The sequence below is a fragment of the Homo sapiens genome, chromosome 14 (assembly GCF_000001405.40).
Source record: "Homo sapiens chromosome 14, GRCh38.p14 Primary Assembly".
Taxonomy (NCBI): Eukaryota; Metazoa; Chordata; class Mammalia; order Primates; family Hominidae; genus Homo; species Homo sapiens.
The window spans coordinates 41465842-42042557 of NC_000014.9; the positions used below are offsets into that span (position 1 = coordinate 41465842).

Sequence of the window (576716 nt, forward strand, 5' to 3'; positions counted from 1 at the left end):
TTGGGCCGCAGGGTCTGTGCTAATTTACATAAGGGTATGAAGAAAAAACACTTCATAAAAATGTCATGTAGAAATTGAAAGACTTCTATGAAATGCACTAGTTAAATTTGGTGATAGATTCCTTTTACAGGCCATCTGGTTTAATTCTGCAAAATGTAATATGGTCTTCATGGAAATAAAAAAAAGAAATATAAATGCCAAAGGGGATTGTTTTTTAATTGGAAAACATAAAAAGTTGACAGATTTTGAAGAGTTCCCTATAAAAAGATCCCTTAATGTTTTTTATTAACTGTTTTGTTTACATTGAAGTATATAAATGATTGCACATATGACTAAGTAGAAAACTACTTATAGATGTTATAGCTAATCTGACTTTAATATCTTTTTTTTTTTTTTTTGAGATGGAGTCTGGCTCTGTTGCCCAGGCTGGAGTGCAGTGGCACAATCTCGGCTCACTGCAAGCTTCACCTCCTGGGTTCACGCCATTCTCCTGCCTCAGCCTCCCAAGTAGCTGGGACTACAGGTGCCTGCCACCATGCCCGGCTAATTTTTTTGTATTTTTAGTAGAGACGGGGTTTCACTGTGTTAGCCAGGATGGTCTCGATCTCCTGACTTCCTGATACGCCTGCCTTGGCCTCCCAAAGTGCTGGGATTGCAGGTGCTATTTTCTTAATCAGAATTATGAAGGGTAATTTAGTTCCTACTATCTTCCCATTTCAAAGCAATTAATGAATGTCATACTAAAAATGTTTAAGAACAAAGTTGTCTACCTTAGAAAGCTTCAAAAATGTATAACTTATTTCTGTGCTTTTCGCATCTGACAGTCAAGTAAATAGGTTATTAAATCTATTGTAATCTATTAAGTCTAACAGAAACAGAACAATAGTAAGAACTAGTAAGTTCCACTGCTTACTAGTTCTTTCTTCTGAGACCTTCTAGTACTTTTCTTCTGAGACCTTGTTTCTCAGGATTCTAAGCAGTAGGATATACATTCAATACAACATTATTTAAACCACTTATTTGCATATTCCTATCACCAAATAATATATGGGAAAGAAACAGCATCCTAAGATAACCAGAAAAGTCCATTTTATTTGACTGAATTTTTGCACTTATTTCCTTTGTGACTTACTCTCTTAAAGTATTTCTATTTCATTGTTTATAATAGTAAACAACAGGCAAGCAAGGAAAAAAACAGTTACAGCTTTGGCTAAATATTTCCCTGAACAGGTTCATGTAAAAATGGCTTATTTATGTAGCTTGTATGAGAGGGGAAATTTCTTATAAGGGACAATGTGGTTCTTAATGATTTTTGACATAGCTCCATTTAATCTAGTAAATAATAAAAGACAATGCATTGGATGTTATTTTATTTTATTGTTTCTTTGAAAACATGAACTCTTATCATCATAATGCTATAGTTTTTGATACAAGATAAATTTTCATATTGTTCAGTCATAAAATATTAGACAGCACAAAATTGCCTGACTTCCATTAGCAGATATGTTTTTAACCAGAATCAGCTCATTTCAGCTAATTTATTTCACCATCATCCCTGACAAAGACTATCTTTTTCTTCAAACTAAATTAGGTTCCTCTAAGCACTCTTCTCAATTAGGCCTGTTTTCAGTAAATATCGCTACATCAGTTTAGCAAGAACACCTACCCTTGATTTCTGATCACTTGGGCCTGCCTTCAATAAGAATCCCCTTATCCTTGATGTTTCCTCTTAATAATTTGCCATCCTCTAATTTCCTCACTCTACTCCTTGGCTATGAATCTCCAGCTGTCTTTGCTGTATTTGGAGCTGGACTCACTCTCTCTTCCCTATTACAGTAGAATTGACTTCTATTGCAATATTCCTGATTGGAGTCTTCTTTACTGTTTTAATGTGTCAGAATAATTTTTTTCTTTAATACCATAGATGTCTGTTTTTCTCTTCTAATGAATAGTTGGATTATTGATATCACTTAAAGTTCATCTGAGAAAAGGAGGCATTGGTTCTCACAGTTGTTAAGTAGTAAACCCTCCTCTCCTGATATTTTAGCTTAGGATAAGAATTTGAGACTATTTTACCAAAAATTTAGAGATATCAAATATATGACTCAATTAATCTAGCATAGGATTATTAGGCAGGCTTGAATGCCTAGATAATAAATGGATAGTAAATGCCAGTGGAGAGTGTTGATAGTCAAAATATAAACCAATCACATACAAAGAAATCAGCAGTCACCTGATACAGATACTATGAACCAGAGAACTAAAGAGACTGAAATGCACCTTTCTTAAAAAATGGAGGGTAGGGAAGTAAATTAAAAGTGTCATTTCTTGTACCACAGACATTTCCCTCTTTATTTCTTCCCACCTATCTTTTACACATACTCATAAGTATCCCCCACCACCACAACCCCTCAAATGAATCTCTCAGTCCTCTAGTTTCAGTCATTTCTCTTCCCATTCACATACAAGACTCATGAAAGAAACATTCCCAGTTTTTACTTTTTCACCACTTTTTTACTCTTTATCTCAAACCACTGGACTCTGTGTCCTGCCACCATTAATTCACTGAAATTGTTCTTACCAAATTCAATAGTTCTTCCTTCTAAATTCACTGAATATTTTTGAGTTTTTTTTTTAATTTTATTATTATTATACTTTAAGTTTTTGTTTTTATCTACTTTCTATCTCATTTTACAACACTGACAACTCTTTTATTTTAGAAATGTTCTTTTGGCATATATCGACATTGGTTCTTTTTATTGTATTCTAGTCATGGCTTTTTAATCTCCTTTGCAACTACTTCCTTCTGGGCTTACCCCTTAAATAGCCCAAGTGTCAGCTACCAGCCTCCTTCTTTAGCTACCAGCCTCCTTCTTTTCTCATTGTGTGCACTTTCTGTGAGTATCCTCCATCGTCCTGCATGACTTCTAACTACCATCATTAAGCTGACAACACTCATATCTTTTTTCAACAGGTCTTATATCACACCTGAAAATCAAAACCATGTATCTAACTCTCTGTTGATGTAGTTACCTTTCAAATTCACCTACCAAAGACAGCCATGTTTCAAATTCAACATATCCCAGTGTAGTTGATTATCCATAGGGAATAGTTACCTTAGTTACCCAGGGAGAGTCCTACAACTATAGCACCTCTGGCTTTCAATAACGAAAAGCAGCCACTGCCTATCTGAAGAAAGAGAAAAAGATGGAGAAATAAACATGAATTCAGGAAAATAAATGTCTAAACTTTACTTTCGCCCGCTGATTTTTTACTAGTGCTTGCCATTGGCTAAATCTAACTGGGATCCAGAGGGCAAGATAGCTTGCTGATGCAATCTCTAAAGTTAAAGCCTCCCCAGGCACAAAGCAGAATGAAGCAGAGTGCAGGTGGGTCTGAAGAATCAATCAGGAAGTATCTAGCAGAGTGCAGTACTTTTACCTGTTGTTATCTATTCTTGTCATTTGTCTGAATAAACACTTCTACCTCTGCAAAAAGAAAGCATGGCCTGGGCAGCTGCTGCCCTGTCAACCTCGTGCTCCATAAAGTAAAATGGGCACGGCCAGGCGTGGTGGCTCACGGCTGTAATCCCAGCACTTTGGGAGGCCAAGGCAGGCAGATCATGAGGTCAGGAGATCAAGACCACCCTGGCTAACACGGTGAAACACCGTCTCTACTAAAACAAACAAACAAACAAAAAAACCAAAAAATTAGCCGGGCGTGATGGTGGGCGCCTGTAGTCCCAGCTACTTGGGAGGCTGAGGCAGAGAATGGCGTGAACCCAGGAGGCGGAGCTTGCAGTGAGCCGAGATCGCGCCACCGCACTCTAGCCTGGGCAACAGAGCAAGACTCCATCTCAAAAAAAAAAAACCAAAAAACAACAACAACAAAAAAAACCAAAAAAGGTAAAATGGGGACACACAAAGTCTGTTATCACCAGTCCTCCCTTGACAGCACTTTGAAAAGTACACCATGATGTCATTTTGAATTTTGGGGGATTAGCAGGAGATCAGAACCAGTATCTGTTTTCCTCCTGAAAGTCTCCTCATTTCCCTTTCTGCAGTGCACAGTCACCCTAGTGAATGAAACACACACACACACACACACACACACACACACACACAGACACACACACTCCTTGGTTTTGTTGCATGGTCCTTACTCAAAGTACTCTGTTCTTCCAGTTGTTCAAAGGGCTTCAAGTCTGTGAACAGACACACAAAAACTCAGCAAAAATCCTTGAATTTCCACTATGGAGACTCAAGTTAGGCGTCTGTCTACCAAATAAATGTACCAATACTTCCATCAAGATGGAGCGTAATTCTCCTCCTGTTGGTTATAGGATGTATTTAGTGACTCCATTTGTAATGAAAAAAAATGTAGCAGAACTGATAAAGTATAACTTCTGAGACTAGGTCATAAAAGGCATTTCGGTTTCCTCCTTGCCGACTTTCTCAGATCATTCCTTCTAGGGAAGTCAGCTGCCATGTCATGACAGAAACTCAGGCAACCTATAGAGAGTTCCATGTGTCAAGAAACTGAGGCCTTCTGTCAATAGTCATGTAGGCAAGCTATGTGGGAAGTGGATTCTCCAGCCTCATTCAGGCCTTCAGATGAATGCATTCCTGGCTGACATGTTCACAGCAACTTCATGAGAGACCTGGAAACCAGAGACATGCAGACAAGTTGCTCCTACATTTCTGACCCTCAAAAATTATGAATTAATAAACGTGTTATTTTAAGCTGCTAAATATTAGGGTAATTTGTAATGTATGTAGCAAAATATAATCAATATATCTATATAAGTCAACTATCATTGCTCCTTTCTGGGGATCTCAGGATCAATTTGTCAGTGCCAAAAAATCCCAACAAATCAAAATAGTCTACTATTCTGTTCCTATGGCTTATTTTGATAACTGTATTGTCTCCATCTATTTTTATCCCTATAGGTCTCATTATTTCCATTAAGATCAGGGCATCCCCCACAGTCAACTCTAGCTTACCAGGACAGCCACCATGGTACTCATCAAGGACCCTTCATGACTGCTTTTTATAATAGCCTAGCAAAGAGAGTATCCTCTGGTCCTTACTGAAGAGAATACTGAAGGAGTAGTTAAACAATTTGCTCATAATCCATTCAAAAATTATCATCTTCCTAATCTTTCAGATTATTTTTCCAGCATGACAGTGGAACATCTAGCATTTTACCCTCATTAACTATGAGACCATCAATCAGTCCAGGCATCAATTAATCAATTCAGTGGATTATTAATACAACTTCCAACAGCTCAAGCTACTGTGTTAAGTCCTGAATCCCAGGTGAGTGTACCCATGAATTTGACTCCATCTAATCTAATATATCAGTCTTCCTTCATCTACTTCCCATAGAATTCATCACTATATACATTGCTTATATTAGTTTTGTAAGGTTGCTGTAACAAAGTATCAAAAACTGAGTGGCTTAAAATAACAGAAATTCATTTTCGCACAGCTATAAAATCTAAAAGTCCAAAATCAAGGTATAGGCAGAGCACATTCTCTCTGATGGCTCTACGGGAAAGTGCTTTCTTGCATATCAGTTTCTGGGATTTGCTTGCAATTCTTAGTGTTCCTTGGCCTTTAGATGCATCATGCCAGTTTTGTGGCCACCTTCTCTCTCTGTGTCTTCACTTTATCTTCCCTCTGTGCATGGTTGGCTTTTTTGGTTCAAATTTCCTCTTTTTATAAGGATATCCAGTTATATTATATTAGGGCTCACTCTAACAACTTCATTTTATCTTGACTACTTCTATGAAGACCCAATTTCCAAATATGATAACATTTTGAGATACTGAGGGTTAGAACTTCAACATATCTTTTTTGGGGTTGGGTCACAATAAATCCATAACAGTCTCCAGCCTCCTTCCAATACAAAATTATAAAGTCCCATGTCTTTTTTCACTGTATCTGAAATCTTCCCAGGCAATGCCTTCCCCTACAATTCTGGCGCTCTGCTTTTTTCTATCCTGGGGTTTAATTCTCTTGGACCTGGAGGAGGTGAAGATTGCGTTCTGAGAAAAAGTGGCATCCTCCTGTGAGACAAATTCCATAGCTAAGACTTCAAGGAAAGAGAGGAGTAGATTGCTCTATCTATTAGCAAGAAAAATTCAAGGAGATTTTGAATTCCAAACTTCTCAGCCAATTCTGTGATGGCCCACACATTCCTTTCCCAGGTAGCGTGCACAGTTTAAACTTCCGTCAGCAGTGCCTGAGTTTCTGTTACTTTACTCCCTAAAACTACGCATTGCCCTTGTTTAATCTGAATCATTTTGGTAAACTTGCAGTGGTTTCCCATTGTGACTTTAATTTGTATTTTCTTGATGTCTAATGAAATTTGATGAGTTTTCTTATCTTTTTGACCACATGAATATTCTCTTTTATTCCTTTTATTTTAAATAAAAGAATAAAAGAATATTCTTTTATTTAAAGTTCTTGCCAGTATTTTTATTTAGTAATTTCTGACTTTCTCACACTAATTTTAGAAGTTCTTAATATGCATTTGAAATGTAATTTCTTACATGGTGGCGTAAATTTTCACTTTCTAAATGGTATCTTTGGATATACAGAGTCTCTCTTTTAATCTCAGTCTAATTTGTAAATTTTTTTAGTGTTTATTACTTTTTATAAAGTGTTAAATAAGTTTTTACCTGTATCAAGGTCATTAAGCATATTCTATATTGTATTCTGATAAATTTATTATTTTTTGCCCTGAAGACTATTTGTTTAGGGGAGGGTGTGAAATGAAGTTATTTTTTAATAAATTAATGTACTGCTTTATATGAAATTACTTAGACTTATCCTTAGTTGTTTGCTATTTTCTGTGGTTATTATAAAAAGTATTTTAAATTTTTTTTCTAAAAAAAAAAAATCCAACAGTCTCATGAAAATGATGAGAAAACACAGGTAGAGTTTACTTCAAGGAAGTTATTGAAGGCCATACAACCACTTAATATAGTGTATCCAAGAATCACTCCCAAGTATTCTAATTCTTCCTTTGCATAGTTTTTTTTTTTCATTACTATGTCATATCTGAAATATTATTTTAAATTTTTCCATATCAGATTTATACTGGTATATATGAACCATAACTCAATGATTCTTAATCCTGACTCTGACCAGTGCCCTATCCTGCTGTGGCTGAGCTGGTATCCAAGATGCAAGGCAGAGCCCTCTCCACTGTTCCCTCTCCTCTCCTTAAGTGGAAGGAAGGAGTCTCTTCTAGAGCCACCAGCCGTGCAGCCTGGGGTTAGGGGAGGGGTGATGCCAGCACTTCCTTAGCCACCCAGATGGTGTTTCAGTAGGCAGCATGCCTTGCCAGCCCAGTCTTTGGGGCTGGTTCAGCACTAGGACTTGCCTAAGAGTTGTAGCCCTTATGGCTTAAACTGCCTTTCAAGTTTACTTAGAGACAAAGAGAATTGTAGCCTTCGGTGACAAGGTTTGAGGGTACTCAAGTCAGGATCACTGGGAACAAGCAATTCTCCTCTGGCTAGGGCTGTTTTAAATGCTCCCTCCATGAAAGGTCATCAGCTGAGTTTGGGGTGATTTTCCTTGCTGCTCTAACAAGATAACACTGAGTTAAATGCCTTCCCCAGTGAACAAAGAGACTCTCCACACCATACTGCTGCTGTCAGGGATGAGAGTGGAGGGAGTTGTCGCCAGGGGATTGGGGGCACTGGGTGGCTTGGGGTCGAGGTCAGTGGAGCCTCCTATCCCTCCATCTTGCTCCACCTCCCCTCTCTCTTTTTTTACTTACTTTCTTTCTTTTCCATTGATTACTTCTTATTAATTTTTTCCATTGTGAGCTTGGTATGTACTGTTTAAAACTTATTTTAATGATTTTCTTTGCAATTTTAGCCTGCATCCTCGAATAATCAAAATCTAATATGAACTGATAATTTACTTTCTTTCTGAATAATTTAAGGAATACTAAAACACTTTAACCCAGTTCACCTCCTTTTGAATTATTTGACATTATTTCCATGCTTTATTCTATGTATGTCTAAAATTCAACAAGATATTTTGCCATTTATTTACTCAATATTTCTTTAGATTTACTCATTTCATTTTATTCCTTCTTGTATTTCTAAAATTTCATCTTTTTCATTTTTTTCTTTTTAATTTTTGTGAGTACGTAGCTAAGTGTATATATTTATAAGGTACATGGATGTTTTTCAAATCAATAAAAATAAAGCCACTGTATGATCCAGCAATCCTACTGCTGGGTATATACCCAAAAGAAAGGAAATCAGTATATCAAAGAGATATCTGCACTTCCATGTTTTTTGAACTTTTATCTTGATTATGTTTCTTCTGCCTGAAGAACCTTTCTTTGTATTTTTTGCTTAATATGTCTAATGGTGATAAAGTTTCTCATTTTCTCTTATCTGAAATTAATATTAATTCAATTAATTCCTGAGATATTTGTGATGTTTTTGAAGATAATATGATTTACTTTTCCCTCTGCGGTTGCTTTTAATCATTTCTGTTTATCTTTTTTTCTCAGCAATTTTAATGTGTGTGGTAGGCAGCATCCTAAGAAGACCCTATTGTTCCTAGTCCTTGATGTACAAACACATTCTCTCTTTTAGTCAATTAAACACTCAGCCAGGACTCCTGTGAGGGATTTTACAATTGTAATTTAGATATCCTATTAGTTGATTTCTTATTTGTTGATTATATTAGTTATAAATTAGTTGACTGGTTCGTAGGGAGTTTATCCAGGTAGCTCTGACCTAATCATGTGCACACCTTAAAAGCAGAGTGTTCTCCAGCTGGTAGCAACAGGAAGTCAGAGATTTTAAAACACCAGAAAGGTTTGATGCACTATTGCTTCCTTAAAAATGGAGGAGGCCATGTGACAAGAAATATGGGTGGCCTTCGGAGAGCACCTCCCAGCTGGCAGCCAGCAAGAAAACAAAGACCTCATTCAGTCCTGCTATCACAAGAAAACCAACAAAAAGAATGAGCTAAAGAACTTATTTCCCTAGAGCCCTCAGACAAACACCCAGCACAGTAGACACCTTGATTCCCATCGCCTTGTGATGCTCAGATTAGAGAACCCAACTACACAGAACTGTGAGCTAGGAAATAGTTATGATTTTAAGCTGGCAAATTTGTGATGCCACAATAGAAAGGCAATACAGTATAATGTTCCTACCTTAGGTTTCCTCTTCTTTTTTTCTTTTTTTTTTTCTTTTAGATGGAGTCTCCCTCTGTTGCCCAGGCTAGAGTGCAGTGACACAATCTCTGTTAACTGCAACTTCCGCTTCCCGGGTTCAAACGATTCTCTTGCCTCAGCCTCCTGAGTAGCTGGGATTACAGGCGCGCATGACCACGCCAGGCTAATTTTTGTATTTTTAATAGAGACAGGGTTTCACCATGTTGGTCAGATTGGTCTTGAACTCCTGAACTCATAATCCGCCTGCCTCAGGCTCCCAAAGTGCTGGGATTACAGGTGTGAGCCACCATGCCCGGCTCATTAGGTTTCCTTATAATTTTTCTGCTTAGAATTTATTGAGGTTGCTGTATCTGAAGTACAATATCTTTCGATGGTTTTAAGAAGACTATCAGACATTATTTTTTCACATGTTATTTATTCTGCCTACTTTTTTTATTTTTCTCATTTTCAGGATAATATATAATAGATCTTTACCTTGTATCTTCTGTGTCTTTTTTCCCCCTTCTAATTTTAAAACCTTTTTTCCCGCTACTTTATTCTCAATAGTTTCTTTTGACTTATTTCATTTCCATATATACAATCTTCTGTTTAATCAACACATTTGATTCTTTGAGTAATGAATTTGTCAACTTTAGAATTTCTACCTTTATATATTTCCAGTTTTATGCTTATATTCTTATTCTTATCTTTTATTCTAATAAGCACAGTAAATTAAGTTACCTGAAGTTTATGTGAGGTGTCCAATGTCTCTTCCCCTGTGTATTTGGCTCAATTGTTAGTGGTTTTTATTATCTAATGTTTACTGTTTTATGTGATTTTTGTTTTGATTTGGTTTGGTTTTGCCCTCTTGTCTCTTTGTGGGTCTAGTAATTTTTGTATGTGTCCAACATTTGTTTTTAAATATTTGTAGAAATAATTTTGAGAACTAGAATCATATTATCTTTTTCCATAGCATATTTTTGTGTGTTTTCTTGAGGAACCTATTAACGCCTATAATTTAGTATTATCTTTGTCTGAAATCATAGATTTATATGTTCAAACATGAGCTCTAGGTTACAGAAAACCTATTCTGGTTGACCCTTACTCTCAGATTACAGTGTTTTAAGTTCTCATCCTAAAGCAAGGCAGATCCACCAGCCATTCCTTCACCTTTAATAACACCTGGACATCAATTTCTGTCACTTTAGTTTTTCAAAATCCTCAAAACAGCCTCTCAGGCTCTTGCCTGCTGAATTACTCACTCCAGCAACTGTAACAAAACCCTCAAATCTGGGTTAAACTTCCTGGTTCTTTCCCTTTCACCCAATTTGGATCCAGTATTTTTTGCTATTTATTAGTTTACCAATGCTATCAGATGACCTTAGTAATTGTATTTGTCAGGATTCTCTAGAGAAACAAAATAAGTAGGATGTAGAGAGATAGAAATTTATTACAAGGAATTGGTTCATGTCATTACAGAGGATGAGAAATCCCACGATCTGTAGGGTGAATAGGCAAGTCAGAGACCCAGGAGAGCAGAAAGTATAGTTCCAGTATGAGTCCAAAGGCCTGAGAACCAGGAGATCCAATATTGCAGTTCCAGTTCATTCCACTTTGACAGCTGGCACAGCAGAAACTCAGGAGGAGCCAAAATTTTAGTTCAACTCTGAATGCAGGGAAAAGCTAATGACTCAGTCCAAAGGTAATCAAGCAGGAAAAATGTTCTCTTACTCAGGGAAGAGTCAGCCTTTTAGTTGCATGAGATCCACTCACATTAGGGAGAGCAATCTGATTTACTCACTTTAACAGTTTAAGTGTTAATCTCATCCAAAAACAGCCTCATAGGAACATCTAGAATAATATTTGACCAAATATGACCAAATACCTGAGCACCCCATAGGTCAGTCAAGTACCCATAAATTAAATGTCACAATAATTTTCCTAGGTTTTCTTTCTATACTTGAATCTGAAAGTAAACATGATTTAAATTTAAGCTAATATTTCTGTGCTTATGCAATATAATCCAAATTTTTTAGTATGTGAAGTTTGGAACAAATTTGATCCTGGTGAATTTCTATGACTTTTATTAATAATCCTACTTACACCATGGCCACCCCTTAATGCTTGGATTTTCTGCATATTCAATGCAATTTTACAATTTCTTGCCATTATTAAATATTCTTCCTTCTTGTCAGAAGAAAGAATATTCCACCTTCTTACCCGACAAAAGCCTACTTCCTCTATAGGGTCTCTTTCTCAATTTTTGCTTCCTTTATGGAAATGTTCCTCAACCCTCTCAAGCCCAGAGAATAAATACCATTTTCCTTTCTTTTCATGTTGTACATCTAGTGTGAGTGTGTGTAACAGGGCATGACACATGCACACATATATATATTATGAAACATAAAATAGTAAATGATCATCTGGTAATTTCCTACCTACTTTAAACTAGACCACTATCAGTCCACTGAAACTACCTATTGCTCTTATCTTATTTCATATCACTCTTGCCCTAGAGATAATCACCCTGACTTCCTTGTTCATCTTTTTCTTGATTTATTGTTGTTTTTCCTAAGTTTCTAGCCTTATATCATGCATTTATTTTAAACTATCTTATTCAATATTATGTTTATAACATAGTTTTATAATGGTGCATGTAGCTGAAGTTGATTTATTTTCTCTACTGTATACTTTTTCATGGTGATGAAAGAGTACAATTAATTTGTCTAACTTCCTGTTAATGAAGATTTTATTCACACTCTCTTGGTTTTGATAATAAACACATGGGTGCAGGATATTTTGGTATAGATCCAGCATATCTTGGGTTAGAATATTCCAGAAACAAGAGATTCTTACGTGAAGGACTTTCTCTAGCGTTTATGGCAAGAATTGAAATTGTTAAATCTTAGTGTGTACCTATGTTCAATTTTAGGTAGTAGCCGATTGTTTTAGATTATTATTGTCCTAGTTCACACTCACACATAAACCAAATAAGTTCTCATTATTTTATATCATCGTCAACATTGGTATTTTAAGACTCTTAAACTTTAACCAATCTGGATCATGAGAATAGGAACACCTTGTATTAATTTCCCTTGATCTGATTACTAATAAAGTTAAACATCTTTTCATATGTTCACTCAGAAGTTGTTTCCTCTTTCTAAAAATGCTTTTTTAAGTCTTTGGCAATTTATCTGAAGGTTTGTTTAAATTATTTTTCTGTTGATTTATGAGTTCCTTTTATATTTTTGTGCCAAACATTTATCAATTTTATGCATTGCCAATATTTGCTGCTGCTTTGTATCTTACGTTTTCAGAGTTTTTGTGGTACTCTGTGTAGAATGGAATTTTAGTTTTCTAATGTGTTCTAATTTAACCATCTTTTTATATTTAGCACATTTGTTATGAGTTAATTCTTTCTTATCCTGAGGTCATGAAGTTATTTTTAAAAATATTTCATTGTATTTGTTTTAATTTCATCATGTTTTTCCCTATTTATTTACTAAATCTCAAAAAAGTTTTATTCATTTTCATTAAGAAATGAATTAATTTTTTTCTATGGTTTGGTTAATTTATCAACACACTTATATGAATGGAACTTCCTTTCCTCAGTCATCTACCATATCTGTCATATATTAGGTTTCTATATATGCATGGCTTTTTCTAGTCTTTCTATTTTGTTTCGCTTATGCTAAAACTTCATGGCCTTTACTTTAGGTTTTAATAGGCATAAATACAGGGAGATATCTGGTAAACATTGCAAACCTTCCACCTTATTCTTCTTTAGGAGAATCTTGGTTCTTCTTAGGCCTTTGCTTTTAAATATCAATATTTAAAATCAACTAAATACATTTCTTAGAAACTTTGTGGGATAGTGATTTAAAATCATGGCAGGCACAGTACATCAACCAAATAATCCATATACTCTCTATTACAGTCTGAATGTTTGTGTCCCCCCAAAATTCATATATTGAAACCAATCTGCAAGATGATGTTATTAAAGGACAGGGCCTTTGGAAGGTAATTAGGCCTTGAGGGGAGAGTCCTCATGAATGGGATTAGTGCCCTTTATAAAAGGAGCCCTTGAGAGCTCTGTGCCCCTTCTACAATGTGAATACACAGCAGGAAGGCACCATCTATAAACTGGAAAAAAGGCCCTCACCAGACACTCAATCTACCTTGGTCTTGAACTTCCCAGCTTCCAGAATCATGAGAAGTAAATTTCTGTTGTATATAAGCTACCCAGTTTATAGAATATTGTTATAGCAGCCCAAATGGACTAAGACACTCTCATTTTAGGGAGCAGGGCAGAGTCCATAAGAGAAAGTATTGCTTGATACTTCTGGATGAAGTATTTGTGAGTGGGTGTGATTTCTCCACATTCTCTCTTCCCCAGGCTTAGTGACAAGGTTTTGTGTTGGAAATGGAAGAGTGTTACAAGAAGGAGAGTGTTTGAATACTTAAGGATAAGATTAGGAGGATGATTTTACTCTATTGGGAGACAATTCTTCTCCATTGGTCTCTTGCGTTTTTGCATGTTTGAAGAGCAGAGGCATTGATTGCCTTTGTCTGGACTATGTTTCCAAGGACTATGTATGGCAAGCAACATTGGAGGACAGAGATACTCTCATGCTGTTTCACAGGCCAGGCATGCTTATTCTCCAGTATTAGGTTCAGGTTGTCTAACTCAGGGTTCCTCCCTTTTATGCAGTCCCATTAGTATGAGATGCTACCTGGCCCTCTTTGAGTTGTCCTGGGGAGTTGAGGCAATAGGAACTAAACAAACATGATGTGCATGCTGCTTGCTGCCATGAGGAATAAAGTTCATTTTTTCTCATACATTGGCCTAATTTACAGCTTGCAAGTCGGGTAAAATATCATACTCTTGATGCTCTTGACCTACTGAATTCAATATTATGTGATGAAGAAGTAAATATTTATTGTGTTAAGACACTGGAATTTGGGGGATTTTTATGTTACTTTTGAAAGCTTAGTCCAACCTCATATAAAATAGCATGAAATCCTATTTTGTTTTTCCCATGTGGAATTTATTTTTCTTGTCTTCCTATACCTTTTAGAGTCTCTAGTATGGTGCTAAATAAAAGTGGGACAAGCGGTACACTTTTTCCTAATTCTAAGAGGATTGCTTATAAAATTCCTCCATTAAAATAATATATGCTACAGGTCTTAATAGATATTTCTTAGCAAGTGAATGGAATTTTCTTCTAAATTTAATTAAGAGATTTTTTATCATGAAAGGTTATTTTAGTTTCTCAGAATCTTTTAAAGCTCCCATTGAGATGATTATACATGCTTTATCTGTTAATATGTTACATATTTTCCAATGTTAATTGACCTTTGCATCCTAGGACAAAACCAACTAGGTCTTGATACACTATCACTTATGTACATCAATGGACTTGTTTTGATTATAATTTGTTTGGATCGTTTCATAAATATTTATGAATAAAATTTGCTTGCACAAAATTGTTTGTCTATCTTTTGCAGAATAATGATGGCTTCTTAAGCTAGGACCACATCTTATTCATTTTTATATCTTCAATACTTAGTAAAATGTCCGGCACACATATTGTACTAATAAATAGTTTTTCAAAATGCACAATTGAGCAAATATATCCTAATGCAGAAATGTGTTCACAGATAGGTTTTCAGTATTTTCAGCTTTAAATGAGATAGCAAATATTTATCAAATTTCTATAGTGATTTTTCCAACTCTCTGTTTGCTCAAACCACAGATATGAAAGAATTTTAACACTTGACCATATTAGACTCTTTAAATTCTACCCCCAAAATCTTATTCTGATACCTGCATTTTGTCTATTTCCATTCTCCCACTAACACAGAATAACTCACTATCACCTCCTACTTGAGCTTTTGTAAATGTATTCAAATTGGCTTCTCTAATTTTTAAATTTTTTCACCCCCCCCCACTCCATTACCTCATGTGGTTATCATACATAAAATGTCAAAATGATCTTAATAAAAGACTAGTAAAATTTTTATCCCTTCATATCCCACTTAAAACCTGTCAACTGTTTCCCCTACACTTGGGAATAACTTCTTAAATATTACACTGACCTGTAAGCCACTACATACCCGCATAACCTCTTGACTACCTCTACCACCTCCTCTCACACCTCTCTTGTCTAGTTCACTACCTGACAGACACACTGCCCCATTTTCAATTAAAATACAGCCTTTCTACTGTAGCATTTCCCCCTTGGCTCTTTGCTTAGCAGACAGACTGATGCTTTAAACCTTAGATTACTCTTTAGATTTCTAGGTCCAACTTAGCATCCTCTCTCTTTTTTTTCCTAATTTTATTATTATGATTATTTGTATTTGCACATATCTAATTTTCTAGTAATTTTTCTGAATTTACATGATTGGTCATAAATATAGAAAGCATGTCTATTTTGCCTACCATTGTGTATTCAGCTTATAGTTGAATGCCTTGAAGTTTTATTCCATCAATATATTTTGTGAATGAAAGGAGGATAATGTACAACATGTGTTTTAAAACTTTTCATTAGTTTTGCTCTAATTATTTCTTTTTGAAGATAGACCAACAAGCAAACAACTGAAAAAAAGTTTTGCTACAAATAAAGATACAATTTGTAAATAATACCCAAAAGCTAAATAGAGAAATGACTAACTGAAATGCATTAAAATTGTGGATGTATAAACTAAACTACATTAATAAATGCAGAGTATTTACACAACATAAATGTAGCAGATGTTTCTCCTATGGTCTAAGCTTTATTTGCAGCTCAATCTGGACATATCTGGAGATAATTGGCACCTGCCCAACTGAAATCTCTTTGCATAAATTACTTAGGATTTTGGGGGAGATAACTCAACCTGTTTTAATAATAATAAAAAAAAACTCAGATGAGCTTGACTTAATGTCAAAGTTTTAGTCTTAAGCAGGGCCAAGTGACTTTGAAGAAAACATGGTGCCTGACATTTAGATTTGTCTCTTGGTCCTGAAACCTTACATTGAAAGACTAGCCTCATACTATTATATTTGAAAATTTAAACAGTTTTCTATTAAAATTTTTATATTTCTATGTTAAACCTGATTTGGCTATTCTCCTGTAGCATGCATTATCAAATGCAGCCCAGAAGACAGAGAAGGCAAATCAACTAGGGAGAAAGGACCATAGCATGAGCACAGAGCTTCTGGAAGAAACATCTGCTCTCCCACCTCCTATGGTCCCAGGCTTCCTCATAGATCAGGTATGCAGAGACTGGACAGCTGCATGCTCTTGGCAGAGTTAAATGGTGTCACTTTTAGGCTCAGCCTGGAGCTGCATACTACTATTTTTTTTTCTTTTTTTTTTTTTTTTTTTTTTTTTTTTTTTTGAGACGAGGTCTCACTCTGTCACCCAGGCTGGAGTGCAGTGGTGCCATCATGGCTCACTGCAGCCTCAACATCACAGGCTCAAGTGATCCTCCCAGCTAAGCCTCCCAAGTAGCTGGTTCCAGAGACACATGACACCATGCTCGGCCAATTTTTGTATTTTTTGTAGAGACAGGGTTTCACCACGTTGCCCAACTGGTCTTGAACTCCTAGGCTTCAGAGATCCACCCACCTCTACCTCCCAAAGTTCTGAGATTACAGATGTGAGCCATTGTGGTCAGCCTAGAAAATTGTGTGAAACAAACTCCCAAAGTTCTGAGATTACAGATGTGAGCCATTGTGGTCAGCCTAGAAAATTGTGTGAAACAAACAAAAAAATTAATCATAACATGTCTCCATCTCCTTGGCCACCTTCACTCATCCCCTATTCCTCTGTCTTGACCAGTCATTATATTCCTAAACTCCCTCTAATCAGCAACCATTTACACCTCACTTGTTCATAGATGATGATCTTTTCTTCTTATATGACCAAATCTCAGATTGCTAGTGACTATAAAGTTCTCTCAACTTGGAGGCCACTTTGTCTCTGAAGGCTGCAATGAATGAAGACAGGAAACCACAGAGCTTGCCTGATAATTTGGTGGTTTGTGCAAAATACAGTGAATCCAGATAATGCATCAGTGAGCAGGCAGGAGCCATAGCAAAAAGCAATAGGGTTGGTGGTGCCTAAGGGCCATGATCTGTCTATGTCCAATGGGGCTGGGGAAAAGTATTGAAATAAAACCAAAGTTGCCACATCATTACTGTGAATAGTCTATGAGCATATGTGAAACAGCCATCAGAGAATCTAGAAATATTAAAGGTAAAATGAAGAAAAAAAGCAAAATGTGAATTATATATAATTATATATGTATAACTACATCAACCACAGTTATAAGAGTAATAACATTAGCTATAGTTTTATATAGAGTAGTTATTCATGGTTTCATATATGTATATATTTTAAAACTTAATCTTTTATATTTGTGTTTTAATTTAATTGAATAAGATTTATTTTATCATTAAAAGGGATATACACGTATTAATATTTAATAAAAATATATATTTTTAAATCTCCAATATACAACCTTGAATATTTCCCCACTTTGGAGATAAAAGGAAAAGCTTGTCACTGCTGTTGGAAAAATGAGTCAATCATGGAGAAAACAGCTAAGCAGCTGAGGCTATGGATCTAAGGAGGGCCTTTTTCTAAGGTGAATGCAATGTTATCAAAAACGAGTAATACTCTGGTGTCAGGCAGTCTGAAATAATATTAGGAGACTGACAGTTGGTACTAGAAATATCTATGAACTGGCTAAGCTGGATTCAATCAGAAAGTATATATCTCTAAATTGGTTACTTAAATGGAACCTTTATCTAAAGTAAGGGGTTTGTAGGTTTGCTATAGAGAAAATGGAAAAAAGGACAGTTGAACATGTGCTGTGAACAGAGTGACTGAATAGAGTTCGAAAAAAGTGTTATGATACTCTGCCAATTCTTTACCAAACAAGTCAGATTTTGTGGACAAATATTTAATTTAATAAAGGGTTTATTTGTTGTCTTTGTCCATTTGTGCTGCTATAACAAAATACCGTGGAATCTCTAGCTTATAAAGAACAGAAATTTATTTCTTACAGTTCTGGAGGCTGAGAAGTCAGAGATGGAGGCAGATTTGGTGCCTGGTGAGGGCCTACTTTCTGGTTCGTAGTTGGTAGTGGCTCCTTCTTCTTGTGTCTTTACATGGTAAATAGGAAGCTCTGGTCTCTTCAGCTCTTTGTAAGGGCAGTAATTCCATTAATGAGGGCTCCACACTTATGACCTAATCATCTCTCAAGAGTCCCTCTTCCTAATACCATCACATGGGGAATTAGGTTTCAACATATGAATTTTACGGGTATACAAACATACAATCCATAACACTTGTTAACATTTGATAATGCCCTTCCAACAAATTCAGCAAATTAGGTGCTAGTTTATACATTATTCTTATTAAAAATAGATGAAATACAGTTTCATTGCCTCCTCCACAATCTTATTTACTTAACCAGACCACTTTATTAAAGTGGTTTATACTTGTTCCTAATTGGTATCATCGTATAGAGGTGAAAACAGGAAACAGTCTCAGAAAATATTGAAAACAATAATAAATCTATGGGACAGTATCATCAATTCCCAATGTGTTTTATGTAAATAATTATTATTAATAATGTTTCTTTAGTAACTGAGATAAATGAGTACTTAACTCAATAATTTTATCCTATGAAATAATAGTGGATAATACAAGGACTGAGTTATAGTATCTCCCTTCCACAAATTTCCTATAAGTAAAGCCTTTGTCCATAACATGTCAAGCCAGCCCTTCCTCCCTTTTGACACCTGTCTGAACATATATAATCTCAAAGTGTAAATAGAAAAGAATTCAATTCTTACACATTTTTGAAAAGCAAAAATGATTATTTAAAATCTCATAGTAATACATGGTAAGCTAAGGCAGAAGATAGAAATGCAGACAAAAAATAAAGTTTTGATAAGGCTATGTAGAATGTTCAAGTGGAAATAGAATAATTGTACTTTCTATTCGAATTGCAAGATGGAAACATTTCTATGCCAAATGTGGGAATCATCTGGGAGAGTAATATGCATACTAAACTTAAATTTAAAAATCCCAAACCAGATTCTAGTTAATTAAAAAGCAGATCTCCACATTCTAACCAGATACAAAGAGAAACAACGATCCAAAGATAAAATGCATATGTTAAGTGTCTTCTTTTTCATTCACACCAGGAGTACAGGGAGTCCTAATAGGAATCAAGGCAACCTCTTTCCAGATGTTGAAGCAGTATTCTTCATTTTAGGGATTCATTCACATATGATCCCAAATGAGAGGGATATCTGGAACACTCATCCTAAGTCTAATTGGGGTGATAGCCACTAGCCTCACAACCTCAATAACATAAACCAGGGCTATGTATCAGTACATTCTGGAAACTTGAATCACTGCTAGAATGTTCATAGCCCATTTTGTGAGAAAATAGATGTGTAGTTTCAACAGATAAGTTGTAACTGAAGGAATATTCCAAGTATTCTGAGGAATCTGCACAAGAAACATCTACTGAAAAATGGTAAGACAGATATTTAATACTTTGACCACAGCCTGCTAAATTTTCTTCCATAATTTAAAATCATTTCTTTATGAAATGTCCAGATGCAATCCATTGATTTCACAAATGATGTTTTGCTATTTTTTTCAGCTACTTTGCAGGTCAGCATTTGTAAGAAGAAAACAGACAGACAGACTAACCACATTAAGAAGGGCGAACACAAGATAGGCAAATTTTGAATTATTTGACATGTTATAGTAAATATTTCACGCTCATAACATCAGTTTGGTTTTCTGAAAAGCACCTCCACCACACAAACTTTTCAGTATATACATTCTTCCTCTTAAACTGTGAAAATCCAATTGATGTTTTTGTGTATGTGTGTATGTTGATAGTCAAGGAACCCATAAAATAACAATACTAAGAATTTTGAGTGTTAAGAATAGAAATAATTATATTTTCATAATTAAGATTTAACTTAGAAAAATAACTTCAAAATTAGAGAAATATTCTAAGGATAGTAAACAAAAATCAAAGAGAAAAATACTTAAAGGGGAAATCCAGACAATTTTGATGAATTAGACCTCTATCTTCTCCAAAATGCAAATGCTTTAAGAGTAAGGTAGGTAATACTCAGGTAAAACAGACAAGGAGAAGATCACAGAAAATGGGCAGTGTGTGAAGAGGCAGACTAGTATGGTGAATTCAAAAGAACTTATCTCATTCAAAAGAGGAAACTTGTCTCTAGTGAATTTTAGCCGTGCAGAAATGAAAAATCACGTTATAGCCCTTCTAATTTTTCAGTATAATTTATGACATAAATTTTCATATAAAACGTCCAGATTCAAAATATTGGCTTTAAAAAGTGAGCACTCTGCAGCCCAATTCAAACAATTTTCTGAGCCAAATTTTGCCCTTGGGCCATAGTTTGTTACCTCTGCATGAAAATGGAGACTTGGCGTCAGGATAAATAGCTAATGCGTGCGGGGCTTAATACCTAGGTGATGGGTTGATGGGTGCAGCGAACCACCATGGCACAAGTTTACCTATATAACAAACCTGCAAGTTCTGCATATGTATCCTGGAACTTAAAATAAAATAACATTTGTAAAATAAATCCTGATAGACTTGCTCAACGTAGGGTTGCCACAAACCTTCAACTTGTAAAAAACACAGTATCTGCAAAGTACAATAAAGTGCAATGAAACAAACAAAAAAAAGGAAACAGAAAATGTAGACAAGCAAACCCATTCAGAGAAAGAATTGAAGTAAGATGAGTAAAAAATCTTAACACTAATCAAAGAGAACTGGATATAAATAATCATGAATCCACAATTAACTTCTAATAGAATAACATAAAATATAAACTCTAGCCATCAGTAGTGAACATACATTCTTAATAATTTATTTTCTTTTGTTGTATCTACAAATATTTTAATACACAATATACAATAATATAAATATTTATTTAATATTAAAAAGTTAAACAGTTTCTTACACACGTAACCATTTTATTTACATTAGCAAGGCACAAGGATAGATCAGAGAATGTGCTTATACTTTCTGAAAATTATTTTTAGTCAGGAACAACTATGTTATTATCTCAAGAATCTGATAAGAGCATATTTGTAAAGAAGGTTTTAAATAGTATTTCTCTCATGATGTACATATGCTTAAAATATTGTCTCAATAATTACTATTAACATCTAGAATGGAATATGTAACTCCATAAACCACCAAATACTTGGATTAATATCTTAAAATTACAACTATTAGAGAAATCCTTTTAAATATTAATAGCTTAGTTATAAATGCAATTTCATAGTAATTTTGAATTTATTTTACCTACACTATTTTGTTTAACCCTCAAAACTACTGCATTTTGATGATGTGATTATACATAAATTGAGTTATGAATTAATAAATGAGTTCTCTAAATTCACAAACTAGAGCTCAAATTAAAGTTTCTGACTGCCACTCTTTTTGTAATATTTCACAATGCTATGAAGCCCAGTTGAAGACTTTGAAGTTACATATAGGATTATGTGGTAATGCAAGAGAAAAAGAATGAGTATTCATATGTCATTTGCATTTATTGTCTGGCATAATGTTTAAACAGCAACACTGAATCATCTTCAGATATAAAGAAAGTATAAATAATAAATATATTAATAAATAATGTTCTATAACAGGAATTAGAGGGTTTTAGTAAGGCAAATTGCATGCAAAAAATTTAATGAGGCCAAAGCAAAACATGATGTCTATCACAGATAAAGGCATTTTGATGAGGAAACCCATTGTTGGAATGTAATCGTTATCTTGGCTTTGTAACCCCCTGTACCTCATCACTTCAATACCACAGAGAAAGATCATGTGGAAATAAGAAACAATAGAGCACTGTAGGGAATTTTAGTGAGCCACTAATTAATACCAATCTGCCCGGGCTTTGAACCAATCCAGAAATCACAGGAGAAGTAAGGCAGAAGAGGACCTAATATCATCTCAATTACTGATAAAGAATGTGACTCTACTTTAAGATAATTTGGTCCCCCCACCCCCTGTCCTCCCAAAAAATAAAATTAGAGTAACTTACTCTCTAAACCCGTTTGTACTAGACCAGGCTAGGGCCAGTCTCTCTTTTTAGGGACTTTATTCCTGACATTCTTTTAAACATGGAGAAAAGAATAAAACTTGCTTCCCACAGGTAGCTTACTCCAAGGAAAAGGAGAGAGATTAAGTCATTTTTCACCAAGGAGGAGTGAGTGAGTGAGTGAGTGAGTGAGTGAGTGAGTGAATGAGTGAGTGAGTTAGTGAGTGAGTGGATTGAAGAGTAGTAGACTACAGTCTCCTACCATAGGAAGTAGAAATTAAATTTGGGAATAAATCCCTTCTGAGAGACCCAAGTGGGGCATGAGGTACAAATTACGGTGAAGACAAGAAAAATGGGAAAGAGCAGAACAAAAGCTTAGGGTGTATCCACAGCATATGGAGGGAACACTGGGTTGTTCCCTCTCAGTTTTGATAAAATTGTCCTGTAAGCATTAAACTATAAATTCAAAAGGCAACTGTTCAGTTGAAGGTATTCAATTGTCCTCAGTGGGAAAGAAAATCTTCCAAGCTAGGTCATAAAAAGTATGATAAAGTACACCTTGGTCTTTTGCATCACTCCTTCTAGGGGTAAGCCAGCTACCATACTGTGAAAACACTCAAGCAGCATCACTGAAGGACCTGCATGGAGAGAAATTGAGGTCTCCACTCAACTAGCAAGTACCATATTCCCAGCCATGCATATGAGTTACATTGGAAGTGAATCAGCAGCTCCCTTCCAGCCTTCAGATGACTATAGCAGCAGTTGACATTAAACAACAATCTCACAAGACACACCCAGGTTAGAATCTCTCTGCTGACCCATGCTCAAGTTCCACAGGAATCATGATAAATATAAATGATTATTATGATTTAAGTCATTAAATTGTAGAGTAATTTTTAATGCAGCATTAGATAACTAATATGGGTTGATATGTTGTTTTCTAATACATATTTCCTCTCAGTTATAGCTAGCTATTATTGAATAACTTAAAAAATAGTACCAATTCTATGTAGAAAATATCTAAGTTATATATGCATATAAATGTGAATATAAATATAGATACATAAACTCATTTAATCATTAATTCAAACCTACTATTACCTCCATCTTATAAATGTAGAATCTGGGACACAGAGAGAAACTTGGCCAAGATCACACAGGTAGAAATGATCAGAACTGGGATGCATTTTCTTAACCACTAAGCTATATTACCTCTTTGTCCACAAAAAGGAATAAATAAATCAATGTCTCTGAGCCTAGGACAGAGTGGAGAACTCACCATGCTAAATGTTCCCTTTCTTCTGTCTTTGCATCTAACTACCTGAACTTGCCTAGCAATATCTGAATTATTCTCAAAATGCACATACTTGTGGTGTACCAGGACTGACAGAGGAGGGACACAGTGGAGGAAGATTACTAATTATTCCTAATTATACCAGATGGGAGCAGAGAGGAGGACAAGAAGAACCTGAAAGATGAAGACAAACTTTTCCTTCACAATGTCAAAATGTTTTCTTGACACAAGAAAGAGAAGGCTATTGTATTGACTTTTATTATATTCAATTTCCAACCTCATGACTCCTCTACACTTGGTCACTCAGTGATTCAGCAAGATATTGGCTTCTTGAAATGGGTGGTTAATCCTTTCAAGCTTCATATTTTTGCATTTCTATTTAAAGACCTAGCCTACAGCATTTTGAGACTCACAACCCAGAAAACAGAGAACTTTGATTTAATTATTTGGTAATGTTCTCAGGCATAGTTGGCTTTTTTGATGAAAACAAAAGCTTGATTAAATTAGCAAACTGTGAAAAGGGCTGTCATATTAACCACTTACTGTTTTCTAAACATCTTATTTAATGTCATATAAAATGTGCACATGCAATTTCTGTCAAAATGAAAAAAATAAAGCAAATAATTCATTTTTTAAAAAACAAATTAGTATTTATAATTAAGCATGAGCATGTCCTCTATCATAATGAATTGCAATCCCATCTCTGTCCATTTCATCATAAGAAGAATGGGTCAAGAATAATGCATATATTTTACAATCTTATTTTATTCTATAAAATAAGCTACCTTTAAAAGGCAATATGATTGTAAAGTCTACAGACCTGGATTAAAAGTTCAATTCCATCATTTATTACTTTGAGTTAAACACCATGTGTAGCTGTTATTGTTCATAATTATTTACTCCCTTCCTATAAGAGGATTACATTCCCAATGATTCCCAACAGTTGTATTGCCTACTGTAGAAAAAGTATAAATGCCCACCTCACTGACACTGAGCTTGACCATGTGACTTGCTTTGGCCAATGGAATGAGCAGATATGACATTTACTAAGTTTGAGCAGAAGTTTCAAAAGTCATTTTTTACAAGCTGACTTCCTCTTTTCCCTTTGAAATGAGAATTGCATTTTCCAAACAGAGGCTGATTGTTTATACTGGCTCCTTGAATAAGTATTGGCTCACACAAATGAACATATAATGTAAATAAGAAAATCGTTCTCATTGGAAGTCACTGAGTTTGTATTTTAAACACATGAACGCACATGGTAAGAAATACACATTATATTAATTATATTATTCTCTGTTTATCAAAGGTTAATAGTAACTTGAGTCTTAGCATCACTCTTACCCTTAAATACATGCTCAGGAAATGGTAGATTATCTACCTGAAAACCTGCATGTGGCCTTCATAAAAAATTGCAGTAACTCAAGCAAAGAATTGTTATTTTATTTGGCACGAGATTGTTATGATTTTGAAAGGTATCTTGAGTTCATATAAATGAATTCCAATTATGGCCCTGCCACTAACCTCTATCATTGACTCTCTTTTTCCATCAGCTGTCACATATATGAGATGGAGGCAATAATACCAATCCTACCTCCTATCAGGGTGAGTGAATGGCTTAAGTGAGAGGGCAGATGATAAACTTCTGGGAGCAGCTCTGATACAGAAGAGAAAGCATGGATCTAAGTAATGGTACTCTTCCTAAATTTGAGGTCTGATTCCACTTTTTACAAGAGGTATGAAAATAAGTATATTACAGCATCTACGAGTCGATAAATTTATTAATCTAAACACAGGTTGTTGACTCACAAGTTGAGTCAAATAAGATGATGTGATTTATTATGTAAATATAAATTATTGGCCTTATCATCAACACAACACTTTATTCTAATATCTTAAAGAAAACATGTTGATCTATTTTTCTACCACTACCATCCTGTTTCTGTTACTATAGCCTTGCAGTATAATTTCAGGTCAGGTAATATGATGGCTCTATGTTTTTTTATTTTTCCTTGGGATTACTTAGGCTATTTGAGCATTTTTCATTTCCATATGGATTTTAGATTTTTTTTAATACTGTGAAAAATGACATTATTATTTTGATAGGAATTGTTTTTAATCTGTATATTCCTTTGGGCAGTATGGTTATGTTAACAATACTAATCCTTTCAATCCATAAGTATGGGACTTTTTTTATTTGTGTCATCTACAATTTCTTTTATCAGCGTTTTGTAGTGTCTTTCATAGAAATCTTTCACCTTCTTGGTTAAATATATTCCAGTAATAAAGCCACACACAGTCAACTGCTCTTTGACAAAGTTGACAAGAACATACATTGCAGAAAGGACAGCCTTTTCAATAAATGGTGCTGAGAACATTGGATAGCCACATGCAGAAGAATGAAACTTCAATCCTATCTTTTTCGCCATATGCAAAAATCAACTCAAGATGGATTAAAGTCTTAAATGTAAGACTTGAAACTATAAATATCCTAGAATAAAACCTAGGGAAAGCTCTTCTTGACATTAACATCAGCAAAGAATTCATGAAGCAAAAGCAGAGGCAACAAAACCAAAAATAGACAAATGGGATTTATTAAACTAAAAAGCTTCTGCATAGCAAAAGAAATAACTAACAGAGTAAACAGACAACATGAAGAATAAGAAAAATATTTGCAAACTACACATCCAACAAGAGATTAATATCCAGCATAGACAAGGAACTGAAACAACTCAACAACAAACAAATAATCCCATTAAAAAGTGGGCAAAGCTCACACCAGTTAGAATGGCAATCATTAAAAAGTCAGGAAACAACAGGTGCTGGAGAGGATGTGGAGAAATAGGAACACTTTTACACTGTTGGTGGGACTGTAAACTAGTTCAACCATTGTGGAAGTCAGTGTGGCAATTCCTCAGGGATCTAGAACTAGAAATACCATTTGACCCAGCCATCCCATTACTGGGTATATACCCAAAGGACTATAAATCATGCTGCTATAAAGACACATGCACAGGTATGTTTATTGCGGCACTATTCACAATAGCAAAGACTTGGAACCAACCCAAATGTCCAACAATGATAGACTGGATTAAGAAAATGTGGCACATATACACCATGGAATACTATGCAGCCATAAAAAATGATGAGTTCACGTCCTTTGTAGGGACATGGATGAAACTGGAAATCATCATTCTCAGTAAACTATCGCAAGAACAAAAAACCAAACACCGCATATTCTCACTCATAGGTGGGAATTGAACAATGAGAACACATGGACACAGGAAGGGGAACATCACACTCTGGGGACTGTTGTGGGGTGGGGGGAGGGGGAAGGGATAGCTTTAGGAGATATACCTAATGCTAAATGACGAGTTAATGGGTGCAGCACACCAGCATGGCACATGTATACATATGTAACTAACCTGCATATTGTGCACATGTACCCTAAAACTTAAAGTATAATAATAATAAAATAAAATTTTAAAAAAAGTGGGCAAAGAAGATGAATAGATATTCTTCAAAAGAATACATACAAATGGTCAACAAGCCTAAGAAAAAATGCACATTGCTGCTAATCATCAGAGCAATGCAAATTAAAAACACAATGGCATATTAAATGTACACCAATCAGAATGTTATTATTAAAATGACTAATAATAACACATGTTGGTGATGATGCAGAGAAAAGAAAAGTCGTACCCTTTTGTTGGGAATGTAAATTAGTACAGCCTCTACGGGAAACAGTAGGGAGATATCCCAAAGAATTAAAAATTGCACTATTGTTTGATTGGCAACCCCACTACTGTGTATTTCCCCAAAGGAAAAGAAATCATTATATCAAAAGGATAACTGTACTCATGTGTTTATTGCAGCACTATTCACAATAGCAAATATGTGGAATCAACCAAAGTACCTATCAACAGCTTGGATTAAAACTGTGGTATATATGCACAATGGAATACTAATCAGCCATTAAAAATTTTGAAACCACATATTTTGCAGCACCATGGTCTCTGACAAAGCAGACTTTAAACCAACAAAGATCAAAAAAGACAAAGAAGGGTATTGCATAATAGTAACGGGATCAATTCAACAAGAAGAGCTAACTAACCTAAATATATATGCACCCAATACAGGAGCACCCAAATTCATAAAACAAGTTCTTAGAGACCTACAAAGAGACTTAGACTCCTACACAATAATAGTGGGAGACTGTAACACCCCACTGTCAATATTAGACAGGTCAATAAGTCAGAAAATTAACAAGGATATTCAGGACTGGAACTCAGCTCTGGATCAAATGGACCTAATAGACATCTACAGAACTCTCCATGCCAATCAACAGAATAGACATTATTCTCAGTGCCACATGGCAATTATTCTAAAATCAACCACATAATTGCAAGTAAAACATTCCTCAGCAAATGCAAAAGAACTGAAATCATAACAGTCTCTCAGACCACAGTGCAATCAAATTAGAACTCAGGATTAAGAAACTCACTCAAAACCACACAACTACATGGAAATTGACCAACCTGCTCCTGAATGACTCCTGGGTAAATAATGAAATTAAGGCATAAATAAAGAAGTTATTTGAAACCAATGAGAACAAAAAGACAATGTGCTAGAATCTCTGGGACACAGTTAAAGCAGTGTTAAGAGGAAAGTGTATAGCACTAAAGGCCCACATCAGAAAGCTAGAAAGATCTCAAATTGACACCCTAACATCACAATTAAAAGAGCTAAAGAAGCAAGAGCAAACAATTCCGAAAGCTAGAAGAAGACAAGAAATAATTAAGATCAGAGCAGAACTGAAGAATATGGAGACACGAAAAGCCCTTCAAAAAAATCAATAAATTCAGGAGCTGGCTTTTTGAAAAAATTAACAAAATAGATAGATCACTAGACAGACTAATAAAAAAGAGAGAAGAATCAAAGTGACACAATAAAAATTATAAACAGGATATCACCACTGACCCCAAAGAAGTAAGAAATATCATCAGAAAATACTATAAACACCTATATGCGAATAAACTAGAAAATCTAGAAGAAATGGATAAATTCCTGGACACACACACCCTCCAAGACTAAACCAGGAAGAAGTTGAATCCCTGAATAGATCAATAACAAGTTCTGAAATGAAGGCAGTAATTAATAGCCTACCAACCATAAAAAGCCAAGGATTAGATGAATTCACAGCCAAATTCTACCAGAGGTACAAAGAGAGGCTTATACCATTCCTTCTGAAACTATTCCAAACACTTGAAAAAGAGGGACTCCTCCCTAACTCATTTTATGAGGCCAGCATTATCCTGATACCAAAATCTGGCAGAGACACACACAAAAAAAATTAAAACTTTGTGCCAATATCCCTAATAAATATCGATGCGAAAATCCTCAATAAAAACTGGCAAACTGAATCCAGCAGCACTTCAAAAAGCTTGCCCACCAAGATCATGTTGGCTTCATCCCTGGGATGCAAGCCTGCTTCAACATATGCAACTCAATAAACTTAATCCATCACATAAACAGAACCATAACAAAAATCACATGATTATCTCGATACAGAAAAAGCTTTTGATAAAATTCAACATCCCTTTATGTTAAAAACCCTCAATAAACTAGCTATCAATGGAACATATCTCAAAATAATAAGAGCTACTTATGACAAACCCGGAGCCAATATCATACTGAATGGGCAAAAGCTGGAAGCATTCCCTTTGAAAACCAGCACAAAACAAGGATGCCCTCTCTCTCCACTCCTATTCAACATAGTATTGGAAGTTCTGGCCAGGGCAATCAGGCAAGAAAAAGAAATAAAGTGTATTCAAATAGGAATAGAGAAAGTCGAATTGTATCTGTTTGCACACAACATGATTCTATGTTTAGAAAGTCACATCATCTCAGCCCCAAAACTCCTCAAGCTGATAAGCAACTTCAGCAAAGTCTTAGGATACAAAATCAATTTGCAAAAATCACAAGCATTCCTATAAACCAACAATAGACAAGCAGAGAGCCAAATCATGAATTAACTTTCATTCACAATTGCTAAAAAGAGAATAAAATACCTAGGAATACAGCTAACAAGGGATGTAAAGGACCTCTTCAAGAACTACACATCCCTGCTCAAGGAAATAAGAGAGGACACAAACAAACAAACAAACAAAATTCCATCCTCATGGATAGGAAGAATCAATATCATGAAAATGGCCATACTGCCCAAAGTAATTTATAGATCCAATGCTATTCCCATCAAAATACCATTGACATTCTTCACAGAAATAGAAAAAAAAACTACTTTAAAAATCATATGGAACCATATGGAACCAAAAAAGAGCTCATATAGCCAAGACAATCCTAAGCAAAAAGAACAAAGCTGGAGGCATCGTGCTACCTGACTTCAAACTATACTACAAGGCTACAGTAAGCAAAACAGCATCGTACTTGTAGCAAAGCAAACATATAGACCAATGCAACAGAATATAGACCTCAGACATAAGACCACACATCTACAACCATCTGATCTTCGACAAATCTGACAAAAACAAGAAATGGGGAAGGGATTCCCTATTTAATACATGGTGCTGGGAAAACTGGCTAGCCATATGCAGATAACTGAAACTAGACCCATTCCTTACACCTTATACAGAAATTAACTCAAGATGGATTAAAGACTTAAGTGTAAAACCCAAAACCATAAAAACCCTAGAAGAAAACCTAGGCAGTATCATTCAGGACATAGACATGGGCAAAGACTTCATGACAAAAATGCCAAAAGCAATTGCAACAAAAACCGAAATTGACAAATGGGATCTCACTAAAGAGCTTCTGCATAGCAAAACAAACTATCACCAGAGTGAACAGGCAACCTACAGAATAGGAGAAAATTTTTGTAATCTATCCATCTGACAAAGGTATAATATCCAGAATCTACAAGGAACTTAGAGAAATTTACGATAAAAAAAAACCTCATTAAAAAGTGGGCAAAGAATATGAGCAGACACTTCTCAAAAGAAGACATGTATGTGGCCAAAAACATATGATAAGAAGCTCAAAATCACTGATAATTACAGAAATGCAAATGAAAACCACAAGAAGATACCATCTCATACCAGTCAGAATGGCATTTATTAAAATATCAAGAAACAATAGATGTGGGTGAGGCTGTGGAGAAATAAAGAATGCTTTTACACTGTTGGTGAGAATGTAAATTAGTTCATTTATTGTGGAAGGCAGTGTGATGATTCCTCAAGGATCTGGAACCAGAAATACCATTTGACCCAGCAATCCCATTATTGGGTATACACCCAAAGGAATATAAATCATTCTACTATAAAGATACATGCACACGTATGTTTATTGCAGCACTGTTTACAATAGCAAAGACATGGAACCAACCCAAATGCCTATGAATGCTAGACTGGATAAAGAAAACGTGGTATATATACACTATGGAATACTATGCAGTCACAACAAGGAATGAGATCATGTCTTTTGCAGGGACATGGATGAAGCTGGAAGCCATCATTCTCAGCAAACTAACACAGGAACAGAAAGCCAAACACTACATGTTCTCACTCATAAGTGGGAGCTGAACAATGAGAACACATGGACACAGGGAGGGGAACAACACACTCCAGGGCCAGGTGGTGGGTAGGGGGCAAGGAGAGGGAGAGCATTATGACAAATACCTAATGCATGCAAGGCTGACAACCTAGTTGACACGTTGATAGGTGCAGCAAACCACCATGGTACACATATACCTATGTAACAAACCTACATGTTCTGCACTTGTATCCTGGAACTTAAAGTAAAATTTAAAAAAAAGAAATAAAGTTATACATCTATTCAATATAACGAGTGCCAATGCACACACTTAATTGGTATTTTGAACATTTTCATTGTCTTTATCCACTCATCCATTCCCAACTATTCTTATCAAACTTGAAATCAAACTAGATATGAATCCTGATGCTTTGCATTATGGGTGATACCACCCATCCTCCCCAGCCCCACACATCTATTACAAAGTTCTAATTTGTTTGTGGATTTCAATAAGAGTTTTCCTGGCACATAAATTAAGCACATGCTGATCTGAACAATTCCATTAGTACTCAGCCAAACAAAAATATTTAATAGGTTCGAGATTATGGTCCTCATATGAGAACATAACCAATAATTTTATCATCTTCTAACTAATTTGTGATTGGCAACTTAATCCATTATTTAGCTATAAGGAGAGAAAATCAGCATTCATAATAATCTCCAAATTGTATTTGAAGTATTACAAAGTTTTACGTGTGATTTCTATTTACAATTAGTTGGAATTGTGTAAAGATGCAATAAAATTAGTTTACTATTTTGGACCATGCACACATCTTGAATACAACTTATTATAAAATGAAAATTTGGGTAATCAAAAGCTGTTTATATCAACAACAATCATAAAGAAAAAATAAATTCAAGACTAATTTTTCTTTAATCTGACCTGTATAGACCCCTTTTTTTTGCCAGACTACCATGCATTTCTCTGTAAGGACCACAACAAGTATGTGATGGTAACAGTTTAAAAACGCAGTGTCCTGGTTTCTTTTACACCTCCCTTCACTACACACACACACACACACACACACTCACACTATACACTCTAGAGACAAGGTGGGCCTCTAAAAATTAAGTGATAATCATCCCTATTTTCAAAGAAATATATTTTCATTTGACCCAAGACATTGTGTTATTTTGAGCTTTCTATTATCTTTATCCACCTATCCACCCCCAACTATTTTCATAAACCCGAAAGCCAAACTAGATCTGGATCCACGTGCTTGGTATTATGGGTTTTATGGGTGACATTTCTCTTTTTTTTTTTCCTGACTATTACAAAGCTCTAATTCATTGTGAATTTCAACGAGAGTTTTCTTGGCACAGAAAAGAAGCACCTGCTGATTTTCTGCTTTATCAAGAAACACCTGCTGCTTTATCAAGAGTGAGTAGAGGTAAGCAACAGTATGTGTCTGATTATCAATGCACCCCTAGTAGATAATTAAGAAGTTTCCCTTCACTTAGACACACATTCATTTTTACAGTCAATAAATATCTACTGAGTATCCAAAAGGAAAAGGTGTTAGGTACTGAGTCAATGAAACATACATGTCATTCACAAACATCAGGCAATCTGATTAATATTATAATAATTTTTTAAAAAAATCTGGGGGAGTGGAGACATCAAGTTGAATAGCATGGTTCTTTCTGTTAAATGGTTTGCAATCTAGTGCAAATGGAATTTTGTGGAAGTAAATGTCAGGACAAGGAGTAAGACAAATTATTAATAAATATGATAAAAAAGGAAATGTGGTGTCATACTAAAGAAAGGGTTAAATTCAAGCTCAGAAAGAGGTGAGAGTAATTTTTTTGAATAGATGATCACTATTATTATTTCAAAAGATAATGGAGGCAGCACTATATAAGTTAAATTACAGATGAGAAGGATTGCTCAGTAGAGGAGAAATAATACAGTGAAGATGTAGAAAGGATATAACATGTTTTCGGACATAAGAAGGGAGGGAATTCTATATGCATGCTGTGAGTTTGTGTGTACACACAGAGGTTCATATCCCTGTCTCCTCAAGAGCATGTTTTGGCAAAGTGATTACCAGCTCTAACAGTTGGGTTCAAATTCCAGCTCCTTTACTCACTGGCTGTATCACTTTGGCAAATGGTTTATCATCATTCTGGTTCTTATTCCTCTTGCGCAATCTCAAGTTTAGAGGCATGTTATAAGATTAAATTTCATAATGCATGAAAGCACTAGGTTCAATCCTATAATGAGGTCAATATTCAAAAAGTCTTTTTAAAAATCATCTGCTCCAAAATAAAAAAAAAAATACAACTTTAGAGGAGTAATTATTGATATGATTGTTGTATTGCTTTAGTATTGTTTTACTAAGAACACTGAATAGATGAAGTGGAAAAATTTTTTATCTCTTCCTATTTTGAAACAATAAAAAGACTAGTAAATTAAGGCTTTTAAGGAATCTAAGTAGACATAACTTCCATTTTCTGTTGAAAGCTATTGTCTACCATAAATTTAGGTTGCCTGGGAGTTATGTGGGCAAAATCTCCAAGGACAACCTAATGACTAAATCGCCGTTCTCAGTCATCCCACTTGCTGGAACTCGGCAGCATTTGACACCATCAGGCTTTCTGTTTGGAATCCCCATTTATGTTTAATTCTTAGGGAACTTCATTTCAATTCATTTTCTACTTTCTTGACTACTCTTTCTCTGCCCTCCTTGATGAGTCCTCTTCCTCCTCTCCTGCCTTCAGGGAGAAATTCCTTCAGATTTTTCTAACATTTTTTTTGTAAGGTAATTATAAGATAATTGCCCTTACCATCTATCTCTTTCTCTCTCCATAAATAGATAGATTAGATAGATAGATAGATAGATAGATAGATAGATAGATAGACAGACAGATAGACATAGATATTGCTATATGCTATATGCTCTCTCTTCCCTCCTCCCCTCCCCCACACAAACAGATATATCTGTTTATAATAATCTCCAAATTGTATTTCAAGTATTATAAAGTTTTAGATGTATCTGTTTATATGGCAGAAGGGAGAGAGAGGATATAATCTGTTTATATGGGGAAGGGGAGAGAGAATATATATTTAAAAACTCAATTATATATATACACACATATATATTAAAGATAAAATTATATAATCTTAGAAAACTCATTCCCTCTCATAAATTAAATTATTATGCCTATGAGAATGATTTCCACATCTTATCTCCAGTTGTTACTTTTAACTGAGTACCCTCATTTTTCAATTGCCTATTAGACTTGACCATTTGAATGTCCTTAATCTTGCCACTTTAATGTGTCTAAAAGGCAACTTATTGTCTTTCTCGGAAACAAAGTTTTCATTGGATTCGCTTTTGATTTATAGTTCCACCCTTCTTCCATGCTAAAAATGCCAAAATTATCTTTACCACTTATTTTTAATATTCTTAAATTATATTACATAGACACTTTTCATTCCCATTGCTACCACCATAATTCAAAACCTTGTTACCTTGTACATGTATATTGCCTTAGCATAATGAGTTTTCTGTTTGTTTCTAGATTTTCCATAAAATTATATTTCGTCAGGAATTCTTTTTCACATCTACCTCAATGTCATAATGGTCTTGGTACACATCTTGGACATCTATAAAATGCAAAATTGGGAACACATTAAACACAATATTCTGCCTTGGTTTTTTTATTAAATGACAAACAGAAGTGGTTCTCCAGGGGTAGCACTGGCCATGAAAGCCAGCAGCTTTGCTGATGGAGAAGGAGCACATAAACTGACGGAGAAGAAGAAAAATCTAGCAGTGTTTTCTGTAAGAGAGTGATCTTAGTGAGAAGCAAATGGCTGTCTCATATAAAGGATTTTCCTCTTAGTTTTCTGACTTTCTCCATGTGCTTCTCACCAAGATCACTCTCTGACAGAAAGCATTGCTAATATCTCCATAATATCCCTGGCTAACCAGGAGTCTACATATGTGTGCAGAAGAAACACAAGAAGGCCTAGCAGAAAATAAAGCCAGGATAGATTGGAAAATGACTGAGCTTTGAAATGTGCTCCCAACCCACACTAAGCTCCATTCGTAAGGGGTAGAAGCCTTCCTGTTTGAGGTGTTTGAAGACAACATATAATCATTTACTGTATGACTGCTAAGCTATGCAAAAACTGCCACAACCTCTTAGGAAGCCAACCAAAAGAGATTAAAAGTATTCAAAAATATTAAGCAGATGCATTAGTTGCTGCACACCATGGAGAGAGGCAGATCCCGCAAATTTAGCCCAAGCAAGTTATTAAAACAAATCAATCAACAACAACAACTAAATAAGAATGAAAAATCTCAGGAAAAAATCCAGAGTTGCTACAATATATTTTCAAAAATATGCAGGTAAAAAATGTTATGAGATATGCAGTTGATCCTGAAGCCCTTCTCCAGCCTCTTTATAGTATCTTCTCAGATGTTCTCATCAGTTCCTAAAGTTTGTAACCAATATGCTGATGATAGATCATTAAGAATGAGTATCCTGAACAGATATTCACAACCAACTGATTGTCATTTCTGTCTCCTAACCAGTCTCATTTTAAGGCTTCTAAGCCAGCAAACATCTGAAGTTTTTCATATTCTAAATTACATTCTAATATCTAAGATGAACTTCTAATTTATCTAGTGCCAAATATTTTGCCTCATAATGAATGCAGAAAACCTAATACTCAAGTTTTTACAACCACTTTGGCCTAATGGTGCTTGTAAATAATGCATTTGCATAATGAGCAATATTTATAAAAGCCAATTACTGCTAATATGTATGACCTTTTGGCATCAGGTACGCTAATAACCTTTGAAATGTTGACTAGATTATATAATGCCAAAACAAAACTTAGGTATAATAGGAGCCAGGCTCCTTGTATATATAAGAATGAAGGTTAGTTTCTATTTTGGCTGCACTTATAAACAGGTGTTAATTAGATATGTGATTTGAATTAAAAATTCTGGTACATTTTCAAATAGAGAGCATTAAAAAGGAATTATGTGAAAATGACTATAACTAGACGCAAGAGCCCTACTTTTACAAAATAATTTCTAATGAAATAGAACTAACTTGTAACATAAATACTGAGATTCAGATATTTTCAAAGTATTAATCCTCTAAAGTTGCTATACAGTTTATATTTATAGACAAGATTTTGTAGGCTTTTGTTAATTCGTGTGTACTTAATATAAATAAATATTAAAAATAATAATCAGGTTAAATTTTAACTTATTTTTTTAAAGGCCATAATAAGTATCCTCAAACATTTAATTCACTTTTTTTTTGTTATGTTGTAAAACGAATGTATTTCACCTAAGTGCGGGTAGATTTACAGGTCATTCTATTAAAGCACTTTAGTTTCTGTATATTACATTTTAAATTGCTTATTTACAACTATATATGCTTTAATACGGCAGCTTAGCCATAATGAGTTCATGTAATAGAACCACAGAGCTGATTGTGTTTTGTAGCAATAAAAATACTAATGCAAAATATAGTGTAATCTGATTTTTGCATTACTGCCGTGCTCTGTCCTACTTGAATTATTTAGGGATCCAAATTCAATTCTCCAAAACACAAATAAGTTTCAACTACTTATCAAATAATTTTCAACTTTGATAATATTACCACAGGTCTGTTCTCATCTATCAGGTCTAACCCTAGACAAAATAGCCTAAGTAGAGTGAGTTATTTTGAGTAATTAATTCAGTTAGATTTTCAGCTCTATGTTCATCTTTTAGTGACCTCGTACTAAACACTAAATTCGTAACCTGAGCATTAACAATTACTCAGTGATTATTTAGGTCTACGCCCTGGCCCTCAGTCATGGGAATCCATGCAGTTATTTCATCTTCTTTTATCAATCTTCTTTGTAATTTTCTTTTATTTTCTTCCTAAATTATTACTTATATTCCATTTTCTCAACACTTTGTCACTCATGTGACAAAATAATTGCAATAATTTAATTTTTAAAAATACAGAATGTGCAAGCCCAGTAGGAGTCTAAAAAGTAAAAAGTGATTTTACTTTCTCAAGGCTCATGAAGTCTAGTGGTGAGCTGCAAGTATACAGGGTAACGTATAATAAGCACTAGAAGTATCAAAGTTGATGATACTACTGACTTTTTAAACAGTTTTAAAATAGCCTCAAATTGCCATCTTTCCTGTAATACATTTATGTAGAATGTCAAACTCCTTCCTTTTGTAATTATTCTCCATATCCTGACTTTTTAGCAAGGCTTTTTTTTCGACAATAGTCAAAAAATCTTTGTAGAATGTGCTGAAAATTATAAACTATCTCAATTGAATACAGTATGTGATAATGGTAGTAATTTTATTTTTGCCCCAAATATTTTTTTTGCTCATTTTTCAGTTTCATAACTCTTTAGATTACTTCTCTGACTTTTTATGCTTGAGGTTAGTAGGCTGAAATGCTGCAGAGATTCCTAACTTATAACTCAAAGCCTGAAGCCTATATTATACTCTCTCAAATGGATCAAACATCTTTAAAAATACAGCTAAAGGAAAGGGGAGAAAATGGGTCAAACATTTTGTGTTTGTACTATTTTCGGTGGAAACATTCTTATTACTTAAAACCTCTGAACAGAAGTTAGCTATCAATTCTGCAAGAGTCACTCATGACTAACAGGAAAACACAAAATCATCCCACAGCACATGATGCTTTCTACCTTGGTGTTAGTGAGCACTCACAATTAGTAGGACATGAGGCTGTGAAGGTCAGCTTATGGATTGCAAACTCCTCCCTAATCTCCTCAAGCTCTATCCTCATTTCCTAAAGTTTTCTCCACACACGTATGAACACAAAAAAATGTTTTCTCTATTCTTTCTTCATTTTTGAACCTTTTTTATTGAAATATAAACTAATATAGAAAACAAATGTCTAAGCATAACTTATGAGTAAACTGTTCAGCTAGTTTTCACAAACTGAACACATCCTTGTAATCAGCATCTGGATAAAACATAGAATATTCCAATATCCAGAAAAGAAACATGTTGAAACAGAACATTTTTAGAAATGAAAAATAGGTATGTTAATTAAAATAAAGGTGAGAAAGGTAATCCCTTTTCCGTGTATATGCACGTGCTGACTATATAATATGCCATTTCCAAAAAATGGGTTCACAGAAGACTTTCCAAGCATATTTGTGTTATTGTTCAAAAGCTTTTGTGATAATAATGATTTGGAGATGTTGAATTAAAGCTAGTCAAACAAGTTTACCACATAGGATCTTCACAAATTCAGACTCCAGTGTCTACTCCCTGATGGTTCTCAAGTCAGGAGAGAAATGAGAAAAAATACTTCTTGTCTATTCTTATAATTATTTTTTTCTACCTGGAGAGAACTCAGTTAGTGTAAATTGTGGCCTCTCCATCTTTTACACTTTTTTCCCCAGGAGAATGAGTAATCAATTGATAAATTTGGGACAAATGAATTAGACATGCTAACAGTAGTTCTTCCCACGGAGTAAACTTTGTCTTGAAAGTGAGCTACCTCAAGGGAGCAAGCAGAATTGGCTTCACAAATGTATCACCTGTGTGGCCACATAGAACTTACCACTGAGACGAGCCCTCCTTGGTTTAACGTTCTACCGTTGCCATCTTGAAATTCTTAATAATTTTATCTTTAAACTGTATTATGGAAATGAAGTCCAGCAGGAAAATGAAGCACACTTAGGAGTAGAGTAGATAAATGCAATATATACATCTACCATTGTTGCTGCTCCGTTAGCATAGGATATTCATAATGCCCCATGAACACAGAATTTCTGTGGACCCACCTTCCATGAGAGTTTAAAGAGATTTAAAAAGAGTTCAAGGTAAGCCTGCTACATCTCAGACTGAAAAAGTGGGAGTGCTGACAACCTAGAGAGTCCAAGTTTTCCATTCAAACCAGAACTTGCTTTGAATGCAGAAGTAAGACAATGGTGTTCTAAGAAGCATGGACAACCAAGAGAGCCTTTCATATACTTTATTACTCATGTTACTTCTCTGTGTTAGCCAGCCACTACATTGAAATAAGGGCGTAGAAGGAAGAGAGAGAAATAGAGACACCCTTGGTTTCTTTTCATTTCAACCATTCCTTACTCATCAGTAGGCCAAAGGCAAAGTGTTGGTGGAATGGGTATATATCAAGAAGTGAAATAAAAACAGTTGAGTTAGTTTTGTGCATCATTTACACAGTTATGTTAAAAGCGAAATACATAGGTTATATATAAGCTACAAAATACAGATTAATTGTGATAATTTGCTAATGAGTTAAATTCTCTTATAGTTTCATTTAAAACTGCCATTGCACAATATAACATTGAACGGTAAAATTCATGCTAATAATTTAAATTTTCAATTTTCATTTAGTTAGAATGACACTAAGTAGCAAATAAAAATGTCCTAATTGGGAAAGAGAGAGAGAGACGGTGAAACAAAGAAAAGAAACTTTTAATGTTTTAATACATTTTTCCAACTTACTAAAGAAGTGGCCCCACATTTTCACTTTGTGTCAGGCACCACATAGTATGCAGCTGACTCTGGAGGCAAGCATTCTCCTCTGCCCTCAGGGACTGGATGTAACCCTCCAGGAGGCGAAGCCTGCTGTTATGATCAGGGAGATTAAGTCTACCTAGTTCTTGGGTTTCATCAGTAAGCCATTAGGCTCTCACACTGAGTTGCATTTCCCAACCTCACTTCTGTGAGTAATAAACGTCATATTTGGGATTTTTCTGCTACTTTTTGTTTTATTTTTCAACAACTGAATGTAGGAAGATACACAGATGTAACTGATATCCAGTCTAATTTTGGACTACATTACATCCATAACTCAGGAAATCTGAGTAAAATCTGTGGATTGTACCAACGTCAACATCCTAATGCTAAAGTTGTACTGTTTGGAAATTGAGTGAAGTATACGTGGGGACTTCCCTGTACATTCTTTTGAAACTTCTTATGAGTCTATAATTATCTCTTAATAAAAAGAAAAAATTATAATAATTTTAAATTTATTAATTTTATTTTAATTAAACTACTTTATGTTGGCTATTTGCCTGAAAATAATGATAATGTTAATAATATTTAAATTAATAATAACAGTTAATATGGACTATATTTACTACATACCAAATATTATATTAAGATAGAACATGGTATAGGTAATGTTTAAGTAGTAGGTTTTCTACAAAAATTTGAATAAATACATGAATTAAAGATAAGTAAATTATAATATTTGAGGCTGTCAAGGAGGTAAGAAATTACTATAATATTATAGCCAGTGAAAAGAACAATATTACAAAATGAGTTTTGTTTTTAATGGCTGGAGGGAATTAGTAACATTAGACTTCAGTATAAAATTTGAACTATTAATTTAGTGCTAAGTTATAGTATATTTTTTCCAAAACTCTAATACAACTTTGATTAAATTGCAACCATCTTCCAGGAGTATGAAATTCCAATTATAAAGTCAGTATTAGCAATTTCTTTTGGTTTATAAAGAACATCACAATTACTCATGAAACCTAGTATTTAGATAACTGTTTCTTTTTTAAAGCAGGATAGCCAATCTCTGCATCTAGAAAAGGCAACTCTTCAGTGAGGGAAACTTTGGAAAACTAATATTAAAGTTAATCACCTGGTAATTATGTTAAAAGATTATTCCATGAAGTGTGAATTTATATGCTGACAGGTAAATAAAATTCAATTGTTGCTTCATGGTACACGTTTGTACATTTGGGAAAACCAAGGTGTTTAAAAATAGTCAAATTTTCAGTCAATATTTAGAGAAAGATCTTCGTTACTAGGCAGAATTCAAATTATGCAGTGATATAATATTATTTTAATTATAATTGAGATTTGCTTTAATTATTACAATCCAGTTATATTCTTTCTACCAACTCAAGATCCTCTATTATGTGTCATCCCCACCTATCTACAAATGAGTTTTTAAATACTGCAACCCTGCCTATCTATTTCCTTCAAATATGGCACCTCAGTACTTTTCCATGTGAGTTTCATTACGGCGATTTTGTTTGGAGCATTCACTCCACCCTGCATACCTTTCTCTCTTCATCATACCTGGTAAAATCTCCCTGTGCTTTAAAATCCAGCTCACCAAAAACCATTTATAGGTATGATTACTTATGTGCCAGGCATTGTGCCAATATCCAAATTACCACTTATGGTGTGGCGGGTACAATTATTATTCTTACTTTCCAAATGAGGAGATCTGGGGTTTGGAAACGTAAAGTAAGCCCAAAACCTCAGCAGCAGGATGCTGTGGATTTGGATTACATAAGAATTCCGACTACCCAGCCACAGAGACTATATGAAGAGGCCCTGGGACTACAGAGAAAGGCAGAGAGGTCCAGTCATCATACTCATCAAGGCTTTAGGCATGTGAGGGAAACCGACTTTTTTACTTTATCAAGACCAGAGTAGCTGCTCACGAAGCCAGTCAATGTTTCATGGAGATGCTTAATTTTTTAGTTGGGCCTTTTCCAAATTCCTGACCCAGAACACTATAAGATATAAGAAAACATAAATTCCAAGAGAATTCAACATCCAGCCAGTCCTCTAAACTAATATGCCAGACTATAGTCACACTCAAGACTCATCTTCTTAATTATTTAATTTACTCATTTCACTGGGAAGGAGGAATTAGATAATTAACAATAAACCTTAGTAACAAATGATGGACTCATATTGCAGCAAAATATTTCGGCATATTAATTTCTGTCTCTTGCCTGGAATCCTATATTAGTTGTAGTCTAGAATGCACAATTCTATGTTTAAGTTTAATTCTATGTTTAAGTTTTAATCCATCATTTTTCAATGGTTTCATACCTAAGAAAGTAGAAAAGTCTTCTGCAGTAGCCTTGAAAAGCACTCTGAATAAAATTTGCATTATTTCATACTTTTGAGCCCTAACACCACTTTGACTTTCCTAGTAGATTCTGTCATAAATGGTGCTATCCAGAAAAATAAAGGCATTTATTTTGAAAACCCGTAAGTCTAAAATTCATAGACAAAGTCAAATTTAGAAGTCAATTTAGAAGTTGGATTTAAAAAGCAACAAGATCCCAAACTAGTTCCTACTTTATTTTACCTTTCTCATTTTCTGCTTCTAGTTATTTTCACCTTGCTTTTTCTCTGAAGAATTTCTTTTTTTTTTTTTGAAACGGAGTCTCACTCTGTCGCCCAGGCTGGAGTGCAGTGGCACGATCTCGGCGCACTGCAAGCTCCACCTCCCAGGTTCACGCCATTCTCCTGCCTCAGCCTCCCGAGTAGCTGGGACTACAGGCACACGCCACCACACCCTGCTAATTTTTTTTTCTATTTTTAGTAGAGACAGGGTTTCACCGTGTTAGCCAGGATGGTCTGGATCTTTTGACCTCGTGATCCGCCGGCCTCGGCCTCCCAAAGTGCTGGGATTACAGGTGTAAGCCACCGCGCCCGGCCGAAAATATTTTTATTACCCAGTTATGGCAGCTTCTCTAATTAGTGTATACAATGGCCTAAATAGGAAATTAGAAACAAATTGCTTAGCATGAGAAGAACATTAATATGCTAAAGCACACAGTACTATCTACATAAAACCCAGATGACGTTAGCAATACATAGAGTACTTGATACCTACACAGGTGCCAATAATATCTATTCCTGTCTATCACAGAGCCTGATATAACAGTTTATGGGGTTGATCTTTCAATTTCTTAATGCCATTCAAGCACCAAGAATTTCCAATAAAATTTAAAGATTCATTTTTGTTCTGGTGATTTTTTTTTTAATAATTTTTTCGAACCTTTGTGATGATATGAAGTGGAAGGTTTATGTGTCCAGTGATCGTACTTAGTGGAATTCAGAAATAGGTGCACAGAGTTATCTGTGTGTGGTGAAAGTCCCTTAACCACCAGGAATATTGATCCACAGTTTGAGATTAGGTAAGTGAGAGAATAACCACACACATATTAAAATCTACCTGACATCCAAAACTAAAATATTAAAGAAGATTTTCACAACCATTATTATCAAGTCCAGCTAGATGCTAAGAGCATAGACTTTAAATCAGACTGACTTACATTGGAATCCCAGCTTTGTTACTCATTGTCTGTAATTCTACGCCTCAGTTTTCTCACGTGTAAAATAGTCACAGTGATACTTAGACTTACCATTCATTTATTACAAAAGAAATTTATTTATTGAGTATGTATTAAGTGGAGAACATTATATACTTGAGACAGCAGTAAACACAGTGGACAAAATACATGGCACTTACATTCTTTCAGAGGAAACAGATGATATAAAGAAGGCAAGAAGTGCTATGAAAAAAAAATAAGCAGAGAAAAACATTAGAAGCTGCTGAGAAAATCGATTATTAAATTTTTAAAAAGGCATGTAATCCCCAAACTTTGAGAGGCTGAGGCAGGCGGATCACTTGAGGTCAGGAGTTCGAGACCTGTCTGGGTAACATGGTTAAAACCCATCTCTACTGAAAATATAAAAATTAGCCAGGTGTGGTGGCACATGCCTGTAGTCCCAGCTACTCAGGAGGCTGAGGCAGGAGAATCGCTTAAATCCGGGAGGCGAAGGTTGCAGTGAGCCGAGACTGTGCCACTGCACTCCAGCCTGGGCAAAAGAACAAGACTGTCTCAAAATAATAATAATAATAATAATAATAATAATAACAATAATAAATAAGCTGGTATTAAAGCCCATATTGAGAATGTGACATTTGAACCACCTGGAAGGAGGTGAGAGAGAGCACCACTGGACTTCTATATTAAGAAGCAAAACAAAAACTACATTCTAGCTGGAAAGAACAGTAAGTGTAAAGATTCAGAGGTGGGAGGTTTGAGCATTCTATTGCTGAATACTATCAGGCAGGTGTACAGTGAATAGAAGAAAAGGAGATCCACACACCCTTTTCCTGTCAAGTAGAGTCCCTATAAATTTTATTGTTCAAAAATAAATGTCAAAAAACAAAATGTTAACGAATTGAATTTAATGATCAAATTGGCTTTTTTAAATGATCCATGAATCAGGTAGCATGTCATCTATAAAACAGAATGGCGCTCCTGTGAGCTGAATAGAGAGGATGAGCCTTTACAAACAGAAAAGGTTGAAGAAAGCCAAAACCGGGAACAGAAAGGAGACTGGCCCTTTCAAAGTGCATTTCCTTAAAGGACTAAGGCAGAGGGAACCTTCTTATCATGCAGATTCATGTTGACTGGGCCCCTTTTTATTGGTTGCTATAAATGTCCTATTTTTGGAAAACTGGCCAATTTCTAAGTTACATTTTATTACATGGCACCAAGCACAAGTGACTCTCATGATTTGGTCTGGTCTCTTTCGGCCATGTGCAGCATCTCAGTTTAAAACAATGGCTTCCCATAAATTTTATTTAACATAACTAAAGCAATCACAAATAATAGGAAAAAAACAGTTTAAAAAAACTCAAGAATAACATATTGAAGCTTCAGAAAAATAATATATTGTTTCATTTATCCTAATACACATAATTTTAATATATTTTAACATGTCTGAAATTAGGACTCAGCTAACAATCAATGCGTTAAGAAACTTTACAACTTAATTTGCAATATTTTTTCTCTCTTAGCTATACAAAAAATAATGATGCATCATAGAGTTAACTATTGTAGATTCAGTAAAATATGACAGCTATGAAAATTACTTGAAAAAAGAGCAGAGATAAAAATTCAGAAAAATTTTACATCTTTTAGTGGGAGGTGAGAGTCTCAATTTCTAGGAACACACACACACACACACATAAAAAAAAAAAAAAACAGGCAAAAGGACAGAAGAGGCTGAGCTAAAAAAAAATGATATGACGACACAAACCAAAAAGAAAAGAGTTGGAATGGAACAAAATGATCAAAAGGAAATACATATTGTATTATGAAAATTAAATGCCTCCCTGGAGATGGTAAGGATTGGAATGACTATGGCACAGTTATGAGGAGGATAAATTTGAGAAGCTATCCTTTTCCTAGAATAGCAGAAAAGACCAAAGAGATAAAACCAGTCAACAAGAAGGTGATAGATATGATGAAACAACATGGAAGCCTAATAGTAGGTGTTCCTCAGGAAAAAAAAAAATGCAGAACAGAAACAAAAGCAGTCATCAGAAATAAAACTGGAAATAAATATTTTTCATTTGAAAATGATACTGATAGGCTAGGCCCAGTGGCTCACGCCTGTAATCCCAGCACTTTGGGAGGCTGAGGCTGGTGGATCACTTGAGGTCAGGAGTAGGAGACCATCCTGGCCAATATGGCTACATCCCGTCTTTTCTAAAAATACAAAAATTAGCCGGGTGTGGTGGTGGTCACCTGTAATCCCACCTACTAGGGAAGCTGAAACAGGAGAATCGCTTGAACCCAGGAGGTGGAGGCTGAAGTGAGCTGAGATCACGCCACTGCACTCCAACATGGGGGACAGAGTGAGACTCCATCTCAAAAAATAAAACAAAACAAAAAGGAAATTATACTAATATTTAAAACAAAATAACTTAACCATTTATCTAGAACACATGACAAGTTTTTAGGAGAAAAAGAACTATAAGTACTCAGTGAAGAGAAGACATGAAGGAAGTAAAACCAGATTATTAATTAACACATGCCAGGAAAAACTCTGCATTTCTTTAACATTGGTAAATGCTTGAAATTAAAGCAACAATGAATACAAAAACTTAAGGAAAAATATGTTCTTCTAAGATTTTCACTCTCAGACAAACTGTATTTCCAATGTGAAGGCTGAAACACTCCTTCCAATCAGACGATATCTGTTCTGGGTGCTTTTATTATTTTCATAATGAAGGCCAACCCTACCCTCGGTAGAATAACTACATTTGTGGACTTTGTCAGAATATAATCTTGAACCTGTTTCCACTCAAGAAATTTCAAAAACTTGACTGTGACAAGCAATATTTATGGAGAACTCTGTAGGATATACCTTCCAATTTCATTGGCAAGTATTCCTCAAATTGTGTTCATGTGAAGATTAATATTCCCAGAATTATTAGTAGAGAAACATAAAGGAAAATTTCTGTGATAAAACGTTAGGAACACACTAAGCTCACCTAAGGTAAAAATAATTCTCTTCCACAAGACTCCTCAGAGCCTGATAATAAACTAAGGTGATTTGTACATCTACAAGAGCAATATAAAGTGTGCAGCATTCAAATGTATTCACCTCTGCACCCTGAAAAAACCCACAAATCACTTGTCATGATTTCACATGATGTCATAATTTGCAATAATTATAAAAGTATAATTATATAAACCATATAATTTATATAATTAAATTTTCCTTTGAAAATGATACTGATAGGCCAGGCGCAATCACTCACATCTGTAATCCCAGCGCTTTGGGAGGCTGAGGCAGGTGGATCACTTGAGGTCAGGAGTAGGAGACCAGCCTGGCCAATATGGCCAAATCCCGTCTTTTCTAAAAATACAAAAATTTTTAGAAAATTTATATAATTTATATAATTAGAATTTTATATAACTAAAAATGTTTATTTATATAATTAATTAAAATTACATAAATCATAATTTGCGATAAAATTCATTCCTGCAAAAGCCATGTTTGTTTCCATCAGTACAGTCTGTTTTGGGAGACATAAAAATTTTAACTATGAAACTCTTGGTCATATCAAATTCGTTGCACAGAAGTGTCACCTTTTATAAAACAACAGGAGAAATGTTTCACTTGTCTTGATATGAAGAGTGGTTGTGTTTCTCCTAAGAAACAAATCATTTGTTTATGTTGATTGCTGTGAACCTCATAATGTATTGAGTTTTCTTTCTGATGTTGGCTGCTAAAAAGGTTACAGAAACCAAACAAACAAGAAACGACAACAAAAACACTGTGGTCAACTTCTCTGGGAGTGTGGCAAACAAGAAAGGGAACAGTAGGCCCAGTGCAGTGGCTCACATCTGTAATCCCAGCACATTGGGAGGCTGAGACGGGAGGATCTCTTGAACCTAGGAGTTCAAGACCAAACAGGGCAACCTGGTGAAACCCTGTCTCTACTAAAAATACAAAAAATTAGCTGGGCATGGTGGCGCATGTCTGTAGTCCCAGCTACATGGAAGGCTGAGATGGGAGGATCACTTGAAATCAGGAAGTTGAGGCTGCAGTGAGCCAAGATCATGCCACTGCACTCCAGCCTGAGCAATGGGAGTGAAACCCCATCTCAAAAGAAAGGGAACAGTAGCACAATGATAGGGCATGACAATGTCTGTTCTGTTACCCAGATCTAGCCTTCCCACTGGACTTTGCCCTGTAAGTCCTTCTGGAGTGGTACAGAAAAGCTTCAGAAGCTTTTTCCAAGAGGAATCTTGTGCGACTCTGGCTATAAACAATGCTCCTCTGGACCCAGGTACCAATGGGAAACACACAGTAGGAGACATAATTTATCTTCCCATTTGTGCTCCAACACCCTGAGGAAGGACTGCACCTACAGTTTTGCAGTTATAGCAGCCTGAGCATTGTGCTAGAGAAAGACATGTTCTTCCCAGAGCGACAGTGGTAGCTGGCCCAGCAGAGCACCAGTGGAGACAGCAAAGACACGGTGCAGCCTGGTAAAAGAACATTGGCTTGAAGCATGTCCATCCTCAACACTGAGACATATTGAACCCGTAAGAATGCTTAAGGAGAAATTCTCAGGGACACCAGTTCCTACACTTATGATGGTGAGAGGTAAAGAAAAATGTGAAATTTGGGTGCAAATGCTAATATTAGTGTATCTGTGCCTTAGAGTGGTGGTCTTTGGGATTCTTCAGGCTCTTTATTTAGTAGCTTTAATGCTAGCTTGAATTTCCTACTCTTACTTTTTTGACCTCATTTTTTTTACATTAAAACATTTAATATTGTGACATTATTATACACTTTTTTCTTAAGCGAAATTAAATATTTTCTTAGAATAAGATAGTACTAAATAAATGATTAAGTGATTGATATTTTACAGTAGAAGCTCAAATGAGCAATAAACATGTAATGCAAAAGAAGTTTGTGGTAGACCAAGTGATAACCACCCAAAGATGTCCACTTCCTGCTTGCCTGTATCTATGAATATGTTATCTTACATGGCAAAAGGGACCCTACAGATGTGATTAAGTTAAGGATCATAAAATGGAAGATTATCCTGGATTTATTGGGTAGGACCAATATAATCACAATGGTGCTTATAAGACAGAAGGTGGAAACAAATGAGTCATGGAAGGAGATATGACGATGGAAGCAGAAATCAGAGAAATGCAGCCACTAGCCAAGAGATGCAGGCAGGCCCTAGACATTGGAAGAGGCATTGAACAGATTCTCTCCTAATAGCCTCTAAAAAGAATGCAACTCTGCAGAACCTCTGATGATTTTCGTGCTGTAAGAGCTATTCTGAACTTCTGATTTCCAGAACTGTTAAAACCTTAAATGTACATTATTATATAATAGTACATTTGTGGAAATTTGTTACAGCATCAGCAGGAGTATAGTACAAGACTTTAATGAGATACACTTTACTCCTATCAAATTGCTTTTTTTTCCCCCTAGGTAACACTAAATGTTTAGTAAAGTTTAGTAAAAATAGAACTAATATCCACCACTGATAAAGTATAAGCTGAAATATTTTCAGAAAGTAAGCAGCATAGACAAAGGTCTAAATCCTTAAAGTAATTTTAATACTTTGACCAGGTAACTAAATTTCAGGAATTTAAGATGAGAAAATAATTAGATATGTGTATAAATACCTTTACACAGTGCTGTGCATTCAAACATTACATATGCTGAAACTAGATTCACTTAAATGGTTTGGATAAACTTTACTGTATCCATGCAAAGAAATATATTACACAGTTGTCAACTGCATTAAATGCCAAAGTAAAGAGTCAGACACCTAAGTTATTGTATATTATAGCTCTAATGTTATAAAATATAACTATAAATCAATATTTGTGAAAGAAAAATATTAATATGAAATATACTAATATAACTCATTTTTGAATGAGATGTGTGATGTGTCTTTTTGCCTTTACATCGTCCTGATATTTTTTCATTTTTTCATGAAGGGTTAGTACATTACTTCCATAATCATAAAAAGTAAATATGAAATGTATATTTAACATGTTATTATGAGGAAACTCAATAAATAAAGCATATCATCACTGTTATGCTGGAAACGAATGCTGTAAGCCCAGAATCCTCACAGTAAGATAGCATCATTCTGTTAACTGATAGTTGGAAAGCTATTGGCTGGTATGTCTGTCAATTCAATTGTTAATCTGTATTCTGTATATTTTTTAATATTAAAAATCATTTTAAAATGTAAACTCCATTATTGTTATAATTTTAAAAATTAACTAAGGTGCCAGGAGTTGTGAATCATCACCACAGGGTTAACAATAAGAAGTTATATGACTTTCAACTCTTTCCTTTAACCTTCTGGAATACAATTTTCTCACCTAAAAAACAAAGATGTTTCATTAGATGATTAGTCGATTAATTTATGGTTTTCCAATTGTGACTCTTGTAAGGATCTAAAATATTTATGCCGCACACCTCTTCTGAGAAGAAACTGTCGTTGCTCCAATATTCCTGCCTACATCTAACAATATTCCCCGTAAATTACTCTGTAATCCTTTTTCACTCCTTACATGCCTTCATGTCTCTTCTAGTAGATTAGATAACGATGTATGTTCCACTCTGAGCAGGTATATTCAGACCTACCTATAAAGGTCAAGGGAGCTGAGAGGCCAAAGAAAGGGACTGACAAATCCAGTTTCTCAGAAAGAAACTGTCAGGCCTCTGAGCCCAAGCCAACCATCCCAGCCCCTGTGACTTGCACATATATGACCAGATGGCCTGAAGTAACTGAAGAATCACAAAAGAAGTGAATATGCCCTGCCCCACCTTAACTGATGACATTCCACCACAAAAGAAGTGTAAATGGCCGGTCCTTGCCTTAACTGATGACATTACCTTGTGAAAGTCCTTTTCCTGGCTCATCCTGGCTCAAAAAGCACCCCCACTGAGCACCTTGCGACCCCCACTCCTGCCTGCCAGAGAACAAACCCCCTTTGACTGTAATTTTCCTTTACCTACCCAAATCCTATAAAACGGCCCCACCCTTATCTCCCATCGCTGATTCTCTTTTTGGACTCAGCCCGCCTGCACCCAGGTGAAATAAACAGCCATGTTGCTCACGCAAAGCCTGTTTGGTGGTCTCCTCACACGGACGCGCATGAAATTTGGTGCTGTGACTCAGAATGGGGGACCTCCCTTGGGAGATCAATCTCCCGTCCTCCTGTTCTTTGCTCCATGAGAAAGATCCACCTACGACCTCAGGTCGTCAGACAGACCAGCCCAAGAAACATCTCAAATCCGGTAAGCGGCCTCTTTTTACTCTCTTCTCCAACCTCCCTCACTATCCCTCAACCTCTTTCTCCTTTCAATCTTGGTGCCACACTTCAATCTCTCCCTTCTCTTAATTTCAATTCCTTTCATTTTCTGGTAGAGACAAAGGAGACACGTTTTATCCGTGGACCCAAAACTCCGGCGCTGGTCACGGACTGGGAAGGCAGCCTTCCCTTGGTGTTTAATCATTGCAGGGACACCTCTCTGATTATTCACCCACGTTTCAAAGGTGTCAGACCACGCAGGGACGCCTGCCTTGGTCCTTCACCCTTAGTGTCAAGTCCCACTTTTCTGGGGAAGGAGCAAGTACCCCAACCCCTTCTCTCCTTGTCTCTACCCCTTCTCTGCTTTTCTGGGGGACGGACAAGTACCCCTCAACCCCTTCTCCTTCACCCTTAGTGGCAAGTCCTGCTTTTCTACGGGGCAAGAACCCCCAATCCCTTATTTCTGCGCCCCAACCTCTTATCTCTGTGCCCCAATACCTTATTTCCATGCCCCAACCTCTTATATCTCTGCCCCCCAATCCCTTATTTCCGCGCCCCAACCTCTTATATCTCTGCGCCCCAATCCCTTATTTCCACGCCCCAACCTCTTATTTCTGCACCCCATCCCTTATTTCTGTGCCACAACCCCTTTTCCCACTTTTCTGGAAGGTAAGAACCCCCGAACCCCTTCCCTCCATTTCTCTACTCTCTTTTCTCTAGGCTTACTTCCTTCACCATGGGCAACCTTCCACCCTCCATTCCTCCTTCTACTCCCTTGGCCTGTGTTCTCAAAAACTTAAAACCTCTTCAACTCACACCTGACCTAAAACCTAAATGCCTTATTTTCTTCTGCAATGCTGCTTGACCCCAATATAAACTCGACAGTAGTTCCAAATAGCCAGAAAATGGCACTTTGAATTTTTCCATCCTGCAAAATCTAAGTAATTCTTGTCGTAAAATAGGCAAATGGTCTGAGGTGCCTGATGTCCAGGCATTCTTTTACACATCAGTCCCTTCCTGGTCTCTGTGACCAGTGCAACTGGTCCCAAATCTTCCTTCTTTCCCTCCCGCCTGTCTCCTCAGTACCAATCCCAAGCGTCGCTGAGTCTTTCTAATCTTCCTTTTCTACAGACCCATCTGACCTCTCCCTTCCTCCCCAGGCTGCTCCTCACCAGGCCGAGCTAGGTCCCAATTCTTCCTCAGCCTCTGCTCCTCCACCCTATAATCTTTTTATCACCTCCCCTCCTCACACCTGGTCCGACTAGCCCTCCCCCTCCTGCCCAGCAATTTACTCTTAAAAAGGTGGCTGGAGCTAAAGGCATAGTCAAGGTTAATGCTCCTTTCCTTTTTGTTTATCCCAAATCAGATAGTGTTTAGGCTCTTTTTCATCAAATATAAAAATCCAGCCCAGTTCATGGCTCGTTTGGCAGCAACCCTGAGACACTTTACAGCCCTAGACCCTAAAAGGTCAAAAGGCCGTCTTATTCTCAAAATACATTTTATTACCCAATCTGCTCCCGACATTAAATAAAACTCCAAAAATTGGAATCTGGCCCTCAAACCCCACAACAGGACTTAATTAACCTCACCTTCAAGGTGTACAATAACAGAAAAAAAGTTGCAATTCCTTGCCTCCACTGTGAGACAAACCCCAGCCGCATCTCCAGCACACAAGAACTTCCAAATGCCTGAACCGCAGCAGCTAGGCATTCCTCCAGAACCTCCTCCCCCAGGAGCTTGCTACACGTGCTGGAAATCTGGCCACCGGGCCAAGGAATGCCCGTAGCCCGGGATTCCTCCTAAGCCGCGTCCCATCTGTGTGGGACCCCACTGAAAATCGGACTATTCAACTCACCTGGCAGCCACTCCCAGAGCCCCTGGAACTCTGGCCCAAGGCTCTCTGACTGACTCCTTCCCAGATCTTCTCGGCTTAGCGGCTGAAGACTGACACTGCCCGATCGCCTCGGAAGCCCCCTAGACCATCACAGACACCGAGCTTCGGGTAACTCTCACAGTGGAAGGTAAGCCTGTCCCCTTCTTAATCAATACGGAGGCTCCCCACTCCACATTACCTTCTTTTCAAGGGCCTGTTTCCCTTGCCTCCATAACTGTTGTGGGTATTGACGGCCAGGCTTCTGAACCTCTTAAAACTCCCCAACTCTGGTGCCAACTTAGACAATACTCTTTTAAGCACTCCTTTTTAGTTATCCCCACCTGCCCAGTTCCCTTATTAGGCTGAGACACTTTAACTAAATTATCTGCTTCCCTGACTATTCCTGGACTACAGCTATATCTCATTGCCGCCCTTCTTCCCAATCCAAAGCCTCCTTTGCGTCCTCCTCTTGTATCCTTCCACCTTAACCCACAAGTATAAGATACCTCTACTCCCTCCTTGGCGACCGATCATGCACCCCTTACCATCTCATTAAAACCTAATCACCCTTACCACACTCAATGCCAATATCCCATCCCGCAGCACACTTTAAAAAGATTAAAGCCTGTTATCACTCGCCTGCTACTGCATGGCCTTTTAAAGCCTATAAACTCTCCTTACAATTCCCCCATTTTACCTGTCCTAAAACCAGACAAGCCTTACAAGTTAGTTCAGGATCTGCGCCTTATCAACCAAATTGTTTTGCCTATCCACCTCGTGGTGCCAAACCCATATACTCTCCTATCCTCAATACCTGCCTCTACAACCCATTATTCTGTTCTAGATCTCAAACATGCTTTCTTTACTACTCCTTTGCACCCTTAATCCCAGCCTCTCTTTGCTTTCACTTGGACTGACCCTGACACCCATCAAGCTCAGCAAATTACCTAGGCTGTACTGCTGCAAAGCTTCACAGACAGCCCCCATTACTTCAATCAAGCCCAAATTTCTTCCTCATCTGTTACTTATCTCAGCATAATTCTCATAAAAACACACGTACTCTCCCTGCCAATTGTGTCCGACTGATCTCTCAAACCCTAACCACTTCTACAAAACAACAACTCCTTTCCTTCCTGGGCATGGTTGGATACTTTCGCCTTTGGATACCTGGTTTTGCCATCCTAACAAAACCATTATATAAACTCACAAAAGGAAACCTAGCTGACCCCATAGATCCTAAATCCTTTCCCCACTCCTCTTTCCATTCCTTGAAGACAGCTTTAGAAACTGCCCCCACCCTAGCTCTCCCTGACTCATCCCGACCCTTTTCATTACACACAGCCGAAGTGCAGGGCTGTGCAGTCGGAATTCTTAGATAAGGACAACGATCGCGTCCTGTAGCCTTTTTGTCCAAACAACTTGACCTTATTGTTTTAGGCTGGCCATCATGTCTCTGTGCAGCCGCTGCTGCTGCCCTAATACTTTTAGAGGCCCTCATAATCACAAACTATGCTCAACTCACTCTCTACAGTTCTCATAACTTCCAAAATCTATTTTCTTCCTCATACCTGATGCATATACTTTCTGCTTCCCGGCTCCTTCAGCTATACTCACTCTTTGTTGAGTCTCCCACAATTACTGTTGTTCCTGGCCCAGACTTCAATCCGGCCTCGCACATTATTCCTGATACCACACCTGACCCCCATGACTGTATCTCTCTGATCCACCTGACATTCACCCCATTTCCCCAAATTTCCTTCTTCCCTGTTCCTCACCCTGATCACGCTTGATTTATTGATGGCTGTTCCACCAGGCCTAATCGCCACACACCAGAAAGGCAGGTTATGCTATAGTACAAGCCACTAGCCCACCTCTTAAAACCTCTCATTTCCTTTCCATCGTGGAAATCTATCCTCCAGGAAATAACTTCTCAGTGTTCCATCTGCTATTCTACTACTCCTCAGGGATTATTCAGGCCCCATCCCTTCCCTACACATCAAGCTCGAGGACTGGCAAATTAGCTTTACTCAACATGCCCAAGTCAGGAAACTAAAATACCTCTTAGTCTAAATAGACACTTTCACTGAATAAGTAAAGGCCTTTCCTACAGGGTCTGAGAAGGCCACCGCAGTCATTTCTTCCCTTCTGTCAGACATAATTCCTCAGTTTAGCCTTCCCACCTCAATACAGTCTGATAACAGATGAGCCTTTATTAGTCAAATCAGGCAAGCAGTTTTTCAGGCTCTTAGTATTCAGTGAAACCTTTATATCCCTTACGGTCCTCCATCTTCAAGAAAAGTAGAATGGACTAAAGGTCTTTTAAATACACACCTCACCAAGTTCACCAACTTAAAAAGGACTGGACAATACTTTTACTACATTTCCTTCTCAGAATTCAGGCCTGTCCTCGGAATGCTACAGGGTACAGCCCATTTAAGCTCCTGTATAGACGCTCCTTTTTATTAGGCCCCAGTCTCATTCCAGACACCAGACCAACTTAGACTGTGTCCCAAAAAAACTTGTCATCCCTATCTTCTGTCTAGTCATACTCCTATTCACCGTTCTCAACTACTCATACATGCCCTGCTCTTGTTTAGCCGGTTTACACTGTTTTTCCAAGCCATCACAGCTGATATCTCCTGGTGCTATCCCCAAACTGCCACTCTTAACTCTTGAAGTAAATAAATAATCTTTGCTGGCAGGACTATGCCGAATCTCCTTAAGCACTCTCTAATCAGATAATCCTGAGTCGTCCCAATTCTTAGAACTTTTATACCTGTTTTTCTCCTTCTGTTATTCCATTTAGTTTTTCAATTCATACAAAACCGTATCCAGGCCATCACCAATCATTCTATATGACAAATGTTCCTTCTAACATCCCCACAATATCACCCCTTACCACAAGATCTCCCTTCAGCTTAATCTCTCCCACTCTAGGTTCCCACGCCGCCCCTAATCCCGCTTGAAGCAGCCCTGAGAAACATCGCCCATTCTCTCTCCATACCACCCCCCAAAAATTTTCGCCACTCCGACACTTCAACACTATTTTGTTTTATTTTTCTTATTAATATAAGAAGGCAGGAATGTCAGGCCTCTGAGCCCAAGCCAAGCCATCCCATCCCCTGTGACTTGCACATATATGACCAAATGGCCTGAAGTAACTGAAGAATCACAAAAGAAGTGAATATGCTCTGCCCCACATTAACTGATGACATTCCACCACAAAAGAAGTGTAAATGGCCGGTCCTTGCCTTAACTGATGACATTACCTTGTGAAAGTCCTTTTCCTGGCTCATCCTGGCTCAAAAAGCACCCCCACTGAGCACCTTGTGACCCCCACTCCTGCCCGCCAGAGAACAAACCCCCTTTGACTGTAATTTTCCTTTACCTACCCAAATCCTATAAAACGGCCCCACCCTTATCTCCCATCACTGATTCTCTTTTTGGACTCAGCCCGCCTGCACCCAGGTGAAATAAACAGCCATGTTGCTCACACAAAGCCTGTTTGGTGGTCTCTTCACACAGACGCGCATGAAAGAAACATTTAATAGGGGCTTATGAACAGAAGCAAGGTCTTGGCCGTGGGATGGTAGATCCCACACCAACCTCCAGAAAGTATTCTTTATATAGCAAGCTTTTTTGGTAAAATATGTGCAGCTGGTCATGTCTCAGACCATTTTATGAAACTCTTGTTTGCTGAGGAAGTTAGATAGCATCTTTATGAGGGATTATCTATGCTACAGGCATTGTTTCTTGGCCTTGCAGAACACCTTGCTAGCAGGAGTCAAATATCAGTCATTATACCTGCTTAGTTTCAAGATGACATCACTCCTGCCATGCAACAGGCTGTTTCCCTATAGTTCCTTGATTGCTATACATTATTTTATTTATTCACAATCATTTAGCAAGAGTCAGGTATATGCCCAGTGATATATGGGAAGTTATTTGTATGTTATAATATACTACTTGAAAAAACTATTCAATGTATGCAGAACAAGTCAATCTTCAATTGGAAACTGTGGTAGGCCAGTGAAATAAAATAAAACCATCTCCCTGTTATTAAATATATAATTTCACGTAAGTATGAAATTAAGTATTATAAAATTCCTGTTCAGATCCATATTTGCTACCAAAATAGATGAGTCCATTTCTAAATACTTTTCAGAAAAATATAGTGTAATTATATAATAATGGGAAATTTGAAAATATTTTCCTGGAAAATTATTTAAAACTAACTGAACATAATAGAAAACTGGACAGATTTTCTTAAAAACATTTTCAAAATCCAGTTAGAAAACTATTATTCAAGAAAGAAAACTTGCTGTGCTAGTAGGTATCTGTTTTTAGTATATTGAACAAATAGATATTTCAGACTATAATGAAAGCAGAGCCTTTTTTTCCTCTATTAATTTGATGGAATGATCTTCACACCTAGTCAAAATAGTTCAGTAGAAGGTCACACAGAGAATATCCAGAAAAGAAGTATAAAGAAAATAATAAAAATCTGTGCTGAAATGATAGATACTTTATTGTAATCCATGAAAGATTATTGAATTAGATATTGTAATTCTTTTTTTTTTTGCCATCTTATTAATCTTTGCAGACAATTGGGCATATAATCAATAAAATATTCCTAGTAGCAAGTTCATCTAAAATTGGCTGCAGTGTTTTATGCTATTGAGATCATAACTCTAGGCTATTACCTTTTCTAACAAAAAGTCAGCTTTCAATGAAATCCAGCAGAGAAAATATGTATGCCTGGGGGACAGAATACTTTTCACCCTTATAGGCACTCAAATAGAATCTTTTTTACTCACCATCTATTGTTCATTCTGCCATCATAAATTTTAAAGATTTCACGAATTGTTTTCAGATAAAACAATGACCATTTTTCTACTGAAATTCCTCAATATGTCCCAACAGAAAACACCATATTCCACATTTTCTGCAATCATTCTACGTATATGATTTTCTTGAGATGGGAAACAAAGAAACTTAACAGTAGAGAAAATAAACTCTGCTCTACTTTTAGAGTTTGGCTTTTCAGGAGAATGTAATAAAAGAGGTACAGGTTCAGCCTACGAATGTACAAGACAAGATAAATATTTGTGCAGTACTTTCCAACGCAAAGGAAAGGCAACAAAAATTTGGAGAGTAGGACATTTTCCCAAACATAAATAAGGGATTTATTCACAAAAAGGGAAAGCATTAAACTGGGTTTTATAGGAAATGAATAAGCCTGAGAGGATTTTTATCTCTAATGAAAGTATCACGGATCTTGTATGGGGAAGTGTGCAAATGGATTTAAGGAACACATTGGGATGGAAGACAGAAGACTGGAGTCACAGCAAGGAGGAACAAAGGCCATCAGTTCCTGAAAGATGAGTATAGTTGGTATAAAGCACAGGAAGTTAATAAATTCATTATGAGAAAACTTCTTTAAATTTAAAACATAGTCTCCTTAAGCACACCAGTTTAGTTGTTGGATAAGTTTTAATATTTACTAATATTCCTGAAAAATAGAGATTTAAAGGGAGAAAATAAAACTGGTATTGTGATATATTTTAATTTTCATATTGAACTGTAAAAGATTATGGCTATCTCACCAATATTAATTGAAAAGTAAAGGTTCTTTTTTAAATGAATCCTATTTTTATGTTAAAATTTCAATATGTTGATTAATAACTGAATAAATAAGTGGATAAATACATAAGTAAAGGACAAATCCTAGTATATACTTAAAATTATCTTATCTCTTATTATTCTTTAAAAGAGGAAAGCATAATCATAAAATTAGAGTCTCAGACTCACAATCCCTTAAATAATTTCCCCTGTTCTAATTGAGGTGAAAAATGTATTTTATTTATCCCTTTCCGTATACTTTCAAGTGTGTTGGCTGGAATACTATATTTAAGCATGCACAATTACCGATTTGCTTACTAGTTACCATTGAAAATAACCAATTCTAAGTTTTTGGCTTCTTTAGTATCTTAGCTTAAACCAAATCTGTGTGGTAGACCAGTATCCCATCACACTGTCTATTTTTCTTCTATTGCAATAATTTGCTTCAATCATTTTAATTTAGATTTTTCCCTTTCATTCCTGTGGCTGCCACCTCTCAGGAGCCCTTTACTGGCTTATCTCTCTGCTTTCAGGATGTGCTCACCATTGAATCTTTCTTCCCTCTCTGCCCACCAACACCATCAACAGTGTCTCTAAAATCTTGCAAATAATCATCTCCCAAAAAATATTTTTTTCCAGATTAAAGACTGTTCAATAAGAGCTAGTTATCTATTCACAAATCCAAAACTATTATATTTGTAAAGCCTTTTATTAACCGCAATTACTTTTACACCAATCTAATACATTTGTTTATTACCTGTTTCTCCCAAATTTATGTTTTTCACACTTTCTCAGCATAGTTATCCCATTTTAGCCAGGCTTACCTCTTCATTGTTTCTCAAACCTCCATAGACACTCCATTGCCATTTGTGCCTTTACGTTTTTTTATTTGTTTGTTTTAAATTTTTTACTCTTTCCCAAATGTGTCTCCGAACTCTTTGGAATGTCTTCCTTTATCCTTCCCACATAACCAAGTAGTATTTATTATTTAACTACCAAATCAAATTTCATTACTAAAGATTATAATCAGTCTTCTAGACATATAAATACAAATTGCACGTTGAATTCTATAGTTTCATACTTCACTATTTTCTGATTTGGTAAGTATACAACACCAGAAGACATTCTGCTTTATTTCAAGTACAAGCACAGAAAGAATCATCCAAAACATGTACGCATTGTTCTTAATGAATGGTTTACCCATACAAACCTATTAGATGTATTTACAGAGATAGGCTCTAGTAACCATGAATGAAGTCAAGGTCTCTCCTCTACCTGTTATTCTCTTATCACCCCACCTTCTTCCTTAACTCATGCATCTCTGACATCTTCATGACACAGAACTTTCCTGAGTGGTCTCTTTGTTCTAACACCTGGTATGTTTCCCTGGTGAGTCACTTCCTCTGTACTTATGACCAAACATATTCTTCCTTTCTCCATTCTTCATAATCTTCATTCTTCTTTTATTTTCTTCTTCACCTTCTGTCTCTCTCTCTCTCTCTCTATATATATATATATATAAATATATTATATATATATTATATAAATATAATGGTCTCATCTATTCACATGACTTTACCTGTATCTTGTAGGTGATAAAATTGTGTATCATTGTATCTCCTTTTTGGTATCTCTCCTAAGTTCCACACTCAAATTTCCAAGAGTTTACAGAATGTATTCATCTGGATCCTTCTTTGCATATTACTTATGATAGTTAGACTTCTTGATTACTTTCCTTTTCCAAATCCATGATTTTTCCTTTTACTATGTAATTAGTATCTTCTCAGGTATTCTTAACAAGTATCTCAGTTATGTTTTCTTCTGCCTTCCCCGGTCTCTGATGTCTTTCTGAGCAGTATTATTCACTTCTTGATATAGAACATGTAAAGGAAAAAAGTTTGTTTTTTTTCTTGTGGTTTTTTTTTCCTATGTTTGGAACAAAACTACTAGAAACTTCTTTATTTCACTTAGGTAATGTTCCAAAACTGATGGTAGACATTTCATTAAAATAAAATACATTTTCTTTCGAAGGCAAAACAAATGTTTTTTAATTGTTTAAAAACTACATTAATAATCACCAGTCTGGGCCAGGTGTGGTGGCTCACGCCTGTAATCCCAGCACTTTGGGAGGTTGAGGCGGGTGGATCACGAGGTCAAGAGATTGAGACCCTCCTGGCTAACATGGTGAAACCCCGTCTCTACTAAAACTACAAAAAATTAGTTGGGCATGGTGGCGGGGACCTGTAGACCTAGTTGCTCCGGAGGCTGCGCAGGAGAATGGCATGCTCCACCCAGGAGGTGGAGCTTGCAGTGAGCTGAGATCACACCACTGCACTCCAGCCTGGGTAACAGAGCAAGACTCCATCTCAAAAAAAAAAAAAAAAAAAAAAAAAAATCACCATTCTGACTGGTCTAGGATGGTATGTCACTGCGGTTTTGATTTGCATTTCTCTAATGATCAGTGATGATGAGCTTTATTTTTTGTGTTTGTTGGCTGCATAAACGTCTTCTTTTGAGAAGTCTCTGTTCATATCCTTTGCTCATTTTTTGATGGGGATGTTTGGTTTTTCTTTAAAATTTGTTTAAGTTTCTTGTAGGTTCTGGGTATTAGACCTTTGTCAGATGAATAGACTGCAAAGTTTTTCTCCCATTCTGTAGGCTGCCTGTTCACTCTGATGCTAGTTTCCTTGGCTGTGCAGAAGCTCTTTAGTTTAATTAGATCCCATTTGTCAATTTTGGCTTTTGTTGCAGTTGCTTTAATAGATGCTGGTGAGGGTGTGGCAAAATGGGAATGCTTTTACACTGTTGGTGGGAATGTAAATTAGTTTAATGATTGTAGAAGACTGTGTAGCCATTCCTCAAGGATCTAGAACCAGGAATACCGTTTGATCCAAAATTCCATTACTGGGTATATACCCAAAGGATTATAAATCATTCTACTATAAAGATATATGTACACGTATGTTTATTGCAGCACTATTTATGATAGCAAAGACATAGAGCCAACCCAAATGCCGACCAGTGATAGAATAGATAAAGAAAATGTTGCACATATATCCCATGGAACACTATTCAACCATAAAAATCAATGAGATCATGTTCTTTGCAGGAAAATGGATGAAGCTAGAAGCCATCATTCTCAGCAAACTAACACAGAAACAGAAAATCAAACACTGCATGTTCTCACTCATAATTGGGAGTTGAACAATGAGAACACATGGACACAGGGAGGTGGGCAACACACACCAGGGCCTGTCAGGGAGTGGGGGGCAAAGGGAGGGAGAGCATTAGGGCAAATACCTAATGCATGTAGGGCTTAAAACCTAGATGACAGGTTGATAGGTGCAGCAAACCACCATGGCACATGTATACCTATGTAACAAACCTGCATATTCCATGCATGTATCCTGGAACTTAAAGTAAAATTAAAAAAAAAAAGTATATTGTCCGTATTCTTTAGATTCCACAGTTTGAAGTTGTATGATAAAATTATTGCAGGTGTCATTGTTAGGAAACTACATTTATTAGAACATACTTGCATTTCTTGAAATTGCCCCTCCCTTCGTAATAGGATTAGCCAAAGATTAGCTTGCACAAATGTGACTAATGATTTCTTTACACAGGTAACAGATTGTAGAAGTCCGCAAAACTGAAAAGAGTATGGAAAAAAATATGAAAAGATAAAAAAAATGTAAAAACACATCTTGAACATTCTAGACCACCAAGGAGAGTTTTAAGAAGAAGTAGATCTTTCACATTTCCAAATGATCCAAGAAATAGAAAATTAAATTTTTTGCAAGTGAGATAAATGTCTAGGTAGAATCAGACGGGTAAACCAACAACTGGAAAATGAAGTGTCTTTGTCAATCTTTCCCAGGACTTTTGTCTGTTTTTCTCTTCGCCTCTGTTTCTGCTCTGATATTGATGATTTTCTACTCTTTGCTTATCCTTCCATTTTTGAACAACTGCTCTAAGATAGAAATCAATAGGGCAACAGGGATTATACAGGATGCTTTAAACTTTCAGGTGGACAGCTTCCCTGTCTGGGAGTTACCACAAATGGCTTTCCCTGAGAAACCACCTCTGATTTCATAAAACCACTGTTTTATAAAAGGTCCTCTTTCTGCTATTCTATGCACCCAAGGTTTGAAATTCATTATTTTTTTAGCTGTACCTTGGTGCCTATTGTAAAGCCTTTCATTGATTGACAGACGCCAGCTAGGAAAGTTTCCATGCGGTAAAACATAAGACATACTGTACTTAGAAAGCAGGAACAAGAATATTCCTGCTAACAAAATTTTGCCTCTTTTAAAACTGATAAAGTTGTTTAGCTGATAATTCTTTCCTTGATATAAAAAATATAAAATTATCTGTCAAACTATTGCATAGAATTTTATTGTTAAAAATAGCATTATTTGTTTTTTGACAAAGCATTTTACTTTTTACAAATTAAGAGAAAGCCTAAACCAAAATATTTGGTATTTTGATGTAATGCCATCACAGTTGACTAATATTTAGCCACTTACTAAGGGTAAAATGTTGATGAATGATGTGTCAGATTTGTCATACAACTAAATATAAACTAAATTGAACAATGGAAGATGAAAGAGAGGTTTATTTCTCCAGTTTCCAGGAAGCAAGTTTAATAAAGGAGAAAAAAAATCCTCTATCAATGGTATTTTTCAGCAATTAAAATGTATAAAACTATGAATATATTGATATTCATAATGTATAGACATAATTTTATATATTATATATATGTGATATGTTGTTACCTACCTTAATATATACACATTTTATATAATACATTAAACATTCATTATTTTTATTATGTACATACTATGCAATATATATTTCTAATATTTTATTGTAGCAAAATACATATAACAAAAAATTGTACTGTCTTGACTACTTCTAGGTATACAATTTGTAAGTATTAATACATTCATATTGTTTTGCAACCATTCCTCCCAGCCATTTCCAGAACTCATTTATTCTTGAAAAAATTGAAATTCTATAGCAATTAACCAATAACCACCTCTTTCCCCCTCCCCTCAGACCCTGAAAACAAGCTTTCTACTTTCTGTCTCTATAATTTCAACTACTCTAAGTACTTCATGTAAGTGGAATGATATAATGTTTTATGTTTTGTGATTGATATTTTACTTATAATTTCCTCAAGATTCAACTATGTTATGACATATATTATAATTTCCTTCCTTTGTAAAGCTGAATAATTTTCAATGAATACATATATCACATTTTGCTTATCCATTTATTCATTCACGGGCACTAGAGTAGCTTCCATGTTTTGCTTTGTAAATAAGGCTGCTATGAATATGGATGTTCTAATATCTCTTTATGACCCTCTTTTCAATTCTTTCAAGCAAATATCTAGAAGTGAAATTGCTGTATCATATGCTATTTTTATTGTTTTCAGGAAACACCATACTATTTTCCACAAACATCTGTATCACTTTACATTCTCACCAACAATGTCCAAGTGTTCTAATTTCCCCACATGCTTGCCAATATATTTTCCATTTTTTATAGTAACCATTCTAATGAGTGTGATGTGGTATCTAATTGTAGTTTTGATATGTAGTTCCCTAATTTTTAGTGACTTTGAACATTGCACAATTTGTTGAACAATATTAATTGGGTTGCTTTTTGTTGTTGTTTAGTTTCAAGAGTTCTCTGTATATTCTGTATAATAATACGCTGTCAGATATATAATTTCCAAGCATTTTCTCCCATTCTGTGGGTTGCCTTTTCACTGTGTTGGCAGTGTGTTTTGATGCATATTTTAAAAAAAAATTCCTTAGGTCAATTTATCTACTTTTTATTTTGTTTTCTGTGCCTTTGGTGTCATATTCAAAAAATAATTGCAAGACTAAATGTTTTGAATTTTCTGTCCTATATTTTATTCTAAGAGATTTTTAGTTACAGGTTTTACATTTAGATCATAGATCATTGAGTTCATTTTTATATATGGTGTTACGTAAGGTCCAACTTTATTCTTTTTTATGCGAACATACTATATGTTTTCCCAGCAGCATTTTTTGTAAAGATTGACTCTTCCTCTTCAAATGGTCTTGGCACCCTTGTGGAAAATCATTTAGACATATATTTTAAGGTTTATTTCTAGACTCTATTTCATAGGTCTGTATGTCTCTTTTTATGCTAGTACCACACTGTTTTCATTACTATTGCTTTATAGTGAGTTTTGAAATCAGCTTGGTAGTGTGAATCCTCTAGCTTTGTTATTCCTTTTCAGGATTGTTTTAGCTATTTGGGATCCCTTGAGATTCCATATATATTTTAGTATGGGCTTGTCTAATTCTAAAAAACATGTCATTGTGATTTTTGATTGGGACTGCATTAAATCTGTAGATAGCTTTTGATAATACTGACATCTTAACAATACTGAGGCTTCCAATCCATGAACATGGATATCTTTTAATTTGTTTATGCCTTCTTTAATATTTTCAGCAATATTTTGAAGTTTTAATTATACAGTATTTTACTTCCTTGGTCAAATTAATTTCTAAGTATTTTATTCTTCTTGATGCAATTGTAAATGGAATCATTTTCTAAATTTTCTTTTCAGATTATTTATTGTTAGTATATGGAAACATAACAGATGTTTCTGTGTCAACTCTATCCTGCTACTTTGTTAAAATCCTTTATTAGTTCTGATTTGAGGGGAATCTAGATTTTTTTCTACATATGTAACTTGTTATCTATGAAAATAAATAATTTTGTTTTGCCTTACAATTTGGATTTTTTCTGCCTTATTTTATCTGACTCCAATTTCTAGTACTAAGTTGAATAGAAATGGAGAAAGTAAGCATCCTAGCCTTGTTCTTTAGTCTAAAAGAAAAGCTTTCAATCTTTCACCATTAAGGATGAGGTTCACTGTTTTTTTAATATATATATATTTCACTATGTAAAGGTAATTACTTTCTATTCCTAGATTGTTGAGTTTTTTTTTTTTTTGAAAGTGGGTTGAATTCCGAGAAATTGTTTTTCTGCATCTATCAAGATGATCATATGTTCTTTTTTCCTTCATTCTGTTAAGTCATATATTATATTGATGACTTTTATGTGTTGAACTATACTTGAATTCCAGGAACAAATTCCACTTGGTCATGGTTTATAATTCTTTTAATATGTTGCTGAATTTGGTTTTTGAGTATTTTGATGAAGATCCTTACATCAGTATTTATAACATAAATTGTTCTATAGCTTTCTTCTCTTTAACTGTGTGTGTCTGTCTTTGGTGTCAGGGTAATGCTAGACTAATAGAATGAGTTGGAGTACGTTATTTCCTTACAAAATTATTAGGAAAGTTTGAGGAGCATTGGTATTCATTCTTTATTTTGTAGAACTCACTGGTGAAACAAACAGGTCCAGGGCTTTTCATTGCCAATAAATTTTTGATTGCTGATTTAATCATCATACCAATTATATGTCTATTAAGACATCAATTTTGTTGGTTTTCACAAAGCACCAACTTTCAGTGTCATTGGTTTTCTCTATTATTTTATATTCTATATTTTTTTAAAAATCTCTGTTCTGATACCTACTATTATTTTCCTTCTGATAGCTTTGGGTTTAGTTTCATTTATTTTCTAGTGTCTTACATTTAAAGTTAGATTGTTCATTTGAGATCATTTTTGCTTTTTAATGTAAGCACTTAAAGTTATAAATATTGATTTAACACTATTTTTGCTGTGTCCCACAATTTTTGTATGTTATGCTTTGGCATGTTATGTTTTCATTTTCTTTTGTTTCTAAGTATTTCATAGTTACCTCATGATTTCTTCTTTGATTCACTTGTTTAAGAGTATATTATTTAATGTTTTAAAAATTATGAATCTTTCAGTTTTTTCCTACTGTTGATTTCTAAACCCATCCCAGTTTGTTTGGAGAAGATACTATGCAAGATATGTATTATTTTAAATATACTGAGATGTGATTTGTGGAATAACATATGATCTATCCTGGGAAATGTCAGCTGTACACTTGGGAAAAATGTATATTCTATTTTTATTGGATAGAGTGTTCTTATAGATCTGTTAAATCTGTTGTGTTGTACAAGTACTCTATTTTCTTACTTATCTTCTGTCTGGCTGTTCTATTATTGAGAGTGGAGTATTGAAGTCTCCAACTATTATTGTAGAACTTTTATTTCTATCTTCAATTTCATCAATGTTTACTTTATATTTCTATGATCTATTACTATAAATGTAATTGTCTGTAATTGTTATGTCTTCTTGCTGCATTAAAACTTTTATTAATATAGATGTCTTTAGTTGTCTTTTGTGTAAAATTTATTTATTTAAAGTTTATTTTGTCTAATATTAATATAGGTGCTCCTCCTCTCATTTGCTTACTATTTTTTCTATGGAATATCCTTTTCCATCCTTATACTTTCAACCTACATGTGTCTTTGAATCTAAAGTGACTCTCTTATAGACAGCATATAGTTGGGCCACGTGTTTTTACACCCTCTATTAATCTCAGGCTTTTGATTGAAATGTTTAAGCCATTTACATTTTAAGTAATTGTTAATAACTTACTTATGTCCTTTTGGTATTTGTTTTCCATATGCTGTTATTTTCCTCATTTCCTGCATTATCGTTTTATTTATTTGTGTGCTTATCTGATTTTTTTTTGTAGTTAAGCATTTAAATTCCTTTCTTATTTCATTTTGTACCTATTTTTAAGATATTTTCTTTGTGGTTTTCATGGGTATTTAACAGCTGAAAGGTATAATGCTCTAATTTGAATAATTACAAGCCTAACTTTGATAACATACCAAAACTCTATTCCTTTGATAACTCTGTTTCAGCCCATGTCAATTGTTGATGTCACAAAATTATACCTTTATAAATTGTGTCCAAAAACATAAGCTAATAATTTTAAAATGTATTAAACTTCTAAGTTATGTAAAATACAAATGTAAAGCTACCACCTAAAGTTACAATAATACTATCTTTGAAACTAATAAGTGTCTGGGTTTTGAAAAATGTATTAATTGCTTAAATCATGCAGAAAACAAAAACTGGAGTTACACACCCTTGTTACAATAATACTAGCTTTTATAATTATTCATATATTTATTTGGCTAAGATCTTTACTTCTCCTGATTGCTTCTAGTTATGCTAAAGTGTTCTTTCATCTCAACCTGCATGACTATCATTAGCATTTTTTGCAGAATATGTGTAATAATAAGGAGATATCTCAGCTTTTGTTTATCTGGTCATGTCTTAATTTTTTTCTCACTTTTGAAGAACAATATTGCCAGATATTGGATTCTTAGTTGACATTTTTTTCTTTTAATATCCAAAATAAATCATCCCACTGCCTTGTGGTCTCCAAAATTTCTGAAGAGAATTTTGCAGATAATTTTAGTGAGGTTCTGGTATATGTAATGATTCACTTATCTCTTGCTCCTTTCAAAATTAACTCTGTGGGGTTTGACAGTTTGAGTGTAATTTCTCTAGTGTGGATCTTTTTCTAATTATTCTTCTTGAAGTTCATTGTCATATTTGGATGTTTATATTCATGTCTTTCATTGAGTTTGGGGAGTTGGGGTCATTATTTATTCAAATACTTTCTCTGCCCTTTTCTCTTTCTCTTCCCCTCTTGGAACTCCCATAATGCAAATGTTGGTCTGCAAGATGTTGTCCCACAAACACCTTTTGCTATGTTCACTTTTCCTCAATGTTTTTATGTTTGTTTTTGTTCCTTAGACTGGCAATTTTTATTGTTCTATCTTCAAGTTTACTGATTCTTCTTTTGCCTGTTTACATATGCCTTTGAATTACTCAAGTAAAATTTTTATTTCATTTATTGTACTTTTCAGTTTAGAATTTCTTTCTGTTTTCTTTATATATTTTATCTTTATTGATGTTAACATTTTGTTAATGTATAATTTTCTTGAGTTTCTCATCTTTTAGTTTTTTGAGCATCTTTAATACAGTACAGATAGTAAAAATAGTTTACTATTATAGTAAAAATAGAACTCAGAGATGAGATATAACAAGGTTCTGATATTATATTACCACATGTATTTACTCTAGCAATATATAACTGATATAAGAAAAAGTAGAAGTAGAAATAAAAATGAAGATAATTCATTTTATTTTGTAGAACGTGTGTACAAGATTAAAATAAAAGTTTAGTTTAGAAATTTTGTCTATTGCAATAAATATACTAGGTATTATTTCTCTATGGTAAAAGTGACTCATAACTGTGAACCAAAATAAGATTCAATTTTATTAAACTATTAATTTTAAAATAATAATTTTCTGAAAACAAAGATCTAGACAATTATTATTGTTACTATTATTAGAATATAATGTTTTTGCTATCTCATATAGTAGTATTGCAGATATTTTCTAGTAGAAAGGAGTGTATTATACATAATATATGTAATTTTTTGGAATTTTTTTACTGTCTTGTGAAAATTAAAACACTTGATTTTTGTACATTACCTATGTATGTAATTAAAACTAGATCAATTAATCAGATAAAATAATAACTAGTCCTAGGAATTTGTGACACCTGGATCCTGGTAACATTTTGTTTAGCTGTAGTATATCTTTTTCTATCCCTTTACTTTTAACCTGAGTCTTTATATTTTAACTGGATTTCTTACATAGAGCATACAGTTGATTATTGTTTTATTATATAATCTGACAACCTCAGTTGTTTAATAGTTACATTTAAATTAGTCACATTTTAAGTGATAGTCACATTCATATCTACCATATTTATAACATTTTAATAGTCATTACATTTCTTGTTTTTGTTCTTTTTTTGTCTTTTCTGGTTTTAATTGAATGTTTTATATGTTTCCATTTATCTCATATTTTATTGTATCAATTATATTTTAAAAGAACGTTTTAGTTGTTGCACTAAAGTTTCCAATATGTCTTTTTAGATAACTTAAGGCTACCTTCAAATAATACTATAGAACTTCAGGTGTAGTGCCGTTAACTTGTAACAGAATATTCCTAATTGTTTTCCCCAGTTTTTATTAATACTGATTTGATTTATTTCCTTTATCAATACACTGTCATCACACAATAGATTATTACTATTACTATTTTGAATCCAGAGGTCCATAAGATAAATTAAGAATGAGAAAAATAAAAGATTTTACTCATTTTATATATTCCTTATCAGACATTCTTTCTTCCTTTATGTAAAACCATGTTTCTGAATGTTATCATTTCTTTCTCCCTAAAAACATTTTCTCTAATTTTTTTTTGGTGACATATCCTGCAGGGTTTTTTGTTTTGTTTTGTTTTGTTTTTTGTCTTAGAAAACCTTTGTTTCTCCATTTATAAAGGACAATATTACTGGATATATGATTCTAGGTTGTTGAGTTTTGTCCTTTAAACACTTTAAATATTTCATTCCATGCTCTTCTTGATTGCATGATTTCTGTTGACAAGTCCACTGTAATTTCTCTTAGGTAATTTGTAATGTTTTTAACTTTTATTTTAGATTAAGAGGGAACATGTGCAGGTTTGTTATTTGTCTATATTGCATGGTACTGGCATTTGGATACAAATGATCTCATTACTCAGGAACTCAGCATCATACACGCTAGTTACTTTTCAACTCTTACTCCACTCCCTTCCTCTCTACTCTAGCAGCCCCCAGTTTTTATTGTTGCCATCTTTATGTTCACAAGTACACAATGCTTAACTCCCACTTACATGTGATAACATGTGGTACTTGGTTTTCTCTTCCTGCTTTATTTTATTTAGGATAATGGATTCCAGCTGCACCCATGTTGCTGCAAAGACTATTTTTTTTATGGCTGTGCAGTATTCCATGATATATATATATACACCACATTTTTGTTATCCAATCCACCATTGATGGGCACCAAGATTGATTCCATGTCTTTGCTATCGTGAATAGTGCTGCAATGAACATGCAAGTGCCTACATCTTTTTGATAGGATGAAGTATTTTCTTTAGGATATACATCTGGTATTGGGCTTACTGTGTTGAATTGTAGTTCTAAGTTATTTGAGAAAACTCCAAACTGCTTTCTACAGTGGCTGGACTTATTTGCATTCCCACCAATAGTGTATAAATGTTCTCTCTCCTCTGCAGCCCCACCAGCATCTGTTGTTTTTTGACATTTTTTATAATACCCTTCTGACTGGTGTGAGATGGTATCTTTTTTGTTTTTGATTTGCATGTATCTGATGCTGAGTGATGTGGAGCATTGCTTCAGCTGTTTGTAGGCCATCTGTATGTCTTATTTTGAGAAGTGTCTGTTCATGTATTTTGTCCATTTTATAACAGGGTTACTTGTTTTTTGCTTTTTCAATTATTTAAGTTTCTCATAGCGTCTGGATACCAGACTTCTGTTGAATGCTTTGTGCATAAATATTTTCTCCCATTTTGTAGATAATTTACACTGTTGGTAGTTTCTTTTGCTGTGGAGAAGTTGTTTAGTTTAATTAGGTTCCACTTGTGAATTTTTGTTTTTGTTATATTGCTATTCATAACATAGTCATAAATAATTTGCCATGTCCAGAATGATGTTTCCTAGGTCTACTCTAGGATTATTATAGTTTGAGGTCTTACATTTAAATCCTTAATTCATCTTGAGTTAATTTTTATATATGGCAAAAGGAAGGGGTCCAGTTTCATTCTTCTGCTTCATGGTGACCTATCTCAGCAGCCTTTATTAATAAGGAGTTTTTTCTCTATTTTTTGTGGCCACTTTGTCAAAGATCAGATGGCTATAGGTGTGCAGCTTAGTTCATGAACAATAGTTCATGAATTTTACATTGTTCTATAGGTCTGTTTTTGTATCCGTATAATGCTGTTTGAGTTACTGTATCCTTATCATATAGTTTTTATTGTTTCCATATGAATTTTATAATAATTTCTAGTTCTATGAAAAATGACAGTGGTAGTTTGATACAAATAGCACTGAATCTGGGAATTGCTTTGGGCAGTATGGCAGTTTTCGCAGTATCGATTCTTCCAATCCATGAGCATAGATTTTTTTTTCATTTTTTGTATTATCTCTGATTTATTTCAGCAGTGTTGTGTAATTATACTTAACAGAGATATTTTACCTCCTTGGTTACATATGTGCTTAGATTTTTTTTTTTTTTTTTTGGCTATTGTAAAAGTAATTGTATTCTTGATTTGACTCTCAGCGTGAACATTATAAATGTATAGATATATTACTAATTTTTAAAATTGATTTTGTATCCTGAAACTTCATTGAAACATTTTATCTGTTCCAGAAGCCTTTTCGTGGATTCTTTAGGGCTTTCTAGGTATCAAATAGCATTACCAGCAACAATAAATAGTTTGACTTCTTTTCCTATTAGGATGTCTTTTATTTCTCTCTCTTTCCTGACTGCTCTGTCTAGAATTTTCAGTACTATATTGAAAAGGACTGGTGAGAGTTAGTATCCTTGTCCTGTTACATTTCTCAAAGGGAATGCATTCAGCTTTTTCCCATTCAGTATGTTGCTGGCTCTTGGTTTGGCATAGATGGCTCTTATTCTTTTGAGGTCTGTTCTTTTGATACCTAGTTTCTTGAGGGTTTTATAAAATTAAGCAATCTTGGATTTAATCAAAAGCATTTTCCAGATCTAATGAGATGATTATATGGTTTTTATTTTTTATTTTGTTTATGTGTGAATCACATTTGTTGATTTGCATATGTTGAACCAATCTTATAATCTAGGAATAAAGCCTACTTGCTCATGGTGAATTAACTTTTTGATGTGCTACTAGATTCATTTTGCTAGTATTTTGTTGACAATTTTTGCATCTATGTTCATCAGGGATTTTGGTCAGTAGCTTTCTTTTTGTGTCTCTGACAGATTTTGGTATTAGGAGGATTTTGGTTTCCTTAAATGAACTAGCAAGGACACCCTCTTCCATGACTTTTTGGGATAGTTCCAGCAGGGCTGATACCACCTTTTTGTACATGTGGTAAAATTTGGCACTGAATCTATCTGGTCCAGGGCTTTTGTTGTCGTTGTTGTCATTGTTTGATATGTTTTTTAAATTACTGATTCGATTTTGGAACTCATTATTGATCTATTTAATGTTTTAATTTCTTCCTGGTTTAGTCTTGGAAGGTTGTGTTTTTCCAGGAATTTAATTTATCCACCATCTCTGGATTTTCCAGTTGCTTTGCATAGAAGTGTTCACAACAGTCTTTGGGGATTTGAAATACAAATACTATTGTATTTCTGTGCGTTCAATTGTAATGCCAACTTTTTCATTTTAGATGGTGTTTATTTGGATCTTCTCTTGTTTTTCTTTGTTAATCCAGCTAGTGACCTAAGAATCTTGCATATTCCTTCAAAAAACCAACTTTTTGTTTTGATTTTTCGTATGGATTTTGGTTCTCAATTTTGTTCAGTTCTGCTCTGATTTAATTAGTTATTTTTTTCTGATAGCTTTGAGATAAGTTTGTTATTGTTTTTCTAGTTCCTCTAAGTGTAATGTTAGAGCATTAATTTAAGAGCTTTCTAACTTTTCGACATAGGCACTTAGCACAATAAACTTTACTCTTAACACTGCTTTTGCTGAATAACAGATTTTGGTATGCTTTATTTCTGTTTTCATTAATTTCACATAATTTTGTAAGCATGACTTCATTTTATGTTTACCCAAAAGTCATTAAGGAGTAAGTTGTTTCATTTCCATGTTATTGTGTGTTTTGGGGAGGTCTTGCTGGCACTGAATTCTAATTTTATTGCAATATGTTCTAAGAGTATGGTTGGTCTGATTTTTATTTTTTAAATTGTATTGAGAATTGCTTTATGGTTGAGAATGTGATTGGTCTTACAGTATGTTCTGTGTGCAAATAAGAATATATATTTGTATATTCTGTGGTTTCTGTGGTTTTGGATGTTTGGTGGAGTATTCAGTATATGTATACTAGGTCAAATTGGTCAAGCATGGGTTGAAGTCCAGAATTTCTTTGCTGGTTTTTTGCCTTGATGATCTAACACTGTCAGTGTGATGTTGATGGCCCCCACTATTATTGTATGGCTAAGTCCTTTCATAGGTTTAGAAGTACTTTTTTATTAATCTGGCTGTATGGGTGTATAAAGATTTAGAATAGGTATGCCTTCTTGTCGAATTGAACAGCGTATCATTATGTAATGCCCTTCCTTTCCAGTTTTACTGTTATTGGCTTAAAGTCTGCTTCATTTGGTACAAGAATAAGTGACAGTTGTCACTTATTTGTTGTTTTCTGTTTGCATAATAGATCTCTCTTCATTCTTTAACTTTGAGCCTGTGGGTATTTTTATGTGTAAGATGGATCTCTTAAAGACAGAAGCCAGAAGTTTATATATATATATATATATATACACACACATATATATATATGTATATATATATGTATATATACACACACAAACTTTATATATATATTTATATATATTTATATATGTACATATATATTTATATATGTACATATATATTTATATATATTTATATATGTACATATATATTTATATATTTATATATGTACATATATTTATATTTTTTAATATATGTATATATATTTATGTAATTATATGTATTTTTATATATTTATATATTTATATGTATTTATATATTTTTATATATTTATATATACATTTATATATATTTATATATATATTTATATATACATTTATATATTTATATATTTTTATATATTTATATATTTTATATATTTATATATAAAGCTTTTTTATATATATAAAGTTTATATATAAAATTATATATATTTATATATAAACTTCGTATATATATTTATATATATACTTTGTATATATATTTGTATATATATGAAGTTTATATATGTATTTATATATAAAGTTTATATATATATAAAGTTTATGTTTATATATATATATATATAAACTTTATATATTTATACACAACTTGCCCCTCTTTGCCCTTTAAGTGGGGGTATTTACCTGGGCGTGGTGGCTCACACCTGTAATCCTAGCACTTTGGGAGGCCGAGGGGGGCAGATCACGAGGTCAGGAGATCGAGACCATCCTGGCTAACATGGTGAAACCCCGTCTCTATTAAAAATACAAAAAAAACTAGCCGGGCATGGTGGCAGGCGCCTGTAGTCCCACCTACTCAGGAGGCTGAGGCAGGAGAATGGCATGAACTCAGGAGGCGGGGCTTGCAGCAAGCCAAGATTGTGCCACTGCACTCCAGCCTGGGTAACAGAGTGAGACTCAAAACAAAAAAAGTGGGGGCATTTAGACCGTTTAACTTCCAGATTATATGAGGTTTGGATCCTGTCATCACGTAGTTAGCTGGTAGTTTGTAGCCTTGATTTTGTAGTTGCTTTATAGGGTCTGTGGGCTGTGTGGTTAGGTAGGTGTGTTTTGTGGCAGCAGGTATTGGGGGACCTGCCCCGATAATCACGTAGGTTCTTTTCTATTTTCCTAAGCGTCGGCTGGCTTGAGAAATAAAGGGACAGAGTACAAAAGAAAGAAATTTTAAAGCTGGGCGTCCGGGGGAGACATCACACATTGGTAGGATCCGTGATGCTCCACAAGCCACAAAAACCAGCAAGTTTTATTAGGGAGTTTCAAAAGGGGAGGGAGTATACGAATAGGTGTGGGTGACAGACATCAAGTACTTAACAGGGTAATAGAATATCACAAGGCAAGTGGAGACAGGGCGAGATCACAGGACCACAGGACCGAAGTGAAATTAAAATTGCTAATGAAGTTTTGGCACCATTGTCATTGATAACATCTTATCAGGAGACAGGGTTTTGAGATCAACCGGTCTGACCAAAGTTTATTAGGCGGGAATTTCCTCTTCCTAATAAGCCTGGGAGCGCTATGGGAGACTGGAGTTTATTTCACCTCTGCAATCTCGACCATAAGAGACAGGTACGCCCCGGGGGGGGCCAGTTCAGAGACCTACCCCTAGGTGCGCATTCTCTTTCTCAGGGACGTTCCATGCTGAGAAAAAGAATTCAGCAATATTTCTCCCATTTGCTTTTGAAAGAAGAAAAATATGGCTCTGTTCTGCCCGGCTCACCTGCGGTCAGAGTTTAAGGTTCTCTCTCTTATTCCCTGAACAATTGCTGTTATCCTGTCCTTTTTTCAGGGTGCCCACATTTCATATTGCTCAAACACACATGCTGTACAATTTGTGTACTTAACGCAATTATTACAGGGTCCTGAGATGATATACATCCTCCTCAACTGACAGGATTAAGAGATTAAAGTAAAGACAGGCATAGGAAATCACAAGGGTATTGATTGGGGAAGTGATAAGTGTCCATGAAATCTTTACAATTTATGTTTAGAGATTGCAGTAAAGACAGGCATGAGAAATTACAAAAGTATTAATTTGGGGAACTAATAAATGTCCATAAAATCCTCATAATCCACATTCTTCTGTCATGGCTTCAGCCGGTCCCTCCCTTTGGGGTCCCTGACTTCCCGCAACAAGCAGGTATTGTTTTTGTGTTTCCATTTTTAAAACTGCCTTGAAGACTGCTTGTAAGGCTTGTCAAGTGGTAACAAATTCCATTAGCATTTACTTGTCTGGGAAGTATTTTATTTTTTCTTTGCTTATGAAGCTTAGTTTGGCAGGATACGAAATTCTTGGTTTGAATTTCTTTCTTTTAGGATTTTGAAAATAGGTGCCCAGTGTTTTTTGGTTTGTAAGATTTCTGCTGATAAGTCCTGTGTTAGCCTGATGAAGCTCCTTTTGTAAGTGACCTGACCCTTTTATCTAGTTGATCATAAGATTATTTCTTTCATGTTTACCTTGGAGAATCTTTTGCCTGTATCTCTTAGGGATGGTTATCTTGTATAGTATCTTTCAGGAGTTGTTTGAATTTGTATGTCGACCTTTCTAGTGAGACTGGAGAAATTTTTATGGACTATATTCCTTAGTTTCTCACCCTCTCTCCTTTCCCAGGAATTCCAATGTGTCATATGTTTGGTCTATTTACCTAACCCCATATTTCCTGGAGGTTATGCTCGTTCTTTTAAATTCTTCTCTCTTTATTTTTGTCTGACTGTGTTGATTTGAAGGACTGGTCTTTGAGTTCTGACATTCTTTCTTGAGCTTGGTATATTCTGCTCTTACTCCTTCCCCCTGTATCATGAAATTCCTGTTTTGAGTTTTTTTCAATTCCAGCAATTAAGTTTGGTTCTTTGTAAAAATAGCCTTTCAAATTTTTGATTACTTTATTGGCTTCCTTGGATTGGGTTTCAGCTTTTTCCTGAATCTCATTGAGTGTCTTTGCCATCCAGGTATTGAATTCTATGTCTGTCATTTCAGTCATTTCATTCCAGTTAGGAACCATTGCTGGGAAGCTAATGCATTCACTTAGATATGAGGAGATGCTCTGACTTTTATAATTTTCAGAGTTCTTGTACTAATTATTCCATATCTGAGAGGGCTAGTGTTTCTTTATCTTTTTGAAGTTGCTGCCATTTAAGTGAAGCTTTTTGTTTTTATAGTCTTTATTTCTTTTGAGGATTTGACTGTGATGTGCGTTGAGTGTAGTCAATTAACTTCATTTCGGTGTGCTTTCAGAGGACCAAGGCTCTGTGCAGAATCTTTGTGTGGAGCTATCTTCCTGCACTGGGTTTCACCCAGCCATATGTGCTGAAATAATTTTTGTTTGCTGGTTTAATTCAGGCTGAAATCCAGTAGATGGTGGTTAAAAGTAAAGGCCTGCAGATAGGTTCAGCTACATGCCTCTTTTGTATTTCAGCACTTTCACAGCAGTGTTCTGGGGTGGGGAAGACAGGAGGTGGGCAAGAGATGACCCACTTACTACGTCCATTCCTTGGCCTTTGAGGAACCCTCTCCAGTCACTGGGGCCATGCCCACATTTCCTTAGTATTTATGGGGTCCCTAGTGGGCTGCCCTCCTTCCTCCCTTAAGGGTAGCTGGAACCCAAGTTTAGATTGCCAGATGACCTGTAATTTTCTAGGGCCCTGCTGATCTTCTGTGTTTGGCAGAGTTGGAGGGGTTTGTGAGATAAGTCTGGAGGTACTCTGTTGAAGTAGTGGGCCAAAGGCAAAGGGTTCCCAGGCAGGAGAGTGTTGCTGTGGGTGGTGTGCAGCTTTGTGGTGCCCATAGCCCAGAGATTTTTGCCCAGTAGAGGGCTGCGGGTACCATCTACCTCATAGTGCCCCAATTGGGTCTCCTTCCCATGTCTGTCCCAGTAGCTGGCCTGACCAGCTAGTTTTGTCTCAAGCCTTCTGCACCTAGATCACATCACTGGGCTGTTTGGAGTTCCAGGCCACAAGGCTCCCTTAGGCAAATGCTGTGGATGGCAAACAGGCTACATCCTTCCTGGACCAGTCTTACTGAGGGAAGAATACCCAGCTCCTGAGCTGGCCCACGAACCCATGCCTCACCCTTCCCAGTGCTCAGAGAGTGGGGGCTCCCCACTACCTGAGCTCCAGGCACAGATCTCAGCTCCATATTCCAGAGCTGAGGGATTGGTACCAGTCCTTACACCCTGGGGGATGGGGACCGGTCCCACGATTTTGTCCTCTGGCTCCTCAGGGTCAAACACCAGCTGTGCCGGGGAGCTGAAGTGCTCCCAGGCCACTGGCAAAACAGAAAGTTTTGGGAAACTTTGTTGGAAAAGTAGTTTTCCTAGTTGGGAAAGTAGAGGATGTGCTGTGCGTATGCCCTTGGGGGAGCAGCCAGACAGGGGCATTTGGAGGGACCGGTTGACAAAGGGCACATAGGTTGGATGCACCCTGGTTCCACAGGAAAAACAGCCCTGCTGTCAAGAGGACTGGCAGTCAAGAGGGACTGGAACCACTCAAAGCCTTCGGGAATGGGTGCCTATGGGAACGTTTTGCTGCAGTTGCCCCTCACACATAACCACACAGGCTCCAGCTTTGTCTCTGCCTACTTTCTGAGGGGTTCCCCCTGCCAATTCAAATGTCTATGAGGGTTGTGGAATCTCCTGGAGTAGATTCCCAGAGGTCCACAGCAGGAGTCTGCTGCCCTGCAGGTTCTTCACTTATCCCTTTTTTAGGAATTCTTCAGGCTGGAAGCTGGTCCTGGTACTTGGCAACTCTGCATGCTTCCTAGCTTCCTGAAACATCCACCTCTTGTCTGCATTACCTCTCCATTGACTTTCAGTGTTTTTTCTCAAAAGACCTCTTGAAAGTGTGATGGTTCACTTGGTGTTTTGGTTTCTCAGGTTTAGAGAAGTGCTTTCTGGCTGTCTAATTGCCCATCTTTTGCCCCCACTTCTGAACCTTGTTTTCATCGCCTATTCAAAAATAAGCCAGGGTGAAGCAGCGTTTCATTACAATTGCTGCTCCTGGTTTGCTGACCCAGGGCACTAGGATCTTGAAATGAGGATATAGATATTGCTATTAGGTGTAATTAAAATTTTACCACCTTGAGTTCTAGTTCATTGTGAAAAATAAAATAAAAAATGAAAACTTCAATGTCTACCCTGGGTTTCAGTCTTTCGAACTGCCATTTTTTCCTCTGACTCACAATGGGATAGATTTTTTCAGCTGGCATCATCTTTTGCTTAGTGCATGACTGTTATGACTCTTCCTGATCGATGAGCCCTCTTAGAAGTCTCACAGTACTCTCAGAGAATTCAAATGCTACTGCTGCTGTAAGAGTACTGCTTCTCTATGTGAAGTATTCCCAGGTTTTGTGAGGAGATGTGGGTTGAGAGTTCCCAGAAGAAGATATGATTATGTTGCATTAAACATCAGGTGGCTTTACAACATTTCCACTGTGCTCATTTTTGGCATCTATTTAGATAATCTTAGCTCTTTACCACTGAACCTGAAATAAGCAGCACCTGTTCTGGGTGCTTAAGAACAGTTCAGTGGAAGGGATCGGTCCTTCACATGAGCCCTGTTTCTTTTCTACACCCAGGAGCAGATGAGTCTTTCTTGGAGTTAACCTCTTCTACCTAAATCATCGGGACATCATCAGGACAGTTCATATCCTACTATACTATTCTACAGTGTTTCCTCAGCTTAAGTCTCAACATTATTTGCTGTTAGGATGAGAAATCAAATACCTTTGCTGTGTCTGATGTCAAGCCACTTCAAGGTTACTGCATACCATGTTGAGAATAACATCTGCATTTACAACTATTCAACCACTGCTTCCCACTGAAGGGTGTCTCCAGCTATTCAATATATGTTGTTTATTCCATGAAAGTGATTATTATAATTTTGTAGGATAAAAGTAAAGGATAAGATGACACAAGAGTTGTGTTACAGTTCTTAGGTTTTATGATTAACACTCATGCCTTCACAAAAGATGTAGCTATGGAAAATCAGCTCATAAGCTCTCGTTTTACATTTATATTAACTCTTATATTTTACATAAATTTTCCAAGTAGTTAGTGTCAGATAGAATATTACCTTTTTTTGGTCAATTTATTTTGCAGAGATACTGGGATACAAGAGACTGAAATTTTTGCCATACTTCTTTCAAATAGAAAGTTAGTTGCAAAACATGTATACCTATGTAACAAACCTGCACGTTCAGCACATGTATCCCAGAACTTAAAGTAAAATAAATAAATAGATAGATAGATAGATAAATAGATAGCTAAATAAATAAAAAAGAATTGTCTCAGAAACAGAACTTCTCTTAACTGAATATTGTCACATTCATTGTTTTCACACATTACTGCATGGTATAGCAACATTTTATATAAAAACATTGTGCATATTAGTAAAAACACCTCTTTTTATACCCTCTGTAATAGTCAGTGCATAAAGAAACAAATTATTCACCCTCAAAAAGGTAAACAAATAAAAGATAAATACCAAATGGTCATTTCCATAGATGCAGAAAAAAGATTTGATAACTTCAATATCCATTCAGGATTTTAAAAAATAAAAACTCTCAGCAAAATAGGTACAGAAGGAAATTTCCTCAACAAAGGCCATTTATTAAAAGCTCACAGCTAATATTATTAAAAAAAAAGAAAGTTACATAACAAACGGCAATATTGTCACATGGGAAATATAGTGACACAATGGCATTTTTAAAACACATTAATCTATTTATTTATTTATTTATTTATCTTGAGTCTGGGTTATGAGACTTGGTAATTTTTCTATTTTTGCTAGAGACAGGGTTTCACTGTGTTATCAAGGCTGATCTCGAACTCCTGGGCTCAAACCATGCACCCTTTTCGGCCTCCCAAAGTGTTGGGAGTACAGGTGTGAGCCACCATGCCCAGCCCTTTTTTCTTTTTTTTTTTCCAGTTATTAAATATTTACCTCTCACATAGGCCTAAAAGAGCAGAATAACTCCTTGGACATTTCCTCCATGGACTTCACTGTTCAGTACTTCAAAAGCCTGCAACTGATGCTCAGTATGACTTGTATTATTCATTCATTATTTTGTTCCTCTTAACCATTTGTTCAACCAGTAATTATTTAAGCACTGAAAGGAAGACAGGATACCTCTCCTCATGGAGGGAATCAGAAAGTAATTCAGTGTATTCAGTGCTCTGTTAGGAGAAAGCACTGAGGGCTAAGAGACTACTTAGAAGGACATTTAATCCTCATTTAAGAGGTGTGGGCAACCAGGGAAGGTTTCTTTGACTTAATAGTTAGGCATACTCCTAAAGTCTAAATAAGAGTTGAAGAAATAATCAAAGGAAATAGAAAGATATTTCAGTAAAACGAAGTGGGATGACCAAGACCCAGAAGAGAAATTAAGAGATCGGGGGAAGCAAAGTCTATGTTCAGAAGACTTGGAACAAAGAATACAAAATAAGTAAGGTGATGTGATAGTTGTGAGCAGGGGGCTTGGGGGAACAAGAGAGTAATGGGAGCAATAATCAGAGACCTCTCTTTCCCTCTGTCTCCTACTCAGCTTTCCAGGTCAGAAATCCAAGGTCAATTTCCCACAATGTTTTTCCTCCAGTCTTGTTCTGTGGTTTGTTTCTTTTGAGTAGTTCTGTTAAAGAATTTTATACTTTTATTTTAAAACTTTTTAATTTTTAAAAATAAATTTTATTGTATCTATTTAAAGTATACAACATGATGTTCTAAGATACATATATATATATATATGGTAAAAGTGTTATTATAGTGAAACAAATTAACATATCCATCATCTTACGTAGTTACTCATCCCCCTCCCCCAACATGACAAGAGTAGGTATAATTTAGTCATTTAGCAAAATTCTTGAATACAGTACATTACTTTTAACTCTAGCCCACATGTGCACAAGATCTTTTGACTGATTAATCTTACATATTTCTACTTTGCATTCTTCTTATGTTATACTCAAAAATATTATAACCTGACAGTCTGGGGAATCTTCAGGGAAATAAAATGGCTGAACTTACTGCCATGAAAGGAACAAGTGAGGCTGTAAGTTGTCTCCTATCATGGGAATGACAAGGTGAGGCATGCAGCTTGGCAGGTTGTAGAGAAGACCATCACAATTTTTTTTTGTAGGTCAGTGTACTGCACAACTACGTTCTCTTAATTTTCACCCTCTCTTTTCTACTGTTAAGCTTGTAGGAGAGTGGTAAAGCAAGAGAAAAAGCTGGGAACTAACTTAGAGTCCTAAGTCCTAATAAGTTCTATTAAAATGAAGCTGATGATCATTTAAAATGTATAACAGAAAAAAAACTAAAAGAAATTTTGGCAAAACTGTTCAGATATCCTAAATTTGATAAACGTATTTCATAAGTAGGAATATGGTAGATACCACAGGTGGGCATATGCTGGGCTTATTAACCTTGGCGCTATTAACATTTGGACCAGACAATGTTGTGACAGACATCTGGTGTGCTGTAGAATGTCTAGAAACATCTCTGACCTCTACTTACTAAGTGCCAGTGTCACTTCAGCCCCTCCCCCAAGTCATAACAAGAAAAATGTCCCCAGACATTCTCAGAAGTCTCCTGGGGGGCAAAATCGCCCCCTATTTGAGAATCACTGTGCTAGACTTTAGTAGGTATTGAAATGCCTACAAAGAAGTCACTCTTTTCCTCAAGGTACCTATCGTCTGGTAAGGAAGAAATATTTACTAAAAATGTATTTTAGTTCACCTAATTCATATCAGTTTGTGATTAGTGTAAGCAGAGACATTTCAGCAAAATTTTATGAAAACACAGTAAAATAATTCAGAGGAAAAGCAAGTAAGAAGAAAAATCAGTAAATATTCTTTAAAGGAAGTGAAATGTGACTGCAGACTTCAAAGATGAGCAGACAAAAAAATGTATAAGGGGACTGAAAAAATAGTAGCACACACAAAGGCTGAGTAACATGAAAGCAAAGTAAGTATTTGAGAAATGGTGAAAATCCCTGATAGTTTTAGGGTAAATTATGGGTTAGAAGACTGCAAGATAAATTGAGGGCATATTTTGGAAGATCCTCAACGCTAAGATAAGAAATTGGACTTTTTTTCTGCATCAAGTACTAAAGTGCTAATATGTTAAAACTTACTGGAACAATATTTGTTTTATGAATATAATTTTTAAATTTAAAAAATATATTTTAAGATAATATTATGATAAAATCATATTTCAAAACCATATCGAAGGTTGTTGATTGTTTTGCCAAATGGCAGGTCACACAACTTCAATGAATTGAGAGCTTCATGAACATTAGCCTCATAAGCAATCCAATTTCCAATCATGATTTCTACTTCTCTGCTTTCCTAATGAAAAGATGACTACTTCAGATAACAAAGGCTGAAAATTATATACAAGATTTTTATGACATGTAACAAATAAATAAAATATAAATATAAATTTAAATATAGACTCCGATTGCAATAGACTCTGTAGAAATACTTTGGGGTGATGAATCCAGCCAGCAACTAGATTAGGGTTGGCTCTTATCCATGAATAGCATAGAGAGCTACTTGGATTCTCCCAGCAATGACTCCAATTCTCAATGAGCATAAACAACGTTTTGGCTGTATGCACTGTGCTTGGATTTGGATAATATTTTGATAATAAAGTAATCAGAAAGATTTTATTTAGCACTATTCTGCTATGAGTCCTTAAAAAGCCAAGTAAACCATTTGTGTTAATGAAGTATTGTTCACAAGTGAATCTAAATAAGCCAAATAGGAGTCTGTTGACTTGATTTTGGGGAAAGTGGTATATGTACAAAACAGTGAAATGAAAAATGTTGTAATAAATGTAGCTTTAAATTTTTCATCTGCATTATTTATATCCCTGCTTTTAAAAATAACTTAAAAATCTATTCTTCCTTTTCTTTTTCTATCCCATTTTGTTGCCAGAAAAAAAAATGTAATATATTCTAATGGGTGGAGATATAAAATAACCAAATAAAAAAAGCTAAATATAGAGCGTGTTGGTTGGTGATGAGTGATATGAAGAAAAACAAAGGAGAGCTAAAGTGTAGGGCATACTGCTAGGGGATGAGAAAGAAGTGAGATCAGTGAAGCTTTTACTGCAGCAAAGATGTGAGGAGGGAAGGGAGCCATCCATATGACTATATGATGATGTAATACTTTCCTCACCTATCATAACAATAACAGCCAACACTCCTGTAACAAAAGACAGGTTAACAAGAAAAGCATGACAAATTTATATAATCAAAGTTTTATGTGATATGGGAGTCTTCAGAAATGAAGACCCAAAGACCTAGGGAAAACTGTCTACTTTTATTCATAGCTTCGATAAAGAATGAAAAGCCATATAGAAATGTGATTGAGAAAAGGATACATCTAATGGTAGCAGGTTGAGGAGGAAAACCTGGTAAGGCCTGTCCATTCGGATGCTTTATGGCCTCTTTGTGTGGCATTTCTTCCTCCTAGGTAGGGCACAGGACTCCTCTGGAATTAGGATCTTAAGACTTACTATCAGACAAGGTAAGTTAGAGAATTTCTCTATGGGCAACTTCTACACAGAAAGGCAGGAGAAAGAGCATATTTCTAGGTTGAATGGTTTGCTTTGGGAAAGAGAGGTTCTAGTTTCTATGACTCACCTTAGGAAATAATAATTCTGGTTTTTATGACTCACTTTTGTGGGGGTTGGTAAGAGGGGCAGAAAATAAGAATGCAGAGAAAGGTCAGAGACAGACTTTGCTTATGAAGCTATTTCTGAGGCCTTCCAATCTTCTTCAGTTCAAAGTAGTCAGCATGCCAATCATCACACTTTGGTGTATCATCTTCTGAGCCCCAACAATAATAGAGTTTACAGGCGGAACTAGCAAATGCAAAGATCCAGGGTAGCAGGTATGTTATATTTGAGGAAAAACAAGGAGGAGTAGTAAAAAGATATGTTTTTTACTACTTTGTACTATCTTAAAAGTGCTGACCTCATACTAGGGGCTCAATAAATATTTGTTGAATCACTCCAGTGTGCAAGAGTGCAGGGTTTGAAGAAAAGATTGTAAGAGATAGAGCAGAGAAGTTCCAGAAGGGCCTTGTCAGCTATTCTAAAATCTATGGCTCTCAGTCTGAGATAAATAAGAAGCCATTACAGGATTTGAGGAAGGGAAGTGACAGGATCTGGCTTGTTTTAATAGGACCTTCTAGTTTGAGCTTACGGAGACTTAAGAAGAAAAAAGCAGAAGCAAGGAGAGAAATGATTTTGGACAAAAATAGTAAAAGTGGATGTCGTAGAGATGGCCAAATTCTGTATATGCTTTGAGGCTGTAAATCGTAGCACTTGTGACAGATTTATGGGTATGATTTTTTAAAAAGGAAGAGTAAAGGAGGATCCCAGGGATTTTCCCTGAGCATCTGTAAGAAAGGAATTAAAGTTACAAAGATGGATAAGATTATGGAAAAATAGGTGGAGAGAAGTTGTGAAATAAAAAATACGTCTGAGAACGTGATGTTTGAAATGCATATTAGAAACTGCATAGAATTAAACAAACAATTGGAAATGCAATGCTGTTGTTAAACTAGAAGTCTGGAATCACGTGTTCTTAAAATAAATGATGGCCAGGCGCAGTGACTCCTGCCTGCAATCCCAGCACTTTGGGAAGACACTTTGGTGGATGGATCACTTGGAGCCAAGAGTTCAAGACCAGCCTGTCTAAAATGGCAAAATCTTGTCTCTACCACAAATGCAAAGTTTAGTCTGGCATGGTGGTGCATGTCTGTAATCTCAGCTACTCCAGAGGCTGAGGCACAAGAATCGCTTGAACCTGGGAGGTGGAAGTTGCAGTGATCCGAGATCATGCCACTGCACTCCAGCCTGGGTAACAGAGTAACCCTGTCTCAAAAAACAAACAACCAACCAACCCTCCCCCAAGACACAGATGATGTTTAAAGCCGTATGATGAGATCATTAAGAGAGCGAGGATAAAAGGGAACTGTCAGGAACTGAGACCTGGGCACACCAATATTCATTCATAGGAAGATGAGGAGGAATTCATAAATAAGACTAGAGAAAAATGGCCAATGAAGTATGAGGAGAACAAGAAGAGAATCCTGTCTAGATCCTGTATGAAGAAGGAGAAAGTGATAAAGTCAATAGATTAAGAAGATGAGAACTGTAGATTGAGAACCAGGAATTAACATAACAGCCAGTGGTGATTTTGACAAAATCTGCTTCATTGCAGTTGTGAGAAAAAAGCCTAATTAGAGAAGTTTCAACACTGAATGGGAGGAATTATAAATAGAAAATCTAACAAATCTTTTAATAAATTTTGCTTTAAAATTAGCAGGGAGATGGGGTGGTATCTGGAGATATATGTGTGTTCAAGGTTTTTGTTAATTAACATGGATAGTATTACATCATGTTTGAATGATCATGAGAATAACTCAATTGGAGTGGAAAATTTGATGTTACGGAATACAGAAGGGGTCTATTGCTTAAGTGTAATACTTGAGTGGATGAGAGCTAGTGTGACTGAATGAAGGGTTGTTCTTAAATATAAATGCTCTTAAATAAAACTAACAGAAAGGAGGGCAGAGAGGAAATATGACTAGATTGAGTAATGAGGTATGGGAATGTGTATAAATAATTTCCTTTCTTCTATTTTGTCAGTGAAACAGAAAGCAAAATAACTACAGGGAGTGATCATGAGGAAGGAGGAAGCACGAGGAAGGACTTAGGAGAGAGGAGGCAAAATAGTAGTCTGAGATTGGGAGCATAAAAAAAACAAAACAAAACAAAACAAAAAACTAAGAAACGTATTAGACTTCCTAGGCAGTGCTAAAGGCCAAATAGGTAGGTCACTGTGCATTAATTTAAAGTGAAACCAATGGGCACAATTTTGCCTTTTTCTCTGACCATGTTTGCTGCCTGATATGAACAAGGAGAAGGAGGAGAGCTGAGTACAACCAGGATTGTGAGTGAGGAGTTGTCATGAGTAAACAATATATGCTATGTGATATACATTCACATAGAAATAACTTCAAACTAAAAAAATACCCACTCATACATATATGTTTAAAAGGAAAATAGAATCTACTAACCTTAAGATTAAAAACAACAAATTAACCACTCTTTCTTTGGCCACATGATCCAAAATAATCAGATTTAAAATAATATATGCTTTATATATACATACAGGCACTGACATTTAGATGATTGTCTTTTTAGCACAAGTCAATTCCCACCCCCCTGCTTGTCTCTTTCTACTCACACCTCTTCTCTGCTACCCACCCACAGCACCTTATTTATTTATCTATGATGGGAAAATAAATGGTGCCTAGGTCCTGATCAGGCATCAAGAGTAATCCTTATATTTTCATATTTGAGAACTACAACTGCTTCTAGTGGAAGTGAGTTGTTTTCTTCATTTAAAGAGAGACATACAACAAAGTACCATTCTTTTTAACTGGAGACATAGTCACTGTTCTTACAGCATTTAAAATAATATTTTCCATAAGAACCATCTTTGCCAAACCCACAACCACATTATACTGAATGGGCAAAAGCTTGAAGCATTCCCCTTGAAAACCTGAACAAGACAAGAATCATCAGCCTATTCAACATAGTACTGAAGTCCTGGCCAGAGCGATCAGGCAAGGTAAATAAATAAAAGGCACCCAAATAGTACGACAGGAAGTCAAATATCTCTGTTTGAGGACAATATAATCTATATCGTGACCTAATTAAACTAAAGAGTGTCTGCACTGCAGACAAATAGAGAAAACAGACAATGTACACAATGAGAGAAAATATTTGCAAACTATGCCTTTGGCAAAGGTCTAATATCTAGAATCTATAAGGAACTTAAGTTAACAAGCAAAAACAAATCAATTAAAAAGTGGGCAAAAGACACGAACAGACAATTTTCCAAAGAAGGCATTTATGCAGCCAACAAGCATATGAAAATATCCTCAACATGATTAATCATTAGAGAAATACAAATCAAACCCAAAATGAATTACCATCTCCCACCAGTCAGAATGGCTATTTTTAAAAAGTCAAAAAATAACAAATGCTGGTGAGGTTTTAGAGAGAAAGGAATGCTTATACACTGCTGGTGGAAATGTAAATTAGCTCATTAGTTGGAAGCAGTCTAAAGATTTCTCAAATAATTTAAAACAGAATTATTATTTTACCCAGTAATCCCATTATTGGGTACATACCCAGAGAAATACAAATTTTTTACCATAAAGTCACGTGCATACATATATTCATCACAGCACTATTCACAGTAGCAAAGACATGGAATCAATCTAAACACCCATCAACGGTAGACTAGTAAGGAAAATGTGGTACATATACACCATGGAATACTATGTAGACATTGAAAAGAATAAGACCATATCCTTTGCAGCAACACGGATGGAGCTGGAGACCATTATCCTAGGCAAAGCAGCACAGGGACAGCAAACAAAATATCGCATAGTCTCACTTATAAGTGGGGGCTGAATGCTGGGTACACCTGGACACAAAGAAGGGAACAGCAGACACCAGGACCTACTTGAGTGTGGAGGGTGGGATGAGGGTGAGGATCGTAAAAATAACTATCAAGTACTATGCTTGTTATCTGGGGGATGAAGTAATCTGTACACCAAATCCCTGTGACACACAATTTACCTTATAACAAATTTGCACATGTACCCCTTAACCTAAAATAAAAGTTAAAAAGAAAAGTAAGAATAATGTTGACTGAAGTCAGTGAGCGGTGGCTAATCAGCTGCAGAGAAATGTGAGTGGTAACCGTAAACTGGGACTCTGGGCCATGGTTGGAAATCTTGCAATAACAGATGGCTTCAAATGAAGGAATAAAGACAGTAACAGAATAACAGAATAAGGGAGAGTGAGAAAGATGAAGGGAGAAAAGACATTAGAGCTAACATTGGGGAACTAACTCATAAGACTGTTCCCAATCACTAAAAGTCATGTTTCACCTGAATCAACTGTTCATTAGTTGTCCTCCTCTAGCTTTCATGTATTTATTCAATAAATAAATCAAGTTCCTCCTATAATCCAGAAAATAATATAATATTTTCCTATCTCCGATAGCTATATTGACAAAATAGACTGAAGGTTACATTCTAAAAAAAGATTAATCCTGATAAGCAAAACAAAACAAAATAAAAATGACCTTTTCAGAGTTGGTTTTCACTGACTGGTAAAAAAGCAATTTCATGAAGATTTTGACTGGTTTCTTTATAGTACCGTGAGCATGCCGAGAACATGGCAGAAACTCTTCTCATTTGGAACAAACAATGTCTTAGAAAGAAAAGCAGGATTTCCTCTTAGAAATATATATATATATATATATATATATATATATGTATATTTTTTTTTTTTTTTTTTTTTTTTTTGAGACGGAGTCTCGCTCTGTGGCCCAGGCTGGAGTGCAGTGGCGGGATCTCGGCTCACTGCAAGCTCCGCCTCCCGGGTTCACGCCATTCTCCTGCCTCAGCCTCCCGAGTAGCTGGGACTACAGGCGCCCGCCACTACGCCCGGCTAATTTTTTGTATTTTTAGTAGAGACGGGGTTTCACCGTTTTAGCCGGGATGGTCTCGATCTCCTGACCTCGTGATCCGCCCGCCTCGGCCTCCCAAAGTGCTGGGATTACAGGCGTGAGCCACCGCGCCCGGCCCAGAAATATATTTTTTAAAGACTTTTTCATTAATTCAAGGTTTGTCAAATATATTAGAGGCAATTTAGATATTTTGGAGCAGAATGTTTCATTATTATTGTCATCACAAACATTGGTATATAAAAGGGAAGCATGCAGCCACGAGCTGAGCAAAATTTAAAGCGATTTAAATAATCCAAGTCCATGCTTTTTAGTACCAAAACAATTTGAGGGTCTGGCTATATTCACAAACTGGACCAATTTCAGAGAATAAACTATTTTAAGAAAAATGAGTTGAATAATTTGCATACTGCAACTGGCATTCAAGTTTTGCGACACAGTAAGAAGACTTGAGTTATTATTTGAGCTTACCATAAATTGGCAGTGCAAAACAGAGAAACAAGATAATGTGTCCCTGTTTCTTTCTACCTCTGTACTTCATGTGTAAAATAAATAAGGCAATTAAGGAAGCATCTTTGGAATGATAAAGGACCACTTAATTATGCAAAATCAAAATTAATCTTTAGTTCCTTTTGATTAGATATTCTGTTTTGAGCTTGTTAGGTATGTAAAAAAGAACAATAATTTAGCATGTATAATGTTAATTATAAACATTTGAACAATATTTTAATGTTCGAGCTACAATGCACCTAATTTTGACTTTAAGGTAGCATCACATGGCATACTTCTAAGTCCATTCTCGAGATATTCTTTTGTGCCTATCTCTGTCTTATTGTTCCCTGCAAATGAATAAGAGAACGTTAGAAATAGTTAAAGCAGAAGATGACTTTAATCTTAGAATATTAAGACAAATGCTATCATTACTATTAATATTTGGTTGATAAATTGTTTTTCTAAGTGCAACCTCATGTGATTTGAAGGGATAGTCTATAGGAAAGTGAATTTTCAAAAGGAACACACAGCCTTAATATGGGCTGTTATCAGGTTCCATAATTGTGGCTTGCCAATGAAACATATCATCCCCAGCTGGACCTGCAGAACGTTGAGTTGGAAGGTCATGGGCCAAATCACTAAGTTTGTGTTAATCCATTTTTTGTGGCATAGTCAGTACTTTTCATCTGGCTCCTCACTATCTCAGTATGTGTTTAAAGGTCTGGCTAAAACTCAATTATTCAAGCAGCACGGAAGGATTGTCTACTCTCACACCTGCTCTGACATACACTGTCACCTTACTAAACAGATTGGGGATGGAACTAGGAGGGCAGGGGACAGAGGTAGGTCATGGGATGGGAGGCTAGACAGGTAAAATTTTAGTGAAAATATTTGTGGAAAATGTTTTATATTTGATAAGAAAATGATTTATTGAAAATAGTACTAATGCCTTATTCTCCTGCTATTTCTGTTAATAAGAAATTATAAAATAAGTCTTTAAGAGAAAAGTCATATGGTAGATTTGTTTCCAATGGGAAATAACTTCTAGGGCAGAATTGTTAAGAATAGACAAGAACAACTTTAGAAAACATGTCAATAGAATTAGCTTTGCCTAAACATCTTTTTTGCTTCTGTATTTTTAAGTTTTTTTCTTTTCCTCATTTTTTCTTTTCATAAAAGACCATGTGGATAAGAACAGTGTTGCCAATTTCCCTGTGCTTTTGCTAGATGGCATTATCTTTGTCAGTCTTTATTGTTCACCAGTCCTCTCCCTTATATCATTTTTACATAATTTCCCTTAATCTTCCTGCTTTGTATTGTTACTATATTGTTCTTATTAGATGGTAATATGAATAAATACATAATTTTTTCCTATATTAAACATATCAAGATAAAGTAGACATGTTGATCATGATCAGGAAACCAGGGGAATAAAATGAACAAAATGAAGGACATCATTTGGTTTGTTTGCTAGAGTGTCAAGAGAAAGGAAAGAAAGTGAGAGATTAGTTCTTATGTCAATAAATAGCCCTGTAGGTTCCTGAAGACTAGACAAAGAGCCAGAGGACTCAGAGGGCCAAATCTATGGTCTGACCCCAATGATAATGGTAATGATTATATTTATTTTATTATGTTATGTGATACTATAATGGTAAATTACATACAGGAGACAAGGAGGACAAGGAGGATGTTCATATTTATTGGTCCTGTAAAAAAATAAAAAGGACCAATATTTAGGAAGACTTTCAGAGTGTTAAAAGGACTAATTTTCTTGTCTTGTACCATAGACTGCTCTCTCTCTTTTTTAAAAAAGTTTGTAGAACACAAATAAATCTACCGCATGTATCACTTGGAATTCAATAAGGGTAACATCATTCTGTTTTCAAAATCTGTACTTATAACATGTTAAAAGCCAACTAATATCTATTGAGCACGTAACAATGTGATAGAAAATATTCTGAACATTTATAATCCATACAACAATCCAATTAGATAGTTATTACTGGTTTTCTTTTCCATTTTATGTATGAGGAAACTCCAGCACAAAGAGCTTAAGTAACTTATCCAAGGTTACCTAGATAGGATGTTTTGAGTAGCTCTCCCACCTGCACCATCTGATTCTAGAACCCACACACTTAAAGAAAATAATAGTGAGTATGAGGAGCATCACATCCTACCATGTAAGGAAGTTGAAGAGATATAAGAAATCAAAGGTTCTCCCAGAACCTTACTCTCTAGTAGAAAAGCCATAAAAAAAAAAAAAAAAAAAAAAAAAAAAAAAAAGGCATGTCAGAATTTTAACTCTTCATACTTCAAACTAGGACTTGGTTTTTATAAACTAGTATAGTTGTGGGATTTTGTTTGTAAGATCTAATGAAGGAAGTGAACCTTTTGAAAGAGATTAAGATTTATATGGGTGAAAGGGAAAGGAGAGAATATTTCTAGTGACAAGATTAAATTTACCTGCCTGAGTCCTTTGCTCCTGGAAAAGAGCAACTGTTAAGAAAATCCCCATCCTTCTGTTTTCTGGGAAACAACTTGCTTCAAATAATCATCCTCCCCCATGTGATTTAGATAATAATCATGGATGTCCTCCTTCTTTACTTAAGGCACAGCCAGACACAGACCCTCCACATTTTCATTCTTTGATTCATAAATAATTATCTGAGATGTTTTTTCCCTATTGACCAATCAGGACAAAATGCTCCCTGACTTGACCAAACTTAAGTTTCTCCCCTTCTTCCAGGCTCACAAACTGTGACCTATCCTTAGCCTGAGCTCTGTAAGGGCCCATCCCAAGAATCAGCTGATTGCAAGTAAGGATATTCCCCAACCAATTATCCTATCACAACACCCAGTTGTCCCGCTTCCTCTCACCAGGATTCTTATAGCTTTGTTTACCTTTCCCTATAAAAGAAAACCCCTTTTCTCCATGACCTTTGAGATAACTTGCAGGTCTTCTCATCACAGTATTCTCTCTATTGCAGTGGTTCCTCTCACCCTATTGTAATCATCCCTTTCCCAGTCTTGCAACAGTCTTCAAATAAACCCTCCTTATCTAAGTCCAGACTTGTTTTTATTTGGTGCTAGGAAAATAACAATATTAGAAAACACATACATATGTACATACATACATATATACAGAGGAATAAAGGGTTTCATTATTTATAGGATAGTGAAGAAATAGCCTAAGCAGAACAAAACAGTATATTTTGCAGAATACAGTGAGATACTGTGTGAGCAGCCTGGAATAGCTTGACTTTGATTCATTGTTAAGCTGAATAATCATAACCAACAGCTGTAGTGAAGACACTGTCATCTCTAATGTATTGAGTGTTTACACTGTGCCAAGTGAATTATGTGCTTATGAAGAGTGGCAGAATATGCCACCCCAAAATATGCCACTTTGACATAAAGATTAATTCAAGCTAATAGCACTTGAAAAACAGCAGATGCAAGAAGGACATGCTAATTTCCCCATTTCTTCCTGAAAACAGGGAAAAAAACACTCCTGTGTGAATGATGTCCTCCTTGTACCAGGAGAAAATAAACACTCTTCAACGGGGAGTCATAGTCAAGATTATTATGTACAAACCTTGTTAAAATAATTCTTATTATTTAGCCTCCTCACACAATTTAGTTACTTTTCCACCATAGCCTCTCTTTTCTCAACCTAATACAGAAGTGCATAGGTTTTGCAATTTCTTTGGGTCTTCATTTCCTTATGAGTGTTCCCATGTCAAGTAAAACTTACATAAAATGTGTATACTTTTCTTCTATTAATTTGTCTTATGTCAATTTGATTCTTGGGCCCAGCTGGGACACTAGAGGGTAGAGGTGAAGTTTTGCCTCTCCTACACTTACCTTTTTTAAACCTAACATGAGCCCTGTGAATTAGAGACCGTTTACTATAGACTGAGTTGTTTCTCCACTAAATCCAAATTTCAAAGCCCTAACTCCTAACGTGACTGTATTTGAAGATAGAGGCAATAAAGAGATGATAAAGATTAAGAGAGATCACAAGGGAAGGGCCTGTAGGACTGGTGTCCTTACAGGAAGAGGAAGAGACAACAGAGACCTGTTTCTCCTTCTGCATGCATACAGTGGAAAGTAAATGAGAGGACACAATGAGAAGTTGGCTGTGTGCAAGCCAGGCAAAGAGCTTTCACCAGAAACCACTCTGATGGCATCTTCATCTGGTACTTTTGGCCTCTAGAACTGTGAGAAAATAAATTTCTGTTGTTTAAGCTACCCCATCAGTGGCATTTTGTTGTGGCAGCCTGAGCTGACTAACACACTGGCATTATCCTCATTTTTAAAATGCAGAAATTGGAGCATAAAGAGTAAGTCCTTTAGTTGGTAAATACAGATCTGGTATTCAAACTGTCTGATGGCAAACAAAGACTGGTCTTTAAACCACTCTGCTGATCTCCTATCAATGAGTGGGAGCTGCTAACGGTGCTAGTGAGATTTCAATGGAAGAGGTCAAGCAAAAACTGACCAACAACTTAACAAGACATGTCAAGTCTCAGAAGGGTATATAGATAAGGTTAACCTAGAGTTCTTTAACTCCAGATTATTTGCTCCTATAACCCAGATCAGGGTGACTAGATATAGGACAGGGTGATGATGATGGAAATACAGACACAGGGAGAAAAAAATGTTGTGTGTCAAAAACACTTTTAATTTTAAAGCAATGCAAGGAACTCACTGGAAGACATTCAATAATATTTTGGTGGAAAGTTAACATACTTATCCATGTCGTATCAGGCCTCAGAGTCAGTCATGCCTTTATTTTAATACAATTCCATAGCATTTTCAATACATACCTATTCCTTAATTGTTTCTACTAAGCTGGGTTCCATTTGCTTTCTTCACATGGCACTGTATTGCAGACTTTATTCTAGGGTATTGTGTTCAAATCTACCAGGTGTATTGTTAGCTGTTTTCTCACATTGTATTTGTCATATTATGTGCTATAATTTACCTAATCTGAGCTCTTTAACTGAACTTTAGACTATTTTAAATTTTTCTTTTTTATAATTGATAAAGCCAAATTCTAGCCTTTAAGAAACAAAGTGCCCTTGAAAAATGTATGCATAACTCCATGCATATGTTTGTGCAATCTTATAAGAATTTCTTCAAGATTTTGAGGTATAAACTTTCTAGGTTCAAGTGTCATGCATATTTTAAATTGACGTAGAAATTGCCAAATTACTGTTTAAAAATGGATAAGCTTTATTGCTCACTAACAAGAAATGGAGTGCCCATAATCCTTGGCAACAGTAAATTTAATCAATTCTTTACATTTTATTTTTTCTCTGTCTGTAATAAGAAAAATATCATTTGTAAGAACATGTAATTGAAATAATGAATCTGCTTTGTATTAGAACTACTTAATTGACCTTGTTTATTAAAAGGTGTAGGGGCATGAAGTGAAAACTAAAAGTATCCTGAGCCTAGTCTCAGAATTAATCCCTGCTAATGGTTTTGACACTCCTTGTGTAATGATTAGAGTTCTGCTTTTTTATTTACAATATCCTGGATATCCCTTAGTATTATTAGCACACTATTTTAAAAAGTTAAGGAGTATTTAACTGAATATATTTATAATATTGCATTCAACCAGCTTCATACTGGTAAATATTAAAGTTGTTTGCTATTTTTATAAAACCACAATAAACATTCTTGTATATAACATCTTTTTTGAGTATACCTACAAGAATGAGAGATTTTAAATGAGTGAAAGAAAAAACTGACTCAGTGATTATAAACATAGTTTTGCACAAAAAGGTGCAACAATTAGACCACATAAATCTGATGTTACAGAATAATTAAAAGGAAAGAGATGGAAAACTTTGGTGCACGGTACATTCAAACCAACATTTAGTTTGGTAAATGGTAATGTGCTACAAAATGTATAATCATAATTTTTCATGAAACCAAAATTTTAATGTAACAAAAATTATTCCTCCGTTTTAAGAACCAATGTTAATCAAACTCATGAAGGAAAAAATGCGTTTATGCAGAAATTCATATTGGAAGATATGACAGCCACTCAGACCAAAAACCATTTGCCTATAGAGCATGCAAGAGATTGAGAGACTGAGGGGTTTGCCCTGGATCACATGCATGCTTGGTGGTAAAGCAGATTAATTTTTTTGGCAAAAAAATTATGTGGTACAGCCTAATTTTGTTGTATGTATAGATTGCTGAGCAGTCAAATCAAGGCTTTAAGGTATCCATCACCTGAATAACACACATTGTACCCATTAAGTAATTTTTTATCATCCATCCTCTTTCACTTTAGTCTCCATTCCCCTTGCTAGTCTCCATTTTTTACTATTATCATTCCACTCTCTAAATTTGAATTCAGGCTGATCAATCCCAGAATCTTCTCTCTTTGGTACCGCACTATACTATGCTATACTATATCGAAGAGGAAAGATTGCCAAAATCAAGGTAGACAGTATTCTTAGAAAGCGTAATGTTCTGTCTGAAAATGTTACCAATACAAGAATACAAGCAATGGGGATAAGGCAGATGCCCAGGTGTGAGAAGCTAAAGGATCTTTTATAGCCAGTCTTGTAGTAATGTGCTTCGAAGTGGAATTCCTGAGAACTGCACCTGCATATGGAGGTAAAGGTACCTGTGAAAATTTAAATGTTACATTTATTGAATATAAGCAAGGCCTTGAAAGTGCAATTCTGATCTGTAGAAACATTAGCATTATAAAATTTCAATAAATATAAGAATAAAATATTGTAAGTAAAATTTCACAAGCAACATTGGTCATATTTCAGACACTAAATAGATATTTATTGAAATGTTGTTTTATTATTTTACAAGGATGTACACATTTCATAACACACTATGCTAGAAGTAGAATTTTAAAACATTTTATTAATTCACTGGAAAATACAAAATTTCCAAGATTTTCACATTAAATAATAGTAAATAGAAACATGAAATTTATTTCTCTCGTAACTGCTGCTAGACCATAAATGAATTAGAATCTTTAAATGTTGCCTTTGTTGAGAAGACTAAACCAGACTAAACAAAAATCACTGAATAATAAATTTATTTATCTTAATATGTGTATAGTCCTAAGCAATTATAGAATTAAAAAAAAAAGTATCCAACCACCAAGTTCTAAATTAATGTGCTTCCAGCTCTTCACTATATGTTAGACATGTATTTTATTTAATAGAGATTATAGCAGAACTGACTTCAAGTTTGGCTGAATTTCATTAATGGAGGAGAGAAAAGATACCATAACCCATTATTGTGTGTCTATTACAATGGAAGAATGTACTTTACACCAATGAACAAATAGAAACATGACTTTGTGTTTATATATGTTTTGTAGTCAATTAATGAAATAATTATCTCATTTTAATGAAATGTAATTTTGACTATCCAGTCCCACAAATGAGTTCATAGTATGATGTCAGACATTCTTGTTTTGCAAAGAAATTTATCATACAATTCCTTTAAAGAAATGTGCTATCTAATGCATTTTAAACACTTTTTTCAGGCACATTAAAAAGTAAGCACAGTTGAATTATGAGGCATTTGAAAGCAAGTTATGATATTAATATAATGGTCTTTACGATATATATATATCGAACTGATTCTACAAACTGCCAGTCAAGAATAAGATTTTCATAAGCATGTAAAGGGAAATTTATAATTTCCAGAGGAAAAAAAGTGAATACTTTCTCCTCCTGCAGAATAATCAGAAAGAAAGGAAGGTTTCTCCATGTGGTAATTCCAAATATTGTTCTGGATCCAGAAGCTGTACAATTTAATTACAAGAAATACTATATAATTTATCTTAGGTCAACCAAAGCTTGGTGAACTACTAAGAAGCACATATTGCATTTTACAGCGGTTAAGAACACAGATGTCAGTCTATGTGGACTGGGATCAGATATTTAATCAGCTGTGAGACTTCAGCAAATTCCTGGGAATTCAGTTCCTTCATAATTGTGCTTTAGTTTCCTCATCTGTAAAACATAGATTAATACTAATATTAATAAAAATTCCTTAGCAGCATTAGAAGATTGTAGGTTAACTTATACAAAGCACCTAGAATAGTGTCTAGAACATAGTAGGTGGTATGTAAAGATCAGCTGTTGATATTAGTTTTGTGGAACTATATAAGGAAAGATTTTTCTGTTTAACAAGCTTATCATCTAGCATGCATTAGCCTAGGCTAGAGAGTACCCAGGAGAAGTGTCACTGCAGTGTGATAAGTATTAAAATTGAGCAGCTTCAGAGTGTCTCATATCTTGTTTTACAGGTAAGATGCTAGACATCATCAAAGATAAAATTTAATAGTTATAAACCTCCTGGTAAATACACTTGCCTGTGATAAGTTATCTTTGTCAAAGTTATTTGCCCTTTAGCATTTTCATAGACTCGGATATAATTGAATTTTCCCTTTGCAAGTCTTTGGAGAGTTCCACATAGGAAAGCATTAGTAGAATGTATAGTGTCATCAGCTACCAATTGCTATACAGCTAATGTAAGAGGTGAGCACATCAGAGATTGATAGTCTATTGCCTACAAATATTAAGACATTATGTAATTACTGATGCTATTCATCTATAGTTTTTCTCCAGTCTACAAAATACCAATGCCTTAATATTTAATGTTGGAGACAATACTTATGAAAACCAAACAATCTATATGATATTTTCTAATTTTTATCATTAAGGCCACAACTGTGTCAAACACAGACTAATCATAAGGCTTGCCAAGCCTTTTAACTTTATAGGGAAGTTGGTTGGATATTTAGGAGTGGGCTGGCCCCTACCTTAATATAATTGTACAAGTATCTCTGCAATTGTTTTTAAGCTTTTTCCCTCAGGAAAAAAATGGAAAATATATTATTATTATTATTAATTAAAATACATAACTGACAATGTATAGTGTTATCCAGGATTCCTAGGAGACCAGTTTAGCTATAGGGTAAATTTTTAAATCTCAAATTAAAAGTTGATAAATTAATAAAACACATGTTCTATGTGCTATTATGATCAAGTATTCTTTTTCTTTTTTTTTTTTTTTTTTTAGACAGAGTCTTGCTCTGTTGCCCAGGCTGGAATGCAGTGGCGCAATCTCAGCTCACTGCAACCTCTGCCTCCAGGGTTCCAGCGATCCTTCCACCTCAGCCTCCCAAGTAGCTAGGATTGATTACAGGCTCACCAATACGCCCGGCTAATTTTTGTATTTTTAGTAGAGATGGGGTTTGACTATGTTGGCCAGGCTGGTCTTGAACTACTGACCTTAAGTGATCCATCCACCTTGGCCTCTCAAAGTGCTGGGATTATAGGTGTGAGCCACCGTGCCCAGCCAAGTATTCTCTTTCTAAACCCTAAACAATAAAATCATTAAAAAAAAACCTCAATTATATATGTTTTCCTTTAAGCTATAGCATTCTTTCTCTGATAATACAACTGATTCAAGCTCTGGTCATCACCCTCTTACAACAATCAAGACTGCCCCTAGAGACTTAAGATTTTTCAGTCCTTGAAGGAGGTCTGTGTGTACAATATAGAGCAAATATCTACATCCATGTACTGCATGAAATTGCAATTAAAGCCAGAATTATGCCCTAGGAATCTAGTCAGCAAGGATCTAAACCATATCTTTTGGCAAATATAAAACAGGTAACTTAAAACTCTTAAGGAATCATGATACACAAGCTACGAAACGACTCAAGAAGCACAAAGATGTGGGACTCTACACTGAAGAGGGACCCTACACTGAAGAGGCCACAAGAAATTTGACTGAAATTGTAAGAGATGCCTAATGAACAGCAGGTTCTCAGATTGCTGAGGAGCAAATAGTCACGGAACTACAAAAGGAAGAGGTAAACAGTAAATGAGGGAAAACTCTAGAAGAAAACTATATTCTCTGTTTACTTTTCCCCTGGTCTATATGTAAATATCGACAAAGTGAAGAGTCTCTGTACTTCAGAACGCTTAGAGATAGTTTTATTTCCTAATTAATAACAGTGTGAAAACTTCTCAATTAAAAATTATACAGTAAAATATGTACACAGAAATGGAAGCTTAAGAATTGCATTATCTTTATTCTGAGATGAACATCATCTCACTCTCACGCAGAGGGAGATGGCTCCTGGTGGCCTCAGAGACATCAGGTTTAGCACCATTCTGTGTCTCTCATAAGAGCTATGAAGAATCATAGTGTTTTCAAATGAAAACTCAAGAATAAGTAAAATTAAGTTTTCTCATGGGGGAGGTTGAAATTTTTTTTTTCTTTATGCAATCTAAAGCCAAATCAATCTAAATTTAGTAGGAGGTTGTGTGAATGTGTATGTGTAATTACACAATTTTAGATCTAAAATGGTTTTTTGGTCTTTTTATATTTTTCCAAATATCATGTCTAGATATATTTCTACTGACCCCAAATTCACAGTTAATTATACATAATTACATACAATTCTCTATTCCTTTTTACTTAGAAGGATGATAGACCAAAATGATAACATTCTTGAAAGTCAAGACATTTATGTGTTCCTCCTCTTTTGTTTAATTTTCTGAATACCATCTTTATTATTTATACATACATTACACTGATTGAGCACTAACTCAATTTGCCAGCTACTCTATAAAATGCTTTGGAAACATTGTGTCATTTACTTTTTATGATAATTCTAAGAGTTCTGTACTATCATTATATCCAGTTTTCAAGCAGGGAAACTGAGATTAAGTAACTTGCTTAGGAACATGTCACACAGACAATAATTGATCATAGGCAGGTTGACATCAGAGGTCACATGCTTAACCAATATGAGACTCTGCCCTCTTGAAACATAAAAGAAAGGCCTTGCTGTGAAGGCTTCCTGTATTCTGGCACCTTGATGCCTGAATTCAAATAGCATTCTTCAATTTATGTCCATTTAAATTCTTACAATGAGTATATAAATTAGGTATTATTTTCCCATATAATTATACAGATAGATAAATGAGGATTAGAGAAGTTAAATAACGAATGTGACTAAAAGAACATGGCATACACTAGTTTACAGTCCCACCAACAGTGTAAAAGTGTTCCTGTTTCTCCACATCCTCTCCAGCACCTGTTGTTTCCTGACTTTTTAATGTAAACTAGTTCAACCATTGTGGAAGTCAGTGTGGTGATTCCTCAGGGATCTTGAACTAGAAATACCATTTGACCCTGCAATCCCATTACTGGGTATATACCCAAAGGATTGTAAATCATGCTGCTATAAAGACACATGCACACGTATGTTTATTGCGGCACTATTCACAATAGCAAAGACTTGGAACAACCCAAATGTCCAACAATGATAGACTGGATTAAGAAAATGTGGCACATATACACCATGGAATACTATGCAGCCATAAAAAATGATAAGTTCATGTCCTTTGTAGGGACATGGATAAAGCTGGAAACCGTCATTCTCAGCAAACGATCGCAAGGACAAAAAACTAAACGCCGCATGTTCTCACTCATAGGTGGGAATTGAACAATGAGAACACATGGACACAGGAAGGGGAACATCACACACCGGGGCCTGCTGTGGGGTGGGGAGAGAGGGGAGGGATAGCATTAGGAGATATACCTAATGTTAAATGACAAGTTAATGGGTGCAGCACACCAACATGGCACATGTATACATATGTAACCTGCATGTTGTGCACATGTACCCTAAAACTTAAAGTATAATAAAAAATAAAAAAAAAAAAATAACATGGCTACCAAGTGGAAAAGCCAGTGTTGACATGAATGTTTTGACTCCAAAGCCTATGCTCTTTGTAATATATTGTACCATCAGTCATTTCATTTTTAATTAATCATTCAAACAATGCTGCATGATAGTCCCATTATCTACATTCTTATAAGCAATGGAACAGGTTAAGTAATGTGTCTGAGTTCACCTAGGTATTAAGTAGCAAACTTGGGTTCTAGGCCAGCCTATTTGACTCTAAAGTCCATTCCTTGTGATAATCCGTTGTTACTGAGACATTCTTTTGATCAAGCTGCCCCTCATTTTGATATTTTTGCTTATTGATTTAACCTTTGCTATATGATCCTGTCTGCAGGTAAATGAATGTTAAACACAAACTTGACCATTTTATAGTAGTCATTTGTTTTCCTAATCCTGATACAGGTGATGCTTGAAAAACATAAATGACTTAGAAGGGCAATAGCCAAAAACAATGATATTTCTATGCAATATTTATAAAATATTTTTCACTGGAAATGAGTCTACACTATTTGGAATATTTTAAGTGAGTCAAGAATTTATTTCAATAACATAAATATTGTATTTTATTTATTTAAATAATTCCTCATTCTACCAAGGAATCATTTAAGGGGTCTCTGGAATGCTATTTCTTATATGTTAATAAATGATTTCTGGAATATATCTTCTTTGACAAATAAAATCAGTGACTATACAAGCTATTTTTAATTTAGAGATTGTATTATTCATAACACTAGCAGCAAACAGATGGCACACTCACATTAGGATCTTCTGAGGAAAACTTATTTGCAAACAACTAATTACAGAGCATGGGAAGGGTGTGGGAAAATCACAAGGACTAGAGTGTAAATCTGAAGCTGTCATTAGCCGTAGGCCTCAATGAATAAATGAACAGAGAGTTTGCTGGAATGAAGAAGGATTAAGAGTTGCATGGATTCAATACTGTTTTTTATCAAACTACCATAACATTCTTCGCAGAATTAGCCCATCAATGAAAGATTGGATAAAGAAAATATGGTTCATATATACTATGGAATACTACATAGCCACGAAAAAGAATAAGATCATGTCTTTGTGGGATCATGGATGGATCTGGAGGCTATTATCTTTGGCAAAGTAACGCAGGAACAGAAAATCAAATACTGTTTGTTCTCACTTGTAAGTGGGAGCTGAAATGATGAGAACTCATGGACACAAAGACGTGAACAACAGACACTTAGGTTGGAGGGTGAAAGGAGGGAAAGAAATAGAAAAAATGACTATTGGTTTCTAGGTTTAGTTCTTGGGTGACAAAATAATCCGTACAACAAACCCCCATGACACAAGTTTACCTACATAACAAACTTGTACATTTACCCTGAGCACATGAGCATTTACTGAGATGGTGCCATTTTGTTTAATCCATCTTCCTGGAAATCATGTTGCTGAATCCCAGTCCTGAATCCTACTTTTTTGCTTAAATACTATTTTACAAAAGTGATCCCCTCACTGTTCTCTATGAATATATCTGATGCGAAACTTAAGAAAGGGGTGAAGTTACTCCATAAAGGATATTAGTCCTGGTGTTCATGTTTGTGTATGTTGTAACTTGAATATAAAGAAAAGGCACCTCTCTTAGCTTTATTCTGAGTGCCTCTTTGTTAGTTCTGTCTAGAGTCTTTGCTCCTCGCAAACAGCCCAACATCACTGGGGCATCCATATTAATCAGCTATGATAGAATAACTGCTCAAATAAGGTTTGAGGGCAGGCAGCCTCGTACCTGGGATCTGTTCATCTATTTACATGGATCGGAATCTGAAATACTTCTCCAAGTCTCTCAATGTCAATTCCATTCCTTACCCTATTATATCTGATTTAATTCACGCGTTGAATTAAATGGTCATGTTATATAATGACCATAAATCTGGCAGTGATTGGTGTCTAGATCAGGGGAATCCACACAGACTCCACTCCTCCTGCTCAAGCTCTGAGGGCTACTTCATACTGTGTGCCCACACTGTGGACTTGAGCCATGCTTTTACTGAGAGGACTCATGCAACCACACCCTTCTTGTACTCCCTCCTCCAATTCTTCTAATACACTTTTCCCTTCTCTGTCTTCCCTTATTCCCCTTCATCAATCATGTATCTATGCTAAGCATGTCTTTATTATCCTCTGTCCTCAATTGGTACTCAGTTTTACCTCATTTTTCATGTCCAAAAGCCACACTAAAATTTATTTTTATTTTTATTTTTGCTGCTTTCTCTTAAAAGAGTACCCAACAAAGATATGTTAGTCAATAAGGATCGTCTTATATTATTATTTTACTTCTACCCATTCCAGACCCTGGAAAAAAAACAGGATCTAGGATTTTCTCTGAAATTAATTGCCAATGCTGTGTAGCCCAGCTCAAGTATCTCCTCCCTCTCTCACCCAAACATAAGTGTTTTGGGGATGCAGGGAAATAGGGAGAAGTGGACCTAAAGCTTTTCTTAAAACCTCCAATTATTTTAGACTCATATGGAACTATTTACTAGGATGTGGAGATACCATGCATATTAGATCATTCTCACGCTTCTATAAAGAACTGCCCAAGACTGGGTAATTTATAAAGGAAAGTTTAATTGATTCATAGTCTCACAGGGCTGGAAAGGCCTCAGGGAAGTTACAATCATGGCAGAAGGGGAAGCAAACACCTCCTTCTTCACATGGTGGCAGGTAGGAGAAGTGCCAAGAAAAGGGGGAAAAGCCCTTTATAAAACCATTAGATCTCATGAGAGTTCACTCACTATCACAAGAACAGCATGGGGGTAACTGTCCCCATGATTCAATTACCTCCCACCAGGTACATCCCAGGACACATGGGGATTGTGAGAACTACAATTCAACATGAGATTTGGGTAGGGACACAGACAAACCATATCAACATGCAAATTCCTACCATAGCTTCTTTGGTCTTGTGCTCATATTTGCCTTCCAACTTGATTTTCTGTTCATAAAACAGAACCTCCCACTTCTCAAACTCTTCCCTACCCACTCTACACCCTAATGTTGTTTTTCATTTGACTCCTAAAAATGCTCAACTTATGTTATCCTTTGTCTGATTACCACTTCTGTGTATGCCTTTGTCTCCAATTTTAGCTCTCTTGAGGACCCTATCTAATGGGATAAATGTACCAAAGCACATGCACACAAACACACACACACACACACACACACAAACACATACTCATGTTTGCATATCCATGAATTAAAATTTTTCCTTGAGTCCAGAATAACTAGTGAGAATATAAGACTTCGTAGTACATTAAGTCAGAATGAATAAACAAAGCCCAAACTTACAACTGTATCATAATAAAGCCCTGCATGTTCAAAACAATTTATCCCAGCATAAGGACTGTTCAATTAGACTTTCTGATGGTAAAATTTATTCTAAATAAAACCTCACCTGCATGCTGTGCCTTTTCTACATAAGAATTGGAGAAAACTATGCAGATCCTGCACCTGTTGAGTTATACAGGAAACCAAGAGTTCAAACACATGCAATTAAATACAAAAGAATAGAATGAAACCTTAGGTGGCTATGGTTTCTGCTGTTATTTTAGCTCTCCATGCTCTTGTACATCATATATCATTAGTGGGCAAAAATCACATAATAACAAATTACTAGCCTTATGCTCAAAGTTCTAACAATGTGTATTATGGGAACATCTATGGCTATTCTGAGCATACAAAATGTTTAAGCCAAACAGAAAGGTTATCACGTTGCATTTACGAATTTTGATAACTAGTGGCTGTGTGGTACGCATGTCTGTGACTCTGGAGAGCAGATTTAGGTTCAGCCTTGTGGCAGCTCCTGCAGGTGCTAATCAGGAGAGCTGCTGTGACTAAAACTGAAGTGGAAGTTTCAGCTGCCTGGGAGATGATTTTCATTAAAGCTGCCTGCCAGTGGCAATGCAGAATCCAGACTGGATTTTAGAAACAAAACGTGACACTTGAAAGTACTTGGACACATTGTTTATAATTTTCTAATGGTGGCATTGTGTCTTTTCATCATGAATGGAAATAAAATCTTTAGACAATTATTGATATAAAAGTTACCGTATAACAAACTGGCTAAATGTGAACATTTCCAAATTTCCTTCTAACTTATTTATAATATGTATATTGGCTTTGCCATTAAATATAGATGTATTTAGCATTTAAAATTAATTAAAGCTGCTGAAACTCATCTTTACTAAAAATACAAAAATTAGCCGGGCTTGGCGTTGCATGCCTATAGTCCCAGCTACTTGGGAGGCTGAGGCAGTAGAATTGCTTGAACCCAGGAGGTGGAGGCTGCAGTGAGCCAAGATCACACCACTGCACTCCAGCCTGGGCGACAGAGTGAGACTCTGCCTCAAAAAAAAAAAAAAAATTAAAGCTCCGGACAAAGACTAGAGGGATAATTCTGAATTGTATAATGAAAGTGTGAATTACTTTTTTATTCTTTTGCTTTATTACAATATGGTCATATTATTTATAACAATGAAATAAATGTAACTGATGATATAAAATTTGGTTCATTTAACAACAAAGGTTAATCTTGAGTTAACATTGTGTGTGTGTATATACACTCAATACTCTGCATTTATCCTTTGTTTAAAAAACCAGAACCCTATTTATGTAATTCTTTCTAGTATGAAAACATATTTAGGGGAAAAATGACTTTCAGAAAACCTCTAATACCTATAAACCAGAATGTTTATGAGAGTTAATGGATTTATTAAATAGTAATATCTTGACTATGTTATTATTAGTCTATTGATTCTAGATGATAAACTATAAAATAATATCTATGTAAGAACTTAAGTTTTATTAAGACAAATTTGGTGCTTAGAAAGTAGGTCGACAATATGAAGACATGCAGTAGTATTTTCCAAGGGAAATAAAGTGAAGATGAATCACCTAAGTGTTGTATTACAATATTGGTATTTGGCCTCAGACTAAAAGAAAAATCCCCTTCTCTCCATTGCTATATATCAACAAACATATTATTTCTTTAGTTACAAGCCTATCTTATTTTATTTTTTTAGTAACTGAATATATACTGAGAAATAATTAAGACATGTCTTAGTCCAAAACTGTTTCATGCCATCTTGCCTCCAAGCACTTTCCTACCTTGTTTGATATTCTTCCTATGCCTTTCAGGCTATCCGATAGGACTTCACAATTGTGCCACATCTTTGCCATATACTATGTACTTAATAAATATTAGTTTACTAAATGAATGTTTCTAGTTTGTACTACTACAACTGAAAGTTGTAGAAACTACGACTGATCCTTATCTGTCTGTGCTACAGATAGCAGACAGTTTGAATATTTGAAAGATTTTGAAGTAGCAGAAATTAAATATCTGAAAATTTATGATTGCTAACAAAAAAATAGATTGTTGTTAAGAGTACACATTTATCATAGTATTTTCAAGATAATTGTAATAAAATGCTACCTATTTTAGTCATTAGGATCTAAAGTTGTTATGTTTTTGAGCATCCAAAAGAAAAAAGGAAATTAATCCACAAAATCCATGAAAGGAAACAACAAGGAAATAGAAAGAGGTTTTTAGAAAGCTCCCATATGGCCACAAAATAGTGCCAGGTAAGGGCATTGCTGTCTTAGACCATATGAATACTTTTACATGTTTTTCAACACAGAAATGCACTGGTGCCTATAATAAGTTACTCTCCAGGTAATATAAGTCCTAGGGAAGGCGTAAGTTTTGTAAAAAAGGAAGAAAGAATGTTACTGCTTGAGAATATGAGGCTGCCAAAAAGCTATAGAACTTGCCTCTTTCTATGGATGAGTTTGCCACCTCTGCTTTCAGATGCCAAATGATAAATTCTGAATGTTTTCATATAATTTCAATGTATGTGTATAATGAGTGAATGTAAAGAGAGGGATTGCTCAGTTCAATTACTGTTTAAGTTCCTATAGAATGCTTGTCATTATATCAATTCTTCTACTTCAATCTGAGAATAATTCCTTTGGCTGAATGCTTAGTGCACGTCAACTGCCCCCAAATTAGTACTTTATCTCCCAGTTTCAGGAACCCGCTGCTGTCAAAGCAGTATCCACAGTGCCCTTGCCAACAGCACATTTGCTTCAGCTTTTTTTACTCTTTCTCCCCTTCTTCATGTGGGTTCAATCCAGGTGCATTATTATATAATCTGAAACATAATTATAAACTAAAGTTTTTGTAGTTTAAAAATCATTATCCTCTCAGCTGAGACTAAGGGAGTAAGCAATGTGAGAAGGTAAGATACTATAACAGGGTCAGTTCATGCATCATCTCTCAAAATATACTTGATATAGCTGAATTTTCTATACATGCCAAAGACTTGCTCTTTATGAAAATCCACACTTACAAATTGTTTCCTTAAACGCTATATGAGTTTCTGTTTGCATCTCTTCTTATATAAATTCATATAAGAAAGTGAGTAGACTTTTCACATGCATGCTCAAATTACTTTTGGAAGTATATTAAAAAATCATTTCCTAACCTGAATGAATATGAGTGTCAGTTTTGTGGACATTTTAATTAGGAATCATTTACTAGGAATAGTTATAACAGGAGTCCATGAAATTTATAGATATAAATGCCCAAATTCCACCACCCTTGTAGATTCCTGTGTAATGTTGAGAAGCATCAAAATATCTGTATAGTTTTTAATAATCCACAGGTTAGTATTTAAATTTTCAAATCTATTAGATTTTAAAATACTGCTTTAAGTGAGATCTCCTATGTGCACATTAATATATCCAAGTCTTCTTAGAACATATGGTGGAAAGAAACAGCAGTCACAAATAAACTTCAAAATTCAAATTTTATTGTCTATGTACTGACGTGTTATTTAAAAGAAAGTAAATCTCTCCCACAACTTTCTCCAAAAACACCCTGGTAGAAGTTTTAATAGTAAATATATAAAATGTGAATATCAAGAAGAGATGGAGGAGAAAGGAATGAAGCTAATTAAGATGATGATATATAGTTGGCAATAGGTTAAATGTGAAAGTTTTCCATTTATATACACCTATACTCTGCTGATAACACTAACTTGTGTACATATGTAACAGCTGAAGAGATTTCTGCTGGCTATAATATTCTAACTTCCAAGATAAATTGCTTTTCTCTAGACCAGGTAATTAGCAATAGATTGTCAGTATATGTGAACTTTAATATCTGAAAAAGCCTCACAGTAACTTCATACCATTAATTATGAAAAAGTGTTGAATTCTTGACTTTAAATACCAGCAAATGAATTTTGTACATTATTAATACCGCAGATATGTAATACTCTCCCAATACATGAATTCCTACACATACATACACAATCATTACAATTGGGAATTTTTTTAAAAAAGAAGACTAATTAATCATTTTTACTTTAGGCATAACATATTTTTTTTTCAGTAATATAACTAGTACTTGGCCCATTATCACTTTACTAAAGTTTAGGCTACAAAGTTGTAAGCAAAATTAAAACAAGTCTCTGTTCCCTTAAAAAACAGAGAAATCTTAGAAAGTTTACCAACTTTTTTACTTCAGTAAAAAAGAGCAGTGTACTATATTTTGTTTAGCATTGTGGATATTGTTACATAAATTATAAAGAAAACTTCTACAAATAGAATGATGGAAGAATGGAATAAAAAAAGAAAAATTAGTTAAAATTTGAAATTTAATTACAGGAAATCAAGTAAACATAGCAGATAGGGTCAGTGCATCTGCAACGAATACAAGACCATGAAGAGTGTGAATAAATGTTCCTTTCTTGGCAGGGCATGGTGGCTCATGCCTGTTATCCCAGCACTTTGGGAGGCCGAGGAGGGCGGATCACGAGGTCAAAAGATAGAGACCTTTGGCCAACATGGTGAAACCCCGTCTCTACTAAAAATATAAAAATTAGCTGGGCGTGGTGGCACGTGCCTGTAGTCCCAGCTACTCGGGAGGCTGAGGCAGGAGAATCGCTTGAACCTGGGAGGCAAAGGTTGCATTGAGCCGAGATTGCGCCACTGCACTCCAGCCTGGGTGACAGAGCGAGACTTCATCTCAAAAAAAAAAAAAAAAAAAAAAAAATATATATATATATATATATATATATATATATATATTCCTTTCTTTCTTTACCAGCTACTCAAAATTCCCTTCCTTCATCCAACACTTCAGCTCACATTTTTCTGATTATCCACTTGGGATGGAGACTAGATGAGTGAAGGCTTTATTCCTAAGAAATCTGAATCTTTAGTTGGCCCATTTACATTCTTCCTCTAATATTTAGCACTGATGATCACATAAATGAGAAACCTCAGAGGATGCCCTAGATTCTATTCATAGTCTTCCCTTCCCCTTTTCTCTGGCATCATGTTATTTTCTCGATAGTAAACACCATAACCTCAGTCAACACATTACACTCCTATTGTGTCTATTTACTTAAGATACAGGGGCTGATAGGAGCATTTTTCCTTGGACCTTACAATCTCTAAACCAACTAACTCCCAAGTAAATGAAAAGCAGTTTTTTTGTTTTGTTTTGTTTTGTTTGCCAACAGGTCATGATATATATGAGTGAGAGATACCACCTCTATTTCTACCTTTTATTTTCAAACCTACGTATTCTATGGGGAATGAAAATATTTTATATTGCTCACCGGCTTGAAGCACGTACCACACACTGCTAGAGGGTACCCCAATATTGACAAGTTACTGTCTCTTAACTGTTGCCATAATAAGCCTTCCAGTTTCCCTTATGTCTAGTGACTTCTGGCTGATGGAGAACCTTATAGGAACAGTGAATTATCTGAACATTTGTCAATCATTTCACTTTGTTTACTGTAGAATGAGTTAATTTTAGAGAGTAATATTTTGTGAAATATCATGACATTCTATAAGGCAGTCAGAAATTCAAAAGATGATTCTAGCTGAAATATGATGAAAAAAGAAAATAATTTAAATTTATACTCTTTTTATTTACACATGAGAACAAAAGACTAGCTCAGGTAAGTGGGTCTAAGGTAGTCAAACTTTCACCTGTAGCTGGCAGTGCATGTCGTTTCGAGGCAGCATACCATTTGGTGGCTCAATATTGGCTGCTTCTGTTAGAAACTCAGGCACTTAGCTGAGACATTAGCCAAATTAGCCTTGTTGTGAGAAAATGTTGATATTGAGTCCAAGAATAGCCTCCAGTTTTAGGATGGTATTTTTATGGCTTTATTAGAAAGCACTGAGTGGGCAATTTTTTTTTTTACTTTACTTATTTTGGGGACATATGGGTGGGAATATTTATATAACATACAAATATTATTAAATTGTGGGTGTTATGTCCATTACTAGTGGTCCATCTGCATATCTCTTCCATCAATCTCCTCATAATTTCTCCTGTTGTATTTCCAATCCTATGCTACCCAACTTCCATGTATTCTCAGAAAGCAATATGGATTTTAATTTTAAGCCAGCTCTAATTATAAGCAATGTAGACAACAGGATGCACTACTTGATGTTCTGCCCACTGGAAGAATTCTTTCCTGCATGCCTCTCAGGGCCCTACCTGAGTGAGACTACAGCAATGCCCATCTGGATGGCCAGCATATCATGCTGGGTATTCTGCGATTCATGCTCCAATATTTTGCTCCTTTGTCAAGATATCTTAGGGAATGCTGTATGAGAGCACAGTTTTGGAGTAAGAGGGAGAACCGATGTAGAATTACACACCCCTAAAATGTGACTTAAAAATCAAAGAAGTGGGAATAATGTTGCTCACATACAAATTGTTACTCTCATGACTTTGAACCTGGAATGACTGCTCTAGTGTAGTCTGCTTGATGTGAAATCTAGGAAAAGGTGATTTTTCAGAGATATATCTAGATAAGTAGGCAGACGGTTGTCATTGAATTGTTTGGACATAGCAAGTCATCCAAATGAACACTAGTTATGGAGGAAAGTTATACAAGCCACAATTCTAGTTCCTGAGAGAGCCTCTTCTGAAAAGTAAAATAATAATATCCAAAAATCTACTCCATACAAACAATGAGAACAAATGCAAAAACTGTCAAAATTCACAGATTTTGGAATCAACCTTTAAGGAACTCTGGAAATTAACTAAAGACTTGCAACAATATAGAGAGCTTTTTTTTTTTTTTATAGCTTACTCTCAACAAGAAGAGTGAGCTATGTGTTTTATGCCTTATTCCAATCTTCTTCCTCCCCAATTCTGTAGTAGCCTTGAAAACTAACAGCCAAAGAAACTAAAAAATGTATGTAAAACCACCATTTGGAAACTTGGAGGGAACAAAATGAGATTGGAGCACTCCAAAATTCCAGATTATAGTTATTATTTGACTTATCTGGCAGCTCACTAAAAAGCTTTATTCTCAGGGCTTGACTACATTTGATCTAACAGAGGGATTCCTCTGCACGAATAGTCCTATCCTCAAGATATTTGTCAAGAACAATTAGTGGCACTTGTTTGTCATCATAGCTGCTTGGGTAGGATTACCAGTTGGAGATAATAAGAGGCTGATCGAAAAATGTAAAAGAAAATAATGTGGAATAACATGTCCACAGGGGGCTTTCAAAGCTCTAACAAAGTCCTGGTGATATGGTTTGGCTCTGTGTTCCCACCTAAATCTCATGCCAAATTGTAATCCCCACATGTCAGGAAAGAGACCTGGTAGGAGGTGATTGGATCATGCGGACAGATTTTCCCTGTGTTCTTCTGGTGATAATAAGTGAATTCTCATGAGATCTGATGGTTTAAAAGTGTGGCATTTCACCCCTCCCTTTCTCTATCTCCTGCCACCATGCAAAATATGTCCTGCTTCCCCTTCACCTTTCACCATGATTGTATGTTTCCCAATTGTATGTTCCCCAGCCATGAGGAACTGCAAGTCAGTTAAACCTCTTTTATTTATAAATTACCCAGTCTCAGTTAGTTATTTATAGCAGTGTGAAAATGGATTAATATATCTGGGATTGAAAAGCCACATACTTGTTCAAGGCTGTGCACATACTAGTGAAAGACGTGAGAAGGTGCTTATCCCTGCCACTTAGTTGACCTTGAGGGTCTGCAGAAGCAGAAAGTGAACACTAAGTCAGAGTTGTCAACTGCCTTCTACAGAATTGAAGATGTGTTTCCAATACAACCACAGCACTCGTAAGCAATGTCTGGCAAATTCTTTAGTTCAAGGTATTGAAGGAAATCTCCTGTTCAATCATTAGCTGACCACTAACTGAAGCAAGCAGAGACTTCGCTAACAAATGCAAGAAAAAAATCATAATCTACAGAATTTGTCCAGAAAAGTAACTAAACAAGCAAACAGTAACAATTAACAATCTCCAGGGTAAGAAGGGAGGTGATCTGACTTTCCGAGTTGAAACATCATATAATTTAAAATGTCCAGCTAAAAAAAGCTATGAGATATGCAAAAGAATAAGATAATATGAGCCATAAACGGGAATAAAAGCAGCCAATAGATGCCACTTCCAAGAAAGCCTAGATGTTGACCTTAGTGAAGACTTTAAATTAATCATTTAAAACATATTCATGGAACCAAAGGAAACCGTGTTTAAAGAACTAAAGGAAAATATGAGATAAATTTCTTACCAAATAGAAGATAGAAATAAAGAGATAAAAATTTTAAAAATGGCTAAATAAAAATTCTGGAGTTGAAAGTACAATGGGGTTTTAAAATTAATTAGAGAGGATCAATGGCATATTTTAGCAAGCAGAAGAAAGAATTCACAGTTTCAAAAATAGTTTAATTGAGATTATCCATTTTAAGGCAACGAAAAAATGGTATGAAGAAAAATAAACAGAGCTTTAGAGATCTGTTTGACAACATAAATTACACTAATATATAATGGGAGATTTTAAAGGAAAGAAGAGAAGGAAGAAATATTTGAATACGTAACAGCTAAAAACTCCTCAAATTTAATTAATCTGTACATCTAAGAAGATTAAAGAACTCTAAGCTGGATAAATTCAGATATCCACATGTAAACATATCATAATCAAAGCTTTGAAAGGCAAGTACAAAGAGAGACCTTTGAAAGTAGCTTAAAAAATGACTTCACATATATACTCAATAATATTGACATCAGAAACAACAAAGGCCAGAAGTCAGTGGAAGGACATATTCAAAATGCTGAAAGAAGAGATTGCCAGCCCAAACATTCTATCTTCTGCAAAACTATTCTTCAAAAATCAAGGACAAATTAAGACATTCCAAGATAAAAAGAGAATGTGTCATTAACAGATGAACCCCAGGAAGAAGTTTTTTAAGCTTGAGAAAACCAAATATTAACTTGAATCCAAAAAAATAAAATAAAAAGAAATTACACTGGTAAATCTAACTATATAGGTAAATAGACAGTATAAATGTAGTTTTTATTTGCGATTGTTTTATGGTACTGTTTGATTTAAAGCACAATTGTGTAAAGCAATATTTTAAAAATATTGTTGATGGGCTCATAATGCATAGACATGTAATTTGTATGAGAATAATTATACAAAGGAGGAGAAATGGAGCTGTATTGTAACAACTTTTTAAATATGTCATCCAAATTAATTCAGTATTAATCTGATCTAGATTTTCAATTAATATGTAAATTGTAACTACCAGGATAATCATTAAGAAAATGACACAAAATCATGTAGTACAGGAAACACTTAAAGCATTAATATAAAATATAAACATGAGGCAGTTTTAACAATTAGATCAGCAATAATTGATTTAAAAATCAACCATAATAACAACACTGAAATAATCACTTTACTATGTTGGTGTTTACCATTTGATATGGTTTGCCTCTGTGTCCCCACCCAAAATCGAATATCAAATTGTAAATGTCATGTGTGGATGGAGGGACAAGGTGGGGGGGCGATTGGATTACGGGGGCGGTTCCCCCCACGCTGTTCTCATGATTGTAAGTGTTTGACAATTCCTTCTTCACACTCTCTATCTTGCCTCCACCGTGTAAGATGGCCTGCTTCCCTTTCTGCCATGATTGTAAGTTTCCAGCTATGTGGAACTTTAGTTCAATTAAACCTCTTATCTTGATAAATTACCCAGTCTCAGGTATTTCTTTATAGCAGTGTGAAAATGGACTAATAAACATTTTTAGTCTTTTAAAAAATGTTCACATGTATTTGTACACACTTATTTATTTTAATTTAACATTTTTGGACTCAGGTTGGTATTTGAAGTATCAAGTGGAAAATTTTTAAACATGTTTTCTGCATAAAATGAATTCTGTCTTTATACACATAGAAACTGGTATTTTATGTTACATATGACTAAAGATGTATATGGATTCATGGCATGTGCTCATGTATGTTACCATATAAAATATTTTTAAATAATTGCTTATGATTTTGTAATCAAGCAGTGAAAGTTAAAATTAAATTGCATATATGTCTGCATATTCTTGTGATTTAAAGAGCTACCAGTAGTATACATGATATTACTTGTCATTTCCCTAAATAAATGAGTTTTATTATCTAAAAACAGTTTAAAGAATTTTTTAACCACAAAGTCTTAAAAGTATATTAATAAGCAAATGATGAAAAAATTAAATTTAAATTTAAAAATTTAAAATAAAATGCCCCATAGAAATGCTTTTGGTTTGTGGGCATATGCAAATTTGTTTGGAGAAGTTATTCTCTCAGTATTCCCTTCACATGGGGATTTATGTGATGTTTGTTTTCACTAAGAAGGAGAAAAATGAAAAAGTGATTTCAGAACCTGATTTGATTGCTTTGAAAACAAACAAACAAAGAGCTTTTTTTCTAGTGGCTTTGAGCTAATTGCTCTTCCCTTCAAATCTCTCTCTCTGTATGTAGGTGTGTGTTTTTTCTTTTTCTATTTTCAAGGTAGATTTAGTAGGTTATAGGAAAAAAACTTGCTTAATTTACTTCTTCATTTTGAGAGATATTTTCTTCTATATATTTTCTTATCTTACTCTCTGAAGTCTCATTTTAGGCTTTTCATGTTGAGGAGTTAATAATGCACATGCCGGATATTTTTCTGATATTTTTCAACTTTTAAGCGGTCTTATCTAATAAGATTCCAGAAATGATATATCCTCATTGCAATTCTGCCTCTAAGAAAACTATATTATATCCAGAGAGCCATGCCACACAGTTACCTATTCATTATCAATCCCATTACCTATAAAATAGTAAGGGGGGACAGCCCTTGTCAAATGAAAGCACTTGGATTAAATTTTTAAAAAGTTAAGGAATTTACATAATTCATTTTAAGGATTTAAAAATATAATATACATATACTCATACGCTCAATAATTGCTAACTTTAACATCTATGCTTATTCTTGAACTATATATATCCAAGTTATCTCTTATGTTATTTTCCTTCAAAAAATAATAGCTAATGTTAATTGAACACTTAGTATGCACCAAACACTATTCTAGGCCCTTTGCCTGTGTCAGCTTATTTAATATTCACACTGACCTGTTAAATAGGTTTTATTATTACTGTTTCTTATAGTAGAAGAACCTGAGATAGACAGGGATTAAATAACCTGCTGCAGAATTTGAACTCAAACTATCTAATGACAAACAAAGCCTGCAATGTTAACCTATATGATATTGTTAGCCATGAAACAATTATCAATGAAAGAAATTTATTTAGGATGAAAGATGGCTAGTGTCTTTCCTAGTATACAAAAGATAGACATATATGTAGCAACACGTGTCTATCTTTTGTATACTAGGAAAGATACTATGTCTTTATACTAGTGAATATATAGATATTTGCTTAGAATAATTTAATTTAGTGGATGTCAGAGTTTCTCTAATGATTAAAGTTCTATTCGCCATAATATAGTAACTTCGGATGAGGTTTGGAAGTAGACGTTTGTCAAACATATCTGGTGGCTGGTTAATTTAAACACATTCTTGTGGCTGTTAGAGGCTTAAGTCTGAATTTTTTAAGTTGTTTCCTTAGTGATTCAACAAAATGCAGTGTAATCTAAATAAACAAAAGGCAATGTTTTATTAAAGACATTCAAACAAAATATTAGTATTGTTTTTTATATTTTTATGAAAGAATGAAAATATGAAAATTATTGTTCATTCAGATATATAATAAAATAATATTTATGGTTGGGAGAGAGACCTTCAGGACTAAAGCAATAATTTATAAATTTAGGATGAATTTATACTTTTTCTTTTTTTATTTTAAATATTTGCAGATTTTCTTTTATTTTAATTATACTTTAAGTTTTAGGGTACATGTGCATAACTTGCAGGTTAGCTACATATGTATACATGTGCCATGTTGGTGTGCTGCACCCATTAACTCGTCATTTAACCTTACGTATATCTCCTAATTCTATCCCTACCCCCTCCCCCAACTCCACAACAGGCACCTGTGTGTGATGTTCCCCTTCCTGTGTCCATGTGTTCTCATTGTTCAATTCCCACCTATGAGTGAGAACATGCAGTGTTTGGTTTTTTGTCCTTGCGATAGTTTGCTGAGAATGGTGGTTTCCAGCTTCATCCATGTCCCTACAAAGGACATGAACTCATCCATTTTATGGCTGCATAGTATTACATGGTGTACATGTGCCACATTTTCTTAAACCAGTCTATCATTTGTTGGACATTGTTGGACATTTGTGTATATGTGCCACAATAAACATACATGTGCATGTGTCTTTATAGCAGCATGTTTTATAATCCTTTTAGTATATACCCAGTAATGGGATGGCTGGGTCAAATAGTATTTCTAGTTCTAGATCCCTGAGGAATCACCACACTGACTTCCACAATGGTTGAACTAGTTTACAGTCCCACCAACAGTGTAAAAGTGTTCCTATTTCTCCACATCCTCTCCAGCACCTGTTGTTTCCTGACTTTTTAATGATCACCATTCTAACTGGTGTGAGATGGTATCTCATTGTGGTTTTGATTTGCATTTCTCTGATGGCCAGTGATGATGTGCGTTTTTTCATATGTCTGTTGACTGCATAAATGTCTTCTTTTGAGAAGTGTCTGTTCATATCCTTTGCCCACTTTTTGATGGGGTTGTTTGATTTTTTCTTGTAAATTTGTTTGAGTTAATTGTAGATTCTGGATATTAGCCCTTTGTCAGATGAATAGATTGCAAAAATGTTCTCCCATTCTGTAGGTTGCCTGTTCACTCTGATGGTAGTTTCTTTTGCTGTGCAGAAGCTCTTTACTTTAATTAGATCCCATTTGTCAGTTTTGGCTTTTGTTGCCATTGCTTTTGGTGTTTTAGACATGAAGTCCTTGCCCATGCCTATGTCCTGAATGGTATTGCCTAGGTTTCTTCTAGGGTTTTTATGGTTTTAGGTCTAATGTTTAAGTCTTTAATCCATCTTGAATTAATTTTTGTATAAGGTGTAAGGAAGGGATCCAGTCTCAGCTTTCTACATATGGCTAGCCAGTTTTCCCAGCACTGAAGAAAAACAATAATAACAACAACAACAAAAAGTGAAAACCATATACCTATATATAGCTTTTATTAATATTAAATTTTGTTTAAGTATACTTTAACGGTACACACTTATTGTATGTCAGATACTCTTCTACGTGTTCAAAAATATAACCTTACTCATCTTTATACCCACTGTGCGGTGGCTATTGTAATCTGCATACTACAGATGAAGTAACTCAGAGAAATTAAACTACTTTCCCAAAGTCATACCACTGAGATGTGGCAGACACTGGAAGTAAAATATCGGTTCTAATTTCCAAGCTTATGATCCTAACCACTATTCTGTCTTGTGTATCTTAGGCTTTTACAACTGTCATCATTTCTCTCTCTTTCACACACATGAGACACTGAGTTACCACTCAACAACTCTAATCACACAATCGATAATAGAATATAATAAAATTTCCATTACTTTCATTTATAGCGTTCAAGTCTTACAAAACCCACAAGTTCAGATATGCTTTGAAGTTTTTGCAGTTGTACGAAAGCTACATTAAATACATATTAGACCCATGCGTTACAGAATAGCGTAAGATTTGTAAGAAATAATTTTGTCGAATACTAATTAACTCTAGGTAGTTTTTAATGCCTGTAATGTATAAAAACAAAGTACAACCATAGTAACGCTAATAATTTTTAGTGGTGATTTTTATTCCAGCTCTTTTAAGTTAGAGATCAAATTATGTGCTGAGTGAAATTTTAAAAATCATCTAGTCTATGTTACTGATAAGGAAACTATAGCTCGGAGATATTATGTGACCTCTCCAAAGACACACAGCCAATTGGCAGCGGAGTTGGAATAATCTCAACATCCCTGAATGCCAGATCAGTTTCTCTTCACTATTTATATGCACAGTTATACAGCTTCTCTGCATGGTTTATATGAATTAACTTACTAATAATATTTTAAATAACAACTGTTAGTAAAAACAGGCACAATCCAAGTCTCTAAATATGTATAACATTTTATTAAAGGGTCAGATAATCCAGGGGCATTATTATAAGGCTGACTTTATATGCAGTTAATGGAAAGGTTGTATTACTCTATAGTGTCTCTTTCTTCCTCTACATATATATAGTTAGATGTATAAGATATATCATATATATGAGAGAGACATATATATAAAGAGAGAGAGAGAGAGAGAGACAGAGTTAAAGTGATGATCCTGCAAGTAAGTTTGCATTACTTATTTAGTTGTACTCCTAAAATCAGCACATACATTTATACATTTCATGGTGTATATTCAGATGTTTTATTACTAAAATTAATTTCAGTAGCTTTCTTAACATTAATCTGTAATAAAGTTTTAAAGTCGTGGTTAACAATGAGAAAACACATTTACTTTCAAATACAGTTTGATAAATGTAATTTTAGAAAACGCTGAGGTGATGAATGTGTTCATTGACTTGATTGTGGTAATTATTTCACAATGTATATATACGTCAAACCATCACATTGTACATTGTGAATATATGCAGTTTTATAAATTCTACCACAAGAAAACTGGTGAAAGGAACACATACATGCTCAGACACATTACACTGTTTTGCTTGGCCATAAATAGGGTGTATACAAATTTGCTTCCAACATCATATGTAATTACCTTTCCATGTTAGATTCCTAGTAGATACTCAGATATTTCAGATAAAATATCAAGAAAAATCACTGATGCTGCCTTGCAAACACCTATCATCAGATATTTGTTCCCTATGTATTCAAGGTTAGAACATTTTAAAATGTAAATAAATTATACATAAACGTAGACATGATGATTAGCCACTTACTGTAACTATAAGAGACAAAGAACTAACATTTCTATAACATTTCATACCAAGTTATTCCTATACACATTTTCTTCAAGAATTTTAAGTTATATAGGCAGATGTCATTTATTTTCCCCATATTTTTGAATAAATATAAAAGAATTGTCATTCATAAAGCATCATGATTACTGGTGATTAACTGGATAAATTAAAAATAACTTATGTGTGTCAATTTTTTAAACTATAGAACAGGGATACAAATGTTCACTTTTCCTACTTCCAAGTGTTTCTACAAATACCAAGATAAGGCAGGAGATAACTAATTGCATACTATAAAGAGTTTTTCTTCCTTATCTCCTTTCCCATATATACAGCATGAGGTAATTACTAAAGTTCTTTCTGTAATAAAAAATTGTATTGCATAAGTGTAAGATAATTATTGACTGCTTATGCGTAGGTTTTCAACCTGGTTTAGAATTTCTCTAGGTTATAATTTATGTGGTGTTAATATTTTTGTCTCTCTCAACATTCATCCTGTAGGATTAAAAAAAAATCTGCTTCTGTTTTTCCAACTTGGATTTACTCAAGTTTAAGTGTGACATACTTTATTCTTCTTCTTGCTTATCTTTAAGAGGAATCAAGAGACTTGTTGGATCTATCAGTGTTTTCAGGGAAGACATAACTAAATAACAACAGAACATATATTTTTATACACATACACACACACACACACACACACACACACACATATTTTTACACTGTTCAGATAAACAACTTCTCTTCTGTAAAGCCTAGGAAGTCTTAGCCCAAAAGCAGAATGTTAAACAATATATACTGATGTTAAAGAAATAATGGATACTTCACCTTATACATATTCCTAGTAAACCAAGATTTTATAGTTGTAGTAATTGAAGCACTTTTAAAATCACAATTTCATTAGATTATAACCCAGCTAAAATATCATTTACAAAGGTTTGGGTCATCATTTTTACTACAAATGATTTTAATCAAAAGAAAATGCTTAGAGGAATGGAACTGACCAGTATTTTTTATAATGCAACAGCTCCCCCATCTTACAGACAAAAGAATATAAACTAGAATTCTTTTTTGATATATAATATTAACAAGGCCTATATCATATAAAGTTAATTAAATTGTATTTTCTTAAGTTCTGTTGGACTTGATATATTTTCTTTTCTCCTGTAAAAAGACAAATCTTATCATGGATATATATTCCAGAAGTATCTGTTATATCTACATAATCTTCTGAGAAGGTAAGAATTCATACAGAACACTGAAAATGATAGCACAGTCGCTAAGATATTTAAAATTCATGTTGTAAGGATGAATAAATGCAGTATCCTGGATATTCTAAGTTTTTTTTAGCATGTTCTGAGAAAATACTTTTTCCACTTATCTCTTTGTGTGCTTTAAACTGATGTGTTTCTATTTGCAGTCTTTTTAAACATTTTCTTATATTTTGGTCATTTAATAAAGTATTTAGAGATTTCTCTTCAAAATTAGTTTGACTCGATATTTGAGCAAATATTTATTCTCCATTTTTAGTCTTGCAAAAAGCTAAAGAAAATGCTTAAGCAATTTACCTCAGATCTCCTTTATAATGATTACATAAATAATCCAATTAAAAATCCTAAAAGTTATTTACTTAAGACAACTCAGGTGAAAGGATTATTTTTTGACATTCTAGAAATTGTATCTGCATATTTATAAACTAATATTTCTGAGATGACTTTTCCATAATATACAAATTAAAATTCTCACTCTTAAAAGTTCCATTGGGCTCTATATACTACAGAGTTTTTCTGTATTTCATTAGTATAAAACAAACACAAATGATATGAGAGCCAGGAAAAAAATGCCTACCACATATAATAGTATAATGAATAAATTAAGAGAGAATTACAGATTTTTTTAAATTTTACTATGTAGGTATTTAGCCTACTGAAAGTAAAGCAAATTTTTTTGAAAATTCATATTTTAACATTAAGTCCACATTAACATGATTCCATTTCGGAAAAACCCCCACCTTACCCCGACACCATCTCCACCAAGATTTCTTGAGAGCATTTGGCAGAGAATATATTGGTCAAAGTTCTTGAATATTTAATAGATACATATGAGGACACTTTTAGAATGCCGTAGCCAGTGGTATACTGGGACCAGCGTGTTGGCTAGCTGAAACCAGTTATGCACATTTCTTCCCAAATCTGTATTCACTGATGTGATTTTCACCAAATCCATGCCAACATCTATTGTTTTCTGACTTTTTAATTGTGGACATTCTTGCGGGAGTAAGGTGGAATCTCACTGTGGTTTTAATTTGCATTTCCCTGGTGACTAGCGATGCTGTATTTTTTTTTATGTTTATTGGCTGTTTGTATATCTTCTTTTGACAATTGTCTATTCATGTCCTTTGCACACTTTTTAATGGGATATTTGAATTCATTTATTTGTTTGAGTTCCTTGTAAATTCTGGATACTAGTCCTTTGTCAGATGCATAGTTGGTGAATATTTTCTTCCATTCTGTGGGTTTTCTGTTTATTCTTCTGATTATTTATTTGGTGTGCAAAATCTTTTCAGTTTAATTGAGTCCCATTTATTTATTTTTGTTTTTGTTGCATTTTCTTTTGGTGTCTTAGTCATGAATTCTTTGCGTAAGCCAACATTTAGAAGAGTTTTTCTGGTGTTATCTTCTAGAATTTTCAAGGTTTCAGGTTTTATATTTAAGTCTTTGATGCATCTTGAGTCGATTTTTGTATTAGGTGAGAGCTGGGGATCCAGTTTCATTCTTCTACATGTGGCTTACCACTTTTTCCAGCACAATTTACTGAATACAGTATCCTTTCCCCAATATATGTTTCTTTGCTGCAAAAGAAAAGATACTTAGACATATACTTAACCAAGGGTGTGAAAGATCTCTACAAGAAAAATTACCAAAAAAAAAACAAACAAAAAAAAACTGCTGAAAGATATCACAGATAATACAAACAAATGGAAACACATCCCAAGATCATGGATGGAAAGAACTGATATTGTGAAAATGACCATACTGTCCAAAGCAATCTACAGATTCAATGCAATTCTGAACAGAATACCATCATCTTTCTTCACAGAACCAAAAAATAAAAAACCAAAAACCTCCTAAAATTCATATGGAACAAAAAATGAGCATGAATAGCCAAAGCAATACTAAGCAAAAAGAACAAATTTAGAGGCATCACATTACCAATTGTGCTACAAGGCCATAGTAACCAAAACAGCATGGTACTGGTATAAAAATAGGAAAGTAAACCAATGGAACATAATAGAGAACCCAGAAATAAAGCCAAATACTTACAACCAACTGATCTTCGACAAAGCATACAAAAATATAAGATGTGCTTTACAATTCAAAAAAATGAAAATTGTTTAATATTTAAATGAAAGTAATATAAATTTGGAATATCTGTTTTTCATCAGTTGGTCCTTTTACTATTTATTGTAGGTAAGTTCTAGCCTTAAAAATAGTGGTTCTCAAAATATAAGAAGCACAGAATCACCTGGAAGGCTTGTTAAAACAGATTCCTGAGTTTCTAGTCCAGTAGATCTTGGGTAGACCTGAGAATCTGCACTTCTAAAAATATGGCATTCTAAGGACCACACTTTGTGAACTGCTGCTCTAAAAGTGCAAGTGTTCTAAGTATTGATTTTATCAATGGTAACCACACCGACACTGACAAATCACCCAAATCTTTGACACATGAATGCTAGTTAGTAAACCTCAGTACTTTTAAGAAGTATAATTGAAATCTTATTGAGGTTATTATCCTCAACTAGTTGACCCGCATAATGGAAAACACGAAGAGCTCAGATTGTATTAAAAATAATTTGGATATCTTCTGATATTCAGCAAGTCAAACAACTATTCTGAAGTTGCTATTTCCTATATTATAAAATAATACTCACATAATGTTAATATTTATCCATAAAGTATTTGTCCTTGGAATCAAAGTGTTTGTACTGTTAGAAGAAAGACCTATACCTATCCAAAGTCTACTAAAAATTCTGATAATTGGTGAGGGGAAACCACAGTGTGCTTGAACTGTTTTGTTTTATTTTGTTAGTTTCTAAATTGAATTTTTATTGTGTTTTATCATTTATTTAGTTTTCAAAAATAGTTGTCAACCACTCATTTGCTTACAGATTTTTCTTACGTGGCTTGTTATAATAATACATCTATCACAGGACCTTTGTTTCTCAAAATTAAGACATTTAAAAATTTCACCACATTCCATCATCCTAAATTTAATTTAAAATATCAGTAAGAAAAGTCATACAAAAATAAATGGAAATATTTATGAAAGAGCTTGGACAAGACAATATGTAGCAGCTTCTGTTATTCTTTTAGAAAGAAGTGTTCCTTCTTCTGCTTAGAGTTAATCTCTACTAGATAGGATACCCTACAAACTCCTTAGGTATCTTGCTTCAGCAATTTATTTACTTTTGTCTTACTTCCTTTGTGTTACCATAAGAAAATACCATAAACTGAGTGGCTCATAAACGACGTACTACTATTGATTTCTCACAGTTCTTGAGGCTGGGAAGCCCAAGATCAAGGTCCTAGCAGACGCATTGTTTGGTGAAGGTTGTTTTTTTCATAGATAGAGACCTGATTGTGTTCTCATATGACAGAAAGGACAAAGAAATTTTTTTCGTATTTGAGGCCTCTTTTATAAGGACACAAGTCCCATTCATGAGGACTCTGCCCTCATAACCTAATCACCTCCCAAAGGCCTTAGCTTTTAATATCATGGACTATGAATTGGATGTGATTTGTCTGCACCAAAACTAATGCTGAAATTTAATTGCCAAAGAAACAATATTGGAAGATGGGACCTAGTGGGAGCTGTTTGGGTCAGGGCAGTGAATCCCTCATGAATAGATTAATACTATCACATGGGAGTCATATTTTATTCTTGAGAAACTAGATTAGTTACTTTGAGAGGAGGTTGTTATAAATCAAGGTTCCTCTTCATGTTTGGTCTGTTTATACACATCCACTAACCTTTCCACTTTTGCACCTTGTCTTGATGCTGCACATTGCCCTTACAGAAGCAAATATAACAATTTTTTTGTTATAAACAAAATATAAGCAAAAATAACAGAAGCAGCTATATATAATTATATATTTATATATATATATAATTATATATTTTTATATATATATATATATATATATAATTATAAACTTTAAAATCCAATATTTCCCCCTCAATTCATAGTCATACCCTTTTATTTGCTGCTGAAACTACTTTGATTTTCCTTTAGGAAGTCTTTTTTTTTTTTCATTCATCCTTAGCCATACCTCCATCTTCCATATTGCTGCAGGATTATTCCTTCTAAAATAGAAACCTATATTTATTATTCTGCATGAAACCATTTACTAGCTCCCTGCTGATTATCAGATGAGGTAAAACTCCTTGGTAAAGTATGCAAATCACTCTACGTCTAGAACCAGGCCTCAAAATGATAAGAACCATAAATAAATAAAAACCCACAGCCAATATCATATGACAATAAATGGGCAAAAGCTTGAAGCATTCTTCTTGAAAACTGGAACAAGACAAGAATGCCCTCTCTCACCATCCCTATTCAACATAGTATTGAGGAAATACCACATTTTCTTTATCCAGCCTATCAGCTAAATAATAAGAACATATGGACACACAGAGGGGAACAACACACACTAGGGCCTTTTGGAGGGTAGAAAGTGGGAGGAGGATCAGTATCAGAGGATCAGGAAAAATAACTAAGGAGTACCAAGCTTAATACTTGGGTGATGAAATAATCTGTACAACAAACCCCCATGACAAGTTTACCTATGTAACAAACCTGCACATGTCCCCTGAACTTAAAATAAATGTTAAAAAGTAAAACAAAACAAAACAAAACAAAAAAACCAACATAGTTTTGGAATTCCTGACCAGGGCAATCAGGCAAAAGAAAGAAATAAAGGGCATCCAAATAGGAAATCAAACTATCTCTTTTTGCAGACGCCATGATCCTATATCTACAAAACCCCATAGCCTCAGCCCAATAGCTTCTTAAGCTGATAAACAATCTCGACAAAGTCTCAAGATACAAAATCAATAAGCAAAAATCACTAGCATTCCTATACACCAACAGTAAAGCTGAGAGCCAAATCAGGAGCGTACTCCCATTCACAATTGCTACAAAAAGAATAAAACACCTAGGAATATAGCTAACTAGGGAAGGTGAAAGACCTCTACAAGGAGAACTACAAAACACTGCTCAGAGCAATCAGAGATGACACAAACAAATGGAAAAACACTTCATGCTATTGAGTAGGAAGAATCAATATTGTTAAAAGAAATGTATAGATTCAGTGCTGTTCCTATTAAACTACCATTGGGATTTTTCAAAGAACTAGAAAATATTATTTTAAAATTCATATGGAATCAAAAAAGAGCCTGAATAGCCAAGGCAGTTCTAAGCAAAAATAACAAGCTGGAGACATCATGCTACTCAACTTCAAGCTGTAGTCCAAGGCTACAGTAAACAAAATACCATGGTACTGGTACAGAAGGACACATAGACCAATGGAACAGAATGGAGACCCCAAAAATAAGGCTGCATGCTACAACTATCTGATCTTCAACAAACCTGACAAAAACAAGCAATGAGGAAAGGATTCCCTATTAGATAAACAGTGCTGGGATAACTGGCTAGCCATATGCAGAAGATTGAAACTGAACTCCTTCCTTATACTGTATGCAAAAATTAACTCAAGAGGGATTACTTAACCGTAAAACCCAAAACTATAAAAACCCTGGAAGACAAGCTAAGCAATACTATTCAGGACATAGGCATGTGCAAAGACTTTATGATGAAGATGCCAACAGCAATTGCAATAGAAGTAAAAATTGACAAATGGGATCTTATTAAATTACAGAGCTTCTGCACAGTACAAAGAAACTATCAACAGAGTAAACAGACAACCTACAGAATGGGAGAAAATTTTTGCAAACTATGCATCTGACAAAGGTCTAATATTCAGCATCTTTAAGGAACTTAAACAAATTTACAAGAAAAAAATAAGGAATCTCATCAGAACATGAGCAAAGGACATGAACAGACACTTTTCAAGAGAAGATATACATGTGGCCCACAATCATATGATTAAAAAGCCCAATATTATTCATCATTGGAGAAATACAAATCAAAACCACAATGATACCATCTCACATCAGTCAGAATGGTTATTATTAAAGAGTCCAAAAAGAAAAAAGAAAAAGATGCTGTTGATGTTGTGGAAGAAAAGGAATGCTTACACACTACTGGTGGGAGTGTAAATTAGTACATTGTGGAAGACAGTGCAGCAATTCCTCAAAGACCTAAAGACAGAAATATCATTTGATCCAGCAATCCCATTATTGGGTATATACCCAAAGGAATATAAATCATTCTGTTATGAAGACACATGCATGTGTATGTTTATTGCAGCACTATTCACAATAACAAAGGCATGGAATCAACCTAAATGTCCACCAACAGTAGATTGGATGAAGAAAATGTGGTACATATATAGTATGGAATGGTACATAGCCATAAAAAAATGAGATCATGTCTTTTGCTGGGACATGGATGGAGCTGGAGGCCATTATCCTTAGTAAACTAATGCAAGAACAGAAAACCAAATACTGCATGTTCTCATTTATAAGTGGGAGCTAAATGATGAGAACACATGGACACATAAAGGGGAACTACACACACCTGGGCCCATCAGAGAGAGGAGGGTAGGAGGAGGGAGAAGTTCAGGAAAAATAACTAAAGGGTAGTAGGCTTAATGCCTGGGTGATGAAATAGTCTGTAAAACAAACCCCCATGACATAAGTTTACCTATGTAACACACCTGCACATGCATCCCAGAACTTAAAATCAAAGTTAAAAAAGAAAAAACAAACAAACAAAAACACAACAGAGCCTAACCTCACATTATCCTGTGTGCCTACTGCCTTGTACCTTTCTATTTGGTTCATGTCATTCTTGCTGCCTAAAATACCCTTTTCTACCTCACTGTGTGGGTCATCCCTACTTATATTTTCAGACCCAACTGAAGTGTCCACTTTTGCAAACCTTCCCTGATCTGCCACATAGTTTATTACTTCCTTTTTTTGTAATACACAAACACACTCACACACTCACACTGACACACACATACCCATTTATTCTACTCTATCTCATTTACTTATGTCTTTCTTTTTTTCATTCCAGAATATGAGGTCATTGTTGATGGAAAAGAACACTTCATTATTTATCTAGCATTGATTTGCTTATTATGATCTGCCTATACTCAGAAAATTATAGGTTTAATGCAAGGTACAGCTAGGTTTCAGGAGCCTAATGAATATCCACTGGCCTATGTTTTAATCCATAATCCAATTCACTTCCTCTTCAAGACAGAATACAATTGAAAAATTATTATAATTCTTACTGCACCTGATTTAATTGTGAAGAAACTCATAAATTCTGTCCTGTTTAGATTAATGATTCTCTTCACAGCACTTCAAATTGTGACACATATTACTATGTTTACTTAGAACTGTAATTTATCTTTTCCTACTCAAATTCCATAAGTATTTTTAAAACAAACTTCTTTTCTCTAAATGTGGGTGAATCTCTGTTCATCACAACAAGGAATCTCATTAATATGCTTTGGAGAGCTAAGAGAAGGAGTCAGGATAGTCTAGTTGTGATTCATTCGTTTCTCTACTTCTCTCCAAGCTTACAGTCTTTGGGCATCAGTTTTGTTTTGTTTTGTTTTTGTTTTACTAAGCTTAAAAATAGCAGTTGAAATACCTGATCTAAAAATTCCTTTTTAACTTTAAATTTTTATTCTTGGGAAATTCAAGCATTTCCAAATATGAATAAATGGACTAATTTGTAATTATTACTGACCTGCATGCATTCATATTAATGTTTAAAGGCATATATTACTTTTTGTATAAGCATAAATAAAAAAATGCAATTAATCATGTATTTATTTATCTGACAGACCTGCAGCAGTTACTGGATGCTGTTAAAGTTTCCACTACAGATGCAAGAAAAGTGTCCCACACTTTCTGTCTGTCTGATTGTGACAGCTAAGATTAAATCAGGTAGGACAGTAATTCCAGAAACATGGCTGGGAGGGAGATAATGTTCATGACACAGAAATAATCTTGTAAACAGCAAATATTTTGTTTTATTCCAATAAAGTAATCTAAAATTTGAATTAAAAATATATTTATAAAGTACTTTTCATCTTCTTAGGCTGTAAATACCAACAAAACATTTTGATTATAGTAACATAAATATAAATCACAGGGGCTATATGTTAAATTAATAGTAAATGTGAATTATGTCATTATAATTTTGACTAAATCAGAGATATAGTACAATTAAATGTCAGATTTGATAAAGTACTTATTCAGTTGGAGTTAAGCTTAATAGATTGTGTATCAAGATTGTTTCATCATTAGTTCATGCTTATGAAGCCTGAAAAAGAACCACTACCAGAATCAGAACAGGGAATAATCAGTTGCCTTTTTATCATGATTGCTAAATTTAAAAGACTTCTGATTGTCTTGGATTGCAGTTTCTTAAAGTCAGGTATTTTGTTTCACTTATTTTACAGTTATTAGCTTAGGACAAATAAAACAAAAACATATTTTAAAATATGATCTACCCCTATTGAACAATATGTTCCATGTAAATTTTATGTATATAAACATATGGCTCTAGTTAATATTAAAATCAAAGAGGAGAGATTTAGGCAGGTGTTTGATTATCACAAAACCAATGGTTAAAAAAAAAAGCCTGGCACACTATCTTATGCATTGCAACACTTAAGAGATGAAATAATAAATAATAAATTTGAAAAGACAAAACATAAATTTAAGGATTCTTTGTACTGACTACATTTAAAAAAACTTACCACCTTATACAAATGTGATCTACATAGAATGTGAGACTCTGAATTTGCAGACTGGGTTATAGCTGAAACTACAGACACACTTCAGTACCTTGCGGATGATATTCACTCATTTTCTTTTCCAAAGTTCAACAACTTTGTTCAAATCTGTTTTTTTTTTTAATGGGTTGCACTCATCAATGTTGCCTTTCAATCTGAGCTTTCACTTCTTAGTGTATACCATGGCGTAGATGCATTGCACTAAGGCAAAATAAATAAATAAATAAAAATAAAAGACTGGGCGCGGTGACTCACGCCTGTAATCCCAGCACTTTGGGAGACCAAGGAGGGCAGATCACGAGGTCAGGAGATTGAGACCATCCTGGCTAACACGGTGAAACCCCGTCTCTACTAAGAACACAAAAAGTTAACCAGGCGTGGTGGCCGGTGCCTGTAGTCCCAGCTACTTGGGAGGCTGAGGCAGGAAAATGGCGTGAACCCAGGAGGCGGAGCTTGCAGTGAGCTGAGATCGCACCACTGCACTCCAGCCTGGGCAACAGAGCAAGGCTCCGTCTCAAAAAAAAAAAAAAAAAAAAAAAGCAAATCAGCCCCAGTGGGAGAGAGTTTACAATCAAGAAAGTGTCCAAGACTTTATACATTTCAAAAAACAGAAAAATATTTTCAGGGAAAGCAATATTAGCTTTCAAAGAGTAGTTGCCACTTGAACTAAACATTTGCTCTATAATTATAAAATCACCTTGCATATTTTTACAAGAAGAATGTTTTCACATTTACATAAACTAGTGTAGCCATGGCCACTCTACACATATTGTTTTTCTTCTTTACATTTAAAGTTTCACTGTAAGTTTCAACTTACACTGTAGTGTTCTGTGCAACATTTTCCAGAAGCTTCTTTCCTAACTATTCAAAGAGGTACTCTTCTAATTCTGCAATTCTAAGAAGAGTCATTCTGATGAAGGGCAGGCAAGCCCTGAAGTGGGGCTAAGCCAGCCAGGGTTCTTGGCTTTGCCCAGGAAAGAATTCAAGGGCAAGCCAGAGGGAGAAGAAAACAGCTTTATTGAGGAGGCAGTGTTACAGCTCCAGCGGTGCCACTGTTCCGTGACTGTTCCTGCAAGGCTATCCCATACTTAGAGACTAGAAGCTCAGGGCAGTGTAGCAATCACATTTATACACACTTTTAATAACATGTCGAGTAAGAATCCTCTTACCAAGGATAAATCAGAAGTTTTTAAATAACAAAAGCAAGAAAGAGAACCTAGTTGCATATTATAAAGACAACACAATAAGCAGAAATGAGTTGAGGTCGAGGAATCCATCTCATAGCTCACTGGCAATTTTCTAAATTTTTACTAAATTCAGTAGTACTACTGAATCCAATCAAAGTTTCCAAGATGAGGTCAGTAGAAAAAGAAACTGCCTTATTCTAGTTCACTGCCTCACATAAGGGTCTATTTCAAAATTAGTAAATTTTTTATTTTTTACATTATGAGCATTTTCACATTTTAGAAAAAGTTGATTTAAAACTGCATCTCACCATTTACCAAATTGAAAAATAAAACCTTAGTGTATTATAAAGATCCATCATATGTGCCTGGGGGTATGTGCATGTTTTTCACATTACTACTTGTCTTTTTAATAAATCATTCATTTACCCTCATCTTATTAAAAGTATAAAATAAACTTCTCTGTGGAATGTAAGACAATGTTTTTGAAAATAGAGTGTTTAGTTTTGAAAAAAGCTTTTCTACATAACATACAGAGAATTGTTTATGTATTACTGAATAACTATTAACTTAGAGTTTACCTTTATTCTTTGCTTTCTCCGTTTTGTTCCGTTCTAGATACGTTGAACTTTTTAATGTGAAAGAAAACTGGAGAGTGAAAATATATCTTAGTGAATGAAGTCTATATCAGGAGGTACCTAATCCTAAAGCATACTGTTATGAAAATGAATGCATGAATAAATGTAATGCTAATATTTTTACACTTTTGGCTACATTATTTAGTATTAAAAAATAGTATTGAAAATATTCAACCAGAAAATGTAGCAAATCCTCAAATTTGTAAAATTATAAAAGGTAACGGTAATCAATGTTGGACGCACAAGTTTGAAAACAATATAGAAACTACTACAATGCCATATAATTTTTCACAATGATTTCTCATGCAATTTTTTATTTCCTAAATTCTGTTGATAATAAAACTATTATAAAATATATAATAAGTTCCCATAATCGGTGTCATGTTAATTTTTCAACAATATATTTTTTGGTTTTAAAATGTTCTAATGTTACTGATTGGACTCCGGTAAAGACTCCAAGATGGCGACCGGCAACCATCTTGGCTACCCTGACTCAGCATTCCCGGATTCGCCGGTTCCCGCCATCCCAGCGGCCATCTTGGCTACCCTGACTTGGCATTTTCGCCTGTTCCCGCCATTTATTCCCGCCATCCCGACAGCCACCTCGGATACCCTGACTCAGCATTTCCGGGTTCACCTGTCTTCTTCCCGCAGCCCCAGTGAACGCGCATGCCCACTAAAGCACGTCACTAAGGCAAGTCACTCACCCATATAAGCGCGCTGCACTTTTGGCACAGCGCGACTTCCCTGGCCCACTCCCTGCGGGCCAGTGAACCTCGCCCGAGAGCTCAATAAAGGAGATTTTTGTCCTCTTTGTCTCGCCTCTCGGCCCTACCTGTTCGCGGTACCCCTCCATTGCATTTCAGTTACAATATTACAAAACGTTAAAACATGCCAAACTAAACACAAAATAAAACAATAATTTATGTTTTTGCATATCCAAGCAGAAATTAAATATAGTTATAGCTTAAATTAATAATTTATTAAATTAATAGTTTAATGTTGACAATAGACAAATTTAAAGTGGAAAAATACTGCAAAACCATATAATGCAGTTTAAAAACTATTAAACTAATCACATTTTCTACGAATATAAATGTTCATGATTATTTTAACAAATGGATGGTAAATAATTTAAAATCTATATTTAATGTTTCTATATTTATTTTCATATTACCCTACTTTTATTTTCAACATATTTCTTAATATTTGTAACAATTAGTGTTAACATTTTTCCCTCTAATGAGTTTTAAATACCTCAATAATGTGTAAGTACCTCAGTAAGATTCTATGTGTGTGTATGTAAATAGGAGGTGGTTCCAGAGGTCTCAAAAAAGAACAAACTTGGGCTTGATGTATACAGATATATATATATTTAGAGAGAGAGAGAGAAACTAGTCTGAAAGCCAAAGACCAGTTGTATAAAATCCATGGAAACTTCTTTGATTACTTTATTATAAAACTAGCCCTTTTAAAGGGGAGCTAATTTAAGGTACAAAACTTCTAAAAAGCATTTTGAGAACAAATCGCGTCTGAGGAGAATAAGTTGGATATGAAAATTTTGCTTAAATTTCATGTTTGAATTAATATATAATTTGGTATATGTATTATATATAATAGATAATATATATTATATATATATTTAATATGAGGGAAAATAAAAACATCAGTAGAATATTTTAGGCATCTTCTCAAGGATTTTATCTCAGGAAGCTTTTATGAGCAGATTTTCTTGATTAAAAAGTAGTTTATTTTGAGAAACTGGGTTATCTGTACTATACTTTAATGTGAAATTAATCATTCATTACATGATTTGAGATAGACTGACAGGGAATAGAAATGTTATCTATGGAGTACCTACCTCTACTGGGTAGTTTATATACAGGCAGTCATTAAAGCCTGTCAACCCTAAATATAAATATTCTAATTTCTATTTGATATGCATTATAACCTGAGGATTCAGGTGAGTTAAATGATTTACACAAGTAACACAGTGAATCTCAGAACCATGATTCAAACCCAGGTTTGTTTTATTCCAAAACTTTGTTTAGTAATACCCTGGGCTGTATCTGGTACTGCAGTAAAAGACTTCATACAGATGTTTCACAAACTACCTCCCAAGGCAGTTAGAATGAATGTGGGAAAAATAAACCAAAAACTAAGTGCAACAGAGAAGCTATTATTGGAGTTAATAGGAGGTGGTTCCAGAGGTCTCACAAAAGAACACACTTGGGCTTTATAACAAATTGTAGTTGGTGAAATAAAAACAAGATCATAATTTAACAACTAATTTGTTGGTCTATTAACCTCTACTAGATGGTAAGCTCTATTGTGGGGGACAGAGGCCATGAAAATTATGGTTAGTCTTCTTTCTCTAGTGCCTGGTGCAGGGCACTGGCTATGACAAGGCTTTCATGCACGTCCCTGTGAAGAGACCACCAAACAGGCTTTGTGTGAGCAATAAAAGCTTTTAATCACCTGGGTGCAGGCGGGCTGAGTCCGAAAAGAGAGTCAGCGAAGGGAGATAGGGGTGGGGCCGTTTTATAAGATTTGGGTAGGTAAAGGAAAATTACAGTCAAAGGGGTTTGTTCTCTGGCAGGCAGGAGTGGGGGGGTCGCAAGGTGCTCAGTGGGGGTGCTTTTTGAGCCAGGATGAGCCAGGAAAAGGACTTTCACAAGGTAATGTCATCACTTAAGGCAAGGACCGGCCATTTTCACGTCTTTTGTGGTGGAATATCATCAGTTAAGGCAAGGACAGGCCATTTACACTTCTTTTGTGGTGGAATGTCATCAGTTAAGGTGGGGCAGGGCATATTCACTTTTTTGTGATTCTTCAGTTACTTTAGGCCATCTGGGCGTATCCGTGCAAGTCACAGGGGATGCGATGGCTTGGCTTGGGCTCAGAGGCCTGACAAAGGCATTCAAAGAATTTACATGGAATGAACAAAACTGCAAGCAGAGAAATAAAGGACACTGTGTGGAGAAAGAAGTTTGATGCTAACCAGTCACAGAAAGGATTCCCTTTCATTACAGAAGTCACAGCCACTAAGAGCTGAGATACAAATCCAAAAGAACTTTAACACCAAGCTAGCCAAAAGATTGCATTCAGTTACAGGACCAGGAATATACTATGGAAGCAAAAGATGAGTTAAAAAAGAACAGTAACTCAGTCTTCTCTCTAAACGGCTGTGATTTAAAGGGGAAAAGAAAAAGAACCAGTGAAGAGATTAAAAGGCAAATTACCTAATCATGTTTTAGAAATTTTTTAAAAAATGACTGTTCCAAAAGAAATTATCTGATTTCATGTAAATAAAACTTATCACACATCATTTATTTTAATAAAAAGGATCTTTAATAAAATAAATTAAAATTAATTCTTCCTTCTAAATCTATGGGGGCTTGTAAGAAAGTCCAACCATGTGGTTACAACCACATGAGAGTGTCTCATTACTGCCGACTTGTGGCCACCTGCCTGAAATTCAAGGACAGAGTTTCAAGATGAATAATTAAGAAGCTGAATCTGCCTCAAACTTGAAGACAGATTCAGTTTTCTAATTTGGCGCTGGAAGCCATTATCCATAGCAAAGCAATACAGGAACAGGAAACCAAATACCACATGTTCTCACTTATAAGTGGGAGTTAAATGATAAGAACACATGGACACAGAGGGAAACAACATACACTGGAGCCTTTGGGAGGGTGGAAGGTGGGAGGAGGGAGAGGATCAGGAAAAATAACTAATGGATACTGGGCTTAATGCTTGGGTTGTGAAATAATCTGTACAATGAACCCCCATGACACAAGTTTACCTGTGTAACAAACCTGCACATATACTCGTGAACGTAAAATAAAAGTTAAAAGCTGGGCGCGGTGGCGCACACCTGTAATCCCAGCACTTTGGGAGACCAAGGCGGGTGGATCACCTGAGTTCAGGAATTCGAGATCAGCCTGGCCAACATGGTGAAACCCAGTCTCTACTAAAAATATAAAAAGTTAGCTGGGCGTGGTCGTAGACGCCTGTAATCCCAGCTACTCGGGAGGCTGAGGCAGGAGAATCGCTTGACTCTGGGAGGTGGAGGTTGCAGTGAGCCGAGATCGTGCCACTGCACTCCAGCCTGGGTGACGGAGTGAAAGCTCCATCTCAAAAAATAATTAATAAATAAATAATAAAAGAAAAAATAGAAGTTAAAAAAATAAAACCTGTAAAACTAAAGCTAAGAAGCCAAATCTTTGTTATGTAATTGTACAGCAGATGCACTTGATAGCAATAACTCAAGCATACCCTGAGAAGGTCCCTATGGTGTAAGAAGAAGGTTTGTTTGGAGTTCTGACCTAAGAAATTCAGGAGTGGCCAACCTGGAGATTCACTCCTTAAGGATGGAGGACTTCTGAACCCCTCACCCATACCTTGGAACTCAGGCCATAAAGGGGACTGAGGACGTTTGTTTTGGGTAAAACGGAGGTTGCTAGCTAGAGATTCCTAAATGAAAATGCTACATATCCTGTATGCTTTTTATAAACAGTAGCAGTTTTCCTGTCCAGCCCACCACTCCTGGCCTGAACTATATATAATTCCTCAATAAATGCTGTGTCTGATTCATTGGCTCAGGGTCTCTCCTTCTGCCTCTCAGACACGATGTCAGATATCATCCCTATTGGAGTTAATAGGGGTCCGGCACGACAATAGTTCTTAATCAGGCTTTTAACATAAGTATGTTGAAGAAATGAATTCCATAGACATTCAAACAGCTTATTACTTCTACCTAATATGATTTGGTGCGCCTACCTGAACTCCTAAATCAAGTCATAACAACAATTACTCTGATGTTTTATTTTTAAGATAATTGCTTTACGACTAGATTCATTTTAGAGAACAGTTTCACTATCTAGTGGAAATCTTTTTGAAATGCCATCTATACACACACATAAATTAAAAAAATATTTCTTTCAAAGGCTAAAGCTAGGTGTGAATAATTGTTCAATAGCATTATCAAAGATACAAAAAAGGAAAATATAAAATATAGTACCATGCTTATTCAATTTGGTATTCAAGGCTAAGAATGATTGAGGTGCCCCTGCTTCCCATATGTATTAACACAATTTGCCAGAAAGTCTACTTTTTATAAATTAAGTTGGCTTCATATTCCTGATGTAGGCTGCTAGTCATTCATACTTTAGCTTAAATTAGTCTGATATAATTTATTTTTTATTAAAAGCTCAATTAGATTTATCTACTATGACTCAATGGAGTTTTGATGAGAAGTAGAAATTGTAATAGCTTAGAATTCTTCTTTGGGTCAGATAGCCCTCGAGAGCATGATGCATTTTGGGGCCCTTGGATAACTAAATGGGAGCACCAGACAAATATGGGGAGTTAACATCAAGGTATCAGCAAATAAGCAAGAAAAAAATATGAATGGAGATGAAAGATAAAATTTACTTCTAACTTTCAGTATTAAGAAATGTCCTTTCTCTACAGCAATGCTTATCTCTGAAGTAATTCCTTTCCTCTGAGCTCTCTCAAGTCTCTGCTGAGGACATAATCTCTGAAACACATTGTATTTGTGTTTCAAAAAATTAGGTTCAAAAACCATTTTTCTTAGTAAAATAAATGTCTACTTCTGTCCAGTAATTTATTGGGTTCCCAGGGCTAGTTCCAGTTTTCATCAAGTAGACCTTGATCTTTTAGTTCACTATTATGATCTATAAAGGTTAAAATCTACAACAGAGATACAGAAAGAAAGGAAAGGAAATGTGTTTTATATAAATCAAGTTTAAAAAATCAAGAAACAAGAAAAAATATTTCTGTAACTCAAAAGAAGATTAAATACTAAATACATTTGGTTCTTTTTGTTCCAATGAGAAATCTGTTTACCTATGTATGCCAGAAATATGCTGGGGTCTTCAACTCTGTATTGAAGTCAGTTGAAATATATATTTTGGTGAGATCTAGTTGCTAAAATACACTGTGTTCTAGGAGTTCAAGGTCAGTTGCAACATTGGAAACATGCTCCTAATATAAGCACATTTCGTTTTATATTTCAAAACTATGTAGATTAAAAAAATGTCAATGTTTGGATTTCATTTCTTCTGTTTAACTCAGATTTGTTTTGAATGATATCCCTTCATTTCAGAAACTTGTATTTCCTTGTTTCTTCATACCAATTTCCAGTCTTGAACTGTCAGATAACTTATATTACATTATATTAGTAAAAATAATCAAAGTAGAAATAACTCAATAGTGATTTCTCACCCAGGAAATTTGAAGGTAAGGTATTTCCAATTTACAATAAGCTTCTTCAGTTACATATAAAACAAATTTATGAATTAAAGTGATAACTTACCACATACTTTAATCCATGTAAATAAAATGCATAAGATGTGCAAACTAATTGTTAACGCCATTAAAAAAAACTAGATCATAACTTTTTTACTACCTTAAAGAGAAACTCAAATATTAAATAACAATATAAACAGAAACTCAGGTAATCTTTTGATATTCATCACTTTAACTGAAAAACATTCATATCTCCATTAATTACCTGAAATTAGCAAAATACTCTTTCTTTCCCCAAATCTTGGATTATTCTGGGAAGATAGGCAGACCAACACTTATCACCATTGGTCCTCAGAAAAATGAACTGGGAGAACAAGAAAATTGACATTATTTTAAAAGTGCTTTGACATAGGCAGTAAATCAGGGGACACATTAACGAAGTAAGGCAGATATACTATAGAGGTAAAGAGTTAAATCTAAATTATTTATGAAAAAAATTACTTCTTTTTAAATGTTAATGTTTAAAAGAACCCTATTCTAGAAGGAACTTGTTTGAACTTTTAAAAGTATGCCAACCTTAGAGTGGCTAATAACAATAGTTTTATGAGCAAACTAGAAATTGTTCTTGCAAACATACTAGTTTTTGACCTGCTAGGGAATAAAATTTAAAGAAAAAAAAAAAACTTTGCTAGCTCTGACATCCACTGGGAAATAATATGCTGGTCTCTCTCCCGAGGTCTTGCCGTTTTCTAGCAACAATCATGAAACAAAATAGAACCTTTCTTCTTCCTCTCTCTTTGCAAATTCTAATCAGCTTGTGTAGGAGGGAAAAGAGCAAATGCTGAACCGGGAGGGTGAAAGTTATCTGGTTTTAGCAGAGATTATTGAGATAAAATGAGGAAAGTAGAGGAAAGCACTTTCAAATATAATGCATGATACGCAGGAAGGCTACAGGAAACGGAAAGAAGTGTTTTCCTGGGCCTGGTAGGGCTTGAAACATGAAAGAACAATGAAAAGTTAAGCATTAAGCATTATTACTCCCAGCATTAAGGAAACGTGATTTCATCTTTCTCAAGCTGAAAACACACACACACACACACACACACACACACACACACAGTTTCTGAAACACACACACACACAAATTCCAGTATATATTTGAACTTTGTTTTGTCCCAACCCTTGACTTCTTACAGCTAGGTCAGTGTGTCCCCTCCCTACCTCAGTCTGGACACCATAAAAAAGAAAACAAGTTATTCAGCCCAGCGATGCAAGGTCTTCGGGTTTCTCATTCAACATTTTATACTTTGATCCCTGAGGTAACGGAAAATCCTCATCGCCTAGACTTTCATTGGTTCCTATCAGCTCAGCTGGAAAGGGTGGCAAGTGGGACAATCCTGAAGAAAAAAGAGTCACCCCCACGTCCTAAAGTACTTGGAAGTGCTCGCTGGGATCTGCCTGTACTCCAGGTTGGTGCAACTCCACCGCCCTCCAGTGAAGTCCCAGAAGCGATCAAGTTTAAAGTGAAAGGGGGATGGAAGCATTTTTTCTCCCTATGCCTTCGGAGTCTGTGGCTTCAGTTTGCTGCAGGTTCTCTCCGTGGACTTCTCAGAAACCTCAACTTTCCACTTCGAGGGACAGAAAGCTACAAGGAAAACGCTGATGGTTTTGGTGGAGATTCTCCTGGACTTCAGTGGTGTCCTCTGGTACATCTGTCCGCGGTGTCCCTTTGGTTTATTTCTGTGGTCTTCCTGCGCAGTCCCTCAGCGGCTCGGAGTTTGGCCTTCCAGCTCTCCAACTCAGATCCTGAGCCTCCTAAGCTCCCGCGGAGACCCTGAAGTCCCGGATCTGGCGCCGCTCGCCGACCTGGAGGGAGGCTGCACCGCTGAAGTGCAGTCTCGGAGCTGCGCTCCTCTGGAACAAAGCAGCCAGACGTGGCTTGAGTGGATTCCTAAGCCAAGGATTGGATCCGGAGTACCAGGGGCAGAGAGGGGGAGCAGAGGAAAGAAAGGAGATGTGAGGAGTTTCCACCTAAAGCACTTCACTCCTCGTGTTCTTCCCCGACAGAGATAGCTGTGTGGTTCTTCCTTACGCGTGGGTGCAGGTGTGCGCGCTTGGGGTGAGCCCATGGTTGTGCTCGAGTATACGGGCGCCTGTGCACCTCCAGGGCAATGGTAAAGCCTGGCAGAGCTCTTTTTGGAACAAAATGAAGGAGCTCCATATCCACGGAGGCCACCCGTATGGGCCTTTGCCAAGTAGGGCAGAAGAAGCCCTTGTTAGCCAGCTTCCCTTTGCAACTTCCTACTCTTCCTTTGGGTACAGACTGGTGTCTGGGCTAGCTAGGATCACAGCTGAGAGCGAAGGTGCTCTCAGTGTCCGAAGACCACGTGCTGGTGAACCCACAATGAGAAGCGAAAGGGTTTCAGGACTCTAGCAGAAAGGAAGAGCAAGATTTCACTCAGGGTTTCTTAGAAGAAAGAGTTAACTTTGCTCACTGGCTTTTCCAGGATGGAGGGAGTGGGGATAGGGTCGGGGAGAGAAGCATTGGGAGTCTTGTCGGAGTCTCAAGCAAAACCAGGCGAGGGCTCCGGGCAGATCCATTCCCGCAGGGCCCTGTCTAACCTCCTTTCCAGTCGCACCTCTTTCCTGCTTTAGACCCTGCGTCTGTGCCGGTGACCTTAGAGACTAGGTCTGGCTTATGAAGACTGTTGGGCTCCCTTTCTGCCCTTCACATAGTAAAATGTGACCAACTGCAGTATTCGTAATGTCTGATGCTGAGCTGAGTTGATTCCCAAATATAAATGTTCTTTTCAGAATCCGCTCCCATCTGATTAGTAAGCAAATCACCACCCACAACTAAGGGGACAGCGGAAGCCAGCCTCAGATGACTGAAACCCCCAAGTCAGTAGCTCTCCTCAAAATTTCCGGCGGGTTATTATAGATAATGACTTTTCCCACCGCCCTAAGCAGCCGAAGCTTGACTCAGTGATGATTCTCTCTATCCCGTAACTGCGAGGAAGTGGGCGATCAGCAAATTGCCCTTTTGCAGGAGGCTGGGGACGCCCCTGGAAGTTCGCTTTCATTCTCCAGGTTTTCTGCCTTTTCCCTTCCCCCTTCCTGCAACGCCCCCGCGCCTCCTCAGCCTGGGGATTTCCTGGCGCTTCGCCGGCCCTCTCCGCAACCCCCTGATAAATCGGTTCAGAACCAGTCTGGCTGGGAGGCCCGAGGGCTGACAGCAGCGGAGCGGCCCCGGCCGGGGTCTCACGGACTCTCGGGGTCTGGCCGACACGGCCGCTCCCGTCACTGCAGCGCGGGCTGAGCTCACGGCCGCGCGCCCGCCGCCGCCGCCGCCGCCGCCTTCATGCTGCAGCGCAGGGCTCAGTTCCACGCGGCCAGGAGGCCGCCGTTGCCCACACGCGACGCTTTGGGAAGCCCAGCTCCCGGGTCCGCCCCGGCCGCGGCCGCAGCCCCGGACCTCGGCTGCTTGCCTCGCGCCTGAACTGCGGACTCGCCCCAGCGCGGTGGCCAGCGGGCGGGGCGCTGTGTTCCGCGGCGCGCAGGGAGGCGGTGAGCGTGTGCAGAGCTGCCCGAACGGAGGACTATGTATGTGTGTGCGCGTGTTTGCGTGTGTTTGAGCGTGTTTTTCCTTCTTCCCTTGAGGATGTGAATTGTTTAGCAGCTGGCTGCTCCCTTAGGATCCTTGACTTTGGGGAGCTCTGGCTGTGAACACAGCCCACCCATATAATCCATTTTGCACGGTCCGTTATATCAGAAAAAAAAAGCGCAACTGGACGGGGGTGGGGCAGACCAACGAAACCTAGACAGACACACACACACTCAGAGGAGAGAGGAAGAATTGAAAGACTTGAGAAGACTTTGATAACCTCCCTGCTGGCCCTTCTGTGTTCCGGAAAGATCCTGGATGTTGGCTACCTTTTCAAGTCATCTTGGCATGTCTCTAGTGTTTTGTAAGCCGCTTTCCAGCTAGCTGCGTGTGTGTGTGCGCGCGCGTGTGTACGCGCGCGCCTATCTGATGCATTTGACTGTCTTTTATCCAACTGCCCAGAAGCAAATGTGTTAACTCGGCGATGCCCCTTCATGCCCGGGTTCTTGCAGAGCTCTGAGGACGCCCAGACCCATTTTCCTGGCTGGATTTGGAGCGGCTGCTGGGCTGTGGACCCAGGTGTGTGGATCGCTTTACCCAGAAGCTTGGAAAGCGCCAATATTAACCTGCTTCCAGGTACATCACAAGGTCAAGAGAGTGTCTTGCAGCCCTCTTGTTTCCGTGTATCTACACCTTCTTCTCTTGGCCAGAAGGATATTTACGTTTTGGTTCACAGCATTTGAAGCCAAAAGTTCAGCCCTTCGAACTGGTTTGCTATACAAAACAAAACAAAACAAATAAGGTAATGAGGATTGCTTATTAAACTGCTTAACAAAATCCCCGACTCTTCCTCAGCCCTTTCTCGGCTCCCTCCTCCCCACCAAAATGTCACCAGCTCTTGAATTACGTGGATTCGGGTTGGAGGAGAACTTGAAGGAAACGTGATTAAAGGGCTATGCGAGAACGCTCTCTTTGCTGCCCGCGGTCCGGTGGGCTTCGAAGCCAATCGTGAGAAGGACCGGTTCCCTCCGTGCTGCTTCCTCCCCGTGCAGTGCTGGGTGTGCGTGTGCGAGTGTGAGTGCAAGTGCGCGCGCGCCCGGGTGCGAGTGTGTGTGAGTGTGAGCGTGTGTCTGTGTGTGCGTGCGCGGCCGCCCTGCCTCTGCCCGCTCCCCGGGCGCGGAGCCGCGGGTTTCATGGGGCGATTGCAGCGATTCCCCCACCCAGAGCGACCTGCGGGCAGCGGCGGCAGTGGCAGGAGCCGCCTTTCCGATTCCCTACGATGCGGGTGCTGAGCTATGGCAAAGGGCAGCGAAGTGACGAGCGAGACCCGCGTACGACTGTGAAAGCCACCTGGAGCCACCTTGCCGGGATTGTACCTGCAGGCAGAAAGTCTTCCTACGACCGTCTTTTCCCTTAGAGGCACCAGGTAACAAACCAACGATTACTCGCCTCACCCAATTTCCTTTTGATCTTGTTTCTAGTGTCTTATCTGCATTGCAGGCTACTTTACTTATTAATGTTTTGAAAATCATTGGGAAGGGTTGGGTATCCAAGGGCGCCTGCTCTGTGATTTTGTAATACGATTTCTAGTAGGTGAAATATAAATCTATACCTAAGCACTTAATCTAGTAGTGAAAGCTTTGAGAATATGGATGTGCTCCACCCTGAGGATATTTTTTGAGAGCTAGGCGTGTGGAACCTGTCTGAAGATGCCAGAGATCAAAATTCTGTGTTTCCTTCAGGCTGTGGTTGCCACGGACCATTTGGTACCCAACCCTTTCCAGATTGTGAAGTGTGAGTGGGTGTTTGGTTTCCACCCATCATTTAAACCAAAGATCTTTTCTACCCTTTTCTACCTCTGGTGCCAGGTTGTTTTCCTTTCCTTGTTGTGGAGGAGCTTGCCAGATCTTTTTAGTAGTTGTAAATTACGCATCTGGAGACTTTGACTCGAAATGGAGTTTTCTTGGAACTTGGTTTGCATGAAAGGGAATACATATTGTCACGGCTGTGTGTCTTGAGATATGGTGTTTAACTGCCAGGACGTGCTTTTATGTAGCAGAATAAATCCATGAAAGAAGTCATTTTTATATCTAGCAGAACCAGGCTAAAACGATAGCCACCACCCAACATTCTCTCCAGCTGTATTGTCCCCGTCACGGACACGCAACTCCTTTGCGCGTTTTTTTGTTGTTGTTGTTTGTTTGTTTGTTTTATCCCTGTATAATAGATATTTTGAATTTTTTTTTTCCGGTGCCTTGATTTACAAGGAGCAGGTTGGATTTGCGACTGCCTAATTAACATATTGGGTCTGGTATGTTAAAATGAGATTTCCATGGCCGGCTGAAGCAGAACAAATTTAGTTAACTTCCAAAGCCCTTTACCCTGGCGCCTTTTTTTCCCCTGAATTCCCTTTCGTCTTATCTCAGCGCCCGCCCCCATCGGAAAATTTCACTCCTTTCTCGAAGACATTAGAATTAACAAGATAAAGCACTTCCAAAGTAGTCTCATCAATGTTTTATTCCATAGTGAAGACGGTCTGAATAATTTAACTAAGGAGTGTTCGTTTGTCTCCCGCCTTTGGGAGCTGCTTGCTGGCTACATTCAGCGGAGGATTTGGCCCAGCCAAGCTCAGGGTGCCCTGCTTCAGGAGGCAGTGACTGGGGCTGCTGGGGGGCGGGGGGTTCTCTTTGCTAACGCCGTTTAGGAAGTGTAGGGGCGCTGCCTGATTTTCCCCCACTCGCTGCATTTCTATAGATATCCATATGATGGCATTTGCAGACTTCTAGCTGGCCGATAGCTGCTCTGCTTGTCCCTGCGCACTGACGTCCCCAACTCCTCTTCGAGTCTGGGCTCGGCTGCTGCTGCAGCCCTCGCAGGCTGGTGGTGCTACAAGGCCATGTATGCAGCGGGCTTTGGGGGCTGGGCTCTGCCACTGCAGCTGGCAGGACGGCTTTGACACTTTCTCCGGGCAGGGCGGAAGAGCTCAGCGGACCCCCTGGCAGACAGCAAGCGCATCGTGGCCGAGGCGGCCGCCTGGATGCGAGAGGAGGGAGATGCCCAGAGCCACAGAGGAGCGTGGAGGGCGGTGGTGTCCTGTCTTTGCCTGCAAAACCTTTCTCTCTCTCTCCCTCCCCGCGACAATGAATATTGAAGAATATGGAAGGAAAGCTGGCTACAAAAATGTCTTGATATTCAAATACTGCATGATTTATCAGGATTAAAAACCTGAAGCTAAGTGTGTATTTCCTAGATTTCCATTTATTCCTCTTTCTTCCCTCCCTTCTTGCTCTCCTCGGTTTGATCATGTCATTTATACCCGTATTGTTTCTAGTTGAAACACCTCTGTAAAGTCAACTAACCTCCCTCTCCCACCTGGTACCCAATAAACGTGAAAGAGGAGAACATGATTTCCACTCTTCAGATAGATTTGCTTTGTAACTTCTAGCTCCAGGGATAACCAAGGAATGATACAGAAGATATCTCGACTTTAACAGAACTTTACCCCTCTGAGGTCCCAGGGAAGGTAAAAAAAAAAAAAAAAAAAAAAGTGTATTGCCTGGATTAAATAATGAAATAAATGAAAGGTAACAGATAATTGGGAATAAATTTAAAAAAGGATTTTTTTCTTTTATCTTCTCTCTTTTTTTTTGTCTTTTAATGAATTTACTTCTAATCCTCTTATCACTCAGAAAATCTTAGAAATCTGATTTGTGTATTCTAAACGTCTGACAAGGACCCCACTTTGTCCTCCCAAATTACCCCAGAATACTATTACAACAGTATTGATATCATACTTACAATATTTGTTAGCAAGTAACTCATACCTATCTAGAGAGTGCACAAGAAAAAAGAAATGCTGGTGAATATAGGTACTTGGAAAATAAGGTGTTTTCATCACCTCCCACCTATTTCACTTTCTTCTGGCCTTTTCCCACTAAGGACTCGATTTTTGCAGGTTAAGCTTTGTTCTTCCGCCCTCAGCCTCAGGGAAGGCAAAGCAAATGCATTAAAATGGATGCTGAATGCTCAGAAACCTGAACATAGATGATGGTGTGATGCATGTTTGAAAATGTCACTCATTGGTGCAGATTGGAGTTAGGTTAAAGGTCATAACTAAATAGAGCTACTAGCACAAGGTTACATGCACAGAAGTTCCTAAGGCGGGGGGAAAATATTTCTGCCACCTTTTTCTTCTCCCTTTTCTGGAAAAATGGAGAGGGTACAAGTTACTTTGAAAATCTAAGTCCACTGTCCTTGTTAAGAATTGTCTTTAAGTAGAGCTGGCCTGGCTCACTAGCCTGGTTCATTGATGAGTTAACACTTCAGGTATTGATAGGAAATTTCCCAGCCAAAAGCCTCCTTCTTTGTAAGCCCTCTTTTAGTCACTATTAATAGGGACAGAACAATAAGATATCTATAAGAACAAGCATAAGCAGATAGGTGAAAAGAAGTTGTCACTTGATTCTTGTACCTCGGATAATTTCTTTTAGTCATTTTTTTCCCTTTCTCTTTTCAAGAGGAGAATGACCTTGAACACCAGCCTTCTGTTCTTTCACATACGTCTCTCCTTCCCTCATAGATCTAATGTGTATATGAGCACACACACCTTGTTTTTGAAATATGAGATTCCTGTGCTGGTGTTTTGGGAGAAGTTCATAAAGGTTTAGTTCTGACTGATAGCAGCCAGAAGTGATTTCTTTCCTTTTTCTCAAGAGGCGATGGCAAGACCTGTAGTTACCTGTGGGAGAATACCCCCACCCTATTCCCTCTTCAATTATTTTTGTCTCCTCTGTCATTAAATGGATTTTGGGTGTTAAAGCAGTATCTAGTTATGGCATTGGTGTTTAAATGATCTTCATATGTTATATCATGTTTTATCACTCTTTCATCTTTTCATAAATGACCGTCATTTTCCTTTGTCCATTTATATCAGTGATCTGGATCTTCTTGCTGTTTGAAGCACTTTTGGCTTAGTAGTTTTGCTGAGTTTTCTTGCTGGTGAAATTGAGATCTTGCTTTCTGCTGACCTATTGCTGTGATATATGGTTGGGATGAGATGCTTGCAGGTATCTAACAATATTTCTGCCTCTACATGAAACTACTGCATAATATCTACTAAATTATATATTTAAAAATAAATGTGTCATAAATAAGATTGCTAATAAGTATTATTGCCAATTTTGAGGCTGGGAAAAGGAAGCTACTTGAAACTTCCTAAAGGCTTAACTGGCTAACCTATTAGCTTATTTCAGTGATTTTTATTTTCTGTTTACTTAAAAATGTAACATATTGGCGTTATCTTCAGGGTTTTGTATGTAGTATAATGAATTTTATGTTTTATGTATTATTGAAGAGTAAAACTGGAAATTTGGACCTTATAGGTGTGAGAGCCCCTAGAATACATAACTAGCAGATAATTTTGCTAAATCATTCCAATGACACACATGTGCATAACTCTGTCTTGTTCAACAAGCCTTGAGAGTGAGACTTCTTATTCTGGTTGCAGAGCCCACATTTTTATTCCCATGGCATCCTTCAATCATTGAGGACTATTTAGAACCTAAGGCTGTATAATTTGTTCATTACATGGTATGTGCATGGTGAAATTAAGAAGTATTATGTTCATAATTATTGAAGCTATTCCAGTTAGAGGTGAACCATTTTTAGTATGCTCTACCAACATAAATTGTATGTTATTATGAAAATTCCAGTTTCATATAACAGAAGACAGAAATATAAGAATTTAATTCAAAGATAACCAATGCTACTTTTAAGCTTTTTCATCATATTGTTGTGAAAGATACTGTGTTGACAAAATGATTTTTAATAAACATAATTTAATTTTACATAAACATTTTATGTGACATAATTTAATACTAATTATGAAGTTGGTTAATAAGTGATAAAAATTACAATGGAATTACATGGTTATATAACTCTGCTGTCTATCATTTTACTGATTCCAAGTAAACCACATGAAAAGGATTTATTGTTTAAACTACAAACTACATTTGTAATATTTCTCAGAAATTGGTTTTCATAGACAATGTTTAAGTTACATGGTCATATTGGCAGGAAAATGTCAACCGACAAGTTTTGCTCTTCTTAGAAAATATGTCTTCTTTGGGCATATACCCAGTAATGGGATTTCTGGGTCAGATATTATTATGGTTCTAAGTCTTTGAGGAATCACCACACTGTCTTCCACAATGGTTGAACTAATGTACATTCCAACCATGGCACATATTTACCTATGTAACAAACCTGCACGTGTACCCCAGAACTTAAAATAAAATAAGAAAATATATCTTTTTACAAAAGAAATCTATCAAAACTCAAAGCTCACACTGTTCTTGCATTTTTTTTTGTGGGAACATATATATAATTTATTGCTCTAAAAAATCTTCCCAACAAATATTTCGAAAATGGCATTATAATCCTTGTGGAAAACAATTGTAGAATTTTGATAGAAAATGGAATCTATTTTAGATTTTACAAGAATAAAAGACTCTAGAAAAGAAGTAATACAATAAATGATTAAGGTTTCAGCATACTTTTAACAAATTCTGGGAGCAGTTTCTGAATTCTTAGAAAAAAAACAAAAAAACTAATTCATTCAATAGATGCTCAATCAGAAATAGCATATGTAATCAGGAATGGAAGCCTAAACAATGCTGTTTATCTTGATCTATTTTCACTCCACCATGTTCAGCTCTTTTGAGGAAGTGCTCAAGAGCCTTGAAGGACAAACTTCAATTTACTTCTTGATTCCAGTCTTCATTTTTACTCCTTATTTTCTATCTTCAAGTAGGTTTTCCATGGATTTTAGTGGTATTACCTCCCGAGTAATAGAATATTTGTATTAATGTGATTTACTAGTGGGGACATACCAACTACATTACTGTGAAACCTAACTTTCTCTTATCTCCTTTGGAAATATAGGATGTGGTACTTTTCTTATTAATTAGCTCTCCTTTTATTATTTTTTTGTGGTGTGAAGATTTGTCAAGTTTTTGAATGGTTTATTTGCACTTGTTTTTATTAGTGTTTAGACATTTGTACAGTAACATTAAAATACATATAATTTATATGGCAGCATTGAACACTACATGAGTAGTGCATATGCTTTATTTTACGTGGATAGATATCTTGACATCATTAATATTTACAAATATTTTAATTTGGAATCCCGCACTCAACAAAAATAGGCCTAACTTTAAGTGAAAAGTTTAAGGTTATTTTTAGGAATTATGTTAGGATATTTGCCATGTATTGACTGTTCAAATATCAGGCACTTAAACAATATATTACTGGACATTGGGTCCTGACCTCAATAACTTATTTTCTTAGTAACATGAAAAATATAAACAAATTAATAAGCTTGAAAGTAATTTATTAACTGAAACTTTTAGTTCTATTTTGATGTTCTACGCTTTGTAGTAGGAGAGAGAGAAGAAATTAAGAAATCATGGCTGTGTTTTGTAGAAGTTGGTATTGTGCAGTAGTTAGAAAAAGGAACTATGGAATTCTACCCCCCTTGGTCACAGCCCTGTATAACCTTGAACAAGTCTTTGAACTTCTCTGAGCATCAGAATCCTCACCTAAGAAATAGGGCTAATAATATGACTTATGCAATCAGACGGTCTGGAGGTTTCAGTGATATAGTTCATTAGGCACCTGACTGTTATTAACATTATCACCATCACCATGATCATCTCATCATTAGCTAGCATGAGCACCAAGAGGGAAAGTATAAAGGAGGTAATAATCGTATGGCTTCAAAAGCTCACCAGACCAGGGGTCATAATATAGTCCAGTGTCTTCAGGAACCAGGCAGAAGATGTAAAGCAGAGAATCTAGCTGAGTTTAAGAAATCGTAGGCTGTATTTCTAATACTCTGGAGAATGCATGACTTAACCACAGATGTTCAAATTTATATTCATTTTAATCTCTGATGGACATGGCATTAGGCAACTTGTAAGTTCTCCTGACATATATATTCAATCTTAAATTTTTTTTAAAGCATCTCTGCCAAGTGGTCATCTTGACTAAGCTTGAGTAACTTTAGTGATTCCCAAATCACTCCAACTAAAATATATTATTTCACTTTTATATAGATGTATTATAATTTTCTCCTTTAACTTGAGCCAAAACTCTGGCATCTTGTTGCTTCTAATTATTTTTAGCATGGTTGAAAGAGGCACACAAGTCTAATTCCTGAGATAGTACTTCTAGTGTTTGCACTGAGTTCCTTGAAATTTCCAAACCACAATTGCTGTGCTTATGACTAAACATATCTTGGCCCTAAACTGGTTTGGGACAGTTTTCTGTATATCGTGATTTCAAGTCCTTTTACCTTTAATGGTTAATAAATGTTAGCTATCATTAGTCTTCATCATCACCATTTTCTGGAATGTTTTCATTTGTTATCCAAATTTTTGCTGAAGCATGACAACAACCACGTGGGTAGACTACTGTCGAGTTAAGCAGGGCCATTACTTCATTGCTTTTGGAGCAGAGAAAGCAAGAAAATGCTGTAACTCTCCAGCCGGCACTCATTTTAGATGTTACCATTTGATCAATGTTTTCTTCTTGCTGATCCTGGACAAGGCATTCGGGTTCTTAACATATATACCTCTTTTTTAAAAAAATAAAAATTATTTTTAAACATTTTTGTGGATACATAGCAGGTGTATATATTTCTGGGGTACAGGAGATGTTTTGATACAGGCATGCAATGTGAAATAAGCACATCATGGTGAATGGGGTATCCATCCCCTCAAGCATTTATCTTTTGAATTACAAACAATCAAATTACACACTTTAAGTTTACCTCTTCAAGATGCAACAACTGGTCAATCCAAGTTTGATCACAGGATTAAACGTATTTGCTATTATGAATCTTGACACTTTTTGAACATTCAGATCATATGATTTACTCATGATGACAAAGTTACTTAAATCTTTCCCAATAAATAGAGAAAATTCACTCATACATTTTAATGTTATTGTTCATAATAAATATGAACAACAATGAAATGGAGCAACACAAGAAGAGTAAATTTTCACCTTACTCTAAGGTGACTGGCTGGCTGCATCATGAGCTGTCTGTTCTAGACAAGAATGACTCAAGCCCATTCTTTAATTCCTTTAACATTTATTTGGCATTTAATGCATACTTGGATTTTCTGCTAACCACTTCTCCTTTAAGTCACAGAAGCCAAAATGGCATAGATGCCACTCTAGAAAAGTTGCAGTCTAGAGTGAGAAACAAACATTCTTTCAGAGAGGAGCCCTAGTCCTTAATCAGTCTTGATGACATTCTCACACCTTTTCCTCTAGATGCCATTGATCTCTAGATTATTTACTAAATTAAGTTTTGTTACCTCCTCCATTGTTTAATAAAATTGATGATTAAGCTCCTAGCAGTTTTTCAGCCTCTATATGAGGTTATCTAATTCCTAAAAGAGGGAAAAATAATTTGAATACAGAAGAAAATGACATGTAAACTTACTTGACTAAGTATCCTGGTAGAATGAGTCTTTTGGTTATCAGCATTATCCATAGTCTTGAATGTTGTCTTTAGGCATCCTGTTTAAAAATTATTAAAAGTATTGCATTTGATGTGAATTCAAATAGTTGTCAAGATCAACACACCACATCTAGGTATAGTTATTTTCTTAATGACTCCTTCAATATATATGTTAGTGATTGCAGAAGACCCTTGGGACCAATCCAAGATATGTTTAAGGCAGTTTATAAATTTGCCCCTTCTTTTATTCTTTCTGTCTCAACTGTAAAGTGTTTCTTCGATTTTCTTTGCTCTTATATAGCTAATTGTTGTCAGTGTACTTGCTTTCTTTTTAAACTTCCTGATAGGAACTTACTAAGAAAATAATAAGATTGCTAGGTATGTTGGTAAAATAAGGACCTGAGGCTGAATGAAAGTCTAAGGCTTCATCCTCTGGGACAAGCACATGAGCTTTCCCTGTACTTGATGAGGATAGCACTCAAAGATGCTAATATAACTTGGATAATATATAATGGATGATGATGATCATCAGCATCATCTTCATCATATTCTGAGAAGGTGGTCTTTTCCTGGCACTGTAGATTTTTACTTTTCTGTACTCTATGCACTAACCCTATAGCTTTATCATGATTGTCTCTGTTTTTTAGAGGAACATACTGAGGCCCAGGTGGTTAATTTGCTTGCCCATGATTATACAGCTAAGATGATAGGGCTAAAATTAAAATCCAAACATTTTTGGTTCTAAAGAGGATGCTCTGTTGGCTACACCTAGGGGATTGCCCTTTTCTCCTGCTTATGGCTGTTTTCCATTGATTATTACAAAAAATGTGTTTTTAGTCTCCTTTAAGGATTATGAGCATCCTCTGATCATATATCCTATTTTTAGTTTCTCATGTGCTTTTGGTACTCTATGAACTGCCATGTCTTATATCTGTATGTTTATAAAAGCACTTTATCCACTAGGAGATTCTGTAGTTGTTTGTATTGAGAAGGTATTTGCATCCTGAGTCTGGGATATAAATATATACTAAAACTTTTTGATAAAATAGTGTGATTTTGGGTGATTTGCCCTCTTTAATTTTCAGTTACCATCTGCAGGAGGGACTGACATGCCATTTAAATGGACTGGTATGCTGTAAGTAATAAATAAATGTTCAGGTTAACATGTTTCCTAGTGCAAAGAATCAGAACATACTGCAATATCATGATGGGGTGAAACTTACAGATCATCTGTCCATCATGAACACTCTGGCATTTGTCTCATCATGTTCTACCTTCTACTCACCTCTTCTTTTGCTGTGCTACTTGTGTAGACTGCTGTTGATGCTCTTAATGAGTGCTTCAGGTGTTACTCCTGTTACCTCTTCCGTTTGGCAGAGGGTGGAAAAGAAGGCACTTGACAAACTCATTTTCTCATCTTGAATCACTGTTGTTATTTCCATGACAGAGGGGCTAGATAATGGGCAGTCAAAATCTGGGCTTAATTCTAGATATAACTGTTATCAGGACAAATCTTTTCTAAAGTAAGCCCTGTCATGTTTTCCTATCTGTAAGCTACGTTGTTACCTCTTGAATTCAAAATGGCCGCAAATTCATTGCAGTGCTTCTCATCAAGAATAGATGTGTGTTTCTCTTCTCTTTGAATCTGAGCTGGCCTTTTTACTTGCTTTCAACAACAGGGATTGCAGAGGTGATATGGTATAATTTTCAAGCCTAATCCTCCAGAGACTATGTAGCTTCTACTCTGCTCTTTTCAAAAAATGTTACCATTATGTGAAGAAACATGGATTCCTCTGCTGAGGACAGGTGGCCTGGCTAACAGCCAGCTCCAATGGCCAGACACGCAGATGAGGCCACCTGAGACCATTCACACATATTCAAACCTCCAGATAATTATAGTCAGAAGATTGACCCCAGGTGAGACCAGCAGAAGAACTAACCAGCTGAGGCTAGCCCAAATTGCTGACCCATAAAATCATAAACAAATAAAATGGTTGTTACTTTAAGCCACAAAATTATGTAATCAGAATAAATAACTGAGACACCTGTCTTAGGTACTGAGACATAGCCAGCCACCATACCTCTCTAGAAAAAAAGCCTGGCTCTCTTTTTAAAAAATATTTTCAACAAATATTTGTTAAATATCTACCATAGCTAAGCATGATGCCCCTCAATCCATGGATTCATATATTTTTGAGGCAGAATATGTTTTTTTCTTACACCTTTGGAAATATTTGCTGATTTCTCAGTAGGTAAAATTTTCTGTGATATTTCCTAACATGTGCATGATAAGTAATTTTGATTTGCCTAATTTATAACGTAGTGACTTATCATTGTATTAGAGAAGCTTCTCTGAAAAGGTTTTCCTCTTGTGCTAGGAGTAATTTCACCTAAAACCCAAGGGAAAATTTGGCTTTTTTTTCCTCCAAGTGGTATTTGGGCTGGTTTAGTTCAGTGTGGTATTCTGTAATTTCTCCAAGATTTCATTTTATCTTCTAATTATATTTTGGTGATTCATATTTACTACTCATTTCTTTTGTAAATTAAATCGATATTGCACAATTACTTTATTCTGGGCCTTGATATTCATCTTTTAGTAAATAATCTCATTTATGTATCAAATTACTCTACAGGTATTTGACATACTATTACAGGTATAATGAGGTGCAGGGCATAGGTCATGGGGCATTACAATTATAATTTCATAACTTTCTGATTATTATTTATTTGCAGAAAATAATTAAAATGAGTGTATTTGACTTCAGTGTTTGTATTTTTAGTAAAAGAGATGTATTTGTGAGGGGGTACCTGAAAATGCATGTCATATTCACTTAAATATTTTCTTCAAAGGTATTTTGTAATTGGGTTGAAAGCCTCCCTGGATTATGTTGAATATAAAATATTTTATTTATATTTTCTTTAGAATCTAATGTAAGATAGGTAATGTGTGGTATGCTTTTTATTTGAAATTTCTACTAGTAAATTCTAAAATAACTAGGTTTCATATGCTGCATATGGCAATATATGTATATTGCAATATATGTACATATATATGTACATACATATACACATACACACTGCATATACTATGTGTATTATATACAGTACATAAACATTGATTTTCTTGGCATATTTCTCAGTTTCCTTATCTGTAAAATGGGGCTAATGTTGATGACCATCCCAAAAGCTGTTGTGAAGAGTCAGTGAAATAATGTATTCCTAGCACCTCACACAGCGACTGGCAAATAATGGAATGCTCAAACAGCACTAGCAATTATTATTATTATATATTGAAAGTGAGAAAATTACAATTGTACATAAAGAATAATTGCAAATATTTTTATGCATAGCATGATGGCTCTTTTAAAAAATACGTCTTTATATTTTACAGGTTAGACTGTAATATTTGGCCTTAGTAGATTGTCAGCTTTGAAATCTGTTTCTAGTTTATTCTATTGAGACACAGGACCAAAGGGATCTTATAAAACCATATCAAGGCAGTAAATTTCCTTAAAGATTGATACAGAAATTGTTAAAAAAATAATTAAAATAAAAGCAAACTTTCCTACAGATCTACAGTAACTAACTATTGTTAAACTAACCGGGATATTTTAAAAGCAACGTCTCAAATAATATATAGTTCTAATAGGCAGGACCAATCCAGGTTGTTTAGGGTTTTGAAGTAACTTAATTTGGGAAATCTTTTAAAGAAAAAATTATGTAAAGTTACAAACACAAAAAGTAGGTAAAGTATCTTGGAAGGGGCTTGTGTATACCATTGGTTTTGTGGTACATGTGTCACTCTTATTAAGGACATGTTCGAAGAATTGAGGAGAGATGAGTAACTTGATTTTGTTTTCTATTTGGGAAAATTGATCTTATAGTAGCTTAGACTAATTTGTGTAACTTTTTTCCCACTGATGTCTATCTGTTTAATAGTTCTATTTCTTTTTTAAATTGAAAATTAAAATATTGTTTAAATAGCTATGTGAGTATATGACTATCGCACTTATTATTCTATTGGGATCAAAATAAATGGACAAATGAAAATGTGTAATCGATGGCCAAGTTTTCCCAATGATGTTGGGGAAAGCAGTTTTTTTTTTCAATTCTAAGTGTTGTCTGTACCATCACATTTTGAAAACATGGAATAAATAATTAGCTATAATGTCTATATTAAACAAAGGAAGCAGATTCAAGGGCAATTTAAAACCAAGATAGGAAATTTAAGTGAAATATATCACTCTTGGTATAAAGTGTGTATTCAGGAGGTGTTGGTCAAATACATGAATTGATACATACATTAATAAAAAATATTGATTTTGGAATGTGGCCATAAAGCACTAAAATTTACTTATATGTACCAATAGAAGGAAACTAATTTTGTTTTTTATAGTCATTACCTCTATATTTGTGTATATACTTTTAGTGATAGCATTTTGTTTACATTTGAGGATACACGAAAAAGAAAAGAGTCCTAATTTTTGAAATATGAAAGAGCCTTTGAAAAACAATGTCATATCATTCTAAAGATTTTTTTCTATTTTCTGTGTCCCTATATCCCCTGTGTGAAATACAGTCTATATTGGGAATGAGAAATTAGTATCAAGTCTCTCAAACTGATTCAAAGCCCATAACACAAAACTTTCTTGAACAGGGTGATTGGTATTGTAGGATTATCAGTGATTCTTAAGTGGAGAAACTATGTGAGCTGAATTTAAATGGAGTTAGCACTCACTGTTGCTGAATTGGTGCTATCAATAGTAATTTGAAGATATGCTTTGCCATTTTAAACTGAAATGATAAATTGGCTATGTATCAGTCCAAGAAGGAGTTGAGACCTACAGGTGAACAATGTGTAAAAAGAGTGAGACAGGTGGAATTATATGACGGTCCCGAGCTTGTTGGAGTTCAGGTTCTGTAACTCGCATTTAACAGAATATTTTTGGTTTCAGCATCTAGAATTAAGGCTGGAAAATAGGGTTGTATCACTTAGAACTCATTTAGCAGGATGTGAAAAACTCAACCTAAATTGCCTCAGCATCAAAGGAATTTTTTTGTTCAGACAACCAATCGCAGGATTATTTTCAGGCATAGCTTGGCTCAGTATTTAAAAAGTTGAAAAATCAGGATGCAACTTTCAGCTCTGATTTGTCTCCATCGGTTCCTTTCTCAGATTTGGAGGGGTAGGTCAGGGTCGCTTCGCATTATAGCAACACCATGTCCAAAGGCTGACAGAGAAAGACCATGAAAGAGAGGAAGGAAGGGAGAGAGAAAGTGGGAGAAAGAAACTGTTTCCTGACAGTCCTAACAAAAATCCTTAAATTGATTCTTTTCAGCCCTAGTTGTTTGACTTGGCTCATGTTACCATCTCTGAACTTGGTTGGGAAGAATCAATGCACTATTTGATTTATTTAACACTTCCTTCTTCTTGTCCTCTCTTTCTCTTTCCATCCCTCTTTTTTTTTTTTCATTTCTTTCAGAAATAGTTTATCTGAGAAGCCATTTTTCTGTCCCCCATGTGAAATTCAAAAGCCAATATACCTTTAGTGAACTTCTGATATTTTGGTTTGATAATTAGTGTTTCCTGCTTTAAGATTTCTTAGCAAATTTTGTTATTTTAGGGAAACAAATGGAAAATTGTCAAGCCACAGTCTTACAGCAAAATATTTGAAATGGCTGGATCTAATAGAATTTTACAAATAAAATTTTATCATTTTTCATTGAGAAGCTCACAACTGCAATATTTGTATAAGCTAAGCTTTGTCTTACGATCATAAAAGAGTAAAGGACCATATACATGTATGAATATACACATACTTTCAAATAAGCTTATTTATTTTTATCAAATACTGAATCTCTATTAATATGCATACTATATATTGTACTGTTCATAATTATCATACTTTAAAAGAAGTTTACAAATAAACAAGCTACAAGGTTGTGGAAATATAATCATCTTTCCTTCATTTTAAAATGAAATAAAATATAGTAAAATTATAGAAGGGAATATGACAATGGCTGCATTTAAATATAATTTTTCTTAAAAGTCTTAGGTAACTTCTTTTTCTTTTTGTTAGAGAGAGATCACACAAGTGCTGAAGAATTATTGTAGCTTTGTATTTGTTATCATGATCTATTTTGGAATAATCTGAAATACAGAATTCTCCATTATGATTTATCCAAGTCATACTCTTTTTTGATAGGGATAAATCCATATTTACTTATCAACTTCCTTTTAGCTTTGTACAATAATTTAATTTTAAGCTTATATGAGACAAAAACGAACTCAATTTTAACTGAGTTATGATATACCATATTTTGTATTGACTTCTGCTATGCTTACAGTTAGAGGAAGGAAATAACAAACCTTTGAGCTGGTGAGATCTAGGTCAGTTTGAGAGCCTCTGTTTCAGTATAATGTCAGCTCTGCTATTAAAGTTCAGCTTTCCAGCCCTCTAAAGGGTCATTGCTTTTCTCTCAGGACCACAGCATTTCTACAGTCATTGAATAAATAATTTTCCATTTGACAAATAAAACAGCCAAAATTAACCTCCTGTGGTGATACAGTTAGACTTTGTGTCCCCACCCGAATCTCATCTTGATTTGAAGTCCCATACCTGCCACCTTGTGAAGCGGCTGCTTTGCTTTCCCGTAACTTTCCACCATGATGGTAAGTTTCCCGAGGCTTCCCCAGCCATGCTAAACTGTAAGTCAACTAAACCTCTTTCCTTTATAAATTACCTAGTCTCGGGCAGTTCTTTATAGCAGTATGAAAATGGACTAAAAATGTGGGGATTTAAAAAAAATTCTCTGTATTTGAGTTCCCAAGTGGCATGTCAGCAAAGTAATCAAACACACCTCTGTTTTGTAGGGGAATCAAACGTGGTTCAGTTGCTTGTGTATGCAGTCTATATTAAGTGGTTTTAAGATCAGTTTTAAATATAAACTTTCGGTGACTTTGCTATAAAGCTGTGTGAGAACATTAAAAATATGTAGGCCCTACTCTCTAGTTTTAATTGGAAACTGTAGGGCAGTATCAACTTATATTATTATTATATTTTAATTGCACTGGGCAGGCTTCTTCAGGTCTAACACATTCTTTAAAAGTTGCATATTTATTTTGTTTCAGCTCACTTCAATATTGTGGAGATGGAAATCTGAAAGTCCCCTTTTCATAGTCATTTTTTGGTCAGAGTACTCTAAAATTTATTAACTAATTATGGTGAAATCACAACTCAGCATTCCATTTGGGAGGAAGTTGCTGACAGCCTGTGAAGAAAATAATGCAGTGTGGTTAACTAATGTTCCTGTTTCCTATAGTGTAATGTAACTAGTTTAATAAATTACATGTGCAGAAATAATCTCCTGAATTATCAAGAAGGAAACAGTTCCTACGCCTCTACAACTAAGATGTTTCAGAGTCAAATACCTTGAGCTTCAGATATTCAGATTTTGAAATAACCTCTACTCCTAACTTCAGCATGGGTAGCACATACTCCATATATTTCACTAGATAAACATACTTTGAAATATTTAATATTTTAAGTATAGTCCAAAACATTATACTTTTGTCATTTTAATCATTGTGGACTGAAATTTGAATGACTGGTTAATTTTCCTACAATTAATCCTTTTGTGAAAATTTCATTGCCACTATTTAATTAAAATCAACAATAGATTGTTCATAATCATGAACAAGGAGAATATACTGTAATATAATATTATATCATTTGTTGCCTCTTCAAATAATTCTTTGGAGAAGAGAAACATTAAACTAGAAGGTTAACAGCGAAAGTAGCATATAGCAAAAAATAGAAAAATAGAATCTTTTCCAATTTAGGTAGAGCAGATTTATTGTATGATTCTGCAGGGAATCTGAAAAGTGCTCTGAACACTCACTTTTAATTGAGATAACCCTAAGTTTCTTGAAGTGTAACCAGTGACAGACTAAAGTAACATTTTGGTTAAGCAATGTTGAATTATGAAATACTGTTACTCTACATTACTGCTGGGAACCTTAATTGAAGTGCAGAATCTGACTAAAAGCAACAAAGGCAACTAAGCAAAAACAAAGAAGCAAAAGTTCTAAATCATGCTTTTTTAAAATCAGTTTCTTCACAGTTTACCTCTAAGTGTGCATACATGCACGTAGACATTCACAGGATTTATAATTTTTTCATTATCTTCCTTTATTCCTCTATTTGGATTAAATAATGTCCCTCCTGCTTCTTAATTTTTTTTTTTCTTTTCATGTCTTATTTGCAAAGAGTTGACTATTTCCAGATAAAATATCCTAATCATAGGCAATCAATTGCCAGTTTAATTTTTAATGAAGCAGCTTTAAGGATGTGCTTTTTACTACTATTTCTATTCATATTTTTCTAAGATACAGATTGCTTTATTATCTTCATCATGATTAATGGATGAATATTTAAAGATAAATAATGAATGAGAGAGGATAGTACAATTATAGCCTGCTGTTCTTCATATAGTACTCTGTGTTGTACTCTAACGTTGATATGGTTTGGCTTTCTGTCCCCACCCAGATCTCACCTTGAATTGTAATAACACCCATATATCAAGGGTGGGTTCATCTGGATGGAGATAATTGAATCATGGGGGCCATTTCCCCTATGCTGTTCTTGTGATAGTGGGTGAGTTCTCATGAGACCCATTGGTTTTATAAGCAGCTTCCTCCTGTGCTGGGCACTCATTCTTTCTCCTGTCGCCCTGTGAAGAGGTAACTTCTGCCACGGTTGTAAGTTTCCTGAAAGCCTCCCCAGCCATGCAAAACTGTGAGTCAGTTAAACCTCCTTATAAATTACCAAGCCTCAGCTATTTCTTCATAGCAGCGTGAGAATGGATGAATACAAACATTATTAGAAGTAATAGTATACAGGTATGGCATTGGAATTATTCCTTAGATATAGTTGAACAGGTAAACTGTAATTTCAAGAAAGTTTATTGCTGTGTGTCCATAGCAAATAGCATATACTGACCTTTAATGATCATTTCTAAAATAGTCATATTTAACTTTATTTGACCTATAATAATCTATTAAAATGTGTATTTTATGAATTTTCACATGTACAAGGTAAAAAAAATGTCAAGTACAACATCAAAAACACATTTAAACAACTTTATACAGCCTAAGTATTCATCAATGGAGTGTAGGTTTCTTAACAATCTTATTCTGCTACTTGATTAAATTAAATAGGTCTATATTTGGTAATAAAGTAAGTTGCTGAAAATATGTGGTTACTTAAGCATGGAAGCCATTGTGGGTATGTTTCTTTGGGTAGAAACATACGTAGACACACATAAATGCACATTTGTGAATTTACATTTTCTGGAAGGATACATACATAGGCAAAAAGTAGATGGGAGTACTTTCTAGGGTGGGAGGTTCTAGGGTAGGAGGGTCAAATGATATTCAACTTTATCTTTTTTATAGAATTTGATGCTTTTTACCTTGTTAATGTAAAAATTCATAGTAATAAAAAACAAATACATGTTTTAACGGATTATTATTATAGGTCAAATAAAGTTAAATATGAGTATTTTAAAATTATGATTAAAGGCCAGTATATGCTACTTACTGTGCTGTTAAATATGTATGTGCCAACTAAGATGTCAGTGATATTTGCAAATTATTTTTCTATAAATAAATTAAAGAAATTTAGCAATCAAGCTTATCTACAATGTAATTTGTACTATATACAACAGACTGTATGCCTGGCTGCTAATGGGAATTTCACTAACAGTGGGAAATACCAAAAATACTAATTTTTTGGGAGTTTTTCTATGTCTTACAATGTAATTTTATGGAGAGAGTACCTGTAGAATCTGAACATCTAATTTAATTAAAGTAATACTAAACTTTTGACTTACGTGATAAAGGATATGTCATTTGGGGGCTCTATTTATGTTCATAGTGTTATGTTTATGGAGACAGGAATGTTGAGTGTATTGTGCATCTCTACGTCTGGCCCTGGCACAATGTTCACTATGTAGATTAATGATTACACAATTAAGTTAAAAATACCATTTTTTCCTACAATTTCAACGTAATTTTAAGATTATGTTCGTATAATACAACTGTGTATTCTAATTTACTCTGATGTATTAGACAAAGAAACGAAAAGGTTAATAGGTTCTGCTAAGATGCTATTCTAGAAAATTAATAATAGAAAAAAACACTGAATTCCACATTAACAGAGATAAACGTTTTATTTGGGTTTGTACAGAAGAATGAAGCTACACTTTTGAAAACATTTTATGTCATATTTAACAGAAATATATTTGCATTGATGCATATTCCTAGAACAGAAGAAATACTTAAATCATATCTTTGCTCTGTACATTTTCAATAAACTTGATCAACAGTATAAAAGGATAGTTTTCACATTTAACTTTCACAGCAGAACTCTAAGGAGGTTAGCTTTTAAAGACTAATCTCTCACTTTATATTGAGATATAATTCACATAACAAGTAATTCATCTTTTTAGCGTGTACAATTTAGTGGTTTTTATTATAATTACAAGGCTGTGCAGCTTATCACCAGCATCTAATTTTAGGATGTTTTCATTATCCCTAAAAGGAACTCCGTATCTGTTAGGAGTCACACACCATTCCACCTCTCAGGAGGTTATTTCTGGGAAATGAGAAACAAGCAAAAGAAAAACAAACACACATACACAAAAATGAAACTTTATAAAAAATTCATTTCCCCAAGGGCCTTTTTCTTAATCTTTAGGATAATTAAACCATTTTTTGAAGCATTCCTCTAGGTATATTTTCCTTTTGTCAAGTGGTTTGATTTTGCCAGATTCTCATTTATTAGCAGCTATACATTTGAGTCTAGGAGTTATCCAACAAAATTCTCATTGACGTCATGAAATCCTAACCTTTATAAATGAAATTTCCATTCCACTTTTCCATAGCTATATTTATGTTTGTTATCCAAAAGTATTGATAAAGGAATCGACAACATGGTCGAATATATAGATATCTCTATGTTAATTTATGTGTCCATTTTTCTATGCTGGTATAATATGAAGAGACATTTGAATGGGGCTAATTATGTACATGAGTAATTCTTTAGTGGATATTGTAGTGACAATATTCTGCTTTAAGCAATCTTGTTATTTCAGAGACTTGAATAAATAATACTAGGTTAAGGGCCTCTTTATATATCACTTGAAATTGTATACATTTTTTTTTCTCTTGAGAAACAATGAAATGTACTTAGTTTCTATTTGTGCAATTGATGACTGAGGGAATTAATTTTATTTATTGCAGCTAGGAAAATTAGCATTTACTTAGTTTTTATTCTAGGCTTTAGTGACATTTAACTGATAGGTACTTTCAAGGATGCTGAGTTTCTTTTTGTTTGTTTTCACAACTGCTTCTGTAATATGTGGTGAAAACTCTAGGAAGAGACTGTTCTGTAAAGGTGAAGCTAATCTGATCATTCAGCAGTGAGTTCTTGAATCCTCTCTATAATTTTAAGTTTCTTTTACCCCTCATTTATTCTTAACAATATCTTGCCTTTTTCTCACTAAGCTGTCAGTGAAGTCATTTATCAGAGTAGGCAAAAATAAAAGATTTCTATCTTTAGGCTGGTCCTCTTTTTCTCTTGTCAGGTTTTGCATCTTTAACTCATTGATTTATTCATTCAACAAATATTTATTGCTAAACGTCTTCCTGTTCCATAAAGAGTGGTAGGATCTAAAGACTGAGCAATAGAGTGAGACTTCATGTCTACAAAAAAAATTAATAACTTGCCAGGTGTGGTGGCATGCACCTGTAGTTCTAGCTGCTTGGGAGGCTGAGGTGGGAGGATCACTTGAGGCCAGGAGGGCCAGGCTGCAGCAAGCCATGATTGTGTCACTGCACTCCAGCCTCGGCAATAGAATAAGACCCTGTCTATAAATAAATAAATAAATAAATAAAAGCTTAGCAGTAAACAAGAGAGAGGTGATTGTTGTCTTGGTTGAATGTACAGATTAGGAGGGAATCAGATTCCCAAGCATTCATTGATTAAATGTATTGAGCACCAATATGATGTCTGATATGGATAGTAGCATTGAAGATATAGAGTGGATTTGCACGTGTGGGGACTGTGATAAAACAGGAAACTTCGTGTGCCCTGGCAGTGTGTAAGGTGACATCTCAACATCAGACTCACCTTCTTTTGTGTCTCCTGTCAGCGCATACTACATAAGGCACAGAGATGGTGCATGTTGGACTTGCTGTTTATGTCGAATCTACCTTTCTGACTCTCACAACTTCCCATTTAGTGTGTAAACTGTTAAAATCCAGTTGTTAGGTTAGATTCATCACCAGCTGCTTTTAAAAAGTAGATATTTGTAGATATTTATAGATCTATATAGATATTTAAAGGCATTGAAGATGCCATATGTCTCTACATTTGCAAAAAAAATACATTCTGCAGTTATTTATAAGTTCTGGGGATTTTCCCACTTTTATTTTAGATCATATATACTGCTCTGGCTCAAGTGTTGGGTTGAGAATGTCTTTAAAGGTTATTCTTCATTAATCAAAAACTCACTGCCCTATGATTGTTTCTTGTATTGCGCCATCAGATAATTTATCCAACAACAGGAGAATGGGATTTTACTGTTCAACCAGCTTCATGCTTACTTATTTGTGGGTTACATGTCCATGTAGCTTTATGGCCTTGAAAGGGTTTTCTATTACTTATTTGTAAAATAATGGCATAGTTTTGCTTTATTTCACTCTCTTCAACACACTAAGATATTCAAAGTTTCTTGCATTTACTTAGGTTAGACAAATACCATTTTATTTCTCTGAATAAAATTTCCTAATTGTATAGTCAGTGTAGCCGATACAAATATTGTTCAAGGATAACTAAATTGTTTGTAGTTCTCTAAACGCAGTAAGCTATTTCATGTTTTGGTGTCTTTGCTTTTGCTCCTCATTCTGCTAAAATGTCATTTTCCTGATCATCCTTTAATTAGTCATTCAACAAGATTTCCAAAATCTCCTTTGGAAGGAGGCATTCCCAGTGCTTCAAAGTTGAAGTTAGTGTCACATGTCTTAGTTCCCATACTGCACTCAAATCATATGTACTGGTGAGACCACAGGGGAGTTTCTTCTAAGTAGCTTCATAAGTTGCAGAATCAGTTCCAGAATCTTTGAGAAGTTGTTTTTTCTGAGAGCCTTACTTTTTTTTATGTAGTGGCTGTTTTGTATCAGAGCTTTATTTCGTTGTCACACACATTATATTTAAATCATTTATCCTTCTATTTACATATGAGACAGTCACTGATATCTTTGAGTATGGGATATATTTAGCTTCTTTCAATTTTTTTATCCAAGTACCTAGAAAGGTGCTTAAGATATTGTCAACATGAAGCACTCAGTTATGTGTAAAGGCATTAATGATGTCATAAAACACAGGTGACAGTTTTCTCAGAGGTTTTCTCTGACCCTGTTAATGCTAAGCAAAAGATTCACTATAGGATGATATCTGAAAAAACTTTTATCAATAAAGAAGTAAGGGGAAGAGCTAGGAAGGACCTATATACATCTTGGTTAAATTAAAGCATTCCTCTGGATTAAATCACTTTAGGGCAAAGACTTTTTTTCAGTTTTGTAGATACCTGTCTGAATTGGCAGTTGGATCATGTAAATTCAATAAATACTGTAAATATTTATTGTTTCAAAAGTATAATGGGAATTGCTGATCCTATTTAAGGGTTTCTGAAGACTGCTTTTGAGAAATGCATGTCCTTAAAAATATGCTCTTGGATTACATTCTTCTCATTTGTTTAATATCAATCTGTATTGTTTGCTTAGAACTTCTAATTCCATGTTTTATATTATATACTGTAATTACTATTTATTTGTTGTCAATTTAGATGTGCAGTAATGAAACATTGAGTAGAATTTCATTTATTTAAGAGCATTGCTATTTTGCACTATATACTTTTGAGAGAACATAAATGGGAAAAGATAATTTTCTTTTACTTTATTCATTTAACACATAACTGCTTCAATCATGGGACATAAATTTATCTGCTCGAGTTTTCATCGGTCACTTGTAAAGTCTTTTATATACGATTAGAAATTATATTTTCTTGAGAGTTTCCTTTGATATTTATATTAGTTCTTTATCGTTTTGCTAATTATTTATATAAAGGTATTTCCTTTTAATTAAATGAATTTAACTGGAAGGCTTAACAATTATAATCTGGAGATCTTTTCTGATTTACCGACTGTTGGGGTGAATTAGGTTGGAATGGCTTATGTAAAGCTCTGGACTCTCTTCTTTTAATCCTCCCTCTTTTAATTTATACTGTATATTCCTGCAAGATAAATCTTCGTAAAATGCTTCAGTCAAGTAATTTCCCCACTCAAAAACCTCTAGAGGTCCCTCATTGCTTACTAAATTAAACTCAAACTTGCTCTCTGACATTCATAGCCCTCCAAACCCCAATATAATCCAGCTCTAATCTCAACTATTACTATTCCTCTGTTTACACTGTTCACAACAGTAAGACAGAATTATTTGGCTTCCACAGACTCTATTTTATTTTTTTCCACTCTGTGTATTTTTCTGGGCTTGTTCTTCCTGGAACACTTGTTCCTGTATCATTCCATACTGTTCAAATCTAATTGATCCTTCAGAACCTATCTCAGAAAACCATGTCTGTGAGAAGCCTCTCCTGATTTATTTATTCAACAAGTATGTACCTTCCCAGGCATTAGTCAAGTGTACTGTGAATGAAAAAGACAAAAATCCCTATTATCCAGAGCTTACTTTTTAGCTAGGGGAGGTAGATAATAAATGAGGAAACATATAAATAAAAAATAAAGATTTAAATATATAAAATATGAAGTTATAAGAATTATGAAGGAAAATAGTGAATGTAAGATATCAAGTGTGGAATTTGAGAGGGAGGGCTGATATTTTATTGAAAGTGATCAGGAACATGTCATCTCAGATGAGAAGGTATTTTTCAGAGATGCCTACTGAGAGAAATAATAAGTCATGAGTATATCCAGAAGAACAGAGCCTGAGAGAGGAGTGAGTTCAAGAACCTTGGGGCAGAAGCAAGCTTAGCATGGTTATAAAATAGCCAAAGGGCAAATGCGGCTAAACAGAACTGAGTGAGCAGAAGAGTCACTGAAGTCAGAGAGGAGTAAGTCCTGGGGACCAGTTAAAGGACTTTGGTTTTCATTATGAAAGAGATGAGAAGCCACGGAGAGTTTTGAGCAGAGGCATGACCTGAAATGGCTTATATTATAAAGGATTGCTCTGGCTGCTGCCCTTGAATAGACTCTAATGACACAAAGGAAAAACAAGGGAGGACTAAAGTCTATGCTGATCAAGACTTAGTGGTAAATTGAACCAGAGTTCTGGCGTAGGAAGTGACTAGATTCAGGGAAACTATCATAAAATAAGGAAGTACGTATAAAGGGTGAATAAGAAGTCACAAGGAAAAAAAAAACGTAGCATTTCGGGGAATAGTACTTCATCTTAATAACTATCATTCCTTTTTATTATGTTTGTTTCTTGTAACAGTTTCTTTACTATGCTGTTACTTCCATCATCCATATGTTAATCTCATAACGGCCCTTTAAAAATGTAGGTGTTGTTGGCCGGGCGTGGTGGCTCACGCCTGTAATCCCAGCACTTTGGGAGGCTGAGGCTGGTGGATCACCCCAGGTTAGGTGTTCAAGACCAGCCTGGCCAACATGGTGAAACCCCATCTCTATTAAAAATACAAAATTAGCTGGCTGTGGTGGTATGCACCTTTAATCCCAGCTACTCGGGAGGCTAAGGGAGGAGAATTTCTTGAACCCAGGAGGTGGAGGTTGCCGTGAGCCGAGATCGCACTATTGCACTCCAGCATGGGCAATAAGAGAGATATTTTGTCTCAAAAACAAAAATAAAAGTATGTGTTGTTATTGTTACATTTATACAGATGAGGAACTTAGAATACAGAGAGTTTGAGTTATAAGAAAATATTGTATGTGTCAATCTTCCTGTAGTCTTAGTAGAACAGGAAAAAAAGGCAAGGAATAAATACACTAGAATTTTACTAGTGGTAGAATAATAAATAATATTTTAGATTTTTATGTTTATCTGCATCTGTTTCAAGAAAATGTATGATTTTTCTTCTACTTATTTTAAAATTCTTATATTTTGGTGAATAAGGATATTGCCTTAATAATCTCATAACCATTAAATGTAAGAATTATGAATTGATACCCCATTTATATGATTTTTCTGTGCTATTTTATAGTTAACAAAGTACAGAATTTGCAGTCAGACTTGGTTTCCAATTCTATAACCTTGGACAAATAATTTAGACCCTATGAACCTCAGGGTCTTCATCTGTAAACTGAAATCCCAAGGTTTTAGACTTATTTTCAGGATGTAAGTGGAAACCAAATGACAGTCTTAAACACAATACCTGTCACAAAATACAGCATAATAAATGACTGCTATTATGATGCCCATGTTATGTAGATATTCAGATTAAATTTTTCAGCAGATAAGAAAAAATATATAGTACTATAATATATATAAACAAATAGCTGTATATAACTAATAAATTACTATGAAAATGAATTTCAATTCAGAATGTTAAAAAATTTCACTGTTTAATTCTTCAATTTTGTGACTTGATTTTAGAACTTTGTAGATGGCATTTATTTTCATTTTTAAATAATTAATATGCATTAATTTCTTGTCACTTACTTATAAATGCCTTAGCAGATACATTTCAATAACTTTGAAAAATTATGAATAATCAGTTCAGGATTACTCTTAGATACTGGTTTAACATGGGCCAGTGTTTAGTGAAACAATCTGCTAACATCAGTTGCAAACAGACTTGATGTCAGTGCCTGTTTTGTCTAAATAGAAGTTTTAGGATCAGGTCCAATTCCATAAAAGTCATTGCAATTATGACATTATGTGTCACAAAGTAAATTAAGATATTCTTTTTTTCAATTACATTTTTAAAAACATCAAACAAAAATGTTTTCTGTAATTTTTGTAAATGTTGCCTTCTCTAGTTAGAAAATTTTAAAAAACAGTATAAAATAAAACTGTTTAAATGTAATTATGTGCACACCTAAAATAATGGAATAGACCCTATCTTCCTCATACACAAGTGTATGTATGTATGTATGTTTTTTCCCTATGCTTTATAGCAATCCAAATAAAAGACTGCTAGATACCAATTAGTGTGACTCAATTGCATTTTTCCTAGAGATATGGAACAAAGAAATAAAAAAATCCAATCTTCTGCAGCGTTTCAAAATTATCAGTTCTAATGAATTATCGCCATATAATTATATTATTAACATTTGCTTTGCCTCTATTATAAGTTATTCTCATTAGCTTTCAATTTCCTTCAGTGTCACAGGATTCTTCATAGTACAGTGACTGTTATAAAATAAACTCATACTATGTAATAGTTCTCAGTAAAACTGGGCTGAGTTTGTGAAGGGTATGCATCATAATGAGCTCCACCACACTTAATTTTAGATCTGTGTGAATCACCAATGAGCCTATCTTTTCTTAAATTAGATTTTTCAGCATCTTCTATTAATATATTGGAAGCCATACTCCTTTTTGAATAGTAGCCAAAAATATGTCACTAAGTTAGGAAGTTCTTCTAGTGATGGAATCATCCAGAGATAGCCCTCTGTCTAATGCAGTTTCTCCCCGTGGAGTCTCCCGATGTTCAAAAAGCCATAAAGGCAAATAGCTTCATACAGAGAAAGGACATGCAGTGCTGTTGGCTAGACACGAGATCTTCTGTACTTCAACAGTAGAAATAAAATAGTAGAATCATATAATTTGGTAACTAGGGAAGGATTTTGTAATCATCCCTGATACACCATCTGGATAGACATAGGTCCTGAAAAGTTGAAGTATGAAACTTTCTTTCAGGGCTTGGTTAACTATAATATATCTTGTAAACTGATTCTAAGACCTGTATGTTCCAATGTGTACTAACGACCCTCTGCTTAAATTGAATCCTAATGCTGTAGGGTTTGGGTCTGTTTTAATTTGTATCATTTTCAGTTTTGATTCCTTTTTGGCATATTGAAAATCATTTGAAAGTGAAGTTTGTTCTTTTGCTTTTACATACACTGGATCAACATTCTTTTAAATTATTCTTAAATATGGTATATAATATGAAAAATGCATTATTATAGTCCCCTGATAAATAATTATTCCCTGAGAAATAATTTAATTATGTAATGAAACATAATTACATTTAAACAGTTTTATTTTATGCTGTTTTTTAAAATTTTCTAACTATAGAAGGCAATCTTTACAATCGGGGAATTATTATACCATTAGAACTTATGAGTATAATCAGTAAGTTGCTCTCAAATAACAATTATAAAAGAACAGCATGTTGATATTTTTATAATTTTAGAACTTAGAGAAACATCATTTTTGATTTATAGTGAATCTGGAACATATTACTGTCCAATACGTTGTATTTTGTTAAGAAACCATGCTGAATTCTGACTATTGACCTAGATACAGCCTTCAAAATGATGAAAAATTAGAATGTGCTTTTGTATTTCCTTAAAATGTCTTAGTTTGAATACATTATTTTTAAAAACATAAATAAGATTATGTATTCACAGGCCTCTGTGTTGGCTAGTACATATAATTTATCTGAAACTTTATAAACCAAAGAACCCAAATACTCAAGTGTCATAATTTTGAGTCCAGTTTTAAAAGTTAATACATGTAGTCAAAATTAAGTTGTTATATCCTTGAGAACTACAACAACCTCACTCGTGATTCTAATCAAATCAGAATACTAAGCGTGCAGTAGGGGACTACTGTGTTTATGGGGTATAAAGAAAGAAAGATAAGATCAAGTTGTTAGGAATCCAGAAAAATATCACAGAGAAGGAGGCACCTGAGGTTGTCCTTGAAGAACAGGTTAGATTACAGTGGTTTGAAAATAAGGGCAGGTATTTTAGAATAAGGGAACAGTATGAATAAAACAACAACAGGTGAGGTCCAAATCATGTTTGGGTATAAGGAACAGTCTCACTACTGCTTCAGTATAGGACATAAATAGGATATTTATGTATGTTTTTCCTTTTTTTGCTCCTATGTAGGCATAACTCAAGGTGTTATTATTAGATCCAGAATCTGTCCATACTAGTTTCTAATTCTTAAAGAGCTCCATTCTAAATTTGCATACTTTACCCTTATCCTGGTATCCCAGCAGAGCAGTCAGGATTGGAACATTCTAGTCAACCCTGTTTGGGGTCTATTTCATTCAAGCCCAGAACTGACTGGGTGGACTCCATGTTAATGGGGAAAAACACCTGAAATATTTTAAAGATAAGGAATTCATATTAGGTTTTGATGACATTTGGGAGCCACTGAGGTTCTCTGTTGAGAAATTATACTGTTGGAACTTACGAGTATAATCAGATATTGGTTCAACTGATGAGTAAGAGAAATATTTGAAGCAATGAGACTGGTTAAAAGGCAGTTAAAACATTCTGGGTGGAGGCAATGAGGAAATACATCATGGAGTTGGTATTACAAATGGACATAAACATATGGCTCAGTGAACTTCAGTTTACTTCCATTAGAATTTAGCAATTAGGAGTTTTAAAATTAGGAGTTAAACATTTTCATTTTTGATATCATGGAGGTGAATAATGAACTTTCTTTTAATCTCAAGCTCTTGGTCTGAAAGAGGAGTTAATTTCATGGGTCTCTTGCACTGTTCCTTACTATGGGTATTTGTTATGGCTTGCAGGCCCCTCAGCACCAGTTACATTGTTTAGGCCAGATAGAAAGTAGATGCTTAGCACCAACATGGCACATGTATACATATGTAACAAACCTGCAGGTTGCGCATATGTACCCTAGAACTTAAAGTATAATTAAAAAAAAAAAAGTAAGTAGGTGCTTAGGCTATGGTCTCCAGTAGGAGGTGTGGAGCAGGTTTACTGTGCACTGGTTACCAACTTGCCTGATTCCAATGAGACAGAACACACTCATATGCAGCAAGCCACATGAAGTGGATTTATTACTTACAGATAAGCAGAAAGGGACAAAAGAAGCATAGCATCCTATGTGAGCTCATTTCTCAAGGTTCAAAAAAGCTTACTAGGGCAGATTGAGTTTTGACTGCACAGGCCCCACTTGCACCAGAGCTGTGGGACCCCCCTAGAGGCAGACTGCCTTGGGTTATATACCTCAGCGGCAGCATGAATCACTGAGTAAATATTTGAAGGACATCCTGCATCCAGGAGAATGAGAAACTAAGTCTTGAATATTGCAGGCAATTCCTTTCTAACTCAAGATGTTACATTCCACAAGAGAGACATGAACAAGGCTTGAACTGTGTCAGGCAGCTTCTCCCTATCTCAGGATATTCCATTTCCAGTTCATTCTGTAGATATGCTTGAGAACTACAAACAAGAAAGAGGGGAGAATTGGGTTAGTTCAAGGTCACCCAGAGAACTGTTCTGTAGGAGGCCCTATCCTAGTCAGGCTGTTTAATTTCATGATTGTAACTAGGGAGAGTTGTTCTCTTTTCTTGTGCTTCCATCATCTTGCAGTCAGCCAATTACATGGTTTTCAGCTTGGTATGTTCAAATATATCATTTTAATTTAGTGATTTAAGCAAATTAAAACTATTAGAATCAAGGGAGGAAGGAAAACTTTTTTTTTCCCTTTTCCAAACCTGCCTTACTCCTATGTAGGTATAAATTAAGGGGTCTTTATTAAATCCAGAATTTTTCTATACTAGTGTTGAATTCTTAAAGAGCTCCATTCTAAATTTGCACACTTTACCCTTATCCTGTTATCACAGCGCAGTAGTTAGAATTGGAATGATTCTATTCACTCATGTTTGAGGTCTATTTCAGTCAAGCCCAGAACTCATTGGGTGGATCCGTGTTATTCTTTTGCTCTGAGCTCTGTACACCTTATTTGGAGGTCATTAATATTATAGGTTGCTTATAGATAAGTGAATTTTGCAGCTTGTATCTAAGGATAAGTCTAAAAAGTATAAGAGCTTCTTGATTTGCATTTTTGTTAAGCACCAGGGATATGACCGCATTCTTCATAATTTCGAGGGAGTCCTTAGAACCTTTTAGACAAGATCAGATTGTCATGTGAATTTAGCACCTTGAACAATTCCTCTCTGCCCATGGGCTCCACTGCAGGTACCTAGATAGCTTTCTGGGTTTTGCTTCAAATTGTACTTTCTGTTTAGTCCCTTGGATTTAATATAAAAACATTCTCTTATTTCCAGGCCCATTTTGCCTATTGCAGCAACACCAGATCCTCTTGGTTATCACCTTTTGTGACTGGACAACACTAACCACAAGACAGCTGTGATATCCTAAATGCATGCTATAGTATGACAGTAACCTATCCATATGGATAACAGCACCCCAATTTCTCTACTCAGCTCATAGAAATTATGTACCCTGAAGACCTTGGGACCTCCAGGATTTCTGCCATTAGTAGTGAGGACTTTGAAAATGTCAATATATTTTCATGTCACACTAGATATAACTTGTTCCTCCTAATTAAAATGATAGAGGGTTAGAAACCAAGATTGGCCCAAGCAAGAGCTGTGCAATTCTCCTTAGAATACAGTGGAAGCATCTCTCTAGTGTCAATAATTAATTCTATACTGTCAGAGGGGCAGCTGTGTGTCCCAAGGAATTACTGAAGGACAGCCCTTCCCATTATTGCTTAAATATACTTTTAGGGAATGAATGATGAAAGCAATTTAGTGAAGAAAAATGGACTGTGAACATGTAGTATAAAATTCTAATCGCTTTCTATTGCTAAATGGGAAAAAGACGTTTAAAAATAACTGATTTACCAGGTTTCTAGCTTGTAACTCTCCTAGTATTGTATATTGATTCTGCTTACTGAAATTCATGTTCTGTGAGAGAAAGATATTAGTTCTTTAATAAAATAATTTTAGCCAATTCAATGAATAGATGCTAGTTTTAAAATTAATGTAACCTAATATGATAATTTATAGCTTTTATAACATAAACTAAATTATGTAATGTATAAACAGATTAATTTTTATAAAGCATAGTAATAATGATAAATATGTTAACATCATTAAATATTTTAATTAGAGTTTTAAAAATATTCTTCTAGAAATACAGCATCAGTGATACAGTGGACATGTTTCAATTATAGATAGAAGTAATTTATATTTGTACATAACTTTGGCATCTGCTAGAAAATATTTCTCTTATTTAATCCTTACAAAAATGCTGTGAGGTAGAAAAGGTTGGTGTCATTATATTTACAGTAAATAGAAGAAATTTGTTCAATAAAACATACCTGAAAAGTGACAGAAATGGAGCTAGAGTCTTATGACTCCTAGTATTAGTTTGTCTCTATTGAAATGCTGAAATTATATATGTATAATATATATATTACTAAAGACAGGGCTCATGAATCATTTGCTCAATAGCAGGAATCCATTGTGTTTCTCTTTTTGGCCAGGTATCTTGCAAGGCACAGGGAACACAACGTTAACGAGTAGGTTTGCCTTCAAAGGATGGACAGTCTGATAAATACTCTAATTTAGAAGTCACATAACAGTATTATGCAGTCTTCTCTTTTCCCCTACAATGTTATTGATTGACCAAAAAGAAGGTCATGGTTCAACTTGTTTTATCCGCAGATGAAGTGGAGGTTCTCATTGAAAGAGAACTCTTCCAAGAACTGGACACCTGGCTTCCACTTTTGCCTTGTTACTAACGTTATGTGTAACATTGAGAGTATCATTTAACCTTTTTAGTCCTTAGTTTGTTCATTTATGAAATAGTTAAAATAAAACTTGACCTACCTACCTCACAGGATCAATGTGAGGAAGAAAAATATGATTTCATAGGTAAAATCAAAATTGAAAAATGTAGGAGGACTGAACAGATACAGGATAACAATGTTTAATTCTGGACTGTATGGAACAATTATTATCAAATAACTAGAGTTATAATAAAAACTGTTGCATTGATGGTATCCAGCACATTCTTGTCTTTACTTTTATTAATTTTAATTAACTAGTTAATGTATTTATTTATTGAGATGTGGTCTTGCTTCATTTCCCAGGCTAGAGTGCAGTAATGCAATCATAGTTCAATGCAGCCTTGACCTCCCTGGCTCAAGTGAACCTCCTACCTCAGCCTCCACAGTAATTGGGACTACAGATGGATGCCAACATGACTGGCTAATTTTTTTTTTTTTTTTTTTTTTTTTTTTTATTTACAGCTGGGATCTCCCTATATTGCATAGGCTGGTCTCAAACTCCTGGGCATAAGCAATCCTCTTGACTGGGCTTCTCAAAGTGTTGGAATTACAGGTGTGAGTCACTATGCCCAGCCCATATTCTTTAATCGGGCCATACCCCTGGGATCCTGGGGGAAAAGTAAACTTAGGTGATGAAAATATCAGAGGTGGAAACATATTTCATTGTCCGTCTGAAGGCCCTGACATTCCAAATAAGCTTTGTCAATATGAATTTATAGGCTGAGGTAGATTGGAGTGCCACTTTTGCTTTGCCTTAGGCTGTTAATATAAAACATACACTTTTTATGTCAAGCCAAGTGGGGATAAGTTATTGCTAGAAACCTATAATGATTTCAGATTTTCAGAACAGTAATGGACGTCAAAGAACCATATATTCGTGTAGCTCTACATGGAAGGCAAACCTAATTTTGAATAAGCAAACTGAGGATGCATTTCCATTCTCAAATGGTTTCTATCATGACCTTTTTATATCAGATTGTACTTGTGTTTATATCTTTGAAGGAGAAATACACAGGAAAGATTAGGACACTGTGGAGATAGAGTCATGTGGAGCACTCATAAAAAATTAAATGTCCTCAGCATTCACAGAAGTAGGTCATTTCATTCTTAATTAAATTTATACATTATAGTCACTGATTAACTTGTATCTGGATATTAGATATTCTTGAGGCTTCCTTATTTGCAAAAACTATTGTACAAATAAATACTTTGTACACACAAAACTGTAACAAACAAATAATATCTAGTTAAGAAGTTTCTTTCTCGAATTTTATTGCCCTTTATCCCATATTTCATAATTTCACGCTTCTGTCTTGCATGCTTCTGGGATTCTCTATCTTAATGACCTATTTTTATCTTTGGTTGCTTGTATCAGCAAAATATGGGAAAACTCAGGTATAAATAGAACACACAGGACATTACCTTAACAACTATATGTGAATCCCTGGTGTTAGTATTTCAAGGATGACTATTCAAAGAAATGCCACAAAAATCTTGATGTTTTTCAAAGATATAGAATGGCTGAGTAGACAAAGAATAAAAAAAAATTCACACTCTCTAAAGTGCAAATTACATGAACTGTGGGCAGATAAACCCCTCCTAATGTAAAACCACAGCACAGTAACTTGAGACATATTTGATAATTCCCGGAGACAGGAAGATCTCTTTAGAGGGCGTTTGAAAACGCTATTCTGAAGGTCTAAAAGGACATTGGATGGGTCATATAAAATATTAACTATAAATTCAGGTATTAGAGCACTCTACAGAAATGAAAATGCATTTGGTGGTGGATTTCGTAAAATGGATGAAAGAAGTGAATTCATCTTTCTCTTTCACCATCATTAAGACAATTTTTCCCGTACCATTTTTTATTGCTTGCTGGTTGGATGGGAAGACTAACATTTTGGTTAATTTAAGTTTCAAATTTTAGCTATTTTATAACACATTTTTCGATATTTTGAAACACCATACTATAGTAATAAAATTACTATTTTCCCATTTTACATAAACATCAGTACTTTTAGCATGAAATGGCTTTTCTATACTTTTCTATACACATATTTGTAGTTTGCTTGGGAAGAAAACACAAAATTAAATGCCAATTTGCTCTTTAAATTCCATAAATATAATGCCACAGTAATAGAGATCAGATCCATGGTGTCCCAAACCTGATATTAACATAGTTCCTTGTGGTTTGATAATGGCTTTATGATTTATATTTAAAATATTTAGATAGATGAAGGGTAATTGTGCCACCCTAAAATATCAGAAAATGAAGTTTTGAAACTTTATTATAGTCACACAAATCAACTGATGTTCCTTTGTTTTTATAGTGCAAAATATTTCTCCTTTTTGAAAATGAGTGCATCAGCATAAAAGCCTCTTGAGCGAGAAAAATGTATATTGATCACTGTAAGTGCTTTTCTGTAATACCTTGAAGTTATTGAAATTGACCCTAAACCATGTTCTATTTCTGACAATGGATTCTTTTCATGTGTTATTTATTGATTTACAGCTTAATAGAGATGCAGAAGTAATTTCTGTTATGAAAAACACATGTAAGACCTTGTCTTACTATTTGAATTTGTTTGTAGCTTTAAGAAAACATCAAACACATTATACTCAATATAAGAGCTAACAGATTAACCAACATAACTCTTATAACACTTTCATCCTTCAATAATGTGTTGAAATAAATACACATACTGAATCATCTATTGGACCACAAAGTACAATCTGGCTAGTGCACATGTGGAGAAAATAAATTCTAGAGTAAAAGGTTGTTTGTGTTATAACCTGAATTCCACTCTTTCTCAGATTTAGTATATCATTCCTTTGCACCTCAGCATTTCCATTTGGAAAATAGTGATAACATTAGTCTTCTTCTAGCTCAATGGCTGTTATGAAAATACATGAGGCAGCATATGTGAATAGTTCCCAAAGCTTTCGAAGAAAGTTGCTTTGCAAATTGAGGTAATGCATAGGTCAACTTTCCTGGCTGAGGCAAGTGGTTCCTCATTGTTATTTAGTTTCTCCCATTCTAAGGGCAAAATAGGCTGCTTGCCAAAAGACATGGATTATCATGAAGAACTGGCATAGATTCCAGGACTTGAGCCCTGACTCCTGCTTTTGCATTCATAGTGACCTGGATCAAATGAAGACTGCCAGCATGGATTGACAGAAAGGCAATACATCTCATGATTCATGGGCTTCCATTTGCTACTTCACACTGTATTTTCCTTTTCTTTCTTTCTTTTTTTCTTAACATATTGAACTGTAGCGTAAAAGGCTAAATAAGATGTCCAGTTGTTTTATATAAAATTGTACACAATATAACACAGAGGTTTTAAATGTTAAAGATTAGAGACACATAGTTAGCTGGTTAAATCCAAATAATTTGTTATACTTGTACACTGTTACTTCATACTTCATTGTCACAATTTATACCATATATCTTAGCGCAAGTAATAAAAATGGGATTAAGAGCTTTACATAATCAGTGTGAGAGAGTCTCACTGAATGCAGTGTTAAAAATTCATCTTAACTGACTTATAATTTAGGAGCAAAATACAGCATTTAGAAAAATCATATATTTTTGACTCCCTACATATTTTGTTGATAAGCTAATTAATGATTACCTAGGTAGATATTCTGTGGTTCTTTTATAAAATAAATCAAGAGAAAAAGGTATAAATAGGAATCAAAAACATTCTTAATTCCATTACATTTTTCCAAACTGTTTGAGTGAATAAAGCTGACTAAATAATATCAGCAGAAATTAAATAATCAAAACCAATGGAATGTTGAATACATATTAGTGCAATTAAAGTTTTATATTTTTACATATGCAATATCCTGTGGAGATATTGAAATGGAAAATATTTTGGAATGATTTCCTCTCAGGGAGTATTTTTGAAATAAATCCCCTTTCCCCCCACATACATATCTTCTCGGCACACAAACCATGTGTGTTAGCTTCTAAGTTATCTTGTGTATTTGAAAATCATTTGTCTTTGAATCATTGGGTTGATTCAAGATTCTGGCTCTATCTTCAGTAGCTCCCATGATGCACTAAAAAAGGCAAATTCGATAACATCATTTCACATTCATCTATAAACTATTTTTCCTGGGCACAATCTCTCCCCACTGGCATGCACGTGAGAGTGCACACATAGACATAAACACACCACACACACACACACACACACTGACTGTTTAAAGCTATTTACCGTTACTCCCATATATTCTTTTAACCCTCTGCTTTAAACACTCTGATTTTCTCATCTTTCTCTACACATGAAACCATCTTTCCCTCTCTTCCTATGGTCATGTTTTTCCTTACAATAAACCACTTCTGTTCATAATCTCTGTAAGTCTCAAAGTGAATTCTTTACTAAATATGCCCAAACTAATCTTTCTCTACTCAGAGAGAAAGCTCTGTAACCAATGCAGTTTAGTAGGTTACCCTTTATAACATGTGGTAATATAAAAATAAACTACTGCTGTTGAAAGTTGAAATGAAAAGTAATTAGAATACTTTTTCTTGTTTGAAGTCATGGTTGAAAATGAAAGTGTGTTTTTGTTTCTGATACTTTTTGTGGTTGCTTTATTTTGCAAACACTTGAGGGTTTTAAAGTTAATAGATGCCTTGAGATTCTAAAAGTTTTATAAAATGATTATAACCAGTTTTGATAATATAGATACTTCATGTGTGGATCCAAGATTCCTAATGGACTTTAAATCATTTGCATTTACAACATGCATGTAGGCAGATTCCAAGAGTTATAAATTGGTCGTTGAATTTATTAGATAATGTCTTACATCTTTAAGAACATACAGAAGGGATGAAGACCATTTATGTTGCTTTCACTAACTGTTTAAATCTATCATGCATTTAGGAATATAATTGCAAGCTGCTGTTTAAAGTTTTGATAGTGTAATATCTGAAAATTATATACCTATCCTACTTTACTTAATATGCGTCCAGTTTTGTTAGTTATCATGAACCATGTACCACACAGTTTGGCAGGGTTGGGTAAGGAGATAGTCGGAGTGTGTGTTTTGTGTGTGTGTGTGTTATGTATATGTGTGTGTACTGGCAGAGGTTGAATTAAACCCTGTGATAAAAAAGGAATCAAGGCTTATCCTAAGAAAATGTATAAAGATCTTTCTTTAGGATATATTTTATGTCCTTCCCCTGTGTCCTCCAACTTTCAGTCGCTCCATTATTTGATAGTTTAATTCTCAGATGCTGAGGATCAGAACAGATGGATGCAGAAATTCTGGGAGAATCTTGGCTGAAGATGTGGGTTTCTCTTCTGCAAAGAACACAAGATCAGAGAATCTTTAAAATGAGATGGGAATAAATTTCAGGGATCATATTTGACATTCTAAATTAAAACATGGTTTCTTTTTTATGGTCTAAAAGCAGCTGTCTAGTTCCTTTAGAACAACCACAGTAAGGTAACTAAAGCATAATGGTTGAGAGCTTTTGGTATGGATTAGTCCAACTGGGCCTGTGTGTTCTACCTGTCCTAGCTAAATGAGCTTAGCGTCTTTTATGCTTCAATTCCTTCAACTGTAAAATGAAGTTATTAATAATACTTATTTCACAGTCTGGTTGAGGGGATTAAAAGAGATGATGCATGTAAAGTGTAGCATAGTGCTTGGAAGGAAATGCTCAATGACTAGTAGCAATGTTACCTGTTGATTGATTGATCGATTGATTGAAATGGAGTCTCACTGTGTCACCCAGGCTGGAGCGCAGTGGCACAATCTCTGCTCACTGCAACCTCCGCCTCCCAGGTTCAAGTGGTCGTCCTGCCTCAGCCTCCAGAGTAGCTGGGATTACAAGCGTGCACCACCACACCCAGCTAATTTTTGTATTTTTAGTAGAGATGGGGTTTCATCATGTTGGCCAGGCTGGTTTCCAGCCAGCAATTATTTTTATATGCTTACATTTTTTGAGAGTTTGTTAAAAAGTTTGTTTCCCCACATTTTAAGTCTCAAACTAGAATCTTGTTACTCCTACATGTTAGAAGAGTTTATACCTTGTAGATGGTATTCAAAAGGACTGTCTCTCTCAAATGGGAGCCATTTAAGCATTTAAGGTCACATGTTCCTCTTAAACTAAAATAATCAGTTGTTTCACCTCTTCATGGGTCATGATTCATCTTTCTTACTATTCTCCTCTGGGGACTGAACATTTGTTAATGTTCTCCTAGAAATTGATTGCAATATTTCTTGTAGATTGGAAGGGCAGAGTGAAGCAGAATTTTCACATACTCTTCTGTGTAATCTGCTTTTGGTGATGTAGGTTCCATTCTTATTATTTTGGGGCTACATTTTCATGTTAAATTGGGGCAGTTACAAATTACATTTTCAGCAACTTCATGAAAATTAACCCTTCAGTCAACACAAAACCTGAAGTGATTTTAAAATTGTTTTATTTTATTTTATTTCATGTTTTAGTTGACACAATAATTGTACATATTTGGGGAGTATACAGTGGTGTTTCAATATATATCATGTATAGTGATCAGATCAGAGTAAGTAGCATATCCGTCATCTCAAATATCATTTCTTTGTGTTGGGGACATTCAACATCCTTCTTTTAGCCATTTGAAACTATAATATATTATTGTTAATCATCCTATAGTTCTATGGAACACTAGAAGTTATTCCTTCTGTCCAGCATAATTTGTAACCCTTAATGAAATGATTTTTAATCTCCTATCCCATTGATTGGATGCTGTTATGTTTCATCATGTATATTTGTCTTTGTTTTAATTGATATTTTTAAGTTTTATTGCAGAAATTTCTTTCTATTCCTATTCCTATAAAAATAATTTCAGCTCCTGGTACTATCCTGTCTATTGCTGGACTAAAGCAAACTTTGTCTCACTTTTTGGGTGAGGATATTCAACATGAAGTAGAAACGGCACTCCCCAGACAAGGGAGAAGTCTCAGGGACACAGACCCCTTTTCTGTATCCCATTTCCTAGAATCACTTATCCTTGTAGTTAACTCCCAAAATGCTTCCTTTAGCCTTGAGAAGATAATATGAAATATCTTTCTATTAATTATGCCCTGATAAGCTCGCAACATCATTTTACTTTTTTTTGTTTTTGATTTTATGTTAGTATATCCTCATATTTGTAAAACATTTTAGTTCAATTTTGTACATTTATTGAGCATTCATGCTGTGCATGACAATGCTCACTGGTACTAAGGGGATCTCTTTCCTCACAAAGCTCTGTTGATATTGGCCATGGGCCTCCAGACAATTTCCAGAGCCACCTTTCAAAGTACAACTATGTGTGAGAACAGTCTTCCTAACAGCCTCAATTCTAGATCAGCTTGGAGTCAGATCAAGCCACACTCTGGGTGCTTCCATCTTGAGCATATCTAAATTGAGGCAAGGATGGAGAGTATTCAGAGAACAAGAGAGTCCTTTTGTTTTCCAGGAGTCTGTGAGGAAGTAAAATTTGGTGAAAAATTTTGGAAGACTGAATGTTTATATGACACTTTTATTGGTATATATCAATTTATGCACCTAACATTAGCCCCAAGTCTTATCAAGTTCCCCTGATGTTTATATTGTTGGTGTTTAACCAATAGCTCCTCTCATCCTTTTCATGTGATTTTAGTGTATTTGGATAACATACATAGATTTTGATTCTGCATATTATAAAATTTTTTCGATGTCACCAATCACCATACCACAGAAACAATATGACAAATGCCTACTCCTTGTCTAGGCCCCATATAATGAAGACCCAGCCTCAGCTTATCTGGGAAAGCAAATCAGTCATCAAATGCCACCCAAAGAAGTTTGGGCATTTTTTATAAATGTTACATCTCATGGAGGAATTTAGACAAGAAATAACATGGCTAGTAAAATCAGATGGATAGCAGTACGTAGTAGGTGGGATGTAGGTACGTCAGGAGATTTTTGCAGTGGGCATGAGGCTGTTTATGAAGAAGCCATGTAGAAGTACAATCTACAAGCATTGGTAACTGAAGGGGGCAGAGAAGTGGAGGAAGGGGTTAGGTTAGTTGGAGGTCATAATATGGATATTAATTATAATTTTAACAAGGGTAAGAAAGGCTGAAGGATATGGCTCATCAGGAGGATAAAGTGTTCAGGTTTGGGCATGTTTACTTTGAGTTCCACATGGGATAAGAACAGGGATTCAAAACTTAACATAAGAAGAGATGCCAACTCTGGACCAAGAAGAGATTTGATAGTCATCCAGTTTTTGAAGTGATTGGATGAAGGAGCTAATCAGATGGGAAAAAACTGAGAGGACTAGACCAAGATGGTGGGGAGTGTGATGATAAATTTTAAACAACAGGAGAGACAATATCTAAACTCAGGTAATTTTAAGAAGAATAAAGATTACATAGGCAAATAGATGTTATTACAGTAATAGTTAAGAAGAATATGGCCAATTTAACATTTTGAGGCAGTATATCTCTATGTAACCCTATATTAACATATCTACATCTATATCTTTTTATATAGCTGCATCCTTTGTTCAATAGTATGCTTTTGGAGGTAACATACAAGCGCCATCAGCATTTTGCTTATTTGGTGAGAAATCACCAAATCTGTTATTGTTACAATAAAACAATATAATAATTCTTTTTACCACCAGTAATTTTTCAGAAGGCTCTAGTATGGAATATACCATTATTGTTTAAAATTGTTCTTGAAGTGTTCAAGAAAAAAATTGACATTGGAAATGAAGAGGTGTATTTAATATTATTTCCAGATTATTTTATCAACCTGGAAATCTTCCAAATCAATAAATGTTTTCAAAATAATAATAATTAATTATTGTGCCTGGTGATAATATAACCATATAGAATTCAATAGTTTGCTTTAAATAATTGGCAGTAATCTTAGTCTAGGCAACCAAGCGAGACTTTTGTCTCTAAAAAATAAAAATAAATAAAAATTGGCAGTTGCCAATTGAAAAATAAAATGGCTGTGTCGTCAAAATACCTTAAAACATTAAAAAATGCTCAGGATTAATTTTAAGACATGTATAAAAACTTTATTAATAAAACTGTAAGTATTTCTGAGAGAAATTTAATAAAACAAATAAATGGCATTAACAAATCTCTTGCATGGGATGACTCTATATTTTAAACATGCCACTTTTCCCAAAACTCTTTAATGTGTTTATTAGAATTCACCTCCCCTCCACTCCGCCCTCCCCTTACAGAGGCATCCACTTTTGTTTTTTTTTGGAACATAATGAAATAATTCTCAATTTTATTTGAAGGACAAACCTTTAATTGAAATTATTAATCATAAAAATTATTATAGAAATAATATTCTAGAACTTGCCCTGTAAACTTCTATCATGTAATTGAAAACGTGTAATTAAATATTGGTGAAAAGTTGACAAGTAATATAATGAAAATTAAACGTTTTTAAAGAAGTAAGCACCAGGCTGGGCGCGCTGGCTTGCGGATCACCTGAGGTCAGGAGTTCAAGACCAGCCTGGCCAACATGGCGATACCCCGTCTCTACTAAAAAAATACAAAAATTAGTTGGGCGTTGTGGCGGGCGCCTGTCATCCCAGCTACTCGGAAGGCTGAGGTGGGGAGAATTGCTTGAACCCGGGAGGCGGAGGTTGCAGTGAGCTGAGATTGCGCCACTGCACTTCAACCTGGGCAAAAGAGCGAGAGTCTGTCTCCCCACCACCCCCACCCCCCAAAAAAAGTAAGCACCAGTAAGTATATCAATTTAGTTTTTAGGCTAGAATTTTAATAATATTGAGAAAATGATAAATTGTTTAATAATTAATATTGTCATAGTTTTAAGTTTGGAAAAGCACTTGAGTAAATATATTACCACTGTAGATCAAAATAAATACTCAAATATTTAATATTTAGCTGTTAAGATACTATAATAAAATGGTATAAGTATAATACATTTTACATTTGGTGACAAAAATTATTTGCTTGGCTAAGCTTGAGTCAGGCTTCTGAATCTTCTCCTAGGCCCATCTGTGCACTTCATTATAAAATCCAGTTTTAGCAAAGAACCCTGCTGCGTCAGTTTAGCAAGAATCCCCCATCCTCAATATCTGATCATCTTTGATATTTTATCAGGTTCCTCATCCTCCACATCCCCAAATGACACCTGATCACCCTGGTCTGTCTTCAGCAAGAATCCTGTTAGGTGGGTTTAACCAAAATTCTCCTTACCCCTGACGTTTCCTCTTAGTAATTTTCAATTCACTGAACTCCACACTGCTCTTTGGCTATAAATTCCTACTTGACCCTGCTGTATTTGGAGTAGAGCCCAACCACTCTCCCCCATTGCAATACTCTGTTTCAGTAGTTCCTCTAGCCATGTTGATGCTACTGAATAAAATCTTTCTTATTGGGCTTTAATAAGTCTCATAGAATATATGTATTTTTAACATTTGTAGTGCTCAAAGGCAATAATAATTAAGAAAAAATGTAAAGATTTCACTGTGTAAACATTTTATTTTGCGTTTTAGTTAAAAGTAATAAAAACCAAAGTCAATAAACAAATTATGTGCTGGTAAAAGATATTTGCAACACAAGCCGAGCGTGGTGGCTCACACCTGTAATCCCAGCACTTTGGGAGGCTGAGGTGATAGATTACTTGAGGTCAGGTGTTCAAGACCAGCCTGGCCAACATAGTGAAACCCTGTATCTACAAAAATACACACACACACACACACACACACACACACAAAAAAAAAAAAGATACTTGCAACACAGATGAGAGATAGAGGTTTAATTTACCTATAATATTAATATAAATTGCCAATATTAAAAAGACCAATGAGGATATGGTGATTTGTAATAGGTGAAATGGTTGAGGTCAATATGTAATAGGTGAAATGGTTGAGGTCAATCAGAGTGAAAATATAATTAAATTTGTTAGCAATTAAAGATGTGCTTCAGTGACAACAAATCGGTGAGCTAATGGAAATTTACATGAACTCTTTGTTAGAGGATACATTGATAGAACCTTTCTAAGAAGCAACCTGACAGTATGTATAAAACTTAAATATTAGTAAGGCTTTAATTCAGAAAATCCACATTGAATAATCTCTTTTAAGGAAATGATTTAAAAATTACATATTTATGTAGATTTATATGGGAATATTTATAAAGAACAAAAAGGAAGAAAACATCTTGAAGTATTTTGTTCCTGGTTAAGTTAAAGTACATTGCTACTCACATTAGAATGTGGTGTAGCCATCAAATATTTAAACCAACATGTTCACTAATATGCTCTTAAGTAAAAGTAGACATGATAGACTACACATGTAATGCAATCTCATTAAGCAACAAAGAGACAGAGAAAGAGAGAGAGAGAGGGAGGGAGGGAGGGAGGGAGGGAGGGAGGGAGAGGGAGAGGAATATGGCGTTTATGCAGTGACTAAAAGATACATACCAAAATCTTACAAAAAAGATGCTGAGTCTATAAATTCATTTTCTTCCTTGTGTTTTTCTATATATGAAATAAGCATGTTTTAATTTGAATTTGGAAAAAGATAAAGCTATTTCTATGTATTGTCTCATATATTTAGACATGAAGACAACAGATACATTTTGTGCTCAAGCTCATGGCAAGGGAGCAAATTGTGTATATTATTTGCTATCACAGCACTCTCATGGATTTTTAACAACCAGAAACAATTTGAGCTTCCTTTGTGGAAACTTTAAATGAATATTAAAATTATGCTACAAAAATGCCCGGTCACTCAGCTAACCTGAAATGGTAGTTCTCTAACTCTGGAGTTTTCTGTTACAAGTACTGAATCTCAAAAGGAGAACACTCTCAAACTATGCTTTTGAGATGGTCCCTGAGAAAATGTATGTGAGCAAAAAATGGAAAAACAAGATTAAATTTTGATGTACACTTACAGAAAGAACTTGAAATGGAAAACAAAAACAAAAACCTTTCACATTTATTACCAGGTAGTTGTAGTGTAGGTAATTCTTTACATGATTCTCTAATTTCTCCATGTAGTTATGTATCTGATAAGCCTGGAAAATGCTGCTAGAATAAACCATCCTTTAGAAAGAATTAAAAATAGACATTCAAATACTAATGTGAATCTTAACACTTTTGTTGTGAAGTTGTTAATTCCAAAAAGTGTAACTGAGCCACAAATTTTACTAAGCAAAGCATACTATATTGGATGATTCCTATTCTCAGCTATTTTCATTTGCCAGAGCTACGAAGCTTATTTGCAAAGACTAGATGGCTTAAATAACAGAAATTTACTTTTTCACAATTCTAGAGACTAGAAGTACAAGAACAACGTGTTGGCAGGGTTGGTTTCTTCTGAGGCGTGTTTCCTTGGCTTGTAAATGGCTTTCTTCTCCCTTTGTCTTAATATGTCTGTCTGTGTCATAATCTCCACTTCTTGTATCAATACCAGTCAGACTGGATTAAGATCCATTCTAGTGACTTCATTTTAAATAATCTCTTTAAAGACCCCATTTCCAAATACAGTCACATTCTGGAATACTAGGGGTTAGGACATCGACATATGAATTTGAGGGGAGCACAAACAAATTGAAGGAATGAATGACTGATGTATAGATAAATGAATTAATTTTTCTAATATTAAAATTGTTTTTAATATATTCAATTAAATATGCATAAATATTAATAAATTATTGAAAATTAGTGATATAATCTTTCAACATCATATTTTAATGTAGCATGTTGACAATATTATATCATTTCTATGATATTCCTAGAAGTGTAAAATGTAAGGAAAAATTTTGGATAAAGATGAATTTTTTTTGTGATATGCAATCATTGTTAAATCAATAAGTCAGTTAACAAATAATTGTAGAGTGGGCTAGGCGCTGTTCTCATTACTTAACGTAACAATAAATAAAGGAGATTGAGGCCTTGCCTTCAAAGCATTAACAAACAAATTAGAATATAGTAAATAAATGTGCAAGCCAATCAATAAAATAAGTTTAGCATTTAATATTCTACAAGGAAGAGAATAAAATAGAAAAATATGACAAGGAGTGACAGGCTGGTTTCTACTAGGACCAGGGAAAACCTCCTTCAGCAGATGAGCTGGGAGTTCTGACCTACCTGATGAGTAGGCTTTTTAGGCAAAAATAACAAGAGTAATTTCTCTTAAAATGCAATGTTCCTGTCTTTAGGTCTTTGAGGAATTGCTGCACTATCTTCCAAAATGGTTGAACTAATTTGTACTCCTATCAACAGTGTATAAGCATTCCTTTTTCTCCACAACATCACCAGCATCTGTTATTTTTTTTCCTTTTTAATAATAGCCATTCTGACTTGTGTGAGATGGTGTCTCACTGTGGTTTTGAGTTGCATTTCTCTAATGCTCAGTATTGTTGAGAGTGTTTTAGATGATTGTTGTCACATGTATGTCTTCTTTAGAGAACTGTCTGTTCATGTCCTTTGCCTACTTTTTAATGAGATTGTTTGTTTTTCTTCTTGTAAATTTGTTTAAGTTCCTTGTAGATGCTGGATATTAGACCTTTGTCAGAGGCATACTTTGCAAAAATTTTCTCCCATTCTACAGGTTGTCTGTTTACTCTGTTTATTGTTTATTTTGCTACGAAGAAGCTCTTTAGTTTAGTTAGATCCCATTTGTCAATTTTTGCTTTTGTTGCAATTGCTTTTGGCATCTTCATCATAAAGTCTTTGCCTGTGTTATTTTCCTAAGTGGTATTGCCTAGGTCATCTTCCAGAGTTTTTATAGCTTTGGGTTTTACATTTAAGTCTTTAGTCCATCTTGAGTTAATTTTGTATAAGGTGTAAGGTAGGGTTCAGTTTCAATTTTCTGCATATGGCTAGCCAGTTCTCCCAGCACCATTTATTAAATAGAGAATCCTAATATTAAACTTTCAGCCTCCAGAATTATGAGAAATAAATTTCTGTTTTTTATAAGCCAACATGCAGTTTTTCTTAAGTTCCCTTAAGTGTTTAAAGGATGGAAACAAGGTGATTGTGACTGAAATGAAGCAAACAAAGTATGTAGAGGGAGAAACTGAGTTCAGAAAATATTTTGGCTTATACTAAAAAGTTTAGATTTTATTTTAAGTAAAATTTTGTCGCATTGAAAGTTTGAGGCAGGAGAGTAACTGGTCTGCATAAATACTTAAGAAACATCACTATTGCATAGAAGGGAGGCAGGATGGGAGATAGGTAGACCACTGAAATTGCTTCTATAGTGCTACAGGGAAGAGGAAAAGATGGCCTTAAGAAGGGCTGGAGAAGCAGAAAAGGGGAGAAGTCATCGAATTTGGGATTTGCTTTGAAGATACAGCTGACAGGAGTAACAGGTTAATCAGGTGTGTTGTGTAAGGGGAAAGAAGTAATCCAAGATGAATCTGACTTCTTTTTGGTTTTAATAACTGTATGAAAAGTAGCACTGCATGTTCTCACTCATAGGTGGGAATTGAACAATGAGAACACTTGGGCACAGGAAGGGGAACATCACACACCAGGGCCTGTCGTGGGGTTGGGGGAAGGGGGAGGGATAGCATTAGGAGATATACCTAATGTAAATGATGAGTTAATGGGTGCAGCACACCAACATGGCACATGTATACATATGTAACACACCTGCACGTTGTGCACATGTACCCTAGAACTTAAAGTATAATAATAATAAAAAAAAAGAAAAGTAGAACCAGTTCCTGGGAGATATTCTGAGTGAGGGTGGATTGGAGGAGACATGACATGTTTTATTTTGTCAAATTAATTCTGAAATGGAGAAGACAATAGGTAATAGGATGTGAGCTTTGTTCTCAGAGAAGAGTTCCAGGCAAGAAGTCTGAGTTTGAGAGTTTTTAGCATGTACATAGTATGTACATAGTGCATATTTGTATGTACATAGTTTTTAATATGTACATATTAAATCCATAGGAAACTGGAAGAAATCACATAGTTTGAGTTCAGAAAGAAAAAAGAAAGGGTTCTAGGATCGAGTTGAAGGGCTTAGAACACTTTTCAGGTTTGGAGCAGAAGGAGGTCTCAGTAAAAAACATTCCATGAACTAAAAGAATCCTGAGTATAGGGACTAGGAAAACTCAATACATTTTCAAGAAGAGAGAATAATCAATTGTGTCAAATTTTATTGCATGGTAGAATAAGAAGAGATAATTTATCATTAGCTTTGGCAAAATGTAGATCTTTGGTGTTCTCTAGGTTTATCAGTGTCTTTTTTAAACAGCAGTCTTATAAAAACAAGTAGAAACCAGGGAGGGTTGGACCTTCCCACAGTACTGATATTGTAGTAGCATAGGTAATTTTAGGTCACAGAATTATTTTTAGAGAGATACCACATGAACAGTAGTATAGTTAGTGGTTAGGTGCTACGCTCTGCAACCACATGGCACAGGTTTTCTTCAATATCTGCCATTCTGTACTTTTGTGATTCACATAAGTTATTCTGTCTCTGTATGCCACTGCCTGTGTCTCTTCATCTCTAAAGGATGTATACTGTAATGCTTACCTTGTTTGGGTTGTTAATTCAGTCGTTTGTTCAACATGTTTATGTTGAGCATCTGGTTTGTGACCTATACTCTTATAGCTACGTACAAGACAAACTGTCTATGGAGCTTCCATTGGTGTAGGGGAGATAGACTCCCCTCCTCTCCAAACAAGCAAACAAATAAAATACATGTGCAGCTGCTAATAGATTCTAGGGAAAAATGAATCTGGATCAGAGTGGGAAGCTGTTGGAAGGGTTATTATTTTATATAGACTAGTGGGAGAAATCCTCACTAATAATATTTGAACAGAGACCTGAAGAAGATTAGAGACTAAATCGTAAGTATTCTAGAAGAGAAAACAGCAAGCATACACCCCTTAGAAAAAAAGCATGTCTAGAATGATTTAGGACAAGCAGCTAGATTAGTGGAGCTAGACCAAAGAGAGGCCTGATCAAGAGGTATAAATGAAGAGATCATGGAGGGCCTTTTGGAACTTGGTTAAGGCTTGTACTCTGTGTAGGATGGGAAACCATTAGAAAGTTTTGAGAATAGTAGTGACACCATCTGACATGGTTTAAAGAGATTATTCTGGTATTGGGTTAGGGAATAGGCTTAAGGGGACCTGCTTAGGAAAAAACAGAGGAGTTTGGAGGCTATTGCAGTAATTCTGGTAAGAGAAGATACATATGTGATGTAGGCAGTGGGAGGTGGTTAGATTCTACATATATTTTGAAGCTGGAGACCACAAGATTTGTGGATGGGTTAGACGTAGAGTGCAGGAAAATGAAAGAAATCAAGCATGATCTCACAGTTTTGAGCTCTGTTGTTGAGATGATGATAAGGATTACATAGTTCATATAAAGCATATTAAATTATGCCTAGCACATAAGTGCTCAATAAATATTAGCATTTAATATTTTTAAGTGCTTATTAGTTATTTTGCACTTTTATACTTTTATGTATTGTTTTAATGCTTTTGACTTCTAGATTTCAAGTTGAGTGTAAACTTAATGCCATTTCCTTTCAGTGGTAACCATCTAGCTAAATAAACTTGAGTAATGTAGTAATCTTAGTGCCATTGCCTTGGACTGAAATTGGCATATAGTTCACTTACTGCGTAGCTATGGGCAAATCACTAATCTCTCAATTTCATCTGCTCTGAAATGAGGATAATGATATTTACCTCCCAAGGCTATTATGAAAATTAAAAAATATCCAGATTCAAAAATGAAAGTCACTGCAAAGTATGAGTTATTGCAGTTTTTATTGTTGCCTACACTCTGAGAAGACTCTTTATGCTAATCCTACCCACTTAAAGGCATGAAAGAAATGAATTTGAACGCATTAGTTATTCACACCGAATTTTATTCTTGTTTGGTAGTATTTGAATGTTTTCCTTGGTGAGATTTGTTTTTATATTTCACAGTTTGAGATTTATTGAGACCTGATCAGCTTTATTGAGCCACTTTTTAAAAGATTTGATGAATTCAAATCTTCCAGTCAGGATGAATATTGGGCATGAGAAGGGAGTATAGGGGAGGGGAACAATTTAGACGAGATCTGTCTAAGGCATTCAACTGAAGAGTGCTTCATACCTTAGTGTACTTTAGATAGATACTCCCAGAGTACAGTGATCAAACCCATTGTTATGATTCAAATGCTCAGCAAATCAGTGTCCCATAATTACTGGAACATAGAAGTCATTTCCTTTATAGGGGAGGAAGAGCGTTGATCGCTTATGTAAAGCTTGAGAAGACTGAGGGATTGAAAGTGTGACATTATTTTATTTCAATTATTATATCCATATTGAGACTGAAGGTGGGAACAATTCTATATGTTTTTCCTCAGCCAGATAGGAATACGTAGCATTATCTGTTATTTGTTCATTTTTTTATATCATTTTACCACTCATAGACAGTTCTCCACGTGGATTCGTTTTAAAGTAAAAACCCTTATCCTCAATCGTTATGTTTCTTAGTCATATATTATTATTCCTAATATATAGAAAAGGGAATTGAGGCCAAGAGAGACTAAGTCATAGGATCATTTGTTTTCAAGGGAAAGAAATGAAATACATCTTTGTTTTCCAGCCTCTCATCTATATCTTTCTGCTATGTTTCTGATCTACATGTTTTGCATTATGAAACATTGTCCAGTTAGGTAAAAGGATTTTCCTAATTAGCAGAAAAAAGTTGATATTTCAGCTTTTATGTTTATTTATAAATGTTTTATAGGTAAGTGGGGCTATGTTTTTATTTAATTTTACCCACAAGATGGATACAGGATAATTTTAACATCCTGTTCTTAGTAAGAGTCTGGAGGACACCTGTATATTTATACTGTCCATTTCGGTTTTATCTTGAATGATGTAAAAGCGAGTGGAAGATTCCCATGGTTGTCACTGGAATTAACACTGTGCTCTGACCCATCTCAGAAGGACATCAGAAAGGCAACATTTTAAAATTAGTCTCTACGAAAATAGTTATTGCATTTGATAGGAAGCTCATAAGGTAATTTGGAAAATTTCTTTGTAACTAAGAAAAATGCCTTTTAAAACCTTTTGATTTTACAGGCACCTTATAATATGTGAGAAATAGTCAAAGCCATTTAAAGTATTTAAGGACTTATGACTTGTTAGACACCTTTGTGATGATATAATAAAACCAAACTAACGTACATACCCATAGTCATTTTTAAAAGCTTTCTTATTAAAGGCATGAAATTATTTAATAAACCTTCCCAATTCATCTCCTTTGTCAAGGGCATCCTGTGGAATTGTTGGTGAACCTTAAATATATTTGGCATAAGGAATATTCTTGCTTTCTCTCGCATAGAAACTGGAATTAGGAATTGCTTCAGTAAGGTAAAAGAGCTTGTTGAAAACCAGCTTGGGAGAAAAAGAAAAAAAAAAAACCTCTGACCTATGTCAACATTTTTTCAAGTCTTTATTATTAAATTCATGTGTATTCTACCTGTTTACAAAGCTCTAATCAAACATTTAAAAATACCTTATGAGTAATTAAAGGAATGAAAACATTTTTCTTAAATCTTATAGCTAAAATATGATTTTTTTGAAGGTCACATGCTGATAGGGTAAGTCATGTTACAGGAATTAGTAAATCATTTTGGTCTCAATGGAGACAATAGCTTTTGTATTTGTTATTTCAATAAGGTATTGAAAACACATTTGTCAGGAAAGACTGACCTTGCAAAAACACCAGACTAATTTTCCAATGAAGAGGGACTGGCATTTTTATTCATAGGAGTGTAAAAAGAAAATTAAGCTATAATTTTACTTGATACATTCCTGATCAGTGTGTGATTGGCACTTATACCATCTTCCTTTAATCATGACTTAATTAATACATGGAACTTTGTCCAGGGAAAGAGGTGAATAATAATTCATTGATGATTCAGACATTCACTTCTCACTTTCTTGAAAGTAACCTCTATGAACTTGTAATATATTTTTCAAGTTATTTTTCTTTCCATCTGTAGCATATAATTTATTTCTAATATATCAAATTTTCTCATATGTAAATAAGAAAAACTTATAATGCACTTCATAGAAGTTTTACCCATATAGCCAATGATACGCAATTATCCTATTAAAAGGTTACATTACATCTACTTTGAAATTTTTAGCATATTTTCCCAAATACCTTAATGTCATATAAAATTTTTCTCACTGATTATTTTTCTTCTTGAAGAAGTGAAAATATATTTACTGTTAGTTAATATTAACTATGACCTTGGATATGATGTATCAATGGTCAATATATTTTAATATGTGTAATTTTTATTAACTAAATCTGTGATTCCTAATAATAGATCTGAAGATCAAAGTTGGTTTATCTAATTTATCAAAACTTCAGTTTCACTTACTTAACTCATTATCTCATTCCTTAATTGTTCTCTTTTCCTGCCTGCCTCTCTGTATGCTACCGTGTTTTCTTTTTTTCTTAGCCCCTAAAATTTCTTTTGGCTCTATTACAACCAACTCTTTTTATATTTTTTATTATGTAATGTTTATTATTATTATACTTTAAGTTCTGGAGTACATGTTGAGAACTTGCAGGTTTGTTACATAGGTATACATTTGCCATGGTGGTTTGCTGCACCCATCAGCCCATCATCTACATTAGGTATTTCTCATAATGCTATCCCTCCCCTAGCTCCCAACCCCCAACAGGCCCCAGTGTGTGATAATCCCCTCCTTGTGTCCATGTGTTCTCATTGTTCAACTCCCACTAATGATTGAGAACATGTGGTGTTTGGTTTTCTGTTCCTGTGCTACTTTGCTTAGAGTGATGGTTTCCAGCTTCATCCCTGTCCCTGCAAAGGACATGAACTCTTCCTTTTTTAAGGCTGCATAGTATTCCATGGTGTATATGTGCCACATCTTCTTTATCCAGTCTATCATTGATGGGCATTTGGGTTGGTTCCAGGTATTTGCTATTGTGAATAGTGCCACAATAAACATATGGGTGCATGTGTCTTTATAGTAGAATGATTTATAATCCTTTGGGTATATACCCAGTAATGGGATTGCTGGGTCAAATGGTATTTCTGGTTCTAGATCCTTGAGGAATCAACACACTGTCTCCCACAATGTTTGAACTAACTTACACTCCCACTAACAGTGTAAAAGCATTCCTCTTTTTCCACATCCTCTCCAGCATCTGTTGTTTCCTGACTTTTTAATGATCGCCATTCTAACTGGCGTGAGATGATATCTCATTGTGGTTTTGATTTGCATTTCTCTAATGGCCAATGATGATGAGCTTTTTTTCATATGTTGTTGGCTGTATGAATGCCTTCTTTTGAGAAGTGTCTGTTCATGTCCTTCACCCACTTTTTGATGTTTTTTTTTTTTTTTGTAAATTTGCTTAAGTTCTTTGTAGGTTCTGGATATTAGTCCTTTGTCAGATAGATAGATTGCAGAAAATTTCTCCAATTCTGTAGGTTGCCTGTTAACTCTGATAATAGTTTTATTTTATTTATTTATTTTTTATGAAACAGAGTTTCTCCCTGGTTCCCAGGCTGGAATGCAATGGCATGATCTTGGCTCGCTGCAACAACTGCTTACTGGGTTCAAAGGATTCTTCTGCCCCAGCCTCCTGAGTAGCTGAGATTACAGGCACCTACCACCATGCCCAGATAATTTTTGTATTTTTAATAGTGAGGAGGTTTCTTCATGTTAGCCTGGCTGGTCTTGAACTCTTGACCTCAGGTTATCCACCCACCTTGGCCTCCCAAAGTTCTGGGATTACAGGTGTGAGCCACCACACCCAGCCATATGACTAACTCTTATATCTTAGTCAGTGCTTCTATTTCAACCCCAAACCCTGCTGGATCAAAATGTTTGAACGTTTGCAAACAGTAGTTATGCGATGGATTACAATTGTATCCTGGTCTACAAACCTGAATTTACAATTACTAATATTAGAAAACATGCTGTTGTTGTCTACATAGCTGTGCCAGCATTTTCTATGCATGTTTAGAAGACTGGCTTGCAGAGGATTTTAAAGAGTTATCCCTTTATTGTAGACATTGGAAACAGTTTGTCTGTTATTCGTGTATATCTCAACAGCTTAAATATATCAGTGGTTCTGAAATGATAGATGAATAACTATCCTGGAGTGCTTGTAAAGATACTGATTGTTGGCCGAACATTCCAACTCAGTTAAGTATTGGATGTGACTTGGGAAACTACAGTATTAATCAGAATCTCAAGTGATTCTGATGCATGTGGCCCATGGATCACTCTCTTTAATATATATATATTCTCTTTAAATATATATATATATAATTTTCTATGAACTATTTAGAATGCATAGTTAAATAAATTAAGATACTTTGGCCAAGTTCAAACAGCCATTACTGTTTTTCTCTACCTAATTTTAGTTATAATAGCTATAGCTCCAATCTTGGGTTTATTGCGCTTATATATTTTTGCACCCTTGCATGATTTGGAATTATTGTTATTCATTCCTATGAGGTACAAATAATAGATGCTAATCTCGTATGGGTCAGAAGCAAATTTACTTGCATGTATAGTACTAGTTCTTTCAACTTACCAACACAAAATAAATCCTTTAGAGATTAAAGAGATATTGTAGACAACTTGTTTCTAATCCCTTCTTCCTAATTGAAACTAAAATCTCATCTTATTGAAATATTTATTCATGAAACATAATCTAATCACTGGTATTGTCACTAGTAGAAAAGATAGGTCTCTTAATCTCAGTAAGAACTCTTCTCATTCAAGCAATATTTTTCAAATTTTGCTCTTCATAAGAAACACCCAGGATGCTTTTCAAAATGAGTATTCCTGGGTTCAAAATACTGCTGTAGTAAAAGAAGCATATAAATCTATCTTGTTAACAACCCTCAAGGGTGATTTGAATGTAAGTGGTTCAAGGCCTACATTTTGTGAAATAATGTACAATATCCTGCTAGAAGGGTTGAAGAGTTAAATAAATAAATAATTAAAAGTAGGGCCAAGTAACTAAGAGTAAAGTCATTTAGCTGGGCCCTATGACAGGCCCTAGGGCTAATACTCATAGTCCTTATGACTGAAGAAGCCCGCTGATTAGCAGTGGTGGCAAATAAGAAAATCAATCACTTATCGTGTTAGGTGATGTGGAGCACAGAGAGAGGAGCCTCCAGTAGTGAAGAGTGTCAATAAGGCCTTTAGGAAAAACATCCCAGAGAAGGTGACCCTAGTGGCAGGAGCAGAATGTGGGGAAGGTTGCCCTAGGCACCTTTGAGAGTAATTTGTGGGAAAAAATAGAACAACAATAAACCTATACCAAGAAAAATTTGCAATGAGAGAAAGCCTGACATAAGGGGTTATTATAGAAGTTAATATGTGTACTTAGCACTGATTAAAAGCATTCATTAACTACTTATCATTATTTGTACTACTTGTTTCAGCAGAGGGCTGAAAAGAGAAGAGTATCCCATGAATGACATTGACAAGAGAAGGGGTGGGGGCTGCTGAAGCTTCAGACTGAGCAGCAAGCACAAACTTAGGGTAGGTGGTGTCTGTAACTCTCTTTTATGAACTCACAGATAACAGGGCCAGCTTTATTCAGGGGCCTGGGCCTGAGCCTCTGAGAACATGAAATTTCAAGGAGGGATCATTAAGAGTATCAAATATTGTAGAAAGGTCAAATATGAATAAGAGCTGAGACGTCTCCTTCACATTTGGTAGTTAGTTATTCATGACATTGTTCCTAACCACCTACGTCAGAATAATTTAGGAATGCTTATACATATTCAAATCCCTGCCTTCTAATTCGGGACTATTAACTTAGAATCTCTGGGGTATGTGACTTAAGGATATCCATTAAAAAAATAAGAGATTATTTTGTACCCTGGAACTTAAGAACCAGTAAACTAGAGAGATAGATATATTTTGCTACATGATAGGACTACAACCAACTGTAAAATTTTAAATAGTACAGATATAAGAGGAAATGGAGATAAAACAAGTGCAAACAAGATTTGTCATTAAAGCAAGACAGGAGGATAATTAAAAAAATATGGCTGGGTCCACAGCCAAGCATCTATTGTGGGCCTGGAGTTGCAGTTGGTCAGCAGGGCCACCAATCAGGAAAATCAGCTGTACATGGAGTAGAGGAGAGTGTAAACTACCTGGAACCCATGAAGCATCTCTGCAGCTGTTTATCATCACATCAGTCTATGAAAAGATCTTCAGGGAGTGCTGACAACTGCTTCACTTCTGCTTTCTAAATTTTGTGAAAATTCCACAACTGACTAACCTGCACAACACAAGGAAGGGAATTCAAATTCTGCATCCATTGATCCCAGTTTAACCAAGTTGCACAGCACAATATACCCATTACTGACATTGCCAACCACCTTCTTTACATTTATGAGTTAGAGTGGTTTCACATATCATATGAAATTGTACCTTGATAAGACATGTGAATCATAAGGGTGGTTTACCACCACTACTACTAAAAATAAGTAGCATTTATTAGCTACTTAGGATCTGCTAAGAACTGTGGAAACTGTTTACATGCAGTTTAATCTAATTTCATATGTATAGAAACATGAGAGGTGACTAACATTATTTTTCTAACATGTCTTTTTATTTAAAAAATGCTAATTTGTTAGGCCAAGGGGCGTAGCCAAACCGCCGTGCTGTTGAGAGTAGAATCAGCATTTGATGATTGACCCAAATAGTGGTGAGAAGAATGTTCAGAGTTCAGATAGGTGTTTACACTTCCTTGTCAGAGAGGACTCACTTGCATCCTTTGATGTCAGTAGATTGGTGTTTAACAGAAAAGCCAACCAGAAGGTCACAGCTTAGCAAAAAGGACTTTGAGGTATAGAAAGAGCCTCACAGGACTGTAAGACCTGATAGGAGGTGAATTTTATGCATTGGTGTTTACAGGGAAGTAAGTCTTCTAACTTCTATATTTACTATGAACCCTTTGTGTAAGAATAGAGAGGAAAGAGTGCCTACCAAGATTTAGTTATTAGAAAAAAATAAGAATAAGGGAGGATTACCTTGAATGGAATCTCATTTTCCTCCGTGAAGACATTACTCATATGTAAAGCAGCTGCTTGTGAGACTTACCTCATTCTTCATTTGCCAGCATATCCTGGCAGCCCATACTTAGTTATGTATGCATCGATAACCTAGTGATGATTTGGCAGTGATTTATTCTTCTGCACTCTGCAACCTGGTCTCACAAAGGGGAACACATATTTATAGACTTGGAGTTAGAAAACATGGTAAGAGTTGCTAGTTTCAGGAGAAAAATATTAAATAATAAGATGAACTCATATAAAAATGAAATAAATAGTTTTTTTAAATGAAAAACCTCTCATATAGGAGAGAGATAACTTGATCAATACACATTAACAACTAGAAATAGACTTATATTGGATTACAATCATCGTATTCACAGTATGAATTGCAATGTTTTCTGTTTCTTGTCCTCATCCCCCATTTCCTACTTAATAGTCTCAAGTGTTATAAACATTCAGTGTATACCCTCTGTCTCACCTTCCCTCATTCCCAGAAACATAACTACAAAATTAAACTCTCCCTACAAGTGTTTGCAAATCATGTGTAGGTGAGACACGAGGGAGTAAAAATTATAATAAGAATTTGCTGTCATGGGAAGTTGCTAAATTTTATGAGTGATGTTGTACCTTTAACTTAAAATACTATCAAGAATAGCTAATAAAATCATATTTAAAACTGCTAAATTTCTACTACTTCCCTAGTTATAAGTGGTAACAGATGACACAGGATATTGCTTATATCAATTTTCAGTTGTCTGTGCCATCATTTTGTACATTTTTCCTTGTGACAATTTTTCTTGGTGGTATCTACTCCTGATATTAACAGGTTTGAATCTCACCAGTTTGAGAATTAACTAAGTCCTTATTTAAGAACTTGGGGGTATGTTAGCATGAAATCATTTTAAAATTTTCTTTCTAGGCTGGGCAGAATGGTTCATGCCTATAATCCCAGTGCTTTGCAATGCTGAGATGGGAGGATTGCTTGAGGACAGGAGCTCAAGGTTACAGTGAGCTATGATCACACTACTGTAACATAGCCCATGCAATTAAGTGAGAACCTATCTCTGAGAAATAATGAAAAATAAATAAAATTTCCTCTCTAATCCAATGACATAAACAAAAAAAAGTGGCAAAAAATTATGCAATATACATTCAATCACAAAAATGATTATTTTTCTACTCTGAGAGAGTTCTTTAAAAATTCTTTTCTGATTAGCTTCTTTCTCCTAACATGTTGGTATTGATTGATTTGAGGTATGGGCCACACAAATCAATACACAAGAAGACAAGTTGTATGTGATGACAGTAATTCTATCCACAGGATAACTGCCAAATATCTGGGTACCAATGATTGTATTTCAGCCAGCTGGTCAGCACATGATAATTTGTCAGTAAACCATTTTGCTGTCTTTGACTTCTAAAATGCTTATTTTCTTCAAAATATATATTTTGCTTATTATATCAATATTATATGTATCCAAGACTAGAAAACTTGAAAATTTTTATTTTTTAATTTGGCATCCTTTTCTGACAATTTTTTTGTTTTTAGAAAAAAAAATGGTCTCAAATTTCTTATGCTGTCTGGTTTCCAAAATTGTTTTATGCAAGAAGGTGCTTATGGCCAGATATAAGACTAATGACCCACTTGCTGTAATGTTTTCCAATGAAGAAATTTATGTATGTGAAGGATAAAGAAAACAAAGAAAAAAAAGAGTAACAAATTAGAAATTAGAAATTTATATAAGGGATTAACAAATGAGGGATGAGAGGTAACATTCAGATAATTTATAGAACATGTAACTAGGTGCACTTTAGAAATGACTACCCTCCATCCAGTGCAGGAAACTCATCTGGGCATTTTCTGCCAGCACTTAACTCATTCCTTTGATTGACAGCATTAATTGTTAAGCAGTGAAACACATTTTATATGGGTACGAAATTATAATTATCATAGTTACAGCAAAAGTATCATAATAAGACAGACGTATTTGGGATTTTCAGCTCACGAACAAGTAAACTTTACTATAATAGTATCCTGTTTAGGTTTGTGTCTCTTACTGCTCTGACATTTTTAACATAAATATATAATCTCTTATTTCAAAAGCTACTACTAGGATAAAGTTAAAACTCCATACGTAGAGGAAAACTGGGCATTTTTTAAAGTGCTCACTTCAATTTTAATGTGTAGACCCGATACATCTTATTCACTTAAATTATAATAACAGATATATTTAGCCATTTCTAATTATAATTTAAATCCAATTATATTACTATGTAAAATTTTATTTTTATGTCTGTTTTATGTTCAATTATGACTGAATATTTCATCAAACTTGGGTTACTAACTTTGTTGTCAAGGAATATTTTCTGTATTTCGTGTATTAAATAGTTGTGTATTAGTGTATGAATATTTCATTTTAAACAAGACAGTTTCTTTCAGAGACCATTTCTCCTTTAAATTTTAACTAGCATTCTCTTCACATAAAAATTCATTTTACTAACATTAAAAAGGGGCTAGAAGCAACAGAAGTCACATATTTCAAGAGTTTTAAAAATTATCTTATCTGAATTTGTCTAGGTACCTTTGAAATAAAACTGATGAGTGATGTGTTTAATCTCTACTTCTACTTTTTCTCATTTTATTGCAGCCCTGAAGAGCACTTGTGGTTACAAGACATTAGTAATTATTTGAAAGAGCTCCCCAATTAAAAAAAATCTCAAAAAATTCTAGCCTTAGTGAAAATTACTAGTATTATCCCCATTTTTCAGCAACGGAAATGGATATTTATAATGTTTAAAGTATCCTGCACTGGGCCACACTACTCAGCAAAGATGATCCATCTTAGTGTTTAGCATTCTGGATGAATATTTCAAATCATCATGACTACTCCTGCTAAATGGCAAAATGATTCATACTATAGATTTTGCATTTTTTTCTGTAATTCCTCATGGCTATTTTTAAGTAGGAAGCATGCACATTTATGTGGAAAAATGCAAGATAGAGTTAATTTTCAATGGATAAAACATTTTATACTTGGATTTCATTCTTTTAAGGTTTCAATTTCGTGGCTAAGGCATTGTCCAACTAACAGAAATAAAAAGGCCAAGATAAAGTCTTGTTCCTGTTAAATTTTTTTGTGGAATATGAAGTTCTTTGGATGAGCTCTTCAGCCATTTCTCACTGCCCAAGAGTGACAGAAAAGAGAGATGAGAAGTGCTAGCTAGATCTAAGGAGGGAAGGCTATGCAACAGTGATAGTTAACCTAAATTGCAATAAATGGACTCTTCCTTCAATTTGACCCATATAGATTCACAATTTATTTTTGATATTTCTTTACAAGAATAAGAACATAATGATTATACAACGTTATAGAGTTTTGTAGGATTTTTATTGTATTTCTATTTCTTATTTCACTTTTTAAAAGTCTACTTTACAGTCTTAACAATTTTATTTTAACAATTAGAGCAAAAGCTGTATTTAAGCTTTAAGAATTCGTAATAGTTCATACTTTTGGTTAAAACAAGACAAAGAATTAGTGGGTAGTCAGGATCAATGTAAGGAAAGCGATGAACTGTTAGTTTAGAGAAGAATGTTTATGGCTTCAATTTGTAATGTAGGCTATCACTCTGCTTTGTTCTTTCCTCACGCTACATTCCTGAATTTCTCATGGGTATTTTTACTGCACACACCTAGATTGTAGTCAATTCTTGATAAAACCTGAATTAAATCAATGGATTCATCCTATATTCAGCAAGGAGGATTTCTGATAAAGTTGTTATATTTTAGCAGTGCTGTCTAATACAGCAGCCATAGCCATGTTTGCTATATCTAGCACTTGAAATGTGCCTCGTGTGACTGAGGAACTGAATTGTCAGTTCACCTCCATGTGGTTAGTGGCTAACATGCTGGACAGGGAAATGTGTAGCTCTAGTGCTCAGAAGAGGCTGCTGGTGTCCACGCTCCTGCCCCTTTCCTGAATCTATAGATTGCTAGTTCTTTGGTAAGACTCATCAATCCCTGCCTCATTGATGAATTTAAACATTCCTTTTTCCCTAGTGTCAGCCTATCCTGAATGGGTAGACCTCTATCTATAAAATTCTTTGATTAGCCAGTATCTGTTAATGGGCCTGTAGCTTTGGAATGCTGGTGGCCTGTCTGTCTGCCTTCTCTTTTAATTAAGATTGGATCCTATTCTTCCCAATGCTGAATCACACTGACAACTACTGAGCATGGCTTCTGACAGTTTATACCTATTTATAATTAGTTATTTGTGATTCTTGAACATACAAGTATTTTTCAGTGTGCAATGGCATCTTGACTGTGCTCCTTAGGAGATCCCTGCATACCAAACCTGGTGATGAAGTTACTATTCTTCATTTTGTTATTGCACAGCTGGGTCAAGACTGGCTGTAGAACTTTGGGAAGGTCGAACCTTGTGCTTCAGCTCTCTCACTTATAAAGTGGAGGCAATAACAGTATCTTGCTTGTTTGGTCACTTGAGAAATAAATGTTAATATAAGGGAGGTGCTTAGAATAGCATATAGTGATTGCTGTGTAGATATAGCCATTAATAACAATATTACTGCAGTTTGCATCAGTACATCACATCCCATCAAAACTATTTGATTATTTTCACTTAACTCTTCACATTTATTATGTGTCTGAGTATCACAAAATAAGCCTCTTTTATATTTATTTTTATAATCTAGATTGAAAATTTTGTAGGAAGAATTAGGAAAGAGATCATATTTATATATTCAATTTCAGGAACTTGAAATTTGCTTTCAATACTCAATTTTTATCCCAAGCTCCCTACTTTATAACCTTGGACAATCACACATATCTATGCATTCTTTTTTTTTCTCCTTCACTCATGTTGTATCACCCCTCCTATCCCACATTACTACGTAGTCAAATAAAAAATCCTGGGTCAGCAAAATCCTCTTAGGAAGCAGTTTCAAACAACATCTGCTGTTAATTACACATGCTGTTATGGGTTTTAACCATGACTCCATAAAACTTCAGAATTTTTCAGACAAAATGCTGTCCCCAAGACTGCTTTTCACATCAGCTTATGTGAGAATACATTTTCTTTATGTAATTCCCCATCTGTATTAGAATTAGTAAGTCTCAGATTTGAAATAAGTTTTTTATAATTGATGTTTTCACCAGTTACCAAGCAGCATTTTTGTAATAATTGGATATCCTGAAGAATAATGAAGCCAAGAACCCCATGAGCTTATCTTCATTCAGTACTATGGATTTTATCTGTTGAACGTAGCTCTGACTTTTATTCTTCTAAAAATTCGATTTATATATAAATATAAATGTGCATGCACATACACCTTGGTAATTGCTTATGTACTTAAGCAATTATGATCTATATAAAGAAGAGAAAAAAAGTAGAAAATCAGGATGAATAATCTTGGCAGCTATGTAATAGAAATGTGTAATTTTGTTCATGAAGTTAAGTGACTAATTTGTATATGGTGTTGTGAAAAATGGATAGCCAAATAGCAAAACAAAAGGATCTATAGCTGAAACCATAAACCAATGTGAAGAGGTAAAACATTTATATGTAAAATATGAAGCCTTACTAATATAAGAGGAAAACATGAGGACATTTATAATCTTGCAGTTGTATAACTGCAACTCCAAAACTGGAACCCATACAAATCAGTTAGAAATAATCTGTCCAGAAAAAAAAAATTAAAGGAAAGATGAAAAATTATTTGCAATTAATAACACAGAAAGGGAAAATATGACTAAGATTTTCTAGAAGTCAAAAACAAAACAAAGTTTAAACCAATACAAAAAAGACAGATATTTAATACAAGAAAATGTAAAATAGTTATTTCATATAGAAAATTATATCTAACATTAGAATCCTATTAGAAATTCAAATTAAAGCAACAATGATTGAACTTTTTTTTTGAACTGTTTTTCTGTCTGTTGGATTGATAAGCATCTGTAAGCTTAACACATACTATTGGCATGGTTGTCGCTTGTGGGAATGTAAGCAATACATTCCACATGTAGGACAATTTTGAAAGAAGTATAATTAGTGAAACAATGTACACACTTTGACCCAGCCAGTTCTTACTGTAGGAATTTATTGCAGTTCTATCGTTGCATATGCATAAAATAATATGGGCACAGAAATTTTCACTTAACATTATTTTAATATCAGAAATAATTTAAATTTCCATAGTATTTGATGGTTAAACCAATTAAAGTATGCTCATAAAATGGAATGCTCTCTGACTCTAATAATTGAAAAAAGGAGTAGAGAAATTCACTATTTGGAAATGTGGAAAAGCATTCAAGCTATATAGTTAAATAAAAAAAATTTGCTATATTAAAGAAAAAAATAGTTAAAAATATAGTTAAAAATATAGTTAAAAAAATTTGCTATGCAGTATATAAAATATAACATAATACAAAAATGTATAATAAAATGTTTTACTATATGCACCTATATATACACATATATACACACATACATATCTATACATTCATATATATACATGTATATATACATTCTGTGTGTGTATATATATACATTCTGTGTATATATACACATTCTCTATATATATATACATTCTCTGTGTGTGTGTGTATATATATGTATACACACACACACACACACATACACACAGATATATATATATATATATATATATATATATATATATATATATATATATACACACACACAGAAAGAACCCCTGGAAGGAAGAATATATATTATTAAAGGTGATACATGACAATTAGTTATATGAGCATAGAGATGAGATGAAAACTTTTCACTACGTAATTTGTATATGTTTTTGATTTATGACAGTTTAAATGCATTAACCTATTTAAAAATCAATAAATTGAATTATAGAATGCTTAATTAGGAAAATATCCCTTTGAGAAATTCAAAATAAAAATTATATTTATGTAGCTTATCTTTCAAGCCACTTATAACACTATTAATTTTATTTATTATGTGTGTAGAGTGAACCTTTTGGCCTCTGAATTTAATTTTTTTGAAATTCATCTTTGGTTGTATCCAGTTGAGTTATAAAATCGTAATTCCTCACTGAAATAGGCTCAGGATTTATCCATCATTTTTATTTCAATAGATAGCCAAATAAGACCCAGGAAAATTACTTTTGCATAATGTCAGAAAGCAAAGTACTAGGAGAAAACACACTAAATTTTCTGTTTTTTAACTTCCAGCCATTATTCCCTTAATGATGATGAATTCTGTTACATTACACTACACTATTATTTCTTATATGTTCTATTTCACTTTTAAAAGCTTCTGTTTTATTATTTTGTAAAAACCTTGAACTGACTTTTCTTTGAGGACAACAATGTTAGCAAAATAGAATGTGAAAGTTTCAAACTAAGATATATTAACATCTATTTTTAGAGTAACCATTAATATTTAGAATATAAAATTAATATTTAATTTTCTTCTAATTATTAGACTGCAAAAGTCATGCTTGTAAAGGAAATTTATTTTCTAATATGAGATTTCTTTGAAAATAGAATGTCTATTTGTCTACTTTACAAAGTCATGAAAAGAAATTAATATTATCAAGGCATTTTATAGTTTAAAAAGAAATTAAGTTCTCAATATCGTAATCATCTAAGATGAGAATATGGACTTATCTTCCTAAAGTTTAAATATAATGTCAATTGCAAACTAATAATTATCTTTAATCTAAAAGTGAAGGGCAACACACTAATATTTTCCTCTTTAAAATATTTTACCCCATTCCTAACAATTTGTTTGTTGCTCTGACATCTTTCTAGCTATTTAAGCTTGTCATCTTTATTTGTTCACTCCAGTCTCTCATCAAGCAATTAATCTTTATTTTCTTTGCAGTACCACTTTGAACAATTCACCTCTTTTCAAAGTGGTTAATTAAATCTTAAAATATTACTTCGTGGTATCACTTCCAAGCTCAAGAACTTCCAATAGCTCACCATTGTGTGGATGTGGAGGAGAGATTTTTTTTTTTCGTTTTTTTTTTTTTTTTTTTTACGGAGTTTCCTCTTATTGCCCAGGCTGGAGTGCAATGGCACTATCTAGGCTCACTGCAACCTCTGCCTCCTGGGTTCAAGCTATTCTCCTGCCTCTCAGCCTCTAGAGTAGCTGGGATTACAGGTGTGCACCATCATGCCCGGCTAATTTTGTATTTTTAGTAGAGACAGGGTTTCACCATGTTGGCCAGGCTGGCCTTGAACTCCTGACCTCAGGTTATCCGCCCGCCTTGGCCTCCCACAGTGCTGAAATTACAGATGTGAGCCACTGCGCCCAGCCATGAGATCAAATATTTCATAGCCAAATCTTGATTCAAAACCTATTTACTAAGCATCTAACCATGTTCAAGGTCTAACCATGCTTATTTACCTGATTCTTAATAGTTATCTTTCCATAAGCCAGAAGTTTAATCTATATTCAAATTCTGATTCTACTAGGTGCCTTAGGGCACATATTCCTTTCTTAGCTTCCTCTTTCTGTTTATTTTTTAAATTGGAATAATAAGCATTCCTTCTTACCTCACTAGACGTTAGGATTAAGTTAGGATAACACATGTAACATGCTTTAGAAATACAATTGGCATTAGGAAGTACTCTGATTTATTAGCTATTTTTATTACCTTCTTTTTTGAAGTGTCAAAGTTGTTTGATTTCTCCGATAGGTTCCTTTGTGTCTCGTGTAAGATATCATTCCTCCTTCTCTTTATTTATTAAAATTCTATTCTTTTTTCAGAACATAGTTTAAGTGCCTCCTTTCTGATATATACTTCTCTGTGTACTTCAACTAGATATCTAATGGCATTGGACTGAAAATTATACTTAGCTTTTAATCAAATACTTCTTAGGAGTAGTGATGATGTTTTTAGTTATTTGATTTCATCTAATGTCTGGGTGCTCAGATGTCTTTCAGAAGTAGACTATTAGAATCAATAAAGTAACAAATTTCTTATGTGTCATGCACCCATTTCATGGACTCCAGTTTTAAAAAGTTATAACCTTTAATCTTTATCACTCTCTCAACCAAAATGTCTCTCTGTTTTTACATGAAACTCATTGAATCTCCCTTAAATATAGGAATCCTTACCCTGGGATTTGTGGATGGGTTTCAAGAGGCACAGAAAGCCTCTGAAACTATCTATAGACTTTTGAGTATGTAAACAACATGTATTTTCTTCAAGAGAAATGATGGACACACAGAATAGTAGGAATTATTTTAATGATTTATTGTTTTTATCTATGCCTTTAAAATAAATAGGGACAAAACTAAGAATATACAATTTAATCAACACTGGATATTGTATCATATTATATAAATATATCCTATTTTTCTACACCATGCTTATGAAAGATCTACACTAAGTTAAATATATGAGATTTTTATGATTTTGTTATTTATTTATTTATTTATTTATTTTTTCACAAGGCAGAAGAATTTTTCTTAGTACAGAACAAAATGAAAAGTCTCCCATGTCTACCTCTTTCTACACAGACACGGCAACCATCCGATTTCTCAATCTTTTCCCCGCCTTTCCCCTCTTTCTATTCCACAAAACCGCCATTGTCATCATGGCCCGTTCTCAATGAGCTGTTGGGTACACCTCCCAGACGGGGTGGTGGCCGGGCAGAGGGGCTCCTCACTTCCCAGTAGGGGCAGCCGGGCAGAGGCGCCCCTCACCTCCGGGACGAGGCGGCTGGCCGGGCGGGGGGCTGACCCCCCACCTCCCTCCCGGACGGGGCGGCTGGCCGGGCAGGGGGCTGACCCGCCCCCCACCTCACTGCCGGACCGGGCGGCTGGCCGGGCGGGGGGGCTGACCCCCCCACCTCCCTCCTGGACGGGGCGGCTGGCCGGGCAGAGGGGCTCCTCACTTCCCAGTAGGGGCGGCCGGGCAGAGGCACCCCTCACCTCCCGGACGGGGCGGCTGGCCGGGCAGGGGGTGACCCCCCCCACCTCACTCCCGGATGGGGCGGCTGGCCGGGCAGGGGACTGACCCCCCCACCTCCCTCCCGGACGGGGCAGCTGGCCGGGCAGGGGGGCTGACCCCCCCACCTCCCTCCTGGATGGGGTGGCTGGCCGGGCAGAGGGGCTCCTCACTTCCCAGTAGGGGTGGCCGGGCAGAGGCACCCTTCACCTCCCGGACGGGGCGGCTGGCCGGGCGGGGGGTGACCCCCCCCACCTCATTCCCGGATGGGGCAGATGGCCGGGCGGGGGGCTGAACCCCCTACCTCCCTCCCAGACAGGGCGGCTGGCCAGGTGGGGGACTGATCCCCCCACCTCCCTCCCGGATGGGGCGGCTGGCTGGGCGGGGGGCTGACACCCCCACCTCCCTCCCGGACGGGGTGGCTGCCGGGCGGAGACGCTGCTCACTTCCCAGACGCGGTGGCTGCCGGGCAGAGAGGCTCCTCACTTCTCAGATGGGGCGGCTGGCTGGGCGGGGGGCTGACCCCCCCACCTCCCTCCTGGACGGGGTGGCTGGCCTGGCAGAGGGGCTCCTCACTTCCCAGTAGGGGCGGCCGGGCAGAGGCGCCCCTCACCTCCCAGACGGGGCGGCTGGCCGGGCGGGGGGCTGACCCCCCCACCTCCCTCCCGGACGGGGCGGCTGGCCGGGCAGAGGGGCTCCTCACTTCCCAGTAGGGGCGGCCGGGCAGAGGCGTCCCTCACCTCCCGGACGGGGCGGCTGGCCGGGCGGGGGGCCGACCCCCCCACCTCCCTCCCAGATGGGGCGGCTGGCCGGGCGGGGGGCTGACCCCCCCACCTCCCTCCCGGACGGGGCGGCTGGCCGGGCAGAGGAGCTCCTCACTTCCCAGTAGGGGCGGCCGGGCAGAGGCGCCCCTCACCTCCCGGACGGGGTGGCTGGCCGGGCGGGGGGCTGACCCCTCCACCTCTCTCCAGGACGGGGCGGCTGGCCGGGCAGGGGGCTGACCCCCCCACCTCTCTCCAGGACGGGGCGGCTGGCCGGGCAGGGGGCTGACCCCCCCACCTCCCTCCTGGACGGGGCGGTTGGCCAGGTGGGGGGCTGATCCCCCCACCTCCCTCCCGGATGGGACGGCTGGCTGGGCGGGGGGCTGACCCCCCTACCTCCCTCCCGGACGGGGTGGCTGCCGGGCGGAGACGCTCCTCACTTCCCAGACGGGGTGGCTGCCGGGCGGAGAGGCTCCTCACTTCTCAGAGGGGGCGGCTGCCGGGAGGAGGGGCTCCTCACTTCTCAGACGGGGCGGTTGCCGGGCGGAGGGTCTCCTCGCTTCTCAGACGGAACGGCCGGGCAGAGACGCTCCTCACCTCCCAGACGGGGTCGCGGCCGGGTAGAGGCGCTCCTCACATCCCAGACGGGGCGGCAGGGCAAAGTCGCTCCCCACATCTCAGACGATGGGCGGCCGGGCAGAGACGCTCCTCACTTCCTAGATGGGATGGCGGCCAGGAAGAGGCGCTCCTCACTTCCTAGATGGGATGGCGGCGGGGCAGAGACGCTCCTCACTTTCCAGACTGGGCAGCCAGGCAGAGGGGCTCCTCACGTCCCAGACGATGGGCAGCCAGGCAGAGACGCTCCTCACTTCCCAGACGGGGTGGCGGCCAGGCAGAGGCTGCAATCTCGGCACTTTGGGAGGCCAAGGCAGGCGGGTGGGAGGTGGAGGTTGTAGCCAGCCGAGATCACGCCACTGTGCTCCAGTCTGGGCACCATTGAGCACTGAGTGAACCAGACTCCGTCTGCAATCCCGGCACCTCGGGAGGCCGAGGCTGGCGGATCACTCGCTGTTAGGAGCTGGAGACCAGCCCGGCCAACACAGCGAAACCCCGTCTCCACCAAAAAATTACGAAAACCAGTCAGGCGTGGCGGCGCGCGCCTGCAATCGCAGGCACTCGGCAGGCTGAGGCAGGAGAATCAGGCAGGGAGGTTGCAGTGAGCCGAGATGGCAGCAGTACAGTCCAGCTTCGGTTTGGCATCAGAGGGAGACCGTGGAAAGAGGGGACAGGGAGAGGGAGAGGGGAGAGGGGAGAGGGGAGAGGCGATTTTGTTATTTATTGTATTTATTGCATATGAGGGCCTAAATGAATAAGCCTTTATTTCCCTGCCCACATTTGACTAAATGAAATTTCTGCTTTACAAATATTAATGATGATCAGTTGGCTTCCAACATAATGTAATAATGAGCTTTGCAGAACTCTCTCCAGCAAAACAATAATTTAACCAGTGAAAATTATAAAAATGATAATCACCTAAAGCCTGTGAAAATTACCTAAAGGGCATTCAGCAAACAGATAAACATTCATTTGAGAAAATCTACAATAACTTTATAAAAACAGCGAGGGACTGCTTTGTTTATGACTTGCTTCGTTATTACCACCCCACCACCAGCAGCTCCATGATACAGATGGGTGTGAGCAACCAAGAAGGGAAAGCTCCCTTTTCCCTACATCCAGTCTGGGGCTATGGTTTCACCCTGGGAGGGGCAGGCTGATAGTGTCTCTCATCACCCTCTTGCCAAATGTTGCAGAAGCCATATTTCAGCAAATGCCCCTTCAATGACTGTATCTTCTTTTTGCATGTAGTCTCTTGAATTCCCCTCTCTCAACCTTCTACAGCAGAAGTTCCACATTTCTGAAGAAGCAAGCTGAGAAGACCAGGGGCTACTTCCCCTTGTGGTGCTCACTGCTAGTGCCCACTCTGCGGATCAAGAGTATTACCTTGAGAAAAGCAGCAGTGGCCTATATGGCTCTGCCTAGAAAAAAAAGGCAGACCTTAAGCTCAGAAGCCACTGTTGAAGGATTTGACTTTGCAAAAGAGAGTGGAGAACTCCTTACCTAAGAGTGTGTCAAGAACAGTGGGCATCTTGGTTGAGAGAAACTAAGAGGAGGCTGGAAGCTTTGATAATGAACAAAATGTCAAAGAAACAAAAAATTCAATGGTGGTGAGAACCAGGGAAACAGACAACTAAGAAGAACCCTCCTAGGTTTTCAGTCAACTCTCGGGGTCTGGAGAATGTTGTTCATATGTTCTAGGCAGCATCCACTTAAGAGCAATTAGAGAAAGATGTGGAACAGACTCGAAAGCATCCACCAACCTGCACAAAAGACCTATAAATATGGGGCAAAAAGTCTTCCTGACTCAAGGGTTTAAAACCACTGATCATGCATTATTGTACAAATAGGCTATTCTGCCCCAAGGGTGACTCCTGAGAAGCTAGTCTTTAAAATATCATCACAGACATCCCTGTGGATGTGGAAGACTGTGCATTCTCAAGCTGTACCTTCTTGGAAGCAATGAGAGAGGGATGAAATATGCTACACATTTTGAGATCCTCACCAAATGTGGGACCAGAAAATGAAAACTTTCTGATATGTGCTATCAGCCTGCACAACACACATGCATCCAGAGACAAAAGGTAAAAATATAACTGGTAATTAAACATAAGTTTTGACCAGTAAGTGGCTTATGCCAATCCAGGAACACATCCTAGGTAGCAGAGCAAAAAAAGTAAAAACAAGGAGAAAGGGGGGAAAAACAAGGGGAAAAAAAATCTAGCAGAGATATGAGAGGCTAAACATAGTTAAGGAAATAGACTTTGAGAATTAGTTCAGTCAAGTAACTAAACAAATAAACAAAATGGCCAAGTAGACAACAGCTACCACCTGCAGGGGATGAATAACGAGAGTCACTACAATCTATTAGCAAAATATCAAGTTTTAAAGAAAGACAATTATAAAGCATTCAAAGGAACAGGAAGAATCTAACACACACACACACATACACACACATCAGGCAGTAGAAACTTCCTCTGAAGGTGGAATTAGTAAATAAACATATCAAAGAAACTATTATAATTATATTTAAAGAACTAAGAAAAAACACGCTTTAAAAAATTACAGGATGGTATAATGGAAATGCCTCATAAAATACAGAATATTAATAAAGAGATGCAACTTGTTTGAAAGAATCAAATGGAAATTCTGAAGTTGAAATGTAATATAATTAAAACAAAAACTTCACTAGAGGGCTTAACAGTAGATTAGAGTTTGTAGAAGAGAGAATCAGCAGACTTTGAGATAGATAATAGTTATGTGATCCAATGAACACAGATAAAATCAATAAAGAAAATTGAATAAGAAATGTGAAACACCATTAGACATACAATATATATATGTTGTGAGTATCAAAAGAAGAAGAGAGAGGGTAGGATAGGAAAATATTCAAACAATGGTTGAAACTTCTCACATTTGATTTTTAAAAAATCAGTCTACAAACTCAGGAAGTACAATTAACCCTAAGTATGATAAATTCACAAAAGACCAAATGGCAATATAAACGCAACTATATTGATAATAAATTTAAATGTGAATGAATTAAGCAATCTAATGAAAATATTGTCAGAGATTGTCATGATAATTTAAAAAGAAAACTTAAAAATTCAACTAAACACTGTCTATAAGAGACACATTTCAAATTAGGTGAAAAGAGAAAGGATGGAAAAGCTATATCATGCAAACAACAACTAAAAAAGAGCTAGAGTGGATATACTAATATGTGACAAAATACACTTAAGAATGTTATTAGAAATACTGAGGGACTTTTTATAATGTTAAAAAGATCACTCTACCTGGAAGATACATGCATACATACATACATACATACATATACATATACATATATATATATTCCGTATATGTATATGCCATATATATGAAAATATTCAAATAATGGTTGAAAACCTCTCAAATTTGATTAAAATATATATACATCTAACAACAGAGGCCCAAATTTATGAAGCAAAAACTAATAGAATTGCAGGGAGAAATAGACAATTCAGCAATAATAGTTGGGGATTTCAATACCCCATTTTCAATAATGGATATAACAATAAAAGATCAACAAAGGAATAAAGACTTGAATGATATCATTTGCCCACTACACCTAACAGACATTTATAGAACATGCCACGCAACAATGAAAGAATATAAGTTCTTCTAAAGTGCATATTAACAATTCCCAGTATATATAACATCTTAGGTGGATAAACTAGTCTCAATAAATTTAAAAGAGGAAAGCGAGGCAGAGCAAGATGTCTGAATAGAAGCTTCCAAAAATCATCCCTGACCCCTGTAAGAACACTAAATTGAGCTACTATCCACACAAGAAAGCACCTTCTAAAAACCAAAAATCATATGAGCAGTCATGGTACCAGGTTTTAACTTCATATTACTGAAAGAGTCATTGGAAAGGGTAAGAAAGACAGTCTTGAATCACCTACACACACCTCCCCCATCTTCTTGCAACAGTCTCACGGCACAGAGAAAGAATCTGTGACCTTGGCGTAGGTAGAGTATGGTGATTATGAGACTTTGCATTGGAACTCAGTGCTTCTCCGTCACAGCAGGATGCAACACCAGGCAGAACTCAGCTGGTGTCCATGGAGTGAGTATTTACACCAGCTCTCTAGCCAGAGGGGAATCATCAATCCCAGGGGTTGGAACCTGAGTTCTGGCAAGCCCCACCACTGTGGACTAAAGTACTCTTGGGTTCTAAATAAACTTGAAAGGCAGTCTAGGCCACAAGGACTGCAATTCCTGGGCAATTTCTGGAGCTGTGCTGGGCTCAAAGCCAATGGACTTAGCAGCCATGCGACGCAGTGAAACACAAGCCAGGGTGGCTAAGGGAGTTAATATGACACCACTTTCCTAACACCAGGCAGCACAGCTAGCAGCTCTGTGAGAGACTCCTTCATTCTGCTTGAGGAGAAGTGAGGGAAGAGTAAAGAGGATTTGTCTTGAAACCTGTATACCGGCTAAGCCACAGTAAGATAAGGCATCAGGCAGAGTCCTGAGACCCCTATTCCAGACACTAGGTCTCAGATGACATTTCTAGACAAATCCTGAGCCAGAAGGGAACATGTTGTCTTTGAAGGGAATGGCCCAGTACTGGCAAAATTCATCACCTGCTGACTAAAGAGCCCTTAGGCCCTGAATAATAAGCAGTGGTACCCAGGTAGTGCTTGTTACGGCCTTCTGTGAGATTCAAGGATGTGCTAGCTTCAGGTGTGACCCAGCACATTCCCAGCGGTGGTAGCTATGGAAAGGGACACTTCTGTTTGAGAAAAAGGAAAGGACGAGTAAAGGGGAGTTTTTCTTACTGCTTAGGTACCAGCTCGGCACCAATGGAGTAGAGAATCAAGCAGGCACTTGGAGTCCTTGATTCCAGGCCTTGGGTCTTGGATGGCATTTTTGGACCTTCCCTGGGACAGAGGGGAGACCACTCCCCTGAAGGGAAAGTCCCAGGTTTGGCAGCATTCACCAAAATCTAGCTAAAGAGCACTTGGTCCTTGAACTAACATCATCAGTAGCCAGGCAGTAGTGGCTGAGGGCCTGGAGTGGTGGCGGCCATGAGGAGAGACCCCACTGCTTGTGGACAGGGGAGGGAAGAGTTGGAAGGACTTCACTCTTGTGGCTTGGGTGCCAGATCAGCCTCAGTAGAATAGAACAATAGGTAGATCCCTAAGGTTTACAACTCCAGGCTCTGGATTCTGGACAACATCTCTGGACCTGCCTGGGACCAAAGGGAACTTGCCACCCTGAATGGAAGAACACAAGAGCAGATGGCTTTCCCACTTGCTGATTGTAGAGACCTATGGCCTTGAACAAACATAGGCGGTAGCCACGCATTGGTTACTCTAGCCTTTGGCCCAGACCCAGTGTTGTTATGGCTTCAGGTCTGACCCAGTGCATTCCTAATGGTGGTGGCCAGAGGGGTGCTTGTGTCACTCCTCCCTCAGCTCTGTGCAGCTTGAGACACACAGAGAGAATGTGTTTGGGGGAAAGAAAGGGAAGACAACAAGAGTATCTTCCTGGTAATCAAGGGAATTCTTCCAGATCTTATCGGAGATGACCAAGGTGGTCCCTCTATGAGTTTTTAAGAGCCACAGCATTGCTGAGCTTCAGGTGCCCCCTAATGCAAATATAGCTGCAGTGACCAAAAGCTTGGATCACAACCTCCAAGTCTCTTTGAAAACCTGGAAAGCCATCCCAAGGACAGGTACAAGCAAGCCCAGACTGTGAAGACTATAATAAATACTTAACTCTTTAATTCCAGAAACTGATGAAATCCAGATTATCCTGGAAAACGTGACCTCACCAAATGAACTAAATAAACCACCAGGGACCAATCCTGAAGAGACACAGATATGTGACCTTTCAGATAGAGAATTCAAACTAGCTGTTTCAAGGAAGCTCAACAAAATTTAAGTTAAAAAAAAGAAACAATTTAGAATCACATCAGACAAATTTAACAAAGAGATAGAAACAATTTAAAAGAATCAAGCAGAAATTCTGGAAATAAAAATGCAACTGACATAATGAAGAATGTGTCACAGTCTCTTAACAGCCAAATTGATCAAGTAGAAGAAGGGATTAGCGAGTTTGAATACAGGCTATTTGAAAATACACAATCAGATGAGAGGAAAGAAAAATAATTAAAAAAATGAAGCACACCTATTAGAAAATAGCCTCAAAAGGGCAAATCCAAGAGTTATTGGCCTTAGAGAGGAGGTAAGAAAAGAATGTGAGTAGAAAGTTTATTCAAAGGGATAAATAAGGAGAAATTCCCAAACCTAGAGAAATATATCAATATTTAAGAACAAGCAGGTTATAGAACACCAAGTAGATTTAATTCAAATAAAGCCACCTTAAGACATTTAATAATTAAACTCCCAAAGATCAAGGATAAAGAAAAGATTTTAAAAATAACAAGAGAAAAGAAACAATTAACATAAAATGTAGCTCCACTACCTCTGACAGCAGACTTCTCAGTGGATACCTTATAGGCCAGGGGAGAGTGGCATGACATATTTAAAGTGCTGAAGGAAAACAAAACCAAACGGAACAAAAAATCATTTTATCCTATAATAGTATATCCAGCAATAATATCCATCAAATATAAGGGAGAAATAAAGACTTTCCCAGATGAACGAAAGCCAAGGGATTTCATAAATAACAAAAGGGTCCTACCAGAAATGCTAAAGGGAGTTCTTCAGACTGAAAGAAAAGGATGTTAATGAGCAATAAGAAATCATCTAAAGGTACAAGACTCACTAGTAAAAGTTAGTACACAGGATAACACAGAATATTATAACACTGTAACTGTGATATATAAACTACTCTTTTATTTTATTTTATTTTATTTATTTATTTATTTATTTATTTATTTTTTTTTTTTGTGATGGAGTCTCACTCTGTCGCCCAGGCTGGAGTGCAGTGGCCCGATCTCTGCTCTCTGTAACCTCTGCCTCCCGGATTCAAGCAATTGTCCTGCCTCAGCCTCCTGAGTATCTGGGATTACAGGCGTGCGCCATCATGCCTGGAAATTTTTGTACTTTTAGTAGAGACAGGGTTTCACCATATTGTCCGGGCTGGTCTAGAACTCCTGACCTCAAGTGATCCGCCTGCCTTGGCCTCCCAAAATGCTGGGATTACAGGTATGAGCCACCACACCCAGCCTAACCTACTCTTATCATAAGTAAAAAGACTAACCAATGAACCAATAAAAAATAATGACAAGGAGGTTGCAGTGAGTTAAGATCGTGGCACTACACTCCAGTCTGGGCAACAGAGCAAGACTTCATCTTAAAATAATAATAATAATAATAATAATTATGACAACAACGACTTGTCAAGACATAGACAGTATAATAAGATACAAACAAACAACAAAACATTAAAAAGTGGGAGGACAAAGTTAAAGTTTAGAGTTTTTATTAGTTATCTGTTTACTTATTAGTTAATTTTTTTATGGAAAAAACTAGAAAAACAAAAGCAAAGCAAAGCCAAAATTAGTAGAAAAATGAAATAATAAAGATCAGAGCAGAAATAAATGAAATTGAAATGAAAGTAACTAATACAAAATATGAAGTTATTTTTTTGAAAAGACAAACAATTGACAAATATTTAGCTCGACTGCATAAGAAAAAAAGATAAGACCCAAATAAATGATATCATAGATGAAGAGGAAGGCATAACTGTAACGAAAATTCAGAGGATTATTAGAGCAACTATATGCCAATAAATTGGAATCTGGAAGAAATGGATACATTCCTAGAAACATACAGTCTACCAAGGTTCTTCCTGGTTCTTCCTGAATGAGAAGTAATTAAAAACTTGAACAGAGCAGTAAGTAACAAGATTAAAGACATAATAAAAAAGTATCCTGGAAAAGAAATGCCAGGGACCAGATAATTTCACTAATCAATTTTCCCAGACATTTAAAGAAGACCTAATATTTATCCTACTCAAACTATTCCAAAGAATGGAGAGGGTGGAAATACTTCCAAACTCCTTCTGTGAGGCCAGTATTACCCTGATACCAAAACCAGACAGACACAGCAGTAAATAAATAAATTAATTAAATTAAACACAGGCCAGTGTTCCTACTGAACATTGATATGAAAATCCTCAACAACATTTTAGCAAATCAAATTCAACAATACATTAAAAACATTATTCAGTAAGACCAAATGGGTCATCCCTGGGATGCAAGGATGGTTCAACTTTTGCACACCAATCAATGTGATACATCGTATCAATAGAATGAAGGAAAAAATCCATATGATCATTTCAATTGATGCTGAGAGGGCTTTGATAAAATTAAACATCTCTTCATGATAAAATATCTCAAACAACTGAGTATAGAAGGAAGATAATGCCACACAATAAAAGCTGGGTATGGCAGAGCAACAGCTAGTATCATACTGAGTGGGGGAAACTGTAAACATTTCTTCTAACATCTGGAATGAGACAAAGATACCCACTTTCACTACTGTTATTCAACATAGTATGGGGTGTCCTATCTAGAGCAGATAAGAGGAAGATATAAAGGTCAGGAATAAGTCAAACTATCTTTGTTTGCAAATGATATGATCTTATATTTGGAAAAACCTAAAGATTCCACCAAAAACTATTAGAACTGATAAACAAGTTCAATAAAGTTTCAGGATACAAAATCATATGAAAATCAGTAGCATTTCTATATGCCAATAGCAAACAATCTGAAAAAAAAATCACCAAAGTAACCTCATTTACAATAGGTACAAATGGCATAAAATACTTAGGAGTAAACTTAACCAGAGAAGTGAAACACCTTTACAATTAAAACTATAAAACATTGATTAATGAAACTGAAGAAGATATACAAAAATAGAGAGATATTCTCTGCTCATAGATGTGAAGAATCAGTATTATTAAAATGTCCATACTGCCCAAGGTAATCTATAGATTCAGTGCAATCCCAATCAAAATACCAATGTTATTCTTCACAGAAATAGAAAAAACAATCCCCAAAATTATGTGGAACCTCAGAAGACCCAGAATATCCAAAGCTGTCATGAACAGAAAGAATAAAACTGGTGGAATCATATTACTTGACTTCAAATTATACTACACAGCTATAGTATCCCACACAACATAGTGCAGAGACATAAAGCAATGGAACAGAATAGAGAATCCAGAAACAATTTCATACATCTACAGTGAACTATTTTCGACCAAGGTGCCAGGAACATACAATGAGGAAAGGACAGTCTTTTCAATAAATGTTGCCTGGAAACCTGGGTATCCGTATACAGAAAAGTGAAAGTAGACCCCTATCTCTTGCTGTATTATTCCATTTTCACACCGCTATAAAGAGCTGTAAAAGACTGGATAATTTATAAAAGAAAGAGGTTTAACTGACACACAGTTCAGCATGGCTGGGAAGTCCTCAGGAAACTTACGATTATGGTGGACAGCAAAGGGGAAGTAAGGCGCCTTCTTTATAAGGCAGCAGGAAGGAGAATGAACACAGGAGGAACTACCAAACTCTTATACAACTGTCAGATCCTGTGAAACCTCACTATCACAAGACAGCATGTGGGAAACCACCGCCATAATTGAGTTACCTCCACGTGGTCTCTCCTTTAACATGTGGGGATTATGGGGATTACAATTCAAAATGAGATTTTGGGTGAGGACACAGCCAAACCATATCACTTGCCATACAGAAAAATCAAATAAAAATGGGTTAAAAACTTAAATTTAAAACGTAAAACAATGGAACTAGTAAAATAAAACTGTAGGACATCGGAATGGGCAAAGGTATTTTGAGTAATACTCCACAAGCGCAGGCAACCAAAGGAAAAATTGTCAAGTGAGATCACAGTGAGTTAAAAACCTTCTGCACAGTGAAGGAAACAGTCAACAAAGTGAAGTGGTAATCCAGGGAATGTGAGAAAATGTTTGCAAACTATCCATCTGACAAGACATTAATAACCAGAATATGTAAGAAGCCCAAAGGACTCTATAGGAAAATATCTAAAACCTGATTTAAAAATGGGCAAAAGTCCTGAATAAATATTTTTCAAAGAAAGACATACAAATAGCAAACTGGTATGTGAAAAGGTGCTAGGCATTATTAATCACTGGGGAAATGCAAATCAGAACTACAATGAGATACTATCTTGTGCAAGTTAAAATGCTTTTTATCCAAAAGGCAATAACAAATGTAGTGAGGATGTAGAGAGAAGGGAACCCTCCATATGCTGTTGTTGGGAAGGTAAATTAGCACAAGTCCTGGAGAACAGTATGGAGGTTCCCCAAAAAAACTAAAAATAGAACTACTATATTATCTGGCAATCTCATTGGTAGTTATATACACAAAAGAAAGGAAATCAGTTTTTTTTGAAGAGATACCTGTACCCCCATATTTATTGAAGCGCTGTTCACAATAACCAAGATTTTAAAGAAACCCACATGCCTATTACCAGACAAACAGATAGAGAAAAATGTGTTGCTTTTGCTGTGCAGAAGCTCTTCAGTTTAATTAGATCCTATCTGTCAATTTTGGCTTTTTGGCAACTGCTTTTGACATTTTTGTCATGAAATCTTTGCCCATGCTTATGTCCTGAATGGTATTGCCTAGGTTTTCTTCTAAGGTTTTTATGATTTGGGGTTTTACATACAGGTCTCTAATCCCTCTTGGGTTAATTTTTGTATAAGCTGTAAGGAAGGGGTCCAGTTTCAGTTTTCTGCATATGGCTAGCCAGTTTTTCCAGCACCATTTACTGAATAAAAGGGCTTTTCCCCATTGCTTGTTTTTGTCAGATTTGTCAAAGATCAGATGGTTGTAGATGTGTGGTGTTATTTCTGAGGTTTCTGTACGGCTTCATTAGTCCATATATCTGTTTTTGGTACCACTACCATGCTGTCTTGGTTACTGTAGCCTTGTAGTATAGTTCAAAGTCAGGTAGTGTGATGCGTCCAGTTTTGTTCTTTTTGCTTAGGATTGTCCTGGCTATATGGGGTCCTCTTTGATTCCATACGAAATTTAAAATAGTTTTTTCTAATTCTGTGAAGAATATCAATGGTAGTTTTATGGAAATAGCATGGAATCTATAAATCGCTTTGGGCAGTATGGCCATTTTCATGACATTGATTCGTCCTAGACATGAGGATGGAATATTTTTGCATTTGTTTGTGTCCGCTCTTATTTCCTTGAGCAGGCGTTTGTAGTTCTCCTTGAAGAGGCCCTTCACATCCCCCGTTAGCTGTATTCCTAGGTATTTTATTCTCTTTGTAGCAATTGTAAACGGGAGTTCATTCATGGTTTGCCTCTCTGCTTGCATATTGTTGGTGTAAAGGAATGCTTGTGATTTTTGCACATTGATTCTGTATCCTGAGACTTTGCTGAAGTTGCTTATCAGTTCAAGAAGTTCTGGGGCTGATACGATGGGGTTTTCTAAATATAAAATATTGTAATCTGCAAACAGAGAAAGCTTGACTTCCTCTATTCCTATTTGAATACCCTTTATTTCTTTCTCTTTCCTGATTGCCCTGGCCAGAACTTCTAATACTATGTTGAATAGGAGTGGTGAGAGAGGGCATCCTTGTCTTGTACCAGTTTTCAAAGGGAATGCTTCCCACTTTTGCCTATTCAATATGATATTGGCTGTGGGTTTGTCACAGTTATTATATTAAGATATGTTCCATGAATACCTACTTTATTGAGAGTTTTTAACATGAACGGATGTTGAATTTTATCAAAGGCATTTTCTGCATCTACCGAGATAATAATGTGATTTTTGTCATTGATTCTGTTTGTGTGATGGATTACATTTAATGATGTGCATATGTTGAAGCAGTCTTGCATCCCAGGGATGAAGCTGACTTGATCATGGGGATAAGTTTTTTGATGTGCTGCTAGATTCAGTTTGCCAGTATTTTAGTGAGGATTGTCCCATCAAAGTTCATCAGGGATATTGGCCTGAAGTTTTCTTTTTTTGTTGTGTCTCTTCCCAGTTTTTGTATCAGGATGATACTGGTTTCATAAAATGAGTTAGGGAGGAGCCCCTCCTTTCCAATTGTTTGGAATAGTTTCAGAAGGAAAGTTACCAGCACATGAGAGTGAACAGGCAACCTACAGAATGGGAGAAATTTTTTTCAATGTACCTATCTGACAAAGGTCTAATATTTATACTTTACAAGGGGCTTAAACATATTTACAATAAAAAAACATCAAAAATGGTCAAAGGATATGAACAGACACTTCTCAAAAGAAGACATTTATGCAGCCAACAACCACATGAATAAAAGCTCAACATCACTGATCATCAGAGAAAGGTAAATCAAAACCACAATGAGATACCATTTCACTACAGTCAGAACGGCAATTATTAAAAAATTAGGAAACAATAGATGCTGGTGAGGCTGTGGAGAAATAAGAACACTTTTACACTGTTGGTGGTAAAGTAAATTAGTTCAACCACTGTGGAAGACAGTAATGCGATTCCTCAAGGATCTAGAACCAGAAATACCATTTGATCCAGCAATCTCATTACTTGGTATACACCCAAGGGAATGTAAATCATTCTACTATAAAGACACACGCACACATGTGTTTATTGCAGCATTATTTACAATAGCGAAGATATGGAACCAACTCAAATGTCCATCAATGATAGACTGGGTAAAGAACATGTGCTACATATACACCATGGAATACTATGCAGCCATAGAAAGCAATGAGATCATGTCCTTTGCAGGGACATGGATGAAGCTGGAAGTCATCATCCTCAGCAAACTAACAAAGGAACAGAAAACCTAACACCACATGTTCTCACTCATAACACATGGACACAGAGAGGGGAACAACACAGTCTATGGCCTGCTGGGGGTTGGGGTTTGAACAGAGGGAACTTAGAGGATGGTTAATAGATGCAGCAAACCACTAGAGCACACGTATACCTATGTAAAGAACCTGCACTATCTGTACATGTATCCCCCTTTTTTAGAAGAAATAAATAAAAACAATAAAAAAAGAAAAGCTTGTACTATTTAGCTTTTAAAAATAATGAGATCTTGTCAGCAACAACATGGATGGACCTGAAGATTATTATGTTAAGTGTGGTAAACCAGGCACAAAAAGACAAACTTTACATTTCTTCACTTATTTGTGAGAGCTAAAAATTAACAGTTGAGCACATGGAGATAGCCAGTAGAATAATGGTTACCAGAGCCTGGGAAAGGTAGTTGGTGGGTGGGTATGCGGGGATGCTTTATGGATACAAAAATATAATTAGATAGAATAAGATCTACTGTTTGATAGCATAATGGGGTGACTATAGTCAATAATAATTTATTGTACGTTTAAAAACAACTAAGAGAGTATAGTTGGATTGTCTGAAACATAAAGAAAGGAAAAATGCTCGAGGTGCTGGATACCTTATTTACCCTGATGTGATTATTATATATTGTATGCCTGTATCAAAATATGTCATGTACCCCATAAACATATCCACCACAAAAATTAAAAATAAAAAATTTAAAAATAAATTAGTAAATTTAAAAGGATTGAAGTTCTACAAAATATCTTTCCTAATAACAATGTAATTAAATGATAAATGATCAACTGGAAGAAATTTGTGAAGTTCAAATACACAAATTTAAACCAAACAATTCTAAATTACCAGTGGGTCAAAGAAAAAAAATGAGGAAAATTAGGATATAATTCGAGATCAATGGGAAAAAAAACAAAACAAAACAAAACAAAAAAAACCATGAGATACCAAAATTTATGAGATGCAGCTAAAGCAGTGCACAATGCTCAGAGGTCAATGTAGACCTGGAAATGCCTACATTTAAAGAAGCCAAGCACAGTGACTTATGTCTGAAATCTCAGCACTGTCAGTGACCGAGGCAGAAGGATCTCTTGAGGCCAGCAGTTCAAGCACCATTTTGGGCAGCATGGTGAGACCCTATTTCTACCAAAAAAAAAAAAAAAAAAGGAAAAAGAAAAAAGCTGGGTGTTGGGGTGTATGACTGTAGTTGGAGTCCCAGCTACTTAGGAGGCTGAGGTGGGAGGATCACTTGACCCTGGGAGGTTGAGGCTACAGCGAGCTGAGATCTCACCACTGCACTGCAGTTTGGGCAACAGAGTGAGAACCCATCTCTAAAATAATAATAATAAATAATAAATGATGATGATAATGATAATGAATTTTAAAAAGAAGAAAGCTCTCCAATCAATAACTTAAATTTATTCCTTAAGGAGCTAGAAAAGAGAAGAGAATATTGAACACGGCAAATAGTTGGAAAGTCATACGGAAAGCAAAGTATAAATAAATGAAATAGAAAACAGAAAAACGATAGACAAACACAACAAAACCAAAATTTGGTTCTTCGAAAAGATTAACAACATTGACTAATCTTTCACTTTATTGACCAATAAAAAGAAAACATGACTTTGATTACAGAAAAACAGAAACAAAAGAGAGAAAATCACTACTGATCTTACAGAAATTTTTTTAAAAGAATGCTATTAAAAGCTTATGCAAACAAATTAAATGACTTAGATGAAATAAATAAATTCCTAGAAAGACAAAAATTATTAAAATTGACTCAGGATGAAATAAAGTCTAATTAAGGTTATAACAAGTACAATGATAAAATTAGTATTTTAAAAATTACTGGCCGGGCGCGGTGGCTCACGCTTGTAATCCCAGCACTTTGGGAGGCCGAGGCGGGCGGATCACGAGGTCAGGAGATCGAGACCATCCTGGCTAACACGGTGAAACCCCGTCTCTACTAAAAATACAAAAAAATTAGCCGGGCGTGATGGCGGGCGCCTGTAGTCCCAGCTACTCGGGAGGCTGAGGCAGGAGAATGGCGTGAACCCGGGAGGCGGAGCTTGCAGTGAGCCGAGATTGCGCCACTGCACTTCCACCTGGGCCACAGAGCGAGACTCCGTCTCAAAAAAAAAAAAAAAAAAAAAAAAATTACCCACCAAAAAGGGCTAGGTCCCTAATAATACACTTTTGAACTATGAAAAACATTGAAAGAATTATGAATGCTAACTTTTTACAAACTCTCTTTTCAAAATAGGATGCCAGAATTACCCTCATACCAAAACCAAACAAAAACATTACAAGTAAATAAATTTTAAACTCTCCTTTATGAATACAGATGCCAAAACCTTGAACACAGTACTTGCAAACCAAATGTAGCAATATTTTTAAAAAGTTTGTACTTCATAACCAAGTCCTATTCATCATAGGCATGTATAATTAAAAGAAAAAAAAGGCCATCTCAATAAATACAAAAGTAAATAAAGAAATAAACATTTTGGCCAGGTGCAGTGGCTCACCCCTGGAATTAATCCCAGCACTTTGGGACGCCAAGATGGGTGGATCTCTTGAGGCCAGGAGTTCAAGATCAGCCTGGCTAACATGATGAAACATCATCTCTACTAAAAATACAAAATTAGCCGGGCATGGTGGTGTGCACCTGTAGTCGCAGCTACTCAAGAGGCTGAGGCATGAAAATCACTTGCGCCCTTGGGAGGTGGAGGTTGCAGTGAGCTGAGATCTCACTACTGCACTCCAGCCTAGGTGACAAAGCAACACTCTGTCTCAAAAAAAGTGAAAAGAAATTAGCATAAATTTAATGTCCTTTAAGGATAAAGACCTTCACCAAATAAATAATAGAAGGGAATTTGCTTAACTTAATAAAGGACATCTATGAAAAACCCACAGCTAAATTTATATCTTTTGGTGAAAGAATAGTTTCCCTACAAATCAGGTAAAATATTGAAAAGTCCACTCTTTCTCTTTAATTTAGCACTGTATTGGAGATTATAACCGGAGCAATTTGGTGAGAAAAAATAAATAAAAGACATTCAGATTGTTTATTTACCCTTATATCAAACTTCGTAAGTTTTATTATTTAAACATTTTATCTTTTTCATTTGATTGCTCATATTTTGTGTGAACTCTTGTTTATATTTTTAATATTTTTAGGCTTATTAGTGATAAGCCAATTTTCATTCCTGACACAGAATAAAAGAGAAACACTTATACTGTTTCTCTTTTATTCTTCCTATGTTTTAGGCATTTAATCAATTTTATGTCTGTTTATAGAGACAGATTTTGAGTTTGCTGTTTTCTCTGTTGAGCATTTATTTTTGATTGTATTAAATTTTGTCATTATTATTTATGCACTTTCTTCTGCCTCATTTTAGGCTTAATTTACTCTGAACATTTTTTTCAGCTCTATACTTAAATAATTGATTTTTAAAAATCATTTTTCTGTTCTGACATGTGCTTTTAAGCTACAAACTTCCTCATACAATTAATTTACATCTATTCCTTATAATTTAAATTTTCATCAGGATTCATGTCAAAATATTTTCTAACTTTCATCAAGCTATCACATTTTACCTATGAATTATATACATGTATATTTGGAACTTTTAGTTGTCTGTTATTATTTCTAACTCAACTTTACAGTTGTCAGAAAACAAACTCTTTATGATTTCAATGCTTAATGATATTTAGAAGCCCATCACTGGTCAACCTTGCTAAACTTCCCATATGTATTTGAAAAGAATGTTTATGTTATTGGTGCAATTGTGCATATACATATATATACATATACATATACAATTTATACGTAACATTTAAAATTTTTGGTTATATTTTATAGACATTAAAATACATAGATCTTAAATGATGAGTTTGGCGATTTTTTAACAATTGTGTACTTTATTTAACCACCACACTATACAACATATAGAACAATTTCATATTTTCATTTTCCTTATTCCACTTTCCAGATTATCCCCATTCCTTACTATTCCCAGAGACTAATACTTTCTGATGTCTAACACTGTGGATTAGTTTTGCTTGTTTCTGCCTATTTTTGAATTTCATATGAATAATCATCAACCTTTTTGAGTTTCATCAATATTAGTGTATATATCAGTATTTTGCTCCTTTTCATTGCTAGGTAATTTTCCATGGTGTTCTTATACCACAATTTCTTTACCCATTATTTTGTCAATGGATATTTGTGTTATTTTTCAAGAAAGGCTTCTTGTGGGTAAGATTGATGTGAACATATTTTCTCCAATCTTTAGATGTATATATGTTTTCAGTTGTATTGGGCAAACATCTGGGAATAGAAATGTTGAATATAGGGTAGATGTATATTAAAATTTGTAAGAAACTGGTAATCATTTTTCAAAGTACTTGTGCCACTTTACACTCCCAACTTGTACAAAAGTGTTATTTGCTCCACATCATTGCCAATATTTGTAACTATTTGTCATTATTTTTCTTTAAATTTTAGCTGTTCTTGGAATAAATGCTGTCTTTTTTTTGTTAATTTTTATTGTAGCTTTATGTGAGTCCTTTATAGATTCTGGATATGTACTCCTCATTAAAGATATATACAGTAGATATTTTCTTCTAAATGGTTACTACCCTTTTAATTTTCTTTTTTTTATTATTATACTTTAAGTTCTAGGGTACATGTGCAAAACATGCAGGTTTGTTACATGTGTATACATGTGCCATGTTGGTGTACTGCACCCATTAAACTCGTCATTTACATTAGGTATATCTCCTAATGCTATCCCTCCTAACTTCCCCCACACCACAACAGGCCCCAGTGTGTGATGTTCCCCTTCCTGTGTCCAAGGGTTCTCATTGTTCAATTCCCACCTATGAGTGAGAACATGCGGTGTTTGGTTTTTTGTCCTTGCGATAATTTGCTGAGAATGATGGTTTGAAAAGCCTATGTTTTTAACTTGGTAAAGACAGTGTATCAGATTTTTCTTTTACAGTGTGAATTGTGTTTTTTGTCTTCTCTTTAAGAAATATTTGTCTATTTCTAAAATGGCAAAGCTCTTCAATTTTTTTTTCTTCTATAATCATTATCATTGTAGCTTTCATGTTTAGTTCTATGATATACATCAAACAAGCTTCTCTGTATAGAGTTATCTACAGGTTAAAGTTTACTTTTTTTTCCTGTAGATATCCATTGGAACCATCAATATATGTCATATAAATTTTATTTCCTCATTCAGTTGCTTTTTTAACTTTGTTAAGTATCAATTAACTATATGTGTGTGCATTTATTTGTGGACTTCATTTCCTATTTCACTGATGAATTTTTATATTCTTATTCAAACACTATACAATCTTGATTATTTAAGTGTAGAGCAAGTCTTGAAATCAAGTAGTGCAAGTGTTTTAAATAATGTTTAAATATTTTTGGAAGTTGTTCTGTGTCTTTTAGGTCATTTGCATTTCAATATAACTTATGAAAAATCAGTGTGGCAGTTTCTATAATAAACCCTGCCTGAATTTTGATTAAGATTGCATTGAAGTTATAAATTGTTGTTGGCATAAAAGATACTTTAAAACGTACTTTAACAATATAGAGTCTTCCATTTGCTTTTATTATGGGACCTTTCATTGACACGTATTTTACTCAACGTGTTTTGTAAACTCCAAAATACATGTTATGTTTCTCCATTTAATTAGGTGTGTTTTATTTTTTCTCAACAATGTTTTGGACGTTTGAATGTGGTGGTTTTGTATATATTTTATTAGTTTTTTTGTAGAAATTTAATTTTTCTTTGCTGTTATTGAATTTATATTTAAATTTCATCTTCCAATTGTTCCTTTAACATGTATTGAAATGTTGTTGGCTTTTACATATTAACTTTGTATTCTGTGATTTTTTGATAGGCTTCATAAAGGATTTTTTGAATGCCATTGTCATGTTTTCTGAGAATAATAACTTTTTTCTTCTTTTCTGATCTTTATAACTTTTCTTTTTCTTGCTTCATTATTCTTGCTTAGACTCCATATACTGTTGATTAAAAACAGAAAGAATAAATGCTCGCTTTGTTTACATCTTAGGGAGAAAGCGTTCAGTGTCCTCCATTGGTTTAATGTTAGCCCTTTATGAGTTGCAGACCACTTCAATGCCCTTTACCAGACTTAAGGATTTTCTATAAATAGTAGTTGCTGAGAGATTCTTTCATGTTTGAGTCTTGATTTTGGCAATTATTTTTCTGCAGCTATTGAAATGTTTGTATATGTTTTTTGCTTATTAATACCATGAAATATACCAATTTTATTATTTTAATTGACATTTATGTAGTTTAATTTAATGTTTTACATATGTGTACAATGTGGAGTGGTTAAATAAAAGCTATGAACATATACATCATCTCATTTACTTGATTTTTTTTGTGGAGATACATTTGAAATTTACTCTGTTAGTTATTCTGAATTATACAGTACATTATCATTGAATGTACTCACACTGCTGTGCAAATCTCAAAACTTATTCCTTCTATCTAGCTGAAACTTCGTATCTTTTGACCAATAACTCCTCAGTACGTTGCTTACCAATCCTTCATCCTCTAGTAACCATAATTCTACCCTCTCTTTCTATGAATCCTACTCTTTTTGATACTATATATAAATTCTACAAATCGTGCAGTATTTGTCTTTCTGTGCCTTCCTTATTTCACTATGCATAGTGTTCTCTAGATTCATCCATGGTATCCCAAATAACAATATTTTGTTCTTTTTTAAGACTGAGTGATATTCTTTTCTGTATATGGGCATTCCTTGTATGTGTTACATTTCATTTTGCTGTGTTTCACAGATATTCTTTTTTATAAATTGAAGGTTTGTGGCAACTCTGTGTCAGGCAAGTCTATTAGTGCCATTTTTTCCAACAGTATGTGTTCACTTCATGTCTCTGTGTCACATTTTGGTAATTCATACAATATTTCAAATATTTCATTATTATTGTATCTGTTATGGGGATCTGTGGTCAATGATATTTGGTGTTACTATGTAATTATTTTGGGGGACCAAAAAACATTCCCATACAAGATAAGGCCAATTAATAACTCTACAATGGCCACTAAGTGTTTGAACGAGAGAAAAGTCCAATGTCTCTCAGTATAAATCAAAAACTAGACATGATTAAGCTTAGTAAAAAAGGCATGTTGAAAGCTGAGATAGGCCAAGAGCTAGACTTCTTGCACCAAACAGCTCAGTTGTAAATACAAAAGTTATTGAAGGAAATTAAAAGTGCTACTCTTTTGAACACACAAATAATAAGAAAGCACAACAACCATATTGCTGATATGGAGAAACTTTTAGCAGTTCAGACAGAAAATGAAACCAGCCACAGCACATTGTTAAGCCAAAGTCTAATCCAGAGCAAAGCCCTAACTCATGTCAATTCTATGAAGACTGAGAGAGGTAAAGAGGCTGCAGAAGAGAAGTTTGAAGCTAGCAGAGATTTGTTCATGAGACTTATAGAAAGAAGGTGTCTCCATAACATAAAAGTGCAAGATGAAGCAGAAAGTCTTGTTGTAAAAGCTGCAACAAGTTATGCAGAAGACCTGGACAAGATATTGAATTAAAGTGGCTACACTAAATAGCAGATTTTCAATATAGACAAAACTACCTTCTATTGGAAAAAGAGGCCATCTAGGACTTTCATAGCTAAAGAGGAGAAGTCAATGCTGGCCTTCAGTTTTTCAAAGAACAGGCTGAATCTCTTATTGAGAGCTAATGCAGCTGGTGACTTGGAAGTTGAAGCCAGTGCTTAGCTATCATTCTGCAAATCCTAAAGCCATTAAGAATTATGCTATATCTACTCTGCCTATGCTCTATAAATGGAACGACAAAGCCTGGATTATATCACATTTGTTTAAGCATGGTTTACTGAATATTTTAAGCCCAATATTCACACCTACTGCTCAGGAAAAAGGATTCCTTTCAAAATATTACTGCTCATTGACAGTATTACCTAGTCACCCAAGAGCTCTGATAGAGATGTACGAGGAGATTAATGTGATTTCCATGCCTGCTAACAACAACATGCAATTCATGGATCAACAAGTACTTTCAAACTTTGTCTTATTATTTAAGAACTGTATTTCATAAGACTGTTGCTGCCATTGATAGTGATTTCTCTGAGGGATCTGGGCAAAGTAAATTAAAAAGCTTCTGGAAAAGATTAACCCTTCTAGATGTCATTAAGAACATTAATGATTCACTGAAGGAGGCCAAAATATAACTTTGACAGACATTTGGAAGTTTGATTCCAACTTTCATGGACAACTTTGAGGGGTTCAAGACTTCAGTGGAGGAAGTAACTGAAGATGTGAAAGAAATAGCAGGAGAACTAAAAATAGAAGTGGAGCCTGAAGATGTGACTAAATTGCTGCGATCTCATGATAAAACTTGAATGGATGAGGGGCTGCTTCTTATGGATGAGCAAAGAATGTAGTCTTTTCAGATGAAAAGTACTCCTGATGAAGATGCTGTGAACATTGTTGAAATGACAGTGGATACAGAATGTTACATAAACTTATTTGATTAAACAGTGGCAAGGTTTGAGAGGATTGATTCCAACTTTGAAAGAAGTTCTGTTGGTAAAATTTTATTAAGCAGCATCACATATTACAGAGAAATATTTTGTATATTCGTATAGAGCCAAATGATGCGGCATTATTGTCTAAGTTTAAGAAATTGCCACAGTCACTTTACCCTTCAGCAGCTACCTCCCTGATCATTCTGCAGACATCACAATCTGTTGATATCTATTCATTTGGATATATTCTCAGAAGAGCAATTGCTGGATTATATAGTAGTTCTAAGGTTAGTTTTTGGGGGACCTCCATAACATTTTCCACAATGGACTAACTAACTTATATTCCCACTAACAGTGTACAAGGAGTCCATTTTTCCTGCCTCCTTGCCAACACTTGTTATCTTTCATCTTTTTGAGAAAAGCCATTCTAACTGGTATGAGGTGACGTCTCATCGTGGCTTCAGTTTGCATTTCTCTAGTGACTAATGATGCCAGGCATGTTTCATGAACCTGTAGGCCATTTGTATGTGAAATTCTGAAAAGTGTTCACCACATTGTCCATAGTCTAATCAGATTATTTGTTTTCTAATGACATGCCTACCTTGAATCCTGGAGTAAACCACAAATAGTGATATTATTGGATTCAACATATTAATACTGTGTACACAGTTTTTGTATCTTTCAATTGTTAATCTGCACTTTTGATATTAGTAGTATTCTTATTAGGTTTTGGTATGAGAGTTATGATAACCTCCTAAAACTTGTTAAGTATTATTTTTCTTCAGTATTTTCTAATATAATTTTTATAGACATCGTTATTATTTCTTTCTTATAGATAGGTTTGATAAATTCACATATGAAGCCATCTGGGCATAGAATTTTATTTGTAGGAAGATTTTTCTATCCTTGCTTGAGGTTTATCAATTGCATTAATATTTTGAAGAAATTAAATTTTGCTTTTTAATTTTTTAATTTCTTTTGTTTCAAAAATAATACATTGTTACTATGTTTGCTTTACAAATCAATAATCTTTTAAAAATTATTCAAATCAGAAGTGGAAGTTAGTTTAATAATTTTGTTTCAGTACTTTATAATTACTGTTAGACATGTGTTAAAATATGCCATCATAATCATGGATTTGTCTATTTCTTCGAGTTTGGTCAATTTTTGATTAAATATCTTGAGACTGTCTTATTTAAAACAGAGATTTTGTTAATTTTAATATCTTTCATGTGGATTGACTTGTCCATATTAAGTCTACCTTTTTATTAAGAGTTTTGTATTAAACTGTATTAACTAATATGAATATAGCTTCACTGCTCTTTTTTTTTTTTTGATAGGAGAGTTTCTTGTTTCCATCTATTTATTTTCAACATTCCTATGTCCTCCTACTTAAGATATGACTATTACAAATAGCATATACTAGTTTTTAAAAGAATGTCTTTGTATTTTAAATGAAATAATGGTGTGTTTACATTTTATGTAGTTGATAATGTATTCATCCAATTTTATTTTATATCATAGATATAGTGAGTTATTAAAATATTTTTAGAAATTAAAAAATATGAGAGTTATAGAAGAAGTAGGCTATGTCACTGATGAAGGCAAGGGATGAGGTAGAGAAATCAGTCAGGAGATTGGTACAATTAATAGTTTGAGATGTTGCTATCCTAGGAATTATAGAGACTAGGGGAAAAATTGAACAGAATCCTGCACATGAAGGGGATAGTTGTAAACATTTTGTTTTAAAAAGGGAAGGGCTATAGATTTACACTTAGGTGCTGGACAAATTTAAGAAATGTGTAAAGCAACAAATTCCTATAAAAATATAGGGAAGGAATCAAAGATTACAGGAGAACCTGGATATATTACATCCAGAAATCCTTCCTCCTGGACTAGATGGTTTATATTATCAAATATGATAAAGCCTTCTTATTATTGAAGTGCGGTCCTAGAACAAGCAGCATTCACTTTCTCTAGGAGCCTGTTTAAAATGTGAAAATTTAGGCACTGCTCCAGGCCTACTATATCAGATTTTACATTAAATAATTGCCAAATGATGTTTTTTGCACATTGAATTTGAGCAATGTATGGAACACTGGTTCTCTACCTTATTTGCATATTAGTATCATCTGGGGAGCCTTTAGAAATACCATTGCCTGGGCCATACCCTAGACTAAATTGGAGCCTGTGGGTTTGGCACTCGGGTATCTATATGTTTAAAGCTCCCTAGGTGGTTCTCTTGTGCAGCCAAGGTTGAGATCCAGTGCTGTAGGCACATGGAAGAGAACAAAGCAAAACTACACAATTACTAAGAAATGGTGAGGATTTTAGAGACTGGATTCTAGTCTTTGTTGTTTCTTTGAGAGTTAATTCATTTATTCCCTATAAATCAATTTTATTTTTGTATATTTTAAAATTATATTTAGCAAATATGCTCTTTCAGTTCTAAAATTATGTGATTTTTCTGTCTATGGATTGTAATTTAGGAGATACTTGGCAAAATATAATAATGGGTGGTAATCATTGGTATAGGATTAATTTGTGTATGGTAAGAAAATGTGCTGACTGTAACTGTTCAGAAATTGAGTGAGCAGTAGTGATCAGAAAATTTAATTATATCAGAAACAGAAAAGCAATCAAAACTGGTTTGCAGAAATAAAAATAGATAAGCCAATAAATTTATGAGAGTGTAAGTTGAGATGAGTTTGAGAAAAGACAAAACAGGCAAAGTACATGACAGACTTGTAGAATTTTTTTTCATTTTTACCACTACAAAAGTGAGAAGAACATGATCAGTGCTTCTCGAACATTAACGTACAGAGGAATCGCCTGGAGATTTTTATTAAAATGAATATTCTTACCTTGTATGTCTCTGGGGTAGGTTATGAAATTCTGCTATTTAAATAAGGTTCTAGGTGATGAAATGCTTTTTCTGTGGGTCCACACTTACCGCAGCAAGGAGCTGGAACCTAGTTATCGCTAAAAGTAGTGCAAAGGTCTTGCTGCTCATGCATCTTTCTCAGTTGCCTTAGTAACTGCGCCTTTTCAGGATAAGACACAACTTATAAAATTCAAATGAAAATGAGATAAACTTCAGTGAGAGATAGAACAACATGTTAAAGGATTATGTGGAAGGAGTTTTGGGGGAGGAATTCCTGAAGTTCATAAAGATGAGACTACTTGAAGAAGAATTTGATTCCTCTCTAAAAAGATTAATAGAACTTACGAGCTTAGGAACTTAGAAGTTCAGCAGGACTGTTTTATCTGCAGCTGTCTTTGGTCATAGTCAATATAAAACTCCACATGCTTCACAAATGCGTTTACTCATCTGTTTATGTGACACTAACACTCCGTGGAAGAGATTGTTACAGGAGATAGAGTTATTGAGTCAACCCCAGACACTAATCAGGAACTGACTCCACTTTACATGGAGATATCATCAACAGAACATTTGAAAGTGTAGGTATTCAGGGAGCACTGAAGGAAATACAATAACATTAGAGTTGGAAGTAAACCATGCAGGGAGAAAAAGACCATTTTTTCTCTTTCAAGGATGAACAACTAAAACTGGTCGAGGAAAGTGTGTCAGAGGGCTCCTCCATCTTGAGAGAATAGGAGGAGGGGATATCTGCCAAGAATGAGAAAAAGAAATGAAGATTTACAACTCAGGAAAAAATGATCAGTAAAACATTACAAAGCCTTTTAAAGCAACGTGAAGATCTTGTTTGCTACTAGAAACATGAATTTGTGGCGGGCAAGGTACATGTTATTGTGCTGCAGCCCAGGGAAGGTAATGGAGAAGTAGGTGATTTTGTGTAGTGAGGGACTTGTGACCACTGTTGGTAATAGCACAGAACATAATTATGGAGGGGCAGTAAGGGTTACATGATAATAGTTGACTATTAATATTAGGAGAAGCGCAGGTAGCTAGAAAGGAACAAATGAGTTGAGTCAATTAGAAAGAAATTTAGTTTGAAGTTTTTGATGAATGTAAAGAGGCAAAAATGAATTACTTTGTGAGACATGGGGGCAAAAAAATATCTGAAACTTTGGGTTTGAAATATGCTATGTGATGACAAGTTACAAGGCATGGTTATATGAAGCGTAAACGAGTGATAGAGAGTGAATATGATCATCAATAGCATGAAGGAGAGAAGCTTTTCCTTTTTTAAAAACAGGATGATATGGGGTTTCACAATGTATTATTAGAGGTAGTATAGATGTCTGCATGTGTAAGACAGAAAAGAAAAGAGAAGAGAAGAAAAGAAAAGAAAAACAAAACATGCAAACCGGTTTTTGAACTTGTCGAGTAGGGAGAAAGTGGATCCTAGCTTTGAGGATTTGAAAAGAGGGATATAATCATAAAATCATAGAGTAATAGGTTTGGGAAGAAACTTAGAACTAATATTGTACAATACTATAACTTATAGATGAGGAAGATCATAACCAAGAGAGGAAATTTCTTGTCCAGAAACAGCTATCTCTTAGATAATGGTTGGGACTAGAATGCAAGGTAGTTAACCTCCCTTGTTCTTGGTAACAGTAAAGATGATGGCTGTGGTGGTAGTGATTTTGAACATAGTGGTGTAGGCATACATACCAAGAGCTTATTAAATAAGAAAACTTCGTTCCTAGCTAATACAAAATGGAAAGGTAAATTAATGTTTGGCTTTAATGCTCCCTCCAAAATGTTAGCTCTGTAAGGACAGGGGTTTTTCATCTCTTATTTCTTGGTAACATATCTGATTGAGTTAATACTCATTATATATTTGCAGAATACATGAATAAACACACCTTTTTAAAATTTAGAATATGTTGATCAATTAGATGCTATTGTAGAACTATGAGTCTGCTAAAGGGAATGTTATTTTATGAAGCATTTATCACTCCAAGTATTCACTAAGTATTGATGGACCATCAGAATACATAACACTTACTCAGCTCATAATATGAACCACATGCTGTACATACATTATTTTTTAGTCCTCGTAATAACTCTTGAAAGTAATTATTATACCAATGGGGACCTAAGCTTGTATTTAAACTGTCAATTTCTTACTGCTAGAGCTCAGACCAAAAATATATAGTGAACTTATTGGGCAGATGTTACAAAAGATAATTTGTGTGATAAAGTCTCTCTTGGGACAGAATACCTCTTTAAACAAAGAAGATGTCAGGCCGAAGTGGGTTCATCACAAAGCATTAATTGGTAAGTGGACGTTTCTGATTTGATAGATAAAAACCTGTCCCTGTCCCTGTCCTACCTGCATGAATATAGGTGTGCTTTATGGGCAGAGAAAAAGGCTGCTTCAATAAATGCTGTAATACACAGGGAAATGCAGAATGTGATAGGAAGAGAAACTCCACTATCTCACTTGACACAGATCACCAAGAGGACTCGTTGTTGAGAAGGCTCAGGATGATGGTGACAGCATCATGAATATCAAAGGGAAAAGTGGAGATTAGCACTACTTTGAAAGTTGTGACCTTTTAAACTTGGCTGATGGATCAACAGCATTAGCATCACCTAGAAGCCTTTCAGAAAAGCGGAACCTCAAGCCCAACCCCTGATTTACTATTAGGAATCTGCATTTTAACAAGCTCCCCATCCTAAAGTATGAGGAGCACTGGTAGGTAGTGCTTTGGGCTAAGCAGTTAGTTGGAGCAGAACCTCCTGGAGCAGTAGCAATATTAGAAATAGGAGACTTGCCCAGGACTAAGCATAGGACTTATTCTGAAGATCATGTACTGATTAGGTAGATGAATACAGACCCAATGTGAGCAAATGAGAGAGAATTTAAATAAAATCCTGCTAATTGCTATTAGCATGACTCCATCTGTAAGTACAAGTTAGTGAAGCCTAGGTAAATTGAGGTTTTTGTCTGTGTTACAAATGAGGACACCAAGACTCAGAGAAGTTAAGTAGCTTGCTCAAGGTGGCACATGCAGGGAATCCATGAAGCGACATACAAGGATGCTGAAGTGAAATACAGTTCACACTTCTAAATTAAATCAATAGGAAGCCACTGGCACCATACATTGTATACTTTCAATAATTCTGGTTATAATTAAAGCAGCTTCTATTCAAGGGCTGAATGTGATTCTTCTTGTTGGTGGTGAAGGTTTTGTTTGTTTGTTTTTTAGAGACAGGGTCTCGCTCTTTCACCCAGGGTGGAGAGCAGTGACACAATCGTAGCTCATTACACTCTCAAACTCCTGGGTTTCAGGGATTCTCCTGCCTCAACCTCCCAGAGAGCTGGCTCTACAGGAACATGCCACTGCGCCAGCTAATTTTTATTTTTTATTTTTTTGAGATGGGGTTTTGTTGTGTTGCACAGGCTGATCCTGAACACCTGACCTAGAGCCATCCTCCTGCTTGGGCCTCTCAAAGCTCTGGGACTATAGACATGAGCCACTAAACCCAGAATGAATGTGTTTTATAAGCATAATCACACTAATTTCTACAGTACTTTCTGGAGATAAGGATATACACTACTACTTAAACAATATATATTTTCTATCTCTCAGTTAAGAGAGAGAAAGAAGTTGGTGAAGCAGTACTGAACTCCCTCCTGAGGCTAAAATAGTTCAAAGTGTATTTTTACCTGTATCTTTTAAAACCATGGCACCCCTTTATCACTTTCAAATTCGAATGTGTGACAATTATTAAAAGATCCTTTTAGCTCTCCTGGTAAAAATGAAAGAGGAATGAAATGAAAATTCAGATTTTATAAACTAGGAATATTTTAAGACTGCAGTGTAGCTATCAAAGTCTGATGATAATGTCTGTATTTATCTACAAATGGAATATCGTTGTTTAGTTAATTAGAAATTAAACAATTTAATTAATTTAATTCTTCAGTTAATTTCTTCCAGCCCTTTAAATATAGTAATATTTGATGATGGGTTCTAATTTACATAGCATGTGCATATGTTATAAGGACACATTTAGTAAAATTAATGGTTTCTTCAAAAATAGCTTTTTTTTCTTGGAAGAGAAGATTTCTATAAACAAACATTGGACTTTTTCCTTTTATTTTTCCTGAAAAATCAAGACCCATGAAGTGACAACATTTTGTCAGCTTGTAAAAAACTGCATTAATTATTCCATTCTGACTATTTAATCAGTTTTCTCAGTTTTCCTTTTAAACTTATTCTATTAAACAGAATGGCCTTCAGAGCAATGACAGGTAAGACAGTGTTTTTTTTTGTTTGTTTTTTGTTTTTTTCCCAGCAAAAGTGTTTTCTTTAAAAAGGCTGCCACACACATCAGTTTTTGCTCCTTGTTTTCTTTCTTTTGGGAGAATAACTATTTATAAATAATTGCCTACAATAATGTGCACATTCTCAGAGTAAATGCCCCAGATTTGATGATCATTTCATGGTAACCCTTTGAAAATCAGCACATTTGCCTTCAAAGATGATAGTGTCAGGTGGTACAATAAATGTAAGTATTTTATCAGCATTATTGTAACAATTTTGTATCACACCTTGATAGTGTAGATTTGTTTTCTTTGGGGACTTTGACTTTCATGTATCTTCTTTTAATGGGACTTAATACTCATATTTAACAATGTCAAGCAGAGCATAAGGATGGAGAAAATCTTCAAAATTCTGTGTCTGACTTGCTTATCACTCCGATCTAGGTAGCTCCATTATTTACCCCAGAATTTTTTACCCTGTCAATATGACCTTCTATATTCTAGACTCAAGGAGATCATATCTCCACAAAAAGAAGCTGAAGGACAATAATGTTTTTAAAAGAAGTGTGTGGGCTAACAGTGGCCAAAACAGACCTTTACCAGTGGCTACTGCATTGCGCTTATTTGAATTTAAATGAATGCTTTTCCAAATATATTTCTCTAATATGGAGGCCATCTTTAGACATCAGCAGCCAGAGCTGTAGTTGGGGAATTATTTATAACTTCCAGAGTAGCCACGTGATTTCCCTTTCTCTCTTTTCCCTGGCATTGTCTCATCATCTCATTACTTTACCTCTGGCCTTGTATTGCTTGTACCTCACTTTCAGTGAGAATTTGACCTCCATTTTCTAGACTTATTGTTATACTTTTCTCTCTCTCTCTCTCTCTCTCTCTCTCTCTCTCTCTCTCTGTGTGTGTGTGTCTGTGAGATTTGAAGTCTCACTATGTTGCCCAGGCTGCAGTGCATTGGCTATTCACAGGCAATCATAGTGTACCACAGTCTTGAACTCCTGAGCCCAAGCCATCATCCTGCCTCAGCCTCCCAAGCGGGTGGAACTACAGATGCGTGCCACCACACCTGGATAGACTTATTTTTATAGTTGTCATTATTTTTCCTATCCACATGTCAAAATATATTATCACTTATTGTACTAGTTGCAGAGGTGTTTCTTAGCTTTGTGTTTTTTTGAAAGTGAAGGATCATGCCACTTTCCTATTATCGTTCCTTAGTTGTATATACAACAGGAAATAAGTATCTTTTAAAGATATTTTGGGAGAGGAAATAAAGAAGAAACCTATTATGTTAGCTGGAATATATTATACATCTCTGGAGAAATAAACTTATTGTAAGCAATTAGGTTTCTGGATTCTACCTGCTCATCTTCCAAATGCTCTTAAAGAATAAAAGATAAAAATGAGATACAGTTTAATGATGTGATGTATGTAGGCTAGTCAGCTGTATCACTCACTCATTAATTATAAGGATAAGTTATTATGTGGCTTTACTGGTTCACTTGTTTGTTTCTAGGAGCACTTAAATACTAAAATGTACCATTTTTCAAAAGGAGAGAGTAACAATTTTTCATATAAATTAACTAATATAATTGCAAATGAGCCTCAAAATCTATTTGGTGAAAATGCAAAAATAAAAAAAAAATCCCCAAACTAAACAATGTAACACACTACTCTGCGCAGTGCTATGGCCTCAGTTGCTTTCTTAGAGACAACAAAGATACTAAAGTGACATAAATACTAATGTCACCACAGCTGCCAGTTCTCCAAGTACCTTGTTCTAGATTGTGAAAATTCTTGAGGTGACTAAGGTAATTTTTGAATTGTTTTGAAATGATAATATTACAATTTGAAATTAAGGAACATATATGAAATAATACATACTATTTTGCATTATAAAATATTTTAGTAATTGTGAAATGCCATTAATATTTTGGTGATTACTCTTACGTCATATGCACATATACATAAGCATGCACACAGACAGACATAAAAATGATAGGATCATATAAGACATTGTATAGACTGTTTTATGATAGGGTAATACACTTTTCTTTTCTTTTTCTTCTTTGTCCAGCTCTTCTGTTCTTTATCCATATCATACTCTATCCCTACTCAAGGTAACCTAGCAACATGTTTATAGTTCCATATGTCTCATTATGCTCATATGTCATTTACATGGTATTTTATATACAGGGTTTACACATTTATAGTAAACGATCTTTATATAGTTTATACAATATCTGTTTTTCTTTTCTCTGCAATACAAACGTGTTTCATATCCCTCAAACACACCCACACCCCTCACTTACACATGTGTTATCACTGTTTGCTTTTGTAAACTTGTGTTCAACGTATACACATTAATCATTTAAGCATACCTTGTGGAAATCCTGCCAACTTGACTACTGTGCCTCCAATTTCTTCCTTTTTATCCCATCATAATAAACCTGGCAATAATTGATTCAACCATATGCACATTGATATCACTTATGCTGTTTGTTTATTTTTACTACTACAAACATGCTACAACAAAGTTCCGGAACTTTTTTTTTTGTTTTTTTTTGACACAGAGTTTTGCACTTGTTGCCCAGGCTGGAGTGCAATGGTGCGATCTTGGCTCACCGCAACCTGCACCTCCCAGGTTCAAGCGATTATCCCACCTCAGCCTCCTGAGTAGCTGGGATTACAGGCATGTGCCATCACGACTGGCTAATTTTGTATTTTTAGTAGAGACAGCGTTTCTCCATGTTGGCCAGGCTGGTCTTGAACTCCCGACCTCGGGTGATCCTCCAACCTCGGCCTCCCAAAGTGCTGGGATTACAGGTGTGAGCCACCATGTCCGGCCGTTTCTGTACTTTATCCTAAAAATTTTAGTGCTTTTTTTAAAATTTTTTATTTTTTATTTTTTATTCTTCAATGGAATAGATTCCCAGGAGAGGGCTTATTGAGTCAAAGATTCTGTTTATATTGTCAGTCTGACTTTTAAAAAGCCTATCAAAATCCACATTCCTTTATTCATATGTGAGTATGTCTTCTCACTCAGGCCATCTGTAGTTATTATCATTCATTTAAATTTATACCAGTCTATGTGATGGATGTTATCTAATATCTTAGTGTTGTTTTAATTTTATATTGAGCATCTTTTTATGTGTTTGCGGGCTTTTGTTTTGCTTTCATATGAATATTTTTCCTTTTGTTAAGTAGAGCTAGATTTAGTTGCATTAAATAAAACACTGTAAATAATAGTATGTAAAGCCATATAGAAAGATAAGTTTCTGTTATAAAAGAGATCTAGATGTTAGCAGTGCCTATAATGGTGGCTTTCTACTATAACCTGGGTCCTGGGTCCAGTCTGTGTTCTGTTGTGCTTAGCATCTTTTACCTGATCCACGAAAATGGGCTGGAACTTTAACCATTAAATCTACATCCCTGGCATGTAGAGACAGGAGGAGGAAAAGGAGGTGCACTTGCTCCCTCCCTTTAAAATAAATCTTCCCTAAATGCACAAATTTGTTCTGCCTGCCTATATAGTATTAACTGGAAGGTAGGTACTGCCACAAATAATTACAATATAGTTTATGAAGTGTAGTGTTTTACATTGTTGGAAGAAGGCCTGCCTTAAATGCAATTTTATCTTACTAAGGTGGAAGGCAAGAATATACATTAGGAGGTCAGAGGCATTCTCTGCCATGCTTATCCTTTTCCTACATTACTATTGGATTATCTGTCTTATTTATTAAATTTTGGGTACTACCTGCTACTGTCAAATCTGTCTTTTTCCTCTTAAGTTTTATGTTTTGGTTAAGAATTCTTCCCAAGTCACTGAATGAATATGATAATATCATGTTTCTAAGATGATATATTGCTTTATTTTGCATAATCAATCTTTGTATATTTTTACAAATAATGTGATGAAAGGATTTAAATTAGATTTTGTCTGTATGGCTATTAAGTATGTTAGCATTAGTAAATGATGAAACTCATCATGCTTTTCTCACTAAATTGAAATATGAACCTTGCCACTTACTTTACTTTTATATATACTAAAATATACTTCTGGACTTTCTCTCTTAATCTATTTTCTGTTATTCTGTCAGTACAATACTAATTTAAATTAATTATTTTCAAGTGTTAGCAAACTAGAGCACATTGACGAATGCAACCCCCTGCTTGATGTTTGTAAATAAAGTTTTATTGGAACTTACTCATGCCTCTGTTCATTTGCATATCATCTATGGCTGCTTTTGGACTACATTGGTAGAGCTCAATGGTTATATATTGCCCCAAAGACTAAAATATTAACTGTTAATTCTTTTACACAAAAGTTTCTTGGCCCCTAAATGACTAGTTAATGAGGGAAGGTATTGACCTAATTAAAAGATGTTCAAAAACTAAATACCTGCTAATGTCTAAATATTTATACATGTTAACTGTTTTGAGCAATAAATAAGATGACATATATATGCCAATACAAATTAAACTATTAACAAATTATCAAAACCAATTTTTGATATTAAAACAGATGATGAATTAAGTACCAAAATGTACAGTAAAGTATTTCATATTAGTACTTTTTCCATATTCATAAAGTTTTTATTTTTGGGAAGACATTTCTCTTAGGGATTATATCATATTGCATATTAAATATTTTTGTTATTTTGATTGCCGGAAACTTTAAACATACATTTAAAATACAGTATAATAAATGCCAAGTACACATTATCCACCTTCAATAATTATCACCAAATGGCTAATCTTATTCATTCATCTGCCTCTTCTCATTCAACAACTTAAAATATTTATCTCTAACATTGTATTATTTCATCTGTAAATATTTGAGCATTCATTGCTAAAGATTAAGAACTTTTAAAAACAAACCTGTGATACTATTATCAGGCTTAAAAAGCTACTATTACCTTATTAATATAATCAAATATCTAATCACTGTTCAAATTTCCGTATTTGCTTCATAAAGGTTCTTTTCATGATTGTTCTTCTAATCAAGATTCAAATAAATTCCAAGAATTACAATTAGTTGATGTTTCTGAAGTATCTTCAAGTCTATGAATTTTCATTTCCCACCTCCCTTGCCAGGAATTCCTTGAAGTAAGTAGGCTGCTTTGTTCTATATTGATCCCTCCCATTATGGATTTTGCTGAATTCCTTTTTTTTTTTACGTTTTGTTATTGATTGTATTTCCTGTGGACTAGTAGCTAGATACAAGATACAGAGGCTTGATAAGATTTAGATTCACATTTTAAAATCAATATTCTTCATAGATAGCGTTGTGTACTTCCAACTGTTTTTATCAGGAGGTACATTGTGTCTGGTTTATCTTAAGAATTGAGCTTTCATGTATTGTGAGCCTAACACATGTGTTAAAAACGTATCCATCTGGTGTTCCCTAATGATATTTTGAGCATTATTTGAGAGTCATTATTCATTAGGATATGAACGTGGTGATATTCTAGGTTTATTTTTCTTTCTTTATTTCTTAGCTGTAAGTCTTCTAGAAAGTAAAACTCGTACCAACTGTTTCTTCCACTTAGGCACAGTTCATGTAACTGTAAGTTTGATTATTTTCCTTTGTTTGCTGGTTTTCAGAATATCTTGGTTTCCTAGCATCAAACATAATATATATTTTATTTTATTTTATATCTGTTGGATTGATTGCCTATTGAATATCAATATGCTGAAATTAACACAAATTTGGCTAGTGAAAGATTCCTTTGGTTGTTTCCTAATTTCTTTTGAGTGGAACTCAGAAGACTTCCTTGCTTATATGGCAAAATGAGATGACCTAACCTGCTCTGTACATTTTTGGACCCAGACTTGGAATTCTGTTATATTTTTGAGGACTAGAACTTGAAATCACTTCTCATTTTTCACACTGTTTATTAAAGATGTTGACAGGGAAATACTTCATACATTTATTTTCCCATGTATTAATTCCTTTTTTATATTTTGCTTCAAATATTTTCCTAGTCATATTTTAAGCCTATTGAATATCTTACCTGCCAGTCCTTTTTATAGCATTAACTGTGGTGTGGAATTTCTCTTTGTATGTGAAGAATGACACTGTATGTCACCCATCTTAATTTATCTGTTTTATTTTATTTACTTGTATCTTCCTGGAATTTTATTTTAATTTTAGGAACATATAGCCAAAAAGCCAAAATAGCATAATAGGAAATATAAAAGATAATATAAGCTTATTTTGAGTTAATATTTTGTCAATAGTAAAAAGTAGATTTGTCTCAATTTTACCTAAATAGAAAAATATAATATTTTACTCCAATATAAAAATTCAAAGGAAAATAAAATGTATTGCAGCTTAAGTGACTTTACTATAGATGTAAATATACCTAAATAAACAACCACCATCAAATAAAAAGCATCAAACAATAATATTGAAATCCAGGGCCTGTATTCAGTTTTTTTTTCTCTGAGCATAGACTAACTGGCGTGTTTCACACTTAATTATTACCTATTCTAAATTCAAATATCATGATAGAATATATTGTTGTCTTTTAAATAAATGTAGTATAATTTACAGCTCTTGAAGACTGTAGATCAAGGTTGTTTACAGGCAAAACTTTTAAAGCAATAATATGAATGTATTGGATTATTGTGTTCCAATATAATACTGCAAGAAAGTATCAATACATTTTCTTTGGTATTAGTATGAAACAATTTTAGATACTGACCAAGAGTCTCAGTCTCCAAACATTTTGAAAGGACTTCAAATTAATGAAATTTCATTAGTGGCATACTCTTGCATCATGGCTTATTAAAGTTACTTCAGGAATAAGTTTTTAAAAGCATTTAACATATTTTTCTTAATCTTTTTTGAAATACCTAACGTGGTTATATCTTTTCAAATATGTATTCAGTAGAGGGTTTCCTGTTAATGTAGGTGTGTTTTTTGTTAATGTAGAGTAACAGCATAAGATACTGTTTTATGAAGATAATAGTAGTTCATTTTGTTATAACTAACAAGATTTCTTGATCTACTTTAGATTGAAAAAGGGATAAAACAAATTAAAACATATATATTTTTTATTTTTAAATTTTTTAAATTATACTTCAAGTTCTAGGGTACATGTGCACAACATGCATGTTTGTTACATATGTATACACATGCCAAGCTGGTGTGCTGCACCCATTAACTCGTCATTTACATTAGGTATATCTCCTAATGTTATCCCTCCCCCGTCCCCCGACCCCACGACAGGCCCCGGTGTGTGATGTTCCCCTGCCTGTGTCCATGTGTTCTCATTGTTCAATTCCCACCTACGAGTGAGAACATGTGGTGTTTGGCTTTCTGTCCTTGCGACAGAATGATGGTTTGCAGCTTCATCCATGTACCTACAAAGGACATGAACTCATCTTTTTTTATGGCTGCATAGTATTCCATGGTGTATATGTGCTGATGCATTTTTCATCTGACTTGCATATTTAGATAATCAATAATTTGATGACTCCACTCTGAAAATCACTCAAAATAGTAATTGAAACTATGTATTTAAATTATATCCATGAGTTTCTCTCTGTCAAGAAAGAAGACTAGATATCCTGAAGAAACATCTTACTACAAAGATGAAAAAAATGGTCTTAAATAGGCAATACATATGTACACCCACACACATACGCACACGCATGCACACATATTTTCAGGAATCGAATGAGTATTGACTAAGGCATAAAAGGCAAGTGAAAATAGGAAGCTAGAGCTGTATAAAAACTATAAAGTAGTCATAGAAGACGTTGAGCTTATTTTGTTTGATGGGTACATGGTGCAGAGGACAGGGTACAAAGCCAGGGCACATGTAGATGAGGGTCTCATAGGAGTTGCCTATATAAAGCCAGCCCTGGAGAGTAACATCTTACTGAATCATAGAGATAAGAAAAATGTTCTACATAGAAGGGGAGAAAAACACAGAGGACATATGTATATATCTCCTGAGAATTCAAATCTCCCCATCATGTAGAATAGATTTGGGACCTGAATATTCTGTACTTCTTGTTCCAAATAATCTTAAGCTGTAAATTACTTTTAATGTAGTCCCAGGTTTGTAGTGTTTAATGGATAGCTTGCAGAAGCAATCACAGTTTCTTTCTAAAGAAAACCTTAAAAAGAAGATTCCGTTTCACAGATAAACTGTTATTAATGTAAAATCACAGGAATACATCTGAAAACATAAAAAAACGCATTATGAATAAGACAATACAACCAAGAAGAAGTCAAAGAAAACAGAATTAGACTCTCCATGTTCTTAGATTTTGGAATGATAATTCTGGAATATAAAACCGTTTTGTGTGTGTGCATGTGTATGCACACATATATATGAATCAAAATGATGCTTAGGAATTGTATACTATGAAAAATTGCCATGAGGATTAGGAAAAGAGCTAAATGACACTTCATTAAATGAAAAATAATGTTGTAATTAAAAATCCATCCAACAGCAGATTAGACACAATAGAAGAAAGAATTGTTGAAGTTGACGAGAACGGAAGAAATGATACAACAAGAAGTGGAGGTAATATCGGGGAATATGCAAGAAAGACTGAGACACATGAGGGACAGCTTGAGATAATCTAATATATGTCAAAACAGTCTTATAAACAGATCAGGTACATCTCTTTTAAAAATTATATTGTCTTTCAAGACAGGATTAAAAACTCTGTAAGATTTATAATTTTCATTAAGAAAAAGGTTTTGGGCCAGGCGCAGTGGCTTACACCTATAATCCCAGCACTTTGGGAGGCTAAGGTAGGAGGATTGTTTGAGGCCAGGAGTTCGAGACCAGCTTAGGCAACCTAGTGACATCTCTATGACATAGACATCTCTATGACAAAGAAAAAATAAAAGGTAAAACGTTCTGAATTTTGCGTTAGTTTTGTATCTAGATATCTTCTTCTAAAATTGATCCACAGATTAAATGTCATTCCAAACAAAAGGATAATAGGTTTTGTTATATAACTTGGCAATTCTAAAATTAATATGTAAAGAGAAAGGATCAAAAATAGCCAAGACATATTTCTTTTTAAATGAACAGGTTTAGGTATTCTACCAAATCACAACAATTTTTATATAACCTAAGCAAGAAAGAGAAGGTGATTACTATGAAGTTTGCATAAGACATCTTAAAACAGGCTATTTTATGCTAATAACAGCTTAAATTTGATCTCATGCCCAAACTTTCCACTTTTGCTGCTCCTCCCATTTTGAAGTTTAAAATAATAGATTTAAAATTTTTTTCTCCAGAAAAGATGTGTGGTGATGAATATGTTAATTGTCTCGATTTAATCTGGTACAATGTATAGATATATCACAGCATTACATTTTACTCCACAAATATATGTAATTATTATTTTCCATGAAAAATAAAATAAAACAAATGTAAAGAGAAATATAATTTATAAAAGGAAAATAAAAGCCTGTGGTATTAACAAGGAAATATTCATGGAAGAGTCTGATTAAAAAAAGAGAGTCTACAAACAAATCTATGCAGATATGAAAACTGTATATCATAGAAATGTCTTTGCAGATTAGTGGGAAAGAATGGATTATTAAGAAAGCTGTAGAACCAGCTACTGAATGTGCATGTGAAAATATTTGAAAATGACTACAGTAATCCAAAATCAATTCCAGCTAAAGACTTAAATGTGCAAAACAGTCTGTTAGTAATTTCAAAGTAAATAATGGGAGAGTCTTCATAATGTAAGGGAAAATTTTAGGCAACATATTAACAATAAATAGTAAAGAAAAATGTGTGCAAACCATGGAAAGCAGTACTGAGAAATTAGACTCTTGTACAATTAAGATTTTTAAACATATATTTGATAAAGTACATCTAGTACAAAGACAATCTATAAACTTGTCTTTATTAACATAAAACTGAAGATATATGTAACACATAAAATTGAAATGAGTAGTATTGAGGTATACAAAAAAATCTATATACAATCTAAAATCTCCAGAATCTCAGTGTGAAATAGTCAAAAGGCATAAAGATGTATTTGCCAGAAGAGGAAAGAAGAACGATCAATAAACCTATAGAAGTACTTTCAATGTTATTGGTAATCAGAAAATTAAAAATTAAGAACGAAGTGAGATACCATTTCAAATATACCATATTGGCAAACTGTTAATCATTTATAATCAAGTTACAGTGTGTAGAGAACATTAATAATTTTGCCTGCTGATGAGAGGTAAATTGATACAATCTCTTCCTGAAACAATTTGTCATTATCTTTTAAAGTTGAGTGTGTTCATGCCTTATAACTTCATATATTCAGTTGTAGGAATGTAATAATTCCAGATAAATTTTTCTTAATGTGAGTTAGAAAAGAAGGTTCATGCCTGTATTTCTTGTAGCATCAGCAGGTTACAATCAAATGCCCACTGTCAGAGCAATTAATATGTAAATGGAGTTGTATTTTAAAAGGCAATGTCATGCAGCAGTTAAAATGAAACATAACTACATGCATAAATATGCAAAACTAAATTATATAAGAGAAATGGCATTATGTGTATCCTTTGTATGGCAATCATACCTCAATAAATTAAGGAAAAAAAGAAATGGAAAACATAAGATTTTTAAAAGTGCTTACTTTAAGTGGATGGGATATGGAATTCAAAGGAACAGAGACTTGAGAATCATAATTATCATCCTCTTTAGTTGATATTTAGAGGGATACTTCTTTCTCTTTCTCTTGGCTGCCCACATAAATTTGGTCATGCTTCTCCTCAAGGACTTACATTAAATCATGAGATTTGCTTAGATGAATCAACATATTATTTACCCCCAAAGCACAAAACATAATACTTGACATATAATTATCATACAAGAATTGTTACTGAACTATATAATAGTCTATTATTACTTCAAAATTATGCATGGTTAACAAAATTGGATTAATTTTTTCCCTTTGCTGTAGTGAACTGGTAAGGTTTTATTTACTATAATCAGAACTAATTTAATTGGACAGACGTGTGCTATTTTCTGATGTGTGGAGAACATTGGTATTTTAGATTTTTTTAGTCAAAGATGCTAAAAATCAGCTGGATGTGGTGGCTCATGCCTGTAATCTCAGCACTTTGGGAGGCCAAGGCAGGCAAATTGCTTGAGCCCACAAGTTCAAGACCAGCCTGAGCACATGGCAAAACCCCATCTCTACAAATAATGTAGAAATTAGCTAGGAGTGGTTGTGCACACCTATAGTCCCAGCTACTCAGGAGGCTGAGGCAGGAGTGTTGCTTAAGCATAGGAGGTTCAGGCTGCGGGGAGCTGTAATGATGCCACTGCACTCCAACTTGGGTGACAAAGTAAGACCCTATTTTTTTAAAAAAAAGTGCTGAAAAATCATTACGACTTTTTAGAATGTTTCATTTCAAGAGTTCTGGGCAACATAGTCCTCAAACTTTGAAAAAAACATAGAATGTTAAAGGGTTTTATAAAATGGTGGTGGTGGAAGGTATGCAGAGGCAGGCAGATTTCCAAGATCCTTATATCCAAGAGTAACATATCCATGAATTAAAGGAATTTGTATATTAAGGTATATGAACATAGAGAGAAAATTGAAACAAATTGGAGAGAAAACATCTTCAAAATCTTGTGCTATCTCTAATGCGTGAGACTGCATTACCATTTTGAAATGACTTATTTAAAAATCAAAGAGGGATTCTTTAAGACCACTTCTTTGGCATTATTTTATTTTTGATCTTATATCCTTCCTTTGTATTGAGTCACCAGAAATTCTATCATTTGATCCAATAATGTGGAATGTTTAACATTTTGAAGAGGTTTCAATTAGGTTAACAATGTAGAACATTCTATGGTTCCATATGAAAGGTCAGAATTCCAACTCTGCCTCTCTGTTCTTTTTAAACCTCTTCCTTTAACAAAAATACCTTATGTGGTATCTCACCTTAACTTTAATTTTCAGATGGACACTTTTTTCAGAAGCAAAGGAGTTTGCTTTCTCTGTGCCTTTGTTCCTTTTCTGCTGCTATAACAGAATACCACAGACTGGGAAATTTATAAGGAAAATAAGTTTATTCAGCTCACATTTCTGGAGGTTGGGAAGTACAAGAGCATGCCCCCGTTGCTTTGCAGGGTACAGTCTCCCTCCTGGCTGCTTCCACAGGCTGACATTGAGTGTCTGTGGCTTTTTCAAGTGCATTGTGCAAGCTGTCGTTGGATCTATCATTCTGGGGTCTGGAAGACAGTGGCCCTCTTCTCATAGCTCCACTAGGTGGTACTCCAGTAGGGACTCTGTGTGGGGGCTCTGACCCCACATTTCCCTTCCACACTGCCCAAGCAGAGGTTCTCCATGAGGGCCCTGCCCCTGCAGCAAACTTCTCCCTGGGCATTCAGGCGTTTCCATACATCTTCTGAAATCTAGGTGGAGGTTCCCAAACTCCAGTTCTTGACTTCTCTGCACTGGCAGGCTCAACACCACGTGGAAGCTGCCAAGGCTTGAGGCTTGCACCCTATGAAGCCACGGTCTAAGCTCTACCACAACTGGAGCAGCTGGTACACAGGACACCAAGTCTCTAGGCTGCACACAGCACGGGGACCCTGGGACTGGCCCCCAAGACCACTTTTTCCTCCTCAGCCTTTGGGCCTGTGATAGGAGGGACTGCCATGAAGACCTCTGGCATGCCCTGGAGACGTTTTTTCCATTGTCTTGGGGATTAACATTGGGCTCCTTGTTACTTATACAAATTTCTGCGGCCAGCTTGGATTTCTCCTCAGAAAATGATATTTTCTTTTTTATTGCATTGTCAGGCTGCAAATTTTCAGAACTTTTATGTTCTGCTTCCCCTGTAAAACTGACTGCCTTTAACAGCACACAAGTCACCTCTTCAGTGCTTTGCTGCTTAGAAATTTCTTCTGCCAGATACCCTAAATAATCTCTATCAAGTTCAAAATTCACAGACCTCTAGGGCAGGGGCAAAATGCTGCCAGTCTCTTTGCTAAAACATAGCAAGAGTCACCCTTATTCCAGTTCCCAACAAGATCCTCATCTCCATCTGAGACCACCTCAGCCTGGACTTTACTGTCCATATCCCTATCAGCATTTTGGGCAAAGCCATTCAACAAGTCTCTAGGAAGTGCGAAACTTTTCCACATTTTCCTGTCTTCTGAGCCATCCAAAATGCTCCAACCTCTGTCTGTTACCCAGTTCCAAAGTTGCTTCCACATGTTCAGGTATCTTTTCAGCAGCACCCCACTCTACTGGTGCTAATACACTGTTAAATTAGCAAATAAATTTCACCATGCATTTTGAAGGGGATATTCAAACCATAGCACTCTGGTTTTGTTTGATTTTCTTTCTGTCTTCTCTCCTTCAAGTCAGAGCCCACCATGGAATCCTTGTTCTGATGGATTTACTTTTCTATGCTCTATTTTCTAATAGAGTCTTTCAACCTTTGTTTTTCGTCAAACCAATGTATTTTCTAAATCGTGTCCTCCTTTACTGCTATAAAAACCACACAGGCTCATGATAGCAATGGTCATTTTAAAATTTCTTTTAACGAATCTAAGCTTATAGGTTAGCATTTTAAGTTGTCCATGTTTATAAATAAAAAAGAATGTAAATGGTGAAGATTCTACCCAGAAGTTATGGACGTCGTGGTTGCCCTCCCAACTCCACACTCAACCTCTATTACATCCCATTTAATTGTCTTAGGCAAAACATGTTTGATCTTTCAGTCTTGCAGGAATGGCTTAGAGTAGGCTTGGATGGATCAATGCATATTGAAGATAGACTTACTGAACATATTGAGGAAAGAATATTTCTGTGTTTAAATGAAAGCTATGAAAGCTAATTTTTTCTATGTCTTGCTAGATGTAAACACCAAAACACGTAGTTTTAAATTGCCACCTACATGGTGAAGCACCAGCCTTAGAGTAAAATTGACCCTGTGCACTTGAGGAGGGTTACGAAACTTGGATCCATGATGAAATTCCTGAGTCTCTCTGATCTTTGCTGAAGCCCATTCTCACCACAGCTTCCACTGTTGTTGACCAATAGTTTCTCTTATTGTTTTAAACCAGCTAAAGTTGGGTATTCTGTAACTTATGGTCAGACCCATATTAAGGGTTACACTAGTTTTTATCATTGAGTGTCTACACTGTGTTAAATCCTGAGGCTGACATTTTACATACTGTATAACTCTAGTGAACATTGCTAAAGGTAAATTCTCTCAATCTCAGCAGTCCTACAAATTTCCCCAAAAAGGGAAGTCTTTTTCCTGGTGTCTTCAGTCTCAAACCTCTTATTTATTTTAGAAAAGGGTGGTAGGCCAAAAGTTACTAGACAGGTTTTAGACCATGTATATTATAAATCCTACACCCATGGGCTGGCTCTTCACTATGGAATATAAGTATGCTTCTCATTTTTTGTGTTGTTCTTAGCTTAGGTGAAGCTAAGAACCTATGGAGACTTTTTGTCTCCAAAACCAAGACAGAAAGTGTCCTAGCATCTTGTTTTACATAGATAAAATGTAGCTACATTGTAATGCATGTAGTGGAAAAATAACTGGACTCTATTAAAATAATTGGCTATGGTCTTGGCATCTTCTCTTATTAACTAAGTGACCTTGGAGAAGTTACTTGACATCTCTAAGCCTTAGGTTCCTCATCTGTCAAAAGGAAATATCATATCTATTTGTAATGCCTGACAAATAGATTCACAATAATATGATTGTTGAATGTAATTGTAGAATATGCACTTCTCCGTCTTGCAATTTAAAATATCACCAGTACAAGTGATAACTGAGCTTATTGAAATTAGCCAACTATACCATTAAGTGTCATATTAAGTACCTGTTCTTTGATTTGTTTGACATGGATTAAAAAGGGCAGAGAAATATCTCTTTAGCTACTAACAGGCAGAAATTCTAGTTATTATAACCATTTTAAGCCTATATTTTACATGTACTTACCTATTGTTCATGTTTTTAAAGATAAGATTCTTCACTTTTAGAATTTACATATTTTGAATTCGTTTCTCATGCCACCTGCATATGGGAAAGCTCTCCGTGTTAGATGAGGTAGACAGCATAGTCAGTTCCCTCAAATACATCTCACGTCTTCCTGACTGCCTGTTTATTTAGGCAATTGGCCAAAACTCCACATCTCAGCCCTGATTCATCTACGCTAAATCTAAGCTAAATCTCACCTGCCTTATTAGCCATTGGCTCAGAAACTCAGCTTTAAACACTTTAGTGATTGACATTAAACTGGTGATAGGTACTGCTTTATAGGTACCTATGTATGGGGCATTAACAGGGATGGAAGTTTATTTTTCATAGTTAGAAAGAGGCATTTGCCACCTCTCTTGCAGCAAATAGGAATGAGGAAGCCAATGCTAGCTTCCTCTTGTGACTGTAAGACAGGAAGCCATTGAACAACCACAGAAGGAGGCAGCATTAAGAGGAAGCTGAACACTCTGGATTACAGAGTACCAGAAAAGAAAAATCTGGGGTAATTCATCACTTTTGTGAACTGTCCTTTCTCTGGAATCCCAGAATTGTCAGTCATTAGAATCTTTGTCTTTAATTATCATGCAAAACACGAAAAGAGACCTCATATAAAGGAATGTGTTCATTATTTTACTCTCATCCTGGCTGTGGGTACTCAAATCATTGAAAAGGGGCTTATATGTCTATTTATGAAATATGATGTCTATTTGTTCCATTTAGGCTTTCCATTTTAGCAAGAGTAGTAGATTTTAAGTAAGTGGTTTATTATTTTTAGACTGATAACATTTTAGATATGTGATATATTTTAAATATAAAAATGATGACTACTGCATCCTTTTATATTCATATTGTGTGGTATTTTAATATATGTTATACATATGTATATTTTAAGAAATTGTTGTTGAAATTATCCTATTGTAATAGTTATTATTGCAAGTCACCCACATAGCAACCTTTATTTCTTACTACTGTTTTTACTATGCCAACACTTAACACACTTAGTAATCTCATAAGCTTCAGATTACCTCTAATGCAACTTCACTGCATTCTGTCTAATCACTTTCTTGTTTCTGACATAGATAAATATTTCTCAAATCATTTTACTCTTTCCATCTTTTAAGATTTTGATATATACTTCAAAATTTTGATAGATTTTGAGATGTGTGTGTATATATATGTATGTGTGTGTGTATATATATATATATCTGAACTCACTCTCCATATATATATATATTTCCCTTTGGATATATACCCAGTTATGCGATTGCTATGTTAGAAAATTAATTACTTTGAGACCTTTCTAACTTTTTGATGTAGGTGTTTAGAGCTATAAACTTTCCTCATATATGTATATCTGAACTATCTCTCCATATAGAGAGGTATAGATATTTTTCTCTGTATGTACTGATTTACTTAATAATTTTAACTTTCATTTTAGATTCAAGGGGTACATGTGCAGGTTTGTCATATGAGTATATCGTGTGTTGCTGAGGTTTGGGATATGAATGATCCTGTCAAGCAGCTAGTGAGTATTGTACTCAATCATTAGTTTTTCCCTCATCCATCCCTTTCATTCTAGTAGTCCCCCGTGTCTATTATTGCCAACTTAATATCCATGAGTACCTAATGTTTAGCTCCCAATTGCAAGTAGAACATGTAATTTACTTAGGATAATGGTATCTAGCTCCATTCATGTTGCCACAAAAGACATGATTTCATATTTATGGCTGCATAGTATTCCATGATGTATATGTACCACATTTTCTTTATCCAATCCACTGTTGATGAGCACCTAGGTTGATTCCATGTCTTTGCTATTGTTAGTAGAACAGCAATGAACATAAGAGTAAATGTGTCTTTTCAGCAGAATGATGTATTTCCCTTTGGATATATACCCAGTAATGCGATTGCTAGGTTAGAAAATTAATTTGAGATCTTCCTAACTTTTTGATATAGGTGTTTAGGGTTATAAACTTTCCTCTTAACACTGCTTTCACTGTATCTCCTATATTTTGGTTTGTTGTGTCTCTGTTTACATATATTTCAAATAAATATTTGTTTTCTGCCTTAATTTCATTGTTTACTCAGAAGTTATTCAGGAGCAAGTTGTTTAATTTCCATGTGCTTGTGTGGTTTGGGGAAACTATTTTATATTGATATATATTTTTATTCCACTATGGTCTGATAATGTGGTTGGTGTCATTTTGATTTTTTTTAAATTTATTGAGACTTGCTTTATGGCCAAACATAATGTTGATCTTGGAGAATGTTTTGTGTGTAGATGAGAAGGATGTATATTCTCTTGTTGATAAGTGGAGTGTCCTATAGATGTCTGTTAGATACAATTGGTCAGTGTTGTATTCAAGTCCAGAATTCCTTTGTTAGTTTTCAGCATCAATGGTCTATCTAATGTTGTCAGTAGGGTGTTGAATTCTCCTACTATCATTCTGTGGCTCTGTAAGTCTTTTCATAGGTCTAGAAGTAGTTGTTTTATTAACCTGGGTGCTCCAGTGGTGGGTGCATATATATTTAGAATAGTTAAGTACTCTTGTTGATTTCAACTGTTTGTCATTATGTAATGTTCTTCTTTGGCTTTATTAAATCATTGTTTAAAGTTTATTTTATCTGATCTAAGAATAGCAACTCCTTTTTTTTCCATTTGAGTGACAGATCTTTCTCCAACCCTTTACTTTGAACCTATGGTTGTCATTGTGTGTGAGATGGGTTTCTTAAAGACAGCAGATGGATGAATCTTGCTTTTTAATCCGACTTGCAATTCTGTGCCTGTTAAATGGGGCATTTAGATCATTCACATTCAAGGTTAATATTGATATGTGAGGTTTAATCTTGTTGTGAAGTTGCTAGCTTGTTGCTTTGTAGTTTCTATTGTGTCGTTGCCTTATAGGCTCTGTGGACTATGTACTTAAGTGTGTTTTTGTGGTAGCAGGTATCATGCTTTCATTTCCATGTTTAGAACTCCCTTAAGAATCTTCTTTAAGGCTGATATAGTGATAATGAATTTCCTTAGTGCTTGCTTGACTAGAAAAAAAATGTATCTCCTTTGTTATGAAGCTTAAATGGTGGTATATGATATTCTGGGTTTTAATTTCTTTTCTTTAAGAATGCTGAAAAAAGGCTTCCAGTCTCTTCTGGCTTATAAGATTTATGCAGAAAAGTCTCCCGTTAGCCTGATGGGATTCCCTTTGTATGTAATCTAGTCTTTTTCTCAAGCTACCTTTTAGATTTTTTCTTCAGGGTTAGCCATGGACAGTCTGGGGACTATGTGTCTTGGTGATGTATATTTTGTACAGTATCTCACAGTTCTTCTCTGGGTTTCCTGTATCTGGATGTTTACCTCTTTAGCAAGATTAGGGAAATTTTCTTGAATTAATCCCTCAAATATGTTTTCCAAGTTGTTTACTTTTTTTGTTGATTCCAAAAATGCCGATAATTTGTAGGTTTGGTTGCTTTACATAATTCTATATTTTTTGAAGACTTTGTTCATTTTTTTAAATTATTTTTTCTTAATTTTTGTCTAATTTGGCTAGTTTGAAGGACCAGCTCCAAGCTCTGAAATTCTTTTTTTCTATTTGATCCAGTCTAGTAATAAGTGTTTCAATTATATTTTGAAATTCCTTAAGTTTTTCAATTTCAGAAATTCTGATTGATATCTTTTTAAAATGTTTATGTCTTCCTTCATTTCCTGGATTGATATAGAAGTTTCTCCATGTTGATTTTCAACCTTGTCTTGGGTCTCTTTGAGTTTCTTTGCAATCCATGCTTTTGAATTCTTTATCTGTCATTTCTGAGTTTCCATTTTGGTTAGTGACCGTTACCGGAGAGCTAGTGTGATCCATTGGTTGTTTCACTGCATTCAGATTTTTCATGGTTCCAGAATTCTTGTTCTGATTTCTTATGTGGAGACACTAGAACTTCTAATTTTTATAATCATTTTCATATGTGAATAATTTTTTTTCTTTTTCTTTCTCTCCCTATAATAAAATACGGTGTTTTTTTTTTTTCTTTCTCTTTCCCTTTTCCCTTTGTCCCCACTCCGGGGTGTGATTGTAAAGAATGTTGGGAAGAGTCTTTTTGCTTTGCCTCTATAGCCCTATGCATTTCAGCAGATTTTATATTGGGCTGTGCAGTTCATCCTACAAGTCAGTAAATGATTCTTATGGGTAAGTGCCAGATGTGGCCAGTGTGGCTGCATATATACTTAATTCTTGTTTACTGGGAGCTCTCTGTTCCCTCAGACAATGGGCTGATTCATGGAATACACAATGTTCTGTGCTCCTAAGGTGGGGGACAAGATGGGTGGGGCCAGGTTGGGCAGGTCCACCTACAGTTTCCCTGCTGGCAGGCGCAAGCACCAGTGCCAAGGGAGAATCAAATGGGTAGCCACCAAGCACCCAGAAGTGTGCCTAGGCTTGAAGCTGGGAAACCTCCTTGGCCCCAAGCTCTCTGCATAGTAGGTGGGGTAGCCTCAACTCCTAATCCAGGAGAGTGAGTGCTCCAGATAGCTGGAAATTTGCATGGGTGTGAGGTGTAGAAGACCCCAGTGCAGCACGATCGCTCCACAAGAATGGTGGGGTGCCTCAGGCTGCTGAACCAGGCAAGCGGATACTCCTAATGCCTGGAAATCTGCGTGGATGTGAATTGGAGAGGGCCTCCCTGTACCAGGATCTCTGCACAGAAAGGGTGGTGTGGCTCAGGCTGCTGAGCAAGGCAAGCAGGTGCTTAGAATGCCTGGAAGTCTACTTTGGTGTAAAGTGGAGAGGGCCTCCCTGTACCAGGATCTCTACACAGAAAGGGTGGTGTGGCTTGGGCTACTGAACCAGGCAAGCAGGTTCTCAGAATGCCTGGAGCTCTGACCAAGTATGAGGAAGACAGGGCCTTCTTGCACCAAGATTTCTGCACAGGAAGGATGGGACAGCTCAGGCTGCTAGTTCATGTTAGCGGATGTCCCAAATGCCTGGTGATCTTCCCAGGAGTGGAGCAGAGGGCACCCTGCTGCACCAGGATCTCTGGGGAGCAGGCTAGGGCATCCAGCAATGACACACACAGACTGGTTCCAGGTCCCCAAGCTGACTCTTGCTGCAAATCTCGTTGCCCAGGAGAAACCAGAGCTGCAGCAGCTCTTCTCCTGTCCCAGGCCTGTGACCATGGAGAGCACAATTCTAGCACCTACTACTGAGCCACTTTTCACAGTTCTGAGTGTGAAGGCCCCTACCCTACTCCAGAGTAAGAACTCTAGTCTCTGGCCTGAAACTAAAATGCCTGTGCCATCATAATGCCATGTCACCAAAGAATGACTGACTTTGTATACACCTGGATTAAAAATTATGTCCTGTTCTTGGTCCTGGGTCTGGGTTAAACACCTGACACTTTTCATGGTATCTTTCCCTCTCACTGTCTGTAAGCCTATCTCCAAGTTAGCTCCAGGTCTGGAGAGAAACAAAATGTTCTCCCTTGGCCTCGAATTCCATGTGAAAAGATGAGTCACAAAAGGAGGTTCTGTGCCTCTCTCACGTACTGGGGCTACACTCACTTTTATCAGCCAAATGCTGTCATGGGGTCTGTCTACCCATCTCTTCTCCTTCTTGAGATCTGGAGTGTCCTTCATGCTTCCAATTTTCTTTCTCAAAATACAACTGACAGAGTTGATCTGTATGCACTATCTTGCTGTTTTCAAGTGGCATGCTAAAATCCCCTGGTATTCCATCTTGGGAAAAAAAACTAAAATGACTTTGAAACATTAGAAAGCACCCCTAATTTTCACAGTTAGCGTGACTGAAAGAACCATTTACATTTAGAGCATAAGGTTTTTTTCAGACAACAAATTTACAAACTAAAAACCTTTGAAACACATTAGGATATTTATATGTCATTACCAACTAGCTAATACCTTTAGCTAAAATATATTCTAAAATGCTGCACTGAAGACTGAAATAATTTGCATTTGAGATCTAAAAACTGTTCATAAGCTCATATGAATGAATTTATATTAATTAAAACTACAAGGCCATATTAAGTTATGGTTGTTTTAAGTAGCAAAATGGCCAGTGTAGATATTTTTATCTTTGTGTAATATAATAAGTATAAATATTTTCAAGAATGTGTTATGACTAATATATAATATAGAATGTAATAACCTGGAAAATTATTGTATGTGATAATTATTAATTTTAATCTTTAAATGTTTACATCTTTATACCTCAACCCGCCCTTATGAGAATCATGTCAGTTCTTCATTCATCTTTGTCCCACAGCCATAATAAAAGTCTCATTTATTTTTCCTACTGTTTGAACTTTCTATTTCAAACTTTGGTAATCGGTTACTACCTTTCAAAAGCCTTGTAGATTTTGAAGGACTATATTCCCTTATTTTTTGTCCATTTTGTCAGATTATCCTTTTTTTTAACAGAGCTGAATTGTTACATTTATTGGCCCTGTTGAAGTGAAAAACCACTAGGATATTTTGCCTTGGGGCTATGTATTTTCCCTTTCTTGTTTCTTAGTAAATAGGAGCCTAGTACTAGAAATTGAGTTATTGGCCCATCGCCTTACATTAATTCTCTCATTTATGCTTTATTACTACTTTAACAAGGTGCTTAGAGTTAGGATTCACATTTTAGATGTGGCGAACTTGAGGCTTAAAAATGTTGCTATCATCCTTAGGTGACATTGCTATTAAGAGGAGGACTCAGGATAAGAACGTGGGGCTAGCTGACTTTGGAATCCTTGCTTTAACTCTTGTGTTTTCTGCTTCACATTTGCTTGCATGGCTTCATCTGCTGTTTGGAGATAGTTGACATTTCACTGCATCTTGATTCACAAGTTTTATTTCTGTATATCATGTGGTAGTTAGGTCAGGACTAGAGAGATATCTTCTTGTCTCTTCTAACCCTTACTGGCTATTGTCCACTGCCTGACAGATGAAAACTAGTCATCTCTCTGAAAACTATAAGCCAGAAGTCATTCTTAATTCCATAGTTGTTGTACCATATTTTTGGGGCCAGAACATTTCTTTAATGTATACATCTTGTACCCTCAACCAAATCTGTTTGTTAGGAGTTGGTAAATATTTGCCAGAATTACTGTAAATTGCCACATATGTGTAATTATTACAGAGTGCTTCTGATCAAATAATATTTCTAAGTCTCCACTGAACCAGATTGCTTTACTTCATGAAGTCTTTTAAGATCTTCCAGGCTCTGTATGTCTGTTTCATAATATATATAGATTCCTGAATGCAGAAGACATGCTCTTTTCTGGAGTAACCAGTATTTACTTTTAACTCTCCAATTTTATATTTATTTGCTTTCTCTTATACTAAGGTAAAAAACATGTTAGAAAATGTTACTGTTCAAAGTGTTTACCTCTTATCTCCTAAACAGGAAATTATGATTCATTTGGTTTAAATTTCTCATCAGTTATTTATTTGGTAGATTTTTCCTAGTTTTTAAACACGATTGCTCTCAGAAACCTAAGCATAGAGTATCAAGTACGATTGATGATCACAACACATTAATTGGATAAAAAGGGGATCATGTTACTTAAGTAGCTTGGCTTACAATTGGCCATAGAACTGTTCCTATTTGGAGCTCAAAAGTATGATACATAGTCTTTGTTCCTTCAATTATTATTTTTTCATTATCTACGCTCTAATTTTGCTATCTGGTAAACCTTGTTGTTCAGAGGGATCCAGGGAACTTTCATCATTGCTTGCCTTTCCTATAAACTGCGTTCATTTTTCCTTTCCAATTTGTGTCAATTAAAACTTTCCTAAGTTATAATTTGGTGGAACTTAATCTTTGTTAAATAACAAATATACTGTATGAAAGATAACTCTTGCTAAACTGCATCAGAGGAAGTAACACCCATGCATCCTTCCAGGATATTCTACAAATAATAACTAAACTAAAATAATGTTTATAATGCCTGAATTTTCATAGGGGCATTATGATGCTGAAACTGAAGACCAATGTGCCTCTGAAAACCCATATGAACAGTAGTCTGTTCTACTTAGTCATACCTACTCCATGAACAAAATAATGGTTCATATATTTTTTTCTATTTTTTTTGACTTTTTAATGGCCATCACAGAAATCTATCACTCTGAAACAGTTTTCTCTGTTACAGGTGGTTCAAAAGTATAAAGCACATTATTCATTATAGTTAAACTGCTGAACTGTGTAAACATACATATTTACTAAAACGACTAAAATGGGTAATATTTTAATAGATCATTGATAGATATTTAGTAAAAACACTAAATCAACATAATGCTCGCCAGAGCAATATAGGACTATAGTAAGAGTGTAGACAAAAGGCTGTAATTGTATGTATATATTAACATTTTATGTAAAATTATTTACTTTCAGTTTCTTTACCAGTTATTTTTTGTTTCTTACCCTTAATATGAATTTTGTTGCAAAACGAGGTCATAACATCTTGGTGTTTTATGAAACTTGTGCACTATGCAATTTAGTCAGTGCTTATACATAGGTGAGACACTTCCATTTGAAGATGGAATCACCATTGACCTTTTACAGTGACAAGACTTTTTACTAATCATTTATTTGAGGGTAATGACTTCACATATGTGTGGAAGAATATAATCTTAATGTTGGAAACTAATTTAAAAGTCATTTGTATGTTAAAACAGTGAACTATTTACTGGTAACTATCTTAAACGACAGTTAGTATTAAAACCAGTGCTTTATAAACATCAAATCAGCAATGGAGGTAAAACAGCCAGTCAGCCAGGCCTCATGGCTCCAAGTTGTAATCTTAGCACTTTAGCAGGCAGAGGCAGGAGGCTTACTTGAGCCCAGGAGTTTGAGACCAGCCTGGGCAGCAAAGCAAAAATCCGATCTCTATAAATAAATAAATAAATAAATAGGAAAGAAAAAAAATTAGCCAGTCATGGTGGCACACTTGTGTAGTTCTAGCTACTCAGAAGGCTGAGCAGGGAGGATTGCTTGAGCCTAAGAGTTTGAGGCTGTAGTCAGGTGTGATTCTGCCACTTCACTCCAACATAGACGAAAGAGTGAGACCCTGTCTCTAAAATAAAATAAATATATTTTTAAAATAAAATAAATAGTCAACATCATCAAGCAGCATGTATAATACAAAATAATAAGAGTAATAATAAAAACAAATAAATAGAAACAATTTCAACAAAACATTTGAACTGGAGTCTGAAATGTATGGATCTTAGTTCTGGCAGTACCTTTGGCTGTATATGTGACTTTGAGCCAAAATACTTTTATTTTCTGCATTTATAAAATATTCCAACTATGAAAGTTAGGTGAGTATTGAGTAGTACATGAAGGTGGGGTGGTAGAGGATTACTAAATTGCTAAATAATCTGAAATGCAAATGCCTTCTCACCCTTGAGTGTAAATTCTCCAGAGAGGTCAGTTGCAGTTTTGTCTGTTTTGTTTTCATGACACTGCATTAACATACACCCATGCTTATTTTCAGGTTTCTGCTCATTCAGTGGGAAAATTCTGGTAATGATTTTGGCAATATCACTCCTGTTGGGGGTGGTTTCCAAAATCTAAAGGGCTGTATTTCACTTTGAGCAATCTTCCATTAGTCATATTTATTGGATAAACTTGGCCAGGTCAGCAATCACTAAAAGCACACGCAAACAAATTTAGTTGGTGTTGCTTCTGTTTGAAGAAAACACAAATAAGGTAGGCTGTAACTATCTCTTTGAGAGTTACAGACTAACAACTTAAAAAATCTATAATCCAGAGAAGAAAAGACTAGATATAATTGCTCAGCAAAAAAGTTTACGTGTCTGAGCCTCCTATAGATAGATCATCTTAATGAGTCCAAAGACTCTCAAGGAAAAAGAAAACACACACATCTTTGTCTTTCCATTTCAAAAATGATGGAAGTCTTTCAAGTATGAAAAATAAAGCAAATTGAAACCATCTCCTATCTGTCTTTTAATAAAACAAGAGTGAAAGATACTGCATAATCTTTGTAAATGTTTGTAAATCCTTTAACTCTCAGATTTCTTTTGTAATTAAGATTAGAATCTATTCAATTCATCTAACTTTCTCTCCTAATTCTTTATCATTAAGAGAATTCATCAAGGCTACCACATAAGAATGGGAAAGATTCCAAATTTTATAGCTGCCTTCTATATTGAAGCCAAAACATTTTATGAGTCTCTTGGTTCTAATGTTCTTAACTCAGTTGAGTGTCTGAGCATTTTAGATGAGAGACATTTTTATCACTTTGACAAAAATGGCATCTTTAATTTTAATGGCTCCATCAAAAATTGATCAAGCATGTTGTTTTTTGTGAGTCCTTTTAGAAATGAATTCACTAACCAACAATTTTAAAGATTCATCCATTTTTATTTAAAAACGTCCCTTCAGCTCACTACATGAACTATTTATTCACAGATGGCATCTTTTAAAAATAAATCTGAATTGTGTTTTGAAACCCAGAACCAAGGTTTCCAACAATGAGCTCAGTTTTTGCAGTTAATCAATCATTCAGTCACACCATCTGATGTGGTTTGAACATTTGTCCTCTCCAAATCTCATGTCGAAATGTGATTCCCAGTGTTGGAGGTGGAGCTTTGTGGGAGGTGGTTGGTTTAGGGGGTCAGATCCCTTGTGAATGGCTTAGCACCATTGCTTTGGTGATGGATAAGTTATTGCCCAGTTTGTTCACACAAAAGTTGGTTATTTAAAAGAGTGTAGCACCTCCCTTATTTCTCTCTCTTGCTCCCATTCTTGCCATATGACATCCCTCCTCCCCACTTCACCTTCCATCATGACTATAAGCTTCCAGAAGCCTGCAATAGAAGCAGATGCCAGCACCACACTACCCATACTCCCTGTAGAACCATGAGCCAATTAAACCTCCTTTCTTTATAAATTATAAATTTCTTTATAAATTTACCAGTCTCAGGTATTCCTTTATAGTAACACAAACAGAGTAATACAACATTATAGTATTACCTATCCTCATTTTCATAAACAATCGTTTCCTATTCTATACAGGAAAGAATACATTATTTTGAGTGACAATGCTTTTGTAATTTCAAACCTTTTAAAAATAATTCTTGCATATATTTTGATATCTTAATTCTTGTACACATTTATATCTTAAGTAGTTCTATGGAAGGCATGATTTTAAAAAAATGAAGTTTTGTTTTTGCACCCCTCTTTTAAAAGAAATATGTCCAAGTTAATGCATTCTGTACCTATAATATTCATTTTTTTAAAAAAATACTCAAATATTTAGCAATGGTTTTGGAGTTTTAAATATTTTAAAGTATACATGATTATTAGGGGAAAATTTAAGAAAGCAACACTTTGTTGCCAATTAGGTGAAGAATAATTTATTTAAAGAGATAGTTTACTGGAAGAATTAGTATTAAAAATTTTAATTGTTGAAACCAAATCGTATATAAACTGCAACCTAAAACATTAGAAGTAATGTTCTGTATATAATCTGTACATGTTTGCCAAAATTCTGTTTCTGGTATTTTAACATAGCAATTGTTTTTCTGTTCATAAATAAAGATGAAAATGTTTATTGCAAATTATCAGTTATTTATTATCTCATTACAGATGCAAATAAAACCATAGACAAAAATAGACTGCTTTTAAATGGCTGTCTTCTAATTTTCACCTTGTATTACAAAGATGATATGAACTACTAAACTATATTATTTAAAAATAAATAAAGGTCCTTATCATTTATCACCCCTACAGTAAATATTGAACAAAACAACCATGTCTCTATTCCTTTCTAGTCTTTGATAATATGCAAACTTACTTTTATCAATGTTGCTAAATTTCGAACACTTTAGTGGCAATGCACTTTGCTAGATTTAGAATATAATGGACTTGCAAGGAGATGCATATTGTTTTATATTTCAGGGAGCCTAAAATGTGATTTACAAACCATTCTTATGAGTCCAGAAAGGATTTCCACAGGAAATGTAGTTTGAGTGTGAACTTGATGTTTAGAAATAGTTATAAAAAAGGCATAGATAATATCAGTTTTGTACGTTAACACATATTATATAATTTTCATTTTTAATGACTATATAGTGTTCAAGTCATCTCTATTTTACGTAATGATTTTTCTGTTTTAGAGCCTTGGTTCTTTTCAGTCCTTTAATTTGCCATTATACATATGTCTAATAGAATATATATGTATATATCTGTATGATTTTATTAAAATAAAGCCACCAAAATGGTATGGTTTTGTTAACAAAAGATGAGAGTTTAAAAAAAAAATAGAGAATTTGAAGTTGCCTTTCCTTTCTCCGATCATTGGTAATGTCTTAATTTATGCCTGTATATGTTAATTGAATGAAAGGTTCTCATCTGCTCATTTGGTGGGTAGTACCCAATGGAGTGGTCTATACAAAATGGGATTTTAGCATCTAGATGTTCATTTTTAAAAACAAAAGGAAATTTTGTAGTTATATATTTCAAGACTCTTAATATCTAAGATGTTTAATGATGCAATGATAATAAATTTTTCTTATGGACAATGACAACAACAATAAAAAAGTGTGAGATAATTGAGTCTAGGACCAAAGTCTCATCACACACCAACTGTAGGTCTTCGTCACTCTATTTTCCTTTTGTCCATGGTTAAAATTATCTAAATCATTTGGGTTTTTATTTATATTTTCAGATCATATGAATTTACGGGATCTTTTTTTCACATACAGTATCTGAAATGCTCTCTCTCTCTCTCTTTTTAAATTTGTCACAAACTTAACCAGATTTGATATTTTCAAAGGTAAGTCCCATTCTTGGCTACCTTCTGTGTTCTTCAGTGTCTTGTGCTAACTCTTCACTGATATTATCTTATTTAATTTTCATGTAAAATCTGTGAGATAAAATAATTGGTGCTTAGGTAAAATGACTTTCTAATAATCATAAAGCTAATAAATGATAGAATCAAATTTTAAAATATCCCTCTTTCTAGTATAGTTATTATGCAGTCTTGCATCAGATAGATCTGTATGGAGTTCCATTCTTGCTACTTCCACCATTCTACCCTAAAATTGTCACCTATAGCCTGCACTATGGAAATCATCCCCTAACTGATTTCTCTGCTTCAACTTTAGCCATCATCAGCCAGAAAAATATTTGAAAAAATATAAATTTGATCATGTAATCCATTGTTGATGTTTTCCCTTCTTTATCTCCTTCAGATATTTGAGCTAAATTTACATGATAAGGAGTTAGCTAGGCAAAGAAGAGGAATTAGGATATTCCAAATTGGTGGTGCAGATGCCTCACATATCCAAAAGGCAAGTTTGCTTGAAGATTTGCAAGTATAATTAGAGAGTTGAAGTCATTTTTTAAAGTATATGTTTTAGCAGGTGATTCTGGAATGATGGCATAGTGAGAAGCACCAGAAATCTGTCTTCTCATCCAGACAACAAATTTACTTTCAGAATATGTCTGATATAACTGTACTGAAACTCTGAAGCCTATTGAAGTCTTGAAACTTCTGAAAGAAGGATTGGACAGTAAATTGTAGTTAATTTTGATCTTCCACTTCAGCTACCCATCCCCTGCACCCAGTTCCAGGGCAGCCAGCTGTGTACATGTTCCTAGAGCAGCATGCATACAGCTTGGGGAAGCCAGAATGTGCAAAAATGACTCTCAAATATCAGGATCTGTGTTCTGATTATTGATTGCTGATTTTGATGATTATGACGAGGCAGTGGCCGTTATTGTTTCACCAACCCCTATTGTTGTAAGTCTTCTGCTTCTGGCTGAGGTGACTTCAAGGGGATTTAAGAGGCTGGTGCCTTGTTCCCACTTTTATTTTTGCCTTTGTCTCATTTTGGGAGCCAGACATTGATAACTAAAATATTTTTTAAAAATACATATATTAGGTAAATTAAGAAGTAACCACACTTGCCAAGGGGAAGTTACAGGCTTAAATAAGACATGAAAATACCTTAAGTTTACATTTCAGGCGAACTCTGCAACAGAGACAGCCTACAACAATCAAAACGAAACATAAACAAAAAATGAAAACAAGAACAAACACTGTGGGAAAGGGATAATCTAATATTCTAGGGTTATTATATAATTAGATTCAAATGTATAGTTTTCAGAAAAATGTATAAACATACAAGGAAACAAGAAAAGATGAGATAGTTCAAGAAAAAAAATTAACCAACAGAATTTCTGATGGCAGATCTACTAGACAAAAAAAAAATCTGTATTAAAAATACTCAAAGAATTAAAGGAACACATTGAAACGTCAACACAATTATATGTGAACAAAGTAGAAAAATCAATAAATTTACAGAAAACCTAAGGAGAAACAAAAAATATCTTATAGCTAAAAAGTACCAGAAAAGAAAAGAAAAAAATTCACTAGAGGGATTTATAGAAAGATTTCATCAGGCTGGAGCAAGAATCAGCAAACTTGAAGATAGAGCATTAAAAATTATAGTCTTAGGAAAAGAAAGTTAAAAAAAAAAAACAGATTGAACAAAAGGACCATTGGTATGTCATCAAGGAGACCAACACATTTTGTAGACCTAAAGAAGAGAGTTAGAAAGGAGCAGAGAGAATGTTTGAAGAAATAATGGCTGAAGGCTTTCCAAATTTGATGAAAGACATAAATATAAGCAGCTAAGAATCTCAGAGAACTCCACGTGGGATGAACTCAAAGACAGCCACACCTAAATACATTATATAATCAAACTGTTTAAAGACAAATAAATTTGAAAGCAGCATGGGAGAAGCCTGCTTATCATATGCAAACGATACTAATAAGTAACTTTGGAGGCCACAAAGCTGTGGGTTGATACATTCAGTGCTAAAAGAAAATTAAAAAAAAAAATATCAACCAAGACTCCTGTATTTAACAAAACTTGTCTTCAAAAGTGACAGAGAAAGTAAAAGAATCCCAGATAAAGAAAAGCTGAAGTAGTTATTACCAGTAGACCTGCCTTAAAATAAATGTTAAGGAGAGTTCTGCAGATCAAAATAAGAAGACATCAAACAGTAGGTCTCAATCAGTAAGAAGAAATAAAGATCTCAGTAAAGGTAAGTAAGTATGTGGGAAATTGTAAAAGTCATATTATTTTTAATAATTGTAACTCCACTTTTTGATTTCTCCATGATTTAGTCATGAATACATTAAAAAGCAATTACTCTAAAAGCTAATATCATTGTAACTCTGGTTGGTAACTCTAAATTTTGTTTTCTACACAATTTAAAATATTAATATATAAAAAAATTATTGATTTATGAACAATGGTTCCTTATTGATTTTTTATCTACATAAACTGCCCAGTGTTGCAAGTAGGGTATTGAAGTATTCTGTTGTTATTGTATTGCAGATCTCTTTCTTCAGTTCTATTAATATTTGCTTTATATATTCAGGTCCTCTGATGCTGTGTTTATATATGTATATATATATTTTTTCTTTTCTTTTCTTTTCTTTTTTTTTTTTTGTGATGGAGTTTCACTCTTATTGCCCAGGCTGGGGTGCAATGGCATGATCTCGGCTCACTGCAACCTCTGCCTCCTGGGTTCAAGCAATTCTCCCGCCTCAGCCTTCTGAGTAGCCGGGATTACAGGTGCGCACCAATTTTGTATTTTTAGTAGAGATGGGGTTTCACCATGTTGGCCAGGCTGGTCTTGAACTCCTGACCTCAGGTGATCTGCCACCTCAGCCTCCCAAAGTACTGGGATTACAGGCGTGAGCCACCTTTCCTGGACTGGTTTTATATATATATATATATATATATATATATTTAAATTTGCTGTAACTTATTGATGAATTGACCTTTTATTGTTTTATAATGACATAATGACATCATTTTCTTTTGTATAGTTTTCAACTTAAAGTCTATTTTATCTTATATAAGTATAGCTATCTAGCTACCCCTGCTCTCTTTTGTTTCCATTTGCATGGAATACCTTTTTTCCATTCTATTGTTTTCAGTCTCTGTGTGTGCAGAGAGGTGAAGTAAGCTTCTTATAAGCAGTATACAATGGAGTCTTGTCTTTTTTTTTAATCCACTCAGCCTCTTTATGTCTTTCAATTGTGAAATTAAATTCATTTACATTCAAAGTAATTGCTGATGGGTAAGAACTTATGCCATTTGTTCATTACATTCTGGTTAGTTTGTAGATCATTTGTTATCTCTTCCTTTCTTGCTGTCTGCATTTTGTTGAATTTCTGTAGTGGTATGCTTTGAATTATTTCATTTATCTTTTGTGTATCTAGTAAGGGTTTTGCTTGTGGTTACAATAATGCTTACATAAAATATATTGACAGATTATTTTAAGCTAATAATAACTTAACTTTGATCACTTACAAAAAAAGCTCCACTTCCCCTGACAACCAAAAAAGTGTTTTTGATGACACATGCTTATCTTTTATAGTTTGTGTTACTTAACATATTTTTGTAACTATAGTTTTTAATAGTTCTTTCTTTAAACCATCATCGTAAATATTTGATTTATTTTCTCAACATCATTACAGCATAAAAATATTCTGAGTTTTACTCGACTTATTTTTACTAATGAATTTTATATTTTTACATGTTTTTATGTCACTACATTGCAATGTTTTCCTTTAGCATGAAAAACTTTAACATTTCTTATACAAATAAATTCCTTTGGGTTTTGTCTGAAAAAGTTTTTGCCATCCATTCACCTTTATTTTTATTTTTATTTTATATATTTTTTGATACAGTGTCTCAGTCTGTTACCCAGGCAGTAATGCAGTGGCACAATCATGGCTCACTGAAGCCTCAAACTCCTGGGCTCAAGCAATCTCCCTACCTCAGCCTGCTGACTAGCTGGGACCACAGGTGTGCACAACCATACCCCGCTAATCTTTACTTTTACTTTTAGCAGAGGATGGGTCTCCCTATGTTGCTCAGGCTGGTCATAAACTCCTGGGCTCAAGCAGTCCTTCTGCGTCAGCCCCCCCACGTGCTGGGATTATAGGTATAGGCCAATGCACCTGGCCACACTCCTTTATTTTTATTTTATTAGTTTTACTAATTTTTATTATTTATTATACTTTAAATTCTGGGATACATATGCAGAAGATGCAGGTTTGTTATATAGGAATACAAGTGCCGTGGTGATAAGCTGTATCTATCAACCCTTCATTGACATTAGGTATTTCTCCTAATGCTATCCCTCGCCTTGTCCCCCACCCCCTGACAGACCCCAGCATGTGATGTTCCCCTCCCTGTGTCCATGTGTTCTCATTGTTCAATTCCCACTTATGAGTGAGAACATGTGGTGTTTGGATTTCTGTTCCTGTGTTAGTTTGCTGAGAATGATGGTTTCCAGCTTCATCCATGTCTCTGAAAAGGACATGAATTCATTCTTTTTTATGGCTGCATAGTATTCCATGGTGTATATGTGCCATATTTGCTTTAACCAGTCTATCATTGATGGGCATTTGGGTTGGTTCCAAGTCTTTGCTATTGTGAATAGTGCTGCAATAAACATATGTGTGCATGTGTCTTTATAGTAGAATGATTTATAATCCTTTGGTTATATACCCAGCAATGGGATCACTGGGTCAAATGGTATTTCTGGTTCTAGATCCTTGAGGAATTGCCACACTGTCTTCCACAATGGTTGAACTAATTTACACTCCCACCAACAGTGTAATAGCGTTACTATTTCTCCACAACCTCTCCAGCATCCATTGTTTCCTGACTTTTTAAAGATCACCATTCTAACTGGCATGAGATGGTATCTCATTGTGGTTTTGATTTGCATTTCTCTAATAACCAGTGATGATGAGCTTTTTAAAATAAGTTTGTTGACCTCATTAATGTCTTCTTTTGAGAAGTGTCTGTTCACATCCTTTGCCCACTTTTTGATTTTTTTTCTTGTAAATTTGTTTAAGTTCTTTGTAGATTCTGGATATTACCCCTTTGTCAGATGGATAGATTGCAAAAATTTTCTCCTATTCTACACATTGCCTGTTCACTTCGGTGATAGTTTCTTTTGTTGTGCAGAAGCTCTTTATAGACCGCTAGCCAGACTAATAAAGAAGAAAAGAGAGAAGAATCAAATAACACAATAAAAAATGATAAAGGGGACATCACCATTGATCCCACAGAAATACAAACTGCCATCAGAGAATACTATAAACACCTCTATGTAAATAAACTAGAAAATCTAGAGGAAATGGATAAATTCCTGGACACATACACCCTTCCAAGATTAAACCAGGAAGAAGTCAAATCCCTGAATAGACCAATAACAGGTTCTGAAATTAAGGCAGTAATTAAAGCCTACCAATCCAAAAAAGCCCAGGACCAGACAGATTCACAGCCAAATTCTACCAGAGGTACAAAGAGGAGCTGGTACCATTCCTTCTGAAACTATTCCAAACAATAGAAAAAAAAAGGAATCCTCTCTAACTCATTTTCTGAGGCCAGCATCATCCTGATACCAAAACCTGGCAGAAACACAACAAAGAAAGAAAATTTCAGGCCAGTATCCCTGATGAATATTGATGCCAAAATCCTCAATAAAATACTGGGAAACTGAATCCAGCAGCACATTAAAAAGCCTATCCACCACGATCAAGTTGGCTTTATCCCTGGCATGCAAGGCTGGTTCAATATATGCAAATCAATAAATGTGATACATTACATAAACAGAACCAATGGCAAAAAACACATGATTATCTCAATAGATGCTGAAAAGGTTTTTGATAAAATTTAACACCCCTTTATGCTACATACACTCAATAAACTAGGTACTGATGAAACGTATCTTAAAATAGTAAGAGCTATTTATGACAAACTCACAGCCAATATCATAATGAATGGGCAAAAGCTGGAAGCATTTCCTTTGAAAACCGGCACAAGACAAGGATGCCGTCTCTCTCCACTCCTATTCAACATAGTATTGGAAGTTCGGAGCAGGGCAGTCGGGCAAGAGAAAGAAATAAAGGGTATTCAAATAGGAGAGAGGAAATCAAATTATCTCTGTTTGTGGATGACATGATTGTATATTTAGAAAACCCCATCATCTCAGCCCAAAAACTCCTTAAGCTGATGAGCAACTTCAGCAAAGTCTCAGGATACAAAATCAATGTGCAAAAATCACAAGCATTCCTATGCACCAATAATAGACAAACAGCCAAATCATGAGTGAACTCCCATTCACAATTGCTACAAAGAGAATAAAGTACCTAGGAATCCAACTTACAAGGGATGTGAAGGACTTCTTCAAGGAGAACTACAAACCACTGCTCAGTAAAATAAGAGAGGGCACAAACAAATGAAAAAAAAAATCCATGCTCATGGATAGGAAGAATCAATATCATGTAAATGGTCATACCACCCAAAGTAATTTATAGATTCAATGCTATTCCCATCAAGCTACCATTGATATTCTTCACGGAATTAGAAAAAACTTTAAATTTCATGTGGAACCAAAAAAGAGCCTGTATAGCCAAGACAATCTTAAATAAAAAGAACAAAGCTGGAGGCATCACATTACCTGACTTCAAACTATACTACAAGGCTACAGTAACCAAAACAGCATGGTACTGGTAGCAAAACAGATATATGGACCAATGGAACAAAACAGAAGCCTCGGAAATGACACCACACATCTACAACCGTCTGACCTTTGACAAACCTGACAAAAGTGAGCAATGGAGAAATGATTCCCTATATAATAAATGGTATTAGGAAAACTGGCTAGCCGTATGCAGAAAACTGAAACTGGATTCCTTCCTCACACCTTATGCAAAAATTAACTCAAGATGGATTAAAGACTTAAATGTAAGACCTAAAACCATAACAACCCTGGAAGAAAACCTAGGCAATACCATTCAGGACATAGGCATGGGCAAAGACTTCATGACTAAAACACCAAAACTAATTGCAACAAAAGCCAAAATTGACAAATGGGATCTAACCCCTTTATTTTTAAATGACAGGATTCTGGGTATAGAATTCTTTGTCAGAAGTTGTTTTCTTTTTTCTTTCATCTTTTGGAATATATCATTCAATTCTCTTCTGGCCTGCAAGCTTTCTGCTGAAAAATCCAGTGACAGTCTTTTCAAGATCCCGTTTTATACATTAAGTAGCTTTCGTCTGATAGCTTTCAGAGTCCAGATTGCTCATCATTACATTATGGAATCTCTGATAGCTTTCAATATTCTCCCTTTAACTTTTAGCAATTTATTTATAATGTGTCTTAATGTAGGTTGTTTTATATTCAAACTGTTATATGTTCACTGAGCTTTATAAATCTGTGTTTCTAACTTCTTACCCAGGCAAGGGAAATTTTCTGAACTACTATTTACAACAAATGAATCTAACAGGTATTATAGAACAGTTCATCTAACAGCAGTGAAATACATATTCTTCTCAAGTATGCACGGAACATTCTCTTCTATAGATCACATGTTAGTCTACAAGTCAATTCTTAACAAATTTAAGAAGAATGAATTTATATTGAATATCATCTGTTGTGACTAAAATGGCAGGAAACTAGAAACCAATAATAGGAGCAGGCTGGACACAGTAGCTCATTCCATAATCCCAGCACTTTGGGAGGCCAAAGTGGGTGGATTGCTTGAACTCAGGAGTCTGAGGCAAGCCTGGGCAACATGGCCAAAGCCCATCTCCACAAAAATACAAAAATAAGCCAGGCATGGTGGCATGTGCCTGTAGTCTTAGCTATTTGGGAGGGTGGCGTGGGAAGATTGTTTGAGCTTGGCTCATCAATGGTTCAGTGAGCTGTCATCACACCACTGCACTCCAGCCTGAGTGGCAGAGCCAGACATTGTGTCAATCATCATCATCATCATCATCATCATCATCATCATCATCTTGAAGAACTCACAAATATGTGGAAATTAAATATCCTTCTTAATGACACATAGGACAAAGGATAAATTAAAAGAAAAAAAAATCTTGAGACAAGGAAAAATGGAAACACAATATACCAAAACTTATGGGATACAGCAAAAACAATCCTTAGAGGGAATTTTATAACAATAAACACCTACATCAAAGAAGAAGAAAGATTTCAAACAACCTAATGTTATACCTCTAGCAACTAGAAAAAAAAAAACAAACTAAGCACAAACGTAGTGGAAGGAAGTAAATAACAAAGATCGGAGCAGAAATAAGCAAAATAGAGACTAGAAAAACAGTAGAAAATATAAATGAAAGTAAAATTGGGGTTTTTTCAAAAGATAAAATTGACAAACCATTAGCTAGACTAACAAGGACAAAGAGAAAGAAGACTCAAATAAAATCCAAATGGAAGGAATCATAACTGATACCACAGAAATGCAAGGGACCTAAAGACTATCATGGACAACTATATAATAAAAAATGAATAACACAGAAAAAATAAAATTCCTAGAAACATGTAATGTACCATGACAAATAAAAAAGAAATAGAAAAATCTGAACAGACTTGTAATAAGTAAGGAGATTGAATCAACAATAAAAAACTTTCAAAAATAAAAATAAAGCCCAGGGCATGATAGCCTCACTGCCAATTCTACCAAACATTTAAATAACTAATATCAGTCCTTCTCAAGATTATCCAGAAAACTGAAATGGAGGGAATACTTCAAAATTTATTTTACAAGGCAAACTTTACCCTAATATTAAAACCATACAAGGACACTACAAGAAAAGAAAACAACAGGCCAAAATCCCTGATAAATATGGAGCAAAAATCCTCAAGAAAACTAGCAAACCAAATTCAGAAGCACATAAAATATTTATTAACTTTGATAAAATGAGATTTATTCCACAAGAGAAAGGATGGCTCAATGCACATAAATCAATAAATGAGTTACACTATATTAACAAAATGAAGAAGAAAATCATATGATACAGAAAAAAACATTTTCTCAATAGATACAGAAAAAACATTTGACTACATTTAACATCTGATCATGATAAAAGCTCTCAACAAATAGGTATTGAAATAATGTACCTGAACATAATAAAATACATATATTACAAGCCCACAGTTAATATCATATTAAACAGTGAAAAGTTGAAAGCTTTTCTTCTAAGATTAGGAAATAGAAAAGGATGCTCACTGTCATCACTTCTATTCATTATAGTATTGGAAGTCCTAGCTAGAACAACTAGATTAGAAAAAAGAAATAAAAGGCCTCCATAAAGGAAAAAAAGAAGTGAAATTGTCAGTGCAAATTGAAATTGGCATCAGGTTTGCCAATGAGGTGATTTTTATTGTAGAAAACCCTAAAGGCTTTATCAAAGACCTATTAGAACTGATTAGTACATTTAATAAAGTTGTAGTTTATGAAAACAAAATTTAAAAAAGAGTACTATTTCTATAAACTAACAACAAACTATCCAAAAAGAAATCAAGAAAATAATTCCATTTACAATAGCATCCAAAAATAAAATTAAATATTTAGGAATACATTTAACTGAAGAGGTGAATGATTGACTATGATGAAAACTATAATAGGTGAAAGAAGTTGAAAAACACACAATATAAAGATAACTCATGTTCATAGGTTGAAAAATTTACTATTTTAAAAACATACATAGTACTCAAAGCAACCTGCAGATTCAATGCAATCTCTATCAGAATTCCAATTTGTTTTTCACAGAAATAGAATAAAAGTCTAATAGAAAAAAATCCTTGAATAGCTGAAGCAATTGAGCAAAAAGAATGAAGTAGGAGGTATCAAATTTCCTGATTTCAAAATAGATTATAAAGCAATTGTAGTCAAAACAGCATGATACTGGCATGAAAGAAGATATATTGATGAATGGAAAAGAATAGAAAGCACAGAAGCAAACCTGACTATTTAAGGTCAATTGATTTTCCACAAAGATAAACACAATGAAGAAAAGACAATCACTTCAATAAATGGTGTTGACAAAACTTTATATCCACATTCAGAAGCATGAAATTGGATCTTTCTGACACACCATATATGAGAATTAATTCAAAACGGACAAAAGACCAATATGAAAGACTGAATCAATAAATCTACTAGAAGAAAATGTAGGGTAAAAGCTTCATAATTTTGGTCTGGGCAAGGATTTCTGGGATGGAACTTCAAAAGCACAGATAAGAAAAGCAAAAATAGACAGAGGATATTGCATCTAACTAAAAAGCTTTGATGCAGCAAAGACAACAATTTACATAGTGGAGAGATAGCCCACAAATTTAGGTAAAATATTTTTAAACCATACATATGGTAAGGGGCTAAAATAAAAAAAAAAAACCAAAAAACTAATTTAGTAATAGACAAAGAATCTGAACAGATATTTCTCCAAAGAAGACATGTGAATGACCAACAGATATATGAAAAAATCCTCAATGTCTCTAATCATCAGGGAAATGAAAATTGAAACCACAATGAGATATCACCTCACACCCATTAAAATGGCTATTACAAAAATTGATAAGTGTTGGTGAGATAACAAGTGTTGGCAAGAAATGGACCCTTTGTACACTGTTGGGGCCAATGTAAATTAATACAATCATTTTGCAAAATAGTATGGAGATTTTCCAAGAACTAAAAGTAGATTCCATATGACCCCAAAAATGTTACTTTTGGATATATAGCCAATGAATCTGAAATCAGCATGTGAACGAGATACCTGTACTTTCATGTTTATTTCAGAATTAGTCACAGTAGCCAAGATATAGAAGCAATAGAAGCAACCTGGTTTTATTAAAAGATTAATGAAGAAAATGTGGTGTGTATACACACACACACACACACACACACACACACACACTAGAATAATATACAGCCATAAAAATAAGGAAATTTTTTTCATTCACAACATGGCTGGAACTGGAGGAATTTATACTAAGTGAATTCAGCCAGTCATAGAAAGACAAATAGTTTATGATCTAACTTATATGTAATATCTAAAAAACTTGATATCATCCTACCTACTGACTTAGGTCCCAACTTCAGCTGCACTTCTTTCATCTCTGCAGTTGTGACAGGAAGATACGTTGGAGCGACTATGTGACTGGGGCGGGAGCCAAACTGGGTTTGGGGCAACATCAGCAATTCCCGTGGATGGGGCTTATGGGGCCATGATGGGTCAAGAAGGACATTCACCAACAAGAGCCAGAAGAGCCAGGTGTGTGTAGCGCACTACATAGGGGTGTTCCAAAATGGGAATAAATTTGATTTATCCGAAGACAGAAACAAACCTTTCAAGTTCAAAACTGGTGAACAGGAAGTCATCAGTGGTTTTGAAGAGTACATAGCGCAGATGAGCTTGGGGCAGAAGGTGAAGCTGACCTGCATATGTGATGTGTCATATAGAGCTCCAGGCTACTCTAGTATCATCCCTCCCAGTGCTATCCTATCTTTGACATGGAATTGCTCAACTTAGAGTGAAGGCAGGAAGGAAATCAAGGTGGATGGAGATGGCTGCTGCTCACCCTCCTAGCCTGCTTTGCCACTGGGTTGGCTCCTCCTGTTTGGGGCTCTTGATCAGTGTGCTAACCTCACTGTCTCATGGCATGATCCATTCTTTCTGCCCAAGTTGCTGTGTATGTGTTCATTATTGTTCATGCATATCCTTGCTTGAGGAAATTTTGATTTCATTGAAACATTTCATGTTGTGCATTTTTTTATAAGGCATGTAGTAGCCATTCCTGGTCACAGAAAATAGATTTCTTGCTTGCAAAATCTACATCGCCCTACCTTCACTTAAGCCAGACATGCAAGGTGATCAGATATGAAATATACATGGTGTATGCTAGAGACTTGAGCCAGTTACCTTTGCTTTCACTTTCTATCTTATAAATTCTGTTGGCTGCTCACTTAAACAGTGTCTGCTTTGGAAATAATATGTAAAATAAAGACGCAGTGCTTGACCAAAAAATAAATCAATAAAATAAAAATAAAACAGTTTATCTCATGGAATCAAAAGTTAAAAAGTGGTTACTAGAGATTGGGGAAGGATGAGGAAAATGAAAATGTTGACCAAAGGGGAAAAGTTCCAGTTTTATTGGAGGAATAAACTTCAGTGTTGTATTCCACTGCATGGGTAACTACAGTTAGTAGGAATATATCATGTATTTAAAAATTGTTAAAATAATAGATTTTTAATGTCCTCACCACAAAAAATATAAGTTGTTAAGGTGGTGGATATGTTAATTAGCTTAATTGGCTCTCTGTACAGTGTATACATAGATCAAAACATCACATTTTACCTCATCAATAAGTACAATTATTATTTGTGAATTAAACATAAATTAATAAAATTTTAAAAGAAATATATTCGTTTGTACTTTAGGAAAAAATGTACAAAGATATAATTTTGTGACAACAGCTAAAAGTGGTGTGGATGAAACTGTCAAAGGAGTAGAGATGTTGTACATTATTGAAGTTAAGCTGGAATAAAATCAGAGTCTTGTAATTGGAGGATGTTAAATTCAATCATTTGGTAACTACAAATAAAATACTAAAGAATATACACAAAAGAAAATGAGAAAGCTACTGGGTGCAGTACCTCATGCCTATAATCCTAGCACTTTGGGAGATCAAAGTGAGTGAATTGCTCAAGCCCAGAAGTTTGAGACCAACCAAGGCAACATGGCAAAAATCTCATCTCTAGAAAAAATACAAAATTTAACCAAGCATGGTGGTGGCATGCACCTGTAGTCTTAGCTATCAGGAGGCTGAGACAGGAGTATCACTTGAGCCCAGGCGGTTGAAGCTGCAGAGAGCTGGTATCGTGCCACTTCACTCCCAGCCCGGGTGACCGAATGAGGCCCTGTCTCAAATAAATGAAAAAATAAATAAATAGGAAGAGAGAAATAAATTTAACCATTTCAATACAAAAAAATTTAAGTAAACACAAAAGAGGACAGTAGTGTAGGAAATGAGGAGCATTATTCTATAATATATATGGAAAACAAATAGCAACATGACAAAAGTAAGTCCCACATTATCAGTAATCACTTTAAGTGTAAACAGATTAACCACTCCAATTCAGAGACACAGATTGGTAAAATGCATTAAGAAACACACACACGCACACCATAATTCACATAATATGCTGTTCACAAGAGACTCAGTTTGGATCCAGAACACCAATAGGTTGAAAATGAAAATATGTAAAAATATATTTCATGTAAATATTAACAAGAATAAAGCTGGGGTAGCTATAGTAATAGCAGATGAAATAAACTTTAAATTTATAAAGCTTACAAGAGACAAAGGCATTATTTATTAATAAAAGTTGAGCAAGAGTAATAGAGAAAGAAGACAAAGCAGTTTAAACATTTACACGTAGTAATTGACTGTAAAAATATAAAGTAAAAACTGATGGAATTGAAGGGGAAAATATCTCTACACAATAGTTGGATACTTCAATACTTCACTCTCAATAGAACAACTATAAACAGAAGATAAGAAGATAGAAGATTTAATGAACAAAATAAGACAACCGGACCTAACAGATACACAGAACACTCTACCCAACAACAGAATACACATTTTTCTCAAGTTCACCCAAGACATTTTTCAGGATAGAACATATATTAAGCCACAGATTAAGTATCTATACATTTTAAAAGATTGATATCACATAAAATATTTACTCTGGTGACAATGGCAGAATAAAGTTAGAAATAACAAAAGAAAAGCTGAAAATACCGCAAATTTGTCAAAATTAAATAACATATATTTGTGGAAATTAAATAACACAAATGGGTCAAAAATCACAAGGGAAATTAGAAAATACTTAGCAATGAATGAAAACAAAATCATAATATATCAAAACTTACGGTACTCAGTGAAAGCAATGCTAACTGGAAAACTTTTAGCTATACATGCTTACATTTAAAACTAAGAAAGCTCTTCATTGAACAACCCAACTTTACAATTTCTGGAACTAGAAAAAGAGTACCAAACTAAACCCCAAACATAGCAGAGGGAAATAAATAGTAAAGATTGGAGCAGAGATCATTGAAATAAATAATAGTAAAATAAGAGAGAACATTCAAATTAAAAATTGGTTCTTTGAAATGCTTAATAAAAATTTATGAATATTGGACTAAGAAAAAAAGAGAAGATTCAAAATAAGTTTGTTATAAGAAATGAAAGTGGAGATGTTACTAATTCTACAGAAATAAAAAGGATTACGAAATTATCCTGAACAATTGTATATCTACAAACTGAATAACCCTACATGAAATGACAAATTCTTAAAAATACAAAACTTACCAAAATTAACCCAGAAGAAATCGAATATCTGAATAGCACTGTAACTAGTAAGGAAATTGAACCACTAATTAAAACTTTCCCCAAAAAGAAAAGCCCTGGATCTGATGGCTTCACTAATGAATTCTACTAAACATTTATAGAACTAACACTAATCTTTCTCAAATGGAAAATGAAGGAACACTCCCTAACTCATTCTATGAGGCCACCATTACCCTGGTAGCAAAGTCAAAGGAAGATAATACAGGAAACAAATATTGCAGGCAGTTACGCCTTATGATCATTGATGTATAAATTCTCAACAAAATACTAGCCAACTGAATTCAGCAGCATATTAAAAGGATTATATACCGACTGACTGTGTGTGACTTATTCCTAGAATGGAATGATGGCTCTACATATTAAAATCATTCACTGTAATATACCACATAAACAGAATGAAGGAAAAAATACACGATTATCTCAATTAATGCCAAGAAAAGATTTGACAAAATTCACTATCTTTTCCTGATACAAAACACTCAAAGAATAGAAGGAAACTACCTCAATATTATAAAAGTCATGTATGACAAAAAATACAGAAATATCATACTCAGTGGGGCAAGACTAAAATATTTACTCCTAAAATTGTGAACATGGCAAGAATCCACTTTGCCGCTTTTACTCAATGGAGTGGTAGGTCTTTGCCAGAGCAGTTAGGCAATAAAAACAAATAAAGGGGTGAGATGATATCTCATTGTAGATTTTATTTTTATTTCTGATTATCACTGATGTTGAACACCTTTTCCTATACCTCTTTGCCAGTTATATTTCCTCTTTTGAGCAATATCTATTCACCTACTGTGTACTCACAAAAATTTTTTAAAAAAGCAAAAATACATTAGGCACTCCAAATGTGTAAAAGAAAGAAGAAAGGAAGGAAGGAAAAGGCATTAGAATTGAAAAGAAAGAAATAAAATTATCTCTGATCTCAGATGATATGATCTTTTAAGTAGAAAATGCTAAAGAAAATACACACCTGAAAGCCTGCTAGAACTAATGAACACATTCAGCAAAATAAGCGAATACAATGTTAACACACAAAGAGCATTTGCAGTCTATACACTAATAATGAACAGTATGAAAAGAAAATTGAGAAAATGATTCCATTTACAATACCATCAGAAAGAATAAAAGAGTTAGGAATAAACGTAACAAAGGAGGCAAAAGCCTTACAGAATGAAAACTACAAAACATTTCTGAAATAAATGAAAGAAGACATAGATTAGAAAGAATCCCTATGTTCACCATGGGAAGAGTTAATATTAAAACATCAGTATTACCCAAAAGGATCTACAAATTTCCAATCACTATATTCTGATTACTTTGTTGAAGAAATTTTTAAAAATTCTAAAACACATACCGAATTTCAAGGAATCCTGAATAACCAACACAATATATATTTTTTAAAGCTATGGGGCTTATACTTCCTGATTGCAAAACTTACTACAAAGTTACAGTAATCAAAGGATTTTGGTACTGGCATAAAAACAAACATATATACCTATGAAATGGAATACGGCATTTAGAAACAAACCCTTGCATGTGTGGACAAATTATTTTTGACAAGGTTGCCAACACCATTCAGGTGGGGAAAGGACAGTCTTTTTAACAAGTGATGCTGGAAAAACATGCAAAATAATTAAGTTGGACCTTTACATAACACCATATACAAAAATTAAACTGGATTAAAGACCTAAATATAACACTGACAACTATAACCTCTTAAAACAGCACACAAGGCAAATGCTTTAAAATATTGGATTTAGTAATGGTTTATTGAATATGACAGCAGAGGCATAGCCAACAAAGAGAAAAATAGACAAATTGGAATCATGAACATTTTTTAAAGTGCATAGAAGATACTATCAATAGAGTAAGAAGGCAACCCACAGAATGGGAGAAAGTATTTGGAAATTATATATATGACAAGTTATTAATATCCTGAATATATAGAGAACTCCTAAAACTCAACAAGAAATAAGCCAATTCAAAAATAGATGAAGGCCTTCAACAGGCATGATCCAGAAAAGATATACAGATGGAAAACAACATATAATAAAATGCCTAGCATCAACAGTTTTAGGAAAATGCAAATCAAAACTGCCATGTAATACTACTTCGTAATCATTAGGATGAAGACTCTCCAAAGAATATAAACACAGAAAATAAGAAGACTTGGAGAAGATGTGAAGCGATTTAAACCTTTCTACGCTCTTGATGTGTTGGTGGGAATGTAAAGTGAAAGTGGTTCATTTGCCTGGGAAAATAAGATAGTTCCTCAAAATATTAAAATAGAACTACTGTGATTCAGTAATTCCACTTTGGGGTATAGAAGTGGAAAGAATAGAAAGCAAGATATCAAAAAATGTATTTGTATATCCATGTTTAAAATTATATTAGTCACAAAGCTAAAAGTTGGAAACAATTCACCTGTCCATTAGCAGACAAATGGCTAAGGTAATGGTATATATATGCAATGGAATATTAGCCTCATAAAGGAAAAAACAACTTATATATGATAGAGCATGGATAAATGTTGAGGAGATTATGCTAAATAAAATATGCCAATTACAAAAGAATATTATAGGACTCCACTTATAGAGGGAACTTAGAGTAGTCCCAAACATAGCAACTGACAGTGGAATGGTGATTGCAAGGGGCTTCAGGTAGGGGATAATGGAGAGTTATTTTTTAATAGTTTTGCAAGATGAAAAGAGTTCTGGAGAAGAGTGGTAATGATGGTTGTGCAACAGTATAAATGTACACAATACTACTAAATTGTGCACTAAAAACTATTAAATAGTAAATGTGTTGTGCATTTTTACCCCAATATTAAAAACTCAGAAAAAAATGTATGGTTCAGTATGAATACAGCTTAGTGTGAGGAATGGTGAAAGCCAGATGCGTATGGGCTTTTAATGGTACACTAGAATTTCATATGTGACACATAATTTCATTTGCATTTAAAGGTAATCATTACAGTGTTGGCAAAATAAAAATATGGATGACCTACTCTATTTTCTGCTGCTATAACAGAATACCACAGACAGGATATTTTATATATATATATATAAATTTATTTATCTTGTAGTTCTGGAGGCAGTGGATTCTATAGCATGGCACCAGCATCTGGCAAGGGTCACTCCATGATAGAAGGGCTGAAGGTGGAAGTGAGGACACCAGACAGAGAATAATTGGCAAACTCATATGTTTTATAATGAACTCACTGTTATGATAACTTGGCCACTCCCAAAATAATGTAATTTAACCATTTACGAGGACAGAGCCTTCATTACCTAATCACCTCTTAAAGGCCTCACCTCTTAATACTGTTGCAATGACAATTAAATTTCCAATACATGAGCGTTGAGAGACGTATGCAAACAGTAACAATCCAGAATATGTTGTATTGTCTTATAAAACTGTATTGTCTTATAAGACTGAATCCATTTATAAAGCTATTGTATTAATGCATGCCAGAGGTAGTGAAATACTGACTTATAATAAAGCAAGAACTGAGTGCAAATAGAACCAAAGGATGTCATAGACATTGAATTAACAAACATTCATTGATTTAATGATAGATTCCATAAAAAATGTGCTACATATACACTACGAAATATTATACAGCTATAGTATTCCATGGTGTATATAGAGATGATGTCTTTTGCGGGAACATGGAAGGAGCTGGAGGCTATTATCCTTAGCAAACTAACACAGGAACAGAAAACCAAATACTGCACGCTCTCACTTATAAGTGAAAGTGAAACCATATGACCTTATGAATGCAAAGAAGGAAACAATAGACGCTGGGGTCTATTTGAGTGGGAGGAGGGAGAGGAGAAGCAAAGATCACTATTGGATATTGGGCTTAATACCTGGGTGATGAAATAATATGTACCGCAGACTCCCATGACACATGTTTACCTGTGTAACAATCCTTCATATGTACCTCCAAACCTAAAATAAAAGTTAAAATAAGTTCACTAATTAGATGAGAAAATTTTCATCCTAATGTTGAAAGTTCATTATCACTAAATCAATGCCAGAATTAAGAATTGGGTTACTGATGTTAGACAACTAGCACATATTTAAATAAAATATCAAAAATGGTAACTTTTAGTTAACATCAATAGGGAGACATGCACATTTTGAAACTGTCTCTCTAACTTTCTTTTCTATATTAAAACATATTTTCTGTTTGGCTTATTCATTTTGATATGATGAGATAAGTTTAAACATATATTGTCCTTAGCTCCAAAATAAACTAGAAAAATTGTGTGTAAGTAATTTTACAATTTGGTCCCTATAAATTAAATTTCCATTTTATTTCTTATTGTTTACATCCTGTATAATGTTATCAGTTTTCTTCTCTCTTAATGTCATGGCTTAGTTGGAATTTCTTGAGGCTGAGTAACTTTTCTTATATATATATATATATATATATATATATAAGATTTTTTATATGTATATAAGATTTCATGTATATATATTTCTATATAGAGAGAGAGATAATGGAAAGAGATTCTATAGTTTGTTGTTTTACCTGCCAGCAAATAGTGGCATAGACCTGTGCAAGAGACATCATCTTTGGGCCTTGAAAATGAGAGCAAATGATAACTGTGATACCTGCTTTGTAATATTATTTTGAAGGTCACATAAAATAATGTATGTAACAAAGCTTTGAAAATAATAAAGTACATATATTAAATATTAAAATTTGCTTTCATTGTATTGTGATCTCAGTTACCACTTACGCAAAATTATTTGGCTAATGCATGTGTATTAGTCCATTTTCAAACTGCTGTAAGGATACTACCTAAGACTGGGTAATTTATAAACAAAGGAAGTTTAATTGACAGAGTTTTGCATTGCTGGGGAGGCCTCAGAAAACTTAAAATCCTGGAGTAAGGCAAAGGGGAAGCAGGCACCTTCTTCACAAGGTGGCAGAAGAGAGCACACAGGGGAAACTGCCACTTTTTAAAAATTATTATTATACCTTAAGTTCTAGGGTACACGTGCACAACGTGCAGTTTTGTTACATAGGTATACACGTGCCATGTTGGTTTGCTGCACCCATCAACCCATCATCTACATTAGGTATTTCTCCTAATGCTATCCCTCCCTCAGCCCCCTACGTCCCGACAGGCCCCAGTGTGTGATGTTCCCCGCCCTGTGTCCATGTGTTCTCATTGTTCACCTCCCACTTATGAGTGAGAACATGCTACTTTTAAAACCATCAGATCTTGTCAGAGCCCCCTCACTATCATGAGAAGAGCACAGGGGAAACTGCCCCAATGATCAATCACCTCCCACTAGGGCCCTCCCTCAACACAATTATAATTCAAGATGAGATTTGGGTGAGAACAGGGAGCCAAACCATTTCAGCATGTAATCACTCTAAAGAAGAAAATCAAATTATGCTCTTGTTAATAAAGTTCGGTGTTAATAGCACTATGGTAAAATTCAAATGCACATACTTTTAGAGCTATAAATGGAATTACAGCTCCCGTGGTCAAGCATCAAAATCACAAATTAGAATATATTGAAAAAAAATTGAAATTATAATCCTTCCACATATATATATTTTTCATTCCTCCAATGCACATATGTATTGGCTTAAGAATGGACTTCTAGATATGTTCAAGGAGATGAGATAAATATTCACACTTATATTTAGTTTTAAATGTTTATCACATTATAAAGTCACTGGTGATACATACAATGTATCTGTTTATCTCATCTTTGGAAGTCTCTCCAAGCAGATGCACACTCTGAGGATGCAGAGAAGTCAGTTTGACTTTGAGCATAGGGTTAACTTAACCTTAAGTATCTTACTAAAGGCAGTCTCACAGGACATTAGCATCAGACAGAATCCTTAGGACCAATCTCCTCCAAACTTAAGTCCCACACAAGAATGTCATTTTTTTAAAATTATACTTTAAGTTTTACGGTACATATACACAATGTGCAGGTTTGTTACATATGTATACATATGGCATGTTGGTGTGCTGCACCCATTAACTTGTCATTTAACATTAGGCATATCTCCTAATGTTATCCCTCCCCTCTCCCGCCAACCCACAACAGGCCCCGGTGTGTGATGTTCCCCTTCCTGTGCCCATGTGTTCTCATTGTTCAATTCCAATCTATGAGTGAGAACATGCAGTGTTTGGTTTTTTGTCCTTGCGACAGTTTGCTGAAAATGATGGTTTCCAGCTTCATCCATGTCCCTACAAAGGACATGAACTCATCATTTTTTATGGCTGCATAGTATTCCATAGTGTATATGTGCCACATTTTCTTAATCCAGTCTATCATTTATGGACATTTGGGTTGGTTCCAAGTCTTTGCTATTTTGAGTAGTGCCACAATAAACTTACATGTGCATGTGTCTTTATAGCAGCATGTTTTATAATCCTTTGAGTATATATCCAGTAATAGGATGGCTGGGTCAAATGGTATTTCTAGTTCTAGATCCCTGAGGAATCGCCACACTGACTTCCACAATGGTTGAACTAGTTTACAGTCCCACCAACAGTGTAAAAGTGTTCCTATGTCTCCACATCCTCTCCAGTACCTGTTGTTTCCTGACTTTTTAATGATTGCCATTCTAACTGGTGTGAGATGATATCTCATTGTGGTTTTGATTTGCATTTCTCTGATGGCCAGTGATGATGAGCATTTTTTCATGTGTCTTTTCGCTGCTAAATGTCTTCTTCTGAGAAGTGTCTGTTCATATCCTTTGCCCACATTTTGATGGGGTTGTTTGTTTTTTTCTTGTAAATTTGTTTCAGTTCATTGTAGATTCTGGATATTAGCCCTTTTCTCAGATGAGTATATTGCAAAAATTTTCTGCCATTCTGTAGGTTGCCTGTTCACTCTGATGGTAGTTTCTTTTGCTGTGCAGAAGCTCTTTAGTTTAATTAGATCCCATTTGTCAATTTGGGCTTTTGTTGCCATTGCTTTTTGTGTTTTAGACATGAAGTCCTTGCCCATGCCTATGTCCTGAATGGTAATGCCTAGGTTTTCTTCTAGGGTTTTTATGGTTTTAGGTTTAACATTTAAGTCTTTAATCCATGTTGAATTAATTTTTGTATAAGGTGTAAGGAAGGGATCCAGTTTCAGCTTTCTACATATGGCTAGCAAGTCTTCCCAGCACCATTTATTAAATAGGGAAACCTTCCCCCATTTCTTGTTTTTGTCAGATTTGTCAAAGATCAGATAGTTGTAGATATGCGGCATTATTTCTGAGGGCTCTGTTCTGTTCCATTGGTCTATATTTCTGTTTTGGTACCAGTACCATGCTGTTTTGGTTACTGTAGCCTTGTAGTATAGTTTGAAGTCAGGTAGCATGATGCCTCCAGCTTTGTTCTTTTGGCTTAGGATTGACTTGGCGATGCGGGCTCTTTTTTGGTTCCATATGAACTTTAAAGTTGTTTTCTCCAATTCTCTGAAGAAAGTCATTGGTAGCTTGATGCGGATGGCATTGAATCTATAAATTACCTTGGGCAGTATGGCCATTTTCACAATATTGCTTATTCCTACCCATGAGCATGGAATGTTCTTCCATTTGTTTGTATCCTCTTTTATTTCATTGAGCAGTGGTTTGTAGTTCTCCTTGAAGAGGTCCTTCACATCCCCTGTAAGTTGGATTCCTAGGTATTTTATTCTCTTTGAAGCAATTGTGAATGGGAGTTCACTCATGATTTGGCTCTCTGTTTGTCTGTTATTGGTGTATAAGAATGCTTGTGATTTTTGCACATTGATTTTGTATCCTGAGAATTTGCTGAAGTTGCCTTTCACCTTATGGAGATTTTGGGCTGAGACGATGGGGTTTTCTAGATAAACAATCATGTCATCTACAAACAGGGACCATTTGACTTTCTCTTTTCCTAATTGAATACCCTTTATTTCCTTCTCCTGCCTGATTGCCCTGGCCAGGACTTCCAACACTATGTTGAATAGGAGTGGTGAGAGAGGGCATCCCTGTCTTGTGCCAGTTTTCAAAGGGAATGCTTCCAGTTTTTGCCCATTCAGTATATTGGCTGTGGGTTTGTCATAGATAGCTCTTATTATTTTGAGATACGTCCCATCAATACCTAATTTATTGAGAGTTTTTAGCATGAAGGGCTGTTGAATTTCGTCAAAGGCCTTTTCTGCATCTATTGAGATAAACATGTGGTTTCTGTCTTTGGTTCTGTTTGTATGCTGGATTATGTTTATTGATTTACGTATATTGAACCAGCGTTGCATCACAGGGATAAAACCCACTTGATCATGGTGGATAAGCTTTTTGATGTGCTGCTGGATTCGGTTTGCCAGTATTTTATTGAGGATTTTTGCATCGATGTTCATCGGGGATATTGGTCTAAAATTCTCTTTTTTTGTTGTGTCTCTGCCAGGCTTTGGTATCAGGATGATGCTGACCTCATAAAATGAGTTAGGGAGGATTTCCTCTTTTTCTATTGATCAGAATAGTTTTAGAAGGAATGGTACCAGCTCCTCCTTGTACCTCTGGTAGAATTCGGCTGTGAATCCATCTGGTCCTGGACTTTTTTTTGGTTCGTAAGCTATTAATTATTGCCTCAATTTCAGAGCTTGTTATTGGTCTATTCAGAGATTCAACTTCTTCCTGGTTTAGTCTTGGGAGGGTTTATGCATCGAGGAATTTATCCATTTCTTCTAGATTTTCTAGTTTATTTGCGTAGAGGTGTTTATAGTATTCTCTGATGGTAGTTTGTATTTCTGTGAGATTGGTGGTGATATCCCCTTTATCATTTTTTATTGTGTCTATTTGATTCTTCTCTCTTTTCTTCTTTATCAGTCTTGCTAGTGGTCTATCAATTTTGTTGATCTTTTCAAAAAACCGGCTCCTGGATTCATTGATTTTTGAAGCGTTTTTTGTGTCTCTGTTTCCTTCAGTTCTGCTCTGATCTTAGTTATTTCTTGCCTTCTGCTAGCTGTTGAATATGTTTGCTTTTGCTTCTCTAGTTCTTTTAATTGTGATGTTAGGGTGTCGATTTTAGATCTTTCCTGCTTTCTCTTGTGGGCATTTAGTGCTATACATTTCCCTCTACACACTGCTTTGAATGTGTCCCAGAGATTCTTGTATGTTGTGTCTTTGTTCTCGTTGGTTTCAAAGTACATCTTTATTTCTGCCTTCATTTCGTTATGTACCCGGTAGTCATTCAGGAGCAGGTTGTTCAGTTTCCATGTAGTTGAGCAGTTTTGAGTGAGTTTCTTAATCCTGAGTTCTAGTTTGATTGCACTGTGGTCTGCGAGACAGTTTGTTATAATTTCTGTTCTTTTACATTTGCTGAGGAGAGCTTTACTTCCAACTATGTGGTCAATTTTGGAATCAGTGCAGTGTGGTGCTGAGAAGAATGTATATTGTGTTGATTTGGGGTGGAGAGTTCTGTAGATGTCTATTAGGTCCGCTTGGTGCAGAGCTGAGTTAAGTTCCTGGATATCCTTGTTAACTTTCTGTCTCATTGATCTGTCTGATGTTGACAGTGGGGTGTTAAAGTCTCCCATTATTATTGTGTGGGAGTCTAAGTCTCTTTGTAGGTCTCTAAGGACTTGCTTTATGAATCTGGGTCCTCCTGTATTAGGTGCCTATATATTTAGGATAGTTAGCTCTTCTTGTTGAATTGATCCCTTTACCATTATGTAATGGCCTTCTTTGTCTCTTTTGATCTTTGTTGGTTTAAAGTCTGTTTTATCAGAGACTAGGATTGCAACCCCTGCCTTTTTTTGTTTTCCATTTGCTTGGTAGATCTTCCTCCATCCCTTTATTTTGAGCCTATGTGTGTCTCTGCACATGAGATGTGTTTTCTGAATACAGCACACTGATGGGCCTTGACTCTTTATCCAATTTGCCAGTCTGTGTCTTTTAATTGGAGCATTTATCCCATTTACCTTTAAGGTTAATATTGTTATGTGTGAATTTGATCCTGTCATTATGATGTTAGCTGGTTATTTTGCTCATTAGTTGATGCAGTTTCTTCTTAGCCTCGATGGTCTTTACAATTTGGCATGATTTTGCAGTGGCTGGTACCGGATGTTCCTTTCCACGTCTAGTGCTTTCTTCAGGAGCCCTTTTAGGGCAGGCCTGGCGGTGAGAAAATCTCTCAGCATTTGCTTGTCTGTAAAGTATTTTATTTCTCCTTCACTTATGAAGCTTAGTTTGGCTGGATATGGAATTCTGGGTTGAAAATTCTTTTGTTTAAAAATGTTGAATATTGGCCCCCACTCTCTTCTGGCTTGTAGAGTATCTGCCGAGAGATCAGCTGTTAGTCTGATTGGCTTCCCTTTGTGGGTAAGCCGACCTTTCTCTCTGGCTGCCCTTAACATTTTTTCCTTCATTTCAACTTTAGTGAATCTGACAATTATGTGTCTTGGAGTTGCTCTTCTCGAGGAGTATCTTTGTGGCATTCTCTGTATTTACTGAATTTGAATGTTGGTCTGCCTCGCTAGATTGGGGAAGTTCTCCTGGATAATATCCTGCAGAGGTTTTCCAACTTGGTTCCATTCTCCCCGTCATTTTTAGGTACACCATTCAGACGTAGATTTGACCTTTTCACATAGTCCCATATTTCTTGGAGGCTTTATTCGTTTCTTTTTTATTCTTTTTTCTCTAAACTTGTCTTCTCGCTTCATTTCATCTTCCATCACTGATACCCTTTCTTCCAGTTGATCGAATCGGCTACTGAGGCTTGTGCATTGGTCCCGTAGTTCTCGTGCCATGGTTTTCATCTCCATCACGTCCTTTAAGGACTTCTCTGCATTGGTTATTCTAGTTAGCCATTCGTCTAATTTTTTTTCAAGGTTTTTAACTTCTTTGCCATGGGTTCGAACTTCCTCCTTTAGCTCAGAGTAGTTTGATCGTCTGAAGCCTTCTTCTTTCAACTCGTCAAAATCATTCTCCGTCCAGCTTTGTTCCATTGCTGGTGAGGAGCTGCATTCCCTTGGAGGAGGAGAGGTGCTCTGATTTTTAGAGTTTCCAGTTTTTCTGCTCTGTTTTTTCCGCATCTTTGTGGTTTTATCTACCTTTGGTCTTTGATGATGGTGACGTACAGATGGGGTTTTGGTGTGGGTGTCCTTTCTGTTTATTAGCTTTCCTTCTAACTGTCAGGACCCCCAGCTGCAAGTCTGTTGGAGTTTGCTGGAGGTCCACTCCAGATCCTGTTTGCCTGGGTATCAGCAGCAGAGGCTGCAGAACAGAGGATATTGGTGAACAGCAAATGTTGCTGCCTGATCGTTCCTCTGGAAGTTTTGTCTCAGAGGAGTACCCGGCCGTGTGAGGTGTCAGTCTGCCCCTACTAGGGGGTGCCTCCCAGTTAGGCTACTCGGGGGTCAGGGACCCACTTGAGGAGGCAGTCTGTTTGTTCTCAGATCTCCAGCTGCGTGCTGGGAGAACCACTACTCTCTTCAAAGCTGTCAGACAGGGACATTTAAGTCTGCAGAGATTTCTGCTGCCTTTTGTTTGGCTATGCCCTGCCCCCAGAGGTGAAGTCTACAGAGGCAGGCAGGCCTCCTTGAACTGTGGTGGGCTTCACCCAGTTCAATCTTCCTGGCCGCTTTGTTTACCTACTCAAGCCTCAGCAATGGTGGGCGCCCCTCCCCCAGCCTCGCTGCCGCCTTGCAGTTTGATCTCAGACTGCTGTGCTAGCAATGAGTGAGGCTCCGTGGGCGTAGGACCCTCCGAGCCAGGTGTGGGATATAATCTTCTGGTGTGCCATTTGCTAATACCATTGGAAAAGCACAGTATTAGGGTGGGAGTGACCCAATTTTCCAGGTGCCATCTGTCACCCCTTTCTTTGACTAGGAAAGGGAATTCCCTGACCCCTTGCGCTTGCCAGGTGAGGCGATGCCTTGCCCTGCTTTGGCTCACGCTCGGTGCGCTGCACCCACTGTACTGCACCCACTGTCTGACACTCCCCAGTGAGATGAACCCGGTACCTCAGTTGGAAATGCAGAAATCACCAGTCTTCTGCGTGGCTCACATTGGGAGCTGTAGACTGGACCTGTTCCTATTCGGCCATCTTGGCTCCAGAAGAATGTCATTTTTGGTACCCATATAGAGTGAGCTATCAGAAATCAATTCACTCACTTTTTCCATGGTGGCTCATACTAATATGGGACTATCCTAATAGTATATTCTTAATGTAAAAGTAGAGCCCCCATGCAACTCTTATCCTTCTTTCCAAATTATGCTTTCAAATGGCCTTTGAAGGTGTCTTCTCTTTATCATATCTCTTTCTCAAGCTAAAATTTCCAAGGTTTTTCCAACCACTTTTTAGTTGCAGTGCTTGCCAGATTTCCTTGAGTTTTTGTCTCTTGGCATGTTTCACCAAGTTCATAATGAGACACATTGTTTTCCAGATGTGGCTTGATAAGGATGACATATTTCAATATGACTATTAAACTTGTTCTTCTGGATGTATCTTTTCTATTAATGAATGCTGAGATTGCAGTCCTGAAACTATTGACCATTAAGGATCATAGAGACAATTAATCCCTTATGTGTATTTCATATAAACTACTTTCAAAGAAGTAACCCTTGCCTGTACTTTAATAGTTAAGTTTCTAAATCTAAGCCTCTTTACTTTGGCTTTACTGTATTTCATTTTGACAGTCTTGGCCCATTCATAAGCCTATGGAGACATTTTAAAATCCCAGCTTTGTGTCAGTCACAGATTCACAGATTTAACAAGTTTAATTTCTTATGTCCTTTCTTAAGTCAATGTTAAAATGCTGAACAAGAAAAGACCAAGGACAGCAGGGTTACGGTCTAATAAAATAATGTGTCTGAAAATGCTTTGCAAACATTATTTTGTATTCATCTTTAGTTCTTCATTCTTCCTTTGTCTTTTATACATGACTGTTTATAATCTGACCTTATGGAAAATTTGTCCCATACAGCCTTCATAGTTTAACTTTGTTTCCAATGACCTCTCTATCGAAATAATTTCTAATTGCATCATTTAATTTTCCTTTTTAAAATATTCTCTTCTTTTTGAGTCATCTTTTCTTTTGGAAACTTTCTCCTCAAGAGATGACTTCTTTGAATGTTTTTTACTATGTGATTTTTCCTCATTTGCAGTTAAAAATGTAATTTGTTGTATGTAGGTGAAGGTGCTAGATGCTGCAGGGCATACAATTATTCATATTATATTCCTGGACCTCAAAGAGCTTACAGGCCAATAAGAGATCTAAGACACGTGGTACATCACATGATGTACCATTAGGATGGTACATTTTAAAGTGTAATACCTCTCACATCAAAACTCTTAGTTCTTTCCTGTCATTGTAATGTGTTTTTAAGTCCTCCTTCCCAAAAAGGTGCTTCTCGTGCTTGTAGATATTTCTCACACCCATATTGCTTTTCAGAATATTTGCAGTTCTTCGAAACTCCCATACTCCATGTGGTCCTTAGTTTTTCTGAGTTTATTTCAAAATCTCTCTTAACTATCTATGAATCTAATTTTCAATTGCTTAATAGTTTCCCAGGACTTACAGTCTCATGTTCAACCCACTGACTTTAATATATATGTTCCAGTATTTTTACAGTGACCATTATAAAGTATATTCTCTCTCTCTACACACACACACACACACACACACACACACACACACACACACACACACACAGAGAGAGCACCAGAAAACAGCATTTTATTTTATTTTATTGGCTAATAAAGGGAAACGCAATTAGACAAGCACAGGTAAAGACTCTGATTAACACCAGTCCAGGAGTGCACTTAGTAGTTGGTCATTTTACCATATTACATACCTGGTACAAAATGTAATCTCTGTGCTTTGCTATAATGCCATTGATGTGGTCTGGTACCCAAAGCAAATAGCAATTCAGAGCTTTTCATTGACTGATAGTTTTATATTTTTTCTAGTTTTCTGTGAGACACACTGTATTTCAAATGTGGTTTAATAAGGACAAATAATTCACTGTGACAATTAAGCATGTTTTTCTAGATATTCATTTTCTAGTAAAGTGCTAAGATTGCAGTCCTGAAACTGTTCACACGTAAGTCCGCCCTAAGGCAGATGATGCGCTATTATGTAAATTTTCATGCAGTCGTGGAAATAACACAGAGGGATTCCCACATATCTTATACCTGGTTTTTTCCAGTGGTTACATCTTGCATAACTGTAGTACAATATCGCAACCAAGAAACTGTCATTCGTACGACCCACTGACCTTATCAGATTTTTACCAATTTTATATGTATTTGTATTTGCTTCTATTTAGTTTTCTAAATTTTATCACATATGTAGGTATACATGAACACAGTAAAAATACGGAAAAGTTCAGTTAACATGATACATTCTGCTACACGTATAGCCACAAATAATTCTCTCCCTCATCCATAAATAAATAAATAAACATTTATTTCTTAATATTCAGACATAGGGTCTTACTATGTTGCGTAGGCTGGGCTTGTTCTACTGGGCTCAAGCAGTCTTGCCACCTCAGTCTTCCAAAGCAGCTGTGATTACAGGCATGTGTCACTGTGCCTTGCTTCTATTATATCTAATTTTAAAAGAATAATGTACTCATGTATTACTTGTATTATGAATATTAATAAACAAACAGAACTTGCACTTTCTCATTTGCACATTAAAAAATTGATCTGGCTTCTACACATTTACACATGAATCAGAACGCTAAAGAGAGGACATAATGTAATATAAATGTTTTGAAATTCTACTGAATTGGGTTTTTAAAAATTTGTATGTTTATAAAATGTGCAGTATTATGGTTTCTTTATGAAATGATTTCTGATTTAACATGCAAAGGAGGAATAAATGAAGGATGAGAGAGGGAGGGAGGAAGGAAAGAAGGGAATCAGGGAGGGATAGAGAGAAGAAAGAGGAAACAGGGAGGGACGGGACACAGAAGAGGGGAGAAAAGGAGGGAAGGTGAAAACTGGTAGATATAAAGGATCTACATAAGGGGATTATATTATAGAACAACATGGTTAGGGATTAGATGGAGATAAAACCTCCATGAATACACTAACACGGAGATTTGCTATTATCCAATAATCAGCTAACATGATGTTCACAGTAAGCCCCAATGTCCATTTGGACTAATAAAGATTTGCCACCTCCTCCTGACATGAACCTAAATTGGGCCCCTGATGGAAGTAGTGGAAAGAGGTCAAAAATCAGGTCAAACAAACTTGAAATAGATAAGATATTGATTTATATAAAACATTTTTTTTCAGGTTATGGTACTTGGGTGCATGTGCATACGCAGTTGTGTGCATGTATGTAATATATCCAATAACATTCACAGTGACACCCTGATGTAGGTATTATAACCATTTAAATACTAATGGACAAAAGGTTTAAGTATAAGTTGTTGAGTTACTGAAGGGAAAAAGAGAGAGGGAGGGAGGCAGGAGAAAGAGAGGAAGGAAGGAAAGGAGAGAGGGAGGGAAGGAAGAAATGGGGGATACAGGAAAAAAGAAAGAAGGGAGAAGGGAAGAAAGAAGAAAATACGGTATGTAGATAAAAAGTGATAATTATTCTATTGATAGGCACAAACTGATATTCTGTTTTAATTGAAAAAAGATCATTACCAAAGAGATAAACTGACATACATATTAGTGTGACCATACTATCTGTCTGCTGACTTTTGCCAAACCACTAAGAGCGACAATAATGTTGTATTTTGTTTTTCCCTATGGTCCAAAGAACAGAGTAGGCCTGACATTTACATTGTCAGAGCACAACATGAGCTAGCAAATGAAGTCAAAGGACCACTCTCTCATTTCACCAAGGGATGAAGATGTGCCAAAGTTGTCTTCAGGGAAAAAAAAGTTTATAACACTTTGAATTTCTGATAAATATCAAGAAAAATTTTAGCAGAGTAAATTTAAATTGTGAAGTCATTATTTGAAGTATTTTTGTTATTATTTTGGATTATTTTGATTCTATCATTTGACAAAATATTGTTGTGCAAGTAAAAGTACTTTGATAGCTCTGGGGTCTTCATCTGGGCCTGGTTTTACATTTCTTTTGTTTATTTTTTGTAGAGGAATTTTACAACCACTATCTACTAATCAGAAATTTTGTAATTAAATTTAAATTATAATAATACATTTTGGTTTTCACTGAATCAGTTATTAATTTAGCATCTCTTTTTTGTATGTGGTGAGAATATCTTATTTTAAACTATTACTATGAAACATAGTGAATGAGTCATTTCTTTAAAAACAATGAAAAGCAAGCACAACCTCTACCCACCCTCTGTCTTCACACCCTGAAAAAAAAAAAAAAAAACCTTCACCTAAGTTCTAGCTTACTGAAATACAGTATCCCTTAATGTTATTTTCTGTTAGTTGTTAACAAGATATTACAAATGCAGTAATAAAATTTTTAGGTCAGCAAGATTTATGCTTTATTTAACTGCTGAACTCTTGCTATTAGAGGAAAGGAATGATTAGTTGTTCTCGTTTACAATGTGACATTTACATTAAGCAATAAATGCTCTAGCAGTGTATTAATTTATTTGTCATATGATCTTGGATGTGTGTAATAATTTGTAAAAGTTTTCCTATAGCCAAGGATATGGTGCTACATTTTTTCCAATAACAAATGCATTTTCATATTCAATCATTGCCTCTAATTTACTTTTAAAGTAGGTTTAGCAGTATTAATGGTGAGGCAAGCATGTTTTAATAATAGTGTTTATATGAATTTCTGAATAATTATGCTTTAACAAACTCATTAATATGGAGTAATTTTCAATTTTTTGCTTGTGTCCCAAATTATTTTTCAAGTCATTTGTTTTAATAAAATAGAATTTCCTATCTTATAACCTCAGTTTTGGAGTAATCCCCCAAAAGATAATGGCTATTTTATCTCAATATATTATTACATAAGTATAAATAAGTAATTGAATGAACTGTAGTAAAACCATATGATTCAATTATTTATATATTTCAAAACAGCTGGTTTTTGCATCATGTAGGCCAAAACATCTGGCTGTTTATTTTCTAATCATTTTTAACACAAAGTAAATATAGCTAAAAATAAAGGTAGAACAACTCATTCTTTATTTTGTACTATTAGGAATTCTAGGGAGAAATGATTGGTAATGATACCATTTGATGGATTCATAATTTTTCAAATGTTATGAATATTTAAAATGAAGGGAATATGTGAGATAATATTCTGGTGTCTTCAAGTATTTCAAGGGCTTTCAATGGGTCAAAACTTAGGGCAGGTTTAGGAAGAATTTTCTAAGGGTAACAAAACTGTTGCAATGCCTATAATGTATAAGGTTTTATGATGAGTACTTTCACATACATTGTATCTTGAAATAATTACAACTTTTTGTAACTGTTTTCATTTTGAAAGAGAAAAATGGTCACAGTTGTGATTTCAGCCTTGGTCTAGAAGACTTTAAAGTCCTACCTTTGTTGATTTTAAGGCTCTTACCAATGTATATGTTCAGGCAATTGATGAACACTTAGTAAAGATATCCTAGAGGATAAGAAAGTATCATTTGGTGCTGGAGGAGGTAATGATTCTCACTTTTAAATACATATTTTCTAATAACTTCTAGAGCTTTGCCCATTTTTTCTAAGTTCTTTCTGAGTTTAGTATTGGCACCTTATGTGGTTTGGCTTTGTCCTCACCCAAATCTCATCTTGAATTGTAGCTTCAGTAATGCCCATGTGTCGTGTCGTGGGAGGGACATGGTGGGAAGGAATTGAATCATGGGTGCAGGTCTTTCCAAAGCTGTTCTGGTGATAGTGAATAAGTCTCATAAGATGTAATGATTTTATAAAGGGGAGTTCCCCTGCATATGCTCTCTTGCCTGCCGCCATGTAAGATGTCCCTTTGCTCTTACTTCATCCTCTGACATGATTGTGAGGCCTCCCCAGCCATGTGGAACTGTGAGTCCATTAAATGTTTTTCCTTTATAAATTACCCAGCCTCAGTTATGTCTTTATTAGCAGCATGAGAACAGACTAATATGGCATCCACAATAATTGTTAGAGGGAGAACTATATTTCTTGGAAATATATGTACATAAACAATAACAGTTGCTGAATTTTCTAAGACTATGCTAAGAATGTAACAACTTGGAACTAAGAAATTGACCATAATTTTTTATAGGATGTTCCATTTCAACATAATATCAACAAAAAAAAATCTTTGTATGGTAACACTAGAAAATGTAGTATTAGAATCTCAAATCTGAATTTTCCCTCTTTGGTCATTGCATTGACCAAAATATATGGACTAAAAAAATAACACCTTACTTTAATATAGAATCCTTATGGATTTTTTTGAAAATGTCACTTACATTATGAGATATAAGACATTTCATAGAGTGAGATAGCCCTAGGTGAGAGTCCTCATTTTGCTATTTACCTATATGAGCTTGCCCAAGGTTAGTTGACCTTTCTCTGTCCTTGCATTTTTGTAGCACTAAAATAGAAATATGTATTTACCTCATTTGATTCTTAAGAGAATTTTTTTAAGTTAACACATGTTTTATGGTAGCTGGCACATAGTAAATCTTAATAAAAGGTATGATTACAAAAAAGGAAATGCTGTTCTCATTAGTAATGTGACCATATAGACAATAAATTTTCTCTGGGAAATTATAATTTAGGTAGGAATTTCAGTTGTTACTGTGCTTTTCATGCTAAAATAAAGACATAGACCTACTGTTGGTCAACAGTATGTTTTAGGGGGAGTTAGGATGATATTTTGAGGCCTTTATATTTTGCTACCATAATGAAATAATAGAAAATGTAATTACAGAATTCAGATTTATTTTTTATACTGCATCTTTACTACAAAGAAAGAAACATGATCAGAGCTGCACGGACAATGAGGTGTTTTAACCTAAACAGTTTATTTAGGAATATATTGTGCCTGTATTTACTAACATGTGTGCAGAATACATATATATGATTATATATGCAGAATACATATATATGATTATATATGCAGAATACATATATATGATTATATATGCAGAATACATATATATTCATATAAATATTATTTTTATAACAACAAAATCCCAGAAAGGTGTACTTTTTCAGTTAAGATACTTTACCAGCTAAGATTACGCTTATGGTAGATGTGCACTGTTAGAATGGATGGATTCATGCTAGAAGACAGAAATGGAATGTTTTTCAAGACGTTAAAGAAACAGAGCACAGGCCGGGCGTGGTGGCTGACGCCTGTAATCCCAGCACTTTGGGAGGCCGAGACGGGCGGATCACGAGGTCAGGAGATCGAGACCATCCTGGCTAACACAGTGAAACCCCGTCTCTACTAAAAGTACAAAAAAATTAGCCGGGCGTAGTGGCGGGCGCCTGTATTCCCAGCTACTCGGGAGGCTGAGGCAGGAGAATGGCGTGAACCCGGGAGGCGGAGGTTGCAGTGAGCCGAGATCGCGCCACTGCACTCCAGCCTGGGCTACTGAGCGAGACTCCGTCTCAAAAAAAAAGGAGGAAAAAAAAAAAAAAAAAACAGGGCACAACAGAGCAAAGTATTCTGATATATGTACAAAAATTTACAAACGCACACACATACATACACACACAAACTATTTCTGAAAGAATGTTCTAAAATGTGAAATTGGTTTTCTCCGAGGAGGACATCTTACTTTGGAGGAAGATGTACTATTGGATTTCTGATGTTTTTGTCATGCATATATGAATGTGAAAGTTAGCTTAAAATATATTCATGGAAGGAAATAAATGAAAAGGCAAACAATTGCTGTATCAACATGGTTGTCAAATGATTGATTTATATTCATATTTGTGTATGTGGTATGTCCCAGTTATTCTAAAATGCTATAGTAAACATAAATTTCAAAAAGATACAGCATTGATTGACAGATTCAGATAAATAATTGAAATATATAAGCTATAATTTACTTTTATTTAATTGCACAAGTAATCTGTGCCTTGATTTTTAGTATTTCTGACCATATCAGTATTAAATTAAGCAATAGCTTAATTTTCCTTTTTAAATAAATTCCTAATTATTGAGTATCTTAAGACAATATAATCACTTCTTTAAATTTTGACTCTATAAGATCATTCATATATCTTTACAAGTGGAGGCAGCAGAAATAATAAGCTAAACTCAAGTTGCTGTTTCATCTTAGGTCTGTTTTTTATTATTATGCTTTGGAATTTCATTATTTCTCACTTTCGCTTCTTCAGACAAAATAAGTTATAGTTAAAGTAAAATTACAATGCTTTTATTAATTTCAAGAACGTTTTAAAAATTCAGCCTATTTCTGCATTACAAATATCAGTGATTGAATATCAATTTGTACTATTACATAGTAATCTTATAGGAAAGAAAGTTAAGTATTGTGTTTTATAGAGCCAAGTTAGCTATTCTTTAGAGTGACATGAAAACCTCAAAAAGAGGTTGAAATCAGTAATCTTCTGACATAAAGTTAAAAAATAAATGGCATGCCTATGTATTTCTTTCATAGACATATAGGTTGCAATAGTCAGATTTTCTCTGTTGAAAAATATACGGGAAAAACAACATAAGACTATTAGTTTAATCAGGATAAGGGTTTTTCAGGTTCATTCACTGCCATATGCTAACTGTCATATGACTCGTAAGTAGTAGGTGATGCTTAAATATATGTTAACTTATGCACTGTTTTAACATTAGACTGCAAGTTGAATTAATTTAAATATGATGAAATCGAACTATACAGCTTAAGATTATTTAAATTATCCTCAGTTTTGATAAGAAAACTTATTTCAAAAAGGAAAGGAGAATGCTAATATATTTATTGAAATCACAGTATGTTGCACATTCCATTGGAAAGCTTTATTATGCAAATATATTTAAATCATATTGCATGATACTCCTGCTGTAGTTTGAGATTGATCACCCAGTTAACAGCCACTATATTTTTCAAGGATACTTTATAAGCATTTTTTGATACACTCTTTTTTTGTGCTTGCCTCCTTTGAAGAATCCCTGTAACCATTCATCCAGGTGTTGAGAAGATATGTAGCAGCCGAGCACCCATCTTTTGACACCGTCCTCTGAAATCAGCTTTGGAGATGCTTTCACTCTGTCCGTCTTCTGCAGCAGCCAGGCAGAGTGCCGACTCCTTCACAGCCGTGAGGAACTCTTCAGGCTCCAGAAGTAAGTTGATTGCATTCAGTTCAATCATTGTCAGTGGGTTTAAAACACTTAAGGGAGGAAAACTAAAAATCTTGCTAACTTACATACAAATTAAACCTAGTATTATTCATCACTGATTACCTTGTTTTTTGTTGTTGTTGTTGTTTTTGAGTCATATTTTTTGGAGATTCAATGTCTACCACTTTTTGTGTTGATAACCTCTATCCTTATGGAATTTTCTGATTTTTTTTTTTAGGATTTGTGTTTCACATGCATTATCATAATTTATACTTACAACCCTAAGGCCTGGACAAGGAATAGATTAAAATAACAATGTTTGCAAATGAATAAAAAGGTTCAAAATGACCAAATATTTTATCAAATTTGCTTGGCTAATAAACTATGAAAATGGAATACAATTTCTCATTTTCTGAATTTAAAAAAAATAAGTGTTGTTTCCATGGCTTTGATGTCCAGTGCTATATAGAGGGTAATGAACTGGTGCTAGAAAGAGCACTTTTCCTGATTGGTTGGTTTATTGAATGATACGTTATCTGGGTCATTCAAGGAGAGTTTATGCCAGCCTTTAAATGTGCATACTAGAAAAACAAAAGAAAATGAAAATCATATATAGGAAAATGAATTGAAATCAGGGGACATGAAGATCTGTAAAATGCATAACACAATGTACTGCATACCACCACAAAACAAATTCCCAGCCATAAATTTATGTATGGGCTTTCTAACTTCTAGGGAAATCAGGTAAATGTATTAGTTAAAAGATTATTTATGGTCATAGGATTTGAAAATAAAGACAACGTCTCAGGAAAAGTTCGGACTTTCCTGGTTCATACTTATGAGCCTGTTGTTTTGCCATGTTTCTAGTTTAACTTCATGTTTGAGGCATTTTTTTTTCTTCTCCTAAATACTTGATGTAAGCATTTCTTGTTGCTCTTGGGGATATATTTACATCGCAATGTCACTGCACAGAAAATTGATTGTAGGTGCACTTTTATATAGAACAAAAGTTTGATATAGCTGAAATTGTCAGTGATTGGATGCTTGGCAGTTAAAATTTTCTTGAAGTGAACAGGTAAGAGATACTTAATGAACCCACTTTTATTTTGCGACATATTACATGTCAATATGCAATAGAAATGCATATGTTATTAGAAGAACAGAAAAACTGTAGTTAAGAATTTATATCTGAATCATGATGTATCTAATTATATAACATTTAAAATAGGCAGCCAGTATGTTGTTGCTAGTATGCTCAAGGTGGTGTAGAAGGACTACTTTTAAGACATATACAAAAATAATATATCTAGATTATATTGAGGTTAATTGATTATAAATGTGATGATGGTGTAAAATGATGAGTCTGAGTATGCAGATTGATTCATTCCAAACATGATTTTAGTGTAGGTTTCTTCTTCCTATATTTTGTTACCTGGTACTGCTTTTGTACATAATTTATTCATTTATTTTAGGAATTGCTTTTGTTGCTTTGCTTCTTTAGATTTCCATTAAATAAAACAACATGAGAAATGCATTCTAAATTTTCTGTGTTTTTCATGTGCTTAAGGAGACAGAGGACACTGTCCAAGCCTGAGGCGACTGTGAAAATGTAAAAATAGTGTGTTTCTTTATGGCAACCCCACAAGAAACTCCAGAGATTTTATCTGCCCAATTAGTTAATTAATAATTTTTTGTATGTTGTTTTCCACTGGCAAGACTTTTTCTAGATAAAAGCATTTACTTTACAAAAGCTGTTAGCAAAGGAACTGTGTTGACTGATAGATTCTCTAGTGTAAATCACAAAACAAAGTAAATTCAAACACATTTTCATTTACTAATTGCTAAAATCAAGGCCAAAAGATTTTCTTAATTAACCTGGAAATAAAAGGCTAACCAGAAATAATTTATATGTTGAAAAAGACTCTTCCAAGTTAATGCTTGATTTGGTTTTTTAAATTAGCAGTCCATTAGCGTGTAGAAGTAGTACCTCATGTTCTCTATTTTTTCTTTGGAGTAACATTAGGTTAATGTCTTGCGTGAAATTAATCACTCTGAAAAAAAAAAAACAGAAAGTAAACACGTTCCTAATTAGGTTTGTCCAACTTCAAATAGCTCATTGAAAATTCATAGGACATCCATTAAAATCCCTTTAAAAATTAATGGAATACCAGAAACTTTCTTAGAGTGAAACAGTGAATGGAGTAGTAGTAGCAGAATAATGATGCAATGGAATATCCACTTGTGATTAAGGAGGACAGCTGAGGTGGTAATGGTTGCTATTATGATTATTTTTCTCACTCTGGCATTTCCAATTAGCCTTGGACAGTAGAAGACTACTTTTGTCTGTTTCTCTATTCGTTCTCACTTGACAAAAGTATTGATGAAATTAAACAGTGCTTAATGTCTTAACAGCAAATGTGCCTGTAGGTACATGCTTTTGAAAATACATACCTATGTATGTGTGTGTATTTATGTGCATGTATGTGTATGTATATATTTACATATGTGTGTGTATATATGTATATATGTGTACGTATATGTAAAGATAATTTATTGTACACACAATGACGATAATTATTTTACAAAGCTAATATTCCTTTTAACTATTAAGGTATCCTTAATGACATTAAATATATAATATTTAAGTGGTGCTTTATTTTTCTGAAATCAACTCCCTTATATTTAAAGTGTGTAAATTATCACCTTTTATGACATTATTTGAAAGTGGCTTAACTAGCTATCATAATAATTGTCAATATATTATCATTTGACAATTTGTAGTATTCTTTACTAAACATTAATTTATTTGCCATGTATACCATTTCTATGAGTCCAGTTTTCATTTGTCTATTTCTTCAACCATGTGTTAGTCCATTTTTGCATCACTATAAGGAAATACCCAAGGCTAGGTAATTTAGAAAGAAAAGAGATTTAACTGGCTCTTGGTTCTGCTGGCTGTACAGGAAGTGTGGTGGTGAGCCCCTCAGGAAGGTAATCATTATGACAGAAGGCAAAGGGGGAGCAGGCACATGACATGGAGAGAGTGGGAGCAGGAGAGAAAGTGGGGAGGTGCTTCACTCTTTTTAACAACCGGATCTCACATGAACTAACTGACCAGGAATTTACTCATCACCAAGGAGCCATTCATGAGGTATCTATCCCCATGATCTAATACGTCTCACTAGGCCCCACCTCCCACATTGGTGATTACATTGTAATAAGAGATTTGGAGGGGATAATCATCCAAACCTTGTCATTCCATCCCTGGCCCCCCCAAATCACATGTTCTTTTCAGATTGCAAAATACAATTATCGCTTGCCAATAGGCCCCAAGAGTTTTTAATCATTCCAACATTAAGTCTAAAGTCCTGTCTCATCTGAGACTCATCTCCTTCCACCTATGAGCCTGTAAAATCAAAATGAGTTATTTGGTCCCAAAATACAATGATGCTACTGGCATTGGGTAAGCATTACCATTCCAAAAGGGAGAAATTGGCAAAAAGCAAGGGGTAATAGACCCTGTACAACTCTGAAACCCAGCAGGGCAGGCATTAAATCTTAAAGCTCCAACACAATCCTCGACTTCATGTTCCACAGCATGTTGTGAAGGATGGGCCCCCAAGGACTTGGGTAGCCCTGTGCCTGTGGCTTTGCAGGACACAGTACACATAGCTGCTCTCACAGGTTGCAGTTGTATGCTTGTGGCTTTTCTGGGCAGAGGGTTCAAGCTGCCAGTGAATCTACCACTCTGGGTTCTGGAGGACAATGGTTTCCTTCCCACAGCTCCACTAGACAGTGTCCTGGTGGAGACTCTGTATGGGGCCTCCAATTCCATACTTTCCCTCAGCATTGCCCTGGTAGAGTTTCTCTGTGAGGAGCTCCACTCTTGTGGCAAGCTTCTGCTTGGGCACCCAGTCTTTCCTATATATCCTCTGAAATCTAGGTGGTAGCCACCAAGCCCCCTTCACGCTTGCAGATTTAACACCATGTGGAAACCACCAAGGCTTAAGGCTTGTGCCTTCTGGAGCTGTGGTTTGAGCTGTACTTGGGCCCCTTTGAGCCATTACATAGCTGGAGCAGCAAGTATATGGGGAGCAATATCTCAAGGCTGCTCAGGGCAGTGGGGCCCTAGGCCTGGCCCCTGAAACCATTCTATTCTCCTGGGCCTCTGGCCCTGGATCTCCTCGCCCAGAGGCCCAGGAGAATAGAATGGTTTCTGGGAGCAGGCCCAGTCTTGAAGATCTCTGAAATTCCTTCAAGGCATTTTTCCCATTGTCTGGGATATTAGCTCATGGCGTCCTTCTGGTCACGCATGCCTCTCTAGCACATGGTTGCTCCATCGGTTCTTTATATTCTTTCTCTGTCACTTGGCCAGTTTGCAAATTTTCCAAACTTTTATCCTCTGTTTCCCTTTAAATATAAGTTTCAACTGTAGATCATTTATTTGCTCCTGTATATAATTTAGGCTGTTAGAAGGAGCCATGTCACTTCTTGAACATTTTGCTGCTTAGAATTTTTTTCTGCCAGATACCCTAAGTCATCACTCTTAATTATCAACTTTCACAGATCCCTAGGACCTGGATGCAGTACAGCCGAGTTATTTGCTAGGGTGTAACAGGGAGGACCTTTACTCCATTTCCCAGTAACTTCCTCATTTCCATCGGAGACCTTGTCAGTGTGGTCTTCACCATCCATATCTCTGTCCGCATTTTGGTCAAAACCATTTAACCAGTCTCTTAGAATTCTAAACTTTCCCTCATCTTTCTGTCTTCTGAGATCTCCAAAGTCTCCCAAACTCTGCCTGTTACCCAGTTCCAAAGCCACTTTCACATTTTCAGTTATCTTTATAGCAATGCCCCACTGCTTAATACCAATTATCTGTGTTAGTTCATTTTTGTATCACTATAAAGAAATGTCTCAGGCTGGAAAATCTATAAAGACAAAAGGATTAATTGGCTCATTATTCTCTAGGCTGTAGGAAGTATGGCGTCAGCATCTGCTTTTGGTGAGGGCCTTAGGAAGCTTACCGTCATGGCAGAAGGCAAAGCAGTACCCAGCAGGTCACATGATGATAGTAGGAACAAGAGAGCGAGGGGGGAGATGATACATCTTTTCAAACAACCAGATCTTGCATGAACTGAGTGAGAACTCACTCATCACCAAGGAGATAGCACTAAGTCATTCGTGAGAAATCCACCCTCATGATCCAAACACCTCCCACTAGGCTTCACCTCCAACACTGGGGATTACGTTGCAACATAAGTTTTAAAGGAGACAAACATCCAAACCATATCAAATCTGATAGATATATTTTCATGTTTAATATCCTTAGGTATATACTTCACTGCCTAAAATCATCCCGTAAAATATGATCCACAAAAACATACAGATACAAAATAAAGTCATCAATAGGACAAAAGCAATATGCTACCTATAAATGCTTATCTGGTTACATGAATTGAGTTCAATTAGTTTAAATGATATCAAAAGTTAGAGCAAATTAGACATGCTATCTTATGCAGCATTCACTTTGCAAAGAAGAAAGAATAAAAAACCCTCAGACAATAAAAAATTCTTTATAATGGCTCTCACAAATTTGTATAGCACAGACCTTGCTAGTCAATTCCAAATTGATATATCTAATTACCTACATGCCTTAAATTTAACTTGTGGAAAACTAACCTCTTGATTATCTTGCCACATACATTCTTCTGGTGTTCTTGAGCTCAGTATACGGCTCACCATATACCAGTAAAATTCTGAATCATTTTGTCATCTTTCTCAATCTTTCACTCCACAAAAACAATTCATCACCTAATCTGGTCAGTTTTACCTACAAAGAAAATTCTAAAATTCATCTACTTTTCCCTATTTTTACTATCATTATCCTAATCTTTACTACTGTGATTTCTCCCGTAGACTACCCCAAGAGCCTCCTAAATTATTTACAATACCCAGCGATGTATCTATTTTGCTTATTCTCCACATGCAGACAGAGAGAGCTTACAAAACACAAAATTGAGATGTCGTGACCTCAGTAAAGACCATTATTCTTAGACTGAAGACAAAGTTATTTAACATGGCTTACAATGTTATCCATGGTTTAGCATTTTTCTAAATGGCCCCAAGTTGTCCCCCATCATGCCCTTCTTGCATTCAAGGCACAAAGACCTTTCTGTTCTTGTTCATATAATGTCACCTCCCACCATGGTCTTTGCACCTGACTGTTTCTCCCTGAGCAGCTCACTTTTTTTGCCTGCATCTCATTCAGTAGTCACTTTCTGAAGGAAGTTTTCTTGGTCAGCCAAACCAGATATGTTCTTTCTATTATATGGTCTCATAGCATCATATACCTGTATTTCATTATATTTTTATGTTTTTTTCTTTAGTTGTTTGATTAATATTGTCCTCTCCTCCAGAATGTAAACACTGCAAGATCAGAGTCTACATCAATTTTGCTCAACATTAAAATGCCTTTTTTATTATATTGTATATAATCACAGGCATAGAGCATTTTCCTCTCTCTCTCTCTTTGTCTCTCTCTCTCTCTGTCTCTTTCTCTTTCTCTCTCTCTGCAGATTAATACGACTGGAATTTTTGTCTAAAAAATAATTACAGACTTGTTGGTGAGGTAAGGCAGTACACTGCAGAAATAACTACCATATGATAGTGAGGAAAAGCTACAAATAGTCATGTGAGTTCAGTGGAAAAGGAGATTACTTCCATCTGAGATAATGCAAATATACTTATTAGAAGTACCAATTTTCTGGCTTTCAGAGACAGGCTTCAGCATTAAACTATTGTGGTTAATATGCTGATATATTGTCTCTTTTAAATAAAAATTATAAAAACTAGAAAGACAATGCAGAGTCTTTCTGAAAGCCCATACATACTGATACAACAGCTACAAATGTCTTAGCTGGCAGTACTTGATATAGAGGAGTCTCTGCTGTCTCTGCCTGCTGTTAATGTTGGTCTTTGTGTTGCTAACACTATGGTTCTTACTGTGAAATGTCCAGGGAAGAAGTCTGAATAAATGCTCTTCTTTATGAGAAAATGATGAGTTTACATTTAGGACCAGGAGAGATTTATGTAACTTGGAGAGTACTCTTGGCAACCAACATTAGATGCATGACAACAATCTTAATTGCAAAGCATTGGCTATGAAAACCAATGGAAACAATCCAATTTGTACTGACTCAATGTAAGGTTATTAACTCAGTTATTGTAATGAGCAATCTATTTTGTGAATGTGCAGTTGATCTCCATATACCACTACAGACTACACTATGGAGTATTTTAACACATATTAAACTTAGAATTTCTGTGTAAACTGAGGCATCTCTTATCAATATGAAACAGAATATAGGAGCCTTTACAGCAAGAAAAACATTGGCAGTCTCTACAAAGGCTTCTTTTAGGATAATTCATGATTTATTATGGGAAGAAATTCATAGATTGGAAGAATTGTGTATTGATTATAAATGCTAACATAATATTACTAATGATTTGTAATATGAAATGAATAAAACACGACAAAATTTAATGTTGAAACTACATGACAAATTGTATGGAAAAAACATCAGGAATTTGATAGATTCAGGACTACCAGGTGAAAACATTAATAGCATAAGAAAATCTAGACTTGATTTTGAAAAGCGTTAACTTAGATGTTAGTTAACTTTGATCATACAGTTTTCACACGTAAGTATTCAATAGTTAGAATATTTAAGAATCCCAGTGAGGTTGAAAAGATCATGACAGAGAGGATACATAAAGCACACCTATTGGGAATGCTGACATGTAGGCGATATATAGGTTAGTTGCTAACAATAACCTCTTTCATCACTCCTGATTACATATGTAAGGCTGGATAATGACTGTGATCTTGCAGGGGGGTAGCTTGATCTTACATGTATAACTAAACTTCCCTTTGGCCTCTTAGGAATAATGAAGGATAACTGACTCAACATAAAAACACATTTCCCCTGTAGTAATACAATAAAAGTCCAGGCACATTAGATTTGACAATTGAGGTGAAAGATTTGATGCTACTTTTTCTTTTTCTTTTTTTTTTTTTTTGAGACGGAGTCTCGCTCTGTCTCCCAGGCTGGAGTGCAGTGGCGCGATCTCGGCTCAATGCAAGCTCCGCCTCCCGGGTTCACGCCATTCTCCTGCCTCAGCCTCCCGAGTAGCTGGGACTACAGGCGCCCACCACCAGGCCCGGCTAATTTTTTGTGTTTTTAGTAGAGGCGGGGTTTCACCGTGTTAGCCAGGATGGTCTCGACTCCTGACCTCGTGATCCGCCCACCTCCGCCTTCCAAAGTGCTTGTATTACAGGCAAGCCACCGCACCCGGCAGTTGCTACTTTTTAAGCAACTATTTTTTATAAGGTGACTTTTCCTCTTAATGCCAGGCAATCATAAATCCATAATAAGAATCTGGCTTTCTTTTTGATAACTGGCATGCAAATATGGATTACTATGCTAAATCTTCAAGCTTTCACATACTGTTTAATATCTGGAAAACAAATAACCTTTTCATACCTGCTTACTTATTTATGTCTTGAAGATGTAGTTCCATTACAGGCAAATAAGCATCTCTTAGATTATTTCAATACCTACTGCAGTAATGATTTTAACGCAGAAATCATCCACAATTGAAAAAATGCATTCATTATTTATAAAGTGACAGAATTATAGGGTAAACCTTTTTATAATGAGAACCCTCTCGTTATAAAAAAGGAGGAATATTCACAAATAAAATTATATGTAATTTTAAATTAATGTTCTCGTTTTATCAAGGTTGTATTATGAAGCATTTTTCAACATTTCTTATATGCATCCTGCAATAAAACAGCAGGTGATCAAAATTTTCGGTCAGATTTACTAAAAAGTGGTTCTAAATGTAACAGCTATACTGACGATGAGAGTGGGCTTATGGCCTTCATGGATTTTCTTTAGGTAGTTATATGCAAACACTCCAGTCTGGAAATTGGTGTGGCCTGAATGTGTCACTAAGTAGTGATTCCAGCAAACAACCAACATTGGAATCGCTTCTTGGATTTGTGGTTCTATATTTATCATAACATACATGTTACTCTTTTGAAAGTTAAAAGAGATTGTTTAAATTTTTAGTGTATTTTATGGGAAGTTTTATAGTAGTAATCCTGATTCCTAAATATTTGGGGACAAAATACACATAAATGACTTCCTGTTTAGTTAGTTCCATAAGTGTATTCATGTCAAGGGATCTATGCTGCCCCAATAGGAAAAGTAATGATAGATAAGGAAGGTATTGAAGGAAATGTCAAGTAAGAATCTTTTAGTTACCACGTGAGTATCCCCGTTTTGGTGTCTTCTGAGTGGATTCCTGAGTCTTATTTGGTGTGGGTTTATGGGCATTCTGGTGTTTACCTATGCGAATAACACAGAGATAATTTTTTAATATAATGACACAGTTATCATTTCACACAATGTATGGATGCCTTAATTTAGTGTGTTTTATTGTCATCAGCTTTTGTGAAACATTTTTATACTTAATAACTTGTCTTTAATTTAAAGGGACTGCCCACTGAGGGTGACAGTCCTTTTTACAAAGAGGAATTTTCATAAAGGACCCAACATTTTAAGAAAAGGATTGTCTCAGAAACCCTTTACCAAAATAAAAAGCTTTCATTTAATGTGATGAAATTATCAATTATTTATTTTGCTGTGTGTGCGTGTGTGCTTTTTTGTGCCTTGTTTAAGCTATCTTTCTCTGCTATTGAAGAAATAAAGATATTTTCCTAGGCATTCTTTAGTATTTTAAAAGTTTATTTTCACATTTTTTGTGTAATGTAGAAATTAAGTTGGATTTGCAGTACTGTACAGTTCCATTTATGTTTTCCATACTTATAACCAATTGTCTTGTATTGTTTATTTAATAATGTATCCTTTACACATTGAATTGGAATTCTAGCACTGCCATATACAGTTTTCATATATGAATGGATATATCTTGATTTTTCTATTTATTTTATTGTTATATTCATCATCTCTGCACAAATACTATACTCTAATGTAATTATCCTATTTGTAATATGTCTCAATAGATTGTGGAATAAATAGCTACTTCCATTTCTCTTCAAAATTGCCTTGCCTAATGTTGATTTTTTATTCTTTATCCTTCTATTTTAATTTTAGGAGTACACAAGTTTGGTGAAAAATTATGTTGTAAATTTTATTGGAGTCACAAGTAATTTTTATTTTAGATGAGTAGAAATATTTTATTTTATATTTTTAAATAATTACTCTATCAATGTTCTTTTTTAGGTCCTATACTACATTTTTATAAAATTATCCTATACATCTTGAGTTTCTTTTCTGTTTCTTCACAAATGATGCTTTTTGTGTTTCTGTGTATGGATTTTTAAAGTGTTACATTTTTACATTGATTTGTCTGAGCAGTAACATTGCTTTTTATCATTATCTCTTCTAACTAACTATGCTGAAGTCTAACTAGTTTTAGTAGTTTTGTTTGTTATTCCGATTACATGTTTGTAGTTATAATATCTATGAAAATAGCACTATTAAATTTTCCTTATATTATTTTTTCATCATCTAATTGAGCATGCTAGGAGCTCTATTACATTGGTAAATGAAAATAGTGATCAAGGTCATTCTTATGTTTTCCTTCGCTTTTTGTATTTGCCATAGTGTAGGATGTTTTCTTTAAATCATTTTATGGTGAGTACCATTTTTGGATATATACACTGTAAAACTGCAGAAGCACAATTGTCCCTTTTATTATCTTCTTCATAATGAACATTATGGAGATGCTATTGCAGTAATCTGTTTTAATTTTTAATGGGTAATGGTGTTTAAACTAACCAAACCTTAATCCTGTTTCTGACTCTGTCTTTAAGATGGTAATTCTTCACAACTTACATTGCAGACAGGATAAAAGAACCATTAAGAAGATGCATGGGATCCTTTTTTTTTGGTGGGGGGGGGGGATTGAGAGGGGAAGATTATACTTTTGAATATCTCAATATTTGATAATTTTTAATAGTATTTTTTCCAGGCTCAGAATAATGTCCCTTCTCAGCTCTTTTCCAGAAAACTTTATTTTGGCATATTTAAATATGAAATATTTATAATGACTGAAAATAAATATTTGATTCCCAGTCTGAATCTAGAAGAAAATAGGATTTTTAAAATAAATGAGCAATTAGGCATGTGTTTCATAATTGGATAGAATTTGAAACAACATGACTCTTCTTTTATAACTGAAGGATGAGGGGCCATCAAGAGATTAATTTGTGTGAGCTTATGCAGACAATTTGTGTAATTGGCTTATCTTCTTCTGGGCTATAACTTCAAAATTTTAAAGTACTTTGGGGACTATTTTATAGTTTTACAGGTAAAATTTCTTGGTTTTCTTTCCCAGTTTATTTCTTTGATTATCGTTGGTTTCTATACTGCCATTTGCTCCTATGGACAGATTGTTATTATTATCATCATGATTATGGTTTAGTATTTTAGTGAATAATATTGTGCTATTATTTTTGTAACATTTAATGAAGAAAGGTTTATAAAACTCATGTACACTTTAATTAATAACTACAATGTGAAGAACTATGGAGCTACCACTCAGTTCAAGAAACAGAACATTGTTATGATCCCTTTCTGCCTCTGTGTGCAATATTGTCCTTCACTAAAGCTAAAAGTTGTATAATGAACTAAGCTACGTAATAACCATTTCTTTGTTTTTTTAGATTTATGGTTATTATAAAGTACATGTGAATTGTTGTACATGTGCACAAATTTCCACATAAGGATCTTGTACATATTTTGTTAAGTTTGTACTCACTTACTAATGGCAGGAGTTTTTTTAATCAGTTCTTTGGGATTTTCTATGTAGACAGACGTGTCATCTGTGAACAAAGACAGTTTTATGTCTTCTTGATCTGTGCAACATTTATTCTCCTTTCATTTCTTATTATACTAGTTCAGACTGCCATTATACTGTTAATAGGAATGCTGAGAGGGAACATTCTTATATTGTTCTTGATTTTAGAGGGAAGGCATCTAGTTTCACATTATAGGGTATATATTAGCTGTAGGTATTTGGTAAATGTTCTTTATCAAGTTGAAGTTTTCCTCTCTTTCTAGTTGGCTGAGAATTTTTATTATGAAAAGATATCAGATTTTGTCAAATGCTTGTTCTAAATCAGTTGATATGACTTTTTTTGTTTTTGCTTTAGCTTGTGATGGATTACCCTGATTTTACAATTTTAAATTAGCTTTGGATAAATCTGATTTCATCATGGTGTATAATTTTTCATCCATTGTTTGTTCAATTTGTTAATATGTTATTAGAAATTTTTGGATCTATGTTAAAGAGAGCAGTTGGTCTATAGATTTCCATTCTTGTAATGTCTTTTATCTGTTTTTATTATTAGGCTAATGCTCTTCACATAGAATGAGTTAAGAAGCATACACTTGGCTTCTGTTTCTGTTAGAATTTGTAGAGAACAACATAATTTCCCCTTACGTGTTTTGTAGAATTTGCCAGTGAAATAGTCTGGATCTGGTGCATTTTCTTTAGAAAGTTATTTATGATTTACTCAATGTCCGTTAACAGATAAAGAGATATTCAGATTATCTGACTCTCTTGGTGTGGGTTTCAGTAGTTGTCTTTCAAGGAATTGGTCCATTTTGTCCAGTTTATCATATTGGTCGCCATAGAGTTATTCATAATATTACTTTATGGTCATTCAAATGTACATTGAACCAGTAATATCAACTGCTCTTTAATTTCTGATGTAGTAATTTGTGTCTTATCTCCTTTTCTTTTCTTGGTTAGTCTGGCTAGAAGTTTATAAATGTTACTGGTCTTTTCAAATAACTAGATTTTTCTGTTTTCCATTTAATTATTTTCTGCTTTAATTACTATTGTTAATTTTCTCCTGCTTTCCTTAGGTTTATGTTGGTCAATTTTCTCTAGGCTCCTAAAGTAGAAAGACTATTGAATTTATATCTTTTTTTCTAATATATGTATTCTATGCTGTAAATATCTCCGTAGGCAGTGCTTTCACTGGTTTTGTTAAGTTATGGTTTAAGTTTTGTTTAGTTAAAATTTTTTTTAAGTTTTCTTGAGCCTTTGACATGTGGATTATTTACAGGTATATTTCTTATTATCCAAATGTTTTGATATTTTCAAGCTATCTTTCTGTTATTAATTTAATTACATTTATTTCCATAGTCATCTTAGAACATAATATTTTTTTCTATCCTTATATAATTTCCTTTGCATTTCTGTGAGTTTTTGCCTCACATCTTTTAATGCACTGTTAGGTGAATTCATGTTAAGGATTGTTGTGTCTTCCTGAAGAATTGACAGCTTTCTCATTACTAAATGTTCCTCTCTATCCCTAATAACTTTCATTGCTCTGAAGTCGGCTTTGTCTGAAATTGATATAGCTACTTCAGCTTTCTTTTGATTAGTGTTAGTATGGTCTATATTTCTTCATCCCTTTAGTTTTAATCAATGTGTTCTTAATTTAAAGTGGGTTCCTTGCAGATAACATATAATTGAGTTTTTTTGTAAATCAAATCTGAAAATTTATGTATTTTATTTGAAGAATTTAGATCATTCATGTTACAAATGATTACTATATTGAGTTAATATCTACCATGTTTTAGTTGTTTCTATTCATTTCAGTTATTTTTAGTTTCTTTAATTTTTATTTTTCTGCATTATCTGGTTTTAAATGAACATTTTATATGATTCCACCTTCTCTCCTTATGTATTAATTCTACTTCAAAAAAATTTATAGTACGGTTGCCCAAGTGTTTATAATATACATTTACCATAAATTATTTACTTTTAAGTAACACTATACTATTTTACAAGTATCCAGATAGTTAGCAACAGAATGTTGCCAATTTCTTTTCCCATCCCTTTTTATATTTCTGTCATTCATTTCACATATACCATATTTCACTTTATGCTATATTCAAACAAAATATTATTACTATTTGTACTTCGAACAACTAGCTATCTTTTAGATTGATTAAGAACAGGGAAAATATTTTACCTTTACTTTTTCTTTCTCTCTTTCTTTATACCAATTGAAGTTCTGACTTACTATTTTCTTCTCCTGAAAGAACTTCTTTTAAAATTTCTGGCAGGGCATGTGTGCTTGTGATGAATTTCCTTAGTTCTAAGGCCAAGTGTGTTGGTTCATGCATGTAAGCCCAGGAGTTTGGGAGGCTGAAGCAGTAGGATTGCTTGAGGCCAGGAGTTCAAAACCAGCCTGGGCAATGTAGTGAAACCTCTTTTCTTCAAAATAGACAGTGCCTATATACCCAGCTACTAGGGAGGCTGATCTGGTAGGATCACTTGAGCATGGGAGGTTGAGACTGCATTGAGTCGTGATCATGGCACTGTAGTGAGACCCTGTCTCAAATAAAATTAAGAAGGAAGGAAGGGAGGGAGGAAGGGAGGGAGGGAGGGAAGAAGGAAGGAAGGAAGGAGAAAAGAAAGAGAAAGAAAGAAAGAAAGAAAGAAAGAAAGAAAGAAAGAAAGAAAGAAAGAAAGAAAGAGAAAGAAAGAAAGAAAGGAAAGAAAGAAAGAGAAAGAAAGAAAGAAAGGAAAGAAAGAAAGAAAGAGAAAGAAAGAAAAAGAGAAAGAAAAAGAGAGAGAGGAAAGAAGGAAGGAAGGAAGTTATAGTTTTTATTTTCTTTGAGAAAGCCTTTATTTCTTTTTACTTTTTGGAGGAAAAGATGTTGCTAGATACAGTATCACAGGTTGTTGGTCTTGTTTTTCCTTCAGCATTTTATGTATTCTATTCCACTTTCTTATTGTTACATGAGTCCTGATGGGAAGCCCAATGCAATTCATATTCTTGCTCTGCAAATAAGCTGCTTTTCCCTCTGATTTGTTTCAAGATTTTTGCTTTATAATTTGAACATTCTCTAAATGTATGTTTCTTGGCATTTGTACTGTGTAGTGTTCTCTGAGCTTCCTGGATCTGTAGTTTAGTGTTTGTCTTTAATTTAAAAAAAATTATTGGTTATTATTATTATTTTAAATATTTTCCTACTCCATTATCTTTGTCTTTTCCTTCTGCTGTTCCAGACTTTTTTAATGTTTAACCTTTTGAAATTGTTTTAAAGACCTTGGATATTCCGTTTCTTTTTATTATTTTTTTTAAATTCTTTTTTTCCTCTGATATTTTAATTTGGGGAGTTTCTATTGACATTTCTCAAACTTGTTAAGTCTTTCCTTAGCTTTATCCTGTTTACTGTTGAGCCCATCAAATCATTTTTCCTTTCTGTTACAATATTTTAATTTTTACTCTTTCTTTTGATTCTTTCTTATAGTTGCCATTTCTCTGCTTACATTGTCATCTGCTCTTGCATGATGTCTTTTTTAGAGCCCTTAACATATTAATCATAGTTATTTTAAATTCCCTCTTTGATAACTGCAAAACCTGAGTCATATTTGAATCTTGTTGTGATGTTTGCTTTGTCTCTTTAAACTGTTTCTCTTGCCTGTTGTGATACCTTGTAATTTTTTGTTAAACATCAGACATGTGGCATTGAGTAACAGAATTGAAGTAAATAGGCCTTTACTTTGAGGATTTATGTTCATTTGGCTAGAGATGGACTTTGTTTAGCATTTGCTCTAGTTGAAGGTGCCAGAGGCTGTAAATTCTTTCAGTGTACTTATTTTTGTCCCTCTTCTCACTGTTGGGCTTCTCCAAGTATTTCTCATCAGAAAGAGACTGTGTCTTACAGCTCTTCCACCTGAAATCACTCTTATTACATTGGAGCCTTGTTATAGTGGTAGTAATGTGGGATAGGGGAAGTCTTCTATAATCTTATGACTGAATATTATCTTTTAGTGAGCTATATCTCTTGGCTATAATCTTTACAAGTGTTCCTGTGGTGATACAGCTTTTTTTTTTTTTTTTCTATTAGATGAATCAGGAAGCCTAGTGTTGGCTCAAGTGGGTGGAAATCCTTTCTCGAGATGGTACAAGGCCTGGTAAAATCATTTCCTTTGACAAATAGGGCTTCCTTGTGGAGAAAAATCTGGGTATATTTCAGAATGGTTACTTTTCCCCTTTCCCTGCCAGAAGCCTATGGGGATTTTTCTTGTCAATCAGATCGGTGGGTTTATGAACTAAAATATAAGAATGTAGGGGGAGACTTTTGAACTATAGCCTCCAAGAGTTTCTCACTCTCACTCTCAGCCTTCAGCAAATCACCAAAATTTCAATGTAAATATTCCTTTGTGTGGCTCTAACAGCTGCTGCTCCAGGTAAGCGGATGCTGTCTGTATCTCTCTGGATGTGCCTGAGTCTCCAGATTTCATTGTGGCAGTTTTTCTTGTATCTTCAGTTATCTGATGGGTCCATGAAAAGTCACTGATATTTTGTTCGGCTCTTTATTGTTCTAAGGCCTGGAATGACAGCATCCAAGTTTTTTTACAGCTAAAACCTTATCAATCATTTTTAGTGGCCATTTTGGTTGGTAGTTTAGAGGTTTCAATTTTGACTAATACGGCTGTCAGTTTCACTAATGAGTAATGAACTTCAGTAATTTCCTGCATGCTGCTTGTCTGTTTAGATATTCTTTGTAGTACAGTACCTCTTTAAGACTTCTTGCCCATGCCTTAAAAAAAGGGGATGTTCTGTTATTTTTTCACTAATTTAGAAGTTCCTTATGTATTTTTTACATAAGTCCTTTGTAAATTATACATGTTATAAATATCATTATCATGTATTACTCTGAAGATTAGCGTTTTAGTTTCATAATGGTGATTTTTGATTAATAGAGGTTCTTACTTTTAATGTAGTACAATTTATTAGTCTTTTTCTAATTTTCACTTTATGATTTTTGTGTTATAAGAAAAGTTCTATAGTACCCAAATCATGAATATACTCTTAATGCTGCTTTCCACAAGCTTATTTTACCTTTCACATTCTCATGCCCATGAACATTGGCCTATATGTAAGGAGCTGGGTAGGATTTAAGATTTTTTTCTTAATCAAAAACTAATTGACTTACCATTCTATTAACGACAAAATTTTCTTTACATCACTGCTATGCTCCACCACTTTTATTTAAAATTATTTATATTAGATACTTGATATATTCCAAATGTATCAGAGTATAGCAGTGAAGTGAATGAAGGTAGTGATTTTTGACACTTTATTATATTACTCTATTTTGTTACATTTGTATCTATAACACACTCATAATTAGCATAGCTTTATAATAAATGCTGATCTCTAATAGTGCCAATCCTCCAACATTGTTGTATTTCCAAATTTTCTTAGGTTTTCATGACCTTTTTAAAAATTTTTATTTCTTTTTTTTTAAAAAAACACAGTAATCATTTAGGTTTACCCTCATACTCATGTTGCCCTTTATTCCTTCCTCTTTGTCTTTCTTGTATTATTTTCTTCCTCGCAAAGACTCTCTGAAATTTCCTTTATTGTAGGTAGACTGCTGACATAGTTTTTCTTTTGGTTTATCTGAAAATGTTTTCATTTTTTCTTCATTTGCCTAAGTGTATTTTGAAGCCTGTGTGTGTATGTGTGTGTGTTTGTGTGTGTGTGTGTGTGACAGAGTCTCGCTCTGTCACCCAGGCTGGAGTGCAATGGTGCAATCTCGGCTAACTGTAAGCTTCGCCTCCTGGGTTCAAATGATTCTCCTGCCTCAGCCTCCCAAGTAGCTGGGATTACAGGTACGCACCACTATACCCGGCTAATTTTTGTATTTTTAGTAGAGACAGAGTTTCACCATGTTAGTCAGGCTGGTCTCGAACTCCTGATCTCAGGTGATCTGTCAGCCTCATTCTCCCAAAGTGCTGGGATTACAGGCTTGAGCCACCTTGCCTGGCCCTGTAGCCTCTTTAATTGTTAAATGTACATTTAGCATTACCATGTTCTCTGGGAGACACTGACATATTGATAATCATGAAATACATCTCAATCCTGAAAATACTCATTCTTCTGAAATCTATTTCAAATAATATGAAAATAGCCACTCTAGCTTTTTTTTGGAGTGGTGTTTGAATAAGGTAGCTTTTCCATTCTTTTACTATTTTATATTGTTTGCATTTTTGAGTTTAAAGTGTCTTTCTTTTAGCGGACATATTGTTAGGTCTTGCTATTTTATTCTGCTTGATAATTTCTGCCTTTTAATTGCAGTGTTCAGACCACTTATAATTTATGCAATTATTGAGATGGTGGGTTTTAATTTTCCACTTTGTTATTTTTGTTCTATTTGTCCCCTATATCTTTGGTTCATTTTTCTCTTCTTTTCTTGCCTTCTTTGAAAATAATTTGAGTATTTTTAGGATTGTATTTTATTTCCTCTGTTGGATTATATACTTATACTTCTTTGTTTATTTTTTATGGTTTGCTTCAGCACTTATAAACCTTTACCTTACCAAAGCTTCCTTTAAATGATACTATACTATATCACATATGGCAGCGGTCCCCAAACTTTTTGGTGCCAGGGACCGGTTTCGTGGAAGGTGATTTTTCCACAGATGAGAGGAAGGTGGTTTTTCAATGATTCAAGCACTTTACATTTATTCTGCACTTTATTCCTATTATTATTACATCGTAATATATAATGAAATAGTTATACAACTCACCATAATGTAGAATCGGTGGGAGGCCCGAGGCTGTTTTCCTGCAACTGGACAGTCCGCTCTGGGAGTGATGGGAGACAGTGACAGATCATCAGGCATTAGATTTGTATAAAAGGCATGCAGCCTACATCCCTCATATACACAGTTCACAGTGGGGTTCACACCCCTATGAGAATCTAACGCCATCTAATGACAGGACGTGGAGTTCAGGTGGTAATACAAATGATGCAGAGCAGCTGTAAATAAACATGAAGCTTTGCTAGCTTGCCCACTGCTCGCCTCCTGCTGTGTTAAACAGAACAGGCCACTGACTGGCATTGTTCCCTGCCCTGGGGTTGGGGACCCCTGATATATGGTACAAGAAGCTTACAATGGTTTATGTCTATATTTTTGCTCCTGTCCTTTGGGCCATTGTTGTCTTATAGTTTACTTCTATGTATGTTATAAACTCTACAACATAGAGTTATTATTTTTATTTTAAACAGGCAATTGCATTTTCAAGAGACAGACAATGGGCAAAATAATACCCACAAGATATTTATCATTTGTATGACTTCGTTCTATCTAGTTTCATTTTTCTTTTGCCTAAAAAAGTTCTTTTAGCATTTCCAGTAGTATAAGTCCACAGGTGATGAATTTCTCAGTTTTTGTTTTTTCAAAAAGTAATTATTTTTCATATTTAGAGTTTTTTTAATACATTAATTTAACATTTTTTCTTTCAGTACTTTAAAGATGTCTTTCAACTCTCTTCTTTCTTACATATTTTCTGAGAACAGCATACATCCATTCTTAGTTATGTTCTTCTGTATGTAGTGTATGTGTTTTTCTAGCTGTATTTGAATTTTCCTCTTTATGAGTTTTTTTTTTTTTGCAGAAAGTTCGTTGTACTATGGCTTGGTGTAGTTTTTAAGATTTCTTTGCTTGGGATTTGTTGAACATCTTGCATCAGTGAGGTTGTGATTTTTTTTTAATTATTTTTGGAAATTTTAGCCATTGTTGCTTCAAATTTCTTTCTTCATGTACGCTTTCATTTTTCTAGGATTCCAGTGACACTTATGTTGAACTGCTCTGGAGTCTCACAGGACACTGATGCACGATACCTTTTTATTTCTTTATTTTTTTGGTTCATTTCATTGTGTTGTTGTTATTATATTTGTGCTTTATTTTAGGCAGTTTCTATCACTGTCTTGACATTCTTTAAACCTTTCTTCTACTGTGTCTACTCTGCTATGAATACCATCTTGTGTGTTTTTCATTTTGCATATTGCATTTCTTATATCTCCAGGTGTTATTTGATGTGTTTTATATATATTTAATCTCCTTACTCATCATGGTCATGTATTCCTCTAAATTTTTGATCATATGGTGCATCTTTAAAGCTATTTTAATATCTTTGTTTGCTAATTCTGTTATCTCTTTTCTGCATTTTCTTCTATTGATTGACTTTTTCTGACTTGGGATAATATTTTCTTGCTTCTGTTCCTTCCTATTAATTTTAGCTGGATACCAGACATAATGAATTTTAAATTATTGGTTGTTGGATTCAGGGTGACCCCAATGCAGATCTTGGGAGCTTTCTCTATGCATCTTCCTCCTCTCTGATATCTACATCTCTCTGAACTTTATCATTGTCCACCTAACCCAACCAAACTTATAGGTTCTATTTGAGTCACTCTTTCCTGTGCTGTAATAAAACCTGGAAACTGCCTCCACACAGAAAGTTGAAGCAGTTTTAGGGATAATCTCATTGCTACTCTTTTTTTAGCAATTAAAATACTGTGCCAATTGTTGTCTCATGTTTGAAATATATAGCACTTTTTTTGTCTTTTTTTTTTCTAGTGGCTTAAAAAATGGAAAAAAATATATCAGTCTCTTCAGTAGAGGTAGAAGCAGAAATCTCTATTTTTCCTGAATTTTCAAAGTATATTTTGCTGAACATGGTATTATAAGTTCATAAATATTTTATTTCATTTCCTTGTTGTCTAGTTTATATTTTATGTTTGTTTTTTCATTACGGGAATATAACTTTTTTTTCCTATTGCTATTTGTATTTTCTCCTTGTAGTTTTTCATTAGTTTATATTTTATTTTTTATTTTTATGATGCCGCAGTATCTTCTGTACTTAATGTTTGTGTCTCCTCCAAACTCACATGTTGGAGCACTAACCCCTAGTGTCATGATGTTTGGACTTGTGCCTTTCGGGAGGTAATTAAGGTTAGATGAAGTCCTAAGAGTGGGCCCTCCCAATGGAATTGGTGCCCTATAAGAAAAGATACCAGAGGGTTTGCTGTGTCTCTCTTTCTAACACATGAAGATATAGTGAGAAGGCAGCTGTCTGAAAACCAGGAAAAGAGCCCTCACCAGAACTCAACTCTTCTGGCTCCCTGATCTTGGATTTCTAGCCTCCAGAACTGTGAGAAAATAAATTTATGTTGTATAAGCTGCTCAGTCTATGATATTTTATTATGTCAGCCCAAGCAGAGTTATATTATTTTATTTATTGTGCTAGAGTTCATAGACTTACTTGAATCTATTTCATGATACCTTCTAACAGCTTTAAATGCTGTTCATTATATCTCTGAATATTGTTTTTTTCCATTATATGGAAGTTAATTCTTCTGCCACTTCAATTATATGTATGGCAGATTCATTCTCCTTGTTCCATTGATATTTACTTATCTTTTCTGGTTTTTTGTCCTTATTCCTCTTAAAGTTTTATCTGGATATTTACTCCCAATTGTGTGAGGCCAGATATGGCGTAAGTATTGTTTCCAGTTGAATGCAATTGGGAAGAAGTAGATGCAGGAAAGCTCTCTGCCTTTCCTCTATTTACATAAAAGAGGGATATAAATTTAAAAAATTATGTTTAAAAAAAAAAGATGTTCCATCTCCTCTCTCCAGGGAGAACAAAGAATAACCACTGAAGACAACTATAAACAATTATTTACCTGGAGATAGCACCAAAGGAATCTACATTAACATGCTTTACTAACTAGCCTTTATCTACGATTTATTTACTTTTCCACAATTTTCTGCCTATAGAGATTCAAAGTCCTTTTTCTTTGATTTATCACTTTTCCAATAATTAACTTTTCTTTGAGATGTCACGTAAGCTGCAATTCAAGTACAACTTTTTCAGAATTACTAATTCCTTAGGTACTTCCCATGTGCGTGTTAATATACACGTTAATATACTTCTGTTTGTTTTTCTTGTGTGAAAGTGGAATTACAGAAGTCTGTTCCAACTAAGAACTTGAAAGGGTTGAGGAAAAATTATTTTTCTTCTATACTGTTTTCCAACTTTCTAATTTTTCTTTAAAAATACCTAATTTCCTACTAAACTCATTTATTGAGTTTACAATTTTAGTTCTGACAATTGATGTTTGAAGTTTCTAAATAAGTTTTACTTTTCTTCCAGCATTCTAAATTGTGCCATTTAATTTATAGCTCATATTAATTAAATTTATTTTAAAGACCATGTCTGATAAGTGGTAAGTCAAATATTTTCTTGTCTTTTACATTTTTTGCTATTATATCCATTACTTGTATCTATGCAGTCAATTGTTGCCTTTTTATTTGACTGATTTATTTTTAAATTTTGTTCCAACTATTGGATATAAAAAATTATGGAAATAATTCCAGTATATGGATAATATTTTAGTAGATTAGATCACATGGAGGATTTACCTTTGCTTAGAAATGGCAAGTAAGCTGGAGGCATCTTCCTCCTCTCTGATATCGCTTGATATTCACTTGAATCCAACTAGAATTTGAATGAATACAGACCTAAATGTCAGTCATTTTGAGGACTAGCTTATTTGTAATGCACACATGCCCTTTGGAGTAGCCTATTTTTATTGCAATCAAGATTCTGGTATTTCTACAAAGGCTACTCTACCTGGAAAGTCCCAAACTCCATTTACTGTTCTCCCAGACCCAAGGGACTCTCAAAAAGTACACTCTGCATCTTAGCCTCTCACTCACTTCTATTTCACTATAGAGTCTTCATTTGTATCTAGGATTATGTGTGCTGTTCTTTTCTAATTTTAATTTTCCCATCATTTTTTCTGTATCTGCTAAGATAAACATAGTGATTTTATAATGTTTAACTAGCTTTGCATTCCTGGGATAAATGTTTATTGGGTAGGATTTTTTAAATGTATTTTTTGACTGGTTTCGTAATATTTTCATAAACAATTTGCATCCGAGTTTATGAGTGATTTTCCTGTAATTATCGTTTTTTCTACTTTCAAGGTTATGCTGCCTCATAAAATGCATTGGGGACTTTCCCCTTTTCTGAGTCTTTAGGAGTGTTAGTGTATAACTTAAATCATTTATTCCTTGAAAGCTTTCTCAAGTTTTACAGTGAATACATCTGAGCCTGGAATTTTCGTTGTGGAAGATGTGGTATTATAAATTCTACTTCTTTGATGATTAAAGGACTATTCAGGTTTTCCATTACCATTTAAACTAGTTTCGAGAGACACTTTTTCTAGGAATTTGTACTTTAAAGCTAAATTTTAAAATGTATTGTTATTTACTTATGCATAAACAACTTTATTATTATTTTATGTCTGCATTTTCTGTGGTAGTGTTCTCTTTTTCATTCTGGATGGAATTCCTATTTGAGTCTTATTTTTTTTCTTAATATTACCAGTGACGTATAAACTATTTGTTCATTTTGTCCTTTAAAGGTACTACTAATGACATTGTTGATATTTTCTCTGGTATGTTTGTTTTCTATTCAATTTCAGTTCTTATCGCTACTATTTCCTTCCCGTTACTCCCATAATTTATTTTAATATGTTTTTTTCCTAACTATGGTGGATTTTCTTTTTCTGCTAATTAATATTTGCTCTTCTTCTTTAATATACATGTAAGGCTAATTTTGTTTTTTTTTTTTAAGGGCTGATTTAGTTGCAATACATATTATCGATATGTAGTATTTAATAACCATTGAGTTTAAAGCATATTCTGATTTATAAAAAAGAACTTTATTTATCAGTCGATCATTTAGGAATGTTTCTTATCTTTTAACAGTTATGACTAATTTAAAACTTAATTCATTTTGGTAGGGAACCATGGTCTTTATTCCAGATTGAAATATGTTAAGACAATGCCTTATGAACTAGTTTACAGTCCAATTTTTAAATAAGCTTTTAGCATATGATATGACTATTTATCTTATAATTGTTGGGCATTATGCACTATACATTCAGCTGTTAATTATGTGACTAAATCCTTTATATACTTAATGTCTTTTTTCTTTTTAGTCTATCAGTAACAGAGAAATGTGTATTAAAATATCCACATATTATTTTCAATTTACCTATTTGTCCTCATGGTATGACAGAGTTTTACTCTATATATTTTGTTGCTATGCTATTTGGTGATTAAAGATGGTATTGACTTTAAGAGTTAAAAATGTTAACATTATTAACCCAGATCATCTGTATATTTTTTTCCTTAATACCAATTTGATTACCTAGTGTTTTTTTTAAAAAAAGTATTTTGGAAAACATTCCAACTTTATTGAAATTGTCGTTTTGACACTCATTATACTATGGATTATAAAATAAATACATCAACAATAACCTGGAGGCAAGGTGATAAAAGATCTGCTATGTATCATTTTCTCTACAAATGCAGATGATCAGTCAGTATCAGTAGAAGATTTCTGTTATAGTTATCTACCTGTCTCCTCAGCATAATGAATGTACTTGCTTCTAAGGAGTGACCAATTATGTCTGAAAATAAAGTAAGATTAATAGGCAGTAATAGGTAACAATGACTCAACTTTTTCCATATGATGTATTTTGTCAAAGTGGACTGCCATTTATTTCCCTTAACTTTGTCTAAAATATTTACTCATTTCTGATATGGGAAGTAAAAATTTCAAGACTGAATAGTACTTAGGTTGATAGTTTTTGTCACAATCATGTCATTTTAAAAAATGTTTCCTGTTAACAGTATCACTGATTAACTGTGTTCAGCTTTTTTACTGATAAAAGTGTCTTTGATGATACTATGTTTCCATTAAGAGGATTATTTAATCTCAACTTTCAGGTAATACTGCTGCAAGAGATGAGATAATATCTATGATCTATGTTTTATTCAAAGATGAGGCTATTCTGAAAATTTATGCTAGATAAGACTTTTGAATGTCACTATGAACTAAGAAGTAATTACTGTGGAGTCTTTGAATATGAAGCATCATATAAGCAATACAGTTCCTTTCCTTTGGCTATCCATTATGGTTGAATAACAATTTATTATGCTTTTGCAGCAAACATGATTATCAGGGGAATCCGCCCCCAATATTTCAACGATGTTCTTTCTATTTTCCATAAGTGTTGGCCTTCTAAGAAATAAAGAGAAAGAATACAAAGGGAGGAATTTTACAGCTGGGCTGCCGGGGGTGACATCACATATCGGTAGGACCATGATGTCTGCCTGAGTCTCAGACCAGCAAGTTTTTATTAAGGGTTTCAAAAGGGGATGGGGTGTAAAGCAGGGAGTAGGTACAAAGATCACATGCTTCAAAGGGCAAAAAGCAGAACAAAGATCACATGCTTCTGAGGGAACAGGACGAAAGGCAAAACAGAACTACTGATAAGAGTCTATGTTCAGCTGTGCACGTATTATCTTGATAAACATCTTAAACAACAGAAAACAGGTTCGAGAGCAGAGAACTTGTCTGACCACAAATTTACCAGGGTGGAGTTTTTCCCCACCCTAATAAGCCTGAGGGTACTGCAGGAGACCAGAGCATATTTCAGTCCTTATCTCAACCACATAAAACACACACTCCCAGAGTGGCCGTTTATAGACCACCCCCCAGGAATGCATTCCTTTCCCAGAGTATTAATATTAATATTCCTTGCTAGGAAAACAATTTAGCAATATCTGTCCTACTTGCACGTCTGTTTATATGCTCTCTGCAAGAAGAAAAATATGGCTCTTTTTGCCTGACCCCGCAGGCAGTCAGACCTTAGGGTTGTCTTCCCTTGTTCCCTAAAAATCACTATTATTCTGTTCTTTTTCAAAGTGCACTGATTTCATCTTGTTCAAACACACATGTTTTACAATCAATTTGTACAGGTAACACAATTATCACAGTGGTCCTGAGGTGACCTATATCCTCAGCTTACAAAGATAACAGGATTAAGAGATTAAAGACAGGCATAACAAATTATAAAAGTATTACTTGGTTTTTTGTTTGTACACTGCATATTCTCACTCATAGGTGGGAATTGAACAATGAGAACACATAGACATAGGAAGGGGAACATCACACTCTGGGGACTGTTGTGGGGTTGGGGGAGGGGGGAGGGATAGCATTGGGAGATATACCTAATGCTAGAGGACGAGTTAGTGGGTGCAGCGCACCAGCATGGCACATGTATACATATGTAACTAACCTTCACATTGTGCACATGTACCCTAAAACTTAAAGTATAATTAAAAAAAAAAGAAAAAAAAAGTATTACTTGAGAACTGATAAATGTCCATGAAATTTTCACAATTCATGTTCCTCTGCCGGGGCTCCAGCCGGTCCCTCCGTTCGGGGTCCCTGACTTCCCACAACAATTAATTTGAATGCGCTCCTAAATCATATGTAAGGCACACAGGTTGGAGATGAGATAAAATGCACTCTGTGCACTCTGACATACCAAAGTCCTATGTATAATAATGCATGTGTATTGTGTTTTTGAAATAGTTCTTTTCCAGTAAAATTTCATAATATTGTAACTTTTGGAATATAATTTTACTAGAAAACTTTTTAAATATATTTTCTCACCTCATGGTGTAATCTTTGTTGTCTCTAATGCTTAAATATTCATTCAAGAGACCCATAAGACCACTGCCTCCTGGTAGGGCAACACTACAATTTATTGTCCAACTGGGACGTTTCAGCTGTAAAAATGTTAATCCAAAGAGCATGGTGGGGCCACAGTTATCAACTGGGACTCCCCCAAGCATCACTATTATATACAGTTATCCTACTCCTAAGAAAAAAAAAAATAGAACTAAATAGTCACACTGCCCAAGTTTGATCCCACGAATGAGAAACATGGATGAAGCACAAAAGCAGATCACTAATTAACTACTTTCTAGCCAGAGATTTTCACTAAGTTCCTATCCTGGATGTTCAGTTACTTTGGGGGTTCATCCACTTGTATGTCCTAAATGTTCCTTACATACAATATATCTGAAATTAAATTCATCTTTGAAAATCTACTCTCCTGTCGTTATATTCCTTTGCCACATGCAGAAACAAGGGAGTTATTATAGATTCCTCCTGTCACTCACTTCCATAATTATTCTTTCACCAACTTCATAGATTTTATTCATTATTATCTTCCTTTATTCCAGTGCTTTGGTTCTGCCCATATCAACTCATATTTATAAATATGACTCCCACAAATGATGAAAATAATATAATAGCTCCAAAGAGCTGTCCAGACATTTTACTGTTTACATTCTAGGATCTGCTACATTTATTCATTACTATATGTCATCCATACCCCCATTTGACTATTTCTGCTTCCTGTGTATATGCTTTGTAATAATACTAAACTGGTCATAATCTCTGTCTAACATATAATAATTCAATACATTCTATGCCTGAAAATATGACATTTTATTCTTGTAAATTATTCTTCCTTTTTTGATCTAATTTCTACTGTATTTTAAAAATTAAGTTCAAATATTACCTCCTGTAAGACTTTTCTGATTCATTTAATTTCATTTAATTTACACTTGTATTTGTATTGCATGTTTTACTAGTTTTATCTTGGCAATTACTAAACTTCATTGTAAGAGTTGCTCTATTTAGCTCTCTCCTCAACAGGAGTGTAGCCTTCATATGCAGGATAAGTGCATAAAGGAATACAGAAAAGTACAGTGTGGGAAAAGTTCAAGATGAGCTTAGATGTGAGGGTACTGACATCAATAAGTGAAGGTACCTTTCTTGAGATGATTGTCCTTTGGTAGATAAAATAAATCTGTATAGAGTTAATAATAAGAATATATGGTTTATGCTAGTCAGAAATTGTAGAAGATGCACTTTGAGTTCAGGAATTTTTCTAGAATCAGGTAAGCATTGCAGCATATAAAAAAATGCATAATCTGCTTCAAAATTGTGGGGTTTTCTTGTTCCATATTTGTTAATTGTGCAATGTGGTCATATGTTCCTAAGATGCACAATTATTGAAAACTTTAATTATAAATATTTAAATATATATGTCAGTAGGTGTGTATATATACAAATATAGATCTATGTTATGCATATGTATGCATGCTGTATATTCTAATTATGCATACACACATATGTTTGGTATATATACTATATATTCTTATAAGTGGGCTGTAAATGTTTGGCAGCTAAATAGGTTAAAATTTATGCTTTAAAATATTTATTAAATGTTCAGGCTTCAGACATTTTTCAAAAGAAGACATTTATGCAGCCAACAGACACATGAAAAAATGCTCATCATCGCTGGCCATCTAAGAAATGCAAATCAAAACCACAATGAGATACCATCTCACACCAGTTAGAATGGCGATCATTAAAAAGTCAGGAAACAATAGGTGCTGGAGAGGATGTGGAGAAATAGGAACAATTTTACACTGTTGGTGGGACTGTAAACTAGTTCAACCATTGTGGAAGTCAGTGTGGAGATTCCTCAGGGATCTAGAACTAGAAATACCATTTGACCCAGCGATCCCATTACTGGGTATATACCCAAAGGATTATAAATCATGCTGCTATAAAGACACATGCACACGTATGTTTATTGTGGCACTATTACAATAGCAAAGACTTGGAACCAACCCAAATGTCCAAAAATGATAGACTGGATTAAGAAAATGTGGCACATATACACCATGGAATGCTATGCAGCCATAAAAAATGATGAGTTCATGTCCTTTGTAGGGACATGGATGAAGCTGGAAACCATCATTCTCAGCAAAGTATCGCAAGGACAGAAAACCAAACACCACATGTTCTCACTCATAGGTGGGAATTGAACAATGAAAACACTTGGACACAGAGTGGGGAACATCACACACCAGGGCCTGTCGTAGGTTGGGGGGAGGGGGGAGGAATAGCATTAGAAGAAATAACTAATGTAAATGACGAGTTAATGGGTGCAGCACACCAACATGGCACATGTATATATATGTAACTAACTTGCACGTTGTGCACATGTACCCTAGAACTTAAAGTATATAAAAAAAAAGTTCCGGCTAAACACTCTGTCATCGGATTTGTATTTGTGTGCCTTAAAGACACTTTTTATCTTAGTAATGGGCATATTACAAATAATACATAATTTTATTCTTGTAGATAAAATTAATTTAGTAGTTACTTTCTAAAAATACAAAATCAATAAAAGTTTTTTCAAAAATAAAAAAATAAATTTAAACACAAAATGTTCTTTATATTTTGTGAATTCAAAAATCTGAGTAATTCTTTGAATAAAAAAGTTTTTCTAATCACCTCTTAAAGATTGATATTACAATTTTATTAAAAACATCATTTTGCTTAATGATAATAGTAATGTTATTGTAGAGAATACAGAAAATTAGCAGGAAATATATGTCATTCATAAACTTGTTATTCAGATATTACCAGCATTAAAATATTGCTGCCATGTGTTTTAATAAGCTTAGTGCATGTGAATACGCATGGTAGATAAGCAAATAAGTTGAAATTATATTTTACATAGAGTTTCAGATTTTTAATGTAAGTGAATTTTTCAGACAGTTCCTCTATATTAGTCTTCCAAAATGTGCTTTTAAAAAGCCTGGGTAATGTTTTGTTATTTATGTATACCTTAACAAATGAATACTTTGCTGTATTTTTTATAGTTTTATGTTATAAGTACTTTAGTATATCACATAATTTTTGTTTGCATCTTATTATATTAGCAATTAATTAGGGTCACTTTATTAGGCATTACTATATCAATGTATATTAATTCTATAAAACTACATATTATAGAATTCCGCATGAATCTCTGATCTTATTGCTCTATTTAACAACCTCACAAGCATGGCAACATTTTCGCCCATCTGATGGTTTCATTTCTTGCTTTGGGTATGTTTACTAAACAGGCACTCCTAAATATTTTTTCAACTAGCTGTCGAAGATAATAATTCTTTAGTATTTTTTCACGTCTTCAATCATTAAAGGTTTTAAATATTTTTGTAATATTTGCTTATGATTTTTATTTCTAATTGTATATTCTCTTTGTATCCTTTACTTATTTTAAAAATTCACTTGTCTTTAAATTGATAAGTAAGAATATTTATCTCGTGTACTTTCTGCTCACATTTTCCTACATGGTTACTAATTATTTCAAATAGTTTTTAATCTACCAAATCTTAAATGTATATTAATCAACAGTGTCAAATATTTTAGTGATTTTTAATGTCTTATGCAGAGAAAGTTTCTTGTCATAGTGAGATCAGATAAATAGTCAACTGTGTTTCCTTAGCATTTTTCATGGCATTTGAAATTATTTATTTATTTGGGCATTAATTTTGAAATTATTTATTTATTTGGGTGTTAATTTTTCTGAATACTATTAAATATGATACCCTAGCTGGTTTATTTTTCTCAGTATTTAGACAGTTTTCCTAATGCCATTTGTTTGTGAATATATCACCTTCCTATTTTGTGATGATTTTTAAAATTCTACACCTAAGTTTAGTCATTGGAATATATTTCTATTTATCAACTTGGCAAATCTTATGATAGCATTGTTCTGTTTTAAATATAAATAGCTTTATAATATTACCTAATACCTTATTGGAAAAGTGCTCTGTCCTTATTCTTTTTCTTTCTTTCTTAAAGTTTCTTAGCTAAATTAGTATTTTTTCTCTGCTTAGAATTTGCTAAATTTCCAGCCAGACAAAAAGTTTTGGATTTTACACATTTAAATTATATTATATAAAATAATCAAAGTTTTTACATATTTATGTATGTATGTATATATGTATGCATATATTTATCTACCCATCTGTCCATCTATCTGTCTGTTCATCTTTGAGAAAACTAACATCCCAGTGATATTCATTTGTTCCATTCAGACTATTTCTTGATTTTAGTTTTTAAGTATTTCTTACAAGAAAATCTCTAATTTACTCAGTGTACCATACATGTATTGCTTCTCAATTTTGAATTTTTTAATGTTTGGATTTCTTGTTTTTAAAAATTTGTTGGTTTTATTTTTTAAATATCTCTCTTACTTTATTATGTAGTTTTTCATATCTTTATTATTGATTATTAAAATAGTACCAAAATACAAGTGCCCCATTATTTGCACACGTTTTCCTCTTGGAACTATCTCTATCCCCGCTTTAACTTAGACTTATTGCTCTCTAGACATGCTCCAAACTGTTATCCTCAGACAACCCTTCATTACTCACCTTGTTAGATCATGGAATCAACTTATTTCTTGGTGCATAGGATTTCTTATCACTTGAATTAATCATTTTATTGTAGCCATCTTCAGATACTTTATGAGAAAATTTGGGGGAGTAAATCTTGTTGAGCTCTTCCACTTCTGAAAATATTCTTACTTAATTTTGTAATTTGGCCTACACGCATTGTTCCACTTTCTGTTAACATCAATGTTGCTGATTAGAATCCAGGATTTATGGTACCTGTCTTCTGTTTTTCCTCTCTAGAAAATTTAAGAACTTATGTTTGACTTATTTATTCATCCACTAAGTAGTTGCTGTGTGCTGGCTATGGTTCTATGTTGTGTACTTAAAACAGAGCAGTGGGCAAAGTAGGCAAAATTCCTGCTCTTACGTAGTTTACCATAGAGCTGGCAGAGAAAGACTAGCAATTTCCTAATGATTAGATCCATGAATGTATCTTTTTATATGCATTGTTAGACTTTCAGCAAGCCCTTCTAGTCAGAAATAGTGTAATCTTAACCAACAGAAATTATCTTGTATTAGTTTGTAATGACTGAATTCACTTTTTTTTCCCTGAAACATTGTCTCATTAGAGGTAAAAGTTTGTATAGTAATCTTTTGCAACTTATGCCTTTTATCATGTTTTTCTTTGTTTTGTTCTAAAATTTGGACTCAGTTTCACTTTTCACGTAATCACACAGGTTTTCTACTATTTTAACATTTTGACTTTATTCCATATACTCATTTTTGTCTCTGATCATTTATTATAGTGTTATATTAATTTATCTCTCTGTAATATATGTTTTAATCTTTCTGAGGCTACTCTAGTTGAGGTTTTCTTGTGGTGTGTGTGCTCTTTTTATCATTTTACCTTGTATTACTCTTTTTTTCTGTTTGTTTTAACTTGGTCTCTGGTTTTCCTTAGATGACCTGGAAAACTTAGTTGTATGTCCAAACTTTAAAACAGAGTATAAATCCAGTTGGGAGCACTGTGTAAAATCTAACCTTATTGACTAGTGAACTTAGCTCACGGGTAAGTGCATAAATTGCTGGTTGTTGCACTGGGCCAAGGGATCACTAAACGTCAGAATATGAAGACCTTTTCTGTAGTCTACAAATAACCAAAAGTCTGCTCTAATTTTTCCAAGGGAGTTCATAATTGTTGTTTTTTAGGAAAATCTTTTCCACTTTTTGCCTGGGAATTTGAAGGTTGGATTGCTGCCAGGCATTGTGTGCACAGCAACATGTGTGTATTGAGGGGGATCACTGCTGATCCAAATACAAACTTAACAACTAATAGCACTGTTTTCTACTGCACATTTCACTTCTCCTTTCCCTCATGCTTAGTATTTCTAGGTACAACTTCTTTTTCTGGTGTTCTGAAACATTGCTTGCCTCCATTTTCCAATACTATAACCCCTCTTCTACAAGTTCTACAAATCTGATTTGTAGACACTAGAACTCCTTTATCAACTTTTTTTCTTTCTCTTATTTGTTAATGTATTTTTCTGTTGATGGCTTCAGACTGGTTTTCCTCATCACTGTGGATAATTTTCTTTCTGAATTGATTTACTGTCAGTTTTATGGTAGGGTATGTGAGGAGATAAACGCATTTGGTGGTGTTCTCTGTCCTTTGGAATTGGAAGTTGAGGAAGTGTGGCTCTTGCTGCTGTTTTTGCCATTGTTGTTTCATCACTTATAAATAATGGGTGGTATTTAGTATTTGTGTCCTAAAAATCCTCTTTATAAATAGTGTAACTGCTAAAATGATATCTCAGGCTATGAATTAGAGTCAATGGAGGGGAAAGGAAAGGGAAGGGAAAGGGAAAGGGAAAGAAAAAGGAAAAGGGACAGGGAAGGGAAGGAAAAATTTATCACTGATCAATTATTGGTAAGATAATGGACTAAGTATTTTTACTTAATATGAATAACTCACGTGTTATATCATATATAATTGACATCAGCTAATATTTCTAAAGGGCACTTCCAAAATTTGACACCTTACTGATGTACCATGTGGGTCACTTAAAATTTCAAGTTGCATCACATCCTATAATTATTTGTGTATTTGCCTTCATTTATCTTTAATTGGAGGATTTTAAATGGCAGGACTTATGTTTGGTTGATATTGTTGTTTCTTAAAATACTGATCACAGATGAAACCAAAAGAAATTATTGGCAAATGTCCTTAAGTTAAAGCTAATTACTGCAATGATATATTATTTTAGTTTATAATTCTGGACTCTACTTCCTCAAGTATAACTAAACTAAAATTGGTAAAAGTGAGAAATTTGTATTAACATATAGGTTATCATTTTAGATAATGAATTCTAACTTTTTAATATATTTTCTAATAATTGTATGATTATATTAAATAATTAAGCAAAAATATATAACAAATTTTATGTAACAAGTACATTATTAGACAGTAGAGATATAGGCAAAAAACTCATTACTACTTTATTTAATATGAATTCAGCTGTACTCTATATAAATATGAGATACAAACTAAAGTCTATAATTCCTAACAAATGAAATAATATGTTTTAAAAAAATTAAATGCAGCATACACGGCAAATCAGAGGAAAATATATACAATAAAAAAGTAAGTCTAAATTCTGTGTCTCCTAACTCATAAAAGATTACCCTGGAGAAAAAAAAAACACTGCAGTTCAAGGAAAATATAAACATCACTAGTATTGTCTAAGTGCTTTATAGGAAGAGGCAAATTTGTCTTTTTAAAAAATACTAGCTCTAGAGAGCAGGGCCATCAAGAAAAATATGTAATGTTTAAGGACTACTTCACTTATGAGTCAGATAAAAAGACTGGATATACATATAAATTATTTGTACTTTTCAACAATCCTATGGCAAAATTAATGGGACACTCTTTTGTTTATATATAATGACAATATCACACTATATCTAACAATATCAGAGTTTATATATGTACATATTACATAATATACATGTGAAAATATTGGTAAAGGAGTAGAAAAAAACTGATTTTGAAGCCTGGTATAATTTAAACTTAGTTTCTCGTACTTAGCACTAAATGATGTGTAAATATACACAAAAATATTCAACCACTCCATATCTGCATATAAAAAATGGAACAACAATCCTCCCTTAAAAACTGTTATGAGGATTAAGTATATGTATGTTTGTAAAGCACTTAGATTCTGTGTATCCAACTAATGATAGGGATTCAATTAATGTCAATTAAAATCTTGCATATTTTAAAATATTATTCTTAATCTTTCATTTTGAAATTAGTATTCGAGAGTAATGTAGAACTTTTAGTCATCATGCCTACCTACAAGGAAACAAACTGCATATATCTTAGACAAAAGTCCTTGATCTTATACTTTAAGTGTTCTTTTCCAGTGCCATTGACAGATAAGTTACTCTAGAGTAAAGATTTTCAGTGCTCCATCAGTGTTCTTCCATTTTTCTAGTTTTCTCCTATGCCTGTTTACTTCTCTACAAGAAGGATCCTTGAGGAGCTTGAATCTCGCAGCCTGTGCTCATTATCCCAGATGTTGGGGCACTGAAGCACCACACAGAGTGTGTTGGAGATGGTAAATAACTTTTTTCTCACCCTGCCAGTTTTGAGTGATTGGTAGTAACTGCATAAATTGCTCTTCTGAGAATGAAAGAATGCCTTAAAAACTGCAGGAGAAAAGCAGCATGTTTCACCGGGTGGGAGGGACGAGTCTCATCTTACTTGCCAGTTCCTTGACATCCCAAGTGGGTCTTAAGGTTGAGGTACACCTGCCAAGGGGTGTTCACAAGGAACTGGGAGGGACCTCAATGAAGAAGCAGAAAGGGGAATGGACTCGAAATTCCCAGAATCTGGAAATTGAGGATGTCTTATGGTGGAGAAATTAGATGAGAAGAAACAGGGTTAAGGTGGAAATTTTTTGCAACTGATTTAATGCGTCTTTCTGTCCCTTTTGAGTCATCTTTCAGCAGTATTAAAATGGCAACAGTCAGCCTTAATATTGTCAGAGAAAACCAGAGCTGGACAAAAGTTAAAGCAGTAAATATGGATTTTACTTAGGGACTATTGCAATAGTGGAAAAGAAACCTAAGTATAGATGTGGGCTCAAGTCAGAATACAGCAAAGACAAATGGGGATTTATAGCCGAGGAACAGGTTGTCAGGGATGGGAATTGGGAGATGGAAAATTACTAAGAGAAAACATCAGAGGCAGGGAGGATTCTGGCTAAACTGATTTGACAGGATTCTTGCTGAAGGCAGGCCAGGGTGATCTAATACTAAGGGTAGGAGATAAGGAATTCCATCAGGTATGAGGGTAAGGGATTCTTCCTAAAGTGATTTAGCAGGATTCTTACTGAAACTAGGCAATGCAAAGAGGAACACAAAACCCAAAGGTGGAGTCCTAGTTGAGAAAAGAGTTTAGAGGAGTTGGAAAAATGTTTTGTCAAGGAAAGTCTGTCACCATAGAATAATTTAATAGGCTAGGATAAAATTTTCTTAGCCCAGAGTTTTGTGGTCTTTAAATTTTACATGCAAACTGAAAACCCTTCCTTCCAGTTAAGTAAATTTTAGGCTAAAATCATAGTAAAGATGACATTCATAGGCAGGATTTTTTTTTCCTTTTCTGTAGCTTTAGGCTCCAAAAATATCACTTACTCAGAGTTTAAATTGTTTAATAGAAGGTAGGAAGTGGGAAGAATATATCTAAGAAGGTTGAAGAATTACTTGACAATGAGATTGTGGCAGAAAACAGAAATGAAAGGGAATTGTATATTACTGAAGACAAATTGTAAGACCTTTTATTCGGCATAATCCTTTTCTGCTTATGTTCTTCTGTAAATGGAAAATAAATTTAAGAGTCTCTTGTGTCCTATATAATAATGCAAGTTGCCTTAGTGTTGGTATCAAGTCAAAGTGAAGCTCTTGACCTATACCTCCCAAAACAAACAAACAAAATAGAGTACTATAAAGATATTAGTGGTTTTCAAGTATGTAATTATTTATGTGTAAAAATCAGATAAGTTAATAAATCATAGCAGGTATGAATTATCCCCAGAACAAATAATATATTTCAGTATTTGTCATTAAGATTCTTTTGATAGCCAATGGATGTGCAGTTTTTAAGTTTTATGTACATTCTTTTCCAAAACTACATACCGTACCTACAGTAATTGGTTTTAAAAAGCTAATTCAACTCATTGAGCAGTGCATTTATGTGCATATAGCTTTTTTTTTTCTTTTTGAGACAGGGTCACACTCTGTCACCCAGGTTAGAAGGCAGTGGTATGATCATACCTCGCTGCCGCCTCAAACTCCTGGGCTCAAACAATCCTTCAGTCTCAGCCTCCTGAGTAGCTAGGACTACAAGTGCACCCCTTTGTGCCAGGATAGTTTTTTTTTTTAATTTTGTTGAGGTGGGTCCTCACTTTGTTGCCCATGCTAATTTTGAACTCAAGCAATTTTCCTGCCTGGGTCTCTCAAAATGATGGGATTACAGGGATGAGCCACCATACCTAGCCCAAATACACTTTTAGTTATGTTGTTGTTTTAGAACATTTTTGTCATTATATGCTTATAACAGTAACTAGAACATAGTGAGTTCTCAAAATGTAACTCCCTACTGGATTCTTCTTGCCTGTTGCCCAGATAGAGCTGATTTATCAAGACAGAGGAAATGCAATGGAGAAAGAGCTTTACACAGGTAGAGCCAGCTAAACAGAAAGCCAGAGTTTTTTTCATTTGTTTGTTTGTTTTGAGACAGAGTCTCACTCTGTCACCCAGGCTGGAGTGCAGTGGCACGATCTAGGCTCACTGCAACCTCTGCCTCCCAGGTTCAGGTGATTCTTGTGTCTCAGCCTTCTGAGTAGTTGGGATTACAGGTGCATGCCACCACACCTGGCTAATTTTTGTATTTTTGGTAGAGGCGGGGTTTCACCATGTTGGCTAGGCTGCTCTCGAACTCCTGACCTCAAGTGATCCGCCCAAAGCCTCTGAAAGTGCTGGGGTTGCAGTCGTGAGCCACCGTGCCTGGCCCAGAGTTTTATTACTACTCAAATCAGCCTCCCTGAAAATTTGGAGACTAGAGTTTTTCAAAGAGTTTGGCAGAGAGGGAGATGCCTAGTGAATGAGTATTGATGATTGGTTGGGGATGCAATCATAGGGGTGTAGAAAATGGTCCTAGTGTACCAAGTTCACTTCTGGGTAGGGCCCACAGGACAAGTTGGCAGATCTGGGTGGAGCCATTTGGTCATCAGAAATGCAAAAGCCTGAAAAGACATCTCAAAGGCTAATCTTAATTTCTACAATAGTGATATTACCTGCAGGAGTAACTGGGGAAGTTGCAAATCTTGTGACCTCCGGAATAATGACTGGTAATCATTTATGTCTACATCTTGGCAGAATTCAGCCTCCTCTCATCCTCCTAACCTGGTGGTCTTTCATTAGTTTTACAAAGGTGGTTCAGTTTTGGAGAAGGACTATTATCATTTAAACTATAAACTAAATTTATCCTAAAGTTAGCTTGACCCAAGCCCTGGAAAGACTAAGAGAATTTTAGAGGTTAAAGGCAAGATGGAGGTTGGTTAGATCAGATCTCTTTCACTGTCACAATTTTCTCAGTTATAATTTTGGCAAAGGCAGTTTCAAAAACATATTTGTTAAATGAATAAATAATTGATTTATTCTCTTATTTTCTTTTCTACTTTTTAATTGCCTTATAATGTTTTGAATGGAAACTGATATTACCTCTAATACCAATAAACCTCCAGAATAGAAATGTGCATTTCCTTTTTTTTGAAATGTCAGCTCATTAATTCTAGAAATTATTGTTATATTAGCTATTAATTGTAAATATCTTTAGGCCATTAGTGATGGTAATGGTTTTACTGCAGAAGGAATGAGAATGAAAAATCAATGTGAATCAAAAAGCAGATGGAGGATAACATTACTAAAATTAGCTACAGAAGAAAAGTAATAAATAGCATCTGTATTTTCAATTTAAATAAAAATTTGATTACAGCAAAATTATGTGGCTTCTTTGCTTTTGAAGCAAAGGTTTGGATGTCAGCAAATGTCTGAACATTTTTATCAGAAAAAATATTGGCCAGACTGGTTATTATGAAAGTGAAAAATATCAGGAATATTAGATTTTTATTTTTATATATTATAGAATAAAATATAGAAGAACAAGTATATCAATTATGCAGATTTGGATAATTGGAAGTTCTCACAAAACTCCTCAGGGCATACTTACATAAGTTTTATTTTATTTATTTATTTATTTATTTATTTATTTATTATTATTATACTTTAAGTTTTAGGGTAAATGTGCACGTTAGTTACATATGTATACATGTGCCATGTTGGTGTGCTGCACCCACTAACTCGTCATCTAGCATTAGGTATATCTCCCAATGCTATCCCTCCACCCCCCCCACCCCACAGCAGTACCCAGAGTGTGATGTTCCCCTTCCTGTGTCCATGTGTTCTCATTGTTCAATTCCCACCTATGAGTGAGAATATAATGATGAGTTCATGTCCTTTGTAGGGACATGGATGAAATTGGAAATCATCATTCTCAGTAAACTATCGCAAGAACAAAAAACCAAACACCGTATAAGTTTTATTTAAGTAGAGGATACGTTAGAACAGGAAGATGAAAGTGAAAACAAACGTAGGAGCTGAGTGACTTCCTGGTGCAACTCCTCAGAGTGGTTTTCTTTTTGGTTGTTGCACAGCATACCTTTTTCATCATATCATGAATCATTAGGGTATGTATGAGGAATCTTGGTCACACGACTGAGGCATAAGTTTTCAGTGGACTCTGCCCACTGGTCTTGCAGACAGACCTACAGATCTGCAGTTGCAAATTTCCCCCACAAAAGACAAACTTGCAGTGCCAGTTCTGTTTGCTAGCCCCTGGCAGCCATCTCCAAATATGTCAAAGAAATATATTTTGGTGTAAAATATTTTTATTCCTTTCACTAGCTCATCTTGGCCTTACTTTGACTGAGGGTCAGGATTAGACGTTCAGGAGTCTGAGAAATAAGCCTAATGATACTTCAATTAAACTGTAAGATAATCTTTAACATTAACCTTGCTAAATTAGATAGCTACATATCTAGATCATTCTAGGCAACTTAGGATTGACTGCCTTCATTGTGCTCAGCATTCAGGGAATACAGACATATGAGCTATCTGTCCAGCCAAAGGCTTTATTGCTTTCTTAGGGAAAAGGGCTAAAAAACATAAAGTGAAAAATGTACTAGATGGATAGTCAATTGCTATTTTATTGTACTTTACCATTAGAGAAAAGGAAGTTTTGTTTGCTAGAGTAAGCAGAATGATATTCCTAGAAGTGATAGCACTTAAGATAGATCTTGAGTAACTAAAAGCTTTGCTGTGATTACGTGTGATAATACTAAGTATTCTGAGTACTTCTAAATAATAAACCAGGGCCAAAGCCACATCCTTTATACTGGGAAAATGAGCCCAGATGTTGGTGATGATGAAATTGGAACACGGTATGATTGAAGTTTGGCTATGGATTAGGACTGGGGATTCATTTCAAATAAACTGAATTCTGGGGATAATCCAGCTAAGCAGATACCCTCCACACACAAACAGGAAGTACACCTGCCTGCTTACCGTACACAGACAGATCTGAAGAAGCACACTGATCTCACTGATGAAGACGTCTCATCAGCTTACTGCTGGCCTGGACAGCTCCTTTTTTATGGAGACTAAACCTTTAACAGTCAAAATTGCAGCAGCCTGGGAATCTAGAGCCTTTCTGAAGCCCTACCCCTAAACTACTAAACTAAATGGCCTAAGTCTGAACGCCTATGTGCTACTCTAGAGAAGTAACTACACTACTACCTTTTACTACTTACCTAGCACCTTCCAGAAAAGACTAACTTGCATGGCTGTTGAAGGAATTCATACCATCTAACGAGTCAAAAAATTAATATAAGAAGTAAAGAAATAAGATACATTCTGTAAGAAGGATGTGTAATGCAAACATCCAGAATAATTTGCTGGTATTTTTAGGTATAATCCAGAAGTTAAAGGATGTCTATAGACTTGATTTTCTACCTATTGAAGAAATATGAACTGGTTAGAATTGCCAGTTAGTTTAAAAGTAAAACTTTTTTTTTAGCTCAACATAATATGATCGTTTTGTATCCATTGAATAGGGGACACATTAAAGTATAGAAATCACTTGTTAAAACCTGTTAGCCAAAACTACAACTGCAGATGATATGTTATCAGAATGACAGCATCTATATTTATGTGTAATACACTTTTAATAAAGTAAACAATAGTTCTAGAATTATCTTAGCCATTTGAGGAATATGGAAAACATCTGATGAAAAGCTATTTCATACACATCTACTGAATCTATACCATGATCTAGGCACTGAAATCTGAGTAAATGAGATTTGAATGCTCTTTGCAAGAAGATCCTGAGCACTATGTGTGAAAGTTTGAAAGTTAGAAAGCACAGACCACCCTGTCTGCTGGGAGGGACAATGAGAATATTTTTGGTGTATTTTTAAATTAATGTATACTAATAGGAACAGCATGTGATGAAAAGAAAGTATAGGTAGCAGTAGATTAATAAGAATTTTCCTTGTTACATAGATTTGAATGAAGATAGAAATTACCATGAGCCCCCACCCCTTTTATTTTTAATAATTGGCCTCCTGTACTGGGTAATTTGGGAAGTTAGATATTGGAAATGTAAAAAATAATTTTGAGGCTGACGCCATCGAAGTGAATAATTTTCACGATGTTTATCTCCAGGACTCCTTGTAGTCTAGTCCTGACCCTCAGTCAAAGTAAGACCAAGATGAGCTATTTGGTGATTTAAAATGTGCTGTTTAAAGTTTGATACCTTAATATCCTACAGTGCAAATATGTAGACAAGCTAACCCCCAGGATTAGCTTGTCTACATATTTGCACTGTAGGATGTTAAGACAATGCCTGTGTCTTGAGCCTGTATAATTATATGTTATATGTTAAGAAGCATAAAGAAAGTGGAGGGAGGGAGGAAGAAGAGGAAGTAGAGGGAAGGAAGGAAGGAAGGAAGGAAGGAAGGAAGGAAGGAATTGAGGGAGGGAGGGAGAGAGGAAGGACCTATGAGATTACTTCTGGAAATAGTATACCCAATTGTGGCCAGACAAGGAAGGAAGGGAGGGAGGAAGGAAGGAAGGGAGGGATGAAGGAAGGAAGGAAGGAAGGAAGGGAAAGAAGGAAGGAAGGAAAGGAAGAAAGGAAGAAAGGAAGGAAGGAAGGAAGGAAGAATCGAGGGAGGGAGGGAGGACCTATAAGATTAGTTCTGGAAAAAGTATACCCAATTGTGGCCAGACAAGGAAGGAAGGGAGGAAGGAAGGGAGGGATGGAGGAAGGAAGGGAGGGATGAAGGAAGGAAGGAAGGAAGGAAGGAAGGAAGGAAGGAAGGAAGGAACGAAGGAAGGAAGGGACCTATGAAATTAGTTTCAGAAATAGTGTACCCAATTGTGGCCAGACCTATTAATCCTGACTAAAGCAGATGTAAAAACACTAAAACAAGATAAATCAAAATAAGTAAAACTCCTTCTAACATTTCAATAATGAATTAGATGTGTGTCATTTAACATAATTCACTATTAGGATAAGCTAAAGGTAAGATAACTTTCAGGCTTTGAGTGTCAATTGATTGCTTATTAGGTCAGGAAGAAATCCACTCCAGCTCCTAATCACGACCCTGCATTGTGCATTTGATTATAATATTGTCCCAAAGTATAGGTTTCTAGGCACTTTACTTGATCAGTTATTCATTCTAAAACACAAAGTCCTCTATTCATCTGGCACTATAAGTACCATCAGCTTTAGCAGAAATATGCCTGCTGTTGAACTTTAGTTATGTGAAGCAGGAGGACATTTCCTATCCTCAGACTGTTCTTCCTTTGTAGTACAAAGTGCCATATGGCTATAGTTATCTGGATTTTTTAGTCTAACGAAGCACAATTATTCTGTTTTAGAAAGTAGTGTTTTAAGTGGCTAATTCAACTAGGTAATGCCCATTAGTAGGAAAGTGATTAAACAAATTATGAAATAGTCATGAAGTGAATATAAAATGGAATAAAAATGAGTCTAGTGTGTTTTCATGAAAAGTGACTATAACAATTTGTTTTAAAAAGCAGTTTAAAATAACATAATTGATTATTTGTATTATATCTAAAATAGTAGTCAGGCACCTTACTAAACTCTTTTATTTTTTTTAATTCTTAATGCAACACTGAAATATTGAGAGGGTGGCAAAAAATGATACAGGTATAGCAACCCAATCATTACATTTCTCCAAGTGACAGAGCTAGGATGTGACCTGAAAAAGTCTAATTTTATAAAACTCTTCAAAATTTTAATTAAAATATATAAGTCAAGTAAGGATGTTAAGAGTGTTTATTAATTATTAACAATATTACCTCTGGATGGTAGCATTATGTTTTATATTTACCTTTGTCTAATATTTTAAATATATGTTTATGTATTTTTGTATCATATTTACATATTTTTATATTTAATATTTATTCTTTTTTAAATTATGGCAAACAAAGAAAGATATTTAAATATAAATCAACAAAGTGATAGCATATAGATTTATAGGAGATATACATACACACATTTATGATTTATTTAGTGTAAAAATACTATCTAAAAATACTGTACACTCCTGATTTGAGTCCTTTCCAGATAAGAGGTAATGAATACAAGAGGAATGAAAGGTAAGTATGTCAGACAATTACTGACAATCTGTTTATTTAGCATCTAAGGGAAGCCAAGTTTACCAAAACTATGACCAGAAAGTGTGGATAGCAGAATAAGTCACTTCAAATCTATACTAATGTGAAACTCAGCTTTCAAATAATATGAAATTTCTCTTTAATAATAAAAATTAACATTATAATTAGTGTTTTTAAAGCTGTGAATTCACTGAGTTGATTGAGATTTATGACATAATTGTAGACCAATACACAGATTAACAGACATTCTATTGTAGTTTACTTCAGTGACTTTTATTACTCTAGAGAATTTAGAAAACCAAACCTAAGAAGTTCATCTCCACCAGTTTTTGCCTGAAGAGCTATAGGTAACAATACATTACTGCCTCATTGAGATCCACAAATTTTGTTAATTTTCCTGGCCTCCCAGGAAGACCATAGCTACTTGTGAGGCTGGATGCTTGTTAAGACACCAAAGAGGTGCCAGTTTTTTGGTCAGAGCTTTGTAGGCATTAGTTTCATGTCTGTTCTAAAAGCCTTGCTAGTAATTTTGGGCTTATCATCCATAGTAAAATCAGAATTACCCTCAATATGACAGCCAAGGTATTGTTGACTGTCTCATTTTCCTATCAGATCCAGATAAAATAGGAGAATAGTTTTTCATTGACTTACGCAATATTTACATGGCCATTAAAAAGAAAGATACAGGTTAAAATTATTTTCCTAAATTCTGAGGTAGAGTGAAAATGAAATACTATTTTAAAGGTTGTATTTTACTTTCCAAATGCATTATATTTATCATTAAGTTGTATTATGAAGAAAGTAAGAATATTTCATCCCATTCTCATCAGAAAATAAAAACAAAATTAAGATATCAATAACACACCCAAACAACCTGCCAACCTTAATGCTGTCTTTTCTGTACTGTCTTTCTTAGTTGAAAACACTCTTTCTAGTATGCAGCTATTAGAAAAGCCTTCAGGCAAGCACAAGGAAAAGCAGAAACTACATGTTGATGACAAGACTTGATGGTTGTGGTTTTTTTATGAAAATAAAAATGATATCTGAATAAAGGACAATAAAGCCATCTATTAGTTTAAAATACAGAATTATTTCACAAGGATTTTATTGGTGTTTTTCCTGAGGATGAGCATAATATGGACAGTAAGGGCTTAATAATAAAAAGATAAATTTCTCAATTTTAAAAGGTGCAAATAATCTGAACAGACATTTCTCCAAAGAAGGTATAAAAATAGTCAATAAGCATATGAAATGGCATTCAAAATTATTAGCCATTAGAGACATGCAGATTATAACTACAATAAAATAGCATTTCTCATCCTCTAAGATGACTACAATAAAAAAGACAGACAATAACAAGTGTTAGTGAGCATGTCGAGAAATTAGGATTCTCATATATTGCTGATGGGAGTGTAAAATATTGAAGCTACTTTGGATAACAGTTGGTAGTTTCCCAAACTCTTAAATATATGACTAGATATGACCCAGCAATCCTTGCCTTGGGTATACATACTCAAGAGAGGTGAAAACATATATCCACATAAATACTTGTACACAACTGTTTATAGCAGCATAATTCATAATAGCCCAAAAATGGAAACAACCCAGGGAACTATCAACTGATAAATCCATAAATAAACATGGTATATACACAGTGAACTATTGTTTATTAATAAAAAGGAATAAAGTAATGATATGTACTACAAAGTGCATGAATCTTCATCACACTAATGAAAGGAGCCAGTCAGAGAGACTCCATATTATAAGATTCCATTGGTATGAAATGTCCAGAATAGAAAAATCTACAGAGAAAGAAGAACTAGTGCTTACTTAGGACTTGGGTCAGGTGGGAAGGCTTGGGAGAAGTAGGGAGTGAGTGCTGATGGACTGGGGGTTTCATTTTTGGCGTGATGAAAATGTTCAACAATCGATTGTGGTGGTTATTGTACAACTACATTAACACACTAGAACCCTTTGAATTATATACTTTAAAAGGGTACATTGTATGGTTATTGATTTATATTTCAATAAATCTATTTAAAATAATTACAGAAATAAATATGGAGTATAAGATAATTCAAAGTAATTCTTTATAGCATAACATCTTTTAAAAAGTCAGCACAAAGCGTGAAAAGTTATTCTGGTGAATATGGAATATCTACTATCTAGGACATTACACAGAAGGTAACCTTATTATAAACTAATTAAATACTCTGAACCAATTTTTCATTTAACAGAAATTAAACTGAGTTATTACCTTACACAAATCCATATGTACTTGTATATATTCCAAAATGATATCAGAGAAATAATACATAGATTGTTTTAAAACAAAATGATCAAAACAGGTCTTCATTTTTTACAGAATTTGGATTTATTATATATTAAAATGATTTTTAACTAGGAATTTCTATGAGTTTTTTTTAAAGACTAGCATCTTAATAATATTATAATTTTAGCTCCCTTATTTCCTGGGAATTGTGATAAACTAATCAGAACAGAGCTCCTTTGTTTTAAGACATTCATTTTTAATTTCTTAGTACCTTCTGGGGGTACTGATTCCTTAGTACCTTCTTAGTATACTTGGGCAACGATGGACAAAGATTATTCTCAATTATATATACAAAGGCACACAGAAAACTTGCAGTTTTATTTTTGTAACTTCAGCCACATGTCAGAAGTAGAAATAAATATATATATATAAATTATTGAGTCAACATTCAAAAAGATCTGTTTGAAAGAGATTGTAATTAAAATTTTGTATTTTTCTTTGCTTGAACAAAATGATTTTAATACAATAAAATTTGTTAAATAAAATTGATGATGAAAAATAAAATTGATGATGAAACAATGTTTTAAATGATTGCCTTCTGAGCAATATTTTATTTAGTATAGACCAAAATTATTTCAGGAGAGAACAAGGCAGTGTAAGTAATGATGGAAAGTTTCATGAAGAAACTTAGATTGTGCTAGATCCAGGAATGGGGTGGTGATTTGAAGAAGTCATCACGTTCCAGACTAGAGAAAAGACACACACAGGTAGCTTTCAACTGAGGAAAATAAGTAAAAGATGCTAACTGCATAGAAAATATAGGTTGAAAGTGATGAGAAATAGATAGGAAAGTTGTTTCCCACCCTTTGAAGTGGCTGTATTCCTAATACTGATTATGCAGAGATAATTTGAAGATGACTGTGAATACTAAACTACATTTGTTAATAGTCCACTCAAATCTGTTTTCAACTAACTACAGAGAACAATTACATTAACAATTTCATCCCTTTGATTTTTCTTTTTATTACAGTTTAAGTTCTGGGATGCATGTGCAGAGGGTACAGGCTTGTCACATAGGTATACATGTGCCATGATGATATGCTACACCCATCAACCCACCATCTACATTAGGTATTTCTCCTAATGGTATCCTTCCCCTTTCCCCCAACCCCCTGTGGCCCTGGTGTGTGATGTTCCCCTCCCTGTGCCCATATGTTCTCATTGTTCAACTCCCACTTATGAGTGAGAACAAATGGTGTTTAGTTTTCTGTTCCTGTGTTAGTTTGCTGAGAACAATGGTTTCCAGCTTCATCCATGTCCCTACAAAGGACATGAACTCACTCTTTTTTATGGCTGCATAGTATTCCATGGTGTATATGTGCCACATTTTCTTATCCATCTATCATTGATGGACATTTAAGTTGGTTCCAAGTCCTTGCTATTGTGAATAGTGCCACAATAAACATATGTGTGCGTGTGTCTTTACAGTAGAATGATTTATAAAACCTTGGCTATATACCCAGTAATGGGATGGCTGGGTCAAATGATATTTCTAGTTCTAGATCCTTGAGGAATCGCTACACTGTCTTCCACAATGGTTGAACTAATTTACATCCCCACCAACAGTGTAAAAGCATTCCTATTTCTCCACAACCTCTCCAGCGTCTGTTGCTTCCTGACTTTTTAATCTAATTGTGGTTTTGATTTGCATTTCTCTAATGACCAGTGATGATGAGCTTTTTTTCATATATTTGCTGGCCACATAAATGTCTTCTTCTGAAAAGTGTCTGTTCATATCCTTTGCCCGCTTTTTGATGGGGCTGTTTGTTTTTTTCTTGTAAATGTGTTTAAGTTCCTTGAGATTCTGCATATTAGCCCTTTGTCAGATGGACAGATTGCAAAATTTTTCTTCCATTCTGTAGATTGCCTGTTCACTCTGATGATAGTTTCTTTTGCTGTGCAGAAGCTCTTCAGTTCTTTAGATCCCATTTGTCAATTTTGGCTTTTGTTGCAATTGCTTTTGGTATTTTAGTCATGAATTCTTTGCTTATGCCTATGTCCTGAATGGTATTGGATTTAGAAAGCCAATGTTTAGAGCAACTTTTCTAATCCTTTCTTATTATGACCTTATTATTCTGGTCTTAAAGGGGCTACACTTCACTATAAAAGGTCTTTTTTACTGGCAATCAATAAATACTAATTGAACAATAGGTTTAATTAAGGTTTAATTAGGAAGGCAGGTGCTTTGATTCCTGTGTACCCTATTTACAAAGATTTACTGGTAGTACCCAGTTTTCTCCTTAATTTCTTGACATAGAGAGTTTGAATTTATTTCTTAAATCATATTCTGTAGAAAGAAGCATCAATTTATTTTATTAATAAACTGTTGGCCTTATTTCTTGAGTATTAGTTCTGGCCTGGCCTTGTTAGGTTAAGAGAATCTTTGTCTTCTTGGGCCTGTCTTGACAATTCGTGCTTCTAATTACTGCTCCCCCCACTTTGTATTTTGTCACAACTAACCTACAGAAATGCCATATTCAGTCAACATCAAAACATGTCTTTTTCATTGTTGGGTATATGTTAGACAAATGGACAAATTGGACGGCATCTTTAGTGTTGGGTGGTGGGTGGTGAATCTAATAGTTGGGACACTTACTGTGAAACACTTCTGAGACGGAATAACATTTAAGCTTTGGTATGAAGAAAGAGAAAGAGTATTGCTGGTTAAGAGAGGGCAGAAGAGCATTTTAGATTAGAAGAACAGCATGGAAAAACATCCATCGAAAAAAGCATGGATGGCACTTGAAGAACTAAAAAAAAGTCTATTCCAATAATAACAAAGTAGTCTACAGATGTCCATTATATCCAGTTGATTAATAGTGTTGTTGAGTTCAACTAGGTCCTTACTGATTTTCTGCCTTCTGGATCTGTTTATTTCTGATAAACAGGTGTTGAAGTCTCCAACTATAATAATGAATTAATATATTTCTTCTTGCCATCCTATCAGTTTTTGTTTCTGCAAAACAGATGCTCTGTTTTCAGGTACATGCATGTTAATAATTGTTATATTTTTCATGGAGAATTTGCCCTTTATTATTGTGTAATGCCCCTCTTTATATGTAATTAATATCCTTGGTCTGAAGTTTACTCTTTGAAATCAATATAGCTACTCTTGCTTTCTTTGGATTAGTACTAACATGATGTATGGATCTCCACTTATTTACTTTTAATCTTCACCTGGTTTTGTATTTAAAGTGGGTTTCTTGTCTAGATGCGGTGGCTCACTGGAATCTATAATCACAGTGCTTTGGGAAGTTGAGGCAGGAAGATCACTTGAAATAAGGAGTTTGAGAGCGGTTGGGCAACATAGGGAGACCTCATCTCTACTAAAAATAAAAATACTTAGCCAGGTGTGGCGGTGCATGCCTGTGGCCCCAGCTACTCTGGAGGCTGAGGTGGGAGGATCCCTTGAATGCAAGAGATCAAAGCTGCACTCCAGCCTGAGTGCCACTGAGTGCCACTGCACTCCAGCCTGGGTGACAGAGTGAGACCTTGTCTCATAAATAAAAATAAATATAAATAAATAAATAAATAAATAAAATGAAGTGGATGTCTTGTAGACAACACGTAATTGGATCTTGTTTCTTGATCCACTTTGTTAATTTCTGTTTTCTAATGGTTACATGTAGATCATTGATGTCCAGTGTGAGTATTGTTATAGTTGGATTAATATCTATCATATTTGTTAGTGTTTTCTATTTGTTGCCCTTATTATACTCTTTTAATTTCATTTTTTAGAGTTTTCTCTAGAGTGTGCGATATACTTTTACAACTACTCCAAGATGTTGTAGTGTTTCACAGAACACTGTACCAACTTCACAAGTAGTGTGAGTTTTATATTTCTATTTTATACCCCCTTCTCTTTTCCCTTCCTCCGTCTCCCCCATGTTCCTATTCTTCCTCCCCTCCCTTCCCTCTATTTTCTCTCCCTTGTGAGTTTTTTATAATGACAAAATAATTCTAATTCTTCTCTCCTGTTCCTTACATCATTGCTGTCATTCATTTCACACACATATATATATGCATAGATTATTGAACAGATTTTTGCTATTATTATTTTTAAAAGTTATCTGTTAGATCAATTAAGAACAAGAAAAATTAAAATTTTTATTTTATCTTCTGTTTTATTTCCTTCTTTATGGAGAGGTGCATTTCTGGCCTTTATTATTTTCTTTCTCTCTAAAGAATTTATTTTTAACATTTCTTTTATGGAAAGTCTACTGGCAACAAATTTCCTCAATGTTTGTTTGTCTGAGGGAGTCCTTATTTCTGCTTCATTTTTGAAGGATAATTTCATAGAGTACAGTATTCTATGTTTTTTTCTTTCTCTGTCAACACTATACATATTTCTCTTTAATTTCTTCTTGCTTGCATGTTTTCTGAGAAGCTAAATGTAATTTCTTATCTTTCCTCTTCTAGAGGTAAGATGTTTTTTATCCTCTGGTATTTTCCAAACTTTGTCTCTTTATTCTGTAGCTTGAAAATGATACACCTAAGTATGGTGTTTTTGACATATGTACTGCTTGGTTTTTTCTGAGCTTCCTGGATCTGTGATTTGGTGTCTAAACATAATTTGGGAAAAATCTCAGTGATTGTGGTTTCAAATATTTACTATCTTTCTTTCTCTTTTTTATTCTTTTTCTAGAATTCCTGTGACACACATGTTATACCATTTGTAATTATTTCTCAGTTTGGGGTTGTTTTGTTCTTTTTAAAAGTATTATTTTTGTCTAAGCTTTTTAATGTGGGAAGTTTTTTTTTTTTTTTTTTGAGATAGCCTCAAGCTCAGATTCTTTCCTCCGCTGTGTCCAGTCTATGGGTAAGCCCATGAAGGTAATTCTTTATTTCTGTTACAATGTTTTGAATCTCTAGCATTTATGTTTGTTTCTTTATTAAAATTTTTATATCTCTGCTTACATTGTCTCTGTTCTTGCATGTTGCCTGTCCATTAGAGCTCTGAGCATCTTAATCATAGTTGTTTTAATTTCCCAGCCTGAGAATTCCAACATACCTGACAATTGAGTCGCATTCTGCTGCTTGCTCTGTCTCTTCATAGGTATTTTTTTTTCTTCCCTTTTAGTTAGCTTTGTACTTTGTACTTGATAACTGGACATGATGTGCTAGGTAAATAGAAATGCTATGAATAGACTGTTAGTGACATGGTGGCAATGGATAGGAGTGGAGAAGCCTTCTATAATCCTAGGAGTAGAACTGTATTTTACGAGCTTGTACCTCTGAACTGAGAGCTTCTCACATGCTTCTTAGTTCACTTCTGCCACTCTATAAGACAGGATGACTAGAGGGGTCCACAGTTGGGTATTTCTCTTCCTCCAGGTCACTTAGACTCTGATGAAACTTAGAGGTTAGGATTTGGCTAAATTCCTTCTTCTGAGAGAAGACCTTATTAGAAGAGCCAGATGCTCTGACACATTTCAAAATGTTTATTTTCATCTTTCTCCTGCTGGAAGCACCAAGAGTTTTCTCTAGTGTTTACTATGAGAACCTAGATAAACTCCGGGGGGTAAAATACAAAAGGGTAAGGGCCCCTGATGACTAGGTTCCTTTGGAGTTTTTAACTCTCAAACTTCATGCTGAGCCTCCAGCAATTTATCAGTCATAACTGAGGTTTTCCTATATAGATAGTGGTTCCTTCTGAGGTTTGTGGGCTTGGTTTCTGCTCTAGCAAGCTGTGATTCTCTGCATCCCATCATGAAACCAGAAATTCAATGACATTTTGATTCTAAATCCTTTTCTATGACTTAATGTATTTTAATGTATTTCCTCTATGTATTTTGGAATATTCACATATACTTTATTTTATTTCCTTTAATTCTGGAAATGTTAAATTATTACTTATATACTTATTTTCTATTTCAAAAAATCATGCTAACTGCATGTTAATTATCTGGGTCTTAGCCTTTTCCTTTTTTATTCTTCCCTTCCTGTTTAGCATTCATTGCCATTTCATTCTATTTCCTGGATAAATACTTAACTGTATCTTCAACTCTTCTTTTAATTTCATCTATTGTAATTCATGGTACTATTTTTTCCAGTTTGCTTTTTATATATATTTCAATTTTTGATTTGTGAATCAATTTAAACAGGGAACAAAATTCTTAATTACCTTGGCTTTTAATGGGGGACTAAAATATCTCACTGTTTTATATAGAGACCATTAACCAAACTTTATTTATGTTTAATAACTAAATATATCATTTACATATATATATCATATACATATGATATACACACACACAAACACACACACACACATACACATCCCATTTACATTCCTTCCCTTCAAGTGATATATGCCATCACATTTCCAATATTTCTTAAGTAGTATGTGGGCTAATTGGCTATATTCTTGTGATCTTTCAAGTTTGTTGTGGCTACTTCTCTTGTTTCAATTGTAACTAATGTGTTGGAATAGCTACTGTTATCTCTCCAAATATTTTTGTCTTTTTGTGTTGATTCTTTGTTTCATCTCTTTACCATAATTTAAAAAATAGATTTGTGGGCACACTGCAGTTTTGTTACATGGATATATTGCAAAGTGGTGAAGTCTGGTCTTTTAGTGTATCTATCACCTGAATAGTGTACATTGTACTCAGTAGATAATTTCTCATCCCTCATGCCCCTCCTAAACCTCCTATATTTTTAAGTGTACAGTATCTATTATTCCACTCTGTATGTCCATGAGCACACATTATTTAGCTCCAACTTTTAAGTGAGAATATGTGGTACTTGGCTGTGTTTTTGAGTTATTTTACTTAAGATAATAGCCTCCAGTTCTGTCCATATTGCTGCAAAAGGCAAGGTTTTATTCTTTTGTATATCCATATAGTATTCCATAGTATAAATGCATCACATTTTAATCGAATTATCCATTGGTGGACACTTAGTTTGACTTTGCTATAGTAAATAGTGCTGTGATAAACATACCAGTGCAGGTGTCACTTTTATATGATTATTGATTTTCCCTTGGGTAGATATCCAGTAGTGGGATTGTTGGATCAAATGGTAGTTCCATTTTTAGCTGTTTGAGAAATCTTTGTATTCTTTTCCTTAGAGGTTATACTAAATTGTATAACCAATAATGTATAAGTGTTCCCTTTACATTCATATTAACATCTATTGATTTTGATTTTTTAATAACCATTCTGATTCACGAAAGATGTTATCTCATTGTGGTTTTAATTTGCATTTCTCCGATGACTAGTGTATTAGTTCATTCTTGCATTGCTATAAAGAAATACCTGAGACTGGATAATTTTTATAGAAAATAGGTTTAATTGGTCACAGTTCTGCAGACTGTCCAGGAAGCATGGCATCATCTTCTGGGGAGGTCTCAGGGAGCTTTTACTCATGGCAGAAGGCAAAGTGAGAGCAGGCATCTCATGGCCAGAGCAGGAGAAAGAGAGAGAGAGAGGTGAGATTCCACACACTTTTAAACAACCAGATCTCATGAGAACTCATTATGGTCACTAGAGTGCCAAGAACGATGGTGTTAAACCAGGAGAGATAGCCTTCATGATCCAATCACCTTCCACCAGGCCCCTCCTCCAAGATTAGGAATTACAATTCTACATGAGGTTTGGGTGGAGACACATATCTGAAACATATCAACTACTGATGTTGAGCCTTTTTTCATATGTTCACTGACCACCTGTATGTTATTGAAAAATGTCCACTTTTTGATAGGGTTATTTGTTTTTTTTTTTATTTTTCATGCTGATTTCTTTGGCATTCTTTTAGATGCTGGAAATTAGTCCTTTGTTGAATGCATAGTTTCCAAATATGTTCTCCCATTCTGTAGGTTGTCTGATACTGTTGATTGTGTGTTTTGCTATGCAGAAGATTTTTAGTTTAACTAAGACCCATTTGTCTATTTTTGTTTTTGTTGCATTTGCTTTTGAGGTCTTAGTCATAAATTATTTTCGTAGGCCAAATCCCAGAGTTTTTTTTCTAGGTTTTCTTCTAGAATTTTTATAGTTTCAGGTCTTATATTTAAATATTTAATCTATCTTGAATTAAATTTTAAATATGGTGAGAGATATGGATCCAGTTTTATTCTTCTGCATGTGGCTATCCTATTATTCTAGCACCATTTATCAAATAGATTCCCATTTCCATGGTGTATTTGTATTGACTTTATTGATAACCAGTTAGTTGTAGATATTGGCTTCATTTCTGAGTTCCTTATTCTGTTCTATTGATCCATGTGTCTATTTTTATACCAGTACCATACTGTTTTGGTTACTGTAGTCTATAGTATAATTTGAAGTTAGGTAACATCATGCCCCCAGCTTTGCTCTTTTTGCTTAGAATTGCTTTGGCTATTTAGGCTCTTTTTTATTTCCTTGTGAATTTTAGTTTTCTGTTTGTTTGTTTTTAATTCTGTGAGCATTCATATTGGTCATTTCAGAGTAATTTCATTGGATCTGTAGATTGCTTTGGTTAGCATATTCATCTTAACAATACTGATTCTTCCATTCCATGATCATGGAATGCTTTTTGACTTGTTTGTATCATCTACAATTTCCTTCAAGCATTTTATAGTTTTAATTGTACAGATCTTCACCTCCTGGGTTAAATATATCCTGAGATATTTTATTTTTTGTAGCTATTATAAATGGAGCAGAGTTATTGATTTAGTTCTCAGTTTGATTGTCATTGGTGTATAGACATGCTACTGAATTTTGTATGTTGCTTTGCATTATAGAACTTAATTAAGTCAATTTTCAAATGTCAAAGTCTTTGAGAAGAATCTTCAGGGTTTTCAAGGTATACAATTATATCATGAATAAATAGAGACAAATTGAGTTCCTCCTTTCCAATTTGGATATTTTTAATTTTTTTCTTGCCTGATTGTTCTTGCTAGGTTTTCCAGTACAATGTATAATAGAAGTATGAAAGTGGGCATCTTTGTCTTATTCCAGTTCTTAGAGGGAAAGCTTTCAACTTTTCCCTGTTCAGTATGATATTGGCTGTGGTTTGTTAGACATGGCTCTTATTATTCTGAAGTATGTTTCTTCCATTCCTAGTTTGTTGAAAGTTTTTTAAATTTTATTTAATTTTATTATTTTTTTAATCAGGAAGGAGTGCTAAATCTAACTGAATACTTTCTTTGCATCTATTGAAATGATTATATGATGCTTGTTTTTAATTATGTTTATGGGTTGAATCACATTTATTGATTTGCATATATTGAATTATCCTGCAATAAAACCTACTTGATTATAATATAATAACTTTTTGATGTGCTGTTGGATTTGGTTTTCTAGTATTCTGTTCAGAATTTTTGTGCCTGTGTTCATCAGGGATACCAGCCTGTAGTATTTTATTTTTGTTGTGTCATTGCCTGGCTTTAATATCAAGATGATATGAGCTTTGTAGAATGGGGTATGGAGGATTTCCTCTTTTTTGATTTTTTTGAAACAGTTTCAGTAGGATTTGTACCAGTTGGTTGTACATCTATAGAAATTGGCTGTGAATCCATCTGTTCCTGGGCGTGGGGTGGGGGAGGGATTTTTTTTTTTAATTGGGGTGGGGGGAGATTTGTTTTTTAATTACTGTTTCCATCTTACTACTCATTATTTGTCTACTCAAGTTTTCTATTTCTTTCTGGTTCAGTCCTGGGAGGTTGGATGTTTCCAGGAATTTATCAAATTCCTCTAGGTTTTCTTGTTTGTGCATGTAGAAATGCTCATAGCAGTCTCTGATGATCTTTTTTGTTTCTGTTGTATAAGTTGTAATGTCTTGTTTTTCAACTTTGATTGTGCTTATTTGAATCTTCTCCCTTTTTTTCTTGGTTAATCTAGCAAGCATCCTAGCAAATTTGTTTATCTTTTTAAGTAACATACTTATCATTTTGTTGATTATTTGTATTTTTCATCTCAATTTTATTGAATTTTTCTCTGTTCTTTGTTATATCTTTTCTTCCGCAAATTTTGGGCTTGTTATGTTCTTATTTTTCTATTTCCTTGAGGTGTAATGTGAACTTGTTGTCTTGTGATCTTTTCTATCCTTTCAATGTAGGCATTTATTACTATAAACTCTTAGCACTGTTTTTGCCATACCCCAAAGGTTTTGGTTGTGTTTCTATTTTCATTTGTTTCAGTTTTTAAAATTTTCTTCTTAATTTTGTCATTGACCCAAAGATCATTCAAGAGCAGGTTGTTTAATTTCTAAGTGTTTTTGTAGTTTTGATTGTTTCTCTTGGTATTGATTTCTAAGTATTATTCCACTGTGGTTGAAGAAGATAGTTGATATGATTTTTATTTTGTAAAATGTGTTGATACTTGTTTTTGGCTGAATATATGGTCTATTTTGGAAAATGTTCTATATGCTGATGAGAAAAATGTATATTCTGTTGTTGGGAACAATGTTCTGTAAATGTCTGTTAGGTTCATTTGGTCTAGCATCCAATTTAAGTACTCTGTTTCCTTGTTAGTTTTTTGCCTTGACGGTCTCTCTAGTGCATCAGTGGGGTGTTGAAGTCCACCACTATTATTGTGTTGCTCTCCATATATTTTATTAGGTCTAGTAACATTTCTTTATGAATCCAGGTGCTCTGGTATTGGTTGCATATATATTTAGGGTTGTTTTTTTTTTTTTTTGCTGCATTGATCTCTTTCTCATTATATAATTATCTTCTGTGTCTTGTTTTAATGTTGTTGATTTAAAGTCTGTTTTGTCTATTATCAGTGTAGCTACTCCTGCTCACTTTTGGTTCCCATATGTATGATATATTTTTTTCCACCCGAGTCTATAAGTGTCATTACTAGTTATGCGGGCTTCTTGTAAGCAGCATATGGTTGAATCTTTTTTAAAAAAAAATCCATTCTGCTCATCTATAGTGTAGGATTTAGCCCATTTGTGATCAAGGTTAATATTTATATGTGACTTATTGTTTCTGTCATAATGTTAAGTGTTACCTAGTTGTTTTGTACTGTATACGTGTATGTGCTATATAAGACCTGTGAGTTTTCTACTTTCATTTTTTTTTATGACAGTGACTATTAACCTTCCGTTTCCATGTTTAGACGTCCTTTGATCATTTATTGTAGGGCTGATCTAGCGGTGATGAATTCCCTTAGCATTCGCTTGTTTGGAAGACTATTTATCCTCCATTTATGAAGCTTAGTTTAGAAGGATACAAAATTCTTGGCTTATCTATATCTATATCTATATTTGATTTTAAAGGACTGAAAATAGGATCCTAATTTCTTCAGATTTGTAAGGTTTCTGCAGAGAAGTGCACTGTTAGTCTTTTGGGATTTATTTTATAGGTAATTACATCCTCATGTGTTGCTGGTTCAGGACTTTTTCTTTCACATTCAGTTTAGAAAGCCTGATGACTATGTGCCTTGGTGAAGTTTGTCTTGCAATGTATTTTTCAGTAGGTTTTTGAGTTTCTTGTATCTTGATATTTAAATCTCTGGCAGCACTAGTGAATTTTTCTTCAGTTATTCCCTCAAATAGGAAATATTTGAGGAAAATCTCAAATAGGTTTTCCAGACATTTTACTTTTTCTTCTTCTCTCTCAGAAATACCCATGACTCATAGTTTTGAACACTTTACATGATTCTTTCTCAAAGACTTTGTTCATTTTTAAAAATTATCTTTTCCTTATTTTATCTAACTGAATTAATTCAAAAGACCTGTCTTTAAGTTCTGAAATAATTTATTTTATTTGGTCTAGGCTATTATTAAAGCTTTCAACTGTATTTTGTAATTCCTTCAATGAATGTTTTATTTCCAGAAACTCTGTTCATTTTTTTAAGTCATTTTAGTAAATTTTTCATTTATATATTGAATTGTTTTTTCTGATTTCTTTGTGTTGGTTTTCAACTTTCTCTCTGATCTAATTGAGTTCCCTTACAAGCCGTAGTTTGAATTATTTATTTGGCATTTCAGAATTTCCATTTCTGATAGAATTCATTGTTAGAGAGCTGTTATGGTTATTTAGAGGTGTTGTAACATCTTGTTTTGTCACACTGCCAGAATTATTACACTGTGTTTTATCATCTGGAGAAGCTATCACTTGTTAGGTTTGAATTTACTTTTGGTCAGTTGGTTCCTCTTCCCTCCCAAAGGGTGTGTAGGTTGTATATTACCATTTAGCTTTTATTCCAGGTGCTTTCAGGGTGCTGAGGCTCATTATGAGTTCCTTGGTTGTAGAAGCTTTTGTATAGTGACCTTCTCAAATCTCAGTTGTAGTAGTGATGCACTGGTTGTATGAGCAGACTGACTACCTTCCACAAGACTGAGATTGCGGAGCTCAGGAAGCTTATCTTACACCCAGTGCTGTGCACTTTTGTTAGCAGGTTTTTTATTGGGTTATGTAGTTCTACCTCCAGGCCAGTAGGTGGTGTTTATGGGTAAAAGCTGTAGCAGAAGCAAATCGGTATACTGTTCCATCTTTGTTTATGAGAAGGACCTCTCTGTTGTCTCAGGCAGTGGGGTGTTCTGTGGAATGCATGCCTGATGCCCTGAGTTTCCTTCTTAGCCTTGGAGAGAGGGACAAAGCTGCTCTCAGATGTCATAATTACTAGCACTGCCCCTTATGGAAGTGGGAGATGGAACCTGTGGTGAAATGCACTGTGGTCTCTGCAAGGGGAGAGGGGACTGCACTAGCTCCAAGTCCCGGGCAAGCAAAAACAATGTCCACCTCCCTATCATATCCCTGTCCTGGGATTCCTGACTCTCTGTTCAGAGAGATATTGTCGTTTATTTCCATGCTGCACCGTAGTTAATGGCTGTGGAAAATGCTTAGCCACAGCTATCTGCTGCAATGGCCTCTGGGCAGAAGTTCTTTTGTTAGCCCAGAACAGATAGCTCTGCAGCTCACCTATTCCCTGTTGCAGGAACTCTGCCGCTCCATGTAGAAAGGGGGAAGGACCGTGCCCTCTGTTCAAGCCCTGGCCCAATGGGCACACTGCCACTGTGGGTCCTGTCACCCTTAATAGACCTGGAATGGCCATCCACAGACGCTTTTGCGCCAAGCCCCTGGGAGAGGAACCCTAGAGGGTTGGGAGGGGGAGAAGTCCCCCTCTCCATGTTTATGTGAAAGTGCTGGTACTGCCTGGCTGCTGGGACAGAACCACACTCCTCCCTTTCAGAGCCCAGAGCGATGCTCATGTCTCTGCTGGAAGGAGAACAGTCACCTTCAGCTCACATTCAGGGAGCTCTTGGTACGGGAGAACATGCATTCTGGATTTTGGTTTCCTTTGTCCCGAGGGGCATTCTCTTGGAATGCTGCACTCACTCTCTTTCCCCAAGAACTGTCTGCCTTGAGGTTCAGACTACCAGTAATTATGCAGCTCCCTTGGCTCTCGTTGGCCCTTTGTGGCCGCTGTAGTCTGAGCAGTTGTTGGTGTATATTTCCAGGGATCAAGGGATATGAATACATTAGGGCTGAGATTTCCTGGGCATGACAGTGGTCCATAATGGATGCATACTCAGTATAGTGCCTGCCACCTCAGCCTTGGTTTGGGGGGAGGGTGAGTTACCCTTTGCCAGCTGGCAGCTCAGTGCAATGCCCTCAAGAAGCTCTCAAATCGCCACCCACACCAGTGCTTGGGTTTATGAGGGCAGAGGAGCCCTCCAGCAGTTTGGAAACCAGCAGCCTGCTGCAGGGATTTGGTGAACTAACAATAACTCCACCTACCTTTTCCATAGGACTTCAAGTTCTTCAGTGTTCCTTCTCTGCTTTCTTCTTTCTCAGCACCCCATTTTCTTCCTGTGAGTCTTCTGTTAGGCTCCAGCATTCTACTTTCAACATTTAGTTCAAGTTGTGATGTTCATCTATAACGTTGATTATTCTTTCTGAGAACTGGCCTCAGATAGGTCTAGTCATCAATCTTGAAATGATCTCACTGCCATCATTTTAAAAGGATTTTGTGAGGTGGAGTGTGGAGAGAGGAAATTCTCTTGAGAAGTCACACTAACTCACTTATAGTTTACAACTCTTCAGAGGTTGCTCATTACATTATGAAGATTATGTAGATACTTTAAAAGTGACTTTCTGCTTTTTAAACTAGCCTTGTACCATACTTTCCTTACACATGAAGTTCCAATCATGGTTAACTTCCTTTAGCTCTTCAAATGTCATCTATGCCTTTCTTATATTTCATCCTTTCTCATGCTGTACTTTTAATTTGAAATGATCTTCTTTTCTCCATTAATACTCTGTCTTCATTCTTATCAAATTTTAGATGTCATTTCGTCTGAAAAGTCATTTACCATAACTATCTCAGCTGTTAGTTTCACCACCTACCTAGGGATATTATAGAAAATGCCCAGTCTCTCTGTTGGTCCAATATATACTCAATAATAACTAAGAAATGTTTCGATGTTGAATATATATGTCATTATTGTAGGTTTATTCTTGTCACATAAATCATAAAGCAGTGTGGATTATTGACTAGAAGCATGAAACCAGAGGCCAGATTGCTTGGGTTTGAATACCAGCTCTGCCAGTGCCTACTCACATGCCTCTGGACATGTTATTTAAATAAATATATAAGTATCTTCATCTATAATATGGGAAAATAATATATATGATATGTTGTAAGAATTGTGTAAATGTTGTTTTAATAAGTAATTATTTTGATTCACAAAATAAGTAATTATTTTGATTCACAAAATAAGTAATTATTTTGATTCACAAAATAAGTAATTATTTTGATTCACAAAATAAGTAATTATTTTGATTCACATTGAGTAAAACAGATCAAAACAATCCAACTTTGCAAAGGTAATTTTCCATCATCTCATAAGTAACTTCAGAAATATGAATTAACCTTACCTAATTCAAAAATCTGAAATTACAACACATATAATTAGAACAAATTACCTATACCTGAAGGATAGAAATTAATTAAGATTAATATCAAGTGAATTAGTGTTGAGTGGCATATACTTTGTTTCCTTTCACAGTCATGAAGCTGAGGGTCATTTAGAGCTTTCTTTTTTATATCAACCTACTGGCACTTTACAAAACATAAAAGCATAGCTATTAAAATGTAAGCTTATGATGGCAATTGCATTTCTCAGCTGCTTAAAAAGATCTGTACATTTATTTCTAATTTTCAAGAAGAAGTAAATTATAGGCAATGCTGGAATATAAATTTGAATGCATAAGAATAAAGATAGAATCATATTTCAAAAGTTATTGCTTCAATTACTTTGAAAAATATATATTTGGTAAGTATATATTTTTATTTGCTAGAGGAAATATCAAGCCACATACACTGAAAAATAATCGAGGCAAAATGTATCAAAGGAAAATTTTTTAAAAATGAAAAAAATGAATGGCACATTCATTAGCCATTCCCTGAAATTCTGGGCACCATCTGATATTAATTTTTCCTTGACATAAATTCCAAAAACTATGAAAACAAAACCATAGACCTGCTACTCGTTAACCAATTAAAGCAAAATTAATTATATTTGAATAAGATTACTATATCTTTCCAAACTTAAAATTTAGAACCATTTGTTTTAACAATTTTTTATTTGTTTATAATTGCCTGAAATACCAACACATTTCATTGCTTATATGTTTCTAAATTTGGGAACTAGTTCTCATTTACATCTTTCTGTTCTCCTACTTTATTTTAGCAGTAAAAAGAAATGTAACATACATGATCTTCCTTGCCAGTTGCCTTGATTATGTGCTTTTATTCTCAAAAGTTTCAACTATTACCCTTCAAATTTGCACTTGCTTCAAGGTTGTCCTTAATGTTGAGCATTTGGTTCATGTCACAAGGGGACTATATCTGTTCACAGTAAAAATAAGTATGTATTGTTATATCATGAAACTGAAGTAAGTTAAAGGGAAATAGGTCAGCTTTTTTCAGCTTTTTCTAGTCATAAACTTTATGTCAGTAGAACAGACTGTACGTTTTAGATTTTAGATTTGAAGAAAACCTTTCAAACTCAAAATAGTTTCTTTCATTTATTATCTAAATACAACTTCTTCTTAAGTTATTGCTGTTATTATAGGATATTAATTAACCTAATAACGTGTGTTTTCTCAAAAAAATAATATTCACAGATCAAGATTTGAAATTCAAACAAATCATCTATTTTGTAGGCATCAGATTAGCTAGAGAGGGTAGTAGTGCTAGTAGAATCAAGTTTATTTGCATTCTTCACAACTTCTACCCTAAAGCAAACAGATCAAGTAGTTGATGAAGAAATGTTACATACTAAACAAATGCTTCTTTAACAAGCACATCCAAATCAACATGTTTAATACCAAACTCATGATCGTTTTCTGAAACCTATTCCTTTTTTCCCACTTTTCTCCATGTAGTATTCCTCAAGTCAGAAATCTGGAAGTCCTTTATGGCAACTGTCCATTTGTTTACCTATTCAAACCTAATAAGAAAATAAGTCCTATTGATTCTCCAGCAAAATTAACTCCCAAATCTCTTCACTAAATCTCAAGCTTCTATTGTCAACACTGTGATAGTCAGGGACACTACTATTTCTCACTTTGAGTAATAATGTTATAACTTTCTCCAATCTCAAATTAACTACTAGATCATTTTTCTTAAAGTTGAAAATGCTTACAATGGACTTTATTTTATGACCTCTCTAGACTTACCTGATGCAATTTCCTTACAACAGGCATCAGATTCATGATCCTTTTTCAGTTGTTCTAAAGCTGTCTTTCCTAATATGAGATATTACACATAATGTCTTTTCTTATAATAATCTTCCCTCTCTCTTCATTTATCCTTCTCCCACATTTTATGACTTAACCATTACTCATTTATTAGCTTAATTTTTATTTCCTCAGAAAACCTTCTTCTTACTTCTCTGATGATAAAATCACTCCTAGTTTCACAATCCTAGAGTACACTGCTTCTTCTTTATATGTCATTTGCATAATTACATGTTTAATATTTGTCACCTCCACCTCCACTATACTCTGCATTCTATGAAGACAGAGATTAGTTCTGTGAACATAGAACTGATTTTGTTACATTTCCTTACAGATAACATAAAACCACAACCCATGAATGAATTTTTGAAGATAATTACATTAAATGTCAATATTAACAAAAGAGCCACAGAGATCATGAGTACTCAAATCCACAAAAAACTCATATCTTCCTTTTGATTTATTTTTAAAAGTATATTTCATGAAAACATTAGTTTTTTAAATAGAATTTATGATGAGATGAGCAATTTCAGACAAATTGTCGACACTGTCTGGTGGTCTGTTTATCTGATTGACCTTATCTTGAATGAGGTAAATTATAAACCATATTATCCAGGTCTATTAATGGTTGTGTTCCTCTTGATTTTTATCTTTTTTTTCTGAATTAATCTGGTTATTTTCTTAATGACTTCAAATATATCTTTGTTTATAAAATTCCCTTTCATTAAGTGGTTATATTCCTTTGTTCATTTCAAATATTATATATTTGTGTGTGTGCTTACCTTTTTATTAATTAAACTATTTGCTTTTTTTTGCTAAGTCAATATTTTTTGAACTTTCTGATTCCACACCTTTTTTTAGTAATACTTTTTTTTTAAATTTCTGCTGTAACATTTATACAACCTTTTTATTCTTTTCTCAAATTATTTTCTTTGTCTCTTTTTAAAATGTATTTACTTGAATGCTTAGTTCATCTATATTTTGTTCATTATTAACTATGAAACTATTTAGAGCTTTGGATTTATCTCTAATTGTATTACTTAATACATAAATAAACTTACTATTTAGAGCTTTGGATTTATCTCTAATTGTATCTTAATACATAATTAACTTTTGGCTTTATTTATCTTATATTTTTAAATTATGGATTTCATTTTATTTCAGATCATACAATTATTTTAACTTGTATTATAAATCTTATAAATTTTAACTTGTATTATAAACTTATAAATCTGTGGTTTATATTTCTTGTGTTTATATCTGTCTTTTTTCAATTGTAGTAGTGTTATGTAGCCCATACAACTTTTCATGTTTTTTATTGTTGTTTTTGATATTGCAAAATTTCTCTTTCTGGCTTATTTCATGATCAATACTCATATGTAATAATACTCATATATTTTGAATTCTAACTTAGCTTTCAAAAATATGATCCTTAAAAGTCAAAGCTCAATCTATTAAATACTGTTAATAAAATATTTAAAGGGTTTTATTAATGTTTCCCATCAGCTTTATCTTTGATTTCAATACTGCTGTTTGATATATTGAATATTGTGAAAGATTTATCTTTAGAGTACCTCATATTTTCATAAATACACCCTTCTATATCAGTCAGTGTTGATCAGGAAAGCAGAGCTACTATAAATTTTGAAGAATAAAGAATGAATTATAGGAGATGAAGTCCAGAAATAGCACTTGGAGAGTCAGAGAAGAGTCAGAAACTAGCACTCCTGCAGTGCTGGCTCAGGTAGATAAACCTGAGCTGCAGGGAAGCTGGGGATGCTGACTTGCCAGAGGGGAACCATAAAGGGAAGTTGATAGAGATGTGTGTGAAAGGCTGCTCCTGCTCTGTCTCCTGGTGGGCCTGTTGGTCAGCAGTGTCAGCAGTTGGAAAGAACTGGCCATGGAACAAGGGAAGCCAGGACAAGCTGCAACCTGCCAGCTCCTCTGAGTTGCCTCTTCTCTCATCTGACTGCAACAGCCTTCAGAGATTAGTAGCTGTTGCGTCATTTCTTTCTTCTACATCTCACAGAAATTTATCTTTAGGCAACCACTGTTTATACTAGAAATTCTGGGAAACATTGCTCCAGCTTACAACTTTATACAGTCTATCACCACTCTTGTCACTCTTAAAAACTCAGTATTTATATTTCATTTTCTTAATCATCTGTTTATTTTGAATAAAGTGAGTTAGAAAGCCCATGTAGCTGTACCTTATACAATTGAAAACATGCTAACCTTCTCTCCAAAAAAGAATACAAAGAGGATATGTGTTACATTACCCGTCTTTTAATAATGTTTATTTTTTTACTAGCTGAGTCACACCATTCTTCTTTGATAGCTTGTAACTTAAATACTGAGATATAACTTAATCACTACTAACACATTTTATGAATAGGAGAATGAGTAAAGTATAATAATTTTGTATGTGTAATGTTTGCTTATACATACATAGACATAAACACACATTCTATACATACCATAAATATACACTATACACATATATACATGCCACAGATATATAATATAAACACTCAATGTATGCAATATGTAAAATATACACACAGCGTATGCTATACTTACATAGATGTATGTGTGTGTGTGTTTATGTTTGTAAGTATATACACATATCTCTATATATATGCTTGGTACATGCTAGTTAGAGTAAAAAGGACTGTTACCTTATGAGTATTTCTTCCTTAAACTGAATACACACATAAACAAATATTAATATATTATTACATTTTATACATTTACAACTACCACTGTCCTTTTTCTCTGTAACTAGTTCATATGGCTCAAGGTAGTATTTGCCTCTTCCTTCTTACCTTATATATTCCATTTCCCTTTGCTCTTGTCTTAGCTCAGACTGCCTCATGAAATACCAAAGACTAGGTGACTTCAACAATATGCTTTTATATATTACAATTCTGGAGGCTAGGAAGTTCAAGATCAAGGTGCCCACAAGTTCAGTTCCCGGTGACAGCCCTCTTACTGGCTTACAGATGTCCACCTTCTCCTTGTCCTCACCTAGCAGAGAGAAAAAAATTTTTAACTTCTTTCTCTTCCACTTCTTATAAAGCCACTAATTACATCACAAGTGTCCCACCCTCATGATCTCATCAAACTCTAATTACCTCTCCAAACCCCATCTTCAAATACTATCACTTTGGAGGTTAGGGATTCAATATATGAATTTTGTGGGGAGGCACAATTCAGTCCATGGCAGTCCTCATCAAGCATCTCAGCTAGTCAGGGTTTCTTGCCTAGTGTGGTGACCCAGAACATTATTCTGGAACAAATTTTTATTTCTGAATTGTCTGTGACATGGCTAGTGTTGCCTGTATTGGGTTGTTAACATTTTCCATTGGTTAATCACAGGATGTAAAAGTAGTAAGAGGTTCCCAAGAGTTCCCCCCATTTCCAGAATACCTTTTATATAATTATAGTAGCAATACAATATTCGGTCACTGGCATAAGGGGCACAAAGCGACCAATGGCAATTTCATTTTTTAATTTAATAAAAACATTGTTGTGCCCCTAAGTGGAAATATTCCTCCCTTCGGAACTAAGATTATTATACTAGCAGCACTATCAGATTTGCAGTAATGAGAAGCAAAATTTTCACTAGAGGGTCATTAGGGGTAATCATGAGAGGAGCTGTTCACCTTTGCACAACATGACTCCTGGACTTAATGCTAGTTGTGGTGCATTAACCTTATATTCGCTATGGGTTCACCATATATTGGTCCCTTTCTCAGAACATATATCTGGACCTCTCACATACTGTAAAGCATTGCCCCAGTCCCACAATGTGTTATCACTCCGATAATACCATTACCGATTTTTCAAAATGCCGTTCTACTTTTCTCTTGTGTGAGCTGTTTCAGGATAATGGTAAATATAATACCAGTAAATTCCTAGTTTGTGAGCCCATTGTCATACATTCTTTTCTTTTATGTAAGATGTTAGTTTTAACAGAAACATTGTGGGAAGGGAAGTCAAATCTGCATCCATAATAAATATATATATCTGGAGAACAACATGCGGCCTTTTCTGTTTTAGATGTGGTCCAATGGTCCTATATATTCAACCTGTGACCAGGTAGCTGGCTCCTCCCTATCAGGGAATCATGCCATATTAGGGGTTCAGTATTAATCTCTGCAGTTGGCAGTTTACCCATTCAGTAATTTCTCTAGACAGATAAGCCTTGATAAGTAGAAATTTATCCTGATAAGCTCAATCACAACTGGATTACAACCATTATGACAATGTTTTTACGAGCCCATTGATAAGAACAGAAGTAGCCACAGAAAGAAAATGATTAGCGATCCGCAGGAAAAGTCAGCTTATCCACCTGATTGTTAGGATCCTCTGCTGAGGTGGCTATGTGATGAGCATTCAGAGAGGGCACAAATTTCTTCGTTCTCTGGATTCAATCAGAGAGGTCTAGCCACATCCGCCTTCTATAGAATCTCTTGATACCAATTTTCCAATTATATTATTTCAAATCTTTAACCATCCAGCCAAAATATTAGCCACTACACATGAGTTACAGAAAATTCACACCTCGGTTTATCTCTTTCAAGGCAAAGTTACAACCAGGTACACTTCTCAAAGTCCTGCCTGCTGAGCAGAGTTTCCTTCGTCATTGTCTTTCAATGTCACTTTTATGTGATGTTTTAATGCTACAGCTGCTGTTATTCATATTTGTGCAAAGAACATTTAGTGTACCTCTCTGAACAGGATGTGTGTATTCAGTATTGGCTTTTGGGCAACATCCAATTTATTATTTACTTTTTCTACTTTCTTAACTTTGTCAAATTATTTTTTCATATGATAACCATCTCCTAGTTTCTCCCTTTCCTTGGCATAAATCTCTTGGTAGGGAGAGAGTTGCTCAGATTCTCCAAATTAGTCTCTTTCTTTTGAACTACTGAATCTCTGAGAACACTTAACAGGGTGAAGTTCAGTATTTACTTATTATTGTGAATCTGATAGCTGAAGTGATTTTTGTACAGCAGTCTATGCCCCAGATATGTGAGGGCATGATGTTTTGAATGAGTTTATAAATTGCCTATTTTAGTGCAGTGGTGTCCTGCTTTCCAGGGAAAGCAAGGAAGAACTAGAGAACATTTTTATTTGTGTGTCAGCATGGCCTATACTTGCTTCCAGATCTACATTGTGAGCTAAAGCTGTCAGTAAGATTCCAGTGAAGGTATGTGCCACTTTTTCCCTAGGAAAAAAAAATTATTTTGCATTCAGGGAACCTCAGTATTTTTAGATCTCATTTTGGTCTCAATCTGCATAATAATTAGCTGAAAATCTTAAATATCTTTTGCAAAGTGTTCTGTTATCTTCTAAGTTTATTCTTATGTTTTATTTATATGTGTTGGTTTATTCATTTACTCACTTACTTACTTGCACTTTGGTCATTTCATTTGGTTTTTTAGAGCTAAACTCAAGGCTCAAATCACCATATTGAATGAGATCTGTATTTACTTTTTGAACCCAACTACACTTAGGGCATTTAATCCTATTAACATTCACCTCTGCTCACAGTCCAGCAAAATCTGCTGTATGCTAATTACATAACATGTTTTAATTATATTTTTATTTCACCTTAACATTCGATAAAGTACACTCTCTATATCTTCATCTAATTACTTGATAATCATGTTAAATATTATAAAGGGACTAATATTTGTGGGTGGATTTTTTTTGTTGTTTGTTTGTTTTGTTTTGTTGTGTTTGTGAGACAGGTTCTCACTCTGTTGCCCAGGCTGGAGTGCAGTGGCACAATCAAGGCTTACTGCAGCCTTAACTTCCCTGGGCTCAAGTGATCCTCCCACCTCAGCCACCTGAGTAGCTGGTACTACAGGCATGCACCACCATACCTGGCTAATTTTCGTATTTTTTGTGGAGATGAGGTTTCGCTCTGTTGCCCAGGCTGCTCTTGCACTTCTGCGCTCAAGCAATCCACCTACCTTAGCCTCCCAAAGTGCTAGGATTACAGTCATGAGCCACCACACCCAGCCTGGGACTGACATTTGAATGTTAGTCTCCAGTGAATTTCAGAACAAATTAAAAAAAAAAAAAACATGAAATAGAAGAGAATCTTAGAAGCCCAAAGAATGAAAGCAAAGTTTTTTCATCATTATATATTCTTATTTCTTGAATATAATGACTTTAAAAGCAAAAACAAAGTGAGGTGTAAATTTAAACAGAAAATTATTTAGCAGTTTCCATTTTCAAATGTCCTGCTTAGAAAAAAAAGATAATTGAGTCCAGGATTATTAAACATACAGGACATCATTTTTGCAAACCAGATGGGATGGTCATGATAAATAAATGCTTACTGCTGTATTTCACTGCTTGTCTGTGCTTCTTTGGCTATAGGCTAAAAACATGGAATGCTCTCTCTTGCCTAAGGACACAAAATTGTGCAGTAAACAAGGGTTCAAATAAACCTTTGGTCTGAACAATTTGAGCAGATGCTTATGTTTGGATTTCCAAACACCTGCCAATTACTTTGAAGTCAAATAGACCTCATAACTTCCAGTAGGGTTAAATGTAGTCAAGGTAGCATTAAAAATTAATGAGTAAGCCTGGATAATATGGTGAAACTCTGTATCTACAAAAAGTACAAAACTTAGTTGGGCATGGTGGCATGCACCCACAGTACCAGCTACCTGGGATGCTGAGGTGGGAGGGTCGCTTGAGCCTGGGAGGTCGAGGCTGCAGTAAACCACGGTCACGCTACTGCACTCCAGCCTGGCATGACAGAGTGGGACCACGTCTCAAGCAAAACAAAACAAAACAAAACAAACTAATGAGTTAATAAATGAGGTAGAGAGAAACAGATTTTGGAAATGCAGATAAAAATCTTTGGAGTTTATTTTAAAGTAATCATTCTAGATGAAAGTAGTGGTTCATAAACAAAGAGCATGCAAACCAAAAATGATTTTAATCAGGATAAAAAGTTTTTCTTTTCTTTTTCTTTTTTTTTAAAAAAAAAAAACCTTTGAAAATGTGGCTTTCAATTATCCTCAGAATTCACTATAATACAAATACTATAATAATCCCATCTCTTAAAGAGAGAAATCTCAAAATGAGCTCAGAAATTATATGATCTTCCACCTTTAAAAGAATCACAAAGATATAAAAATCCTTTACAAATAAATGCTGCTTACTTGGACTTGGGGGAAAGAGGAATAGTGTATGTTTCTATGAACTCAGACTTTAGTTTCAGCTTTTGCATCCTATTTAAAGTGTAAATTGTCACGCTTCCACTATTCTGAGAACATGAATATCTCTGGAAAAATGGGCAAGTATTCTTTGACAAAGTTTTCAAATATGTGCTGCTAAAAAGGAGACACTTTTTACTTTAACAATCTTAGCAAATAAAGATTATATATTTACCAACAAAACAAACTCATTTAAAATGCATGAATTGCACATACTTGATATACATGTATATACATATAAGTAGACATGTGTATGTTTGGGCATATGCATGTATAATATATGCATGTGTACTTATGTGTCTGTTAATATGCACGTATATATTTGTTATAATACATGCATGTTTGTATTTGTTATAGGACGCTATAAGTAACTTTTTGTTGCTTTTGATTTGGGGAGTGGGGCCCAAAGCTGAGGACAAAAAGAAGCTAAATATATTCATGTTCTGTAGTGATCCAGCAACAACTGGATCAAATATTACCCAATTTTTGCTAATTGACACGATCTTTGGCCTTGTGGAATTTGTAGTGCTTATTCTGCGAGGCAGTTCCTTTTCTTCAGTATGAGTGTATGACTGCACCTAAACAGGTTCATTCAGAGAGATAGGGATGCCTCCAAGAGTGGCATTTTATTCCTTCTCATTGGTAGCCTCCTTGTTGGGTATCTTAATAGAAATTTTCCTGTTCAGCCTGTGCTTTCCTAAGGAGTGAGGAAGATAGTAGCAGCAGGACACAGAGAGGGAATGACAGAGGAGCAGTGTGTAGTCCCCTGTTTGACAGGGCTGGGACAGGTGAAATTTCTTTGAGCCTAGTGGTTACTTGGGAAGTTAACTAAGCTTGGGTGGTTTTGCCAGTTTCTTCCTCCCCACACAGGAAGATTGCTCCAAAGGAAAGAAGGTCAAGCCAGAACCTCTAGAGAATTGGAAGGTGAAAAATGTTGAGTCCAGTTTGTTTCCCAAATCAGCGGACTGAGAAGTTGGAGGCACTAAAGGGAATTTGAAGAATTATCTCTCTCACACACTCCACAAAAAAAAAAAAAAAAAAAAAAAAGCTAGCGTTTGAATAAATCTCAGTTAAATCAAGAGCATCAACAGTCAGGTTAGTGTTAGAGGAACAACCACACCTGCAATTAAAGACAAATCGGCATTTGTTTTCCCTGCCCACTGCTCTGCCCCTGTGGTGAAATGCTAGACTTAGTACAGGGCAGTGGAGAAAGACATAGAAGGACAGAATCTACTTCCATTGGCTTCTTAGTCTCCTTACTCTGTCCTGAGATGGTGCATGGAGAGACCTCTGAATCAGAAATGAATTTGTAGTATTAAAGTGTAAGAACTAAATTTTATTAACTAAAAGCAACCTCTCAGCTGTACAATCTGGCCAAAATAACAACCCACTTTAGAGACAAATATAAATTTACATAAAGTAGTAAATAGGGAATGATATTTGCTGTATAAAGATGGAGAAGGTAGGCCAGCAAGGGGAAAAGGGATCATTTTTTTTTTCAGTTGTTCTTCTAGAGACACTTTAAAAAATGTATTTCCTGCATGTGCAAGCTCTCTGTCATGTGGAAGAATTATTCTGTTTAAAGAGCTGCTGCTTTAAAATAGCTAAAATAATTTATCTGGGAGTTTGTAAAATGATATTCAGCTTCGAAGCTTGTAATGCAAACCAAGGCAAGCTAACCGCTGACAATTCTAATTTAATTCTCTTTTATGGACCAATTTTTCACAAATATACTCATTGTAAATGTAGGAATTGTGTGTGCTTTTGCTTATGAACATATACAACATTAACATATCCACATGAGACTATATTTAGTATCTGGAAAAATTGTGCATCATCTAAAAAGGATGTAGACCTGATTTGTGTGGTTTTTACATCGTTAAAGCACAGTGAATGTTGTAAAAAGGAAATGTGTGCTTATCGTTAGTGTAATATCAATGTAATACTATTTTTTAACATCTACAAAAACACGGATATGCACTATGTTATTCTATTTTGTATTATTTATTACTAAGACTACATCCATATTGGTTCTGACATATTATTTTTCTCCTTTGATGATCCTTCACATAATATATAAACTATTATGAGATTTTAATGCTAAACATTTCATTTTGGGAAGTCTATGATTATGGCATAGGCAATACTTGGTATCACATACCCAAGGGAGATGCTAATGAAGTAGGACTCCGTGGACTTGGATAAGAGCTGCAATCCTGGAAGAGAGGTTCTATGCTTTTCTTTCCTCCAGCACCCTTCTGCAGTATCTGCCCGCACCATACAACCTAGTTATGAAGTTGTTTCTAATTTCTGCATTTAGAGCTATGAACAGATGAACCTTAAGCAGACATAAGAAGAGTAGGAACAATATGTTTATCATCTTCCTGGCAGATATGTCTTATGTCTCTCCCTGTTCTCCTTGAGGTTTTGAAAGAAACTCAGATGGGGGTGCAGGGAGTAAAGAAATAAAGGCAAAAATAATTAAATGAAACAATTATTTCCAGAAATACTATAGCAATATTTTGCAAAAGTCATTAAATAATGAGTGTCTTAGATATGAATGAATATTTAACATGTTTCCAAAAAAATTAAACTTAGCCTGTCTTAGACTGATGTGGGAATGTTGACTAGAAAATAGATAGCGCTAAAATTATTGGTGGCCATGAATGTGTGGTTATTTTCTTGGCTCATTGCCTCTACACATATGACCAAAATCATTATTTATTTTAAGGAGAGTTAAAGGAAAGCAATTTTAAAATATTGCAGCCTCTATTTTTTTCTCCCTTATGGAGACAGGGATTGGCTATTGGAGAATGTCTTTTTGTTGTTGCTTATGTTATATGCTTTTCTATTGCTTCAGGTTACAATATTAAATTGTGTCTGTCTCCTCTCAAGGTCTTTGGTAGCCTGAGATAGTGTATTCTACCTACTACTGAACAGAGTTTTAATTTCATAAATTACTTGGAATGTCATATATTTTTATAATTTCTACGATTTAGACAGTTCTATTAATTACAGCTATCTCCTCTTTGCATGTATAAACAAAATAATTCTCAGAGTAGAAATCGAAGTGAACAAATTTACTGAATACTTCAGCAGATGTGGTGTCCTAGTCAAGTTGCTTTTGAATAACCATAAGAGTAGATTTTTTTTAAAAAAAGAAGGAACTTCTTAATGAAAGATGAAATGGTTTCAAACATTGTTGGTATTCAGAAATGTATATTTGATCCTTAAGATAGTATAATAACAATAACAATAATTTCAATAATGATGACTGCATGATCAGTCTGTACAATATCTCTGTTTTTACATTCACCTAATTATACTTATTGCCAGTCCTTGCAACCTGGTAGCAGCTATCTTATTTTTTGCCTGATGCTTTCCATACAAGCAAGCCTAGGTATTTTATCAAATAATATGCATTCTGGGAGGAAGGACTACATGCTCAAGCTAAATGTGAGCCATTGATTTTCTTTATAAGAATAATAGCTGTAAAATTTGTGAGAAAGACAGCTCAACTCACCAAAGCTATTTCTGTGGAGGGACCTTGAAAATGATCAGCTTTCTCTTCCTGATCTAAATACCTGTGAAGCTATTGCTATACCCTTGCTGAGGTCTTTCGATTGAACTTCCCTGGCTTTAGCTAATTCAATTTCTAACCAGCGGGTATTGCTAAAGCATGCTGTGTGCACATATTCATAGCTTTGATAATACAGAGGGGAACAGCCAAAGAATCACCAAATCAAGACAGGCATGCTGTTTGTACTATAAATAGTCACATTATCCTGGCATTCTGTTTCTTCTTAATTCTTCCTCTCTTTTGTTCATCCATATAACCCCAATCTGTAAATTTAATTTAATGATTATTTGGAAGGATAATTTGGATGTGTGCAATAACTGTGGAAGGCAACTTGGAAATTTTCGTTAATTAAAGAAGATCATTCTTGTTAGACAGAATTATCCAGTCACTTAATAAATAATCCACAATGTCCTAAAAGATGTAGAAAAATTAGTCTGGTACGCTGATTATATGACCTTCAAAAGTTGCAAAATATTTCTTTATGAGTTTTTTTCTCACCAATGTAAAACTATCAGTGTTAAAAAGGAATTCAAGCAGCAAATACGTAGACTAATAACTTCACATCTCTAAAACTCTTTGTTCTCTTATAAAATAAATTAATATAAATACTATTAGTGAAATGTATTTTGTGGTTATTTTCAAAGCAGCAATTCCTGAAGGCTATTTAGGCAACAGTGCCATGGAATGACTTCTGTTATTATTTAATCACATCTGTTAAATATTTTAGTATCATAATATGCACAAAACATCAAAATTACAGAAGTAGAATGTAAAATGTTTTATTGATGCTTAAGTGCAATTTAAAGTAGCCATTGACAATGATAAGAACTCTGGTGTACCTCTCCTAGGCATAAATATTTTCTGTGTACATCAATAGTTAATATTCTTTTTCCCCTCATCCCTTAAGTAGGGAAAATTGTAACCTTGCCATTATATTATTTTATAGGCCAGCTGAGAGAGCCAAAAGAGCCATATTCTTCAGAGGACTGGAAGGCAACTAAAATAATTCTAAACATTGTTCTTTAATTTTTATCCAGTTAGCTCCTGTTGATATTAAATGATTTAATAATGTGGTATCTATTTGTTGTATAAACCTGAGATAGAATTATTTTTGGATTCAACTATGGATTTGGATTCAAATATGAATCTACACAGGGGTTGTAATATTTTATTTTTTGGTTATACAAATGCACAGAATCAATGTATGTATTACGTATTTTAGTAGTCAGTATTTGAATTTGTTTAAAAATGTTACTATTCAAGAGATCTGTGTGTAATCCAAACCCACAATCAACAATAGTATGGTATGTGTCTGTAGCAATATGGAAAAAAAAAACCACTTTTCTTCTACAATAGCAATCATTTAACTGTATAAATTATACATAAATATGTAACTAAATCAATAAATAGGCTAAAAATAAACCAGTGATTCTAGTATCACATTTTAATAATTTTTACAGGCAATTATAGAAATTATATAAGGACATTATCTGTTACTATCCTAATTAGAAAACCTGAACATGAAAAAGAAATTTCTAGAATTATACTTCATGTAAGAGAAAAGTAAAATGGCTTCACTGGATGGAAATAGCTAGTTCGAAATTTAGGGCTGTAGAGATAAATTGCCTTGTTTTCCCCTTTGAATTATTTTATAAATCTCATTGGTTTAAGTATGTTTGTATGTGTATGTGTTACATAAATGCTCACAGATGACATTAGATGGTTATACCATTTTGTGTCTGGTTTCTTCTACTCAATGAAATATTTTAGTTCATGATTTGTACATGTCAGTAATTTATTATTTTTATATTTATGTACTGTTCCATTGCATGAGTGTATCAGAATTTCTTGACGAATCCTCTTCTTGATGGTCTCACATGTTTTTTTTCCAGTTTTGGGCTATTATGAATAAAGTCCTTTGAACATTCTTATGTTTTTGTAGATTTGTACACTCATTTTTTATGAGTATACTAAGTGTAGACTTTCTGTTCACAGGGTAGATGGGCATGCTGGAATAATCTCATATCAGCCCATCAGATCTTATTAAATGTTTAGTTGTTTTGTGGGTTAGTTTTTATGCATGGACATTATAAAAAATAAATTATATAAATTTACACTTAAATAAATTATATTAAAACTAAAGTTAAAAAATTCTCAAAACTCACTATGCCCTAATTACTCTATTATAATTTTCTATTATATATGCTATTGAGGTAATTTATGTCTTTTATATGTGGATGGTGGAAATGCTGTGTAAATATGTGCTATAGTACATATTCCCCCCAGCTTTCCATTCAGTGATGTCACAATGAATATGGTGGGACTAATTATACCACACAATTTGATATATGCTATAAATAATAGCTGGGTTTGTTGTTTTTGGCTTTTCCAGGCTTAAGAAAATGATGGAGATGATATTACTTATGCAGGTTAAACCTAAACATCTGTTGCATTTGTAGATATTGCATTGAGATTATCACAAAAATTAACTAATATTCTTTCAGTATTCAAAAACTATTATCTAAGTCAGCAAACAAATTGGATACATCGTTAAATAGACAGTGACAAGCATCATTGTAGGTTAACTTTTGTCTTGCTGATTAATGTAAACCCAAATATCAACAAATAGTTATGTCAAAACTACACTTGATTAACTGCAACCATAGGTTGGCTGCAGGTATTTAAAAAATGTTCTGTTAAAACATGTTAGTTGTATATAATTTACAACAAATAGAATTTTGTAGTCTATTAGTATTTGTACATTAAGGGTTACACTTCCATTATATCATTAAAATTTATAATAGTTGTATATGGGCTTATATGGATTATAAGCATTAAATACACTGATACATTTATTTTCAGAGTGCTGTTTGTTAAATATTTCCCACACAACACAAAACTTTAAAAAATAGTTAATTTTAAACAAATTACTGAAGGCTTTTCTTCAGTGGATGTATAACATTTTTTTACCATGAGAAGTGTATGAATGTTTTAATTAATCTACATCTTATCTAACATTTAATATTGTCAGTGCTGTAAAATTTTAGTCATTTTGGTGTTTTTGGCATTTTGATGTGGTTTTAAGTACATTCCCTGTGATTTCAACATTACCTAATGGAAATTATGCTGAACGCCTATTTGCATTTTATTGGCAATACTTCTCGAATGAAGTATTTGATCAAGATCTTTGCCATTCAAACATATTTTATATTTAGTTAATTTATATCAATGTTTTATATGTTATTCATATCATTTCTTTTTGAGATATAGGTGTATGTAAATTTTCTCCCACTCTATAGTTTGTTAAAAATTTTCGTTTTTCTTTTTGTCTTTTCTTTTTTTTTTTTTTTTTAATACTGAGTCTCACTCTGTCTCCCAGGATGGAGTGTAGTGATAAAATGACAGCTCACTGCAACCTTGAATTACTGGGCTCAAGTGATCCTCCCATCTCACACTCCCAAGTAGCTAGCTAGCTGGTACTGTATGCATACCATCATGCCCAGCTATATTCTAAATTTGTTTTGTAGAGATGAGGTCTCACTATGTTTCCCATGGTGGTCGTGAACTCCTGGCCTCAAGTGATCCTCTGGCCTTAGGCTCTCGAAGTGCTGGGATTTCATACGTGAGAAAAACATTCTTAATGATATCCTTCATAAGCAGAACTTTAACTGTGATAAAATTATATTTATCAATTATTTATTTAATGGTTACTGACTTTTTGTGTCCTGTTCATATCTTTGCCTACCCCTCTGTTATAAAAATCGTCTTCTGTGTTTTATTCTAAAAACTTTGTAGAAGCTTCTCATTTTAGTGAATGATCCAATTCAAATCAGTCTTTGTGTATGCTGAGAGTAGCATTCGAGATTCCTTTTTTTACCATAGGGATATACTGTTGCTCCAGCACCATTTACCAAAAAGGCCTTCTTTTTACTAATAAATTGTACTAATACTTTCTTGCCTACGTATACATATATGTCAACACAAAATGCACCTACATCTGAATATATGGTCCATGTAAGTAATCACTTCATGAGCATGGATTTTACAAACCTGAAAGAAATGGAATTAATCACAAAGGAAAGATAAAGAAGATAAACACACATGTTCATAAACAAGTAACAATATAGAAAATAAGATATGGAAAGATATTTGCAACAACTGGCACTTAAAAATAAAATTTTAATGGTCACTGTTATAGAAATAGCTTATGCAAAATAATAAAAATACATGAAGGGGCCAATAGCTAAAAGAACAATGGAGGTGAATAGATACTTCATAACAGAGGAAAAAACAGATAACAAACTCATGAACAATTTTTGGTTATGCTAATTATTAGAGAAATGGAAAAGATAACAATGTCACAGTTCAACTGAAATGAATGAATATTTTAAAAATGTAAAATTCGGCCGGGTGCAGTGGCTCACGCCTGTAATCCTAACACTTTGGGAGGCCAAGGTGGGCGGATCACGAGGTCAGGAGATCGAGACCATCCTGGCTAACATGGTGAAACCCCGTCTCTACTAAAAATACAAAAAATTAGCCAGGCGTGGTGGTGGGCACCTGTAGTCCCAGCTACTCGGGAGGCTGAGGCAGGAGAATGGCGTGAACCCAGGAGGCAGAGCTTGCAGTGAGCGGAGATCTTGCCACCACACTCCAGCCTGGGTGACAGAGCAAGACTCCGTCTCAAAAAAAAAAAAAATATGTATATTTATATGTATAATTTACACTGATTTTGGAGTTGCGGTAAGATGGGAATTTCTACAACCTCCTGGTGAGTTTAAAAAGCATTCCAACATTTTAAAGGACAGTTTAGTTATATAAATATCACATCTTTTACCACTTTACACTGACACTGATTTCTAATACACATAACCATGGTATGCTATTAATTTGACTCTCTGGAAAAAGTAAAGCCTTGATTTGTAGCATTTGCCAATGTTTATGATATAAGTACTCCCAACATGGTCAGTTTCAAGCTATTAACAGTTTAACAATTCATTCACAGAATTTCACAGTTATCTCTTTGCAAGAAAATTCAAGCCAGAACAAGAATTCCACTACATATAGTCTTTTTTTGTATCATTTTCATATAGCTGTGAATTGTTAAACAAGAGATTAAATTAGAAATATATCAGATATAATTAATTATTTTAAGAAGAAATGGATTTGAATATGACTTATTTTCCTCATGTAAAATGTAAAATTAAAAGATTTTGGCTTCATGGAGGCCAATTTATAAATAAGTATCAAATATAGAAACATGATCGTATTTTAATACAGAAATTCTACCTCTAGATTATCCTAAGAAAATTAAAATGAACGTGCACAATTTTATCTAACACTAGGCTCACTGAAGTATTACCTTTTTTGAGCAACTGCTGGGGGAAAACATGAGTAGATAATAAATATTTTAATCCAGTTACGGTTTAGCTAGAAGATAGATTAATAAGCATGCATTATATAAAATATTTTGAAATACTATTTAAAGGACACGACAAAATTATTGCAGAATACATATTGGAAAAGGAGGCAACCAGACAGCATGTATAGTCTTTTATTAGAAAAGATTGTATACATTTAATAGACTATATCTGCATTTATTGTGTTATTCATATATAGTTATACAACCATGTGTATATAATATACACATACTATGTAAATGCTATATGTCGTCTGCCATATGCATGTATATTTACATATTTGCATGGTGTATCTAAACAAAAGCATTTTTCATCCTATGTGAAGTTTGTAAATTTTTTTCTTTCTTTGTTCTTGTTTTTCTCTGTTCTCTCAGTAGTCTACATCTCCTTGGAAACTGCAAGGTATTCTGTGATTTTAAATCTGACATCTAATTCTGACATATATAAATGTGAAGAGAGAACCTAGTTCTTTTCTAGGATATCATATAATGTAATTTTAAATTTCAAGATTATTAGGTGCAACTAGCAACAGATAATAATTTCATTAGTTGTCAACAAAAAAAAAGTTGAATACTACCCAACAATAAGAGTATTAAAATAGCTCATATGCATATAGCTAACCGCTGTAAATGCATGCATTCTTATATAAAGCCAAAGCATTTAGTGCCTATTATTGCCAGCTACTTCTGAAAGTTAGTTAATTAAGTAATGAATAAGAGGGACATTTTCCCTGCATTCCAGAGCTAAAACTAATAGGAAAGTTTGAATCTCAAGGGCTTAACACTTGTTAAAGTATTTGTTTCAGAAAGAAAACCAACAGTATTTGTAGCCATTTCAGAGCCCCTTCCATAACTGTTATAAAACTAAAAAACTGTACAGATGACCATGTGTCTGGTTGCATGGCGGTGAATGCAATCTTGAAATCTTGAAATCCAGCAAACTCAAAACTGTGTCCATACACTGCTAGTGTGTATCTCAGTTGGTACAACAGTATTGGAGAACTATTTCCAGAATTTACCAGAGATGTGTATATGTTTACACAGACACACACACACACACACGCACACACACACTTTCCCATCTGGCAATTTTACTCCTAGGTATGAACTCAACATATATTTGCATATATTTACAAAATGAGAAGAATGATTATAATAGCACTATTTGAAATAATCAAAAACTAGAAAAAGACTCCAACAATAGAATCAAAAATACATTTTGCTATAATCGTATAATGTAATAATGTATAGCAATGAAAGTGAAAACAATACAGCAGGGATTAACCTCACAAACTATTGAGGGAAAGAGGTCACATGCAAAAAAATACTGTATGATTCCATATACATACCATTCAAAAACTAGCAAAATAATGTTAGATGGTGTTAAAACTGGAATTTCTGTTTCTTAATCTGGATGCTAGTTATATAACTATGTTTATGTGGAAATTTGATTTGTCATGTTTATATTTTCTGCACTTTCCTATATGTATGTTTCTGTAGCATAGAAGTCTGCTTTGGATCTCACTTAGCTAAACCCCAGGTGTGAGCAATGCTGTGTTCCTTTCTGTAGGATGTAGAGCAGAATCTGTCTTCTGTTTATTCTGATTGTTGGTAAGAATCAACTTATTGAGGTTGTAAGGACTGTGAGCCTCATTTCCTTGCTGGCTGTCAGGTCAGGACCATTCCTAACTTCTCATGTCACCCATATTCTTGGTCTATGGCCCCTTCCTTCAACTTCAAAGCGACAAAGTTGGGCCCCGTCCCCTCATGTTTTCTATTAACTTTACTTCCATCTTCAAGCTTCTTTTTGCTGTGTAAAGTAACATTCATAGATTCCAGGGATTAGGGCTTGGACATCTTTGGAGGTACAATTTTTCTGCCTACCATGATATTAACCTTCAAGATAAAACATTTTCATGAAAGTGTTTTTAAAAACATATCAAGACAGGACTAATTCAAGAGTAATTATTTTTTTTTAGAGCCTTCATTGGGGCCCACACTCTTTGCCCTTCTGCTCCATGAGGTTAGTAAACTACCTGAGATCATTCAAGATTTCTGTTAAAAGTGAGCTAGTCCTCCTTTAAAAATGTCTAATTAAACTTGAGAAACCTGACTTCTATATTCCTTCATGGGGAGTAATAGTATGCATTAGTATAGCAAGACTGAGATATTCTCCGGTAAAGAAATTTACTTAATTTACTTGCCTGCATTAACCCAGTGTTACCAAAATATAGTTGGAATTTTTCAAAAATATCCTGAAAAAGTTCCTAACATCATGCATAAGAAATGTTTTTTCTTGGTCTTAAAATTGAACATAACTCCTTAATACTTCTCAAATTTTTAAAATTACATCACCATGGTTAGTATCTTCCTTTCTCCTGCTTTATTACAAATAATACTTTTGATTATGCTCTCACTATATTTTAATCGTTTGATATGTGTTTTTTTTCAGAATTATTACCCTTCTTTCCGATGAGAAAATCAAAGTGAAGAAATGTTTCCAAATTTCCAGAGTTAGTAATTGGTGGAGGAATATATATTTTGTTCATTTTAACATTTTATAAAGGGTAAATTTATGAATTATTTTTATCTTGCACAAAAGTTATAATTTTAATGCTTTTCACATACATACTGTACATTTGCAATTAGATAACAATGAAAGGAACATAAAATTCTCCAAAGGAATTTTTCACGCCATTATATAAACACGTCATGAGGAAGTTTCAAACACTTTCTCAATGACCACAAGTTACCAAGAAAATAAAAGATCAAATTTATATAGATATTGATCTACATATCAAACACATGCAGAAATGATGTGAAAACCTTATTCAGTTTACTTTCACTTCTGTCCTCAAAAGATTTGCCCAGGGGCAGATGCTTTTCTTTTATATAAATGACTGTGGCTTTATTTAAAATATGAAAATCAAAGGAAGAACCCCAGTTTAATCAGAGTATTTTAAAAATCCCTTCCCAATATTAAAGGATCATTACCAATATATAGCACCATAATACAAATATTGATGGAAGAGGGTATTCACATCACGCAAAATAAATAATAATAATAAAAACAAACAAACATTGAAAACCTGTCTTGGTATCGTAGAATAAGAAGCTGATAACAGCTTTAGCTTTCCTCATACACAGCAAGGAAAAAGTTAGAAAGTTTAAACTACCAAAAGTCCCCAAATAAAACCTAACAGGAAAAAGAAAAAAGTAAAACAAACCCAAGGTCAGCAGTACATTTTGAACCGTAAAAGAGAATGGGGCAATTGAGTTGTACAGCGGGAGTTATGGCTAAGACATAAATCTCTTCTGCATTATTTTTTTTTCGTATTCGTCAGAAGTAGGAGTTAGAGTGTGAACAATGAAGAGGGCTTCAGGTTGTGTTTAGACTGTAGGAAAGTCCTTACCAACCTCCAACTGTTGGTCATGGGATCAGGACAAGAAACACTATGAATTGGGAAATTCTAAAACACTTAGAGCCTGGTTTTTCTGTAGAATTGGAAGCTTATGAAACCTGGCTGTAAGTGAGCATTTCATAGATTACCAGGACTGACTGGCTTCAAATCATATCTTTTCTGCTTTATTCAGTTCCCCATGGAGCCCCTCAACCAAGACACTGGCAGAGTATACCATACAACAGGCTTCTTGTGCCTGTATTGTGAAATTAGTCCTGAGTTTAATTCAGTGACCCTGAGAATAAAGACTTCTGTAACCCTTGCTTTGGAATACTTCTAGGCTTCAAGTTTTTGAGATTTTTTCAGAGTTAAAGATTTGGGAAGTGTGAGGATGTCACATTTACAGTAGGTCCCTCTCAGCAATGTTAAGATAAATATTGACTAATTTAACAGCTGAACTCACATATGTTTGACACATGAGAATCAACTTGCGCTGATGTGATCTCCATTTATGCCCCTAAAGAGTCAGTATTAAGAAATGGTGGCATGAAATTCTATACATTCTTACACTATAAAGTAACAAATTTTACTTCCATTAGCTATTACAAAACCTTATGTTATTAACCCCTCTTGCATAGAATGAGGTAATCCAATGCTATTATTCCCCAAAAATCTAGCTACTTATTTTCTAAAATATTGCTCTACTTTTGAGAAGAAGATCTTAACCCATCCCTAGGTCTTCATCTTTATCTTCCCAAACTGTCTTCCACTCTATGGTGAAATTTTGAATCCAAAACACAGTTTTGACTTTCTTGTTTAAAACATTTCAACACATTTTTATAAGGTAGCATCAGATTTTCTTAGTGTGGTTAAAAAAAAAAACAAAAGTGGGAGGCTCTTTTCAGACTCTGCCAGACTGCACTGCAATTACTGGGACACCTCCTTGTGAACATCCATTTGCTCACCTGCTTCTTCACACCTCCTTGCCTTTCTATATATTCTCCTACTCCCTCTGTTCCAAATGATTATTTAATTTTTAAGAACTACCTCAAACATCACCATATCTGTGAAGATTTCTCTGTCTCTTTTATGTGGAATCATATGCTCTTGCCCTTGTGGGGTGGTTTACTGCATGCATGGTGTAAATTCAGTTAATGCGTCGGCTCAAAGGGAAGTAATGTTGTAACTTTTATAAATTTTAAAATAGTTTCCTGTCAATCCTCCCCTCTGAAATTCTAAATCACTGTCATTATTTACCATTAATAAGTAAATATTATATTCTATATACTTGAGACTTGAGATTTTTTATAGTGATTAGTCAACTTTGTTAAAAGAAAACTTGTTTATAAAAAATATTTTATCATACTAAATTTGCAGTTATTTTTATGACATCTCTACCACTGCCCCAAATTAGATGGTGAGCTTTTCAAGGGTTAGAATAGAAACAATGACCTACTTAGGTTTTGGTCTTCACCTCCAAGTACTATACATGTAATAATATGTGCATGTATAATATAGTACATGTATGTATAGTGCATGTATAATATAGTACATGCATGTATAGTGCATGTATTATGTACATGTATACTACTTGGAGCTGAACATGTATAGTATATTTAAATACATGTAACAAGTAGAATACACATAGGTAATGCAAGTACTTACATGATATATGTCTGACACGTACACAATACATGCTCATGAAAGATCTGACTAATGAGTGATTAATAAAAGTGATTGAGGTAGAATAAGGACAAGGCTGAGGTGTAGAGAAGTTAAATCCAGTCACATAAATCTGCTTCAAAAATGAATGAATTGTTTGAATAACTTCTGCATCTAAGAAACATAGTCACTTTCCAAAAAGAAAAAAAAATCTATATTTAACACCCAATATTGAGGCCTCTTACTTATTATTACTACCAAGTTATTAAAATATCATAGAACTGTGAATATTATGGGACTACATACCACACCAATGCATTTACTCTCATTAAAGTGAGAACAAAAAGAGATAAAAAGGTAAATAGCACATTAAAAAGAATAACAGTTTAATGTCTCTTTGATAATTATAGATATATTTTCTTTCTTTACTTGCTGAATTAATTTCCATGAGCAATTTCAATTTCATTACCTTTATATGATCTCAGTCTGTTATAGGATCACCAGTTGGCCATTATTTTTGCAGTACATTCCAGTACAGTACAACAGTCCTCTGTCTTACACAGCACCCCCTCCATGCTAGAGACTATTTCCTGAAAGTTACATCTTAGCAAAACAATTTATAACTTTGTTATCCAAATGTAATTGTAGTATTTCAGAAAAAAAAATATGTGTTACTGAAGGATTCCTGAATGACAATATCCAAATGTCTTTGCAGTTAACAAGTGGGTAAGAAAAATGTCCACCATTTTTGCCCAAAGGGTTAGTAATAACGAATAAACTATTGAAATGTGTGTAACATAGTATCTTATGCATTTGCCTTCCTTGCTTCAATACAATTAATTTAATTTCAAATAGATAACAGTTTCATTGGTAGCAATATTGTAGTACACCATATTTACTACTCCAAGCAGAAGTTATAATAATGCATTCTACTTTGGTGTCCCTTCTGCCTGTAATTAAACTGTGGAAATTGGCATCTGAAAACACATGCTATGTATATTACATAAAACAATGAAACTAGAAAACAATTCTTGGGGACTTTTCAGACTTACAATACTAACATGAATTACATTCTGGTATATTTACTACTCAGTTTACATGCAAAGCATTTTGAATATTATTATTAGAGTAATATTATAATATACTGATTTCAAAGCTAATTCTCACTTCAAATATAAGAGCTAATGAGTAAAAAGCTGAGCTTTTGATTATGTTACATATGATGTTTCAATATTTGCATAAAATACTTATGTAAAAGTTCCCCAATATGGAACCACAATTCTTTGAAAAATTAAAAATATGTCTACAGGTACTTTTTTACATAAATTAATTTAAATTAAACATGTACATCTGTTCAGTGTGGAAACTTATGGTGGTTGTTTAATTTTTTCTGAAGCTGTTCAAAACAAGGTTATTTAATATAAATGCTGTAAATGTAATTTTAAGTTTAATTTTCATAAACAGGTTGGGTGGCTTAAAGTACCAAATGCCATAGAAGAGCATATTTTAAAACATCAGTTTGCATTACACAGGCAGTTTATTAGTATTGCATGTTTCAGTCTAAGCATTAACAGTCTCAGGCCTTTGCTCATAATTAATAAACCAATATTAATGGGTCTGTTTGGTCTGTGGCACTTGAGAAAAATCAGAAATTAGGCCGTTTTATTAATGATCAAGCTTTGGTATAGAAACCATACCTAATTTGATGTGTATCCTCTGGCAGTGGTAATCCTTGCTCTAAAGTAATGCAGAAAAAAAAAGAGAATCTTTGTGGAACCCACAACATCCTTTTTTGTCCAGCTTAGTTCACATGGCATTTTCTTTCCTAATGAAAATTGTGGATATAACTATACTCCCTTAAATTGCTTATTTACTATAAATGATCATAATTAATTTACCATTTTCAGTCTTCTTTTAAGATGTTAAAAAGAAAAAAGTTGTTAATGCAATCCTGTTAGAAAGTACTCTATGAACAAGATCAAATTATGTTAATTCACTCTCAGAAGTTGGCAAATAACATAATTAAATGAATCTATACTTCTTTTTTTGCATTTTGAATCAAAGATACATATGTAAAGGAAGACAACCTTCTAATTTATCACTACCATCAACATTAAAGCGAAATAATTGATAATCTATGAAAAATGAATTTTCAGCATGTCACTCACATTTTCCTTTTATATATTGATTTCTTTTCACTGGCTCGCAGGTAGTTCAAAATTAGATTTGTTCTCTTTCCTTGATCTAAAGAACATCAAAATATCTAAAGCTAATTATGAAAGACATTCAGACTTTCAGATACTACATATTGACATAAAGTTTTGTTTCTCCCATTTCTGCTGCCTATCTTCTTTTTTGACATAGCTTTTTTCCTGAGCTCTGTAGTTATTTTATCTTTTTTTGAAAGCCAGCATTTCAGCTTTGCACTAAATTTACCCATTAAGTTTTAAGCCCCTTGCCAAAACTTTATTCTCTTTAGCTCACAGGGCTTCAAAAACGTCTATGCTATCCTTCTTTCAGAGATTATTGCTCCATTGAATAAAACTACCTAAATCATGAAACTATCTGCATGTTTTCTTTTTCACCAATGAAATGTCACATTGTGACAGGTACCATGAATCTTCTGCCTGATCTTATACCTTGTCATATTCCACCAAGATGCTTCAAATGGAGGGTATTTTTTCTTTATAACTAAAATAATTTTTTTGTGTTTTCTTGCTGCCAAGTTGTCCCATTATAAGATAATTAAAACACATTAATGTATCTCTTATCTACAGACACTATCTTTAATGCAAACTTAGTCTTAGAAGAAAGACACGGAACTCGTAGGCATAAAAAGTAGTAGCTAATTTGTTTATAAAGCTATTATCACAGCGTTCTTGAATTTACTGTCTCCAAATTTAAGAATGAAGATGGATCCATTAAATATTTTCGAAATTTAGAATCCACCTGAATTTTTCAAATAAATTGTTCGCTATGTGTGAGAGATCAATGCATATTTTATTCATTAATTTATACAACAAGTGCCACCTTAGAGCTAATAGTTCTCAGCTCTGTTCTGGATACAATAAGTGGAACATTGTTGTAGACAACAAAGATACCAGGTAGTGGGAAATTAAGCATTTCAAGCAAAAGGTAATAGAGTCTTGGTCTAGGGAACTGACAATGGAGATCAAGTTAAGCGTGTATTTTCAGGATATATTTGACTATAGACTTACCAGTGAATTGGATATTGCAGCATGGGAAAAGTAATGCCACAGTAGTAACTCTTAAGCGAACTTTTTAGTCCCTGAGATGGGGAAAATAAGGTTGTAGGGAGTAGTTTCCTTGGGTTACATTAGGTTTCCATTTTGGATATATTATATTTGAGATATTATTAAACATCTAAATATAGATATCAAGAAGCAGATAGATATAAGGTTCTGGAACTCAGAGGGGAAATCAGGACACAGGATATATTTGGAAAAAATAACATTATAGGAATTATTTAAAACCATGGGGAATGGTGAGATTACTTTGAATAAGAATATAGGTAAAGAGGAATAGAAGCTGGAAGAAGTACTGGATTCTAGTGGTATAGCAATGTTTAGATACCAGCTAGAGGATTTGATGACTGAGGATAGTGTTGGTAGCAGTAACAACAGCAGTCATAGCAACAACTATGATTTACTGGTTTCTTATTCTAAACCAATCAGTATTCTAAGCACTTTACACTACTTTAGAAAACTCGTTTAATTGTCATGACAGCCATATGCTGTGTGCACTATTATCACTTTCATTTGGCATAAGGGGCAGGTAAGGTACAAAAGAGTAAAGTGACTTGTCTGGGTTGAAGAGGTTATTTTTCCTTGCATATTTGTTTAATAAGAGAGCACCAGAACACATTTGTGTGCTATTAGAAATGATCTGGTATGTGATGTTCCCCACCCTGTGTCCAAGTGTTCTCATTGTTCAATTCCCACCTATGAGTGAGAACATGCAGTGTTTGGTTTTCTTTCCTTTTGATAGTTTGCTCAGAATTATGGTTTCCAGCTTCATCTGTGTCCCTACAAAGGACATGAACTCATCCTTTTTTATGGCTGCATAGTATTCCATGGTGTATATGTGCCACTTAATCCAGGGGCCTGTCGTGGGGTGGGGAGGGGGAGGGATAGCATTAGGAGATATACCTAATGTAAATGACGAGTTAACAGGTGCAGCACACCAACATGACACATGTATACATATGTAACAGACCTGCACATTGTGCACATGTACCCTAGAACTTAAAAAAAGAAAAGAAAAAAAGAAATGACCTGGTAGAGAGAATGAGAAATTGCTGAAGTAGGAAAGAAACAGAATTAACACTGAAGCTATGCCCTTGAGAATTTGAAGGAAAGAAAATTCAGAATCCAAAGCTCAAGAAAATAGGTTGGTCTTTAAGTAGTTAGTGTAATTGGAGGAAAGAAGAAATTGAGCAAATGTACAGTGCATTGAGAATGTGCAGCTTGTGCATGTGAAGATGAGGAGCTCCCTTTTGATTGCTTCTGTTTGTTTTTGTTGTGTTTTAAAAGAGAATCAAAGGAGATTGATTTGTGGAGGAGAGCCTAATTATCTTGTAGGTTTTAAACTCAATACACTTACAAATTCACATCTCTGATCGATAAAACAAAAGCTTCATAAATAGTATGCACTTATATGTATCTATGGCATGAGTCATCTGTTGGCAAGGAACCGTGACTGCAGAAAGCAGGGTAAGACATGAATTAGTTAAATTCTCCAGGTGAAAGATAAAATTCTATCAAACTTAAAAACGTCTGCATTTAAACCCAGTGATCTTAAAAGGTTTCATGGAGGAAAACACATTTCAGTGGACACTTGTAGAATGAGTGGGATTTTCATGGGCAAAATTTTGAGTGAAGAGTAATCCAGATGGATGTAGCAGGGTGAGAAACGGCATGATCAGAAGTAATAAAGCTGAATTGGCTTAAACGTAGGGTGAATAAAGTTATAATAGTGGGATATAACTCACATAGATATTAGGGACAGATTGTGGATAGCCTTTAATATCACACTGTGTATAGATTTATTATGTAATAAACCTGGAGACAGGGGAGGGTTTTAGCAGTAGAGTGATGAGACAAATATATTTGGAAGTAGATAATGAGCCTTACTGTTTTGTAATTTGGAATGTATGATATTTTAATACCACTGAACATATCTAGCTACACTTTAGGTTGACACTTTTTTCCTTCTATTATCTTTTCTATTCCAAGCCTAGGGCAACACTGGAGGACACTGCTGTTTTATACAGTTGGACAAGAATGTCGTAGGTACTGGGGTGTATTTTTGTCTGTTAAAATATAACTAAATATTTTAGCCATTTAGCATCCATGGCACATTTCCACTCTGAAAAATATAACGACAAAAGTGTTCTTGCCTACTAAGGAAACTCTTGATGACTATGCTAGCAAGCTGAATAAACATTTGAATAAATGTTTAACGAGTCCCACTGGCTTAAAATATATTTTTGATTCACCTATAACAATCCAAACATAAATTTCAGTAAAACAGATGTTTTCACTGCAAAACTGTTTTACCTCTTAGGATCTAACCAAATAAAATATTTATTTTGTGAAACTATGTATCACTGTAGACATGGTGATATATGTCTACGTTAGTATACATATATTAGTGTATAGAGACCTTTTAAATACAACTTAGAGAATCATCAATAATTCTTTATTTTAAAGTATTTAAGAAATCAACCTGTTACCTTTTTTGTTTTCTCTTTTAGTACCCTAATATCTAGGCCTTTCAGACAGTTAATTTTGTGTTGTAAAGGAGTTAAGTTTAACATCAATGCGTAGTCGAATTTCAGTAGTCCTTTCATGAGAGGAATGTGACATGTACAAAGACACTGTCTCTCTTATCTAGCTTTTTCTTTCAGCAAATATAGCAAATGTACTGTCATTGTGAAATTACTGACCATGCTTAATGATCCAGACAGTAAACAAAGGGAATCATCTTCTATAAACACATGATCAAAATTTAGATACTAAATGTGTGATTTTAACCTAATTAATTCATGCATTTAGCAGATAGTCCTTGAATATATATTATCCATTAGACCTCGTGGTATGTTCTACACATAGAAATGTAAATAGTGCATAGCCTTTTCATTCAAGGAGCTTCAAGGGGCTTCTATCTCTAATAGAGAAAGACATTTAAATAGTGCATGGCCGTTTCCGTCAAGGAGTTAAAGCCCTGGTGGAGGCAGTAATGGAAGAAAAAACTTATGGGGTGTGTTCACCCCCTTGAATGTGAGCATTTCAAACTTTCACTCTCTGAACCATTTATTGAACATGTTTTGATCACCCAATGCATGTAAGGAATCTGAACTTGCCGAGTTTTGTTAGTGAGTCTTTTGTAATTCTTTCTTTCCTAATTATTATTATTATTATTTTTTTTTTTTTTTTTTTGAGACGGAGTCTCGTTCTGTCGCCCAGGCAGGAGTGCTGTGGCGCGATCTCCGCTCACTGCAAGCTCCGCCTTCCGGGTTCACGCCATTCTCCTGCCTCAGCCTCCCGAGTAGCTGGGACTACAGGCGCCCGCCACTGCGCCCGGCTAATTTTTTGTATTTTTAGTAGAGACGGGGTTTCACCGTGGTCTCGATCTCCTGACCTCGTGATCCGCCCGCCTCGGCCTCCCAAAGTGCTGGGATTACAGGCGTGAGCCACCGCGTCCGGCCTCTTTCCTAATTATTAATGGCCAATAATAACACTTACTATGCATAAAGTCCTTATCTAAGAACCTTTTAAGTGTTGTTTTATTTTCACAACAAAATTCAGTATTTTGCAATTCTTTCTTTCCTAATTATTAATGGCCAATAATAACACTTGCTATGTATAAAGTCCTTATCTAAGAACCTTATAAGTGTTGTTTTATTTTCACAATTAATTTAAGTGGAAGTTAATCTTCATATTATTGTTTTATAGATAAAACTCAAGAAAAAATCATTTTGTGACATATTCAAGGTCCCTTAGCTTTCAGTGGTAGAGCCATGCTTTGATGGAGCCCAAATAATTTGGCCCAGATCTCACAATTTTAACTTATTTAATAATACTGTTTCCCTGGAAACAGAAAAGAGACAGATACCATTCATTTTGTTATTTATGCGATAAAATATTTAGGAAATAAATAGATGGAATAATATAATTCCCAGAATCTATCTCCTCGTGGTTTGTCTCTATAGTATATATGCTACTTATTTTTTCTACCTTCAAGTAAGCAAGGTTATTTACAGTTGGTGATACTGCTGTTTATAATTCTGATTTTTCTACTGCGTGCAACTCATCGTTTTATGTATTTGTTCGTTCATTCTTAAGTCCCACATACTAAACACTGTGGTCGAACCTGTACTACCTGTGTGGTGATAAAAACATGCATAATACACATACTCTGGACTTGTTCATCACACAATTTGGAGACACAAATCTGAAAACAAATTACTGTTCAGTCTTCCAAGTTCTTTACTAGAAGTCTCAAAAAATGTTATTAGACGATAAGAAGATAGCAATTTATGCTCAGCAAAAATGCCAGTGAAGACCTCATAGACATGAGAACATTTATGCTGAAACTTGAAGTTTGAAAATAAGAGGAGAAGAGAAAAGAGATAGTTCCATTGGATGTGAAATACAAGAGCTGAAATGATTGGGCAAAGATTAAGCAGGCCAGGGTGAATGGAATGTAGAGTTCCAACAGGGAATGTTGAAAGATAAGGGGAATATAATACATTAGAGCTAAATTGGAGAAAGTTTAATTTTATCTTATAAATATACATTTGCAAATGTTATTATATTAAGAGATGACATTGTGGGTTTTTAATTTCAAACATTAACGTATGGAGCCAGCTGTAGGAAGAACAAACTGGAGGAGAAGGAGCAAAAGGCAAATTAATACACATTCAGAAATATTATCTTCACCTGTTAGTGAGCAAGGCAGCGTCCATGCTCACTAACCCAGGGCCTATCGTAACCCTTTACCACTCTCTCCAAGCACCACCCAGTTATTGCCACCTTCGTGTAAAGGTGGCAGTTCTGCAGAACAAGTACCCCTTTCTCCAAGATAAAAAGGCCTTTAGACACGCATTCTCTCAAATGCCTATTTCCAGTAAAAAATTTCTCTGATTCTACCCATAATACATCCCTTTTTTTCCCTCCCTGCCAATAAGGATTATGTTCTCAATGTCTCAGCTCTTGGCCTCACAGAGGCATTGCTCTAGTAAGTTTTTTTTTTCCGCCATAGGCTTATTTTTTCTCTTTTGGGACTTTTCCTCAGCCTTGCATGGGACTGGACAATGCTAAAAACTAAACCAAGCAAGACAACAAAGTAAAACTCTTCCTTCAATGTCACGTGCTTTTCTTATCTTTGTCCTCTGAGTCTTATCTTCAAAGCAGAATCTTCAGAGTACTCCAAAGAAACTCACTTTCACCACTCTTTATCCTCCCATGGTTTTACTCATTCCAGTGCACATTGCTTTGTCTCCACCACTACACAAAAAAAATCATGATTAACCCTGAACTTCAGTGTATATTCCTCAGTCACAATCTTATTTGGGCTCTCCAGGCATTTCATCTGGTTTACTCTAGAACTCCCCACTATCCCTACTTTGTAGCATTGTTCTTTAGTTTTCCTTCCAAATGGTTCCCATACAAATCCTGCCCTGGAGTAATGGTCTATGTGGTCTTACTGATTATGTGAATTGAGAGAAAGATCATTTAGCTGGCAGGATAATACACAGTAGTGTTTTGGAAAATGTATATTAATAGCTGGCTGGTCATTGAGGGAGAAATCCTGACTTGTAGCATTTATGAATTTCTATGGTGAAATTATTCTCACCAGGGCCAACTTCAAGCTACCTTTGTCAGGTGAACAAGCTGACATCATTCCTGAAAATTTAACAGTCTTCCATGTGCCACTGAGAGCCATCTCCAGCATACCACTGGATTCAGAAACTTTCTAGCTACATGTCATGAAAAATCAGACTATATTTATGACTAATTTGACATAGAGAGCAATTCTAAATGATTTCATTAGTCCCAGACTTTTATTCACTTTCTATGTTCCCTGTCTACAAATTCAGCTATCTCCAAATACAATTCTGCAGGTAAAACCATAGCCATTTGCACCTGTTTGAGAGGAAGTAACCTCACGAGGAAAGACCATTAACCCTAATGTTTGGTGAGGTCCTAACACCTTCTTTATTGTAACAAGTAGGCAGTGACTAAACTCTTTCTTGCCTCATGCCAAACATTACAAATATCTATTGTGTAACCCAGAGGGGGAAGCTTTCAGCGGTCACTGTGCCTACTTATAGCCATATTTAGGTAGTGCTATAAATGAGTTCAAATGCAGGAAGAAGCTTTATTTAACAGAAGTTTTCTAACTCAGGACAGAAAACACTCAAACATTCTCCAAATATATAGAAATTCATGAACATTCTGGCACAGATTAAGAGAAAAGATGCAGTTTTAACATTTCTTTTTGCTTCTCTTGAATATTTTAATATTATACCTTTTTAAAAATTAATGTTATACCTTAATACTCTCTCATAGTTGTCATCACACTGAAAGTATCATTTTCCCCTTATTTGTGCCAGGTTTCTTATACATAATAATCAACCATTTATCACATCAATCACTATACCCTTCTTTCTACACTGGGTTTTGGAGGCAGTTAGTGTGGTTCACAGGCAAAGACATGTGGAGTATACTTGGAGATGGTGTGGCCATCATGCATTCCTGTGCTTAACTTTTTTCCAAATATTCTGGACTTGGTTCCAAGGACCGTGGGTACAGACAGTTATCGCTGCCATTACTTTAACACAATTCCAGCTATCCAGAAGAAAAGTGAAGTTCAGAATTCCTACTATAGTCCAGAGAACAAACAAAATAAAACAAACAAAAACACCCCAGGAAATTTAAAGGCATAATAAGGTACTCAGCATACAAAATAAAAATCTTTTCATACTTTATGCACACAGCAATAAACAAGAAGAAAATGTTGCTTTTATTTCATTTGCTTTATTTATAAGATAGTTATTTCAAACACTAAAGGATTTTAGAAAGTAAAAGTGTTTCTCCTTTTTAATCCAATCTTAGTTTTGTTTTAGATTTATATTCTTTTTGATATCTTCTTATATAAACAAAAATAAATATAACCAAATATACAATATTTTAATATACGTCAGTTCATCAAAATAGACTATTCTGAAGCTAATCATTTTTAATTTAACACCTTACCATGGACATAATTACATTGTACACACAATATATATTATTTCTACTGTCTCATAGCATACTTCTATGTTATATTTAACCAAGTTGCTGAAACTGCTATTTAAAAATTAAAACAGGAAAAAGAATGTTTTCTTTACATTTTCATCAAGTTTGGATAAGTAAGCAAATGACTCTGATTTGCCTCCCTTGGCTTACATGACTGCCCTGGTGTTCAGGACAGAAAGACAGAGAATTGTAACAAGTCATTTCTCCAGAACTCCCTGGAGTGCCAGAGGCAGTTCTGCAGACATAGGACTTCTTTAGCAGATGAAGGAGGAAGAAATACTTGGAAAACGAAAGCTACAGACATCCACTACAAAATGAAACCTCTGCAAATTTAAACAAAATGAAATACATTTAAAGAATAATGCACTTTGAAAGAATACTCTAAAGCCAACTATTCCAAGGTTGTCCTTATAAGAAAAGTAATTCTGCTCAGAGTCCAGTGCAGGATTACTTGTTGCATTTATTTCATGGAGTTTATTAGTCTCTATCTGGAACACTTCTTCAGAATGTCATTAATGTTTATACATTTTTAATTTAATATGTTATCTCCCAGGTTTCCTTGCTATAAAGAAAGCACATTTCTCTTAGGAGTTAGCAATTGTGAGGAGATATTTTGAGACTGTAAAAACACCCTATTTTTCATCAAAATTAGACCCACTATTTTAACATTGACTTATGCCTGAATCAATTATTACTATGATCTTTGCCAAATGGTGGTTTTTACTAGCTCGATTATTGTTTCTTTGCTTATTCGTTGTTTCTTTGCTTATTCATTGCCATTCTATTACTATAAAGAAGACCATTTCCTTCCCTACTACTTGTTTATATGCTTATTATATCATATTGACTGATGAATTCCTATGTTATTCAACAGGTTAATACATTGCTATCATGTATTTTGATGTTAAAATTGGATGTAACTCACTTTAAGCATCCCGGTTTTAAAAGCTTCATTTTAGCAAATATTATGCTGCATTTTTAATGAGTGTCTACATGTTTTCCATCTTTACTGAACTGTCTGGGCAGAGAGACCTTGTGTTATTTATCTCTGTATTTCCAATGTCTGACAGAATGCTTGCATAGTAGTAGTGATCAGCAAACGTTTGTTGGGTGAATAGAAGGCTGCAATAGCTCTCATGTGAGATACGTTAATTTTAAAGGTTTTATTGAAGTAGATTGTAATATGCAGAATGGTGCAAAAAGTAAATGTACAGCTCTATTAATTATTACAAACTGAATCTTTATGTAAACACCACCTTGGTCAAGAAAAAGACTATTGCCAACAGCCTAGACATTCCCCTCATACCCTGCCTATTGATGTGGTTTGGCTCTGTGTCCCCACCCAAATCTCATCTCAAATCGTCATCCTCATGTGTTGAGGGAGGGACCTGGTGTGAGGTGATCAGATCATGCGGGCGGTTTGTTCCATGCTGTTTTCACGAGATCTGATGGTTTAAAAATATTTGGCAGTACCCCTCCGCCTACTTCACTCACCTTCTCTCTCCTATTGTCATGTAAGACGTGCCATGCTTTACCTTCCACAGTGTTTTCTGAGACCTCTCCAGCCATGCAGAACTGTGAGTCAATTAAACCTCTTTTCGTTATAAATTACCAAGTCTTAGGTAGTTCTTTATAGCAGTATGAATGGACTAATACACTCATGTTTTCTCTTCCAAATAAGCAAACCAAACCCAAACAAACAAAATAAAACCCACTATCTTGAGTTCTACATTATTAATTATTTTAGCCTGTTTTTACATCTTGTAGAATCACCCAGTACTTTATGTGATTTTATTTACCTAGTGTTACTCTTGTGACATTCATTTGTATTTTTGTATATTAAAGGGGGGTTAATTAATTTTTTCTTTTATATTGTTCAATTATATTAATTCCAACATTTATGGACATTTGAATTCCTTCTTTTTTTTCGTGATTGCATATAATGCTGATAGGAACATTCCCATACATATCTTTTAGTGCCTATGAGCATGCACTCGTGTTGGATATATGCCATTTGTGAAAAGGCTGGATCATAATTTATACATGCACATACAACATTAAGTAGAAAATGCCAAGTTATGATTGTGCAAATTACAGACAGAGTATGAGAGTAGATGTTGCTCTATCTATAATTGACAACTTTATTTTTTATGAGGGGTCATTGGTGGATGTGTATATATGTAGTAGTAACACAGTGTTATTTTATTCTGTATTTTCTTGATGACTAGTAAGGTTGACTACCTCTTCATATGTATATTGGCTTTTAATAATCACTTTTCATGAAGTGCTTATTTAAGTCTCTCTTTTTTTTTTTTTTTTTTTTTGATACGGAGTCTTGCTCTGTGGTCAAGGCTGGAGTGCAGTGGCGCAATCTCAGCTCACTGCAAGCTCCGCCTCCCAGGTTCACGCCATTCTCCTGCCTCAGCCTCCCGAGTAGGTGGGACTACAGGCGCCCGCCATGATGCCCGGCTAATTTTTTGTATTTTTTAGTGAGACGGAGTTTCACCGTATTAGCCAGGATGGTCTCGATCTCCTGACCTTGTGATCCGCCCGCCTCAGCCTCCCCAAAGTACTGGGATTATAGGCGTGAGCCACCACGCCCAGCCTAAGTCTCTTCTTAATCAGTCTTACTAGTGGGTAGTAAATTCTAATAGATATCTTAAATAATATTTTTGTTTGTGATCTTTCCTATCTTATATTTGCTTTCTACTTCAATAATTTCTCCTCTTGTCTTTATTATACTATTTTACTTGCTTAGGATTAATTTGTTGTTCTCTTTAAAACATTTGAAGATTGATGAGTAGTCATTGCCTTTCAACCTTCCTTATTTTCCAAAAAATGTCTTTAAGATTATACATTGACCTATTGGTGATTATAGTTATATCCCACAAGATTTGATATATAGAGATTTTAATCATCATTTAATTCAGAATGTTTTCTAATCTATTTTATGATTTCTCTTTTGACCCATGGGTTATTTAGAGTGCACTGGCCAATTTCTACACAAATGCATATTTTATAGACGTTTTCCTTATGAATTTCTAGTTTAATTGCACTGCAGTATAAATTATTCTGAATAAATACAATTCTTTGAAATTTTGTAGGCTAGTTTTAATTTAAAGAATGATTTGTTTTATTATTATACTTTAAGTTCTGGGATAGACTTGGAGAACGTGCAGGTTTGTTACATAGGTATACACGTCGCATTGTCGTTTTCTGCACCCATCAAACTGTCATCTACATTAGGTATTTCTCCTAATGCCATCCCTCCCCTAGCCCCCAACCCCCAACAGGCCCCGGTTATGTGATCTCCCTCTCCCTGTGTCCTTGTGTTATCATTGTTCAACTCCCACTTATGAGTGAAAACATGCAGTGTTTGGCTTTCTGTTCCTGTGTTAGTTTGCTGAGAATGATGGTTTCCAGCTTCATGCAGAGGACATGAACTCATCCTTTTCTTTAAGGCTTCATAGTATTCCATGGTATATATCCACATTTGCTTTATCCAGTCTGTCATTGATGGGCATTTGGGTTGGTTTCAAGTCTTTGCTATTGTGAATAGTGCTACAATAAACACACATGTGCGTGTGTCTTTATAGTGGAATGATTTATAATCCTTTGGGTATAACCCAGTAATGGAATTGCTGGGTCACATGGTATTTCTGGTTCTAGATCTTTGAGGAATTGCTACACTGTCTTCCCCAATGGTTGAACTAATTTACACTCCCGCCAACCGTGTCAAAGTGTTCCTATTTCTCCAAATCCTCTCCAGCATCTGTTGTTTCCTGACTTTTTAATGATTGCCATTCTAACTGGCGTGAGATGGTATCTCATTGTGGTTTTGATTTGCATTTCTCTAATGACAAGTGATGATGAGCATTTTTTCATATGTTTGTTGGCTACATAAATGTCTTCTTTGAGAAGTGTTTGTTCTCCCTGTTTGTCTGTCTTCAAATATCCCCTTTTATAGCGACATGAGTTATGTGGGATTAGAAGCCCACCCTACTCCAGTGTGACTTTATCTTAACCATTTACATCTGCAGTAACCTTATCACCAAATAAGGTCACATTCTGAGGTACTGGGAGTTTAGGACTTCAATATATAAATTTTAGGATGAACACAATTCAACCCATAACAGTGGGTAGATAGCCCATCTATATTTTTATTGATGTATTTTTGTTTACATATACTACATTAGTGTTTACATTCCCTTTCTCTGACCTATTATACTTTATTTTCTTTTCTCTCCTTTTTTGGTTGATTATTTTTCCCTTGGGATAATGAAAAGCTTTTACTATCATTCTCATTCCTCTCCTCTATCAGCTATTACATTGTACCTTATTTTATATGATTTTATAATATATATTCTTAATTTATTACAAGATGACTTAGTTAATTACTTTGCCACTTTTTAGGCAGCAAACCACATCACATTAAAAATAGCTTCTTGGTTTTTATAGAATTTTACTTTTCTATTTTTAAAAAAATTTGTGTATCATTATTTTAGAACAGTTGTATTGAGATATAATTCATGTGCCATTCAATCTCCTCATTAAAGCTGTGCAATCTAGTGTTTTTTAGTGTATTTACAAAGTTGTGCCACCATTACCATAATCACATTTAAGAACACTTTTGTCATCCCACAAAAAAACCATACTCATCAGAACCACTCCCCATGCCCCATCCCCAACTCCATATAACCACCACTCTACTTTCCATCTCTGAATCTATTGATTTTGGATATCACATATAAATGGAATTGTATTATATGCAGTATTTTTTGACAGGCTGTTTTTATGTAGCATGATTTCAAGGTTCATTTATGGTATTGCGTATATCAGTACTGCATTATTTTTATTGCCAAATAATATAGCATTGTGTGAATATGCCAGGTTTTATTAATCCATTCATCAGCCGATAGACATTTGAATTGTTTCCACATTTTTGCCATAATGAGTAATATTGCTCTCACAATTTTTGTACAAGTTTTTTTGTCACCATATTTTCATTTCTCTGGTGTGTAATTAGGAATGGAAATGTTAAGTCATATGGTAACCATATATTTAACATTTTAAGCAATTATATTTAACTGCTTGCAAAGTGGCTACACATATTTGCATTTGCAAAATCAATGTATGAGGATATCAATTTCATTACATGTTCACCAACACTTGCTTTCATCTTTCTCTTTGGCTATAACCATTCTAATGTGTGCAAAGTGGTATCTCATTATTGTTTTGTTTTACATTCCCTTGATATTTGACATATTTTCATGTATTTATAGATGATTTGTATATCTTATTTTGAGAAATGTCTATTGAAAATTCTTTGCCCAATTATAATCTGTTGGTCTTCCTATTATTAAGTTGTAAAAGTCATTTATATGTTCTTGAATACCAGACCCTTATCATAAGTATGATTTTCAACTACTTTTTCTGATCTTGCAAGTTGTCATTTCATTTTCTTTATGGAATCATTTGATGCACAAAAGGTTTAAATTTTGATGACCAATTTTGCTTCATTTATTATTTGGGATTTGATGACACATCTAAAAAACTACTCCCAATTTCAAGGCCACAACAATTTACACCTCTGTTTTTATCTAGAAGTTTTATGGGGTTAGATATTACATTTGGATCCATTAGTTAAGTTTGGTAAAGGAAGTGGGTTCATTCTCCATCATTCATTTTTCTTTCTTCCTGGGAATTCTGACAATTATAGATTGTGTTAACAGGGTTTCTTACACTAAAAAAGAGATCAGAGAGAAAACACCTTTAAAGAATTTTCTCATCTTCTGTAGGCTCAGGGCAGTTACAGCTGAGGAGCAAGTCTAGGTTACCATTAAAAGAGCTGCAGATACACTGCCACTATTAAATCCTCTACTCTTGGGTCTCTTAGCATGAGATAAAATCACTGGCAGAGAAGAAGTTTCACCCCGAGTTATGGTATATCCGAACCAAGGAGGCCAAGGATCTCCAAAATGTGCAAATAAACTATGTAAACTCCCTCGAACCTGGTCTTATTGCTTAGTTGCCTTTCCTTCAACTCACCCTGATAACCCCGTGCCATTTTATATTATTATATAAGAAAGGAGAAAAGCCTTCTATGTTTTTGTTTGGTTTTTATCTTTATATCACTTATGTAGAACAGCCAAACAGGCAAGCTCCTTTATAGAGAAAAATCACAGAATTTAAAATCATCACATAATTAACAAGTTGCATTTAAGAGACAAATCAAATATACCTGATTTTAACACACATATGACTTAATCTCTAAACAATAACATAGACACATATCAGTGTTGTCTCCCACAAGTAATTTTGATTAGTGAATCCAGAATATGACCTAGATTATATTATTAGCTACATAATATTGGATCATATTATTATATGGACCACATGCTCTTATTTATGTAGTTGTCAATGTAATTTATCTTACATAGTGAGATACACAGTCTACAAATCACGAAGAACTGTCTTCCAAAACTACACTGAAAAGGTTATTGACATAACCTTTAATTATATACATTACTTTAAGACCAGCCTCCTTAAATCCATAAGGCAGTACAAGTATGGTATGAGAATATTTTCAATGAAGGTGATAAAACATACTGGATAGGAATATAGACTTTAGATTTAAATATGTATATTTGGAATGGAAGCTGTGATTTTTAATAGTTCTTTGACTCTTGATGATTTACTTAGACTCTTGGAACCTATATTTTAAAGGTATTATAATACCTACATAAGAGTGTCATGTTAAATGTTAGTTGGTGTATTATACATATGCACACATCTGTGTGTGTGTGTGGAGGGTTATGTGTGTGCATGGGTGCACATGGTGAAAATCCTAATGCCCTGGTTTTAATCCAAATCTCTGGCTTATGAAAAGAGATTTATGTTTTACATAAAGCAAATCTCTATATTTCAACTTACTTCCACCTGATTTTTAATTCTTTCCACTCATTTTTCCAGACTGCCAATTAAGTTTTGTTTTGGTTAGGATGGGTGGCATGTATTAAATGTGAATTTACACTGGTGTTGATGCTTCATGTGTACATCATCCCAGCTGATTCTCAGTTCACAGCAGATCTCCATATTACATTCTCCTTATGTATTTTATCTCCATCAGATCTCTGCCATTTTGTTCAGTGAAGAATTGGCTGAAAAAATCTCCTCATTCAGACTTTTTATTTTTTGTCACTTCTCACCTTTTTTCACTTCCTTGCTCACCTTTTCTCACTTCCTTGCTGGCTTCCCTCATATCCTCCCTCTTTGTCTTATGCTAACTGGGAATATTTTTTTCATTTCTTCTTTGTCTCTGTTTGCCATAATTGCAAAAAGAACTTTTGTAGGGGAGAGATCTTCCAGGAAATCAGATAGAAAGTGTAGGACAGATCTCCTGACTCCTAGAAAGCATTAATGTTTTCACTTTATATTTATAAATATATTTCACTTATATTCACCATGGAGTTGCTATCCATATGTATGTTTTTGTTTTTGTACTTTTTTCTCCAGGCCACAATTTTTTAATCACATTCCTCTGTGACAGAGAAAATCAAACAAAAAGCAGCAGCAAACTAGTTGGGATGCAATACAGTAAAAAAGTTTTCTCCAAGACATAGCCCTTCAAAAGCTCATAAAAATTAACTTTTCTTTACTTTTTTTGTATTTTATTTAGATTTTGACTACCTATTGAATAGCAGATGACAAGGTTCTAAATATTTGGCTAGTGGAAAGAATGAACAATGGAATATGTAAAGGAACTAGAACTTTAGGACAAAAAGTTACCGTATTGAGTAGTATTTTAATTATCATGCTCCTTCAAGCTTAGCACCAACACAAAGAAACCAATTGAATGCACGGTGGTAGCCAGACTATTTCTAGTTCTAATTTTATTAGTGATAATAGTGTTGGTAGTCATTTACTTATCTAAAAAATCCTGAATAAGTGCTTAAAAATTGGCCTCTCCAGAGGGCACATAAATATGAGTCCCTGTTCTCCAACTATCCACCACCTACTGATGCATGGTATGAATGGAATGTAGGCCATGAAATGTCTTTAGAAGACATCTCTTTGCTCCCTGACTCCTTCCACTGCGTTAGCAGTATCTAATTTGCCAAAATGAGAAGCATTTGAATAGAGGCCATTACTAGTCTTAGGACACATTGAATACTTTTCAATATTTTAAGCCATTTAAAACATTTTTGTGAAATGCATTATTCATACCGAAAAGTGCATAAAACATACATGTGTAGTACAATGAGTAATTATAAAATGACTGCCATGCAGCCTGCTTTTCGGTGTAGAAATTGAACATGCCAGTACCTTCAAATCCTATATGTCCCATGGAAACTACATTCCCTCCAATCACTGGCAAATAAACATAGTGCACACGTTTACGCTAATCACTTAATTTGCATTTAGTTATGATTCCATCACCATTTAAATATGTCCTTGGTTTTGAAATTTATATATAAATAAAATCCAGAGTATTCACTCATTTGTGTCTTTATTTTGTCAACATTATGCTTACAAGCAACATGTTACTGCTGGAGTGGTAGTTATTCATTTCCATTGCTTTGTAGTATTTTCTTGTTCTCTCCAATTTATATTTCTGTTCTACTCTGAGTGGGCAACTTGGTTGTTTCCAGTTTGACATTATCACAAATGACACTGCTGAAAGGAAAACACTTTTTGCATGTCTCCTGAGCACCTGTACAACACCACAGGTCTGTTAGGAAGTCCCTATTTTCATCATCAGAAAAAGCTCTCAGAACAAAATTGTCTTTAAGAAGTAAGTTTACCTCTATGGCATCTTACGTTTCCTAAATGTCAGTCTGCTATTCCTCATTGTGTTAACTTTATGCAGCTTTTTTTTTTTTAAAAAAAGGTTTTTATTAGTATTTCATTCAGCTTAAAGAGGTATCCAAATTATCTAGCCTGGCGTTGTTGAAATAAAAATTATATCGAGTACTATTTTAGTTTTAGTTTTTTACATAGTTGTATTAGTCTGTTTTCATGCTGCTGATAAAGATGTACCCAAGACTGGATAATTTATAAAGAAAAAGAGGTTTAATGGACTCACTGTCCCACATGGCTGGGGAGGCCTCACAATCATGTTGGAAGGCTAAAGGCACATCTTACATGGTGGCAGACAAGAGAGAGCTTGTGCAGGGAAACTCCCCCTTATAAAACCATCAGATCTTGTGAGACGTGTTCACTATCATGAGAACAGCAAGAGAAAGACCCATCCCCATGATTCAGTTATCTCACACTGGGTCCCTCGCATGACACATGGGAATTGTGGGAGCTACAATTCAACATGAGATTTGGGTGGGGACACAGCCAAACCATATCAATAATTGTGACCATGGTGCACATTTTACTTTTAGCTCAATTTTTAATCTAAATATTTTTTATTAGTTTACTATGGCTGTGAAATGAATAAAGACTGAGGGCTTAAAACAGTACACATGTATTATCTCCAGTTGTCATGGAGTAGGAATCTAAACACATCTTAGCTGGGTCTTCTGTTCAAGGCTATGATAAATGTATTGGCCTGGTTGAGTTTTCATTTGGAGGCTTAACTAGGGAAGAACTCACTTCCAAGCTCCTTCAGGTTGTTGGTAAAATTCATTTTCTCACTGCTGTAGAATTATGACAGTTTGATTTTTCAAAGCCAGCAATTAAGAGAGGGAAGCTGCTGTTTGGAGTCTCTAACTTCAGGAAAAATACCTTCCTTCAAACGATTTGCCCAATATGACATCCCTCAAAATAACTGTATTAATCTGTTTTCCTGCTGCTAATAAAGATATACTCCAGATTGGGTAATTTAAAAGGAAAGAGGTTTAATTGACTCACAGTTCCACACGGCTAGGGAGGCCTCATAATCACGGCAGAAAGTAAATGAGGAGCAAAGTCATGTCTTACATGGCAGCAGGCAAGAAAGCATGTGCAGGGGAACTCCCCTTTATAAAACCATCAGGTTTCTTGAGACTTATTCACTATCATGAAAACAGCACTGGGAAAATCCACCCCCAATGGGTCTATCCCACAACACATGGCAATTATTACAATTCAAGGTAATATTTGAGTGGGTGCACAGAGCCAAACCATATCAATAACTCTCTTTTTATTAACTCAAAGTCAAATAATTGGGAGTTGTACATACAATACAAACTGCCTTTTTTTACTGACATTTAATATTGATTAGAAGTTTTAGCTTTTAACTACACTCAATGGAATAAGATTACACAAAAGTGTATACACCAGGGAGTAGCAATAACAGGGACATTTTAGAATTATGCCAACATACATTGTAGCACATGTTTTATTATTATTTTTAACTCTCAAAAATTTTTTATGACTGTCTTATATTACAACCGACCAGGTATATTATAATTCATCTAAATACTAGATTATCAGTACATATTAGGTTGCATATGTCAGTTTTTAAGGTTTGAAAAATTCCAATCATATCTGATAAATATTTAGGCCTTGATATTCTCAGCTAGAAATAAGTGCTTTTAAAAACTAGAAAAAAATGAGAAATGGGGTCTTATTTAAAAATCATCCAATTCTATTTTTAAAATCCTAGGGACAAAAGTAGATACTAGATTTATCTCATTAAAAAAAATGCTTGCATCAATAGCTTTGCCAATTGAAAAATTAAAAATAATCATCAAATCAAAAGTAATTATTATTTTGTGTAATAACAAATAACAGTAAAAACATACTCCCAGATTTAGGCCAGGCACAGTGGCTCATGCCTATAAGCCCAGCAACTTGGGAGGCCAAGGCAGGTAGATTACCTGAGGTCAGGAGTTCAAGACCAGACTGGTCAACATGGCGAAACCCCATCTCTACTAAAAAATTCAAAAATTAGTTGGGCATGGTGGTGGGCACCTGTAATCCCAGCTATTTGGGAGTCTGAGTCAGGATAATTTCTTGAACCCGGGAGGCGGAGGTTGTAGTGAGCTGAGATTTCACCATTGCACTCCATCCTAGGCAACAAGAGCAAAAATCTGTTAAAAAAAAAAAAATCCCAAATTTATACAATAGGATGCTGTCAAGAAATTTCAAATAGCACATACTTATTGTTTGCAAAGCAGCCGTATCTATCCATTATATCCTCCAAGGTTTTCTACTCACAGTATCCTGTTTATTTCAACATCTCTCCCACCCTGATTTAAACCAGAAAGTTACCTTCAAAAATAGATTACCCTAATTAATTTATTATCTCTTATCACAGTCCAACTTTTTTTACTAATTCTAATTAATATTACTCTACCTGCTCTTTTACCCAAGCTAAAGTTGAGGACATTAGCCAACACTTGTACTTACTCCACATATTTAACCAATAACCATGTTGGTAAGCTTTTTTTAATTATTATTTTACATTCTTATAGTTAGGGAATGTGGGCTCAATGGCTTTTTTAAAATAAGAATTTCTTTAGCTGGTTTGAAATAATAATCTCTCCTATCTAAGTTACTATCAAGAAATGCTTCAGAGACTGAATGAACAGTGCCTACCTGCTGATAGATGACAGATGTAGGCTAAATGTGTTTATTCACTTTAATCATCATATAATATTTGTTTTTAGTAATTTTTGTTACAGCTTACAGCTATACCTGTCAAAAACTTCTCAATTAGTAGATAACTTTTATGGCTATGACTAATCACTAATGTGGATGATTTACTATTGAAAGAACCCAAGTTACTTTTAACTTTTTGAAAAATTTACAGAAAAGAGCTACACACAAAAAGTATCTAAAGTATCTATAGACATATAGACTTGAATGCATGCTATGTTTTTTTCTAATCATTTTAGCATATTCATATTTGATGCTTTAATGATTTAAAATCACACTGTAACCAATTGAAATTAGTTTGGCTATAAATAACAGACTTTTCAAAATAGTAGTAGTTTAAACATGTTAGAGAGCAATCCAGGGCTGGAAGAGTAAATTCAAGGCAATTAGGAATGAGTCCTTATCATCCTTGCTCATGACTCTCATCTTCAAGATTACCTTAATGTCCCAGTTTGGTGCTAGGGTTCCACACATTATATTCGAACTGTAATTTGAAAGAAGGCAAACAGCACAGGATAAGTGGTAGATCCCATCTCAGTTATCTCCGTGTAAGCAGCCTGCTGTGAAGTTCTCAACATTTTCGCTTAATATCATTGGAAGGCACAATTTACAAAACAAACATTCTGGGCAATGCAATGGGTAAAAATTAGGTTCTTCTTCTAAAGAAGGGACAAGTGGATATTAGAAACGCAACTAGTACTTTCTCATAAACACATAACATGGGCACATATGTGTGCACACAGATATGCGTATAGATTTGCATACACAAAAGTATATATGATAGTTTATTCTGTTTTTTCACTAAACTTTTGTCTAAATTCCACTTCTTTATGAGTCATAAACATTTCAATGGCTTGATTTAAAATTCACTGAGTTGATGTAGCATTGTTCACCCTAAAATTGGTAATAGGCTGTTTCCACTTTGTTATTGTTCTTGCTTACTACACTGTTGCAGTAATGACGGCTGCTGCAGCTGCTGCTTATGGAGAATCTGTCCTGGGCCAAGAATTTTGTTAAACAGTTTGTATTTACAATGAGTGAATAAAACTGCATCTTGATCCTATTTTCAGGCATAGTGCAGGATTTGAAGGAAACACAAACTCAAATCACAGAAACACAATTAATGCAGAGCTTTTTTAAATTTTTCTTTAGGGGTAGAAGAGCAGAGTGCACTTCCCAAAATACAATAAAATGTACTAAATATTCTTAATGCTCCGTTTTCCTAAGACAGAAGAGAGAGAAAGAGAGAGGAGAAAGAGAGAGAGAGACAGAGAGAGAGAGAGAGAGAGAGAGAGAGAAGGAGAGAGACATTGCGTTCAGTGATATAAAATCTTCCATATGGTGTTAGTTTGTCAAAATATTTCTGTAGGAGTACTGCCGGAACTTTCCACCCACACACATTCTTGGTATTTATACCCTCAGTAAATTCATTTTTTGTCCTTCTGTATGTGGGTATGCCTTTCTTCTCCCATTTTTCATGTTCACAGAGACTCAGCTATTCAATTTGATTTTCTGATAGAGATAACTAGGCTACCTCAATGCCCACAATAATATGAAGAGAAATTATTTCCTGAAGAATTTTCCATATTTCTAGATGCCTGAATTCTGTCATAGAGCATCTCCATACTGATGATCATTCTTTCTGCATTGCTTTACTACTGTGTTTCTTTAATTGCTATGGCAACAGCACAACAGAGCCAATATAACCACAGGGACTACAGTTACAAGAAATGTTAAATACCCTAGGGAAACTGAAATACAGTGGATAGTTTGATATCTCTGTGGCTCAGAGATTCACCTTTCAGAATTTCAAGGAAAAACTGGATAAAGTAATAAATCATTTATTAGATTTGAAACACCAGTTAATAGCATTCAAATTTGTATTATAACCTTTTTTATGTCCTTTCAAGTTGTCATAAATCAACGTGAATTCCAGGAAAGAGGCTGCTATATTGGAAGAAACAGGGGTCATCTACTGTGCTGAGGTAGCAGCATGATGATTTCATTGCATTTCACATTTGTGGCAATGTTCAATGTGTGAGTCTTTCCTAATTCCTGTGACCATTGAAGCCTAATTATCCTGCAATGAGATGCAGTAGAAAGAGAACTGGGGCATTAAATTCAGGTTGGAATCTTAGATACCTAATAATGTTTTCTGGCCTTCACTGAGATTCAGATTCCTCATTAATCAATGATGTAGAACTCAAGATCTTTTTACTCTGATGCTTTCCAAAAGGCACAGATATGTTGAGGCAAACATCTTCAGGTTTGACATTGATAGGGAGCAACAGGGCAATATCACAGCAACAATATACTCTGTAACTGAAAGGTAACAACTCTGCTTATTTATCTGAAGCCACATGCCTACCCACATTTTATATAGAATATTGTTCTTTGCTATACTTTCTTGGGTCCTTTCTCCTCTTCCTCATAATGCACTTTAATTTATCAAGTAGAGGAATTTGGCTATCCTTGTTTTATTGTACCTACAAAAGCAATGCCCTGGGGAATGTACCTTTCACAAACAAAGTGGATAATCAAATTATTTATCTAAATGAATATATTAGTCAATTCTCACACTCCTAATAAAGACATACCCAAGATTGGGTAATTTATAAAGAAAAGAGGTTTAATTGACTCACAGTTTAGCGGGGCTGGAAAGGCCTCAGGGAACTTACAATCATTGTGAAAAGAGAAGCAAACATGTCCTTCTTCACATGGTGGCAGCAAGAAGTGCTGAGCAAAAGGAGAAAAAGCCCCTTATAAAATCAGCAGATCTCATGAGAACTCACTCACTGTCACAAGAATAGCATGAGGGTAACCACCCCTATGATTCAGTTACCCCCCCACCAACTGGGTCCCTCCCATGACACATAGGGATTGTAGGAACTACAAATTGAGATGAGATTTGGGTGGGGAGAAAGTCAAACAATATCAACAAATAGCCATCTACTCCCCAGATTAATTGTACTTATCTCCTGGAGGTACTACTGTTTTAATTAATTGAAGTTTTATATATGAATTATCTCCCTCTTTTCTACCCACATCACTCCCCTTTCCCAGATATTTCCCACTTACTTCTGCACATGCATAGGAAATGCTCATGAACAACAAAAATTCATTTTAGGGAACCATTGCCACCTGCGCCAGCTGACTCAACTCCAAACTCCTGCTGTTCCAGCACTGTAGGGAATCTTCACAGCCTCTTAGCACTAGCCTTTTCTAGGCTGCTTTTTCTCCCCAAACAATTTTCTGCAAGAAAGAACACATTTACCTTCACAGTTCCTAGTAGTATTTACTGGTAGGATCCATGGGTTCCCAATATCACATAGAGTCTCTGTAGGGAGATTTCTGAGTAGGCAAGATAGGTGACAACTCAAGCTATACCAATTAAAGAATACTGAGATTTCTTTACATACAGAAATCACTCTCTCTTGTATGAGGTGGAATTTATACACTTAAAAGAAAACTTAGCATTCTGCATTAAAATATTTGGGTGACTTCAGTCATGTTTTCACTTACCAAAGAAAAATGAATGACTATAGTTAAGTGTGTCATTTTGGTTGCCTTCCAAGTTGTTCTGATGTCTTTACTGTGTGAAAGAAAATAGAGTCTTTAGGATCCCAAACTCACAATGCCAAAGGGAAAGTTAAGGTTGGAAACTGAGTCATGTAATACTGTCTTCCTTCTGTTCCCCAAAAGAGAGTTGTTATTTCACAACACTGTGTCCTGACTTCTTACATAAATCAGGTTCCCACTATAGGCCACGTATTTAACCAGCTGGCCTCCCTCACAAATTGCTCATGAGGAAATTCCCTGTAAGCTCCTAAATCTTTCAGGATACATATATAACCTGAAAGATACATATGTATACATGTAAGGGAGATATCCCCCTCTGTAACCTAGCACTAAATCCAAGTTCTGTTTAATCTCACCCCGACTATGTCAATTACTAGCTTATCTTCACAGGTGCAGGACAAGAGCAGACCAGAAATCATTTCTCCACCTACCCAGAGAAGAATGCGTAATATAATTGTTCTCTATTCTATTTGTTCATGTTTCCTATATTTTATGTAAAATGTAGATACACTGAGCACCAGAGGAATGCGTAATTGTCTTTTTCTTTCTTTTTTTTTTTTTTTTTTTTTGAGACGGAGTGTCGCTCTGTCGCCCAGGCTGGAGTGCAGTGGTGCCATCTCAGCTCACTGCAAGCTCCGCCTCCCGGGTTCACGCCCTTCTCCTGCCTCAGCCTCCCGAGTAGCTGGGACTACAGGTGCCCACCACCATGCCTGGCTTTTTTTTTTTTTTTTCTTTTTCTTGTATTTTTAGTAGAGATGGGGTTTCTCCGTGTTAGCCAGGATGGTCTCAATCTCCTGACCTCGTGATCCACCCGCCTTGGCCTCCCAAAGTGTTGGGATTACAGGCGTGAGCCACTGTGCCCAGCCAGTTGTCTTTTTCTTTTACTCCCTTTCACCTGTAAAATATAGGTTTACTGAGCACTAATCAGAGTCTCACAAGAATGTGACCATTTGCCTTACTACCTACCTGCCCTCTCTTTCATCCTTCCTGCTTGCTCTTTCTCCTTTAAATACTGAAGTTTCCAAAACCCTCTTGGGAAAAGTGTACAATACAGATGCTCCTATGCCTTGTGTTTTTACCCGCAGCATCCTCAAACTTTGGCTAAATAAACCTCTATCAATTGAGACACTTGTTGAAATCACTTTTTGGTTAACAGCCACAATAATCTGCTAGCACCTTTAAAATGTAATTTAATTGTAAAGAGAGACAAAGAAAATAAACGAGTAAATGACATGATGAATGTAAAGTATCATTGTTTACAATGTGAGAATTAAAAATCCTTTATATGAAAGTGCTACATAATCAGAAAAACACAATATAAATAATATTTACCACTAGCAATCTAACATACTAGGAAGAACATGGCTTTGGGAAATAGATGTCTCTCTCTCTCTTAAAACTGCCTTTTGTTTACTTTCTATACGACTGTGAGAATATCGCTTACATTTCCTAAATTCAGTTTTATCATATACAATGAGAATAAATTAACTATATGCAGTTGTGCAATATAGTTGCACAAGCTCAGCAGCTGCAGGCGCCTGAGTACCTGGGATTACGGGTGCAGAATACTATGCCCTGCTAATAAATTTTCAAAATGACATAAAACATCTTTTTATGCAGGCTTCACCTCAGTTTTAGAAAGCAATGAGTATCTGGAATATTGCATATCTACAAGTTAGAGAAGGCACAAGTTAGAGAAGGCATGATCATGACAAATTTTGTTTCCTCATCTATAAAATAAAGAAATTACTACTTATTTTGTGTTTACCTATCTTCAATAAATGATAATTATTATTTTTAAAATTATTTGTTTTGTGTAAGTAATTGGTGTCTTATCTGTAGCTAATTTATGTAAATAATGTTTATGTAAATTTATTTCATGGTAAAAATACATGTGTGTGTGTATATATATACACACGCACATGTTGAGAACAAAAATTACAGGATACTATATTAAGAACTCAGAAACCCATTAGGACTATGCAAATTTAAATATCAAAGTATAATAAGTCAACATTTTCATAGTTGGCCATCTATTTTGTTTATATACCCGTTTTACACAGATCCTAACTCTCTAAGTTTGGTAGATTCCTGCAATGCACTTTGTGTATGTTGCAGTTGCTAAACACATCTTCCCGAAAATATTAATGAAAGGATAAATAAATTGATGCATGGGTGAATTTTAAGAATTTATTACATTCAATGTACTTAGCCATATTACTAGTGACTGTTATAATCAAATCCCAAAATGTAATTGTTCCAGGTTATATATATATCATATTTTGAGGCCTGAATTTTAGAGGCTCAATAATAATATTATTAGTATGTATTTTAACGGAGAATGCAGTTAAAATGTTAGCATTTATAGTCTCTCTAGAAAAAAAGTTAGACAGAAAACCTAAAATATTTGAAATAAAACTATTAAAGGCATTTCAGTTTCTAAGCTATATTATAAAATATCCTTCACAATACTGTAGCCGTTTAACACATCCTGCAAAAACTCATCAATATCAACAGACATTAACATTTGTCCCCAGACATTAGTTGAGACAAAGGGGCAGTAATTGAATTAATAGCATTCTACTGAATGATGGCAAAGTAGCTATGGAGGAGCCCAATAGCTTTCCTTTAACTCAACATATAAATTGCTACCATATTGGTTTCTGCAGAGAATAGGCTTTAGTCTCAGTTGGTTGTAAAAATCTAAATTTGCTTTTATATTCCATCCTGGTTCCCAAATAAGTACTGATACTCTTGAGCATATGTTATGTAATAGCCGTGACAGAAAGATGGATGTAGTAATGGAAAATCATTTTTCAGTTTGTGTGTAATAGACTCTTCTTTGAACAGAATTTGCTTCAAATAACATATAATAAAGAGATACGTAAATATTATCTAAATGCATCACTATTTGCCGAGTTACAGTTCCACTCAAATATTTAACAAAAACCTGTCTGTGTTGCTTACATTTAACTATTTGGAGAAATAGACAGATCGTGCTTGAAATGGCTTTACTTAACTAGATTAAAAACATAGATAGTATGTTTTATATTTATGAATTTTTAAATTATTAATTCCAGAAAAGCATGAAAGCCATTCTGACTTTCCATTTACATTGATTTTTTAAAAGTGGTTATGTGTTAATATAATAAATATGTCAAGGATCAGTTTGTGAACTTGTAGGAAATGAAAACTATGCTTCTTTACATGAGATCTTACCTCGTATTTTTAAATAAACTTTGAAATCTTCATCTTGTCCAAATAACTTGGGAAAAATCATTAATCACAATTTATATGATTTTTTTTTCATTACTTAGAGGTCTCACACAGAAAATAGACTTTAGGGAGTAGTCCAGATTTTATTGTACACTTACTCTTACTTTCTAAATTACCGTATCTGTATATATGTTGCCTGATGATAAAAAGTAAATCAAGCTATGAAATAGGAAATATAATTTAAGTTGCAATAGGGTCACCTCTTTGAACATATATGACAAAGTTAAGAAGATTTATGTTCCTAAAATATGATTAAGTTTTGATTAACTACAGATAAAGTGCCCTTTTATATATTATTCTTCCTTTGGAGCAAATATTTAGAAACATAATGAAAAATCACTATTTCCTTTTTTAAAAAAAATTAATCACCTACTCACAATTACTAAAAAGTGGCAAGAATAGCATGAAGAATTTCCGTATACCCTTTACCCGGATTCCCAAATACTCACAAATACCACATTTTCTTTCCTCATCTTCTCCTTGTCTTCCTTCTTTCTATTTTTCTCTCTTTCTATATATGTGTATTTATATTGTTATATATAAAATTATATATTACATGTTTAAATTGTATACATAACTGATATGCTATATATTTATATTATGATAGATATGTGGACATATAGATCTCCACCTTGATCTGGAATTACTTTTATGAGAGGATTTTGATTTTGAATTCAGTTTCCTTAACAAATGTGATATTGTTTATATTTTCTATGTATCTTCTTGTCTATACATTTTCTTCTATTAGTAGTTTGGTAATTTGCATTTTTCAATGAATTTGTCCATTTCATCTAAGTTATTGTGTATATGTATTGGCATGACAGGGGATTTTGTATTTTTTTATTCTTCTCATTGGCAATTTTTGGTTTCTCTCATTTTTTCTTAATTATCTTGCAGGGATCAATTTTTCCTTTTTTTTTTTTTTTTTTTTTTTTTTAACAGAGTCTCACTCTGTTGCCCAGGCTGGAGTGCAGTGGCAAGATCTAATGTCGGCTCACTGCAAGCTCTGCCTCCTGGGTTCGCGTCAGTCTCCTGCCTCAGCATCCCCAGTAGCTGGGACTACAGGCACCCACCATCACGCCGGGATAATTTTTTGTATTTTTAGTAGAGATGGGGTTTCACCGTATTAGCCAGGATGGTCTCGATCTCCTGACCTCGTGATCTGCCCGCCTTGGCCTCCCAAAGTGCTGGGATTACAGGTGTGAGCCACCGCGCCCGGCCCTCAATCTTTTCTAAAAAACAGCTTTTGACTTTATGTATTATTTCTATTTTTTGATCTGATTTCTATTTTATAAATTTCTGCTCATTTTAATAGTCTCATTTCTTCTATTTACTCTCTTTTGTATTTATTTTCTAGCTTCTTAGGTATCAAGCTTAGATAACTGATTTTAAACCATGTTTTCTTTCTAATAATATATTTAGTCTGAATCACCATAACAATTCAAATACACTATTTTTTATACCATAAATTGTTATACTTTAATTTCAATTAAATTAATTTCATTTAATTAATTACTTTAATTTTAATTTCATTTCAATTTAATAGTCTTGCTAAAGTTCCATGAGAATCTGGAAAGAATGTGTATTCTCTATTTATTGAAGTTGCATTTTATAATTATAAATTAGGTCAGGTTGGTTGATAGTGCTGTGTAAATCTTTTATAGCTACTGCTCTCTCTTTTTTGTCAGCTTATTATATCAATTAATAGTGAAAGAGAAGAGTTCGTATCTCCAATTGTAACTGTGGATTTAAAAAAAATTCCCTTTTTCCTATCGTGTCATTTCATGTGTTTTGAAGATCTTCTGCTGAGTCCATGTGCATTCAGTGTTTTCGTGGTTTCTTGATGAATTGATCCTTTTTCTCTATAAAATGCCCATATTTATCTCTCATATACTGTTTGCCTTTTTCTAATTTATAGCCACATCAACTTTTTATGTTCAGTGTTTTAATGACATATCTTTTTCAGCCTTTTACTTTTAGTTGTTCATATCTTTATTTTCAACGTGTATTTTTCTAAATGCTTCATGGATGGCCTGGTTATTTTAGGCAGGATAAAAACCTTTGCCTTTAACTCTTACATCCCATTCGTGTTTGAAGTTTTTGCTGTAGTTTAGGATTAAGTCTACTACCTTGGCAGTGATTTTCTATTTTCCCAGTGGGTTCATTATTTCTCTTTTCCTTCTATACTGGTGAACTGCTGTTGTTATATCTTGCACAGAATATCTGAGATAAATTTTTCTTAGATTTTGCCTAGCTGTGAATACCTTTTTATGCATTTTGAAGAATACTTTTATTAGATATAAAATTCTAGAGTATAGGATTTTTTCTTTTCTTTATAAATTTTAAATATATTATTTCATTTTCTTTTGACCTTAATTATGATGAGAATTCAGTTGTAAATTATAGTTATTCTCCATATATGCAATATCTTTTTCTCTGCCTCTTTTAATAAATCTTTATCTTTATATTTAGTTTTCAGCCATTTGTTCTTTTGTGTCTAGGTGTTTATCTGCTGCATTGGTCTTTTTATATTATCAATATCATCAACTCTGGAATCTTTTCAGATATTTTTACTTCTACTATTTATTCTGCCCCATTCTCCCTTTCTTTCTGAGAGGGATTAAAATTATGATAATATTAATCATTCAAATACTTTTCCCTCAGATCTAATACTTTTTGTTCTGTTCTTTCAGGCTTTTAAAATCTGAATTTAGTTTTTTTCTATTGATTTGTCTTCAATTACATTTATACTTTCTTCTGCTGTGCCCAATCTTCTGTTACAAAGATATTGTTATATTTTAGATCATATACATTTAAAAATTGTTTTTCACATCTCTGCTAAAATTACCCATCAAATCATGCATGATGTCCATCTTTTCCTGCAGATACGTTAGAATTTTTATTATAGTAATTTTATGCTCCCTGTGGTAATTGTAATATCTGGGGTGTCTCTGGATCTGCTTCTATTAATCACTTCCTTTTTAATGTTCATCACTTTTTCTTGCTTCTTCAAGTTTTTATGTGAATTCTTACATGTTTGGGAATTTCCTATTTAGTAAGACCTGAGATCTGTGCCCTGTGGTGGTTTTGGAGCTCTATTTCTATTTTACAGATGAATCTTTTGATTTCCAAATTTCTGGAGGTCTCACCACCCTGCTTTACAGCTCTGGGGCCAGATTTGTTGGTGGCCTAGGAGAATTTATTGATCTCAAATCTCACCCCTAGCATTTTTTTTTCTTTTGGCTGCACCTACCCCACAGTCTACGAAGGTGGAAATATCCTCTAGGAAGCTCTAGGAAGGATTTTTCAGCTGCCAAATGTCACCCTACGCATTTTGTGGTTAAAATCACAGGTATCTGTATGGAAATGAAGGGGACTGAGCTCTCCCTCCCCTCTGTCAGTCCTGATAACTGAAATCCCTGAGGGACTGTATTTTTCTTCTAGTTCCTCTGCATCTTTCCCATTCTTTCCAAGCTGAAAAGCAAGGTTGCCTGAAGTATTTCTTTCAATTTTCCTTTCCTTCCTCAATTTTTTTCTCGTCTGAAAATAAGGTGTATCTGAGAGAAGTGATCTCTACCCTCTTTCTATTCCCATATTTTTAAGATAATATTCCTGTTACTCAATGAAGGTATGAGAATGACATAGGTGTTAATATTTTCTCACTGCTGCTATTGGGGCTCTTGTGGATTCTATTTTGTTATGTTGAACCACAAATGCATTCTTAGAAGTTTGGTAAAATATAGGCAGGATTCGTTTTATCCCAAGTTATGTCAGATAGATACGATGTCCTAGTTTCTTTTTTGTTGGTGGGGGAAGTAGAGCAACAGCTATGTATTTCCTCTTTTTTTTTTTTTTTTTTTTGAGATGGATTCTCGTTCTGTCACCCAGGCTGGAGTGTAATGGCGCGATCTCTGCTTACTGCAATCTCCACCTCCCGGGTTTACGCCATTCTCCTGCCTCAGCCTCCCCAGTAACTGGGACTACAGTTGCACGCCACCACAGCCGGCTAATTTTTGTATTTTTAGTAGAGACGGGGTTTCACCGTATTGGCCAGGATGGTCTCGAACTCCTGACCACGTAATCTGTCCCCCCGACCCTGGCTTCCCAAAGTGCTGGGATTACAGGCTTGAGTCACCACCCCCCGCCATTTCCCCCCTTTTATCAAGGACTGCCACCTCTGGAAGTTAGATTCTTTAAGTTTCTTTGTATTCCAAAGATTATAATGTTACTATTTTTAAAAATATGATTTATAGCTTATCCAGCTTATTTTGTTTGTTTAGGGTGACAGTGATGGTTTCTTATTACTTTCTATATTTATTCCAGAAATACTATTTATAAACACATTAAAATGCAATAAAATATTGCATACATATCTACAGATGTATCATTTCTGTTGTTCTTTAGCCATTTATAAAGTTTCAAGTTTCTTCCATCATATATAATTTTCCTTCAGCCTAAAGACACTATCCTTTACATTTTCATATAAGTGCAGGTTTGCTGGTGAAGAAACTGTTTCTCTTAAAATTTCTTACCTTGTTTTCATCTTTTATAAAAGTATAATCCTGCCTAGGTTGCTAGGTTTTCCTTTCTTCATGGAGCACTTTAAAGATGTTTTTCATTATCTTCCATCTCACTTTATTTACGATGAGAAGTCAGTGAGGAGTCAGCAGTTACTTTTATTTTGTTTACCTTACCTTATTGTAATCCGTCTTATTTCTATGCCTACATTTAAGATTATTTTTCCTTTGGTTAGCTGCAATTTGACGATGATGTGTCTTGGTATGGTTTCATTGTGTTGAGCTTGGATTTATAGATTTTTTTTAATAACATTCAACAAATTGTTTGCTTTTAGTTCTTTAAATATATTTCTGCCTAACAGCATTCTTCTGATATTGCAATTACGTATATGTTTGACTTCTTAACACCATTCCACAGGTCATTGGATTTTTGTTCCCTTTCCTTTCATCCCTTTTTATCAGTATTACAGCATGGTTTGTACCTATTACCCTGCCTCCACTTACATAGTTTACCAGAGCTCTTTTTCAATAACTCTCTTTTTGCTAGTACACTGCCCCACAAATTCAAGCCACCTGAGACTCTGCTCTCCAATCTTTGTCTTTTCAGTTTAACAAGACTGTTCATACTTTGCCTTGTTTCCCCTTCTTGTGCTGTGATTTGGAAGATGTCTCCAGGGGTAATTGTAGAATTAATTTTTAACTCACTATCTCAAGGATCACAGTTCTGTATTTATTCACTTCCAATGTCCAAAACTTGTTGTTTTATATATTTTTGTAATTTTATTTGTTAATGCTTATTTTGGAAAGGCTAGTTTAATACCAGTTAGTAATGAACAGAAGATTCTATCTTTATTTGTTGATAATGATCATTTTTATTAACTAGATCAACATTTCATATGGCATCAAATAGGTGTTGTGCTGGACACCTCTTAACCTCAGTAGGGAAGGATCCAGGTTCAAGAGGCGGAAGAAGAGACCCAGAGCCAGCAAGTGAGATACGGGGTTTGATTAGGGGATAACACACAGGGAAGAGTCCAGTGGTCGCAGGCTGGACTGCTTATCTGCCTTATGCACAGTCCAGTGGCAGCAAGCTGGTAAGGAAAACCACAACTGCTTGAAACTTACATAGCATTTAACACCCTCCCCTTAACGATCTCCACCTGGCAGCCTCCATTTAACCCAAAATTCAGGGCATCAATCCCCTGTACAGCCCATGTTCCATTGGACAGGTTGGGGGCTCAGATGTTTCTCATAGACAAGGAATGAATCTCCGGATTGGCCACTCCTGGATTCCCTAGCTCAGGACACACATTCAGGTGCATCATCAATCTGGGGTCATTCTAAATATATGTTTAAGTTATTGCTATCAGGGGCTTTTACCCTACAAAAGGCATTAAATAATTAAAAGTCATAAAATATGCTTTAATTAGAAAACTAGGCATGACATTTCCAGGATGATTTCATATTTATATTAAATTGAAAATATGTATGATTTTCTGCAGCTATTTTCACTCATGGTTTTTAAAACTTCATGCAATGGGCTGAGTAAGGTAGCTCATGCCTGTACTTGCAGCACTTTGGGAGACTGAGTCAAGAGGATTGCTGAGTCCAGGAGTTTGAGCCCTGTCTCTACAAAAAAAAAAAAAAAAAAAATTACCCTAGGGTGGTGGCACTTATCTGTAGTCCCATCTACTCAGAAGGCTGAAGAGGAAGGATCATTTGAGCTGAGGAGGTCGAGACTGCAGTGAGCCATGATCACACCACTGCACTGCACAGCTTGGGTGACAGAGAAAAACTTTGTCTAAAAAAAAAAAAAAGAAAGAAAGAAAAAAAGAAAACCTGATGCAACATATGAGAGCTTTTAATCAAATATATGCTATTATTTTTATTTTTGAGAATTGATTTCAATAGCATATACTCAAGATCAAACAGAAAAATGAAAATTGTCAAAGTGTTTATTTAAAATAAAATTTGGATAAATATACATTCGTTAAGATTGTAAAAGAAGGAAAACAGAATATAATATCTTGTTGAACATACTGTTAAGTGAAAGCACTGACGGCTGCTTCCCAGAAATTATCTTTAAAAATCCACATTTTTAACCAATAAAATATTTTAATATTTAGGGAACTCGGAGCTATTGTGATAAACATTCAACCTTGTTATTTTTTGAGAATAAGATTTTTGTATTTTCAGTTAAGATGTGAAGATTGGCCGGGCACAGTGGCTCATGCCTGTAATCTCAGCACTTTGGGAGGCTGAAGCGGGCGGATCACCTGAGGTCAGGAGTTCGAAACCAGCCAGCCCAACATGACAAACCCTGTCTCTACTAAAAATACAAAAATTAGCTGGGCGTGGTGTTGGGCGCCTGTAATCCTAGCTACTCAGGGAGGCCAAATGGTCATCAGTAATCGCTTGAACCTGGGAGGTGGAAGTTACGGTGAGCCAAGATCACGCCACTGCACTGCAGCCTGGGCAACAAAGCAAGGCTCGTCTCAAAAAAAAAAAAAAAAAAAAATAGTGAAGGTTGATCTATGTCAAGATAGTTTGTAAAGAAGAAAAAAATTAATCAAGAATTTGTTATCTTCAAAGGTCATGCTGCAAGCTAACAAATATTGTATTTTATTGTTTCTGTTTAGGCTACTGAATTGACCTACTTACAAATCTTCAAATATGCCTCTAATTTTTTAAATATCTTTATGTAACAAGATGTCCTTCAGGGTCTAGGGTATGTTTTCCTGAACCCCCAGGCCTACAATCTCGGCTGTATATCTCTTTTGGTTCACCCATGGAGTACCCTGGACATACTTAAAAAATGGCGCTTAATTTGCAGAGTTATAATAAACTTTTGACTGCTTTGTTTTTCCTACTTGATTTTAAATCCCATGAAACTATCAATGGTATGTTATTCCTCCCTAGTGCCCATTATAGCCTTTACTACAGAATAAATATTAATACTTGTTAAGCAAACAAGTGAAATTATTTCTCTATTCTAGATTGCATACAAATATTATTCTAGTAGGAATATGAATATGAATTAAATCACTGGATGCTAACATTCTATTTTGTGTCTTCCGTTACAGGCTCTTAAACCTGATCTACAATGGAAAAAATTCTTTTTTATCTGTTTCTCATTGGCATAGCAGTGAAAGCTCAGATCTGTCCAAAGCGTTGTGTCTGTCAGATTTTGTCTCCTAATCTTGCAACCCTTTGTGCCAAGAAAGGGCTTTTATTTGTTCCACCAAACATTGACAGAAGAACTGTGGAACTGCGGTTGGCAGACAATTTTGTTACAAATATTAAAAGGAAAGATTTTGCCAATATGACCAGCTTGGTGGACCTGACTCTATCCAGGAATACAATAAGTTTTATTACACCTCATGCTTTCGCTGACCTACGAAATTTGAGGGCTTTGCATTTGAATAGCAACAGATTGACTAAAATTACAAATGATATGTTCAGTGGTCTTTCCAATCTTCATCATTTGATACTGAACAACAATCAGCTGACTTTAATTTCCTCTACAGCGTTTGATGATGTCTTCGCCCTTGAGGAGCTGGATCTGTCCTATAATAATCTAGAAACCATTCCTTGGGATGCTGTTGAGAAGATGGTTAGCTTGCATACCCTTAGTTTGGATCACAATATGATTGATAACATTCCTAAGGGGACCTTCTCCCATTTGCACAAGATGACTCGGTTAGATGTGACATCAAATAAATTGCAGAAGCTACCACCTGACCCTCTCTTTCAGCGAGCTCAGGTACTAGCAACCTCAGGAATCATAAGCCCATCTACTTTTGCATTAAGTTTTGGTGGAAACCCCTTGCATTGCAATTGTGAATTGTTGTGGTTGAGGCGTCTGTCCAGAGAAGATGACTTAGAGACCTGTGCTTCTCCTCCACTTTTAACTGGCCGCTACTTTTGGTCAATTCCTGAAGAAGAGTTTTTGTGTGAGCCTCCTCTCATTACTCGTCATACACATGAGATGAGAGTCCTGGAGGGACAAAGGGCAACACTGAGGTGCAAAGCCAGGGGAGACCCTGAGCCTGCAATTCACTGGATTTCTCCTGAAGGGAAGCTTATTTCAAATGCAACAAGATCTCTGGTGTATGATAACGGAACACTTGACATTCTTATCACAACTGTAAAGGATACAGGTGCTTTTACCTGCATTGCTTCCAATCCTGCTGGGGAAGCAACACAAATAGTGGATCTTCATATAATTAAGCTCCCTCACTTACTAAATAGTACAAACCATATCCATGAGCCTGATCCTGGTTCTTCAGATATCTCAACTTCTACCAAGTCAGGTTCTAATACAAGCAGTAGTAATGGTGATACTAAATTGAGTCAAGATAAAATTGTGGTGGCAGAAGCTACATCATCAACGGCACTACTTAAATTTAATTTTCAAAGAAATATCCCTGGAATACGTATGTTTCAAATCCAGTACAATGGTACTTATGATGACACCCTTGTTTACAGGTAAGAAAAATTGAGCAAATTTGTATACTTACCATGCATCTTAGTGTAGAATTTGTTAATGTACTACTGATTTTTTTTAATTGGCAGTGCTGTTCTGTGTTGTAATTCCATATTTTAAAGTGCATAGTGTAAGCTTTGAAAAAGGTGGTAATACAAGTGGGGAGATATTTTGAATGGTATTTTTTTAGAGAGTTCAATTTATATTTAATATTATGCTTACTTACTTTTTTCCCCCTCATCTAAGAGATGTGACTATCAGAGAACAACACTGATTTATTATAAAAATTCAAAAACATACCAGAACTTACACACACATGAGTGTTCTTTCCTTCAAGGAAGCCACGTTGGGAGGCTATACCATTATCCCAATGATGCTGCCATTGCTCAAAGCACTTTTGGAATTATCTTTAGAACCTTCGTCATACTATTTTGAATATCCTCAGTGGTGGCAAATCTTCGTCTTTTGAGGGTGAATTTGAATTTTGGAAACAAGCAAAAGCCATTTGGAGTCAAGTCTTGTGAATAAGGTGGGTGATCAAGATGGGTATTGCCATTTTTGGTCAAAAATAGGATGTAACTATAAAATAATGAGACTGATTCTTTGAGTGATTAAGGGGTATGTGTGCGTGTGTCTGTGTGGTTGTGTTGTCTCATGTGTACTGGTTCTAAGACAGTTCCAAAAAGAAACCTTATAAATAATTTGAGCAGTGAAAGTATCACTGGAATTAGGTATGTAATATCCAAGTAAGGATGATGATGGAGAATTTGCATCTACTAAACAATTTCTGGTATGTTTTTCTAAAGTTCAGCCTCATTGATTTATAGTCACATCTTATCCAATTTTCAGTTAAAAAGACATATTTTTACCCTTTCATATAATTTCACTTTGTGAGAGGCTTACTATGCCCTAGGAAATGATGCAAAACCATGGCTTTGCATTTTATATATATATATACACATATGTGTGTATGTATATGTGTGTATGTATACACATATATATATGTGTGTGTATATATACACATGTATATATACATGTGTGTATATATATACACACATATAGATATTTCAAAGCCATATATATATATGTCTATATATATATGTCTCTATATATATATATATATTCTGTTTAAGATATTCAGAAATCAGATCAGATCAGTTCCTATGTACCCAGGTGAATTATTCAATATAATTGATTTTCATTCCTGTATGGAAATGAGAGTAATTTTTTTTTAAAGCATGGACTAATAGGCAAAATTAAACCTATCCTATCTAGTCATGTGATCAGCTCAGAGCAGTATTCTATATGGCTGAGTTTCAATTCCTCGTCATTACAAGGGAGAAATTAGACTAAAGGTCTCTAATATCCCTTCATCACTAAATATATGGGGACATGGACTATGATACATCTATATTAACTTAAAGTAATTTGCTCTTGTCATACCAGGCTCTTCACATAACTCATGGACTACTGTCAATGACAAATACCCCTCCCCACCCCACACTTTTTTGTAGCTATTGGATATTCTATATATTTTAAACATTAGCTCTGTGAAATAAGCCAGATTTTATTTTCCAAATTCCAGGATCTTAATCCTGCAATGACAAGTAAAATTCTGTTTAATCTTGAGGAAATTTCTGGAATCCCTGACCCTTTTTGTCATTTGTAAAATAGTGATAATGCCTGTCTCATAAGGTCATTGTAAAGATTAAATTTTAATGTATACAAAATGTTTAGTAATGCCTGTTATTTAATTATAAATTAGGTCATATTCAGTTGCAACTGAAGGAACAGAAGAAAATAGATATCAACAAGGAACTTTTAGAATGTAGTAGATTCAGAGATGTCTATAAACTCTTTATTTATTTATTTTGAGATAAGGTCTTGCTGTGTCTCCCAGGCTTGAGTGAAGTGGCACAATCTCGGCTCACTGCAACCTCTGCCTCCTGGGTTCAAGCAATTCTCCTGTCTCAGCCTGCCCAGTAGCTGGGACTACAGGTGCCCGCCACCACTCCCAGCTAATTTTTATATTTTTATTAGAGACGGTGTTTCACCGTATCGGTCAGGCTGGTCTCAAACTCCTGACCTCAGTTGATCCACCTGCCTTGGCCTCCCAAAGTGCTGGGATTACAGGCATGAGCCACCGCAGTGAAAGTATCACTGGAATTAGGTGATATTAGATTTAGGCACTGTCTAAACTCTTGCACTTTATAAATTGTGCTCTGATGGAAATTTGCGGTAGCATACAACGGGATGAGGGATTTATGCTCTGGTCAATAGCCTTGCCTTGTTCATGTTTCTAGGATAATATTACTTGTATATTTTCATTATCCTCATGTATAGATAAAAACATAACGCAGTCCAAGTGTTGACTGCATTAAAAAAGGATTATATTTGTAAAGAAAATACTTTAATCAGGCCGGGCGCGGTGGCTCACGCCTGTAATCCCAGCACTTTGGGAGGCAGAGGCGGGCGGATCATGAGGTCAGGAGATCGAGACCATCCTGGCTAACACAGTGAAACCCCGCCTCTACTAAAAATACAAAAAATTAGCCGGGCGTGGTGGCGGGCGCCTGTAGTCCCAGCTACTCGGCAGGCTGAGGCAGGAGAATGGCGTGAACCCGGGAGGCGGAGCTTTCATTGAGCCGAGATTGCGCCACTGCACTCCAGCCTGGGCGACAGAGCGAGACTCCGTCTCAAAAAAAAAAAAAAAAACTTTAATCTTAGTAATAATCTTAGTTATTAAGTATATATTTACTGGGTGCCATTTCATTTTTCTGAAATGGAAAATAAATGCTCTAAAATGCGTATCTATTTTGATTTCTAATGTGATTGTCAACATTTTTCCTTCCTTCAAATTTGCTTTTAGTCATAGAGGTATTGTAAGTGCTAAATGGATTTGTTTAGCAGTCAGATAATGTCACAGTCACACCTTTCAAAAGTAATTTGTCATCAATGTTTTTTTAGCAGTGTTTTTTATTAGGAGTTCTCCTTTGCTAAGCAATGTAATTAGTAAGCTTGTGAAGGCTTGGGGTAGGCACGATTAATATAGTGCAGATGCTGACAAGGACTTTTAGCCATTTTAACTCAGTAAATATGAGATTAGATCATTTTTCAATAATTCATATGTTATAAATGTACTTAATGATACTGAAATGACACTGAACTAAAGTCATAATGACTTTCTGTGTATGTGTTTTGTTTTGTTATTAATATTAACACAAATTCCATTGTCCCTCAGAATGATACCTCCTACGAGCAAAACTTTTCTGGTCAATAATCTGGCTGCTGGAACTATGTATGACTTGTGTGTCTTGGCCATATATGATGATGGCATCACTTCCCTCACTGCCACAAGAGTCGTGGGTTGCATCCAGTTTACTACGGAACAGGATTATGTGCGTTGCCATTTCATGCAGTCTCAGTTTTTGGGAGGCACCATGATTATTATTATTGGTGGAATCATTGTAGCATCTGTGCTGGTATTCATCATTATTCTGATGATCCGGTATAAGGTTTGCAACAATAATGGGCAACACAAGGTCACCAAGGTTAGCAATGTTTATTCCCAAACTAACGGGGCTCAAATACAAGGCTGTAGTGTAACGCTGCCCCAGTCCGTGTCCAAACAAGCTGTGGGACACGAAGAGAATGCCCAGTGTTGTAAAGCTACCAGTGACAATGTGATTCAATCTTCAGAAACTTGTTCGAGTCAGGACTCCTCTACCACTACCTCTGCTTTGCCTCCTTCCTGGACTTCAAGCACTTCTGTGTCCCAAAAGCAGAAAAGAAAGACTGGCACAAAGCCAAGTACAGAACCACAGAATGAAGCCGTCACAAATGTTGAATCCCAAAACACTAACAGGAACAACTCAACTGCCTTGCAGTTAGCTAGCCGTCCTCCCGATTCTGTCACAGAGGGGCCCACGTCTAAAAGAGCACATATAAAGCCAAGTAAGTTTATCACTTTGCCTGCTGAGAGATCCGGAGCAAGGCACAAGTACTCCCTCAATGGAGAATTAAAGGAATACTATTGTTATATTAACTCGCCGAACACATGTGGACTGTTTCCTAAAAGAAGCATGTCTATGAATGTGATGTTTATTCAGTCTGACTGTTCTGATGGTCATAGTGGAAAGGCAACTCTCAAATTCTGAGGGACTACTGGAAAGCTCTGTGTAATTTATAATTTCTTTTTCATGAAAAATCATTTTGAGAACTCACATAGAAGATTGGAATTTGCAATTCCAATGCTGTGTATAAATCAACCTTCTCAGGTACAGTATATATATATACACATATATAACTATATATATGTATGTATGTATATGTATACTGGAAGGAAACATAAATAAAATGGATAAGGGAAAAAGCATGACATAGCAGCAGTGCCTTTCCCTATTCTAGGACCAACTCCTAGGACTAGCAACAGCAGATTAAAAAAATGAAAATTGTTGTAGAAAAAAGTATTGCATAAAAAATGATATTTCTCTAATTTTACAAAGGGCCACCTATGGATAATTGATATTTTTAATAAGTAGACTGTATATTTTCTTTCAATGGTAATAGTGTTTCCTTTGTTTTTAGGGAAATGTTGTAGAGAACAACTTCATGTTGCTAAATTATTTAAAATACAATATTCAATTAGTATACCGAGTTAATGTTAAAATTAGTTCACTTCTAAACAACATCCTTGGTGCAGGTGCCTTAATGGTTGTAAGATATTTCTCCTCTATGATACACCTTTTTCAGTGGAAAGAAGAAAGTGCAATTTATTTCGCATTTATGAAAACTCTAATCAGTTTTCAGTCACAGGCTACAAATTCCTATGCATCTACATGGACATATGAAGATGTTTTCATTCATTTAATACACATTTTTTGAATGAATGAGTTTTATGTTGTTCTTAATACAAGATAAAGAGGGAGACAAACATACAAGACTGCCTTTATCAAAGGGGTGTTTATTTTTATCACCAAGTAAAATTTAAAAACTTCTAATGGTGTTCTCATTATATTTATAAGTCATAAAAGTCATTGCTCATTAAGCAGATAGTGGATTTTTTTTTTCCCATTTGCACTATAGTTTTTGCATTTGAATGTTTTCCTTTTAAAGTAAATGCATTTGCTATTTTAACCAAAAACTGTGATAAATCTAACTAGAAATCATGCTGCTTAGTGAGAATACATAATTTTTTAAAACAGGATTTTAAATTTAGTAGAAACTAATGTTGCTCCTGGATAATATGGAATTATTAGAAATTTACTGAAATTAAGGTCTATAGATAAATGTTTCTATTCACTCCTTGAAAAACTTAATTATATAATAATTTGATGGTGTTCTATTAAAGATCTATAAACAGTTACCATCAAAGAGGTTTTATTTTGTTTTGTTTTGAGAATAAGGCTCACCTGAGAACTGACCCATTGCTTTGCACAAAAGAAATGACATTTTAGCCATAATATCATAAGATAGGTACTTTACTATCTTATGTCAAGTACTCTTTGGGAGTAAGTTAAACACACAGTAAAAGTTTATTAACTTTTTCAGATCAGTTGAAATACCACTTAAGACACAAGTGAGGAATGTGGAATCGTTAATTTCCTTCTGGTAGAAGCATATACAACAATTTCAGTTACTGTTAACTTGACAAAGCCACATCTTCTGATACACAATGTATCATGATGCCATTCAATAGTATGTAAGATTAAAGTAGTTAGAGATTACTTTCAGTGCCAGTCTTGAAAATAATTATCCAATGGGCTTTTTTATTTTAGGCGTTTGCTAAATCCCTTCTCTGCCCTGATTCTCTTTCTAAAAAGTTTACTTTTCACATTTGCAAAGTCTAATTATCCTTCACTGCCCAGTTATTTATTTCGTGTAAGGAATAGATGAGGTCACATGTGGTCGTAGTTTGCGAAATCAAAAGCAGCACTCAGAGTGAAATATATTTTCAGTACTATTAATGTAGTAATGCTCTAATTCCAACTAAATATTTTTAATTAACATCAATTGCCTAATTCCTCAATAGGTGTTGATTTGCAGAAGCATACTACTTTTTCTCTTCTTAGATTTATCAGCATAGTATTAAAAATATTGAACATACAAAAGCTTGCAAGACTTAAAGAAATGAATCTTCAAAGACTTTCTGGGATTATGAAGGTTGTGATCAAAGATAAGGATGCTCTGAAATCATGCAACATTAGCAAGGTTAACATATGTACTATAAGTTACTGATGAACTTAGTATTTTCCAGTATTTTTAAAAATCAATTGCCTACTTATGTTTCTAATAAAGTTTGATTAAATATCTTTCATTTCTCATAGACATTTAAAATTCCATATTTAATCATATGAGATTTATTTTGTTTGACTAACACCATTGAAAATAATTTAATGTGATTTAATATATTTTTAATATGATCATTTTTACAATATTTAAACCAAATGCTTGAACACTTGTTCTTAAAAATGATAGAAAGGTGAGTATCTGGCCTGAGATTTTGCCCTTCAAAAAGTCTATATTTTAAGAGATTAACAAAAGACTGGCTTATCAAGAAGGTCAAAATTTTTTTGTATTTGTTTATAAACATATGAAGAAATTTTTGCTTCAAGTAATTGCAGTGTGAAGTGACTGAAAAGTAAGTCTACAGAAAAGGTGGGAATGATATTACCTATCATGATGTCTGAAACATAATTGTTGCTTAGATGAATGAATGAGTAAATGAATAGGTAAATATGGCCATGGAGTAAGGTGTGGAAATAAGAATTTTCATTTGTTAGTACAATACAGATTTGTTATCTAAATATTATATTACCATAAGCAACAAATTCTCTGTCCTTTTCTTGTTTTGCTTTCTGTCATTTATTATTTTATTCCTCATTTAAACAGTCATATATATGTGATCTGAAGCATCTGGTTTGCTGTTTGTTGTTTCTGACTATATGAAGATTATATATACATATATATTATTTTTGCTTCCTCGTTCTTATTTTTCTTTTATTTTTGTCATTTTGCATTATAGTTTCAGCTTGTTCAATGTGAGAACAAACAAAATAATGTGTTTCCTGTTATGCATGTATTAACGATGTTTACTTCAAACTTTTTTTAAAATTGTGTTCCTGCATTATTTTTGTCCCTTTTGAATAATTGTCCCCCAATTGAAAATATAAAATTATTATTACAGTAGTGTCATAAAGGGATAATGAAGCATCTAACGTAGCCCCAAATTTTAAGAAGCAGTATATTTTAGTTTGATGGATATTATTTATGTTAGTCTACAAATATATAAATACATAAAAAGATTAAATACAGCAATTTAAAGTAGACACAGTGGCTGGGCACGGGGGCTCACACTGTAATCCCAGCACTCTGGGGGCCCAAGATGGGCAGATCACTTGAGGTCAGGAGTTAGAGACCAGTCAGGCCAACGTGGTGAAACCCTGTCACTAGTAAAAACACAAAAAAATTAGCTGGGGGCATGGTAGGAATCTGTAGTCCCAGCTACTCAGGAGGCTGAGGTGGGAAAATCGCTTGAGCCTGGGAGGTGGAGGTGGCAGTGAACTGACATCCCACCACTGCACTCCAGCCTGGGTGACAGAGAGAGACTCTGTCTCAAAAGAGAAGAAAAAAAAAGTAAATAAATGAATAAATAAATTAGACACAGTAACACTCAAACTGTGGCCAATTTATTTCCCCTTTTTTTTTTTTCCTAACCATTAAAGGAGTCAGTGGGGGTCTCTGTAAGCTGTTTCATGCTTTAAAACAGTGGGTTTTTACCTGCTTTGTAGATATATTTTACTTAAAATTTTGGAATAGAAGTTTTGAACCATTCTAAGAAATCTCTAAACATAACAAGTCTAATCTTTGAAAGATGCATACTTTCTCCACAAATTTATAAACAATTAAAAAACATAAATGTGATCCATTTGTCTCCAGACATCTTTTTCTTTTAGTTTTGTAATGTATTTTCTCTTCAATTTAAACTACTTGCATCCAATAAATTTTATTATTTTATTTGCTTGTATTTTTGAAAAGAAAATATATCATTTATAAAGCTAAAAACTTTAAAAGTTGCCCTAAAATTTACACTATTTGCCTTTTAGCTCTTAAATTTAAGTTTTTCTCTTTCATTATAGCAATAAATATAAGATTTTTTAAAATTCCAATAGTTTAAAAATCCATAAATATAAAGTATCATCTTTTGGGTAGAATTGTGAAGCAAATTAGACATTTCTTAAGAAGACAGCAAATGCAAGTCATTGTCTTCTCAGCATAGTTGATTTCCAATTGGATTTTATCATGCTAAGAAAACTGTTCATTTACATTAGACAGAATGAAGACTATCTACGATCTTTCCTTGTTCAGCCTTCCCTTGTTTCAAGAACAGTCCAGTGATTAACAATGTATGCTTCTGTGTGAGTGTGAAGTGTTTTGAGGAAAGGACTTCTGCACAGAGGTGGATTGTATGTGAAAAGGATATTTTTCTTATCCTTTTATGTTGCTAATAATAACACTGTACCTTACAATGTTAGTGATATTTAAGTAAATTTATATACAAGAAATATGTCATTTTTGAAATGGCATTCAGAAAAGAATAATCAAAATTAATATTTGAATTTTTACTTTCAAAGGACAGATTGCCCAGTCTTTTTCTTCCCATGCTAGATAAATATACGCTGGGATTATTAATAAAATTAGTTTGTTCACATCTTTATTATTTGTTTATTTATTATTATGTTTTTCCACAGAAACAATCAATTCATGTAGCAGGGTACAGAAGGCCACTTAAAAAGAGTGGTAGGCCGGGCTCAGTGGCTCACACCTGTAATCCCAGCACTTTGGGATGCCAAGGCAGGCAGATCACGAGGTCAGGAGATCGAGACCATCCTGGCCAACGTGGTGAAACCCTATCTCTACTAAAAATACAAAAAATTAGCTGGGTGTGGTGGCGCGCACCTGTAATACCAGCTACTCGGGAGGCTGAGGCAGGAGAATCACTTGAACCCTGGAGTCGGAGGTTGCAGTGAGCCAAGATCGTGCCACTGAACTCCAGCCTGGTGACAGAGTGAGACTCTGTCAAAATAAATAAATAAATAAATAAATAAATAAATAAATAAATAAATATTAAAAAATAGAGTGGTAAGCATATTGTTTTGATTGAGCCATCCTAAAAATGTGGTGTTATCTTGAAGAGGGATATAGAAAGTAACAATTTATAACCAGGAGTATATTTAAGTAGTAAATTACCTCACTAAGGTACTGTTAATGCATTGGGGATTTCATCAAATTACACAAACAGTGAATATAACAAAATAATCACTGATTTCTCTGGTAAGTGTAATGGTACACTTAGAATGATTGTCTTCTGATTATGTTCAGCACTTTCAAAGTCAAAATTTAGGATCTAAAGTTAACATTGAATAAATATATACATCACATACATTTGTATAAATATATATGTGCTCAACAAATATCTGCCTATATATGTATTATATAGACATATAAATATTTATACTCATAACATTAACCAGCTAAAATCATAATTTTGTGTCCTGCAATATAGATTAATTTTAATTACTATGAAAACATAGATTTAAATGGACTGGCTGTCAGAGAACTCCCAGAAAAACTGTAAAAATTATAACTGTTACTTATCAGATAACAATAGAATATAAAGTACAAATTTAATTTTCTGCATTTTTTAATTATAACCATCTCTACAACCTAATTTCATCCATTTCAAACTTGGTGACTGTTATGTTCATGATGTCTGAAAACAAAAACGAAATATTTTCAAATTCATTAAGGAATAAGCCATGACGGCCCTTTCATTTAATGTACTTGTGCTTGGAAGTGGTTGAACATATAACCTTACCTGACACATAGGCTATGTACATATTATGTTTCTGCTCTAGAATATGTCTAATAAATAAATATTTGAGTAAAATCAAGGAGCTTATGAAATATACCGTGTTGGCTATTGGCTCTACCATAATACAATTTTGTATTCTTTTTTTCATCTATAATGTGAACATCTCCTATTATTGATTTTATGTAAAATCTAATCTCCAAAGACCATTGTATATTTACATGAATATTTGTGCTGAAAGTTTTGTAAAAAACAATTTGTCTCAATCTCGTGACACTCACCTGTGAATCCTAAGAAGGACTTATCCTTTACTCCTAGTTTTCTATCATGTGTCACTTCTCAATGATTAAACGTATTTGCTTAAAAGGAAGGCATTTTGGAAAAAAATAGAATGTGTGCTGCACAGGTTTATGTAATGGTATTAAACTTTTATAGGCAATTGGAACCTACATATAAACATTTAAAGGAAGGTTGTTCGTATTTAGAATGTTAGTGTCTTACATAGGGACAAACAGGTACTTGTTAAAATATTAGCTATTATTTGGGGAGTAGGTATTGAATGATGGTTAATATTTTAAGTGATTCTTTTGTACTCCATATGGTGAACATAGTTAAACTATATTTTCTGCTTTGAATTCTTTTTTCCTTGATGTAATTTTGCATATTATTCTGATGAATCTATATAGATGAAATGTCAACTGTGAGTAAGAAAATGAACAGAAACTCGATTATCTTATTGAACTCTGTCACGAATACCAAATGCATATTGAAAATCACTCATTTTAGTTATTAGAATAACATTTTAGAATATTATGTTTTTAAGCATTAGGAATAAGAAAGTAGACATAGAGAACTGAAATATTATAAAAGTCAATTGCAATTAACCCATGAACTGGTAAGTTTTTTAAAAAAAATCTTTAGATAAATCTTTGTTAATTCTTGATATGAAGTATTACCAAGATTTCAGTAAGAGGTTTTTTGAATCTATTTCTTTTAAAAAAATGAATTGTTTATGACACTGAACATTTTATTCCCAGATGCTTTGCTGACTAATGTTGACCAGATTGTCCAGGAAACACAGGTGAGATTCTTATTACCTATAACTTACTTCAACACTTAAATGGGTATACACTTTTTATAAATTAACTTTAAGTAATTAGTTTGCTAATTTATGTAGCTTGTTGAAATTTTCTTTTAAAATTTACTTATAATTCTCAACAGTGAAGATTGAAGTTTAGTTTGATTAAGTGAATTCACAGTTTCTAAATTTAGAGATATTTGGGGTTAACTAAACATCTCTGCTTTGTCCTGTAAGAAATGAAGTTAATAATAGTGATGCATGCAACTTTGGAGTCACTCTTGTAGTCATACATGATACAATGTGCATTTTTACAAATATTTCCAAATGTGAAGACAGTACCTTGATAAGAATGTATTTACTCCTATCCTTGACCTCCACATCCTAATTAGAGCTGAGATGACACATTATGCCTCTTTGAAAACAGATGAACAGAAGTGTTTCACTGTTATCTAAAATGAATGAAGCCTCTTTAAAATGGAGCAAAAGACTACATATGAAATATTCATGGTATTACTTTTGTCAGCAACCAATTATTCTTCTTGAGTGGTTTTTTTAGGGGGGATGTTTGAAATGAGTATTTGATTCTTGAATTTTAATTGGATCAGAGAGTGTGTTTCCAGAGCAGAGAAGCACTTTAGCAATCTGTTCAAACAGCTGGAAGCATCAGCCATTTGCTTGAGGTTTGGCACACACACAAAAATTCTGCTTTTAACAGTTCTAAAAAAGGCCATTGATTTATTTGCTGGTAGTAAAAATAGGGTCTTGGTTTTTAACATTTTATATTTAAAAGAAAAACAACTTTGTCAATCTTTCAGGATCTTCCCTAATGAATTCTATCCACAAATCAAAATGTTTTCATGCATCATTTCTTTACTGAATTTAGAATCCCATTCTTATGTTGCAAAAAACAGCAGATGGCTCATTGGAAATACTGAAACAATCAATAGCACAATGTCTGGCACATGTTTGTGTTCTATTGTATGCAGTGAATTGACCTGCATGAAGGTGTCTTGTTTCTCCATCACCCCTTTTGTTCTCTCTCTCAATTTTAACATTTCTTCTTATTTCTCTTTCCATCTCTCTCTCTCTACCCATCACTCTCTCTCCCTCTTTGCCTCTCCTTCTCTTTCTCTCTTTCATTTTTAAAGTTCATTTATCATGTAACTTTAATAAATCATATCCAGCCAACCTGAAATTTAGGATAGGATACCTTTATATAATAATTAGGAAACAGATGATTAATCTATAAGGAACACAAGCCAAAATGGTACTAAATGTTGTTTCAAAATTTGGAAGCAGGCGAGTAAATGTCTACGTAAGTTTTCAATTACCAATTTAAAGAATTTTTGAAAGATTCACATTTGAAATGGAATATTGTATATTATTTTGCTTATGTATTTATTTTAGTATATTATTATAAATGGAATTTAGACTTTCTTTGGAAGTCTTTGTACTAAGAGATATAGCACAAAATTTTGCAAATGTGATACATATATAAGGCTTTGAATAATAACTTTTTATCTTAAAGTAATTAGTATTACAAAAAATAAGAAAATATCATTAAAAATAAATGACTGTCATATATTATAGAAAACTTCCCTTCATACTTAAGCTACCTTGTTCCTCTTTCTATAAATATTAGCAAGTAAAACAAATCCAAAGACAAATAATAGTTTTAACAAAATTCAGTGGCCATACATCACTCACTTATTAGCCAGCTCCTTGCTACCTTTCTATTATCAGATTTAAGTTACTGTATGACCCCAAGGTAACTATTCTTGATTCTCGGTAAATGATTTGTGCTATAGCAGGCCTATGTCTACCACTGTGAGAAGACCAAACAGTGATGCCCCTACTGAAGACAGTGTGTGACCTGTGTGTTCTTAGCTTTGTCATAGCCTTTCACATTGTCAGTGTGTGAATGAACAGAGGTGGAGAGCGGGCAGAGACCCTTTGTGATTGCAACTCTTCAGCTCCGAGTTTTCCGTAGCCAGTCATACTGAGGTACCTGTTAAGGTGAATTTTTTTCTAAGCATAGAGAGTTAAAACACTTATTTCATTTCCATTATTCAGAATATGCCCCATGCCAATTTTCTTTTTTAGAAGCCTTTAGGAATGTATATAAAAGTTGAGTGGCCTTGAAATATTTTAATATCTAATATATAATACAATTCTTTTATAATATAATCATAAAATTTTAATCACACTAAAATGAATTGAGAGGAAAGGGGAAAGGAATTACGTATAAAATTAATGCTGATAACTCTACGTGGAAATTGACACTTACCTATAAATTTTCCTTGTGTTTGGCCAAGATTTTTATCTTTACAAGGAACACAGTAAAACAATAGTTATGCTGTTCGGCAGTTAAGTAAGAAATAGTTGAGTAGTTTCCATTTATACTGAAAATGCCTTAAATAAAATTTCTTAAGAACTGTTTGCTGTTTTCTGACCAATAAAATATGTATGCATTGTGTGTGTGTGTGTGTGTGTGTGTGTGTGTGTGTAGCTTTGCACAAGAGCTATAGCTTATTCTGTGATTGCTTGCACAGGCCTTTAAGATAATTGCTTCTTGATTTTAATAAATTTAACTTGCGATTAGTCCACATTTAATAACAAGCAAAAGTGTAAACTTTGCAATAAAATCTCTGTTACAGATGAGTACAATTTTTTAGATAATTAATATACAAATTAAAAGCTAATATTGATTATGAATACATAACAACACTGATAAAACTATGGGAAAACACAGGGTTAGGAAAATACATGAAATAAGAGCCAAAGAGAAAAGCAAATTTTATACACATGATGCAAATATGCTTCCAATTTGTTTCCAGGTGAGTGTGATCAATGTAAAATATTTGCTTCTGCAGGAGGAGGTTCCTATGATATTCTTTTCAAGTAAATTTTCTGAAATAAGAGTAATAGAATAAACACATATGTAGGAAACATTTGGCTGTTTTTATAATAATTAAAGCATGTTTTTAACATATATATTTGAACATTATAACAAATTTTAAAAAAGGAGAGCCTTTGGGTCAGCAATGACCTTTAGAAATCATCTCCTTGCTTAGACATCCTAGCTATAAAAGATCAAAATATTTCACAGTTCTTAATTACATTGAGAATAGGGGCAGTAATAAATCTTTTCCCACAATTCATTTAATGTCAGGATTTTTTTTCTTCTCTTAATGTTCAGGGAGCTTGCATTTCTTATTTATCTTTTAGTACTGTTAATAAGACTGTCCACAGATTTTTGCATGATATCCACTCACTCTTAAATGAGGACAATAACCAAAACATCCTAAACCTACTACAACTTGATTATTTTTAGTTTTTGTAACATTTTTACCATATTTAGTCTGTATTATTTGTATTGTTTGATACTCTTGTAATTTTGTGTTTTATGTTTAGGTATTTATGGAATTACTATAGGAGCTATCTATTGATAAGTAAATTAAAAAGTGTCATTTTGGATATTCTATTAAATGCCAGTTTTTATTTGGCTTCATATTATTTAATAATTTTAATATTGCTACATCTTCAGAGCAGACAAACTTCTTAGTTCACAAAATTTTTATTTCCTACTGTTCAAATATAAACCATAATTTTACAGTTTGTTAATATGATTAGTTAATGTGAAACTCTAGTAAATCTTTAAGATATGTCAGCTTACAAAATCATTAACTTGATACTAAATTAAAGTTTGCTATCCTGGAACCATTTATTACTTAAAAACTTAAACTAGTTATTTTGTCCACTGTCATTTTCCTTCTAGGTGTACTGCAACTTTTACTTTTACTACTTTTTGTAACTTGACCTTTGATATAGTATCATAACACCTTTTTTGTGTCAAAGGGAGTATATCACTTGAAATATAAAAAGAGAAAACATGTTGATTTTCAATTTTACCAATATGAGCTCTGCAATGAACCAAATAAAGAAGAATTTAGTAATATATACCATTACATTTTTACAGTGATTTTGCAATGTTTTTCTTAGTATATTCCAGGTAAATTATGATAATAATATCTATATTTCAGTAGCTTTTTAAAAAGTAATTCTTTTTTTACAAATAAGATACACACTGGTCCCTTAACAGTCTTCACATATATGGTGTATTTCTTATTAGCTTTCCAAAATTATTATTTTTGCTAAAATCAATTTCACTATTCAGATTATCAATTATTTTGAAATGTTTTCTTAAATAAAATATCTTTACAGCATTTTACCTAACTTCACATAAAGTTACCAAAAATAACCTTTAATATACTTTAATAACTTTATCACATAAAATTATCTAAAGATATTCTACATCAACATTTTAATATAGAATACTAAATAAATGAATCTCTATTTCATGATTCATTCATGCCATGCATTTTATAATTCCCAAATAAAAAATTGTTAAGATGCAGTTGTTTTTTAATGGAAAAGAGAAAATTACTTGTACTCATGTATATGAAAGCATATATTTCTCAAAAAATTATTTTCCATTTTCATCAAGAATAGACTTCATTAGACATATCTTAAATCCATGAAGACTGAGAACACATATTAGAGGAAAAATATTTTCACAGTTTTATGTTTAAATATTTTTATAAAATGGCTTTTACATTATTTTCTTTCAAAATCATGTTTAATTCAAACATGGAATGCCTGTAAGAGTTATTGTAAGTTTTCCATTTATTTTGTTTTGTGGGTGAAAAACTGATTAGTTAAGGTGAATAATTTACTACCATTAAATGTATTATTAAATATTTGTAAAATTTTAATATCATACACATTTTCTAGCAGAATTTTTAAAATTTGTAAGTAGCATGCTTTAATAACTGCAATTATTATTTGTTTATCTTACCTTGAAATTATATATGTGAAAAACAAAGCAATAGAAAATGCCATTTTACAATGTAGCTTTGACTTTACATAATTATCTAGGCTTCATATACTTAGATTAAAAAAATAAGATACTTTTATATATTCACCAATTGAAGTTACTAAGAAGCATTTTATATGTTTATATGCATGTTTAGATAGTTTTCATGGGTGTGTGCTGTATTTCATGGCAAGCAACTCCTCCTTGGGTGCTTACATTTAGTTACTTTTAGATTGCTAGCACAATGATCTTATTAGCTATGTGTTTTCTTTCTTTCTTCCTTTCTTTCTTTTTTTCCTTTTTCTTTTTCTTTCATTTCAGAGGCTGGAGTTAATCTGAAGAGCACCACTTCTCCTCTCTCTCCTGAAAAAATTTGCCACTGATATTTTTACTGGATAAAATTCAAAAATGTTTCAATTCACAAAGGCTAATTGTTGAACTGGTGTCGTAGAAGAAATTGTCTACAGGAGCCAAGGTGAAAGTCTCTGATGACGGCGGAACTGGCTCCATTAGACCATGGTTCATCCTCTTTTAAAACCAAATTTTTTTTTCTTCTGGCCTACAAGTATTTTTTTTTTAAAAAAGAAAAAAAGCCTACATTGGCATCAAGTTCTGTATCAATCCATCTTACATTGCCATCCATGATTTAACAGACTGTAGAATCTTGAATAATCTATATCACTTTAACAAATAAATGTTTTACTATGACAGAATTTGCACATTGCCTGATTTGTGAAAGTACCCATTGCTTCAAGTGTGAGTGGTGAAATAATTATTGCAAGAACAAATACTACTCTTTTACATGTAGGCCGTGCAAAAACCTTAAGAGATTACAAGCGGCTTTATAATATTGGAAATATTTCTTCCATGATTCAGTGCACCCAGTTCTTTGGGAGAGCAGTACAGCTATTTAAGCAAGTTTATACTAATTTTATGCCTCAGTATAGGATAGAAAGTGATAAAGGCTCTCTTCTCCTAGTAAAACTTCCAAAATGATCAAGATAGGAATATTATAATGAATCCAAATTGATTCATTGCTTTTCTAGGGAGCCGGGGCAAAAGAGGTTTTAATAATTACAAGCCTTAAGTGCACATTTCTCCAATTTTGCACAAGTTCAGAGTAAGAACAAAGAATATGCATCTGCTTTACTACCAGCATACGTAGAACTGAGTTAATTTTGAGGGCTAATACAGGAGAATGCAGTCATATTTAAGCAATATCCAAGCTAAGCATTTAAGAGCTGCCCCTGGTGTGAAGCAGGCCTCAGCTGTGTGAGTTTGGCCAGTTATGCACAGCAATCTTCCATGTTGTCATAGAAAAGATATTAGTGTAAAATTTGAAAACACGTACATTTATCAGAATACATGGCAAAAGCAATAAGTTCAATAAAAATATTCATAAGAGCATTGTTACTCCCAACTGAATTCAGACTCTCTCAGATATTATAGATTATATCTCTATTCCTTGGTAATTCTGATAGTTATCATTGAGACCAATATGTAGTTTTTTTTTTTAATTCAAGTCAAATAAGCTAGAAAACTCTTTGCCTTTTAAGAAATTCAGGTTAATCTGTTAATTATTCCACATTTGGACTATTAAAAATATCCAGTCATCCAAGGAGAGGTTTCAAGACGTTAGCCATTTAGAACATTTGGAAGCCGTGCTCAGGAACGTAACTCCACCGGACAACATAGACACAGTTGTTTGCATGCACACACGTAGAGGCAAACACACGCGCACACACACACTCCCTGACATACACAATGCAAGACTGAAACAGAAGTTACAAGTTTGAATTGAATTTTTGTAGTTACATTTTGTAGTCACGACATTGGGCAATTTACCTAATTCTCTGACAACTTCAACACCCTGGAACAATTTTGCTTATGGGTGTGTATGCATATGCATACATAAATGTGTATGATGATTAAAAAGAGACGGATTGAACAGTGAATTCTGCCTCTGCAAATACATTGCTGTTGTATACAGCTTTTCTCCTAATATACATGTATAAAGAGAGAATCAAGAACAGGAATGGCTTTCCTGGATTTCAGCTCAGAGTGACATTTTCAGTTATCTTGGTTCCTCAAGGACATTGTCCTGTTTATTCTTACAGTCCTCCCACCCCTTTGGGGCTAATTCTTTTCTTGATGGTGATAACAAAGCAGTGTTGTTCATAGCCTGTCCTGTCATCTACTTTTTTGTTCATTCAGGATATTTATGCTATTGTTTTCGAAGGAACAGAATTGTTAGTGAGTTAAAATGAAAGTTAATCACTTCAAGACTTTACCCTGCATCCCCTACACCTAAATCCAAAATTTCCATTTATGCATATATTCAATCAAACAACATTACTCAGACACCCATAATGTACACATTTTCTTTTTTTAATTTTGTTTATGATGAAAAGTAGGCACAGACTCTGATTCTCAAGGTTCGTGAGAATCTATTGTTTTTATGAAATGGTATTTAATTCTTTTTTTTATTTTATTATTATTATACTTTAAGTTTTAGGGTACATGTGCACAATGTGCAGGTTTGTTACATATGTATACATGTGCCATGCTGGTGTGCTGCACCCATTAACTCGTCATTTAGCATTAGGTATATCTCCTAATGCTATCCCTCCCCCCTCCCCCCACCCCACAACAGTACCCAGAGTGTGATGTTCCCCTTGCTGTATCCATGTGTTCTCATAGTTCAATTCCCACCTATGAGTGAGAACATGTGGTGTTTGGTTTTTTGTCCTTGCGATAGTTTACTGAGAATGATGATTTCCAATTTCATCCATGTCCCTACAAAGGACATGAACTCATCATTTTTTATGGCTGCATAGTATTCCATGGTGTATATGTGCCACATTTTCTTAATCCAGTCTATCATTGTTGGACATTTGGGTTGGTTCCAAGTCTTTGCTATTGTGAATAGTGCCGCAATAAACATGTGTGTATGTGTCTTTATAGCAGCATGATTTATAGTCCTTTGGGTATATACCCAGTAATGGGATGGCTGGGTCAAATGGTATTTCTAGTTCTAGATCCCTGAGGAATCACCACACTGACATCCACAATGGTTGAACTAGTTTACAGTCCCACCAACAGTGTAAACGTGTTCCTATTTCTCCACATCCTCTCCAGCACCTGTTGTTTCCTGACTTTTTAATGATCGCCATTCTATACTGGTGTGAGATGCTATCTCATTGTGGTTTTGATTTGCATTTCTCTGATGGCCAGTGATGGTGAGCATTTTTTCATGTGTCTTTTGGCTGCATAAAAGTCTTCTTTTGAGAAGTGTCTGTTCATGTCCTTCGCCCACTTTTTGATGGGGTTGTTTGTTTTTTTCTTGTAAATTTGTTTGAGTTCAATGTAGATTCTGGATATCAGCCCTTTGTCAGATGAGTAGGTTGCAAAAATTTTCTCCCATTTTGTAGGTTGCCTGTTCACTCTGATGGTAGTTTCCTTTGCTGTGCAGAAGCTCTTTAGTTTAATTAGATCCCATTTGTCAATTTTGTCTTGTGTTGCCATTGCTTTTGGTGTTTTAGACATGAAGTCCTTGCCCATGCCTTTGTCCTGAATGGTAATGCCTAGGTTTTCTTCTAGGGTTTTTGTGGTTTTAGGTCTAACATTTAAGTCTTTAATACATCTTGAATTAATTTTTGTATAAGGTGTAAGGAAGGGATCCAGTTTCAGCTTTTTACATTTGGCTAGCCAGTTTTCCCAGCACCATTTATTGAATAGGGAATCCTTTCCCCATTTCTTGTTTTTGTCAGGTTTGTCAAAGATCAGATAGTTGTAGATATGTGGCATTATTTCTGAGGGCTCTGTTCTGTTCCATTGATCTATATCTCTGTTTTGGTACCAGTACCATGCTGTTTTGGTTACTGTAGCCTTGTAGTATAGTTTGAAGTCAGGTAGTGTGATGCCTCCAGCTTTGTTCTTTTGGCTTAGGATTGACTTGGCGATGCAGGCTTTTTTTTGGTTCCATATGAACTTTAAAGTAGTTTTTTCCAATTCTGTGAAGAAAGTCATTGGTAGCTTGATGGGGATGGCATTGAATCTATAAATTACCTTGGGCAGTATGGCCATTTTCACGATATTGATTCTTCCTACCCATGAGCATGGAATGTTCTTCCATTTCTTTGTATCCTCTTTTATTTCATTGAGCAGTGGTTTGTAGTTATCCTTGAAGAGGTCCTTCACGTCCCTTGTAAGTTGGATTCCTAGGTATTTTATTCTCTTTGAAGCAATTGTGAATGGGAGTTCACTCATGGTTTGGCTCTCTGTTTGTCTGTTATTGGTGTATAAGAATGCTTGTGATTTTTGTACATTGATTTTGTATCCTGAGACTTTGCTGAAGTTGCTTATCAGCTTAAGGAGATTTTGGGCTGAGACAATGGGGTTTTCTAGATATACAATCATGTCATCTGCAAACAGGGACAATTTGACTTCCTCTTTTCCTAATTGAATACCCTTTATTTCCTTCTCCTGCCTAATTGCCCTGGCCAGAACTTCCAACACTATGTTGAATAGGAGTGGTGAGAGAGCGCATCCCTGTCTTGTGCCAGTTTTCAAAGGGAATGCTTCCAGTTTTTGCCCATTCAGTATGATATTGGCTGTGGGTTTGTCGTAGATAGCTCTTATTATTTGGAGATACGTCCCATCAATACCTAATTTATTGAGAGTTTTTAGCATGAAGGTTGTTGAATTTTGTCAAAGGCCTTTTCTGCATCTATTGAGATAATCATGTGGTTTTTGTCTTTGGTTCTGTTTATATGCTGGATTACATTTATTGATTTGCATTTGTTGAACCAGCCTTGCATCCCAGGGATGAAGCCCACTTGATCATGGTGGATAAGCTTTTTGATGTGCTGCTGGATTCGGTTTGCAAGTATTTTAATGAGGATTTTTGCATCAATGTTCATCAAGGATATTGGTCTAAAATTCTGTTTTTTGGTTGTGTCTCTGCCCGGCTTTGGTATCAGGATGATGCTGGCCTCATAAAATGAGTTAGGGCGGATTCTCTCTTTTTCTACTGATTGGAATAGTTTCAGAAGGAATGGTACCAGTTCCTACTTGTACCTCTGGTAGAATTCGGCTGTGAATCCATCTGGTCCTGGACTTTTTTTTGGTTCGTAAGCTATTAATTATTACATTTGCTGAGGAGAGCTTTACTTCCAACTATGTGGTCAATTTTGGAATAGGTGTGGTGTGGTGCTGAAAAAAATGTATATTCTGTTGATTTGGGGTGGAGAGTTCTGTAGATGTCTATTAGGTCCACTTGGTGCAGAGCTGCGTTCAATTCCTGGGTATCCTTGTTAACTTTCTGTCTCGTTGATCTGTCTAATGTTGACAGTGGGGTGTTAAAGTCTCCCATTATTATTGTGTTGGAGTCTAAGTCTCTTTGTAGGTCACTCAGGACTTGCTTTATGAATCTGGGTGCTCCTGTATTGGGAGCATATATATTTAGGATAGTTAGCTCTTCTTGTTGAATTGATCCCTTTACCATTATGTAATGGCCTTCTTTGTCTCTTTTGATCTTTGTTGGTTTAAAGTCTGTTTTATCAGAGACTAGGATTGCAACCCCTGCCTTTTTTTGTTTTCCATTTGCTTGGTAGATCTTCCTCCATCCTTTTATTTTGAGCCTATGTGTGTCTCTGCACGTGAGATGGGTTTGCAGAATACAGCACACTGATGGGTCTTGACTCTTTATCCAATTTGCCAGTTTATGTCTTTTAATTGGAGCATTTAGTCCATTTACATTTAAAGTTAATATTGTTATGTGTGAATTTGATCCTGTCATTATGATGTTAGCTGGTTATTTTGCTCATTAGTTGATGCAGTTTCTTCGTAGTCTTGATGGTCTTTACATTTTGGCATGGTTTTGCAGTGGCTGGTACCAGTTGTTCCTTTCCGTGTTTAGTGCTTCCTTCAGGAGCTCTTTTAGGGCAGGCCTGGTGGTGACAAAATCTCTCAGCATTTGCTTGTCTGTAAAATATTTTATTTCTCCTTCACTTATGAAGCTTAGTTTGTCTGGATATGAAATTCTGTGTTGAAAATTCTTTTCTTTAAGAATGTTGAATATTGGCCCCCACTCTCTTCTGGCTTGTAGAGTTTCTGCCAAGAGATCCGCTGTTAGTCTGATGGGCTTCCCTTTGTGGGTAACCCGACCTTTCTCTCTGGCTGCCCTTAACATTTTTTCCTTCATTTCAATTTTGGTGAATCTGACAATTATGTGTCTTGGAGTTGCTCTTCTCGAGGAGTATCTTTGTGGCGTTCTCTGTATTTCCTGAATCTGAACGTTGGCCTGCCTTGCTAGATTGGGGATGTTCTCCTGGATAATATCCTGCAGAGTGTTTTCCAACTTGGTTGCATTCTCCCCATCACTTTCAGGTACACCACTCAGACATAGATTTGGTATTTTCACATAGTCCCATATTTCTTGGAGGCTTTGTTGGTTTCTTTTTATTCTTTTTTCTCTAAACTTCCCTTCTCACTTCATTTCATTCATTTCATCTTCCATGGCTGATACCCTTTCTTCCATTTGATCACATCGGCTCCTGAGGCTTCTGCATTCTTCATGTAGTTCTCGAGCCTTAGCTTTCAGCTCCATCAGCTCCTTTAAGCACTTCTCTGTATTGGTTATTCTAGTTATACATTCGTCTAAATTTTTTTCAAAGTTTTTAACTTCTTTGCCTTTGGTTTGAATTTCCTCCTGTAGCTCGGAGTAGTTTGATCGTCTGAAGCCTTCTTCTCTCAACTCGTCAAAGTCATTATCCGTCCAGCTTTGATCCATTGCTGATGAGCAACTGCGTTCCTTTGGAGAAGGAGAGGTGCTCTGCTTTTTAGAGTTTCCAGTTTTTCTGCTCTGTTTTTTCCCCATCTTTGTGGTTTTATCTACTTTTGGTCTTTGATGATGGTGATGTACAGATGGGTTTTTGGTGTGGATGTTGTTTTTGTTTGTTAGTTTTCTTTCTAACAGACAGGACCCTCAGCTGCAGGTCTGTTGGAGTTTGCTAGAGGTCCACTCCAGACCCTGTTTGCCTGGGTACCAGCAGCGGTGGCTGCAGAAGAGCGGACTTTCATGAACCGCGAATGCTGGTGTCTGCTCGTTCCTCTGGAAGTTTTGTCTCAGAGGAGTACCCGGCCGTGTGAGGTGTCAGTCTGCCTCTACTGGGGGGTGCCTCCCAGTTAAGCTGCTTGGGGTCAGGTGTCAGGGGTCAGGCACCCAGTTGAGGAGGCAGTCTGCCCATTCTCAGATCTCCAGCTGCGTGCTGGGAGAACCACTGCTCTCTTCAACTCTGTCAGACAGGGACATTTAAATCTGCAGAGGTTACTGCTGTCTTTTTGTTAGTCTGTGCCCTGCCCCCAGAGGTGGAGCCTACAGAGGCAGGCAGGCCTCCTTGAGCTGTGGTGGGCTCCACCCAGTTTGAGCTTCCCAGGTGCTTTGTTTACCTAAGCAAGCCTGGGCAATGGTGGGCGCCCCTCCCCCAGCCTTGCTGCCGCTTGCAGTTTGATCTCAGACTGCTGTGCTAGCAATCAGCGAGACTCCGTGGGGTAGGACCCTCCGAGCCAGGTGGGAGATATAATCTCTTGGTGCGCTGTTTTTTAAGCCCGTCGGAAAAGCGCAGTATTAGGGTGGGAGTGACCCGATTTTCCAGGTGCGGTCTGTTACCCTTTTCTTTGACTAGGAAAGGGAACTCCCTGACCCCTTGCGCTTCCCACTGACCTGCGCCCACTGTCTGGCACTCCCTAGTGAGATGAACCCGGTACCTCAGATGGAAATGCAGAAATCACCCGTCTTCTGTGTCGCTCACCCTGGGAGCTGTAGACCGGAGCTGTTCCTATGCAGCCATCTTGGCTGCCACCTCTGAAATGGTATTTAATTCTTATATTAAGGAGATTAACAGAACATAGGTGTATACCCATAACTAAATAAGATTAATAATCATTAACAAATAGAGTTCTACAAAAACATAAAGTTCTACAGAAAGTGGCATAATTATATTTTAAAAATAAGCAGGAGAAATTTGTTTTAGCTGAGCATATTTATAAGGTACAGGAATTAGCTAATCTATGATAACAAGTCTCAATGCTAATGTTAATGGACATAGACTGGAAACCATTTAAATCATTCCTGTTACTCTACATTCCTGGGTAATTTTGGAAGTAGTCTAGCTGCCAAAAATATGAAAGTATAAATACATACATCTTAGGGCACATCTAATGCATAGTATATACTGTAAAGCACAACAAACACAAGAATTTCAAATAAAAGTGTTTTGAATGCAATAGAGTTATAGCTGAATGAGGTGTGGAAGTAGACTGCAAACTATAAGTTCCTCTTTTGAAAATCTAAAATCATGATTTTTAAAATTTGGAATAATCTTTAGAACTAAAGAGTTCTAATATTTCTAACAATTTGTAGAAATAAAGTACTGTTAGAAAGGAGTAACACATGGAAATAAATCTCAAATAACTTATTTTTTATTTTATGTATAATTTTGTAGCTCTCTGGCTAGTTTCTATACAAGTTTTAACTGTCAGATAAATCACAAAATATTCTTTTTCTTATATATGGAATGTTTTAGGACACTTTTTTTATTTTTTCTAAAATAAACTCATAAACTCAGGTTATTTATTCAATCACTCTGTTGTACTTGTTCCAGAAAATTATTCAAGTTTTATTTCTTTACTTTTATGTTTCCAAAATATATTCATACAGACTTTTATAGATCTAATAATTAATTATCATGTGCACTGGTGTGTATTGAAACATATGAAATTGTCTAAAAATGCAAATGAGGTATAAATTTTTGTGTAGAAGAGTAAAAGTAAAAAAGTAAAAGTATAGTACCACGTAAAAGTCCCCAGCACCTGATTATTTTATTTAATATAAAATTATATAGGGAGGCTATCTACACTAATTTTTTTAAAGAAGATTTTACTTTGGAAAATATATAACATAAAATTTGACATTTTAACCATTTTAACTGTACAAGCCAATAGTGTAAACTACACTTACAATGCTGTGCAATCATCACCCTCTATTTTAAATATTTCTTAAAAAGCACTTAAAGATTTTTTATGACCTAAATACAAACTCTATACCCATGTAGCAAATAATACTCATTCCTCCTCTCTCCCTATCTTTAATAGACTCTGATCTACCTTTTTTCTATGATATGCCAATTCTAGATATGTCATGTAAGTGGAATCATACAATATTTGCCCTCTGATGTCTAATTTATTCCACTTATTGTAATGTCTCCAAGGCTCACCCATGTTGAAGTATGCCTCAGATCTTCACCTCCTCTTATGGTATAATGATATTTTATATATCACATTTTGTTTATCCATCATCTTTTGATGAAACTTTCGTTATTTCTACCTTTGGCCACTGCAAATAATGCTGCAATGCCGCATTGAACATCAGTGTACGGGTATCTGTTTGAGACTGTGTGTTTTCAGTTCTTCTGGTTATATATCTAGCAGTGGAATTGCTAGGTCATATGATAGTTTTAATTTTGAGTTTTTTGTTACTTTTTTGAGGAAGTGTCAGTGTGTTTTCTACCATAGCTGCACCTTTTTAGATTTCTTCGAATAATTTGTGAGGGTGTTAGGGTTTCAATTTCTCCAACTTTTTAATTTTTTTATGGTTTTTGGTTTTGATTTGCATTTTCCTAATAATGAATGATATTGAGCATTATTTTATGTGCTTATTGATCATTTGTATATATTCTTTGCAGAAATGTCTACTCAACATTTTTGCCCGTTTTAAAATTGTGTTGACTTTTGGTAGTTGTTTATATATTCAGGATACCAGTCCTTTATCAGATATATAATTAGCAAATATTTTTTCCCATTTTGTAGATTGTCTTTTTACATTCTTAATAATATACTTTGATTAAATTTTTAAAATTTTTATGATTCTGATTGTATTTTTTGCTTTTGTTTCTTGTGCTTTTGGTGTCGTTTTAAGAACCTGTTTCCCAATTCAAGGTCACGAAGATTGGCGCCTGTGTTTTCCTCTAAGGGTTGTATAGTTTCAGTGCACAAGACAATGGTGATTATTTTTAGGTAATTGATTTGTTTAGAGTAAATTTTTGTAGATAGTGTGAGGTAGAGTTCGAACTTTGTTTTTTTGGATGTGAAAATCCAGTTGTCTCAGCTTCATCTGTTGAAGATGCTGTTATTTTCTCATTTAATTTGGCAGTCTCATCAAAAATCAATTGGTCAAAGATGTTTGGGTTTATTTGTTGGATCTCTATTGTATCCCATTGGTCTATTTGTCTATATTACAGTGTTTTGATTACCGTAGCTTTGTAAGTCTTGAAATCTGGAATTGTGAGTCCACTAACTTTGTTCTTTTTCAAGATTGTTTTGTCTAGTGAAAGCCCCTGGCAATTTCATATTCATTTGAAGTTTAGATTTTTCATTTTGGCAATAAATCTGTTGGAATTTTTACAGAGATTGTATTGAACCTGTACATTGCTTTGGGTGGTATTAACATGGCAACAATATTAAAACCTCCAATCTGTGAATGTTGGATGTCTTTCCATTTATTTGTGTCATTTTAATTTTTTTCAACAAGGTTTTGTTGCTGTTTAGAAACACAGTTGGTTCTATATGTGATCTTGTACCCTTTAACATGGCTGAATGTGTTGATTAGCTCTAGTAGCTTTTTTGTCGATTCTTTGGGAACTTCTCTATGTAGGATCATGTTATCTGTGAATAGAGACACTTCGCTTCTTCCTTTCCAATTTGGATGCCTTTTATTTCCTTTTCTTTTCTAATTTCTCTGGCTAGAATTCCAGTAGAACGTTTAAGAGCAGTGGTGAAAATTGACATCCTTGTCTTGTTATCGATATTAAACGTTTTCATATTTCATGATGAGTATGATGTAAGCTGTAGATTTTTCATAAATAAGCTTTGTCATGTTAAGGAAGTTCCCTTTCGTTGTTGTTTTCTAGCGTTTTTATCAGAAAGGAGTGTTGGATTTTATCAAATGCCTATTGGTTTTGATTTATCATATGTGCTTTGTCCTCCTTTACTATATTGTGTTGTATTGTATTCATTGATTTTCGATCTGTAATTACCATAGCATTCTTGGGATGAATCTTACTTGGCCATTGTTATTATCCTTTCACTATACTGTTGCACTTCTTTTGCTAGTGTTCTTTTGTAGATTAGTATATATATAGCTTTTTCATTTATATATATAATATATAATATACATACATATATAATGACTATTGGTGCAGTTTTATTTATATATATAATATATATAATAAATGTTTATGTATATGTATAAAATAGGTATTGGTGCAGTTTTATTTTCATGTGATATCTTCATCTAGCTTTGGTATCAGGACTATTTTGGCCCCATAGAATGGGTTAAGGACTGTGTCCTCTCTTCTGTTCATTTTCTTAAAGAGTCTGAGAAGAACTGATAACAATTCTCTTTAAGAGTTTGGTAGAACTCCCCAGTGAAGCCATCTGGTCCTAGCATGTCTTTTTTCAAAGGTTTTGGATTGTAATTCAATGTATTTGTTGTTATAGTCCTGCTGAGATTTTCTATTTTCTCTTGAGTCGGTTAGGTAATTTTTGTGTTTCTAAGAATTGCTGAATTTCATCTAGGCTATCTAATTTACTAGTGATTTGTAATATTTTCTTATAATTCTTTTTGATTCTTTAAGGTCAGTTCTATCTATTATTGATTGTGGTGTGCTGAAGTCTCCAACCATTACTGTAGAATTGTCTGTTTGTACCTTTGATTATGTCAATGTTTGCTCATTTTGCTCATATTTGTTGTTGTATATGAGTTTACAATTGTTATATTTCTTGATGAAGTGACCCTTTTATATATTTATGTTTTTGGACACAATATTTGTGTCAGCATATTATTGGGTGATTTTTCTTACCAATTCTACCAATCACTGGATTTTTTTATTTGTTTGATTTTTTTACTCTTGAAAAAATTCCACACAATATTGTTTATATTTGGCATTTTTCCACATGGTCATATTCTCTTTGGTGAAAACTAGAAGGACTTGGTCTTCCATTCCCTGGTCAATCATAAGATGTCTTGGGATAGACATAAGATGTCTTAGGATAAATGATAAGATGTCTTAGGATAAATGATAAGATGTCTTAGGATAAGATGTCTTGGGATAAATCATAAGATGTCTCAGTACATTGATGTCAATAAGCAACCTCAGAAAACATGAAAGAGGAAAAAAAAATAAACAATGACATATCCAGGACCTCTGCTTTCAAGAGTCCTTGAATACCAATAGAGTTTATGTAATCACCAAATTATGAAAAAATACTTTTTAATTAGGACTTTTTAGTAAGTTATATCTTCTATCATTGCAGCTATCAGTAAGCAGGACAGAGAAACATTAATAGTGTTGAGATTCAAAACTCAAATTTTACATTTATGTTCAAATATAAAATGTTAACTAGGTATTTTACATTCTGTTTTCATGATGTCTTCAATCTCTGTTTTTCTGATTGGGGAATTTAATTAATTTAATTTACATTTGAAATAATTACTGATAAGGAAATATTTACTTCTCTCATTTTGCTATGTGTTTTCTTGTATGTCTTATACCTTGTTTGTCCCTTATTTCCTTCATTATTGCCTTCTTTTGTATTTAGTTAATTTTTGATGATGAATCATTTTTACTCTCTTTTCATTTCTTCCATGTATATTATATGAATATTTTCTTTGTGTTTATGATGGGAGTTATATTTATCATACTAAATGCATAACAACATAATTTGAATTGACTCTGATTAAACTTCTATAGCATACAAAATTTCTACTCCTAAACAGTATAAGCCTTCATTCTATGTTATTATCAAAAGCTACAGCTTCATACCTTGTGCATCCAATAACATAAGTTTATAAATATTTGTATGCATTTCTGTTTTACACTTTTTAAATTATACTTTAAGTTCTAGGGTACATAGAATACTGTGTTTTACACATTTTTTAAGAAATACAAATTAGAATGACAAACCAAAAATAAAGTAATGTTAGTTTTTTATAGTTCTGTGTATTTATCTTTACTAAGACCTTTACTTACATGATTTTGAAATACTGTAAAGTGTCCTTTCATTTCAATTGGAGGGATTCTCTTTAGCTTTTCCTCTAGGCCAGATCTGATGGTAAAACAGTCTTCCATCCTCTTTTTTTTTTTTTATCTGAGAATTTCTGAATACCTCTCTTAGTTTTAAGTACAATTTTGCTGGATATAGAATTTTTGGTTGACTTTTTAAAATCAAGTAAGATTCTTTTATGATAAAAGAATTTCAACATTTTTTGCTATTCCCTTGCCTTCTTACCATCATACTTTCTGATTACATTTGGGCTATGAATCTTATTGTAGATCCCTTGTTAGTGACAAGTTTCTTCTCTCGTTGCTTTCAAGATCCTCTCTTTGCCTTTGGTTTTCAGTGTGTGAAATGTGTCTAAATGTGGGTATAATTGAATTTTTCCACCTTGAAGTTTGTTGAGCTTTTTAGACTTTTAGATTCATGTATTTCATTAAAATTGGTAAGTTTGAGAAGTTGAATATTCTTTAAATATTATTTCAACCCCCTTTTCTCTGTCTTCTCTGGGACTTAGATAATGCATGTGTTAATCCACTTGATGGTTTTCTAGAGGGCTTTTATGTTCTGTTCACTTTTCCTCTTTATTTTTTTCTTTTTTAAACCTAGTAACTTAATCTGTCTTATGTTTAAGTCCATGCTGTTTTTCCTCTGCCTGATCAAATCTGTTGTTGAACACCTCTGGTGATTTTTTATTTCAGTTGCTATAATTTTACTTCAATAACTTCTGTTGTATTCTCTGTTATAATTTCTGTTTTTACTGATACCATAATTTTTTCATATATCCTTTTTTGTTTATGTTTTTTGTAGTTCTCTATGTTTTCCCTTAGCTTTTTAAACATATTTAAACAGTTTTTTAAAAATACTTTTCCAGTATGTGTGATGCCTGGCTTCCTCTGATACGGTTTATTTCAATTTACTTTTTTTCCTTTTTACTCATTCTTATTACTTTATACATCTTGTTGATTTTTGTTGAAAATTGGACATTTACATATTATAATATAGTGAATCTGGAAATCAAACTTTATTCCTTCCCTAAAGTTTGCTATATTTTCAATTGTTGAAGTCTGTGCTAGTCTATTTGTTTAGTTACTTTTGCAAGCTATTCTTGCCAAAACTTTTTTCTTGTTTTTTTGTGACCATTAAAATATCTGTTCATTCAGCTAATGTCTGACTAATGTTTTAACAGATATTTCCTTGAACTCTAGGAGCTAAAATAAAGATAAAACAAAGCAAAAATACAAAACATAGCAAATAAAATATTAGAAAATAATTACAAAAGAAAAAAGCTTTAGTATTTGGAGATTGTCTCCGTGCTGTGGCATTTTCATCATTTAGCCAGACTTGAACTGAGCCTAGGCATCAGCTCAGGGTGGAAACACAGAGTTTTCTCTGTTCCTTTATTAACATGTGTCTTGCCTTGATCATGTGCTTGGCTTTATAAATTCCCCTGTATATACAAGTGCTTTTGAATATCCTGATTTTCCAAAGAATTTCTTCCTAGATCTTAAGCAGTCTACTTTATGTCACAACTGTAATCTTTTACCTCAAGCATCTGTTTGTTTGCCTTGCTGCATTTTTGAGCAATACCTGATTCTTTAGCCTGAGATCCAAAACAGAGATGACTGCTTTTCACGATTTCTCCAGGTAGTCCCCAGACACAATAGAACAGACATACGCAATAATTTGTGAATAAGGTCCATTTGACTTTCTTCAGAATGAAGGACCAGGATTCTGAACTGGGTACACAGGGTGCTACTGCTTTAAGACTTGTGAAAGATGGACAAGGAAAGTAAAAATGCCACAAATGCCTTTCTACCATCTTAATTTGCAGTTTTCTTAATTTAGCATCCATATGGTTGAGGTAAATCTTTGACTATTTACCAGAGTTCTGTCAAAGTTGGTTCTGACAATTTCTGTGGAATAACAAGAGCTTGGAACTGACGACTCTGCTGATATCACTCTATACGGTTTTTGTTTTCTCTTGATAAGTATCTTGGTAATGGAAAGAAGAAACATTTTGGTCGTGATGGGAACAAGGTTGTTTATAGAATTTTAGAATGTTTTCATCTTAAAATGTTTTCAATATCACAAATCTGATTGTCATAATTGTTAAATGAATGAATTTACTTTGAGTTCACTAGCCTTATTTGTTAGGCGTAAATTTGTCATATGTGTTTCACTTACTTCTTGCCCAAACTATCAATGGCTCCTCTTTTATTTTTTAATGACCCTGATTTTTTAATTCCTCTTTTCATATTTAAAATTCAGTTCCAGGACCTAGCAACTATCACTTACCTGTGTGTCCTTAACTAACCCATATACCAGGCTTTCTATAATTAGTATATTACTAACTTCTGGAACCTTACTCCAACAAAGCAGAATTCCAAAATGCCACCTAATCTAATTATCAGTAAATACATTTTTCTCTATCTAGGTTAATAACCATTGTTTATTTGCTCCTATGATGACAGTGCCTCTTTGATGACTAAAAATTAAAAATGATCACAAAATGTTTAAACTTCAATCCTTTGCAAAAGAATGCATTATCTATATGCATAAATTATTCACAAACTTTAGTAAAATAGTTTATGTGTGAATTCATGTACAAGTCAACAATAAATACTCTATGTTGTGGCAGCGTACATGCAGGTCAATTGGGACTCACTAAGTATCTATGGATACGTTACTTTAAACTGTTTTTGTTGTTGTTGTTTTTGTTGTTGTTTATTTTTTATTTTTATTTTATTATTATTATACTTTAAGTTTTAGGGTACATGTGCACAATGTGCAGGTTTGTTACATATGTATACATGTGTCATGTTGGTGTACTGCACCCATTAACTCGTCATTTAGCATTAGGTGTATCTCCTAATGCAATCCCTCCCCCCTACTCCCTCCCCACAACAGTCCCCGGAGTGTGATGTTCCCCTTCCTATGTCCATGTGTTCTCATTGTTGTTTATTTTTAAGGAAAAGGAGCATTGTCTGTGTCTATTATGACATAAAATAGCATTTCATAAGTCTTAGGGCATTTAAGACATGCAAAGTTCTAGAAAAATGAAAGCAATAGAGTGGATCAAAATTATTTTTCCAGATCAAGTTAATAAGTTTGGTGCATTAAAAGTCTTAAGTTATTACATTTAACAATTTAGACATAAAACATTTAACTAAATACATTTAGAAACATTTTTTGAATGAATTTTTGAGTGGAGTGGCTTACAAAATGTCCTCAAGAATCTCCAATTCCTAAAAGCTGCTTATTGTATTTTAAATGGAATATTACAAAATTTATGACTTTTTTTATCAAACGTTTTCAATTCTGTTAACTATTTTTTCAGCATTTAGTATGGCCTGGGTATGATACTCTTTATTGTGAATACAGAGATAACAGACTAAAGACCTCCCATATGTTAGTATCTATATGGTATTTAAATGTGTGGACCCATATATTTACATAAGAATTAATATTGTTATGTCATTTAGGATCACAACTCTTTGGAAACAGTACAAATCAACCCAATGACCACTGAACAAGAAAGATGAAAAAACGTTTATACAATGGTGCTACTTAAAATGAGTAAGGTTTAATAAAATCCTCAAATCATAATTCTAATTATGGAAACACAAGATTCTACATTTTCATTTTGAATCCACTCTTAGTATTTTACCACATCAACTCAAACTACTTTTCCTGAGCTCTATACTCCATGTACCCTTGTGTTATTTAAAGACATATGTATCTTAAGTTCCTTTGATATTAGGCATTATTTCTTATTAAATTTTGGATCTCCTACAGTGCTTAGTTTGTTGTTGCAAATACGAAAGACAGATTATATATATTTGCTATATAAATATATTGTAACTGTAGCTGTATACAGAATGAACCAAGGAATGGCAAATTTGGAGTCAGCTATAAGAATGTGCAAGTCTTTCTATGATTACATTAGGGTAATAGCTAACAAAGAAAAGCTGAAATAAGATACAGAAAGTATCAATAGAACCTGCATTTTCATATTTAATAAACTCATATTTATGTAACACTTATTTGTTAGAATTCTGTGCTTCTTAGTCTTTTAGGTGATCTAGAGGAGAGAGTAAGTGACTTTTGAATATCTAACATGAGTTCATATCAAGTCAATGTCATGCACCTCATAGAAAATTTGGTTCCTAGACTAAAAGAGCATATTTTTATGGGAATAAATAAATATGGTAACAGGAAACTTTAATATAAGACATAACATATGCACAATAGTAAGCTTAATGGATACACTGTGAGAAATAAAGAGAAATACGTGATTATAAATTATTACATGTTTCTGAGTTTGGTGTCTCAGAATATAGTGATTAATACCAAGACTAATGGAAAAAGTGAGTAGTATAAAGCGTTATTTCCATTTAACCATGCATAATTTTAAGTTTTATAATGATAGCAATAGAAAATTAGAGCTTTGAGACTGGGGAAATGTATGTAGCTCTGAATATAAATTAAACTAAATTTAAACCTTTATTCTTGGGTGCTTAACCACTGTTTTCTTGCTCTTCTATGGGAAACAAACTTAATTTCTATCCTGAATGTACTGAAGAGTAATCACACACAGTCTTATCTAGTATCTTCTCTATAATTAATTTATTCAAACACTTTTATAGATTATGCTTTCAAAATTGCTTAACACTCTCTTCTCTATGATGACTGCCCTAACTGAGCTAAAGGGGCAAGTCAAGTGAATTAACTGATATTGCCTTAGCAATTGTGAATAGCTAAAATCAGCTGTATACATTTCTTTACTTTTTATTATTTGTGGATTTTTTTCATCGTATGCTTTTTATTTATTTCTTTTATTAGTCTTGATTTGCTTTTTACTTTCTTTAAAATCAGTAAAAAATAAATTAATGTGAAATGTAGATAAATTTAAGTTCATTTTTAGAACCTCAATAATAGTTTTTTTTTTCCAATAATTTCTTGTTGGCACCCTTATAGTGTTCTGCTGTTTTTTCTATTGACTCACTGGCAAATGCTGGAATAAATAGTACTCAAAAACTAGAATACTATTTTTGTTTATTTTTATCTTTAAAATATAATTTCCAAAGGTACAGAAAATAAAAATTGTAATAATTATTATTTAGAGGCAAATAAGTACCATTTGTATCCCTGGGCTTGTGATTCAAAAATCACTTTTCTTGTTTACGTAGTCAGTGAACACTCTAATCCTTCTTTGGGCAGATTCTGTGAAACAATGAAACTTGATCACCCTAAATTCCAGTTCTATGGTCCAATGGTTCTATTTCCTTCTCCACTCTCCTTTATTTAAGAATGAATAGTACAGTGTAGGCAAACCCTTTTATCAAGAGTGTTTTCAATGGATTTTTAATGACATCAAATGTTCTCTAAAACAACATTTCTCAAACTTTACTGGACATCAGGATTATCTCAGAAATGAGTCAGTTCGTGGCCTTTACCACTCCCTCAGCAAATTGTGTGTCAATCTTGAGTATCTCAACAGTTTACATCCTCTACCTCATCACATACATGATTCTAATGTAGGTGTCCAGAGAATAAAGTTCTGGGAAAGACTGGCCTGCTAAGGTGTCAAAATATCTGGAAAGTTGGAAATTCAGTTAAAAGAATTTGGTCTTCATCATGAGTGATTTTTAAATTATCTTTCTTATTTGGATTGACTAATGGTATATAAACGCAGGGAAGAAATAAATATTTCATGAAAATTGATTATTTGTTTCTGACAAAGTCAGCTAAAAGTTTCTTCACTATATTACCTAAGAAGTTAAATATTTCCCTTAAAAATGTTTTCATTATTTAAAATGAAATGTTTATTTTCAAATAAATGAGAAATTATTTTTATTAAATTTCACTGTTCTTAGTGATACCATTTCATCTTATATTAATTTACAGTTTGGAGGCCTTTTCTACACTACAAAATTTTTCTTCTGAAAAGACACTGTTAAACTTTGCAATGAATGCATTTATTTTCTTATCATTTTTACTTACATTATCACTCATGCTAAATTGATGTAACTTGTCAGAATAAGTAGTTGCTCTGTTTAATTATATAATTTTAATATTCGTGTAAATTAAACTCTAATGACAAAAATTAATTTTATCTATAAAGATATTTATTATAGTGCCTCTAACACTATTTTGAATGTTAGCTTACAAGAGGGACACATGGAAGTAGCAATAAAGTTTTCTAAATGAAAAAATAACAAGTAAGTCACTATAATTGTGTTTCTTACCATTTCAAATTTCCTGAGATCTCAGTGTGGCCAGAATTGTGATTAATATAAGACTTGATGCAAAGAAAAAGAGCAAATCTTCATTAGAAATTCAGGAATCGTTTAATTATAATTGTTTTCTTTAGTTCATTGAAATGGTCAAATTATTCTAATATTTTTCTTTTGAATCAATAAAGATACATAATGTCTTTATAGCAATACTAATTTTATTATGTAACATTTTAGTGCTCTATATTTTTGTAAAATATACATCCACAAGTTGCATTCCAGAAGCAACTAGATGCTTGATCAATCAACATTTTAATGCATCTAGTGTATTAAATTTGTGTATTTAATTCACAACAATGGTAATCTTTCCAGGGCAGTTTCTTTCTAGGGATCCTTTGAAGTTAGCAGCAAGATGAAATATTAGATAATTAATCAATATCCAATTACTTAATGTACGTAAATATGACAGACTTCTTATCTTTGCCCAGAGTACTAGGATTTAAATTCTGATAAATATCTATTTTGTGCCATCACTAGTATTTTTGTTGTCTTTCATCTTTTCCACTCTTATTCTATTTCTTTACATGGTGCGGTCTTCATGTAATATTCTACAGTTTTACTTTTTGCCACCCTTAATGCCTATAAAATCATTTTTAAATTATACTATTTACTCTATTCTTGAATTATGTTTATATATTCAGCTACATTTTCAAATTTTAATCTCAAGATATTTAACCTTAATCTAATTACATATTACTTAATTCTCTGTTTCTTAGTTGTCTATATGATTCTCTTTTGGTGTTGACTCTTTTGTAACTCTGTTAGTGTTTTGGTCCTCATAATTAATTGTTTTACTATTGTTAATACTTATTCTAATTTAACAATAATCCAAAAAATAAGCATAGTAGATAGATGAAGTATATGAAATATAGTACATTAAATAATAACAGTTACAACAATATTTAAAGGTCATCTACAAAAAATAAATGAAAATCAAATTTTGGCTGTCAAAATTAAACAAATTGAACTATAATAAAGGCCTTAGGCAGAGAGGACTGGCAGGAAATTGGAGCTAGGGAGTTAAGTATATAAATTCTGGGACCAGAGAGGTAGATGTGGGAAGAGATGCTATCTTAAATAAGATTTCGAAGACTGAAGCTATAGAAAAGATTTACCAATTTAAAGTTGAATCTAAGGGCAAGTAGAGAGTAGAAAACTTGTCAGAATTTCGTAAATGGAAAAATTGGTGAATAAGAAAAAGAACAAGATAAGATAATGAGATGCATTTTTAGATCTAAGTCAGCTTTCAGTAAATGACACATGACACTAATGTTTTGATAAGAGATGGTCAATTTTTAATAGTCAGGAGACTAAGCACAGTATGAAAGAGAGTAAAGAATGGTGATTAATTTCCAAAGGGCGATAGCATAATGGTACAGGATTCTTTGAGGTGGAAGCAATAAAAGGAGGGCATTATAAAGTTAAAATAGAGATGAATTTCACATGCATCTCTGGGTCTTCAGGTGATTCTGGTGCTCAGTCAGATGGCAATGGATATTTTATATTTTTAAATTTTATTAAATCTTACATTTTCTTTTCTGCACTTGGCCAAAGTGTGGTGCCTTAGAATGAAGAAGATTAAAGTTAGGCTGAAGTTAAAATTCTGAGTTAAAAATCCTGAGTGTAATATCATTGGACTATTTCAAAGCTAATTATTTTGGCTATTGGTTAACTGACTTATTTCCACAGAGTCAAAAAAAAGGGAGTTGTTAACGTTGTCGAGAATATAATTCAGGACTTCTGACTCTCCAGTGTAACCACTACACCATATTTTGATGACCTTTGCCTGACACCGCATGAAATAATTTATAAAGCTTTAAAAACTATGGTGTAGTATTTTGGGTTTCAATCTAAGACTCAAGTAAATGAGAGCAGTAGCTATTTTATGGAGCAAATACAAATTGATTTTAGTTGTAAGTGTGGTCCAATTCACTTAGCTTGAATTATTTAAGCATCACCTATAAATGTATTCAGTAGTAAATTACAGCTGAAAGCTTCATCTTCAAAAATAGAATGTTTCACTTTATAAGACTTAGAAATTCTAGATTCATTGTGAGGAGTTGACACAGCACTATCTTTCCTAGCTCAGATGGAAAGCTTTATTCAGCATTAGATAGCTGACGATGTGGGTTAGAAGACAGATTTAAATTTCTATAATTTCTAACATTATAATTCTATAATATTGTGTTTGTTTCACTTGTAAATAATGCATTTATCTAATTCCTATTATGATGTGTTGAGACTTATTCTCACTGATACTCATGGCCCTGATTAGAAATTAAGTAGACAAGTTTAATTTAGAGGCTCTCTCCTCCTTGGAAAATCCCCCAAATCCCACTAGATGGCACCTCACTAACGATCTTGCCACTGCTCTCTGGCAGATTAAACATTTCTCTATGGGAGGGAACCCAAGGTTACAATCTGTTGAAAGCACAGACAGGAGGCTGTGTTTTTCACAGAACATTACATAAGATTAAGACTATTTTAATTGTCTCAAAAAACAAAGATGGAACTAATACAGATCAAGCCATATTCTGTTGCCACTGTGATCTCCGTGAAGACTAAGCTCACTTAGGAGGTACATGATGAATGTCTTCAGTTTTCCTAAACAAATAATTATGAAGTTTGCTTTTGAGATATGAAAGTGCCCGGCAAACTCAGTAAAAGTTTTACTCAAATTTACTTGGCCTTATAAAGACTTTTTAATTACATCTAACATCACTTGTACATAGATTAGATCCCAGTGGTAGATTTAATTGAACTTAACCTTCTCATTGGTCACCAAATATTAAGCAATCAGTTCAGGCAAAGAGCTGTTATGTTAATTTAGAAGTATTAATCTGCTTATAATTAGCCCAAGACTGAAGGGATGGGGAAAGTAGACATCCATGTACAAGACCTTTTGTGGATCTCTTAGAGAATGGCTTTCAGATTGAATGAACTTCAAATTGAAGTCCAAATGCAAAATCTCACTACCATAAAAGTGTCTGAAATGGTTTAAGAATTCAAAGTTACTAACTTAAAAGTCAAGAGGAAAGAAAAAGCCTCATGGTCAATTACTTACTTTACTTTTAAATAAAGCATACATATTTTCTCATATAGAGAACTTGTGACAACTACATGGTCAAAACAGGGCATATAATTTACTAAACACATGATTAAAAACTGATATAAATGTGTGCATAACACAAAGTTGATAATAAATATTTGTTGGATAAATAAAAATATGAGGGGAATATTTCAAACATTGAAAAAATCATAACGAGATAATATTATTTGTTTGTAGATTTTTAAAATAATCACAATAGCTTTTCTCCTTAAATACTTAACTTACATTAATCAGGCATGTGCCTAAAGACCAACTGAAAAAAATCAACTACGATAATGCTCTTAATTTACTTATATGACATAATACCAGACAATTTCATTTTAAGTAACTTTACTAGGCTCTTGATTAAATTAAATAATTAATCTATCCAATGAAAATCTTCATCATTATACTTATAAATACAATTCTACACACTTGGTAATAATTTTACTTAATTATCTCTAAATACAGGTGCAAATCTAAGAAAGTACCAAACATGTACCTTAAGCCCTGGCAGCCTTTTTTCTTACAGGTAGCTTGTTATATTAATGCTATAGAATAACTCTGAAAAATATGTAAGAAATCTATAACACAGCAAACAGGTAACATCATCCAAAGATGAGCATGATATTATTAAAATAAAACAGTACTATGCTTTCTGCTACTAGTTCTACTACAACTAATAGAGGAAATTGTACCACTAATAATAAATTTATTTAAAATTTAATACTCGCTATATGGAAGGCACAATTTCTGTCACTTTAAGTTCATTAATGAATCACACTCTTATAAAAACCCTATAAGTTAGATATAAATGTTATCATATTTTAAAAAGGTGAATGAAAGTTTTAACAGCCTAAATAACTGTCCCAGGATGCCCAGCTCACAAGTCTCAGAAGCACAATTCAAACTCCAAATCTTTCACTATACCCTGTCACTCTCAATCCATATCCCCTGTTACTAAAATTAATATACTATCTCCAAGACAAAATAGTATTAGAACAATGACACTACGCTATTTGACTAGTAAATGTAATGTGTGAAGAATCTAATTTTTAAAAAACAATTTGTCACAATAAGCAGTCATTTTATTTCAAAATTAGTTTTAATATAACTTCATGTAGTTATGAAAAATGCATTGGGGACTTACTAGGTGTTTTTTATGTAGACTTCTATTTAATTTACCAACATTGGAGTTAGGTTTGATTATTGTTATTTTATAGATGACAAAACGGGAGCTCAGCTCAATTAAGAAAGAGCCCAGGTCACTCTGTGAGCATTAATGTCATAAACAAAACTTGGGTGTTTGAGTCCCAAACACACACAAATCATCATATATATGTATATAGACACGTATGTCTGGGTGGGTGAGTATACATGTATATACATATACCAGAAGTGGCTAGTGATAGGCATTAGGAGCAATTAGGAGCAGTTCAAATCACTGTCCACAACCTGTACCTGTTTAACCTGTTTGGCCTTCTGGAATCAAGTGTGTCTGCGCTATAAGCAATGGCACTTCAGGGAACAATTGGAGATCCCAAGGAGGTGATGTACAGGTGCGGCTAATTTATGGGATGCTCTTTTCTATTCTCTCATTTTTCAGCAAGATGTCCCTGTTACACATAAGGGAAGGCTTCCTGACCTTCCAAACTTGCTGTTACAAATTCTATTATGAACAAGACACTTACTGAAATCAAGATTGTCATGAACAGTGACTTCTGAGTTGAACATCTGACATGTGCTGCCCATCTACAGTGTGCTGAAGGTGCAGCTGGTGGGGAAAAAGCCCAGTGCCCTTTAAGCCAAACTGGGCTAAGTGACCCTTTTCATTCTTGATTGCAGTCTGCATTCCTGTATCTGCTCTGTGCCCTTTGCTCTGCTTGGCCTGGCTGAAGGAAGCACCTCTACTCCACCACCATCTGGGCCTTTCCTAAACCTTGTCACCTGAGAGCCATTCTCAACCTGCAGAACTTCCAGGACAACACTTTAACTTGATTACTTCCCCAACCTATGCCCTCCAGCCACCAGAAAGAAGCCTTCAGGAGTCCCTACAGCACCCACGCAGGCCCTCTCCAGTTTTCCCCCTCCCTTCCTGATGCTGTGAAAACCACAGAATAAATGTTTATCACTTTCAAAAATATTATATATATATATAATATAAATGAATTTTTCTTTTTACTGCACATAATATAGTACCCTGTTCACCTCTCAGATAAATAAATCATAATTATCATTTTCTGCTTTTAAATACCCTGAAAATATAAAAAGTTACATAAAATCAATTTTTTGAAACATAAGTGCCTTATAATTAATCAAACTGTATTCCTGTCTATTATATTAAGGTTTTTTTTTTCTTTTTCTGTGTGGTATAAATGCAACTATGAGAAATTCTTACAACTCTTTCTAGTCATAGAAGGATATTACTATTTTGAAAGCTTTAGTGCATATCAACAATATGACATTGAGAAATGTTGGATTAAGTTGTCTCACCACCAGCATTGCTTGGAAGTGCCTATCTCTCTAAACACTGTCACTAACATGGGGAATTATCATTAAAGAAAAGAAAGTCTCATCAACTTCTAGTCTTGAAAATATGTCATAATTATATAGGTAAATCCTTGAGTGCTACAGTTTAGTCATTTTTTACATGTTTGTTGGTTCCTATACATAGTACCATATTTTTATAAAGACATCAATTATTATCCATTAAGGACTGTTAAACATATCAGTAACTCATCCTTATATATACTGACATCTTTTCCAAGCTTCTCATTTATCAAGTTTCATATAATATTTGCAAATATTGGAGTTTTAATTTATATGTAGTTAAATACATACTTTATTTTCTGGGTGATTCTTTTCTGTTTTTTTTTTTTTTTGTAGTTGTTTTTATGCTTAGAAAGTTCTTCACTATTTTGATAATAAATATTAGCTAATGTTTCCTTTAAATTGTTATACTATTTGGAATTTATTTGTTGTTTTAAATTTCTACTACGTCTGAAGTATATCTTTGTTATATGATATATGCTAGAATAGATTTTTAATATTTAAAGTTTTTAAAATTTTTATTTGCACTAATTGTTGAATAATGCCTATATTCTTTATAGATTTTCTTTATCATCCTTTAGAAAGTACATTCTGTATACACACGGGCATACAAACACACACAGTGTTCCAACACAATCTATCATATCAACTTGACTGATACTACATCAATTTTTCTATTAATAAGCCACATTATTTAACTATACAATATATGTACTAAAGTACATTCTTGTAGAACTCTTGTTTTCCACTTGTATTTGTTAAAATTATCTCATATTGTTCTTCATGAACTAATAAAAGATTTGAGGGAGAAAGAGGATCTATACATTTAAATCTTACTATCCAAGAATATGATGTGATTTGTTCAAGTCTTCTCTTTTGTCTCTGAGTTAAGATTTATAATTTTTGTCTTATAAATCTGTGTATTTCTTATTAAATTTAAGGGAAACTCTTAAAAATGAAAAGGGTATAATTTTTGCTATTTTTTTCCTGTGTTCTCTCTAACTTAATGATCACTCAACTTGAATTGCAAGGTAATTTCTACAAGGGTCTCTCTCAGTTGCAGAGCAGTGAATGGTGGTTAAGGTCCTGTCTCTGGAGCCCAACATGTCTGAATTTGCAAACCCATCTTACCACTTATCTGTGTGCCCTTAGCAAGATAGTTAAGCTTTCTTTACCTCTGTTTCCTCATTTATCAAATAGAGTTATTAACAAAAAAAAATTCTGAGGTGTCTTGAGAAATAGAAGTAAGTTAATAACAATAGAAGTGCCAAACCATTATTAAGTGCTCAATTATAATCCCTAATCTTTTTAAGTGCTCAAATATAGGATGTTAACTATTATTAATAGCATTATATCGTACTACTAAAATAAAGTGAGAATATTCAATTAATTGGAAAGTCAATATACTGAAGAAATGGAGCAGTGATACAACCAATGTGTTTGGGTTTAGTCAAATTAATTAACTGAATTATGTAGCCATCAGAGACCGTGAGACATCCAGAATTTTAATATTCCTGTCAAAACAAGTCAAAGTATCATTTGATTCTGGTGAAACGATCTATGACAGCCAAAGGAGCATAATCTATAATAACAATTATTTTAGCAAAGTTAAAAAGTTTATTCATTATGATTATAATGATTTTTGCATTACTCATATATATTTCTGTTCTATAAGTTAAATGTAAATCATATGCCTTTTTAGTAATACATCAAATTAGTAGAACATATGTTTTAATGTATCTTCATAAATTTTATTTTATTAAAAAGATAGTATTTTGAGTAATGACATAAACAGCTTTAAAGTGAAATGATCTCGGATTTATTTATTACTTATAAAAGATTTTAATCAATAAATATGTATTCTTGATCCTGGAAAAAATAGAGGACTAAGAAAATCTACACGCCCTTCAGCTAAAAGACCTAGGCTTCCTTAAATATAACAATTAATATAATTATTCACACTAATAACAACAATAATTAGAAAATGTAAAGTTGGCAGAAATAAAAAAATAAAAATAAAATGTTAAACACAGGAGCCACTGTTGAGACTGCAACCTCAAACTGCTTTGGAAGAGGTGGTGGAATAAATATGAGACGATGTTCTGTAAAAACTTGGTGCTCACAGACATACAATCACAGGTTAAAAGACTTTGAGTCTGAACCAAACTCAGAGCAACAAATGAAACTGCATGAACCATAATGCTTGAAAGGCTACATCAGCATGAAAGGAAGAACCAGAAAATGCCTCCCTGTGCGTTACAGGCAAAAGAAAAAATAACCTTGTTTCTTCCTGGTTTGAGGGATAGTTTATGAGGCGTGGGGTGGAGTTTCCTGAGAAACTGAAAACTGTGTTTCAGAATCCTTGTGGGTAGAAAATTTTCAAGTGAAGAAAATATTAAAAATGGTACCAGGATGCTATTGTCATGTCAGCTTCTGGCTAAGGCAAGCACAAAATCTTGGGAAAGACAAAATGGCCTTAAAGAAAAATAAATAAATAAATAAACTCATACTTTTACACATTTAGTAAAACTACAGAACAATATTTGCAAAAAGATAACCATAAAAGGAGAAAAAAGCTCACTAAATTTTCAACAAAAGAACATTTATCAGATATATATTTAGGTATCTTAACCTCAAATGTAGGCCAAACACAATAGAATAATATCATCAAATCCATCAGTAAAAAAAGTCAACCCGATTTCTATATCCCATTCAACTATAATGTGAGAATAAGGGCAAAAACAGTTTCTTTTTTTCAGGAAAAAATATTCTGTCACTCACTCATGAAAGTGAAATCAAATCCAGTTGAGAGAAAGCTAGAAGAAACATTACACAGTGTAATTGGTAGGTATATGAGTAAATCTGAACAATCATAAACTATGAAAAATAGTAATGATGATAGTTACCAATTGAGAATATATAGATATAATAACAAGATAGGCTTGGGTTAATGAAAATTACAACATTCTATCTTAATATTATTCAGAAAGAGGCTAGTAGAGACAGCGATTAAGAAACTTCCACGTCTGAGTGCAGTGGCTCACACCTGTAATACCAGGGTTTGGGAGGTTGAGGTGAGAGGATTGCCTGAGCGTAGGCACTCGAGATTACAGTGAGCTCTAACTGTGCCACTATACTCCAGCCTGGGCAACAGAGGTAGACCCAGTCTCTAAAAACAAACAAACAAATAAAAAGAAAGAAATTTCTACTGTCTAAGTATTTGTGTAAATGTAAACCTAATTGCCAAAAATATAAGAGGAAATAATAGAAAATGAAGTGAACATGATAAATAAACTAGCAAGCTGAAAAGGAAAACAATTAATAGGTATATAAAATTCAAAGTTGAAACAAAGTTACTAGAAATTATCAATGTATGTATATATGTATGTATAATAGTACATGCTTTTAATAATATATAATTATAATATATATCACTGCATATTATTTACTATATATGCTTAGAAATAAAGAATGGAGAGGAGAATTAAAATATTGACTATAAAGTTATATATACACACATATTTGCATGTAAATATATTTACATACTAACCAGTGTATATGCATATATATGCTCAAATTGGTAATAAAAAGGAAAATTACTGATATTATTTCTGTGGTTCCACAGGAAAAAAAAGCCACTTTAAATCTTTATATCTCTAGAAACAAACTACTAAATTTATAAAGCAAACATTTTAACATTAACAAGTAGACAACAAAAGCTTCACAATCACATTGGAGATTTTAATGTGTAATTTGCACAATAGATAAATAGAATAGACAAAAATAAGCAATGATATGAAACATTGTAATTAACATATTTAGCAAATTTGACTTAAATAACATATGAAGAAACACTTTTTAAAGCCATTCATGGAATACTTAGAAATATTGACCATGTATTAAGCAACAGAAGAAATCTCAGCAGGGTCTTAGCAAATGAATCTGTAATCACATACAATTATTACAACTCAATAATGAAGATATAAGACTCAGCACCTTACTTTCTGAAATTTAAAAATTACTGCAAAATAATTCATTAAAATGAATATGACAAATTAGTCACATGAATACAAAAACACAGTATTGCTGTATCCCTAAAATTCAGTTAAAATAGCATTTAGAAGAAAACTTTTAGCATATATTTATATATTAGAAAGGAAGAAAAAATGGATATTAATGTGCACAACTTTAAATCTCATAAAGAACAAGAGAAATTGATAGAAAGCTTTGTAAGGTGACTATTATATGTAAATTTTGAATTTAATAAAGGTAAAAAGTCAAAGATATTAGTGACAAGAAAACGTTTTCTTTGTAAATGTAATTCAACCAAAAAATACTCCTCTGGTATGACTGATCAATAAGTATGAGGAACGTTACAAATTTTATATGTATATGAAATTTAAAATGTCACGAATTAATACTATAAATAAATTATATGTTCTTAAAGTAGAAATTTTAATTCAAGACAACTTTCACAAAATACAATTATCTATACTGACACAAGAAGTATAACAAAAAGAAAATAGACCTGTAATTATTTTCACACATGAACCACACGTCAGTTTTTAGGAAAATTCTATCAAATTTTCAGGAAATGAATCATCAATATTATGCAAATTGTTTCAAATGATGGAACAAGATGGAATTAACTCACTGATTTTTATAATTTAGCAATAATCTCTCACTGTATACAAAAATCAACTCAAAATGCATTGAAGACTTAAATGTAAGATCTGAATCTATGAAACTACCAGAAGAAAACATTGGGGAAAACACTACAGGACATTGGTCTGGGCAAAGATTTTTGAGTAAGGCCTCAAAAGCATAGGCAGCACAAGCAAAAATGTACAAATGGGATTACATCAAGCTAAAAAGCTTCTACACAGCGAAGGAAATAATCAGCAAAGTGAAGAGACGGCCTACAGAATGAAGAAAATATTTGCAAACTATCCATCTGATAAAGGATTAATAAATGAAATATATCAGGAACAAAAATCTTGATAGCAAAAAATCATATAATCCAATTTAAAATGGATCAATGATCTGAATAGATATTTCTCAAAAGAACACATAAAATAGCCAACAGCTATCTGAAAAAATACTCAATATCACTAATTATTAGGAAAATGCAAGTCAAAACCACAATGAGATACCATCAGACCCCAGTTAAAATGGCCATTATTAGAAAGACAATGACTAAGAGATGCTGGTGAAGATGAGCAAAAGGGTAACACTGAGGTCTGTTATTAGGTACAAAAATACAGGTGGGATAGAAGGAATAAATTCTAGTGTCCAATAGCACAATAGGATGACTATAGTTAACAATAATTTACTGCGTATTTTAAAAATACCTAAAAGATTTAAAATGTTTTCAACACAGAGACACAATACATGTTTGAGTTGGTGGATATCCTAATTACCCTGATTTGATAATTACACATTGCACGCATGTATCAAAATATTTCCATGTACCCAATAAATATGTACAATTATTATGTATCAATATTGAAAATATTAATAACAATATCTGAGAAGACTATACCTGAAGAAAATTACAGATCAATTTCAACTGTGAATATTGACATTACAAAAACCTAAACAGATATGTTCTTTAAAGAGAAACCTCACATGCAAACACACAGATAGATACCCACTGCTGTTTCATGTAATAAACTTTGTACTAGAAGTTCCAGCCTGTGTACGAAACCAAGAAAAATAAATTAAGAGACAAAAACAGCACACTGTCGTTATTAGCGGATGTATTTTTCCACCCAGAACACTCTAAACATGCTATAGAAACATTATTTCAACTAATAATTTTAAGACATTTGCTGCTTATAAGAGCAATATATGAAAAAAAGTGAATACAGTTAAACAACAAAATAAATATAGTCAGTGTTTGGGTCCTGGTGCTATAAAAATAATAAAAAAAGATTTTGGTATTGTTTAATCTTTAAATAAGCTATGATTTGTTTAAAGACTTTACATATTTCTATTAGTGTTCATTAGCATTTTTAGTCCTGTTTATAATGTAACACTCCTTTTCTTTAAAATATTCCATGTTTCATGTCATAAAATACAAAGCTCAAATCAAACCAGAGTGTGTGTTTTTTAAGTAAATCATTAAAATTGACAACACTTCTTATTGACTTTATAGGTTATATTTACATTTGTAAGTGTTTCTTAAGATAGTGTAGTAATTACGTTCATTAAACAATATATTATTAACCCTAATCTAGAATTTATTTATTTGATTGGGCTAATCTTAGATTCTTACACTGTTCCTGTCTTTAAAATCATTTTCAAACATTGAAATCTCATACAAGTTTTAAAATTGTGCTTAAAATCATATAAACTTTATTGTCTTGAAAACTGTTAAGTAAGTACATTACGGTAGTGTTAACTATATGCATGTTGTTATTCAACACAATCTCATCAATTTTAAGAACAATTTATTGTGGAAGCAACTGGCAACCCATTAAGTCACAGGTGATTTTAAGTAAATTTCAAGTATAACTTGTCAAGTGGAATCTTAATGCTTTTGAAGATAAAATCTTATAATCTAGTTTTCTCTCTTCCATTTTAAAGAGTGATAGCTATAATGAAATCACCTTAAACTCCTCATTGAATTATGCCTCTTTGTTTCAATCACTTTTTAAAAAATCACTTCTATTTGATTTGAGGACAACATTTCCCTTCATTTTCTCAGTTACACTATTAAACTGTGAAATATATGTATAAATCATACATTATTTAACATATGTTGTAAAATGTGCAGTAGACTCAGTCCCATATAAAGAAAAACATCGCATCAGTAATTAATCAATAAAAACTAAAAAATGATTTTACCTTAGAAATAAGACTGTGATTAATCTAAGGAATAGTAAAGGTAGTGTGTTTAGGTTAGGGAGACTATTATTGTCTTACAGATGTAAATTTGCATTAATATTTACACTTTTATATCAGTTATAAAAACTAGAATTCTGTATTATATAAGAATTTTGTATCCCCAAGTCATTGTCATTTGGTGTTCATTCTTAACATTAGAACCACTCTATACACTGCAAAACAAGTTTTACTTTCAGTATTTAATTTATAAAATCCTTTCAAAACACTTCTTTTCAAGGGAATTCTAAAAAATTCTAATCCTTTTCACTAAAGGTAAATATAAACAATCGATGATATTAATGTAGTGAAAAAGTTCGATGTTTATATAGTGAAAAATTGAGGAAATTTTGATTTAAATAGATGGTTAGGAAAAAACTGATGGTATAAAATTCCTTCCAATTGTAATATTACAGTTGTGCTGATTGGGTAAATGGCAAAATAATAAGTTTTTTTATTGTTATGGCAAATAACTAAGGATATCTAGAATGTTGAGATAGAAAAATTTTCATGGCTTTATACCCCGCCCTAAAATGTTGGAAAGATATATTACTTTTTGTGTTTAAATGGTCTTATGTACTTCAAAGTGATGTTTCAAAAAATGTTACCTGCAACATTGAGTCTTTGTGTCCTCATGCCTTTGAAATTTCTTATTGAAATAAAATTGACATAAGTGAGCAAGTTACTATTTTTAAGGCAATTTTTCATCTGTAAAGCCAATGTAGAGTTGAATTACATTTAACTTCTGGAAGAAATTATGGGAATAGAATTTTCCTATATTAAATGTGACAGTGAATTATCCATTAATGTCCATTAACAATCAACTGATTAGTAAATTGTCCCTGTAATGGTGGTACTCTTGCCAACATGTCATTTAGTGTCAGCTTTGGTCAAGTGGGAAATAAATGGAAAGCATACAATTACTCTGACCTTTTCAGGATCAAAAGGCATTTTGACATACTTCAAACCATTTTAATGATAGCAGCTCTCTACTAATTGAATAAACCCTAATAAAAAGAATATAATCTATTTGGGGATTTTTTAGATGGTTAATAGATCTTTTATTATATGCTGTGTAAAAGAAGAAATTTGATATGTTATTGAAGAAGATAATATATATGTCATAGAGGAAAATGGGAAACCACTTGGAGAAAGTTTAAAAGGAAAAATAAGTGTTTAATTGACTGAATGAAAATAATAGACAAAGAAAAGTCCAGGGTCCCCTGTCTGTTTTTGCGATGTTCAGGATTTTACTTTTAGGTTTTTTTACTTAGTATTATTCTGTTGTTTATGATATTTCAATTAACTTTTTGTCTCTTAAAAGCATGTCTCTTTTTAAGGAGAGCATGTGATTGCATTCTATGTGCATGAATTAATTTTTAGAGGAAAAGGCCAAGGAAAAGATTATACCTGCTTAAAATGGAACATAATTAGCTGCAGGAAAGCAGTTTGTTTTTAAAACCAGAAAAAAACAGTGCAGCAATTGTAGGCTCTGTTGTTTATTCCTGTTTGGAACAGTAATCATTAGTAAATGATTTGGCCCCGAGATTCGATTATAAAGCTTGGTGCTGAGCAATCAGGTATGATTTACTGTGGACGGCAACAGGGGATGAGGTTTTCAACAATGTGGCAGATGGAAATTTGAAAACCATTATAGTCAGGAAAAGCAAAAATGTGGCTTCTTATAGTAATCATAACTCACCCACAGCTGCAGTCTGTGATGATGGACATTCCATGATTATTGCCTTTGCATTTTTCAAACAAATGTTTTCTTCCTATAAAATTTTTACTCACATTTGTATGTGTGAATATACACATGTATCCAAAATATATCTATGTCTATCCATACTCATGTATATAATGTAGCAAATTTAACTTTTTTCACTTTGCTAAATAATCTTGCATCTTTAATGTAATAATAAAATCAGTCATTATAGCAATTCAAAATATGAAGTTGAAAATGGCATGTATACATCATATCTTTCCCCAAGTACTCTAGTATCACTATCAGAAAAAGAAGCATACCATTGTTATTACTATGACTACTACTGCTAATAAAAATAATAATGAATGCCACGAAAAACACATATTGATCTCCAAAAAATACAGTATTAGAATATTTATCCCACTATTCATAAAAATAAAATTCAAAAAGGACTGTGAAAATGATAATGTACCTAAACATAGTGATGCTCCAATGATAATTACTAATTTTCTATTATTACAAATATTTTCTACTGTTTCATATATATAGTAAAATAAGGGATTATACAATAAACAAAAGAGATTATAAAGTAAGACTTTTATAGCAGAAATAATATACTGTATGATTGAGCTAACAATAAATTATGTAAACGTTACATTAGGAATTAGAAAATATGGTGATTGATAAATTGAGTCACATTATTTAGAAAGTTAACCATTTACTGTTTTCTTTTCACTGGTTTATTATTTTGTTCTAGCTTTTCTGAGGCTTCATTTTAAGAAAATGTACCATAAGAAATAATGACACTTATACCAACAATCGCTTCTTTTTATTTTTATTTTTTTTTTTGCTTCATAAACACGATTTATAAATGTTCTTCCTAGAAGCTCTAATGAGTAATTAGAAATTGTTATAAGAAATTGTTATTAAGATGTAAATATTAAGTCCTAAAGTTGTTCTGAGGCAACTTTATATATGTTTTTGAAATACGTACCACCTTGATTATTTCCTTTCTGTAAAGAACAATTTCAATTTTTCTGTTTTTTAATCTTCAAAAGCAGAAAACTATAATCTTCCAGATATTTCTTTTGACTCATCTTATCTTTCATAGAGCCATCAGCTGCTTTCTTCACTGAATCAGGAAAAATACAGTACTATTTATTATTTGGATATTCATATTTTCTTTGTCATCATAGGTAATAAGTTTCAATCACTGCAAAATCAGCAATTTATTTTTAGTTTGTTATACCCATTGTATTTTCTTTCAAATTTGGGTGATAGAATAGTTTGATAATATTCTATTAGTATCAGAAAAAGTAAAACATCTGAAGATATTCTAAGATGGGATTCTTCCTTTATTACACGAAGGGTTTAAAGTTTTACGTACACTTTATTCTTTGCATGTTAATAATGACTTGCATGAAAGCATTTTGAGGCATTTCTGATTAAATTAAATGCATTTAAAATGCATCTGTACTTCCTTTTTTTCTTTTATTTTTATTTTTATTTTTTTAGACAGAGTCTTGCTCTGTTGCCCAGACTGGAGTGCAGAGTGCAGTGGTGTGATCTCGGCTCACTGCAACCTCTGCCTCCCAGCGATTCCTTCAAGCGATTCCCATGGAGTAGCTGGGATTACAGATATGTGCCTTGTATTTTAGTACAGACAGGGTTTCACCATGTTGGCCAGGTTGGTCCTGAACTCCTGAACTCCTGAACTCAGGTGATCCATGCACCTCGACCTCCCAAAGTGCTGGGATTACGGCTATGAGTCACCGTGCCCGGCCTGTTTTTCTATTCATGTATACTCTGAACATTGATAAGTATATACTTGAGGAGGCAATGGTTAAATAGGCATAAATGTGAGGTTTTCTCAGTGGCAAGAGTGTCTAAAAGGTCACAAAGAGTAGAGTGTAAGTGATCCATAAATCTAAACAAGAATTATATGATGGGAAAGATAGAATCCAGGAGGTGCTTGAGTGTTAACAGTGCCGTGTAGTAGGAAAGCGAAGTACAATGGTTAATCACTTCAGGGAAAAATTGCTATTTGTTACTTTGCATTTTATTAGCTGCCATTTGTATCTTATTTAGAAAAGAGAATGAGGACAACAAAGAAATGCATTCATTTCCCTTTCCTTGCTTTCTAGTATTTATGGTTATCACCCTAGAATCTGGAGTTCTTTGGAAAAAAAATTGGGGTTTTCATCAAACTCCTATTATAATGCAAGTTATATCAGTGTCGGAGCAGCTTGTTTGTTCCTCAGGATATCTCATGTAAGCCCCTGCTTGTGTACCTGGTACTCAGCAGTGATTTGTGCTTTAGACTGCTGAAGAAAAGATGCAAGACTGCGCCATGGAAACTGGGAAAATCACTCTCCCTTTCAACTTGGTAAGCAATACCAAGATTGAAGAATTTGTGTCACAAGATGTACAAAAAGGAGGCAGTAATTATTATTTTTTAATTAAGAGAAGATCCTGGAAACAAATGCTAGAAAAGGTATGATTTCTTAGTTGTGACAGCAATAAAATTAATAAATATTAAGACTTAAATATAGCTATTCGATAACAAATAAATTTCATGAAGCACACAGAAAAATAAGCTGTGTTTAGTTTTAGATCAATCTCAGCACAATCGTGAAATATACCTTCCATCTGAATCTTTTATGTTTAGAAAGTATTTTTATATTTTCTAAAGATATTCAAAAAAACCTAGAAATGTCATTTTATTTAAAGTTTGAGGAATGGGTGTCTGACATTCAAATCAGAGAGATTAACAAAGGGGTTTGCGACTGCTGAAAAGAAAGTTTCTGGAAGCCAGCCTTTCAATTGTGAGTAGTATTTGCCTCATTAGATCATAGAATTCAAGTAAAAGTATATTATAGGCTTCATTTCATACATAGCATAACACACAAATTTACTTAATATGCATTGTTTTCTTCTAATTCCCCCTAATCTATTCCCTTTCTAAGTCAAATGTTTGCATAACCGCACTAAGGAAAATGGTTATTTGCATATAAGCAGAAGAACAGTGACATACAATATAAAAACAGTAAAGTTAAGGCAACTATGCCTCTTTAAAAGTGCTATCCATTTCCGAGGCTCTCTCTGTCTTTCCTCTGATTTCACACAAATACACAACTCACATAAGAACTCCACGAAATAATTTTTATCTTCCTAAAATTGCTTATTACACATAAGAGACCTTCAAGTAGTTATTGTAAATTAATTGAATTGATCCACTCTGAAATATAAAAGTACTTTTAGGAACCCATTCATTAAGATATTACTCTAAGTCAATACGAGGAGACTTTGAAAAGCTTGTGGAAAAAGGAATTACAAGGTAAAAATGAAAAATATAAACTTTATTCCTCAACGTAAGCTTGATCAAGGTCATGATATTTTGTAAGTGATGCTATCAGCCATTTAGTTCATTCCTAAAGAACTGATGGTTCTGGGAATTTAACCATGTCAATGCAGTATTTTTACATTATTAACTGAAGAAAAATTGGTGCCTTTTAAAGTATTTTTGTTTGTTTGTTTTCTTTAAGATTAGGAAGCAAAAAGAAGTCAGAAGGAGCCAAATCAGGACTCTAAGGTGGATACCTTAGATAAGGTGGATTTTTTCCCATTGAAAATCTTGCAAAATGGCCCTTGTTTGACGAGAGTAATGAACGGGCACATTGTCATGGTGGAGAAGGACTCCCTAGTGAAGTTCTCTTGGGCATTTTTCTGCTAACGCTTTTGGGTAACTCTCTTAAAATGCTCTTGTAACAAGGAGATATTATTTTCTTTGGCCCTCCAGAAAGTCAACAAACAAAATGACTTGACATCTCAGAAAACGATTGCCATCATCTTTGCTCTTGGCTGGTTCACTTTTGCTTCGACTTGACTACTTCCACCTCCACATAGCCATTACCTTGATTTTGCTTTGTCCTCAGAATATTACCGTTAAAGCCATGTCTCATATCCTGTTACAATTTTTCAAAAATGTCTTCAGGAACTTAATCCCACTTGTTTAAAATTTGCATTGAAAGCTCTGCTCTTGTTTGCGGCTGATCTGGGCACAACAGTTTTAGCATTTGTTGAGTGCAAAGTTTGCTCAGCTTTAATTTTTCAGTCAAAACTGTGTAAGCTAAACCAGTTGAGATGTCAAGGGGTTGGCTATAATTTCTGCTGTTAATCATCAGTCATCTTCAATTAGGGCACAAACAAGATGAATTTATTCCTTGCAAATTGATGTGGATGGTCTGTCTCTGTGGATTTAATCTTCAACATCATCTCATCCCTTCTTAAGACAAGTTACTCATCTGTAAACTGCTGATTTCTTTGGGGCATTGTCCTCACAAACATTTTGTAATGCATCATGATTTCACCATTCTTCCACCCAAGCTTCACCATAAGTTTGATGTTTGTTCTTGCTTCGATTTTACCAGAATTCACGTTGCTCCAATAGGAGCTCTTTGCAAACTGATGTCGTATCCTTCTTAAGGCTTCAAGCTACTTCCTGTTCAGGTATGTTGTAACAAGCTAGGGTGAGTTTAATGCAGAAAGATGGAAAGCCATGCAGAGTTTCTTATATGTGTTTTCCGTCAGGTTTTTGAAGTCACTTTGCATAATAAAAGCCTAAAGACTAAGACAAAATTTTGCAGCATATTTTTACCATTAAAATATATTTTTTAATTAAAAAAATAAATGTTTCTCTATTATATATGACAAAATATTTATTAAGCTATCAGAGGTGATGAGAATAGAGACACATAGCTAAAGAGGAATAAAAGTAGAGTTAAGAAGAAGGAGAGATATTTTAAACATTAGATTATAGTAACATGAAGAGTAAACAAACAGCAAAATAATTAGCTGAAACTGAATCATTATTCTTTTAATTGTATGTTATGTGGATTCTTTTAATTGTATAAGTATACATAATACTTTGCATTCAAGAGTGAAGCACTTCCTTTTTTTTCCCTCAAAAATGACAATAGTTCTAAACAATGGAGAAGCTAACATATTTTTTAAGCAATTCTTCTGGAGTTATGATTCTCAGCAGGAGAGACCACTCTAGATATTAATTTTTAGAAATAAACTATATTTAAATAATTATATAAAGATTTAGAAATTATACCTATAGAATAACTATAAAAACTGAAATTTAAGAATAATATCCCAGACCGGGCGTGGTGGCTCATGCCTGTAATCCCAACACTTTGGGAGACTGAAGTGGGCAGATCAAGAGGTCAAGAGATCGAGACCATCCTGGCCAACATGGTAAAACCCCTTCTCTACTAAAAATACAAAAGAAAATTAGCTGGGCATGGTGGTGCCTGCCTGTAGTCTCAACTACTCGGGAGGCTAAGGCAGGAAAATCGCTTGAACCTGGGAGACGGAGGTTGCAGTGAGCCGATATCATGCCACTACACTCCAGCCTGGGGACAGAGTAAGACCCAGTCTTGAAAAAAAAAAAAAAAAAAGATTATCTACAATTAGATGATACATGCAACTCTGATTATATAAAGAAAATTGATTTATTTAATTTGAGGTATTTGAAAAGTAAAAATAAATCTAGATAAACTGTGAATAGAGGTTTTCTTTCTCAATGAGAGATAAGAATAAATTGGCTTAAACCCTGTATGGGGGATTTCTGGCATAATGACAAAGAATATCTAGGTTGAACAGCCATTAAGCACAAAAAGGTACTGACCAAGAGAGTATGGGAAATTTTCTTTAAATAACTGTAGCACATCTTCTTTATTAAATGTATAGCCTTGTTAGGTAAAATTATTGAAAAAAAATGAGTTAAATAACTCTGTATATGCCTTGAACGGATCAAGTGTATTAACTATTTTAAAATGCTCATCCCTTATTACCACAGATATAGAAACCACGCAACAATTTTAATAGTTTAGGTATGTATCAATATATAATTAATTGATGCAAATATAAACAGATAAACAGTGGAGCTAAAGGTTAGTATAGTTAGGGTTGAAATTACTCATCAAATAAGACTATACATATATTTTTTACAGAATCACCCTATCCCCAAAACTCTACAAAATTGGCTCTCTCTGGTATTAGGGAACATCTAACATTCTTTTGGTTAATACAAACACACATAGATGGACTTTGAAAGTAAATGCAATGAACAACTAAGAAGAAAGTGGTTTTACTATTGAATATTATGTAACAACTAGTATTCTCATTATTTTGTCTTTTTTAGTCTGGTATTTTGAGTCCATCAAAATAATGTCAGAGTATATCATCATTGTGTGTTGTTTCTTCAACTTGTTTACCTATTTAATGTTTAGAAATGCATGTATTTACTGATTGCAATGCAGAAGAACCTTGGAATCAGACATAAACATGGCTTACAGGGATGAAGTTATTGGACTTTTTCTCTGAGCAGATTTCCTTAAAATCACTCATATGTCTGTGGAACAGTATCATATATATATATTTATATATACGTGTGTGTATATATATACATATATGTGTGTATATATATATACGCATATATATGTTAGTATGTGTATCATATATATGATACACACATATATATGTTAGTATGTGTATCATATATATGATACACACATATATATGTTAGTATGTGTATCATATATGATACATATATATGTTAGTATCATGGATGTGTGTATTTAACATCTCTCTAAGATAACTAATTATATCTTCTTTCAAAAATGAAACAAAGTCACAAAGATATTTTGAATCACTATTAATGTATTGCAAGGCATTTTGTGCTATAATGAACACAATTTTATAAGTACTAGGTAAGGAAAAAGATGCAGACATCTGAGAAATTCTTACATAAGGAAGGATTGCTTTAAACATCCTTCTTAGATCATTGTACTTGAAAGGATTTCAGGTCAGTTGCTGTATACTTCAGAATCCCAGTTTGCAATAAAGCAATATTTACTCAATGGTCATGAGATCATGGCTAGTATTCAGTGTCTTCAATCTTGATGTGGCAAGAGTTTGTTCAATAAGACGAAATTCAGTATTGCCCTTTTAACATGAATTATGATGTAATTGTTTTTATTTGTAATTCCTAAGTTATAGGGTGCAAGTTTAATAGTAGAAAAGGGTATTTGTTTTTCATTTTGAAGCAGAATAATAAAACTAGGAACTAACAGTTCACTAGTTTATTCTTCTTGTGCAGCTTCAGGCAGTAATGAGTGAATCAATATGTTATGGCCATATTGGTCACTGGGGATTGTAGGGTGCATTAGGAAAACATCATATGATGTTTTAGCAGGGCAGTTTCCATTAATGTCAATGAATGTTATATTACTGAAATTTCAGAATATGATTTAAAAGTATCCTTTACAGGGTGTACATTTTAAGGAGATGCAGCTAGCCACAAGAAAAATAATTTTGTCAGCTTTTTGTTATAGTTTTAAATTAAACAATGGGGTGACATTAGTTCTAGTTTTTTTTTTTTAGGTTCTATGTTTTTCAAGCTCAAAAGCTCAGTAGATAGTGACAGTGGATAGTAAACAGTATATAATAACAGTAGGTAGATACAAATTTATACTAAGAACAAGTCCTGGTCAAAATCATTGTGTAGACTTGTGCCTTATCTGACTTCTAATTTTGGATATCAAAATAAACATTACACAAATATGCCTTAAACCAAAAATTTCAGGTACCTCATCTTAAGTGTTTTCTGATGTGGTTCTTTAATTTTTAAATGTTATGAAGGAAAAAAAGGAATTAATTAAGCCTAGGGAAAACTACATACTGTTTATAAGTCTTGGAAATAGGTATCATATTGCTGACAATACAGAGTAATTTATAAGTATGAATGCAATGGGATATACTGTTAACTTTTAGTCCATCTCCTCTGTTGTTGATAACTTTAGGTTATCAGTCAGTTATGCAGTATACTGGGATCTGTCTCTGTTCACCTTGACATTCTTATCTAATGCTCTTCAGAAAACACCTAAGTCAGATTGTTCATTTTCATATAGGCATTGGTATCAGAAGGCCAGGGCTTATCCTCTGTCCCTGACACTATGTAACTGCATCAGATTGAACTCGTTATTGATTCTCTCTGTGCAAATTTTCGAATTTGGAAAATGTAAGCAACAGTAGTTCCTGTATTCCAGGTAGATAATTAGATGCATTAATACATGTTATGTCTTAAAATAGTGCCTAAATTTTTATAGTGCTAAATAAATATTAATTATTATTATCAATGTTTTATCATTACTTCTTTTCCCTTCCTTCTCCTCTTCCTTCTGCCCCACAACTAAACAAAGAAGGGAGTAATGGATTTAATTTATTTGTGAAACTGAAAGTCTAGTTTTTAAAGTAATTCAACTACCTATATGATGATCGTAATTAATATTTTGATAGTTTTGTCATTGTTCAACTCTAAGTGGATACGAAATTGCTAGATTTAAGTCTACTTGAAATACAGATAAGCTTATCTATGTTTACACACACACTCATGTATTTCTTGTGACTGTGGTTGGAAATGGTATATAAGCCTCCTTGGTGTTATGCACAATAAGATTATCTTATTTGGGTTGTTACCAGGGACAGACTACCCCATTATTCTGAAACCACTTAGTATAGCATGATGTCTAGCATTCTAGTATCTAACAGTGGTAAATAGTACCTACTTGCTGCCTCACTGAAATGTTGTCTATTTTTATATACATATATATATATATATCCATATATATGAAAATTCAAATATCAATATTTACAATATTTTAAAAGACTCCAAGGCTGGAGTTGCACAATCACAGTTCACTGCAGCCTCAAACTCCTGGGCTTGAGTTATTCTCCTGCCTCAGCTTCTCCAGTAGCTAGGGCGACAGGTGTGCACTACCACACCGAGCTATTTTCCAGTAATTTAAATGGCTATAACACCTGATTGTGAAGCTCAGAAAAAGGACAATGCTGGGCTTGAGGTATCCTCTGGAATATCTTAACTGAGCAGTAGAACAAGAAGTTTACCAGGTCAGTTTCCTTGAATTGAGCTGTCGAAAGGCACCAATAATCTGGGTAGCAATGAATGTTCTCAAAGATCAAGCCGCTCCAAGCCTGTATGATATGACTGAAGGGAATGCGTACCACCAGTCCTTCTTTGGACATCTACATGTATCAATAAGTTGGAAGTACCACATGCATAGGAACAGGTTGCTTTACTTTTGTGATTCATTTTCTCCTGATGGTTGTCCATTTTGCCATTTAATCTGACCCTCAGTGTTATAATTGAGAAAATGATACCATGTTACTTACTAACCTTAAGCACTAGGTATGTTTGTACAGACAGTATTTCTACTGCTCTAAAAATTACCTCTCTCATCATTCCTACTCTTTCCACTTTTCGCTTACTGTCCTAGGCTTTTCAGTCATTGGAGTTTACTTTGCTTACGCAGGAGACTCTGCCCTTTGACTCTCTAAATTTCTTCCTAAAACTCCCTAATTACCTCAATGGACACAACAGTTGTTCATTATTCTCTTTGGCCTCAATCATAACTTTGAGTGGAAGAGAGATATAAAATCACTTCTCTGCTGATTTTATTAGTCTTTCCATTTTCCTCCCATGTTTACCTGTTGCAATCATTATAACACAATTACATTAAGATTGAATATTTTACAAAGCACATGTGGTTATGAAATGCAAAATGTAATCATTGGGACCCATTTCAGATAAAATTCATTTTCATCTTATTCATTTTTTACTTTTTTGATTGTTTTCTTTGGGTACCTGACTGCTTAGTACTTAGCAGTTGCCACACAGGCATTCTCTCTAAGAAGATGAATTTCAGATGCAAGATTCCTCAGGTAAGCCTCACTCAATGCTAATTACTGGATAGACTCAATCCTTGTATAAAAAATGAAAATTGTAAGCGAAATTTTTTTGGAAAAAAAACCACTGCACATTAGCAACTGAATACTAAATAGTGGTAGACTAGTATGTATTCTTCTCTCTAAACCCACCACATAGAAAATAAAACAGCCTTGTTTATATAACCCAACCTAGAAAATAATGGTGCAAAACATTTCATTCTTACAAGAGACAACTTGCTCCCAACCGTATAGTTAAGGGCTACGTATCATTCAACCAAATATCCACTAAGCTATGTTCATGCTCAAAGAATTGGTACAATTGCATTTGTCCCAAGGTGGGTCACTTAGTCTTGTACCACATGATATTACTTTGGTTTTCAAATGGAGCCCGTAAAAAAGATTGATTCCCATTCTTGGCCATTTTTGCCTTCCTTGCCATATGTAGGGCTGTGTAACATGAGCTCTTTCCTTGGTGGCTAGTCTGATCTATTGCTTGTTGCAGGGCTCCAGAGACCTAGAAAACAAAATTGCTCCTAGAACAAGCACCCTGCAATTACTCAGGCTGTAACTACATAGACCTAACAAACAGCATTGCTCCCCAGGTGGCTTTCTTGTGCCCTACTCTTTCTGCTGTTAGGCCTTTTGCTGTTCCAGGAATCCAGGAGATTGAGCATGGACTTCTCCAGAGTCATCTGGTCATTGCAAAGCTGAATTATATTCAGTGCATATCCAGAGATATGGTTATCAAAACTTGCCACAAGTACTTTATGAAACTAGTAGATTTTACAATTGTCAATTTATATATATTGAGCTTCTACTAAGAGAGAGCAAATATCTACTAAATATAAATAGTTATCAAAGCAGCATTTATTTTCAGGTTGTAAACAGTCTAAGAAGATGACAGGAAAGTACATATAAATATGAATAGTTTTAAAAGAAAATCTTATGGTTTTATAAAAGTTAAAGGCCATTTTTGTTTATAGTTTTCAGTAAATTTTTGAAAACTTTTCTGACGTTTCTTTAACTGCTTTGGGATTTATTAAACAACTCCTTATGCACTCAATCATTTAAATTTGTGTTGTTCTTTTTATAAAATCATTCTACATAGATAATGGCAAATAATATACCATTCTCAGTGAGAGTAACTTTATTATATAAATATATTATTTGATAATTTTAGCAGGATACACTTAGGGATTATAAGTAAAGCTTCAACAAATTTTTGATTTATTCTAATAAACTAAAGTGCTATATAATTTTGCATAGAAGAATATTGTTTGAGAATAAAATCCTTAGAAATATGAATCAGTTCATATACAGGAATAAAGATATTTAGTATGCAAGAAGATATATTAGAGTTTTCGTTAATTGCCTATGATTTATACTATAGTTATTTCCTTATCCTTTTGCCATTTTTAGATTTGTTTCTGTTTAGACTCCTGTTTCTGTAACATTTTATTCTTTTTGAGAGGATATTGGAAGCATTGGTCGAATTTTCACTGCATAGTAATTATAAGCCATAACAATAAAATATAGTTACCAGGACAGCGAGGACTTTTGGAGAAAAACATAGTCTATCATTAAAAAAATGTTATCGCTTCAAGAAATTGTAAAGTGACGAATAAAATACGTTAATAAGTAATCAACTGATTATTTTAGTCACAGAGGTTTGGAGACTAGAGCTTATGGGTATGTTGCAGAATAAACAATCTGACAGAAAACAATGTTTGGCAATTAGAGTAAATATTTTGAAATATTAACTATTGATTATTTTTATCACTTTCAAAACCTAAGAAGTTAGACATAAGATAGAGTGAATTTTTGATATCTCTATTAAATGTTCACAAAATTGTATTACATTTGCATATTATAGAGTTGAGGCTGTTTCAGTTAATATCTACCTAGCTATTAGATTGTGGAAGCTCATCGCTTCTTTTTCCCAGCTGAAGGATGGTTTCCATTAACTGGTTATCAGAATAAAAATGAATACTTTTTGTTGATCAGCCTGGATCTTTAAAGCTGACATCTTTGCTAAATACTGTGTGTATAAATCACTCTGTGTCATAGTATTTGAGATGATAATAATAATAAAAATAATACAAGTTTTTACTATTTTTAACAAAATACATCTTATTTAAGTAAATTTTTGCACAAGTTAAATAGGTTAATTTTTAGATATAGATATATTTGGAGATGAAAGTAATATAACATAACTTAAAATTGTATATAGCAAAAACATTTATTTTAAGGTTTTTAAATTCAGAACTATTAAATTCACTTGTAAGGCCTAATAGAGAAGAACATTCCCTTGAATAGTCTTTCCTCGTTTTTTGACTTCAGCTGGATACTTCCCTGGAAATTAGTACTGAATTGGCTAATTAAGCTCTCAATACTTAATCTGGTGGATGGGCCACAGACTCATGTTTCTGACTAAAACTGTGAACCATTTTTACTTTAATTGGAGTATTCTCCTTCAAATGAATTAAATGATAAAAGTTGTGACCTGTTAGCTTTTCTTGCAAATTTGCATATCCAAAAATGAGGCTTTTTCTTCTATTATAAGCCAATGAGAAAACAATGTTTGAGACAAATAATGGTAATTTTTTAGCTCATTAAAGGCTCTGCTCCTTTAATATTCAAAGAATAATTTGCCCCAAATATACTTGCTTTATTCTTTAAGTGAACTTGTTCTTTTCAATATCTTAATTAAAACCTATTACCTTTACTAATGGTCAAAATGACTTTTATTATTTTTAATACAAATACATTTTTAAAAAATACAGCATTTCAAAAGAGTATTCTTCACACACTTTTTTTAATGAATGTGAGATGATAAATAACAGGGCATTTGAAGTTGTTTGGTTCCACTTAAAGCTTATTCCCATTAAGACTCTTACAACAGAAGTGATGCGTCCTAAGGACACTTACTTTCACAGAGTAAACCAACCTACTGACAAACATCTTTCTTCTCTTTTCACACATCTTATAAACACAATTCTTCTTTGCTGAAAAATGAAGAGCTGGGTTAGAAAGTGAGTAATTCAGCACACAGGATTACCCAGGAAGTAGAGGTGGAGGTGATGGTGATACTGGGGCAGTGCACAATGCATATGTTCTTTCAATTTCTCTTAAATAATGTCTTCTTGGCAAGAAACTATGTTATGGAGGGTAAATGGAGTGGACAAATGTTTTAAGATATAATTACTCACCATTGTTAATAAATAAGATAGAAGTCTACTCTTTTTCTTAACATTTGCTACAGTACAATAATAGCTCCTCAAGGCAAAAGCAGAGACAGCCAACAGGGAGATACAGCTGACAAAGCACTATTACCGCATCCATTATGGTAATGTATAACTCAAATAACACAGTTTTATAGTTCTATAAAGAGAAAAAAAGAGAGAATGTCTGCCAGTTGGGCTCGTGTGAAGTGGACTCCAAGGAAATTAATGTGCGGGAGAAATACCGGGGTGCTCGCCAGATGACCTGTGGAAGAGAAGACAAGGCATCAGGATTGGACAGAGAAAGACGTCAAGCTCCAATGTAGTCATAGTAAATGGGATGATGCTTCAGAAATCTCCCCAGTGGGAACAAGAAAATTAGATGCAGGTCACCCTGAGAGGGAGGTCTGGTATTTGGTAGAGTGGTTCCCTTTGGCTCAAGGAATCTCCAAGGGGGCTGACAACTGAGCTGTCTGCTGGCAGCACTGGCAGCAGCTGGGGAAATAAACTCTTCATTTCCGAAAAAGGAGCAAGAATGGAATATGCTTTTGTATTGGAAAAGCATTTCAATTTTTTTCTGTCATCTGTTTCTCCTCTCTCTGCCTGTTCCAATCCATGTTGCATTTAGCTGCCAAATAAATATTCATGTCTTTATGAAACTAGAAGTTTTCCTAAATGCATTTTAAACCCAGATGTGTTTCCATTGTCTCCTTTTGTCTGCCTTTCTATTATATGTTTAGCCCATTGTTGTTTCCTCCAAAAAAAAAAAGTACCTGTTATAAAAATTAATATATCTGCTCTCTAGTCCTGGAACACAAACACTCATTATGAGCTCTTCATCACTTCACATGCCCTTTCCTCACAGCCAGTGTCTTCCTTGGCTTACCAAGTTCAGTTTTGGCTCTGTTTCTTCGATGAATTATTTTCTGCCAGGTTCCCCTGATCTCTTTTTCCCTAGCCCGAATGCACTTACATTCTCTACCATACAATAAAGTATTTAAATTTTACAAAATGAATCGATTTTTTTACTAGGTCACTAAAAAAACTTATGGAGTGCAGGCACTATATTTTTGTTTTGTTTAGTTTTCTATCACAGTTGCTAGCAAACTTCTGGGGCTATTGAGGATGCTTAAAAACATTTGTTATTTATCTGATTGAGTTATATTCCTTATTTTCCAGTGGCATTCATATGCTATAGTATTATTGCCCCATCCCCTAAAGTCCCAGATTACATTATCTATTTCTCTCTTAGTTATCATAGACACTAATTTTCTAGCTATTTGTATTCTATGTCTTTATGTATCTTTAAATATTTCATAAGCAACTTAAGGAAGCCCATTAGTTATTTCTTCACCCCCCCTTTTCAATCCCAAATATCTCCAGTGATTTTCATGAGGAAGACCCTGAAAATTTGTTCACAGAATGGTCTAACATTAATGGAATTTAAAGCTGGACATTAAGGCTAGAACGGAATGTATTGTTTGGAGGAAATGAAAGATGATTTACCATCATAAACTTGTTGCTTTTAATTAATCATTGCTCTTTTGGAGAAAAAAAAGATACTTTTGTCCCCATCATCATCAGGACCATATTATATTTCAGTAACAGAATATCAAGAATTATGCTCATATTTTTTTGATATGGTCTTAAATATTCACAAAGACAGACCATATTTCCATCTAACAAGTTAGATGACTTAATATATTTGGTAATTAATTTCCTATGTGAATACACTATTTTCCTTATTTTGTTTATATTTCTGAACTAAAATTATATAAAGCTTTTTTATTCAGACATTAAAAATAATAATTTACTTTTTTTTGTTGAACAGTGAAATTACTGTGACATCTATAAGTACATCCAGAACTATCTCTGCCTCCAGGGATTTTCTAACAAGCACTTACAATTTTTTGTTTAACCACAAATTTGAAATCAAATACGCTCTTAATTTGTCATATAAATTATTAGGTTAGTGCAAAAGTAATTGCAGTTTTTGCCATTATTTTTGCACCAACCTATAATATATCTGAGTACAAAGAAGATAAAATAAAAGTTCATGCATTTAAAAAAATGACTAGGGATATAAAGACTTAGGCTCAGTGTTATAATTAACCCATTTTTATTTCCAGAATATTTTTCATGCTTTTTCTATTATAGCTATGATAAAAATTCATCATATTTATATAAAAAGTAGGAAAAAAGTACCACACATGTAATAAATGATAGAAAATACAGGAAATATAAAAAGTGGAAAAAATAGTCAAATTGGTCCTAGGCCATACCACTGGTCTAGAAGCCTTACGCACATTGTAAGATCTTTCTTTTTTATCTTTAGGTTTAATGGTACATATTTTAATTATCTTGTATATTAAATTGTATAGCTTGAAAATTACTTATTATATATAAAGTGAAGTGTTCTTCTTTTTCCCCTTCAGATTTGGACATCTAGAACATAGTCACCTAACTCAGAGCTGTAAAAAATATGCCCAAAGCTAACATCTAGGCAAACTACCTAAGATTTCATCCTTCTGCTTAATTAATAAAGGGAAATAATTCAATACTGTGTACATCTGATGTAGATGATAAAACTGGCCCTGAATATAATTTTTTACTCTTTTTTGTTACCATGCTCTTTGGCATGGTATTTTGTAGTGCCCTCCCTACCTATATGGGCTTGGTCATTTCACTAATTTTGACTAATGAAGTAAGGTGGAAGTGACATTATGCTGGTACTAAGCCAAGTCTGTGAATATTTTTACTCATTCTCCTATACTTATTTCATTGCCTTAAGAAATGCACTGGCTGATAAAAACATAAAAAATAAAAGTATTTTCTTTGCAGCAACATGGATGTAGCTGGAGGCCATCATTCCAAATGAACTAACACAAGAGAAGAATACCAAAAACTTCATGTTCTCACTTAAAAGTGAGAGCTAAACATTGGGTACATATGGACATAAAGATGAGAACAATAGACACAGGGGACTACTAGGGAGGGGAGGTGGAGAGGAGAGCAAGGGCTGAAAAACTAGCTATTAGGTACTGTGCTCACTACCTGGGTGACAGGATGATTTGTACTTCAAACCTCAGTGTCATGCAATATACTCATGTAACAAACCTGCACATGTACCCCCTGAATGTAAAATACAATTTTAAATTGTATGTAAAAAAGAAATTCACTGTCTAGCTACTGGAAGATGAGAAACACATGGGGCAGAGCTGAGTTGCCCCAATTATCACTGCATATACTCAGGTGCATAAGTCACCTCGGCCAAAATCAAAAAGATCTTCTATTTATGGCTACTCTTAGTTGTTAAGGGGTTCATATAAGTGAAATAAATGCTAATAAGTGTATATCAGTGAGATTTTGTGAATGTTATGCAATATTGCTGTAGCAATAAATACCCTTTCAGTGCTATTGAGAAGGATTTGAATCCTCCATTGCCATCCTTGGGGACATGATTTAACTTTGACCATAACTGAATTACTACTTACTGTGAAATGTTACAGTGGAGTATTAGCCTATATGTTTCTTTACAACTTCTAATATTTCAAATGTCTTTCAATAATTCATTTTCAGTAGAAAAGTCACAATATTTTACTGTAGATTCACAGGAAGTTGTTCTCTAAGAGCTAAACTTTTAGAGTAGTAGCCTTCAAATTTTTAACTACACATACCTAAAAGAATTCTGGAACACTGTACTTCCCTTCCTTTTTAGGGGTGACAACTAAAGATGTCCATCCTAAGATTAAATAAATTTATTACTCATAAGTGATAAAAAATATTAGATATTTCATTTTAAAATTTGAAACAATGTACTGATTAAAGTAGTAATAAATACTGAATATATTTATAAAGTCAACTTTAACTACCTAATTGAATAAAACAAATATAAAAAATGTATTACATCAGTCCATTCTCACATTACTAGAAATAAATATCCAAGGCTGGCTAATTTATAAAGAAAAGAGATTTAATGGCCACATGGTCCTGCAGAATGCACAGGAAACAGCAGCATCTTCTTCTGGGAAGACCGCAGGAAACTTACTATTGTGGCAGAGGGTGAAGGGGGAGCAGGCAAGTCACTTGGAGAAAGCAGGAGCAAGAGAGAGAAGGGGGTGGGGCCACACACTTTTATTTCACCAGAACTCACTCATTATCTCGAGGTTAGTACCAAGCGGATGGTATTAAATAATTCATGAGAAAACCGCCCCCATGATCCAGTCTCCTTCCACCAGGCCCCACCTCCAACAATGTAGATTACAATTCAACATGAGATTTGGGTGGGGACACAGGTCCAAACCATACCATGTATTTTGTTTACTGGCAGAGTTCAGTACTCCTGCAAAATGTATGAATTATTAATCTTTCAAAATAGGAACATCAGTAACTTATGCTTTGGCTATTCTAAATTTGATCTTGAGGCATGGATCAAAATATCCATTAATAATATAAAACACTGTGTGTGTGTTTGTATTGATATGGTGTGTTTCTGTGTGTGTAAAGAGAAAAAAATATTTTAAGGTTTAAGACAGCTTTGATTAAAGATTAAAGGAGAATTTTCTGTATTCTATATATGTGTATCCATTTGTTTGACATCCCGAAGTTTTATAAACCTTGGGTTAATAAACAGTATTAAGATTTAGGTTCAGAGAAAGGTGTGCCTGTAATTGTGTATATTGATAGCAGATTATGTGAATTTAGATTTGTTTTCAGATCATTTTTTTAAAAAAGGCATATATGAGAACGAGAATCTAGGAATCAATTCCATTGAAACTACTGGTGCATGCCAACCTGATAGAAAGTCTTTATGTACCCCAGGGCCCCAGGTTGAAGACTTTTCGTTGAGAAAAGGCAAAAATAGTGTCACCACAGTTTCTTAAGCAATACAGGCATTCAATAAAGTTGCCTGAGTGAGTGACTCTGAATGCAATTAATGGGATAAGAAAATAGGTGACTGGGTGCCAAAATAAGCAACCCAGCCAACTTAGTGCTAAGTAATTCAAAGAAGAGAGATAAAAACATGTAGAGGTGTTAAATAGCAAATCATACAAAAAAGATATTTTTGCATACCAAAGATCTGTGAATGCATTTCTAAGTGTTCAATATTTATGAATGGCTATGAGATTGAAAGCTGCTTCAGGGCAGAAGCTGTGTGTTATTTATCTTTGCCTTTTTCTCAGTAAAGCACTAGCTGCTGACCCAAAAATTGTTCCAATTCAAATCAATTAAATTCAATGCTAGGGCAGAATGCTAGTTGTTAAAAAAAAGTAGACTCTGGACCAGCTTACCTGTGTCTAAGTCTCAGTTTTTCCATTTAGTATGCGTGTAACTTTGGGCAAGTTGTTTAATCTCTCTGGACCTTAGTTTTCTCATCTGTGAAATGGTTTGCATAATGGTACTTATAATACTTCACTCAGTTATTATTGGCTCATGTAAATGATATCAAATCGTAACACATGCATACTTTACATTTTACATACATTAGCTATTTTTATTTAAGTTGCCTTTCCTGAAGTCATCAATATAAGTTTTACCTACTAAAGTAGAAAATTTTGTATTTTCCTTCTCTATTGATTCAACATTTCCTAATAAGTGCCCATACCCCATGTGCGTTTATTCATTCACTGAGTAAAAGGGCAATGACAATTAAGCATATACTGTTGAAATGTTAATGCATATTTTAGCAGTCTGTTGAGGAGGTTTAGAATCCTCTGAAAAGTTTGAAAACGATTGATAATAGATTTCCTTTTTCGTTTTTTCAATGAAGACTGGAATTGGAATACCTGTCATATGTTAATTTAGTTTTTGAAAGAAAAGTGATTGTTAGGAAATAATAAAGACAAGAAAACTGATTATTTTCTAAACTTCTTAAAAGCTTGTCATCATTATCACTACCATCACCAACAAGAATATAGACATTGACAATTATACATTTTTGAGGTGATCTTAAAATTTGTGAAAACACTTTCAATAAACGTAATAAATAGAAAGTTTACTCCTTGAAAAAGAAAAATCCAAGAAATCTTAATTCAACATCATTTTACAGTTAACTAGAACATTCTCTTAAATAGCGTGAAATTTTAAAATGAAAACCAAAACAATTATTTTTTAAATTTTTACTGTCATTTAGATCAAATCTTTAACATACAAATCAAAACAATTGTTTAATGTCCTGAATATATACTTATACATCTATTATTTTAGGAGGTGCAAGTATATAACACACTTATGTGCTATTATGTAAGCTCTGGAAACTATTCTTGCCTTACAGTTAATGCAGAAATTTGCACTAAATTATCCTTTATTTAGTACTTTTATAATATATACTATGTTCTGGTTAATAATACACCAATCCCATGTTTCTCTGGGAAATTGAATCAAATTTATGAAGTTATGCTGTATATAAACACATTTTGCAATGCGATTTATAAATGAAAACCCCCAAATTTTAAGGAACACCTACAATCTTTTTTTTTTTTTTTGAGACAGAGTTTCGCTCTGTCGTCCAGGCTGGAGTGCAGTGGCGCGATTTCGACTCACTGCAATCTCCGCCTTCCAGGTTCAAGTGATTCTCCTGACTCAGCCTCCCGAGTAGCTGGGACTACAGGCAAATGCCACCACGTCTGGCTAATTTTTTGTATTTTTAGTAGAGACGAGGTTTCACCATGTTAGCCAGGTTGGTATCAATCTCCTGACCTTGTGATCCCCCCGCCTCGGCCTTCCAAAGTGCTGGGATTACAGGCGTGAGCCACCGCGCCCAGCCTACAATTTTTATAATTAACTTGCACTTACCTGGACTCTCAGTGAAAAGAAAGGTCTGTAAGAACCATAATAAATAATTCAGTTTTTCATAGCTTTTATGCTTAGAACATTTTGGAACTGCATCAGTTAAAAATTAATTCTAATCCTAAATGCCATTTTCCCTCCAGCAGTATTATGGGATGTGTGTTTTGATACTACACTAAGAATTCAAATTGGCTAGATCACAGCATATCTACCACAGAACACTAAAAAAGCAATCTTTTATTTAATCTGGTTAATCTTATATTTGCTTTTGTATAACCTGTTTATCAAGGAGAAAAAGATCATTTCATTTACTCATTTAGTTATTCATTCAGCAAATATTTATTTAGGGCCTGTCATGTTACACACACTGTTAGCTTCAATAAAGTCCTTGTTTTCATGAAGCTTATGGTATTGTGGTGAATATAGATAAACAAAATCAGATACTATAATATATTGCGGTACACAAGCTATGATTTTAAGTGACTTTTTATTGGAAAGAAATTCAATATCCTATCCCTCAGAGTTATTGGCATTGTCTTTAGTCTTAATTACCATTAATACCAATAGTCTTGCTCCTGTAACTTCCTTATAAATTGTTATATCACTGGAGGGATGACACACAGAACTCAGAGCCTGTAAGCAAATGATAAACGGTAGACAATTTGGCAATTTTATCTAAATTAGTCACGTTATATGAAACAATAAAATGCAAATCAGCTACAGCTACATATCTATCCTTTTTCTGTGTCAGAAAAAATATTTTCCGGAGGATTATCAAATCTCCATTTGCACATTTCACAAGTAGCTGAAATCATGTAGCATCTCTGATTAACTTCTAAAATTCGATACCATGCAGAGAATAACTTACCCATGGTGATAGTCAGAATAGTGTCAAGTTCATGAGCTGGAGCACACAAATCTAACTTTCAAGTTGAATTTCATATCGGAAGTACTTGGGAAATGTGTTACTATGCAATCTAAAGATATCAAATTATATATACAGCAAACTCTCTGTGTTACTAGGGAGGAAATGTTTTCTGATCCTATCCATGAACTAGAGCATGCAATCCATATGCAGTCCATTAACGGAATACAGAGAATGGTTATCAATACACCACTAACATTTTTTATAATATTAGATTATATTAGACTCCCTGGATGCTTACATCTTGCCCTGTCATTATCAGATTTGGTGAAATTAATTGCCATAGTTTTTACCTTGATAAAATGTAAAATAAAATCCCTGGTATACTGCTGGATGATATTCTATGCTAAAGAGATAATATTTAGAAAATTGCTTTTACTACAAGTAGAGACTTTACATATTTTTATTTTTATTATAAGTGTCAAACATATATATTTTTTCAGTTAGTTGCTTTTCTCTTTATTTTCTTGTGGTGTCAATTAATTGATATGAGTTATTAATTTGACAGTATCAAATGCTCAATATTCATTTCTATGATCACACTTGATGTGTCCTGTTAAGATATGCTTCCTCTTCTCCAAGTAATGGGGAAAATCTATATACTTAAAAAAATCTTTCTTTTCTAATTTATAAAATAAATTTCTATATTGACACCGAATTTTATAAAAACTGTTTTATGGGTTTTTTATGCCAATGATCATTTGTCCCATCACTTATTAAATTGTCCATTCTTTTTCCAAAGACCTATTTTGACTCTTCTGTGATATATTAATAACTTTTATATATGTGTGGATATGTTTCTTAGCTTTCTGTTCTGTGCCATTTATTTATTTCTTCATGACCATGTCAGAATCTTACCACATATTATATTAATGACTTCAGTTTGTAAGACCTTTATTTATTCTAGGTCAAATATACTCACTCTATTGATTTTTAATCGTAAATGTCTTGGATAATCTTGGTTCTTTGGACTTCTATAAAAATTTTATTTTTTAGTTATCAAGTCAATAATAACTTTGTTGGGATGTTGGTTAGAATTGCAATGACTATATAAATTTGGGTAGAGTTGAAATCTTTATGAAGTTAGTGCAATCTCTACAAAATTAATTACTTTGTACTTCCCTAATATTTTTAATTAAATATTTTATAATTTTTTTCTTTCTTTTGTAAATTTAATCCTAGAGAACTACCTCATGTTCTCCCCTTCAAATCTTTACCATTCGTGTACTTTATTTGTCAAAATGTCCTTTCTAAAACTTCTGGTACAGTGTTTAATAGAATAAATGATCAGAATGTTATTTTAATTAAATATACCTGCTTTGCTTTGGTTACTATTTTGTGAGACTGAGAATCTATGCTTTCAACTGAAAAATTTAGTGTATTTACATTATATAAAAATAGGGTAAATATATTCATTTGGCTTATGAATATGTTTGAAATTATTTCTACCAAGTAATTTGGGGGTTATTTGTCACAATTTTACGTTTTATTCAATTCCTAATATTTTAAATTTAGGGTTCTATGGTTGGTTTTGGCCTCATTCTCTTTTTTGCCTTTCAGCTTTTTGAAAGATACATATTTTTATTTTTATGCTAACAGTCATTAACTTGTAACAATACATTTAAACATTTAAAGTTAAGTAATATATTTGCATTAATTTGAAATAAACTATGCTGTAATGCTGATCACCCCATCATTGTTATTCCACCTCTCAAACTTCTGTTTATTTTTTATTCTGTAAATTAAACATTATTATTGATATGTATAGACAAGTTTTGCTTAGATTTAACTACATTGTTACAGTTTTCTTAATTTATTTGTTCTTTTTGCTTATCAGAGATTTATTTTTTAATATTCCCAGGGAATTTTGTTAATGAGAGCTTCTTGATGGTAAAAGATTGGAGTTTTATTTATATAAAATACTTTTATTTCACAATCCCTCTTGTGAAAGAATTTACATGACATAAGAATTCTAGTTTGACAATTATTTTCTCATAGAACAGTGAAGAAATTGTCTTCTGTTATCTACCCTTGTTGAGACAGTTGCAACTGTCAATGTAGTTCCCTTCAAATAATCTATCTTTTTTTTTCTATATCTACTTCAAGACTCTTTGTTATTTTGCCGTTTGGCTATGGTATAGATTTATTTTTATTTTCTAAGTTTGTAGTTCTTATAGTAACAGACAATAAAAATCTTTGTCGCTAAATCTATGCTGAATAATTCTCAGCTGTTGTTTCTTTCAAGAAAATTTCATCACTCTCTGCTGTCTACCCTATGATCTCATTCAGGAACTCTGAACTATGCTAACTGCTATTTCCAAATTTCCACTTCTTTATCTCTCTTTGCTACATTATTTGTAAATTTTGTATAGTTAAAATTGCGAGTGTCTTTATCTTCTGTCCTGGTTAGTCTGCTGTTAAGTATTTACTTAGAATTATAATTTCTATTGTTATCTTTTTATTTTTTTCATTGCTTTTTGCTATGTATTGTATTCTTTCTGGTATTTCCTTAAGCATACTAGACATGCTCATTTCACATTTTCCACCTGATAATTTTGCTAGTGGGATAAAGTGGGAAATTGATCGATTTGCTTGAAGTATTTGCTAATACATATTTTTTATGGTTCTTTGAAATAATTTTGACAGTGTTCAATTATATTACAGTTAAAAATAATGTTAAACAAGATTTTAATAAATGGTTCTGACACAAATTACTATCTTAAGAATTATGAACTTCTTAAGACTATAACACCCATATCTTTTGTCACATGTAGAAATAAATTAAATCTTTTTCTTAGACATAGATTTTTTAAAAAAATTTTGCAAGAAATGTGCAACTACTAATACTATCCTGAGTCAAGAAGGAGTTTCTCAACCCAGACAGAAGACTCAAAGGATGTATAAAAATAAAATTTGGGATATAGAAAATATACCATGAAAAATCTACAAATAATAGATTCTGAAAAAATACATTTATGATGACAATGTAACATGCAGAATATTTAAATATTAATGAAAAAACTAGTCCAATGAGAAAATGGACAATGATAGCCAAGAACAGCCACCACAAAAAAGAAAACCTCAAATTTAAGCTAATGATTAAGAATTCTTTCCATGAGTATTCTATGAGGCATATTTTAGGGGGTCTTCCTCCATGAAGTAGCTGTGTTTTGCCTCTGCCAAGCATCTATTACACAATAAAATTTTTCTTTGCTAAATGGAATTATTTTTTAAGGTTTCACATTACACAGTTATGATCTTCAGTTCCAAAAGTATGTTAGCTTACGTACATTTATGAAATATCAAAGGAAATTTCCTTTTTCTTCAGTACCAACCAAACTAATGATGAGAAAGAAAATTCTTCCTTCAGTCTGGCATTGCTGAGTAAGTTTTTTCTACATACTGTCTTTACACGGCTTGGTCTTCATTAAGACTCTATTCTTGGCAGTGCACGGTGAACTCACACCTGTAGTCATAGCACTTTGGAAGGCGGAGGCGAGTGGATCACCTGAGGTCAGGAGTTCAAGACCAGCCTGGCCAACATGGTGAAACCCCGTATATACCAAACATACAAAAATTAGCCAGGTGTGGTGGTGGGCACCTTTAATCTTAGCTACTCGAGAGGCTGAGGCAGGAGAATTACTTGAACCTGGGAAGCGGATGTTGCAGTAAGCTGAGATCGCGCCACCGCACTCCAGCCTGGGCAACAGAGTAAAACTCCATCACACACACACACACACACACACACACACACACACACACACACACACACACACACGAAGACTGTATACTCTATTCTATGTGGGGCACACAATATTTAAACCTCCCAGATCGCTGGATATGCTCAGGAAATGTGTTAGAGGCACTATTGTCTTAATTCCTTTGTCATGTATTCCTGGCCTTAGAGAAATCTTATTACATTTTTGGAGTCTTGTCTAATCATTTAAAAGACTTCATTTGATTTTATGTAGTAATTTTATCTATGTTTTAGCAGAAGAGTTTTAGGTTATCTAGTTTCCCATGTATTCTAATAATGGAATTTCATTGTTTCTTTATATTTTGTTTATATTTAACATGGGTAGATTTGTGCAGATCTTCTACAAGTTATGATATACTGTCAGACAGTTCTTGTGACCCATTTGCTTTACACAAACTCTAGGTCAGAAGTGCTACTTTAAAGAAAGATTGTTCAAATTCTACTTCGAGGACTGGATACTGGGTTGACTGGTTACAATTATATGGGTGGAGAAGGGTACTTAATTTGAGCCATGTGCATAAACTGGTAAAGAAAGTTCACCATGCTGTCACTTGATGTGATTTTTAAAAATTTTTTTATTGTACTTTAAGTTCTAGGGTGCATGTGCACAACGTGCAGGTTTTTTACAGAGGTATATATGTGCCATATTGGTTTGCTGCACCCATCAACTCGTCATTTACATTAGGTATTTATCCTAACGCTATCCCTCCCCAAGCCCCCCACCCCCCAACAGGCCCCACTGTGTGATGTTCCCCCCACCCTGTGTCCATGTGTTCTCATTGTTCAACTCCCACCTATGAGTGAGAACGTGTGGTGTTTGGTTTTCTGTTCTTGTGATAGTTTGCTGAGAATGATGGTTTCCAGCTTCATCCTTGTCACTGAAAATGACATGAACTCATCCTTTTTTATGGCTGCATAGTATTCCATGGTGTATATGTGCCACATTTTCTCAATCCAGTCTATCATTGATGGACTTTTGGGTTGGTTGCAAGTCTTTACTGTTGTGAATAGTGCCACAATAAACATACATACGTGCGCATGTGTCTTTTTAGTAGCATGATTTATAATCCTTTGGGTATATACCCAGCAATGGGATTGCTGGGTCAAACGGTCTATCTACTTCTAGATCATTGAGGAATCGCCACACTGTCTTCCACAATGGTTGAACTCATTTACTCTCACACCAACAGTGTAAAAGTGTTCCCATTTCTCCAAATCCTCTCCAGCATCTGTTGTTTCCTGACTTTTTAATGATTGCCATTTTAACTGGTATGAGATGGTATCTCATTGTGGTTTTGATTTGCATTTCTCTAATGACCAGTGATGATGAGCTTTTTTTCATGTTTGTTGGCTACATAAATGTCTTCTTTGAGAAGTGTTTGTTCTCCCTGTTTGTCTATCTTCAGATGTCCCCTTTTATAGGGACATGAGTCTTATGGGATTAGGAGCCCACCCTACTACAGTATGACTTTATCTCCAGCGTCTGTTGTTTCTTGACTTTTTAATGATCACCATTCTAACTGGTGTGAGATGATATCTCATTGTGGTTTTGATTTGCACTTCTCTGAGGACCAGTGATGATGAACATTTTTGCATGTTTGTTGGCTCTGTATAAATGTCTTCTTTTGAGAAGTGTCTGTTCATATCCTTTGGCCACTCTTTGGTGGGGTTGTTTGTTTTTTTCTTGTAAATTTGTTTAAGTTCATTGTAGATTCTGCATATTAGCTTGTCAGACAGGTAGATTAAAAAGATTTTCTCCCATTCTGTAGGATGCCTGTTCACTCTGATGATAGTTTCTTTTGCTGTGCAGAAGCTCTTTAGTTTAATTAGATCCCATTTGTCTATTTTGGCTATTGTTGCCATTGCTTTTGGTGTTTTAGTCATGAAGTCGTTGCCCATGCCTATATCCTGAAGGGTATTGCCTAGGTTTTCTTCTAGGGTTTTTATGATGTTAGGTCTTATGTTTAAGTCTTTCATCTGTCTTAATTTTTGTATACAGTGTAAGGAAGGGATCCAGTTTCAGCTTTCTACATATGGCTAGCCAGTTTTCCCAGCACCATTTATTAAATAGGGAATCCTTTCTCTATTGTTTGTTTTTGTCAGGTTTGTCAAAGATCCGATAGTTTTAGACGTGTGGCATTATTTCTGAGGCCTCTGTTCTGTTCCATTAGTTTATATATCTGTTTTAGTACCAGTACCATGCTGTTTTAGTTACTATAGCCTTGTAGTACAGTTTGAAGTCAGGTAGCGTGATGTCTCCAGCTTTGTTCTTTTTGCTTGGGATTGTCTTGGCTATGTGGGCTCTTTTTGGTTTCATATGAACTTTAAAGTAGTTTTTTCCAATTCTGTGAAGAAAGTCAGTGGTAGCTTGATGAAGACAGTATTGAATCTACAAATTACCTTGGGTATTATGGCCACTTTCACGATATTGATTCTTCCTACCCATGAGCATGGAATGTTCTTCCATTTATTTGTGTCCTCTTTTATTTCATTGAGCAGTGATTTGTAGTTCTCCTTTTGTAGTTCTCCTTAAAGAAGTCCTTCACATCACTTGTAAGTTGAATTTCTATATATTTTATACTCTTGGTAGTAATTGTGAGTGGGAGTTCACTCATGATTTGGCTCTCTGTTTGTCTATTATTGGTGTATAAGAATGCTTGTGATTTTTGCACGTTGATTTTGTATCCTGAGACTTTGCTGAAGTTGCTTATCAGCTTAAGGAGATTTTGGGCTGAGATGATGGGGTTTTCTAAATATACAAACATGTCATCTGCAAACAGGGACAATTTGACTTCTTCTTTTCCTAATTGAATACCCTTTATTGCTTTCTCTTGCTGGACTGCCCTAGCCAGAACTTCCAACACTATGTTGAATAAGAGTGGTGAAAGGGCATCCTTGTCTTCTGCTGTTTTTCAAAGGGAATGCTTCCAGTTTTTGCCCATTCAGTATGATATTGGCTGTGGGTTTGTCATAAATAGTTCTTATTACTTTGACATATGTTCCATCAATATCTAGCTTATTGAGAGCTTTTAGCATGAACAGCTGTTTAATTTTGTTGAAGGCCTTATCTGCATCTATTGAGACAATCATGTGGTTTTTGTCATTGGTTGTGTTTATGTGATGGATTACGCTTATTGATTTGTGTATGTTGAATCAGCCTTGCATCCCAGGATTGGGATGCCGACTTGATTGTGGTGGATAAGCTTTTTGATGTGCTTCTGGATTCAGTTTGCCAGTATTTACATGAGGATTTTCACATTGATATCCATCAGGGATATTGGCCTAAAATTTTCTTTTTTGTTCTGTCTCTACCAGGCTTTGGTATCAGGATGATGCTAGCCTCATAAAATGAGGTAGGGAGGATTCCTTCTTTTTCTATTGATTGGAATAGTTTCAGAAGGAATGGTACCAGCTCCTCTTTGTATCTCTGGTAGAATTCATCTGTGAATCCGTGTGGTCCTGGGCTTTTTTTGGTTGGTAGGCTCTTAATTATTGCCTCAATTTCAGAACCTGTTATTGGTCTATTCAGAGATTCAACTTCTTCCTGGTTTAGTCTTGGGAGGGTGTATGTGTCCAGGAATTTATCCATGTCTTCTATATTTTCTAGTTTATTTGCGTAGAGGTTTTTATAGTATTCTCTGGTGGTAGTTTGTATTTCTGTGGGATCAATGGTGATATGCTCTTTATCATTTTTATTGAGGCTATTTGATTCTTCTCTCTTTTCTTCTTTATTAGTCTTGCTTGCAGTCTATTTTGTTCATCTTTTCAAAAAACCAGCTCCTGGATTCACTGATTTTTTTGAAGGGTTTTTTGTGTGCCTATCTCCTTTAGTTTTGCTTTGATCTTAGTTATTTCTTGCCTTCTGCTAGCTTTTCTATTTGTTTGTTCTTGCTTCTCTACTTCTATTAATTGTGATGTTAGGGTGCCGATTTTATATCTTTCCTGCTTTCTCTTATGGGCATTTAGTGCAATAAATTTCCCTCTACACACTGCTTTATATGTGTCCCCAAGATTCTGGTACGTTGTGTATTTGTTCTCATTGGTTTCAAATAACATCTTTATTTCTGCCTTCATTTCGTTATTTACCCAGTAGTCATTTGGGAGCAGGTTGTTCAGTTTCCATGTAGTTGTGTGGTTTTGAGTTAGTTTATTAATCCTGTGTTCTAATTTGATTGTACTGTGGGCTGAGAGACAGTTTGCTGTGATTTCTGTTCTTTTGCATTACTGAAGAGTGTTTTACTACCAATTATGTGCTCAATTTTAGCATAAGTGCTATGTGGTGCTGAGAAGAATGTGCATTCTGTTGATTTGGGGTGGATAGTTCTGTAGATGTCTATTGGGTCTGCTTGGTCCAGAGCTGAGTACAAGTCCTAGATATCCTTGTTAACCTTCTGTCTCATTGATCTGTCTAATATTGACAGTGGGGTGTTAAAGTCTCCCGTTATTATTGTGTGGGAGTCTAAGTCTCTTTGTGGGTCTCTAAGAACTTGCTTTATGAATCTGGGTGCTTATGTATTGGGTGCATATATATTTAGGATAGTTAGATCTTCTTGGTGAATTGATCCCTTTATCATTATGTAGTGGCCTTCTTTGTCTCTTTTGATCTTTGTTGGTTTAAAGTCTGTTTTGTCAGAGACTAGGATTGCCACCCCTGCTTTTTTTTTGCTTTCCATTTGCTTGGTAGATCTTCCTCCATCCCTTTATTTTAAGCCTATGTGTGTCTTCACATGTGAGGAAGCTCTCCTGAATACAGACATGGGTCTTGACTCTTTATCCAATTTGCCGGTCTGTGTCTTTTAATTAGGGCATTTAGCCCATTTACATTTATGTTTAATATCGTTATGCTTGAATTTGATCCTGTCATAATGATGTTAACTGGTTATTTTGCCTATTAATTGATGCAGTTTCTTCATAGCGTTGACGGCCTTTACCATTTGGCATGTTTTTGCAGTGGCTGGTACCAGTTGTTCCTTTCCATGTTTCGTGCTTCCTTTAAAAGAGCTCTTGTAAGGCAGGCCTGGTGTTGACAAAATCTCTCAGCATTTGCTTGTCTGTAAAGGATTTTATTTCTCCTTCACTTATGAAGCTTAATTTGGCTGGATATGGAATTCTGGGTTGAAAATTCTTTTCATTAAGAATTTTGATTATTGGCCCCACTCTCTTCTAGCTTATAGGGTTTCTGCCAAGTGATCTGCTGTTAGTCTGATAGGCTTACCTTTGTGGGTAACCTGACCTTTCTCTCTGGCTGCCCTTAACATTTTTTCCTTTATTTCAACCTTGGTGAATCTGACAGTTATGTGTCTTGGGGTTGTTCTTCTCAAGGAGTATCTTGTGGTGTTCTCTGTATTTCCTGAATTTGAATGTTGGCCTGCCTTGCTAAGTTAGGGAAGTTCTACTGGATAATATCCTGAACAGTGTTTTCTAACTTGGTTCCATTCTCCCCGTCTCTTTCTGGTACACCAATCAAACGTATATTTCTGTTTTTCACATAGTCCCATATTTCTTGGAGGTTTTGTTCATTTCTTTTTGCTCTTTGTTTTCTAATCTTGTCTTCTAACTTTATTTCATTAAATTGATCTTCAATCACTGATATTCTTTCTTCCACTTGATTGAATCAGCTATTGAAGCTTGTGCATGTTCACGAAGCTCTCATGCCATGGTTTTCAGCTCCATCACGTCATTTAAGGTCTTCTCTACACTGTTTATTCTAGTTAGCCATTCGTCTAACCTTTTTTCAAGGTTTTTACCTTCCTTGCAGTGAGTTAGAACATGCTCTTTTAGCTCAGAGAAGTTTGTTATTACAGACCTTCTGAAGCCTACTTCCGTCAGCTCATCAAACTTATTCTCTGTCCAGTTTTGTTCCCTTGCTGGTGAGGAGCTGTGATCCTTTGGAAAAGAGGCACTCTGTTTTTTGGAATTTTCAGCTTTTCTGCTCTGGTTTGTCCCCATCTTTGTGGTTTTATCTACCTTCAGTCTTTGATGTTGGTGACCTACAGATAGAGTTTTGATGTGGATGTCCTTTTTGTTGATGTTGATGCTATTTCTTTCTGTTTGTTAGTTTTTCTTCTAACAGTCAGATCCCTCAGCTGCAGGTCTGTTGGAGTCTGCTGGAGGTCCACTCTAGACCCTGTTTGCCTGGGTATCACCAGCGGAGGCTGCAGAACAGTAAATATTGCCACCTGATCCTTCCTCTGGAAGCGTTGTCCCAGAGGGGCACCCACCTGTTTGAGGTGTCTGTTGGCCCCTACTGGGAGGTGTTTCCCAGTCAGGCTACACAGGGGTCAAGGACCCACTTGAGGAGGCAGTCTATCTGTTCTCAGAGCTCAGTCGCCTTGCTGAGAGAACCACTGCTCTCTTCAGGGCTGTCAGACAGGGACATTTAAGTCTGCAGAAGCTGTCTGCTGCCTTTTGTTCTACTATGCCCTGCCCTCAGCGGTGGAATCTATAGAAGCAATAGGCCTTGTTGAGCTGTGGTGGGCTCCGCCCAGTTTGTGCTTCTGGGCCTCTTTGTTTACACTGTGAGCTACTCAAACCTCAGCAATGGCGGACACCCCTGTCCCTGCCAATCTGCAACATCACAGGTCAATTTCAGACTGTTGCGCTAGCAGTGAGCAAGGCTCTGTGAGCTTGGGACCCACTGAGCCAGGCACAGGAGGGTATCTCCTTGTCTGCAGGTTGCACAGTATTTGGTCAAGAGTGTACAGTTTCTCCAGGTACAGTCTGTCATGGCTTCCCTTGGCTAGGAAAGGGAAATCCTTCAACCCCTTGAGCTTCCTGGGTGAGGCAACACCCTGCCCTGCTTCAGCTCACCCTCCGTAGTCTGCACCTACTATCCAACCAGTCCCAATGAGATGAACCAGGTATTTCAGTTGGAAATGCAGGAATCACTCGTCTTCTGCATCCGTCTTACTGGGAGCCGCAGACTGTAGCTGATCCTATTCGGCCATTTTGGAAGCGCTCTCTTCATTCTTCAGGATGTTATTTTTTAAATGTCTAGCACTAGAGTTTCTTTGACAGATTAGATGGTGAATCCTGTTTCAATGCAAAGATCCTTTTGGATACACCTGCACTTCAGCATGAAACCTTTAATTATAAGCTTCATTCACTTGGCATAATGTTTTCTTCATTTTTAATAAATATTTTATTTTAGAGCATTTTTAAATTTACAAAAAAGTTGCAAAGAGGTTATATAAAGATTTTATATACTACTCATTTAACTTTCTCTATTGCCTTCCCAATTAGAATATAGTGCTTATGCACAGTTCCTTAATGCCTTTAATTTTAAAATTTACTTGGGTCAGTATATTTACCCCACATCTTTCAGTGAGGTTATTTTACACACTTACAAGGTTAGATGCTTTTGTAGCATTCTATATTATATCCTGGAATTCCCTGCTCTCCTACATTATTTAAAAATGTTTTTATACATTATGTTTTTATTTTTGGTGCTATAATATTCTATGGCTTTTAACAAAAGCATAGTGCCACTATCCATGATTACAGTGTCATATAGAATAGTTTTACTGTTCTGAAACATTCACTGTACTTCCCTTACTCAAAACATACCCTTCCCCAAATTCCTGGCAACCACTTATCTATAATTTCTATAGTTTTGCATTTTCCAGGATACTAGCTGAATGGAATGGTGCAGTATGTTGTCTTTACACATTGAGTAAATTCACTAAGAAATATGCATTTAAGAATTATCTAGCCTGGGTGCAGTGGCTCACACCTGTAATCCCAGCAATTTGGTGGAGTGAGGCGGGTGGATCACTTGAACTCAGGAGTTAAAGACCAGTCTGGGCAATATGGCAAAACCGTGTCTCTACCAAAAATACAAAAATTAGGTGGGCTTGGTGGCACATGCCTGTAGTCCCAGCTACCTGGGACGCTGAGGTGGGAGACATCTTGAACCCAGAAGGTGGATGTTGCAGTGAGCCTAGAATATGCCACTGCACTTCAGCCTGGGTGACAGAACAATACCTTGTTAAAAATAATAATAATAAAAAAAAAACACATCAGCAAAAAAAAACTTATGTATTTGTATTTGCATGGATTCAAAACTCATTCCTTTTTTTCACTGAATTGGTTTCCATTCTATGGGATATACCACATTTGCTTAATAATTTACCTTCAAAAGGATATTTTGATTGCTTTCTGTTTTGAGTGTCCATGAAGAGATCTGCTCTCAATATTTTTGTGCGTATTTGTATATGAACATCAGTTTTCAGATAAGTTGAGTAAATACCCAGGAGCAAAATTTCTGAATTGTATTGAAAAAATAGATTTGGCCTTGTAAAACCTGCCAAACTATATCAAAATAGAGATACCATTTTATATTCCCACCAGGAAGGAATAAGGGATTTTTTGCTCTGTAACCCTGTTAGTAGATTCTTAAATTTTTGGATTTCAGCCATTCTAATAGATGGGTGTTCATATCTCTTTTTTTTTTTAATTTTTTCATTTGCAGTCCTCTAATAGCAAATTATGTTGACTATGTTTTGTATATGCTATTTTCTACCTGTCTGTCTACTTTGGTAAAATATCTGTTCACATCTTATGCTCATTTTAAAATTGAAATTTCATTTTCTTAATGAGTTTTAATAATTCTTTTTATATTTGGGTTGTAAGTCCTCTTTCAGAAATATGATTTTTCAACTATTTTTCAAAAAGTTGACCCAATTAGGCATTAGTGGTTTTAACAGAACAAAAGTTTACTTAATACATTCTAAAACCAACCTTTTCCTTTTCTGATTGTGCTTTTGTTATTGTACCTGAAAATTGAAAGGTTTTTCAGCCTTTGTTCACATGAATTTTTTTCCGATTTTTCTCTATAATTTTTATGGTATTGCATTTATTATTTAGAGCTATGATTTATTTTGTGCTAATATAATATTTGGTTAAATTATAAGGTCTGTATCTGTGTTCAATTTTGTTTTTTAATAGGGATGTTCAATTGTTCCAGCAACATTTATTAAATCGTCTATCTCTTTTTAGCTGAATTGCCCATGGTCCTTTGTTCAAAACCAATAAACAATATTTGTATGTGTCTATTTCTGAACACTCTATTCTGTCATATTCATCTATGTGTTATTCTCTTATTAACACTGTTTTGATTACTGCAGATTTATAGATGGCTACAGGAAGCTTTATAGGAGTCTTGAAATTGGGGTAGTGCCAGTACTCCTACTTTGTTCTACTTTAGCATGTTATTGACTGTCCTAGATTCTTGCCTTTCTATGTAAATTATAAATGTTTATCTACAAGTATGAAATATTGTTCTGTGGTTTTTATTGGAATCTTATTAATTTTTAGATCAAATTGTTAATAATTGATATTCTAACCATTGAATTTCCCATCAATGTACATGACGTATCTATTATTTTGATCTTCTATGATTTATTTCATCAGTGTTTCATATTTTTCTACATTTATAATCTGTATATATTTTGTTAGGTTGATATCTAAATGTTTATAGATATAGATGCTATTGTAATTAGTACTTTTTTACATTTCAAATTCCCATTTTTTGTTGCTTATATTGAAAATTAACCAACTTTTACATATTGACTTTGTATTTTGCATGCATATTCTACATGCTTATTAGTACCAGGAGTTTTTTGTTGTAGGTTCTTTTGACTTTTCTCCATAGACAATCATGTTATTGGCAAATAAAGACAGTTAGATTTCTTCATTTTTAGTCTGGATAGATTTTATTTATATTTGTTTTAATACACTAACTTGGACTTCCATTGAATTAGTACGTTTTCACATGGCTACATAAAACTACTTGAGACCGGGTAATTTATGAAGTAAAGAGGTTTGACTCACATTCTGCATGCTTAACAGGAAGCATGGCTGGGAGGCCTCAGGAAACTGATAATCATGGCGGAAGGTGAAGAGAAAGCTCTTCACATGGTGGGAAGAGAGAGAGAGAGTGAAGGGGGAAGTGTCACAGACTTTCAAACAACCAGATCATTAAATTTTAAAGCTCCAAAATAGTCTTTGAATCCATGTCACATATCCAGGGCATGGTGATTCAAGACATGAGCTCCCAAGGCCTTGGGTAGCTCCACCTCTGTGGCTCCAAAGGGTACAGTACCCACCACTGCTTATTCGGATGGCACTGAGAGCCTGTGGCTTTTCCAGGAACACTGCGCAAGCTGTCAGTGGATCTACATTTCTGGGTTCTGAAGGATGGTGGCCCTATCTCACAGCTCTACTAGGCCATGTGCCAGTGCAGATTCTGTGTGGGGGCTCCAAACCCACATTTCCCCTCTCCACTGCCCTAGTAAAAGTTCTCCATGAGAGCTCTGCCCCTGCAGTAGACTTCTGCCTGGAAATCCATGTGCTTCCATACATCCTCTGAAATCTAGGCAGAGGTTCCCAAATCTCAACTCTTGACTTCTGTGCACCCAGAGACCCAACACCACGTGGAAGCCATCAAAGGTTGGGGCCTGTGCCCTGGGCCTGGCCCACAAAACCATTTCTCCTTCCTAGGCCTCCAGGCCTGTTATGGGAGGGGCTGTCATGAAGGTTCTGACATGCTTTATAGACATTTTCCCCATTGTCCTGGCTACTAACATCCAGCTCCTCTTTACTTATGCAAATTTCTGCAGCTGGCTGGAATTTCTCCCCACATTTTTTTTTCTTTTCTACCACATGGTCAGGTTGCAAATTTTCCAAAATTTTATGCTCTGCTTTTCTTTTAAACATAAGTTTTAATTTCAGAGCATCTCTTTGTGAATGCATATGACTGTATGCTATTAGGAGCAGCCAGGTAACTTCTTGAATACTTTGGTGCTTAGAAATTTCTTCTGCCAGATACACTAAATTATATCTCTCAAGTTCAAAGTTCCATAGATCTCTAGGAGGGGAAAATTGTCACCAATCCTTTTGCTAAAGCATAGCAAGAGTAACCTATATTCCAGTTCCCAATAAGTTCCTCATCTTTATCTGAGACCACCTCAGCCTTGACTTCACTGTCCATATCACTATCAGCATTTTGGTCAAAACCAATCAACAAGTCTCTAGGAAGTTCCAAACGTTCTACATCATTCTTTCTTTAATTGCACACTCCAAACTATTCCATCCTCTGTCCATTACCGAGTTCAAAAATCACTTCTACATTTTCAGGTATCTTAACAGAAATGCCCCTTATTCCTGGTACCAATTTTCTGTATTTTTTCTCACACTGCTATAAAGAACTATCTGAGACTGGGTAATTTATGAAGAAAAGAGATTTAATTAACTTACAGTTCCACAGACTTAAAAGGAAACATGACTGGGAGGCCTCAGGAAAATTATAATCTTGGCAGAAGGTAAAGGGGAAGTTCTTCACATGGCGGGAGGAGAGAGAGAGAACAAAGGGGGAAGTGCCACACACTTCAAACAACCAGATCGTGTGAGAACTTACTATCATGAGACAAGAAAAAGGGAAGTTCACCCTCAAGATTCAATCACTTCCCACAATGCCCCTCCCCAAACATGTGGGGGTTACAAATTGAGATGGGATTTGGGTAAGGACACAGACCCAACCCATATCATCCAGTGTGATGATGAATAGTAGGAATGAGAGAACATTCTAATTCCTATTGTTTTCTTTGTCTTTGCCTTGCTTTAGGCTTAATTTGCTTCTCTTTGTCTAGTTTTCCAGAGGAGAAACTGAAGTTATTTTTTAAATCTTTCCTATTTTCTAATATGTGCATGTAATACTATAATTTTCTAAGTACTCTTTGCACTACATCCCACAAATTTTGATAAATTGTATTTTCATTTTCATATAATTGAAATTGTTTTTATCTGATACTTCCTTTTTGACCAAAGTGTTAGTTAGAAATGTGTTTTTAAAAATCTCTATTATGAGATTGTGCAGCTTTGTATAAAAATTCCTAGTTTAAATCCTTTGTCATCTGAGGACATACTTGTATAATTTATATTCTTTTCATTTGTTAAGGTGTGTTTTATGGCTAAGAATATGGGTTAATCATGGAGAATGTCACATGTGAGCTTACAAAGAATGTGTACTCTGCTATTGGATGGAAGATTCCATAAATTCCAATAAGATAAAGTTGTTCAGCAGTGTTATTTAGGTCATCTTAGGGTGTTGAATTCTTGAATTTAATAGTAGATTTTCCTAATTCTCCTTTGTGTTTTATGAGTTTTGGTTCATGTATTTTGAAACTTTTTTTTTAAGTCATGTTCAGACATATTTGGAATTATATGTCTTCTTGAAGAATTGAACAATTGACCATTTTATTATAATCTAACATTTATCTTTATCTCTGACAGTCTTCTTTGTTTTCATGTCTACTTTTCTTGAAATTAATACAGTTACTCCAGCTTTCTTTTGATTAGTGTTAGGATAATACATCTTCCTCTAATCCTTTACTTTCAACCTGAGCCTTTTAATGTAATACCATGGGTTTCTTATAGACAATATATAGCTGAGTCTTCTTTTAATTAACTGACAATTTCTTTTTACTACTTAACTGAGAAATTACCATTACATTTTTTGTTTTTCACAATTTCCTAGTCTCACCTCTGTACTCTTCTAATCTTTGGTCCAGTCAGAAGGTGAGAAAGATAATGATAATATTCTGTGTGTGTGTATGTGTGTATGTGTGTATGTGTATTTCCAAGCTGTAGAGTTAGAAAACACATCTTCTGTTTCTGGTGGTTGAAACTAGGATTGGGAGCCACACAGAGTCTCATCCATCCTCACAATAAACTTCCCTTGTTTCTTTGGCAGATGTCTTTTGAATAGTTTTAATTAAGATTTTATCAAATTTCTTGTTTGATTTCTATGGTTAAAGTTGTTACTCGTATTTATAGTGTTTCTTCATTTTATTAGATATTTAGAATATTTAATATGATATGGCTTGGCTTTGCCATTCTTACTTAGAAATCTAAAAAGTTAAAGTTGTATAGTTGTATAAACTATACAACTATACAGTTATAAAGTTGCATAGTTTGTATAAAGTTGTATAGTTGTATAGTTAAAGTTGTAAAGTTGTATGAATTTATTGCTTGGGTAAAATAAACAAACAAAAACTTGCAGTGCCAGTTTTTTTTTTCTGAAATGGTCAGTTGATAATCTTTGCAACTTGGATAAATCCACATAATTTTCTTACTTTCATCCTGAAAGTGGGGTTACAATGCAAAACACATATATATAGGCAGCCTGTACTTTCTGCATTCCATGTCTTAACTAATAGTGCAGCAACCAACAATGTTATTTGAATTTGGATGTTGGTAACCATTTATTACAACTAATCTCAAAGACCCCCACATTTTTAGCAGTAATTACACCTATAACTACAACCTTACGTGTCTCCTCCCTTTTGCTTGCATTCCTGCTGCCCCAAGCCAAACCCTGAGTTTTGCTTATTTGAACTTCTGTAAAGTGTCCTACTAAAGTAACTGTTCCCTAAAGGATCCTGCTGTTATAGCTGTTACATGTCAAGTACATCTTTTGTACAGTTGATATGTGATTTAATTTCTCAAAAAGAAAAAAAATCATTTTTTAGCTATTTTGAAATGTTAATTAGGTTGGCTTGATCATTCCACAAATGTGTACATGTATCGAAACATCACATTGTACCGTAAATATGGACAATTTTTATTTGTCAATTTTAAATAAAATGAAATTAAAAAGTTGAAATCATTGCATAAACTCAAATAATTATCATGAATTTTAAAATTATTAATTATTTAGGATCAACTGACCTAAAAAGTTTGCATGTACCTCTATATCCCTTAAGCTCCAGTCATTAACATAAACCCCTGTTTCCTAGATCACTATGAGCTTCCTTGGGTCCATATCTTTGCCTATACTTTCCTGTTTATCTTGCAACAGCAGTCTCATTTGAGCTATGAAGATATCTTCTAGCTTATCGCCATATTTTAGTCCATTATATCATTGATCTAATAAAGATATTAGTTAATATAACCTCACCAATGTGAATAGTTTCCTTGTAAATGGTATAATAATTAGGCAGTGTCTTAGCTGCTACTACACATTTGGAGTTCACTTTATAGTGTTTTAATGTAGAATAAAGAGAGAGCATTGAATGAACTTTGTGAAATAGGTTTATAAGGACAGGAACATTAAAGACTGACATCAAACGTATTTATGTCTTTGCACAATAGTAGATATTAAAATATAACATCATAAGAGTGTATGTTAACTATAATGTGATTTGGAAATAATGCAGCTTACTAAGAACGTAAAATGTTGATTTTGATAAAAAGATAAATATATGTGAATTCATAAAGAAGAATGTAAATAAGTTTTAGGAAAAATGTATTTGAAACGTAAGAAAAATATTTTGAGATCACCACTTCTTTTTTTTTCAACATTTTTATTTATTTATTTATTTTTATTTATTTATTTTTATTATACTTTAAGTTTTAGGGTACATGTGCACAACGTGCAGGTTAGTTACATATGTATACGTGTGCCATGTTGGTATGCTGCACCCATTCACTCATCATTTAACATTAGGTATATCTCCTAATGCTATCCCTCCCCACTCCCCCCACCCCACAACAGGCCCCTGCGCATGATGTTCCCCTTCCTGTGTCCATGTGTTCTCATTGTTCAATTCCCACCTATGAGTGAGAACATGCGGTGTTTGGTTTTTAGTCCTTGTGATAGTTTGCTGAGAATAATGGTTTCCAGCTTCATCCATGTCCCTACAAAGGACATGAACTCATCCTTTTTTATGGCTGCATAGCATTCCATGGTGTATATGTGGCACATTTTCTTAATCCAGTCTATCATTGTTGGACATTTGGGTTGGTTCCAAGTCTTTGCTATTGTGAATAGTGCCACAATAAACATACGTGTGCATGTGTCCTTATAGAAGCATGATTTATAATCCTTTGGGTATATACCCAGTAATGGGATGGCTGGGTCAAATGGTATTTCTAGTTCTAGATCCCTGAGGAATCGCCACACTGTCTTCCACAATGGTTGAACTAGTTTACAGTCCCACCAACAGTGTAAAAGTATTCCTATTTCTCCACATCCTCTCCAGCACCTGTTGTTTCCTGACTTTTTAATGATCGCCATTCTAACTGGTGTGAGATGGTATCTCATTGTGGTTTTGATGTGCATTTCTCTGATGGCCAGTGACGGTGAGCATTTTTCAATGTGTCTTTTGGCTGTACCACTTCTTATCCAAACGAAAGGTTTCCAAGAAAATAATTTCCTTTAAAGAACTATAAAATAAGATCTTAAAGTAAGCCAAAAAAAAATGGATAACTTAATTCTAATATTCTTAGTGAATAGAATAAAAAACAGGACTTCAGGATATTTTTCTACCTTTACAAATTTTAGCTAAACTTTATTTTATCATGATCTCTGTTGATCTTTGAAAACATTAGCAAGACAGACAACAGCTGAAAAGCTGTATGTGTGTGTACACTTGACCCTCTGTTATCTGTGCGTTCCGTATTTGTGGATTCAACAAATATTCTTCAAAAAAATGCATCTGTACTGAAAATGCACAGATTGTTTTTAGTATCACAAATGTTTACTATGTAAGTTATTTTTTGAACATTTACTAGAAAAGAAAAAAACGTTATTATTACAATGAAAATTTAAAACACTCAAAGTATTAATAGCTCCATCCAATAGTCTTGATCTTTGTTATTATGACAAGTATTTCAGACATAGAAAATTTTATTTTATTTTCCATTGAGGTTGGTTGAATTGGTAACAGCATGTCCAAACATCTTCAAGTTGGGTGCGAGGGTACATGTTTCTTCACATTACTTTCTTTTTTTTTTTTTTTTTTTTTTGAAGACAGGGTCTCACTCTGTCATCCCGGTTGGAGTGCAGTGGTGTGATCACTCACTGCAGCCTCCAAACCCTTGGGTTCAAGTGATACTCCTGAGTATTTGGGATTACAGGACTGCACCAATATGCTCAGCCTTTTTTTTTGGTACAGATAGGGTCTCATTATGTTGCCCAGGCTTAACTTTGTTTTTCTATTTTTTTTTTTTAATTTCTAATGTTTACTTTAGGTTCATGGGTACACGTGAAGGTTTGTTATATAGGCAAACTCGTGTCATGGGGGTTTGTTGTACAGATTATTATATCACCCAGATATTAAGTGTAGTACCCAATAGTATGTTTTCTGCTTCTCTTCCTCCCCTGACTCTTCACCCTCAAGTAAACTCCAGTGTCTGTTGTTTCCTTCTTTGTATTCATGAGCTCCTACAGGCACCTGCCACCACACCCAGCTATTTTTTTGTATTTTTAGTAGAGACAGGGTTTCACCATATTAGCCAGGATCCTCTCGATCTCCTGACCTCATGATCTGCCCACCTCGGCCTCCCAAGGTGCTGGGATTACAGGCGTGAGCCACCGTGCCCGGCCAGAGTTTTCTGATTAACCAGGAAAATACTCAATCACCTATATCTGTAATCCCCATCATAGTTTTTGTCCCACATTCCCATTTCAGTTACCCACTTTGGGACTCTATAGAAAAAGAGAATGCAAGACCCCAAAACATATTAAAAATCAGCCAGGATACTTGGCTTCTTTAACACTCTACTTTACTGAAGCACTTCTATTTTATAGAAGAAAATATATTTTCATTTCTTTAGAGAAAATATGTCAGGTCCTGCATTAAGGTAAATTAAGACAAAGAAGATTTGACTGGCAGGCTTCTTCATAAGTTTAATTGGACATACATTAATAACCTGTGATCTCAGACTTGAGATATACTGATACAAACATGGGTTCAGCGAGGGAGGAGTTCACAAATATTTTTTTAGCCCTACTATTATGCAACCTTTGCTAAAATTTTCCTCACATTTATTTTCATTGCAATTGTACAGTAACAAGGCATGGCAAATAGAGTTATCAGCAGATAAATTAAGGCAGAAATGTTACATCTTTAAGATAAGTGAGAGCAGACACTGATTAATTTGTATAATGGCCTTTCTTTATTTTCCCTTACTTCACTCCATAGACGTTAGAGTAACCTACTAAAGAAAAATGTCTCCAGCCCATACATTAGCCTCAGCTCTAGAATTGCATTAAATGTAGCTATGGAGGTGAGAATAAAGTACGCATTTTTACTGTATTTGAAATAAAAATGTAGATTATTTAAGGCCTTTTAGGGGATTCAACATGTCTAATAAAACGTGGATTCTTTAAAAGTTGTGGATTGTTTCCAAACGTCACATAAATGCCAGAGACAATGAGAAAAGTGTGGACAGAGAATGCTTGAGACAAAAGGCAGTATTGCAAGATTTAAAAAGTCTAGCAGTCTGCTCTATGTTATGATTTGAAAGTTTTTAAAAAATCTTGAATATATAAAATTAAAGAAAGTGGTAGGGAAACTCATATTATAAAAAGGTGAATTGATTTGCTTAATGTAGTTTACATTCAGAAAATAAAAATGAAGCCTCCAAATAACCAATCTCATGCTCAATTCAATCCATCATGCTCGGAATATGTGAGCTGCTATATAACTTGGGGTCACCGAAACTTTCAGAGTAGATGTTTTATAAAACAATTTTTATAAAATGAGCTTTCCCAGCATACTCACAGGTGTGTAATAGCATTTTCTTTTGATCTTTAATTCATTTATTTCACTTTCTCCTCAGTTGATTTAAAGTAGAACTTTAATAGTTAGTTGAAAGCTCTTTGAGATGACTGTTCATTAACTAATTTTATATTCTCTTGAGTATATGGCCTTGTCTAAGAAGGAGCATAAGTAAGTAGGGATGTAGATGAAATTTGATCAGCCATGAGGTAACTGCAGAATTGATTGTGACTATAAATGTTTTATGATTCACTTCTAATAATACTAAAAGAATATCCTGAAAATAAGCACACTGATCAAATTACAGTTTTGTCCCAAAGGAGCTTCATATGTAAAAAGAAACCTATCATCCATTATCTAATTATAGATTGTTATTATTACTGAAGTAACCACATTTCTATAATTTTATTTTTTAATATAGAAATTCTCTTTGTGATAGATTTACAATGATATATGTAATATTAATGTATTATTATATTTTGTATAATTACATGTTACATATTAAAATATGCATTGTGTAATTATGTATATTTTATATAAACTATGATATAGGGGAATTATTATATAATAGTATATGTGTTTAGTCATTGTATTTAATTTAAGAATTCAAGTTAATATTAATTTTGAAAACAGTTTTCTCAATTATGAGAGCTCTGCTCATGAAAATGTCAATTCCATCTAGCCCTTCAGTCTAAAAGTTATAAGATTTATAGATTAGAATAAGAAACTAAGGTCACATAGAGTTCATAAATGTGTAACTATTGAGATATACAGAAATAAATACAAACGAATAAAACCTAAAATTGTTGAACAAATACATATTACTATAACAACTTTAGAGAAAATATTGCCAAATGAAAAAGTGGAATTAAATCCTGAAAAGTTTAATGACAAAAATCTGATAGGATATATCAAGAATGCTTTTTGGTAAGTTCTCTGTTTAGCATATTAAGCCTGTCATGTTTATTTATATTAATAATTCTTCTCTCATTCCAATATATTTTTTCAAATTACACCCTAATTGTTAAAAATATATATAATGCTGTTTTTTTAATTCAGCTCTGTCCACCAAGTTAGTTCTAATAGGAAAAGTAAAAATAATACATATAATTAATATAATACTGTAATGTGAGCAATTCAGTTTAAGAAACTGTAGTTAGATTTCTCTTTGGCAAAATGACGTATTGTGTTAATATGTATATTTTTAAAAATCAAAACTACTTTATTATAATGCTTTCTTCTGCAAAGTTAATGTGAATAAAGATGGTGAGCTTATGAAGTTGAAAAGTTTACTTGAGTTTCCCCACTAAATTCTACCAAGAAGTCTATATCATGTTTCCCTTCCCTTATGCAAAACATTTTTAACAACTAAAATAAAAGAAAACAGCTGATCATATACTTGAAAGAGTATTATTTTGAAAATTAGAAAATAGAGATTTTTGTTAGGGTTATTTTGCTCATAGTCATTTTATTTATATTTTGGCCCAGATGCTCATATATTTTCTTGAGGTTTAGATACGCTCTTGGTTCTCATTAATGCTTTGTGTAGAGGCCTGTACTTGGCCAAAAATCTGATGGTTCTCCTGTGATCTGATTACCTCTGTAGTTCAAAGTGAGGCGCTTCTACCACACTAGAACATCCTTTGCATAGCCATCTTCCGCTGCTGGCCACACCTGTGGTTGCAACAATGTTTTTTGTTGAATGCCATTTTTGTCAATATTCAAGATGCTCTTACTCTTCCTTGCTGTCTGTTATCTATTGTCCAGCTACATTATTTTCACAATGAATACAAAACCACATGGGGATTCATTTATTGTTTCTACCTTCATGGCTCTCAAAGTTGACTAACAGTTTTCATCAATAATATTCTGTAGTCCTCATTATCATTATTCCAAAATTCTCCAAATATCCATGTGTCCTTGACTGGGATTCTAACCAATATAAATACTGAAATCTGCCTCTAGAAGTTCATCGATATACACCTTCAGTCTTTGAAGCTGCCATTGATGCTGGCTTGATGTCATCACCGTACCTTACTAAAGTCACAACTATGTTACAGTCTTCAGTACTGAGTGAAAAGTCACTGGTCCTTAGTTTCCTTGCCTGCTATTCTTGTTGATTTGCATCCACCATGACCTATCTGTGTCTTCAGTCATGCCTCTCTGTCACTTATACTGTTGCAGTCACTTTCTGATGGAGACATAGTCAATGAAGCTCAGTGCTTTGTCTACCTTTGGGTAAATAGAGGAGATATCTTCTAATTGTCTTATTTTGTAGAATAATCCTAAACCATTTGACCCTTAAAGTTTCAATATGCCTGTGATTTTTTTGAGGGTAAACTACATTATTGATAGAAATGCCAACCAGAAGTCTAACAGGGCTATCTTAAATCACTGTTGGCTTTAATTATAACACTTCCTCTCTTCAGGGCTCTGAAGTGGACATATCCCATTTCTAGAAGTAGTCCAAGTATAATGAGTTCTACATGTGCTACTTTTAGGGTCGATTCACATGACCTATGACCTATCCCTATGTATATCTAGGTGAATGTGATACACTTCGTGTATTAGTGAGCATTCTTGTAAAAAAGCAAACCAACAGGAGATACAAACACACACTGTATGCATACAAGAGGAGATACACATATACAGTATATACACTAGATTGATGGATAGATGGATATATTCAGCATTACTCAGTGAAGTCTAATACTTTACAAAGTGTCCCCACAGGATCAAGCTGAGGCATAAAGTTTATCTTAATGTCCACTTTTGTTTAGCTTCTTCCCCTGTCCTATATCACTTACCTCATATTACATCACTTGCACAACAATCATTGATTGTCTTGTGATCTTCTGAGAATTTCAGTGTAAGAAAGTGTGGTATTTTTGGTAAGCCTCTCAACCTCTATGTCTCTTGGCCTTGGTTTTCTCATCTTTAATTGGAAGGGACCAGATGATCAATAAGCTACTGTGAAATACTGAGTAACAGTTAAAGGTGTTTATGGCATGTTGAGAGAATAACACTTGCCAAGTAGCAAGAAGTTTTATCTAACTAAATTGGCTCATATTTTCACCTATTTTTTTTCTAGTGGTGGCTAGTGTAATTTCCTGTATTAATCTGGGTTTTTCCAGAACTTATAGGGTATAAAAGAATATATAAATAGAGAGTGTGACAGAGATAGAGTGAAATTTATTTTAAGAAATTAGCTCATATTATTGTGGGGGCTGGCAAATCTGAAGTCTGTAAGTTCAGACAGGCCTACTGAAAATTCAGGTAAGATTTGATTTTTCAGTCTGGAGTTAAAAAAAAAACCTTCAGTACAAATAAGCAGGCAGAAAACTTTTTTTATGTTGCAGTCCTGAGGCATTACTGTTTCTCCTTCTGGAAACCTCAGCCTTTGCTCTTAAGACCTTCCACTGATTGGATGAGGCCCACTTGTATTATAAAGGTCGTCTTCTCAGAGTCTACTGATTGTAAATGTTAATACAGTAGCATCTAAAAAAATGTTTTCACTGCAACATACAGACCAGTGTTTAACAGGATAGGCACCACAGTCTAGACATGTTGAAAGAGTATTATCCATCATATCTCTGATTATTTTTTTCTGAAAGCTAAATTTAAAACACCCTTTAAAGACCAGTAGACAAATTCTGGAAGTAGTCAAGATTAGTTGAGGCAGTAAAGAAGATCACTCAGACATTCTAACGTCATCTCATATTTTACATCAACTGTCAAAGCTTACATATTCTCAAGCAGAAAAAAAAGATTAAATAGAATGTAGCATGTCCAAATTTAGCTTCAGGACTTTGAAAATGATATTCTTTGATTTTAATAATTTAAGGGTAAAATTTTCTGGATAAAATCTGTTACTTGAGTAGCCTTTTATAATATCATAGAAATACTGCAAATATAAATAGGAAGGTTTGCCCCTGGGTAACCAGTTGAAATAATTTCATCAGCAAGGTTTTGGTTGGTATTTTTCTGGTTTACATTAGTAAGTGAAGTACTTTAGACCTAGTCTAATTATTACTATATCTCTTTAAAATTTCATTTTACAGCTTTTTTATGGTTGTTAAAAACCAGCATATAATAATTTTGATTTATTAAGTAATTTAAAAGAAAGCCAGACAAATTTGTTTCAGCTAATAAATAATATAGGTAACTGAAAACTAGCTAGAGGATTTATAAATAATTCCCTCAAAATGCATTTCTGAGAGTATAATTTAAGGAGTTTATAGTTTGACATTACTATAGTTTTATTTTAGGCTGTATATACTGTCTGGTAATGGATTTTCCACTGACTTAACAAGAAGATAAACACTTTCTTAGTATGGTATATTTAGAAGAACAAAAAGAAAAAATACAGAGTTATAAGTAATTATAAGTAATTCTGTATGACCCCAAACTAGACTGTATAACTAAAACCTTATAAAACCCTTATAAATATATATGTTATATATGTATATTATATATGTATATATGTATACATATATACGTATATATGCATATTATATACGTATATATGTATACATATATATTATATATGTATATATGTATATTATTTAAGATGTATATGATATTGGAGAAGACAATTTACATCTCTAAATTCTTTTTTTCTTCACTTGTAAAATGAGGTTGCTGAAATATCTTTCGCTAATTACATAGTTGTAAATTTCTTTCACCTTTTATATACTTGTGAATCATTGTAAATTGTTCATTGGTAGAAGTTTACATAAATTAATTTTCCAACTGATTTCTTTATATAAATGTGTCATATCTTGCTTTAAGTGCTAAATATGTGAAACTAGTGCTTCATTTTGATACTATGAGACCAGAGTGTTATTACTAAGTATTTGGTTGAATGTCATCCAGGAATATTAGTAAGGACAATGTTGGCTGTTGTAACTAATGAATCCCAAAAATTCAATGGCTTGATACAATGTAAATGTATTTGTTACTCACATAACAAGTTCAGTGATGGTTTGTTCCAGTTTAGCAGGCAGTTTTATATCATGTGAGGATTCTCTGGACCCAGCTTTGCTATCCACAATGTTTTGTTGACTTCAGTTTCCTGCCAGTGGAACTAAAAGTAGGAGATCATAGAGAAGGAACACATGCCTCTAAAACCAGGGACTAACACATATCAATTCGATTTATATTTCACTAGCTAGAACCCCCTAGACCTGGATGTCAAAGGGTCTTATAAATATAGTGGTTTTCTGAGAAACCAATTCCTAGCATGAACTGTGATGTCTTCTTATTATCTGAAATGCTATAGATTTATCTGAATCATTTATCATCATAATCCATTCCACAGGGCATTTGTTTTTAATCCATTATGGATTAAAAATATAAGTGGAATAAGTGGATTATAAAATAAATGTTGTTCTCAATAAATATGGCTCTGTGTGTGTGTGTGTGTGTGTACAGTAAGTCCACACGTAACATCAATAGGTTCTTGGAAACTGTGACTTTAAGAAACGAGATTATAGGCTAATTGATGGTAAAAGGAAACCAGAGTACCTGGAGATAACACAAGCAGACATGGGGAGAACATGCAAATGACACACAGTGACCACATCCTGGAATCATTTTTTTTCTTATCAACATTATAACAAAACAAAACAACGTTTAATTTAACAAAATGGCACTATAAAATACCTGCTGTATATATTTCTAATATGCAATATATATATCTCTTAGGTAATTGTCTTGGAAAAACAAGACAATTGTTTTAAGCAGTGCAGGCTATAGATAATAATTTTTTTAAATGAGTTAGGCTTTAGAAGAGGAAATTAATACACAATCCCCTAGCTAAATTATGGAGCTCAATTATCACGTGCTGTATTAGATATATACACCCTGTACACACATACACAAAAATATATAAATAAATATATATGGACATATATTCCACAGCGAAGGAAGTAAATAATTCCAACTTACAGGTAAGGAAAGTTTTACAATATAGGTGACATGAGAACTGAATCTACTGAAAATATGATACTATAGATCGAAAATTTCACAAAATAAATCGATAAAATGTAAATATCTTAAGCAGAGACATTCAAGGGCCTGCTGTGTTTAAGAAAGTTATGAGTAAATTATTTATTAACTATTCCAGAGTATAATTAGATAAGGGTTTATAGGTAAATAAGATTTAGGTTTTAGAAGAATTTTCATGTCATGGAGATTAATTTGCACTGTACTTTTTAGGGGGCATCAAATAAAATTTATAGTACAAGTAATATAATGTAACTAGAATATTCAGAAAATTAAACTGAGAAATGTGATTATCTTACTACATAAATCATACAATTTTTAGTCTGGATTGCCAAACTCACTGTAATCGAAACCAAACTTTTATCAATTTGATCCCTGGGATTTTTAAAAATTTTCCTATACTTTTACATTATTCAAACCTCTATCTCCATACAACGCTTTTTTTCTGGCTATTCTAGTTGTCTTTAGCGTTTTCTCCTTTAAACTCTCTGGGAATTGATTTTACCTACCTCTCATTCTCACATACAGGTTTATTTTTCCAATTAAAATTTAGACATTTCCTATCTATGTATTTTGTCCTGTGTTTGTTCTATATTTGCTGCAAGATGAAAATCAGTATTAAACACAAGATAACAGAGTACAGTTCTGTGTTGATTGATTGGTAAAGAACTTTCTGCTATACAAATGAAGTTGTTTAACTCAAGTAGTGGGAGCTCTTGTCAACACAATTGCAAGAAGGAACTGAAAGCACTTTCTGTAAAGATCACAATGTTTTTCTTATGTCAATAAGGGAAGCTGATGGAAATATGGTTTCATAAGTTCATCAGAGGATTTTCCAAACACCTCAGAGGTTATTTTTTATAAAGAATGAACAGTTTTATTCCATGACATATTAATGGCTAGGCTCCTACTGCGTGGTCTGCTTGTATAGTCTCAGATTAATTCTGTAGTAGTTGGACATTTTCTAATTAATCATTGTAGATTGAAAATAAATCTTTCTGAAGCATTAAGTGGATAGAGGAAACCTTCAGGAAATATTGTTTCTAATAGAAAAATATCTGTTCTTCTTGTGCCTCATTTGTAAAACGAAAAAAAAAAAATTCTGCAAGTTGTCCACAAAATTTCAGTGAATTTCTGCCCTAAAACAGAGCTCAGGGTTTCTTTGACCTAAATCTGATAGTAATTTGGTGCCAGTTTTTTCCATGCTACCCCTAGGGTAAGCCTGAGTCTGAGCAAAACAAATTACCTGCCTTGTCATAGTGTTTCAATTTGGGACTTAAATAAAAACTGTACTTTATTACCCTTATTATAGTAGCATTGTCTCTGTCAAATGAGTCAAGGATTAGTCACCTCCTTGTTATCAACCATGCTGTGCAAGTGTCTCATAATGATATTGCCTACTTTGCATTGGGGTATGAATTTATACTGGTTGGAAGGCTTTCAGCATTCTTCTTACTCACTTGCTTTACTTGGGTGATTATAAGATGTACAGTTTTAAATTATCAATCACAAGCTCAAAAATACTATTAATAGTTTTACCTGTGTCCTGAGTGCCAGACTCATAGTTTCAAATCTCAAATGAATGACACAAAGCAGCTCAAACCCCAGTCCTGAGTTTGTCTCTTGTTTTTTTCTTCTCCCATCAAAGCAATTATTTTGCCTGTGTTTAGGATTTTGTTCAGTTGATCAACAATCCCTCCAGATACCTATACCAGAAGCCAGATCTTGCTGACCTCTTTAATCTTCTCAACTCCCATTCTCTCAATCTTTCTTATGATTATTTAAGTTCAAGCCATCCAAATCTCTCCTGCAAACTATAGTAACATAGACTCACAACTGTTCTTATGCCTCGAACCTTTTCCCTTGTCCCCACCTCCAGCTCATGCTCCCCTCTGCCACCAGAGAGATCCACATATCGTTCTCCTGTTTGGAACCTTGTGCAGAGCCTCAGTGGCTACAGAACAGAATGCAAGAAGCTCCTTATGTTCTGCCTAGTCTCTTTAAGTCTCTGCAGGTTCTAGCGCCACACCATACTCAGTGATTCTTTACTCCCATATCAAACTCTATAAAGTTTCCTCTGTTTACAGCTGTTTCATTTCTTCCTATTTTGTAAGTATATTTTCTTCTTCCTATTGTGCACGAAGTCTTGGCTAGTTGCTAAGCCTATATTCATATTGCAAAACTTTACTCAGCTGACACATTGCTGAAGTTTCACTGGACTGTATGTCAGTGTAGTGCCTGACATGCTCTCCCCCACCACTCTCTTCTATTTCTGTACCTTTATCTAATTATAGCACAGGTAAAATTGATTTGCAATATTTTTACATTTTTTTCTACTAAATATGGTCTTTGCATGCAGACACCTTGTATTGATAATTCTCTCATCAATAGTGCAGTGTCAAACATATTTTACAGGCTTTTGTATTTTTTCAAGTGTAAGTTATCCAATTAGATTTTTAGCAGATAGGTTAGCAAAAATTATATCCACTGAGGATTTGTTGCATATCATATGGGTAAAAAAATAAATGCCTTGGAAAATAAGCTTAAGGTTGAAAATAATAAAACAATATTCTGGGCAATTATACCAAATATATTATTTTTAAAGATTATATTTTAGGCTTTTCACATGCTGACACTAAACTAAATTTCAAAAAATAACACCTTTATTAAGTTATTTGTTATTTTGATTACTGTGACAGATAATTGTAAGATGCAGTATCCTTAAATGTTAAGAACATGGACTCAACAGTAGAACTTACTTAAATCCTGTTTCAGCACTTTCTATCTGTGTGCCCTTGGGCAAGTAATTCAGTGTCTCTATACCTCAGTTAATTAACCTGCAAAGTCTGCCTCATGGAATTGTGAGGATCAAATGTGTTGATATAAATAAAATTTCAATACCTGGGGCATATTAGACAATCTATAAATATAGTGATTATTGTACTCTAAAACTAGGAAGCATCATGAATCCTAGTGAATACACATGCATATACGTATATTTATATGAAATATGTGCATATATATTACAAGGAATAGAGAACTTCTCTTACCAAGGTTTTGAAGTCTGTGAGTTTAATCTGTTTGAATTTTCTTAGTCTATATTCTCATTTACTTGTTGTATTAGTTCATGTTGATCCTGCTAATAAAGACATACCGGAGACTGGATAATTTATAAAGGAAAGAGATTTAATGGACTCACAGTTCCACATGGCTGGGGAGGCCTCACAATCATGTTGGAAGGCAAAGGAGAGGCAAAGGCACATCTTAAACGGCAGCAGAAATGAGAGCTTGCATAGGGGAACTCCCCTTTATAAAACCATCAGCTCTCATGAGACTTATTCACTATCAAGAGAACAGTACAGGATAGACCCGCCCCCATGATTCAATTACTTCTCATTGGGACGACAGGTGAGAATTATGGAAGCTACAATTCAAGATGAGATTTTGAGGGGGACACAGAAGGTCTTGACTCAGATTACTTGTTTTGGTTACATGGAGCTCTTTGCTCAGCTGTGACAGTTCCATAAAATCCCCAAGGAACCATGGTTTTATGGAGTTGCTTTGAGAACACTTTTTTAAGGAAATACTGCATGTGTAAAGGTGATAAGTTAGGGGAAAGACATTTTTAGTAGAATTGAATAAATAGAAAATGCCTTTTTTTTACATGATTTAACATTTCCAGGGTTTGGAAATATGTCGCCTTTTGAGCTGGCTCATTTCACCAGTAGGTGCATGTGACAGAAACGTTTTCTATAATAAAAAGGTTAATTGGAATTATCAAAGACTTTAAATCTGGTCAAGCCTGGGTTTGAAAACTAAATTGAGTACTTACAGTCTCTGCCATATAAGCAAAGTAACATAACTTTTTGAGATTTAATTACATAGCATCTGACACCTAACAGGCATTATATAAACATTTATTCATCATGTTTTTACAAGAAGTTAAAATCAGTTGTCTTTTTAACTTTTACCCATTAGTCCTTTTTAGAGTTGTTCAATATTAGTACCATTCCCACATAAAGCCTTTCCTCTAAAATAAATATCCAGAATTTGTCAAATATTTGTAACATTTTTCAAGCTTCATAAACTTATTAATTTTTCATCTTTGTCTGGATGGGTTTCCTTTGTCTTAAGTATTCTTAAAAATGGCAGGTTCTGTAGCTAAAACAATGACCTACATATGGCTTGATCATAACAGACTATAAGAAATTATCAGGTTATAGATGTTTATTTTTAATCAATAAAGAAAAATATTAAAGTAAGAAATTTGCCTTTATGTTCAACTAACAACATTGCTAACTAACATTGAATGAATATTAACTGAAACTCTTAAGCTGCTTTATACTTTTCTACCATACTTTTTACTGCTGAGCCACATTTTTTTCCAGTCATTTTTGTGCCATTAGGTTTTTGGACATAAGATATCCCTTGAGTAACCTTATAATTATTTTGATTAAATCCGTCTTGTTAAATTTGGCCCATCATTTGAGTCTGTCAGTTTCTTGGAATGTTATTTTGTCATCATGACTACCAAACTCATATTAAACACATTTTCTGATTGTGCCTTGAATATTTTAATGCAAGTTACTAATGAAGTAGAAGAAAATAAAGCTCTGGGACTTTCTACCATCATTGACATGGGCAGTGATTTCACATCAACATATAGGTATGGTCAGTTAAGCAGTCATCAATTTACCTAATTGCACAAATAGAATTAGAAATGTAGAAACTTAAAAAAAATTATTGGTGCTTATTTAATATTTGGATTTGGGAAAATAATGAAGTACTTTCTATTGAGTATTTCTTCCATTTATATAAATTGAGAATGAGGCCATACAAATATTGAGATAAGGTAGTCAGTATGTTTTAGTTTTTATGCAATAATATTTTATTCTGCCTTGCATAATGCAGGCACTGAAAAATCTTGCTTTAGGACACTAAATGCTATGAAAGATCTAATATCGAGACTTCTGTCTTATAATCTTGTGCTTAGAAGGAAATAAGGCAATTCAAAAAAGCCCTTGTCTCCTGAACCACCTTCACACCTCCAGATCCCCCTACTGTCCCTCTGTGTCTCTCTAACACACCCCAAACTACACCTACCTACACGCACTCCACACTGTTAAAGTAACTCTTTGCTAAAGAGGGCTTAGTAGAAAATGGGTTACGACGTGACGGGAAGATGTTGAGAGAGTCACTATACATTTCTGAGTCCTGAAAATCTTTAAACTGCTATTTACCTACTTCCATCCTCTATGGTAGGATATTTGAGTTCCAGTTGTGATCCTTTGGCTCTCCCTGGGGTAGAAAAAAGGCAGTAAGTAGTGGTGCCATAACAAAGCAGCAGTAAGACATATTCATCCAATAACAAAGCAAGCCCAGACCAATGAATTTTCTACTCTAATGTCAAGGATATGGGAATGAGAGAATGAGCAATTGGACATTAGAATGAAAAAATGAGCAATCAGTAATCTGAATTATAACCAGACAGCTATTTAGTGTGCTTTAAATGTTAACAAATGTGTGAGTTGTTAGAATTGGTTGAGCATTATGCTGATATCTATATATTCTGAGTATACCAATTTTCCTGATATTTGAGTTTAGTAGCAATGCAAGAGAATAAAAGTAGCTTTTATGCATTTGGCAATGTCATTTTTGCTTTTGCTATATTCACTAATTTTCTTGTTACATTCACGTCTTAGTCCATTTGTGCTGCCATAACAAAAAACTTAATAATGAGTTATTTATGAAGAGCATATATTTATTTCTCATGGTTCTGGAAGCTGGGAAGCCCAAGATCACAATGCCAGCAGTATTGGTATCTGGTGAGGGCTGCTCTCTGCTTCCATGATGATGCCTTGTCGCTGCATACTCTAGGGGGGCAGGGTCATTGTGTTTTTACAAGACAGAAAGGACAAAAAAGCCTGAGAGAGTGAACTGTTAATGAAGACTCTTTTATTAGGGTATTACTCTATTAATGAAGGTGTAGCCCTCATGGCTTAATTACTTCCCCCAAATCCCCACCTCTCAATACCACCACAGTGGGAATTAAGTTTTAACATTAGTTTTGGAGGAGACACCACATTCAAACCATACCAATTCACAGGCACACACACTTAAAACATCTATTTCCTCAACTTATTTTCATTCTTACCATAGTGTATTTCTTATCATCCCTACTTCCTATTATTTTAATTGAAGTTTAATCTACACTTCTCCTTTCTTTTCATGTTTTGCATGTTTTCTCAAAAATTATTAGTACCACTCCAAAGATATTGAGAGTTTTCTCAGTACTTTGAGATATATAATTCATTAAGCCCCTAAAAGTTGAACTCACTTATGAAAACTTAAACGTTCTCTTCCATTTGTTCTTTTCAGTATGTTTTCACACATTTTAATCTGAGAAATACTTTCCTCAGAGAGGAAGATAATAGAAAGTAAGTGCTGCATTTCTCCCTCTCTCTGGTGCCCTTTCACTCTCCTCATATTCTCTCCCCTCACCTTATCCCTTTGAAAAATCTAGATTAATTTTAGCCGTTTGTATATTTGCATTCCTGACAATTTCTCCTGAGATAAGTACTAGTTATTTATACTGATTCCTAGATATTTACTCCATTGAAATTTTAAGGGAAGAATGTGTTAAACCATCAGGATGTCATTAAAAAGGCCTGACTACTGAGATATTTCTTGGGTTAATATCTCTTGCTGAATTTTTTAAGGTTTAGGGTCTAAGACTCACTTCTGTAACTCCACAAAGTTATTTAAGCCACTCTTATGTGAGTAGTCATTCAAAGAAACATCACTATTAGTATAATTTATGTGAGACCAGTACTTAAAACAGAATACCAAATTGTTAACCGTACAAGAAGATAATCCTTTTCAGCAAGGAGATGCTTTAGTGTGCATGACATCTGCTTTCCCAGTGTTATGGTCCCAGGAAACTGAGTAAGTAAGCAGGATGTGGGCGTTGATTTTGATTTAAAAAAGTTAAATTGAGAGTATTGAGGGATAAATTTCTCTAAGTCAGGGTCAAATCTAACTAATCCTTTCTGTCTTTCAAGAGACCTGACCACACACTTTGGGTTTCTTAGATTCAGTGTCGCTTGTGCCTGCCCGGTTCTTGACATACTCGACCTGTTCATCCTACTTCATGGACCACCAGATTTTCTATTTCTTATTAGGCTCAGTCTCCTTTCTCATAGTACCTTTTATTTTTCTTTACATGTGCTAATATCAGTAATTATATCTAAATTGATGTTTTAGTGGGCTGGGGAGTTACTCTTTGTTTATCCTTTCTGTGTTGCCTGTGGTATTTTTCAATTGCTTAATTTGAAGACCATCATCATCCTAAACATCCCTAATTTCACATTTTGTTCTGGTTATTTTGAAAAATATAAGCTCATTGGAGAGATCACCATAGGGTTACATAAATATGATGAACGAAAACTTTCTTTTTAACCTTTGTGAATTATTTGTGTGACCCTGGTTTTGAGGCTTATCTGCTAGGTAACTTTGTGTTCCAGTATTCTGGGATTACTAGAGTTATCTTGTAATTTTAGAATTTTCAGAACTGGATTCTACCTTAAATGTGGGAAAATAGTATAAGATTAGAACATAGAAAAAAAAGGTGGAATCTTTTAGATAACCAGGGCATCACAAAATTACTAAAAGAAGCCATATGCTAATTTTACCACCATCATAAAACCAAAAATGTTCTCCAATCTTTCATCACTAAATTGTGTATTCTTACTGACGTTTTGCTTACTTTTTCAATCAGTGTTCGCTTTTCTACCTGTCATATCCTTGTAGCTTTCTCTATTTTTTCCTTTAGACTTTATATACTGACTCCATATATTTGAAAGCTCTTTAATTAGATGTACACATTTTAGGAATTGTTCTGCCTTCTTGATGAATTACTCTTTTATCATTTTAAAGTGTTCATCATATACCCTGAAAACATCCCGTGTACAGTGGCCAAAAAGCACAGGAGTCAACTCTGACAATTCAACCACGTTTATTGCATATCCAAACCATGAAAATATCAACTTGACCTTCTAAATTATTTTGATTCTGTCCACTTCCCTTGATATTCATTTCCATCATCTAGTTTCTCATCTAACTGGTCTATTTTCATACATCTTGATTCTTTTAGAGGGATTTTTTTATCAAATCAAAAATATATTTGGTAGTTCATAAAGTTTTTTCCATTATTTTCTGTTGCTTTTAATAACCTAAATCATTAATGTGGTCCACTTGGTCTTAAATATGCAGCTATTTCTCTATTCTTCTGGCTCATCTAGTCATTTTCCATTTTGTTTGCCTGCTTAAGACCTGGTAGCCTTCTTTCAGTTCCTTCTAATTAAATTCTCTTGTGTCATAGAACATTTCATTTCCTTTGCACACTTCATATCCTCCTTGGAGAAAAATCGTAACCTTTTTTGCCTAGAAAATACAATCTGAAAATCTCAATTCAAAAATCACTTCTCTAGGGAAAATATTCCTAACTATCCAGACCAAACCACATTCTTCTATCTTACACCCTCCATAGAGCCACATACCTCTCACTCATCACACTTATCATAGTTGTAACTTAACATTTATTTTGGTATTATTTGAATAACAAATACCTATTTATCTTCACTAGCCAATGGCTCTTTATATGAACAGGTCTGTTTTTCTCACCAAAGTATTTACAGCTGTTACTATGGATTGGGCAGACATTGGATATCTAATTAATATTTGTTGAATAAACTGAATGAATGAAGAATTATTTCTGAACATTTCTATATTGATTAATAGAATGCAAAATAAGCTTGGAGTTTATTTCACATTTTTTTTGGAGAAAAACAGCACATTTTCCCACAAACACTTGCTTTCTTTTCTCTTCTAAATGAAGATGGTGCTTTTTTTATTTAGTACTGAAATAATTGCTCTTTTAAAGAAAATGTAAAAAATGTAACTAAACAAATTATAGCACTTTCCATAAACTATACCTTGGTATACTTTTGTAATAGGTCTGCAAGAACAAAGTTATTGTTGTATTGTTATTATTTCCAGGTTGTGCTACTACTAGTACTGAAAATATCAACTTAGTGCCTTTTTGAAAACAATTATCTTTATTTTTCAGCTATTATCACACATGTACCCTAAAACTTAAAGTATAATAATAATAAAACAAACAAACAAAAATTCTAAAAGTTCAATATTTTCCATAAGATATATGGTATGATTGAATTTGTCACTTTATTCCTCTATGCATCCTGTGTGATTAATGTCTAAGTGTAAGCCAGAGATAATTTACTTAGAAATTGTGATATTTAAGTTACTTAAAAATGTTGTTTCTTCTTTTACAAGTATATACAAGGAAAGAAAGAGTTATGATATGGTGAACAGGAAGACAAAAATAAATATGTTTTTATTCTATATCCACATATGTGTGTGCCTGTGTAAAAATAAATAAATAATAAAATAGTCTTTAAATATGAAATGGGAAGCTAGGTTATTATGTGAATTAAATGAGATAATTTGTGTATTTTTTTAGGTCATTCTTTGCATTAAAGAAGCACTTGGTCAATATTGATATTGATATTATCCTTATTATTGCTATAATTATTATATCTGTTCTTATTTAACCTTTAAATTGCACCTCATCCTTCTTTTTATAAATGTTCAATATTATGATAAAAGACTTTTAATGACCCAGAATTTACAATAGACCATTGCAGAGAGAAATTCTTTCTTAATGATGTAATCCATCATAGTGAATGTTTTGATGCCAAAGTTTCTTCAATCCACATGATGAAAAATTGAGGAGGGGTTGGTTGAATAACAAGCTTTTCACCACAGTACCAATAAGTAAAACATGTGCTACATATAGAGTGGCTAATTTATTTTGAATTAATTATTGTTTGCTCTGGTTCTCCTTTATTTTACTATAAAAATATACTTATTCAACTTCTCACATGGTATATAGCATAGAACAAATACTAGGTGATAATAAATATCTGTTGAATAAATATGCTTGACAGTTGCTCAATAGTCCTGAACAATTGCATATGGAGCAAATTATGTTTCCTTTGATTTATATGTCATAGAAATCTGAAATTTTATTGAAAGTAATTTCTAAATGCATGTGTTTTATATATCTTAAATTATTATTTTACATATTTAAAAATTTTATTTAAAAGACACATTTAAGTTACTTGGAGATAGAACATACATTTTAAAGGAAGGCTGATGTAATAACTTTTGTAGGATAAAGTTAATGCTACTTATATCCTTAACTAAATCAAACTAAATTTTGACGGTAGAGAGCATATCTCATTTAATTTTCTATCAAATTATGAAGCACACATTTCTCTCTGCATGGTTAAGTTTATTATTTATTTATTTAGATAATAATATTATTAATTCCTTATGTTACCTTCAGCTAGTAGCAGATTTTCTGGAGATGGTGGTGTCACATTGAATCTTAAAGAATAGGATGTAGCTTTACAATTGAGGGTTAGAAAGGAAAGAACTAGTGAGATGAGAGGGAGAGTGTGGAATACAAGAAGCAGTAACCAAATCCAAAAATATAAAGAAATGACATAGCAATTTTAGTTGGTCTCATATACCACATGCTGTTCGAATGAATATGCCTTAACATCCTTATCCATGCATGGAATGTATGCAATTCTTTGATTGTTTCTTCTTTTTTAGAACAATGATTCTTAAATATGAAAAAATCACTTTTTCAGCATAGACTTTTAAGTAGTATAAAGTTTATAGTATTCATAAGGAGTAAAAATCACACTATAACAAGGTTTCTATTGTTTGTCTGAAATCATTTTTTAAAATAAATGTATTGTTTGCATCCTTCTTATGGCCAGCTTACATTCCATTCTTGAAAGTGTTGAACCCAGGATGATGTTTTGGATCTTTTAGTGAACTTCCTTGCTGAACTTGCAGCTTCTCAACCTCTGCAATCCCAATGCTAGCACATTGCAATGATAAAAATAATTCTGGACCATTTTTACTTTTTGAGATGCCTGGCATATTAAAAAATATTAAAATGACACAAAAGTGTCAAGGTTCCCATATTACAAGTAATGCTGAGCAAATCGAAATCCAAAGACTGTATTATAATCCCATTTATATATAATATTGATAATTTAAAATATACACCTTCAAAAAATTAAGACCTTGGACATATTGCCCTCATGTTTACCCTCACCTTAATGAGCTCTGCCCATCACTAAATATACTCTGACATTTCTTCCTTATAATTAAAAAATAACTTATCTAATACACTATAGTTATTCAAATTAGTCTAATGTTGATATATTTATAATGCAATTTTAATTGCTTTTGGCTTTTTAAAAAAATAGTGATAGAAAAGTACATATTCTTTTTGAACTTGCTCTTTATATATATTATATATATAAAGCATTTATGCTTCTTATTGACATACAAATGATTATGGTCATAAATTATATATGATAAGATAAAAATTGTATAGACAGAAAACTTAAACCTTTGCCAATTATTTTAAAATGTAAAGATATACAAGGATGCTTGTCATGTTGTTAATTTAATTTTTTGAGGATTGTAATAGATGCTATTATAGGAAAAACTGATGGCTTAGAATTAATTTAAGTATTTTCCAGTGTGGGAAAGGAGAGAAAGTAAAAAGTTAAGTCCATTTACGTGAAAAAGAATTTCACAAGTACATGATTTGTCTCAAAATAGTTATAATGCAAGAAAGAATGTAATCATGTGGCTGCTATGAAAGAGTGATGCAAAAAATAAGCCTCAGAAAATAATAAAAAGGCGTAAAATACAGAATGTAATTCAACTATGAAAATTTAAACTACAAGTTTCTTAGTAAGTCAAGTAACTATTAATGGGCAGAACTGTGTCTCCCCAAAATTCATTTGTTGAAGTCTTAACCTCCAGTATCTGTGAATGTGACTACATTGGGAGAGATAGTCTTTCAAGCGGTAATTAAGTTAAAAAATGATGTACTTAGAGTTGGTCCTAGTCCGACATGATGAGTGTCCTTATAAGAGAAAATTAAGACACAAACAGTGCTGGAGGAAAGTTATGTGAGGACACAGGTAGAAGACAGCCATCTACAAGCTTAGAATAGAGGCCTCGAAAGAAACCAACACTGCTGATATCTTTTCAAAATTTTTATTTTAGGTTTAGGAGTACATATGAAGGTTTGTTACACAGATAAACACGTGCCACGGGGGTTTGTTGTACAGAATATTACATCAATCAGGTACACAATAGTTCTCAGTACCCAATAGTTCTTGATCTCAGACTTCTAGTCTTCCGAACTGTGAAAAAAATAAATTTCTGTTGTTTAAGCCACTTCTGGAGGTACTTTGTTACGGAAACCCTAGTAACGAATACACTAAGAACAAATTTAAAAGTTTAACATTTCTGTTGTGTTGTGTTGTGTTAGGAGGAATTCCCCAAATTAACTGAGTTATTTTGGTAACAAGATTTTTCAATAAAACTGTATCATCGGTATGTTAAACACACTTCTAAACTAGCCGCATGGTAAATCACCAAAGGTCAAATACAGAGCTCAGAATGAACAAAATCCATGGGAATTGAAGCAGATTAAAACATTGATTTTTACTCAGCACCTAACTAGAAATATCTTCATTTTAATATTACTGATAATGCTCGTTGAGAAAATTATGGGGATTTAACGATACACAATGTCTGCCTTCAAAGATACTACAGTGAAGATGATGATGAGGATGCTAGTGATGGTGGTGGTGATATAACAATTTTGAACACATATTATGTGGTAAGCAGTGCACCAAGCACTTTATTGTCTCACTTAAAGAGAAAGGTATTATTGTTTTCTCCTTACTTTACTGAGACAAATCAAAGAGCTTAAGTGATTTATTTAAAGCCATGCTATTAGCAGCTTAAAAGTTGTCCACACATTTTACTCTTCATTACTAGGATTTGCTCAAATAATAAAAGCTGAACTATGAGAAATTATCCAAAAGGAATATAGGCATGTGTCACATAAGCAGACAAAACAAGCTGCATACTGAAGTACATATGTTGCACTAATTTCATTCTTTAATTGTTTTGTAATATGCATTAGTAAAATTAGACTTGAATATTTTAATATGTGTCTATATATTTATATGCATAATAATCTATAATTTTTAGTAGCAAAATATGATATAATCACATAAGTTAGTCATCTTCAATTTATATAAAACATTTTATATTTCAATGACATGATTTTTTGACCTTTGTTATTGTAAAAAGAATTAATATTTGGTCAAAGTATTATGTGGCAAATACATGTAGCTATATACATCTGATAAGGTCTTCCATGTTTTTTTATCAGGAATAGCCACATTTTAGCTTTTAATAAAAAGTCTCCATTTAGAACATAAAACCATCCTTCAATTATGAAGACTGGCTTCCTTTTATTTTCAAGTTACTAATTTGTAAGAGTAGTTTAATGAAGCTGAATGTTATTTTTCTAAAACTACAAAGTATGCTGAATGAGACTTTGGCTAAGGATGTTCCATTGCAAAAAAAGAGGCATAAAAAAATCTGGAAATTTTAAGATATCAAGTTAAAACAAACAAAAAACACATATTGATATTTTGGTTAATTTTCCTGATGTTTAAACTTAGGGTGCAACTATCTACGTTTTAAAAATCAAAACCATTTTAATGTTCTTTTATTAACACGACATTAGTCTGTTATTACTGAGAACAGTTGAATATTCTTCTACCCCCTCAGTTTCTTCCTTTACTCATTTCCAACAATTTTAAAAATTAGACTTTCTTGTTTTCTTTTTTTATCTAGTTTACTATATTCACGTTTATTCCCACACCATCTTTTATGCCAGGATCCAATTTGCATATCATGATTGCCATGGTAAAATATAATAAGAAATCTATCTCCCTGAACTTATAGTAGAAAAATAACTTCATTTATAGAGTCCATTACATTTTCTGTAATAAGAATTAGTGAGGGAAGGATTGTAAACAAATTTCTTATTTCTTAATCTGAGACAGAAAGATAATAATATTTCTTATGTCAATGACCATGTATGTTAAACTGACAATATTTTGAAAGGAGTTTTTATAGTGTAGAACTATGAAGTTCATATTTTAATACAATATTAATAACAATTATTACAATAGGTAACATTGAGTACTTATCATGTGTTGTGTCCTATACTAAGCATTTTATATGCAGTTGTTCACTCTTCATAATAACCCTATGAAATACATTTTATTGTTTTACTTATTAAATGAGTTAAAACACTGAGACATAGTACTTTGTGATTATGTATCACAATCAAAAGAAGAAAAAATGGAAATTTTAACATAACCAGTTTGTTATTTCAGAACCAGAGCTTATAAGGACTATTAAGTGCTATCCTGAAGTACTAAGCATTGCTCTGTGTGAATGGGGAAGGGTGGGGCAGAGAGAGAAAGAGAAAGAGACAGAGAGAGAGATTTGAGATATATCTCACCATAAAATAAACTCTTGCTTTTAGGTAAATTTATAGCATTGTAAAACTATTACGAAAATCTAACTTTAGAATATTTTCATCACCCTAAAAGAAACCAACATCCATTTGCAGTTCTAGTGGATCCTTCCCACTTTAACATTAGGTAACCACTCATCTATTTATTTTCTTTTAAATTTGCCAGTTCTACATATTTCATATAAATGGAATTATGCCATGTGATCTTTTATGGCTGACTTTACTCATTTGGTATAATATTTTCAAGGTTTGTCTATGTTGTATCACATATCAGCACTTCGTTCCTTTTTATTAACAAATAATATCATGTTTTATGAAGTACTGTATTTTATTTATTCATTCATCAGTTGATGTCATTCAAATTGTTTTCACTTTTTAACAATTATAAATAAAACTGCTATTAACCTCCACATATAAAATTTTATGCAGACATTTAAAAAAAATTGTCCTGAGTATATACCTAGCAGTGGAATTCCTGGTCATAGGTAACTGCATGTTGCATAATAATAATATGAGGAAGTATGGAACTTTTTCCAAAGAGTTTACGTAATTCTACATTCCCACCAGCAATGTCTGAGGGATATCATTTTTCTAAATCCTTGCCAATGCTTGTTATTCACTGTCTTATTCATCAAATCCATTTGACTGTGTGAAAGGGTATCTCACTGTGATTTTGATTTGCACTACCATAATGAATAATGATGTTGAGTAAAGTTTCATGTAGTTATTGGCCATTTGCATATCTTCTTTGGAATTTTTCTATGAAAATCTATTGCCCACTTTGTAATTGGGTTATTTGTGCTTTTATTATTAAGTTGTAAATAAAGTTGGAACATATAAAAATATATATGTGTGTGTGTGTATATATATATATATACACACATGTATATATTCTGGACACAAGTCCCTTGTCAGATAAATTTGCAAATAAATATATATATATATATATTTTATTCTATGAATTTCAATTAACTTTCTGGATGATACCGTTTATAGCACAAAAAGCTATAATTTTGATGAAGTCCAACGTATCTTATGTTTCTTTTCTTACTTGTGCTTTTGGTGTCATATCTAAGACACCATTGCCTAGTTCAAACTCATGATGATTTACTTGTATGCTTTTTTTCTAAGAGGTATTTTTTTATGTTTAGATTTCATATTGAGGTCTTTGCATCTTTTTTGTTAAATTTTGAATGTAGTATGCAGTAGAGGTCCAACTTTATCATTTAAAATGTAAATATCCTGTTGTCCCAGAAACATTTGTTAAAAAGACTATTCTTTCCCCATTTAGTTGTGTTAGCACCTTCATGAGAAGTAAATTGACAATAAATATAAAGGATTGCTGAATCATATGTGAGTTCTATTTTCTTTTTTTTTTTTTTTGAGGAATCTCCATACTGTTCTCCATAGTGGTTGTACTAATTTACATTCCCACCAAAAGTGTTTAAGGACTCCCCTTTCTCCACATCCTTGCCAGTATTTGTTACTGCCTTTTGGATAAAAGCCATTTTAACTGGAATGAGATGATAGATCATTGTAGGTTTGCTTTGCATTTTTCTGACGATTAGTGATGAACATTTTTTTCACATATCTGTGAGTCATTTGCATGTCTTCTTTTGAGAAATGACCGCTCATATGTTTTGCCCATTTTTAAATTGGATTTTGCGTTTTTTTCTTATTGAGTTATTTGAGCTCTTATATTTTCTTCTCATTAATCTGTTGTCAGATAGGTAGTTTGCAAATACTTTCTCCCACTTCGTGGATTGTCTCTTTACTTTGTTGACTGCTTCCTTTGCTATGCAAAAGATTTTTAGTTTGATGATCCCATTTATCCATTTTTGCTTTGGACACCTATGCTTTCAACATCTTATTCAAAATGTCTTTGCCATATATTTCCTGCTAAGGACTGCTTTGGATGCATTTTGTAAATTTCTCTATTCAGTGTTTTCATTTTTATATATCTCAAAGTATTTTCTACTTTATCTAGTGCTTTTTTTCTTTGGTTCATTGACTAAGAATGTGTACTTTGCACATACTTGTGAATTTCACATAATTACTGCTTTTGATTTCTAGTTTAATTGAATTGTGAATGTAAAACATATTTTATATGTCAATTATTTTTAAATTTTTTACTTGTTTTATGGTCTGGCAAAGTCTATCCCAGAGAATATTCCATATGTGCTTGAGAAAAATGCATACTTTGCTGTTGTTAGGTGAAATATTACTTAGATGATTCATACTTGGGTTAGTGAGTGTTTCAAATATTTTCTGTCTTGTTGATAATCCGCCTAGTGCTGTAATTCATCAGTGAAAATGGGATATATAAGCCTCCAACTATTGTTAAATTGTCTACTGCTTCCTTTAAATTATGTTAGATTTTGGTGCATTCAAATTCGGTCCATTCTAATTTGAATATATGTTTACTCAAGTTATTTTTTCTGATGCATTGACCCCCTTTATCATCATAAAAGGATCTCTCTTGTCTCTAGTAATGTTTACTTCTAGTAAATTTAATGGTAGCCTTCATATAGGTCTTACTCATTTCTAACAAGCCTTTCTATTTTTCTTGAGGAATTCTGTTGAGTGCTTTAAATATGTCTGTTGCACTACATTCTGGGAGTAGTTATTGCTTAAATGGAGAAGAGAAAATGATTTTAATATTTTTATATCCTATACATTTTGACACTGCATAGTAAGAATAGCTTTTCTCTTTAGTAACGATAAGAATAACATGAATAGAAACATTTGCACATTTTTGTAAGGAGGTGGTATTTTTTATTTTCAATGTTTTGCATGAATGTTTTTACCAATATTAATGAAAAGACTGGCCTGAATTTTGTATATTATACTGGTCATTGTAAAAAGCAAACACTTAACATTATTGATCAATTCACTTTCATTTGTTTTTCTGCCTTCTGGTTTCCAAGTGTCAGCTCTTATTTAACTACTAACAATTGAAATATAGGCCTTCTTTTATTAAAATAAAAATAATTTAGGCCTGTGACTTGTTCTCTGAATATTGCTTTTATTGTTTCTATTAGGTTTTTAAGTGAAACATTTAGAAGGGCTATACACATTACCATTAAAAAACATCCTTTATATTCAGACAGAACTAGGTTCAAAACTATGTAAGTTTGGACTCATTATTTACCTTTACTAACTCTAGCTATCTTCTACTCTAAAATGGATATTCCAGTTTCTAACACAGGGTTGGTTGCGATAACTAATAAATCAATTATATGTGTATATAACACACATACAATAGTGTCTGACTCGTAGTGATAATTACTCAAGCGATAATTGCTAATAGTTTTGTATGATAAGAAATTTAGGGCTATAATCATTTGTGTATTTAATCTTTCTTTTTCTTTTTTGTTTTGTTTTTGTTCCTTCACCATTTCTAATCCTGCTGGTACTTAGTAAGCTGTTTCCACCCTATGATTAGAGTATTTTTTGTCCTTTCTACTATGAGGAATTTCATACTCTTAGATTTTTATTCTTGAATTTCTTCTAGACAGTTTTATGACTTCTACTGAAAATGCAGCTATTAATATACATATTCTGCCTCTTTCCTCCAAGTCTCTTATTTTTTCCTAATAGACTGCTTCATTATTTTATTATATGCTTTAAATAGTTTGTAAATTGTTTACACAATTGCTAGTTTACCTTTCAGCTCTGTCTGTTCTAGTATTCATTTCTTTTACTTTCAACAACTTTAGTCTATATATATGTGTGTGCATTATATATTATACATGTATAAACTAATGATGTAATTACTTTTATGCATCTTCCATATTCCAAAATTATTCAGTTGTCAACTGTACAGACATAGCAGCCTGTGTGTACAGTCAGATATTTCTGAAAAAATACAAGCATGTTTGTCGGTGTTTTTTGCTTTTTCCTATATTATTTGTCTTTATCCATTTGCTTTCATTGCTTGCTTGGTACATCTCTTCTAATAGGCTGATTTTTCCTGTCTGTTTGCTTGTTCCTTGTTTTTCTTAATTACAAACTGAAATTTCAAGTAATCAGTTTATACACATATATGTATATATATATACACATATAGTTCAAGTAATCTTATTAAACATATATGACTTCTACTGAAGTATATATATGTGTGTATATATAAGTATATATGTATATATACACGTATGTATATATACTTATATTTATATATATACACATATATGTATATATACTTATATATATGTGTGTATATATACTTATATTTATATATATAAAAGATTACCTCAGAATTGTGTGCCATTTTATTTCATATTTATTTAAATATACAGGAGAGTGAGATAGGATAGATAAGAATGTAGCAGCAATGGATAGAATGAGAAAGAAGTGTCTTTCTTACATTCTCCTGCTTTTCCAGAGAGAACAATGGTGGTGGAGGCGTGGGGTGGTTAGATTTATTAGCCTTGTTGACATCCCCTGCTGGGACAGAAATCAGATTATCTTCAAGTTTGATTGCTCTCCTATGCTGAGTCTCTAAAGTCAACTATCTCTAAATAGGACCATAACAGATAACTGTGGAGTTAGTTTAGTGGGTTTTTGTTTGTTTTGTTTTGTTTTGTTTTAGCATAGCATGCTCCAAGGCAAGCTTTTCCTCCAGTTGATGGCTACAGAATATTAAGGACAAGTAGGGACATAACTTGGCATAGAAGCAGGATTTTTCTAGATTTTAACTTCTTCTATAACCTCTATTGAAGAGCCCATCTCTAGAGATGGAGATTGCACAGTTTCACAAGCAAGGAGTCTCTCTAGATACCAGGGCATGCTTGTGTTCAATACCGGGTGATGGTGAACCATGGAGGTGCTTCTCACTTCTTCCTTATTTCTCCTAAAACCACAGAAATGGGTATAGAGTGTGATTTCTAAGAGTTCACAAATTTTTCTTTTTATATTGATGGATTCATTTAAGCTGGAAGTTGATAGAAGGTGTTATTTTGATTATGTTCCTCAATTAAGATTTATAGTACACCAACCCCTAAAAATGTTTATGCAAAATATAACAATAGCATTTTTACCTAATTTATTTTTATATTGATCCTGAGAGTTCAAAAGATTAAAATTTTATATAAACTCGGGAATTTATTTGTTCTTTTAGAGTTTTTCAAATTTTTCACACATTTCAGTTTGGTAAAGATCAATAGTAATAAGTGTTAAAAAGAGAAAGTATTAATAGCATTTGATATTCTTTAATACGATGTCACTCCCAACATTTAATCATATCTGACATGGAAAAGAATAATAACAAATATTTGAAGGTAGACAAATGGCAAATTAAACATAAATCTCAGCAAAAGGATCACACTTTAGAGTTAGTATGGTCAAAAGATGATCTCGCAATTGGAAGAAAATGAGGCAGTTTTCACATTTTCTGACAGAACTTGATTAATTCAAGAAACCTTTTCTCTGGTGATTAGCTTCTCTACACTCACACCATCTGCCCGTACTCAGCTTTGGTTTCTATGTCACTTAGGAAGTAATATAAAATGAGATAATTCATTAAAAATGTTGAGAAACATCGTATGTATAGGCACATAGAAAGCGTTCAATAGCTGCCAATTTTAAATATACTCAGATATAAATGATATGTATTGAAAAGTACTTTAAAGTTTGATATTTTAGTCTAGGTCTCTATGATTAATAATGGAACTTACCTTCAGAACATACAGAATGCTCTGAAGTTGATAGATACATTTGAGGAGCACATCCTTGTGAAGCCTGCTTTAATTATTCCAACCAAAACTGATGGTTTTTCACAAAATTTCTAAATTATTTATAGTTTTTAAAATACTACAGATTGGCTATCCATTTTGCTTAATTTTTCAAGCAATTAATTGAAGGCAATGATCATGCCTTTCAAGAATATGACAAACATTATAGTGAAGGCTACTACTTGTTGATGGCATCTTTATTGCCCATCCATTGCTGCACCTCTAAATGTTACCTTCTCATTTTACCTTTCAATTTCATAGCAAGGTGCAATAGTCATAAACTCAATGAATTTTTTATCACCTCATTTATGTGAGGCTTTATGAGAAATGTTTTCATCATTTACATTTAATTTAATTCTCAAGGAGACTATGTATAACTTACAGCATTTCCATTTATCAGAAATTAAGTGAGATTAAATCTTTCCTTCCAGTAATATAGATAGTAAGTAATAGAATTTAGAATTCATTCTCAGCATAGCACAGCTGCAGTAGCAGTATTTTAGAATGGAGTAGCATCATATTAGAATGTAGTAAAGTACTAAACAGAAGAGATTTAAAACCATGAGATCTCTTAAGAACTCACTTGCTATCATGAGAACAGCATGGTGGAAACTTTCCCCATGATTCAATTATCTTCACCTGGTCCCGTCCTTGACACATGAGCGTTATTTCAATTCAAGGTGAGATTTCAGTGAGGACACAGAGCCAAACCATATCAACGTGTGTGTGTGTGTGTGTGTGTGTGTGTGTATTTTTCTATTTAAATATATTTTAATTTGTATTTTCCTTGGTAGTAATTATTGTGGTCTAAACTTAAATCACTATATGTGCTATTCACATGTGTTATATGTTTATTTTGTGTGTGTCTGGTGGGAGAGTTTTTTTTTGCATGTTATATTTTCAATTATAATTTAAGAATATGTTTAAATTCATACATGAAACAATAATTTCTCTTTCTTTTTTTTTTTTTTTTTTTTGAGACGGAGTCTTGCTCTGTCGCCCAGGTTGGAGTGCAATGGCACCATCTCAGCTCACTGCAAGCTCCGCCTCCCGGGTTCACGCCATTCTCCTGCCTCAGTCTCCCGAGTAGGTGGGACTACAGGCGCCCGCCACGACGCCCGGCTAATTTTTTGTATTTTTTAGTAGAGACGGGGTTTCACTGTGTTAGCTAGGATGGTCTCGATCTCCTGACCTTGTGATCCGCCCGCTTGGGCCTCCCAAAGTGCTGGGATTACATGCGTGAGCCACTGTGCCAGGCCATGTATCAATAATTTCATAGCAATTTTTGGACATCACTAATCTTTTACCATGATATGTAGAATCATCAAGTTTACATCTCTGTATTTGTTTTTAGCACAAGCAAAATAGTAAAAATAATATTTTCTTATTAAGCTTGATGTATGAGTGTGTATTTGCCTTATACATTTATGTTAACGTAACCATACTCATTTCTATCAACATTAAGCAATGCTTCTAGATGTTAATAAATATGAACAACTCATTTCAAGACACTGTGCTGTTGGTGTCTGCAGATGTGTGATCTATGCTACTTTTCCTATGGTGGGTTCTTGTCATATTTGTGAGGTCTTTTCATGATCATAACCTCTCTGACTTGCCTCTACTGTTTTTGGAGATGCACAAGGAAGATCTGTCTAGACACAATTTGCCAATTCTCATGATACCGTTGTCCGGGACATCTGTGGGTCTTAAATGGCCTTTAGAAGAAAATGAGACATTTTTTACATTTCACCTGCTTTAGGGCATCGAAGAATGGTGCTTTCTGTTCTTGCCCATCCCTTGCTTTGAGTTGTCAGAAGGATCGTGGGGCATGGGTGGGATGTGTTCTGTCTTCCAGGCTTTTCCTTGACCAAAGCTTTTGAAGTAAAATACCCACCCCTTGTCTAAAGCTTTTGGAATAATAAAAACACATAAATCAAAGATTGTTTTAAGTGCTGAGAAAGTGGAAAGTGAGTTCTATCACTAGAACTTGAAACATATTAAATTATTTTGTTGATTCTGGATGGCTAATAAGGAGAGCTTTCAATAACTAAGAATAATTTAATAGGTAAATTTTAAAACAAAAAAAGTTGAATTCCTTTTCAATTTTTAAGTAGAGTCAGGCTATTTCTCCTCCTTCAAATTTGTAGATAGAATTTTAGATAATGTTCTTATAAATTAAATGTATTCTGGTTTCAAAACACATCCAGAGTGTTGTGAAGAAAAACATATGAATTTCTCTGACATTGCAGTGACAAGGCTTTACATTAAATCTTCATTTTCATCTTTCTTGAACTGAGTGCAGGAATACACAATCCTGAGGGGAATTTCATTTGCATGTTGTTGAACAGCTTGATGTCCTCGACTGGAGCACAGCAAAGTGCACTACAGGCCACCTGATTTTTTATGGCAGAAACTAAAATGGGAAGTTGAAAAGAATGAAGAATTGTATTCCACTCCAGTTATTTGGTTAAAGTTCACTTTGAGAAACATGAAATGTCTCATTCAATGTAATGTATGCAAATGGAGCCTATAGAAGATGACAGAAATCAAATGGCTAAGACTTTCCCAGATGTTGCAAATGAGAGTGAAGTGGTTCTGTATCAGGTTTGGGGGTAATGCCTCAAAATATTGTTTAAGTGGCTGGAGATTGTATCATATATGTTGGCAGGTGTGGAGGAGGTTATCATTTTGTGATTAAAATTAAGAGGAAGGAGAATAAGAAAATATTAGAGGACTTTCATTTCTTGCAAATTAATTCTATTTAATTTTTCTTTCAAGTAGGAAAAGAGTTAATGACTATCTGTATCCTTGATAAATGAGTGGGTTTATATAAACAGATTATCCAAATAATTTAGCCTATAAAAGCCCTCTGACCTGCAACATCCGGGTAGTTCAAGTAGAAGAGGAATGCTATCTTTAGTGTTATTTATTTAATTATTGCTATATTATCAGCTCATCTTTCTCTTTACAGATTTTATTGCATTTAAATAGTAAAATGACAAATCTGGCTATTGTTTTGAAAACTGTAAAATGTATATAATTTTAGTTGCTATTCTTGTTGTTATTCTAACTCTATGTAAATTCTGTATCTCTAGCGTGTATGTGTTGCATACTCTATTTCAGTCATGAATATCATTGACTATTCAATTTAGTTACTACTTTGTCTTTACTTAGAGTTTTCCTTTCATATGTTTGTGGGTTTATTAAACTCTCTGAAGGACTTTTAATGATGCAGTTTCGAAAGACCTCACTATTTAATGCAAAGATGTCTATAAATTGATTCCCTAAAATTTGGCTTACCTTGATACTCAGGAAGCAATTTGCTTCCTAAATTTTTTTAAAGTGGTTTATATTTTAAATCATTTAAAATAATTTTAATTTATTAGAGAAATCTAGCCAAATAATTTGAAGGTTAATTAATTGAAAATGGTTTAACAAAAAGTATGTAAATGCTATATCATAGAATAACACAGCGGTTTTTTTATTAGAAGTTCAATTATTTTAGCTGCCTCAATTATTTTCCTGTTTCAAAATATGCATATACTGATATACCTCAATTTATTAGTTTTAGGTATTATCTGGTAACTTTATGTTAGATTAAAAATTTAGCTTTTTTTATTAGTATACCACTTCCTTATTTTTTACTTTCCCATTCTTACAAGCTTGGATTCAATCAATAGTCAATGTTGAAATTAGTAAGATTTGATAGATATCACTCACTACTTAACCAAATGGCATATACATATATAGATGTATAAAGATGAATATATATATATACACATATATTTTCACTGATTCTGTTTTAAAATATTTTATTTTACATAGCATTTTATTTTCTTAGAGTTAATGACTGACCAGTCCTGCATTTGCCTAATTTTTATGGACATTCTGCTTTATTCATTCAAATAGTCCAACATGGGGGGAGGGATAGCATTAGGAGATATACCTAATGTAAATGACGAGTTAATGGGTGCAGCACACTAACATGGCACATGTATACATATGTAACAAACCTGCACATTGTGCACATGTACCCTAGAACTTAAAGTATAATAGTAAAAAAAGCCCAACATATTTTTAAAATATTAGAAGTATAATATTTAAACGCTCCAATGTTCCAAATACTGTATCAGTTCACTTTTTTTCCCCCTGTTAGTATGTCCCATACCCCTTGATTTTCTTATTCTCCCAAAGAAAATCTCACTCTCTAGGCCAGAACTCTCATCTTGTGTATTCGTTTTGTCCCTCTCCTGTGGTCGAGGTCAAATAAATATCTACTAAGGACAGGACCAACTTCACGGGCATGCAACTTATGCAAAATCCCATGTATTTTTCCTTTATCAAAAATGACTTCGTTTTGTTAAATCACATTCTCCCAATGCTTCCTATTAAATGGCATATGGAAAATTTAAAAATATTGTCTAAAAACATTGTTATTCCATACAGCAGTTTGTTTATAAAATTTAAAGTTGAAAATCTCTTATTCTCAGAATCGTGAAGGCATTAATGAATGTCTTCCAGTTTTCATTATTGTTATTGCTAAGTGTGGCGTCAATTTCATTCTCAGTCTTAATATTTGTGAACGTTTTTCTCTCTGAGAGCTTTTGGAATTTTCTCTTTATATTTGATGTTGCACTTTTTTTTTCTATCCTAGGCTCATAAGTCTTTGCATTTTTTTTTTGATATATTATTTTCTTTTTTTTATTATACTTTAAGTTTTAGGGTACATGTGCACATTGTGCAGGTTAGTTACATATGTATACATGTGCCATGTTGGTGTGCTGCACCCAGTAACTCGTCATTTAACATTAGGTATATCTCCAAATGCTATCCCTCCCCCCTCCCCCCACCCCACAACAGGCCCCGGTGTGTGATGTCCCCCTTCCTGTTTCAGTTGTAAAAAATTTGTCTTGGGGCCAGGCGCGGTGGCTCACGCTTGTAATTCCAGCACTTGGGAGATCCAGGCGGGCGTTTCACGAGGTCAGGAGATCGAGACCATCCTGGCTGACATGGTGAAACCTCGCCTCTACTAAAAATACAAAAAAAAAAAAAACTAGCTGGGCATGGTGGTGGGCACCTGTAGTCCCAGCTACACGGGAGGCTGAGGCAGGAGAATGGCTTGAACCCAGGAGGTGGAGCTTGCAGTGAGCAGAGATCGTGCCACTGCACTCCAGCCTGGACAACAGAGCAAGACTCCATCTCAAAAAAAAAAAAAAAGTCTTGTATTATACCCTTGAAATTATCTTGTCTGCATTTTTCCCTTCTCTACTTGTTATCCTATGTGTTGGCTGTCAACATTTCTGAATAATTCCCTAATTTGTTCATCTTTCTTCCTATTTTCCATTGTTCTATCAATCTATTTTAACGAACTGATTTTCTCGAGTTTATTTTCAATGCCTTTCCAGAACTTATAATTTCAGTTATAATACTTTATTTGCAAGAGTTATTTTTATTTGCTGAACATTCGTTTTACAGTGTAATGTTTTTGTTTTATTTATGTGACATAATAACCATCAGTCATTACAGTTTCTTAGTATAAATGAGTCTTCCTTTTTTCAGTATTATTTTTACTTTGAGTTCCCTTTTGTGTTTGACTTTGGTTTTCCCCTTCCTTCCATTTAATAAGCTTTCTCAAATGGCTGCTCATTTTTAGATGTCTATTTATACTTAGAACTAAGGCATGAAATAGCTGATTAGATACCCAGTCTTCACAGTCAAGCCTGAGAGCCTTTTGACTCCAAGTTGAGAATCTTTTCTTTTTGGCCATTCTTTTCCTCTAGAAAATAAAATCTGGTCATGGCTACATAATTTGTGAGGTATAATACAATTTGGAAGTACAGGGCTTCTTGTTATAAAAGACATTAAGAATATCAAGATCCCAACAGCAGAAAAATACACTTACTCGAGTGTGGCCCTTCAAAGCTTGTGGCCCTGTGTGAGACTGCATAAATTGCATGCGTGTGAAGCTGGACTTCCCTCTAGTAGATACTTGCTTGATTTCCATTGTTCTGGAAACTGCAACCCTCTGTAGTAAAAAGCTCTTGGCTGCTTAGACTTATTGGAGACTATTATTCAAAGTGAAGTAACTCAGGAATGGAAAACCAAACATCGTATGTTCTCACTGATATGTGGGAGCTAAGTTATGAGGATGCAAAGACAGAAGAATGATACAATAGACTTTGGGGACTTTGGGGAAAGAATGGGAGAGGGACAAAGGATAAAAGACAACAAATACGGTGCAGTGTATACTGCTTGGGTGATGAGTGCACTAGTGTCTCATAAATCACCACTAAATAACTTATTCATGTAACCATATACCACCTGTACCCCAATAACTTGTGGAAAAATAACATTTAAAAATATATATGTGTACAGTTACAATAAAAAATACATTAATTAATTAATTCTCAATGTTTCAGCCCGATGCCTTACTCCTACCCTTTGTTTTGTCTTTTCTTCTCTATTTAAAGCCCTTTTTCAATTCTTCCTGATAATAAAAACTATGTATCCTGAGGGTAAAGTAATGTGTTTCCTAAGAAAATGGCAAGAGGCTGGCACCATGTGTTCATCCTCTCTGCATAAGACTTTTAACGCATCACTGCCATTTCAGCCCTGTACTTTACATCTTCATTCCTGGAAACTTTGAATATTTTGTATGTTTTATTCTCCTTTTATAAGTCCTCCAGCTAACTAACTTGACCCCCTAATGTTCGTTAGTTACTAAAGGTTTGTCGATGCTGTGGATAATGAGAAAATGAGGTACAACCAAAATTTTAACCAAATCTAAGCATGAAACAGAATAAGAATCAAGAGAAATGACGTTGTTTAAAATGTATACTACATTTTTTGGGTGTTTTGCTTCCCTAAAGTCTCATTAATCTCAACTTTAATTTGTCATTTTACATAGCAGAAATAGCATTATGCCTGATATTTAAAATTATACACTTGTGAAGACACTAAAATTATGCTTTTTAAGTATCCATCCTGGAATCTTTATGATGTTCTCATTAGACTGCTGTAATATATTCCAATCATGGAGCTTTTGAATACCGCTGGGGAAATTATCATCAGGAAGTTTTTCCTTAATATCCAGGAATAAAAGAGGACCTCAAATATATACAATTACACTATCCCATTTGATGGGGATACATGGTAGTGAACATAGATTAGAATGTCATTTATGTGCCCCTTTTGTCAAAAGTTTCCTTGGCATAACAGAGGCAGGTTACCATGTAATAATGTTAGCTTTAGCTTGTTTTCTACCTCCTTATAGAAACCACAAAAATATCTCATCTTTATGCTAAATATTTTCTTTATGTCTAGCATGTCCATCTTTCAATACTATTCCCCCAATATCTATTCTTTTTTTTTTACAAATTGTCATGAAACTTTAGACCAACAAAAGGCATGTGTTCAATGAACAATCCTCACTGTTCCATTCTTGATGTCTTTTGATGTTAGCATAAGGACATAGCAAGGGAATTAAGAGTGCCAGCTTTGGTATTGGAAACATTTGGGTCTTGAGTCCAGGCTTAGCATTTACTTGCATAGAAACTTTGAATACATTATAAATTTAGTCTAAGCCAAATGTTTTCAAAATTGTCTGCATATTAGAATTACCTAAGAGTTTTTAAATATTCAAATATATTTGTTCCAGAAAAAAATAAATCATAACTTCTTGGCCTGAAGTCCTGGCTTTGTGCAGATCTCTCTGGGTGATACTAACAGGCAGCAAAGGTTGAGAACTACTGCCTATAAGCCTCATTTTTCTAATCTTTAAAATGGTACCAGCTTTAAATAGCCAGTATTTTACAGTTATTTTAAGAATTAAATGTAGAAAATGCATGTAAAAAACATAGCACGATGCCTGGAACATTATAAATAATTCATGTCTCATTCCCTGGCTGAACTATAAATACGATTAAAGGAGAGATTATATCTTTCTTGTTCACTGTTTCCTGTATGACACACAGAAGCTACTTAAAAGATATTTGTTGGTTCAGTGAATCACTTGCTCTATCTTTTAGAGGGGGAAACATTCTGCTGTTGACTTTTGTTCAGCCTCAAAGCCCCTTATTAAAAAAAATAAATAATAATTTGCTGCAGAATCACTTTTTTCCTGATGTACTAGTCCTAGTTATTATTTCTTTAAGGTTGACCCAGTACCCCATCCTAACATATACCTGCATTATCACCCACTGTGCCTACAAAATTTTCTCTTTGATTTCTTCTGTCATCTCTTTCATCCCTCCCTCTCTGCATTCTTCCTTCCTTTCATCTTTCCATCCTTTTTCTCTTTCTCCTTCTGATCCTTTTTAATCTAATTTTCTCTCCCCTTGTCCATCTCTTTTATCTTTCTGTTGCTCTCTCATCATAGAAAACCTCTCTTAAAACTTGGTTGCAGGAGAAGTCGCTCTACTCTGAACCTTGCGTGGAAGCAATCTGTCTGTTCTGCTCAGTTACCACTTACCACAGGGCAATAGTTTTGAATTTGTGTTCTGAGGTCCCTGACCCACATTCGCATCTTCATCCATAGGGGAGAGTTAGCCACTGGGAGTTGATTTGACATGACTGTAGTCCCCACGAAGACATTGGTAATCAGAACACTGAGCTTCAAATTAGGGAAGAGTTAGGTGTAGCTCTGCAGAATCAGGAAGTACCACTGGTGTCGGCTATTCTCCACTATTATAGACAGAAGCAATCTGTCTGTTCTGCTCAGTCACCACTTACCACAGGGCAATAGTTTTGAATTTGTGTTCTGAGGTGCAACAGCCTCCTGTCTTGTATTTCAGTGTTTCATATCAATAATTGACTGCCTGTCTTTGCAACTGAGAAAAATTATGAGTTGTAAATCCAACATTGACATTGTTTTCCTTGCATGCAGCCCAATTTTATGTTTTCTATTACAAAATTTTAGTCAATTTATTCCACAAGGGGTCATTATCATGTATGAGGCTTTTTATTGGTACAAAATAAGAAAGACATATTTCATTTGGCCTGAGAGAAGAACAAAAGACTGTCGAATTCTCAAGCAAATTAGCAGACTATTAGAATATAGTGTGATACATGCTGCAGGACAAATATAAAGAGCCCTCTTCATACATTGCAGAGTGTTCATGGCAAAGTTCTTTCACTGAGTACTGGTGACACTGGAGGCAGGTCTGAAGGTGAGACCGTCTGAGCTGTGTTTAAAGGAGGAAAGTAGGAGTCAACTCTTACATAATAGTAGGGAACAAAAAAGATGAGAAATGGCTCCATATTGCTGCATTGAGAGGGAGTTACTGAGAAGCGTGCCTGGAGTTGTAAAAGGAAGCCAAATGTTAAGGAGCTTGGGCATTATTCTTGGGGCTACAGGGCAACTGTTCAAAGTTAATTAAATAACTTGAATGGTGGCATGATGGAATTTCCTTGAGAAAACAGATTTTCTTGTCAATAATGAATCTACAGTAGAAAAGGCAGCTGAAAATCAAGCAAAGGAAATGCAGAAAAATAGGTTTAATAATGATATTATTTAAAAAACCAACCAAAGAAAAAATATCATCTTTGATAATAGTAGCTAAAATTTATTTTGTACATACTATATGCCAGTCATTTTTATAAAAATCATGTACATGATAACCTCTATATAAGATAAATTCTATTATAATAGAATTATTATTATCATTATTATGATAGTGTGAGAATGAGTGGTAGTTTGCACAGATGTGAAAACCATGCCACTTGAGGTGAAAGCTTCACTCCACCATTTATTTTCAGTGTGACCTTGTACAAATTAATTGATACACCTAAATACAGTCACACATATTTGATATATTTTTGTGGCAGTTCAGGGTTTCTCCAACCCACATCTGTCCCTTTTTCATGCCTTGGATTTTAGTGAGACAGTGAAAATAAGTTATACATAAGAGCAAGAGAAATGAATGTGAAGCAAACGAGAGAAATGACAAGTGAAGCAAAACACTATAGCTCCATCAAAATACCAAGCAAATGTCAAACAGAAAGAAAATTCAAAGAAATGAATTATCTGCAAACAGAGATTCTGAAATTAGGAATAGGCTAAGTGGTGAATGACATGGGAGAAAGGAGACAGGAATAAACAGATTTCCTGATGTCCTTTGATGGAAAAGGGGACTTTATATGAATTATAATGCAACTCCATGAAAATGGATGTGACTTTTTGGAACCCTGTCCTTATCTCTTCCCAAATGTATGACACTGGGCAGAAGTCTCAACCTCTCTTTGCCTCAATTTCCTACGCCAAACCTAGATAAATAATAGTATTGAACTCATAATATACTGTGAAGATTGAGTTAATATATATAAAATAATGAAGCAGTCCTGGCATATAGTAGCACCATATTTGTTATCTATTATTATTATTATCATTAAAATATCCTTTGGATTTCATGTTTTGGCATGTGTGTCCATTTTTCAGATTCATATAATCCTAAACTCTTAAAGAATTAGGGCCATAGGAAAGAGTTTGCTGTCTTTGGTTGCTGAAACGTTCATATTGTGTACCTTGCCATTTAAAGAAATGCCATTTAAAGAAAACTTAATACCATTTAAAGAAAACTTCTAAACTGTTAGTTAATGGTATTTGGGGGTGGACATCCCTTTTCTGTGGAATATGGTGGTCATCTTCAGTGGATGCCCTTGGGGAATGTAATGTCAAAACTGGATATTCCAAGGACAGTGCAGGATCTTAGAGTTCATAATATGAGAAATGAGCTTCATGCGAGAATATTGAAGGAATAGTGTTCATGGATGGTGATTTGTACCTTGTTATGGAACATAAAATGTAAAATGAATGTTTCTTTTTTTTTCCCAGAGAAGAAAAGATCTCTAAGTGATGATTATGATATGACAAAAAGCTCAGACATTTTTCAGGTGGTTGAAATGTGTTCTCTGGACGGAAAAATTTAGGCTCCACACTGAACATCCTCAGGGAAAGATGAAAGAATAAAATGCCGTAGAGATTGAGATGCACAGCTGGATAATGTAGAGATAGATCATTTAAGTCAAACATGAGGTGAAAGCTGGGAAGGCTTTTGCACCTGTGCTTGACTGGATGCTGAATTTCGAACAAGTTTTCTGAAGGGCAGAGATTTTTGTGGAAGCATGAGTTTTCCACTACCCAACATAGAAAGGATAAAAGAACTTGCAGTTTTAGGAGACTAGATTTACTTTTTTCCCCAATATTATGGCCTGTTCTGGAAGTAAGTGACAGAAAGACAAAGATCGAACTTATGCTTACATGAACAGCTCAGGGCCAAGGAAAATGTAGCCAAATTTAGCACACAAAAAGACCTGATCGGCTGGGCGCGGTGGCTCACGCCTGTAATCCCAGCACTTTGGGAGGCCGAGGTGGGCGGATCACAAGGTCAGGAGATCGAGACCATACTGGCTAACACGGTGAAACCCCATCTCTACTAAAAATACAAAAAATTAGCCGGGCGAGGTGGCGGGCACCTGTAGTCCCAGCTACTCGGGAGGCTGAGGCAGGAGAATGGCGTGAACCCGGGAGGCGGAGCCTGCAGTGAGCCGAGATCGCGCCACTGCACTCCAACCTGGGCGACAGCGAGACTCCGTCTCAAAAAAAAAAAAAAAAAAAAAAAAAAAGACCTGATCTTACGCAAATTTAAGCAGAAGAGAAGCAACCTGAGGAAAAACAACATTAGTTAAGCAAAACAAAATAAACAGTAATATTGGGTGGTTAGAGTGAGGTCCCTGACCCACATTCGCGTCTTCATCCATAGGGGAGAGTTAGCCATTGGGAGTTGATTTGACATGATTGTACTCCCCGCGAAGACATTGGTAATCAGAACACTGAGCTTCAAATTAGGGAAGAGTTAGGTGTAGCTCTGCAGAATCAGGAAGTACCACTGGTGTCGGCTATTCTCCACTGTTATACACAGAAATAGCAAGAACCAAGACATCCCCTCTTATTGTTGTAAAAAATGTGAACGTCCTCTGAGTGACAGTGCCGGGAAACTGGCAAAGTCTCCAGACCGGTGCCGGTAAAACCCCTGAGAATGAGACTTAACACTGAGTTTGAGCTGTGTTCCAGACGTTTCTGGCACTTTAATAAGGGTAGTGAAGGCTGAGTAAAAATCTGAGTAGGATTTATGAGAAATGAATGCCAAGTGATACTGGACAGTAATCAAGTTACCACAACTTCTAACCACTGGAGTGGCTTTTGATCTATGTTTTTGTACAAAGTTATAGCTATTTATATTGACTACAAACAAATTTCAAAATTCCGGAGAAAAGTTTGTTGAAATTGGATTTTTGCAAAGAGATTATGCAGACTACATAGTAATGGCCTTTCTGCAAGAGTGTATCTACAATCAAAAAGTGATTGCATAGATGGTCCATATTGGATCAACTAAAATTTATTGTTTATGCTGCCCCTTATTTTGCCTATTGAGAATAATCTTTTGTCACATTCACAGAGCCTTGGGAGAAATGCCAGGAAGCACTGTATACAGTTTTCTGAGACATTTAAGGAATATTTGATTTCGATGTTTTCTGATCCCCTGAGTTTTTAAAAGGGTAGTTAGAAAATAAGAGTACGTTTCTATCTTTATAAGTGAGACATGATCTTCTTAAAAAGGAAATAGTGCTTGATAGGGTAAAAATAATCCAAAATTTTGAGGAGTGCTGTAGAATGATTGTTTTCTCTAAGATCACTTTTTCTAAGGTGAGCAGAAGCTTTTAATTAATGTCGTTAGCTTGTAGTGTGGTAGGTATCATGGGTCACTGAATATAGGAATGCATAATAAATCTCTCAAAATTTGAATATATGTGGATAAAAGAATACTGAAAAAAAAAAAAACAGAATGAGAGTGATCATCACATCATCAGAAGTCCAGGATGTACTTACTCTTGTGCAGCATGAATAGTTTCAGTCTTAACATTTAAAGAGTAGGTGTAAGCAGATAGACATTATAAGAAAAAAAAAAAAAACTTCTCTTCAGAAACCCAAAGGAGAATTTAATGCAGCATATGCATCTTAAAATTAACATGCATACAACTGAATTTTGCTATTATCTCAAAAATGGCTCCCCTTGCATGTTCATAGCTGTAAATGGTAACTCTGTTATATTTGTTCAGGTCAGAACTTTAGATTGATTCTTCACTCACTTTTCTTTATAATTTCCCATTTCATTAGCAAAATCTATTTGACCTTTTTTTCAAAATTTATCCAGACTTGTAAAACCTCATACCACCTCCAGAACTTACCTGAATCCCTTCCACATCCATCTCACTCCTGGGTTATTCCAGTACACTCTTATATGGTCTCCCTTGCTTCACCCTCTTTCATCATGGTATTCGTTAGGACTTTTTGCTAACATCACTTCTTTTAGCACTGGCCATAGAGGAGGAATCTGCTTCTCTACTCACTTAACCTCAGACATGGCCATGTGACTTGTTTGGCCAGTGAAACGTGTAAGAATTGATCTGCATCCTTTCTGGGCTATAGCTTTAAGAACCAGAGTGACAGATGGAGCTTCCATAAGCCCTTCACTAAGATTTCTGTTAGGAGCCTAACTCCCTTGAGAACACTGGGTAGATTTGAAGAATAAGAGAAAAAATAAATGTAGCTTTAAACCACTGAGACTTTCAGGTTGAAAAACAGCTTAGTTTAGCCTATGTTACCTGAGACAGGAATTGTTTCAGGAGTTACCAAAGAACAAGACAGCAGCAACAAAATACCTGGCATTGGTTATGGTGATGGATGGTAGGTGTCAAAGAGATATTATTGACAGCTGGAAGGATGGTGGTTCATGTTCACATGTAGCAATGTGGAAATTAAAGGTTGTAACTACTGGATTTATAGCTTCAGAAGAAAGAATAAGAAAGCATTAGAAGATTGAGTTTCTTACTTTTGACTGTATTTTGACATGATATTTAAGGGAAGAAATTAATTAATTAATTTGCAACAAAGAATGAAAAGGACTAAAAGAAAGTAAAACAATGTGGGAGCTTGGAAGTTCCCATGTATAACTAATTTCCATCTCTATCTAGTAAAAATAAAACTGTGAAGGCCTTGAAAAAGCAGAAACTAATTGAAATGTAGTTTAGCAGCAGCAAGGGTCAAAACAAAGGCGTGGCCATCACATCCATTTAATAATCTCTGAATGGATTAGTTTCTCACCTAGCAAATCGTTTCAGTTGAACAGGTAGACATAGAGAAAAATACTGGGGGTGTGCTTTTCCCAGGATATCTGTTGTTTATACCTGCAAAGAAGTCGGGAGAGAGGAGTATAGTGCCAAAAAAAATTTGAGTGAGATTATTGGCACATGAAACTGACTGAAAACAAATAGGAAATAGGTGACTGTAGCTTTAAGAGCATTGTGTGTTAAAAGAACCATCAACCTTTGAAACTGATTATTAGAAACTTAAAATAGTTCTTGGGCCCTGAACTTTCTAGAGGTAAGGAAAGCTTAGAAAGCTACTCCTGTCTGAATGAGGACACCTTTTCTGATATCCTCTTCAGAAATATCCAGTGAGGACAATTTAAAAAGAGAGATCAGAGCCTGGGACCCCTGAGAATTACAGGTTGGAGATCTACTCTTAGGAAGAAACCCTCATAATATCTGCTTAGTGGGAGTGCAAAATTTCTATGATTCAGTGGCTTCTAGGTAGCCCTGCATTCTTCCCCTTCCAAAATAAGAATTTTTATTCCAATCTTTCCATTTCACTTTCTTCAGACAAATGGGAGTGGCGGAGTGGGGAGGGGAATGATAATATAAATTGTGTTTTTTTTCCCCTTAAGTCTCTAAAACAAGAGGTGCCACATCTAGACTTCTATAGACATAATCATTAAATTTTGTTCTTTTAAATCTTAATATTAATTTTATTGTATAGGACTTTTGGCTTTTCTTCTTGGAGAGGGAATTTTGCAATCAAAAAAGAAAGTAAACCCAACATTTGTGACCATAAGGGAAGAACATTGATCAGTTGGGGTGTTCAAAAATAGCTAGTTGTTGTTAGGCATTTTTTACTATTAAAATTCTCTAACAAGTTGAATTCAAGCAGCGTCATGTGATTTTGCATGGACCAGTGCAATATGAGCAGAATTGATGGTGTCACACAGAGAGGCAGAAGCTTTAAGAGCCAATGTGTGGTGTGTCACAGTATTTTCTTTGTACTCTGCTTATGGAAGCAAATTCACTTGTTTAGACCCCTGAGTAACTATTATGTATACAATCTCCTTTCCGACTAACAATGTAGATGTAGAACAAATGAGAGATAGCTTCATGGTTGTAATCAACTGAAATTTTTAGGATGTTTTCACTGCAGCATAACTTAGCCTATCCTAATTACTATTAACTCAAATTTTACCCACAACATAGAATACACAATGATCACTTAAAAATCTGTCATGTTATCTGTCCTTCTTCATAAACCCCTTCAATGGCTCAGGGTAAAAGACAAAACCATAATATAAATTGTCTTTATGACAACATTCTGTCCGAATTTCTTTTGACTCTCCATTTCATTCTTTCCTGTGTAAACAATATTTCTGCCCTTACTTTTCTTTGCACGTGGTTAGAATAGTTGCTCTTCCCCTTTGCTGCGATTTCGACCTAGAACGCTCTTACTCCAATTATACACACAAATTTTTCTCTCACTTCCTTCATGTGTACTCAAGTATCTCTTTAACTGTAAAACTTTCCTGACCATTTTTATAAAATAGCAGTAACACCTGCTCTTATGTATTCATCTTAATTTACTTCCCTTTTCTCCATAACAGAACATAGTCTTGATCCACATTTTACCTCCTTTTCTTCCCACACCAAGTTGCATCTTGTAGAGTGAAGGCCTTTTGTACATATATATGCCTGCTTCATCTTGAATACTTAAGCTTTACATGCAGTCCCTGTAAACCCCTGATCCCTTAGCCATCCTTAGGGACCAGGGGTACACATACGTCTTTCGGAGAAAAGATTCAGGCAGGGAAGAGGCTAGAACAGGTACTAGAAACAAAGTTGGATCATTTATGCAAAGAATTCATCGACCTTAGGTATGCATCGTCTAGAAATGGGTGGTATGTTCTTTGTGTAGATCCAACCCCTGATCCTGCTACTTTTTTTTTTTTTTCCTATGTGGGCAAAAGGTAGGAAATTGGCCAGAGAAAGTCTGAAGTAGGACTTTCTATACCACAGGACTCAGGAAAATGGCCTTTCTTCTAAGTCTAAGGGCATTGTGGTGCCAGTAAAGTTGTTTTCCAGAGACTCTTCCACAAAATGTTATCAGTAAGATCTGTGTGTTTTATAATCATAAACTCTTGTTGAGTTAGAGCTCAATAGGGGTACTTAAGGCTTTAGGTGGTAGTGGAAAGCAAAAATTGAGTCTTTTAGGAGGTAGCAGATGGTTAAACACAAATAATTCTTCTTTAGGAAAAGTAGGACATTTAATTTATTAAAGAGGTTTTTAATGAATAATTTGGAGCTTCATAAATGTGCAGCAAAGGCAATTGGTGCTGATTCAGAGACAACATTCTGCAAAATAACATTTCATGCAAAATAACTTTGGAACCTTGGGGAGGAAATGGAGGCCATTAATAAATAGAGTATGGTTTTTCTAGCCAATGATGGTAGCAGAGGGTCAGAAAATCATGTTAATTGTACAGGAACTATTCAGTGCACAATATTGTATACCAAGATGTTCTATCTCCTGATGAGGCACATCTTCCTGTGAACCTCTGAAGTAGACATACATTAACTTTGTTTATTAAAACAAGATATCCTGATGCTGAGTAACTTGCTGGTGCTAAAAAAATTATTACATTTCCTGTGTGCCTGAAATCCTCCAGAGTAGCATGGCTATTAAAGGACAAGTGCTCTTTTAACAAATGGAATATGACCTAGGATAACATGCCAATTATTATTTAATTGCTATAGAAACATTTTTACATGTTTTGGATCATTCCCTTCATACTCATGGAATACTCATGGGATCATACTCATGGAATCATGGAATACTCATGGAATCATACTCATGGAATACTCATGGAATCATACTCATGGAATCATTCAACTCAAAAAAAAAATAGCAAACCTTTGTTAACCATGCAAGGAATTCTTTTATAATAAAATTAGCAGTAGAATTATTGGGCCTTCCAGTCTAGTGATTTTCAAAAGTTGGGCTTCATGGTGCCATTACAATCTTGAAAGTTACTGAGGATGCCAGAGAGCTTTTGTTGATGTGAGTTACATCTAGTGATATTTGCAATATTAGAAATTAAAATGGGCCGGGGGTGGTGGCTCACGCCTGTAATCCCAGCACTTTGGGAGGCTGAGGCGGGTGGATCACCTGAGATCAGGAGTTCAAGACCAGCCTGGCCAACATGCTGAAACCCCGTCCCTACTAAAAATACAAAAATTAGCCGGGCATGGTGGCACGCACCTGTAATCCCAGCTACTCCGGAGGCTGAGGCAGGAGAATCACTTGAACCCGAGAGGCGGAAGTTGCAGTGAGCCAAGATCACACCATTGCACTCCAGCCTGGGTGACAGAGCGAGACTCTGTCTCAAAAAAATAAATAAATAAAATAAATAAATAAATAAATAAAAGATATTAAAGTGGATATTTAAAAAATTTAAGTGACATCAATGAATGTTAACATAGTTTTAAAAATATACCTATATTATAAAAAGAAATAGAAACTGATATTATTTTGCATTTAAAAAAGTCTTTCTAATGTTTGGCTTGAGAAAACATATGGGAATATCAGATCTATTGGTGCATTCATCCTGTTGCATACTATATATCATGTAACCTCTGAAAAAATATCACTGTGCAAACATGCAAGTAAAAAAGCAAATAATCTCTTAGTACTAGTATAAACATTGTTTTAACCTTTGGCACCTTTAAATTTTCTCAGAGAACCTCAAGGGTTTCCAGACCACATTTAGAAAACCACTGTCCTAATTTTATGCATTTAATGACTGTAGAACGGCACTACTGTGTAAGATCTCTAAGACTCGTGTTATCTATTTAAATATAAGTTGATTATAATTAAATAAAACTGTAAAATTTAGTTTCTTATTCTCACTAACCTCTTTTTAGGTGTACAGCAGCTACATGTAATTACTGGCTACTGTGTTGGGTAGCATACAGATTAAACATTTTCCTCACCATAGAAAGTTAAGTTGAACAGCATACTGCTCTATTCTTTATGATGTTTCTTTTCTTCTTCTTTTTTCTTTTTCTTTTTTTTTTTTTTTTTGAGATGGAGTCTCGCCTGTTGCCCAGGCTGGAGTGCAATGGCACAATCTCAGCTCACTTCAACCTCTGACTCCCGGGTTCAAACGATTCTCCTGCCTCAGCCTCCTGAGTAGCTGGGATTACAGGCACGCTAATTTTTTGTATCTTCAATAGAGATGGGGTTTCACCATGTTGGCCAGGCTGGTCTCAAACTCCTGACCTCATGATCCACCCACGTTGGCCTCCCAAAGTGCTGGGATTATAGGCCTGAGCCACGGTACCTGGCCTATTTTTCTACTTTTTAGGAGAGAGTCCTTCCCTTTGGTCAGTGTCCGTTCATTTTGGCTGCTGTTAGAGAATACCATAAACTAGATGGCTTATAAACAACAGAAGTTTATTTATCACATTTGTGGAGGTTAGGGGGTCCAAGACCAAGGTGCCAGAAGATAAACTATCTGATGGAGTCCTGTTTCCCAGTTCATAGACAGCAGTTTTCTTGATGAAACCTCACTTGGTGGAATGCAAGGAAATTCCCTTGAGTCATTTTTTAATAGGAGCACTAAATCCATTTGTGAGGCTTCCACTCTCATGACTTAATCAACTCCCAAAGGCCTCATCTTTAAATATTATTATATTGGGGATTGGGTTTCAACATATAAATCTGGGGGACAAAAATCTTCAGTTTATAGCATTTTAAGAATAATCCTCTTTGACTCAGTGGTCTGCCTTCCAGGATGACTGGGGCAAAAGTTTCAACTTCTGAACTTGCTGAAGCAGCAACCCTGCTCCCTCAGCTTTGCTGGCTAGGGCTTGGACTCTGACATAGTTCTGATGTGTGTCCTGGCCCAAATTGCGTGTTGAACTGTCATCTCCATTGTTGGAGGTGGGGCCAGGTAAGAGGTGATTGGATCATGAGTGTAGATTTCTCATGAAAGGTTTACCACCATTCCACATACTGTCCTCACGATAGTGCGTGAGTTCTCACAAGATCTGATCATTTAAAAGTGTGTAGCACCTCATTTCTTATTCCTGCTCTGGCCACGTGATTTGCCTGCTCCTGCTTCACCTTCCACCATGATTGTAATTTTCCTGAGGCCTCCACAGAAGCCCAGTAGATGCCAGCAGCATGCTTCCTGTATAGCCTGCAGAACCATGAGCCAATTAAACCTCTTTTCTTTATAAATTGCCCAGTCTCAGTTATTTCTTTATAACAATGTGAGAATAGACTAATACAGGCCTCCAAGGCCCTGGGCCTAGATCCTGCACCTATGATGAATCCCTTTTTGGGCCCAGCTGCTCTCCAGGGATGGGATGCTAAGCCTGTGGCTCTTCCAGGAGGCCCTATCCTTTGAAATGGAGATGAAGATAGCCACAGCCTCCTGCTGTTCTGGGTGCAGTCCATGGCACATTGGGCTCCATCTGAACCACTCCCAAGGCAGCTGGGGAATATAATGCTGGAGTGAGGGGAACAGAGCTCATAATTTGAGATACTGTCAAAGCAGAGTGTACCAAAGTTCTACATGTGCTGGTGACATGCCTCTCTCCCCCTGCATCCCTCCAACCCCTGTTTAAAACTGCTCTGACCCCAGTGTTTGCACTCTGGGCCCATAATAGGAGTAGCAGCTCTGAAGATCTCTGAATTGCCATTATCCATTGTCTTGAACAATAGCTCCTACCTTCTGTTGAAATGCTTGATGATCTTCTTTTTGGAGGTGCCTTGCCCACATCCTTAGTGTTCTCCCATGAAGCAGGCTTTCTCATTTCCTTCAACACAGGCAGGCTGAGAATTTTCCAAATCTTCAAGCTGTGATTCCCTCTTGATGAACAATTCCATGTTTAATTTGTTTCTCTCCTCTCATATTTTACTATAGCTGTCAGGAGAAACCAGGCCACTCCTTCCATATTTCACTTAGAAATGTCCTCAGCCAAATATCTGATTTAATCACTCGCAAATTCTACCTTCCACAAAACACTAGGACACAAGCACAATTCAGCTAAGTTCTTTGTCACTTTATAATAAGTCTCACCTTTCCTCCAGTTTTCAATAACAGTTTTTTTTTTTTCATTTTCATGAGACCTCATAAGAATATTGTTTACACTCTGTGTTCAGCTCATGATTACTTAGGTATTCTCTAAGAAGATTAAGGCTTTCTCTACACGTTCCTCTTTTCTTTCCAGGCTTCCACCACAATCATCCTTAATGATTTATTCTTAGTAATATAGACTTTTTCTAGCATCAATTTCAAAACTTTTCACCTCTCTACCCATTACCCAGGTTCAAAGCCACTTCCACATTTGTAGGTATTTGTTACAGAAGTACCCCACATCTCAGTATCAATTTCTGTCTTAGTACTTTGGGGTTGCTAAAATAGAATACCATAGACTGGGTAACTTACAAACAGCAGAAACTTATTTATTACAACTTTGGAAGCTGGTAAATCCAGAATCAAAGTGCTGGAAGTTTTGGTGTCTGAAGAGGGCTCAGTTCTTGGTTCATACACAGACATCTTCTTACAGTCACATCACAGAGCAGAAGGGGCAAGAGAGTTCTCATGGATCTCTTTTATGAGAATATTCTTCCCATTACTGAGAGCTCTGCCCTCTTGATGTAATCACCTCCCAAAGACCTCATCTCGATTATCTTCACATCTGAGATTTTATTACAGCATATGAATTTTAGGGGGACACAAACATTCAATTCAGTTTATAGCACTTGCCTTAATTCCTGAGTAAAGAAACAGCATGCAGATGTGAAATTCTTATTCTGCCCTACCCTGGGGAACTGCCCGAGGGCAGAAAAACCTCCAAACAGATTATTAGTAGGTATCATGCCCTGATAATATTAATTGGAAATATAACTCTGGAATGGTGCTAAGGGCTATCCAGTGTTTCTTCAGCACACTCTGATAGAGCTAAATTAGCAGGCACCAATGTTTAGTGGTGGTGAAGTTAGATTTCTTACCAGTTATAACAAAATGCTACTATAGGTGATATATTTTAAGATGTAAAATGTCTGTAAAATTGAATGTAAGTTTGCCACTTATATTGAGAAAATAGACAATGATTATTTTATTGGGTAGGGCTGAAACATGACAGAATTATTCTGAAGGCATTTGATGGTGTTTTCGCTTCTTTGAATGCCTTGATTTCCATGCTCTGATGATTTAGTTTTATAGCACTATAAATCACTTTGGTCTTTAGAAGAGATTTTAAAATAATTTATGTTAGAACTATTTTCTTTCATTTTTATTTTAACATTATTTATGGTATTATATTGTAAGTCAGTATTGTGACTGATTTCGTTGCTGGCTTCTCTGTATTTCTGTTAGACTGCAAACTCTGAAAAGACAGGAACTTAGCCCAGAGTTTGACGCAAAACATAACACTTTTTGTGTTGCTTGACTGATACATTTAAGCCTCTTAATGTAGTAGCTTAAGGCTAGCCTCTCTGTTTCTGACTCACCAGCTCATCATCCACTTTAATTTTCCCTTTCCTGGCCCTTCTCTCTACCTACCTAAATACTCCATTCAGGATCTCTTGCTCAGCCCTCTCAACATGAAATATTAGATACCTTTGATGAGCGGTGATTTGTCCTGTTTCAAACCCTAGTGTTGCCAACATTCAGCTATGAACATTTGGGCAAGTCACTTATATTATCTGGGTCTAATTCCTGCACCTTAGATTATTTCTATCTAAACCCAACTATAAAATTGTACAATCTTCTAATGTCTTTGTATTATGTTATTATGAAACATACTAATTTTTAATTCTATCATGTCTGCTATTTTTATAACCAAAAAAATCACCAAGCCTAAATAACTGTTTCTGATTAATTAGTAGAGATTATATAGTTACTATTTAACTTCATAATTTATATGATACAGTTGCATCTATTAATAAAGAAGATATATCACATAATGACAATGTATTTTATTGTCACAGCCCCATTACCAGAAGTAGAATAAAGAAAGCAAGAAGATACGTATAAGCACAACAGAAAAGAGGTAGAATAATATTAAATCGCATTATCATTAAAAAATATTTTTTGACCAAAATGAAGAGGTCATGGTGCCACTGGAACAGGAAAAACACAAGGGCATAAAAGTCATGAAAGGAGGCTGGGCACGGTGGCTCACGCCTGTAATCCCAGCACTTTGGGAGGCCGAGGTGGGCGGATCACGAGGTCAGGAGATCCAGACCATCCTGGTTAACACAATGAAACCCCGTCTCTACTAAAAATACAAAAAATTAGCCAGGCGTGGTGGCAGGCGCCTGTAGTCCCAGCTACTCCGGAGGCTGAGGCAGGAGAATGGCGTGAACCTCGGAGGCAGAGCTTGTGGTGAGCAGAGATCACACCACTGCACTCCAGCCTGGGCGACAGAGCGAGACTCTGTCTTGATAAAAAGAAAAAAAAAAAAGTCGTGAAAAGATATCCTCCATGAAGGATATTTTCCAGACATAACTGTGTAAGGTAGACCAGGGTAGGGAATATCCTAGAATTTAAAGATGTTGGAACTTGGGCCATTCAGTTGCTGTAACTATATGGCCAATCTTTCTGAAACCCTAGCTTAGCTACTTCCTGGTGCTTGCCTTTTGGCTTGAAAACACCTTGAAATAACCCCTTTTAGTACTTTCCTTGGCTGCAGGAATGCTTAAAAGGATTCTGTCAGACTTACCACTCAGAGAGGAAACATTTGAAGTGCACTGTCTGGTTTAGATAATACATTGGCAGCAAGTATTTTATTTCAAAGAGAAATCCATCAATTAACAAGTGAACATGACAGATACGGTTACAGTGTTTCTCTGCGCTCAAAAGAGGTAGCTAAAGAAAAGGGAACTCTAGATATCTGAAGAAAAAAATCACCCCTGGGGAAGAAAAAAGAGTCCCCTGAGAATGCAAAAGGCCCACAAAATAGATCTGTCAGATCCTTTCAGACTTTGATGAAAGACACAGAGCTTGATATTAGGAAAACTCTGAGCCAAAACAATTCTTCACTGTAGATGAATTCTAAACCCATCCAAAGGGCGAGATTAACACAAAAGGAAAAATGAACCAAAATTTGGAGATAAGTGCAATGAAGAATATTTTGCCAACTCCGTAATTCGCTCAGGATATAATTTACCTACCTCCAAATCAGAGTTGAAACAACAAAACTTAGATATTGAGATATTTCTGGGTTGTTCATCTGTATATGCACACTATTGAATACCAATGTATCTTAGCAAGAGCAGCATGAAAATTAACGTATGTTTTCTCAGAAGATTTTTCTCTGAATGTTAATAATATAATTTAGCAAACATTTACTGTTGCTTTTTGTGCAGAGTAATACATAGGTACTGTCAGCATTGTAGTGGTAAATGACAAAGAACTTGTCGTCATAGAAGTTCCAGTTGAGTAGGACAGCTATTATACAGAGGCAATATGCCTGGACTTAAGTGGACATTTTTATTCCTGGAGTTGTAAAAGGTTATATAATTAGCAGACTCCTAAACATATAATTAATTATAGGGACATTAGAAATTATTTTTTAGTCTCTTTTGCCATCTTAATGTTTCAAAACACATACAGGTTGAATATTCCTTATCTAAAATGCTTTGAGCCGGAAGTGTTTCATATTTCAGATTATTAGAATTTTTGAATATTTGCATATACACAATGAGATATATTGGGAATGAGACTCAGATCTAAACCCAAAATTCATTTATGTTTCATGTATACCTTATATGCATAGCCTCAAGGTGATTTTATGAAATATTTCAAATATTTATTGCAGGAAACAAAGTTTGTATACACTGAACTATCCAAAAGCAAAATTGTCATGTCTCAGCCACCTATATGGACAATCTGTGGCTGTGTGGCATTGCCATTTTTTCTGACTCTTGATTCATATGCTACTAATAAGGCATCATTTATACTTATTCACACTTAACTACTTAATAGTAAAAAATATAACATACCATTAATACAGTGAAAAAATAACAGCAACAACAAACAATGGCAGGCTTTCAGTCTCCACCTCAGACACTATGTTTTGAATAAGAGGTTACTTGATTCTATTGTTTTAGATCAGGAGAAACATCAGAATCACTTGAGGGACCAGGAAGTGTTCCTCTAGGGTTGAGGAGGCATTCTTCTGGATGACTTTTTCAAATGTTTCCACCAGAGTCATCCGTCTCATTCACAGTGGTTTTAGTCTTAAAAGTCTCTCTTTGATTTTATAAACTGACATCATTTCTTGTTGTGTTATAAATGCACGGTGCTCTTATCCTTCCATAAGCCCATCACACAGTATCACCGTGTCATTTATGAGCACTTTTTCTACACTGTTAACATAATCTTCATCATCACTCTTACTACTATCACATATATATATATATATCTCAACTTAGGAAAGGAGGTCACTCATCACTTTTTTCTCACTTGACATATGGAATCCTTCAAAGTCACCATCTTGTTTATCATTATCACCAAACATAGTCACAGAGGTTGTACCAGGTATACACAACTATGTCTTTAGCCATCGTGTACCAAGCATTGACAGCAACATATAATGGCATCCTTCATGGTAAATTCCTTTTGAAAACCCTCCATATTTTTACCTCTGTTTACTGCTGTCAGCATACTGTTCAAGAAAGCACTTTTATATTTATTCTTCATTGATCTAAGGATACTCTGGCTACATGGCTGAATTAATGAAGTCACATTTGGGGAAAAGTGCATGCCATAAGTGTTATTTTTGATGACAGTTTCAGCTGGAGGATTATCAGAACAGTTGCCAACGAATAATAAAATCCTGCAGTTGTCATCCAGTCCCACTTTCCTGCAGGGAGCACAAGCTGCTGGTATAAAATGTTTGTGTAACCAATCAGAAGGCATGTCCCTGATGATCCATGCCTTTGTTAGGATACTTATGGACTGGTAAGAAATTTACTCCTTGAAAACAGCAAGTACTGGGGTGTACGGTTTTCCTTGTTGTGTGCCTTTGGCAAAAGCACACCCCAGCACAGTTATTCTGTCTTTGGCAGCCTTAGTTCCTGTAGTCACTGTCTTTCTGGTGCAATAATGCATTATAGACTTGTTCCGGCATCAGATTTTTATCAGCAGTGACCTTTGCAAACTGGTCAATGAATTTCTCTGTTGCTTTATTATCACCACAGATGCAGCAGATGCTTTATCACCTCAAATCTTTAAAACTTTAATGTTGTGTCTTTTCTTAAATTTCTGTGATCAGCCTGTTGAATATTCATAGTTCCCTTCAATTTTCAATTCGTCATGATAGATATTTGCTTCTTTCATGGTCAGCATACCATTAAGTGGCATGTGTTCACAGCGATGCTGATGGATCCATTCTTTCAATACAAGATTGAGATCTTCATTTTTAGCTTTATGCAGTATTTTTTTTAATGTTTTATTAATGTCTTTCACGTTCAACAGAAAACTTCAGCAATTCGTCCTTCTGTTTTTCGGGTCATATATGGTGGTCATTCCAACACCATACTCTTCTGTAATATGTTTCATACTTACACTGCTGTCCAGTTTCTCCAAGAGCTTGACTTTCCATGCTATAAACATAAATGCTTCCTTTTTTTATTCTTACCACTCTTACTCATAGGTGTATCTGCAGGCCTTTTTGAAATTTTCAACAATGTCTTTATATCACAAAGTGGAAATTGTGAAAAAAAAACCACAAAAATTCACAGTGGGTAACGCACATAGGACTCAATCCCATATATGGGGAGCCTACTATTGGTGCACCTGGCTTGCATATATGCTATTTTATTAAACTTTATGGGTGTGCTAGTGTGGGAAAATCTAGCATGTATGGAACAGATATATTGCAGTTGAAGGGGACTGGCAGGGTCTTTTTTCTTTTGGCAATGCCTAATAATCTGTATTTTTTATTTGTCTTTGACTGCCTCCTGTCACATGAGGTCAGGTGTGGGATTTTCGACTTGCATTGTCATGGTGAAGCTCAAGAAGTTTCAGATTTGGGCGTATTTAAAATTTCAAATTTTCAGATGGAGGATGCTCAACCTTACCATATTAATAAGCATTTGTTGGCTATTATCTACTTTTAATGAAAGGAATGATAAAAAGAATAATTATTGCTTTGTTTTTTCATTTTTTACTTTTTTATGAGCAATATTGACATTTTATAATAATACTGATTTCCTAAAAACCCAACCTATGGTAAGCCACTTCCCAAATTCTCCACTGATTCTTTTCTCTTAGTATTGACACTACTGTGTAGTCCTCACTCACAATGAGTATTGGTGGTCTATGTAACTATTGGAATATTGAAGAAATAAAGTATGTTTTCTGAGGTAACATTAAAATAGCTACTGTGGCTTCTGTCCTGCTCTCTCATGGATCCCCATCTCTAGAGAAAGCCAGTTGTAGTATTGTGAAAACATCCAACTGGCTGAAAGATAGATCCATATGGCAGTAACTAATGTCCATTGACAACAGCCAGCATCAACTCACGAGCCATTGTGTAGTGAGCCATCTTGGAAGTGATTCCTCTAGTCCATTCAAACCTTCATATGACTGTAGTCTGCACTGATATCTTCACTACAACCTCACAAAAAAACCTGTGGGAGAACCACCCAGATAAGTTGTCTGGAATTCTTGTCCCAGGGAAACTACATAATGAGAAAAGAGTATTATTTGAAGCACCTAATTTTGGGAGTGATTATTTATGTAGCCCTAGATAACTAATACAAAATATTAACCCATTTATTTACATCTCTTACTAATGCAGAATTTGTCTTTAATCAGGCAGAAGTGTGGTGCTGCAAATATTCAATTTTTCCTTTTGGTTCAGCAGTGTCAAGTGTGACATTCTTGACAACTATTTCAGTTTCTCTAATAGCTGGCAAAAGTGCCAATTTCAGCTATGATTTTTTTTCTAGCTATTACCTTTAGAGGACTGCCAGTTAAGCTAACATTAGTTCATTATAAACAAATGTTGCTTTATTACACAGTTAAGCTTCTCAGACTCAGTAAAATATATTTTCCTTGTATCTGTTCTTCTAAACATAATGCATGATAATGTAATACATATCTTCGATTACAATAAAATGAAAGTGATGGAATAGTGTACCTAACTATAATGAAAACATCAAGAAAAATTTAGTCACACACAAATGCAATTTGAGCAAGGTAAAATATATTGTATTTAAAGAAAACATATGAGCATATTGTATTTCCAAAAGGTCAGTGATGCCTTTTAAAGGAATTGTTATTATATTCCAAATGTAATAAATGAGATAAACATTGTCTTTATGTTCTTATAAATCTATTTCAATTTTGAGCTTCTAAAGCCTGACTACTTCCAACCTATACTAATCTCTGAATTTATATAACATGACTATAAGCTAAAACATAAATTATATTTAGCTTATAAATTCATAAATTTCTTCAAAATAACTTATTGGTCACTTACTATGTCTTCAATATAAAATATTTAGTTACTACTTTATAAGAATTAATTTTCATATGTGTGTTTGTAGCTTTTCTCTCACCAATCTGGGTTGTATGTTCCGAAAGGTGTAATTTTGAAATTTCAATTCGCTACCCTGAGCTGATATAAGTGCTTAAAAAAGACAGAATATTTTTAATGTATGTTGTAAATTAGTCATTTTGAATATTTTTCCTAAATATATTTTTGTAAATTCAGTTTATTTCAATCAGTATGAACACAAGCAACCATTTCAACAAAAAATGAAATCTATAAAGCAGTATTAAAGATTTAACATATAAAATTTACCACTGCACAAACATACTCTACAAATTTATGTTTGCAAGTGCTAACTTTAATAGAAAATTAAGGCAAAATTCCCTTTCTCTTCGAATTATTCAGATGTTTGCTTAATTCCTTCACTCTAGTGTACATGTATAGATGTGGCCTTAATCCCTAATGTTGGATGGCAAAAACGTAAATTAGTCCAGCTGAAGCTAACGAAGTGAGTGTTTTATGCTCTATTATTCTCCAAAAGGTCTATTTATGTGTATTGCACTTCAATCCAAAGGATAAATCTTGCAGCTCAAATTGCCATAGGTTCAGAATTTTAGTACAGGTGAGCACAGTAAGACCAGCTGTTATTGCTCTAAATAATGATATCACGTAAATAAGAGAAAGTACTGACTGAAAATGAATGAACAAATGCCACCTTTTCAGATTAGAAAAAACGGCATTTGAAAAACAATGGCTATTGTAAGAAGTCCATTCTTTACATATTCTTAATGTTGTTTTATCTAAGTTTAAGATCGTGATTGCCCTCTGGCTTTTGTTGATTGGTTAGTTGCTTTGGCTTTCAAAAACCGCTTTTAAATGGAATACATGTTACATACATGTATGTATGTATATGTGTATATGCATATATTTATGAAATTTAAAAATAACAGTAATGCTACTGGCTCTGAAGGGATAAGTAAATATATCAGTATAATGAAACAGAAAAATATAAATTTCAATACAAATAAAAATTTTGCAGATGATAAGGTTAACAACTCAAAAACTCAAAACTCAACTTAAAAACAGAGACAAATATATATTATTAAATACTTTGAGGTAAATAGTTTTGGGGTAACTGGATAGCCATTTGGAAAAAGATTAAATTAGATCTGTGTCTTTCACCATACATAAGAATAAATTCCAAATTCATTAGATATGTAAGTGTTTAAACATTTATTTGTACAGGTATCAGAAGAAAACATGGGTGAATGTCTATTTAACGGTGACCCAAATTCAAAGATTGTGAGAAAAATTGATAAATCTTAAGACGTAATTTTTTTAAATGTGTGACAAAACAAACAAATCACCACACAAACAAAGGCAGAACACATCTGATAAGCTGAGAAGAAATATCATGCAAATAAAAAGATAAGAAGAACTTGAAATTCAGAGACTCAAAGGCTAATATCATTACTGAAAAATCAATAAAAAAGCTAATATCATTAGTATATAAATATATATATAAATTCTCTTAAAACTGAGGAGCAAATGATCAAAAGCATAGAAGAAAATAAGTAAAGTACATGAAAATACAACTCAATAAAAGTACATACATGACCAATAACATGAAAATATTTTCAAACTCAGTCATTATTAGAGAAATACATATTAAAAGAAAACCATTGAAATATTTTTTCTTACCTACAAAATAGTGAATATTTTAAAATATGACAATACTTTTATTGAGAAAATAAGCTATTTCACACATTGCTTCGGGGAATTCAAAATGGTACAACTTTTCTGAAGGGGAATTTGGCAATAGCTGAGAAATCCTTAGATGAACTTACTTCTGATATAAGCAATTCCACTTCTAGGAATCTACTATGCTGATACATCTTCAACAATATGAAAATAAATGTGATCAAAGTTATTCATTGTAGCATTTTTTTGAATTTCAAAAAACTGTAAATAAGTCCCCATATATTGGATACTGTTTTAATAAATTATGATACATCCACACAATGGGTTACTATGCAGCTATGAAAAAGAATGAAGAAGATCTCTGAACTGAGAAAGCTGGGACCCATAAGTTAATGCCTTGTCAAGGACTTTTTAAACATTTTTAATAATAATTTATTAATTTATTTATTTGTTTTGAGACAGGGTCTCACTCTGTCACCCAGGCTGGAGTGTGGTGGTGTGATCACAGCTCATAATAGCCTCAGTCTCCTGGGCTCAGGTGATGCTCCCACCTCATCCAAACAGGTGAGACTACAGATAACTTACCCAGCTAATTTTGGTATTTTTTGTAGAGACAGGGTCCCACTATGTTGCCCAGGCTGGTCTCGAACGCCTGGGCTCAAGTGATCTGCATACCTCAGCCTCCCAAAGTGCTGGGATTACAGGTGTGAGCCATCACTGTGCCTGGCCTGTCAAGGATCTTTTCAAGTAACACTCTCATTTTATAATTTTTGCAGTATATGAAGATGAAGAATGCAGTGCCTACTGGAATATTTTAGTGCCAATGTCTTGATTTATGCCACAGTACCTGCAGTTTTCCCAACTGTTGCTGTTGCATTATCAGTACAAATGACAACACAGTAGGAAAGGCATTAAAATTTGAGAAAATAGTGAGATAGCTGACAAAAAACAGTCTCAGGGATGCCCAATGTCTTCAGCTCCTACATTAAGAAAACTTGTTCTATAGGATATAATATATTTCCAGACAAATAAAAATATTTGAAAAACTTCTAGAGGATATACTCAAAGAAGAATGTATAGTAAGGACAAAACAAGCTATGACATATAAGAATGAATGCTGAGCAAACATTAATGGTAACAATCTTAGTAAATAAAAATAAATTTTGGAGGTATAAAACAAGCCAGAACACAATTCTGGTTTGCTTTACAAAGGACTTCATAGTCAATATTTTTTCCTAACTTTGTAGCCCTAGTCATGACCTAGCATGTAATCCCATCCATTTGAAATATTGTTTTGATAGCCTCTTTGTTTTTCTTCCTTCCTTTCCTTAGTAATTCACCTCTAAACTATGTGTAGCAATAATTTAGGCCCTGTTTCATGTTCATCTTATCTTTTTTTTCATGAATCCATTTGCTTTAAGGTCGCAAAGTATTCTTTGGTTTGACTTTTCTACTCAAAAATTTGAATAAAATATTATTGAAAACACAAAACTTCAAAATCCATGGGAAGATGCAAAAGCAATACTCTGAAAAAATGTATGTATCATTAAACACTTACATCAGCCAAGAGAAACACATTTAAGTTATTTAAACTTTTACCTGAACAAATAAGAAAATATAGACTGAAATTGAACTCAAAATAAATTAAAGTGAAGTAAAATGATAAAAGCAGAAGTTAAAGCAGAAATGTACAGTACAGACAATTAATGAAAGTCAAAGCTGTTTCTTTTAAAAGTGAAATAAAATTCATCATAGTCTAGCTAGATTAATCAAGAAAACAAGAAAAGTTTAAAATTAACATTAGAAATGAAAGAAGGAACTTCAATATAAACTTTTCACAGTCAAAAAATTCTTTTTGAACATGACTATATCAATAAATTATAATAGTAACAGAATAATGGAGAAAAATTACATAACAATCTCCATATATATAAAAAAGCTTGTCAACATTTTTTATGATTAAAATATTTCTGCTAATTGAAAATAGAATCTGATAAAGGACATATACAACAGCCTATCATTAACTAAATAATGGTAAAAAATTGAATGATGGCCAGGTGTGGTGGTTCACCCCTGTAATCCCAGCACTTTGGGAGGCCAAGGCAGGTGGAGCATGAGGTCAGGAGTTCAAGACCAGCTTGGCCAAAATGGTGAAACCCGGTTTCTACTAAAGATACAAAAAACTAGCCGGGTGTGGTGTCACACACCTGTAATCCCTGATACTCGGGAGGCTGAGGAAGGAGAATCACTTGAATCTGGGAGGCAGAGGTTGCTGCAAGCCAAGATTTTACCATTGCACACCAGCCTGGGCAACAGGGCGAGACTCCGTGTTAAAAAAAAAAAAAGGCAAATATTAGTTTTCTTTCCATTTTTATTCAACCCTGTAATTGAAATACTAGCCATTTCAATAAGGCAATAAAATAAAATAAAATGAACCTATATTTTTTTAAAAAGTAAAATTATTTGTGAACATGATCATAAGCATAGAAAATCCTAATGAATCTATTAAAAGTAGCTACAAATAATAAGCAGTTTTTTCAAGGTTGCAGGATACAGTGTCATACAAAATTCAATTCTATTCCTGCATACTAATGCATTATATCCCATATACTTATATTTATATACACTATTGTCACACTGGAAATGAGCAATTTAATGATAAAACTTAAAAACATTATTTATGATAGCGTCAAAACACAAGAAATACTGAGGAATAAATTTAGTACAATATGAACCAGACTTGTTTAAAGAAGAATATAAAACATAGTTTAGAGAAAATAAAGAATATACTGATATATTGAGATATATAATGTTCATGACTTGTAACACTACATGCTGCTAAGATGTTAATTTTCTTAAAATTGGTCCATAGATAAAATTTTTTATGGAAATTGACAAGTTGATTCTAAAACTTAACTGGAAAAATTTAGAAATGAACAAAGAGGCTTACACAACGTGACTTCAAGACTCTCTGTAAGGCTATAGTAATCAATACAGTTTGGATATACTATAAACATAAATATACATCACAAATGGAACAGAAAAAAGAAGTTCAGAAGTAGGTCTACACATATATTCTCAAATGACTTTTGACAAAGGTACCAAGGGAATTCAGTAATTCAATGTGGAAAGTTTTTAGGAGCAATATTGACATTTTGTAATAATACTGATTTCCTAAAAACCCAACTTATGGTAAGCCTCTTCCCAAATTCTCCACTGATTCTTTTCTCTTAGTATTGACACTACTGTGTAGTCCTCACTCACAATGAGTATTGGTGGTCTATGTAACTATTGGAATATTGAAGATATATAATAAATACATACATTTAATATAATTTATATTATAATTACATATATTATAATTACATATAAATATATGTAATTATTATAATATATGTAATTATAATAATTACATATATTATAATTATATGTAATTATTATAATTACATATATTATATAAATATAATATATGTATATTATATTATAATATATTATACATATTATATATACATATATGTATATATACATATACATATTATATAAATAATATATGTATATTATAGTAATATAAATATAATATAAATATAAACATATATTATATTATATACATATATAATAAATACATACATTTTTTCTGAGTATTGCTTTTGCATCTTCCCATGTATTTTGAAGTTTTGTGTTTTCAATAATATTTTATTCAAATTTTTGAGTAGAAAAGTCAAACCAAAGAATACTTTGCGACCTTAAAGCAAATGGATTCATGAAAAAAAAGATAAGATGAACATGAAACAGGGCCTAAATTATTGCTACACATAGTTTAGAGGTGAATTACTAAGGAAAGGAAGGAAGAAAAACAAAGAGGCTATCAAAATAATATTTCAAATGGATGGGATTACATGCTAGGTCATGACTAGGGCTACAAAGGTAGGATAGCCCTACAAAGGTAGCCCTACAAAGGTAGGGCTACAAGTCCGGTGTTGGAGGGCAGGAAGCATCCAGCTCCAGAGAAAGATGTAAGCTGGGAGGCTAGGCCTGTCTAGGCTTTTCCCATTTTTCTGCATGCTTTATATTCGCTGGCAGCTGATTAGATGATGCCCACCCAGATTAAGAGTGGGTCTGCCTTTCCCAGCCCACTGACTCAAATGTTAATCTCCTTTGGTAACACCCTCACAGACACACCCAGGATCAATACTTTGCATCCTACAATCCAATCAAGTTAACACTCAGTATTAACTATCACACCTACTCTGTTCCTGTAACTTATAACAAAATATGTTGAAAAAAGCAAATCCGTATTTATTAATTAGCCTGTCTGCTATCTGGGAGGAGAAAAGAAAAACATAGCACAATTGGAATAAGATGTGTTAATTCTATTTATGCCTTTCATTACTTTGGAATCTTGGGCAACTGACATAGGCAGTAAGACAGTTCTGTAATTACACAAAACAAAATAGAATAGCACTAACAACACGCACTTTATGAATTACTGTGAAGATTAATTTGTGGTGTAGATTTTTAAAATCTAGAACATGATAGAATGACTAACCAAACAGGCATATGGTAATAGTTTCACAGATTTAAATGTAGACTAAAATTCTACTAGCAAACAAAATAAAATGCTTATCTCATTTTATAAGAATTGAAAGATTACATATGAAATAAATTTCTACAAATATTATCATATCTGTTTTACTGTATATTAATATATAGAGAAAAATAGTAAAGGGTAGATGGGTTATTATTAGTTTGTTGCTATTGAGTTGTAGTTTTTCATACGTTTATGCTATAACCCATTCTCAGTTATATGGTTTGCAAATATTTTCTCTCATTGCATAGGTGCATAGGTTGCGTTTTCACTTTATTTCCTTTGCTGTTTAGATTTTTTGCTTGATGAAACCTCATGTGTCTATTTTCTCTTTTGTTACCTGTGCTTTTGGTATTATATCCAAAACATCTTTGTCCAGAACAATGTCAGGAAGATTTTCCCCTACGTTTTTTTCTTGTAATTTTACTGTTTGAAGTTTTATGTTTAATTCTTTCATTCCTTTATTTCTTTCAAGTTTTGTTTTTTTGGTATATGGTGTAAAATAAGAGTTCCATTTTATTCTTTTGCTTGTTGACATCCAGTTTTCCCAACATCCTGTACTGAAGACTCTCTCTTCTTCACTGTATAATCTTGATACCTTTTCAAAGATTAGTTGATCATATATGTGTGGGTTTATATCTGGGCTCTGTATTCTGTTATATCAGTCCACATGTCTGCTTTTATGCCAATATCATACTGTTTTGATTACTGTAACATTGTAATATATTTTGAAATCAGAAAGTGTGATGCCTCCAGGATTTTTCTCCTTTCTCAAGACTGAATTGGCTATCCAGTTCTTTCCTGGCTCTATACGAATTTTAGGGCTTTTCTTTCTATTACTACAAAAATACTTTTGGGATTTTGATAGAAATTGCATTGAATGTATAGATGACTTTGGTAATATAGACTTTGAAACAATATTAATTCTTGCAATTCATAAATTTCTTTCCATTTATCTTTGTCTCCTTTAATTTCCTCCATTAATGATTTATAATATCCAATGTACGAGTCTTTCACTCTTTTGATTAAGTTTATTCTTAAGTATTTTGGTTTTTGCTGTTATTACTCTTGTGAATGGGATTGTTTCTTAATTTTCTTTTTGGATAGTTCTTTGTGTATAGGAACAGCAATGATTTTTTGTTGATTTTGTATTCTGTAACTTTACTGAATTCACTTATTAGTTATACATATTTTCTGGTGGCCCTTAGGGTTTCGTACATATATGATTATGTTATCTACAAAGACAGATAATTTTGCTTCTTTTTTTCTGATTTGGATGCTTTTTTTTTTTCTAGTCTAATTGCTCTGGCTAGGACTTCCAGTACTGTGCTGAATAAAATTGGTATGAATGGGCATCCTTGCCTTGTAATAAATCTTAAAAGGAAAGCTTTCAGTTTCCTCCCATTGATTATGAAGTTAGCTTCCTACCTTTTTCTATATGGTCTTTATTGTGTTGAAATAATTTCCTATTCTACCTATATCATTGAGCATTTTACATGAATGTATATTTAGTTTTGTAAAATATATTTTCTATATCTTTATAGTTGATCATAGTTACATTTCATTCTGCTGATGTAATATTTCACATTAATTGATTTGCATAAGTTGAACCATCTTTGCATCCCAGCGATAAATTCTGTTTGGTCATGATATGAAATCTATTTAATGTGCTGTTGAATTCAGTTTGTTAGTATTTTACTGATAATTTTTGCATCTATGTTCATGAGTAACATTAATGAACAGTTTTCTTTTCTTGTGATATATTTATCTGGTTTGGTATCAGGTGATGGTAGCCTCTTGACACGAATTTAGAAGTGTTACCTCTTCTATTTTTTGGAATATTTTAAGAAAAATTAGTATTAATTATTCATTGAATGTTTGGGAGAATTCACTTATGAAACCATTTGGTCCTAAGCTTCCCAAGCTTTTTTCTTTGTTGAGAGGTTTTTAAAATTATGAATTCAATCTTCTCATTTGTTATTCCTATGTTAGGACTTTCTATTCCTTTTTGAATCAGTTTGTATGTTTCTAAGATGTCATCCACTTCTTCTAGGTTATCCAATTATTCACCTATGTTTGATCATAAGATAGTCTCGTATGATCCTTTTTATTTCTGAGGCATCTGTTGTAATGTCCCCTTTTTCATTTATGATTTTGTGTGCTTGTAGCTTCTCTTTTTTCTTACTTAGTCTAGCAAGGGTTTCTTTATCTTCTAAATAAAACCAACTCTCAGTTTAGTTGATTTTTAATTTTTAATATTATTTTTATGATGTATTTGTAGTATTAAGTTAGGTGGTTTATTTTATATATTTTTCTTTTTTTAATGTAGGCAATTACTACTACAACTTCTCTTTTAGTACTGTTTTTGCAACATTTTGTTTGTTTTGGTATTGTGTTTTCATTTTCTTTTGTCTTTAGGTATTTAAAAATTTTCCTTTAATTTCCCCTTTAATCCAATGGTGTGTTTAATCCAAAAGTGTGTTGCAAATTTTCATGTATTTGTGAATTTTCTTATTTTTTTGTTATTGATTTCTAATTTAATTCCATTGGGTTGGAAAAGATTCTTAGAATGATATCCATCTTTTAAAATTTGCTAAGACTTGTTTTGTAATCTAACTTGTGGTCTGTCTTGGAGAATGCTGTACATTTGAAAATGTATGCTCTTCTGCTATTGGGTGAAAGTTCTGTATATGTTGGCTAGGTCAATTTAGTTGATAGTATTGTTAAAGTCAGCTATTTTTTAAAATTAATTATCTTGTGAGTTTTGTATCTATTAT

The 576716-nt window shown here is 34.6% G+C and overlaps 1 protein-coding gene, 2 long non-coding RNA genes, 1 other non-coding gene and 1 pseudogene across 11 annotated transcripts, besides 5 other annotated features; 4 read left to right on the forward strand and 1 right to left on the reverse strand.

The window, feature by feature from the left end:
• Positions 39611–40112: an enhancer, noted in NCBI's record as "NANOG hESC enhancer chr14:41974655-41975156 (GRCh37/hg19 assembly coordinates)". NCBI's record gives its function as "activates a minimal SCP1, AML or CMV promoter by ChIP-STARR-seq in naive H9 embryonic stem cells {active_cell/tissue: H9 hESC(naive)}" and the evidence as "EXISTENCE:reporter gene assay evidence [ECO:0000049][PMID:30033119]".
• Positions 49870–50460: an enhancer, noted in NCBI's record as "OCT4-NANOG hESC enhancer chr14:41984914-41985504 (GRCh37/hg19 assembly coordinates)". NCBI's record gives its function as "activates a minimal SCP1, AML or CMV promoter by ChIP-STARR-seq in naive and primed H9 embryonic stem cells {active_cell/tissue: H9 hESC(naive and primed)}" and the evidence as "EXISTENCE:reporter gene assay evidence [ECO:0000049][PMID:30033119]".
• Positions 74609–75206: an enhancer, noted in NCBI's record as "OCT4-NANOG hESC enhancer chr14:42009653-42010250 (GRCh37/hg19 assembly coordinates)". NCBI's record gives its function as "activates a minimal SCP1, AML or CMV promoter by ChIP-STARR-seq in naive H9 embryonic stem cells {active_cell/tissue: H9 hESC(naive)}" and the evidence as "EXISTENCE:reporter gene assay evidence [ECO:0000049][PMID:30033119]".
• LRFN5-DT (LRFN5 divergent transcript) lies at positions 117804–127497 on the reverse strand. The gene is made up of 2 exons (XR_001750740.3): positions 124849–127497; positions 117804–122446 (listed from the first exon to the last, which is right to left on the reverse strand). It is a non-coding gene; the product is annotated as an LRFN5 divergent transcript (long non-coding RNA).
• A 1123-nt stretch (positions 127498–128620) lies between these two features.
• LOC124900349 (small nucleolar RNA SNORA31) lies at positions 128621–128750 on the forward strand. Its single transcript, XR_007064402.1, has one exon. It is a non-coding gene; the product is annotated as a small nucleolar RNA SNORA31 (small nucleolar RNA).
• Positions 133141–133890: an enhancer, noted in NCBI's record as "NANOG-H3K27ac hESC enhancer chr14:42068185-42068934 (GRCh37/hg19 assembly coordinates)". NCBI's record gives its function as "activates a minimal SCP1, AML or CMV promoter by ChIP-STARR-seq in naive H9 embryonic stem cells {active_cell/tissue: H9 hESC(naive)}" and the evidence as "EXISTENCE:reporter gene assay evidence [ECO:0000049][PMID:30033119]".
• Positions 133891–134640: an enhancer, noted in NCBI's record as "OCT4-NANOG-H3K27ac hESC enhancer chr14:42068935-42069684 (GRCh37/hg19 assembly coordinates)". NCBI's record gives its function as "activates a minimal SCP1, AML or CMV promoter by ChIP-STARR-seq in naive and primed H9 embryonic stem cells {active_cell/tissue: H9 hESC(naive and primed)}" and the evidence as "EXISTENCE:reporter gene assay evidence [ECO:0000049][PMID:30033119]".
• Positions 141035–438708, forward strand: LRFN5 (leucine rich repeat and fibronectin type III domain containing 5). Of its 8 annotated transcripts, NR_144389.2 has the most exons (7): positions 141035–142721; positions 301013–301188; positions 420765–422169; positions 422505–422696; positions 425409–426121; positions 433076–433119; positions 438317–438708. NR_144389.2 is itself a non-coding variant. In NM_152447.5 (6 exons), the coding sequence occupies exons 3-6, from the start codon at positions 420785–420787 to the stop codon at positions 438332–438334; spliced, it is 2160 nt and encodes a 719-aa protein (NP_689660.2). In that variant the 5' UTR covers positions 141035–142721; positions 301013–301188; positions 420765–420784; the 3' UTR covers positions 438335–438708. The 8 variants fall into 8 exon arrangements, 5 of the variants coding, with proteins under 5 accessions (NP_689660.2, NP_001317035.1, NP_001333102.1 ...); NR_144388.2 differs by lacking the exon at positions 422505–422696 and having other exon boundaries at positions 425409–426444; NM_152447.5 differs by lacking the exon at positions 422505–422696.
• Positions 276710–277611, forward strand: FKBP1BP1 (FKBP prolyl isomerase 1B pseudogene 1; annotated as a pseudogene).
• LOC124903305 (uncharacterized) lies at positions 445764–470614 on the forward strand. Its single transcript, XR_007064134.1, has 2 exons — positions 445764–445870; positions 462344–470614. It is a non-coding gene; the product is annotated as an uncharacterized LOC124903305 (long non-coding RNA).
• Positions 470615–576716: the final 106102 nt, after the last annotated feature.

Coding starts and splice junctions, on each gene's coding strand:
- LRFN5 (NM_152447.5), top strand. CDS start 420,785: ATGGAAAAAATTCTTTTTTATCTGTTTCTCATTGGCATAGCAGTGAAA. Junction 422,170..425,408: donor GATGACACCCTTGTTTACAG/GTAAGAAAAATT, acceptor ATTGTCCCTCAG/AATGATACCTCCTACGAGCA. Junction 426,122..433,075: donor AAGAGCACATATAAAGCCAA/GTAAGTTTATCA, acceptor TTTTATTCCCAG/ATGCTTTGCTGACTAATGTT.